This window comes from Pseudophryne corroboree, chromosome 1, assembly GCF_028390025.1.
Source record: "Pseudophryne corroboree isolate aPseCor3 chromosome 1, aPseCor3.hap2, whole genome shotgun sequence".
Taxonomy (NCBI): Eukaryota; Metazoa; Chordata; class Amphibia; order Anura; family Myobatrachidae; genus Pseudophryne; species Pseudophryne corroboree.
Genome location: NC_086444.1, coordinates 21020269 through 21478135, shown reverse-complemented (window position 1 = coordinate 21478135; position 457867 = coordinate 21020269). Strand labels below are relative to the sequence as shown.

At 48.7% G+C, this 457867-nt stretch overlaps 2 protein-coding genes across 17 annotated transcripts in view; both read right to left on the bottom strand.

Moving 5' to 3' along the window:
• Positions 1-41324: 41324 nt before the first annotated feature.
• LOC135054228 (von Willebrand factor A domain-containing protein 5A-like) lies at positions 41325-415296 on the bottom strand. 6 transcript variants are annotated; one of them, XM_063957548.1, is made up of 22 exons: positions 414892-415296; positions 367525-367685; positions 288444-288511; positions 285121-285323; positions 267770-267992; positions 263112-263281; positions 232366-232498; positions 232196-232246; positions 229324-229493; positions 216478-216566; positions 211314-211458; positions 183909-183988; positions 179360-179474; positions 168158-168316; positions 167921-168024; positions 148575-148783; positions 77181-77297; positions 62723-62848; positions 53024-53074; positions 44356-44510; positions 43103-43229; positions 41325-41878 (listed from the first exon to the last, which is right to left on the bottom strand). In XM_063957548.1, exons 3-22 carry the CDS (start codon positions 288496-288498, stop codon positions 41799-41801), a joined length of 2562 nt encoding a protein of 853 aa, XP_063813618.1. In that variant the 5' UTR covers positions 288499-288511; positions 367525-367685; positions 414892-415296; the 3' UTR covers positions 41325-41798. The 6 variants fall into 6 exon arrangements, with proteins under 6 accessions (XP_063813618.1, XP_063813617.1, XP_063813616.1 ...); XM_063957547.1 differs by lacking the exon at positions 367525-367685; XM_063957546.1 differs by lacking the exons at positions 367525-367685; positions 414892-415296 and adding an exon at positions 326680-326882.
• A 26419-nt stretch (positions 415297-441715) lies between these two features.
• LOC135054110 (cell surface glycoprotein 1-like) overlaps positions 441716-457867 on the bottom strand; it is a 46725-nt gene continuing 30573 nt past the window's right edge. For 10 of the 11 annotated variants that reach the window (XM_063957540.1, XM_063957537.1, XM_063957543.1 and 7 more), the window contains 3 exons: positions 457801-457863; positions 453461-453517; positions 441716-442156 (listed from right to left, as the gene is read on the bottom strand). In XM_063957540.1, coding sequence (XP_063813610.1) covers positions 442125-442156; positions 453461-453517; positions 457801-457863 — 152 coding nt within the window. In that variant the 3' untranslated portion in view covers positions 441716-442124. The remainder of the gene's footprint in view (positions 442157-453460; positions 453518-457800; positions 457864-457867) is intronic. The other variant, XM_063957538.1, reaches the window with a different exon arrangement.

Below are 457867 nucleotides of genomic sequence, written 5' to 3'. Positions count from 1 at the left end.
AGCCTGGATGTGCAGTGCTGGGTTGGTGTGGTCGGATTCCCTGACTGAAAATATTGATACCCTAGATAGGGACAGTATATTATTGCCTATAGAACATTTAAAAGATGCATTTCTATATATGCGTGATGCACAGCGGAATATTTGCCGACTGGCATCAAGTCTAAGTGCGTTGTCCATTTCTGCTGTCAAAGTCAGAAAAATATCCCTATACACACTGCCATATTTGCACCTCACACTGGTCCACGCTGCGCATGCGTGCGCTTTCCCGTGATAGCGCATACCCGCTGTTGCGTGCACCCGCTCGCACTCGGTGTGCGTATTTACGGTAAAGAGTATGTAGTCGTAGCGTGCGACTCAATAGTTACATATTTTCACAATTAATGTAGTTTGTAGATCATGGTCCCTTTGATAGATTCTGAAAGTTTGGTTAACATAGAATGTCCCTGAACGGAGGAATCCCTCTTTGTATTGTAGGAAGGGTCTAACAGGAGTCATACAGCAGTGTTTGGTACCCATCGGAAGAGTATTTAAATAGCAATATTCCGGTGTTGGTTTGGAGCGTATTAATCGCTCGTGCGAATAGTTATGGACATAAGAAGTTTATGTCCATTACTATTATTTACTCTTACTCAGGTATGCGGCGGGAAACCCAGTGTCCCACCCACCTGAGCTGTTTGAAATCGTCACAGCCCACCTGTATGAATCAACCTATGACCTTTTGTTATAATGCGAAGCCGAATTCCTGTGTCCAATGGACGATAAGATTGTAGGGACCATTAGATTGCATTGTGTGTGGAGCATAAAAGACGGGCCTGTGGCATCCAGCTTACACTTCTCTTCAAACGGTTCTCATTGCTGATAATCGGGAAGCTGGATGTCCAGAGGCGCTTGCGATCGTTTCCCCTTGTGCGTAAGTTCTCTCCGTAATCATATTGTCTTACTGTGAGCCATCTCTCTCATCTCTCTCTCTCTCTCTCTCTCTCTCCCTTCTCTTTCTCTCGTATTTTCCCTTGATTAGACTTAATTGTATTGTATTGTATTTCCTGTGTAGTTATCTGGTTAGTTGGTTTATGTTATACTGTAGTGTATCATTTGTACTGTGATTCCTTTTTACAAGTATAATAGTCATAATACATATAATAGGTTTCGGACCCTAAGCCCAGGTATCTGTGTATTCTTTATAGCGTTAAGTATTCCCTGAGCGTCGGTGACGCTCAAGCAGCTTTGTAGTTAATCAGGTTACAGAAGGTTGCACTTACATTTTGTCTTTACACTAAGGTATACTGTGTATTTCATTGCTAAAGGTATAGATATAAAGGTTTAACATTGTGAGCGTTTACATCGCTGGTGATCTCCTCGTGGTCCCGAGCGTCGCTACACTATAGCGAATCATTACGCTAGTCAACAGCCAATAGCGTGCTTGCCTGTGATCACTTGGCCGTGAGTGAACGTGACGCCTGAGCGTCTCGATCACAGCTAAGCGATCGATACGCAACTTGCGTACCCTTACGGTACTTCTTACGTAGTTAGCGTAAAGTGTTCTTAGACCTCATAAAGGGTTATAAGTACGATAAATAATTCAGCTTTATCAATTGGCGGCTCGTCCTGTCCTTCACATATCTGCACTAGGTAGATCAGCAGACATTATCCCTCAGCAAAGGGCGGGAGGTTGTCTCGTAGTGCTGACGGGATAAGCGTCTGCTTCGCTTAGATAACGAGTGCTGAAGGAATCCGGGAACCGGAGGTAAGAACAAAACGCTAGTGTCTTTTAAAACTGTTTATTTTTCTTCTGTCTTGCGTATACACGCACGCATACATATATATATCTGCATTTCTTTTTTTCATTTTCGTATATCACTATCCTGTCTGCCAGTTTTATAGTTGATAGAAAAGTGCTAAAAGAGATTTGCTGTTATTTCATAGTTTAAGAATAAAGGTTACATAGTTAAAAGTATAGACAAACACACAGGTTTGCCTGGACGATAAGGCAAGATCAGTGTGGTGTGCGGTAGATGATCAGGGATCATCTACATTGATAAAAGTATAAATTGTGTTACGGTGGATCTTTGCTTTGCGTACACGTGTCCCTAACAAAAGACTTGTGTACGCAATCCAAAGGCAGACGCACGCAGCGTACATTACGCAACGGAGCGTCCGGTTACGCCCACGTAGCTCAAGTCATGATAAGTTGAAGTAACGCAAAGGCGATAAATAACGCAAAGCGGTAGATAACGCAACGCGGTAAATAACGCAAGTCTATTTTTGGAAATCCGAAATTTAAATTAACAGATCCTGCTCCTAATTGGTAACACAGCTGGGCTAAAGAAAAATTTCTGCGCAGAAATAGAAATAGAAACGAAAGTGTACATGTGGTGAGTGAGTGTGTTTTTATCATTACATAAGTTTATATAACTTAGAGGTTGAACCAAAAAGAAATCGGGTACTCGTGAAGGGACATACGTGTAAGTGACGTGCACGGTGGCTAGGGAGGCATCCTTGGTTAAATAATATAGGAGCATTAGAGTATAGCGGACCATAAGGTAACAGACCAGGAGGCCATAAGGTAACAGACCAGGAGGTCATAAGGTAACAGACCAGGAGGTCATAAGGTAACAGACCAGGAGGTCATAAGGAAGTCCGCTATAAAGGTAAGAGGCACAACCCCGGGGGTTGGTGCAGAACCCATATAGGCCGTACAAGCTCTTGCTGAAGGAATTCGCAGCCGAAATTTTCGATTCCATTAGTCTTTCCGTACATAAGTTTAGTTGCTTGTGTGCCGAACGACTGTACCGCACGTAATTGTGTACAGTAGTTAGTAATCTGACCTAATACCATTAGAGTAAAGGGGTCACAAACGCTATTTGTACATTCTGACGTGATTTGTGTAATTTTTTATTTTTACGAAGGGAAGTTCGCTGGTCACTCAGGAACTGTCTAACAACCCCACCTTTACTGGAAAGAGTAAGTGTTCTGCGGATAACCCTCGTATGTTCCAGTAAACAGAAGGTTTATAGGGGCCCTGTGTCGAGTACGCCAGCACCATATCGGTGTGATCAGGTCGTATTGGTCGGCGTGGGCGAGTGAGTGGGGTACTCGGTAAACCGCCACCGTCGGCCTATCGTGAACAATTTGGTTTTTTTGTAAGGGTTCGCTGAAGACCTTGATATAGAGATCAGAGGAGTAGTAAGCAACACCTGCAGAGTTATGGGGGCCAGTTGTTCAGGTAGGGGGCGATCAACCTCGGTTCGGGTTGATTCAGTGAACCGACCAATTGGGTCGGCAAGGTATGTAATGTGTGAGAAATACGGAAGTCACACAGAAAGTTTATGTGATGAATGGGAGAGAATGACGGTACAAGACAGGGAGAAATTCCCAAGAATAGGTAGCTTCAGTCCAGAGGTGTTACAAAATTTAAGGAGGAGGATATGTCTCATAAAATCAACAAAGAGACGAGTTCAACATTATGATTATTTACAGTTGTGGCAACAGGAAGGTGAGATACAGAGAGGTTTGGCTCAGGCGGCAGGATCTGGCTCTAACAGAAAACTGATTGCCACAGCCCCGCCGCCGCCATATATAGCAGGAGAGAAGTTGATTGCGGAGAAAGACGCACTGGGGTGTAAAACACAATCACTTAGTAACTGTGTAAATGTTAATGATAATGTAAACACATTAACCCATGCAAGTATTAACCCGTGCAAGTTGTACCCTGTTTTGAACTTTCCTCAGGAGTGTGATCAAGAGGACGAAGCGGCAACAATTTCAGCGCTCTCTCTAGCAGCCACCATAGCAGAGACCACAGTAGGCACAGCAACACCCACGAGATTAGTGAAGGCCCCTAGCGGAGGGATAGGTGAGGTCGTATCAACTGGTAAGTACGGCACCATGCATTATGCTGAAACAATTTCACCACAAGCTGTAGAATCTACACAGAATGAGGTTGTTAGGATTACACCTGTTAGGGTAATAGCAGTTCCCAATGGGAAAACAGATGTATCAGGAGCCACTCCCATAAGGAACATTGCCATGTACAGCCCATTTACCCGAATGGAATTAAGGACCATAGTGTCCGAATTCCCTGACCCAAGAAAAGATTTAGTTGCCAGTCAAAAATATATCACAGACTTAGGAAACACTTTAGAGCCCAATAATAAAGATTGGCAGATATTGCTAAGAGCTTGTTTACCCTCCAATATCGACTCAGCTCAATTCTTAGCTGATTGTGCACTAGACCAGGATGTACCTCTTACAGATGTGTACAACAAAGATAACGTAAAAAGGATAAACTTACAGTTAAAGGAGTATTTCCCAGCAGTTGTTAAATGGAGCAAAATATTCTCCATTAAACAAAAGGAGTCTGAAACGGCAGCAGAATATTTTCACCGGGCACTATTAGAAATGTCAAAGTACACTGGTATAGAGGACATTAGGACCAACCCAAACCATCAAGAAGTAGCAGTATCTGTACTAATGGATGGTTTGAAAGAAACATTAAAGGCAAGGGTACAGACCACGCAACCATGTTGGCGAGGTCTGTCAGTATCCACATTGAGAGAGGCTGCTATTGATCACGACAGAAACATCACCAGGCACAGAGAATCGCAAAGTGATAAGTTAATGTCAGTAAGTATACAGGCGCTGACCACAAAGCAGCCTGCGTATGTACCATCAAATCCTGTAAGTAAGTCAACTGTGGTAACATGTTATTCTTGTAACAGACAGGGACACTATGCACGAGACTGCATAGTAAGTAAGAAATGTACAGAAATCATACCAACCCCCTAGACAACGACACGACACACGACATTGGGATCAGGGTCCACAGAGGCGGAGTTATGAGCCACATACAGGGGAAACAAAAAGATATCCCCCGAACAGAGACTGGCATGCCTCTGGTAGTTCCCAGCCAACTCCCTCACAAGTAGTTGCTGCCAACAGGATTCAGGGAGGTCAGCATACCCAATAGGGGTGTGGCCATACCTGTAATCTGCAGCCAGTAAAATTGATTGCCAATCTTGGAAGTGAACCTGAGATCGCAATTAATGTAGCTGGTAAAACTTTAAACTTTCTTGTAGACACAGGGGCGGCCAAGTCAGTGATAAATTCGACAGTGGGCATGAGAACCACTGGTAGGACAGTTCCAGCCATGGGAGTAACAGGAGTAGTCCAACACTACCCTGGTAGCAAACCAGCCGAGATTACAATAGGACCTTTGCATACCAAGCATTCCTTTTTGCTGGCTGCATCGGCACCAACCAATCTCCTGGGAAGAGACTTACTGTGTAAAATGGGGTGCGTCATTTATTGTACTTCTGAAGGTGTATTCTTGGACATACCTGAGAATCACGCTCAGGAAGTGCGAGACATGTTAGACTCCCCATCAAAATTAATGTCACATACCATTATGACAAATAGGAATCCATCCCAAGTAGAAGAGATGACATCTCAGATACCAGAGTCACTTTGGACAAAAGACGGACAGGACACTGGATTAATGGCAAACGTAGCTCCAGTAGTTGTACAAGTAAAAGATGGTAGGATAGCTCCAAAAATCCCACAGTATCCTCTGAAACCAGAGGTGGAGTTAGGAGTTTTCCCAGTAATAGAGCGCTTGCTACAACAGGGCATTCTGGTAAGAACGTCCAGCACAGCCAATAGTCCCATCTTCCCTGTTAAAAAGAGTGGGGGGAGGGGTTACAGGCTAGTGCAGGATCTAAGGGGGATTAACAAAATAGTTGAGAGTCAGTTCCCCGTAGTGCCAAATCCAGCTGTCATCCTAATGCAAATTCCTCCCACTGCCAAATTTTTCACTGTTATTGACCTCTGCTCCGCTTTCTTTTCGGTACCTCTGCATCCTGACAGCCAATATTTGTTTGCATTCACATACAGAGGAGTCCAATACACGTGGACTCGACTACCCCAAGGTTTCATAGATAGTCCAAGTATATTTTCTCAGGCTTTGCATGATTGTTTACAGTCTTTCCAACCAGAGAGTGGATCAGTATTGATACAGTATGTGGATGATTTACTGCTGTGTTCAGATTCACTGGAAGCATCCCTGAAGGATACGAAACAGCTCCTGTTTCATCTTTCAGACACAGGACACAAGGTTTCCAAAGACAAGTTACAATTATGCCAAACTAAGGTAAAATATTTGGGGCACTGTCTAACACAAGGACTGAGACACCTGACCGCTGATAGAATCCAAGCAATTAGAGACATGACCCTGCCACAAACCCAGCAACAGATCAGAACGTTTTTAGGAATGTGTGGGTATTGCCGTAATTGGATCCCAGGGTTTTCCATTTTAGCGCTACCTTTGCAGGAAATGGTCTCCTCAAACAAACCTGATCGGATTTCGCATACAGACGAATCCGAAACAGCATTTGAGAGACTCAAACAGTGCCTAACGCAGGCACCAGCACTAGGTATGCCGGACTATGGGAAACCCTTTGAACTATACGGAACAGAAAGTGCTGGTTGCGCAGCAGGTGTACTAACCCAAAAGCACGGTGATGCCAGCAGGCCAGTTGCATACTACAGCGCTCAGCTAGATACGGTAGCGCGATCCCTCCCCACATGCTTGCGAAGCGTTGCTGCAATAGCATTGCTAGTGACAAAAAGCGAAGATGTCGTGCTAGGCCACAACCTCACAATCCATACGCCACATGCAGTATCGGCCTTATTGAATTCTGCCCAAACCAGACACGTCTCATCAGCGAGGTTTACAAGATGGGAATTGGCACTAATGGCCCCAGTAAACATCACCATAAGGAGATGCAGTGCATTAAATCCTGCAACATATCTCCCAGGTGTGCCTGGTCAGGCACAAAGGGTGGAAGGTGAGAGTGATGGGGAAGGAGGATTTAATACAAAGGAAGATACACATGATTGTATGGAATATTTGACCCAAAATTTTACCGCAAGGCCTGACATCAGTGACAACCCACTGGAAGATGCAGAACTCACGTTCTACACGGACGGTAGTTGTCACAGACAGTCAGACTCGGGAGACTTGTGTACTGGATACGCAGTCGTAGATGACCAAGACACCATAGAAGCGGAACCGCTAGGCCCACCTCACTCAGCCCAGGTTGCTGAACTGGTCGCCCTAACCAGAGCATGTGAATTGGCTAAGGGTAAGTCAGCCAATATCTACACTGATTCTAGATACGCATTCGGGGTAGTCCATGATTTCGGAGCCCTATGGCGCCTCAGAAATTTCATGACGGCAGCTGGTACACCGATACCGCATGCAGCTCACATAAAAAGGCTTCTAACAGCGATACAGGAACCCGACAGAGTGGCTGTTATCAAGTGTAAAGCACATACATATAGTCAAGACCCAGTATCACTTGGTAACAGCCGAGCAGACGAAGCTGCTAAGTTAGCAGCTGCTACCCCCATACAGACAGACACCACACGACTGATGGTATTCAATACCATCAACACACAGAAGTTGTGTGAAATGCAGAATTTGTGTTCCACACAGGAAAGAGCGGTCTGGAAGGCAAAGGGATATGGCCAGGAGTCCTCAGGGCTCTGGACGGATGGACATGGTAAACCAGTGGCCCCCAGGGCATATCTTCCATGTCTGGCTGAAGCAGCTCACGGGCTGACTCATCTAGGCAAGGAAGGGATGTGCAAATTGGTAAGAGCATACTGGTGCGCCCCAGGATTCTCCTCTCATGCGAGTAAAAGAGCAATGTCATGCCTTACCTGTCTGAGAAAGAATATTGGAAAGGCAATACCTACAGAACCATCCCATATCCCACCTGCCGGCGGCCCTTTCCAGGTAATACAGATTGACTTCATACAATTACCCCCTTGTCGGAATTTGAAATATGTACTTGTTTGTATAGATGTTTTCTCGAATTGGGTCGAAGCATTTCCGGCGGCTACAAATACCGCTATGTTTACAGCTAAGAAAATTGTGCAGGAATTTGTATGTAGATATGGTATCCCTAGAATAATCGAAAGTGATAGGGGTACCCATTTTACAGGTGATGTCTTTCAAGGAATGTGTAAGTTGATGGGAATTGATAGCAAGCTGCACACTCCGTACCGTCCACAGGCGAGTGCGAAGGTCGAAAGAGTGAACAGCACTATTAAAAATAAACTGAGTAAAGTGATGGCAGAGACAGGATTGACATGGCCAGAAGCTTTACCCATTGTTTTGTATAGCATCAGAACCACTCCCAGGTCCCCTCTTAATCTGTCCCCCTTTGAAATCTTGTTTGGTCGACAACCGCATGTCATGATTAACCCTCAGGATGATTTGAAATGTAACAATGAAGTAACTGTAAAGTACTTGATTAACATGAGTAAACAGTTGAGGAATCAAAATGATAATCTGAAGTTAGTGATTCCTGATCTACCTGATAGTAATTGTCATGACATTGAACCTGGGGATTATGTAATGATACGAAATTTTCTACGCTCAGGTTGCCTTATTGACAGATGGGAAGGACCCTACCAGGTCTTACTGACTAGCACTACAGCATTAAAGGTTGCTGAGAGAGAGACTTGGGTCCATTCATCCCACTGCAAGAAGGTTGCTGATCCAGAGAAGTCCCGTGATAAGGAACAGACGGTAGAGGTTGTATCACTGGAGTGTCTGTTCCAGGAGGACTGAGGCGGCACCTGAGCCTTGAAGACCGAAAGCAGTTGTCAACTCCCCAATCCCTTTTATTGTTTTTCTCCACTTCCCATCCCCTCTCCCTTGAAATTTCTTTTCCCCCTTCTCATTCTTCTCCATTTCCTCCTCAAAGATGGACTTGCCCCAAGAGACTGTGATCCGGATTTTCCTGTTGACTATGATGTTGACCAGAGCAGTCTGTTCCGGCGAGAGTACCATGGAGGTCGAGGGAGGTTCTGGAATGGGTTCCGATTATGATGATGGAGGCGTAGTTTTCCAAGATCAACCTAACCAACAAGCAAAGGCGAGTATCAGAAAACGATCCGATAGCATTGATCATAGAAGAAATTGTGACGGATTGTTAGCTGAAGAAAACTGTATCTGCAGGCTTTGTAACAATGTCATTGAGGATGGGTGCATAAAGAAATGCCAATCCAGTTTTAATATCCATATGGACCGGCATCCATTGAGTGACTATCACTCCTTAGTGGGTAATGTGTTAAACAAAACAGATTGTTGGGTATGCTCTCAAGTACCTCAGGGTCATAGCAAATCAGGGCTAGTACCATTTCCTTTAACGATAGGGGAGGTACTTGAGCTAAATGGTGGGAGACCGGTGGACCGGAGGTTCAATATCTCCAGCCCTCCTAGTTTGAAGCTCCACCAATACCATGTGGATAGGTCCTTATTATGTTTCAACATCTCCAATCCCAGAAGGCCGGGAAATTGGGAAGTGTCATGGAGTAACCACACCATGACCTTTTCACACAGAGCAGATAGAATGCCTACAGATACAGAACTTGTACGCCACATAGCCAGTAGAGGAAAATCTTTCCGGTATAGATATACCTTAGGAAATAGGATTACTAGAGTTGGAGAAGTATCACCAGGATACTGTGCACATATCGTACAGCCTGATACGTGTATTAAGCAGATGGAAGAATTAGGATCAGGAGATTTCACCTGGAAGGTGTGTAATATGGTCATGTCCTTCTCCGTCCCATATGTTCTCCCCGATGATGCATATTTCATATGCGGGAGAAAGGCGTACAAGTGGCTTGCCCCAAACTCTGAAGGATTGTGTTATATTGGAAAAGTATTGCCTGAAGTAATGACTGTAACACATGACAAAATGAAAGACATACACCGTGGTGCCCAAGCTCCTTATACTCACACTCATTACGAGCACCGGGTTAAAAGACAACTGTCAGAAAGGTTAGAGCATCCGGCCTCTGATCTGATCCATGAATCCACCGGGATTCAGGTTCTGGTGGCGTTAGATTTCACTCGCACCGCTCGAGGAGTGATGAATTATAGATACATTTCCGCACTCGCCAATTTGTTAGATAATATCACTGAAATGTATGATGACACGTTTAGATACACTGGAAGAGAACTTCAAGCCTATAAAACAGAACTGGTACAGCATAGAATGGTTCTTAATTACCTCACAGCAGTGACAGGCGGATATTGTGTTACATTGGCAACACAGTACGGCGTGAAGTGTTGCACGTATATCACGAATAGCACCGAGGATCCGGTAGAGGTCATAGACCAAAAGATGGACGATATTCTCCAGTTAAAGTGGGAATTTCGCCGAAAACACAATCTCACTCTCGCTGCTGTAGGTAATGAGCTGACTGGTTGGGTGTCATGGTTGAACCCGCGAAATTGGTTCTCCGGTTTGGGAGACTGGGCTCAAGGAGTCATAATGGATGTTGGGAAGTTTCTACTATGTATCTTGGGTGTCGTTATATCGATTGGGTTGATATTTAGATGCGGGCAGGCTTTAATGAGGTGCAAACAAAGTACAAGAGTGATGAGTTTGAGGAGTGAGGAAACTGTAATTAACCTGGATTTGATTTACGACCCAACGATAGAAACAATGATGTGATGAAAATGCGATTATACGGTCCGTTTCTTTCACCTGTTTTTCTGCTTTTCTCCAAGATAAAAAGACCCCCTTGGACGAGGAAGTTGACGAGACGCTATACAGACAACGGATGGACCAAAGAAGGAGTTTTGACCACTTGAGATATGGACATTTGATGAACTTTGCCATGGATCCCCAGTTTCCCTAGAATTCTTAAACTTACGCTAGCCCAACATTTTTTTGTAAATCTAATGGCATTGACAAAGCTTATTGCTCACGCCTAACGAGCAAAACAGCGCAAAGAAGACGACTTTCAACTGATACCGAACAAAACTTCAACGACAGATGTACATTTACCTGACATAGAATATCATTGCATTTTCCATAAGTGTTCTTTATCTTCATCTCTACAACCCTCAGGTAATGACACACATAGTCGATAGGGAATACAGGCACAGATATCAGCAACCACATACTTCCCCTATTCATGTATCATCAACTAAAATGTGCATCCCCATTTTGTTACAACTGAAAGCCGAAATGAGCTCGGTAGAGTTTGACAGCCCATCCACAGACCCTTGATACGGGATAAGAAGGAATTCAAATGTATACTTCGCAATACCTCGAAGCTTGATTTACAACACGTACGGCACGATGATACATGACCCCCCAAACATGGACTCATACACACATGCTTCTGCTATCTCACTAGGTCATACCCTCTTCACACCTACTCCTCTCTCCTCCCATACCCAACCATGGAAATGAATTAACCCCTGACATATATTTTTCTCCTTTTGAAATGTTTTAGAAGGTGGCAGTTATTATTGACTGCCAAAGGGTGGACTGTCAAAGTCAGAAAAATATCCCTATACACACTGCCATATTTGCACCTCACACTGGTCCACGCTGCGCATGCGTGCGCTTTCCCGTGATAGCGCATACCCGCTGTTGCGTGCACCCGCTCGCACTCGGTGTGCGTATTTACGGTAAAGAGTATGTAGTCGTAGCGTGCGACTCAATAGTTACATATTTTCACAATTAATGTAGTTTGTAGATCATGGTCCCTTTGATAGATTCTGAAAGTTTGGTTAACATAGAATGTCCCTGAACGGAGGAATCCCTCTTTGTATTGTAGGAAGGGTCTAACAGGAGTCATACAGCAGTGTTTGGTACCCATCGGAAGAGTATTTAAATAGCAATATTCCGGTGTTGGTTTGGAGCGTATTAATCGCTCGTGCGAATAGTTATGGACATAAGAAGTTTATGTCCATTACTATTATTTACTCTTACTCAGGTATGCGGCGGGAAACCCAGTGTCCCACCCACCTGAGCTGTTTGAAATCGTCACAGCCCACCTGTATGAATCAACCTATGACCTTTTGTTATAATGCGAAGCCGAATTCCTGTGTCCAATGGACGATAAGATTGTAGGGACCATTAGATTGCATTGTGTGTGGAGCATAAAAGACGGGCCTGTGGCATCCAGCTTACACTTCTCTTCAAACGGTTCTCATTGCTGATAATCGGGAAGCTGGATGTCCAGAGGCGCTTGCGATCGTTTCCCCTTGTGCGTAAGTTCTCTCCGTAATCATATTGTCTTACTGTGAGCCATCTCTCTCATCTCTCTCTCTCTCTCTCTCCCTTCTCTTTCTCTCGTATTTTCCCTTGATTAGACTTAATTGTATTGTATTTCCTGTGTAGTTATCTGGTTAGTTGGTTTATGTTATACTGTAGTGTATCATTTGTACTGTGATTCCTTTTTACAAGTATAATAGTCATAATACATATAATAGGTTTCGGACCCTAAGCCCAGGTATCTGTGTATTCTTTATAGCGTTAAGTATTCCCTGAGCGTCGGTGACGCTCAAGCAGCTTTGTAGTTAATCAGGTTACAGAAGGTTGCACTTACATTTTGTCTTTACACTAAGGTATACTGTGTATTTCATTGCTAAAGGTATAGATATAAAGGTTTAACATTGTGAGCGTTTACATCGCTGGTGATCTCCTCGTGGTCCCGAGCGTCGCTACGCTATAGCGAATCATTACGCTAGTCAACAGCCAATAGCGTGCTTGCCTGTGATCACTTGGCCGTGAGTGAACGTGACGCCTGAGCGTCTCGATCACAGCTAAGCGATCGATACGCAACTTGCGTACCCTTACGGTACTTCTTACGTAGTTAGCGTAAAGTGTTCTTAGACCTCATAAAGGGTTATAAGTACGATAAATAATTCAGCTTTATCACTGCCAATAGAGGGTTATGGACACGACAGTGGTCAGGTGATACGGATTCCAAACGGCATTTGGAAGTATTGCCTTATTACAGGGAGGAGTTATTTGCGGCAACAGCTGGGAAATCCACGTTTGTACCCCAGGTCGCCTCTCAACATAAGAAGACGGCGTATTATCAGGCGCAGTCTTTTCGTGGGCAAGCGGGCAAAAGGTTCCTAATTTCTGCCCCGTGACAGAGGGAGAGGAAAAAGGCTGCAGAAATCAGCCAGTTCCCAGGAACAGAAGCCCTCTCCCGCCTCTGCCAAGCCCTCAGTATGACGCTGGGGCTTTACAAGCAGAATCAGGCACGGTGGGGGCCCGTCTCAATGAATTTCAGCGCGCAGTGGGCTCACTCACAAGTAGACCCCTGGATCCTTCATGGGATATCTCAGGGGTACAAATTGGAATTCGAGACGTCTCCCCCTCGCCGTTTCCTAAAGTCGGCTTTACCGATGTCTCCCTCTGACAGGGAGGCAGTTTTGGAAGCCATTCACAAGCTGTATTCCCTGCAGGTGATAATCAAGGTACCCTTCCTGCAACAGGGAACGGGGTATTATTCCACACTGTTGTGGTACCGAAGCCGGACGGCTCGGTGAGACCGTTTCTAAATCTAAAATCTTGAACACTTACATACGGAGGTTCAAACTCAAGATTGAGTCACTCAGAGCAGTGATTGCGAACCTGGAAGAAGGGGACTACATGATGTCTCGGGACATCAATGATGCTTACCTTCACGTCCCAATTTACCTTTCTCACCAAGGGTACCTCAGGTTTGTGGTACAGAACTGTCACTATCAGTTCAGACGCTGCCGTATGGATGGTCCACGGCACCCCGGGTCTTTACCAAGGTAATGGCCGAAATGATGATACTCCTTTGAAGGAAGGGAATTTTAGTTACCCCTTACTTGGACGATTCCCTGATAAGGGTAAGATCCAGGGAACAGTTGGAGGTCGGTGTAGCACTATCTCAGGTAGTGTTGCGGCAGCACGATTGGATTCTCAATATCCAAAATCGCAGCTGATTCCGACGACTCGTCTTCTGTTCCTAGGGGATGATCCTGGACACAGTCCAGAAAAAGGTGTTTCTCCCGGAGGAGAAAGTCAGGGAGTTATCCGAGCTAAGTCGGGAACCTCCTATAACCGAGCCAAGTCTCAGTACATCAGTGAAAGGGTTCTGGGAAAAATGGTGGCTTCCTACGAAGCAATCCCATTTGGCAGATTCCACGCAAGAACTTTCCAGTGGGACCTGCTGGACAAATGGTCCGGGTCGCATCTTCAGATGCATCAGCGGATAACCCTGTCACCAAGGACAAGGGTGTCTCTCCTGTGGTGGTTGCAGAGTGCTCTTCTTCTAGAGGGCCGCAGATTCGGCATTCAGGACTGGGTCCTGGTGACCAAGGATGCCAGCCTGCGAGGCTGGGGGGCAGTCACACAGGGAAGGAATTTCCAGGGCTTATGGTCAAGCCTGGAAACATCACTTCACATGAATATCCTGAAGCTAAGGGCCATTTACAATGCTCTAAGCTTAGCAAGACCTCTGCTCCAAGGTCAGCCGGGGTTGATCCAGTCGGACAACATCACGGCAGTCACCCACGTAAACAGACAGGGTGGCACAAGAAGCAGGAGGGCAATGGCAGAAGCTGCAAGGATTCTTTGCTGGGCGGAAAATCATGTGATAGCACTGTCAGCAGTATTCATTCCGGGAGTGGACAACTGGGAAGCAGACTTCCTCAGCAGACACGACCTCCACCCGGGAGAGTGGGGACTTCACCCAGAAGTCTTCCACATGATTATAAACCGTTGGGAAAAAACTCGACAGGTATTGCGCCAGGTCAAGGGACCCTCAGGCAATAGCTGTAGACGCTCTGGTAACACCATGGGTGTACCAGTCAGTGTATGTGTTCCCTCCTCTGTCTCTCATACCCAAGGTACTGAGAATTATAAGATGGAGAGGAGTAAGCACTATATTCGTGGCTCCGGATTGGCCAAGAAGGACTTGGTAACCGGAACTTCAAGAGATGATCACGGAGGATCCGTGGCCTCTACCTCTAAGAAGGGACCTGCTCCAGCAAGGACCCTGTCTGTTCCAAGACTTACCGCGGTTGCGTTTGACGGCATGGCGGTTGAACGCCGGATCCTGAAGGAAAAAGGCATTCCGGATGAAGTCATCCCTATCCTGATCAAAGCCAGGAAGGATGTAACCGCAAAACATTATCACCGCATTTGGCGAAAATATGTTGCATGGTGCGAGGCCAGTAAGGCCCGACGGAGGAAATTCAACTGGGTCGATTCCTACATTTCCTGCAAACAGGAGTGTCTATGGGCCTGAAATTGGGGTCCATTAAGGTTCAAATTTCGGCCCTGTCAATTTTCTTCCAAAAAAGAACTAGCTTCAGTCCCTGAAGTTCAGACGTTTGTAAAAGGGGTACTGCATATACAGCCTCCTTTTGTGCCTCCAGGGGCACCTTGGGATCGCAATGTTGTTTTTGGGTTCCAAAAGTCACATTGGTTTGAACCACTTAAATCTGTGGAGTTAAAATATCTCACATGGAAAGTGGTCATGCTGTTGGCCCTGGCCTGGGCCAGGCGCGTGTCAGAATTGGCGGCTTTATCCTGTAAAAGCCCTTATCTGATTTTCCATTCGGACAGAGCGGAATTGAGGACTCGTCCTCAGTTTCTCCCTAGGGTGGTTTCAGCGTTTCACCTGAACCAACCTATGGTGGTGCCTGCGGCTACTAGGGACTTGGAGGACTCCAAGTTGCTAGACGTTGTCAGGGCCCTGAAAATATATGTTTCCAGGACGGCTGGAGTCAGAAAATCTGACTCGCTGTTTATCCTGTATGCACCCAACAAGCTGGGTGCTCCTGCTTCTAAGCAGACTATTGCTCGTTGGATTTGTAGTACAATTCAGCTTGCACATTCTGTGGCAGGCCTGCCACAGCCAAAAATCTGTAAATGCCCACTCCACAAGGAAGGTGGGCTCATCTTGGGCGGCTGCCCGAGGGGTCTCGGCTTTACAACTTTGCCGAGCAGCTACTTGGTCAGGAGCAAATACGTTTGTAAAATTCTACAAATTTGATACCCTGGCTGAGGAGGACCTGGAGTTCTCTCATTTGGTGCTACAGAGTCATCCGCACTCTCCCGCCCGTTTGGGAGCTTTGGTATAATCCCCATGGTCCTTACGGAGTCCCCAGCATCCACTAGGACGTCAGAGAAAATAAGAATTTACTTACCGATAATTCTATTTCTCGCAGTCCGTAGTGGATGCTGGGCGCCCATCCCAAGTGCGGATTGTCTGCAATACTGGTACATAGTTATTGTTACCAAAAAAATCGGGTTATTGCTGTAGTGAGCCATCTTTTCTAGAGGCTCCTCTGTTATCATGCTGTAAACTGGGTTTAGATCACAAGTTATACGGTGTGATTGGTGTGGCTGGTATGAGTCTTACCCGGGATTCAAAATCCTTCCTTATTGTGTACGCTCGTCCGGGCACAGTATCCTAACTGAGGCTTGGAGGAGGGTCTTGGGGGGAGGAGCCAGTGCACACCAGGTAGTTCTAAAGCTTTACTTTTGTGCCCAGTCTCCTGCGGAGTCGCTATACCCCATGGTCCTTACGGAGTCCCCAGCATCCACTACGGACTACGAGAAATAGAATTATCGGTAAGTAAATTCTTATTTTACTCACCGGTAATTCTATTTCTCGTAGTCCGTAGTGGATGCTGGGCGCCCATCCCAGGTGCGGTTTATCTGCAATACTTGTACATAGTTATTGTTAACTAAATCGGGTTATTGTTGAGCCATCTGTTGAGAGGCTCAGTTGTTTCATACTGTTAACTGGGTCTAGTATCACGAGTTGTACGGTGTGATTAGTGTGGCTGGTATGAGTCTTACCCGGGATTCAAAATCCTTCCTTATTGTGTACGCTCGTCCGGGCACAGTATCCTAACTGAGGCTTGGAGGAGGGTCATAGGGGGAGGAGCCAGTGCACACCAGGTAGTCTAAGATCTTTCTAGAGTGCCCAGCCTCCTTCGGAGCCCGCTATTCCCCATGGTCCTTACGGAGTTCCCAGCATCCACTACGGACTACGAGAAATAGAATTACCGGTGAGTAAATTCTTATTTTATGATTGCCATCACCTGTGTTGAACAAGTAATGGCTAAGAAAGGTGTTCCCCATCTATCTAATAGACAGGGAAAAAACACCCAACCGACTTGTCAAACAATTGAATTCCCCCCTAAGGGGGAAGTCCAGGAGCAGAGCATTCTGTGCCTCCTGGAGAGGGTTATGTTGGGAGGTATGTTTTGTACCTCATCTCCATATGTACTATGATTGGGATCCCGGGATTTAGGGCCAAAAATGGCCGGGATTCAATCCCGGGATTGGAAGCTCCAATCCCGGGGATTGATGGATTGGTGTTGAGCGTTCACAGGACGCTCAGACGCTGCCCGGCTTCCTTGTTCCGGCTCCCCAGCGCAGTGAGAGAGGTCACGCAGCGCCGTCAGCCGCTGCTGGGAGCCGCCAGCAGCGATCAGAAGTTGTTCCCCACCTGCCCGCTATATCCCGGGATTGCCCATTTTTCAATCCCAATACCCAGGATTGAAAAAATGGCCCAGGATTGGCTTCCCTAATATGTACTAATTGGATCCCTCCCAGCGCCCATCTGTGACTGCGGTGTCATTGCACATGCGCAGAGGGATTCACGTGACCGAAACACAGAAGTGCCGGAGGCTTTTAATCGTAAGAAATGTCCATTGCATTACTAAAAACTTTTGCGTGCGACCCTGGCAAGGGGGCGTGGTCTAGCTAAAATGGACGTGGCCTCTCAGGAAAGGACTACCTTACACCCCAGTTTTTGACCCTGCACCAACAGATCTCAGCCACCAAAGAAAAAATAAGAATTTACTTACCGATAATTCTATTTCTCGTAGTCCGTAGTGGATGCTGGGAACTCCGTAAGGACCATGGGGAATAGCGGCTCCGCAGGAGACTGGGCACAAAAGTAAAGCTTTAGGACTACCTGGTGTGCACTGGCTCCTCCCCCTATGACCCTCCTCCAAGCCTCAGTTAGGATACTGTGCCCGGACGAGCGTACACAATAAGGAAGGATTTTGAATCCCGGGTAAGACTCATACCAGCCACACCAATCACACCGTACAACCTGTGATCTGAACCTAGTTAACAGCATGATAACAGAGGAGCCTCTGAAAGATGGCTCACAACAACAACCCGATTTTTGTAACAATAACTATGTACAAGTATTGCAGACAATCCGCACTTGGGATGGGCGCCCAGCATCCACTACGGACTACGAGAAATAGAATTATCGGTAAGATAATGTGCAAGCTGAATTGTACTACAAATCCAACGAGCAATAGTCTGCTTAGAAGCAGGAGCACCCAGCTTGTTGGGTGCATACAGGATAAACAGCGAGTCAGATTTTCCGACTCCAGCCGTCCTGGAAACATATATTTTCAGGGCCCTGACTACATCCAGCAACTTGGAGTCCTCCAAGTCCCTAGTAGCCGCAGGCACCACAATAGGCTGGTTCAGGTGAAACGCTGAAACAACCTTAGGGAGAAATTGAGGACGAGTCCTCAATTCTGCCCTGTCCGTATGAAAAATTAGGTAAGGGCTTTTATAGGATAAAGCCGCCAATTCTGACACACGCCTGGCTGAAGCCAGGGCCAACAGCATTACCACTTTCCATGTGAGATATTTTAATTCCACAGTGGTGAGTGGTTCAAACCAATGTGATTTTAGGAACCCCAAAACTACATTGAGATCCCAAGGTGCCACTGGAGGCACAAAAGGAGGCTGTATATGCAGTACCCCCTTGACAAACGTCTGAACTTCAGGAACTGAAGCCAGTTCTTTCTGGAAGAAAATCGACAGGGCCGAAATTTGAACCTTAATGGACCCTAATTTTAGGCCCATAGACAGTCCTGTTTGCAGGAAATGCAGGAAACGACCCAGTTGAAATTCCTCTGTAGGGGCTTTCCTGGCCTCGCACCACGCAACATATTTACGCCAAATACGGTGATAATGCTGTGCGGTTACATCCTTCCTGGCTTTGATCAGGGTAGGGATGACTTCATCCGGAATGCCTTTTTCCTTTAGGATCCGGCGTTCAACCGCCATGCCGTCAAACGCAGCCGCGGTAAGTCTTGGAACAGACAGGGTCCTTGCTGGAGCAGGTCCCTTCTTAGAGGTAGAGGCCACGGGTCCTCTGTGAGCATCTCTTGAAGTTCCGGGTACCAAGTCCTTCTTGGCCAATCCGGAGCCACGAGTATAGTTCTTACTCCTCTCCGTCTTATAATTCTCAGTACCTTGGGTACGAGAGGCAGAGGAGGGAACACATACACTGACTGGTACACCCACAGTGATACCAGAGCGTCCACAGCTATTGCCTGAGGGTCCCTTGACCTGGCGCAATACCTGTCTAGTTTTTTGTTGAGGCGGGACGCCATCATGTCCACCTTTTGGTTTTTCCCAACGGTTCACAATCATGTGGAAGACTTCTGGGTGAAGTCCCCACTCTCCCAGGTGGAGGTCTTGCCTGCTGAGGAAGTCTGCTTCCCAGTTGTCCACTACCGGAATGAACACTGCTGACAGTGCTATCACATGATTTTCCGCCCAGCGAAGAATGCTTGCAGCTTCTGCCATTGCCCTCCTGCTTCTTGTGCCGCACTGTCTGTTTACGTGGGCGACTGCCGTGATGTTGTCTGACAGGATCAGCACCGGCTGACCTTGAAGCAGAGGTCTTGCTAGGTTTAGAGCATTGTAGATGGCCCTTAGCTCCAGGATATTTATGTGAAGTGATGTCTCCAGGCTTGACCACAAGCCCTGGAAATTCCTTCCCTGTGTGACTGCTCCCCAGCCTCTCAGGCTGGCATCCGTGGTCACCAGGACCCAGTCCTGAATGCCGAATCTGCGGCCCTCTAGAAGATGAGCACTCTGCAACCACCACAGGAGAGACACCCTTGTCTTTGGTGACAAGATTATCCGCTGATGCATCTGAAGATGCGACCCGGACCATTTGTCTAGCAGATCCCACTGGAAGGTTCTTGCGTGAAATCTGCCGAATGGGATTGCTTCGTAGGAAGCCACAATTTTTCCCAGGACCCTTGTGCATTGATGCACTGACACGTGGCCTGGTTGTAGGAGGTTTCTGACTATCTCGGATAACTCCCTGGCTTTCTCCTCCGGGAGAAACACCTTTTTCTGGACTGTGTCCAGGAGCATCCCTAGGAATAGAAAACGTGTCGTCGGGATCAGCTGCGATTTTGGAATATTTAGAATCCACCCGTGCTGCCGCAACACTACCTGAGATAGTGCTACCCCGACTTCCAACTGTTCCCTGGATCTTGCCCTTATCAGGAGATAGTCCAAGTAAGGGATAACTAAAACTCCCTTCCTTCGAAGGAGTATCATCATTTCGGCCATTACCTTGGTAAAGACCGGGGGTGCCGTGGACAATCCAAACGGCAGCGTCTGAACTGATAGTGACAATTCTGTACCACAAACCTGAGGTACCCTTGGTGAGAAGGGTAAATTGGGACATGTAGGTAAGCATCCTTGATGTCCAGAGACACCATATAATCCCCTTCTTCCAGGTTTGCAATCACTGCTCTGAGTGACTCCATCTTGAATTTGAACCTCTGTATGGAAGTGTTCAAGGATTTTAGATTTAAAATTGGTCTCACCGAGCCGTCCGGCTTCGGTACCACAAACAGTGTGGAATAATACCCCTTTTCCTGTTGCAGGAGGGGTACCTTGATTATCACCTGCTGGGAATACAGCTTGTGAATGGCTTCCAATACTGCCTCCCTGTCTGAGGGAGACGTCGGTAAAGCAGACTTTAGGAAACGGCGAGGGGGAGACGTCCCTAATTTCCAATTTGTACCCCTGAGATACCACCTGAAGGATCCAGGGGTTCACCTGTGAGTGAGCCCACTGCACGCTGAAATTCTTGAGACGAGCCCCCACCGTGCCTGAGTCCGCTTGTAAAGCCCCAGCGTCATGCTGAGGACTTGGCAGAGGCGGGAGAGGGCTTCTGTTCCTGGGAACTGGCTGTCTGCTGCAGCCTTTTTCCTCTTCCTCTGCCACGGGGGCAGAAATGAGGAGCCTTTTGCCCGCTTGCCCTTATGGGGCCGAAAGGACTGCGCCTGATAATACGGCGTCTTCTTACGTTGAGAGGCTACCTGGGGTAAAAATGTGGATTTTCCAGCAGTTGCCGTGGCTACCAGGTCTGATAGACCTACCCCAAATAACTCCTCCCCCTTATAAGGCAATACTTCCATGTGCCTTTTGGAATCCGCATCACCTGACCACTGCCGCGTCCATAACCCTCTTCTGGCAGAAATGGACAGCGCGCTAACTCTTGATGCCAGTCGGCAAATATCCCTCTGCGCATCACGCATATATAAAAATGCATCTTTTAAATGCTCTATAGTCAGTAATATACTGTCCCTATCTAGGGTATCAATATTTTCAGTCAGGGAATCCGACCACGCCAACCCAGCACTGCACATCCAGGCTGAGGCGATTGCTGGTCGCAGTATAACACCCGTGTGAGAGTATATACATTTTAGGATATTCTCCTGCTTTCTGTCGGCAGGTTCCTTTAGGGCGGCCGTATCAGGAGAGGGTAGTGCCACCTGTTTAGACAAGCGTGTGAGCGCTTTATCCACCCTAGGGGGTGTTTCCCAACGTGCCCTATCCTCTGGCGGGAAAGGGTATGATGCCAATAACCTTTTAGGGATTATCAGTTTTTTATCGGGGGAAACCCACGCCTCATCACACACTTCATTTAATTCCTCGGATACAGGAAAAACTACAGGCAGTTTTTTCTCACCAAACATAATACCCTTTTTAGTGGTACTTGTATTATCAGAAATATGCAAAACATTTTTCATTGCCTCAATCATGTAACGTGTGGCCCTACTGGAAGTCACATTTGTCTCTTCATCGTCGACACTGGAGTCAGTATCCGTGTCTGTGTCTGCCATCTGAGGTAACGGGCGTTTTAGAGCCCCTGATGGCGTTTGAGACCCCTGGACAGGCACAAGCTGAGTAGCCGGCTGTCTCATGTCGTCAACTGTCTTTCGTAAAGAGCTGACACTGTCACGCAATTCCTTCCATAAGCTCATCCACTCAGGTGTCGACTCCCTAGGGGGTGACAACTCTATTATAGGCAATTGCTCCGCCTCCATCTCATTTTCCTCCTCAAACATGTCGACACAATCGTACCGACACACCGCACACACACAGGGAATGCTCTGATAGAGGCAGGACCCCACTAGCCCTTTGGAGAGACAGAGGGAGAGTATGCCAGCACACACCAGAGCGCTATATATAGACAGGAATACCACTATTTCTCTAACGTCCTAAGTGGATGCTGGGGACTCCGTAAGGACCATGGGGAATAGCGGCTCCGCAGGAGACTGGGCACATCTAAAGAAAGCTTTAGGACTATCTGGTGTGCACTGGCTCCTCCCCCTATGACCCTCCTCCAAGCCTCAGTTAGATCTCTGTGCCCGAACGAGAAGGGTGCACACTAGGGGCTCTCATGAGCTTCTTAGTGAAAGTTTTAGTTTAGGTTTTTTATTTTCAGTGAGACCTGCTGGCAACAGGCTCACTGCATCGAGGGACTAAGGGGAGAAGAAGCGAACTCACCTGCGTGCAGAGTGGATTGGGCTTCTTAGGCTACTGGACATTAGCTCCAGAGGGACGATCACAGGCCCAGCCTGGATGGGTCCCAGAGCCGCGCCGCCGGCCCCCTTACAGAGCCAGAAGGCAGAAGAGGTCCGGAAAATCGGCGGCAGAAGACGTCCTGTCTTCAACAAGGTAGCGCACAGCACTGCAGCTGTGCGCCATTGCTCTCAGCACACTTCACACTCCGGTCACTGAGGGTGCAGGGCGCTGGGGGGGGGGGGGCGCCCTGAGACGCAATAAAAAACACCTTGGATGGCAAAAAAAATGCATCACATATAGCTCCTGGGCTATATGGATGCATTTAACCCCTGCCAGAATACATAGAAAAACGGGAGATAAGGCCGCCGATAAGGGGGCGGAGCCTATCTCCTCAGCACACTGGCGCCATTTTCCCTCACAGCTCCGTTGGAGGGAAGCTCCCTGTCTCTCCCCTGCAGTCACTACACTACAGAAAGGGTTAAAAAAGAGAGGGGGGGCACTAATTAAGCGCAGTATTAAAGATACAGCAGCTATAAGGGGAAAAACACTTATATAAGGTTATCCCTGTATATATATAGCGCTCTGGTGTGTGCTGGCAAACTCTCCCTCTGTCTCCCCAAAGGGCTAGTGGGGTCCTGTCCTCTATCAGAGCATTCCCTGTGTGTGTGCTGTATGTCGGTACGTTTGTGTCGACATGTATGAGGAGAAAAATGATGTGGAGACGGAGCAGATTGCCTGTAATAGTGATGTCACCCCCTAGGGGGTCGACACCTGAGTGGATGAACTGTTGGAAGGAATTACGTGACAGTGTCAGCTCTGTATAAAAGACAGTGGTTGACATGAGACAGCCGGCTACTCAGCTTGTGCCTGTCCAGACGTCTCATAGGCCGTCAGGGGCTCTAAAGCGCCCGTTACCTCAGATGGCAGATATAGATGCCGACACGGATACTGACTCCAGAGTCGACGGTGAAGAGACAAATGTGACTTCCAGTAGGGCCACACGTTACATGATTGAGGCAATAAAAAATGTTTTGCACATTTCTGATAATACGAGTACCACCAAAAAGGGGTATTATGTTCGGTGAGGAAAAACTACCTGTAGTTTTCCTGAATCTGAGAAATTAAATGAGGTGTGTGATGATGCGTGGTTTTCCCCCGATAACAACTGATAATTTCTAAAATGTTATTGGCATTATATCCTATCCCGCCAGAGGTTAGGGTGCGTTGGGAAACACCCCCTAGGGGGGATAAAGCGCTCACACGCTTGTAAGGGCTCTACCCTCTCCTGAGATGGCCGCCCTTAAGGATCCTGCTGATAGAAAGCAGGAGGGTATCCTAAAATGTATTTACACACATACTGGTGTTATACTGCGACCAGCAATAGCCTCAGCCTGGATGTGCAGTGCTGGGTTGGCGTGGTCGGATTCCCTGACTGAAAATATTGATACCCTAGATAGGGACAGTATATTTTTGCCTATAGAGCATTTAAAAGATGCATTTCTATATATGCGTGATGCACAGCGGAATATTTGCCGACTGGCATCAAGTCTAAGTGCGTTGTCCATTTCTACCAGTAGAGGGTTATAAACACGTCAGTGGTCAGGTGATGCGTATTCCAAACGGCATTTGGAAGTATTGCCTTATTAAGGGGAGGAGTTATTTGGGGTCGGTCTTTCAGACCTGGTGGCCACGGCAACAGCTGGGAAATCCACGTTTGTACCCCAGGTCGCCTCTCAACATGAGAAGACGCCGTATTATCAGGCGCAGTCTTTTCGTGGACAAGGGGCAAAAGGTTCCTCATTTCTGCCCCGTGACAGAGGGAGAGGAAAAAGGCTGCAGAAATCAGCCAGTTCCCAGGAACAGAAACCCTCTCCCGCCTCTGCCAAGCCCTCAGTATGACGCTGGGGCTTTACAAGCAAAATCAGGCACGGTGGGGGGCCCGTCTCAATGAATTCCAGCGCGCAGTGGGCTCACTCGCAAGTAGACCCCTGGATCCTTCAGGTGATATCTCAGGGGTACAAATTAGAATTTGAGATGTCTCCCCCTCGCCGTTTCCTAAAGTCGGCTTTACCGATGTCTCCTTCTGACACGGAGACAGTTTTGGAAGCCATTCACAAGCTGTATTTCCAGCAGGTGATAATCAAGGTACCCCTCCTGCAACAGGGAACGGGGTATTATTCCACACTGTTGTGGTACCGAAGCCAGACGGCTCGGTGAGACCGATTCTAAATCTAAAATCTTTGAACACTTACATACAGAGGTTCAAATTCAAGATTGAGTCACTCAGAGCAGTGATTGCGAACCTGGAAGAAGGGGACTACATGATGTCTCGGGACATCAAGGATGCTTACCTTCATGTCAAAATTTACCCTTCTCACCAAGGGTACCTCAGGTTTATGGTACAGAACTTTCACTATCAGTTCAGAAACTGCCGTATGGATGGTCCACGGCACCCCGGGTCTTTACCAAGGTAATGGCCGAAATGATGATATTCCTTCAAAGGAAGGGAATTTTAGTTATCCCTTACTTGGACGATTCCCTGATAAGGGTAAGATCCAGGGAACAGTTGGAGGTCGGTGTAGCACTATCTCAGGTAGTGTTGCGGCAGCACGATTGGATTCTCAATATTCCAAAATCGCAGCTGGTTCCGACGACTTGTCTTCTGTTCCTAGGGATGATCCTGGACACAGTCCAGAAAAAGGTGTTTCTCCCGGAGGAGAAAGCCAGGGAGTTATCCGAGCTAGTCAGGAACCTCCTAAAACCGAGCCAAGTCTCAGTGCATCAATGCACAAGGGTTCTGGGTAAAATGGTGGCTTCCTATGAAGCAATCCCATTCGGCAGATTCCACGCAAGAACTTTCCAGTGGGACCTGCTGGACAAATGGTCCGGGTCGCATCTTCAGATGCATCTGCGGATAACCCTGTCACCAAGGACAAGGGTATCCCTCCTGTGGTGGTTGCAGAGTGATCATCTTCTAGAGGGCCGCAGATTCGGCATTCAGGACTGGGTCCTGGTGACCAAGGATGCCAGCCTGCGAGGCTGGGGAGCAGTCACACAGGGAAGGAATATCCAGAGCTTATGGTCAAGCCTGGAGACATCACTTCACATAAATATCCTGAAGCTAAGGGCCATTTACAATGCTCTAAGCTTAGCAAGACCTCTGCTTCAAGGTCAGCCGGTGTTGATCCAGTCGGACAACATCACGGCAGTCACCCACGTAAACAGACAGGGTGGCACAAGAAGCAGGAGGGCAATGGCAGAAGCTGCAAGGATTCTTCGCTGGGCGGAAAATCATGTGATAGCACTGTCAGCAGTATTCATTCCGGGAGTGGACAACTGGGAAGCAGACTTCCTCAGCACGACCTCCACCCGGGAGAGTGGGGACTTCACCCAGAAGTCTTCCACATGATTATAAACCGTTGGGAAAAACTCGACAGGTATTGCGACAGGTCAAGGGACCCTCAGGCAATAGCTGTAGACGCTCTGGTAACACCGTGGGTGTACCAGTCAGTGTATGTGTTCCCTCCTCTGCCTCTCATACCCAAGGTACTGAGATTGATAAGATGGAGAGGAGTAAGCACTATATTCGTGGCTCCGGATTGGCCAAGAAGGACTTGGTAACCGGAACTTCAAGAGATGCTCACGGAGGATCCGTGGCCTCTACCTCTAAGAAGGGACCTGCTCCAGCAAGGACCCTGTCTGTTCCAAGACTTACCGCGGCTGCGTTTGACGGCATGGTGGTTGAACGCCGGATCCTGAAGGAAAAAAGGCATTCCGGATGAAGTCATCCCTATCCTGATAAAAGCCAGGAAGGATGTAACCGCAAAACATTATCACCGCATTTGGCGAAAATATGTTGCGTGGAGCGAGGTCAGTAAGGCCCGACGGAGGAAATTCAACTGGGTCGATTCCTACATTTCCTGCAAACAGGAGTGTCTATGGGCCTGAAATTGGGGTCCATTAAGGTTCAAATTTCGGCTCTGTCAATTTTCTTCCAAAAAGAACTAGCTTCAGTCCCTGAAGTTCAGACGTTTGTAAAAGGGGTACTGCATATACAGCCTCCTTTTTGTGCCTCCAGTGGCATTTTGGGATCTCAATGTAGTTTTTGGGTTCCAAAAGTCACATTGGTTTGAACCACTTAAATCTGTGGAGTTAAAATATCTCACATGGAAAGTGGTCATGCTGTTGGCCCTGGCCTGGGCCAGGCGCGTGTCAGAATTGGCGGCTTTATCCTGTAAAAGCCCTTATCTGATTCTCCATTCGGACAGGGCGGAATTGAGGACTCGTCCTCAGTTTCTCCCTAAGGTGGTTTCAGCGTTCACCTGAACCAACCTATTGTGGTGCCTGCGGCTACTAGGGACTTGGAGGACTCCAAGTTGCTAGACGTTGTCAGGGCCCTGAAAATATATGTTTCCAGGACGGCTGGAGTCAGGAAATCTGACTCGCTGTTTATCCTGTATGCACTCAACAAGCTGGGTGCTCCTGCTTCTAAGCAGACTATTGCTCGTTGGATTTGTAGTACAATTCAGCTTGCACATTCTGTGGCAGGCCTGCCGCAGCCAAAAATCTGTAAATGCCCACTCCACAAGGAAGGTGGGCTCATCTTGGGCGGCTGCCCGAGGGGTCTCGGCTTTACAACTTTGCCGAGCAGCTACTTGGTCAGGAGCAAATACGTTTGTAAAATTCTACAAAATTGATACCCTGGCTGAGGAGGACCTGGAGTTCTCTCATTTGGTGCTGCAGAGTCATCCGCACTCTCCCGCCCGTTTGGGAGCTTTGGTATAATCCCCATGGTCCTTACGGAGTCCCCAGCATCCACTTAGGACGTTAGAGAAAATAAGAATTTACTTACCGATAATTCTATTTCTCATAGTCCGTAGTGGATGCTGGGCGCCCATCCCAAGTGCGGATTGTCTTCAATACTGGTACATAGTTATTGTTACCAAAAAATTTGGGTTATTGCTGTAGTGAGCCATCTTTTCTAGAGGCTCCTCTGTTATCATGCTGTTAACTGGGTTCAGATCACAAGTTGTACAGTGTGATTGGTGTGGCTGGTATGAGTCTTACCCGGGATTCAAAATCCTTCCTTATTGTGTACGCTCGTCTGGGCACAGTATCCTGAGGCTTGGAGGAGGGTCATAGGGGGAGGAGCCAGTGCACACCAGATAGTCCTAAAGCTTTCTTTAGATGTGCCCAGTCTCCTGCGGAGCCGCTATTCCCCATGGTCCTTACGGAGTCCCCAGCATCCACTACGGACTACGAGAAATAGAATTATCGGTAAGTAAATTCTTATTATAATGTGCTTTTCCTTTATAGCTGCTGTTATTATTAAACTGCGCCAAATTAGTGCCCCCTCTCTCTTTTTTACCCTTTTCTGTAGTGCAGGACTGCAGGGGAGAGTCAGGGAGACGTTCTTCCAGCGGAGCTGTGATGGAAAAGGGCGCCCGTGTGCTGAGGAGATAGGCTCCGCCCCCTTCTCGGCTGACTTTTCTCCCGCTTTTTGGTGAATTCTGGCAGGGGTTAAAATACATCCATATAGCCCTGGGGGTTATATGTGGTGTATTTTCGCCAGCCAAGGTGTTTATATTGCTGCTCAGGGCGCCCCCCCCTAGCGCCCTGCACCCTCAGTGACCGGAGTGTGAAGTGTGCCTGAGGAGCAATGGCGCACAGCTGCAGTGCTGTGCGCTACCTTGTTGAAGACTGATGTCTTCTGCCGCCGATTTTTCCGGACCTCTTCTTGCTTCTGGCTCTGCAAGGGGGCCGGCGGCGCAGCTCTGGGACCGGACTCCGAGGCTGGGCCTGTGTTCGGTCCCTCTGGAGCTAATGGTGTCCAGTAGCCTAAGAAGCCCAAGCTGGCTGCAAGCAGGCAGGTTCGCTTCTTCTCCTCTTAGTCCCTCGATGCAGTGAGCCTGTTGCCAGCAGGTCTCACTGAAAATAAAAAACCTAAAACTAAACTTTTTCTAAGAAACTCAGGAGAGCCTCCTAGAATGCACCCTTCTCGGCCGGGCACAAAAATCTAACTGAGGCTTGGAGAAGGGTCATAGGGGGAGGAGCCAGTGCACACCAGGTAGTCCTAAAGCTTTACTTTTGTGCCCAGTCTCCTGCGGAGCCGCTATTCCCCATGGTCCTTACGGAGTTCCCAGCATCCACTAGGACGTCAGAGAAAAATGGCACCATATTTAAGCCCCACACAGTAATGCCCCTTGCACCATATTATGCCACACCGCAATGCCTGTGATATATTATGCCCTACAGTAAGGCTTCTAAATCAGGGCTGGCCAAACCGGTCCTCGAGATCTACCAACAGTACATGTTTTCCAGGCCTCCTGGAGATCTGTAGAATTGTCAGTTAGGAATGAATGCATCACATCTTAATTAGTAATGACTACACCTGTGTACCAGCTAGGTGGTCTGGAAAATGTGAACTGTTGGTAGATCTCGAGGACCGGTTTGGCCAGCCCTGTTCTAAATTATCTGCTCATTGCCAGATGTTTCATGCTCTGGGTTCCATGCTCGTTGCCAGGGGTTTGATGCGCCGGCTGTCATACACATTGTTAGGGGTGGAATGCTCATTGCCAGAGGTTTTCATGCTCTGGGTGTCATGCTCGTTGACAGGGGTGTAATGCTCTGGGTGTCATGCTCATTAGCAAGGGTGTAATGCTCTGGGTGTCATGCTCGTTGCCAGGGGTGTGTAATGCTAGTTGACGCCAGTGGCTCCCTGCTATTACCTGCTCTCCCTCTACTAACCCATAGTACTCTGCTCGCTGGGCGGAGTTTCGTGAAATTATGCGGTTGAGTCGTGACGTCACAACGCAACCGCGTCATTTAGCAAAACTCCGCCCAGCGAGCGGAGTTCTATGGGAGGGAGGGAGGACATGGAGTTGGTAATAGCCCTGTACAATCACATGGCTTGCCTGCCGGTAGAAACAGCTCTGGTCATAGCAAGGAGTGGCAGCTGCAGAGGTGGAGCTGCAGCTCAGTCCAAAATTCAAAAAGGGGAAACCGCAACAACTGCCACGCCAAACGCTGCTGGCCGGGACTCACTGGCACTTGGGGTGGCTCTCCTATTAGAATTTTGGACTGCGCTACACCCTCATCTCTGTTGGTGTTCTTTCTTCTGACAACGGTGTTGTGTACTGTGGCGTCCACATTCATTGTGTATGTGTGTTACATGGTGATATGAAATGCTACACGGTTGAGCGACGCATAGTTATTGTCTAGAAGTACTGGAAAACTAAGCTGATAAAGGCATGCCAAAGACAATTTATTGAGCTATTTGGAGGTCGGAAACCACTGGCAAAATGCACCATTCAGTATCTGGTGAAAAATCTGGAAACCACTGGAACTTATTGGATGTCCATGAAGTAGGGAGTCTGAAAATGCCAGAAGCCATAACACGGAGCACCACGTTCAAGCTTGCCTTGATGCTAATGGCGACCACTTTCAACACTTGCTATGAGGAGGTTGGACTAAGATATGAAAGACAGGCATGGCAGACAGAGGTGGTCGGCCTATGGCGCGGAAGACAGGCATGGCAGACAGAGGTGGTCGGACTATGGCGCGGAAGACAGGCATTTCAGAGAGAGGTGGTTGGCCTATGGCGCAGAAGATAGGCATGGCAGACAGAGGAGTTGGGCCAAAGACATGGAATACAGGCATGGCATACAAGCACATAACAGTTATGCAGAATATGATGAAAGGATGCAGCCTGAGAAAACATACAGAACCAATCAAGAATAAGACATGAGAAAGATGCTGAGGAAGACAGACAGTAGACAGACCAGGGGGTTCACTACGATATGCTGGCGGCCGGGCTCCCGGTGACCAGCATACCGGCGCCGGGAGCCCGACCGCCGGCTTACCGAGAGTGTGGCGAGCGCAAATGAGCCCCTTGTGGGCTCACTGCGCTAGCCACGCTACGGGCACGGACACTATTTTATTCTCCAGGGGGGTCGTGGACCCCCACGAGGGAGAATAAGTGTCGGTATGCCGGCTGTCGGGCTCCCGGCGCCGATATGCTGGTCGCCGGCTTACTGAAGACCACCCAGACCAGGGATGTAAGGCAGAGGTCTGTGAGGGACTACAGTCTGAAGGGGATCGGGATGTGATCACGGCGGACAGGATGCCGGCGCATCCCTATGGTCATGATCCCAACAGGGGGTGATTTAAGTATGCTACCTCTACCCACCTAACCCTCTGTCAAAGTCAGAAAAATATCTCTATGCACACTACCATATTTGCACCTCATACAGGTCCGTGCTGCGCATGCGTGCGCTCTCCCGTACGTGCGCATACCCGCTGTTACGTGCACCCGCAGGTGCACGGCATGCGTATTTACGGTAGAGTTTATGTGTTCGTAGCGTGCGACTCAATCGTTACATATTTTCACTATATAATGTATTTTGTAGATCATGGTCCCTTTGATAGATTCTGAAAGTTTAGTTAATGTAGCATGTTCCTGGACAAAGAGATCCCTCTTTGTTTGATACGAAGGGTCCAACACGGGTCATACAGTGGTGTTTAGTATCCATCGGAAGAGTATTTAATTAGCAATATTCCGGTGTTGGTTTGGAGCGGATTAATCGCTCGTGCGAATAGTTATGGACATAAGAAGTTTATGTCCATTTACTATTATTTGCACTTACTTATCCATGCGGCGGGAAACCTAGTTTCCCACCCACCTGAGCAGTTGGAAGTAGCCACAGCCCACCTGTATGAATCAACCTATGACCTTTTGTTTTAATGCGAAGCCGAATTCCTGTGTCCAATGAACAATGAGATTGTAGGGACCATTGAATTGTATTGTGTGTGGGGCATAAATAGACAAGCCGATGGTATCCAGCTCACTTTCTTCAACGGTTCTCATTGCTGATAATCGGGAGCTGGATATCCAGAGGCGCATGCGATCGTTTCCCCTTGTGCGTAAGTTTTTCTCCGCAATCATACTGTTCTTATTGTTATCGTGAGCCATTTCTCTCTCTCTCTCTTCTCCTCTTCCTCTCCAAATTTCCCTTAAACGTAATTGTATTATATTGTATTTCCTGTGTAGTTATCTGGTTAGTTAGTCTATGTTATATTGTAGTGTGTGACTTGTACTGTATTTATCTTTTTGCAAGTAATAACATTCATATAAGGCGTTAGACCCTAAGCACGGTATCTGTGTATTTCTTATAGTGTTAAGTATTCTCAGAGCGTCGGTGACGCTCGAACAGCTTTTGAGTTAATAAGGTTATACTGTGTTGCATTTACACCCTATCACTACACTAAGGTTTTGCTGCATAATACACTGTCTATGGTTTAGATATAAAGGTTTAACATTGTGAGCGTCTGCGCCGCTGGTGATCTCCTCGTGGTCCCGAGCGTCCGCTCTACGCTATAGCGAATCATTACGTTAGTCGGCAGCCAATAGCGTGCCTGCCTGTGATCCCTTGGCCGTGAGCGAACGTGACGCTTGAGCGTCTCGACTACGGCTAAGCGATTGTTACGCAACGTGCGTACCCTTACGGTACTCCATACGTCAATAGCGTACATTGTTTAGACCTCTTAAAGGGTTTTATGTAAGATAAATATTTAGCTTTATCAATTGGGTACTCGTCCAGTCCTTCACATATCTCTGCTAGGTAATTTCAGCAGACATTATCCATCAGCAAAGGGCGGGAGATCATATTCCTCATAGTGCTGTTTGGATAAGCGTCTGCTTCGCTTAGTAAAGGGTGCTGAGGGAATCCGGAACCGGAGGTAAGAACAAAACACTAGTGTCTTTTAAAACTGTTTATTTCTATCTTGCGTACACACACACGCATATATCTGCATTTCTTCATTCGTGTATTTTCATATATCACTCTCCTGTTGCCATTTTATAATTGATAAACGTGCTAAGAAAGATTTGTCGCTATTTAAATATTTAAAAAGTAAAAGTAATACATTAAGGAGTAAATTGTAAAACACGTGCACAGCTTGGCCTGAGATACAAGGAGAGACCTGTGTGGTGCTTGGTAGATGATTACAGTTAAAAATCATCTACATTGATAAACGTGTTAGTTGTGTTACGGTGGACATTGGCTTTGCGTCCACGTGTCTCTAACAAAGGACTGAGACTCGCGTACGCAAAGGCCGACGCACGCAGCGTAAATTACGCAACGGAGCGTCTGGGTACGCCCACGTAACTCAAATCACACGATAAGTGTTATTTTTAAACAGGCGATAAATAGCGCAACGCGATAAATAGCGCAACGCGATAAATAGCGCAACAGGCGATAAATAGCGCAAATCTATTCTAGTGTCCGAGATTTAGATTAACAGATCCTTCTCCAAATTCACAACACATCTGGTCTAAAGAAAAATTTCTGCATAGAAATAGAAACAAAAGTGTACATGTGGTGAGTGAGTGTGTTATATACAATTTTGAGGTTGAACCACAGGAAGTCGGGTTCCCGCAGGGTACATACGTGTAAGTGACGTACATGGTGGCGAGGGAGGCATCCCTTGTTAAACATAAATCAGAGCATTAGAGTATAGCAGACCAGGAGGTCATACTGTAGCACAGACCAGGAGGTCCAAGTACAGCAGACAAGGAAGTCCGCTATAAATAGAGAAAAGAGCACAACCCCGGGGGTTGGTGCAGAACCCATATAGGCCATAAAGCTCTTACTGAAGGAATTCACAGCCGAAATTTTCGATTCCGTTGGTCGCTCCGTACATAAGATTAGTTGCTTATGTACTGAACGATTGTACCGCACGTAATTGTGTGCATTAGTAAACCTGACCAGTACCATTTGCGTACCATTAAGTGTCATAAACGCTATTTGTACATTCTGACGTGATTTGTGTAATTTTTTATTTTTCTAAAGGGAAGTTCGCTGGTCACTCAGGAATTGTCCAACAACCAATAGTTACTGGAAAGAGTAAGTGTTCTGCGGATAACCCTCGCATGTTCCAGTAAATAGAGGTTCCGGTCAGGGGCCCTGGTTCGAGTACGCCAGCACTAAGGCGGTGGGTAGGTCGTATTGGTCGGCGTGGGCGAGTGAGTGGGGTACTCGGTAAACCGCCACCGTTGGCCTATCGTGAACATTTTGGTTTGTTTGTAAGGGTTCGCTAAGTGCAACGCCTGCATGTTATGGGGGCCAATTGTTCAGGTAGGGGACGATCAACCTCGGTTCGGGTTGATTCAGTGAACCGACCAGTCGGGTCGGCAAGGTATGTGATGTGTGAAAAATACGGTTCACACACAGAAGTTTTATGTGATGAATGGGAGAGAATGACTGTACATGACGGGGAGAAATTCCCAAGAGTAGGCAGCTTCAGCCCAGAAGTGTTGCAAAATTTAAGGAGGAGGATATGTCTCATTAAATCAGCAAAGAGACAAATCAAACATTATGATTATTTGCAGTTGTGGCAACAGGAAGGTGAAATACAGAGAGGATTGGCTCAGGCGGCGGGATCTGGTCCTATCAGGAAACTGATAGCCACGGCCCCACCGCCACCATACATATCAGGAGAGAAATTGGTTGCGGAGAATGACGCACTGGGGTGTAACAAACAAACAAACACTTAGCAACTGTGTAAATGTTAATAAGTTAACCAATGCAAGTATTAACCCGTGCAAGTTGTACCCTGTTTTGAACTTTCACCAGGAGTGTGATCAAGAGGACGAATCGGCAACAATATCAGCGCTCTCTCTAGCAGCCACCATAGCGGAGACAACAGTAGGCACGGCTCCACCCCCGAGATTAGTAACAAAAGCCCCTAGCGGAGGGATAGGTGAGGTCGTATCAACGGGTTGCCTTATTGACAGATGGGAAGGACCATACCAAGTTTTATTGACTAGCACTACAGCATTGAAGGTTGCTGAGAGAGAGACTTGGGTTCATTCGTCCCACTGTAAGAAAGTCACTGATCCAGAGAGGTCCCGTGATAAGGAACAGACGGTAGAAGTTGTATCACTGGAGTGTCTGTTCCAGGAGGACTAAGGCGGCACCTGAGCATTGAAGATCACAAGATCAAAAGCAGTTGTCGACCCCCTGTTCCCTTTCATTGTTTTTCTCCAACTTCCCATCCCATCTCCCTCAATTATTTCTTTCCCCCTTCTCATTCTTCTTCGTTCCCTCCTATAAGATGGACTTGCCCCAAGAGACTGTGATCCGGATTTTCCTGTTGACCATGATGTTGACCAGAGCAGTCTGTTCCGGCGAGAGTACCATGGAGGTCGAGAGAGGTTCTGGAATGGGTTCTGATGATAAAGACGGAGGCGTAGTTTTCCAAGAACAACTTAACCAACAAGTAAAGGCGAGTATCAGAAAACGATCCGATAGCATTGACAATAGAAGGAATTGTGAAGGATTGTTAGCTGAAGAAAACTGTATCTGCAGGCTTTGTGACAATGTAGTTGAGGATGGGTGCATCAAGAAATGCCAATCCAGTTTTAATATCCACATGGACCGGCATCCATTGAGTGACTATCACTCCTTAGTGGGTAGTGTGTTAAATCAAACAGATTGTTGGGTATGCTCTCAAGTACCTCAAGGTCATAGCAAATCAGGGCTAGTACCATTTCCTTTAACGGTAGGGGAGGTACTTGAGCTAAAGGGTGGGAGACCGGTGGACAGGAGGTTTAATATCTCCAGTCCTCCTAGTTTGAAGCTCCACCAATATCATGTGGATAGATCCCTAATATGTTTTAACATTACCAATCCCCGAAAGCCAGGAAATTGGGAAGTGTCATGGAGTAACCAAACCATGACCTTTTCATATAGAGCAGATAGAATGCCGACAGATACAGAACTTATACGCCACATAGCCAGTAGAGAAAAATCTTTCCGATATAGGTATACCCTAGGAAGTAGAATTACGAGAGTTGGAGAGGTATCACCAGGATACTGCGCACATATCGTACAAACTGATACGTGTACTAAACAGATGGGAGCATTAGGGGTAGGAGATTTCACATGGAGGATGTGTAATATGGTTATGTCCTACTCTGTCCCATATGTTCTCCCCGATGATGCATATTTCATATGCGGGAGGAAGGCGTATAAGTGGCTTGCCCCAAACTCTGAAGGATTGTGTTATATTGGAAAAGTACTGCCTGAAGTAATGACTGTATCACATGCCAAAATGAAAGACATACACCGTGGTGCCCAAGCTCCTTATACTCATACCCATTACGAGCACGTAGTTAAAAGGCAACTGACAGAAAGGACAGAGCATTCGGCCTCTGACATGATCCATGAATCCACCGGGATTCAGGTTCTACTTGCGTTAGATTTCACTCGCACTGCTAGAGGAGTGATGAACTATAGATACATCTCTGCGCTTGCAAATTTGTTAGATAATATCACTGAAATGTATGATGACACGTTTAGGTATACTGGAAGAGAACTTCAAGCTTATAAAACAGAACTGGTACAGCATAGAATGGTTCTCAATTACCTCACAGCAGTGATAGGCGGATATTGAGTCACACTGGCAACACAGTACGGCGTGAAATGTTGCACATATATTACAAATAGCACCGAGGATCCGGTCGAGGTCATAGACCAAAAGATGGATGATATTCTCCAATTGAAGTGGGAATTTCGCAGGAGACACAATCTCACTCTTGCTGCTGTAGGTAATGAGCTGACTGGTTGGGTGTCATGGTTGAACCCGCGAAATTGGTTCTCTGGTTTAGGAGAATGGGCTCAAGGAGTCATAATGGATGTTGGGAAGTTTCTCCTATGTATCTTAGGTGTTGTTATATCGATTGGTTTGATATTCAGATGCGGTCAAGCTTTAATGAAGTGCAAACGTAGTACAAGGGTAATGAGTCTAAGGAGTGAGGAAACTGTAATTCCAATGGATTTGATTTATGACCCAATGGTAGAAACAATGATGTGATGAAAATGCGATTATACGGTCCGTTTCTTTCACCTGTTTTTCCGTTTTTCTCCAAGGTAAAGAGACCCACTTGGACGAGGAATTTGATGATCCTGTATATAGACAACTGATGGATTAAAGAAGAAGTTTTGACAACCTTATACACAGATTTTTGATGAACAATGCCATAGACCCCCAGTTTCCCTAGAAATTTAAAAATTACGCTAGCCCAACACTTTTGTAAGCCTATGGACATTGACAAAGCTTTATACTCGCACCTTATGGGCAAAAGCACAAAGAAGACTGCAATCAACAGACACCGAACAAGACCTCAACCAACAAATGTTCATTAACCTGACATAGAATACCACTGCATTTACCATAAGTGTTCTTTATCTTCATTTCTACAACCCTCAGGTAATGACACACATAGTCGATAGGGAATACAGGCACAGATATCAGCAATCACATATCTTCCCCATTCATGTTTCATCGACTAAAATGTGCTTCCCCATTTTGTTACAACCACAGCCAAAAAGAGCTCGGTAGAGTTTGACAGCCCATCCACAGACCCTTAATACGGGATAAGAAAGAATTCAAATGTATACTTCGCAATACCTCGAAGCTTGATGTACAACACGTACGGCACGATGATACATGACCCCCCAAACATGGATTCATACACACATGCTTCTGCTATCTCACTAGGTCATACCCTCTTCACACCTTCTCCTCTCTCCTCCCTTACCCAACCATGGAAATGTATTAACCCCTGACATATATTTTTCTCTTTTTGAAATGTTTTAGAAAGTGGCAGTTATTGTTGACTGCCAAAGGGTGGACTGTCAAAGTCAGAAAAATATCTCTATGCACACTACCATATTTGCACCTCATACAGGTCCGTGCTGCGCATGCGTGCGCTCTCCCGTACGTGCGCATACCCGCTGTTACGTGCACCCGCAGGTGCACGGTATGCGTATTTACGGTAGAGTTTATGTGTTCGTAGCGTGCGACTCAATCGTTACATATTTTCACTATATAATGTATTTTGTAGATCATGGTCCCTTTGATAGATTCTGAAAGTTTAGTTAATGTAGCATGTTCCTGGACAAAGAGATCCCTCTTTGTTTGATACGAAGGGTCCAACATGGGTCATACAGTGGTGTTTAGTATCCATCGGAAGAGTATTTAATTAGCAATATTCCGGTGTTGGTTTGGAGCGGATTAATCGCTCGTGCGAATAGTTATGGACATAAGAAGTTTATGTCCATTTACTATTATTTGCACTTACTTATCCATGCGGCGGGAAACCTAGTTTCCCACCCACCTGAGCAGTTGGAAGTAGCCACAGCCCACCTGTATGAATCAACCTATGACCTTTTGTTATAATGCGAAGCCGAATTCCTGTGTCCAATGAACAATGAGATTGTAGGGACCATTGAATTGTATTGTGTGTGGGGCATAAATAGACAAGCCGATGGTATCCAGCTCACTCTCTTCAACGGTTCTCATTGCTGATAATCGGGAGCTGGATATCCAGAGGCGCATGCGATCGTTTCCCCTTGTGCGTAAGTTTTTCTCCGCAATCATATTGTTCTTATTGTTATCGTGAGCCATTTCTCTCTCTCTTCTCCTCTTCCTCTCCAAATTTCCCTTAAACGTAATTGTATTATATTGTATTTCCTGTGTAGTTATCTGGTTAGTTAGTCTATGTTATATTGTAGTGTGTGACTTGTACTGTATTTATCTTTTTGCAAGTAATAACATTCATATAAGGCGTTAGACCCTAAGCACGGTATCTGTGTATTTCTTATAGTGTTAAGTATTCTCAGAGCGTCGGTGATGCTCGAACAGCTTTTGAGTTAATAAGGTTATACTGTGTTGCATTTACACCCTATCACTACACTAAAGTTTTGCTGCATAATACACTGTCTATGGTTTAGATATAAAGGTTTAACATTGTGAGCGTCTGCGCCGCTGGTGATCTCCTCGTGGTCCCGAGCGTCCGCTACGCTATAGCGAATCATTACGTTAGTCGGCAGCCAATAGCGTGCCTGCCTGTGATCCCTTGGCCGTGAGCGAACGTGACGCTTGAGCGTCTCGACTACGGCTAAGCGATTGTTACGCAACGTGCGTACCCTTACGGTACTCCATACGTCAATAGCGTACATTGTTCTTAGACCTCTTAAAGGGTTTTATGTAAGATAAATATTTAGCTTTATCACCTCCTTTACCGCATCCTAACCCTAACCTCTCCCCTTAGTGCCTAACACCACCACCGCAGCCAAATCTTAATGCTCCCGGCAATACTTACCTTTTGAATCCTAGTTGTCGTTATTTCAAGGTCAGGATGCTTACCTGGTCGGGATTCCGGCATTTGTGTTCTGAAGGGTGTTGGTATTCTGGCATCGGTCTTTCGACTGCCGGGATCCCGACAGCTGAATCTTAAACTTGTACCTTCTGAAGGAGGGGTAGTAAGTTACAATAGGCAAAAAGTACTGGTCTGGATTGTGGCGAGTCCTGGTCAGGAGGCCTATGCAGAGTAAGGGTCAGTGTGGCATAGTGGCCAGGAGTGAGTAATAAGAGACAGGTGAGGCCTGGGACTGTACTGGGCTTGACAGAGATTCTGTTGTAGAGGCCCAGGTGGGAGTAAGAATCCTAGTGCAGAGGCCTAGGCAGAGTCAGATATACTGTATGAGCCTGGGTGTTGCAGAGGCCTGTGTGCGTTTGTGACCTTGCTGGATAGGAAGATGAGGTCAAGTAGGCGGTGCGGCTTGAATGTGACAGGAGTCTAATTATTGTAAAGGTCCAGCTGTGAATAACCTGGGTGGTGGAAGGGCCACATTACAGGCTGATAGCAGGGTGGCGCAGATGGGTCAGGTGTGGTAAAAAAATATCAGAATTCAGAATGTTGACTTTGCCAGAATGTCTGCATAGGGTGTGGCATTAACTACAATAATAACGCTACTATGGACTGTCAACATTATGTCCACATCAGCATAGTGAATGTTGACATTTTCACTGTGGACATTGACACAATGTCGACATTCAGACCAGGCAGGCCACCTTCCAATGGATGCTGTCCTTGGCCAGGGTCAGAGCGATGGCAGAGCAGAGCTGATGACAGGATGTGTCCTTGGCCACGGTCAGAGCCATGGCGGAGTGGGGCTGATGACCGGATGTGTCCTTGGTCAGAGCGATGGTGGAGCAGGGCTGATGACAGTATGTGTCCTTGGCCACGGTCAGAGCCATGGCGGAGCGGGGTTGATGACCGGATGTGTCCTTGGCCATAGTTAGAGCGATGGTAGAGCAGGGCTGATGACAGTATATGTCCTTGGATACGGTCAGAGCCATGGCGAAGCGGGGCTGATGACAAGATGTGTCCTTAGCCACGGTCAGAGCCATGGCAGAGTGGGGCTGATGACAGGATGTGTCCTTGGCCACGTTCAGAGCCATGGCGGAGCAGGGCTGATGATAGGATGTGTCTTTGGCCACAGTCAAAGCCATGGCGTAGCGGGGCTGATGACAGGATGCGTCCTTGGCCACGGTCAGAGCCATTGTGTATCGTGGCCGATGACATGATATGTCCTTGGCCAGGGTCAGAGTGGGGCTAATGACAGTATGTGTCCTTGGCTATAGTCAGATCGATGGCGGAGCGGGGCTGATGACAGGATGTGTTCTTTGCCACGGTCAGGGCCATATGACCAGATGTGTCCTTGGCCACGGTCAGAGCCATGGTGGATCGGGGCTGATGACAGGATGTGTCCTTGGCCACAGTCAGAGCCATGGTGGATCGGGGCTGATGACAAGATGTGTCCTTAGCGACGGTCAGAGCCATGGCAGAGTGGGGCTGATGACAGGATGTGTCCTTGGCCACGTTCAGAGCCATGGCGGAGCAGGGCTGATGATAGGATGTGTCTTTGGCCACAGTCAAAGCCATGGCGTAGCGGGGCTGATGACATGATGTGTCCTTGGCCAGGGTCAGAGACATGGTGGATCGGGGCTGATGACATGATGTGTCCATGGCCAGGGTTAGAGCGGGGCTAATGACAGTATGTGTCCTTGGCTAGAGTCAGATCGGTGGCAGAGCGGGGCTGATGACAGGATGTGTCCTTTGCCACGGTCAGGGCCATATGACCAGATGTGTCCTTGGCCACGGTCAGAGCCATGGTGGAGCGGGGCTGATGACAGGATGTGTCCTTGGCCACAGTCAGAGCCATGGTGGATCGGGGCTGATGACAGGATGTGTCCTTGGCCACAGTCAGAGCGATGGCAGAGCGGGGCACATGACAGGATGTGTCCTTGGCCAGGGTCAGAGCCATGGTGGAGCGGGGCTGATGTGTCCTTGGCCACAGTCAGTGGCATGGTGGTGCTGGGCTGGTGATGAAGACTTGTTGGCACATTTGCAGCCAATGCAGAGATATGTGCACCTCGGGATCAGCATATGATGTTGTCTGTTATCTTATTGTATTACGTACTCTGTAACAGCCGTTTTCATAGTCAGTAATTTACAGCTGAGCTTTTTTTTGTTTATTTATAGAAAGTTTTTATTTATTTTCAGCAACAAAGACCAAACAACAAATAACGCATACGCTTCATACACTCCTGAATGCGGATATAAAAGGCACTGTGAATGATAAATGTGTACAGTTGTATATTCTGTCCGGTCAGACACCAGATATATAACATAAAGCGGGATTTGTGGCATTAGTAGGACGTTGGGGCTAGCAGTGGTAGTATCTCCTTTGAGGGTGTGAGTGGTGACCGCCAATGAGGACTCAGACCAAATGTTCCGAATATGCTGTGACCTTAGCGGCGTATTCTGAACATTAATCTGAGTTATCTGCTTTATACATAGTGCTGATAGAATGATACACTTATATGAAAGCTCTAGTTTATATATTAGATGTTCCTCTGATGGACACAGCACAGTGTCACTGTGACATATGAGGATGAGACGCCACACACCGCACAGAGAGAACCCTTACACAGGGGGACGGTAACTGGAGATTCTTTAATAGTAAAGTATTGCTGGACGCCATGACAGTTGGTTAGATACGTCTTTAGGACTGATAATGAGATAACATTCAGAGACGGTGCAAAATGACCGGATTAACAAGACACTTTCTGATTATATAAGGCACAATAATGAGGGGTGTTTAAAGTATTGTATAGTGTTATAACCTCTAAAGCTCTAGAGCAGGGATAGCCAACGTGGGGCGTGGCAGAGGTTCTAGGCTGCACTAAGCATCATGGGACATTAATGGGTTATACAGTGCACATATATAATAATATCCCTCTTCCCCTCACCAATAACTGAGCACCTGCTGCTTTGGTTTGGGTCACACAGGGGACCGGCGTAACAAGGCACAAAAACATATCGTTCTACAAACTGATTCTAACAAAAGCAACATCCTGATAGGAGGAAAAGCCGTCCGCCATCTTGTTTCCTGCACGGAGCGCCTCCTCTCACAGGCCAAACACTTTGGGGTCCACAGAGGATTTCAGCAACTTATTCCCGGCCTGGAGAAACTTGCTCAGGGAGGAGCCTGTGAGAGGATTACAGAGAGGACCTGTAAGTGACAGCCGGAGGAACATGTGCATGGATAGAACCTGCAAATACCTTACACAAGATCTGCGCTGTTTAGTTCTAGGTAAACTTAAAAAAAATACAGTAAAAAAAACAACATTATAAGGACCCCAGAGAGACCCCAACACAAAAGTTCCACTGGAAATAAAAACCGGATATACTGTATGGATGAGTATTTTCAGAGAATATCTGACATGTTCTATTTCATGCGAGGCGTGGCATTACTTGGTTGGAGCCGCTGATATGACGATGACACTTTTGCTCCATGCACCTCTATAAGATTCTGGATTGCTAAATACAACTAGTCGCAGCACTGCGCGGGAGCTTCCCAATAGAGGAGGATAGGCATGCATGTGGGCACAGACTATAATGTTGCTACCTCCCCCCCTGCCACTACCCCTGTAAATGGCAATACCAGCAGTACATCTGGCCGGAGCACTGGTAACATCAGCAGGATGAATTGATGCAGTGTGTAAGCTGGACTCGTCTGCTATAAGCAATAATAATCCATATCAGCCAGCCGGAATGTCGGTAGAAAGATGACGACTGTCGGCCTGTGTGTGTGTGGTCATCTTTCAATTCAACTGCACTAACAGACTGCAATGGGAGACAACCGATCCATGAGTGTGATTGGCTGTATGTTGTCACATATGGCCACCCAATGGATGCAGCCAAACAGTATGATTATCCAGCAGGTGGGACTGGCCTGAGTGCGGCCGCTGTAGGGCCGCCCTACCCTGAGGAAGCAGCAATTCCTATGGAAACATTAATACTGAAACTAAGGGGATATTACTAACATGTGAGGACAGTCTATCCACCGGGTGAGACACTCTCTTGTACTCAGGGAAAGAGAGAGCTATATTACTGTAGGTACTATATACTGAAACTCCAGACGTGGCACAATTTCCCAGCATTCCTGCCTTTGCCAACTCCCCCAGAAGTCCCCCAATGCCGCGGCTTCCCCTGTACCACGCTGGCCCTGGCTGGCTCCTATCACACAAGCGCTATTTACTATACTACACTCTATACATCTATATTACACATGGTTCCGTTACTGATAATCTCCTGCCATGGGTAATGGAGCCTAAGTCAATCCTCCAAAAGAACGTTTTCCCAAAAAAGATATAACTACATGTAAGCCGGCAAATCACATGGTGACACTGGTGGGTGCGATTACACTTACCTGCCCTGGACTTAATCCAGGAGACGGCCTTCCCCTCCAGTAACTCCCACTCATCCCTTTGCTCCAGACAGGAGGCATGAAGCCAGATCACAGCCAGGATGGTCGCCCAGACTGACGGGTCCACGTTCTGCAGAGCAGGAGAATATGGGGTGTGTTACATATTATCTGGGGGTATTGCGGCATCAGAATCCATATGTCACTCTTATGTCCCAATAGCTCTATATGGTGAGCTATCTTACTATAACAGCTGGTCCCGCAGCCATGAATGATCAAAAGGATCTCTGCCCTGAGGAAGTCTTTAACATAAAACGTGTAGGATGAGTATTAGAAATCACTCTTGGAGATCCTTCTGAACACTGGGGCTTCCATAAATGCCTCACACTAATTAGGGGTGAGGAGAGCATGAGCAGATGGGCTCATCTCCATAGCACCGCACATTTTTTTTTTTTTTTAAATTAATGAATATTTCGGGGGAAATTCAATTACCCGCAATCAATGATTGTTTAGCCAGGGGCTATCCAATGAGCCCCGATAAGCAGGTGCGAGCTGCGGCTTATCTGGGATTTTGTTTCACCTGCCTCTGGCAAGCGAAACAAAATCCCTGAAAATGGCCCCAACAATGGGACTGCTGGCGGCGAAAACACACAGTTTTCACTGAACCTGTGGGTTCTCGTGGGGTTTTTTGGGCGACCAAATTGGATTGCTCAAAAAAAAAATGGCGAAGCATTAGGAAAAAAATCACGATAAACTTCAGTGTTTCGATCCCGATGAATTTTCTAATTGAATTCCCCTCTTACAGTAGGTGTTTGTCCCGACTGGACTGTATCCTGGGGGTTGCTCTAAATCCCACTCATTACATATGACTCTAATAGACGACTGATGAAGATGATCAAACGCACAGTCTCTTTCTGGAACAGTTTATAAACTATAAAACTTTAATTGATTTAATGATTGGGGGAGATTTATCAAAGCTTGGAGAGAGATAAGTGCAGATAGATGAAGTACTAACCAGTCAGTCAGTTTTCAAACAGCCTGTAGTGATAGAAGCTGATCGGTTAGCACTTTCTCTCTCTCCACTTCATCACGCTCCAAGGCTTGATACATTTCCCCCCGAGCAATGTAAAATCAGGAGTTCTGACCTCAGATTTTACCTGTCTAGAAGCTCTGCACAGTATCTGCGTTCGGGACCTTAGAACATAAGTTGGATGTTTTATGTATTACTGTGCCATCGGATGTGATCAGTAACACTATACCTGATCCGGGTTCTTGTCTGTTAGATCTTTTGCCGAAATTCCCAGGATTGTGGATAATTGAGGACTCACGTTCCAGGAGCCGTTAGCGTTCTGCAGGGAAATCAGCTTCACGAGTGGGGGGGTCACCACTGGGACAGGTTTTGAAGCTTCTTCCACTTGTAGGAATTAAAGACAAAAACTATCAATATAAAGTAACACATGCAAAAATAACAAATATCTAATGTTAGGTATTGCAGGGAGCCAGGGCTGTAGTTCGGACCACATGGGCCTGGGAATGGTCAGGGGCCTATTGTGAGAAGTGGAGGAGGTGTGGCCAGTGATGTGTGGGTGTTGCCAGTGCTATATAGGCACGTCTGTCATGTGGGAGTGGCCAGTGCCGTGTGGGTGTGTCTACCCATTACACTATCAGCCCCAATGTCTCACTAAATATTAAAAATTATGAATAATGCATCATTTTGTGAGAAAACTTGAAACACAATTTTAATACTAATGAGTTATGGCTTACCGTGTGGCCAGCTGGTGGCGGATCATCGTCATGCTGTCATGATGATGGGCCTATTTTATGTGGAGGTATGGTGGCCAATCCCGGGATCGGCGGGATCCCGGGATTTAGGGCCAAAAATGTCCGGGATTCAATCCCGGGATTGGAAGCTCCAATCCCGGGGATTGAGGGATCAGCGTTGAGCGTCTACAGGACGCTCAGACGCTGCCCGGCTTCCTTCTTCCGGCTCCCCAGCACAGCGTGAGAGGTCATGCTGCGCCGTCAGTCGCTGCTGGGAGCCGCCAGCAGTGATCAGAAGTTGTTCCGCACCCGCCCGCCCCTGGTATATGGTGAGTTATGCGTGCGGAGCGAGGGGGCGGCCCACATAGCTAACAGCCAATCCGCCATTTTTCAATCCCGATACCCGGGATTGAAAAAAATGGCCCGGGATTGGCTTCCCTATGTGGAGGTCTGGAGCTGTAGCTCCCACTGCCCCAAAGCGATCCGCTTTGTACCCGTGCGTGCGACGCACCTGCGCATTGCGGTGCATATGCATGCGCAGTTTGTGCCTCATCGCCCGCTGTGCGAAAACGCAGCCTAGAGATCAGGACTGAATGAATTACCTACATTGTCCTGTGTAGAGGGCAATAGACTAAGAAAAGCAGATATTTTCTTTTTACGTGTCCTATGATTGGTCTCAGATGGTGGCAGGAGTGGTAAAGCATCTAAAACTAACCTCCCACTACAGGAATGATTCATGTTTCTGCAGCTACCCAGGCCCCCAGATAATTGCTGCAAATGTTCACAGCCTCGCTTCTAATTTCCCACCGGAACCCCTGTTTATGACACTTACATTTAATCTGTTTTTCTCGGAGGACAATATAAGAATTTTAGAAAACAGTTTTTAAGGCTCCGTGTTTTTATTTGCCCTGTGCACCACCAAACCTAGTAAAGCCCCTGACACTAGGATACGCTGAAATCACTGACAGCACAGTGTGTACTGCACGTAGAGCCTCTAAGGGAGATGGCGGGAGCCTCCACTAAGGGAGATGGCGGGAGCCTCCACTAAGGGAGATGGCGGGAGCCTCCACTAAGGGAGATGGCGGGAGCCTCCACTAAGAGAGCAGGCTTCATGGGAAAATGATATAACTGGAAATGTATCAAGCCTTCTTAATGAGTGGACAAGTGAAGATGCCAGTAGCAACCAACCAGAATTTCTGCAGCAGCTTACATTGGTTTCCACAGGGAAAACATCAGGAGTGTAGAGTGGATCTTGATCCAGAGGCACCAACAGGCTGAAGCTTTAGGCTGTCTCAGGATGCATTGGGGCCTCCAGGCACTGAGCGCTCAGTTTAGAGTTGGTGCCTGCAGCAGCAGGTCACTTAACAGGGGGTCTGCACTGGGCAGCCTTGAAAAGCTTTTATGAAAAAAGAAGATTTCTTCAAGGGCTGTCAGCGCTGTATGTGAGGGTGACACTTCAGCGCTGCAGCTCCATCACCTCCCAAGCGGCGTTGCATACTCCCACGGCACAGTGCCCAGGTACTTGCGGTGGAGCCCCACAGAGTCGCAGACTGCTCGCCTGGTTTGCGTGGCTGCTACAGGGAGGAGACAAAAGGGTCCCCCAGGTGGGACCCACCATTAAATCGCGTTCCAAATGTGACGTAGGTAGATGGGTGGCGGTGCTGGCGTGGACACTGTCACCGAGCGGGGACCCCGCTAGACCACCAGGGCGTCAGAGCACAGGTCGGGTGTACTAACACCCCATTTAATAAGGCTCACTAGTACCTGGGGTGGAGGTCCAGCATAGGGGAGCCTGCGCTTGACCTGTAGCCCCTCTCCCAGCCCAGGGCGTCATCTCCCCGCAGATATCCCGCCCTGGAGCTGCCTCATACACTCCCTCACTGAGACACTGGGCGCCATCTTCTAGCATAGCTGCAGCAGCTGGTCTCTGGGATTGCAGGGAAATGTCTCCCACATAAAGCTGTCTGTATACAGAGCTGTGACTTTACATTCACTTGAGTCTTAACACAGACAGCGTTAGCTGAGAAAAAGTGTGCCTTTACATAATATGTTGTACGAGTATTCTGATATATCCTACGGTCACGGACTGCACTATGATATATATCTACTAGTCCAGTGCAGCTTTATTGTGATAATTTCTGATTTGCTTGTGACTGTGTGTGTCTGTATCTGCTGTGTGGTTTCACTCTCAGTGTTTCCCAGATATAACTGTCACTATGGTGGTCATTCCAAGTTGTTCGCTCGGTAAATTTCATCGCATCGCAGCGATTTTCCTCTTAGTGCGCATGCGCAATGTCCGCACTGCGACTGCGCCAAGTAAATTTGCTATGAAGTTAGGTATTTTACTCACGGCTTTTTCTTCGTTCAGGCGATCGTAATGTGATTGACAGGAAGTGGGTGTTACTGGGCGGAAACAGGCAGTTTTATGGGCGTGTGGGAAAAAACGCTACCGTTTCTTTGAAAAACGCGGGAGTGGCTGGAGAAACGGAGGAGTGTCTGGGTGAACGCTGGGTGTGTTTATGACGTCAAACCAGGAACGACAAGCACTGAACTGATCGCACTGGCAGAGTAAGTCTCGAGCTACTCAGAAACTACACAGAGCAGTCTTTTCGCAATATTGCGAATCTTTCGTTCGCAATTTTAAGAAGCTAAGATTCACTCCCAGTAGGCGGCGGCTTAGCATGTGCAATGTTGCTAAAAGCAGCTTGCAAACGAACAACTCGGAATGACCACCTATATTCTGTACCCTACGTGACTAGGTGCGTCTGGGTCTCATAATATAGTGCTACTCAGTATTTATCCAGTACGTATATTATACTGTGTATTCAGTCACATACAGTAATGCCAGATTTATTATCAGGTAGTGTACTTTGGCTTTATCGTACTAAGTCGCTCTGTTGTTGCATTCTCACATAGGCCCTCATTCCGAGTTGATCGCTCGCTAGCTACTTTTAGCAGCCGTGCAAACGCATAGTCGCCGCCCACGGGGGAGTGTATTTTCGTTTTGCAAGAGTGCGAACGCCTGTGCAGCCGAGCGGTTACAAACACATTTTGTGCAGAACAAGACCAGCACTGTAGTTGTTTGCTGCGACGAAGGTCCCGGAATTGACGTCAGATACCCGCCCTGCAAACGCCTGGACACGCCTGCGTTTTTCCAAACACTCCCAGAAAACGGTCAGTTGACACCCATAAACTCCCACTTCCTGTCAATCTCCTTGCGATCGGCTGTGCGAATGGAATCGTCGAAAAAGAACCGGTACAAAACCACAATGCTCTTTGTACCAGTACGCCGCACGTGCGTATTACGGCGCATACGCAGTTTCGCCGTTTTTTTTAAATGATCGCTACGCAGCGAACAACGGCAGCTTGCGATCAACTCGGAATGACCTCCATAATGTCTAACAGAAATGGCAGTAAATCAGTGGAAGCACCTGCATCAAGTAGAGCATGCTACAAGGCTTTACCAGAAGGGGAAGTGTTGTATAACGGTCTGTGCACCATTTGTCATACATCTCCCAGCTAGTCCGCAGCTCCTGCATCTAACACAGGAGCCAACCTGGGCTGCGTTCACCAACCTACTGGCTACTCTGGTGGAACGCCTAGGCACCACCTGTGTAACTACAGTCACAAATTGGTTAATCCACTTTAGGTCGACAGTCATTAGGTCGACAACTATTGGTCGACATGCATAAGGTCAACATGGTCAAAAGGTCGACATGGAAAAAGGTCGGCATGAGTTTTTTTTACTTTTTTGATGTCGTTTTCTTTTCCATGTCGACCTAAGGACCATGTCGACCAATAGTGGTCAACCTAATGACTGTCGACCTAAGTCTTGTCGACCTAATAACCGTATCCCCCTTAGTAGTTGCTCTTAAGCACATCCAACAAATCACTGATGATAACGATTCCATTACTGTGGCAAAGAAAACTGATCAGTTTAAACAGCAGAAGTTGGTTAAAACTGTATTATCCCATTCTGACCAAGGACATCAGGTGGGAACCCTGGTCTTACAAAGAAAGAAATTCCCTCTGCATGAAAGGGCCTTGGCTCGCTATCCTCTCCCTGCAGAGTTATGCAACAAATGGGAGATTCCACCGCCGGTGGATTCTTACGACACCCGCTTAGTGGTGTCGTCGCCACTGTCACCTCTCTGCAGTGTCGGACTGGGGTATAAAGGGCCCACCGGGGGGATGCTTTTTTAGGGGCCCATGTTTAGGGGTGTGGCCAAACTTCAGAGTCTTGGTTAACAATTAAAGAGTGCATGGACTGCTAGTGCATGCATTATTATGTACCAGATTAATACAAAAATGCACTGTAGAGAATATACCATAGTCCTGAGTAATATATGTATAATCTATAATTCAAATGCACAGTCTGGAACCTGATTCCCTAGAGGAGGTGGGGCATCCAGGCAGTGGGGCCCACCGGTGGTTTCCCCTGTTCCCCTGTGGGCCAGTCCAAGCCTGCCTCTCTGAAAGAGCCGACAGATAAGTGTGTGGAGGGATGCCTGAAATATCTATATACTCCTTTACAGGTGGCTAATCATAAGCCCACTATTGCTGCCTCCTGGGCTGCAAAAAGAGGGTTCAGGCACTAGAGGAAGAGCAGCCCGAAGACATATCTGACAAGGCCAGACAATACCTGTCTCACATTACCACCGCCGCCTATTTTAATGGCAGTCAAAGCGTTGTCCATATCTGTCCTGGTTCGCCGTATACTGTGGTTGAGGTCATGGAAAGTGGACCTGGACTCCAAAAAGACCTTGGAGGTACTCCCCTTCACTGGGGACATCTGTTTGGGGTAGACATATATATATAATATAGTGTCTGAATGGCAGCTGCTAAGACTACCTTTCTCCCCACTACTAATCCTTCTGCACAGAAGGCTAAACGTACCACTTTTCATTCTTTTCTGGCTCAAGGGAAAGCAAAAGGTCAGGCTTACCCCAGACAATCTCGTGCTCCCAAAACCACCAAGCCCAAGGCAAAGCAGTCCTGGGCGGCCCATCAGCCTGCTTCCAAACATGATAAGCCTGCCGCATGACGAGGTGTGCCTCCCTCTGGGGTTCCCAGGGTGGGAGGCCAACTTCTACAGTTTACCCAGGTCTGGTTAAAGACCACTTCAGACACTTGGGTACTGGAAGTTTTCTCTCATGGGTACGCAGTCTCCTTCAAGAGACGACTCCCACGCCAGTTCTGCACTACAGCTCTCCTATTGGATCTGTTAACAGTGCAGGCTCCACAAACGGTTGTGAGTTCTCTCCTAAGTATAGGAGTGGTTATGCCGGTACCTCAGTCCCTGAGAGGCAGAGGTTATTACTCGACCATGTTGCTGGTCCCGAAACCCAATGGGTCCTTCCGGCCTATACTAAACCTCAAATCTCTGTTTGTGAGAGTGTCCAGGTTTCATATGGAAATGCTGTGCTCTATTGTACTGGCTATAGAACATGGAGATTATATGATATCCCCGGATATACAGGATGCATACCTGCATATGTCTATGGTCACATCGCATCAGCAGTTTCTGCGGTTTGCTATTGGTGACCTTCACTGTCAATTCCAGGCTCTACCCATTTGGACCGGCTACGGCTCCTCGGTTCTTCACCAAGGTCATGGCCGTGATGATTGCACATCTCCGACGCCAGGGAATCAAAATCCTGCCGTACCTAGACGACCCGCTGATTCGGGCGAATTCCCATTAAGTCCTCCTCAGTTATCTACAACTGACAGTAACCTTCCTGCCAGCCCACTGGTGGCTTATCAAATGCAAGAAGTCCTCGCTGGTCCCAGCACAGAGCATGGTGCACCTGGAGGCACACCTGGACACGTACAGTCAGAGACTGTTTCAGGACAGGATAAGATGCTTCCTTCGTCACCCCTAAGTGTTTATACACTTAGCGATACAAGTACTTGGCCTGATGGTGTCAGATCTCACATGATTTCTTTGACTCCAGAGGGCTGCAGAGGGCAGTGTTTAATACATTATCTCTCGCCCTGCCTCTAGTACAAAACAGGCCTGTTCAAGTACGATCAGACAACGCCACCACGGTGGCATACATCAGCCATCAAGGCGGCACTCAAAGCCGTATGGCAATGATGGAAGTGTCAAAAAATCTTTGTTGGGCGGAACGCCATCTACCAGTTATATCAGCAGTGTTCATTCCGGGTGTCCTGAATTAGGAAGCGGACTTCCTCAGTCGCCGGGACGTGCACGCTGGAGAATTTAGTCTTCATCCAGAAGTCTTTCAACTCCTAGTGGACAGGTGGGGCCTACCGGACGTAGGCCTCATGGCATCTTGACACAATCACAAGGTTCCAGTCTTCGGATCAAGGACCAGGGATCCTCAAGTAGCATTCGTGGACGCACTGGCAGTTCCATGGAACTTTCAGCTGCCCTATGTGTTCTCTCCAGTGTCACTCCTACCCAGGATCCTACGGAAGTCCAAACAAGAAGGAGGAGTGCTACTCCTAGTCGCTCCAATGTGGCCAGAAAGCAATGGTTCTCAGACCTCCTCGTACAGGGCCTTTGTCTCTACACAGACCTGGCCAGAGTGGTTTTGACGGCGTGGTTCTTGAAGCATCACTCCTGAGGGCAAAAGGATTTTCCGAGACGGTTATCCAAACTATGTTGAAGGCCCGCAGACCGGCATCTGCTCGGATTTATTACAGGGTCTGGTATTCTTACTTCACCTGGTGTGCGGATAAGAATTATGATGCATATAGATTCAGAACTTCCAGAATTCTGGCTTTTCTGCAACGAGGCCTGAACTTAGGCCTTCGTCTGGCCTCCCTCAAAGTTTACATATTTGCCATGTCGGTATGGTTTCAGAGAAAAATTGCGTCTAAACCTGACATTCATACATTCACTCAGGGTGTACTGCGGATTCAGCCTCTCTATGTCCCTCCTGTGGCTCCATGGGATCTAGCTGTTATACTAAATGCCCTGCAAGAGTCTCCAAGTGAACCTCTTGAATCGGAGGACCTTAAATGGCTCACGGCCAAGGCCCTGTTCTTGCTGGCTAGGGCTTCTGCAAGATGGGTGTCAGACTTAGGCGCTCTGTCCTGTCGTCCGCCTTTTCTGATATTTCACTGTGCAAGGGCAGGTCTACGAACTCAACCAGGTTATTTACCTAAGGTGGTGTCATCATTTACCTTAACCAAGAGATTGTGGTTCCGGCTTTTATCTCTTCGGACTTGTCTTTGGATGTGGTGAGGGCTCTTCATATGTGGAGAGGACTGACACTATTAGGAGGTCAGATACCCTTTTTGTACCATTTGGTTTCCACAAACGTGTCTGACCTGCGAATAAGCAAACTTTGGCCAGATGGATTAGAATGGTGATTGCACAAGCTTATGCGCAGGCTCGACTCCCAAGCTCCTGCTACTATTAATGCCCATTCTACTCGGTCTGTTGGACCTTCTTGGATGGCCCGAACAATTGTGCAAGGTGGCTACGTGGTCCTCAGTGAACACGTTCATTAGGTTCTGTGCCTCCCAGGATGCTTCCTTTGGACGCCGGATTCTCATATCCGTTAAGGCGCGTCCCCTCCCTTGAGGAACTGCTTTAGGACATCAACCGATGTTTTCTATGTGGAACACAGTGTATCCCGCTGCAGAAAAGGAGATTTATGGTAGACTTACCATGGTTAAATCTCATTCTGTGAGGTACATTGGGTTCCACAGGGCACCCACCCTAATGCACTTAGCTTCTATGGGTTTGTATGGCATTAGTCGCTGGTCCCTTCTCCTGTCGTGAGAATGTGGGTCTATGTGACTAACATCTACCGTCTCTCTTACCTGCTCCTGCATTAGACTGGTTAACGAAACGGAGCTCACAGTGCCTGGAGGCGGGGTTTATAGAGGAGGCCCCAATGCATCCTGGGACAGCCTAAAGCTTCAGCCTGTTGGTGCCTCTGGATCAAGATCCCACTCTACACCCCCAATGTTTTCCCTGTGGAGCCTAATGTACCTCGCAGAAAGAGTGTTAACCATGGTAAGTCTACCATAACACTCCTTTTTTCAAGTACATTCTATAAAATGATAGGAAGATAGGCAATTGGTTGCTATGGGCAACATCTACACTTTTAAGAAGGCGTGATACAGCTCCCCTTATAATGGCAGACATTTTCACTAATGAGGTAGCAAAATATTAAAAGAAACACATACCGTTTATACAGTCCTCATACGCCATAACCGGTGCGCTCTGTACCGCCATTTCTGTAGGATAATAAAAGGGATCCAGGTTAGCAGCCCGTTTCTCTCTATCAGTATTGTATGGGACTGACAGGGGTCACACAGGCTTGAAAGGAAACTAGGAGGCTAAGAACAGACAAAATTACACATTGCCAGTAAGCGGAGTAGTCACTGACTAATCCACACAGGAAAAGTGGATCTCCGAACAATACACAGTTATACGGCAATTTTATCATAGACTTATTTTGCTAAAAAAAACAGAACAATGTATTATAATATTTCTGGAATTGTAATATGTTTTAACCAAATCCGATATACTGTAAATGAAACACAAAGTGGTTAAAGTTGAGGATCAGAAATAAACGTGATAAAATGCATATTGTTACTTGAATCCACTTAACATTTTATCGCTCTCTCTGCAAATTGTGATTCTAAAGCCAACAAAATAAAATGAAGAGTAAATGAATTAGAAATAGAAAGCGAATACATTTACTCTGATCGAGTGTCTTTTACTATATAATATTTTCAGATTCCATTAATCCACATGATTTAATGATACATGTAATACACCAAATCAGTTGTATTTTGTGCCATAGCTAGGGAATACAGATTTACGTTCTGCTGTCCAGTAATCTAGCTCTTACATCCCTGGCATGCTAGCCCAATATACCGTATGTACTGTATGATGCTTTATCCTGCCAGCAATCACAGAGGAGAGAAAGTCATTGTAATGATTCTGTATCTGCGTGGGGTTTGGTAATCACATACAGTACACTAAATCCAAGAGTGTATAAGGATCACTCATATGATAAATAGGATTATAGACGCACTATGGTATACAGGCAGAATCACAAAACTCTGACATCCCAATGAACAGCGTAATATTAGGTCATCAGAACTCTTCTCTGCACTGATTTCCTCCTCCCACAACCAAGACTTTTCCCACATTGCTCCCTTCCTCTGGAACTCACTACCACTGCCTTATAAACTCTCTACCAGCCTGCAGGGCTTCATGTGCCCTAGAAACACACCCGTTCATTACAGCCCCCCAGCCATACCTCATCCCCCCTGTTCACCTCAACATTTTACCCCTACTCCACCTACAATGCAAGCATATATAAAAAATAAATACACACACACACACACACACACACACACACACAGACTCTCTCTTTATCATCTGGCAGTTGCGGCCGTGTTGTACATGGGAGCCATCACTAGGCGATTTGAATGGAATGGTTTCCTATTGGCTTTTCCCCCTACCCATTTACCTGTGAATCACAGCATTTTGCCATGAGGGGCAGGGATTAATAATACAGTGCCCGCTCTCGCCGTCTGTCAGTGGGGGTTTCCGGGTACTCAGAAACTCCCCCCGTGTGCACCACTGGTATTTATGTGTGGCATCATGCTCACAGCTGGATACAGACCAGGGACACAGAAGTTGTGGCGGCTGATGCCACCACCAGAGAGAAGGTGAAGTGATCTGTCATGTGGAAGAATGACCTGCTCCCGAGTGTTCTGGCAGTTTAAGGACGGGTGACGGGTACACACTAGGATGATAGCGGGATTATTAGTCGTATTGGAACGAAAAATAATACGACAAATCGTCTACATAATCTAGTGTGTTGCATGCGATATTTTCCGGTTGGCCGGTCATTATAATGTGTGCCCAGCCTAAGTTTTTTTTTAATTATAATTAAATCTTACAAGATGTTGCAATAAAAATAAGAATTTACTTACCGATAATTCTATTTCTCGTAGTCCGTTGTGGATGCTGGGAACTCCGTAAGGACCATGGGGAATAGCAGCTCCGCAGGAGACTGGGCACAAAAGTAAAGCTTTAGGACTACCTGGTGTGCACTGGCTCCTCCCCCTATGACCCTCCTCCAAGCCTCAGTTAGGATACTGTGCCCGGACGAGCGTACACAATAAGGAAGGATTTTGAATCCCGGGTAAGACTCATACCAGCCACACCAATCACACCGTACAACTTGTGATCTGAACCCAGTTAACAGTATGATAACAGAGGAGCCTCTGGATAGATGGCTCACAACAACAATAACCCGATTTAGGTAACAATAACTATGTACAAGTATTGCAGACAATCCGCACTTGGGATGGGCGCCCAGCATCCACTACGGACTACGAGAAATAGAATTATCGGTAAGTAAATTCTTATTTTCTCTGACGTCCTAGTGGATGCTGGGAACTCCGTAAGGACCATGGGGATTATACCAAAGCTCCCAAACGGGCGGGAGAGTGCGGATGACGCTGCAGCACCGAATGAGAGAACTCCAGGTCCTCCTCAGCCAGGGTATCAAATTTGTAGAATTTTGCAAACGTGTTTGCCCCTGACCAAGTAGCTGCTCGGCAAAGTTGTAAAGCCGAGACCCCTCGGGCCGCCGCCCAAGATGAGCCCACCTTCCTTGTGGAGTGGGCATTTACAGATTTTGGCTGTGGCAGGCCTGCCACAGAAAGTGCAAGCTGAATTGTACTACAAATCCAACGAGCAATAGTCTGCTTAGAAGCAGGAGCACCCAGCTTGTTGGGTGCATACAGGATAAACAGCGAGTCAGATTTTCTGACTCCAGCCGTCCTGGAAACATAAATTTTCAGGGCCCTGACAACGTCCAGCAACTTGGAGTCCTCCAAGTCCCTAGTAGCCGCAGGTACCACAATAGGCTGGTTCAGGTGAAACGCTGAAACCACCTTAGGGAGAAATTGAGGACGAGTCCTCAATTCTGCCCTGTCCGTATGAAAAATCAGGTAAGGGCTTTTATAAGATAAAGCCGCCAATTCTGACACGCGCCTGGCCGAAGCCAGGGCCAACAGCATGACCACTTTCCATGTGAAATATTTCAAATCCACAGATTTAAGCGGTTCAAACCAATGTGATTTTAGGAACCCCAAAACTACATTGAGATCCCAAGATGCCACTGGAGGCACAAAAGGAGGCTGTATATGCAGCACCCCCTTGACAAACGTCTGAACTTCAGGAACTGAAGCCAGTTCTTTCTGGAAGAAAATCGACAGGGCCGAAATCTGAACCTTAATGGATCCTAATTTTAGGCCCATAGACACTCCTGTTTGCAGGAAATGCAGGAATCGACCCAGTTGAAATTCCTCCGTTGGGGCCACCACGCAACATATTTTCGCCAAATGCGGTGATAATGCTTTGCGGTCACATCCTTCCTGGCTTTGATCAGGGTAGGAATGACTTCTTCCGGAATGCCTTTTTCCTTCAGGATCCGGCGTTCAACCGCCATGCCATCAAACGCAGCCGCGGTAAGTCTTGGAACAGACAGGGTCCTTGCTGGAGCAGGTCCCTTCTTAGAGGTAGAGGCCACGGGTCCTCTGTGAGCATCTCTTGAAGTTCCGGGTACCAAGTCCTTCTTGGCCAATCCGGAGCCACGAGTATAGTTCTTACTCCTCTCCGTCTTATAATTCTCAGTACCTTGGGTATGAGAGGCAGAGGAGGGAACACATACACTGACTGGTACACCCATGGTGTTACCAGAGCGTCCACAGCTATTGCCTGAGGGTCCCTTGACCTGGCGCAATACCTGTCCAATTTTTTGTTGAGGCGGGACGCCATCATGTCCACCTTTGTTTTTCTCAACGGTTTACAATCATGTGGAAGACTTCTGGGTGAAGTCCCCACTCTCCCGGGTGGAGGTCGTGCCTGCTGAGGAAGTCTGCTTCCCAGTTGTCCACTCCCGGAATGAACACTGCTGACAGTGCTATCACATGATTTTTCGCCCAGCGAAGAATCCTTGCAGCTTCTGCCATTGCCCTCCTGCTTCTTGTGCCGCCCTGTCTGTTCACGTGGGCGACTGCCGTGATGTTGTCCGACTGGATCAGCACCGGCTGACCTTGAAGCAGAGGTCTTGCTTGGCTTAGGGCATTGTAAATGGCCCTTAGCTCCAGGATATTTATGTGAAGTGATGTCTCCAGGCTTGACCACAAGCCCTGGAAATTTCTTCCCTGTGTGACTGCTCCCCAGCCTCGCAGGCTGGCATCCGTGGTCACCAGGACCCAGTCCTGAATGCCGAATCTGCGGCCCCCTAGAAGATGAGCACTCTGCAACCACCACAAGAGAGACACCCTTGTCTTTGGTGTCGAAGTCAGAAAAATGTCTTAATGCACACTGCCATATTTGCACCGCACACTGGTCCGTGCTGCGCATGCGTACGCTCTCCCGTGGAAGCGCATACCCGCAATAGCGTGCACTCGCACGCGCAGTATGCGCATTTACGGTAGAGTTTATGTGATCGTAGCGTGCGACTCATTCGTTACAAATATTCACAATTAATGTATTTCATAGATCATGTTCCCCTCAATAGTTTCTGTAAGTTTGGTTTAGATAGAATGTCCCTGAGCGGAGGAATCCCTCTTTGTATTGCACGAAGGGTCTAACAGGAGTCATACAGCAGTGTTTGATACCCATCGGAAGAGTATTTAATTAGCAATATTCCGGTGTTGGTTTGGAGCGTATTAATCGCTCGTGCGAATAGTTATGGACATAAGAAGTTTATGTCCATTTCTATGATTTGCACATACTCAGGTATGCGGCGGGAAACCCAGTTCCCCACCCACCTGAGCTGTTGGAAATCAGCACAGCCCACCTGTATGAATCAACCTATGACCTTTGGTTACAGTACAGGGCCGAATTCCTGTGTCCAATAAACTGTAGGATTGTAGGGACTAGGAGATTGCATTGTGTGTGGGGCATAAATAGGCAGACCAACCACATCCAGCTCTCACTCTCTCATCAACGGTTATCTGCTGATAATCGGGAGCTGGATATCGAGGCGCTGGCGATCATACCCTTTGTGCGTAAGTTCTCTCCGTAATCATTGTCTTTCTGTGAGCCAATATCTCTCTTTCTCTCTCTATCTCTCCTCTCCTCTTTTTCTCTTAAATACTTCGTAGTATTATTGTATTGTATTGTGTTAGACCAGGATAGCATTGTAGTTTATCCCTTAGTTAGGTGTTTGGTTAGGAAGTCTTTGTTATATTGTAGTGTATCATTTGTACTGTGTTACTCTTTTACAAGTATACTAGATATAATACAGATTATAGGCTTTGGAACCCTAAACCAGTATCAGTGTATTTACTATAGTGTTAAGGGTTCACTTGAGCGTCGGTGACGCTCAAACAGCTTTGTAGATAGTCAGGTTACACAAGGTTGCATTTACACCCTGTACTCACATTAAGGTATTCTGTGTGTTTCATCGGTATAAGGTTTAACATAAAGGTATAGTGTTGTGAGCGTCTGCATCGCTGGTGACCTCCTCGTGGTCTCTAGCGTACGCTACGTTACAGCGAATCTTTCCCCTAGACATAACCAATAACGTGTCCTGTGATCACTGGGCCGTGAGCGAACGTGACGCTTGAGCGTCTCGCCTACGGCTGAGCGATCGTCACGCAAATAGCGTATCATTACGGTATTTCTTAAATAAACAGCGTACAGTATTCTTAGCTTCATAAGGGTTGTTTACACGACAAGGAATTTAGCATTGTCATTGGTGACAGGGTTATCCGCTGATGCATCTGAAGATGCGATCCGGACCATTTGTCCAGCAGGTCCCACTGGAAAGTTCTTGCGTGGAATCTGCCGAATGGGATTGCTTCGTAGGAAGCCACCATTTTTCCCAGGACCCTTGTGCATTGATGCACTGACACTTGGCCTGGTTTTAGGAGGTTTCTGACTAGTTCGGATAACTCCCTGGCTTTCTCCTCCGGGAGAAACACCTTTTTCTGGACTGTGTCCAGAATCATCCCTAGGAATAGAAGACGTGTCGTCGGGATCAGCTGCGATTTTGGAATATTGAGAATCCAACCGTGCTGCCGCAACACTACTTGGGATAGTGCTACCCCGACTACCAACTGTTCCCTGGATCTTGCCCTTATCAGGAGATCGTACAAGTACGGGATAACTAAAACTCCCTTCCTTCGAAGGAGTATCATCATTTCGGCCATTACCTTGGTAAAGACCCGGGGTGCCGTGAACAAACCAAACGGCAGCGTCTGAAACTGATAGTGACAGTTCTGTACCACAAACCTGAGGTACCCTTGGTGAGAAGGGTAAATTGGGACATGGAGGTAAGCATCCTTGATGTCCAAAGACACCATATAATCCCCTTCTTCCAGGTTCGCAATCACCGCTCTGAGTGACTCCATCTTGAATTTGAACCTTTGTATGTAAGTGTTCAAGGATTTCAGATTTAAAATAGGTCTCACCGAGCCGTCCGGCTTCGGTACCACAAACAGCGTGGAATAATACCCCTTTCCCTGTTGCAGGAGGGGTACCTTGATTATCACCTGCTGGGAATACAGCTTGTGAATGGCTTCCAATACCGCCTCCCTGTCGGAGGGAGACGTCGGTAAAGCAGACTTTAGGAAACGGCGAGGGGGAGACGTCTCGAATTCCAATTTGTACCCCTGAGATACCACCTGAAGGATCCAGGGGTCCACCTGTGAGTGAGCCCACTGCACGCTGAAATTCTTGAGACGGGCCCCCACCGTGCCTGAGTCCGCTTGTAAAGCCCCAGCGTCATGCTGAGGACTTGGCAGAAACGGGAGAGGGCTTCTGTTCCTGGGAACTGGCTGTTTGCTGCAGCCTTTTTCCTCTCCCTCTGCCATGGGGCAGAAATGAGGAGCCTTTTGCCCGCTTGCCCTTATGGGGCCGAAAGGACTGCGCCTGATAATACGGCGTCTTCTTATGTTGAGAGGCTACCTGGGGTAAAAATGTGGATTTCCCAGCAGTTGCCGTCGCCACCAGGTCTGATAGACCTACCCCAAATAACTCCTCCCCTTTATAAGGCAATACTTCCATATGCCTTTTGGAATCAGCATCACCTGACCACTGCCTCGTCCATAACCCTCTTCTGGCAGAAATGGACAGCGCACTTACTCTTGATGCCAGTCTGCAAATATCCCTCTGTGCATCACGCATATATAGAAATGCATCTTTCAAATGCTCTATAGTCAGTAATATACTGTCCCTATCTAGGGTATCAATATTGTCAGTCAGGGAATCCGACCAAGCCACCCCAGCACTGCACATCCAGGCTGAGGCGATTGCTGGTCGCAGTATAACACCCGTGTGAGTGTATATACATTTTAGGATATTCTCCTGCTTTCTGTCAGCAGGTTCCTTAAGGGCGGCCGTATCAGGAGACGGTAGTGCCACCTGTTTAGACAAACGTGTGAGCGCTTTATCCACCCTAGGGGGTGTTTCCCAACGTGCCCTATCCTCTGGCGGGAAGGGGTATGATGCCAATAACCTTTTAGGAATTATCAGTTTTTTATCGGGGGAAACCCACGCTTCATCACACACTTCATTTAATACCTCAGATGTAGGAAAAACTACAGGCAGTTTTTTCTCACCAAACATAATACCCTTTTTAGTGGTACTTGTATTATCAGAAATATGTAAAACACTTTTCATAGCCTCAATCATGTAACGTGTGGCCCTACTGGAAGTCACATTCGTCTCTTCATCGTCGACACTGGAGTCAGTATCCGTGTCGGCGTCTGTATCTGCCATCTGAGGTAACGGGCGTTTTAGAGCCCCTGATGGCTTTTGAGACGCCTGGACAGGCACCAGCTGAGTAGCCGGCTGTCTCATGTCATCAACCGTCTTTTGTAAAGAGCTGACACTGTCACGTAATTCCTTCCATAAGCTCAGCCACTCAGGTGTCGACTCCCTAGGGGGTGACATCTCCATTACAGGCAATTGCTCCGCCTCCACACCATTTTCCTCCTCATACATGTCGACACAATCGTACCGACACACAGCATACACACAGGGAATGCTCTGATAGAGGACAGGACCCCACTAGCCCTTTGGGGAGACAGAGGGAGAGTATGCCAGCACACACCAGAGCGCTATATATATACAGGGATAACCTTATAGAAGTGTTTTTCCCCTTATAGCTGCTGTTTAATTAATACTGCGCCTAATTAGTGCCCCCCTCTCTTGTTTTACCCTTTTCTGTAGTGCAGGACTGCAGGGGAGAGTCAGGGAGACGTCCTTCCAGCGGAGCTGTGAGGGAAAATGGCGCCAGTGTGCTGAGGAGATAGGCTCCGCCCCCTTCTCGGCTGACTTTTCTCCCGCTTTTTGCTGTATTCTGGCAGGGGTTAAAATACATCCATATAGCCCTGGGGGTTATATGTGATGTATTTTCGCCAGCCAAGGTGTTTTTATTGCTGCTCAGGGCGCCCCCCCCCAGCGCCCTGCACCCTCAGTGACCGGAGTGTGAAGTGTGCCTGAGGAGCAATGGCGCACAGCTGCAGTGCTGTGCGCTACCTTGGTGAAGACTGATGTCTTCTGCCGCCGATTTTCCGGACCTCTTCTTGCTTCTGGCTCTGTAAGGGGGCCGGCGGCGCGGCTCTGGGACCGGACTCCGAGGCTGGGCCTGTGTTCGGTCCCTCTGGAGCTAATGGTGTCCAGTAGCCAAGAAGCCCAAGCTGGCTGCAAGCAGGCAGGTTCGCTTCTTCTCCCCTTAGTCCCTCGATGCAGTGAGCCTGTTGCCAGCAGGTCTCACTGAAAATAAAAAACCTAAAACTAAACTTTTACTAAGAAACTCAGGAGAGCCTCCTAGAATGCACCCTTCTCGGCCGGGCACAAAAATCTAACTGAGGCTTGGAGGAGGGTCATAGGGGGAGGAGCCACTGCACACCAGGTAGTCCTAAAGCTTTACTTTTGTGCCCAGTTTCCTGCGGAGCCGCTATTCCCCATGGTCCTTACGGAGTTCCCAGCATCCACTAGGACGTCAGAGAAAGTGTGGAAACCCTTTCACATCAATACAATGTAATGTGGTTGCTAATTCTTTTAAATAAATTAAGAAACGTGATTTTATACATATATATATAAAGACTCCTACCTCTATCATCACTGGTGACACACACAACACGTGCACCCACATATGTTATATACATGTATACACAGAACACGTGCAGCCACATATGTTATATACATGTACATACACAACACGTGCACCCACATATGTTATATACATGTACACACAACACGTGCACCCACATACTGTATATGTACACAGAACACGTTCACCCACATATGTTATATACATGTACACACACAACACGTGCACCCACATATGTTATACACATGTACACACAGAACACGTGCACCCACATACTGTATATGTACACAGAACACGTGCACCCACATATGTGATATACATGTACACACAGAACACGTGCACCCACATATGTTATATACATGTACACAAAGAACACGTGCACCCACATACGTTACATAATGTATATGCAACCACATAGGTTACACACATGTACACACAGAACATGTGCACCCACATACGTTACATGCTGTACTCACAGAATACGTGCACCCACATAAATTACACACAGAACACGTGCAACAACATACGTTACATACTGTACATGTACATACACATGTCACACGTGCACCCACATAGGATACATGCACCAACATACCTTACATACTGTACATGTACCAAGAGAACATGTGCACCCACACACGTTACACACATGTACACATCCTGCTAGTAGGACATTATTAGTCTGCAGACTATACACAGTTATTAGTGTAAATACATGTGTTATATAACCTTATAGCGAGGTTCTGTAGAGGAAGCACATAATGTGCGGGGAAACACTTACTAGAGGCGCCGGCCACTGCACGTTTCTTGGAGCTTGGCGCTGCTGACTTTCTACCACTATAATAATGTTCCATCATTGGCTGACCACTGTCCCTCGTACGCTTGTAACTTAGCTTGTGGATTACCACTACACAGAGAGATCAGTGTCATTACTTGTTATATACTGCAACTTTATACTGAAGTCCTGTAGAGGAACAACATTCACACAATGTACATAATGGGGGCGGACGCACTCACAAGTTCCTCTTCTTATGCTTCATCCTATTGTTAGTGATCAAATGAAATCACCTTTATACGATATTATTTATTGTATATGGATACCTTGTAGAGGAGCATATGGCAGTCACCGAGCGTTTCATGTTCTACGTAATGATGGGTGGTCTTCAGTATGCCGGCTCTTAGGATCCCGGCGCAAAGTATACCGCCGCCAGAAACCCGACAGCCGGCATTCCGACACTTATTCTCCCTCGTGGGGGTCCACAACCCCCCCTAGAGGAAGAATAAAATAGCGTGGCGCGCGTAGCGCGCCCGCAAGGGGCTCATATGCGCTCGCCACACTGTCGGTATGCCGGCGGTCGGGCTCCCGGCACCGGTATGCTGGTTGCAGGGAGCCCGACCGCCGGCATATCATACTACACCCGTAATGATGACACAGATACGCACATGTATGCACAGCGCTGGTATAAGCACACCTGTATTATATGTCGCTATCTCCCGAGCTGCTGCACCTGGCAGGTGCCTGTCCTCACTCTCACACACCCGGAGCACAGCAGGAATTTGGAGATTGGCTGCCGCACTTGAATCTGGGGAGGTGATTACATCCCTAACGAAGGATTACATTTCTTCCACTAATTTCATCCTTGGACTCATTTATATTTCTGCTGCGGGGTACACTGGGCTCCCCAAGGATTAACATCGGGGTGTAGATTAGGATCTTGATCCGAGGCACCAACAGGCTCAAAGCTTTGACTGTTCCCAAGATGCACAGCGCTGCCTCCTCTATAACCCCGCCTCCATGCACAGGAGCTCAGTTTGTAAGTTGGTGCCATGCAGTAAGCAGGCAATCAACAGGGGGGCTGCCTTTGCAGCCCATATTATAGCTTATATTGAAGAAAAGAAAACTTTCAAGACTTCAAGGGCTGCAGCTTTTAATGTCATAAGACATACTCAGCTGCAGCTCCATCACTCCCCCAGCGGCGCTGTATACTCCCGCGCCCTGGTTGCCGGGTTACTACAGTGGAGGCTCCGGTGTCCTTCTTGTTAGTCACACACACCCGCTGCTGCCCTCCAGGATCGCGTGGCTGCAGGTACAAGGGGAGGTAAGGGATATCTTTGGCCGCTGTTAACCGCGATCCGGCGCGGCCGTGGGAGGCGGGCCGCGCGCGCTGGCATGGACACTGTTACTGGGCAGCCGCTCCACTAGCCGCCGAGACACTGGGCACAGGTGGCGGTTTTTCCTCTCATAAAACAATTTCATTGACTGTTACCACCCTGGAGCTGCATATCTCTCCTTCACTTCCTGTCAGCAGCCATCACAACGGAGCTGAGCTGTTCCTGGGATTGCTGGGGCAAATCCTCCTCTGTAAAGCCGCCTGATCGCCAGCGCTGTGCATTGTACAGGACACTTAAGTATTCTACCTGTCACTGGGACAGTGTTAGGTAAGAAAGAGTGCATACATTCAGGGCTGTGTGGTGCAAACACCCTGTGATATACATCCAGAATCTACTGTGCTTTGTTATATCTATTGTTAACATATATAGCTATACTGAGTATTAGTTTGTATTGCTAGTCCAGTGCAGTTTTATGGTGCATAATTTCTGCATGGTACGTTTGTGCTTATATGTGTGTGTGTGTGTGTGTGTGTGTGTGTGTGTGTGTGTGTGTGTGTGTGTGTGTGTGTGTGTGTGTGTGTGTGTGTGTGTGTGTGTGTGTGTGCATGTAGCTGCTGCGTGGCTGCCATATCGGGTATTTCACTCAGCCTGCTACTCCTATATTCCATAACCTGAGGGTGCTAAGTGTATCAGGTTTTCTGTATAATGTAGGTTTTTCACAAGTTATACTTGCTGTGTATTTTTCCTTGTGATTTATAGTCACCATATATCTCTTTGATTCCCGGTTTGTGCTGACAGTCACACTGCACTGGGAGTTCTTGCTAGGTATATCGGTGCTAAGAATTGTACCAGGTTGCCCGATATTGTGCTTCTTATTATGTCAGCTACACGAGGCAATGGAGCTAGGGGTTCTCCCACATTACGTGGTGGTGATGCCACAGACATTTTAAAGGATAATTTGGCAGCAGAGAGTTCAGGGGGTTCCTTACCCCCCCCCAGTGGGTCTCTAGCACCGGGTGCAACAAATGACCCACCTTGGGCTACCTTTTCCACGCTGTTGTAACTAAATTGGCGCCCCCTGTGGGACCACCTGTGCCAATGCAGTTTATGGTCCCTGCTATTAATCCGTCATGGGCAGATCAAATCTCCACTCAGTTACAGCAATTGAACCGGTCACTGACTAAATCCAAGTGTCACTCTCGCCCACCTAAGACGTCTTCTGAACGGACCATTACCTCCTCACAATCCACTGCTATCCCAGACACGTCCTCTGAGGAGGATGGTGCATATACTGATCCCACAGACACTGACTCAGATGCTTCTGATGGGGAAGGGAAGTCAATGGTGGATGTCCCCGATTTGATTGAGGCAATTAGGCTCATTCTTCAAGTTTCTGATGATCCTGAGCCTGTCTCTAAAAAGCGAGACAGGTTTAAACGTAAGAAGGTGGTTAAACAAGTTTTACCTCATTCTCAACACCTGGCTGATATCCGTCAGGAATCCTGGGAAAATCCAGGGACAAAATTCACACCAAATAAGAGGCTGTTGGCTCGCTATCCTCTCTTTGCGGAGCTATGTAAAAATTGGGAAACTCCTCTGCCTGTAGATTCTCATATGTTGCGCATGGTAGTTTCCTCTGCTCTGCCAGTAACTACCGTCACCTCTCTGAAGGAACCGACGGATAGACATGTGGAGGGTTGTTTGAAAGCGATTTACACCTTAACGGGGACTGTGCATAGGCCAACCATTGCAGCAACTTGGGCTGCTGAAGCTGTTGAGGCGTGGGCTCAGGAGCTAGAGGCGGAGCTGCCTTCTAATGCTTCTGAGCATGTTCGACAATGTCTCTCATATATTACCACGGCTTCTCCGATGCTGGGGTGCTGGCGGCCAAGGCTGCTACTACGTCCGTCTTGGCCAGACGTATCCTTTGGTTGAGATCGTGGTCAGTGGATATGGATCCCAAGAAAACCCTGAAGGTGCTTCCTTTCAAGGGAGACATTCTCTTTGGAGAAAACCTCAATAAGATTGTGGCTGATCTGGCTACTGCTAAAACAGCTTGCCTACCTAGTACGGCACCTTCCACGCAGAAGGCTAAAAGTACTTTCATTCGGCCCTTTCGTCCTCCACGTAAAGCAAAAGGTCAGGCGTAACCAAAGCAAGCTCGTGCTTCCAGACCTGCCAAGCCCAGACCGAAACTAACCTGGGCTGTCCGTCAGCCTGCTTCCAAAGCGGACAAGCCTGCCGCATGACAAGGCAGGCCTCCCTCTGGGGGATCCCAGGGTGGGGGGCCGACTTCTAGGTTTTGCCCAGGAATGGTTGAAGACAGCGGAGGCTCCGGTATTCTTCTCGGTTAGTCACACACTCGCCGCTGTCTCCTTGATCACGTGGCCGCGTTCAAAGGGGAGGTAAGGGGTCTCTGTGGCCCACTGTAATCGTGACCCGGCACGGCCGTAGGAGGTGGGCCGCGCGCGCTGGTGTGGACACTGTAAGGGGCAGCTGCTCCACTAGCCTCCGGGACACAGGTGGGGTTTGTGTCTCTGTTAAAACCAGTTTCATTGCAGCCCACAGCGCCCGGTGGGGAAGCCAGCAGGGGGATAAGGCCTGACCTGTAGTCCCTTCCCAAGCCCCAGGGCGCCATTTGGGTAAATGTTCCCGTCCTGGAGCTGCTTTTCTCTCCCTCACTCCCTGTCAGCCGCCATTACACGGAGCTGTGTTGTTCCTGGGACTGCTGGGGCAAATCCTCCTCTGTAGAAACGCCTGATCGCCAGCGCTCTGCATTTTACAGGACACTTAAGTATTCTACCTGTCAGTGGACAGTGTTAGTTAAGAAAGAGTGCATACAGTCAGGGTTGTGTGGTACAAACACCCTGTGATATAAATCCAGTATTTACTGTGTTTTGTTATATCTACTGTTTATATATATATATATATATATATATATAGCTATACTGAGTATTACTTTGTATTGCTAGTCCAGAGTAGTTTTATTGTTTGGTATAACTTCTGCATTGTACATTTGTGACTATATGTGTGTGTGCATGTAGCTGCTGCGTGGCTTCCATCTCGTGTACTTCACTCAGCCTGCTACTCCTGTATTCTGTAACCTGAGGGGGCTAAGTGCATCAGGTTAATTAACTAGTACAGGTGTTTCACAAGATATACTTAAGGGGGTACTCACGGAGCGATCGCTGCTTAAAATCTAAGCAATCTGACTAGATAGGGTGAAGTGAGCGGCCCCCCCGTCTCCCCCCGCACGCTCAGCACAGATCGCGCTGTGCTGAGCGCCGGGAGAGATGTGTGCTGAGCGGTTCGCTCAGCACACATCTCTCTGACATCGGCCAGTGAGTACTGGCCTTTACTGTGTATTTTTCTCTGTGATTTACAGTCACCATATTTCTCTTGGATTCTTGGTTTGTGCTGATACACTACACTGGGAGTTCTTGCTAGATATATTGCTGCTAATATTGTACTAGGTTGCCTGTTATTGAGCTTATCATTATGTCAGCTACACGGGGCAACGGAACTGGAGCTTCTCTCACATTGCGTGGTGGTGATGCTACAGACACTTTTGAGGAAAACACGGCAGCAGAGAGTTCAGCTTCTGGGGGTTCCTTACCTCCCAGTGGGTCTGTAGCACCGGGGGCCAATAATGACCCACCTTGGTCTACCTTCTCCGCTTTATTAAATACGCTGGTAACAAAACTTACGCCCCCTGTGGGACCTCCTATGCCAGTGCAGCAGTTTATGGTCCCTGCAGTCAATCCGCCATGGGCAGATCAAATTTCATCTCAGTTACAGCACTTGAACCGATCGCTGACTAAAAATAAGTTTCACCCTCGCCCACCTAAGACTTCTTCTAAACGGGCCGCTACTTCCTCACAATCCACCGCTTTTCCGGACACATCCTCTGAGGAGGATGGTGCATATACTGATCCCACAGACACTGACACTGATGCTTCGGATGGGGAAGGGAAGTCACTGGGGATGTCCCGGATTTGATTGAGGCTATCAGGCTTATTCTTCAAGTCTCTAATGAACCTGAGCCTGTGGCTGTCTCTACAAATCCGGACAGATTTAAACGTAAGAAGGTGGTTAAACAAGTTTTACCTCATTCTCAACACCTGGCTGACATACGTCAAGAATCCTGGGAAAATCCGGGAACAAAAAATTCACACCGCATAAGAGACTGTTGGCTCGCTATCCTCTCTCTGCGGAGCTATGTAAAAATTGGGAAACTCCTCCGCCTGTAGATTCTCATGTAGCAAGCATGGTAGTTTCCTCAGCTCTGCCAGTGACTACCGTCACCTCTCTGAAAGAACCGATGGATAGATGTGTGGAGGTTTATTTGAAAGCGATTTACACCTTAACGGGGGCTGTGCATAGACCAACCATTGCAGCGACATGGACTGCTGAAGCATGGGCTCAGGAGCTGGAGGCGGAGCTACCTTCCAACGCTTCTGATCATGCCAGACAATGTCTCTCATATATTGCCAAGGCTTCTCTTTACCTTAAGGAGGTGTCATATATCACATTACTCAGCGCAGTCTCCTGGTGCGTCCTAGTCACATTGTGCTCCATATACAGCCTCAGTCACACACAGTATACAGGTATCATATATCACATTACTCAGCGCAGTATCCTTGTGCGTCCTAGTCACATTGTGCTCCGTACACAGCCTCAGTCACACACAGTATACAGGTGTCATATATCACAATACTCAGTGCAGTCTCCTGGTGCGTCCTAGTCACATTGTGCTCCATATACAGCCTCAGTCACACACAGTATACAGGTGTCATATATCACATTACCCAGCACAGTCTCCTGGTGCGTCCTAGTCACATTGTGCTCCGTATACAGCCTCAGTTACACACAGTATACAGGTGTCACATATCACATTACTCAGCGCAGTCTCCTGGTGCGTCCTAGTCACATTGTGCTCCGTATACAGCCTCAGTCACACACAGTATACAGGTGTCATATATCACATTACTCAGCGCAGTCTCCTGGTGCGTCCTAGTCACATTGTGCTCTGTATACAGCCTCAGACACACACAGTATACAGGTGTCATATATCACATTACTCAGCGCAGTCTCCTGGTGCGTCCTAGTTACATTGTGCTCCGTATACAGCCTCAGTCACACACAGTATACAGGTGTCATGTATCACATTACCCAGCGCAGCCTCCTGGTGCGTCCTAGTCACATTGTGCTCTGTATACAGCCTCAGACACACACAGTATACAGGTGTCATATATCACATTACTCAGCGCAGTCTCCTGGTGCGTCCTAGTTACATTGTGCTCCGTATACAGCCTCAGTCACACACAGTATACAGGTGTCATATATCACATTACTCAGCGCAGTCTCCTGGTGCGTCCTAGTCACATTGTGCTCCGTATACAGCCTCAGTCACACACAGTATACAGGTGTCATATATCACATTACTCAGCGCAGTCTCCTGGTGCGTCCTAGTCACATTGTGCTCCGTATACAGCCTCAGTCACACACAGTATACAGGTGTCATATATCACATTACTCATCGCAGTCTCCTGGTGCGTCCTAGTCACATTGTGCTCCGTACACAGCCTCAGTCACACACAGTATACAGGTGTCATATATCACATTACTCAGCGCAGTCTCCTGGTGCGTCCTAGTCACATTGTGCTCCGTATACAGCCTCAGTCACACACAGTATACAGGTGTCATATCACATTACTCATCGCAGTCTCCTGGTGCGTCCTAGTCACATTGTGCTCCGTATACAGCCTCAGTCACACACAGTATACAGGTGTCATATATCACATTACTCATCGCAGTCTCCTGGTGCGTCCTAGTCACATTGTGTTCGTTAACAGCCTCAGTCACACACAGTATACAGGTGTCATATATCACATTACTCAGCGTAGTCTCCTGGTGCGTCCTAGTCACATTGTGCTCTGTATACAGCCTCAGTCACACACACGTGTCATATATCACATTACCCAGCGCAGCCTCCTGGTGCGTCCTAGTCACATTGTGCTCCGTATACTGCCTCAGTCACACACAGTATACAGGTGTCATATATCACATTACTCAGCGCAGTCTCCTGGTGCGTCCTAGTCACATTGTGCTCCGTATACAGCCTCAGTCACACACAGTATACAGATGTCATATATCACATTACTCAGCGCAGTCTCCTGGTGCGTCCTAGTCACATTGTGCTCCGTATACAGCCTCAGTCACACACAGTATACAGGTGTCATATATCACATTACTCATCGCAGTCTCCTGGTGCGTCCTAGTCACATTGTGTTCGTTAACAGCCTCAGTCACACACAGTATACAGGTGTCATATATCACATTACTCAGCGTAGTCTCCTGGTGCGTCCTAGTCACATTGTGCTCTGTATACAGCCTCAGTCACACACACGTGTCATATATCACATTACCCAGCGCAGCCTCCTGGTGCGTCCTAGTCACATTGTGCTCCGTATACTGCCTCAGTCACACACAGTATACAGGTGTCATATATCACATTACTCAGCGCAGTCTCCTGGTGCGTCCTAGTCACATTGTGCTCCGTATACAGCCTCAGTCACACACAGTATACAGATGTCATATATCACATTACTCAGCGCAGTCTCCTGGTGCGTCCTAGTCACATTGTGTTCCGTAAACAGCCTCAGTCACACACAGTATACAGGTGTCATATATCACATTACTCAGCGTAGTCTCCTGGTGCGTCCTAGTCACATTGTGCTCTGTATACAGCCTCAGTCACACACACGTGTCATATATCACATTACTCAGCACAGCCTCCTGGTGCGTCCTAGTCACATTGTGCTCTGTATACAGCCTCAGTCACACACAGTATACAGGTGTCATATCACATTACTCAGCGCAGTCTCCTGGTGCATCCTAGTCACATTGTGCTTTGTATACAGCCTCAGTCACACACAGTATACAGGTGTCAAATATCACATTACTCAGCGCAGTCTCCTGGTGCGTCCTAGTCACATTGTGCTCTGTATACAGCCTCAGTCACATACAGTATACAGGTGTCATAGATTACATTACTCAGCGCAGTCTCCTGGTGCGTCCTAGTCACATTGTGCTCCGTATACAGCCTCAGTCACACACAGTATACAGGTGTCATATATCACATTACTCAGCACAGTCTCCTGGTGCGTCCTAGTCACATTGTGCTCCGTATACAGCCTCAGTCACACACAGTATACAGGTGTCATATATCACATTACTCAGCGCAGTCTCCTGGTGCGTCCTAGTCACATTGTGCTCTGTATACAGCCTCAGTCACACACAGTATACAGGTGTCATATCACATTACTCAGCGCAGTCTCCTGGTGCATCCTAGTCACATTGTGCTTTGTATACAGCCTCAGTCACACACAGTATACAGGTGTCAAATATCACATTACTCAGCGCAGTCTCCTGGTGCGTCCTAGTCACATTGTGCTCTGTATACAGCCTCAGTCACATACAGTATACAGGTGTCATAGATTACATTACTCAGCGCAGTCTCCTGGTGCGTCCTAGTCACATTGTGCTCCGTATACAGCCTCAGTCACACACAGTATACAGGTGTCATATATCACATTACTCAGCACAGTCTCCTGGTGCGTCCTAGTCACATTGTGCTCCGTATACAGCCTCAGTCACACACAGTATACAGGTGTCATATATCACATTACTCAGCGCAGTCTCCTGGTGCGTCCTAGTCACATTGTGCTCTGTATACAGCCTCAGTCACACACAGTATACAGGTGTCATATCACATTACTCAGCGCAGTCTCCTGGGGCATCCTAGTCACATTGTGCTTTGTATACAGCCTCAGTCACACACAGTATACAGGTGTCAAATATCACATTACTCAGCGCAGTCTCCTGGTGCGTCCTAGTCACATTGTGCTCTGTATACAGCCTCAGTCACATACAGTATACAGGTGTCATAGATTACATTACTCAGCGCAGTCTCCTGGTGCGTCCTAGTCACATTGTGCTCCGTATACAGCCTCAGTCACACACAGTATACAGGTGTCATATATCACATTACTCAGCACAGTCTCCTGGTGCGTCCTAGTCACATTGTGCTCCGTATACAGCCTCAGTCACACACAGTATACAGGTGTCATATATCACATTACTCAGCGCAGTCTCCTGGTGCGTCCTAGTCACATTGTGCTCTGTATACAGCCTCAGTCACACACAGTATACAGGTGTCATATCACATTACTCAGCGCAGTATCCTTGTGCGTCCTAGTCACATTGTGCTCCGTACACAGCCTCAGTCACACACAGTATACAGGTGTCATATATCACAATACTCAGTGCAGTCTCCTGGTGCGTCCTAGTCACATTGTGCTCCATATACAGCCTCAGTCACACACAGTATACAGGTGTCATATATCACATTACCCAGCACAGTCTCCTGGTGCGTCCTAGTCACATTGTGCTCCGTATACAGCCTCAGTTACACACAGTATACAGGTGTCACATATCACATTACTCAGCGCAGTCTCCTGGTGCGTCCTAGTCACATTGTGCTCCGTATACAGCCTCAGTCACACACAGTATACAGGTGTCATATATCACATTACTCAGCGCAGTCTCCTGGTGCGTCCTAGTCACATTGTGCTCTGTATACAGCCTCAGACACACACAGTATACAGGTGTCATATATCACATTACTCAGCGCAGTCTCCTGGTGCGTCCTAGTTACATTGTGCTCCGTATACAGCCTCAGTCACACACAGTATACAGGTGTCATGTATCACATTACCCAGCGCAGCCTCCTGGTGCGTCCTAGTCACATTGTGCTCTGTATACAGCCTCAGACACACACAGTATACAGGTGTCATATATCACATTACTCAGCGCAGTCTCCTGGTGCGTCCTAGTTACATTGTGCTCCGTATACAGCCTCAGTCACACACAGTATACAGGTGTCATATATCACATTACTCAGCGCAGTCTCCTGGTGCGTCCTAGTCACATTGTGCTCCGTATACAGCCTCAGTCACACACAGTATACAGGTGTCATATATCACATTACTCAGCGCAGTCTCCTGGTGCGTCCTAGTCACATTGTGCTCCGTATACAGCCTCAGTCACACACAGTATACAGGTGTCATATATCACATTACTCATCGCAGTCTCCTGGTGCGTCCTAGTCACATTGTGCTCCGTACACAGCCTCAGTCACACACAGTATACAGGTGTCATATATCACATTACTCAGCGCAGTCTCCTGGTGCGTCCTAGTCACATTGTGCTCCGTATACAGCCTCAGTCACACACAGTATATAGGTGTCATATATCACATTACTCATCGCAGTCTCCTGGTGCGTCCTAGTCACATTGTGCTCCGTATACAGCCTCAGTCACACACAGTATACAGGTGTCATATATCACATTACTCATCGCAGTCTCCTGGTGCGTCCTAGTCACATTGTGTTCGTTAACAGCCTCAGTCACACACAGTATACAGGTGTCATATATCACATTACTCAGCGTAGTCTCCTGGTGCGTCCTAGTCACATTGTGCTCTGTATACAGCCTCAGTCACACACACGTGTCATATATCACATTACCCAGCGCAGCCTCCTGGTGCGTCCTAGTCACATTGTGCTCCGTATACTGCCTCAGTCACACACAGTATACAGGTGTCATATATCACATTACTCAGCGCAGTCTCCTGGTGCGTCCTAGTCACATTGTGCTCCGTATACAGCCTCAGTCACACACAGTATACAGATGTCATATATCACATTACTCAGCGCAGTCTCCTGGTGCGTCCTAGTCACATTGTGCTCCGTATACAGCCTCAGTCACACACAGTATACAGGTGTCATATATCACATTACTCATCGCAGTCTCCTGGTGCGTCCTAGTCACATTGTGTTCGTTAACAGCCTCAGTCACACACAGTATACAGGTGTCATATATCACATTACTCAGCGTAGTCTCCTGGTGCGTCCTAGTCACATTGTGCTCTGTATACAGCCTCAGTCACACACACGTGTCATATATCACATTACCCAGCGCAGCCTCCTGGTGCGTCCTAGTCACATTGTGCTCCGTATACTGCCTCAGTCACACACAGTATACAGGTGTCATATATCACATTACTCAGCGCAGTCTCCTGGTGCGTCCTAGTCACATTGTGCTCCGTATACAGCCTCAGTCACACACAGTATACAGATGTCATATATCACATTACTCAGCGCAGTCTCCTGGTGCGTCCTAGTCACATTGTGTTCCGTAAACAGCCTCAGTCACACACAGTATACAGGTGTCATATATCACATTACTCAGCGTAGTCTCCTGGTGCGTCCTAGTCACATTGTGCTCTGTATACAGCCTCAGTCACACACACGTGTCATATATCACATTACTCAGCACAGCCTCCTGGTGCGTCCTAGTCACATTGTGCTCCGTATACAGCCTCAGTCACACACAGTATACAGGTGTCATATATCACATTACTCAGCGCAGTCTCCTGGTGCGTCCTAGTCACATTGTGCTCTGTATACAGCCTCAGTCACACACAGTATACAGGTGTCATATCACATTACTCAGCGCAGTCTCCTGGTGCATCCTAGTCACATTGTGCTTTGTATACAGCCTCAGTCACACACAGTATACAGGTGTCAAATATCACATTACTCAGCGCAGTCTCCTGGTGCGTCCTAGTCACATTGTGCTCTGTATACAGCCTCAGTCACATACAGTATACAGGTGTCATAGATTACATTACTCAGCGCAGTCTCCTGGTGCGTCCTAGTCACATTGTGCTCCGTATACAGCCTCAGTCACACACAGTATACAGGTGTCATATATCACATTACTCAGCACAGTCTCCTGGTGCGTCCTAGTCACATTGTGCTCCGTATACAGCCTCAGTCACACACAGTATACAGGTGTCATATATCACATTACTCAGCGCAGTCTCCTGGTGCGTCCTAGTCACATTGTGCTCTGTATACAGCCTCAGTCACACACAGTATACAGGTGTCATATCACATTACTCAGCGCAGTCGCCTGGTGCATCCTAGTCACATTGTGCTTTGTATACAGCCTCAGTCACACACAGTATACAGGTGTCAAATATCACATTACTCAGCGCAGTCTCCTGGTGCGTCCTAGTCACATTGTGCTCTGTATACAGCCTCAGTCACATACAGTATACAGGTGTCATAGATTACATTACTCAGCGCAGTCTCCTGGTGCGTCCTAGTCACATTGTGCTCCGTATACAGCCTCAGTCACACACAGTATACAGGTGTCATATATCACATTACTCAGCACAGTCTCCTGGTGCGTCCTAGTCACATTGTGCTCCGTATACAGCCTCAGTCACACACAGTATACAGGTGTCATATATCACATTACTCAGCGCAGTCTCCTGGTGCGTCCTAGTCACATTGTGCTCTGTATACAGCCTCAGTCACACACAGTATACAGGTGTCATATCACATTACTCAGCGCAGTCTCCTGGGGCATCCTAGTCACATTGTGCTTTGTATACAGCCTCAGTCACACACAGTATACAGGTGTCAAATATCACATTACTCAGCGCAGTCTCCTGGTGCGTCCTAGTCACATTGTGCTCTGTATACAGCCTCAGTCACATACAGTATACAGGTGTCATAGATTACATTACTCAGCGCAGTCTCCTGGTGCGTCCTAGTCACATTGTGCTCCGTATACAGCCTCAGTCACACACAGTATACAGGTGTCATATATCACATTACTCAGCACAGTCTCCTGGTGCGTCCTAGTCACATTGTGCTCCGTATACAGCCTCAGTCACACACAGTATACAGGTGTCATATATCACATTACTCAGCGCAGTCTCCTGGTGCGTCCTAGTCACATTGTGCTCTGTATACAGCCTCAGTCACACACAGTATACAGGTGTCATATCACATTACTCAGCGCAGTCTCCTGGGGCATCCTAGTCACATTGTGCTTTGTATACAGCCTCAGTCACACACAGTATACAGGTGTCAAATATCACATTACTCAGCGCAGTCTCCTGGTGCGTCCTAGTCACATTGTGCTCTGTATACAGCCTCAGTCACATACAGTATACAGGTGTCATATATCACATTACTCAGCGCAGTCTCCTGGTGCGTCCTAGTCACATTGTGCTCCGTATACAGCCTCAGTCACACACAGTATACAGATGTCATATATCACATTACTCAGCGCAGTCTCCTGGTGCGTCCTAGTCACATTGTGCTCTGTATACAGCCTCAGTCACACACAGCATACAGGTGTCATATCACATTACTCAGCGCAGTCTCCTGGTGCGTCCTAGTCACATTGTGCTCCGTATACAGCCTCAGTCACACACAGTATACAGGTGTCATATATCACATTACTCAACGCAGTCTCCTGGTGCGTCCTAGTCACATTGTGCTCCGTATACAGCCTCAGTCACACACAGTATACAGGTGTCATATCGCATTACTCAGCGCAGTCTCCTGGTGCGTCCTAGTCACATTGTGCTCTGTATACAGCCTCAGTCACACACAGTATACAGGTGTCATATATCACATTACTCAGCGCAGTCTCCTGGTGCGTCCTAGTCACATTGTGCTCCGCATACAGCCTCAGCCACATACAGTATACAGGTGTCATATCACATTACTCAGCGCAGTCTCCTGGTGCGTCCTAGTCACACTGTGCTCCGTATACAGCCTCAGTCACACACAGTATACAGGTGTCATATATCACATTACTCAGCGCAGTCTCCTGGTGCGTCCTAGTCACATTGTGCTCCGTATACAGCCTCAGTCACACACAGTATACAGGTGTCATATATCACATTACTCAGCGCAGTCTCCTGGTGCGTCCTAGTCACACTGTGCTCCGTATACAGCCTCAGTCACACACAGTATACAGATGTCATACATAACATTACTCAGCGCAGTCTCCTGGTGCGTCCTAGTCACACTGTGTTGCTACTAAGATGCATTTTTGACAAAAAAGACGCCCGACGTTAGTAGAGTTGCACTGGACCTGGTAAATCCCTCACGCCGCCATCTGTATATAATACATTATATATAAATTCTGTATAGGAACGACGTTCAGATAATCAAGGCAATGAGGGAAACACTTACTAGGGGAGCAGGCCATTCCACGTTTCTTGGAGCGTGGTGCTGCCATAGAACAAGCCATCATTTGGTGACCACCGCCCATCCTATTCATTCTCATTGGCATGGCGTATGGCATCAATCCTGAAAAAAAAAAGCGTACAATAATAAGAGTGTAAAGTTCACACACTGCGTGTCAGAGTTAGAAAGAGGGGGTGTAAGGTGTTATACATACTACAAGTTCCACTAGAAGTGGCGCCTTTCCACAGTCCTTACAGGGAGCATCCCCCCAGCAATTGGTGAGGGAGCCCACTCACAAAGACGCAGTATTAGACATAATACTCACACATGGTGACAGGATATCAGACATTTATGTGGGTGAGAGCGTAAGATCCAGTGACACCCAAGCAGTATGGTGTAGTATGTTGTTGCCCGGCTCATCTTCCTCACCAAACGCACTACGTCCACCTCTCCTCTCTTACTAGACCTTCACTGGCTCCCCTTCACTTTCAGAATCCATTTCAAGCTTCTCACACTCGCTTACAAAGCCCTCACCCACTCCTCTCCCATCTACAGCTCTGATCTTATCTCGCTTTACACTCCAACCCGTCCTCTTCACTCTGCTAATGCACGCCGACTCTCCTGCCTACGGATTACTTCCTCCCACTCCTACCGCCAAGATTTTTCACGTGCTGCACCACTTCTCTGGAATTCCCTACCTATTCCCCTCAGACTCTCCACATCTCTGCAAAACTTCAAACGGGCTCTCAAGACCCACTTCTTCACCAAACCCAGCCAAATCTCATCCTAAACCTCTGTTCCACGCTCTCTATGTACCCCCATCTGCCTCACCCCTGTCTGTCTACCCCTCCCCTTTAGAATGTAAGCTCTCACGAGCAGGGCCCTCTTCCCTCATGTGCTTATCCTTTTCTTACTTTAATAATCTTCAGCTGCACCACATCCAGCAGTCTTCTGCCACCTGATACTTATTCCAGTGTTATCTGCTGATGTAACGATGTTTATTTACCCTGTACTTTTCCTATACTGTCATCAACTGTAAGTTGCTGTTTCCATGCTTGATTATTTGTTCATGTACTCTGTAATTGGGCGCTGCGGAACCCTTGTGGCGGCATATAAATAAAGGATAATAAATAGTATAAAGACAGGGGCCAACTCATGTCACACAAACACAAAGGTGTGTTAGGAAGGCTGACTTTGCAGAGATCGGGAGATGTGTTAGTGGCTCATTGGCAGATTGGATGAACTTGGAAGGAGTGCTGGAGACATGGGAAAACTAAAGTGCAATACTAAAAGCAACAGAACTTTCTATCAAAGGGGTTAGGAAAAAGGAATACATACGATTTACCGGCTGACGGGATGCCGGCTGTCAGTATCCTCACAGCGGTATCCCAGCAGCAAGCGCAGCGATTCCCCAGCTTAGCTCGCCACAGGCTATATTCCCACTCGGATGTTGGCATGGACCCACCACCCGAGTGGGAACACGGGGCGGCGGTCAGGATTCCAACCTGCGGTCGGCATTTAGCCACCTGTCAGAATTCCTGCGTCGGGATGAAAGCAAGAAAAGATGGCCTTTAGGAAATATAAGCAGACAAATTGTAAGAACATTCATAAAAATTAGGTAGATAAGAGTACATTTACAGAGAAGGTCCTAACAGACCTCTGAAAAATGAAAGTGGATAAATCAATGGGGCCAGATGGGAAAGAGCTTACAGGGGTTCTGGTAGCACAATTAACAGAATTATTCAACTAGTCACTAGATACAGGAGTAATTACAAAGGACTGGTAAATAGTGCAGGTAGTACCACTGCACAAAAGTGGAAGCAAGAAAAAGGCAAGCAACTAACGAGCAGTGAGCTTTACATCCAGTGGCGGTTCCTACCCCTGGGCTGCAGCGCCATCCAAAGGCTGCAGGGTGGAGCTGGCCAGGACATATGAACATACATGTAATGTTGTATGTACCATATATCCTGGCTTCCTTCCCTGGGAATCAGCAGCTGCTGCAGCATGCCACACACTGCTCAGCCTGTCAATCATCATATAATAATAAAATAATAGGAGAAAAATATATTCAGCAACTCCTATTAAATGTATCAAAAAAATAATATAAGGACAAAACTTCAAATGGGCTCTGAAGTCCCACTTTCTTCACCAAACCCAGCCTAATCTCATCCTAACCCTCTGTTCCACGCTCTCATTCTACCCCATCCATGTCACCTATGTCTGTGTGCCCCTCCCCTTTAGAATGTAAGCTCTCATGATCAGGGCCCTCTCCCGTCATGTGCTTTTCATTCGCTTACTTAAACAGTCTTCAATGGCACCAAATCCCGTGATTTTCTGCCACCCTGATACTTATGTCAGTGTCATCTGCTGATGTAGCTATGTTTATTTACCCTCTACTTGTCCTATATTGTCTTCACTTTTCCTGTTTTGATTATTTTGTTGATGTACTCTGTAATTGGGCGCTGCGGAACCCTTGTGGCGCTATATAAATAAAGGATAATAATAATAATAAGGAACCATTATACTATAGGGAACCCTCTACTAGAAACAGTAGTCAGCTTCTATACTGCCACCCTTGGCCCAAAGCCGATAATCATCCCCTTTTGCAACTCTGATAAATCGCACCTTTTGCCCATGACGGCAACAAGTGATATGTGTGTAGACGGCCTGTCGCACACATTATGGCCCTCATTCCGAGTTGTTCGCTCGCTAGCTGCTTTTAACAGCATTGCACACGCTAAGCCGCCGCCCTCTGGGAATGTATCTTAGCTTAGCAGAATTGCGAACGAAAGATTAGCAGAATTGCGAATAGAAATTTCTTAGCAGTTTCTGAGTAGCTCCAGTCTTACTCTGCCATTGCGACCAGCTCAGTCCTTTTCGTTCCTGGTTTGACGTCACAAACACACCCAGCGTTTGCCCCCCCCGTTTCTCCAGCCACTCCTGCGTTTTGCAACCCGAACGCCTGCGTTTTTCCGCACACTCCCATAAAACGGCCAGTTTCCGCCCAGAAACACCCACTTCCTGTCAATCACACTACGATCAGCACAGCGATGAAAAAACTTTGTTATGCCGTGAGTAAAATACCTAACGTTTGTGTAAAATAACTAAGCGCATGCGCTCTGCGAACCTTGCGCATGCGCAGTAAGCGACTAATCGCAGTATAGCGAAAATCGGTGACGAGCGAACAACTCGGAATGACCACCTATATACCTACCTAGCAAATGCATGACACGTGACGTACTTCATGAGCTATGCGCTGCCGACGTCAAATGTAGGTGGTCATAATAATGTGACTCAACCGTGTATTTACTATGTGAATGTGTGAGGTATACCACCTCACTATTATCACTATACAGTGTCAGAAAGAGGGATGTGCGAGGTATACCAGCTCACTATTCTCACTACACAGTGTCAGAAAGAGGGATGTGCGAGGTATACCAGCTCACTAATATCACTATACACAGTGTCAGAGAGAGGGAGTTGTGAGGTATACCAGCTCACTATTACCACTATACAGTGTCAGAGAGAGAGGGATTTGTGAGGTATACCAGCTCACTATTATCACTACACAGTGTAGTGTGTAGTGACAGAACTGTGTAGTGACAGAAAGAGGGATGTGCAAGGTATACCAGCTCACTATTATCACTATACAGTATCAGAGAGAGGGGGATGTGTGAGATATACCAGCTCACTAATATCACTATACACCAGGGGTGGCCAACCAATCAGAGGCAAAGAGCCAGAAAAGATCTGTAGTCAAAGGCAAGAGCAACTACCAGAGCCACATCCCATTTTTGTGCGCACACCTTTCGGTATGACGTTTGTAGGAGTAAGACCTTGTGTCATAACCCTATTTGTAGTCATGTTGTTCAGTGCCACATACATATAAAAATGCCAATATATGGGTGCCTCCACACTGCCAGAAACATATATGCCCCCACAGTGCCAGATACACATATGTCCCCACAGTGCCAGATACACATATGTCCCCACAGTGCCAGATACATATATGCCCCCAGTGGCAGATACACATGTACCCACAGTGCCAGATACATATATGCCCCACAGTGCCAAGTACACGTATGCCCCACAGAGCCAAATACATATCTGCCCCACAGTACCAAATACATATCTGCCCCCTAGTGCCAGATATACATGTCCTCCTAGTGCCAGATATACATGTCCCCACAGTGCCAGATATACATGTCCCCACAGTGCCAGATATGCCCACAGCGCCAGATATATATGTCCCCACAATGCCAGCTATGCCCCCAGTGCCAGAAATACATGTGCCCACAGTGCCAGCTATGCCCCCAGTGCCAGGTATACATGTCCCTACAGTAGCAGCTATGCCCCCGGTGCCAGATATGCCCCCAGTGCCAGCTATGTCCCCAGTGCCAGATATACATGTCCCCACAGTGCCAGCTATGCCCCTTAGTGCCAGAAATACGTGTCCCCACAGTGCCAGCTATGCCCCTTAGTGGCAGAAATACGTGTCCCCACAGTGCCAGATATACATGTCCCCACAGTGCCAGCTATGCCCCCAATGCCAGATATACATGTCCCCACAGCGCCAGCTATGCCCCCAGTGCCAGATATACATATCCCCACAGTGCCAGATATACATATCCCCACAGTGCCAGATATACATATCCCCACAGTGCCAGATATACATGTCCTCACAGTGCCAGCTATGCCCCCAGTGCCAGTGTCCCCACAGTGCCAGATATGCCCCCAGTGCCAGATATACATGCCCCCCCAGTGCCAGATATACATGTCCCCACAGTGCCAGCTATGCCCCCAGTGCCAGATATACATGTCCCCCCAGTGCCAGATATACATGTCCCCACAGTGCCAGATATACATGTCCTCACAGTGCCAGCTATGCCCCCAGTGCCAGTGTCCCCACAGTGCTAGATATGCCCCCAGTGCCAAATATGCCCCAATGCCAGAAATACATGTCCCCACAGTGCCAGCTATGCCCCCAGTGCCAGGTATACATGTCCCTACAGTAGCAGCTATGCCCCCGGTGCCAGATATACCCCCAGTGCCAGCTATGTCCCCAGTGCCAGATGTACATGTCCCCACAGTGCCAGCTATGCCCCTTAGTGCCAGAAATACGTGTCCCCACAGTGCCAGCTATGCCCCTTAGTGGCAGAAATACGTGTCCCCACAGTGCCAGATATACATGTCCCCACAGTGCCAGCTATGCCCCCAATGCCAGATATACATGTCCCCACAGTGCCAGCTATGCCCCCAGTGCCAGATATACATATCCCCACAGTGCCAGATATACATATCCCCACAGTGCCAGATATACATATCCCCACAGTGCCAGATATACATGTCCTCACAGTGCCAGCTATGCCCCCAGTGCCAGTGTCCCCACAGTGCCAGATATGCCCCCAGTGCCAGATATACATGCCCCCCCAGTGCCAGATATACATGTCCCCACAGTGCCAGCTATGCCCCCAGTGCCAGATATACATGTCCCCCCAGTGCCAGATATACATGTCCCCACAGTGCCAGATATACATGTCCTCACAGTGCCAGCTATGCCCCCAGTGCCAGTGTCCCCACAGTGCTAGATATGCCCCCAGTGCCAAATATGCCCCAATGCCAGATATACATGTCCCCACAGTGCCAGCTATGCCCCCAGTGCCAGTGTCCCCACAGTGCCAGATATGCTCCCAGTGCCAGATATGCTCCCACAGTGCCAGATATGCCCCCAGTGCCAGTGTCCCCACAGTGCCAAATATGCTCCCACAGTGCCAGATATACATGTCCCCCCAGTGCCAGATATACATGTCCCCACAGTGCCAGATACACGTCCCCACAGTGCCAGCTATGCCCCCAGTGCCAGATATACATGTCCCCACCGTGCCAGATACACGTCCCCACAGTGCCAGCTATGCCCCCAGTGCCAGATATACATGTCCCCACAGTGCCAGCTATGCCCCCAGTGCTAAATATACATGTCCCCATAGTGCCAGATATGTCCCCACAGTGCCAGATATACATGTTCTCTCAGTGCCAGCTATGCCCCCAGTGCCAGTGTTCCCCCAGTGCCAGACATATATGTCCCCACAGTGCCAGCTGTCAAAGTCAGAAAAATATCATGCTACACGTTGCCATATATTCACCTCATGCGCTTGCCCGCTGCACATGCACTTTCTCTGGCGTGCGTGCACATATTCGCACTTGCGTGACGGCGCCTCTACGGGCGTGCGCTCGAGCGCGTGGTATGTGCATTTACGGTAGAGTTCGTGTGCGTCTAGCGGGCGACTCAATCGTTATTAAATAAATCCAAATAGCAGGTTTTATAGATAATGTTCCCCTTAATGATAACTGTAAGTTTGTTTAATGTGACTTGTTCACGGACTTGGGAATCCCTCTTTACGTGGTACAAAGGGTCTGATTAAGGTTGAACAGTGGTGTCTGGTACCTAACCAAAGAGTATTTTAATAGCAATAATCCGGTGTTGGTTAGGTAAAGATTAATCGCTCCTGCGTATAGTTATGGCCATTAGTAGTTTCTGGACATTTCTTATATTTGCAGTTCATTATCCATGCGGCGGGAATCCGGCGATTCCCTCCCACCTGAGCAGTTTGTAATAGCCACAGCCCACCTGTTCAAATCCACCTATGACCTTTTGTTACAGTGCAGAGAGACATTCCTGTGTCCAATGAACAATGAGATTATAGGTCCCTTTGTAGTGTACTGTAGGCAGTGTATATAAGATCAGCCAGCCTGGGCAGCTCTCTCTGAATCTCCACAAACTGTTTTCATCTTGACTAACTTGGAGCTGGTACCAGAAGCTGCGCAGCGATCATCCCCAGTGTGTGTAAGTAATTCTCTGTAATCAACTTGTTCCCTGTTTGTATTGGCCATACTCTCTCTCTCTCCTTTATAGTATAAGATTGTGACTCTAGTGTATATTTCTGTCTAGATATTCTGTTAGAATGATATGTTAGCTTGTAGTGTATGACTTGTAAACTGTTTCCCCTTTTCGATATAACTAAAAGCTTGTTAGTAAAGGTGTTGGAACCCTAGCAAGGTATTGTGTGTTTATTACATTGCAGAGGGTAATAGGAGCGTCTCAATCGCTCAAGCAGCTTTAGCATTAACAAGGTTAAGCAGCGTTACATCGCTACAGTATTTCGGTACAAGGTTTACAGTATAAGAGTATTCTTTCTGTGTTACATTCAAGGTTTACTGAGTGTCATCCCGTGAGCGTCTGCGCCGCTCGTGATCTCCTCGTGGTCTCGAGCGTCCGCTACGCTGGTAGCGTAGCATTACGGAAGTCGGCCGCCTATAGCGTGCTCGACACCACGCATTAAGCTGTGAGCGAGCGTGTCGCATGTGCGTCTCGATCACGGCCGAGCGTATGCTACGCTAAGTGCGTACCCTTACGGTACCCCATACGCCGATTGCGTACTGAGTCTCTTACCTGTATATAGTGAAGGTTATAAAGTAATCAAATCAGCATTATCAATTGGGGGCTCGTCCGTCCTCCACATATCCACACTAACGAAAACAAACGTTATCTGCCAGCAAGGGCGGGAAAGCAGTAGTGCTGGCTAGATAAGCGTCTGTTTCGCTACGTTGTAGGAGTGCTGGTGGAATCCGGAACCGGAGGTAAGAACAATACGCTATGGTCTTTTAAAACTGTTTTATTTCTGTCTTGCGTACGCAATGCACGCATACATCTGCATTTCTTTTCATTTGTGCATTTTCACATCACTCTCCTGGTTGCCATTTCATAATTGATCACGTGCTGAGAAAGATTTGTTGCTATTGGTAGTTAAAGAGTAAAAATAATACATTAAGGGGTAATTTGTAAAACACGCACACAGCTTTGCCTAAAGACATAAGGAAAGACCTGTGTGGTGCTCGGTAGATGATTACAGTTGAAGATCATCTACATTGATATAAACGTGTTAATTGTATTTCTATGGACATATCTGGCTGGCGTACACGTGTCTCTAACAAAAGGGTGAGACTAGCGTACGCGACGCAAGGGCCGACGCACGGAGCGTATATTACGCAATGGAGCGTCTGGGTACGCCCACATAATACAAATCACACGATAGTATTGTTTTAAATAGGCGAAAAGGAGGCAACGCAATAATAGCGCAAGTCAATTTCAGTGTCCAAAATTTTAAGCTAATAGATCCTTCTCTAAGTTGCAACTCCTCTGGACTAGACTGTGTTACTGAATGAAAGGGATTTCTGCGCAGAAACGAAAGTGAAGTGTATATGAGGTGAAAGTGTGTGTATACATATATAAGTATTCTCTCATATTTTTGATTGGAACGTAGAAGTCGAGTTCTCGTGAGGACATTCACGTAAGTGATGGCGTGGTGGCTAGGGAGGCATCCCTTGTTAAACATATACAGGAGCATTAGAGTATAGCGGAGTAAAAGTCTACTGTAGACACAGACCAGGAGGTCACGGACCAGGAGGTCCAGAGAGACAGATCAGGAGGTCTAGGTACAGCAGACTAGGAAGTCCGCTATAGATAAAGAGGCACAACCCAGGGGGTTGGTGCAGTACCCATATAGGCCATTAAGCTCCGGCTGAAGGAATTCGCAGCCACAATTTTCGATTCCACTGGTCGTTCCGCACATAAGATTAGTTGCTTATGTGCAGTACGATTGTACCGCACGTAATTGGGTGCATTAGTTAGTAACTTGACCCAGTACCGTTTGCGTACGCTAGAGGGGTCATAAACGCTATTTGTACATTCTAACATGATTTTTGAAATTTTTTTTATTTTAAGGGAGGTTCGCTGGTCACTCGGGAATTCTCTAACAACCGATACTTGCTGGGGACGGGTAACCTACTCCCACACGCCCCAGAAATAAAGGTTTATAGGGGCCCTAGGTTGGGTACAGCAGCTCTGAGTCAGTGATTGCAGTATTGGTCAACGTGGGCGAGAGTTTGTGAAGGTACTCGGTAAAGTTTCACCGTCGGCCTACTGGACATCTTGGTTTTTGTAAGGGTTCGCTGAAGACCCTGATTTGAAGGTCAGAGGTAGTGAAAGCAACACCTGCAAGGATGGGGGCCAGTTGTTCAGGTAGGGGACGATCAACCATGGTTCCGGTTGATGTAGTAAACCGGCCAACAGGGTCGGCAAGGTCTATAACATGTGATACAGACCAGGAGGTCCGAGATGGATCACACACAGAGGTTTTATTCAATGAATGGGAAAGAATGACTGTGCATGATGGGGAAAAGTTCCCACGGGTGGGCAGTTTTAGCCCAGAGGTGTTACATAATCTAAGGAGAAGGATATGTCTCATTAAATCTGCAAAGAGACGGATCAAATATTATGATTGTTTACAGTTATGGCAACAGGAAGGTGAAATACAAGGAGGATTAGCTTATACAGCTGACTCTCACTTTGGTAAGAAAAATATGGCAGCGGGAGAGAAGGTGGTTACAGAGAATGGCACACTGGTGTATGATAAAAATGCACTTAGCAACTGTATTATAGATGATAAGAGTAATTGTAACAAATGTAACAATGATAAAAGTAAAACTATTAAATGTACAACTGATAACCTGTGCAAGTCGCACCCCATGTTAAACTTCCCTCAGGATTACCAGCAAGAAAGTGAGCTCAGCACGATGTCGGCACCTTTTCCAGCAGCCATCCTACAAGACATCCAGGTGGACGCGACCAAATCGGTAAAGGCAGTAATCAAACCCCCTAACGAATGGTCAGGTGAGGTCGTGTCCACAGGTACGTACGGTGTTATATATCACGCACAAACAAATGTACCTCATATTGTAGAACCAACACAGGATGATGTAATTGAATTTAGTCCTGTCAGGGTGATCACAGTCCCCAATGGGAAGACTGACGCTCAGGGAATCATTCCCGCCAGGGACAGTGCAATGCGCCGTCCCTGGTCCCGGATGGAATTGAGAGCAATTATGTCTGAATTCCCTGATCCTAGGAAAGATCTAGTTGCATGTCAGAGATTTATTAAAGAACTAGGAAACTCCACAGAACCCACCAACAAAGATTGGCGGACAGTGCTGAGGGCATGTTTGCCCTCCAGCGTTGACCCTGCGAAATTTATTGCTGATTGTAAATTAGACACAGAGGTACCTCGTACGGAGGAACACAATCAGGAATGTATTGAGCAGATAAACCGGCAGTTAGGAGTACATTTCCCAGCCATTGTCAAGTGGAACAAAATCCTCTCCATAAGACAAGGAGAAAGGGAAAGTACTTCTGACTACTTCAATCGAGCACTGCAAGTAATGGCTAGAGACACTGGGATCACAGACATCAAAACAAATGCACAGCATAGAGAAGTAGCGGTTAAGGTATTAATGAATGGTTTAAAGGAAGTACTGAAAACAAGGGTACAGACCACCAACCCAAACTGGAGGAATATCTCGGTGACTGCATTAAGAAAGTCCGCTGTTGGGCATGAGCAAAACATCATCAAGCACAGGGAAGCACAGGGAGGTAAGAAGCCCCAAACCTCTGCGAGAAATTCAAATGTGGTAGTCTGTTACAATTGTCATAAAGAGGGACACTTGGCAAGAGATTGTAGATCAAGAAGTATACAAAAGTCATATCAACCCCCTAGACAACGACATGACCATGATATCCAAGAAATCAGGGAAGTACAGGGAAAGCGGTTGATGGCGATGAGCATCCGAGCGTTTGAGGAGGCATCAAATCAACCAAGACCTCAGGTCACTGACACTTGGAGGAAGCCCAGGGTTTGTTATCTTTGTAAAAGAGAAGGGCATTATGCCAGCAACTGTAACAGCCCACATAAAGTCAGACCCCCTAGACAAAGATATCAGCAAAGTTATGACACACCAAATTGTAATCAGGGATCATATAGGAAGGAGTTTGGGCCGCACCTGTAACATGCAGTCCGGAAAGGTGATCATTAGGACTGATAGTAAGCCTGAGGTTACAGTTAATGAAATTGGGAGGTCAGTTTCTTGCAGGCACAGGAACGGCCGGGTAAACGTTGTAATTTATCTGTAAATGTTCTTTTTCCCCATCTCTGACGTTCATCGGCAGGACTCAAACATCACATAGCTAATTGGTCTTTGCAGAAGTCTACCTAACCCCAGCGTGACCTACCGACATCAGTGTGTCCTGGCCAGGCACAAAAAGGGTGGAGTATGGAAATACTGGTGGGAGAGACTGCGCAAAGATACCAATGGATGTGTTGGTGTGACAGCCTGATGGTGAACAGAAGATCTGACAATGTTTTTTTGTTTGTTTAATGTAAAATGTGATGAATTGTTCTCTCTCTCGTTTTTTTTTTTTCTCTCTTCTCTCTCATGTTTTCATGTTTTAAAGATGTTATGTCACACATCAGTTAGACAAATGGTAATGCAAGATTTCTCTATCGTCCTAGTGGATGCTGGGGTTCCTGAAAGGACCATGGGGAATAGCGGCTCCGCAGGAGACAGGGCACAAAAAGTAAAGCTTTAGGATCAGGTGGTGTGCACTGGCTCCTCCCCCTATGACCCTCCTCCAAGCCTCAGTTAGATTTTTGTGCCCGGCCGAGAAGGGTGCAATCTAGGTGGCTCTCCTGAGCTGCTTAGAATAAAAGTTTAGTTAGGTTTTTTTATTTTCAGTGAGTCCTGCTGGCAACAGGCTCACTGCATCGTGGGACTAAGGGGAGAAGAAACGGACTCACCTGAGTGCAGAGTGGATCGGGTTTCTTAGGCTACTGGACACTAGCTCCAGAGGGACGATCACAGGTTCAGCCTGGATGGGTCACCGGAGCCGCGCCGCCGTCCCCCTTACAGAGCCAGAAGAGACGAAGAGGTCCGGTGAAATCGGCGGCAGAAGACATCCTGTCTTCAGACTAAGGTAGCGCACAGCACCGCAGCTGTGCGCCATTGCTCTCAGCACACTTCACACTCCGGTCACTGAGGGTGCAGGGCGCTGGGGGGGGAGCGCCCTGAGACGCAATATAACGGAATACCTTAGGTGGCAAAACAGAATACATCACATATAGCTCCTGGGCTATATGGATGTATTTTAATCCCCTGCCATTTTACACAGAAAAGCGGGAGATAAGGACGTCGTGAAGGGGCGGAGCCTATCTCCTCAGCACACAAGCGCCATTTTCCCTCACAGCTCCGCTGGAAGGACGGCTCCCTGACTCTCCCCTGCAGTCCTGCTTCAGAATCAGGGTAAAAAAGAGAAGGGGGGGCATTTTTGGCAGCAAATAACGATAATAACAGCAGCTATAAGGGAATAACACTTATATAAGGTTATCCCTGTATATATATATATATATATATATAGCGCTGGGTGTGTGCTGGCAGACTCTCCCTCTGTCTCTCCAAAGGGCTAAGTGGGGTCCTGTCCTCTATCAGAGCATTCCCGGTGTGTGTGCTGTGTGTCGGTACGCGTGTGTCGACATGTATGAGGAGGAAAATTATGTGGAGGCGGAGCAGTTGCCTGTGTTGGTGATGTCACCCCCTAGGGAGTCGACACCTGACTGGATGATTGTATTTAAACAATTAAGTGATAATGTCTGCAATTTGCAGAAAACTGTTGACGACATGAGACAGCCGGCAAATCAATTAGTGCCTGTCCAGGCGTCTCAGACACCGTCAGGGGCGCTAAAACGCCCGTTACCTCAGTGGGTCGACACAGACCCTGACACAGATACTGAGTCTAGTGTCGACGGTGACGAGACAAACGTAATGTCCAGTAGGGCCACACGTTACATGATCACGGCAATGAAAGAGGCATTGAACCTTTCTGACACTACAAGTACCACAAAGAAGGGTATTATGTGGGGAGAGAAAAAACTACCAATATTTTTTCCTGAGTCAGAGGAAATAAATGAGGTGTGTGAAAAAGCGTGGGTTTCCCCCGATAAAAAACAGCTAATTTCTAAAAAATTATTAGCATTATATCCTTTCCCGCCAGAGGTTAGGGCGCGTTGGGAAACACCCCCTAGGGTAGATAAGGCGCTCACACGTTTATCAAAACAAGTAGCGTTACCGTCTCCTGATACGGCTACCCTCAAAGAACCAGCTGATAGAAGGCTGGAAAATATCCTAAAAAGTATATACACACATACTGGTGTTATACTGCGACCAGCAATCGCCTCAGCCTGGATGTGCAGTGCTGGAGTCGCATGGTCGGATTCCCTGACCGAGAATATTGATACCCTGGATAGGGACAATATTTTGTTAACTATAGAACATTTAAAGGATGCACTACTATATATGCGTGATGCACAGAGGGATATTTGCACCCTGGCATCAAGAATAAGTGCTATGTCCATCTCTGCCAGAAGAGCGTTATGGACGCGACAGTGGTCAGGGGATGCGGATTCCAAACGGCACATGGAAGTATTGCCGTATAAAGGGGAGGAGTTATTTGGGGCTGGTCTATCGGACCTGGTGGCCACGGCAACGGCTGGAAAATCCACCTTTTTACCCCAGGTCACTCCACATCAGCAGAAAAAGACACCGTCTTTTCAAACTCAGTCCTTTCGTTCCCATAAGTACAAGCGAGCAAAAGGCCACTCTTTTCTGCCCCGGGGCAGAGGAAGAGGAAAAAGACTGCACCATGCAGCCGCTTCACAGGAGCAGAAGCCCTCCCCTGCTTCTGCCAAGTCTTCAGCATGACGCTGGGGCTTTACAAGCAGACTCAGATATGGTGGGGGCCCGTCTCAAGAATTTCAACGCGCAGTGGGCTCACTCGCAAGTGGATCCCTGGATTCTACAGGTAGTATCGCAGGGGTACAAACTGGAATTCGAGGCGTTTCCCCCTCGTCGTTTCCTGAAGTCTGCTTTACCAAAGTCTCCCTCCGACAGGGAGGCAGTTTTGGCAGCCATTCACAAGCTGTATTCCCAGCAGGTGATAATCAAGGTACCCCTCCTGCAACAAGGAAAGGGGTATTATTCCACGCTGTTTGTGGTACCGAAGCCGGACGGCTCGGTGAGACCAATTTTAAATCTGAAATCCTTGAACACTTACATAAAAAGGTTCAAATTCAAGATGGAGTCACTCAGAGCAGTGATAGCAAACCTGGAAGAAGGGGACTATATGGTGTCTCTGGACATCAAGGATGCTTATCTCCACGTCCCGATATACCCTTCTCACCAAGGGTACCTCAGGTTTGTAGTACAAAACTGTCATTATCAGTTTCAGACGCTGCCGTTTGGATTGTCCACGGCACCTCGGGTCTTTACCAAGGTAATGGCCGAAATGATGATTCTTCTAAGAAGAAAAGACATTTTAATTATCCCTTACTTGGACGATCTCCTGATAAGGGCAAGATCCAGGGAACAGTTAGAAGTCGGAGTAGCACTATCTCAGGTAGTGTTACGTCAGCACGGGTGGATTCTAAATATTCCAAAATCGCAGCTGATTCCAACGACACGTCTACTGTTCCTAGGAATGATTCTGGACACAGTCCAGAAGAAGGTGTTTCTCCCGGAGGAGAAGGCCAGGGAGTTATCCGAGCTAGTCAGGAACCTCCTAAAACCAGGACAGGTCTCAGTGCATCAGTGCACGAGGGTCCTGGGGAAAATGGTGGCTTCTTACGAAGCGATTCCATTCGGAAGATTCCATGCAAGAACATTTCAGTGGGATCTACTGGACAAATGGTCCGGATCGCATCTGCAGATGCATCAGCGGATAACCCTGTCGCCAAGGACAAGGGTGTCTCTCCTGTGGTGGCTGCAGAGTGCTCATCTACTAGAGGGCCGCAGATTTGGCATTCAGGATTGGATCCTGGTAACCACGGATGCCAGCCTGAGAGGCTGGGGAGCAGTCACACAGGGAAGGAATTTCCAGGGCCCGTGGTCAAGCCTGGAAACGTCTCTTCATATAAACATTCTGGAACTAAGGGCCATTTACAATGCCCTAAGTCAAGCAAAACCTCTGCTTCAGGGTCAGGCGGTGTTGATCCAATCGGACAACATCACGTCAGTCGCCCACGTAAACAGACAGGGCGGCACGAGAAGCAGGAGGGCAATGGCAGAAGCTGCAAGGATTCTTCGCTGGGCGAAAAATCATGTGATAGCACTGTCAGCAGTATTCATTCCGGGAGTGGACAACTGGGAAGCAGACTTCCTCAGCAGACACGACCTTCACCCGGGAGAGTGGGGACTTCACCCAGAAGTCTTCCACCTGATTGTAAACCGTTGGGAAAAACCAAAAGGTGGACATGATGGCGTCCCGCCTCAACAAAAAACTGGACAGATATTGCGCCAGGTCAAGGGACCCTCAGGCAATAGCAGTGGACGCTCTGGTAACGCCGTGGGTGTACCAGTCAGTGTATGTGTTCCCTCCTCTGCCTCTCATACCAAAAGTACTGAGAATCATAAGAAGGAGAGGAGTAAGAACTATACTCGTGGTTCCGGATTGGCCAAGACGGACTTGGTACCCGGAACTTCAAGAGATGCTCACGGACGAACCGTGGCCTCTACCTCTAAGAAAGGACCTGCTACTGCAGGAGCCTTGTCTGTTCCAAGACTTACCGCGGCTGCGTTTGACGGCATGGCGGTTGAACGCCGGATCCTGAGGGAAAAAGGCATTCCAGAAGAAGTCATCCCTACTCTGGTCAAAGCCAGGAAGGACGTAACCGCAAAACATTATCACCGCATTTGGCGTAAATATGTTGCGTGGTGTGAGGCCAAGAAGGCCCCTACAGAGGAATTTCAACTGGGTCGTTTCCTTCATTTCCTGCAAACAGGACTGTCTATGGGCCTAAAATTAGGGTCCATTAAGGTTCAAATTTCGGCCCTGTCGATTTTCTTCCAGAAAGAACTGGCTTCAGTACCTGAAGTTCAGACATTTGTAAAAGGGGTCCTGCACATACAGCCTCCTTTTGTGCCTCCAGTGGCACCTTGGGATCTCAATGTGGTGTTGAGTTTTCTAAAGTCACATTGGTTTGAACCACTTTCCACTGTGGACTTAAAATATCTCACATGGAAGGTGTCGATGCTGTTAGCCTTGGCTTCAGCCAGGCGTGTGTCAGAATTGGCGGCTTTATCATATAAAAGCCCTTACTTAATTTTTCATTCTGACAGGGCGGAATTGAGGACTCGTCCTCAATTTCTACCTAAGGTGGTTTCTGCATTTCTTTTTTTTTTTTTTAAACACATTTTATTGAGTGGATCATGAAATAGGTACAATGATAACATAACAGAGCACCCGAACATTTTGGGTGCTTAAAATACAAATGTAGGTACAGTAAATTGTTGCTACAACAGCATGGATCCTTTTTTTTTGTTTTTGTGTTTTCCCGTGTTTAGAGATTCAAGTTAGAGCATAAAAAGTGGGAAACTCTCGGCAACGGAGTGGCCTTCCGTCAAGAGAGTCAGCAAAGGAAATGAAAAAAAGAGAGTGCTCGGAGAGCGATCAGAAGGGGACAGAAAAGCATAGGAGGCTGGGCACCTCCGGTTGAAGAAAAGAGGGGGGGGGGAGTAGAGAGAGGGCAAAGAGGTGGAGGGGTAGCCTTCGGGGGCAAGAGGTGGATAGGACCTTGGCATGCCGTGTCAGATTATGAATGGGGAGGAAGCCTGTTGTAGGTTTAGCCATGGGGACCATACTTTATCGAATTGCTTCGCAGTATTGCGAATAACTGCGGTCATGTATTCCATTTTGTGGACATACCATATCCGAGAAATTATCCCCTGTATTGGTGAGGGGGTCGGGCTCTTCCAGTCTGTGGCAATTTGGCATGTCATTGCCGAGACTATATGTCGGAATAGTTTGTTTTGATGTCTGTTGAGGGTAGGAAGAGTCATGGGGAGCAAAAAGTATTGGGGGTCGGAGGGGATGGAGGTGTCGAATAAACGCGAAAGCATGGTGATGAGTTCACCCCATATTGTGTAGATTTTAGGGCAGGCCCACCATATGTGTAAGAATGAACCGATGTCCGTACAGCCCCTCCAGCATCTATCTGGAGTATCGGGGAACATAGTATGTAGACGGGAAGGGACATAGTACCATCGGTAGAGTAATTTATAAATATTTTCTTTAATTCTTACACATATGGAGCTGGAAGCCGCATTGTCCCATATATCTACCCAGTCCTCATTGTCTATAGTGAATCCCAATTCCTTTTCCCATGCCACTTCATGAGGGGCCCGGGATGTTGTGGGGAGGTCGTCCAGGAGGGTGTAGATGTCTGATATGAGGCCTTTAGTGTTGGTGCGTTTCCAGCTAATGTGTTCAAAGGGGGATAAATGTCTGTGGAGAAGGGTGGTGGTGATGGTGGAGTGGAAATGTCTAATTTGTAGATAGCGGAAGAAGTCCGATGAGGGGATTACTGTTCCTTCACGGATATCTGCGAATTGTGGGAACGTAGCTGTGGAGGTGATATCATTAACATAGAAAATACCACTCATGCGCCAAGATGTGTGCGTGGCTCTGCTCATACCTGGTGGGAAGGCTGGGTTGTTAAATAACGGAATTAGCGGGGACGGGTATGGGGCCAAACTGAACCGTCTATTTGTCAGGTCCCATGTTGCCAGGGAGCGACTTACTACAGGGTGCAATAGGGCCGCACGGGGACGCTGGTTCCGGTGAAGCCACAGTAGGGAGGATAGTGTAGCTAGGCCCGTCTCCTCCGCCTCTATCCCCACCCAGACCTTCCGCGTCCCGCCTTCGTTGCACCATTGTGCACATTGAGCGAGTTGCGCGGCATAAAAGTATTTCTTAAAATCCGGGATACCCAGACCGCCGCCTCTGGAGGGGCGTTGAAGCAGTTTAAGTCTGACTCGAGGGCGTTTGTGATTCCAAATAAAGAGGGAAGATTGGCGTTGTAGGGTCTTGAAGACGTAGGTAGGGACGTAGATCGGGAGGGTCTGAAATAAGTACAGGAGTCGGGGGAGCACGCTCATCTTGACAGAGTTAATTCTGCCTATCCATGATATAAAATAACTGGACCAGTCCACCAAGTCCTCCTTAATTGTCTGTAATAAACGGGGATAATTTGCTTGGAAAAGTTGGTGGTGATGGTGGGTCAAGTACACACCAAGGTATTTAATTTTCTTGGTTTGCCAGTTACAGGGGAGAATAGTTTGAAGTTCTTGTTTGAGAGCTGCCGGGATATAAAAGTTAAGGACCTCTGTTTTGCTCACGTTTATTTTATAACCTGAGAGCTGTGAGTATGAGCTAATCTCAGATAAAAGCGCGGGGAGAGATTGGGCTGGGTCAGTGAGGGAGATCAGGACGTCGTCGGCATATAGCGCTATCTTGTGTTCAGATAGGCCTGTGGATATTCCATGGATAGCACTGTTATTACGGATCCTTGCTGCTAGGGGCTCCATGACTAGGGCAAAGATTAAAGGGGAGAGGGGGCATCCCTGCCTGGTACCATTGGTGATCCCGAAACTGGAGGAGGAGACACCGTTAACCATAACCTGGGCCGACGGAGAGTGGTAGAGTGCTTTAATTCCCTCTAGAAAGTTTCCGGAGAATCCCATTTTGTCAAGGACTGCAAAGGCAAAAGACCACGATATGCGGTCGAAGGCCTTCTCCGCGTCAAGAGCCAAAATGAGAGAGGGAGGTTTCCGTTTTTGGATTGAGTATATTAGATCTATTGCCCTTCTAGTGTTGTCGGACGCCTGGCGTCCAGGAATGAAGCCGACCTGATCCGGGTGGACCAGGCCGGGCATCAGGGGACCCAGACGGTTAGCTAGTATTTTCGCGTATATTTTCAAGTCAACATTCAATAATGAGATTGGTCTGTAATTTAAGCAGCTAGTCGGATCTTTGTCAGGCTTTGGTATTACCACTATATCGGCCCGAGTCGTCTCCGGCAGGAAGGAGGCTCCCTCGAGGATACCGTTAAATAGGGAGGCTAGGTGTGGGGCCAGTTCCTTCGCGAAGAGTTTATAATATTGGGCTGTGAAACCGTCCGGACCCGGGGCAGCCGACGAGCGCATCGATCGTATGGCAGCTATTGTCTCCTCCTCCGAGATTCGACTATTTAGGGCTTCCAATTGATTGTCGGATAGGGTTGGGAGGGGGGTATCGGATAAATATGAGCGCACTCCCCCGGATCCGTCAGGAGACAGCAGGGGCGAGTCAGGTAAGTTATAGAGGGAGCTATAAAACAGGCGGAAATCTTCAGCCATCAATTCAGGGTCATATGTATAGGTTCCCCTTTGTGGCGAGTACAGTTTATCTATTGCACCCAACGCTTGCTTACGACGTAGTTTGTTGGCTAGTAGGGTATCTATTTTATCCATTTTGTCGTAAAAGCGTTGTTGCAACTTCCGAAGAATTGTTGCCGCGCGGGTGGATAGGAGAGTGTTGAGTTGTCCTCGGAGGGAGTCTATCTGGGTGAGTAAAGAGGGGTCGGGGGATGCTTTGTGTTTGGGTAGTAAGGTGGCTATTTCTGATTCGAGGGAGGCTATTTCCTGTGCGGCTTTTTTCTTGATTGCCGACGATTTTGCTAATAAGGTACCGCGAATCGTGGCTTTGTGGGCTTCCCAAAGGATATTAAGTGGAATATCGGGAGATATATTTTCAGTGAAGTATTGTGTAATCGCTAGTCTAGTTTCCTCTAGTGCAGAGGGGTGTTGTAGAAGCGAGTCATCAAGACGCCATTTAAATTTCCTATGAGGCGAGCGGTATATATCTATGAGGAGGTAGACCCCAGCGTGGTCCGTCCAAGTCAGTGGTGTAATGCCCGTGTCCGAGATCAGTGGCACTAGGGCAGTGGTGATGTGGATCATGTCAATCCTGGAATAGTGTTGATGTGGAGCTGAGAAGTGCGTAAAATCTTTGGTGTGGGGGTGTTGGGAACGCCAAGTGTCACAGAGACCGTGGAGTTTCATGGTGGCGGTAAGTGTGCGGGAAGCCCGAGGGAGGGTCGTCATGGAAGCATGAGGCGGAGGACCAGATCTATCCAGCAAGGGGTCTATTATGGTATTAAAGTCACCACCCATGATAATGCTTCCCTGTGCTTCTCGTGATAGGCGTTTGGAGAGAGAATCAAAAAACAAAGATTGGTCTTGGTTGGGGGCGTAGACGGAGACCAGGGTGAAAGCCTTAGAGCGGAGGGTACCCATTACCATGAGGAACCGTCCGTCTGGGTCTGTCACCGTCCTGGAGTGAATAAACGGGATATTACGGTGAACTAAGATGGCCACACCCCGTTTTTTGCAGTCTGCTGAGGCAAAGTAGGACTGGGAGAACCATTTGCCCGTAAGCCGAGTGTGGGGACCGGTGAGATGTGTTTCCTGCAGGAATGCTATGTCAACTTTCTCACGTCTGCAAGCACTCAGGAACACGGTACGCTTCCTAGGGGAATTCAGGCCATTTACATTGACCGAGAATATTTTAAGAGACATGATTATTTACGTGGGGGAGTACGGCATATTGCCAGGTATGGTCCAGCGAGGTACAATTTGTGCCAGGCAAAGGCCACCCCTCCAGGCCAAGCAAGAGAAGGAGCAGGAAAGTCAAGCAGAGGCCACAAGAAAAGAGAGAAAAGAAAGAACATAGAAAAGAAGAAGAAGAAGTACCCCAAACGGGGAAACATCCCTGAGGTTGTGGGTCCCATTTAGGGGCCGCTAGGAAAAAGCATCGAGTTAGTAACATTATAAACAACAGTAAGGGATTGTAGGGGGGTAACTGAGCTACCATGTGGGAGGGTGAGCGTCACCCGGGCCATGAAGGCTGGGAATGGCTATGACCTTTTTACATTTATAGCAAACATAATATAATATAGGACATTGAGAACTGTGTCCATACAACAAAAATGCAAGCATGAAAACAAAAAAGAGAGAGAAAAAAATAAAAATTGGGGAGGGAGAAAGAAGGGAAGGGGAGGAGGGGGGTTGGAAGAAAGGGAGGGAGGAGGGGGGGGGGATTCAAACAGTTATAACTTGTTTATAACAGCATTAACCAAGGATAGTTACGATACTGGTAGTTGAACTGAGGTCGAATCTTCCACTGTTCACACTCGTTTCGAGTCGTGGAGAAGTTGCACCGACAGTTCATGCACTATACACATCGGGGGGTTTCCCCAGGTCAGGGAGGGTCCTTGTCCACATTGCGCTGTCGGGTCACCCGTGTCCAGTCGGGAAGAGGGGACTGAGGATGTGGCGGTTGGGATGATGAGGCCGCCATGTCTTCTACTGCTGATGTTGGGAGGAGATCTAGCTTTGCCAGCAGTTCCTGTCCTTGGGGTAAGGTCTTGACCGAGTGAACAGAGTTATTGACCGAAACATGTAAGTGGAAGGGGAATCCCCATCTGTATCTGATCTGGTGTTGTCGTAGGATCCGGGTGACCGGTTGGAGGTCTCGCCGTTTTTGGATGGTGGAGGGTGCAAGATCCTGAAAGATCTGCAGCTGTGTGCCTTTAAACAGGATCTCCGATGTGTCTCGAACGGAGGACATGATTTTCTCCTTCGAACGGAAATAATGGAAACGGACAATAACATCCCTGGGCGGTTGGGCGGGAGATGGTTTTGCCCGGAGTGCTCTATGTGCCCTGTCGCAAAGGCATTCTTCGACTGTGAGGTCTGGTACCAAGTGTATGAAGAATTCTCTCAAGAATGTTGGTAGTGATGGGCCGAGGACCGTTTCTGGAACGCCACGTATGCGCAGATTATTTCTACGCGAGCGATTTTCTTGGTCCTCTTGTCGCTCCTTGAGGGACTCCATTTCCTCGTGCAATCTAGCGAGTTCACTGTCAATGCGGTGTTGGGAGCGGCAGAGATCGTCCGTCTTTGTTTCCAGTGCATCCGTCCGGTTACCGAGATCTGTAAGGTCCGATTTAAATTCGGCTATAGCGTTCGAGAGTTCTTGCTTGAACGCGGACTGCACTCCCTCCAATAGGCTCGACATAACCGCCTGTATCTGGGGATCGATACCCACTTCCGACGAACATGGAGAGGGGGGGGAGCTTGCGGCCATGGTGGGGTTCTGTGAGCCCTTGGACTTTGAGCCAAAGAAGTTAGTCGGAGCTTGCGATGCTTTTTTGTTTTTGGACATAGTGGCTTATATCCATAAGAGGTAGGGTAGGAGTGGGGGTAAAAAAGAAAAAGGAAGGAAAAATTATTGCTGGGGGGACACAGGCCCGAGTCCGTTTAATGAACAGGTAATCCGGTCAGATCCGATCCTCCAACCGCGGAGCTGGGGGGGTAGGGTGCCAGAGTATTATATATGGGGTCTGATCATTTGGCTATGGCACATGTAGTATTTTATTATTTTGCGTTAAATCATCTTGAGAGTCATCTTAAGGATAGGTCTGGGATGTGCGGATCCGAATATCATAACGCTGAGGCCATGACTCTTCCAGGCGCCAACTCCGACGTCGGGGCAGATCGCGGTTCGATCCCCTATTCAGTGGCCCGGGCGCACTTGGGTGGTATTAAAGCACTTCCATAGCCTTCGCCGATACTGGCGGTAGTGTAAATAGAATCTGTACTCCTGCGGGGGTGAGGAGTGTGTGGTATAGTGCGGGTTATCTTTACCCTGGCTGAGTGCCAGAAAGTAAAATGGTGACTCTGGGTTCCTGTCGTGGGCTTCTATGGAGCAGGGGTGCAAATGAGAAATGAGTGCTGTGGCAGCAGCAGGCACTCACAATATTCCAGGATGGTTGGGTGCTAAAGGTAATGCAGCCTTTTTGGATGTGCTGTAGAGATTCCTAGAGCTGCAGGTGTGCTCAGCCTTCTCCAGCTAAATCTCCAGGAATCCAAGATGGCCACCGCAGCACTTATAGGGCTGCTCCTTTCCCCTCTTTTATCCCTTGTGGGGCTGCTTGTGGCACAGAGGCTCTTTGGAGGTGCTTAAGAGTGTCCAGCCTCGCATGTGGGGGTGATCCGGGGTGTCGGGGAGCCCGTCGCGGCCGCGTTCCGATCCCGGAGCTCACGGCCGGGTCTTCCCCGAACTCGAGGTCCCGGCTTCTGGGCGCGTGTTAGGCCGCGGCGGCCGGAGGTAGCAGGGGGGCCGCAGGCCCGCTTCAGCTGCTGCACAGCTCCGCCGGAGGGGTCCGCAGGAGGGATGAGGCCACCACAAGCCGCTGCCAACGGTCCGGAGGGGAGGAGATGAGGGTCCCAAGTCCCGCGAGTAGCTCCGGAGCCCGGCCCCGCGAGGCGGCGAAATCGAGGCCCCGGTTTCACAGGAGGGGGAAGGCCACAATCCGCAAGGGCAGCCAAGGCCGCCCTCCGACTCCGCAGCACGCTTCCCCTGGTCGGGTTGATGTAGGCAGAGGCAGTGGGGTAAGTGCAGGGGGCACCAGGATACTAAATAGAGTTGTTTTTTTTATTTATGTTGGCCAGTTTGCAGGAGCTCCTAGGGAGTGCTTCCTCTCCCATTGCCAGCCAGGCCACGCCCCAGTGCGGGTGATTTTCAATTGGGAGAGTCGTCTTCTCGGGTCTCCTTTAACAGGAGCTCTAGCAGTGGCACAACTTCTCCCTTCTACGTCCAGGCCACGTCCCGGAGCTGGTGATGGTGGTTTCTGCATTTCACATGAACCAACCTATTGTGGTACCTGCGGCTACCAGGGACTTAGAGGACTCTAAGTTGCTTGACGTTGTCAGGGCCTTGAAAATATATGTTTCCAGGACGGCTGGAGTCAGAAAATCTGACTCGCTGTTTATCCTGTATGCACCCAACAAGCTGGGTGCTCCTGCTTCTAAGCAGACGATTGCTCGTTGGATTTGTAGTACAATTCAGCTTGCACATTCTGTGGCAGGATTGCCACAGCCAAAATCAGTAAAAGCCCATTCCACAAGGAAAGTGGGCTCATCTTGGGCGGCTGCCCGAGGGGTCTCGGCTTTACAACTTTGCAGAGCAGCTACTTGGTCAGGGGCAAACACGTTTGCTAAATTCTACAAATTTGATACCCTGGCTGAGGAGGACCTGGAGTTCTCTCATTCGGTGCTGCAGAGTCATCCGCACTCTCCCGCCCGTTTGGGAGCTTTGGTATAATCCCCATGGTCCTTTCAGGAACCCCAGCATCCACTAGGACGATAGAGAAAATAAGAATTTACTTACCGATAATTCTATTTCTCGGAGTCCGTAGTGGATGCTGGGCGCCCATCCCAAGTGCGGATTATCTGCAATACTTGTACATAGTTACAAAAATCGGGTTATTATTGTTGTGAGCCATCTTTTCAGAGGCTCCGCTGTTATCATACTGTTAACTGGGTTCAGATCACAGGTTGTACAGTGTGATTGGTGTGGCTGGTATGAGTCTTACCCGGGATTCAAAATCCTTCCTTATTGTGTACGCTCGTCCGGGCACAGTATCCTAACTGAGGCTTGGAGGAGGGTCATAGGGGGAGGAGCCAGTGCACACCACCTGATCCTAAAGCTTTACTTTTTGTGCCCTGTCTCCTGCGGAGCCGCTATTCCCCATGGTCCTTTCAGGAACCCCAGCATCCACTACGGACTCCGAGAAATAGAATTATCGGTAAGTAAATTCTTATTTTTTGCTCCTTACAGAGAGATCGCTGATTTGGAAGGAATATTGTATCACCGGAGTGTTCGTTTCGAAGACTGAGAGACAGCACCTTTGAGATGACAGCAGAGCAAGAAGAACAAGACTAGAGGACATAAGACATCATAACATTTTTCTTTCCCCTCAAAATATTTTTTTGTACCCCCATTACAAATTTCTCTCTCTCCTCCTGTAAGATGGACTTGCCCCAAGAAACGGTGATACGGATTTTCCTGTTAACCATGATGTTGACCAGAGCAGTCTGTTTCGGTGAGAGTACCAGGGAGGTCGAGAAAGGATCCGGAATGGGTTTCCGATGACAGAGACGGAGGCGTAAATTTCCAATAGAAACACAATCACCGAGCAAAGGCGAGTACCGGAAAACGATCTAGCAGCCATGTTATTTATAGACATTGTGAAGGATTGTTAGCAGAAGAGAACTGCATCTGTAGACACTGTGACAGTATAGTCGAGGATGGGTGCATCAAGAAATGTCAATCCAGTTTTAATATCCATATGGACCAGCATCCATTGAGTGACTATCACTCCTTAGTGGGTAAAGTGTTAAACCAGACAGACTGTTGGGTATGCTCTCAAGTACCTCAAGGCCATAGCAAATCAGAACTAGTACCATTTCCCTTTAACGGTAGGAGAGGTACTTGAGCTAAGTGGTGGGAGGCCGGTGGACAGGAGGTTTAATATCTCTAGTCCTCCTAGTTTGAAGCTCCACCAATATCATGTGGATAGATCCTTAGTGTGCTTTAACATTTCCAATCCCCGAAAGCCGGGAAATTGGGAAGTGTCATGGAGTAATCAAACCATGACATTTTCACACAGAGCCGACAGAATGCCCATAGACACACAACTTATACGCCAGATAGCAGACCATAGGAAATTCTTTCGGTATAGGTACACCTTAGGAAGTAGGATCATGCGAGTTGGAGAAGTATCACCAGGATACTGTGCACAGGTCGTACAAACTGATACGTGTACTAAACAGATGGAAGAATTAGGGTTAGGAGATTTCATATGGAAAATTTGTAATATGGTAATGTCATACTCCGTCCCATATGTTCTCCCCGATGATGCATATTTCATATTCGGGAGGAAGGCGTATAAGTGGCTTGCCCCAAACTCAGAGGGATTGTGTTATATTGGAAAAGTACTGCCTGAAGTAATGATTGTATCCCATAACAAAATGAAAGATATTCATCGTAGTGCCCAAGCTCCTTATACTCACACTCATTACGAACACATCGTTAAACGGCAACTGACAGAAAGAGCAGAGCATCCGGCCTCTGACCTGATCCATGAATCCACCGGGATTCAAGTCCTACTCGCGTTACATGTCACTCGTACCGCCAGAGGAGTGTTAAATTATAGATATATATCTGCGCTTGCAAATTTACTAGACAATATTACCGAAATGTATGACGACACATTCAGGTATACTGGAAGAGAGTTACAAGCCTACAAAACAGAACTGGTTCAGCATAGGATGGTTCTAAATTACCTCACGGCAGTAACAGGCGGGTATTGTGTTACCCTAGCGACCCAGTATGGAATAAAGTGCTGCACGTACATCACAAACAGCACTGAGGACCCGGTCGAGGTCATAGACCAAAAGATGGATGACATTTTGCAATTAAAAATAAGAATTTACTTACCGATAATTCTATTTCTCATAGTCCGTAGTGGATGCTGGGGACTCCGAAAGGACTATGGGGAATAGCGGCTCCGCAGGAGACTGGGCACAAAAGTAAAAAGCTTTAGGACTACCTGGTGTGCACTGGCTCCTCCCCCTATGACCCTCCTCCAAGCCTCAGTTAGGATACTGTGCCCGGACGAGCGTACACAATAAGGAAGGATTTTGAATCCCGGGTAAGACTCTTACCAGCCACACCAATCACACCGTACAACTTGTGATCTGAACCCAGTTAACAGCATGATAACAGAAGGAGCCTCTGAAAAGATGGCTCACAACAACAATAACCCGATTTTTGTAACAATAACTATGTACAAGTAATGCAGACAATCCGCACTTGGGATGGGCGCCCAGCATCCACTACGGACTATGAGAAATAGAATTATCGGTAAGTAAATTCTTATTTTCTCTAACGTCCTAGTGGATGCTGGGGACTCCGAAAGGACCATGGGGATTATACCAAAGCTCCCAAACGGGCGGGAGAGTGCGGATGACTCTGCAGCACCGAATGAGAGAACTCCAGGTCCTCCTCAGCCAGGGTATCAAATTTGTAGAATTTAGCAAACGTGTTTGCCCCTGACCAAGTAGCTGCTCGGCAAAGTTGTAAAGCCGAGACCCCTCGGGCAGCCGCCCAAGATGAGCCCACTTTCCTTGTGGAATGGGCTTTTACAGATTTTGGCTGTGGCAGGCCTGCCACAGAATGTGCAAGCTGAATTGTACTACAAATCCAACGAGCAATAGTCTGCTTAGAAGCAGGAGCACCCAGCTTGTTGGGTGCATACAGGATAAACAGCGAGTCAGATTTTCTGACTCCAGCCGTCCTGGAAACATATATTTTCAGGGCCCTGACTACGTCCAGTAACTTGGAATCCTCCAAGTCCCTAGTAGCCGCAGGCACCACAATAGGCTGGTTTAAGTGAAATGCTGAAACCACCTTAGGGAGAAATTGAGGACGAGTCCTCAATTCTGCCCTGTCCGTATGAAAAATTAGGTAAGGGCTTTTATAGGATAAAGCCGCCAATTCTGAAACACGCCTGGCTGAAGCCAGGGCTAACAGCATTACCACTTTCCATGTGAGATATTTTAAGTCCACAGTGGTGAGTGGTTCAAACCAATGTGATTTTAGGAACCCCAAAACTACATTGAGATCCCAAGGTGCCACTGGAGGCACAAAAGGAGGCTGTATATGCAGTACTCCCTTGACAAACGTCTGAACTTCAGGAACAGAAGCTAGTTCTTTTTGGAAGAATATTGACAGGGCCGAAATTTGAACCTTAATGGACCCTAATTTTAGGCCCATAGACAGTCCTGTTTGCAGGAAATGCAGGAATCGACCCAGTTGAAATTCCTCTGTAGGGGCCTTCCTGGCCTCGCACCACGCAACATATTTTCGCCAAATACGGTGATAATGTTGTACGGTCACATCCTTCCTGGCTTTGATCAGGGTAGGGATGACTTCATCCGGAATGCCTTTTTCCTTCAGGATCCGGCGTTCAACCGCCATGCCGTCAAACACAGCCGCGGTAAGTCTTGGAACAGACATGGTCCCTGCTGGAGCAGGTCCTTTCTTAGAGGTAGAGGCCACGGGTCTTCCGTGAGCATCTCTTGAATTTCCGGGTACCAAGTCCTTCTTGGCCAATCCGGAGCCACGAGTATAGTCTTTACTCCTCTCCTTCTTATGATTCTCAGTACTTTTGGTATGAGAGGAAGAGGAGGGAACACATACACTGACTGGTACACCCACGGTGTTACCAGAGCGTCCACAGCTATTGCCTGAGGGTCCCTTGACCTGGCGCAATATCTGTCCAGTTTTTTGTTGAGGCGGGACGCCATCATGTCCACCTTTGGTTTTTCCCAACGGTTCACAATCATGTGGAAGACTTCTGGGTGAAGTCCCCACTCCCCCGGGTGAAGATCGTGTCTGCTGAGGAAGTCTGCTTCCCAGTTGTCCACTCCCGGAATGAACACTGCTGACAGTGCTATCACATGATTTTCCGCCCAGCGAAGAATCCTTGCCACTTCCGTCATTGCCCTCCTGCTTCTCGTGCCGCTCTGTCTGTTTACGTGGGCGACTGCCGTGATGTTGTCCGACTGGATCAACACCGGCTGACCCTGAAGCAGAGGTCTTGCCTGACTTAGGGCATTGTAAATGGCCCTGAGTTCCAGGATATTTATGTGAAGTGACGTTTCCATGCTTGACCACAAGCCCTGGAAATTTCTTCCCTGTGTGACTGCTCCCCAGCCCCTCAGGCTGGCATCCGTGGTCACCAGGACCCAATCCTGAATGCCGAATCTGCGGCCCTCTAGGAGATGAGCACTCTGTAACCACCACAGGAGAGACACCCTTGTCCTTGGAGACAGGGTTATCCGCTGATGCATTTGAAGATGCGATCCGGACCATTTGTCCAGCAGATCCCACTGAAAAGTTCTTTTGCGTGGAATCTGCCGAATGGAATCGCTTCGTAAGAAGCCACCATCTTTCCCAGGACCCTTGTGCATTGATGTACTGACACTTGGCCTGGTCTTAGGAGGTTCCTGACTAGGTCGGATAACTCCCTGGCTTTCTCTTCCGGGAGAAACACCTTTTTCTGTACTGTGTCCAGAATCATTCCTAGGAACAGCAGACGTGTCGTCGGAATCAGCTGCGATTTTGGAATATTTAGAATCCATCCGTGCTGTCGTAGTACTACTTGAGATAGTGCTACTCCGACCTCTAACTGTTCTCTGGACCTTGCCCTTATCAGGAGATCGTCCAAGTAAGGGATAATTAAGACGCCTTTTCTTCGAAGAAGAATCATCATTTCGGCCATTACCTTGGTAAAGACCCGGGGTGCCGTGGACAATCCAAACGGCAGCGTCTGAAACTGATAGTGACAGTTCTGTACCACAAACCTGAGGTACCCTTGGTGAGAAGGGCAAATTGGGACATGGAGGTAAGCATCCTTGATGTCCAGAGACACCATATAGTCCCCTTCTTCCAGGTTCGCTATCACTGCTCTGAGTGACTCCATCTTGAACTTGAACCTTTTTATGTAAGTGTTCAAGGATTTCAGATTTAAAATGGGTCTCACCGAGCCGTCCGGCTTCGGTACCACAAACAGCGTGGAATAATACCCCTTTCCCTGTTGTAGGAGGGGTACCTTGATTATCACTTGCTGGGAATACAGCTTGTGAATGGCTTCCAATACCGCCTCCCTGTCGGGGGGAGACGTTGGTAAAGCAGACTTCAGGAACCGGCGAGGGGGAGACGTCTCGAATTCCAATTTGTACCCCTGAGATACTACCTGCAGAATCCAGGGGTCCACTTGCGAGTGAGCCCACTGCGCGCTGAAATTCTTGAGACGGGCCCCCACCGTGCCTGAGTCCGCTTGTAAGGCCCCAGCGTCATGCTGAGGACTTGGCAGAAGCAGGGGAGGGCTTCAGTTCGTGGGAAGAGGCTGTCTGCTGCAGTCTTTTTCCCCCTTCCTCTGCCCCGAGGCAGATATGAGTGGCCTTTTGCCCGCTTACCCTTATGGGGACGAAAGGACTGAGCCTGAAAAGACGGTATTCTTTTTCTGCTGTGAGGTGACTTGGGGTAAAAAGGTGGATTTCCCAGCCGTTGCCGTGGCCACCAGGTCCGATAGACCGACCCAAATAACTCCTCCCCTTTATACGGCAATACTTCCATATGCCGTTTGGAATCCGCATCACCTGACCACTGTCGCGTCCATAACCCTCTTCTGGCAGAAATGGACATCGCACTTACTCTTGATGCCAGAGTGCAAATATCCCTCTGTGCATCACGCATATATAGAAATGCATCCTTTAAATGCTCTATAGTCAATAATATATTGTCCCTGTCCAGGGTATCAATATTTTCAGTCAGGGAATCCGACCAAGCCACCCCAGCACTGCACATCCAGGCTGAGGCGATTGCTGGTCGCAGTATAATACCAGTATGTGTGTATATACTTTTTAGGATATTTTCCAGCTTCCTATCAGCTGGTTCCTTGAGGGCGGCCGTATCAGGAGACGGTAACGCCACTTGTTTTGATAAGCGTGTGAGCGCCTTATCCACTCTAGGGGGTGTTTCCCAACGCGCCCTAACCTCTGGCGGGAAAGGGTATAATGCCAATAATTTTTTAGAAATTAGCAGTTTTTTATCGGGGGAAACCCACGCTTCATCACACACCTCATTTAATTCATCTGATTCAGGAAAAACTACGGGTAGTTTTTTCACACCCCACATAATACCCTTTTTTGTGGTACTTGTAGTATCAGAAATGTTCAAAACCTCCTTCATTGCCGTGATCATGTAACGTTTGGCCCTACTGGAAAATACGTTTGTTTCCTCACCATCGACACTGGAGTCAGTGTCCGTGTCAGTGTCTGTATCGACCTGAGGTAACGGGCGTTTTATAGCCCCTGACGGTGTACGCCTGTACAGGTATTAACTGATTTGCCGGCTGTCTCATGTCGTCAACAGTCTTTTGTAAAGTGCCGACACTATCACGTAATTCTTTCCATAAGACCATCCAGTCAGGTGTCGACTCCCTAGGGGGTGACATCACTAACACAGGCAATTGCTCCGCCTCCACACCATTTTCCTCCTCATACATGTCGACACAGCGTACCGACACACAGCACACACACAGGGAATGCTCTGATAGAGGACAGGACCCCACTAGCCCTTTGGGGAGACAGAGGGAGAGTTTGCCAGCACACACCAGAGCACTATATATATACAGGGATAACCTTATATAAGTGTTTTTCCCTAATATAGCTGCTGTATATATTAATATGCCAATTTAGTGCCCCCCCTCTCTTGTTTTACCCTGTTTCTGTAGTGCAGGACTGCAGGGGAGAGTCAGGGAGCCTTCCTCCAACGGAGCTGTGAGGAAAAAATGGCGCCAGTGTGCTGAGAAACTCACATATCTTCGTCCCCTACGGGACTGGTGGGCTCAGTTCCGAGCGGTGGCGGGTCGTGTGTGCCTTTTTTCCTCCGGAGCCGCGATGTTGCTGCAGGCGCCTGCAGTGCTGATCCTCGTGGAGCTTGAGCGGCCGGCGTCTTCCAGGGGGGTCAGGATCTCCGGATCTGAGGCGGGTGTCAAGGGGGCGTGGTACAACGCGTTTCACTCGGCTATGGGTGCCGTGCTTCGTCAGGGACTGTGTCACGGCACCCATAGCCACCGCTCGGAACTGAGCCCACCAGTCCCGTAGGGGACGAAGATATGTGAGTTTCTCTGCATCGGTTAAAAGCCGCTAAACAAACATTAAAAAGGAATCACTCTTTACATGAGACAGGAACGACATTACAGCAATCCTAGGAACGGAAAGACAGCTCTCTCCCCCCCCTTTTTAACGAGACTGTGCATGCACTATAAAGAATTTTAACAGAGAAACATTCCAGCAACAGTATCCACCTGCATTCTATTTTCTCTATCGTCCTAGTGGATGCTGGGGTTCCTGAAAGGACCATGGGGAATAGCGGCTCCGCAGGAGACGGGGCACAAAAAGTAAAGCTTTAGGATCAGGTGGTGTGCACTGGCTCCTCCCCTATGACCCTCCTCCAAGCCTCAGTTAGATTTTTGTGCCCGGCCGAGAAGGGTGCAATCTAGGTGGCTCTCCTAAAGAGCTGCTTAGAAAAGTTTAGCTTAGGTTTTTTATTTTACAGTGAGTCCTGCTGGCAACAGGATCACTGCAACGAGGGACTTAGGGGAGAAGAAGTGAACTCACCTGCGTGCAGGATGGATTGGCTTCTTTGGCTACTGGACATTAGCTCCAGAGGGACGATCACAGGTACAGCCTGGATGGTCACCGGAGCCTCGCCGCCGGCCCCCTTGCAGATGCTGAAAAGAGAAGAAGGTCCAGAATCGGCGGCAGAAGACTCCTCAGTCTTCTTAAGGTAGCGCACAGCACTGCAGCTGTGCGCCATTGCTCTCAGCACACTTCACACGGCAGTCACTGAGGGTGCAGGGCGCTGGGAGGGGGGCGCCCTGGGAGGCAATGTAAACCTATTTTTTGGCAAAAAATACCTCACATATTGCCTCCGGGGGCTATATGGAGATATTTAACCCCTGCCAGAATCCGTTGAAGAGCGGGAGACGAGCCCGCCGAAAAAGGGGCGGGGCCTATCTCCTCAGCACACAGCGCCATTTTCCCTCACAGAAAGGCTGGAGGGAAGGCTCCCCGGCTCTCCCCTGCACTGCACTACAGAAACAGGGTTAAAACAGAGAGGGGGGGCACTAATTTGGCGTTAGAAATATATAAAAAGATGCTATAAGGGAAAACACTTATATAAGGTTGTCCCTATATAATTATAGCGTTTTTTGGTGTGTGCTGGCAAACTCTCCCTCTGTCTCTCCAAAGGGCTAGTGGGTCCTGTCCTCTATCAGAGCATTCCCTGTGTGTGTGCTGTGTGTCGGTACGTGTGTGTCGACATGTATGAGGACGATGTTGGTGAGGAGGCGGAGCAATTGCCTGTAATGGTGATGTCACTCTCTAGGGAGTCGACACCGGAATGGATGGCTTATTTAGGGAATTACGTGATAATGTCAACACGCGCCAAGGTCGGTTGACGACATGAGACGGCCGACAAACAATTAGTACCGGTCCAGACGTCTCAAAAACACCGTCAGGGGTTTTAAAACGCCCGTTTACTTTAGTCGGTCGACACAGACACAGACAGGGACACTGAATCCAGTGTCGACGGTGAATAAACAAACGTATTCCTTATTAGGGCCACACGTTAAGGGCAATGAAGGAGGTGTTACATATTTCTGATACTACAAGTACCACAAAAGAGGGTATTATGTGGGATGTGAAAAAACTACCGTAGTTTTTCCTGAATCAGATAAATTAAATGAAGTGTGTGATGATGCGTGGGTTCCTCCCGATAGAAAATATGGGCGGTATACCCTTTCCCGCCAGAAGTTAGGGCGCGTTGGGAAACACCCCTTAGGGTGGATAAGGCGCTCACACGCTTATCAGAACAAGTGGCGGTACCGTCTATAGATAGGGCCGTCCTCAAGGAGCCAGCTGACAGGAGGCTGGAAAAATATCATAAAAAGTATATACACACATACTGGTGTTATACTGCGACCAGCGATCGCCTCAGCCTGGATGTGCAGAGCTGGGGTGGCTTGGTCGGATTCCCTGACTAAAAATATTGATACCCTTGACAGGGACAGTATTTTATTGACTATAGAGCATTTAAAGGATGCATTTCTATATATGCGAGATGCACAGAGGGATATTTGCACTCTGGCATCAAGAGTAAGTGCGATGTCCATATCTGCCAGAAGATGTTTATGGACACGACAGTGGTCAGGTGATGCAGATTCCAAACGGCACAAAGGTGTATTGCCGTATAAAGGAGGAGTTATTTGGGGTCGGTCCATCGGACCTGGTGGCCACGGCAACTGCTGGAAAATCCACCGTTTTTACCCTAAGTCACATCTCTGCAGAAAAAGACACCGTCTTTTCAGCTTCAGTCCTTTCGTCCCTATAAGAGTCATATCTGCCCAGGGATAGAGGAAAGGGAAGAAGACTGCAGCAGGCAGCCCATTCCCAGGAACAGAAGCGTTCCACCGCTTCTGACAAGCTCTCAGCATGACGCTGAGACCGTACAGGACCCCTGGATCCTACAAGTAGTATCCCAGGGGTACAGATTGGAATGTCGAGACGTTTCCCCTGCGCAGGCTCCTGAAGTCTGCTTTACCAAGGTCTCCCTCCGACAAGGAGGCAGTATGGGAAACAATTCACGAGCTGTATTCCCAGCAGGTGATAATTAAATTACCCCTCCTACAACAAGAAAAGGGGTATTATTCCACACTATATTGTGGTACTGAAGCCAGAAGGCTAGGTGAGACCTATTCTAAATCTAAAAAAAAAAAAAAAAAAATTTGAACACTTACAAAGGTTCAAATCAAGATGGAGTCACTCAGAGCAGTGATAACGAACCGGGAAGAAGGGGACTATCTGGTGTCCCGAGACATCAGGGATGCTTACCTCCATGTCCCAAATTTGCCCTTATCACTAAGGGTACCTCAGGTTCGTGGTACAGAACTGTCACTATCAGTTTCAGACGCTGCCGTTTGGATTGTCCACGGCAACCCGGGTCTTTACCAAGGTAATGGCCGAAATGATGGTTCTTCTTCGAAGAAAAGGCGTCGTAATTATCCCTTACTTGGACGATCTCCTGATAAGGGCAAAGTCCAGGGAACAGTTGGAGGTCGGAGTAGCACTATCTCGGATACTGTTACAACAGCAGGGGTGGATTCTAAATATTCCAAAATCGCAGCTGATCCCGACAACAAGTCTCCTGTGCTTAGGGATGATTCTGGACACAGTCCAGAAAAAGGTGTTTCTCCCGGAAGAGAAAGCCAGGGAGTTATCCGAGCTAGTCAGGAACCTCCTAAAATCAGTGCATCATTGCACAAGGGCCATGGTAAAAAAATGGTGACTTCCTTCGAAGCAATTCCAGTCGGCAGATTTCATGCAAGAACTTTTCAGTGGGATCTGCTGGACAAATGGTCCGGATCGCATCTTCAGATGCATCAGCGGATAACCCTATATCCAAGGACAAGGGTGTCTCTCCTGTGGTGGTTACAGAGTGCTCATCTTCTAGAGGGCCGCAGATTCGGCATTCAGTTTTGGATGTTGGTGACCACGGAGGCCAGCCCGAGAGGCTGGGGAGCAGTCACACAAGGAAAAAATTTCCAGGGAGTGTGATCAAGTCTGGAGACTTTTCTCCACATAAATATAGCTAAGGGTAAATTTATAATGCTCTAAGCTTAGCAAGACCTCTGCTTCAAGGTCAGCCGGTATTGATCCAGTGGGATAAAACATCACGGCAGTCGCCCACGTAAATAGACAGGGCGGCACAAGAAGCAGGAGGGCAGTGGCAAAAACTGCAAGGACTTTTCGCTGGGCGGAAAATCATGTGATAGCACTGTCAGCAGTATTTCATTCCGGGAATGGAAACTGGGAAGCAGACTTCCTCAGTAGGCACGACCTCCACCCGGCAGAGTGGGAACTTCATGGGGAAGTTTTCCACATAATTGTAAACCGTTGGGAATTACCAAAGGTGGACATGATGGCGTCCCGTCTGAACAAAAAACGGGACAGGTATTGCGCCAGGTTAAGAGACCCTCAGGCAATAGCTGTGGACGTTCTGGTAACACCGTGGGTGTACCAGTCGGTGTATGTGTTCCATCCTCTGCTTTTCATACCTAAGGTACTGAGAATTATAAGACGTAGAGGAGTAAGAACTATACTCATGGCTCCGGATTGGCCAAGAAGGACTTGGTACCCGGAACTTCAAGAGATGCTCACAGAGGACTTATGGCCTCTGCCGCTAAGAAGGGACTTGTTTCAGCAAGTACCATGTCTGTTCCAAGACTTACCGCAGCTGCGTTTGACGGCATGGCGGTGGAACGCCGGATCCTAAGGGAAAAGGCATTCAGGAAGAGGTCATTCCTACCCTGGTCAAAGCCAGAAAGGAGGTGACCGCACAACATTATCACCACATGTGGCGAAAATATGTTGCGTGGTGTGAGGCCAGGAAGGCCCCACGAAGAAATTTCAACTCGGTCGATTCCTGCATTTCCTGCAAACAGGAGTGTCTATGGGCCTCAAATTGGGGTCCATTAAGGTCCAAATTTCGGCCCTGTCGATTTTTCTTCCAGAAAGAATTGGCTTCAGTTCCTGAAGTCCAGAAGTTTGTCAAGGGAGTATTGCATATACAACCCCCTTTTGTGCCTCCAGTGGCACTGTGGGATCTCAACGTAGTTCTGGGATTCCTCAAAACACATTGGTTTAAAACCAGTCAAATCTGTGGATTTGAAGCATCTCACATGAAAAGTGAACATGCTCTTGGACCTGGCCTGGACCAGGCGAGTGTCAAATTGGTGGTTTTTTTTTTTTCTCAAAAAAGCCCATATCTGTTTGTCCATTCGGACAGGGCAGAGCTGCGGACTCGTCCCCAGTTCTCTCCCTAAGGTGGTGTCAGTGTTTCACCTGAACCAGCTTATTGTGGTGTCTTGCGCCTACTAGGGACTTGGAGGACTCCAAGTTGCTAGATGTGGTCAGGGCCCTGAAAATATAGGTTCCAGGACGGCTGGAGTCAGGAAAACTGACTTGCTGTTATCCTGTATGCACCCAACAAACTGGGTGCTCTTGCTTTTAAGCAGACTTTTGCTAGTTGGATGTGTAATACAATTCAGCTTGCACATTCTGTGGCAGGCCTGCCACAGCCAAAATATGTAAATGCCCATTCCACAAGGAAGGTGGGCTCATCTTGGGCGGCTGCCCGAGGGGTCTCGGCTTTACAACTTTGCCGAGCGGCTATTTAGTCAGGGGAAAACACGTTTGTAAAATCCTACAAATTTGATACCCTGGCTAAGGAGGACCTGGAGTTCTCTCATTCGGTGCTGCAGAGTCATCCGCACTCTCCCGCCCGTTTGGGAGCTTTGGTATAATCCCCATGGTCCTTTCAGGAACCCCAGCATCCACTAGGACGATAGAGAAAATAAGAATTTACTTACCGATAATTCTATTTCTCGGAGTCCGTAGTGGATGCTGGGCGCCCATCCCAAGTGCGGATTATCTGCATTACTTGTACATAGTTACAAAAATCGGGTTATTATTTGTTGTGAGCCATCTTTTCAGAGGCTCCGCTGTTATCATACTGTTAACTGGGTTCAGATCACAGGTTGTACAGTGTGATTGGTGTGGCTGGTATGAGTCTTACCCGGGATTCATAAATCCTTCCTTATTGTGTACGCTCGTCCGGGCACAGTATCCTAACTGAGGCTTGGAGGAGGGTCATAGGGGGAGGAGCCAGTGCACACCACCTGATCCTAAAGCTTTACTTTTTGTGCCCTGTCTCCTGCGGAGCCGCTATTCCCCATGGTCCTTTCAGGAACCCCAGCATCCACTACGGACTCCGAGAAATAGAATTATCAGTAAGTAAATTCTTATTTTTGAACACTGTGTCAGAAATGTATCAATCTCTATTTGCTGCAAACTTTTGTAAACAATCCCAAAGAAATCGCAGTTGCATGGTGTTCACAGTTTTTAAAGCCGTCTCACATGCAACTGAGATTAATGATACTCTCTATCTATGTATATGTACAATATATGTATATAATTTTAATTCACATTGACAATAAGCAGTTTTAGATAGCATCAGGTTTAAACAACCATTTTCTATATACTGATTATGCTAATGTCTTTTTAATATTGTTTTTCCAATACTGCTGTTTTGCACACTCATTTTTACATATATTTTATATTATATTTTTTCATGAAAATAAAAAACATTTTTCTTTATACATAAAGTTTTTCAATAACTATCTAAAACCTATCCAGTAGCGCCAGAGACTCCCCTCTCCTTTCTTGCTCTCTTTTATACAGACCATCGATGGACTATAACACAGACCCCCAATATCCCTAGTGACTTTAAATTTTTACGATAGCCCAAATATTTTAGAGACTGTAACTTTCTGGACACTGGAAAAGCTTTTGTCGCCATTTATGGCAAAAGCATCGGGAGACTACAGTCAACATGTACATCAAGACAAGACAAGACCTCAATCGGCGAATGCATATTAAGCTCACATAGTTTATGACTGCATTTGTACTAATTACTTTTTATCTTCACCACTACAACCTTCAGGTAATAGCACACATAGTCGATAGGGAATATAGACACAGATATCAGCACTCACATACCCCCCCATTCATGTATCATCAACTAAAATGTGCTCCCCTGTTTTGTTGCAACCAAAAGCCGAAAAGAGCTCGGTAAAGTTTGACAGCCCATCCACAGACCCTTAATACGGGATAAGAAGGAATTCAAATGTATACTTCGCAATACCTCGAAGCTTGATTTAAAACACGTACGGCACGATGATACACGACCCCTCAAACATGGACTCATACACACATGCTTCTACTATCTCACTAGGTCATACCTTTTTCCCACCTTCTCCTCTCCTCCCTTTTCCTCAATCATAAAATGGTACTAACATGATGGTATATATATATATATATATATATATATATATATATATATATATATATATTTTTTTTTTTTTCTTTTTGAATTGTTTTAGGAAGTGGCAGTTATTGATGACTGCCAAAGGGTGGACTGTCAAAGTCAGAAAAATATCATGCTACACGTTGCCATATATTCACCTCATGCGCTTGCCCGCTGCACGTGCACTTTCTCTGGCGTGCGTGCACATATTCGCACTTGCGTGACGGCGCCTCTACGGGCGTGCGCTCGAGCGCGTGGTATGTGCATTTACGGTAGAGTTCGTGTGCGTCTAGCGGGCGACTCAATCGTTATTAAATAAATCCAAATAGCAGGTTTTATAGATAATGTTCCCCTTAATGATAACTGTAAGTCTGTTTAATGTGACTTGTTCACGGACTTGGGAATCCCTCTTTACGTGGTACAAAGGGTCTGATTAAGGTTGAACAGTGGTGTCTGGTACCTAACCGAAGAGTATTTTAATAGCAATAATCCGGTGTTGGTTAGGTAAAGATTAATCGCTCCTGCGTATAGTTATGGCCATTAGTAGTTTCTGGACATTTCTTATATTTGCAGTTCATTATCCATGCGGCGGGAATCCGGCGATTCCCTCCCACCTGAGCAGTTTGTAATAGCCACAGCCCACCTGTTCAAATCCACCTATGACCTTTTGTTACAGTGCAGAGAGACATTCCTGTGTCCAATGAACAATGAGATTATAGGTCCCTTTGTAGTGTACTGTAGGCAGTGTATATAAGATCAGCCAGCCTGGGCAGCTCTCTCTGAATCTCCACAAACGGTTTTCATCTTGACTAACTTGGAGCTGGTACCAGAAGCTGCGCAGTGATCATCCCCAGTGTGTGTAAGTAATTCTCTGTAATCAACTTGTTCCCTGTTTGTATTGGCCATACTCTCTCTCTCTCCGTTATAGTATAAGATTGTGACTCTAGTGTATATTTCTGTCTAGATATTCTGTTAGAATGATATGTTAGCTTGTAGTGCAGAGGCAGAACTCTGGGAGGCAACGGAGTCAGCTGCCGCCGGGCTCCTGCTTTGAAGGGGGGCACCTCTCCTCCTGTTCTGTGTGTTCAGCAACATTAATCAATTAAGTTAATTGACAACAGCCGGTAACTCTACCGTAGCCAACTTCCCTACTAGCCACTACACCTTACAAATCACACCCTCTTTATTATAGATACACTGGAAGCAGACCCCTTACTGATGAAGCTATTTGCTCCTATAAAGGAAGCATGAGAATTCTAACTATATGAAGTTATTTCTCTGACAATTACAAGTAACTTCATATAGTTAGAATTCTCATACTTCCTATGCAACAGCAGATATCTCCATCAGTAAGGTGCATGCTTCCAGTGTAATAGGTTGTGCGTTCTAATCCTGGATATGACACTTGCAAATTAATTGTCAGAGAAATAATCAGCATTGTGAGTGACTGAGCAGATCTATGTAGTGTGTGGATGGACCCCTACATAGATCTACCTAGTTGCAATGGTTTTGTAGTAGCTTCATATAGTTAGAATCTGCAGGCTTACTATGCAGGAGCAAATTTATATACATGTGGGGGGGGGGGGGGGGGCACACACACCAATATTTGTCTTGCCTCCGGACAACTGAGACAAACTTACGCCACTGTTGTAGTGTATGACTTGTAAACTGTTTCCCCTTTTCGATATAACTAAAAGCTTGTTAGTTAAGGTGTTGGAACCTTAGCAAGGTATTGTGTGTTTATTACCAGAAAAAACAACCCTGTCTAAAACAGAGAAATATCATCATTTTTATTATTATAAAATAATTTTTTAGAATGTGCCCCTAATGAGTATGCATACTTAATTTTTTATTATATTGTTGTATGAGATATAACGTTTGTATTAAAATAAAACACCAGAGAAGTGAAAAGCACGTGTTTTTATTCATATACGCACCTGGAGAAATAGCGCAATCAGTCACTTTTCTTTTTTATTGTGTGTTTATTACATTGCAGAGGGTAATAGGAGCGTCTCAATCGCTCAAGCAGCTTCAGCATTAACAAGGTTAAGCAGCGTTACATCGCTACAGTATTTCGGTACAAGGTTTACAGTATAAGAGTATTCTTTCTGTGTGTTACATTCAAGGTTTACTGAGTGTCATCCCGTGAGCGTCTGCGCCGCTCGTGATCTCCTCGTGGTCTCGAGCGTCCGCTACGCTGGTAGCGTAGCATTACGGAAGTCGGCCGCCTATAGCGTGCTCGACACCACGCATTAAGCTGTGAGCGAGCGTGTCGCATGTGCGTCTCGATCACGGCCGAGCGTATGCTACGCTAAGTGCGTACCCTTACGGTACCCCCATACGCCGATTGCGTACTGAGTCTCTTACCTGTATATAGTGAAGGTTATAAGGTAATCAAATCAGCATTATCACAGCTATGCCCCCAGTGCCAGAAATACGTGTCTCCACAGTGCCAGCTATGTCCCCAGTGCAAAATATACATGTCCCCCCAGTGCCAGCTATGCCCCCAGTGCCAGTGTCCCATTAGTGCCAGATATACATGTCCCCCCAGTGCCAGATATATATGTCCCCACAGTGCCAACTATGCCCCCAGTGCCAGATATACATGTCCCCCCAGTGCCAGCTATGCCCCCAGTGCTAGTGTCCCATTAGTGCCAGATATACATGTCCCCCCAGTGCCAGATATATATGTCCCCACAGTGCCAGATATACATGTCCCCCAAGTGCCAGATATATATGCCCCCACAGTGCCAGATATATATGCCCCCACAATGCCAGATATATATGTCCCCACAGTGCCAGATATACATGTCCCCCCAGTGCCAGATATATATGTCCCCCCAGTGCCAGATATACATGTCCCCCAAGTGCCAGATATATATGCCCCCACAGTGCCAGATATATATGTCCCCACAGTGCCAGCTATGACCCCAGTGCCAGTGTCCCCACAGTGCCAGATATGCCCCCAATGCCAGATATACATGTCCCCACAGTGCCAGCTATGCCCCCAATGCCGGATATACATGTCCCCACAGTGCCAGCTATGCCCCCAGTGCCAGCGTCCCCACAGTGCTAGATATGCTCCCAGTGCCAGATATGCTCCCACAGTGCTAGATATACATGCCCCCACAGTGCCAGCTGTAGTCCCCAGTGCCAAATATACATGTCCCTACAGTGCCAGATATGTCCCCACAGTGCCAGATATACATGCTCTCTCAGTGCCAGCTATGCCCCCAGTGCCAGTATCCACACAGTGCCAGCTATGCCTCCCAGTGCCAGATATACATGTCCCCCCAGTGCCAGCTATGCCCCCAGTGCCAGTGTCCCATTAGTGCCAGATATGCCCCCAGTGCCAGATATACATGTCCCCCCAGTGCCAGATATGCCCCCAGTGCCAGATATATATGTCCCCACACTGCCAGATATACATGTCCTCACAGTGCCAGCTATGCCCCCAGTGCCAGTGTCCCCACAGTGCCAGATATGCTCCCAGTGCCAGATATACATGTCCCCAGATCCAACTATGCCCCCAGTGCCTAATATACATGTCCCCCCACTCCCCTTTCCCCCATGCTGCTCACCGCGCTACTGTTGTTTTGTGAGGGGAGGAGCATGCGCCTCTCCTGCCCCTCACTCTCCGGCGGCGGTATCTCTCTTCAATTAGGCGCAGGTCCGTGAGCCAATCAAAGCTCGCGGCCCGGCAGCCAATCAGGAGGCTCAGCTGCCAGTCCGTGAGCTCTGATTGGCTCACGGACCGGCGCTGAATTGAGGAGACACCGGCGCTGAATTGAGGAGACACCGCCGCCGGAGACAAGACAAGTGTGTGTGCCGGGCAGCGGTGGCCTGAAGCCGAGATGCTATACACAGTGTCAGCGAGGGGGATGTGTGAGGTATACCAGCTCACTAATATCACTATACACAGTGTCAGAGAGAGGGATGTGTGAGGTATACCAGATCACTAATATCACTATACACAGTGTCAGAGAGAGGGATGTGTGAGGTATACCAGCTCAGTATTATCACTATACAGTGTCAGAAAGAGGGATGTGCGAGATATACCAGATCACTAATATCACTATACAGTGTCAGAGAGAGGGATGTGTGAGGTATACCAGCTCACTATTATCACTATACAGTGTCAGAGAGAGATGGATGTGTGAGGTATACCAGCTCACTATTAACACTATACAGTGTCAGAGAGGGATGTGCGAGATATACCAGATCACTAATATCACTATACACAGTGTCAGAGAGAGGGATGTGTGAGGAATACTAGCTCAGTATTATCACTATACAGTGTCAGAGAGAGAGGGGATGTGTGAGGTATACCAGCTCACTAATATCACTATAAGCAGTGTCAGAAAGAGTGGAATGTTTGAGGTATAGCAACTCATTATTATCACTATAAGCAGTGTCAGAGAGAGAGAGAGGGATGTGCTAAGTATACCAGCCCACTAATATCACTATATCACTATATACACTGTTATAGAGAGGGATGTGTGAGGTAGACCAGTTCACTATTATCACTATACAGTGTCAGAGAGAGAAGGATGTGTGAGGTATACCAGCTCACTATTATCACTATACAGTGTCAGAGAGAGAAGGATGTGTGAGGTATACCAGCTCACTATTATCACTATACAGTGTCAGAGAAAATAGGATTTTGGTACTTACCAGGTAAATCCTTTTCTTTGAATCCATAGGGGGCACTGGAGTACTCTTGGGATATGGACGGCTTAGCAGGAACAAAGGCACTGAATATTTAAATTTAGAACTCTCCACCCCTCCATATCCCCGAGTACCTCAGTGTACTACCTCAGTGTTTTTTACTGAGCCGAACAGGAACTATAGAGAGGTTGACAATGGAGAATTCTTATAACATAACGGACAACAACAAAGTTGACACATAACGTTACTGCCAACGAAACAGTTGACACCATAACCGATAGAACCTTTTAATTTGAACCAGTCGGTGAAAATGTGTTACCATAAGATCCCCTGAGCTTAATACAACCCAGGTAAAACTGCTCTGGGTGGGCGTCCAGTGCCCCCTATGGATTCAAAGAAAAGGATTTACCTGGTAAGTACCAAAATCCTATTTTCTTTTTCATCCACTAGGGGTCACTGGAGTACTCTTGGGACGTACCAAAGCTTCCACCGTGGGCGGGAGAGCTGTTTGACACCTGTAACACTAGGCGGCCAAAGCTAGATGCTGATGCCGCAAACGTATCAAACTTGTAAAAGCGCACAAACGTGTGCACTGAAGACCATGTAGCCGTACGGTCAAGCTGTGTCGTAGAAGCTCCACGACCAGCTGGCCATGACGTTCCCACAGAACCTGTGGGATGAGCTATTACTGATGTAGGCGACTGTAACTTAGCCTTAAGGTAAGCCTGACGTATAGTCAGTTTTATCCATCTGGATAAGGTCTGCTGAGAAGCTGGCCAGCCCCAGTTGTCAGCATCATAGAGAACAAACAACGTATCCGTATTACGAACTGTAGACGTTTGGGACATATAAACGCGTAATGCGCGTACCACATTCAGAATTCTAGAATGTGCTGTCAACACAGGAACCACTATTGGTTGATTGATGTGAAAAGATGACACTAGCTTTCGTAAGAAATCGGAAATCGTCCGAAGTTCCGCTCTGTCATCAGGAAACACCAAATACGGTGGCTTGCAAGACAAGGCACCCAAATTTGAAAAACGCCTTGCCGAAGCTAAGGCTAGAAGAAAAAACGTTTTCCAAGTCAGAAACTTAATATCTACTTGCTGTAAGGGTTCAAAATATGAAGACTGTAAGAAATCTGAACCCAAATTCAAGTCCCATGGCGCTGTAGGTGGGATAAATAGAGGCTGTACTCTGAGAACACCCTGCAGAAAAGTGTGTACCGACGGCAATAGAGCCAATCGTCTTTGAAAATAAATTGACAACACAGATACCTGCACCTTCAGTGTACATAAACGCAGTCCTCCATCCAACCCCGTCTGTAAAAAAATAAGAATTTACTTACCGATAATTCTATTTCTCGTAGTCCGTAGTGGATGCTGGGAACTCCGTAAGGACCATGGGGAATAGCGGCTCCGCAGGAGACTGGGCACAAAAAGTAAAAGCTTTAGACTAGCTGGTGTGCACTGGCTCCTCCCCCTATGACCCTCCTCCAAGCCTCAGTTAAGATACTGTGCCCGGACGAGCGTACATAATAAGGAAGGATCTTGAATCCCGGGTAAGACTCATACCAGCCACACCAATCACACCGTACAACTCGTGATCTGAACCCAGTTAACAGTATGATAACCGTAGGAGCCTCTGAAAAGATGGCTTCCAACAATAAACAACCCGATTTGTTTGTAACAATAACTATATACAAGTATTGCAGACAATCCGCACTTGGGATGGGCGCCCAGCATCCACTACGGACTACGAGAAATAGAATTATCGGTAAGTAAATTCTTATTTTCTCTGACGTCCTAGTGGATGCTGGGAACTCCGTAAGGACCATGGGGATTATACCAAAGCTCCCAAACGGGCGGGAGAGTGCGGATGACTCTGCAGCACCGAATGAGAGAACTCCAGGTCCTCCTCAGCCAGGGTATCAAATTTGTAGAATTTAGCAAACGTGTTTGCCCCTGACCAAGTAGCTGCTCGGCAAAGTTGTAAAGCCGAGACCCCTCGGGCAGCCGCCCAAGATGAGCCCACCTTCCTTGTGGAATGGGCTTTAACAGATTTTGGCTGTGGCAGGCCTGCCACAGAATGTGCAAGTTGAATTGTACTACAAATCCAACGAGCAATCGTCTGCTTAGAAGCAGGAGCACCCAGCTTGTTGGGTGCATACAGTATAAACAGCGAGTCAGATTTTCTGACTCCAGCCGTCCTGGAAACATATATTTTCAGGGCCCTGACTACGTCCAGCAACTTGGAGTCCTCCAAGTCCCTAGTAGCCACAGGTACCACAATAGGTTGATTCATGTGAAACGCTGAAACCACCTTAGGGAGAAATTGAGGACGAGTCCTCAATTCCGCCCTATCCGAATGAAATATCAGGTAAGGGCTTTTATAGGATAAAGCCGCCAATTCTGATACGCGCCTGGCTGAAGCCAGGGCCAACAGCAGTACCACTTTCCATGTGAGATATTTCAAATCCACTGTGGCAAGTGGTTCAAACCAATGTGATTTTAGGAACCCTAAAACTACATTGAGATCCCAAGGTGCCACTGGAGGCACAAAAGGAGGCTGTATATGCAGTACCCCTTTGACAAACGTCTGAACTTCAGGCACTGAAGCCAGTTCTTTTTGGAAGAAGATCGACAGGGCCGAAATTTGAACCTTAATGGATCCTAATTTTAGGCCCATAGACAATCCTGCTTGCAGGAAATGTAGGAAACGACCCAGTTGAAATTCCTCCGTAGGGGCCTTCTTGGCCTCACACCACGCAACATATTTTCGCCAAATGCGATGATAATGTTTTGCAGTTACATCCTTCCTGGCCTTGATCAGGGTAGGGATGACTTCATCTGGAATGCCTTTTTCCTTCAGGATCCGGCGTTCAACCGCCATGCCGTCAAACGCAGCCGCGGTAAGTCTTGGAACAGACAAGGTCCCTGCTGGAGCAGGTCCTTCCTTAGAGGTAGAGGCCACGGGTCCTCCGTGAGCATCTCTTGCAGCTCCGGGTACCAAGTTCTTCTTGGCCAATCCGGAGCCACGAGTATCGTTCTTACTCCTCTCCTTCTTATGATTCTCAGTACTTTTGGTATGAGAGGAAGAGGAGGGAACACATATACTGACTGGAAAACCCACGGAGTTACCAGAGCGTCCACCGCTATTGCCTGAGGGTCCCTTGACCTGGCGCAATATCTGTCCAGTTTCTTGTTGAGACGGGACGCCATCATGTCCACCTTTGGTTTTTCCCAACGGTTTACAATCACTTGGAAGACTTCTGGATGAAGTCCCCACTCCCCCGGGTGGAGGTCGTGTCTGCTGAGGAAGTCTGCTTCCCAGTTGTCCACTCCCGGAATGAACACTGCTGACAGTGCTATCACATGATTTTCCGCCCAGCGGAGAATCCTTGCAGCTTCTGCCATTGCCCTCATGCTTCTTGTGCCGCCCTGTCTGTTTACGTGGGCGACAGCCGTGATGTTGTCCGACTGGATCAATACCGGTTGACCCTGAAGCAGAGGCCTTGCTTGACTTAGGGCATTGTAAATGGCCCTTAGCTCTAGGATATTTATGTGAAGAGACGTTTCCATGCTTGACCACAAGCCCTGGAAATTTCTTCCCTGTGTGACTGCTCCCCAGCCTCTCAGGCTGGCATCCGTGGTTACCAGCATCCAATCCTGAATGCCGAATCTGCGGCCCTCTAGAAGATGAGCCTTCTGTAACCACCACAGGAGAGATACCCTTGTCCTTGGAGATAGGGTTATCCGCTGATGCATCTGAAGATGCGATCCGGACCATTTGTCCAGCAGATCCCACTGAAAAGTTCTTGCATTGAATCTTCCGAATGGAATCGCTTCGTAAGAAGCCACCATTTTTCCCAGGACTCTCGTGCACTGATGCACTGACACTTGTCCTGGTTTTAGGAGGTTCCTGACTAGCTCGGATAACTCCCTGGCCTTCTCCTCCGGGAGAAACACCTTTTTCTGGACTGTGTCCAGAATCATCCCTAGGAACAGTAGACGTGTTGTTGGAATCAGCTGTGATTTTGGGATATTTAGAATCCACCCGTGCTGACGTAGCACTACCTGAGATAGTGCTACTCCGACCTCTAACTGTTCCCTGGACCTTGCCCTTATCAGGAGATCGTCCAAGTAAGGGATAATTAATACGCCTTTTCTTCGAAGAAGAATCATCTTTTCGGCCATTACCTTGGTAAAGACCCGTGGTGCCGTGGACAATCCAAACGGCAGCGTCTGAAACTGATAATGACAGTTTTGTATCACAAACCTGAGATACCCTTGGTGAGAAGGGTAGATTGGGACATGGAGATAAGCATCCTTGATGTCTAGAGATACCATATAGTCCCCTTCTTCCAGGTTCGCTATCACTGCTCTGAGTGACTCCATCTTGAATTTGAACCTTTTTATGTAAGTGTTCAAAGATTTTAGATTTAAAATTGGTCTCACCGAGCCGTCCGGCTTCGGTACCACAAACAGCGTGGAATAATACCCCTTTCCCTGTTGTAGGAGGGGTACCTTGATTATCACCTGCTGGGAATACAGCTTGTGAATGGCTTCCAATACTGCCTCCCTGTCGGAGGGAGACGTTGGTAGAGCAGACTTCAGGAACCGGCGAGGGGGAGACGTCTCGAATTCCAATTTGTACCCCTGTGATACTACCGGCAGGATCCAGGGGTCCACTTGCGAGTGAGCCCACTGCGCTCTGAAATTCTTGAGACGGCCCCCCACCGTGCCCGAGTCTGCTTGCAGAGCCCCAGCGTCATGCTGAGGACTTGGCAGAAGCGGGGGAGGGCTTCTGCTCCTGGGAAGAGGCTGCATGGTGCAGTCTTTTTCCCCTTCCTCTGCCCCGGGGCAGGAATGAGCGGCCTTTTTCCCTCTTGCCCTTATAGGGACGAAAGGACTGGGTTTGAAAAGACGGTGTCTTTTTCTGCTGAGAGGTGACCTGGGGTAAAAAGGTGGATTTTCCAGCCGTTGCCGTGGCCACCAGGTCCGATAGACCGACCCCAAATAACTCCTCCCCTTTATACGGCAATACTTCCATATGCCGTTTGGAATCCGCATCACCTGACCACTGTCGCGTCCATAACGTTCTTCTGGCAGAAATGGACATCGCACTTACTCTAGATGCCAGGGTGCAAATATCCCTCTGTGCATCTCGCATATATAGTAATGCATCCTTTAAATGCTCTATAGTTAATAATATACTGTCCCTATCCAGGGTATCAATATTTTCAGTCAGGGAATCCGACCAAGCCACTCCAGCGCTGCACATCCAGGCTGAGGCGATCGCTGGTCGCAGTATAACACCGGTATGTGTGTATATACCTTTTAAGATATTTTCCAGCCTTCTATCAGCTGGTTCCTTGAGAGCGGCCGTATCAGGAGACGGTAACGCCACTTGTTTTGATAAGCGTGTGAGCGCCTTATCTACCCTAGGGGGTGTTTCCCAACGTGCCCTAACCTCTGGCGGGAAAGGGTATAGTGCCAATAATTTATTAGAAATCAGCAGTTTTTTATCGGGGGAAACCCACGCTTTATCACACACCTCATTTAATTCATCTGACTCAGGAAAAACTACTGGTAGTTTTTTCACACCCCACATAATACCCTTTTTTGTGGTACTTGTAGTGTCAGAAATGTTCAGTGCCTCCTTCATTGCCGTGATCATGTAACGTGTGGCCCTACTGGACATTACGTTTGTCTCGTCACCGTCGACACTGGATTCAGTATCCGTGTCAGGGTCTGTGTCGACCATCTGAGGTAACGGGCGTTTTAGCGCCCCTGGCGGTGTCTGAGACGCCTGAACAGGCACTAATTGATTTGTCGGCTGTCTCATGTCGTCAACAGTTTTTTGCAAAGTGCTGACATTGTCACGTAATTCTTTAATTACTACCATCCAGTCAGGTGTCGACTCCCTAGGGGGTGACATCACTAACACAGGCAATTGCTCTGCTTCCACATCATTTTCCTCCTCATACATGTCGACACAATCGTACCGACACCCAGCACACACAGAGGGAATGCTCTGATAGAGGACAGGACCCCACTAGCCCTTTGGGGAGACAGAGGGAGAGTTTGCCAGCACACACCAGAGCGCTATATATATATACAGGGATAACCTTATATAAGTGTTACTCCCTTTATAGCTGCTGTATTATATATTAGCTGCCAATAGTGCCCCCCCTCTCTTGTTTTACCCTGTTTCTGTAGTGTAGTCTGCAGGGGAGAGTCAGGGAGCCGTCCTTCCAGCGGAGCTGTGAAAGAAAATGGCGCTTGTGTGCTGAGGAGAAAGGCTCCGCCCCCTTCACGGCGGCCTTTTCTCCCGCTTTTTTCAGGAAACTGGCAGGGGATAAATGCATCCATATAGCCCAGGAGCTATATGTGATGCATTTTTTTTAGCCATATAAGGTTTTTATATCGTTTTTATTGCGTCTCAGGGCGCTCCCCCCCAGCGCCCTGCACCCTCAGTGACCGGAGTGTGAAGTGTGCTGAGAGCAATGGCGCACAGCTGCAGTGCTGTGCGCTACCTTATTTGAAGACAGGAACGTCTTCTGCCGCCGCTTTCTCCGGACCTCTTCGCTCTTCTGGCTCTGTAAGGGGGCCGGCGGCGCGGCTCCGGGACCCATCCAGGCTGAACCTGTGATCGTCCCTCTGGAGCTAATGTCCAGTAGCCAAGAAGCCCAATCCACTCTGCAGTCAGGTGAGTTCGCTTCTTCTCCCCTTAGTCCCACGATGCAGTGAGCCTGTTGCCAGCAGGACTCACTGAAAATAAAAAACCTATTTAAACTTTTACTTCTAAGCAGCTCAGGAGAGCCACCTAGCTTGCACCCTTCTCGTTCGGGCACAAAAATCTAACTGAGGCTTGGAGGAGGGTCATAGGGGGAGGAGCCAGTGCACACCAGCTAGTCTAAAGCTTTTACTTTTTGTGCCCAGTCTCCTGCGGAGCCGCTTATCCCCATGGTCCTTACGGAGTTCCCAGCATCCACTAGGACGTCAGAGAAATAACAGAGGCCCTCATTCCGAGTTGTTCGCTCGGTATTTTTCATCGCATCGCAATGAAAATCCGCTTAGTACGCATGCGCAATGTTCGCACTGCGACTGCGCCAAGTAACTTTACTATGAAGAAAGTATTTTTACTCACGGCTTTTTCTTCGCTCCGGCGAACGTAATGTGATTGACAGGAAATGGGTGTTACTGGGCGGAAACACGGCGTTTCAGGGGCGTGTGGCTGAAAACGCTACCGTTTCCGGGAAAAACGCAGGAGTGGCCGGAGAAACGGTGGGAGTGCCTGGGCGAACGCTGGGTGTGTTTGTGACGTCAACCAGGAACGACAAGCACTGAAATGATCGCACAGGCAGAGTAAGTCTGGAGCTACTCAGAAACTGCTAAGTAGTTAGTAATCGCAATATTGCGAATACATCGGTCGCAATTTTAAGAAGCTAAGATTCACTCCCAGTAGGCGGCGGCTTAGCGTGTGTAACTCTGCTAAATTCGCCTTGCGACCGATCAACTCGGAATGAGGGCCAGAATACGGGTAACTTGAAAAATGATGTCGGAAACTTCCGAGCTTCACACCAACCTATATAGGCACGCCAAATTCTGTAATAATGAGCTGCCGTAACCGGCTTCCTAGCTCGTAACATGGTTGGTATAACCGATACTGTAATGCCCTCTCTCTCTTCTTAAGAGGGCGGTTTCAGCAACCACTCCGTCCACCGCAGCCGCGCTAAATAGGAGTAAAAGAACGGCCCCTGTTATAACGGGTTGGACGTAGTATGCGCGGCCAAGGATCATCTGAGAGTAGTCCTCGGAGATTCGAGAACCAAGCTCTCCGAGACCCATGAGCTATCACTAGTATGACTGTGACGGACTCTCTTATGATCCGTTTTAGCAATGGAGAGAGCAGCGGAAAACGGTGGAAACAAATACACGAGGCTGTACGGCCACGCGATTGTGAGAGCATCCACCGCCACTGCCCATGGGATCTGTCATTCTGGACACATACTGGGCGTTTGTAATTGTGGCGAGATGCCATCATGTCCACCTGAGGGTAACCTTACCTGTGGACCAACATGTGAAACACCTCTGGATTTAATGCCCAGTCTCCTGGATGAAAATCCCGACGGCTGAGATCATCTGTCTAACAGATGTCCACTCCCGGAATGAACCCAGACGCCAATATCACCTTGTGGTATTCTGGGCAATTGAGGATTCGAGCTACTTCCCGCATTGCCATGCGGCTTCTCGTTCCTCCCTTGTATGCGACTGCCGTCGCGTTGTCTGACTGCACTTGGAGAGTCTGAGAGCGAAGCATGTAGTGCATTGTAAATTGCACGGAGTTCCAGGACATTTATAGACAGCAATCTGTCGTGATCCGTTTAGAAACCTTGTCGCTGACCATTTTAAACTACAACTCCCCAACCTCTGAGACTCTCGCCCAGAGTAGAGACACCCTCGCCCCCCTGTGGGAAACGCGAGCCGATAGTGTGCGTGGCTTGAGCACTAATTGTACCAGATGGCGTATAATCTGTACTTTCTGGTGTAGTAGGTAAATCTTTGATTTACCGTACCTGTAATCATACCTAGGAATTGAAGTCGTTGAGACGGAATTAGATGCGATTGTTTTTGAACTTGACACTGCAACCGTGGTGTACGTTAGCAGCGCAAGTAGGAGGAGCATCTGTTGAGACGGAGCTCTTATGAGCAGATCGTCTAAGTATGGAACGATTGTCACTGCCAGGGATCTGAGATGAGCTATCATCACACACATCACTTTGGTGAATACCCGAGGCGCTGACAAGAGGCCAAACGGTAGAACCTGAAACGGTTAATGGTAGTGGCGTATTGCAAAACGCAAGAACCTGTGATGAGGTGACCAAACCGGAATGGGTAAATACGCATCCTGGAGATCAAGCGCAATTATGCAATCTTGTGGCTCCAAATATGCAAATACTAACTGCAGAAAATCCATTTTCAATCTGTAGTAAGTGACTTGCTGATTGAGACTGCGACGGAGCCCTCCGGCTTCGGTACCACAAACAGACGGGAATAATAACCCTGACTTTGTTGGTGTACCAGGCCTGGAAATAAAAACTGCTGAAACCAGCAGAGACTGAATGGCAACCTGCCAAAACGCCTTATTTCGTCCGACAGAGGCAGTCTTGTCTTTTAACCCTAAATAGCGGATACATCCATGAGTGGATGGCTGGAAACCCGGCAAATGTAACGTGTAAAGGCGCGCTTCCACAATCGGAAATTCGAGATGGGCTGAGAGCCCGTCAAGCCACTGGCTTGTTGTGACTTTAGCGCCCTGGCGTTACAAGGTGTGACTGTTTTTGTACCACCGCCTTGAAAATACTGAAGTCTAAAGGCTTTAAACGCCGGACCAGAGTATTTCTGATATCGGAGGAGGCCATTTTGTCCAATTTAGGACCAAACAACTTCTGGCCTTGTCGTGCTGAAACTAGCGACGATGAAAAACGAGAAGCAAGGTAACAGGCGGCAGCAGACGCTGTACCGAGATACTCAGCAGCTTCTCATTAACGATAAGTATAACGTGATCGTCATTGTTTCCATACACAGAGCGCCCTAGTCACCCAAATGTATCTTGGGTCTTTATAAGGTTTGACACAGACGAATTCACCAATGGCGGATTCTCCAATTTAGATGTCACTGTGTGGAAACGGGTAAATAGCCTTAAATCTTAGTAAGATATCCTAAATAAGAAACCTATTGAAGATCTGTCGTTTAGTAAATACGACGGATTAGATGTTAGAGGCTTCTTATTCTCTGTAAATTTCAGAGACTGACTCACTGGTCATTAGCAATGTATGGTTGTCAAAACCCGCACTATCTGACTGCTGGTCTAATGTGCCCTCCTCACTCGTATTTAGCGCTGTGAGGTTTGACATAGAATTGTCAGGTCTGCCACATAGAATAAATGTGTAAATTATAAGATCAGTTAAATTAACACCCTCCGTAAAAGCTGGCGGAGTAACTTTTGAGACTCTGATCTTACTGCTCCTGTCGAGCAGAGTCAATTTGAATTGCCAATGCTAACATAGGATCTGGGAATGAACCGGCTTCCTGAAAACCTACAAAACATAGTGAACATGTGGTAGATTTATGTCCAGACATTGTTTAAAAGCATTTTTAGTCTGTGCTGGAGCCTTACTTCTTATGCAGACAGACAACACAATAGCCAAAGGACAGACACTTGCACGACTCAGTAAAATTATTATCTTAAGGTGTGTAATATATATCTATCTATTTATGGCCGAAATGCAGTTCACATGGGCAGCCTATGTGAAATCTGAACCAAAATTCCCACTAACACCCCTGCGCCTCCGGTGGCGTAGAGATGTAGGGCAGGAATGTTCTGGAATTACAAACTGGAAGAAACAGGAAGCATGGTTAAAATGGCCCCCATGCCATGCTGACACTGATAATCACAGGACAAGTTACAATTGCTTCAGTGTTAATATAGGCTCAATAGTCTATTATACAGTGATAATCACAGGCAGACCACAATACATGCTCTAGTGTTAATATAGGCTCAATAGCCTATTATACAGTGAAAATCACAGGCAGTTTACAATACATGCCTCCAGTGTTAATATAGGCTCAATAGCCTATTATACAGTGATAATCACAGGCAGGCCACCATACATGCTGTAGTATTAATATAGGCTCAATAGTCTATCACCCAGTGAAAATCACAGGCTACAATACATCCAATATTAATATAGGCTCAATAGCCTATCATACATTAACTCTGCCTGCTGTTTATATAGGTATGGCAGCCTTTACATACCCTTGCCGCTGTAATCAACCAGATTACACCCCCCCCCTTCCCCCTGTACTCCCTGTAGCCAGGGCCGTCTTTACGTATGGGCTCAATGGGCTCTTGCCCAAGGGCCCCAGGAGTACAAGGGCCCTAGGCTGATAGCTGAGGGTCCCCTCTTTCCAGGGGTACCAGATTTTTGAAAATCGGCCCTGGGGAACCAGAGATATCTGACTTGAAAGCAGTGGTCCCCAACCAAGCCTGTTAATTGCACTTCCCAGCCTGATATCTTAAGTTTTGTCTGACTTAGAGTATTTGTGAGGGTAGAAGCCAAAAGCTGTGACTCTCCCCTTTTGGTGGACACTGGCAGATTGTCTCTACTATGAACAGAACCAGAGATATCAGCCTTCAAGCAGCTGGTCCCTGCTCCAGCTCCACATGCCTAATATGCAGTTTTAAATTTTCATTGGTGAATTGCTTTGGCTCCTGAACTCTGATCCCCAAGTCCCTAGAACCTTCTGAAAGGTGGGACACTCTAGTTTTTTTATTCCATTCAAAGCTAAGAAATATATTTTCAGCAACTTGAGATATCTGCAGTCAAGCAAGCTGCCCTCCCACCGAAAAATGATAAATATTAAGCCAACTCCACTATTGATAGTGTAGGAGCTTCCGCAGTTTAGTATATATATATATTGATTCACGTTTTTCGCATTTATTAAGATATTTACTGTTAATCACAAAATGAGTTGATATGTCCTTAAGAAAAATGTGCAGAGCTGGTCAGAATGTTGTATTTGCTGAATAATCTTGTTTTAAGGCATGACTTGTACAAGACAAATGCAACATTAAATGTGTTGGAAATGTATCTAGGACGGACAAAGCAACACCAGATATATCCAAGGCTAATTGAGAAGAATAAAGAAAGAAATCTTTTGAGTTTATGTCCGAAAGACTGATAAACGAAACAATAACCATTTTCAAGGCTGTCCTGGTTGCCACTTCTAACATTGTATGACAATCGATGTATTTTCAAGACATACATGGTGTATTCTGATTGGCTAAATATATTGGCAAGCATAAACCCTTTGTGTTCAAGCTATAAATAATAAAGCCATGATGGCCCCCTAACAGATCAACTATGAACTGCTTAGGTTACACAATGATCCTGTGTCACTTATTCATTCACTGATCTCCAACCGGTTGCTAAGGGAAACAGCATTCTGACTGATGACTGAAGAGAGTTCATAATCAGACCTATTGTTAACATACCCTATCATTTTGGGGGCTCGTCCGGGATATTCCAGCATCTCCTCCACTGGCAATAAATCCTCTGATCTTTCAGGAACCGCTGATAACAAACAAAACCGGTAAGTGAGATTTACTGTGTAGATTTCTACCTGCTCACTTGAACTCAGCGCTTCTTGTGTAAATCAAGGGGAAGTCCAGTCGAGAAGGTCAGAGAATATCTTAAAGAGCCCAGCGTCAGTCAGAAGAAATTTTTTTAAGGTACCATACATGTATGTTATATTGTTGAATTATGTTATATTGTTGAATTGTGGGTAAATAATTTCAGATAATTTGTCACAAGTGCACAGGGGTAATTAATCAAGTATGCAGAAAACCTTAAATTGTGCAAATACTGATGTGTGTTTGTTGAGAAAATAGAGCCGTTTTATAAAAGTGGCGCATGGCCAAGATATGTTCTAATGCTGATAACCAGTTTGAATTGATAAATAACCAAAGAGGTGTATGCAAATCTTGTACCTGTGTTGTTGTGTTAAGAAAATATAAAGGGTCTGTAGCACCAAGATTGCTGGCAATTACAGGCACTGAAGTCTCATTTGGTTATGTGGAAAATGATGATGAATTTTATTGTACAAAAGGTTGTCATTTTAAAAAGAGAATTGTTGGAACATTACATTAAGAATGATTGATTTAACATCATAACCTATTGGCCTAGGAACCACATAATTCCAGGTCTAAGACCCATGTGCCGTGCAGTCTCAAACAGCTGCCGTGCACGCAGATAACAGATATAGGATTTACTGTCATCTTTGTTTTTGTATCCTTGCACTGTTATATGTACTCTGTCAATATGCTTTTGAAAAGGTGGGGGGGGGAGTCGGGTTGTCTGCTGAATAATGAAACTAGAGTCTCCTACACGCACTGATAGGTATTTCTAAGCAGTCCCCGGAGTTAGCTGTTACTTTCTGAAGAGAAACAAGCATTAAACTACAACAGGGATACTGATACAAGCAGGGGTCCATATAGGCAGGGGGATAGACCCTTGGAGTAACTTAACAATAATATTAGGGACGCATCTCAGTGATCCAGAAGAAATAATCTATTATGCAGGTCTCACTTGGGGAGCAGTACTAACAAATTCTCCACCAACACAGGGAGGAAGGGGCAACACTACAACCCCAGTCATTTGTCCACAGACGGATTGAAGAAGCTCTTTTAGAGATTCTTTAACAGGAGATTTTAATTCCCTCAAAAGGAGTTATTAAAATACCACATCAGGATGGGTTCAAACCCGTGGATATTGTTGATAACAGGGAGGGTAATGAATCTCTGAAAGGAATTTCAAAAAGAACAGGCTTCCCGTCACTTGACCTAGATAGAGATTCTTTAAAAGGAGATTTTTAAGTCCCTCAAAAGGAGTTATTAAAATACCACATCAGGAGGGGTTCCGCGCACGTTCACCCAGGCATGGGAGCGCGGTCTGAAAAGATGTCAGGGCCCGACAAACCCGTGGATATTGTTAACAGGGAGGGTAATAAATCTCTGAAAGGAATCAAAAGAGCAGAAGGGACACTTGACCTAGAGAAATGGGAAAAATTTGCCTCCTGTAACAAGAGTTGGATAATTCATAATAGTAGAGATCAAGCATCCATCTGGATCACTGAAGCACAAGAAAGAGAAAATGAAACAATAAGAAAAGCCAAAGAAAAGAATGCCATACCGAAGGTAACAGTTCACGTTGTCCAGGAACAAAGCAAGTGGAAAATCAGAAACCCAACGCAAGGGGCCACAGGAAGGAACTCAAAAGAAGGAACCAAGCAAGATGAAAGAAAGTGTTATTTCTGTAAGAAAAAAGGACATTTCAAGAAGAATTGCAGAAAATACAAGAACAGGTGTGAAAACCAGCAAGAAAAACCTAAAGCATAACTGAGACCTAGTCCAGCAACAGCACCTCCACACTATACCCCACCCTTATACCCAGACATGCATGCACACCAAGGTACCCATAGTATGAACAGAATGCAATTACCTACAAGCTCACTAACAGTGAAATTAAAAAGATACGAGCAAGGAAAAGAGTGACGAATAATCAGCCCTATTTTAGAAGGATCTGTGGTTGAAAATCCGAATGATTTACCTGAGCTATGTGTACAGAGTATGCCCCAGTGTCCTGATACTTTATCACAAGAAACCCCAACAAGACCAACCAAAGAAATTGGGCAGCTAAAGTTCCCCTTATGTTTAAACGAGTGATAGACACCTGCAATCAAGTTATGAGTCCAGAAAATAATAGTCCACAATCAGGGACTATAGGCAGCAGGGTGCAATTCAGGCAGAGAGGAGAAACAAGGGATCAAGACACAGCCTCTACAGCTTTTTAATGCCCAGGTGCATAATGTACAGAATAAACTGACATATTTTCCAGAAAGATTGTGTCCGGTATGTCAGTTTTGCGTTCCAGAAGGATATGAACATTGCCCAAATTGTGGAAACTGGATTTCACACCATGAACCACCATGCCAAGATATCTATGCGACTAGAAATACTAAAAGACGGTCATCATTGCCTGTTTCTCTGTATCCAGCACAAGTACAGAAAATACGCAACCCAGATAATGCAGCCAGGACGAACGAACCATACATCGTACAGAGCCAACACCACAAACCATGGTATGGCAATGACCTCGCAAATATAGTTGCAGAGTCCCCAGATCCTAGATAAAACCCAATAGCAGTTTATGCCTATATGGAAAGAATTCAAACCATATGGACACCGGCATGGGTCGACTACCACCAGTTGTGTGAGGCTATACTAGGACCAGCAACTGCCCAAACAGTAAGCACCATGTTAAAAACAGATGCAGTAGATGATTGCCCAGCCATAACGGACGTTCCGACAGAGAAAAATAGAACAACGTTTGAAAGTGGAAAGATGTACATGACAAGACTTAAGAGATGGTGTCATGCACAGACACTCAGGGCACCAGCAGCCCCAGACTTGAAACAGGGAAAGACTGAGTCCATCAGAACTTACTATGATAAAGTCACTATACGACACACAAGATGATAGAATATGAAGGTGTGCAACTCCTGTGTCGACAACAGTGTACTCAGTCACCACTGGCAGTTCGATAAAAGTGACTTTACCCACAGGAGACCCAAGGGTTTCAAGAGCTGTTTTTATGCACAACCAGATTCCTCTACGTTTACTTACAGATCAAGCCATTGCAACGACTGGATTGGGAGATTAAGCCCTACCCTTGCAAGAAAGCAAAGATGTAACCTGAAATACAAGCTGCTATACAAGACCAACTCTCACAGGAAAAGTAAGACAAAGAGGAACAACAACTCCCAGCATAAACATCATTATGTTAAACATCAGCCTGGGTGGACTTGGACTAAGAAAATGACATGTCAGCAGCAGTGAGAAAGAATATGCAAGTTAAGAAGGACAAAGAAAGACATCTGACAAGTGGTCAGTACTACCTGGCAAGATTACAGAGATAATGCCATGATTTAAAGCAACAGAAGCTCCGGGGTTTAAAGCAAATAATAAGGAACAAGACAGAAAAAAAAAAAGTTCCAGAAAACAAATGAATGATGCTTCTTCTGCCAATATGAAGTACAAGCTTCTTCAGGTACTCCCAGTGAACATAATGTCTCCAGAAGAAACAGCAGAAGGTATGATTACAGTCACCTTGCCACTGGAGAAATACGTCTGTGCCTAATGAATACTGGAGCCAGCACAGGCAGAAGACAGTAGAGGGAGATACTACAAGAACTGATGATATCAGAAATTCTTAAAGGGACAGGAGATGAGAGAAATGCAGTCACCAATACCAGCCCAATTCTTGACCTTGAGTACATGTCCAGTGACTTTGCTGAAGCACAATGTACTAAAGCTTATCTAAGGAGAATACAGTACACACCAGCAGAAGTTTAACTTTCCAGCAACTTATCAAAGGAAAGAACAAAAAAGCCATTTAGAAGCAAGTTAAAACAGAAGTTCAGTATTGGCTCATTCCCGCAGTACCAGTTGTAGAAGAAAGGAAGCAATACTACTGGACCAGAATAGCCCTGTGGAGGGGCTATATCACCAAGTGATATATCCACAAAACACACAGCTAAATACAGGATGTGAATGAACTGCTGATTGCCACCACTACTAAAAGAAGCACCAAGAAGGGGCAGTGTCCTTAGTGAAGTTTCTGGAAGAACAAGACTGCAGAGCCTCAGAAGGAGAAATTGCAGCTAGTCAAGCAAGAGTTAATCTTCCTAGGACACTCAAGGTACCAGACATCTAACAAAAGTGAAAAGGCAGAAGTCCTAGAAGAGGACAAGAGCACAGGCATAGTGCTGAATCATGAACTTATCATCCAGGGTCCACATGCAGGTACAGAGAAGCTTCAACAAGCAAGAACCAAACACCTGTCAGTGGCAAGGCTGACCATGTATGAAGTAGCACTGCCAAAATGCGACAAGTAACCATCAGAAGATGTATTACCCTCAACGCAGCAACCCTTTTCCAACATTAATCAATAAAGGTGTTGAATCTCAAGATTCAAAAGGAGGGACAATTACCCCAAGGCAGGAGCCACTAGTCCATCAGATTTCTCAGAGGCAATGGCATTAATTCTGCAGAAATGGAGACCACACTTTACAGACACCCAGTTAGTTGGTTATTGCAGAGAATGGATTCCATCGGCCTCATTACTGATGCAGCCCCTATATGAATTAATAAAAAAAGGAGGCGTCTGCAGAAAACAGGGACACCATTGAAGAAGCAGTAAGACAAACTAAAGCAAACCATAATCACAGCCCCAGCATTGGGATTGCCTGATACAAAAAAGCCTTTTAACCTATTCTGCCATGAAAACAGAGGGCATTCTTTAGGGGTGCTCACCCAGAAATACGGACCAAAACAAAGACCAGTGGCATACTATTCAGCCCAGCTGGATCCGATTATCAGAGGAGCACCATCCTGTGTCCGAGCAGTGGCAGCAGCAGCAATAATGAAGGAAAAGGTGACAGACATCATTGTGTTTGATCATCCACTGTGTATACAAGTACCTCACACTGTAACAGAAATATTAAGTCAAGAAAATAGCAAGCATCTTTCTGCAGCCAGACTTACCAAATATGAAGTGATTGCCTAGCCTTCATGGAATTAGAGACTTTACCTCTTCCTAATGTCCAAGATACACCATTGGACAATCCAGACATGAACCTGTTCGTCGATGGATCAAGATATTATGATAATGGATCCCCAAAGACAGGATATGCAGTAACAACTGAAACTGAAGTCATAGACTCTGGAGCATTGCTACCAAGCATGTCAGCACAAGAAGCAGAACTCATAGCAATGACCAAAGCCTGCATACATGCTGAAAACATGACAGCTAACATCTAGTCCCAAGATTACGCTGTTATATGGAAAAGTAGGGACTTCAAAAGTGCAAATGGAAAATCCATCAAACATGCCAGTTTGATTATGGAACTCTTCAGAGCATTGGAACTACCTAAAAGAATTGGAATAATCAAGGTACAAGCACATACTAAGAGCCAAACCATGGAAGCTAAAGGAAATGCATTTGCAGATGCAGAAGCCAAGAGAATTGCCTTACAATCAAAAGAACTTGAGCAAGTCTTAGTAGCTCAAGACGTGAAGCAAATGCCCAGTGAACAGGAGCTGATCAAATTCAACAACAAGCATCACAAGGAGAAAAGGAGAAATGGAGACGATTGGGGGCAGAAGAAGATGAACATGGACTTTGGAAGTCAAGAGAATTGAAGTACTGTCTACCAGCAGCTCTATTTCCACCTATGTTACAAGTAGCTCATGGACAAGTACACCATTCAAAGGAAGCCATGGTGAATAGAGTACAAGAGCATTGGATAGCTCCAGGCTTCAATAAAGCTGCAACAAACTTTGTAGCAGGATGCTGGATCTGTGGAATCAGCAATCCAGGAAAAAGAACCAAGACACCTCTAGGAACTATACCCAAAGCCTCTTACCCATTTGAAAGACTACCAATTGACTATATACAGTGGCGACGAAGCAGTCCATATGAATAGTACTAGTAGCAACGGACATGTTTAGTCACTGGGCCGAAGCCTGGCCAGTAAGCAAAGCCACAGCAAAAACCACTGCAAAGAAACTGATAGCAGAAGTAGTATGTAGATTTGGGATACCGGAGGTTATAGAATCAGATAGAGGTACACATTTCACAGGAGAAGTCATGCAGCATATAATGAAAGATTTGGGGGTACAGCAGGCCTTCCATGTGCCTTACCAGCCCCAGGCGAGTGGGAGGGGGGACATCTGAACTTTGACCTTAAGCTAAACTACAGAAAATGACAGAAACCAAAGAACTTGTCCAGAATGCCTACCTATAGTCTTGTTTAATATTAGGACCACACCCTGAAACCTAGTAAGCTGACTCCATTAGAGATATTGTTTGGGTCAGCTCTAAGAACAGGTTGTATTATCCACTACAGTTACAACATAATCATGGTGATTTAACAGGTTATGTACAGGAGGTCTGTTAAAACATTGACTAACCTCCATGGCCGAGTGTTTTCTTCCATTCCAGACCCAGAAGGATCAGCTACGCATAAGCTAAATCCAGGAGATTGGGTCTATTTAAAGAGACATGTGAGAAAGACCTTTAAACCAAGATATGATGGTCCATATCAAGTGCTGCTAACCATGTCTACCTTAAATTAAGGTGAAAGGTCGTGATACTTGATTACATGCATCCCACTTGAAGAAGTTGACAGTGACTCTCCAGCCAGATGGAATGAAGTTGCTTATCCTTTGATTGTTGTTAGGGGTAATCCCCAAGGTTTGGACTATAAGTCCAGGGGACTGGTTTACTGAAAGAGAATGTTTCAGGCCTAGATAGTGTAGGTAGAATAGGGAGAAAAAGTGGAATCAAAAAGAGGGGAAATGATAGTGTAGGAGCTTCCGCAGTTTAGTATATATATATATATTGATTCACGTTTTTCGCATTTATTAAGATATTTACTGTTAATCACAAAATGAGTTGATATGTCCTTAAGAAAAATGTGCAGAGCTGGTCAGAATGTTGTATTTGCTGAATAATCTTGTTTTAAGGCATGACTTGTACAAGACAAATGCAACATTAAATGTGTTGGAAATGTATCTAGGACGGACAAAGCAACACCAGATATATCCAAGGCTAATTGAGAAGAATAAAGAAAGAAATCTTTTGAGTTTATGTCCGAAAGACTGATAAACGAAACAATAACCATTTTCAAGGCTGTCCTGGTTGCCACTTCTAACATTGTATGACAATCGATGTATTTTCAAGACATACATGGTGTATTCTGATTGGCTAAATATATTGGCAAGCATAAACCCTTTGTGTTCAAGCTATAAATAATAAAGCCATGATGGCCCCCTAACAGATCAACTATGAACTGCTTAGGTTACACAATGATCCTGTGTCACTTATTCATTCACTGATCTCCAACCGGTTGCTAAGGGAAACAGCATTCTGACTGATGACTGAAGAGAGTTCATAATCAGACCTATTGTTAACATACCCTATCACTATCCACCCCTCCCCTACGTATTAAACACCCCTTAACACTCTGGAAGTCATGTAACAGGGCCCCTTCATTCAGCCCAATGCCCCCTTCTACAGTTTAGCCCCATCTGTGCAGTAAATGAGTAATTAGCAGAAATTACTGTTCCAGGTCCTACATGCTGAGCAGAAGATAGAACACCCCCTACCGCCTGCGGGACATCAAACCTGCCACTGATAGCACCCCCCACCCCTACCGCTGGAGGATGGGTAGGGGGCCCAGTGCATTGCTGTGCCCAGGGGTCTACACCGCTGTTAAGACGGCCCTGCCTGTAGCGCTGTGTCTCAGCGGAGAGCGCCGGGAAGGCTTTGCAGGGAGGCGAGGGACATGCTGAGCAGCGGAGGTCGGCTGCCCGGAGCGGCGCGGTTCTCACCCTCTCAGCGCTGGCACCATACAGCATTGACGGAGCGTCCTGGACGGTGTTGGGCGGCCGGACGGAGCGGCTGGGGCGGCCGGACGGAGCGGCTGGGGCGGCCGGACGGAGCGGCTGTATGAGCGGCGGGAGCGGCGTATTACAACACTGACCCACACAGCGGGGCGGCAGCCTGCGCTGACCGCCCCGTTTCCCCAGCCTACCTTGTTGTAGGGAGGCTGCGACGGCTCTGTAATCTTCCGGTCATGGCTGAGACGGGGCTTCTATTTGTAAGCTCCGTTCAGCTCTCCAGGTCATGGCTGCGACGGGGCTTCTATGTGTAAGCTCCGTCCAGCTGTTGCAGGAGCAGTGGGCTGCCTGTGGCTGTGGGGGTGCTCTTTGTGAGGACCGACACGCCATGCGCTGTCCGTGCAGCGGCACTATCCCGGACCCATGTTTTTCCAGAAACTGGGAAGGGATGTGCTATAGTAAAAAGTAAAAATGAAAAATTAATAAAATCTTCCACAAAGTGTGGGAACTTCCCACAAGCCTAGTTAGTGCTGTGAGCACAGAAAAAACACTGAGGTAGTACACTGAGGTACTCGGGGATATGGAGGGGTGGAGAGTTCTAAATTTAAATATTCAGTGCCTTTGTTCCTGCTAAGCCGTCCATATCCCAAGAGTACTCCAGTGACCCCTAGTGGATGAAAAAGAAAGAGAGAGGGATGTGTGAGGTATACCAGCTCACTATTATCCCTATACAGTGTCAGAGAGAGAAGGATGTGTGATGTATACCAGCTCACTAATATCACTATACACAGTGTCAGAGAGAGAGAGAGAGAGATGTGTGAGGTATACCAGCTCACTATTATCACTATACAGTGTGTGAGAGAGAGAGAGAGGGATGTGTGAGGTATACCAGTTCACTATTATTACTATACAGTGTCAGAGAGAGAGGGGGATATGTGAGGTATACCAGCTCACTATTATTACTATACAGTGTCAGAGAGAGAGAGAGAGATGTGTGAGGTATACCAGCTCACTATTATCACTATACAGTGTCAGAGAGAGAGGGATGTGTGAGGTATACCAGCTCACTATTATTACTATACAGTGTCAGAGAGAGAGGGATGTGTGAGGTATACCAGCTCACTATTATCACTATACACAGTGTCAGAGAGAGAGAGAGAGAGGGATGTGTGAGGTATACCAGTTCACTATTATCACTATACAGTGTCAAAGAGAGAGGGATGTGTGAGGTATACCAGCTCACTAATATCACTATACACAGTGTCAGAGAGAGAGAGAGAGGGATGTGTGAGGTATACCAGTTCACTATTATCACTATACAGTGTCAGAGAGAGAAGGATGTGTGAGGTATACCAGCTCACTATTATCACTATACAGTGTCAGAGAGAGAGAGAGAGAGAGGGATGTGTGAGGTATACCAGCTCACTATTATCCCTATACAGTGAGAGAGAGAGAGAGAGAGAGAGAGAGAGGGGGGGGTATGTGTGATGTATACCAGCTCACTAATATCACTATACACAGTGTCAGAGAGAGAAGGATGTGTGAGGTATACCAGCTCACTATTATCACTATACAGTGTCAGAGAAAGAGAGAGGGATGTGTGAGGTATACCAGCTCACTATTATCACTATACAGTGTCAGAGAGAGAGAGAGAGAGAGAGAGAGAGATGTGTGAGGTATACCAGCTCACTATTATCACTATACAGTGAGAGAGAGAGAGAGAGAGAGAGAGAGAGAGAGAGAGAGAGAGAGAGATGTGTGAGGTATACCAGCAAACTATTATTACTATACAGTGTCAGAGAGAGAGAGAGAGAGAGAGAGGGATGTGAGAGGTATACCAGCTCACTATTATTACTATACAGTGTGAGAGAGAGAGAGAGAGAGGGATGTGTGAGGTATACCAGCTCACTATTATCACTATACAGTGCCAGAGAGAGAGAGGGGGATGTGTGAGGTATACCAGCTCACTATTATCACTCTACAGTGTCAGAGAGAGAGAGATGTGTGAGGTATACCAGCTAACTATTATCACTATACAGTGTCAGAGAGAGGGATGTGAGAGGTATACCAGCTCACTATTATCACTATACAGTGTCAGAGAGAGAGAGAGAGAGAAAGAGAGAGGGATGTGTGAGGTATACCAACTCAATATTATCACTATACAGTGTCAGAGAAAGAGAGAGGGATGTGTGAGGTATACCAGCTCACTATTATCACTATACAGTGTGAGAGAGAGATGTGTGAGGTATACCAGCTCACTATTGTCACTATACAGTGTCAGAGAGAGAGGGATGTGTGAGGTTATACCAGCTCACTATTATCACTATACAGTGTCAGAGAGAGAGAGAGGGATGTGTGAAGTGGACCAGCTCACTATTATCACTATACAGTGTCAGAGAGAGAGAGAGAGAGGGATGTGTGAAGTGGACCAGCTCACTATTATCACTATACAGTGTCAGAGAGAGAGAGAGAGAGGTGGGGATGTGTGAAGTATACCAGCTCACTATTATCACTATACAGTGTCAGAGAGAGAGGGATGTGTGAGGTATACCAGCTCACTATTATTACTATACAGTGTCAGCGAGAGCGAGGGATGTGTGAGGTATACCAGCTCACTATTATCACTATACAGTGTCAGAGAGAGAGAGAGAGAGGGATGTGTGAGGTATACCAGCTCACTATTATTACTATACAGTGTCAGAGAGAGAGAGAGAGAGAGAGAGAGAGAGATGTGTGAGGTATACCAGCTCACTATTATCACTATAGAGTGTGAGAGAGAGAGATGTGTGAGGTATACCAGCTCACTATTATCACTATACAGTGTCAGAGAGAGAGAGATGTGTGAGGTATATCAGCTCACTATTATCACTATACAGTGTCAGAGAGAGAGAGAGAGGGATGTGTGAGGTATACCAGCTCACTTATCACTATACAGTGTCAGAGAGAGAGAGAGAGAGAGAGAGGGATGTGTGAAGTGGACCAGCTCACTATTATCACTATACAGTGTCAGAGAGAGAGAGAGAGAGAGAGAGAGAGAGAGAGAGAGATGTGTGAAGTATACCAGCTCACTATTATCACTAAACAGTGTCAGAGAGAGAAGAGAGAGAGAGAGGGGGGGGGGGAGATTTGAGAAGTATACCAGCTCACTATTATCACTATACAGTGTCAGAGAGAGAGGGATGTGTGAGGTATACCAGCTCACTATTATCACAATACAGTGTCAGCGAGAGAGAGGGATGTGTGAGGTATACCAGCTCACTATAATCACTATAACGTGTCAGAGAGAGCGCGGGATGTGTGAGGTATACCAGCTCACTATTATCACTATACAGTGTCAGAGAGAGAGAGAGAGAGAGAGGGATGTGTGAGGTATACCAGCTCACTATAACGTGTCAGAGAGAGCGAGGGATGTGTGAGGTATACCAGCTCACTATTATCACTATACAGTGTCAGAGAGAGAGAGAGAGAGAGAGAGAGAGAGAGAGGGATGTGTGAGGTATACCAGCTCACTATTATCACTATACAGCAGGCATGTCCAAACTGCGGCCCTCCAGCTGTTGAGAAACTACATATCCCAGCATGCCCTGGCACAGCTTTAGCATTTTCTGACAGCAAAACTCTGTCAGGGCATGCTGGGATATGTAGTTTCACAACAGCTGGAGGGCCGCAGTTTGGACATGCCTGCTATACAGTGTCAGAGAGAGAGAGAGAGAGGGATGTGTGAGGTATACCAGCTCACTATTATTACTATACAGTGTCAGAGAGAGAGAGGGATGTGTGAGGTATACCAGCTCACTATTGTCACTATAGAGTGTCAGAGAGAGAGGGATGTGTGAAGTATACCAGCTCACTATTATCACTATACAGTGTCAGAGAGAGAGAGAGAGAGAGGGATGTGTGAAGTGGACCAGCTCACTATTATCACTATACAGTGTCAGAGAGAAAGAGAAGGATGTGTGAAGTATACCAGCTCACTATTATCACTATACAGTGTGAGAGAGAGAGGGATGTGTGAGTTATACCAGCTCACTATTATCACTATACAGTGTCAGCGAGAGAGAGGGATGTGTGAGGTATACCAGCTCAATATTATCACTATAACGTGGCAGAGAGAGCGAGGGATGTGTGAGGTATACCAGCTCACTATTATCACTATACAGTGTCAGAGAGAGAGAGAGAGAGGGATGTGTGAGGTATACCAGCTCACTATTATCACTATACAGTGTCAGAGAGAGAGAGAGAGGGATGTGTGAGGTATACCAGCTCACTATTATTACTATACAGTGTCAGAGAGAGAGAGGGATGTGTGAGGTATACCAGCTCACTATTATCACTATACAGTGTGAGAGAGAGATGTGTGAGGTACACCAGCTCACTATTGTCACTATAGAGTGTCAGAGAGAGAGGGATGTGTGAGGTATATCAGCTCACTATTATCACTATACAGTGTCAGAGAGAGAGATGTGTGTGAGGTATACCAGCTCACTATTATCACTATACAGTGTCAGAGACACAGAGAGGGATGTGTGAAGTAGACCAGCTCACTATTATCACTATACAGTGTCAGAGAGAGAGAGAGATGTGTGAAGTATACCAGCTCACTATTATCACTATACAGTGTGTGAGAGAGAGAGAGAGAGAGAGAGAGAGAGGGATGTGAGAAGTATACCAGCTCACTATTATCACTATACAGTGTCAGAGAGAGAGGGATGTGTGAGGTATACCAGCTCACTATTATTACTATACAGTGTCAGAGAGAAAGAGAGAGAGAGAGGGATGTGTGAGGTATACCAGCTCACTATTATCACTATACAGTGTCAGAGAGAGAGGGATGTGTGAGGTATACCAGCTCACTATTATCACTATACAGTGTCAGAGAGAGAGAGAGAGATGTGTGAGGTATACCAGCTCACTATTATCACAATACAGTGTCAGCGAGAGAGAGGGATGTGTGAGGTATACCAGCTCACTATAATCACTATAACGTGTCAGAGAGAGCGAGGGATGTGTGAGGTATACCAGCTCACTATTATCACTATACAGTGTCAGAGAGAGAGAGAGGGATGTGTGAGGTATACCAGCTCACTATAATCACTATAACGTGTCAGAGAGAGAGAGAGAGGGATGTGTGAGGTATACCAGCTCACTATTGTCACTATACAGTGTCAGAGAGAGAGAGAGAGAGAGAGAGAGAGAGAGAGAGAGGGATGTGTGAGGTATACCAGCTCACTATTATTACTATACAGTGTCAGAGAGAGAGAGAGGGATGTGTGAGGTATACCAGCTCACTATTAGAACTATACAGTGTGAGAGAGAGATGTGTGAGGTATACCAGCTCACTGTTGTCACTATAGAGTGTCAGAGAGAGAGGGATGTGTGAAGTATACCAGCTCACTATTATCACTATACAGTGTCAGAGAGAGAGAGATGTGTGAGGTATACCAGCTCACTATTATCACTATACAGTGTCAGAGAGAGAGAGGGATGTGTGAAGTATACCAGCTCACTATTATCACTATACAGTGTCAGAGAGAGAGAGAGAGGGATGTGTGAAGTGGACCAGCTCACTATTATCACTATACAGTGTCAGAGAGAAAGAGAGGGATGTGTGAAGTATACCAGCTCACTATTATCACTATACAGTGTCAGAGAGAGAGAGAGAGAGAGGGATGTGTGAGGTATACCAGCTCACTATTATCACTATACAGTGTCAGCGAGAGAGAGGGATGTGTGAGGTATACCAGCTCACTATTATCACTATAACGTGTCAGAGAGAGCGAGGGATGTGTGAGGTATACCAGCTCACTATTATCACTATACAGTGTCAGAGAGAGAGAGAGGGATGTGTGAGGTATACCAGCTCACTATTATCACTATACAGTGTCAGAGAGAGAGAGAGAGAGGGGGGGATGTGTGAGGTATACCAGCTCACTATTATTACTATACAGTGTCAGAGAGAGAGAGGGATGTGTGAGGTATACCAGCTCACTATTATCACTATACAGTGTGAGAGATGTGTGAGGTACACCAGCTCACTATTGTCACTATAGAGTGTCAGAGAGAGAGGGATGTGTGAGGTATATCAGCTCACTATTATCACTATACAGTGTCAGAGAGAGAGAGAGATGTGTGTGAGGTATACCAGCTCACTATTATCACTATACAGTGTCAGAGACACAGAGAGGGATGTGTGAAGTGGACCAGCTCACTATTATCACTATACAGTGTCAGAGAGAGAGAGAGAGAGAGAGATGTGTGAAGTATACCAGCTCACTATTATCACTATACAGTGTGTGAGAGAGAGAGAGAGAGAGAGAGAGAGATGTGAGAAGTATACCAGCTCACTATTATCACTATACAGTGTCAGAGAGAGAGGGATGTGTGAGGTATACCAGCTCACTATTATTACTATACAGTGTCAGAGAGAAAGAGAGAGAGAGAGAGAGGGATGTGTGAGGTATACCAGCTCACTATTATCACTATACAGTGTCAGAGAAAGAGAGAGGGATGTGTGAGGTATACCAGCTCACTATTATCACTATACAGTGTCAGAGAGAGAGAGGGATGTATGAGGTATACCAGCTCACTATTATCACTACACAGTGTCAGAGAGAGAGAGAGAGAGAGAGGGAGGGATGTGTGAGGTATACCAGCTCACTATTATCACTATACAGTGTCAGAGAGAGAGAGAAAGAGAGAGAGAGAGAGGGAGGGATGTGTGAGGTATACCAGCTCACTATTATCACTATACAGTGTCAGAGAGAGAGAGAGAGAGAGAGAGAGAGAGAGGGAGGGATGTGTGAGGTGGACCAGCTCACTATTATCACTATACAGTGTGTGAGAGAGAGAGGGAGGGATGTGTGAGGTATACCAGCTCACTATTATCACTATACAGTGTCAGAGAGAGAGGGATGTGTGAGGTATACCAGCTCACTATTATCACTATACAGTGTCAGAGAGAGAGAGAGAGAGAGAGAGAGAGGGAGGGATGTGTGAGGTGGACCAGCTCACTATTATCACTATACAGTGTGTGAGAGAGAGAGGGAGGGATGTGTGAGGTATACCAGCTCACTATTATCACTATACAGTGTCAGAGAGAGAGGGATGTGTGAGGTATACCAGCTCACTATTATCACTATACAGTGTCAGAGAGAGAGAGAGAGAGAGAGAGAGAGGGATGTGTGAGGTGGACCAGCTCACTATTATCACTATACAGTGTCAGAGAGAGAGGGATGTGTGAAGTATACCAGCTCACTATTATCACTATACAGTGTCAGAGAGAGAGAGAGAGAGAGAGAGAGAGAGAGAGAGAGAGAGAGGGATGTGTGAAGTATACCAGCTCACTATTATCACTATACAGTGTCAGAGAGATAGGGATGTGTGAGGTATACCAGCTCACTATTATCACTATACAGTGTCAGAGAGAGAGAGATAGGGATGTGTGAGGTGGACCAGCTCACTATTATCACTATACAGTGTCAGAGAGAGAGAGAGAGAGAGAGATGTGTGAGGTGGACCAGCTCACTATTATCACTATACAGTGTCAGAGAGAGAGAGATAGGGATGTGTGAAGTATACCAGCTCACTATTATCACTATACAGTGTCAGAGAGAGAGATAGGGATGTGTGAGGTGGACCAGCTCACTATTATCACTATACAGTGTCAGGGAGAGAGATAGGGATGTGTGAGGTGGACCAGCTCACTATTATCACTATACAGTGTCAGAGTGAGAGATAGGGATGTGTGAGGTGGACCAGCTCACTATTATCACTATACAGTGTCAGAGAGAGAGATAGGGATGTGTGAGGTGGACCAGCTCACTATTATCACTATACAGTGTCAGAGAGAGAGATAGGGATGTGTGAGGTGGACCAGCTCACTATTATCACTATACAGTGTCAGAGAGAGAAATAGGGATGTGTGAGGTGGACCAGCTCACTATTATCACTATAGTGTCAGAGAGAGAGATAGGGATGTGTGAGGTGGACCAGCTCACTAATACAACTTGTAGTTTATGCTGATGGACATGTGTCTCCCTTTATTTATTAATGTAATAGTCATTAGTATACGTTGTTATGGGTTGGGTAGGGGAGACTGGCGCTAGGGATCCCGGCGGTCAGCATAGGACCCCGGGAACCCGTCAGCAGAACGCTGTGCTCGCCTTGCAGTGGGCTAGGTGGCTCGCTGCCCTCGCCCCAGGTTCTATTCCCACTCTAAGAGTGTCGTGGGCACCCAAGAGTGGGACTAGTCCCTGTTAGTTGGCATGCTGAGTGTCAGGCTTGTGAATGCTTGGTAACCCGGCATCGACATGGTGACCGCCGTGATCCCAAGCGCCAGTCACATGACCGGATCCCATTGTTATACCCATAACTGATTTTGTAGTAAAATCTGTTTAATATGTTTGTGTACACAGTTGTGTTACAGTGATAGGTGTAGTGGATTCTGGCCGAGAGGAACAACCTGCTGTTGCTGTGCCCTATAGGAATCATAATTGTACCTTCTTATTAACGAGCATTGTGACTAGAAGGGGGCTACGCACCTGGAGCCGGGACGTCCCTGCGCACTGCAGTGCCCTCCACCAGCGTCTTAGAGTCCTTGTTGACAGCTACAAAGGCTGTAAGAGAGGAGATGACTCCGGATTGCAGACTGGTCTCCAAGATTCTCTTCTTTACCTCCTCCGAGTCTGAATCAGTTCCATGCTCCAGCTGAGAGATCACGGCTTTGCCTGCCAGTCTGTGGATGGTGGGTCTGAGGGAACAAGAACAGTTAGTACATGGGGGATCAGAGCTTTGCCTGCCAGTCTGTGGATGGTGGGTCTGAGGGAACAAGACCAGTTAGTACATGGGGGGGATCAGAGCTTTGCCTGCCAGTCTGTGGATGGTGGGTCTGAGGGAACAAGACCAGTTAGTACATGGGGGATCAGAGCTTTGCCTGCCAGTCTGTGGATGGTGGGTCTGAGGGAACAAGACCAGTTAGTACATGGGGGGGATCAGAGCTTTGCCTGCCAGTCTGTGGATGGTGGGTCTGAGGGAACAAGACCAGTTAGTACATGGGGGGATCAGAGCTTTGGCTGCCAGTCTGTGGATGGTGGGTCTGAGGGAACAAGACCAGTTAGGACATGGGGGGATCAGAGCTTTGCCTGCCAGTCTGTGGATGGTGGGTCTGAGGGAACAAGACCAGTTAGTACATGGGGGGGATCAGAGCTTTGCCTGCCAGTCTGTGGATGGTGGGTCTGAGGGAACAAGACCAGTTAGTACATGGGGGGATCAGAGCTTTGGCTGCCAGTCTGTGGATGGTGGGTCTGAGGGAACAAGACCAGTTAGTACATGGGGGGATCAGAGCTTTGGCTGCCAGTCTGTGGCTGGTGGGTCTGAGGGAACAAGACCAGTTAGTACATGGGGGGATCAGAGCTTTGCCTGCCAGTCTGTGGATGGTGGGTCTGAGGGAACAAGACCAGTTAGTACATGGGGGGATCAGAGCTTTGGCTGCCAGTCTGTGGATGGTGGGTCTGAGGGAATAAGACCAGTTAGTACATGGGGGGATCAGAGCTTTAGATGCCAGTCTGTGGATGGTGGGTCTGAGGGAATAAGACCAGTTAGTACATGGGGGGATCAGAGCTTTGGCTGCCAGTCTGTGGATGGTGGGTCTGAGGGAATAAGACCAGTTAGTACATGGAGGGATCAGAGCTTTAGATGCCAGTCTGTGGATGGTGGGTCTGAGGGAATAAGACCAGTTAGTACATGGAGGGATCAGAGCTTTAGATGCCAGTCTGTGGATGGTGGGTCTGAGGGAATAAGACCAGTTAGTACATGGGGGGATCAGAGCTTTGGCTGCCAGTCTGTGGATGGTGGGTCTGAGGGAATAAGACCAGTTAGTACATGGAGGGATCAGAGCTTTGGATGCCAGTCTGTGGATGGTGGGTCTGAGGGAATAAGACCAGTTAGTACATGGAGGGATCAGAGCTTTAGATGCCAGTCTGTGGATGGTGGGTCTGAGGGAATAAGACCAGTTAGTACATGGAGGGATCAGAGCTTTAGATGCCAGTCTGTGGATGGTGGGTCTGAGGGAATAAGACCAATGATCGCAAAAACGCGCTATAGCGCGTATTTTACCCCAAAATGAGCACTGGGGACTCACTTTTTAAGAATGGGAGGGTCCCTGGGGACGTGCTCCGTTGGGATTGATTCTCTGGCGCTTGACTTTCTGCTCTGACGTTATTGGTCAGAGGGCGGGCACGTTAGACACGCGTGTCAGGCGGCTGCTGCTGGGCGGGATGATGGCAGTGCCGGCCAGAGAGAACGCTCTCAAGCTGAGAGGAGTGAGGGAGCCGGCACCACGGGAAGCAACAGCGCGGCGCTCCAGGACCAGGTGCAAGAGCTGCTGAATAAAAACGCCGTCATGCACTAGTCCACGGGTAGGGGAGAAGGGGGGTCCGTGATGCGAGAGCCAGGGTCTGAGCCGGAACCGCTGCTGCCGGGTGACATCACCCGGCAGAGCGATTTAGTTTGCCGGGCCCGCCACCTGAGGGACAGATCCCTGCACAGAGCTGGCGGTGCAAAGGTAATTGAGGATGCAGGGACACTGGGGAAGGAGTGTGAGTGTGCGGTGCTGGAGCCACTGTGCGGGGCCAGGCAGAAACTGAACAGCAGCAGGCCAATGCTCCTTTCACAGTGTTTGCCCCTTCTCCAGCCCAGTGTCCCCTGCCTCAGAGTGTTTCCCCCTTCCCTCCCCAACCAGTCCACTGTGCCATCTCACTGCCCTCCCATCTAAACCCCAATCAGTTCAGACATACTGATCCACCCCCCCAACCCAGTGTCACACCCCTATCTCACTGCCCCCTTCCCACCCTGCTCAGTGCCTCCCCATTCATAGTGTCCCCCACCATCTCATGAACTCCCTCTTCCCTCCCCCCAACCAGCCCTCTGCCCCCATCTCACTGCCCCTCAGCAAGAACCCCCTTCTACTGCCTAGTGATCCCGCATCCCACCACCATCTCTCTGCCCCCTTCCCATCCTGCTCGGTGCCTCCCCATTCATAGTGTCCCCCACTATCTCATGAACTGTGCTCTGCCTGGTGCAAAGTGTATAATGTGCTCTGCCTGGTGCAATGTGTATAATGTGCTGTACCTGGCGCAATGTGTATAACGTGCTCTGCCTGACGCAATGTGTATAACGTGGTCTGCCTGACGCAATGTGTATAACGTGGTCTGCCTGGCGCAATGTGTAGGACGTGCTCTGCCTGGCGCAATGTGTAGGACGTGCTCTACCTGACGCAGTATGTATAACGTGGTCTGCCTGGCGCAATGTGTAGGACGTGCTCTACCTGACGCAATGTGTATAACGTGGTCTGCCTGGCGCAATGTGTAGGACGTGCTCTGCCTGACGCAATGTGTATAACGTGGTCTGCCTGGCGCAATGTGTATAACGTGGTCTGCCTGGCGCAATGTGTATAACGTGGTCTGCCTGGCGCAATGTGTAGGACGTGCTCTACCTGACGCAATGTGTATAACGTGGTCTGCCTGGCGCAATGTGTATAACGTGGTCTGCCTGGCGCAATGTGTAGGACGTGCTCTACCTGACGCAATGTGTATAATGTGGTCTGCCTGGCGCAATGTGTAGGACGTGCTCTGCCTGGCGCAATGTGTAGGACGTGCTCTGCCTGGCGCAATGTGTAGGACCTGGCGCAATGTGTAGGACGTGCTCTGCCTGGCGCAATGTGTAGGACGTGCTCTGCCTGGCGCAATGTGTAGGACGTGCTCTGCCTGGCGCAATGTGTATAACGTGCTCTGCCTGACGCAATGTGTATAACGTGCTCTACCTGACGCAATGTGTATAACGTGGTCTGCCTGGCGCAAACTGCATAACGTGGTCTGCCTGGCGCAAACTGTATTATGTGGTCTGCCTGGCGCAAACTGTATTATGTGGTCTGCCTGGCGCAAACTGTATAATGTGGTCTGCCTGGCGCAAACTGCATAACGTAGTCTGCCTGGCGCAAACTGTATTATGTGGTCTGCCTGGCGCAAACTGTGTAACGTGCTCTGCCTGGCGCAATGTGTATAATGTGCTCAGCCTGGCGCAATGTGTATAATGTGCTCAGCCTGGCGCAATGTGTATAATGTGCTCAGCCTGGCGCAATGTGTATAATGTGCTCAGCCTGGCGCAATGTGTATAATGTGCTCTGCCTGGCGCAATGTGTATAATGTGCTCTGCCTGGCGCAATGTGTATAATGTGCTCTGCCTGGCGCAGTATGTATAATGTGCTCTGCCTGGCGCAGTGTGTATAACATGTTCTGCCTGGCACAATATGTATAACGTGCTCTGCCTGGCACAATATGTATAATGAGCTCTGCCTAGTGCAATCGGTATAATGTGCTCTGCCTGGTGCAATGTGTATAATGTGCTCTACCTGGCGCAGTGTGTATAGGAGGTTCTACCTGGTGCAATGTATATAAGCGGCACTATGGTGTGGTGTAATGTTAATTGGCACTATTATGTGGTCACGCCCCTTCCCCATGAAGCCACGCCCCTAAATTTTTGCGGCGCGCACCACCTGAAGAGTCTGGGGCTCCAATTCACTTTCTGCCAAAGGGCACCACAATGTCTAGTTACACAGCTCTGGTGCAGGGTGTCCTGCATGTTATGCAGCCCAGCAGCACTGTCACTCCATCCCCCCACCTTGCAACACTTTTGTAGTGTACAAATAAGATTAAGATTAATAAAAACCTTCATTCCGATGGGACCCAGAAAAGGACCAGTAGGACCCCAATTTTAAAAAGTGAGGGGTCCCTGGGACACACTTTTTTTTTGGGCGCAGCGCGATCACTGAAGACCAGTTAGTACATGGGGGGATCAGAGCTTTGGCTGCCAGTCTGTGGATGGTGGGTCTGAGGGAATAAGACCAGTTAGTACATAGGGTGATCAGAGCTTTGGCTGCCAGTCTGTGGATGGTGGGTCTGAGGGAATAAGACCAGTTAGTACATAGGGTGATCAGAGCTTTGGCTGCCAGTCTGTGGATGGTGGGTCTGAGGGAATAAGACCAGTTAGTACATGGGGGGGGGGGGGGGGGGGATCAGAGCTTTGGATGCCAGTCTGTGGATGGTGGGTCTGAGGGAATAAGACCAGTTAGTACATGGGGGGGGGGGGTCAGAGCTTTGGCTGCCAGTCTGTGGATGGTGGGTCTGAGGGAATAAGACCAGTTAGTACATGGGGGGATCAGAGCTTTGGCTGCCAGTCTGTGGATGGTGGGTCTGAGGGAATAAGACCAGTTAGTACATGGGGGGATCAGAGCTTTGGCTGCCAGTCTGTGGATGGTGGGTCTGAGAAAATAAGACCAGTTAGTACATGGGGGGATCAGAGCTTTGGCTGCCAGTCTGTGGATGGTGGGTCTGAGGGAATAAGACCAGTTAGTACATGGGGGGATCAGAGCTTTGGCTGCCAGTCTGTGGATGGTGAGTCTGAGGGAATAAGACCAGTTAGTACATGGGGGGATCAGAGCTTTGGCTGCCAGTCTGTGGATGGTAGGTCTGGGGGAATAAGACCAGTTAGTACATGGGGCAGGGGGAGGGGGGAATCAGAGCTTTGGATTGCCAGTCTGTGGATGGTGGGTCTGAGGGAATAAGACCAGTTAGTACATGGGGCAGGGGGGGGGGGGGGGGGGGAATCAGAGCTTTGGCTGCCAGTCTGTGGATGGTGGGTCTGAGGGAATAAGACCAGTTAGTACATGGGGGGATCAGAGCTTTGGCTGCCAGTCTGTGGATGGTGGGTCTGAGGGAATAAGACCAGTTAGTACATGGGGGGGATCAGAGCTTTGGCTGCCAGTCTGTGGATGGTGGGTGTGAGAGAATAAGACCAGGTAGTACATGGGGGATCAGAGCTTTGGATGCCAGTCTGTGGATGGTGGGTCTGAGGGAATAAGACCAGTTAGTACATGGGGGATCAGAGCTTTGGCTGCCAGTCTGTGGATGGTGGGTCTGAGAGAATAAGACCAGTTAGTACATGGGGATCAGAGCTCTGGCTGCCAGTCTGTGGATGGTGAGTCTGAGGGAATAAGACCAGTTAGTACATGGGGGGATCAGAGCTCTGGCTGCCAGTCTGTGGATGGTAGGTCTGAGGGAATAAGACCAGTTAGTACATGGGGGGATCAGAGCTCTGGCTGCCAGTCTGTGGATGGTAGGTCTGAGGGAATAAGACCAGTTAGTACATGGGGGGGATCAGAGCTTTGGCTGCCAGTCTGTGGATGGTGGGTGTGAGAGAATAAGACCAGTTAGTACATGGGGATCAGAGCTCTGGCTGCCAGTTGTCACGATCCTGACTGTAGTTCTCGTATTTGGTGACTTACCCCTGCCATCTGTCCTGGATCCTGTGCCGTTTTTGCTCACTGAGATAAACAGCTTGTCAGCACCATGAGTTTCCTGAGATCTCTGCCTGGAATGTAATAGCTAACGAGCTCCACCTGTGGTGATCTTCTGTGTGAGTCTGAATTCAGCAATCTGAAGTTTAGGCCTAAAAGCCAGCATCCTCTGTTTGCAGAAGTTCAGGCTTCAGTGTTTTCTCGGCCTACTAGGCCTCGCTCCACTTCACAGCCTAGTCTAGAGTACTCACATGACAGTGACTGTTCACCTGACCCAGAGCTGTCCAATCCAGTGCCAGATCTGAATCACCTGACACTGCTCACCAATCACCAAGGACCAGGAAGTATAAGTCTGAAGGCTGGAGTTGGAAACTCTGCCAGTTCCTTGTGTCACACTCACAGCTATGTGTGAGCTTAGAAGCTTAACTCCCTAAGGTAACATTTGTACTTTGGTTCCTGTAAAACTCTGCTCGTTGCTACCCAGTCTGCTGTACAGTTGTGTTATCATTGATATCCAGCCTTGTTTTAAAACCACAGTCGCAGTCTTCTACAGTCTGCTCTTAAAGCCATAGTCACAGTATACTACAGTCTTAAAGGCACAGCTGCAGCATTCTACAGTTTCGTATTACAACCCACAGCCGCAGTCTTCTACAGTCTGGTCTTAAAGCCACAGTCACCGTGCTATTCAGCCTTGTCTTAAAGTCATAGCCACAGTCATCGTTGCACTCACAGTTGGGTTTCCAGTTATATCCAGTACCAGCCCGGATTACAGTTGCATTCCAGTATTCCGGTTTACAGTGCAGTTCCCAGTCTCACCAGTAACCAGACCGGTTCTAAACCTCGTCAGTAATCAGCCCAGTTCTGCGCAACTGCAGGAAACCTATTTCGTAGTAACCTTGAGTACACAAGCACCTACTCCTGTGACATTATATCCAGTACATTCACCACCCTGCTATCAACCTCGAGTCCCTGGTGATCCAGTGGTCAGGATACGGCTCCCTCTGCCGAGGCCCGGTTCGATCCCCGGTCAGGGATTGCTCCTTCTTCTCACTGATTCCTACAGACCTGCCTAATATACACATAGTCCTCCAGTCGCCAGCACAGACTTCACTAACACCGGGTTCACAAAAACCACAGTCATGACACCAGTCTGTGAATGGTCGGTCTGAGGGAATAAGACCAGTTAGTACATGGGGGGGGGATCAGAGCTTTGGCTGCCAGTCTGTGTATGGTGGGTCTGAGGGAAAAAGACCAGTTACTACATGGGGGGGATCAGAGCTTTGGCTGCCAGTCAGTGGATGGTAGGTCTGAGGGAATAAGACCAGTTAGTACATGGGGGAGGTGGGGGGGATCAGAGCTTTGGATGCCAGTCTGTGGATGGTAGGTCTGAGGGAATAAGACCAGTTAGTACATGGGTGGTGGGGGGGGGGGAGGAATCAGAGCTTTGGATGCCAGTCTGTGGATGGTAGGTCTGAGGGAATAAGACCAGTTAGTACATGGGGGAGGGGGGGGGGGGATCAGAGCTTTGGCTGCCAGTCTCTGGATGGTGGGTCTGAGGGAATAAGACCAGTTAGTACATGGGGGGATCAGAGCTTTGGCTGCCAGTCTGTGAATGGTGAGTCTGAGGGAATAAGACCAGTTAGTACATTGGGGGATCAGAGCTTTGGCTGCCAGTCTGTGGATGGTGAGTCTGAGGGAATAAGACCAGTTAGTACATGGGGGGATCAGAGCTTTGGCTGCCAGTCTGTGGATGGTGAGTCTGACGGAATAAGACCAGTTAGTACATGGGGGGATCAGAGCTTTGGCTGCCAGTCTGTGGATGGTGGGTCTGAGGGAATAAGACCAGTTAGTACATGGGGGGGGGGAATCAGAGCTTTGGCTGCCAGTCTGTGGATGGTGGGTCTGAGGGAATAAGACCAGTTAGTACATGGGGGGATCAGAGCTTTGGCTGCCAGTCTGTGGATGGTGGGTCTGAGGGAATAAGACCAGTTAGTACATGGGGGGATCAGAGCTTTGGCTGCCAGTCTGTGGATGGTGGGTCTGAGAAAATAAGACCAGTTAGTACATGGGGGGATCAGAGCTTTGGCTGCCAGTCTGTGGATGGTGGGTCTGAGGGAATAAGACCAGTTAGTACATGGGGGGATCAGAGCTTTGGCTGCCAGTCTGTGGATGGTGAGTCTGAGGGAATAAGACCAGTTAGTACATGGGGGGATCAGAGCTTTGGCTGCCAGTCTGTGGATGGTAGGTCTGGGGGAATAAGACCAGTTAGTACATGGGGCAGGGGGGGGGGGGGGGGGGAATCAGAGCTTTGGATTGCCAGTCTGTGGATGGTGGGTCTGAGGGAATAAGACCAGTTAGTACATGGGGCAGGGGGGGGGGGGGGAAATCAGAGCTTTGGCTGCCAGTCTGTGGATGGTGGGTCTGAGGGAATAAGACCAGTTAGTACATGGGGGGATCAGAGCTTTGGCTGCCAGTCTGTGGATGGTGGGTCTGAGGGAATAAGACCAGTTAGTACATGGGGGGGATCAGAGCTTTGGCTGCCAGTCTGTGGATGGTGGGTGTGAGAGAATAAGACCAGGTAGTACATGGGGGATCAGAGCTTTGGCTGCCAGTCTGTGGATGGTGGGTCTGAGGGAATAAGACCAGTTAGTACATGGGGGATCAGAGCTTTGGCTGCCAGTCTGTGGATGGTGGGTCTGAGAGAATAAGACCAGTTAGTACATGGGGATCAGAGCTCTGGCTGCCAGTCTGTGGATGGTGAGTCTGAGGGAATAAGACCAGTTAGTACATGGGGGGATCAGAGCTCTGGCTGCCAGTCTGTGGATGGTAGGTCTGAGGGAATAAGACCAGTTAGTACATGGGGGGATCAGAGCTCTGGCTGCCAGTCTGTGGATGGTAGGTCTGAGGGAATAAGACCAGTTAGTACATGGGGGGGATCAGAGCTTTGGCTGCCAGTCTGTGGATGGTGGGTGTGAGAGAATAAGACCAGTTAGTACATGGGGATCAGAGCTCTGGCTGCCAGTTGTCACGATCCTGACTGTAGTTCTCGTATTTGGTGACTTACCCCTGCCATCTGTCCTGGATCCTGTGCCGTTTTTGCTCACTGAGATAAACAGCTTGTCAGCACCATGAGTTTCCTGAGATCTCTGCCTGGAATGTAATAGCTAACGAGCTCCACCTGTGGTGATCTTCTGTGTGAGTCTGAATTCAGCAATCTGAAGTTTAGGCCTAAAAGCCAGCATCCTCTGTTTGCAGAAGTTCAGGCTTCAGTGTTTTCTCGGCCTACTAGGCCTCGCTCCACTTCACAGCCTAGTCTAGAGTACTCACATGACAGTGACTGTTCACCTGACCCAGAGCTGTCCAATCCAGTGCCAGATCTGAATCACCTGACACTGCTCACCAATCACCAAGGACCAGGAAGTATAAGTCTGAAGGCTGGAGTTGGAAACTCTGCCAGTTCCTTGTGTCACACTCACAGCTATGTGTGAGCTTAGAAGCTGAACTCCCTAAGGTAACATTTGTACTTTGGTTCCTGTAAAACTCTGCTCTTTGCTACCCAGTCTGCTGTACAGTTGTGTTATCATTGATATCCAGCCTTGTTTTAAAACCACAGTCGCAGTCTTCTACAGTCTGCTCTTAAAGCCATAGTCACAGTATACTACAGTCTTAAAGGCACAGCTGCAGCATTCTACAGTTTCGTATTACAACCCACAGCCGCAGTCTTCTACAGTCTGGTCTTAAAGCCACAGTCACCGTGTTATTCAGCCTTGTCTTAAAGTCATAGCCACAGTCATCGTTGCACTCACAGTTGGGTTTCCAGTTATATCCAGTACCAGCCCGGATTACAGTTGCATTCCAGTATTCCGGTTTACAGTGCAGTTCCCAGTCTCACCAGTAACCAGACCGGTTCTAAACCTCGTCAGTAATCAGCCCAGTTCTGCGCAACTGCAGGAAACCTATTTCGTAGTAACCTTGAGTACACAAGCACCTACTCCTGTGACATTATATCCAGTACATTCACCACCCTGCTATCAACCTCGAGTCCCTGGTGATCCAGTGGTCAGGATACGGCTCCCTCTGCCGAGGCCCGGTTCGATCCCCGGTCAGGGATTGCTCCTTCTTCTCACTGATTCCTACAGACCTGCCTAATATACACATAGTCCTCCAGTCGCCAGCACAGACTTCACTAACACCGGGTTCACAAAAACCACAGTCATGACACCAGTCTGTGAATGGTCGGTCTGAGGGAATAAGACCAGTTAGTACATGGGGGGGATCAGAGCTTTGGCTGCCAGTCTGTGTATGGTGGGTCTGAGGGAAAAAGACCAGTTACTACATGGGGGGGATCAGAGCTTTGGCTGCCAGTCAGTGGATGGTAGGTCTGAGGGAATAAGACCAGTTAGTACATGGGGGATCAGAGCTTTGGCTGCCAGTCAGTGGATGGTAGGTCTGAGGGAATAAGACCAGTTAGTACATGGGGGAGGGGGGGGGGTCAGAGCTTTGGATGCCAGTCTGTGGATGGTAGGTCTGAGGGAATAAGACCAGTTAGTACATGGGGGGGGGAAATCAGAGCTTTGGATGCCAGTCTGTGGATGGTAGGTCTGAGGGAATAAGACCAGTTAGTACATGGGGGAGGGGGGGGGGGGGATCAGAGCTTTGGCTGCCAGTCTCTGGATGGTGGGTCTGAGGGAATAAGACCAGTTAGTACATGGGGGGATCAGAGCTTTGGCTGCCAGTCTGTGGATGGTGAGTCTGAGGGAATAAGACCAGTTAGTACATGGGGGGATCAGAGCTTTGGCTGCCAGTCTGTGGATGGTGAGTCTGAGGGAATAAGACCAGTTAGTACATGGGGGGATCAGAGCTTTGGCTGCCAGTCAGTGGATGGTGGGTCTGAGGGAATAAGACCAGTTAGAACATGGGGGGATCAGAGCTTTGGCTGCCAGTCTGTGGATGGTGGGTCTGAGGGAATAAGACCAGTTAGTACATGGGGGGGATCAGAGCTTTGGCTGCCAGTCTGTGGATGGTGGGTCTGAGGGAATAAGACCAGTTAGTACATGGGGGAGGGGGGGGGGGGGCGGATCAGAGCTTTGGCTGCCAGTCTGTGGATGGTGGGTCTGAGGGAATAACACCAGTTAGTACATGGGGGGATCAGAGCTTTGGATGCCAGTCTGTGGATGGTGAGTCTGAGGGAATAAGACCAGTTAGTACATGGGGGGATCAGAGCTTTGGCTGCCAGTCTGTGGATGGTGGGTCTGAGGGAATAAGACCAGTTAGTACATGGGGGGATCAGAGCTTTGGCTGCCAGTCTGTGGATGGTGGGTCTGAGGGAATAAGACCAGTTAGTACATGGGGGGATCAGAGCTTTGGCTGCCAGTCTGTGGATGGTGGGTCTGAGGGAATAAGACCAGTTAGTACATGGGGGATCAGAGCTTTGGCTGCCAGTCTGTGGATGGTGGGTCTGAGGGAATAAGACCAGTTAGTACATGGGGGGATCAGAGCTTTAGATGCCAGTCTGTGGATGGTGGGTCTGAGGGAATAAGACCAGTTAGTACATGGGGATCAGAGCTTTGGCTGCCAGTCAGTGGATGGTAGGTCTGAGGGAATAAGACCAGTTAGTACATTGGGGGGGATCAGAGCTTTGGATGCCAGTCTGTGGATGGTAGGTCTGAGGGAATAAGACCAGTTAGTACATGGGGGAGGGGGGGGATCAGAGCTTTGGATGCCAGTCTGTGGATGGTAGGTCTGAGGGAATAAGACCAGTTAGTACATGGGGGGGGGGGAATCAGGGCTTTGGCTGCCAGTCTGTGGATGGTAGGTCTGAGGGAATAAGACCAGTTAGTACATGGGGGAGGGGAATCAGAGCTTTGGCTGCCAGTCTGTGGATGGTGAGTCTGAGGGAATAAGACCATTTGGTACATGGGGGGTCAGAGCTTCGGCTGCCAGTCTGTGGATGGTGAGTCTGACGGAATAAGACCAGTTAGTACATGGGGGGATCAGAGCTTTGGCTGCCAGTCTGTGGATGGTGGGTCTGAGGGAATAAGACCAGTTAGTACATGGGGGAGGGGGGAGGGGGGGGGGATCAGAGCTTTGGCTGCCAGTCTGTGGATGGTAGGTATGAGGGAATAAGACCAGTTAGTACATGGGGGGGGGGGGGGGGAATCAGAGCTTTGGCTGCCAGTCTGTGGATGGTGGGTCTGAGGGAATAAGACCAGTTAGTACATGGGGGGATCAGAGCTTTGTCTGCCAGTCTGTGGATGGTGAGTCTGAGGGAATAAGACCAGTTAGTACATGGGGGGGGATCAGAGCTTTGGCTGCCAGTCTGTGGATGGTGGGTCTGAGGGAATAAGACCAGTTAGTACATGGGGGGATCAGAGCTTTGGCTGCCAGTCTGTGGATGGTGGGTCTGAGGGAATAAGACCAGTTAGTACATGGGGGGGGATCAGAGCTTTGGCTGCCAGTCTGTGTATGGTGGGTCTGAGGGAAAAAGACCAGTTACTACATGGGGGGGATCAGAGCTTTGGCTGCCAGTCAGTGGATGGTAGGTCTGAGGGAATAAGACCAGTTAGTACATGGGGGAGGTGGGGGGGATCAGAGCTTTGGATGCCAGTCTGTGGATGGTAGGTCTGAGGGAATAAGACCAGTTAGTACATGGGTGGTGGGGGGGGGAGGAATCAGAGCTTTGGATGCCAGTCTGTGGATGGTAGGTCTGAGGGAATAAGACCAGTTAGTACATGGAGGAGGGGGGGGGGGGGATCAGAGCTTTGGCTGCCAGTCTCTGGATGGTGGGTCTGAGGGAATAAGACCAGTTAGTACATGGGGGGATCAGAGCTTTGGCTGCCAGTCTGTGGATGGTGAGTCTGAGGGAATAAGACCAGTTAGTACATGGGGGGATCAGAGCTTTGGCTGCCAGTCTGTGGATGGTGAGTCTGAGGGAATAAGACCAGTTAGTACATGGGGGGATCAGAGCTTTGGCTGCCAGTCTGTGGATGGTGAGTCTGACGGAATAAGACCAGTTAGTACATGGGGGGATCAGAGCTTTGGCTGCCAGTCTGTGGATGGTGGGTCTGAGGGAATAAGACCAGTTAGTACATGGGGGGGGGATCAGAGCTTTGGCTGCCAGTCTGTGGATGGTGGGTCTGAGGGATTAAGACCAGTTAGTACATGGGGGGATCAGAGCTTTGGCTGCCAGTCTGAGGATGGTGGGTCTGAGGGAATAAGACCAGTTAGTACATGGGGGGATCAGAGCTTTGGCTGCCAGTCTGTGGATGGTGGGTCTGAGAAAATAAGACCAGTTAGTACATGGGGGGATCAGAGCTTTGGCTGCCAGTCTGTGGATGGTGGGTCTGAGGGAATAAGACCAGTTAGTACATGGGGGGATCAGAGCTTTGGCTGCCAGTCTGTGGATGGTGAGTCTGAGGGAATAAGACCAGTTAGTACATGGGGGGATCAGAGCTTTGGCTGCCAGTCTGTGGATGGTAGGTCTGGGGGAATAAGACCAGTTAGTACATGGGGCAGGGGGGGGGGGAATCAGAGCTTTGGATTGCCAGTCTGTGGATGGTGGGTCTGAGGGAATAAGACCAGTTAGTACATGGGGCAGGGGGGGGGGGGGAATCAGAGCTTTGGCTGCCAGTCTGTGGATGGTGGGTCTGAGGGAATAAGACCAGTTAGTACATGGGGGGATCAGAGCTTTGGCTGCCAGTCTGTGGATGGTGGGTCTGAGGGAATAAGACCAGTTAGTACATGGGGGGGATCAGAGCTTTGGCTGCCAGTCTGTGGATGGTGGGTGTGAGAGAATAAGACCAGGTAGTACATGGGGGATCAGAGCTTTGGCTGCCAGTCTGTGGATGGTGGGTCTGAGGGAATAAGACCAGTTAGTACATGGGGGATCAGAGCTTTGGCTGCCAGTCTGTGGATGGTGGGTCTGAGAGAATAAGACCAGTTAGTACATGGGGATCAGAGCTCTGGCTGCCAGTCTGTGGATGGTGAGTCTGAGGGAATAAGACCAGTTAGTACATGGGGGGATCAGAGCTCTGGCTGCCAGTCTGTGGATGGTAGGTCTGAGGGAATAAGACCAGTTAGTACATGGGGGGATCAGAGCTCTGGCTGCCAGTCTGTGGATGGTAGGTCTGAGGGAATAAGACCAGTTAGTACATGGGGGGGATCAGAGCTTTGGCTGCCAGTCTGTGGATGGTGGGTGTGAGAGAATAAGACCAGTTAGTACATGGGGATCAGAGCTCTGGCTGCCAGTTGTCACGATCCTGACTGTAGTTCTCGTATTTGGTGACTTACCCCTGCCATCTGTCCTGGATCCTGTGCCGTTTTTGCTCACTGAGATAAACAGCTTGTCAGCACCATGAGTTTCCTGAGATCTCTGCCTGGAATGTAATAGCTAACGAGCTCCACCTGTGGTGATCTTCTGTGTGAGTCTGAATTCAGCAATCTGAAGTTTAGGCCTAAAAGCCAGCATCCTCTGTTTGCAGAAGTTCAGGCTTCAGTGTTTTCTCGGCCTACTAGGCCTCGCTCCACTTCACAGCCTAGTCTAGAGTACTCACATGACAGTGACTGTTCACCTGACCCAGAGCTGTCCAATCCCGTGCCAGATCTGAATCACCTGACACTGCTCACCAATCACCAAGGACCAGGAAGTATAAGTCTGAAGGCTGGAGTTGGAAACTCTGCCAGTTCCTTGTGTCACACTCACAGCTATGTGTGAGCTTAGAAGCTGAACTCCCTAAGGTAACATTTGTACTTTGGTTCCTGTAAAACTCTGCTCTTTGCTACCCAGTCTGCTGTACAGTTGTGTTATCATTGATATCCAGCCTTGTTTTAAAACCACAGTCGCAGTCTTCTACAGTCTGCTCTTAAAGCCATAGTCACAGTATACTACAGTCTTAAAGGCACAGCTGCAGCATTCTACAGTTTCGTATTACAACCCACAGCCGCAGTCTTCTACAGTCTGGTCTTAAAGCCACAGTCACCGTGTTATTCAGCCTTGTCTTAAAGTCATAGCCACAGTCATCGTTGCACTCACAGTTGGGTTTCCAGTTATATCCAGTACCAGCCCGGATTACAGTTGCATTCCAGTATTCCGGTTTACAGTGCAGTTCCCAGTCTCACCAGTAACCAGACCGGTTCTAAACCTCGTCAGTAATCAGCCCAGTTCTGCGCAACTGCAGGAAACCTATTTCGTAGTAACCTTGAGTACACAAGCACCTACTCCTGTGACATTATATCCAGTACATTCACCACCCTGCTATCAACCTCGAGTCCCTGGTGATCCAGTGGTCAGGATACGGCTCCCTCTGCCGAGGCCCGGTTCGATCCCCGGTCAGGGATTGCTCCTTCTTCTCACTGATTCCTACAGACCTGCCTAATATACACATAGTCCTCCAGTCGCCAGCACAGACTTCACTAACACCGGGTTCACAAAAACCACAGTCATGACACCAGTCTGTGAATGGTCGGTCTGAGGGAATAAGACCAGTTAGTACATGGGGGGGATCAGAGCTTTGGCTGCCAGTCTGTGTATGGTGGGTCTGAGGGAAAAAGACCAGTTACTACATGGGGGGGATCAGAGCTTTGGCTGCCAGTCAGTGGATGGTAGGTCTGAGGGAATAAGACCAGTTAGTACATGGGGGATCAGAGCTTTGGCTGCCAGTCAGTGGATGGTAGGTCTGAGGGAATAAGACCAGTTAGTACATGGGGGAGGGGGGGGGGGGGGTCAGAGCTTTGGATGCCAGTCTGTGGATGGTAGGTCTGAGGGAATAAGACCAGTTAGTACATGGGGGGGGGGAAATCAGAGCTTTGGATGCCAGTCTGTGGATGGTAGGTCTGAGGGAATAAGACCAGTTAGTACATGGGGGAGGGGGGGGGGGGATCAGAGCTTTGGCTGCCAGTCTCTGGATGGTGGGTCTGAGGGAATAAGACCAGTTAGTACATGGGGGGATCAGAGCTTTGGCTGCCAGTCTGTGGATGGTGAGTCTGAGGGAATAAGACCAGTTAGTACATGGGGGGATCAGAGCTTTGGCTGCCAGTCTGTGGATGGTGAGTCTGAGGGAATAAGACCAGTTAGTACATGGGGGGATCAGAGCTTTGGCTGCCAGTCAGTGGATGGTGGGTCTGAGGGAATAAGACCAGTTAGAACATGGGGGGATCAGAGCTTTGGCTGCCAGTCTGTGGATGGTGGGTCTGAGGGAATAAGACCAGTTAGTACATGGGGGGGATCAGAGCTTTGGCTGCCAGTCTGTGGATGGTGGGTCTGAGGGAATAAGACCAGTTAGTACATGGGGGAGGGGGGGGGGGGATCAGAGCTTTGGCTGCCAGTCTGTGGATGGTGGGTCTGAGGGAATAACACCAGTTAGTACATGGGGGGATCAGAGCTTTGGATGCCAGTCTGTGGATGGTGAGTCTGAGGGAATAAGACCAGTTAGTACATGGGGGGATCAGAGCTTTGGCTGCCAGTCTGTGGATGGTGGGTCTGAGGGAATAAGACCAGTTAGTACATGGGGGGATCAGAGCTTTGGCTGCCAGTCTGTGGATGGTGGGTCTGAGGGAATAAGACCAGTTAGTACATGGGGGGATCAGAGCTTTGGCTGCCAGTCTGTGGATGGTGGGTCTGAGGGAATAAGACCAGTTAGTACATGGGGGGATCAGAGCTTTGGCTGCCAGTCTGTGGATGGTGGGTCTGAGGGAATAAGACCAGTTAGTACATGGGGGATCAGAGCTTTGGCTGCCAGTCTGTGGATGGTGGGTCTGAGGGAATAAGACCAGTTAGTACATGGGGGGATCAGAGCTTTAGATGCCAGTCTGTGGATGGTGGGTCTGAGGGAATAAGACCAGTTAGTACATGGGGATCAGAGCTTTGGCTGCCAGTCAGTGGATGGTAGGTCTGAGGGAATAAGACCAGTTAGTACATTGGGGGGGGGGGGGGGGGGGGGATCAGAGCTTTGGATGCCAGTCTGTGGATGGTAGGTCTGAGGGAATAAGACCAGTTAGTACATGGGTGAAGGGGGGGGATCAGAGCTTTGGATGCCAGTCTGTGGATGGTAGGTCTGAGGGAATAAGACCAGTTAGTACATGGGGGGGGGGGGAATCAGGGCTTTGGCTGCCAGTCTGTGGATGGTAGGTCTGAGGGAATAAGACCAGTTAGTACATGGGGGAGGGGAATCAGAGCTTTGGCTGCCAGTCTGTGGATGGTGAGTCTGAGGGAATAAGACCATTTGGTACATGGGGGGTCAGAGCTTCGGCTGCCAGTCTGTGGATGGTGAGTCTGACGGAATAAGACCAGTTAGTACATGGGGGGATCAGAGCTTTGGCTGCCAGTCTGTGGATGGTGGGTCTGAGGGAATAAGACCAGTTAGTACATGGGGGGATCAGAGCTTTGGCTGCCAGTCTGTGGATGGTGGGTCTGAGGGAATAAGACCAGTTAGTACATGGGGGATCAGAGCTTTGGCTGCCAGTCTGTGGATGGTGGGTCTGAGGGAATAAGACCAGTTAGTACATGGGGGGATCAGAGCTTTAGATGCCAGTCTGTGGATGGTGGGTCTGAGGGAATAAGACCAGTTAGTACATGGGGGAGCAGAGCTTTGGCTGCCAGTCAGTGGATGGTAGGTCTGAGGGAATAAGACCAGTTAGTACATTGGGGGGGGCGGGGGGGGATCAGAGCTTTGGTGCCAGTCTGTGGATGGTAGGCCTGAGGGAATAAGACCAGTTAGTACATGGGGGAGGGGGGGGATCAGAGCTTTGGATGCCAGTCTGTGGATGGTAGGTCTGAGGGAATAAGACCAGTTATTTACATGGGGGAGGGGGGGGGGGGGGGTCAGAGCTTTGGCTGCCAGTCTGTGGATGGTGGGTCTGAGGGAATAAGACCAGTTAGTACATGGGGGATCAGAGCTTTGGCTGCCAGTCTGTGGATGGTGGGTCTGAGGGAACAAGACCAGTTAGTACATGGGGGGATCAGAGCTTTGCCTGCCAGTCTGTGGATGGTGGGTCTGAGGGAATAAGACCAGTTAGTACTTGGGGGGATCAGAGCTTTGGCTGCCAGTCTGTGGATGGTGGGTCTGAGGGAATAAGACCAGTTAGTACATGGGGGGATCAGAGCTTTGGCTGCCAGTCTGTGGATGGTGAGTCTGAGGGAACAAGACCAGTTAGTACATGGGGTGGGGGGATCACAACAAAGTGTATGATTAGGTTCATTCTTTTATCAGCAGTGTAGTGTATTTTTGTTAAAAAAGGGATTTCCGCTATCAGATAACATGCATGCAGTGGTCGAAGTGGAAATTTTGAAGTGGGGGTATGGAAAAATTAAGGTTCTCATTAAAGGGGCGTGGTCACTGAAAAGGGGGCATACACATTATGCACCACAATAGTAGTATACCATCTAGTACTGGTGCCCCTTACACATTACGGCATTTGATATACCGGCTGTCGGGATCCTGGTGCTCAGCATACGGACGCTGGAATCCCGACAGCCAGTATACCGACAACTAATCTCCCTATTGGGGTGTCCACAACACCCCTGGAGGGAGACTAAATAGCGTGGCGTGCCACCGTGCCTGAAGGCGCTGTTTTGCGCTCACCCCGCTGCCGTCATTCCGGCGGTCAGGATCCCAAGCGCAGGCGACTCACACCACACCCGACACATGCCGTGTCGCTCACCTGCCATCTTGTGCCCCGGGCCGCTCCGCTGCTACATGGAGTCTGCAGCCTGAGCCGTTTCAGCCTGACGCCCGTATGCGTGCGCTGTGCCGGCGGGGGTGGGTGTCCTGCTGTCCGGCCCTGGCGGCTGCTGCAGTACCAGGTCCCTCACACAGCAGCGCACGCCGCACAGCTCCTCACCCGCGGTGCACACACTGACCAGCGCGCCTTCCCTCCCTGCTGAGAGCACACTCACTAACCAGCTCCCCTACGTCCGGCGGGGACCGGGAGCTACGCTTCTGGCGCTTCAGAAAGACACAGCACAGCGGTCGGGATGAGCATCCCGAGCCGCTGGGTTTCAGAAGGGGAGTGCGCCGGAGCCACGAATGGGGGGCTGTGGCGAGGCAGCAATTTCAGCCCTACTGGGGGCAGCAGCGGGGCAGATAACAGCCCCTGCTACAGGCCCCCCCACCCCCCCACCCCCAATGTGTTTAAATGTAATAATCTATATTGTATGATGAGGCAACTGCAGTGCCTGGGTATGTGGAGCCTGTGCAGTATTTAAATTAGAGATGTGCGGCAGGCACTTTTTTGTGCTTTGGTTTTGGATCTGGATGATTTTTGGGAAAAAACAGAAAACCAGCTAAAATCACAGAATTTGGGGGTAATTTTGCTCCTACAGTATTATTAACGTCAATAACTTTCGTTTCCACTCATTTCCAGTCTATTCTGAACACCTCACAATATTGTTTTTAGGCCTAAAAGTTGCACCGAGGTCGCTGGATGACTAAGCTAAGCGACCCAAGTGGCCGACACAAACACCTGGCCCATCTAGGAGTGGCACTGCAGTGTCAGACAGGATGGCAGATATAAAAAAAAATAATATGAATATCTCGGTACCTTTCAGCTTTCTCAGTTTTAAGTGGGAAATGAAGATTATTCTTTAAAACGTCATCTTTAAACTTGTACTGCAGGCAGACGTCACCCTCCGCTGCATTCTCCACCTATAGAACAGAAGGAGAACACAGGTCACATTCCGATGCTTATACCAGAGGCGTCATAGTACTCACGGTGTGATTCCTCTCCCACTCCTCTGTACAAGGAGCCGCAGGTCATAGGCTCACAGACGTGACGCACCTTTCCCTTCAGCTGGGCGTACACTATAGACCTCTGACCCTGGAAGATGGCGGTGGGGATCAGGGACAGGAGAACGGCTTCCACTCCGGAAGGAAGGGTCCATGTCAGAGAGACGTCCTTCACCGTGGGCTGTAAGGAGCACTTTAGGGCTCGAAGAACCTGATGGGGTTGGGAAAAAAAAGTCAGGAGTAAGATAAGAGATAATTCTGCAAACTACTACATGTCATCCGTCCGTGTCCTGCTACGTGTCACGTGTCAGTGTCCTGCTACATGTCACCTGTCCGTGTACTGCTACATGTCACCTGTCCGTGTACTGCTCCATGTCATCCGTCCGTGTACGACTACTACTACTACATGTCATCCGTCCGTGTACTACTACTACTACTACTACTACATGTCATCCGTCCGTGTACTGCTACTACATGTCATCCGTCCGTGTACTGCTACTAGATGTCATCCGTCCGTGTACTGCTACTACATGTCATCCGTCCGTGTACTGCTACTACATGTCATCCGTCCGTGTCCTGCTACGTGTCACGTGTCAGTGTCCTGCTACATGTCACCTGTCCGTGTACTGCTACATGTCACCTGTCCGTGTACTGCTCCATGTCATCCGTCCGTGTACGACTACTACTACTACTACTACATGTCATCCGTCCGTGTACTACTACTACTACATGTCATCCGTCCGTGTACTGCTACTACATGTCATCCGTCCGTGTACTGCTACTAGATGTCATCCGTCCGTGTACTGCTACTAGATGTCATCCGTCCGTGTACTGCTACTACATGTCATCCGTCCGTGTACTGCTACTACATGTCATCCGTCCGTGTACTGCTACTACTACTACTACATGTCATCCGTCCGTGTACTGCTACTACATGTCATCCGTCCGTGTACTGCTACTAGATGTCATCCGTCCGTGTACTGCTACTACATGTCATCCGTCCGTGTACTGCTACTACATGTCATCCGTCCGTGTACTGCTACTACTACTACTACTACTACTACTACATGTCATCCGTCCGTGTACTGCTACTACATGTCATCCGTCCGTGTACTGCTACTACTACTACTACATGTCATCCGTCCGTGTACTGCTACTACATGTCATCCGTCCGTGTACTGCTACTACGTCATCCGTCCGTGTACTGCTACTACATGTCATCCGTCCGTGTACTGCTACTACATGTCATCCGTCCGTGTACTGCTACTACTACTACTACTACTACTACATGTCATCCGTCCGTGTACTGCTACTACATGTCATCCGTCCGTGTACTGCTACTACATGTCATCCGTCCGTGTACTGCTACTACATGTCATCCGTCCGTGTACTGCTACTACTACTACTACTACATGTCATCCGTCCGTGTACTGCTACTACATGTCATCCGTCCGTGTACTGCTACTACATGTCATCCGTCCGTGTACTGCTACTACTACTACTACATGTCATCCGTCCGTGTACTGCTACTACATGTCATCCGTCCGTGTACTGCTACTACTACTACATGTCATCCGTCCGTGTACTGCTACTACATGTCATCCGTCCGTGTACTGCTACTACTACTACTACTACTACTACATGTCATCCGTCCGTGTACTGCTATTACATGTCATCCGTCCGTGTACTGCTACTACATGTCATCCGTCCGTGTACTGCTACTACATGTCATCCGTCCGTGTACTGCTACTACATGTCATCCGTCCGTGTACTGCTACTACTACTACTACTACTACTACATGTCATCCGTCCGTGTACTGCTACTACATGTCATCCGTCCGTGTACTGCTACTACATGTCATCCGTCCGTGTACTGCTACTACATGTCATCCGTCCGTGTACTGCTACTACTACTACTACTACATGTCATCCGTCCGTGTACTGCTACTACATGTCATCCGTCCGTGTACTGCTACTACATGTCATCCGTCCGTGTACTGCTACTACTACTACTACTACTACTACTACATGTCATCCGTCCGTGTACTGCTACTACATGTCATCCGTCCGTGTACTGCTACTACTACTACTACATGTCATCCGTCCGTGTACTGCTACTACATGTCATCCGTCCGTGTACTGCTACTACTACTACTACTACTACTACATGTCATCCGTCCGTGTACTGCTACTACATGTCATCCGTCAGTGTACTGCTACTACTACTACTACTACTACTACTACTACTACTACATGTCATCCGTCCGTGTACTGCTACTACATGTCATCCGTCCGTGTACTGCTACTACTACATGTCATCCGTCCGTGTACTGCTACTACATGTCATCCGTCCGTGTACTGCTACTACTACTACTACTACATGTCATCCGTCCGTGTACTACTACTACTACTACTACTACTACTACTACATGTCATCCGTTCGTGTACTACTACATGTCATCCGTCCGTGTACTACTACTACTACTACTACTACTACTACATGTCATCCGTCCGTGTACTGCTACTACATGTCATCCGTCCGTGTACTGCTACTACATGTCATCCGTCCGTGTACTGCTACATGGCAGCTGTCAGTGTTTGGATAATGTAGATTAGCTTTAGGTCACAACATGCAGGGAACATGGGGGATCGGGATGCGGTCAATATGCCGCCGGCCGGAATCCCGGCGGTCGAAATACCGACGCCGGAATCCCGACCGCCACAATCCCGACATATTCTCCCTCCGTGGGTGTCCACGACACCCATAGAGGGAGAATATAATAGTGTGCCGAGCGTAGCGAGGCACCGTGCCCGTAGCGTGGCGAGCGAAGCGAGCCCGCAAGGGGCTGCGTTCCGCTCGCCACCCCTGTCGGGATTGTGTGGTCGGGATTCCAGCGTCGGTATTTCGACCGCCGGGATTCCGTCCGGCGGCATTTAGTACTGATCCCGGGGGATCATGCGGAGATGTAGACTGTTTGCAGGGGGTGCTGGTGTATTTGCACTGTGCAATCTTTGTAGCTGAGCGTACGCCTGCTCTGACAATGATTGAGCTATGAAACCCATCTCGTGGAACGTGGTGGAGTGGTCTGTGTACTGGGGGTATATCCACATTTAGTTCTATGCACTCAATGTGAATGCAATAGTGGACGACTTGTGTACAACTCTTAATCAGACCACGGGGACTGTGAATCTTGCTGTGTGTGAGTTTCCGGAACAGGACACGGTGACATGTAAGTGGAAACTATGGGCCTAATTCTGAGTTGATCGCAGCAGCAAATTTGTTAGCAGTTGGGCAAAACCATGTGCACTGCAGGTGGGGCCGATGTAACATGTGCAGAGAGAGTTAGATTTGGGTGGGGTGCATTCAAACTGAAATCTAAATTGCAGTGTAAAAATAAAGCAGCCAGTATTTACCCTGCACAGAAACATAATAACCCACCCAAATCTAACTCTCTCTGCACATGTTATATCTGCCCCACCTGCAGTGCATATGGTTTTGCCCAATTGCTAACAAATTTGCTGCTGCGATTAACTCAGAATTAGTCCCAATGCCACGTAGCATTAGTCTACACATCAGTGCATTTCTGTATTTCTGTAGTCTCTCACAGATGAGCCAAAGGATAATCTCCAAGGAATGTACATGTAATGGAGTAACATTATCTACACCACTCTGGGAATTTCAATTCAATACTTAAAGGTGAGCTCATTACCACAGCCTCCCACCCCGTGACCGAGAGCCCCACCCCGTGACCGAGAGCCCCACCCCGTGACTAATGGGTCTATTTACTAAGCTTTGGATGGAGATAAAGTCGCTGGAGATAAAAATAAGAATTTACTTACCGATAATTCTATTTCTCGGAGTCCGTAGTGGATGCTGGGGTTCCTGAAAGGACCATGGGGAATAGCGGCTCCGCAGGAGACAGGGCACAAAAAAGTAAAGCTTTACTAGGTCAGGTGGTGTGCACTGGCTCCTCCCCCTATGACCCTCCTCCAGACTCCAGTTAGGTACTGTGCCCGGACGAGCATACACAATAAGGGAGGCATTTTGAATCCCGGGTAAGACTCATACCAGCCACACCAATCACACCGTACAACTTGTGATCTAAACCCAGTTAACAGTATGACAACAGAAAGGGCCTCTTAAAGATGGCTCCTTAACAATAACCCGAATTAGTTAACAATAACTATGTACAAGTATTGCAGATAATCCGCACTTGGGATGGGCGCCCAGCATCCACTACGGACTCCGAGAAATAGAATTATCGGTAAGTAAATTCTTATTTTCTCTATCGTCCTAAGTGGATGCTGGGGTTCCTGAAAGGACCATGGGGATTATACCAAAGCTCCCAAACGGGCGGGAGAGTGCGGATGACTCTGCAGCACCGAATGAGAGAACTCCAGGTCCTCCTTTGCCAGGGTATCAAATTTGTAAAATTTTACAAACGTGTTCTCCCCCGACCACGTAGCTGCTCGGCAGAGTTGTAATGCCGAGACCCCTCGGGCAGCCGCCCAAGATGAGCCCACCTTCCTTGTGGAGTGGGCTTTTACAGTTTTAGGCTGTGGCAGGCCTGCCACAGAATGTGCAAGTTGAATTGTGTTACAAATCCAACGAGCAATCGACTGCTTAGAAGCAGGTGCGCCCAACTTGTTGGGTGCATACAATATAAACAGCGAGTCAGATTTTCTGACTCCAGCCGTCCTTGCAATGTATATTTTTAAGGCTCTGACAACGTCCAACAACTTGGAGTCCTCCAAGTCGCTAGTGGCCGCAGGCACCACAATAGGTTGGTTCAGATGAAATGCTGATACCACTTTAGGGAGAAAATGCGGACGAGTCCGCAGTTCTGCCCTATCCGAATGGAAGATTAGATAAGGACTTTTATAAGATAAAGCCGCCAATTCAGATACTCTCCTGGCAGAGGCCAGGGCTAGTAACATAGTCACTTTCAATGTGAGATATTTCAAATCCACCTTTTTCAATGGTTCAAACCAATGGGATTTGAGGAAATCTAAAACTACATTTAGATCCCACGGTGCCACCGGAGGCACCACAGGAGGCTGTATATGCAGTACTCCCTTGACAAAAGTCTGGACCTCAGGGACAGAGGCCAATTCTTTTTGGAAGAATATTGACAGGGCCGAAATTTGAACCTTAATGGATCCCAATTTGAGACCCATAGATAATCCTGATTGCAGGAAATGTAGGAAACGACCCAGTTGGAATTCCTCCGTCGGAACCCTCCGATCCTCGCACCACGCTACATATTTTCGCCAAATGCGGTGATAATGTTTCACGGTGACTTCCTTCCGTGCCTTAATCAAGGTAGGAATGACTTCTTCTGGAATGCCTTTCCCTTTTAGGATCTGGCGTTCAACCGCCATGCCGTCAAACGCAGCCGCGGTAAGTCTTGAAAAAGACAGGGACCCTGCTGTAGCAGGTCCCTTCTCAGAGGTAGAGGCCACGGTTCGTCCGTGAGCATCTCTTGAAGTTCCGGATACCAAGTCCTTCTCGGCCAATCCGGAACCACTAGTATTGTTCTTACTCTTCTTTGCCGTATGATCTTCAATACCTTTGGTATGAGCGGCAGAGGAGGAAACACATACACTGACTGGTACACCCAAGGAGTTACCAGTGCGTCCACAGCTATTGCCTGTGGATCTCTTGACCTGGCGCAATATTTTTCCAGTTTCTTGTTGAGGCGAGACGCCATCATGTCTACAATTGGTCTTTCCCAACGGTCTATTAACATGTTGAAGACTTCTGGATGTAGACCCCACTCTCCCGGATGAAGATCGTGTCTGCTGAGGAAGTCTGCTTCCCAGTTGTCCACGCCCGGGATGAACACTGCTGACAGTGCTATCACGTGATTCTCCGCCCAGCGAAGAATCTTGGCAGCTTCTGCCATTGCACTCCTGCTTCTTGTGCCGCCCTGCCTGTTTACATGGGCGACCGCCGTGATGTTGTCCGACTGAATCAACACCGGCTTTCCTTGCAGGAGAAGTTCCGCCTGGCTTAGAGCATTGTAGATTGCTCTTAGTTCCAGAATGTTTATGTGAAGAGACTTTTCCAGACTCGTCCATACTCCCTGGAAGTTTCTTCCTTGTGTGACTGCTCCCCAGCCTCTCAGGCTGGCGTCCGTGGTCACCAGGATCCAATCCTGAATGCCGAATCTGCGGCCTTCTAATAGGTGAGCCTTCTGCAACCACCACAGAAGTGACACCCTTGTCTTTGGTGACAGGGTTATTCGCAGGTGCATCTGCAGATGCGACCCTGACCATTTGTCCAACAGATCCCTTTGGAATATTCTTGCATGGAATCTGCCGAATGGAATTGCTTCGTAAGAAGCCACCATTTTTCCCAGGACTCTTGTGCATTGATGTACTGACACTTTTCCTGGTTTTAGGAGGTTCCTGACCAGATCGGATAACTCCTTGGCTTTTTCCTCTGGAAGGAAAACCTTTTTCTGAACCGTGTCCAGAATCATTCCTAGGAACAGCAGACGAGTTGTCGGGATTAAATGGGATTTTGGAATATTCAGAATCCACCCGTGTTGTCTTAGCACCTCTTGAGATAGTGCTAAAGCTGTCTCCAGCTGTTCTCTGGACCTTGCCCTTATTAGGAGATCGTCCAAGTATGGGATAACTAATACGCCTTTTCTTCGAAGAAGAATCATCATCTCGGCCATTACCTTGGTAAAGACCCGAGGCGCCGTGGACAATCCGAACGGCAGCGTCTGAAACTGATAGTGACAGTTTTGAACAATGAACCTGAGGTACCCCTGGTGTGCGGGGTAAATCGGAACGTGTAGATACGCATCCTTGATGTCCAAGGATACCATAAAGTCCCCTTCTTCCAGGTTCGCTATCACTGCTCTGAGTGACTCCATCTTGAACTTGAACTTTTTTATGTAGAGGTTCAAGGACTTCAGATTTAGAATAGGCCTTACCGAGCCATCCGGCTTCGGTACCACAAATAGAGTGGAATAATACCCCTTTCCTTGTTGTAATAGGGGTACTTTGACTATCACCTGCTGAGCGTACAGCTTGTGAATGGCTTCCAACACCCTCTCCCTTTCGGAAGAGACGGTTGGTAAGGCAGACTTCAGGAAACGATGAGGAGGATCCGTCTCTAATTCCAACCTGTACCCCTGAGATATTATCTGCAGGATCCAGGGGTCTACCTGCGAGTGAGCCCACTGCGCGCTGTAATTTTTGAGACGGCCCCCCACTGTCCCCGAGTCCGCTTGAGAGGCCCCAGCGTCATGCTGAGGTTTTTGCAGGAGCCGGGGAGGGCTTCTGTTCCTGGGAAGGAGCTGCCTGTTGGTGTCTCTTCCCTCTTCCTCTGCCTCGTGGCAGGTACGACAAGCCCTTTGCTCTCTTATTTTTGTAGGAGCGAAAAGGCTGCGGTTGAAAAGGTCGGTGCCTTTCTCTGTTGGGGAGTGACTTGAGGTAAAAAAGTGGATTTCCCGGCAGTAGCCGTGGCCACCAAGTCTGATAGACCAACTCCAAATAACTCCTCCCCTTTATACGGCAAAACCTCCATGTGACGTTTTGAATCCGCATCGCCTGTCCACTGTCGTGTCCATAAGGCTCTTCTGGCTGAAATGGACATAGCACTCATCCGAGATGCCAGTGTGCAAATATCCCTCTGTGCATCACGCATATAGATAAATGCATCCTTTATTTGTTCTAACGACAGTAAAACATTGTCCCTATCTAGGGTATCAATATTTTCAATCAGGGATTCTGACCAAACTACTCCAGCACTGCACATCCAGGCAGTTGCTATAGCTGGTCGTAGTATAACACCTGCATGTGTGTATATATTCTTTTGAATAACTTCCATCTTTCTATCTGATGGATCCTTAAGTGCGGCCGTCTCAGGAGAGGGTAACGCCACTTGTTTGGATAAGCGTGTGAGCGCCTTGTCCACCTTAGGGGGTGTTTCCCAGCGCGCCCTAACCTCTGGCGGGAAAGGGTATAATGCCAATAACTTTTTTGAAATTATCAACTTTTTATCAGGAGCAACCCACGCTTCATCACACACGTCATTTAATTCTTCTGATTCAGGAAAAACTGTTTGTAGTTTTTTCACACCATACATAATACCCTGTTTTACGGTATCTGTAGTATCAGCTAAATGTAACGTCTCCTTCATTGCCAAAATCATATAACGTGTGGCCCTACTGGAAAATACGTTTGAATTTCTACCGTCGTCACTGGAATCAGTGCCCGTGTCTGGGTCTGTGTCGACCGACTGAGGCAAAGGGCGTTTTACAGCCCCTGACGGTGTTTGAGGCGCCTGGACAGGCATTAATTGATTGTCCGGCCGCCTCATGTCCTCAACTGACTGTTTAAGGGAAGATAAACCATCACGTAATTCCACAAATAAAGGCATCCATTCTGGTGTCGACCCCCTGGGGGGTGACATCTGCATATTTGGCAATTGCTCCGCCTCCACACCAATATCGTCCTCATACATGTCGACACCACGTACCGACACACACCGCAAACTCACAGGGAATGCTCTAATGAAGACAGGACCCACTAGCCCTTTTGGGGAGACAGAGGGAGAGTCTGCCAGCACACACCACAAAGCGCTATATATACAAGGGATATCCTTATATTAAGTGCTCCCTTATAGCTGCTTTAATATAGCCATTAATGTGCCCCCCCTCTCTGTTTTACCCTGTTTCTGTAGTGCAGTGCAGGGGAGAGACCTGGGAGCCGTTCTGACCAGCGGAGCTGTGACAGAAAATGGCGCCGTGTGCTGAGGAGATAGGCCCCGCCCCTTTTTCGGCGGGTTCTTCTCCCGCTATTTTTCCAGTCAGGCAGGGGTTAAATATCTCCATATAGCCCCTATGGGCTATATGTGAGGTATTTTTAGCCTTGTATAAGGTTTATATTTGCCTCTCAGAGCGCCCCCCCCCAGCGCTCTGCACCCTCAGTGACTGCCCAGTGAAGTGTGCTGAGAGGAAAATGGCGCACAGCTGCAGTGCTGTGCGCTACCTTATGAAGACTGAGGAGTCTTCAGCCGCCGGTTTCCGGACCTCTTCACGCTTCAGCATCTGCAAGGGGGTCGGCGGCGCGGCTCCGGGACCGGACTCCACGGCTGGGCCTGTGTTCGATCCCTCTGGAGCTAATGGTGTCCAGTAGCCAAGCAGCAAATCCACTCTGCATGCAGGTGAGTTTACTACTTTCCCCCTAAGTCCCACGTTGCAGTGATCCTGTTGCCAGCAGGACTCACTGTAAAGAAAAAAACCTAAACTAAACTTTCTCTAAGCAGCTCTTTAGGAGAGCCACCTAGATTGCACCCTTCTCGTTCGGGCACAAAATCTAACTGGAGTCTGGAGGAGGGTCATAGGGGGAGGAGCCAGTGCACACCACCTGACCTAGTAAAGCTTTACTTTTTTGTGCCCTGTCTCCTGCGGAGCCGCTATTCCCCATGGTCCTTTCAGGAACCCCAGCATCCACTTAGGACGATAGAGAAATACCAGCCAATCGGCTCCTAACTGCTATGCTACAGGCTGTGTTTGAAAATGACTGGAACCACACCATGACTGATCGCCCCACCCTGTGACTGAGAAATCTACCCCATGACGGAGAACCTCACACCATTACGGAGAGCCCCACCCTGTAACTGAGGGCTCCAGTCTCTGACTGATCGCCCCACCCTGTGACTGAGAAATCTACCCCATGACGGAGAACCTCACACCATTACGGAGAGCCCCACCCTGTAACTGAGGGCTCCAGTCTCTGACTGGTAGCTGTACCCTGCGACTGAGAATCCCACCTTGTAACCAGGAACACCAACCCATCACTGAGATCCCCACTCAGACTGAGAACACCTCTTCATAACTGCTGAGAGCTCCATCCTGTGACTGAGAACTCCTCCCCAACACTGATAGCCCCTCCCCATGACTAAGAGCTCCATCCTTGACTGAGAACCCCAACCCCTGACCCATAACCCCAGCCTGTGACCCAGAACCCTAACCCATGAATGAGAACCCTAGCCTGTGACCCAGAAACCCAGCCCGTGACTGAGATCCCTACACCATGACTGAGAAGCCCAGCCCGTGACTGAGATCCCTACACCATGACTGAGAAGCCCAGCCCGTGACTGAGAACCCTACACCATGACTGAAGCCCAGCCCGTGACTGAGAACCCTGCACCATGACTGAGCAGTTCAGCCCGTGACTGAGAACCCTGCACCATGACTGAGCAGTCCAGCATGTGACTGAGAACCCTGCACCATGACTGAGCAGTCCAGCCCGTGACTGAGAACCCTGCACCATGACTGAGCAGTCCAGCCCGTGACTGAGAACCCTAGCTTGTGACCCAGAAACCCAGCCCGTGACTGAGATCCCTACACCATGACTGAGAAGCCCAGCCCGTGACTGAGAACCCTGCACCATGACTGAGAAGCCCAGCCCGTGACTGAGAACCCTGCACCATGACTGAGCAGTCCAGCCCGTGACTGAGAACCTTGCACCATGACTGAGCAGTCCAGCATGTGACTGAGAACCCTGCACCATGACTGAGCAGTCCAGCCCGTGACTGAGAACCCTGCACCATGACTGAGCAGTCCAGCATGTGACTGAGAACCCTGCACCATGACTGAGCAGTCCAGCCCGTGATTGAGAACCCTGCACCATGACTGAGCAGTCCAGCATGTGACTGAGAACCCTGCACCATGACTGAGCAGTCCAGCCCGTGACTGAGAACCCTGCACCATGACTGAGCAGTCCAGCATGTGACTGAGAACCCTGCAACATGACTGAGCAGTCCAGCATGTGACTGAGAACCCTGCAACATGACTGAGCAGTCCAGCATGTGACTGAGACTGCCTCCCTGCAACGGAGAATCCCAGCCTGTGACCGAGAGCACCACTGAATAGCAGAGAACACCAGTCGGTGACCAAGAAACCCATTTGTGACTGAGAGCACCTCCTCCTGACTAAGAGGAGTCCAATGTAATCAGAGGAGGGACTGTAGCACTTGTGTTCTCTATTATGTAGTTTAAAGACTTTATGGCCACTGGGGGAGTCAATTGGCTTCTGGAAGGTGTGTTCTATGTATAGTGACACTGATTACTAGTCCTGCTATCCTGACCTGTTTTCAACAGCATTTGGTGGTAATGTGTAACAGGGCCACATAGAAATGAATGTGTTATGGGTCACGCAGCAAAAGTTACCATACGCTGCAAATCCATCTAATGCCCCCATAACACTGGTAGAAGGTGGATGTTCCTCACCTTGGGCTGCATTCTGTCCTTGCCAGTGATAAACTCACTCGTTCCACTCCCAGCTCTGGCCATGCCTTTAATGAGGGACGTAGAAGCTCCTTCCCCAATCCCGAATGTGAAACACCTGTAATATCATCATTGACACAAAGACAAGACAAGGAAAGGAAAGGGGGGAATACAGTAAGGAGGAGGCTGAGATGGTCCTGATCATAAGCACACCTGCAGGAGACATACCATGCTAGCACTGCGGGATAATACAGTGAGGCAGAGGGTGAGATGGGCCTGATCACTAGCACACCTGCAGGAGACATACTGTACCACACTAGCACTGCGGGATAACACAGTGAGGCAGGGGGTGAGATGGGCCTGATCACTAGCACACCTGCAGGAGACATACCATGCTAGCACTGCGGGATAATACAGTGAGACAGAGGGAGAGATGGGCCTGATTACTAGCACACCTGCAGGAGACATACCACGCTAGCACTGCGGGATAATACAGTGAGACAGAGGGAGAGATGGGCCTGATTACTAGCACAGCTGCAGGAGACACACCACGCTAGCACTGCGGGATAATACAGAGAGACAGAGGGAGAGATGGGCCTGATCACTAGCACACCTGCAGGAGACATACCACACTAGCACTGCGGGATAATACAGTGAGGCAGGGGGTGAGATGGGCCTGATCACTAGCACACCTGCAGGAGACATACCACACTAGCACTGCGGGATAATACAGTGAGGCAGGGGGTGAGATGGGCCTGATCACTAGCACACCTGCAGGAGACATACTGTACCACACTAGCACTGCGGGATAATACAGTGAGGCAGAGGGTGAGATGGGCCTGATTACTAGCACAGCTGCAGGAGACATACCACGCTAGCACTGTGGTATAATACAGTGAGGCAGAGGGTGATATGGGCCTGATCACTAGCACACCTGCAGGAGACATACCATGCTAGCACTGCGGGATAATACAGTGAGGCAGAGGGAGAGATGGGCCTGATCACTAGCACACCTGCAGGAGACATACCATGCTAGCACTGCGGGATAATACAGTGAGGCAGAGGGAGAGATGGGCCTGATCACTAGCACACCTGCAGGAGACATACCATGCTAGCACTGCGGGATAATACAGTGAGACAGAGGGAGAGATGGGCCTGATCACTAGCACACCTGCAGGAGACATACCATGCTAGCACTGCGGGATAATACAGTGAGACAGAGGGTGAGATGGGCCTGATCACTAGCACACCTGCAGGAGATATACCATGCTAGCACTGCGGGATAATACAGTGATGCAGAGGGAGAGATGGGCCTGATCACTAGCACACCTGCAGGAGACATACCATGCTAGCACTGCGGGATAATACAGTGAGACAGAGGGAGAGATGGGCCTGATTACTAGCACACCTGCAGGAGACATACCACGCTAGCACTGCGGGATAATACAGTGAGACAGAGGGAGAGATGGGCCTGATTACTAGCACAGCTGCAGGAGACACACCACGCTAGCACTGCGGGATAATATAGAGAGGCAGAGGGAGAGATGGGCCTGATCACTAGCACACCTGCAGAAGACATACTACGCTAGCACTGTGGGATAATACAGTGAGACAGAGGGAGAGATGGGCCTGATCACTAGCACACCTGCAGAAGACATACCATGCTAGCACTGTGGGATAATACAGTGAGACAGAGGGTGAGATGGGCCTGATCACTAGCACAGCTGCAGGAGACATACTGTACCACGCTAGCACTGCGGGATAATACAGTGAGGAAGGGGGTGAGATGGGCCTGATCACTAGCACACCTGCAGGAGACATACCACGCTAGCACTGCGGGATAATACAGTGAGACAGAGGGTGAGATGGGCCTGATTACTAGCACAGCTGCAGGAGACATACTGTACCACGCTAGCACTGCGGGATAATATAGTGAAGCAGGGGTTGAGATGGGCCTGATCACTAGCACACCTGCAGGAGACATACCACGCTAGCACTGCGGGATAATACAGTGAGACAGAGGGTGAGATGGGCCTGATTACTAGCACAGCTGCAGGAGACATACTGTACCACGCTAGCACTGCGGGATAATACAGTGAGGCAGGGGGTGAGATGAGCCTGATCACTAGCACACCTGCAGGAGACATACTGTACCACGCTAGCACTGCGGGATAATACAGTGAGGCAGAGGGTGAGATGGGCCTGATCACTAGCACACCTGCAGGAGACATACCACGCTAGCACTGCGGGATAATACAGTGAGGCAGAGGGAGAGATGGGCCTGATTACTAGCACACCTGCAGGAGAAATGCCACGCTAGTACTGCGGGATAATACAGTGAGGCTGGGGGTGAGATGGGCCTGATCACTAGCACACCTGCAGGAGACATACCACGCTAGCACTGCGGGATAATACAGTGAGACAGAGGGAGAGATGGGCCTGATTACTAGCACAGCTGCAGGAGACATACCATGTTAGCACTGCGGGATAATACAGTGAGACAGAGGGAGAGATGGGCCTGATCACTAGCACACCTGCAGGAGACATACCATGCTAGCACTGCGGGATAATACAGTGAGGCAGAGGGTGAGATGAGCCTGATTACTAGCACAGCTGCAGGAGACATACCATGCTAGCACTGCGGGATATAACAGTGAGACAGAGGGAGAGATGGGCCTGATTACTAGCACAGCTGCAGGAGACATACCACGCTAGCACTGCGGGATAATACAGTGAGGCAGAGGGTGAGATGGGCCTGATCACTAGCACACCTGCAGGAGACACACCACGTTAGCACTGCGGGATAATACAGTGAGGCAGAGGGTGAGATAGGCCTGATCACTGCACACCTGCAGGAGACACACCACGCTAGCACTGCGGGATAATACAGTAAGGCAGAGGGTGAGATGAGCCTGATTACTAGCACAGCTGCAGGAGACATACCATGCTAGCACTGCGGGATATAACAGTGAGACAGAGGGAGAGATAGGCCTGATCACTAGCACACCTGCAGGAGACACACCACGCTAGCACTGCAGGATAATACAGTGATGCAGAGGGTGAGATGGGCCTGATCACTAGCACACCTGCAGGAGACACACCACGCTAGCACTGCGGGATAATACAGTGATGCAGAGGGTGAGATGAGCCTGATCACTAGCACACCTGCAGGAGACATACCATGCTAGCACTGCGGGATAATACAGTGAGACAGAGGGAGTGATGGGCCTGATCACTAGCACACCTGCAGGAGACATACCATGGTAGCACTGCGGGATAATACAGTGAGACAGGGGTTGAGATGGGCCTGATCACTAGCACACCTGCAGGAGACATACCACGTTAGCACTGCGGGATAATACAGTGAGGCAGAGGGTGATATGGGCCTGATTACTAGCACACCTGCAGGAGACATACCACGCTAGCACTGCGGGATATAACAGTGAGACAGAGGGAGAGATGGGCCTGATTACTAGCACAGCTGCAGGAGACATACCACGCTAGCACTGCGGGATAATACAGTGAGGCAGAGGGTGAGATGGGCCTGATCACTAGCACACCTGCAGAAGACACCACGCTAGCACTGCGGGATAATACAGTGAGGCAGGGGGTGAGATGGGCCTGATTACTAGCACACCTGCAGGAGACATACCACGCTAGCACTGCGGGATAATACAGTGAGACAGAGGGAGAGATGGGCCTGATTACTAGCACAGCTGCAGGAGACATACCATGTTAGCACTGCGGGATAATACAGTGAGACAGAGGGAGAGATGGGCCTGATCACTAGCACACCTGCAGGAGACATACCATGCTAGCACTGCGGGATAATACAGTGAGGCAGAGGGTGAGATGAGCCTGATTACTAGCACAGCTGCAGGAGACATACCATGCTAGCACTGCGGGATATAACAGTGAGACAGAGGGAGAGATGGGCCTGATTACTAGCACAGCTGCAGGAGACATACCACGCTAGCACTGCGGGATAATACAGTGATGCAGAGGGTGAGATGGGCCTGATCACTAGCACACCTGCAGGAGACACACCACGCTAGCACTGCGGGATAATACAGTGATGCAGAGGGTGAGATGAGCCTGATCACTAGCACACCTGCAGGAGACATACCATGCTAGCACTGCGGGATAATACAGTGAGACAGAGGGAGAGATGGGCCTGATCACTAGCACACCTGCAGGAGACATACCATGCTAGCACTGCGGGATAATACAGTGAGACAGAGGGAGAGATGGGCCTGATTACTAGCACAGCTGCAGGAGACATACCACGCTAGCACTGCGGGATAATACAGTGAGGCAGAGGGTGAGATGGGCCTGATCACTAGCACACCTGCAGGAGACACACCACGTTAGCACTGCGGGATAATACAGTGAGGCAGAGGGTGAGATAGGCCTGATCACTGCACACCTGCAGGAGACATACTGTACCACGCTAGCACTGCGGGATAATACAGTGAGACAGAGGGTGAGATGGGCCTGATCACTAGCACACCTGCACACATACGCAGAGTACATGGAGGATCACTGTAATTACCGGTGGTTATGGGAGTTTTTCTGGACTTCCGCTATCACTTCCTTTGTGTTCCCAACTTCTCCATCCGTGAAGACAAAAAGCTGAGAAGAGAAGAAGAGGTCAGAGGTGAGGAGCACAGATTAATCACACATCAGTACAATGTATCCCAGTCTGTCATTATGTGTATTCCTCATTATACATCTCACAGCAGTGTCCATTACTCACATTACACCGCACAGCAGTGTCCGTTACTCACATTACACAGCACAGTAGTGTCCATTACTCACATTACACTGCACAGTAGTGTCCGTTACTCACATTACACAAACAGTAGTGTCCATTACTCACATTACACAGCACAGTAGTGTCCATTACTCACATTACACAGCACAGTAGCGTCCATTACTCACATTACACAGACAGTAGTGTCCATTACTCACATTTCACAGCAGTGCCCATTACTCACATTACACAGCACAGTAGTGTCCATTACTCACATTACACAGCACAGTAGTGTCCATTACTCACATTACACAGCACAGTAGTGTCCATTACTCACATTACACCGCACAGTAGTGTCCATTATTCACATTACACAGCACAGTAGTGTCCATTACTCACATTACACAGCACAGTAGTGTCCATTACTCACATTACACTGCACAGTAGTGTCCATTACTCACATTACACAGCACAGTAGTGTCCATTACTCACATTACACAGCACAGTAGTGTCCATTACTCACATTACACAGCACAGTAGTGTCCATTACTCACATTACACAGCACAGCAGTGTCCATTACTCACATTACACAGCACAGCAGTGTCCATTACTCACATTACACAGCACAGCAGTGTCCATTACTCACATTACACAGCACAGTAGTGTCCATTACTCACATTACACAGCACAGCAGTGCCCATTACTCACATTACACAGCACAGTAGTGCCCATTACTCACATTACACCGCACAGTAGTGTCCATTATTCACATTACACAGCACAGTAGTGTCTCTTGTTCACATTACACAGCACAGTAGTGTCCATTATTCACATTACACAGCACAGTAGTGTCCATTACTCACATTACACAGCACAGTAGTGTCCATTACTCACATTACACCGCACAGTAGTGTCCATTACTCACATTACACCGCACAGTAGTGTCCATTACTCACATTACACAGCACAGCAGTGTCCATTACTCACATTACACAGCACAGCAGTGTCCATTACTCACATTACACAGCACAGTAGTGTCCATTACTCACATTACACCGCATAGTAGTGTCCATTACTCACATTACACCGCACAGTAGTGTCCATTACTCACATTACACAGCACAGTAGTGTTCTTGTTCACATTACACAGCACAGTAGTGTCCATTACTCACATTACACAGCACAGTAGTGTCCATTACTCACATTACACCGCACAGTAGTGTCCATTACTCACATTACACAGCACTGTAGTGTCCATTACTCACATTACACCGCACAGTAGTGTCCGTTACTCACATTACACAGCATAGTAGTGTCCGATACTCCCATTACACCGCACAGTAGTGTCTCTTATTCACATTACACAGCACGGTAGTGTCCATTATTCACATTACACAGCACAATAGTGTCCATTATTCACATTACACAGCAGAGTAGTGTCCATTATTCACATTACACAGACAGTAGTGTCCATTACTCACATTACACAGCACAGCAGTGTCCAGTACTCACATTACACAGCACAGTAGTGTCCATTACTCACATTACACAGCACAGTAGTGTCTCTTGTTCACATTACACAGCACAGTAGTGTCCATTATTCACATTACACAGCACAGTAGTGTCCATTACTCACATTACACCGCACAGTAGTGTCCGTTACTCACATTACACCGCACAGTAGTGTCCGATACTCACATTACACAGCACAGTAGTGTCCGATACTCCCATTACACCGCACAGTAGTGTCCATTATTCACATTACACAGCACAGTAGTGTCCATTATTCACATTACACAGCACAGTAGTGTCCATTATTCACATTACACAGCACAGTAGTGTCCATTACTCACATTACACAGCACAGTGTCCATTACTCACATTACACTGCACAGTAGTGTCCATTACTCACATTACACAGCACAGTAGTGTCCATTACTCACATTACACAGCACAGCAGTGTCCATTACTCACATTACACAGCACAGTAGTGTCCATTACTCACATTACACAGCACAGCAGTGTCCATTACTCACATTGCACAGCACAGTAGTGTCCATTACTCACATTACACAGCACAGTAGTGTCCATTACTCACATTACACAGCACAGTAGTGTCCATTACTCACATTACACCGCACAGTAGTGTCCATTATTCACATTACACAGCACAGTAGTGTCCATTACTCACATTACACAGCACAGTAGTGTCCATTACTCACATTACACTGCACAGTAGTGTCCATTACTCACATTACACAGCACAGTAGTGTCCATTACTCACATTACACCGCACAGTAGTGTCCATTACTCACATTACACCGCACAGTAGTGTCCATTACTCACATTACACAGCACAGTAGTGTCCATTACTCACATTACACAGCACAGCAGTGTCCATTACTCACATTACACAGCACAGCAGTGTCCATTACTCACATTACACAGCACAGCAGTGTCCATTACTCACATTACACAGCACAGCAGTGTCCATTACTCACATTACACAGCACAGTAGTGTCCATTACTCACATTACACAGCACAGCAGTGCCCATTACTCACATTACACAGCACAGCAGTGCCCATTACTCACATTACACCGCACAGTAGTGTCCATTATTCACATTACACAGCACAGTAGTGTCTCTTGTTCACATTACACAGCACAGTAGTGTCCATTATTCACATTACACAGCACAGTAGTGTCCATTACTCACATTACACAGCACAGCAGTGTCCATTACTCACATTACACCGCACAGTAGTGTCCATTACTCACATTACACCGCACAGTAGTGTCCATTACTCACATTACACAGCACAGTAGTGTCCATTACTCACATTACACAGCACAGCAGTGTCCATTACTCACATTACACAGCACAGCAGTGTCCATTACTCACATTACACAGCACAGTAGTGTCCATTATTCCCATTACACCGCACAGTAGTGTCCATTACTCACATTACACAGCACAGTAGTGTTCTTGTTCACATTACACAGCACAGTAGTGTCCATTACTCACATTACACAGCACAGTAGTGTCCATTACTCACATTACACCGCACAGTAGTGTCCATTACTCACATTACACAGCACTGTAGTGTCCATTACTCACATTACACCGCACAGTAGTGTCCGTTACTCACATTACACAGCACAGTAGTGTCCGATACTCCCATTACACCGCACAGTAGTGTCTCTTATTCACATTACACAGCACGGTAGTGTCCATTATTCACATTACACAGCACAATAGTGTCCATTATTCACATTACACAGCAGAGTAGTGTCCATTATTCACATTACACAGACAGTAGTGTCCATTACTCACATTACACAGCACAGCAGTGTCCAGTACTCACATTACACAGCACAGTAGTGTCCATTACTCACATTACACAGCACAGTAGTGTCTCTTGTTCACATTACACAGCACAGTAGTGTCCATTATTCACATTACACAGCACAGTAGTGTCCATTACTCACATTACACAGCACAGTAGTGTCCATTACTCACATTACACCGCACAGTAGTGTCCGTTACTCACATTACACCGCACAGTAGTGTCCGATACTCACATTACACAGCACAGTAGTGTCCGATACTCCCATTACAACGCACAGTAGTGTCCATTATTCACATTACACAGCACAGTAGTGTCCATTATTCACATTACACAGCACAGTAGTGTCCATTATTCACATTACACAGCACAGTAGTGTCCATTACTCACATTACACAGCACAGTGTCCATTACTCACATTACACTGCACAGTAGTGTCCATTACTCACATTACACAGCACAGTAGTGTCCATTACTCACATTACACAGCACAGCAGTGTCCATTACTCACATTACACAGCACAGTAGTGTCCATTACTCACATTACACAGCATAGCAGTGTCCATTACTCACATTGCACAGCACAGTAGTGTCCATTACTCACATTACACAGCACAGTAGTGTCCATTACTCACATTACACCACACAGTAGTGTCCATTACTCACATTACACAGCACAGTAGTGTTCTTGTTCACATTACACAGCACAGTAGTGTCCATTACTCACATTACACCGCACAGTAGTGTCCATTACTCACATTACACAGCACTGTAGTGTCCATTACTCACATTACACCGCACAGTAGTGTCCGTTACTCACATTACACAGCACAGTAGTGTCCGATACTCCCATTACACCGCACAGTAGTGTCTCTTATTCACATTACACAGCACAGTAGTGTCCATTATTCACATTACACAGCAGAGTAGTGTCCATTATTCACATTACACAGACAGTAGTGTCCATTACTCACATTACACAGCACAGTAGTGTCCATTACTCACATTACACAGCACAGTAGTGTCCATTACTCACATTACACAGCACAGTAGTGTCCATTACTCACATTACACAGCACAGTAGTGTCCATTATTCACATTACACAGCACAGTAGTGCCCATTACTCACATTACACCGCACAGTAGTGTCCATTACTCACATTACACAGCACAGTAGTGTCCATTACTCACATTACACAGCACAGTAGTGTCCATTATTCACATTACACAGCACAGTAGTGTCCATTACTCACATTACACAGCACAGTAGTGTCCATTACTCACATTACACCGCACAGTAGTGTCCGTTACTCACATTACACCGCACAGTAGTGTCCGTTACTCACATTACACAGCACAGTAGTGTCCATTACTCACATTACACCGCACAGTAGTGTCCATTACTCACATTACACAGCACAGTAGTGTCCATTACTCACATTACACCGCACAGTAGTGTCCGTTACTCACATTACACAGCACAGTAGTGTCCGATACTCCCATTACACCGCACAGTAGTGTCTCTTATTCACATTACACAGCACAGTAGTGTCCATTATTCACATTACACAGCACAGTAGTGTCCATTATTCACATTACACAGCACAGTAGTGTCCATTATTCACATTACACAGACAGTAGTGTCCATTACTCACCTTACACAGCACAGCAGTGTCCAGTACTCACATTACACAGCACAGTAGTGTCCATTACTCACATTACACAGCACAGTAGTGTCCATTACTCACATTACACAGCACAGTAGTGTCCATTACTCACATTACACCGCACAGTAGTGTCCATTATTCACATTACACAGCACAGTAGTGTCCATTACTCACATTACACAGCACAGCAGTGTCCATTACTCACATTACACAGCACAGTAGTTTCCATTACTCACATTACACAGCACAGTAGTGTCCATTATTCACATTACACAGCACAGTAGTGTCCATTATTCACATTACACAGCACAGTAGTGTCCATTATTCACATTACACAGCACAGTAGTGTCCATTATTCACATTACACAGCACAGTAGTGTCCATTATTCACATTACACAGCACAGTAGTGTCCATTATTCACATTACACAGCACAGTAGTACCCCTAATAGAGTATCTGGTCTCATTGTACCAGACCTGTATATTCCACCCATAGACTCTTATGTGACCTACACTGGGGAAAGCGAGGGCTGGTAGAAGTTCGTTATATGCTGTAACACACATTATTAGATGTCTCCCTGTATACAGCAGGTGTGACTGCGAGTCACTAATTACTGACGCAGGACAGGCAGATCTAGGACTATAACTCCCAGCCCTTGGTTAAGACTCAGCAGGAAAGTTCTGCAGCTGGTTGCTGTATTTAATGCTGGAATATAGATTATGGGGAATTTCCAGCTTTGTTCTACCGAGTATGTAAGGAAAATAAAAAAGTACCAGTCATTTGGATTGGACATAACGTTCTCACTACAAAAAGAAAGAATTCACCAATAACAGTCTATGAGGTGTCTTTCATATATCCTGTCTAAGGATATAAGGATATGGGTGCCCTCTCCTGGGGTAGATGGGCACCTCCGAACATACAGCAGCCAGGAAACCGCACACCAGCCCAGGGTTTTTATGCAATCTAGCTGTAGCTAGTTTTATAGTGCAGCACACAAACAAAACATACAAATAAATTCTAGCCTGTCTGGGCAGTGACTAAAGATTATAGATTCCATTTCTCAAACTGGTAGGATATAATGCCTTTATCACAAAAACAGGCATATGCACAGTACTTAGAGTCAGTAAATCATAGTGTCTCATAACCAGCCTGCTGCCTGTTTCCCCAGGTAGCGAGCCCTGAGCCAAGCCCTGTTACAGGTGCAGGCCCTAATTAGCCTGCTTCCAGGCTGAAGGCCTAAAACCTGAAATGAACTTCATGGTGGAGCCCTCCTTAATCTCTCACACCTATACCCCCAGAACCCCTTATCTGGCTGTTAGTAAAAGCCCAAACTCTAATCAACTCTGTTTAGCAGAAAGAGACATTTCCTGGGGGTTTAAAATATATGGGCCAGAAACCTGGGGCACACATATCTCCTGTTTATCACTTTACCAATGCTTCTATCACACCTGATCTAAATTGTCAAATCTGGAATTTCCTTGTTGAATAAACAGACCATACTCGCTCCTCTACAAACGCTAAATAGGTTTCAAATAACACATTTTGTTTTAAAGAAACAATGAGGGGTATCCAATTAGCCGCAGCTGATTGGTTCACCTGAGGCTATCTTATTTGCCCAGATATCCGGCGCTTATCCCCCGTTATTGGGGATTGGTTTACACTGCCATGGCCAGGCGAAGCCATATCTCTGATAAGGGACTATTTTGTTCGCGACAAATGCTGCGAAAATAAATAGGTCTGCGGATTTTGGTGGACTCTATGTATTTTTACAAGAAAAACAGGGGGGGGGGGGTTCTCACAAAATCAGTGATAAACTAAAAAAATGTAAACATTTCAAAAAAGCCTTGTGTTTCGTGGCCGCGACATTATCGCGGTTAATTGGATACCACCCATTTTACTTAACTTTGATCACTTCATATTCAAAGTATGGACTATATCATGCTTTAAGTCCAATTGTAGCTACATAGCTGAGTGTTCTGAGGAAGCTGTATAGGAGCTGTGTGATTTGGGCTCTCATATACAGATACGTCCTCTCTTACAGGTTGTCCATACAACATACGACGCCAGACAGCCGGCATGACTGTGAAGCTCCAGAGGAGACCGTACCATATTTTTCTTAATATATTGCTTCTTAGTCTCATCTCAGACACAGCAAAATGCTGCTGACAGTGTACTAGAGACACAGGGGGGTTGTTTTTTTAATGGAAAACGAATTTGTTTTACAACAAAGTCGCAGATGAAATAACGGAGCTCGGAGTGAAGACAAACATCAGCCGCTGCATCGGAGCCAGACACAGATTCAGACTCAGTCGCACACACATGTACAAATGTTGCACATCAGATTCATCAGTGTAATCTAGCAGAGCAGTTTTATTTCTCCCAGTTGATTTTATTTATGCAAATAAGACGCACATCTGTGCAAAATAAAAGTTGCGTGTCGCGGCCAAGTCGTCTAAAACCCGGCGCGCTGAGAGGGGCTGTTTGGCGCTACTGAAGAAACAGTAAGAAAGGACATATTGGTAAGAATAAAAATAATCGCACCTTTCATGAGAGGTAAGTACGTGAAATCCTTCTAGTGAGCGATGATGTAGCACTAATAACAGCAGATTACAGAAGCGGCATTTACTGTATTTGTACTTTCTCTATTTCCTTTTCACTTCAGGTCATAACCCATATTGTTCTGCAATGTATCCGTTTTATTCATGTATCTTGTGCAGAAAATGCCTCAGGTGCTTAGATTTCCTCCCTTGTGCTTTCTTTATACTATTTGTCAGTGCTTACTAATTTTGTCATATTTTGCTTTAATGAATTAAAATAAAACCATAGGATGTTTTTCTTTCACAGTTAACGAACTTAGTAACACACGCCCTAAAGAAGAAGGCTCGTAGATTTCATTCACAACTATTATAATATTCTGTTATCACCCAGATATCTATAACGGATGGCATCAGGATGCCCGAAAATAGCAGGAACAGATTTCGGACTCTCTAAGCCACAGGATACATTGAAGTATCACTTTAAAAAAACATGCTATAGACTTTGTATCCTATATATGTCCTATAAAATACATGATATGCTTCTATAGTTTATTATGGAAGTGGCAGCCTGTAGGGAATATGCAGGATCTGATTTAGCATTCACTGAGAATCATATACATTTTATATGCAAGTTAACTATATTGATATTAAAAACACTAATATTTCTCTTACGTCCTAGAGGATACTGGGGTCCATTTAGTACCATGGGGTATAGACGGGTCAACTAGTAGCCATGGGCACTTTAAGAATTTGATAGTGTGGGCTGGCTCCTCCCTCTATGCACCTCCTACCAGACACAGTTTAGAAAAAGTACCCGGAGGAGCCGGTCACGCTTATGGAAGCTCCTGAAGAGTTTTCTGCATTTATTTTACACTAGGTGCTTCATCGTTCCCTACGGGCGCTCTTCACACCGTCGGAAGGGGCTGCGCCCCCTTAACCCCTGCAGAGGCGCGGGGTGCCAGGCAGGGGACACAGAGAGGCGGGGTGCCAGGGAGAGGACGCAGAGACGCGGGGCTCCAGGGACGGGACGCAGAGACGCGGGGCACTAGGGAGGGTACGCAGAGACGCGGGGCACCAGGGAGGGGAAGCAGAGACGCGGGGCACCAGGGAAAGGGGACGCAGAGATGCGGGGCACCAGGGAAAGGGGACGCAGAGACGCGTGGCGCCAGGGAAAGGGGACACAGAGACGCGTGGCGCCAGGGAAAGGGGACGCGGGGCGCCAGGGAGGGGACGCAGAGGCAGGGCGGCAGGGAGGAGATGCAGAGACGCAGGGAAGGGACACAGAGGCAGGGAGGGGACGCAGAGGCAGGGAGGGGACGCAGAGACGCGGGGTGGCAGGGAGGGAACGCAGAGACGCAGGGAGGGGCCGCAGAGGCAGGTCGGCAGGGAGGGGATGCAGAGACACGGGGCGGCAGGGAGAGGACGCAGAGACGCGGGGCGGCAGGGAGAGGACGCAGAGACGCGGGGCGGTAGGAAGAGGACGCAGAGATTCGGGGCGGCAGGGAGGGGACACAATGGCAGGGAGGGGACGCAGAGATGCAGGGCGGCAGGGAGGAGACGCAGAGACGCGGGGCGGCAGGGAGGGGACGCAGAGATGCGGGGCGGCAGGGAGGGGACAGAGGCAGGTCGGCAGGGAGGGGATGCAGAGATGCGGAACGGCAGGGAGTGGACGCAGAGACGCGGGAGGGGATGCGGGCGGCAGGGAGGGGACACAGACGCGGGGCGGCAGGGAGTGGACGCAGAGACGCGGGGCGGCAGGGAGTGGACGCAGAGGCAGGGAGGGGATGTGGGTCGGCAGGGAGGGGGCGCGGGGCGGTAGGGAGGGAACGCAGAGATGCGGGGCGGCAGGGAGGGGACGCAGAGACGCGGGGCGGCAGGGAGGGGACGCAGAGACACGGGGCGGCAGGGAGGGGACATGGTGGCAGGGAGGGGATGCAGAGATGCGGAGCAGCAGGGAGGGAACGCAGAGACGCGGGGCGGCAGGGAGTGTACGCAGAGACGCGGGGCGGCAGAGAGGGGACGCAGAGATGCGGGCTGCAGGGAGGGGACAGAGGCAGGGAGGGGACACAGTGGCAGGGAGGGGATGCAGAGATGCGGGGCGGCAGGGAGGGGACGCAGAGATGCGGGCTGCAGGGAGGGGACAGAGGCAGGGAGGGGACACAGTGGCAGGGAGGGGATGCAGAGATGCGGGCGGCAGGGAGGGGACGCAGAGACACGGGGCGGCAGGGAGGGGATGCAGAAGCAGGAAGGGGACGCGGGGCGGCAGGGAGGGGACGCAGAGACGCGGGGCGGCAGGGAGGGGACACAGATGTGGGGCGGCAGGGAGGGGACGCAAAGAGGCGGGGAGGGGACGCAGGGCGGCAGGGAGGGGACGCAGAGACGTGGGCGGCAGGGAGGGGATGCAGGGCGGCAGCGAGGGGACGCAGAGACGTGGGCGGCAGGGAGGGGATGCAGGGCGGCAGCGAGGGGACGCAGAGACGCGGGGCGGCAGCGAGGGGATGCAGAGACGCGGGGGCGACAGCGAGGGGACGCAGAGACGCGGGGTGGCAGGGAGGGGACGCAGAGAAGCGGGGCGGCATGGAGGGGACGGAGAGAAGTGGGGCGGCAGGGAGGGGACGCAGAGACGCGGGGCGGCAGGAAGGGGACGCAGAGATGCGGGGCGGCAGGAAGGGGACGCAGAGACGCGGGGCGGCAGGAAGGGGACGCAGAGACGCGGGGCGGCAGGGAGGGGACACAGACGCGGGGCGGCAGGGAGGGAACGCAGAGACGTGGGGCGGCAGGGAGGGGACGCAAAGAGGCGGGGAGGGGACGCAGGGAGGAGACACAGAGACGTGGGCGGCAGGGAGGGGATGCAGGGAGGGGACGCAGAGACGTGGGCGGCAGGGAGGGGACGCAAAGAGGCGGGGAGGGGACGCAGGGCGGCAGGGAGGGGACGCAGAGACGTGGGCGGCAGGAAGGGGATGCAGGGCGGCAGCGAGGGGACGCAGAGACGCGGGGCGGCAGGGAGGGGACGCAGAGAGACAGGGAGGGGACGCAGAGACGCGGGGCGGCAGGGAGGGGACGCAGAGACGCGGGGCGGCAGGGAGGGGACGCAGAGACGCGGGGCGGCAGGGAGGGGACGCAGAGACGCGGGGCTGCCTGTGCACTCTCTTACCTGTGAGGTTGGTGCAGCGCGCTGTACCCCGTCTCTGGCCTGTAGAGCCGGAAGCCCAGTCCGGGTCTCTGGGGATGGTGTCTGTACGCGGCGCAGGGAGGGCTATGAAGCCTTCTCCTGCGCCACCCGTCCCTCCTAATGTGTATGGCGGCGGCAGTCAGGCGCGGGTGATGCTGAGCTGTAACCTCACTGTCTTCGTCCGTTGTGCGTACGGCGTCTAGCGGGATAGTGGGTCCCAGCCGCGGCTGCAATGCGGGAGCTGACGCTGGTGGTGTGTGGAGGGCGGGAGGGGTGGTGCGGGCGGCGGGGCCGCAGATGGCTGTGGGAGATGCTGGGCTTGTGCGGAGGGTGGGATCGTTATGCGTGGGGTGTGGGGGTGTCTGGGCCGTCAGTGGCTGCATGTGGGAGCTGGTGGACGGTGGGTTTGGGGGTGTCTGGTGCGGGTGGCATTGGGGTGTCCATGGTTACCTGGCACTGTGGTGTCCCCTGGCGGCTTGTGTGTGGGGATGGTGGGTGGATTATGTGGCTGCTGCTCCGTTCTGCTAGTGGTGTGCTGGGACAGGGCAGGAGCTGCTAACTCCACCCAGCGTTAGAGGGCCAGGCACAGAGTCACAAGGCAAATATATAGGAGATGTTTGTGATTTTCAGACAGGACTGGATGGCACCAGCCTGCCTGCTTCGTGGGATTTAGGGGGGACGGCCCAACCTCCCAAAGGATTAATGGTCCCGTTACCCGCTGATAGGACACTGAGCTCCTGAGGGAACTATTCGCAAGTCCCACCACAGCGAGCACACAGCCCTGCAGCACGCCGCCACCCCTAACAGAGCCAGAAGAAAGAAGAGTGGCGAATACTAGGCCGGCATGGCTTCTAACCGGGGCGGAATGCGTCTCCAGACACAGTACACAGCTGCGTCTCAGTACACAGTACCCACACTGGCAAAAACAGCATTAAAACGGTTTTCTCTCCATTTTAAGCACGAGATTACCTCAGCAAGTATAAAAAAGCAGGAAGACCACGCGCCATTGAAGGGGCGGGGCTTCACTATGAGAGGATCCAGCAGCTCACCAGCACCATTTTCCCTCGGCAGTGGACACAGACGCTGAATGACCAGGACGCGCAACTCCTCCGGAGTGACTCCAGGTTACCTCAGCGGTACCAGGGGGTCATAGCAGGGGGCGAGCGATTATAAGTGTAGTAAGTCTCCTATCAGGGTACTTAGTCTGCGACCTGGCTAAGCTTGGCATTAGCGATAAGGGAGCAGTGAGGGCTGGCTCCAAACTACTCTGTGTCTCCCTGAAGGGCTCTTTGTGGGTTAATTGTGTTTAACCTTTTCGTGTGTGTGTGTGTGTGTGTGTGTGTGTGTGTGTGTGTGTGTGTGTGTTGTCACATTTACATTATGTCAGGCAAAGAGTGTGTTTCTTGTACAGCAGAGTGTTCCTCTTCACCAGGGGGCTCACTACGGGGTACTCAGGGAGGTGCACCTTCCCAGAATAGCGGGGCTGAACCGGAGTGGGTCAATTCCCTTGAAGGAATTATCTCCAATATTTCTACAAAATTGTCCCGCAATGAGAAAGAGACGCAATACTTAAGACAGACTGTGGATGAGTTTATGAACAGAAACTCAGTCCCCAAACCAGTGTCTCAATCCCCTCCCATCTGTCCGCAAAAACAATCTCTGGCCCATATCCTGCAGTCTGATTCTGACGCTGACGTGTCAGACATGGAGCAGGGTGAGGTGGATTTGGAGGGGGGATGCGGCTCTGTCACAGGAAATAGAGGCTATCAGAGATGTTCTGCATATTTCTGATAAGGTGTCAGAGTGTGAGAATTCCTCAGTCACTTTTCCTGTGTCAAAGGAATTGACTACCCTGTTTGAAGAGCCGTGGGTTAATCCTGATTAGAAATGTCATATCCCTAAAAGGTTGCTCTCATCTATTCCTTCTCCTCTGGAAGGTAGGAAAAAATGGGGAAATCCACCAATAGTGGACGCATCAGTCTCTAGGCTGTCACGAAAAATAAGAATTTACTCACCGGTAATTCTATTTCTCGTAGTCCGTAGTGGATGCTGGGAACTCCGTAAGGACCATGGGGAATAGCGGGCTCCGAAGGAGGCTGGGCACTCTAGAAAGATCTTAGACTACCTGGTGTGCACTGGCTCCTCCCACTATGACCCTCCTCCAAGCCTCAGTTAGGTACTGTGCCCGGACGAGCGTACACAATAAGGAAGGATTTTGAATCCCGGGTAAGACTCATACCAGCCACACCAATCACACCGTACAACTCGTGATATGAAACACAGTTAACAGTATGAAACAATAGAGCCTCTCAACAGATGGCTCAACAATAACCCGATTTAGTTAACAATAACTATGTACAAGTATTGCAGATAAACCGCACTTGGGATGGGCGCCCAGCATCCACTACGGACTACGAGAAATAGAATTACCGGTGAGTAAATTCTTATTTTCTCTAACGTCCTAGTGGATGCTGGGAACTCCGTAAGGACCATGGGGATTATACCAAAGCTCCCAAACGGGCGGGAGAGTGCGGATGACTCTGCAGCACTGAATGAGAGAACTCCAGGTCCTCCTCAGCCAGGGTATCAAATTTGTAGAATTTTGCAAACGTGTTTGCCCCTGACCAAGTAGCTGCTCGGCAAAGTTGTAAAGCCGAGACCTCTCGGGCAGCCGCCCAAGATGAGCCCATCTTCCTTGTGGAATGGGCATCGACAGATTTTGGCTGTGGCAGGCCTGCCACAGTATGTGCAAGCTGAATTGTACTACAAATCCAACGAGCAATAGTCTGCTTAGAAGCAGGAGCACCCAGCTTGTTAGGTGCATATAGGATAAACAGCGAGTCAGATTTTCTGACTCTAGCCGTTCTGGAAACATATATTTTCAGTGCCCTGACAACGTCTAGCAACTTGGAGTCCTCCAAGTCCCTAGTAGCCTAGGCACCACAATAGGCTGGTTCAGGTGAAACGCTGACACCACCTTTGGGAGAAACTGGGGACGAGTCCTCAATTCTGCCCTATCCATATGGAAAATCAAATAAGGGCTTTTACAAGACAAAGCCGCCAACTTTGATACTCGCCTGGCAGAAGCCAAGGCCAATAACATAACCACCTTCCACGTGAGATATTTCAGATCCACGGTTTTTAGTGGTTCAAACCAATGTGATTTTAAGAAACTCAACACCACGTTGAGATCCCAAGGTGCCACAGGAGGCACAAACGGGGGCTGACTCTGCAGCACTCCTTTTATAAATGTCTGAACTTCAGGTACTGAAGCTAGTTCTTTTTGAAAGAAAATCGACAGAGCCGAGATCTGTACCTTAATGGAACCCAATTTAAGGCCCATAGTCACTCCTGCTTGCAGGAAATGCAGAAATCGACCTAGTTGAAATTCCTCTGTTGGGGCCCTTTCGGCCTCACACCATGCAACATATTTTCGCCATATGCGGTGATAATGAGTTGCTATAACCTCTTTCCTGGCTTTAGTAAGCGTAGGAATGACTTCCTCCGGAATGCCCTTTTCCTTCAGGATCCGGCGTTCAACCGCCATGCCGACAAACGCAGCCGCGGTAAGTCTTGGAACAGACAGGGCCCCTGCTGCCGCAGGTCCTGTCTGAGTGGCAGAGGCCATGGGTCCTCTGATATAAATTCTTGAAGTTCTGGGTACCAAGCTCTTCTTGGCCATCCACGAGTATCGTTCTTACTCCTCGCCTTCTTATTATTCTCAGTACCTTTGGTATGAGAGGCAGAGGGGAGAACACATAAACCGACTGGTACACCCACGGTGTTACCAGAGCGTCCATAGCTATCGCCTGAGGGTCCCTTGACCCGGTGCAATATCTTTTATAGCTTTTTGTTGAGGCGGGACGCCATCATGTCCACCTGTGGCCTTTCCCAATGGTGTACAATCCTATTGGAAGACTTCTGGAGGAAGTCCCCATTCTCCCGGGTGGAGGTCGTGTCTGTTGAGAAGATCTGCTTCCCAGTTGTCCACTCCGGGAATGAACACTGCTGACAGTGCTAACACATGATTTTCCGCCTATCGGAGAATCCTTGTGGCTTCTGCCATCGCAATCCTGCTTCTTGTGCCGCCCTGTTGGTTTACATGGGCGACTGCCGTGATGTTGTCTGATTGGATCAGTACCGGCTGGTTTTGAAGCAGAGGCCTTGCCGGCCTCAGGGCATTGTAAATGGCCCTCAGGTCCAGAATATTTATGTGTAGGGAAATAACCTGACTTGACCAAAGTCCCTGGAAATTTCTTCCCTGTGTGACTGCCTCCCAGCCTCAAAGGCTGGAATCCATGGTCCCTAGGACCTAGTCCTGTATGCCGAACCTGCGGCCCTCTTGAAGATGGGCACTCTGCAGCCACCACAGTAGAGATACCCTGGTCCTTGGAGACAGGGTTATCAGCCTATGCATCGGAAGATGCGATCCGGACCACTTGTCCAACAGGTCCCTCTGAAAAGTTCTTGTATGGAACCTGCCTAATGGGATTGCTTCGTAGGAAGCTACCATTTTTCCCAGGACTCGCGTGCAATGATGCACCGCTACCTATTTTGGCTTCAGGAGGTCTCTGACTAGAGATGACAACTCCTTGGCTTTCTCCTCCGGGAGAAACACTATTTCTGGTTTATGTCCAGAACCATCCCCAGGAACAGTAGACGTGTCATAGGAACCAGCTGTGACTTTGGACTGTTTAGAATCCAACCATGCTGTTGTAGCACTTTCCAAAATAGTGCTACCCCGACTACCAACTGCTCCTTGGACCTCGCCCTTATAACGAGATTGTCCAAGTACGGGATAATTACAACTCCCTTTTTTTTGAAGGAGTATCAACATTTCGGCCATTACCTTGATAAAACACCCTCGGTGCCATGTACAGTCCAAATGGCAGTGTCTGGACTTGGTAATGGTAATCCTGTACCACAAATCTGAGGTACTCCTGGCGAGGATGGTAAATGGGGATATGCAGGTAAGCATCCTTGATGTCCCAGGATACCATGTAATCCCCCTCGTCCAGGCTTGGAATAACCGCCCTGAGCGATTCCATCTTGAACTTGAATTTTTGTGTTCAAGGATTTTAAATATAAAATGGGTCACACCGAACCATGCGGTTTCGGTACCCCAACCCGTGTGGAATAGTAACCCCGTCCTTGTTGAAGTAGGGGCACCTTGAGTATTACCTGCTGGGAATACCGCTTATTAATTGCCTCTAGCACAGCCTCCCTGCCTGAGGGAGTTGTCAGCAAGGCATATTTTAGGAAACGGCTGGGGGGAGACATCTCGAATTCCAGCTTGTACCCCTGAAATACTACTTGAAAGAAACAGGGATCCACCTGTGAGCGAGCCCTCTAATTGCTGAAATTTTTGAGATGGCCCCCCACCGTACCTGGCTACACCTGTGGAGCACCCGCGTCATGGTGTGGCCTCACAGGAGGCGGGGGAAGAATCTTGATTCTGGGAACAGGCTGACTGGTGCAGCTTTTTTCCCTCTACCCATGTCTCTGTACAGAAAGGAAGCGCCATTTGACCCGCTTGCTTTTCTGAAGCCGAAAGGACTGTACCTTTGTCTGTGAGGAAACCTGAGGTAAAATTATTTCTTCCCAGCAGTTGCTGTGGATACGAGGTCCCAGAGACCATCCCCAAATAATTCCTCACCCTTATAAGGCTCTCTATGCGCTTTTTAAGTCAGCATCACCTGTCCAGTGACAGGTCTCTAATACCCTCCTGACAGAATGGACATTACATTTATTTTGGATGCCAGCCGGCAAAATATCCCTCTGTGCATCCCCCATATATAAGACGACGTCTTTAATATGTTTTTATGTTTGCCAACTAGTATCCCTGTTTGACAGGGTCACCAACCACGCTGCAGCAGCACTATCTGCAGGTCTCAGTCTAGTACCTGAGTGTGTAAATACAGACTTCAGGATAGCCTCCTGTTTTTTATCAACAGGTACCTATTAAAGTGGCCGTATCCTAAGACGGCAGTGCCACCTTTTTTGACAAACGTGTGAGCGCCTTATCCACCCTAGGGGATATCTCCCAGCGTAACTTATCCTCCTGGCGGGAAAGGGTACGCCATCAGTAACTTTTTATAAATTACCAGTTTCTTAACGGAGGAACCCACGCTTTCACACACTTCATTTATTCATCTGATGGGGGAACAAAACACTGCCTGTTTTTTCTCCCCAAACCTAAAACCCATTTTTAGAGGTGCTTGGGTTAAAGTCAGAAATGTATAACACATTTTTTATTGCCGGGATCACGTCACGGATGTTCCTAGTGGATTGTGTATATGTCTCCACCTTGTCGACACTGGAGTCAGACTCCGTGTCGACATCTGTGTCTGCCATCTGAGAGAGCGGGCGTTTTTGAGCCCCTGATGGCCTTTGAGACGCCTGGGCAGGCGCGGGCTGCGAAGCCGGCTGTCCCACAGCTGTTACGTCATCCACCCTTTTATGTAAGGAGTTGACACTGTCGGTTAATACCTTTCACCTATCCATCCACTCTGGTGTCGGCCCCACAGGGGGCGACATCACATATATCGGCCTCTGTTCTGTCACCATATAAGCCTCCTCATTCAACATGTCGACACAGCCGTACCGACACACCGCAGACACACAGGGAATGCTCTAAACGAGGACAGGACCCACAAAAGCCCTTTGGGGGGACAGAGTAAGAGTATGCCAGCACACACCAGAGCGCTATATATATATATATACAGGGACTAACTGAGTTATGTCCCTAATAGCTTTTATATAATATACTGTATACAGTGCCAATTTTAACGCCCCCCCTCTCTTTTCCCTCTTACTGTACTGTAGAATTGCAGGGAAGAGCCAGGGAGCTTCCTTCCAGCCGAGCTGTGAGGGAAAAATGGCGCCAGTGTGCTGAGGAGATAGGCTCCGCCCCTTTTTCCGCGGCCTATTCTCCCGTTTTTTATGGAATTCTGGCAGGGGTATTTACCTCATATATAGCCCCTGGGGCCATATATTGAGGTATTTTAGCCAGCCAAGGTGTTTTTATTGCTGCCTCAGGGCGCCCCCCCCAGCGCCCTGCACCCTCAGTGACCGGAGTGTGAAGTGTGTGAGAGGAGCAATGGCGCACAGCTGCAGTGCTGTGCGCTACCTTGGTGAAGACAGAGTCTTCATGCCGCCGATTTTCCGGACCATCTTCTTGCTTCTGGCTCTGTAAGGGGGACGGCGGCGCAGCTCCGGGACCGAACATCAAGGCTGGGCCTGCGGTCGATCCCTCTGGAGCTAATGGTGTCCAGTAGCCTAAGAAGCCCAATCCGGCTGCAAGCAGGCGAGTTCGCTTCTTCTCCCCTTAGTCCCTCGCTGCAGTGAGCCTGTTGCCAGCAGGTCTCACTGAAAATAACAAATTCTAAGACTATAACTTTCTAAGAGCTCAGGAGAGCCCCTAGTGTGCATCCAACCTCGGCCGGGCACGAAATCTAACTGTGGCTTGGAGGAGGGTCATAGTGGGAGGAGCCAGTGCACACCAGGTAGTCTAAGATCTTTCTAGAGTGCCCAGCCTCCTTCGGAGCCCGCTATTCCCCATGGTCCTTACGGAGTTCCCAGCATCCACTAGGACGTTAGAGAAAATTGTATTGCCTGTTCCTGGTGTAGCCTCCCTAAAAGACACAGCTGATCGTAAAATTGAGACTACACTCAAATCACTGTACACAGCTGCTGGGGTGGCTCAAAGACCCACTATTGCATGTGTGTGGATCACAAAAGCCATTGGTAAATGGTCAGGTAACCTAATTGAGGGGTTAGATTCCTTGTCTAGGTGGATGTTTTACTCCTGCAACATATACAGGACTCTGCGAACTTTATGGTGGAAGCCATAAAAGAGATAGGCTTGCTTAATGCACGCACCACCGTTATGGCAGTGTCGGCACGCAGAGGCTTGTGGCTACGCCAGTGGACTGCTGATGCGGACGCCAGGAAAGGCGTGGAAGGCCTACCATTCACAGGAGAGGCCTTGTTTGGAGATGAACTAGACAAATGGATCTCCACAGCTACTGCAGGTAAGTCCACATATCTTCCTTTCACAGCCTCCACAGCCAAGAAGGCTTCTTCAGCTTCTAAGTTACAGTCCTTTCAGACGGCCAAGTTTAGGGGCAGATCCAGGGGTGCTTCTATGGCCTCTAGCAGCGCAAGAGGTAAACCACGCAAACCAGCAACTGCAGGTGCTCAGGAACAGAGCTCAGGCTCAGCATCCTCAAAGCCTTCAGTATGACGGTGGACCGCGATGCCTGGAAGGCTGTCAGGTGGGAGCCAGAGTACAATTCTTCAGTCAGATCTGGTCAAGTTCATGCCAGGATCCCTGGGTCATAGATCTTATTTCCCAGGGCTACAGACTGGAGTTCCAAGAGCTCTCACCTCACAGATTCTTCAAATCAGGCTTACCAGTTTCACAAGAGGCAAGTATAACTTTACAGCATGCCATCCAAAAACTGGTACAGACTCAAGTCGATCTGGCTACCTGATCAAGCTTATCTACGGTTTGCACTGCAGGACTGTCACTACCAGTTCCAGGCCCTGCCATTTGGTCTCTCCACGGCACCAAGGGTGTTCACCAAAGTGATGGCAGAGATGATGTTTCTACTCCGCAAACAGGGAATGAACATAATTCCGTACCTGGACGATCTCCTGATAAAAGCACCGTCCAGGAAAAGGTTGCTGGATAGCATTGGTCTCTCAACCAAACTTCTCCAGGATCACAGGTGGATTATGAACCTTCCGAAATCTCACCTAGAGCCAACACGGAGGCTCCCATTCCTGGGAATGATACTGGACATTGAGTAGCAGAAAGTGTTCCTTCCGTTGGAAAAGGCATTGGTAATCCAGTTGATGGTTCGGGATGTCCTGAAGCCAACCCGGGTATCGGTGCATCTTTGCATTCGCCTTCTGGAGAAAATGGTGGCCTCTTACGAGACGCTTCAATACGGAAAGTTTCGCTTAAGACCCTTCCAGCTCAATCTGTTGGACAAATGGTCCAGGTCGCATCTTCACATGCACCAGAGGATCAGTGTGTCGCCAAAAGCCAGGATCTCCCTTCTCTGGTGGCTACAGACTTCTCACCTCGTCAAGGGTCGGAGGTTCGGAATTCAGAACTGGATTCTGTTAACCACAGACACAAGCCTCAGAGGTTGGGGAGCAGTCACCCAGGGGGTGCAGTTTCAAGAAAGATGGTCAAGTTAGGAAGTCATCCTTCCAAACATGGTCAAGTTAGGAAGTCATCCTTCCAAACAACATTCTGGAACTCAGGGCCATATACAACGCCCTTCTGCAGGCCTCATATCTTCTTCAAGATCAGGCCATTCAGGTCCAGTCGGACAATGTGACGGCAGTGACGTACATAAACCGACAGGGCGGAACGAAAAGCAGATACATTCCCATGGTACTAAATGGGCCCCAGTATCCTCTAGGACGTAAGAGAAAATAGGATTTTAATTACCTACCGGTAAATCCTTTTCTCGTAGTCCTCAGAGGATACTGGCGTCCACATTAGTACCATGGGGTATAGACGGGTCCACTAGGAGCCATGGGCACTTTAAGAAATTAACAGTGTGGGCTGGCTCCTCCCTATATGCCCCTCCTACCAGACTCAGTCTAGGAAACTGTGTTCGAGGAGACGGACATACTTTGAGAGAAGGATATAAAATAACAGTGGTGAGATTCGAACCAACACACACACACACACACACACACACACACACACACACACACACACACACACACACACACACAAACAAACAAACAAGAGGAAAGCCATGCTAACCGAACTTGAACAGGAACAGCAACAGCTGAACCAACAACAATACCGAATCAAGTAACAATGCAGGAAAACTCTATGCACTGGGCGGGCACCCAGTATCCTCTGCGGACTAGAAAAGGATTTACCGGTGGGTAATTAAAATCCTATTTTCTCTTATGTCCTAGAGGATACTGGGGTCCACATTAGTACCATGGGGATGTACCAAAGCTCCCAAACCAGGTGCGAGAGTGCTGAGGTTCCTGCAGAACTGATTGACCAAACTAAAGGTCCTCAGAGGCTAAAGTATTAAACTTGTAGAACTTAGCAAACGTGTTCGAACCTGACCACGTAGCTGCTCGGCAGAGCTGTAAAGCCGAGACACCCCGGGCAGCCGCCCAGGAAGAACCCACTGACCTAGTAGAGTGGGCCTGTACAGACTTTGGACACAGCAAACTGCCGTGGAATAAGCATGGTGGATAGTAAGACTGGTCTAAAGTCTGCTTTGAAGCATGACACCCAACTTTATTGGGATCATAGAGAACAAACGGCGAGTCCGATTTCCAGTGATGAGTTGTCAGTTTCACATAGCTCTTCAAAGCCCTCACAACATCCAAGGACTTTGCAGTAGCCGAGGTGTCGGTAAGCACCGAAACCACAATAGGTTGGTTGATATGAAACGCAGACACCACCTTTTGAAGAAAGTGCTGACGAGTTCTGAGTTCAGCCCTATTTTCATGAAAAATCATATACAGGCTTTTGTGAGACAACGCCCCCAGCTCCGACACTCGCCTGGCAGAAGCCAAGGCCAACAGTGTGACGAGATTCCACGAAAGAAACTTGACGTCAACGTCCTGTAAAGGCTCAAACCAATCCGATTGCAGGAACTGAAACGCCACGTTGAGATCCCACCCAAGGTGCCGTAGGAGGCACAAAGGGAGGCTGGATTTAAAGAACCCCCTTCAAAAATGTCTGAACCTCAGGGAGAGAAGCCAATTGTTTCTGGAAGAAAATGGATAAGGCTGCAATGTGGTCCTTTATGGAGCCCAGATGTAGGCCCACATCCACATCTGACTGCAGAAAAACGCCCCAACTTAAATTCCACTGCAAGAATTTTCCTGTTCTCACACCAAGAGACGTATTTTTTCAAATATGGTGGTAATGTTTAGACGTTACCCCCTTTCTGGCTTGGATCAGTGTTGGAATCCCCTATTGGGGATCCCCTTCCGGGCTAGAATTTGACGCTCAAACTCCATGCTGTCAAACGTAGCCATGGTACGTCTTGACAGACGAACGGCCTCTGTCTGAGAAGGTCCTAGCAAAGAGGTAGAGGCCCTCCAGGAGCATCTCCAGTAGATCCGCATGGCCAGTCCGGAGCAATGAGAATTGCTAGAACCTTTTCTCTTTTTATTCTTTTGAGAATTCTTGGGATCAATGGAAGTGGTGGAAACACGTACACCATCTGGTAGACCCATGGAGTCACCAGAGTATCCACCGCCACTGCTTGTGGGTCCCTCGACCTGGAACAATACCGCTTGAGCTTCTTGTTGAGGCGAGAGGCCATCATGTTGATTTGTGGCATTCCCCACCGACATGTCAAGCACCTGAATACCTCTGGGTGAAGGCCCCACTCTCCTGGGTGGAGGTCGTGTCTGCTGAGGAAGTCTGCTTCCCAGTTGTCTACTCCCTGAATGAAGATCGCAGACAATGCCACAGCGTGTCTTTCTGCCCATAGGAGAATCCTTGTTACCTCTGACATTGCTGTTCTGCTCTTCATTCTGCCTTGTCGGTTTATGTATGTTACTGCCGTCACATTGTCCGACTGAACCTGAATGGCCTTATCTTGAAGAAGATGTGATGCCTGTAGAAGGGCGTCGTATATGGCCCTTAGTTCCAGAACGTTGATCGGAAGAATGACTTCCTGACTTGACCATTTTCCTTGTAACGGTTCCCCTTGGGTCACGGCTCCCCAACCTCGGAGGCCTGCGTCTGTGGTTAGCAGAATCCAATTTTGAATCCCGAACCTCCGGCCTTCGGTCAGATGAGAAGTCTGAAGCCACCACAGAAGAGAAATCCTGGCTTTTGGCGACAGACTGATCCTCTGGTGCATGTGAAGATGCGATCTGGACCATCTGTCCAACAGATCCAGCAGGAAAGGGCCTTGCGTGGAACCTTCCGTACTGCAGCGCTTCATAAACGGCCACCATCTTTCCCAGAAGGAAAATGCATAGATGCACCGATATCCTTGTTTTCCCTAGAACATTCCGCACCATTGACTGGATCACCAATGCCTTTTCCAACTAAAGGAATACCTTCTGTGCCTCCGTATCCAGTATCATCCCCAGGAACGGAAGTCTCCGTGTTGGTTCCAGATTTGATTTTGGTAGGTTCAGAATCCACCCGTGATCCTAGAGTAGTCGGGTTAAGAGGGCGATGCTGTCTAACAAACTCTCCCTAGAAGGTGTTTTTATCCACAGGTTGTCCGGGTATGTAATTATGTTCACTCCCTGTTTGCGGAGGAGAAACATTATCTCTGCCATTACCTTGGTAAACACCCTCGGCGCCGTAGAGAGGCCAAATGGTATGGCCTGGAACTGATAGTGACAGTCCTGTAAGGCAAACCTTAGATAAGCCTGATGAGGCGGCCAAATCGGAATGTGATGGTACGCATCCTTGATTTCCAGAGACACCAAGAATTCCTCCTCTTCCAGACCTGAGATCACCGCTCTCAGAGACTCCATTCTGAACTTGAACTCCCATAGGTACGGGTTCAACGACTTGAGATTTAAAATGGGCCTTACCGAACCGTCCGGCTTACGAACCACAAACAGGTTGGAATAATAACCTTGGCTTTGCAGCTGAAGTGGAACTAGAACAATGACCTGAGTCCGTACCAGTTTTTGAATTGCTTCCTGTAAAGTCATACTTGCTTCTTGAGACACTGGTAAGCCTGATTTGAAGAATCTGCGAGGTGGGAGTTCCTGAAACTCCAGTCTGTAGCCCTGGTTTATAAGATTTATGATCCAGGGATCCTGGCAAGACATTGCCCATCTGTGACTGAAGAATCTTAAACGGGCTCCCACCTGCCTGTCTTCCAGGCAGTGCGGTCCACCGTCATGCTGAAGACTTAGAGGAAGCAGGACCGGGGTTCTGTTCCTGTGAAGCTGCAGTTGCTGGTTTTCTGAGTTTATTGCCCTTGAAGCCTGTAGAAGAACCGTTGGTATTGTTCTTAAACTTCGCTGTCCGAAAGGACTGCAGAATTGGAGTAGTGTAGGATTTTCTAGCCAGGGGAGCTACGGAAGGAAGGTATGTAGACTTACCCGCAGTAGCCTTGGCTATCTACGTATCCAGTTCATCTCCAAAAAGGCCTTCCACTGTGAAAGGTAGGCTTTCCACACCTTACCTGTAATCCGCGTCCGCAGTCCACTGGCGTAGCAACAAGCCCCTGCGTGCCGATACTGCCATAGCTGTGGAGCATGCATTGAGTAAACCAATTTCTTTTATGGCCTCCACCATAAAGTTAGCCGAATGCTGAATATGCTGAAGGAGTAAAATTATCTCTCCCCTGGATAAGGAATCTAACCCGTCAATTAGATTACCTGACCATTTTGCAATGAGATCCACACACAAGAGATCCACGCACAAGCTATAGTGGGTCTCTGAGCCACCCCCACAACTGTGTACAGAGATTTGAGAGTAGTCTCAATCTTGCAGTCTGCAGCATCCTTCAAGAAAGCTGCCCCAGGGACAGGTAAAGCTATCTGACGTGACAGCCTAGAAACTGATGCATCAACAATCGGTGGGTTTTCCCATTTCTTTCTGTCATCCTGAGGAAACGGGAAGGATGTGAGTAATCGTTTTGGGACATGAAACTTCTTGTCAGGATTCACCCAAGTTGCTTCAAATAGGGAATTCAATTTGATGCAGGGAAAGTAGCTGAGCATTTCTTTTTTTACATTAAAATAAGGGGGGTCATTCCGAGTTGATCGCTCGCTTGCTGGTTTTGGCAGTCGTGCAAACGCTATGCCGCCGCCCACTGGGGAGTGTATTTTAGCTTAGCAGAAGTGCGAACGCTTGTGCAGCCGAGCTCTGCAAAAACATTTTGTGCAGTTTAAGAGTAGCTCAAAACGTACTCAGCGCTTGTGATCACTTCAGCCTATTCGTGTTCGGATTTGACGTCATACACCCGCCCAGCTACGCCTGCGTTTTCCCTGGCACGCCTGCGTTTTTCCAAACACTCCCTGAAAACGGCCAGTTTACACCCAGAAACTACCACTTCATGTCAATCACTCTGCGGCCGTCAGTGCAACTTAAATCTTCGCTAGAGACTGTGCAAAACCACATCGCTCGTTGTACCCGTACGTCGCGCGTGTGCATTGCGGGGCATACGCATGCGCATAAATGCCCTTTATTGCCCTCATCGCTGCGCTGCGAGTGATCAACTCGGAATGACCCCCAAGATTCCTCCTCGTCCTCTGACACCTTATAGGAATGTGCAGGAAATCTCTAATAGCTTCTATCAGGGCTTGTATCCACTGTGATAAAGCTACATCCACCCATACCGAATCCACCTCACCCTCCTCTGGGTCTGATACATCATCAGTGTCAGCCTGCATGATTCGGGCCAGAGGACGCTTCTGTGGACAAATAGCAGGGACGCCGGAATGACCAACGAATCTCTATTCATCAGGTCATCCACAGATTGCATTAAGTATTGCGTCTCCTTCTCATTTTGGGATAATTTGTTTGAAATATTTGAAATCATCCCTTTTCATGAATCTAACCATACTGGTTCAGATCCTCTAGCCTGAGAATGTGCACTATACTGAGTACATGGCAGTGATCCCCCAGATTGAGAAAAGCATTGAGATGGAAAAATGGCGCTGGTGAGCTGCTGGGTCCACTCATAGTGAAGCCCCGCCCCTGTAATGGCACGCGGTCTTCCCGGAAATTATACTGGTTGAGGTGCAGAATAAAGTGTACAGTGGGTTAAAACCCCTGTAAGGTGTGCCAGTTTGTGGGTAATAGTAGTGGCTCCAGCTGCCCCTCTCACAGCGGTCACACCGTGCATCTGAAGCCTGCCTACCCTTATGCCGCCATTACAGCCGGTGAATCGCTAACCGGGACGCCAGCCACCTACTCACCACTCTTCTGTCTCTGTTAGGGGTGGCGGCGTGCTGCGGGTCTGTACGCTCGCCGTGGTGGGGCTTGCGAATAGGACCCTCAGGAGCTCAGTGTCCTGTCAGCGGGGAATGGGACCATTAACCCTAGGGAGGTTGGGCCGTCCCCCCCCCTAAGTCCCACGAAGCAGGCAGGCTGGTGCCAACCAGACCTACCTGAAAATAACAAACAGAAAATATATGCAGCTCCCCATAGAGTGGGAATAGAACCCGTGGCGACCACACACACCTAGTTAAGGCCCTGGTTATCTCTATACAGTAGTAATGTATACTCAGGGTTAAGTGGCGAGTATAATGCTGGATCAGTGGTATGTATACAGTAATGATGGCAAATCAATGAGATAAATGCTTCATTCCTACTGAAAAGTGATGAAAGTAAAAGCTAGCGTCTCATGTATACCTGCAGGTCGTTGCTATTTCATAGAATAAAGCAAAGAAACTGTGAAAAGAGATACATTATTGTTTATTCTCCAAAGATATTCTACAATGATCTGGACAGATTTGTTGGTTCCACTAGGTAAGATAATAAGTAATTGGATCATAGTGATATTTCAAACTAATTGCTGTCTTGAATTAGTATCACACATCTTCAATCTTCTAACCGGTCATTCAGCCTATTTAAATGGTAAAAAGTAGTCTCTTTGCTGTTTGGTATCATTGTGTGCACCACACTGAACATGGGCCAGACAGCAAATAGGAGAGTTGTCTGAGGAGATCAGTAAGAAAATGATAGAGCAGTACGTTAGAGGTAAAGGCTATAAGACTATGTCCAAGCAGCCTGAGGTCCCTGTGACTACAGCTGCAAATATTATTATTAAGAAGTTTAAAGTCCATGAGTCTGTATCCAACCTCTCTGGACACGTCCACAAGAGGAAAATCAACCATAGATTAAATAGAAGGATAGTGGGAGTGGTAGAAAAAGAGCCAAGGAAAACTTCCAAAGAGATACAAGGTGTGTTAGTGTCTGATCGCACCATCCGACACTTTTAGTCAGCTCCATTGAAGAAGACCCAGGAGGACTTCACTTTTAAAAAAAACCCATCAAAAATCTAAAGAGGAATTTGCTAAAATGCATATTGACAATGATTCTGGGAAAGAGTACTTTGGGCAGATGGATCAAAACCTGAGCTTATGGCACATTACATCAGCTCTATGTTCACAGATGTACAAACTAAGCTGTAAAGTAGAAGACACCATACCTCGTGTGACATATGGAGGGGACTTGGTTATGTTTTGGGGCTGCTTTGCTGGGTTTGGCACAGGGTGCCTGCAATCTGTGCAGCCCACAATGTAATCTCAGGACTAACAAGGCATTCTGGAGCGATATACAGGAGAATTATGTAGCGATATATACCGTCTCAGTCTATAACTGTATATATACACACTGTCTCAGTCACAGGTCATGGGTCCTCCAACAGGATAATGACCCAAACACACAGCTACAAGCAGCCAAGCATGGATCAGAACTGAACATTCGTCTGAAGTGGCCTCGTATGCATATGGCGGGGGTCAAAATACTATCAGGGGTCACTTACCTGTCTGGGGTGCTCTGGTCTCCCGGCTGTTTTGTAGATTTTCTTTAGAGGCTGCAGAATTTCTGTCCCTCCAAAGTTGGCCTCCATCTCATTAACCTTCTTCACAGCCTCCTCCATAGATGTCTGTGTGTACTGAACACTCTCCCTGGGGAATGCCGACAATTAGTAAGGTACTGTATGTACATGTACAGCCACAGTATAAGAGAGGTCCTCACGTGTACAGCCGCAGTACAACAGGGGAATTCCCACGTACAGCCGCAGTACAAAAGGGGCCCTCCCACGTATAGCCGCAGTACAACAGGGGCCCTCCCACGTACAGCCGCAGTACAACAGGGGCCCTCCTACGTACAGCCGCAGTACAACAGGGGCCCTCCCACGTACAGCCGCAGTACAACAGGGGCCCTCCCACGTACAGCCGCAGTACAATAAGTGGCCTCCCAGATACAGCCGCAGTATAACAGGGGCCCTCCCACGTACAGGCGCAGTATAACAGGAGCCCTCCCACGTACAGGTGCAGCATAACAGGAGCCCTCCCACGTACAGGTGCAGCATAACAGGAGCCCTCCCACGTACAGGTGCAGTATAACAGGGGCCCTCCCACGTACAGGCGCAGTATAACAGGAGCCCTCCCACGTACAGCCGCAGTATAACAGGAGCCCTCCCACGTACAGCCGCAGCATAACAGGGGGGCCTCCCACGTACAGCCGCAGTACAACGGGGGGCCTCCCACGTACAGCCGCAGTACAACGGGGGGCCTCCCACGTACAGCCACAGTACAACGGGGGGCCTCCCACATACAGGCGCAGTATAACAGGGGCCCTCCCACGTACAGCCGCAGTATAACAGGTGCCCTCCCACGTACAGCCGCAGTATAACAGGGGGCCTCCCACGTACAGCCGCAGTACAACGGGGGCCCTCCCACGTACAGCCACAGTACAACGGGGGGCCTCCCACGTACAGGCGCAGTATAACAGGGGCCCTCCCACGTACAGCCGCAGTATAACAGGTGCCCTCCCACGTACAGCCGCAGTATAACAGGGGGCCTTCCACGTACAGCCGCAGTACAACATGGGGCCTCCCACGTACAGGCGCAGTATAACAGGAGCCCTCCCACGTACAGCCGCAGTATAACAGGGGCCCTCCCATGTACAGACGCAGTATAACAGGGGGCCTCCCACGTACAGCCGCAGTACAACAGGGGGTCTCCCACGTACAGGCGCAGTATAACAGGAGCCCTCCCACGTACAGCCGTAGTATAACAGGGGCCCTCCCACGTACAGCCACAGTATAACAGGGGGCCTCCCACGTTCAGCCGCAGTACAATAGGGGGCCTCCCACGTACAGGCGCAGTATAACAGGGGGCCTCCCACGTACAGGCGCAGTATAACAGGAGCCCTCCCACGTACAGCCGCAGCTTAACAGGGGCCCTCCCACGTACAGCCGCAGCATAACAGGGGCCCTCCCACGTACAGGCGCAGCATAACAGGGGCCCTCCCACGTACAGGCGCAGCATAACAGGGGCCCTCCCACGTACAGGCGCAGCATAACAGGGGCCCTCCCACGTACAGGCGCAGCATAACAGGGGCCCTCCCACGTACAGCCGCAGCATAACAGGGGCCCTCCCATGTACAGGCGCAGCATAACAGGAGCCCTCCCACATACAGCTGCAGTATAACAAGGGCCCTCCCACATACAGCTGAGGTATAACAGGAGCCCTCCCAGGTACAGGTGCAGTATAACAGGGGCCCTCCAATGTACAGCCGCAGTACAACAGGGACCCTCCCACATACAGCTGCAGTATAATAGGAGCCCTCCCAGGTACAGCCGTAGTACAACAGGGACCCTCCCACGTACAGCCGCAGCATAACAGGGGCTCTCCCACATACAGGTGCAGCATAAAAAGGGCCCTCCCACGTACAGCTGCAGTATAACAGGGGCCCTCCAATGTACAGCTGCAGTATAACAGGGGCCCTCCAATGTACAGCTGCAGTATAACAGGGGCCCTCCAATGTACAGCCGCAGTATAACAGGGGTCCTCCCAAGTATAGCCGCAGTATAACAGGGGTCCTCCCAAGTATAGCCGCAGTACAACAGGGACCCTCCCACATACAGCCGCAGCATAACAGGGGCCCTCCCACGTACAGCTGCAGTATAACAGGGGCTCTCCAATGTACAGCCGCAGTATAACAGGGGCCCTCCAATGTACAGCCGCAGTACAACAGGGACCCTCCCACATACAGCTGCAGTATAATAGGAGCCCTCCCAGGTACAGCCGCAGCATAACAGAGGCCCTCCCACGTACAGGTGCAGCATAAAAAGGGCCCTCCCATGTACAGCTGCAGTATAACAGGGGCCCTCCAATGTACAGCCGCAGTATAACAGGGGCCCTCCAATGTACAGCTGCAGTATAACAGGGGTCCTCCTACGTACAGGTGCAGCATAACAGGGGCCCTCCAATGTACAGCCGCAGTATAACAGGGGCCCTCCCAGGTACAGCCGCAGTATAACAGGGGCCCTCCCACGTACAGCCGCAGCATAACAGGGGCCCTCCCACGTACAGGTGCAGCATAAAAAGGGCCCTCCCACGTACAGGTGCAGTATAACAGGGGCCCTCCAATGTACAGCCGCAGTATAACAGGAGCCCTCCCACGTACAGCTGCAGCATAACAGGGGCCCTCCCACGTACAGGTGCAGTTTAACAGGGGCCCTCCCACATACAGCCGCAGTGTCGGGCTTTTACACACATTTGATCCTATTTAATAACAGTGCTTTGTGTAGGAGTGTTCTATAACCTAGAAACTTTCTTGTACAGTTTAGAAGAATAAAGGCAGCATCTGATTGGCTGCTAGGTTTTATAGCACATCTGTGTATATAGCAGCCAGTGTGTCTTAAAGTGCTAACAAAGAAACATCCTACAAGACAAATGATCTGAGCCTATGGGTAGTGACTGCTGGACCATCTTTCCTCCCTCTCCCAACATCTCCTATATGCATCTGTGTGTTCTCTACAGTGATCATCTATAAACACCTCTCCTGCGTCACATGGGATTAGCCGGAGTCACGACTTCAGTACTGAAACAGTGACTGCTCCCTGCACAGACGCTGGACAGATTCACTAAGAAATTACTGTTCCTGGGAAGGGAGCAGAGGAGACAAGTGGCAGAAAACAGGCTACTTTATATCGAGGCAGTAATGGGACACTAGGGAGCAGTAAGAGGGGACAGTAGGGAGCAGTAAGAGGGGACATTAGGGAGAGGGGACATTAGGGAGCAGTAGGAGGGGACAGTAGGGAGCAGTAAGAGGGGACAGTAGGGAGCAGTAGGAGGGGACAGTAGGGAGCAGTAAGAGGGGACAGTAGGGAGCAGTAAGAGGGGACAGTAGGGAGCAGTAAGAGGGGACAGTAGGGAGCAGTAAGAGGGGACAGTAGGGAGCAGTAGGAGGGGACAGTAGGGAGCAGTAAGAGGGGACAGTAGGGAGCAGTAGGAGGGGACAGTAGGTAGCAGTAAGAGGGGACAGTAGGGAGCAGTAAGAGGGGACAGTAGGGAGCAGTAAGAGGGGACAGTAGGGAGCAGTAAGAGGGGACACTAGGGAGCAGTAAGAGGGGACAGTAGGGAGCAGTAAGAGGGGACAGTAGGTAGCAGTAAGAGGGGACAGTAGGGAGCAGTAAGAGGGGACAGTAGGGAGCAGTAGGAGGGGACAGTAGGGAGCAGTAGGAGGGGACTGTAGGGAGCAGTAGGAGGGGACTGTAGGGAGCAGTAGGAGGGGACTGTAGGGAGCAGTAGGAGGGGACTGTAGGGAGCAGTAAGAGGGGACAGTAGGGAGCAGTAAGAGGGGACAGTAGGGAGCAGTAAGAGGGGACAGTAGGGAGCAGTAAGAGGGGACAGTAGGGAGCAGTAGGAGGGGACAGTAGGGAGCAGTAAGAGGGGACAGTAGGGAGCAGTAAGAGGGGACAGTAGGGAGCAGTAAGAGGGGACAGTAGGGAGCAGTAAGAGGGGACAGTAGGGAGCAGTAAGAGGGGACAGTAGGGAGCAGTAAGAGGGGACAGTAGGTAGCAGTAAGAGGGGACAGTAGGGAGCAGTAGGAGGGGACAGTAGGGAGCAGTAAGGGGGGACAGTAGGGAGCAGTAAGAGGGGACAGTAGGGAGCAGTAAGAGGGGACAGTAGGGAGCAGTAAGGGGGGACAGTAGGGAGCAGTAAGAGGGGACAGTAGGGAGCAGTAAGAGGGGACAGTAGGGAGCAGTAAGAGGGGACAGTAGGGAGCAGTAAGAGGGGACAGTAGGGAGCAGTAAGAGGGGACAGTAGGGAGCAGTAAGAGGGGACAGTAGGGAGCAGTAAGAGGGGACAGTAGGGAGCAGTAAGAGGGGACAGTAGGGAGCAGTAAGGGGGGACAGTAGGGAGCAGTAAGAGGGGACAGTAGGGAGCAGTAAGAGGGGACAGTAGGGAGCAGTAGGAGGGGACAGTAGGGAGCAGTAAGAGGGGACAGTAGGGAGCAGTAAGAGGGGACAGTAGGGACAAGTAGGAGGGGACAATAGGGAGCAGTAAGAGGGGACAGTAGGGAGCAGTAAGAGTGGACAGTAGGGAGCAGTAAGAGGGGACAGTAGGGAGCAGTAAGAGGGGACAGTAGGGAGCAGTAGGAGGGGACAGTAGGGAGCAGCGGAACGGAGCCTCTAGAGGTCCAATGGAAGGGAATGAAGCAGTAAGATGTAAGTTGCTGTATTACATGAACACTGTTCTCTTCCATGTCTGGGGGATTTATTCTGCAAATCACATCTGCAGTCAGGGACAGTAATATTAGACCAGAGGTTCTCAACGCGGTCCTCACGGCACCCCAACGGTCCAGGTTTTAGGCATTTCCCTGCTTGACCACAGATGACTTAATTAGCACCTCAGCCAATTGAATTTAACCATCTGTGCTGAGCCATGGACATACCTAGAACCTGGACCGTTGGGGTGCCTGGAGGGCCGTGTTTGAGAACCTCTGTATTAGGACATTAGCCAGGTGGTTGATAATGGAAGGAAAGTGGGATTCTGCCCATGATCTGTAATGCTGGAGATTCCCGCCCAAGGAATAGATCATTTCCAGCCAGCCAGACAGAGCAGGACCCCTCATCCCGGGAACAGAGTCCCTCAGGCTAGACGGCTCCACCCACAGCTTGTTATACTCACGAAAAGAAGGACTCAAAGTGGGACCCAAATCCAAATATATTAAAGTAACATCCGAGGGGCAAACTCTTCAATAGAAGAACCAGGGTCTCCTGGAAAGAAGATATAAGAAAAGTCATATATAATAATGCATATATAACCTATAATAAGCTCTGACTCCTCCCTCTCTCACCCCCTACAGCCAGTCTCTCTCACACTCCTGCTGCTTACACCTTTGCAATACCTCTAGAATCAGTCCCTTCCTCCCTAATGACGCCTCCAAGCTCTCACCATACACCCGTCGTTTCCCACCTGGACTACTGCAACCTCATCCTATTCGGCCTTCCTCTCCTCACTTCAATCCATCCTTAATACGACCATTAGTCTCATTTACTAATCTTGCTCCTTTGTTGGCCTCACACCTCTGCAAACTACTTTACAGGCTCCCCATCCACCTCCAAGTACAATTCAAGATTTTCACCCTAATATACAAAACCCTCAATTGGAGGCGGTAGCCATGCAAAAGAGTTTACAGGTCGCCGCTTCCCAGGTGAAGAAAATAGGATTATTATTACCTACCGGTAAATCCTTTTCTCGTAGTCCGTAGAGGATACTGAGGTCCACATTAGTACCATGGGATATAGATGGGTCCACTAGGAGCCACTGGCACTTTAAGAAATTAATAGGGACTCAGTCTGGAAACTGTGCCTGAGGAGACAGACATACTTTGAGAGAAGGATAAAAGGACAGTGGTGAGATTCGAACCAGCACACACACACACACACACACACACACACACACACACACACACACACAAACCAGAGGAAAGTCATGCTAACCAAACGTGAAACAGGAACAGCAACAGCTGAACCAACAACAATACTTAACCAAGTAAGAGCGCAGGAAATACGAAGCACTGGGCAGGCGCCCAGTATCCTCTACGGACTACGAGAAAAGGATTTACCGGTAGGTAATTAAGATCCTATTTTCTCTTACATCCTAGAGGATACTGGGGTCCACATTAGTACCATGGGGATGCACCAAAGCTCCCAAACCGGGTGGGAGAGTGCTGAGGTTCCTGCAGAACTGATTGACCAAACTAAAGGTCCTCAGAGGCCAAAGTATCGAACTTGTAGAACTTAGCAAACGTGTTCAAACCTGACCAAGTAGCTGCTCGGCAGAGTTGTAAAGCCGGGACACCCCGGGCAGCCGCCCAGGAAGAACCCACTGACCTAGTAGAGTGGGCCTGTACAGATCTTTGAACCGGCAATCCCGCCGTGGAATAAGCATGCTGGATAGTGAGCCTGATCCAGCGAGCAATTGTCTGCCTTGAAGCAGGACACCCAATTTTATTGGGATCATAGAGAACAAACAGCAAGTCCGATTTTCTGTGACGTGCTGCCTCCTTCACATAAATTTTCAAAGCCCTCACCACATCCAAGGACTTTGAAGTAGTAGAGGTGTCGGTAACCACTGGCAACACAATAGGTTGGTTGATATGAAACGCAGACACCACCTTAGGAAGAAATTGCTGACGAGTCCTGAGTTCAGCTCTATATTCATGAAAAATCAAATAGGGGCTTTTGTGAGATAACGCCCCCAGTTCCGACACCCGCCTGGCTGAAGCCAGGGCCAACAGTGTGACGGTCTTCCACGTAAGAAACTTTACGTCAACCTGTTAGGGTCTCCTGCCCTGTGCTGCCACGTCGTCATGGCAACCGGGAGACAAGTGCTAGCGGAGTAACCTGAGCGCAGCTGATACTCCGGTTCGGGTCTTTTGCTGTGCAGTGGTTACAGGCTCTGTGCACGGCAGGGGATCCGGTGCTGGTTTTTGTGCTCACAGTCTGTGAGGTCTGAGTGGAGCGTGGACAGCACCTGCTTTATAAGGCCTCTTCTCAGGTTAAGCAGATGCTGCTGAATCTTTGTTGGTTAGTCAGTTCCTGAAAGTTAGCCAGTACTGTGTAGCTTTGTATTTGTTGTTGCTTACTGCAAATAGGCCTGGGGATTTGGTACTACACTCTGCCAATCCAGACCTAGCAGTAAGACTGGAGTCAGTCGTTTAACCTGCTGGGGTTCTTTTGCTACTCTGTGAACTTAGCAGGTTTGCGGCTGTATTCTTAGACTGCCTGCCTAAATCCTGTCTCACTGTGCAAGGTGTTCAGGTATTCAGTTTAGTGGCAGTAAGCTGAACCTGTGCACTGCAAGTGAGGATTAGGATTGTGGAGACTCTCCTTGTGTCTATCATTCCATCTCTGACCAAGGAGTTTACTGCCACACCCGTTGGTAACCCTTTAGGGTTTTGCTGTTGCCCTTAGCAACAGCATTTCGGGTTCTCTACGTATTAAAACACAACATCTTGCTTTTTTCATCTGAGCATTCCTAATAATAGGGAGACACCCAGTTTCTTAGCCTCTGGGCTTCTCTGTTCACTTTGTGTTTATTTTGTTACCCTATCACCTTCTGTGTACGTAATGTCATATTCCCCAGTCTGTCTGTGAGTTCATTTGTTTTGCATCCCTATCCGTTCAGACACCAGTACATTCCTGCAGGCACTGGTGTGCATAACAGTTCAGACACCAGTACATTCCTGCAGGCACTGGTGTGCATAACAGTTCAGACACCAGTACATTCCTGCAGGCACTGGTGTGCATAACACAACCTCCTGTAAAGGCTCAAACCATTCTGATTGTAGCAACTGCAACACCACGTTGAGATCCCAAAGGTGCCGTAGGAGGAACAAAGGGAGGTTGGATGTGCAGAACACCCTTCAAGAACATCTGAACCTCAGGGAGAGCAGCCAATTGTTTCTGGAAGAAAATGGATAAGGCCGAAATCTGGACTTTTATGGAGCCCAAGCGTAGGCCCACATCCACACCTAGCTGCAGAAAAACTAGAAAATGTCCTAGTTGAAATTCCACCGCAGGAAATTTCCTGGTCTCACACCAAGAGACATATTTTTTCCAAATACGGTGGTAATGTTTAGACGTTACCCCCTTTCTGGCTTGGATGAAAGTCGGAATAACTCTGTCCAGGATCCCTTCCGGGCTAGAATCTGACGCTCAACCTCCATGCCATTAAACGTAGCCGTGGTAAGTCTTGATAGACGGATGGCCCCTGTTGTAGAAGATCCTCGTGAAGAGGTAGAGGCCACGGATCCTCTAAGAGCAACTCCAGTAGATGCGCGTACCAGGCCCTTCTTGGCCAATCCAGAGCAATGAGTATTGCTTGAATCTTTTCCATTTTTATTCTTTTGAAAATTCTTGGGATCAATGGAAGTGGTGGAAACACATACACCATCTGGTAGACCAATGGACTCACCAGAGCGTCCACCGCCACTATCTGTGGGTCTCTCGACCTGGAACAATACCGCTTAAGCTTCTTGTTGAGACGAGAGGCCATCATGACGATTTGTGGCATTCCCCACCGACGTGTCAAGCACTTGAACACCTCCGGGTAAAGGCCCCACTCTCCTGGGTGGAGGTCGTGTCTGCGGAGGAAGTCTTCTTCCCAGTTGTCTACTCCCGGAATAAAGATTGCTGACAACGCCACAGCGTGTCTTTCTGCCCAGAGGAGAATTCTTGTTACCCGACATTGTTGCTCTGCTCTTCGTTCCACCCTGTCGGTTTATGTACGTTACCGCCGTCACATTGTCCGACTGAACCTGAATGGCTTGATCTTGAAGAAGATGTCATGCCTGTAGAAGGCCATTGTATATGGCCCTTAGTTCCAGAATGTTGATTGGAAGAATGGTTTCCTGACTTGACCATTTTCCTTGAAACTGTTCCCCCTGGGTGATTGCTCCCCAACCTCTGAGGCTTGCATCTGTGGTTAGCAGAATCCAATTTTGAATCCCAAACCTGCGGCCCTCGGTCAGGTGAGAAGTCTGAAGCCATTACAGAAGAGAAATCCTGGCTTTTGTCGACAGACGAATCCTCTGGTGCATGTGAAGATGCGATCCGGACCATTTGTCCAACAGATCCAGCTGGAAAGGCCTTGCGTGAAACCTTCTGTACTGCAGCACCTTGTAAGAATCTTCCCCAGAAGGCGAATGCATAGATGCACCGATATCCGGGTTGGCTTCAGGATATCCCGGACCATCGACTGGATTACCAATGCCTTTTCCAATGGAAGGAATACCTTCTGTGTCTCCGTATCCAGCATCATTACCAGGAACGGAAGTCTCTGTCTTGGTTCCAGGTGAGATTTTGGTAGGTTCAGAATCCACCTGTGATCCTGGAGTAGTCGAGTTGAGAGGGCAATGCTTTCCAACAACCTCTCCCTGGATGATGCCTTTATCAGCAGATCGTCCAGGTACGTAATTATGTTTACTCCGTGTTTGTGGAGGAGAATCATCATCTCTGCCATTGCCTTGGTGAACACCCTCGGTGCCGTGGAGAGGCCAAATGGCAGGGCCTGGAACTGGTAGTGATAGTCCTGTAATGCAAACCTTCGATAAGCCTGATGAGGCGGACAAATTGGAATATGAAGGTACGCATCCATGATATCCAGAGACACCAGGAATTCCCCCTCCTCCAGACCTGAGATTACCGCTCTCATAGACTCCATCTTGAACTTGAACACCCGAAAGTACGGGTTCAGCGACTTGAGATTTAAAATGGGCCTTACCGAACAGTCCGGTTTCGGAACCACAAACAGGTTGGAATAGTAACCCTGGTTTTGTAGCTGAGGTGGAACTGGGACAATGACCTGGGTCTGTACCAGCTTTTGAATTGCTTCCTGTAGAATCATACTTGCTTCTTGGGAAGCTGGTAAGCCTGTAACCCTGGGCGATAAGATCTTTGACCCAGGGATCTAGGCATGATGTCGCCCATATCTGACTAAAATATCTTAAATCGGGCTCCCACCTGCCCATCTTCCAGGCAGTGTGGTCCACCGTGATGCTGAAGGCTTTGAGTAAACAGAACCTGTGGTTTGATCCTGTGAACCTGCAGTTGCTGGTTTTCTGGGTTTACCTCTTGCACCTCTGAAGGCTGTAGAGGAAGCTCTGGTTTTATTCTTAAATTTGGCTGTCCGAAAGGACTGCAAGGTTGGAGCGGAGTAGGACTTCCTAACTGGGGGGGCTGCGGAAGAAAATATGTAGACTTACCCACAGTCGCCTTGGATATCCACATATCCAGTTCATCTCCAAACAAGGCCTCACCTGTGAATGGTAGGCTCTCTACGCCTTTTCTGGAGTCCGCATCCGCAGTCCACTGACGTAGCCATAAGCAGTGGCGTAACTACTGCCCCCGCAGCCCTCGCGGTGGCTTGGGGGCGAGGGGCTGCGGGGGCGCCACTGATTTACAGCAGACTGACATGCGGACGAGCGTCCGCATGTCAGTCTGCGGTCTCCTTCCCTCCACCGCTTGTTGGAGGGACACGGAGGGCACAGCGCGCCTCCCTGTGTCCCTCCTGCATCATCTCCGGCGGCCGCGGGTCTAATAGGGGGAAGTGCCGTCCGTGAGCTCTAATTGGCTCACGTACTGGCACTTCCCCCTATTAGACCCGCGGCCGCCGGAGATGATGCAGCAGGAGGGACACAGGAGAGGCGAGCTGTGCCCTCCGTGTCCCTCCAAAAAGCGGCGGCGGGGGAAGGGGGGGGGGCGGGGGGCTTGGGAAGAAATATCTGGCACTGGGGGGAATATCTGTCACTGGGGGGGGGGGATATCTGGCACTGGGGCATATATGGCACTGGGGGGAATATCTGGCACTGGGGGGGAATATCTGGCACTGGGGTGGAATATCTGGCACTGGGGGGGAATATCTGGCACTGGGGGCATATATGGCACGGGCGGAATATCTGGCACGGGCGGAATATCTGGCACTGGGGGGGCATATTTGGCACTGGGGGGGCATATTTGGCACTGGGGGGGCATATTTGGCACTGGGGGGGAATATATGGCACTGGGGGCATATTTGGCACTGGGGGGGAATATATGGCACTGGGGGCATATCTGGCACTGGGGGCATATGTGGCACTGGGGGCATATGTGGCACTGGGGGGGAATATCTGGCACTGGGGGGGTATATGTGTACCTGGCACATGGGGGGGGGGGCTATATGTGGCACTGGGGCATGTGAGTACCTGGCACCGTGGGGGAATATCTGGCACTGGGGACATATGTGGCACTGGGAGCACAGCCCTAGCAACAAGGACTACCTCCTAGCAACGAGCATGACACCCAGTGCATGAAACACCTGGCAACGAGCATGACACCCAGTGCATGAAACCCCTGGCAACGAGCATGACACCCTGAGCATGAAAACCCCTGGCACCGTGCATGGAACCAAGAGTATGAAACTCCTGGCAACGAGCATGACACCCAGTGCATGAAACCCCTGACAACGAGCAGGTAATTTAAAAGTAATTAGAAGCCTTACTGTAGGACTTAATGTGTAATGGGCATTACAGGTGTGTGGCATAATGTATCACGGACATTGCGGTGTGTGTCATAATGTGTCACAGGCATTACGGTGTATGGTATACTATATCGCGGGCATTGTGATATGTGGTATAATGTCTCAGGGTCATTGCAGTGTGTGGCATAATGTATCACGGACATTGCGGTGTGTGTCATAATGTGTCAGGCATTACGGTGTGTTGTATACTATATTACGGGCATTGTGGTATGTGGTATAATGTCTCAGGGTCATTGCAGTGTGTGTCATACTGTGTCACAGACATTGTATGTGCTATAATGTATCAGGGGCATTGCAGTGTGTAGCATAATGTATAACGGGCATTGAGATTCCTGTCATAATGTGTCACAGGCATTACGGTGTGTGGCATAATGTGTCGGGGGCATTACAGTGTGTGCATATTGTGTCATGTGCATTATTGTGTGTGGAATAATGTCTAAGGGCCATTGCAGTATGTGGAATAATGTATACTGGGCATTACTATAAGGAGGAAAAATGACAAATAATGTAAGGGGCATGAATCAGGATTATTTTTCTTTCCTGTGGTGGCCAACGTCTGGGCGTGCAGGTTGCAAAACTGGGGTATAAGGTAGTCTTTTCCTGCAATGCCACGCCCCTGTATGCGAAACCACGCCCATTCCAACGAAACCACGCCCCTTTTTGCAGCGCACGCATATTTATCCCTTTCTTGCAGTGATGCGTGCCTTGAGCAGGCTTATTTCTTTCATGGCCTCTACCATAAAATTTGCAGAGTCTTGCATATGTTGCAGGAGTAAAACCATCTCCCCCCTATGTAAAGAATCTACATCGTCAATTAGGTTACCTGACCATTTCGCAATGGCCCTAGTGATCCATGCACAAGCTATAGTGGGTCTCTGGGCCACCCCCGCAGCTGTGTACAGGGATTTGCTAGTGGTCTCAATCTTGCGGTCAGCTGTCTCCTTTAAGGAGACTGACCTGGGGATTTGTAATATTATTTTATCTGACAATCTAGATACCGATGCGTCGACAATCGGTGGGTTTTCCCATTTGTTCCCATCATCCTGAGGGAAAGGGAAGGATATGAGTAACCTCATAGGGATCTGAAACTACTTCTCTGGATTTACTCAAGTTTCTTCAAACAGAGAATTTAACTCCTCAGCTAGGAAATGTAGCAGAGGATTTCTTCTTTACATTAAAATAAGATTCCCCATCGTCCACTGTCACTTTATCAGGAAACTGCAGTACATCTCTAATAGCTTCTATCAGAGCTTGCACCCCCTGAGACAGAGATGCATCCCCCCTTCGTCCACCTCACCCTCCTCTGCGTCTGACACATTGTCATCAGTGTCAGCCTGTAGGATCTGGGCCAGTGTACGCTTTTGTGGACAAATGGTAGGGGTCTGAGGCGCTGGTGTGGGAGCTGAATCTCTATTTATCAGGTCATCCACAGACTAAGTATTGCGTCTCTTTCTCATTTTGGGATAATTTATTGGAAATATTCGTGATCATCCCTTTTATGGAATCCAACCATACTGGTTCAGACCCAGTAGCCTGAGAATGTGTACTATCCAGAGTACACTGTAATGATCCCCCTGGTGAAGAGAAACACTCTGCCGTGCAAGAAACACACTCCTTAGACATTGTAATGTGAAAATACACACACACACACACACACACACACACGAGAAAGGTTAAGCACAATTAACCCACACAGAGCCCTTCTAGAGAGACACAGAGCATGAGGAAAAAAGCCACACAGCACCCCTCTTGCTAAAACCGAAGCTTAGCTGGATCGCAGACTACATACCCCTAATAGGGTATTAGTACTCTTATCCTGCTCCCCCCCCCCCCCGACCCCGCTATGACCCCTTGGTACCGCTGAGGTAAGCTGGAGTCGTTGTGGAGGAGCTGCGCTTCTCTGCCAGTCTGTTCAGTGTGAGCTACAGAGGGAAAATGGCGCTGGTGAGCCGCTGGATCCGCTCATAGTGAAGCCCCACCCCCTTGATGGCGCGCGGTCTTCCTGTTTTTATTTTATGCTGGCTGAGGTAATATGGTTTTCCTTAACAGTGGGTTAGAACCCCTGTAAGCTGTAGTGCCAGTGTGGATATTTAGTTGTGGCTTCAGCGCGCCCCTCACTGTGGAAACATACATATACACTGCATGTCTGAAGCCTGGAGCCGCAGCCTACCTGTCAGCGCTGCGCTCCTACCCTTATGCCTCCATTACCGCCGGCGCCCCGCTAACCGGGACCTACTCACCACTCTTCTTACTTCTGGCTCTGTTAGGACTGGCGGCGTGCTGCAGGAATGTACGCTCGCCGTGGTGGGGCTTGCGAATGGTTCCCTGAGGAGCTAGTGTTCTGTCAGCGGGGAACGGGACCATTAACCCTAAAGGAGGTTTGGCCGTTCCCACCCGTAAGTCCCACGAAGCAGGTAAGCTGGTGCCATCCAGTCCTGCCTGAAAATAACAAACAGAACATAAATGCAGAAAACTCTTCAGGAGCTTCCATAAGTGTGACCGGCTCCTCCGGGTACATTTTGTAAACAGAGTCTGGTAGGAGGGGCATAGAGGGAGGAGCCAGCCCACACTATGCATTTCTTAAAGTGCCCATGGCTCCTAGTGTCTATACCCCATGGTACCAATGTGGACCCCAGTATCCTCTAGGACGCAAGAGAAAACAGATAAAGATGCCTGAACCCCTGGGAGAGGCAAAGGCCAAGTAACCCCCCCCCCCCCCCCCCCTCCCAAGTAAAGGTGCTGATCAATAAAATATTTAAGTATTCTGTGATTTGATTTTACTTTATAATTTTCTTTACAGGTGGGCCCTTAATGTCTGGGCATGCTGGCACTTGTGGTTCTCCAAGTGCCGGCACACTGTGATAGGCTGCTGGGACCTGTAGGCCATCTGTAAAGAACAATGTTAGCATACCATGAAGGATGCATCCACTGCCACGTGTAACTTACAAGGGGGGACCCCATTTTATTTTTTTTGTGGTCCCCACTTTGAGGAATTCCAGCCCTGGGCTGACCAGTTTAGGAGCTGATTAATGTAGTGGCAGAGGGACCCCACACCGAGTGTCCTCTTTACTGCGTTACTGTATGGCATTAGCACCCCATGCTGGTTCAGCCTGGAGCCCACACCATCCCCCCCTCCCCCCCTATTTTCCACAAGATCAGGCTCAAAGGTCCAGGCCTGGTTAAGGGGGTGCACCAACTAGTGATGCCATGCTGCCGAATGCCAGCATGTGTGTGCACTTGCCGAGGCCGGCACCCCCGCTGGGTCCATCGCTCCAGATCTCACTGGGTACACTTTATCGTTTAATGTGTACCCAGCCTTAGTCTCCTCCTAGAACTATCCCTGCCAGTGTTCCCTTCCTTCTCCTTCCCCCGTCTCCCAATAACAACCGATTCTGTCTGTACAGGTAGAATGATGAGTGCTGATTTATCACCACACGCTTTTACTAGCCATAGTGACATGCTATACGTAATCAGCAGACTTTAATTACGTATACCGATAAAGTTGTGTTCTACTATGTAACTACACGATCTGAAGACCCCTTTGGTAATGTGGCCAAGTGCCTCCTCTATGTCCATTGGTCCAGTCCTGATTGGCTGGTTCAGTGCATCTACCTCTCTCGGATATATCCACAGCTGTAGTGCCCTTTACACTATGCCCACAGTAGTAGTGCTCCTTACACATTATACCCACAGTTGTAGTGGTCTTACACTAGTAACAGTTATGCCCACAGTAGTAGGACCTCTTACACATTGTGCCCTCTGTAGTGCCCCTTACACTATGCCCACAGTTGTAGTGCCCCTTACACATTATGCCCTCCATAGCGCCCCTTACACTATGCCCACAGCAGTAGTACTCCTTACACATTATGCCCACAGCAGTAGTACTCCTTACACATTATGCCCACAGCAGTAGTACTCCTTACACATTATGCCCACAGTTGTAGTGCCCCTTACACATTATTTATACATACAGGGAATCTCGGTTAATGCATAGTATATATACACATCAGTTATCTCACTGTCCCATATAGCCTTCTTAGGTTATATGATGATTATGCAGCTATACACTTACAGCCACACATTGTTTATCCAAAGTACACAAAACAACTTTTACTGCTCCTTTTCCAGTTTCCAACCCCCTTACAAATGCATGCCCCTGCAATCCACCCAAATCAAACTTCAGTCTTTTATAACGAAGTAATCCTGTATATTCAGCTGACAGCATTATTATAAATATTATCACTATTACTATAGTAGTGATCTTACATTTTGCATCCTTTAGAACAGGGATGGGGAACCTTCGGTCCTCCAGCTGTTGTTGAACTACACATACCAGCATGCCTTGCTACAGTTTTGCTATTTGGCCATGCTAAAACTGTTGCAAGGCATGCTGGGATGTGTAGTTCAACAGCAGCTGGAGGGCCGAAGGTTCCCCATCCCTGCTTTAGAAATATTCTCTCCTGCAGCCACAATTCTCATATATTGTACAAATATTCCCTACAGTCGGTCCCGCCATACCATCAGCATGTCACTGAGAATTTACTTAGTTCTTGGCAAACCTATCGCTGATCATAATAAGTGGATTTGAAGAACATAGTCATCCAGATCTTTACATGCGCACCCCAAAAACTCACTATAGCCAAGTGCTTGACATGCCCAGGCCGTGGAGGCTGGACAGGAGCCGTCTGTATGAGGTTGCCTTAAGAAATGGCACTGGGCAATGTGTACGCCAGCAGCCGATGGTGCACAGTGACATTATAATATGCAACCTGGGAGAGCCCCCGAACCCACCATGGAGGCAACACTTCACCACCTTGCATAGCGTTGGCGTCGGTGTCCGGCACCGCACTTCAGCACAATGAAGAAACAGCAAATAAACTACAGCTCCCAGTAGCCCTGCCCAATAGCAAGGTCTGCTGGGAGCTGTAGTTTATTTGTTGTTTCTTCACACTCACTGTGTGGAAAGAGCTGTGCGGTGCCGGACACTGGCACCAACACTTTCTGCTGTCTGTGTCTCCCTGCAGGCACTACTTAGGGGGGCAGACAGTAGCATGACGCTGGTGTAGCCGAGTATGGGCGCCCTCCTCTATGTGGCGCCCTGCTCAGCTGCGTAACCAGGGTATGCGTAAAACCGACCCTGCCCACTAGGAGTGCTTCAGTGGTTCAAGAGGTCATCTGGATTTATGTCAGGTCTGCAAAAAAGGCTTTTGGCTCTATATAAAGAGGATACGTATACTATATACTGTGCACATACTGTATGTCGTGTGTATGACATCCGTGTGGGTCATCACTACATCTAACGGCTATTAAGGCGCTGCTACTGAACAATACACATTACTGATTCCACTGACCTACAGATGAAATCTAGCCATATGGTTCGGGCAGACTGGTTTCCCCTAATGTGGGCAATCACTCGGGCATGCACCGGGTGCAATTAGGGATTCTACAGGGGTCATTCAGGAATGTGGAAATCCTCACCCCCAATTTATAATACAGAAAGTGACAGAAAAAAACGAAGTATACTGTATATGAATTTAGCTTACGCTGAGAATCCCAGACCAGAGTTTCACAAACTCTGCCATTACAGTCCATGTTTTAAGGATATCCCTGCTTGAGCATAGGTAACTTAATCAGTACCTCAATGAATTTGATTTACCCATCTGGAAACTATGAGCTACATTAGAGGTTATTTACACGCATTGTTCAGGCATCTACCAGTTTATATGCACGTTTCAGCTGTACGTGCATATAAATGTAGCTCATAGTTTTGGAAACTATGAGCTACATTAGAGGTTATTTACACGCGTTGTTTAGGCATCTACTGGTTTATATGCACGTTTCAGCTGTACGGTTTGGCGATAAAAGATATCATGTGTACTAATTATTATTACCATTGTTTATTTATATTGCGCCACAAGGGATCCACTGCGCCTTACAAAGTACATAAACAAATGATCAAAACAAGACAGACTTACAGCAAAAGACAATCAGGGCGGGCACATGGAATATAAACTGCTGCATCACACATTTTTAATATAGTTAAACAGAAGGCAGAGAGCGCTGCAAAATGCAAAACCCAGCAACATCGCATCGCAGACCGCAGCGCAGCGAGGAAACAAAACAGCAAACACCCATGTACCAGCCACAGGGCATTCATACACAAACCGCCCTAATAATTACTGACCCGGGGGTCCCGGCACTGACCTTAGCGCTCTGATAATTACTGATGCGGGGGTCCCGGCACGGACCTCAGCGTCTGATAATTAAGGACCCTGGGGTACCGGCACTGACCATAGCGCTGATAATTACTGAGCTGGAGGTCCCGGCGATAACCTTAGCGCTCTGATAATTACTGGTGCGGGGGTCCCAGCACTAACCTTAGCGCTCTGGTAATTACTGAGGGCCCCGGCACTGTAATAATTCGGGTAATTCGGGGGCCCCGGCACTGACCTTAGCACTCTGAATCCGCTGTGGAGCGTTAGGCTCGGAGTTCATGCCACACTCCATACTCCCAGACCGGTCCACAACAAATATAAACTCTCCGCAGCTGGACTGTTCCTGGGACTCCGGAAAACTCGGGTAGAAATTCAACATCACAACAGAGTCCGCCATAATGGATCCTATAGAATATAGAGGGGAGAGAAGTAGATGTATTATAATAGCGAACAGAAAGGCTTCTATATTTCTCTCTATACATACAGTATATATAAAATAAAGTCCCTGGTTAGCATCTGTCTGGGCTAATCTTGAGAACCACTGGACAGATTTTTACGCGGTTTTCAACATTTTATAGAGCATTTATCGAGGAAGGTTCCGGTGTTTGAAATATTAATGACACTGACAAAAGGGAGTCGAGCAGTGACAATTTTAGTAAGAGTGACAATTTCAGTAAGAGTAGAATGGTAGTGCTCTACACTGCACACAATGGCCAACAGTGGTACTGCAGTAGCTGTGCTCTCACAGGAGGCTTTAGGACAGGGCTGGCCAAACCAGTCCTCGAGATCTACCAACAGTTCACATTTTCCAGACCACCTAGCTGGTGCACAGTTGTAGTCATTACTAATTAAGATGTGCTGCATTCATTCCTAACTGACAATTCTACAGATCTCCAGGAGGCCTGGAAAACATGAACTGTTGGTAGATCTCGAGGACCGGTTTGGCCAGCCCTGCTTTAGGAAATCTTCACAGCTCATCCTTCACATGTCCCCCACCCCCATATCTCCTAAATGCTCCTCCTACACCTGCTTCCATGAGTCATCAGTAATAGAGGCAAGTCTTTCCCATGAGTTCCTTGGCCACCTGCCTCCTCAAATGTGCCTCTGACCCCCCTCCCCACGAGTGCCTCTGACAGGGGCAAACTCAGGATTTACTGGGGGTGGGTCCGTATTGCGCACACATACACATTGCACGTACGTACACATTCACATAGCACACCACATACACACTGCACATACTGTACATACATGGCACACCATACACATAGCACACCACATACACATTGCACACCATACACAGCACACAACATACATATTGCACACACATGCATACATAGCACACGTTCACCATGCACATTGCACACACATATACATACATAGCACACCACACAAACATACACAGATCACACACACACACACATATGTAGCACATCAAACACATTGTATACACACACACACACACACACACACACACACACACACACACACACACACACAGCACACTACACACATACATACATACATACATACATAGCACACTACACCACATACACATTACATACACAGCACACAACATACATACATATTGCACACACACATGCATACATAGCTCACCATGCACATTGCACACACATACATACATAGTATACCACACAGCACACCACATATGCATTGCACACACATACATAGCACATGTTCACCATGCACATTGCACACACATATACATACATACATAGCACACCACACACACATACATAGATCATCACACACACATACGTAGCACATCACACACACACATACATACATACATAGCACACTACACACACAAACATACATACATACATACATAGCACATCACACACAGACACACACACCTCTTTCACTTAAAAAAATAAATACAGCAGGCATACTGGACTAAAGCTCTCCCCCATCGGCACCGCCCCTCACATGCACGCCTGCGGTTCCACAACAGAGCGCCAGGACAGAGCACCTCCGGAACACACCTGGGACAGCGAGTCACCCGGCGGCAGCTCTCACTCAATGCCTAGGAGGGGCTGCGTGCTGCCGCTCCCCCTATAGCCAGCCTCAGTGTGGATAAGAGCGGACAGCTGTACGTTACTGACACCGCTGCCTGCGCTCCACGCTGTCACCTCCCCCCCAAAAAAAGATCTGTCCGCTGCGCCATGGATCGGCAGTGCAGGGGGGGTTTCTAGGCACTCAAAAACCCTCATCTGCAGGCGCATGTGCTCTGACCCCCTCCCCATGAGTTCCTCTGCCTCCATGTACGCCTATCATCTCCCCTCCCCGTATGTACCTCTGACCCTTGCCTCACAAAGCGCGCCTCTGACCATCCTCTCAATGAGTGCCTCTGACACCCTGCCTCCCAAAATGTACCTATCATCTCCCCTTCCCATATGTACCTGTGCCACTTGCCTCACCAAGCATTCCTCTGCCCCCCCACCCATAAGTGCCTCTACTTCCCCATGTGCACCTATCATCTCCCTTCCCCATATGTACCACTGCCTCCTGCCTCACCAAGCATGACTCTGCCCACCCTCCCAATGAGTGCCTCTAGTCACCCTCCTCAAATGCTTCTGCCTCCTACCTCCCAATGTGCACAATTTATCTCCCCTTCCCATATGTACCTCTGCCCCCCGTCCCCATGAATGTCCCTGACCACTGCCTCCCCAGTTGTGCCTCTGACCCCCCTCCCCAACAGTGCCTCCGCCTCCTACCTCCCCATGTGTGTCTATAATCTCCCCTCCCCATACTGTATGTTCCCCTTGCCTCTGACCCCCTTCCCCATTTCCCCTTCCTCCCCATGTGTTCCTCCTCTCCATATGCTCCTCTGACCCCTTTCCCCATGTATTCCTCTGACACCCTCTCCCTATAGCTCTGCCTCAGCCACCATCGCTACTGTGCCTCTGCCCCCTCCCCAAGGCTGGTGGCTGCTGATCAGAAGTAGCATGGAGAAGAATCTATAACAAAGGGAACCGAGCAGTGACAATTTTAGTGAAGCAAGTAAAAGAAAAAATGGCGGTCCGAGCGCGGGGACGATCGGTGGCGCATGCGTGGCCAGCCGGTGTGTGAGTATACACGGGGCTCACCCATCGTAAATGTGTCTGTTGTGGCATCAACACGTCTCTTTTTGAGGAGCTCTTTAATTAAAATGGAAATATTGTATTAATATTATGCCGGGACAGGCAGAGATCAGTGTAAGCAGTAGCAATGCACACGGAGTGGGGTTTAGTCTACATATGGGGTTTGCTTGTGGCACCTGATGAAGCCGGTCCCGGTTCCTGCGTAGACTCAAGTCCCGCCTCCACAACGACACTAGGTTTGTTCACCTCCGTGTAATAAACAAGTAACTCCACGTCTCGCTCAAACTTGTGTCCCTCTGCCAGCGACACCTGTAACCATGAGAAGCGTCACATTATAAAGAACAATGAATCCTCCTTAAATAAGAGGCCAAACGGACACACACTCATCTAGTACAATGCTACAATGTGAGAGACTAGATATATTTTGATAAAATACCGTGCGCCAAAGCTGGCTGCCCTTGAGTTCAAGATGGATGGAAAAGTGTCACCCAACACTTCAAATACCGAGACAGTGAAGAAATACCATTTAGATCCAGGGGCGCTCAGAAAAAACAAATGAAATAAACACTCATAGTGTATTACGTTTGAACATGTGAAAACCAAATACAGTGACAATATTTTGGTGAGTCTTATACCTAAAGTGCTGGTCTACTGTTTTAAAAGTAGACAATCACGCTTTCTGTGGGAGCTGGATTTCTACCAGTGTCAGATCCTGAAACCTTTGGCCCCTCCTCCAGAAACTATAACCAAAAGAGAAAAATATAGCCTCCGATGGTGTAACACTTTTTAATCACTGCACAAAACATATAACAAAAAGCGGGGAATGGATGGTCTCTCACCCTTTGAAGTGGTCTACAGATAGCAGTAGACAAAACAGCAAGTTAAAAGATGATACAATCGGGCGTCCCCAGAACCAGCTGTGCAACTCCACGGGTGATGTCACAACCGACGCGTTTCGACACACACAGTGTCTTCATCAAGGCAGATGCCTTGATGAAGACACCGTGTGTGTCGAAACGCGTCGGCAGGAGGATTCACTTGTTGTGGGGAAGACGTGACATCACCCGTGGAGTTGCACAGCTGGTTCTGGGGACGCCCGATTGCATCATCTTTTAACTTGCTGTTTTGTCTACTGCTATCTGTAGACCACTTCAAAGGGTGAGAGACTATCCATTCCCCGCTTTTTGTTATATGTTTTGTGCAGTGATTAAAAAGTGTTACACCATCGGAGGCTATATTTTTCGCTTTTGGGTATGGTTTCTGGAGGAGGGGCCAAAGGTTTCAGGATCTGACACTGGTAGAAATCCAGCTCCCACAGAAAGCGTGATTGTCTACTTTTAAAACAGTAGACCAGCACTTTAGGTATAAGACTCACCAAAATATTGTCACTGTATTTGGTTTTCACATGTTCAAACGTAATACACTATGAGTGTTAATTTCATTTGTTTTTTTCTGAGCGCCCCTGGATCTAAATGGTATTTCTTCAATGCTACAATGTGGTCCGTGGTGACGACGTTTGAAAACATCTAGTGCCAAACACATTTATGTCACAGAATATCTTAGTGCTGATACAGAAGTGTCCTTATATGGCTAGCGTCAATACCCCCTACTGCGCGAGACACCCGGCGTGTCTGACCTAATCCAGGAGGTCTTTTTCTTCACATTTTGCGTCTTACTCACATGACAGACGCAGCAAAGCACCACTCAGAGTGCACTACAGTCGCCGGGCTATGACCGTAACCGCACAGGAATTAGTGATGAGGCACAATGGAGAAACAGCCGTGCTCACTGCATCGCAGCACTTTGTATGCAGAATCAGACTCGGTCACACGCAGATGTACAACATGGCACATCGCACTGATCAGTGTAGGCTAGCAATGTGGTTTGTATAGCCACAGTGTACATGGACACATCTGTACATCAGTATGGGGTGCGTCTCTTGAGGGTGCTGGGGGGCAGATGTAATAATACATATCTAGTGGATTCTGATCGCCTGATCACGTATTGACCGCTCCAGCTGACGGTACTTCAATTAACGTTGTGGCTATAATAAGAATTTACTTACCGATAATTCTATTTCTCGGAGTCCGTAGTGGATGCTGGGGTTCCTGAAAGGACCAGGGGGATAGCGGCTCCGCAGGAGACAGGGCACAAAAGTAAAGCTTTTACAGGTCAGGTGGTGTGTACTGGCTCCTCCCCCTATGACCCTCCTCCAGACTCCAGTTAGGTACTGTGCCCGGACGAGCGTACACAATAAGGGAGGATTTTGAATCCCGGGTAAGACTCATACCAGCCACACCAATCACACCGTACAACTTGTGATCTAAACCCAGTTAACAGTATGATAACAGAGGAGCCTCTGAAAGATGGCTTCCTAAACAATAACCCGAATTAGTTAACAATAACTATGTACAAGTATTGCAGATAATCCGCACTTGGGATGGGCGCCCAGCATCCACTACGGACTCCGAGAAATAGAATTATCGGTAAGTAAATTCTTATTTTCTCTATCGTCCTAAGTGGATGCTGGGGTTCCTGAAAGGACCATGGGGATTATACCAAAGCTCCCAAACGGGCGGGAGAGTGCGGATGACTCTGCAGCACCGAATGAGAGAACTCCAGGTCCTCCTTTGCCAGGGTATCAAATTTGTAAAAATTTACAAACGTGTTCTCCCCTGACCACGTAGCTGCTCGGCAGAGTTGTAATGCCGAGACCCCTCGGGCAGCCGCCCAAGATGAGCCCACCTTCCTTGCGGAATGGGCCTTAACAGATTTAGGCTGTGGCAGGCCTGCCACAGAATGTACAAGTTGAATTTTGTTACAAATCCAACGAGCAATCGACTGCTTAGAAGCAGGTGCACCCAACTTGTTGGGTGCATACAGTATAAACAGCGAGTCAGATTTTCTGACTCCAGCCGTCCTTTAAATGTATATTTTTAAGGCTCTGACAACGTCCAACAACTTGGAGTCCTTCAAGTCGTCTGTAGCCGCAGGCACTACAATAGGCTGGTTCAGGTGAAACGCTGATACCACCTTAGGGAGAAAATGCGGACGCGTCCGCAGCTCTGCCCTATGTCGAATGGAAAATTAAATAAGGGCTTTTATAAAACAAAGCCGCCAGTTCAGATACTCTCCCGGCCGAAGCCAGGGCCAGTAACATAGTCACTTTCCATGTGAGATATTTCAAATCCACATTCTTTAGTGGTTCAAACCAATTGGATTTGAGGAAATCTAAAACTACATTTAGATCCCACGGTGCCACCTTAGGCACCCCAGGAGGCTGTATATGCAGTACTCCTTTGATAAAAATCTGGACCTCAGGGACTGAGGCCAATTCTTTTTGGAAGAATATTGATAGGGCCGAAATTTGAACCTTAATAGATCCCAATTTGAGACCCATAGACAATCCTGATTGCAGGAAATGTAGGAAAACGACCCAGTTGAAATTCCTCCATCGGAGCACTCCGCTGCTCGCACCACGCAACATATTTTCGCCAAATACGGCGATAATGCTTCGCGGTGACTTCCTTCCTTGCCTTTATCAAGGTAGGAATGACTTCTTCTGGAATGCCTTTTCCTTTTAGGATCTGGCATTCAAACGCCATGCCGTCAAACGCAGCCGCGGTAAGTCTTGAAAAAGACAAGGACCCTGCTGAAGCAGGTCCCTTCTCAGAAGTAGAGGCCACGGATCGTCCGTGACCATCTCTTGAAGTTCCGGGTACCAAGTCCTTCTTGGCCAATCCGGAGCCACTAGTCTTACTCCTCTTTGCCGTATAATCCTCAATACCTTTGGTATGAGAGGCAGAGGAGGAAACACATATACCGACTGGTACACCCAAGGTGTTACCAGCGCGTCCACAGCTATTGCCTGCGGATCTCTTGACCTGGCGCAATACCTGTCCAGTGTTTTGTTGAGGCGAGACGCCATCATGTCCACCATTGGTTTTACCCAACGGTTTAATAGCATGTGGAAAACTTCTGGATGAAGTCCCCACTCTCCCGGGTGAAGGTCGTGTCTGCTGAGGAAGTCTGCTTCCCAGTTGTCCACGCCCGGGATGAATACTGCTGACAGTGCTATCACGTGATTCTCCGCCCAGCGAAGGATCCTGGCAGCTTCTGCCATTGCCCTCCTGCTTCTTGTGCCGCCCTGTCTGTTTACATGGGCGACTGCCGTGATGTTGTCCGACTGGATCAACACCGGTCTTCCTTGAAGCAGAGGTTCCGCCTGGCTTAGAGCATTGTAGATTGCTCTTAGTTCCAGAATGCTTATGTGAAGAGACTTTTTCAGGCTCGACCACACTCCCTGGAAATTTCTTCCCTGTGTGACTGCTCCCCAGCCTCTCAGGCTGGCATCCGTGGTCACCAGGATCCAATCCTGCATGCCGAATCTGCGGCCCTCCAATAGATGAGCCTCCTGCAACCACCACAGAAGGGATACCCTTGTCCTCGGCGACAGGGTTATCCGCAGGTGCATCTGAAGATGCGACCCTGACCATTTGTCCAACAGATCCCTTTGCATGGAATCTGCCGAAAGGGATTGCTTCGTAAGAAGCTACCATTTTTTCCCAGGACTCTTGTGCATTGATGTACAGACACCTTTCCTGGTTTTAGGAGGTTCCTGACCAGGTCAGATAACTCCTTGGCTTTTTCTTCGGGAAGAAAAACCTTTTTCTGAACTGTGTCCAGAATCATCCCCAGGAACAGCAGACGAGTTGTCGGCATTAATTGGGATTTTGGAATATTCAGAATCCATCCGTGCTGCTTTAGCACCTCTTGAGATAGTGCTAAACCCATCTCTAGCTGTTCTCTGGACCTTGCCCTTATTAGGAGATCGTCCAAGTATGGGATAATTAATACGCCTTTTCTTCGAAGAAGAAATATTATCTCGGCCATTACCTTTGTAAAGACCCGAGGTGCCGTGGACAAACCAAACGGCAGCGTCTGAAACTGATAGTGACAGTTTTGTACAACGAACCTGAGGTACCCCTGGTGTGAGGGGTAATTGGAACGTGGAGATACGCATCCTTGATGTCCAAGGATACCATAAAGTCCCCTTCTTCCAGGTTCGCTATCACTGCTCTGAGTGACTCCATCTTGAACTTGAACTTCTTTATGTACAGGTTCAAGGACTTCAGATTTAGAATAGGCCTTACCGAGCCATCCGGCTTCGGTACCACAAAAAGAGTGGAATAATACCCCTTCCCTTGTTGTAGAAGAGGTACCTTGACTATCACCTGCTGAGAATACAGCTTGTGAATGGCTTCCAAAACCGTCTCCCTTTCTGAGGGGGACGTTGGTAAAGCAGACTTCAGGAAACGGCGAGGTGGCTCTGTCTCTAATTTCAACCTGTACCCCTGAGATATTATCTGCAGGATCCAGGGATTTACCTGCGAGTGAGCCCACTGCGCGCTGTAATTCTTGAGACGACCGCCTACCGCCCCCGAGTCCGCTTGCGAAGCCCCAGCGTCATGCTGAGGCTTTTGTAGAAGCCGGGGAGGGCTTCTGTTCCTGGGAAGGAGCTGCCTGTTGCTGTCTCTTCCCTCGTCCTCTGCCTCGTGGCAGATATGAATAGCCCTTTGCTCTCTTATTTTTAAAGGAACGAAAGGGCTGCGGTTGAAAGGTCGGTGCCTTTTTCTGTTTGGGAGTGACTTGAGGTAGAAAAGTGGATTTCCCGGCCGTAGCCGTGGCCACCAAATCCGATAGACCGACCCCAAATAACTCCTCTACGCATCGCCTGTCCACTGTCGTGTCCATAAAGCTCTTCTGGCCGAAATGGACATAGCACTTACCCGTGATGCCAGTGTGCAGATATCTCTCTGTGCATCACGCATATAAAGAAATGCATCCTTTATTTGTTCTAACGACAGTAAAATATTGTCCCTGTCCAGGGTATCAATATTTTCGATCAGGGACTCTGACCAAACTACCCCAGCACTGCACATCCAGGCAGTCGCAATAGCTGGTCGTAGTATAACACCTGCATGTGTGTATATACCTTTTTGGATATTTTCCATCCTCCTATCTGATGGATCTTTAAGTGCGGCCGTCTCAGGAGAGGGTAACGCCACTTGTTTTGATAAGCGTGTTAGCGCTTTGTCCACCCTAGGAGGTGTTTCCCAGCGCTCCCTAACCTCTGGCGGGAAAGGGTATAAAGCCAATAACTTCTTTGAAATTAGCAGTTTTTTATCGGGGCACCCCACGCTTCATCACACACGTCATTTAATTCTTCTGATTCGGTAAAAACTACTGGTAGTTTTTTCACACCCCACATAATACCCTGTTTAGTGGTACCTGTAGTATCAGCTAAATGTAACATCTCCTTTATTGCCAAAATCATATAACGTGTGGCCCTACTGGAAAATACGGTTGATTCGTCACCTTCACCACCGGAATCAGTGCCTGTGTCTGGGTCTGTGTCGACCGACTGAGGCAAGGGGCGTTTTACAGCCCCTGACGGTGTTTGAGGCGCCTGGACAGGCACTAATTGAGTGTCCGGCCGCCTCATGTCGGCAAACGACTGCTTAAGCGAGTTGACGCTATCCCGTAATTCCACAAATAAAGGCATCCATTCTGGTGTCGACCCCCTAGGAGGTGACATCCTCATATTTGGCAATTGCTCCGCCTCCATACCAATAACGTCCTCATACATGTCGACACACACGTACCGACACACAGCAGACACACAGGGAATGCTCTATACGAAGACAGGACCCACTAGCCCTTTGGGGAGACAGAGGGAGAGTCTGCCAGCACACACCAAAAAGCGCTATATATGACAGGGATAGCCTTATGATTAAGTGCTCCCTTATAGCTGCTTTTATATTGATATATTGCCATTTTTTTTGCCCCCCCTCTCTGTTATACCCTGTTTCTGTAGTGCAGTGCAGGGGAGAGACCTGGGAGCCTTCCTGACCAGCGGAGCTGTGACAGAAAATGGCGCCGTGTGCTGAGGAGATAGGCCCCGCCCCTTTTCCGGCGGGCTCGTCTCCCGCTATTTAGTACATTTAGGCAGGGGTAAATATCTCCATATAGCCTCTGGGGCTATATGTGAGGTATTTTTAGCCTTTTTAAAGGTTTTCATTTGCCTCCCAGGGCGCCCCCCTCCCAGCGCCCTGCACCCTCAGTGACTGCCGTGTGAAGTGTGCTGAGAGGAAAATGGCGCACAGCTGCAGTGCTGTGCGCTACCTTAAGAAGACTGCAGGAGTCTTCAGCCGCCGATTCTGGACCTCTTCTTGCTTCAGCATCTGTGAGGGGGCCGGCGGCGTGGCTCCGGTGACCATCCAGGCTGTACCTGTGATCGTCCCTCTGGAGCTTCATGTCCAGTAGCCAAGAAGCCAATCCATCCTGCACGCAGGTGAGTTCACTTCTTCTCCCCTCTGTCCCTCGTTGCAGTGATCCTGTTGCCAGCAGGAATCACTGTAAAATAAAAAACCTAAGCTAAACTCTCTAAGCAGCTCTTTATGAGAGCCACCTAGAATTGCACCCTTCTCGGCCGGGCACAAAAATCTAACTGGAGTCTGGAGGAGGGTCATAGGGGGAGGAGCCAGTACACACCACCTGACCTGTAAAAGCTTTACTTTTGTGCCCTGTCTCCTGCGGAGCCGCTATCCCCCTGGTCCTTTCAGGAACCCCAGCATCCACTTAGGACGATAGAGAAATTATATTAAGCCTCTCCCGTGTACACTTGTATACCTGTGTGCGACTGAGTCTGTATATGAAACACAATGTCACTTGGCGTGGGAGAAAGCTGCAGCTGCTACATTATAGCACTTTGTGTACAGACTCAGAGACTCAGTCGCACACAGATATACACGTGTCCCTAATCAAATTAATCTGCACAGTCTCCTGGTGTGTCCTGGTCGCATCGCGTTGCATCTAAGATGCATTTACAAAAAAAGACGCAAAAGACTCTCACAGGACCTGGGGCACCGAGAGGAGCTGTTCGGCACAACTGCAGCAATGATGTATGCGGGCACACCTGTACATCTTGCACAACTGCTAGTGTTGTACAGCTGGATGCAATTTGAAATGTGTCAGCCTGAACAGACGGAAGAAAATGCGCCGTTTCTTGCATGCATCTTCGACATAACAGACCAAAAAATAAGATTTTAAACCTACCGGTAAATCTTTTTCTCCTAGTCCGTAGAGGATGCTGGGGACTCCGTAAGGACCATGGGGAATAGACGGGCTCCGCAGGAGACATGGGCACTAAAAAAGAACTTTAGTATGGGTGTGCACTGGCTCCTCCCTCTATGCCCCTCCTCCAGACCTCAGTAAGAGAAACTGTGCCCAGAGGAGACGGACAGTACGAGGAAAGGATTTTTGTTGATCTAAGGGCAAGATTCATACCAGCCCACACCATCCACACCGTATAACCTGGAATATACGAACCGGTTAACAGTAGGAAATAACATAGCATCAGTCCGAGACTGACCAAAACTGTAACATAACCCTTATGGAAGCAAAAACTATATACAAGTCTTGCAGATGTAGTCCGCACTGGGACGGGCGCCCAGCATCCTCTACGGCAGGGGTGGGGAACCTTTTTTCTACCGAGGGCCATTTGGATATTTATAAAATCCTTCGGGGGCCATACAAAAATTTTCAACTTAAAAAATTACCCTGCCCCCCAGTAGGTCTGCCCCTTAGAGGCACTGTGTGTGCGCGCCGGAGGAGCGCACGCGCCCAGAAAATGGGTGTGGCCAGTTAAAATGGGACGTGATACACATATGCCCCCAATAGTGCGGTGCCAGATCCACAATTGCCCCCACAGTGCCAGGTATACAAATGCCCCCACAGTGCCAGGTATACAAATGACCCCCACAGTGCCAGGTATACAGATGTCCCCACAGTGCCAGGTATACAGATGCCCCCACAGTGCCAGGTATACAAATGCCCCTCACAGTGCCAGGTATACAAATGCCCCTCACAGTGCCAGGTATACAGATGCCCCTCACAGTGCCATGTATACAGATGCCCCTCACAGTGCCAGGTATACAGATGCCCCTCACAGTGCCAGGTATACAGATGCCCCTCACAGTGCCAGGTATACAGATGCCCCCACAGTGCCAGGTATACAAATGCCCCTCACAGTGCCAGGTATACAAATGCCCCTCACAGTGCCAGGTATACAGATGCCCCCACAGTGCCAGGTATACAGATGCCCCCACAGTGCCAGGTATTCCCAAGCCTTTTCAAATAACTCGTTCAGCTCATGAGAAGGGGGAAAGGTAACCCCAGGTTTCTTTTCCTTATACATGCATACCATCGTGTCAGGGACAGAGGGGTCATCTGTGATATGCAGTACATCCTGTATTGAATACTGTTAGCCAATTTTGGCTGTAACTTTGCATCATTGTAGTCGACACTGGAGTCAGAATCAGTGTCGGTATCAGTGTCTACTATTTGGGATAGTGGGCGCTTTTGAGTTTCAGTGCAGGTCTCCCCTTTGATCTCCTGGCTGCTGCTGTGAATGGACACTTTGGCTTCTGGTCCCTGCGCAGAAACCCCCCATCTGGTAATTTCTTATTACTTCTTGCTGCTGCTGTGGAATGCTCCTGTTGCTGCAGGCAGACCCTTATCTTATCTACACCACCTCTAAGGTACTGTTTTACCCCACTTCTAACCACTCTCCTATTGTGCACCAGTCCTCCTGCACCCTGAAACTGACCCCTGCATCTTGAAACTGCCTTCCCTGCAAATGACACCCCTGCATCTTATATCCCTGTACCCTACATGTACCCACCAACAATATGCACCTTCAACCAGCACCCTACACCTTCCCTCCCTGCACCCTCTAACTGGCCACCTCTGCACCTTACGCCTTCCCTCCCTGCACCCTCTAACTGGCCACCTCTGCACCTTACACCTTCCCTCCCTGCACCCTCTAACTGGCCACCTCTGCACCTTACCCCTTCCATCCCTGCACCCTGTAACTGCCCACCTCTGCACCCTACACCTTCCCTCCCTGCACCCTCTAACTGGCCACCTCTGCACCTTACGCCTTCCCTCCCTGCACCCTCTAACTGGCCACCTCTGCACCTTACGCCTTCCCTCCCTGCACCCTCTAACTGCCCACCTCTGCACCTTACGCCTTCCCTCCCTGCACCCTCTAACTGGCCACCTCTGCACCTTACGCCATCCCTCCCTGCACCCTCTAACTGCCCACCTCTGCACCTTACCCCTTCCCTCCCTGCACCCTCTAACTGGCCACCTCTGCACCTTACGCCTTCCCTCCCTGCACCCTCTAACTGCCCACCTCTGCACCTTACGCCTTCCCTCCCTGCACCCTCTAACTGGCCACCTCTGCACCCTCTAACTGGCCACCTCTGCACCTTACGCATTCCCTCCCTGCACCCTCTAACTGCCCACCTCTGCACTCTACGCCTTCCCTCCCTGCACCCTCTAACTGCCCACCTCTGCACCTTACGCCTTCCCTCCCTGCACCCTCTAACTGGCCACCTCTGCACCCTCTAACTGGCCACCTCTGCACCCTCTAACTGGCCACCTCTGCACCTTACGCCTTCCATCCCTGCACCCTGTAACTGCCCACCTCTGCACCCTACACCTTCCCTCCCTGCACCCTCTAACTGGCCACCTCTGCACCTTACGCCTTCCCTCCCTGTACCCCCTAACTGCCCACCTCTGCACCCTACACCTTCCCTCCCTGCACCTCTAACTGGCCACCTCTGCACCTTACGCCTTCCATCCCTGCACCCTCTAATTGCCCACCTCTGCACCTTACGCCTTCCCTCCCTGCACCCTCTAACTGGCCACCTCTGCACCTTACGCCTTCCCTCCCTGCACCCTCTAACTGCCCACCTCTGCACCCTCTAACTGGCCACCTCTGCACCTTACGCCTTCCCTCCCTGCACCCTCTAACTGCCCACCTCTGCACCCTATGCATTTCCTCCCTGTACCCTCTAACTGGCATCCTCTGCACCCTACGCCTTCCCTCCCTGCACCCTCTAACTGCCCACCTCTGCACCTTACGCGTTCCCTCCCTGCACCCTCTAACTGGCCACCTCTGCACCTTGCGCCTTCCCTCCCTGCACCCTCTAACTGCCTACCTCTGCACCCTACGCATTCCCTCCCTGCACCCTCTAACTGCCCACCTCAGCACCCTACGCATTCCCTCCCTGCACCCTCTAACTGGCCACCTCTGCACCTTACGCCTTCCCTCCCTGCACCCTCTAACTGGCCACCTCTGCACCTTACGCCTTCCCTCCCTGCACCCTCTAACTGCCCACCTCTGCACCTTACGCCTTCCCTCCCTGCACCCTCTAACTGGCCACCTCTGCACCTTACGCCATCCCTCCCTGCACCCTCTAACTGCCCACCTCTGCACCTTACCCCTTCCCTCCCTGCACCCTCTAACTGGCCACCTCTGCACCTTACGCCTTCCCTCCCTGCACCCTCTAACTGCCCACCTCTGCACCTTACGCCTTCCCTCCCTGCACCCTCTAACTGGCCACCTCTGCACCCTCTAACTGGCCACCTCTGCACCTTACGCATTCCCTCCCTGCACCCTCTAACTGCCCACCTCTGCACTCTACGCCTTCCCTCCCTGCACCCTCTAACTGCCCACCTCTGCACCTTACGCCTTCCCTCCCTGCACCCTCTAACTGGCCACCTCTGCACCCTCTAACTGGCCACCTCTGCACCCTCTAACTGGCCACCTCTGCACCTTACGCCTTCCATCCCTGCACCCTGTAACTGCCCACCTCTGCACCCTACACCTTCCCTCCCTGCACCCTCTAACTGGCCACCTCTGCACCTTACGCCTTCCCTCCCTGTACCCCCTAACTGCCCACCTCTGCACCCTACACCTTCCCTCCCTGCACCTCTAACTGGCCACCTCTGCACCTTACGCTTTCCATCCCTGCACCCTCTAATTGCCCACCTCTGCACCTTACGCCTTCCCTCCCTGCACCCTCTAACTGGCCACCTCTGCACCTTACGCCTTCCCTCCCTGCACCCTCTAACTGCCCACCTCTGCACCCTCTAACTGGCCACCTCTGCACCTTACGCCTTCCCTCCCTGCACCCTCTAACTGCCCACCTCTGCACCCTATGCATTTCCTCCCTGTACCCTCTAACTGGCATCCTCTGCACCCTACGCCTTCCCTCCCTGCACCCTCTAACTGCCCACCTCTGCACCTTACGCGTTCCCTCCCTGCACCCTCTAACTGGCCACCTCTGCACCTTGCGCCTTCCCTCCCTGCACCCTCTAACTGCCTACCTCTGCACCCTACGCATTCCCTCCCTGCACCCTCTAACTGCCCACCTCAGCACCCTACGCATTCCCTCCCTGCACCCTCTAACTGGCCACCTCTGCACCCTACGCATTCCCTCCCTGCACCCTCTAACTGCCCACCTCTGCACCCTACGCATTCCCTCCCTGCACCCTGTACCTGCCCACCTCTGCACCTTACGCCTTCCCTCCCTGCACCCTCTAACTGGCCACCTCTGCACCTTACGCCTTCCATCCCTGCACCCTCTAACTGGCCACCTCTGCACCCTACACCTTGCCTCCCTGCACCCTCTAACTGGCCACCTCTGCACCTTACGCCTTCCCTCCCTGCACCCTCTAACTGGCCACCTCTGCACCTTACGCCTTCCCTCCCTGCACCCTCTAACTGGCCACCTCTGGACCTTACGCCTTCCCTCCCTGCACCCTCTAACTGGCCACCTCTGCACCTTACGCCTTCCCTCCCTGCACCCTCTAACTGGCCACCTCTGCACCTTACGCCTTCCCTCCCTGCACCTCTAACTGGCCACCTCTGCACCGCATTCCTTCCCTCCCTGCACCCTGTAACTACCCTCCTCTGCACACTATTCCTTCCCTCCCTGCACCCTGTAACTACCCTCCTCTGCACACTATTCCTTCCCTCCCTGCACCCTGTAACTGCCCACCTCTGCACCCTACACCTTCCCAAATATGTTTTATAACAGTTCATTGTCCATACCTATTGCAAGTGCGGCTAGTAAGAAGGGATTTGGTAAGGGGTAACCTGTATAAGGGATGCTACTCTGCGGTGTAATGTGAACAATGGACACTACTGTGCAGTTTAATGTAAGGGCCACTACTATGTGGTGTTACGTGTGAATTGAAGGGGGATGGTGAGAGATGCAGATGGGAGATGATGGCGTGACTGAGAAACAACGCAGGGATGAGATGATGGTGTGGATAAGAGATGCAGGCAGGAGATGATAGTGTGGCTGAGAAACGATGTAGGGAAGAGATAATGGTGTGTCTGAGAGACGCAGGGAGGAGATGATGGTGTGGCTGATAAACAATGCAGGGAAGATATAATGGTGTGGCTGAGAGACGCATGGAGGAGATGATGGTGTGACTGATAATGCAGGGAAGAGATGATGGTGTGGCTGAGAGACGCAGGGAGGAGATGATGCTGTGGCTGAGAGACTCAGGGAGGGGATGATGGTGTGGCTGAGAGATGCAGGGAGCAGGAGGTGACAAGTCTGCTTGAATCTCTGTTGCATGATGATGACATTGGTTATATTCCTACACAAACAGGCATCTTTCTTACCATGTGATATCCTACAATAGTGAATACCGACTGAAGACACCGTCTGCCCAGGGAGGACATTTCTTCAGAGGTTACCCATTGTGAGAAGCCACCATATAGGTAAGGTGCGTATGGAATGAAAAGGAATGTCAATAGGCGGTGCTAGATACACCCGAAAGGTGGTGCAAGACACGCCCAGTAGGTGGTGCTAGACACGCCCCTCTAACGGTGCACCCCCTAATAAAATGTGCTGCGCACGCCTATGGACGTAGTGGCAGGCAGGGCTCGACTCCCTGTACACTGCCTGGACTCAGCTTTGTCCAATCTTTTGTGCAATAAATTCACATTTGCATTTAAAACATTCCACATATTCAACCAGTCAGGTGTCGGTGTTGCCGACGGAGACAGCACACTCATTTGCTCCACCTCCTCCCTAGGAGAGCCTTCTACCTCAGACATGCCGACACACGCGTACCGACACACCACACATACAGGGGATTCTCTTATCTGAAGACAGTTCCCCCACAAGGCCCTTTGGATAGACAGAGAGAGAGTATGCCAGCACACACCCAGCGCCAATGAACCAGGGAAAAACAATATTTTTACCCAGATAGCGCTATTATTATAACACTGCGCCAAATTATGTGCCCCCCCCCTTCTTTCAAACCCTCTTTCACCGTGTTCAGCAGGGGAGAGTCCGGGGAGCTTCCTCTCAGCGGTGTGCTGTGGAGAAAATGGCGCCGGTGAGTGCTGAGGATCAAGCTCCGCCCCCTCAGCGGCGGGCTTCGGTCCCGCTGAAATCTTTTAAGAAACTGGCGGGGGATCTCCATATACAGTGAAGAGCCTGTATATATGCTTTTTAGCCAGATCGGAGGTTTAAATTGCTGCCCAGGGCGCCCCCCCTGCGCCCTGCACCCTTACAGTGCCTGCCGTGTGTGTGTTGTGTGGGAGCAATGGCGCGCAGCGTTACCGCTGCGTGTTACCTCAGTGAAGATCTGAAGTCTTCTGCCGCCTCTGAAGTCTTCTTTCTTCGCATACTCACCCGGCTTCTATCTTCCGGCTCTGTGAGGAGGACGGCGGCGCGGCTCCGGGACGAACGGTGAGGGTGAGACCTGCATTCCGTTCCCTCTGGAGCTAATGGTGTCCAGTAGCCTAAGAAGCAGAGCCTAGCATTAAAGTAGGTCTGCTTCTCTCCCCTCAGTCCCTCGATGCAGGGAGTCTGTTGCCAGCAGGGCTCCCTGAAAATAAAAAACCTAACAAAATTACTTTCTTTCAGGAAACTCAGGAGAGCTCCCTGTAATGCACCCAGTCTCCTCTGGGCACAGTATCAAACTGAGGTCTGGAGGAGGGGCATAGAGGGAGGAGCCAGTGCACACCCATACCTAAAGTTCTTTTTTAGTGCCCATGTCTCCTGCGGAGCCCGTCTATTCCCCATGGTCCTTACGGAGTCCCCAGCATCCTCTAGGACGTAAGAGAAATAGGATTTAATTACCTACCAGTAAATCCTTTTCTCGTAGTCCATAAGGGATATTGGGGGAAACTAGTACGACGGGGTATAGACGGGGTCCAAAGGAGCCAGTGCACTGTAAATTTCTTCAACTGTGTGTGCTGGCTCCTCCCCTCTATGCCCCCTCCTACATGCAGTTATATGTAAAAACGTGCCCGAAGGAGAAAGGACATATATGAGAGAAGGAACATGATAACAGAAAAGGTGGTGAGATTTACAGACCAGCACACCACTAACATACAACAACCAGCAACGGCTGGTAACAACCACAGCAACAGCTGAACAGGTAACTATAGAGCAAGAACCTGCAGAAAAGTCAACGCACTGCGGCAGGCGCCCAATATCCCTTATGGCCTACAAGAAAAGGATTTACTGGTAGGTAATTAAAATCCTATTTTCTCTAGCATCCATAAGGGATATTGGGGAATCTAGTACGATGGGGACCTCCAGAAGCTTCCAGAATGGGCGGCAAGGTGCGGAGACTGCTGCAGCACCGCCTGCACAAACTAGGTATCTTCTTTGGCCAGGGTATCAAACTTGTAGAACTTAACAAAAGTGTTCTTCCCCGACCAGGTAGCAGCTCGGCATAGTTGCAAGGCCGAGACTCCACAGGCAGCCGCCCAGGAAGAGCCCACTGATCTTGTAGAGTGGACCTTCAGAGACTGTGGAACAGGTAAGGCCGCCGACACATAGGTCTGTTGGATAGTAAGCCGAATACAACGAGCAATGGACTGCTTCGAAGCAGGACAACCCTTCTTCTGCTCATCATGCTGATCCGAGCCGTGCTCTTGACATAGATCTACAAGGCACGCACAGCATCCAATTCCTCCAGAGGAGCAGAAGCGTCAGAACTGGACGGAACCCCAATAGACTGATTCAAGTGAAACGCAGAGACGACCTTCGGCAGGAACTGCTGTCTAGTCCGGAGCTCCGCTCCATCCTCGTAAAAGACCAAGGGGGTCATTCCGACCTGATCGCACGCTAGGTTTTTTTTACTACGGTGCGATCAGGTCAAAACTGCGCATGCGTATGCACCGCAATGCGCATGTGAGTCGTATGGGTACAAAGCGGATTGTTGCTGAGCGATGTATTTAACGAAGAATCCATTCACACAGGCAATCGCTAGGAGATTGACAGGAAGAGGGCGTTTGTTGGTGGCAACTTGACCATTTTCTGGGAGTGTTTGGAAAAATGCAGGCGTGTCCAAGCGTTTGCAGGGAGGGTGTGTGACGTCAATTCCGGGACCGGACAGGCTGAAGTGATCGCAGCGGCTGAGTAAGTTCTGGGCAACTCAGAAACTGCACAAAACTGTTTTGTATCGCTCGACTGCACAAGCGTTCACACACTTTCAAAGCAAAAATACACTCCCCTATAGGCGGCGACTATCTGATCGCCAGTAACATCACCGTTTTCCACGTGAGGTACTTGTCTTCTACCGTCATCAGAGGTTCAAACAAGGAGGACTGCAGAAATTCCAACACTACATTCAAATCCCAGGGTGCCGCAGGCGGCACAATAGGAGGTTGTATGTGGAGTACCCCCTGCAAGAAGATCTGAACTTTTGGCAACACTGCCAATTTCTTCCGGAAGAAAATGTAGAGAGCTGAAATCTGGACCTTAATGGAACCCAGACGTAAGCTCTTATCCACAGGTGTAGTATGTCTGACCAGCGGTCAGGAGACCGCCGGTCAGCATACCGACGCCGGGATCCCGGCTGCATACCGACGCCGGGATCCCGGCGGGGAGGGGCGAGTGCAGCAAGCCCCTTGCGAGCTCGGTGGCGACCTGTGATCGCCACGGGTTCTATTCCCACTATATGGGTGTCGTGGACATCCACGAGTGGAAATAGTCCCTGTTGGTCGGCATGCCGACCATCGGGATAGTGAGGGGACGGGATGTCGGTGGAGGTCACGTGACCGTCGGTCTCCCGACTGCCGTTCACATGAATACCACCCCTTATCCACACCAGCCTGCAGGAAACGTAAGAAACGTCCCAAGTGGAACTCCTGAGGCGGATACGTGTGTTCATCACACCAAGAGACATATCTTCTCCAGATATGATGATAGTGTTTTGACGTCACAGGCTTCATGGCTTGAACCATGGTAGCAATAACCTTTCTGGAAAGGCCCTTGTGAGCTAGGATGTTCCGCTCAACCATCATGCCGTCAAACAAAGTCGCCATAAGTCCGGGTAGACGAATGGTCCTTGTTGAAGAAGATCTCTTCTTAGTGGTAGAGGCCAAGGGTCTTCGACGGACCTGGCCAGAAGATCTGAGTACCAATTAGGATTGCCTGGAATCCCAGATTTCTGATGCGCTTGAGCACCCTGGGGAGTAACTGAATCGGAGGAAACAGGTAGACCAGCCGGTAAGGCCAAGGCAACGTCAGTGCATCCACTGCCCTCGCCTGAGGGTCCCTGGTTCGTGAGCAATACTATGGAAGTTTCTTGTTGAGACGAGAAGCCATCATGTCGATTTGCGGGCTGCCCCACCGGTTGATGACCTGCTGGAACACCTGCTCGTGATCGTGACGACTCAGGAAGTCCGCTTCCCAGTTGTCCACACCCGGAATGAAGATTGCTGACATTGCTCTTGCATTGCCTTCCGCTCAGAGGCGGAACTTCTTTGACACCTCTCGCATGCAGGCTCTGCTTTTCTTCCCTCCTTGTCAATTGATATACACCACTGCTGTGGCGTTGTCCGACTGTACCTGGATCGCGTAATCCTTGAGCAGAGGCGAGGCCTGAAGCAGAGCATTGTAGATCGCACGAAGTTCCAGAATGTTGATCGGAAGGAGGCTATCGTGGGCTGACCACCTGCCCTGGAACTGCGCCCCTTGGGTGACAGCTCCCCATCCTCGTAGATTCGCATCTCTCACGAGGAGGGTCCAATCCCGAATTCCGAAACTCCGGCCCTCCAGTAGATTGGAGGACTGCAGCAACCACAAGAGAGAAAACCTGGCCTGAGCTGACAGCCGTATTATCCGATGCATCTGAAGATGTGATCCGGACCATATACTCAAGAGATCCAAATGAAGTGTCCTGGCATGGAACCTGCCATACTGGATTGCCTCGTATGAGGCTACCATGTTTCCCAACAATCCTATGCAAGGATGGATGGATATTCGAGTAGGCCGGAGAACCATGCGGACCATCTCCTGAAGTGCTCTCACTGTGTCCCCTGGGAGGAACACCTTCCGGGTCACAGTATCCAGCAACAGTCTCAGGAACAGGAGCCGTTGAGTTGGCTCCAGGTGGGGCTTCTGTAACTTGAGGATCCAACCATGGTGTGACAGAAGTTGGATAGTGCAGTCTAAATGGAGCAATACCAGCTCCCAGTCTTCCAGGCCTGCAGGCACTGCTCGCAAGCATTCCACCTGGAACTTGAAAACCTTTTGGCAAGGGTTCAAGGATGTTAGCTCCAAATTGGGCCTTACCGAACTGTCCGGTGTCGGTACCACAAACAGGTTGGAGTTGAAACCCTTTTCCTGTTGTTGCAGTGGCACAGGAACAAAGACTGGAGACTGGACCAATGTTTGGATGGTCTGTTGCCACGTAACACGCGTATCCTTCAAAACTGGTAAGCTTGATTTGAAAAATCGTTGGGGAGGTGCGCCGTCGAACTCCAACTCGTATCCCTGAGAGGTATCCTGGCAGGAGCTCTCCCAGACGCGGCTGAAGTGACGCAGTCAAGATACCCTCGGGGTGGGTGGGCACCGTCATGCTGAGGCCTCAGTGGAAGCAGAACTGGTGCTCTTCTGAGAACCTGCGACAGCTGGGTTTCCTGTCTCCTCTCTGGTCGCAGTGGAGGCACCTCTGGCCTAGAACGAAATCTGTTAGATCGAAAGGATTGAACAGACTGCCCCGGGTAGGAACATCTACCCGGCGGGGCTCCAGAGGGGAGAAACGTGGATTTCCCTGCAGTGACTTTGGAAATCCACATATCCAACTCAACCCCAAAGAGCCATTCCCCGGAAAAGGGGAGGGACTCCACACTGCGCTTGTATTCTGCCCCCGCTATCCACTGACGCAACCACAAGGCCCTGCGCGCCGACACTGCCATGGCAGAGGTCCTAGCATTAATATTGCCTATCTCCTTGAGCGAGTCACACAGGACACGTGCAGTGTCCTGAACGGTCTTCAGGAGAGTCACCGTAGTGACCATAGGCATATCCCCGGAGAGGCCCTACTGAATTTGAGTAGCCCACGTATGAATGGCATGGGTCATCCAGCAACCCGCTATGACCGGCCTCTGCGATATACCTGCTGCCGTGTAGATAGACTTTAGTGAAATCTCTATTTTTTTGTCCCCAGGGTCCTTTATGGTAAAGGAGCCTGGGGCAGGCAGCACCGCCTTTTTTGACAGTCGAGAGACTGATACATCAACCCCCGGGGGTTCTTCCCAGAATTTTCTACCTTCAGGGGCAAATGGGAAAGTGCGCAAAAATCTTTTTGACACTTGGAATTTTTTGTCTGGATTTTTCCAGGCTAACTTAAATAGGTCATCTAACTCTGCAGAATCAGGGAAAGTGACATTAGGCTTGTTCTGTGTAAAGCAGAATGACTGCTGTGACGCAGCATCCTCTAGAGGGAGCTTTAACACGTCCCGTATAGCCAGAATTAGGGGTTCAATACCCGTAGCAGAATCAGGATCCCCACTAGCGGGATCCAAGTCATCCCCATCCTCCTGTATATCCTCATCTGTATCAGAGGCTTCTGTGGACCTGCATGAGAGAGGGGGGCTGTGATGTATCTGCCCTAGCAGCTAAATCTGCAACAGCCTGTTATAGTAGCTGAGTCTTCTGTACATTAGCAGTGAGCTGGGATGACATATCTGACATCATAGTTTTTAGAGACCCTAGCCAGTGGTGCTCTGGACCCTCTCCCCAGCCCCTTCACTGATTTGTGAAGATTGGCTACATTGTTCACATGAAACAGAATCAGTAGATGATGGAGAGAATCTGGTGTGGCATACACTGTACAGTTTGTGTATACCCATGCTTCACAGTAAGCACAATAACATACACATACACACAGACAGTTCTAGTTAATGAGGTTGAAAAGAGGCAAAATGCCCATCGGGTTCAACCTGTAATCTGTCTTAAGCAGAGTTCATTATAATGTCCCAATTGAAATAATGTTTTATGTTTAGTTATCAACTGTAAATCATGTTCATCCCAGTTTGACAATGTCAATATTTTAAATGCTATAACCTTGGATATCTTTTCAGTCAGAAATGTATCCAATCCGTTTTTAAATGCATATATAGAGTCCTCCATTACCACCTTCTCTGGCAGGGAATTCCAGATCCTTATTGCCCTAACAGTGAAGAACCCTTTCATATGTTGCGTATGAAATTGTCTCTCCTCTAGCCTCAGCGAGTGACCTCATGTCTTATACAGAGTTCTTTTAATAAACAATTCCTCTGATAACTCTTTGTAATTTCCCTTTATATATTTGAAGATATTAAGAATGTTTCCTCTTAGACGCCTCTTTTCCAGTGTATACAAATTCAGCCTAGTAAGCCTTTCCTCGTACTCCAGTCCCTCTAGGCCTTTAATCAGTTTAGAAGCACGCCTTTGAAACCTTTCCAGTTCACAGATATCTTTTTTAGAATGTAAAAATAAAAAGACCGCTTGATATGTGTGAATATGTGTATGTGCAAAACCTGTGAAAGAAAAAGATTAATAAAAGTGTTTACAGCCCTTTTTGGACTATTTAAGGATTGGGTTGCAGTTCAGCCAAAAAGATGAGGATATCTATCTAACCCTATCTAAATACTCGTCAGTCCGTTAGTTGTTAGTAAACGAGTAATGGGATTAAATGTTAAGGAGCCCTTACTGTGCACTGAATTTGTGAAATCAGACTGTGACACGGACGGGGAACAAGCGGCCTGCTAGCCGCTAATTACAGCCGCCAGCTGTTAAGCCGCTAATCAGAAGCGGTCAGCCGTCAGCCGTATACATCACAGGAGCAGTGGAGAGTGAGCACCGTGTGCTACGAGTGCCGGAGCCGCTGTTCAAAGCAAGGATTACAGGGGTAAGATACTCCTCAATATACACGTTTACTAACAACTAACGGACTGACGAGTATTTAGATAGGGTTAGATAGATATCCTCATCTTTTTGGCTGAACTGCAACCCAATCCTTAAATAGTCCAAAAAGGGCTGTAAACATTTTTATTAATCTTTTTCTTTCACTGGTTTTGCACATACACATATTCACACATATCAAGCGCTCCTTTTATTTTTACATTTTATGAGAACCTTTAACTGAGCTGCTTATAAATCCCATTTTTAGCGCAATTTAGTACAGGTTGAGTATCCCATATCCAAATATTCCGAAATACGGGCTTTTTTGAGTGAGAGTGAGATAGTGAAATCTTTGTTTTCTGATGGCTCAATGTACACAAACTTTGTTTAATACACAAAGTTATAAAAAATATTGGCTAAAATGACCTTCAGGCTGTGTGTATAAGGTGTATATGTAACATAAATGCATTCTGTGCTTATATTTAGGTCCCATCACCATGATATCTTATTATGGTATGCAATTATTCCAAAAATACGGAAAAATCCGATATCCAAAATACCTCTGGTCCCAAGCATTTTGGATAAGGGATACTCAACCTGTACTTCATTTTAATCTTTTTTATAGTGAGGTGCCCAAAACTGAACCCAATATTCCAGGTGCGGACGTACCAATGATTTGTACGGCGGGATTGTCTCAATTCCCCGTTTTATGTACGCTATCACCTTACTTGTCTTCTTTGCTGCACTTTGACATTGTGGTACATATGGTTATTGAGCCTATTATCAATGAGTATCCCCAAATCTTTTTCCAGTAGTGTTACCCCTAGATTTTCCCCATTTAATATGTAGGATACAAGTTTGTTTTTAGTCCCGAAGTGCATAACTTTAAATTTTTCTATATTGAATCCTATTTTCCATATAGACGCCCAGATTTCAAGTTTAGATAAGTCATTCTGAAGAGACTCCACATCTATTTCCGAATAATTACCCTACACAGTTTATTATCATCTGCAAAGGCCTATTTCCAGGTCATTGATAAATATGTTGAACAGTAGTGGCCCGAGTACGGACCCTTGTGGTATTCTGCTGAGTACTGGTGCCCAGCTGGAGGACATCCCATTGACCACTACGCGCTGTACCCTGTTATCCAGCCAATTACTTATCCATGTACTAATAATTTTCCCCAGGCCAAGCTCCTTTAATTTGATGATCAGTCTCCTGTGAGGCACTGTATCGAAGGCTTTTGCAAAATCTAAGTATACCATATCCACTGCTTTTCCCTGGTCAAGACTTTCGCTCACTTCCTCATAGAAACTAACTAGGTTATGCTATCCATTAAAATTTCCTCCAATAATTTCCTCACTATAGATGTCACACTAACTGGTCTGTAATTACCCGGATGATTTTTAGATCCCTTTTTATATACTGGCACTATCTCAGCTATACGCCAGTCCACTGGTACCATGCCTGATCTAACTGAACTATTGAAAATCAAGTCTTCTAGTTGTGGCCTAAGCTCCATAAGAACCCTCGGGTGAAGTCCATCTGGGCCAGGTGATTTATTAATCTTAATTTTGCTTAGTATCTCCCTATTTCTTCACTTAAACAAGTATCCAGCCACAAATCATCGCTGTCACTATCGTTATGCCCTACTCCCACCGTCAGTTCTTCTCTGGTGAACACAGATTAAAAAAATGTGTTCAGTATTTCCGCTTTTGTTTCGTCATCACTTATCAATACTCCAAATTCCTCTTTTATTGGACCTACGTTCTCCTTTCTTAACCTTTTACTGTTTATGTATTTAAAAAACTTTTAAGGACTGGTTTTGCTCTCTATAGCAATTTGCTTTTCGTTTTCAATTTTAGCTGCTCTTATTGCTTTTTTGCATCTTTTGTTGCATTCCTTGTAGTACTGAAATGACTCCTCCGTTCCATTAGATTTAAATGCTTTGAAAGCACGCCTCTTTTTATCCATTTCTTCCTTGAACTTCTTATTAAGCCACATCTGTTTGAGTTTGGTACTCCTGCGTTTGCTGCCCATTGAAATAAATTTGTGAATATTGCTATCTAGCAACCCTTTTAATGCATCCGACATTTCTGAAGTGTTCTTGCCATGAAACAAATCTTCCCAGTCAATGTCATTTAATGCACTTCTCAGCATACTGAAGTATGCTTTCTAAAGTTATATGTTTTGGTTGATCCCTTTTAGCTATGTTTCTTGAAACCGATTTGGAATGTGATCATATAGTGATCACTGTTCCCCAAAGTCTCCCCAAATTTAGTGTTGGATATAATGTCCACATTATTAGTAATTACTAGATCCAGAGTAGTTTTACCTCTAGTTAGGTCCTCAACTAGTTGAAACATGTAGCGATCCTTTAACGTATTTAAGAACCTGATGCCCCTAGCCTTACCACATGAATCGTTACTCCAGTTTATATCAGGATAATTAAAATACCCAAATCACTAGGATGTCCCTCAATCCTGCAACCTTTTCAATTTGCTGCAAGAGTTGTTCTTCCTCATGTATGCTAATATCCGGATGCTTATAGCACGTGCCTAGGACTAGTTTCTTTTCATCAATACCCCCATTCGAGATTTCTACCCATATTGACTCCACATTATCTCCAATCTCCTCGTAGATAACCTCCTTTAAGTATGGTTTAAGAGACGGCTTAACATAAAGACATACACCTCCTCCTCTTTTGTTAGCACTGTCTCTCCTGAAAAGAGAACACCCCTCCAAGTTTGCCCCCCCCCCAGTCGTGAGAGACGTCCCACCATGTTTCCGTAATACCTATAATATTATGTTATATTGCAAGCCTGCCCTACTGTAAGTGAGAGGAGACACAGAGAGAGAAGGACACCAGCACACCCCTAGCTGCACAGTCCCAGTGAGGCTGTCAGTTCACTATATTACAGTAAACACTAACAATTCCTGTCCTCAAGAGGACGCAGATAGTGTACACTAGCGGCTCTCCCCCTTTGCTACACCCTGTACCAGACATCCAGCGTGGCTGAGGAATCAGGAAACGCTGTGTGTGCCGAGTATAGCTGCAGTAAGCAGTGGAAGGCGCCAAAACACCTCAGTTCCCGCTCTGATATAGCTCCGCCCCCTCCAATGGCGCTGGCGTTACACTGATATATTATACTGGCAAAGGCATTATATAGCTTAAAACACACAAGTGCTAGTCAAAGCGTTTTTGTGCCAGTCTACACGGGGAATCTTAGCGGGGAACCCCCCCTTCCCCCCCGGAGGGTCCCATATGCCGCGCCCGCAGATAGCCGCACTTTGAAACCGGGGGACCCCCTAGCAGGGCCCCCGGTGTGTACTCACCACCTATGTCACCTTCAGGCAGTGTTAGGGGCGTACGGCGTGCTGCGGCTGTGACAGCCAAGGCTCAGAGCCACGCTGAACAAACAACCCCTCAGGACGGTGGTCCTTCCGCGGGGAAGCTGCTCTGCACCTCGTAAGGCCGGTGACCGTCTCCCTTCCCCCGAACTCCCACTGTGCAGCTACACTGTTGCCCAGACAGCATACCGAAAATAATAAAAGTTTTAAAACTTTTGCAGCTCCAGAGAGTTTTCTTCAGAGTGTGCATCCTCTCCTGAGGGAACCTTCCTGTGGGAGGGGCATAGAGGGGAGGAGCCAGCACATCCAGTTAAAGAAATTTAAATTGCAATGGCTCCTTTGGACCCCGTCTATACCCCATCATACTAGATTCCCCAATATCCCTTATGGATGCTAGAGAAAAGTTATCTGTTTCTTTTACACACCATAATTACAGTAGCATTGTTTTAGAAAAAATAAGAATTTACTTACCGATAATTCTATTTCTCGTAGTCCGTAGTGGATGCTGGGGACTCCGTCAGGACCATGGGGTTTAGCGGCTCCGCAGGAGACAGGGCACAAAAGTAAAAGCTTTAGGATCAGGTGGTGTGCACTGGCTCCTCCCCCTATGACCCTCCTCCAAGCCTCAGTTAGGATACTGTGCCCGGACGAGCGTACACAATAAGGAAGGATTTTGAATCCCGGGTAAGACTCATACCAGCCACACCAATCACACTGTACAACCTGTGATCTGAACCCAGTTAACAGCATGATAACAGCGGAGCATCTGAAAAGATGGCTCACAACAATAATAACCCTATTTTTGTAACAATAACTATGTACAAGTATTGCAGACAATCCGCACTTGGGATGGGCGCCCAGCATCCACTACGGACTACGAGAAATAGAATTATCGGTAAGTAAATTCTTATTTTCTCTGACGTCCTAAGTGGATGCTGGGGACTCCGTCAGGACCATGGGGATTATACCAAAGCTCCCAAACGGGCGGGAGAGTGCGGATGACTCTGCAGCACCGAATGAGAGAACTCCAGGTCCTCCTCAGTCAGGGTGTGCCCCTGACCAAGTATCAGCTCGGCAAAGTTGTAAAGCCGAGACCCCTCGGGCAGCCGCCCAAGATGAGCCCACCTTCCTTGTGGAATGGGCATTTACATATTTTGGCTGTGGCAGGCCTGCCACAGAATGTGCAAGCTGAATTGTACTACACATCCAACTAGCAATCGTCTGCTTAGAAGCAAGAGCACCCAGTTTGTTGGGTGCATACAGGATAACAGCAAGTCAGTTTTCCTGACTCCAGCCGTCCTGGAAACTATATTTTCAGGGCCCTGACAACATCTAGCAACTTGGAGTCCTCCAAGTCCCTAGTAGCCGCAGGTACCACAATAAGCTGGTTCGGGTGAAACACTGACACCACCTTAGGGAGAAACTGGGGATGAGTCCGCAGCTCTGCCCTGTCCGAATGGACAATCAGATATGGGCTTTTTTGAGACAAACGCCGCCAATTCTGACACTCGCCTGGCCGAGGCCATGGCCAACAGCATGGTCACTTTCCCTGTGAGATATTTCAAATCCACAGATTTGAGCGGTTTAAACCAATGTGATTTTAGGAATCCCAGAACTACGTTGAGATCCCACAGTGCCACTGGAGGCACAAAAGGGGGTTGTATATGCAGTACTCCCTTGACAAACTTCTGGACTTCAGGAACTGAAGCCAATTCTTTCTGGAAGAAAATCGACAGGGCCGAAATTTGAACCTTAATGGACCCCAATTTGAGGCCCATAGACACTCCTGTTTGCAGGAAATGCAGGAAACGACCGAGTTGAAATTTCTTCATGGGGCCTTCCTGGCCTCACACCACGCAACATATTTTCGCCACATGTGGTGATAATGTTGTGCGGTCACCTCCTTCCTGGCTTTGACCAGGGTAGGAATGACCTCTTCCGGAATGCCTTTTTCCCTTAGGATCCGGCGTTCAACCGCCATGCCGTCAAACGCAGCCGCGGTAAGTCTTGGAACAGACATGGTACTTGCTGAAGCAAGTCCCTTCTTAGCGGCAGAGGCCATGAGTCCTCTGTGAGCATCTCTTGAAGTTCCGGGTACCAAGTCCTTCTTGGCCAATCCGGAGCCACGAGTATAGTTCTTACTCCTCTACGTCTTATAATTCTCAATACCTTGGGTATGAGAAGCAGAGGAGGGAAGACATACACCGACTGGTACACCCACGGTGTTACCAGAACGTCCACAGCTATTGCCTGAGGGTCTTTTGACCTGGCGCAATACTTGTCCAGTTTTTTGCTCAGGCGGGACGCCATCATGTCCACCTTTGGTCTTTTCCAACGGTTCACAATCATGTGGAAGACTTCCCGATGAAGTCCCCACTCTCCCGGGTGGAGGTTGTGCCTGCTGAGGAAGTCTGCTTCCCAGTTGTCCACTCCCGGAATGAACACTGCTGACAGTGCTATCACATGATTTTCCGCCCAGCGAAAAATCCTTGCAGTTTCTGCCATTGCCCTCCTGCTTCTTGTGCCGCCCTGTCTGTTTACGTGGGCGACTGCCGTGATGTTGTCCCACTGGATCAATACCGGCTGACCTTGAAGCAGAGGTCTTGCTAAGCTTAGAGCATTGTAAATTGCCCTTAGCTCCAGTATATTTATGTGGAGAAAAATCTCCAGACTTGATCACACTCCCTGGAAAAAAATTTTTCCCTGTGTGACTGCTCCCCAGCCTCTCAGGCTGGCCTCCGTGGTCACCAGCATCCAATCCTGAATGCCGAATCTGCGGCCCTCTAGAAGATGAGCACTCTGTAACCACCACAGGAGAGACACCCTTGTCCTTGGAGATAGGGTTATCCGCTGATGCATCTGAAAATGCGATCCGGACCATTTGTCCAGCAGATCCCACTGAAAAGTTCTTGCGTGGAATCTGCCGAATGGAATCGCTTCGTAATAAGCCACCATTTTTCCCAGGACTCTTGTGCAATGATGCACTGACACTTTTCCTGGTTTTAGGAGGTTCCTGACTAGCTCGGATAACTCCCTGGCTTTCTCCTCCGGGAGAAACACCTTTTTCTGGACTGTGTCCAGAACCATCCCTAGGAACAGCAGACGTGTCGTCGGAAACGGCTGCGATTTTGGATATTTAGAATCCACCCGTGCTGTCGTAGAACTACTTGAGATAGTGCTACTCCGACTTCCAACTGTTCTCTGGACCTTGCCCTTATCAGGAGATCGTCCCAGTAAGGGATAATTAAGACGCCTTTTCTTTGAAGAAGAATCATCATTTCGGCCATTACTTTGGTAAAGACCCGGGGTGCCGTGGACAATCCAAACGGCAGCGTCTGAAACTGATAGTGACAGTTCCGTACCACGAACCTGAGGTACCCTTGGTGAGAAGGGCAATTTGGGACATGGACGTAAGCATCCTTGATGTCCAGGGACACCATATAGTCCCCTTCTTCCTGGTTCGCTATCACTGCTCTGAGTGACTCCATCTTGATTTGAACCTTTGTATGTAAGTGTTCAAAGATTTCCCATTTAGAATAGGTCTCACCGAGCCGTCTGGCTTCAGTACCACAATATAGTGTGGAATAATACCCCTTTCCTTGTTGTAGGAGGGGTACTTTGATTATCACCTGCTGGGAATACAGCTTGTGAATTGTTTCCAATACTGCCTCCCTGTCGGAGGAAGACGTTGGTAAAGCAGACATCAGGAGCCTGCGAGGGGGAGACGTCTCGAATCTCCAGTCTGTACCCCTGGGATACTACTTGTAGGATCCAGGGGTCCACTTGCGAGTGAGCCCACTACGCGCTGAAACTCTTGAGACGACCCCCCACCGCACTTGAGTCCGCTTGTACGGCCCCAGCGTCATGCTGAGGACTTGGCAGAAGCTGTGGAGGGCTTCTGTTCCTGGGAATGGGCTGCCTGCTGCAGTCTTCTTCCCTTTCCTCTATCCCTGGGCAGATATGACTGGCCTTTTGCCCGCTTGCCCTTATGGGGACGAAAGGACTGAGGCTGAAAAGACGGTGTCTTTTTCTGCTGAGATGTGATTTGGGGTAAAAAAGGTGGATTTTCCAGCTGTTGCCGAGGCCACCAGGTCCGATGGACCGACCCCAAATAACTCCTCCCCTTTATACGGCAATACTTCCATGTGCCGTTTGGAATCTGCAACACCTGACCACTGTCGTGTCCATAAACATCTTCTGGCAGATATGGACATCGCACTTACTCTTGATGCCAGAGTGCAAATATCCCTCTGTGCATCTCGCATATATAGAAATGCATCCTTTAAATGCTCTATAGTCAATAAAATACTGTCCCTGTCAAGGGTATCAATATTTTCAGTCAGGGAATCCGACCAAGCCACCCCAGCGCTGCACATCCAGGCTGAGGCGATCGCTGGTCGCAGTATAACACCAGTATGTGTGTATATACCTTTTTAGGATATTTTCCAGCCTCTCAGCTGGCTCCTTGAGGGCGGCCCTAAATGGGGACGGTACCGCCACTTGTTTTGATAAGCGTGTGAGCACCTTATCCACCCTAAAGGGTGTTTCCCAACGCGCCCTAACTTCTGGCGGGAAAGGGTATACCGCCAATAATTTTCTATCGGGGGAAACCCACGCATCATCACACACTTCATTTAATTTATCTGATTCAGGAAAAACTACAGGTAGTTTTTTCACACCCCACATAATACCCTTCTTGTGGTACTTGTAGTATCAGAAATATGTAACACCTCCTTCATTGCCCTTAACATGTAACGTGTGGCCCTAAAGGAAAATACGTTTGTTTCTTCACCGTCGACACTGGAGTCAGTGTCCGTGTCTGTGTCTGTGTCGACCGACTGAGGTAAATGAGCGTTTTACAGCCCCTGACGGTGTTTGAGACGCCTGGACAGGTACTAATTTGTTTGCCGGCCGTCTCATGTCGTCAACCGACCTTGCAGCGTGTTGACATTATCACGTAATTCCTTAAATAAGCCATCCATTCCGGTGTCGACTCCCTAGAGAGTGACATCACCATTTCAGGCAATTGCTCCGCCTCCTCACCAACATCGTCCTCATACATGTCGACACACACGTACCGACACACAGCACACACACAGGGAATGCTCTGATAGAGGACAGGACCCCACTAGCCCTTTGGGGAGACAGAGGGAGAGTTTGCCAGCACACACCAAAAACGCTATAATTATACAGGGACAACCTTTATATAAGTGTTTTTCCCTTATAGCATTTTAATATATATATACATATCGCCAAATAAGTGCCCCCCCTCTCTGTTTTAACCCTGTTTCTGTAGTGCAGTGCAGGGGAGAGCCTGGGAGCCTTCCCACCAGCATTTCTGTGAGGGAAAATGGCGCTGTGTGCTGAGGAGAATAGGCCCCGCCCCCTTTTCGGCGGGCTTCTTCTCCCGTTTTTCTGAGACCTGGCAGGGGTTAAATACATCCATATAGCCCCCAGGGGCTATATGTGATGTATTTTTAGCCAGAATAAGGTACTATCATTGCTGCCCAGGGCGCCCCCCCCCCAGCGCCCTGCACCCTCAGTGACCGCTGCTATGAAGTGTGCTGACAACAATGGCGCACAGCTGCAGTGCTGTGCGCTACCTTATGAAGACTGAAGAGTCTTCTGCCGCCGTTTCTGGACCTTCACTTTTCGGCATCTGCAAGGGGGGTCGGCGGCGCGGCTCCGGGACGAACCCCAGGGTGAGACCTGTGTTCCGACTCCCTCTGGAGCTAATGGTGTCCAGTAGCCTAAGAAGCCAATCCATCCTGCACGCAGGTGAGTTCACTTCTCTCCCCTAAGTCCCTCGTAGCAGTGAGCCTGTTGCCAGCAGGACTCACTGAAAATAAAAAACCTAACAAACTTTTACTCTAAGCAGCTCTTTAGGAGAGCCACCTAGATTGCACCCTTCTCGGCCGGGCACAAAAATCTAACTGAGGCTTGGAGGAGGGTCATAGGGGGAGGAGCCAGTGCACACCACCTGATCCTAAAGCTTTTACTTTTGTGCCCTGTCTCCTGCGGAGCCGCTAAACCCCATGGTCCTGACGGAGTCCCCAGCATCCACTTAGGACGTCAGAGAAATATATTTAGCACTTAGAGAGATCCCCCTTCTTTAATTTATTACAACAGAGTTTCCATACTCTGCCATTACAGTCCAGGTTTTAAGGATAGCCTCACCGTTACCGTGTAGTCCCCCCCCCCCCCCCCTATTATGTTTGGGAGCAGTTAGAAAAGCAGCAACAGCGCTAAAGCTCAGTAGGGGATGGACCATGAAATCTGCATATCAGGAGGTGTGCCCTGAAAGTATCGCCTGATCGGTCAGTGGCTGCAGTCATCCAATCAGGATTTGCACTTACACCTCCCATCCATATTACTCTAGAACAGATGCATAGTGCAGATCCTGCAGTGTCATACACACACAAATGCGCGGCCGTGAATACACTAATGTTAGTGCGGGTTACACACTCCCGCCCTGGAAAGGTCACATCTATGTGCGGTCTCCTCACCTTGGCTGCAGTCTTGTCGCCATCCGTATACTGCACGGGGGTGATGTCACAGTTAGATTCTATCTTGGCGATGCCGTACGCAGACTGAAAGTGAGCGCTCAGGCTCAGGGTGTACGGGATCTGTCCAATAGGCACCTGCGGGCGTGTGGCGGTCACACTCACATCATGGTCTGTGCGGAGACAAAATGTCAGAGAGAAGAGGAAAGTTACACAGAGGATAACGTAAGGTATGTACGATGCAGCAGTAAGTGTCTGCCACTAATGAGCGGGAGAGGAGAGGAACAGGGCGGCACAGCTCTGGCTGGTTATCTATATATCACACACACAGGATAACGTAAGGTATGTACGATGCAGCAGTAAGTGTCTGCCACTAATGAGCAGGAGAGGAACAGGGTGGCACAGCTCTGGCTGGTTATCTATTTATCACACACACAGGATAACGTAAGGTATGTACGATGCAGCAGTAAGTGTCTGCCACTAATGAGCGGGAGAGGAGAGGAACAGGGCGGCACAGCTCTGGCTGGTTATCTATATATCACACACACAGGATAACGTAAGGTATGTACGATGAGGCAGTAAGTGTCTGCCACTAATGAGCGGGAGAGGAACAGGGCGGCACAGCTCTGGCTGGTTATCTAGATATCACACACACAGGATAACGTAAGGTATGTACGATGCAGCAGTAAGTGTCTGCCACTAATGAGCAGGAGAGGAGAGGAACAGGGCGGTACAGCTCTGGCTGGTTATCTATATATCACACACAGGATAACGTAAGGTATGTACGATGCAGCAGTAAGTGTCTGTCACTAATGAGCGGGAGAGGAGAGGAACAGGGCGGCACAGCTCTGGCTGGTTATCTATATATCAAACACAGAGGATAACGTAAGGTATGTACGATGCAGCAGTAAGTGTCTGTCACTAATGAGCGGGAGAGGAGAGGAACAGGGCGGCACAGCTCTGGCTGGTTATCTATATATCACACACACAGGATAACATAAGGTATGTACGATGCAGCAGTAAGTGTCTGCCACTAATGAGCAGGAGAGGAGAGGAACAGGGCGGCACAGCTCTGGCTGGTTATCTATATATCACACACACAGGATAACATAAGGTATGTACGATGCAGCAGTAAGTGTCTGCCACTAATGAGCAGGAGAGGAGAGGAACAGGGCGGCACAGCTCTGGCTGGTTATCTATATATCACACACACACAGGATAACGTAAGGTATGTACGATGCAGCAGTAAGTGTCTGCCACTAATGAGCGGGAGAGGAACAGGGCGGCACAGCTCTGGCTGGTTATCTATATATCAAACACAGAGGATAACGTAAGGTATGTACGATGCAGCAGTAAGTGTCTGCCACTAATGAGCAGGAGAGGAACAGGGCGGCACAGCTCTGGCTGGTTACCTATATATCACACACAGGATAACGTAAGGTATGTACGATGCAGCAGTAAGTGTCTGCCACTAATGAGCGGGAGAGGAGAGGAACAGGGCGGCACAGCTCTGGCTGGTTATCTATATATCACACACAGAGGATAACGTAAGGTATGTACGATGCAGCAGTAAGTGTCTGCCACTAATGAGCAGGAGAGGAGAGGAACAGGGCGGCACAGCTCTGGCTGGTTATCTATATATCACACACAGGATAACGTAAGGTATGTACGATGCGGCAGTAAGTGTCTGCCACTAATGAGCAGGAGAGGAGAGGAACAGGGCGGCACAGCTCTGGCTGGTTATCTATATATCACACACACAGGATAACATAAGGTATGTACGATGCAGCAGTAAGTGTCTGCCACTAATGAGCAGGAGAGGAGAGGAACAGGGCGGCACAGCTCTGGCTGGTTATCTATATATCACACACACACAGGATAACGTAAGGTATGTACGATGCAGCAGTAAGTGTCTGCCACTAATGAGCGGGAGAGGAACAGGGCGGCACAGCTCTGGCTGGTTATCTATATATCACACACACAGGATAACGTAAGGTATGTACGATGCAGCAGTAAGTGTCTGCCACTAATGAGCAGGAGAGGAGAGGAACAGGGCGGCACAGCTCTGGCTGGTTATCTATATATCACACACAGAGGATAACGTAAGGTATGTACGATGCAGCAGTAAGTGTCTATCACTAATGAGCGGGAGAGGAACAGGGCGGCACAGCTCTGGCTGGTTATCTATATATCACACACAGGATAACGTAAGGTATGTACGATGCAGCAGTAAGTGTCTGCCACTAATGAGCGGGAGAGGAGAGGAACAGGGCGGCACAGCTCTGGCTGGTTATCTATATATCACACACAGGATAACGTAAGGTATGTACGATGTAGCAGTAAGTGTCTGCCACTAATGAGCGGGAGAGGAGAGGAACAGGGCGGCACAGCTCTGGCTGGTTATCTATATATCACACACAGAGGATAACGTAAGGTATGTACGATGCAGCAGTAAGTGTCTGTCACTAATGAGCCGGAGAGGAGAGGAACAGGGCGGCACAGCTCTGGCTGGTTATCTATATATCACACACAGAGGATAACGTAAGGTATGTACGATGCAGCAGTAAGTGTCTGCCACTAATGAGCGGGAGAGGAGAGGAACAGGGCGGCACAGCTCTGGCTGGTTATCTATATATCACACACAGAGGATAACGTAAGGTATGTACGATGCAGCAGTAAGTGTCTGTCACTAATGAGCCGGAGAGGAGAGGAACAGGGCGGCACAGCTCTGGCTGGTTATCTATATATCACACACAGAGGATAACGTAAGGTATGTACGATGCGGCAGTAAGTGTCTGCCACTAATGAGCAGGAGAGGAGAGGAACAGGGCAGCAGAGCTCTGGCTGGTTATCTATATATCACACACAGGATAACGTAAGGTATGTACGATGTGGCAGTAAGTGTCTGCACTAATGAGCCGGAGAGGAGAGGAACAGGGCGGCACAGCTCTGGCTGGTTATCTATATATCAAACACACAGGATAACGTAAGGTATGTACGATGCGGCAGTAAGTGTCTGCCACTAATGAGCGGGAGAGGAGAGGAACAGGGCGGCACAGCTCTGGCTGGTTATCTATATATCACACACAGAGGATAACGTAAGGTATGTACGATGCAGCAGTAAGTGTCTGCCACTAATGAGCGGGAGAGGAGAGGAACAGGGCGGCACAGCTCTGGCTGGTTATCTATATATCACACACAGAGGATAACGTAAGGTATGTACGATGCAGCAGTAAGTGTCTGTCACTAATGAGCCGGAGAGGAGAGGAACAGGGCGGCACAGCTCTGGCTGGTTATCTATATATCACACACAGGATAACGTAAGGTATGTACGATGCGGCAGTAAGTGTCTGCCACTAATGAGCAGGAGAGGAGAGGAACAGGGCGGCACAGCTCTGGCTGGTTATCTATATATCACACACACAGGATAACATAAGGTATGTACGATGCAGCAGTAAGTGTCTGCCACTAATGAGCGGGAGAGGAGAGGAACAGGGCGGCACAGCTCTGGCTGGTTATCTATATATCACACACACAGGATAACGTAAGGTATGTACGATGCAGCAGTAAGTGTCTGCCACTAATGAGCGGGAGAGGAACAGGGCGGCACAGCTCTGGCTGGTTATCTATATATCACACACACAGGATAACATAAGGTATGTACGATGCAGCAGTAAGTGTCTGCCACTAATGAGCGGGAGAGGAGAGGAACAGGGCGGCACAGCTCTGGCTGGTTATCTATATATCACACACACAGGATAACGTAAGGTATGTACGATGCAGCAGTAAGTGTCTGCCACTAATGAGCGGGAGAGGAACAGGGCGGCACAGCTCTGGCTGGTTATCTATATATCACACACACAGGATAACGTAAGGTATGTACGATGCAGCAGTAAGTGTCTGCCACTAATGAGCGGGAGAGGAACAGGGCGGCACAGCTCTGGCTGGTTATCTATATATCACACACACACAGGATAACGTAAGGTATGTACGATGCAGCAGTAAGTGTCTGCCACTAATGAGCGGGAGAGGAACAGGGCGGCACAGCTCTGGCTGGTTATCTATATATCACACACACAGGATAACGTAAGGTATGTACGATGCAGCAGTAAGTGTCTGCCACTAATGAGCCGGAGAGGAGAGGAACAGGGCGGCACAGCTCTGGCTGGTTATCTATATATCACACACACACAGGATAACGTAAGGTATGTACGATGCAGCAGTAAGTGTCTGCCACTAATGAGCAGGAGAGGAGAGGAACAGGGCGGCACAGCTCTGGCTGGTTATCTATATATCACACACAGAGGAAAGCCGCTATAACAATTATTACTAGTATGCCTGAGACACACATAAGGACAGTCTCAGTGCTTTTAGCTTCAGACGTTTCCCTCTTTCCTCATGATGGGACCTTTACTCAGGACAACCCGGACCGGTCGCAGGTAAGTGTGAGAATAAGGTAGAACCTGCGGCCACAGTGTTCCTCAAACACACAATGGGGGGGATTCAATCCATCGCCTTGTGCCAGACAGGGGTGGTGTTACTGTACATGTGTGTAACTGCTGCAATTTGCCTTTATACTGTATATGCAGAGAAGTGTCAGCCGACCTGTGACTACCGACATGTGATATGACTGCTAGGAAACGCTTACTCTCCCGCTGTACCTTTTGGGGTGTATCTGGGGTTGAGGACGGCGGGAAGCACAAAACGCACGGCTCCATCAGCTTCCACAGGCAGCTCCTGCACGTATTTCAGGGTCACCTCCGCCTCCTGCCCGGGGGGTAGATTCCCAACGCTGCAGCTGAATATGTCGGCAGAGCTCGCGTCCTCCTCCAATAGGAACGCCTGCTGACCCTTGCTCATGGCTTCATCGTAGGTTTCCTTCGCCTAAAACATGAAAGGGGTGAGAGGGAGGAGGGGGGTCACTATCAGTAGTCTCATTCACACAGGCCCTGATTCAGAGGAGCAGCAAACACATTGCAGGTGCGATGCCGTACGTAGCGGTTCTGCAGAAATATGCGAATATCGCAGCTGCTGGGATTTGTACAAAGACTCCCGCGTCTCTAAGCCGCCACTTGCATACAAAGACGCACCACCTGGCGCACATCAGACAATAATCTGAGCAGGTTATGGAAGGAAGCCGCCGGAGCCATTGTAACTACATGCACAGGTGCAGTTGCTGGCTCAGTCACGCCCCTGAAATGATCACGGCGCACCTGTAGTTGACGCCCACAAACGCTCACTGACTGTCAAGCACTCTGCATGCCAACCCTCACCGCTGATAATCTAGCATGGCATGTGCGCAGTGCGGCTCTGATGCATGTGCGGTACAGAAACCACCCTCTAATCTGCAAACGTCGGCACTGCGCCCAGCGCTGAATCAGGCTCACTACAGGGAAAATGCTATAGTCCGTCACCGGGTTTGGCCTGTTCAATGATTGCCACTCGCCGGGATCTCGCCGAAGCCTGCAAGCTGCAGCGTATTACATTTACTCCGTGTTGGAAACAGAGGTTGATGCAAATAAGAAGAAGGTTGCAGGTGCACAATTCAAACATTACCAATTTATTAATAATAATCATTGCAATAACATTTTGCATTTTGAGTGAGGTTCTTCGCATAGTTATGGTCATAAATAACGGCTTGCCCACCGCGTCCAGGTGACCTCATTAGTCGGCCAAGTCCCTAACATTTTGGGGGGTACAAATCCTGGGCGTGGGACCCCCCAAAATGAAGCAGCTGAGTCACCCCAGGGCAACACAAAAGTGAAAAATTATATAGTGCAAAAGTGAAGATAGGTTAGTGAGGGAGGCTGCTGAAAAGAGCAGAGGTAAATTAGTGAGAGGTAATGAAGGGAGAGATAAAGTAGTGAGAGGTAAAGTAGTGAGAGGTAATGAAGGAGAGATAAAGTAGTGAGAGGTAAAGTAGTGAGAGGTAATGAAGGGAGAGATAAAGTAGTGAGAGGTAATGAAGGGAGAGATAAAGTAGTGAGAGGTAAAGTAGTGAGAGGTAATGAAGGGAGAGATAAAGTAGTGAGAGGTAAAGTAGTGAGAGGTTATGAAGGGAGAGATAAAGTAGTGAGAGGTAAAGTAGTGAAGTGTGAAGGTAAGAAATGAATTACAGTGAAACAAAACACACGATAGGGATGAAAGTAAATATGAAAATAAGTGTTAATATGTGTTGCTCCTGAGGCAAAACAGCCACACCAGTCCAGGGGGACACACACCCCGGAAATGCTCCCCCATCTGATAATACAATACACATTTGTGCAGGACTCACCTTGCTCTGCATGCAGTCTAAGAAATGTCAGGAACCTAATTAATACTAATATATAGGACAGGTGGGCGTGGGTGCTACCACCAGGCAGAAGGGGTCTCTGGCCTTCTATTGTGTATGTAAATACACAGCATTAGGTATACAGGGGAGGGGTCCTGGGGTGCACACCGGTAACGAGAGGTGCGACCCTGCGGAGACCTGCACCTGCAACCTTGTCTTTGTCTGCCGTTCTACTGAAAGGTCTCCGCAGGGTCGCACCTCTCATTACCGGTGGGCACCACAGGACCCCTCCCCTGTTGATACAACTAAGCCTGATGTATCAGAGGAAGGTGTTAATTACTAACAATAGTAGTTGTTCAGAGTCTTACAGCATTGTGGGGTTTCGCTTTTACTGCGCAATCCACGTCTGACTGCAAACTCGCTGCAACTAGAGGCTGAAATAGGCGTGGGCACACAGGGAGGGGCTCAGTGCGACTGCACTCATCACGGACAATACAGAGGTTGCGCTAATAACCATTTAACAGTTAAACATGATTTATGAAGAATGAGCTAAGAGAACTTGCCATTAGGACATTGGCGTGACGGCTGCTGGAAATGGGATTGTGCAGTAATATGTGAATAATAAATGATAAATCAGACTTCTCATTCAGTCCTAGTTATCTGCAACATTAGTAATATCTGAACTATTATATAAACCAATTTAATTTGTAACGTGATAAAAAAAAAAGTATCAAATCTTTCAAAACCCGAGAAACGTCTTAGAGATCCCAATCTTTGCTCGTTAGTGCATATCTGTGATCTGTAACAGAAGGGGAAGGAACAGACAATAAGTCATACACCACAGACCCTAATCTGCAGGGATCAGTCCAGCAACACTGGTGACACCACACTCGGCAACGGGAGAGCTCAGCTCTGTGGTTAGCGGCTGAGGCAGCGCAGCGCTGGGTATAGGAGCTATTCTCAATATTCTCAGGACTTCTGGCGTGGTCGGTAACGGATACATAGCTGACAGCGCGGCACCTCCATTGCCCCGGCGGATGATGGAAGCTTAGTGCTAAATCATGCAGAAATTAAAATTGTGTGTGTATGTGTATGTATATATATATATATATATATATATATATATATATTTATTTTTTATTTTATTTTTTTATTTTATTTTTTTCCTTTCTGTTTTTCAAACCTCTAAAGAAGAAAAATTACAAATAATTTGCAGGGACGAGAATTAAAAAAATAAACAGTTTTCTCATTGGACGTAACCCACTTGGGTTGAGATGGAAAATCTGGTAGTGGTGATAATGATAATAATACAATAGTGAAAAATATACACTAATAATAATAATAATAATAATAATATGGGGAATAGCGGCTCCGCAGGAGACAGGGCACAAAAGCAAGCTTTTAGGATCACATGGTGTGTACTGGCTCCTCCCCCTATGACCCTCCTCCAAGCCTCAGTTAGGTACTGTGCCCGGACGAGCGTACACAATAAGGAAGGATCTTGAATCCCGGGTAAGACTCATACCAGCCACACCAATCACACCGTACAACTTGTGATCTGAACCCAGTTAACAGTATGATAACAATGAAGTAGCCTCTAAAAAAGATGGCTCACAACAATAATAACCCGATTTTTGTAACAATAACTATGTACAAGTAATGCAGACAATCCGCACTTGGGATGGGCGCCCAGCATCCACTACGGACTACGAGAAATAGATTTATCGGTAAGTAAAATCTTATTTTCTCTAACGTCCTAGTGGATGCTGGGGACTCCGTCAGGACCATGGGGATTATACCAAAGCTCCCAAACGGGCGGGAGAGTGCGGGTGACTCTGCAGCACCGAATGAGAGAACTCCAGGTCCTCCTCAGCCAGGGTATCAAATTTGTAGAATTTTACAAACGTGTTCCCCCCTGACCACGTAGCTGCTCGGCAAAATTTTAAAGCCGAGACCCCCTCGGGCATCCGCCCAAGATGAGCCCACCTTCCTTGTGGAATGGGCATTGACAGATTTTGGCTGTGGCAGGCCTGCCACAGACTGTGCAAGCTGAATTGTACTACAAATCCAACGAGCAATAGTCTGCTTAGAAGCAGGAGCACCCATCTTTTGGGGTGCATACAATATAAACAGCAAGTCAGACTTTCTGACTCCAGCCGTCCTGGAAATATATATATATATATCTATTTTTAGGGCCCCGACAACGTCTAGCAACTTGGAGTCCTCCAAGTCCCTGGTAGCCGCAGGCACCACAATATGTTGTTTCAGGCGAAACGCTGACACCACCTTAGGAAGAAACTGGGGACGAGTCCGCAGTTCTGCCCTGTCCGAATGGAAAAACAAATATGAGCTTTTTTTTTTTTTTTTTTTTAAGACAAAGCCCCCAATTCTGACAATCGCCTGGCCGAGGCCAGGGCCACAACATGGTCCCTTTCCATGTGAGATATTTCAAATCCACAGATTTGATCGGTTCAAACCAATATGATTTGAGGAATCCCAACACTACGTTGAGATCCCACGGTGCCACTGGAGGCACACAAGGGGCTGTATATGCAATACTCCCTTGACAAACGTCTGGACTTCAGGAATTGAAGCCAATTTTTTCTGGAAGAAAATCTACAGGGCCGAAACTTGAACCTTAATGGACCCCAATTTGAGGCTCATAGACACTCCTGTTTTCAGGAAGTGCAGAAATCGACCTAGTTGAAATTTTTTCGTGGGGCCTTCCTGGCCTCACCCACGCAACATATTTTCACCACATGTGGTGATAACGTTGTGCGGTCACCTCCTTCCTGGCTTTGACCAGGGTAGGTATGACCTCTTCCGGAATGCCTTTTCCCTTAGGATCCGGCGTTCAACCGCCATGCCGTCAAACGCAGTCGCGGTAAGTCTTGGAACAGACAAGGTCCCTGCTGGAGCAGGTCCCTTCTTAGAGGCAGATGCCACGGTTCCTCTTGGAATAGACATGGTTCTTGCTGAAAGCAAATCCCATCTTAGCTCCCGAGGCCATTAGTCCTCTGTGAGCATCTCTTGAAGTTCCGGGTACCAAGTCCCTCTTGGCCAATCCGGAGCCACGAGTATAGTTCTTACTCCTCTACGTCTTATAATTCTCAATACCTTGGTTATGAGAAGCAGAAGAGGGAACACATACACCGACTGTTACACCCACGGTGTTACCAGGACGTCCACAGCTATCGCCTGAAGGTCTCGTGACCTGGCGCAATACCTGTCCCGTTTTTTGTTCGGGCGGGACGCCATCATTTCCACCTTTGGTCTTTCCCAACGGTTCACAATCATGCGGAAAACTTCCCGATGAAGTTCCCACTCTCCCGGGTGGAGGTCGTGCCTGCTGAGGAAGTCTGCTTCCCAGTCGTCCACTCCCGGAATGAACACTGCTGACAGTGCTATCACATGATTTTCCGTCTAGCGAAAAATCCTTGCAGTTTTGACCACTGCCCTCCTGCTTCTTGTGCCGCCCTATCTGTTTACGTGGGCGACTGCCGTGATGTTATCCCACTGGATCAATACCGGCTGACCTTGAAGCAGAGGCCTTGCTAAGCTTATAGCATTACAAATTTGCTCTTAGCTCCAGTATATTTATGTGGAGAGAATTCTCCAGACTTGATCACACTCCCTGGAAATTTTTTCCCTGTGTGACTGCTCCCCAGCCTCTCAGGCTGGCCTCCGTGGATACCAGCATCCAATCCTGAATGCCGAATCTGCGGCCCTCTAGAAGATGAGCACTCTGTAATCACCACAGGAGAGACACCCTTGTCCTTGGATATAGGGTTATCCGCTGATGCATCTGAAGATGCGATCCAGACCATTTGTCCAGCAGATCCCACTGAAGAGTTCTTGCGTGAAATCTGCCGAATGGAAGCGCTTCGTAATAAGCCACCATTTTTTACCAGGACTCTTGTGCAATGATGCACTGACACTTTTCCTGGTTTTAGGAGGATCCCGATTAGCTCGGATAACTCCCTGGCTTTCTCCTCTGGGAGAAACACCCTTTTCCTGGACTGTGTCCAGAATCATCCCTAGGACCAGCAGACGTGTCGTCGGAACAACTGCGGTTTTGGAATATTTAGAATCCACCCGTGCTGTCGTAGAACTACTTGAGATAGTGCTACTCCGACCTCAACTGTTCTCTGGACCTTGTTCTTATCAGGAGGTCGTCCATTTTCTTTGAAGACGAATCCTCATTTCGGTCATTACCTTGGTAAAGACCCGGGGTGCCTTGGACACTCCAACGGCATCGTCTGAAACTGATAGTGACAGTTCTGTACCACGAACCTGAGGTACCCTTGGTGAGAAAAGCAAATTTTGGGACATGGAGGTAAGCATCCCTGATGTCCCGGGACACCATATAGTCCCCTTGTTCCCAGTTCGCTATCACTGCTCTGAGTGACTCCATCTGGATTTGAACCCTTGTAAGTGTTCAAATTTTTCAGATTTAGAATCGGTCTCACCTAGCCTTCTGGCTTCAGTACCACCCTATAGTGTGGAACAATACCCCTTTCCTTGTTGTAGGAGGGGTAATTTTATTATCACCTGCTGGGAATACAGCTTGTGAATTGTTTTCAATACTGCCTCCCTGTCGGAGGGGGACATTGGTACAGCAGACTACAGGAACCTGCGAGGGGGGAAACGCCTCGACATTCCAATCTGTGCCCCTTTGATACTACTTGTAGGATCCAGGGGTCCTGTACGGTCCCAGCGTCATGCTGAGAACTTAGTAGAAGCGGTGGAGGGCTTCTGTTACTGGGAATGGGCTGCCTGCTGCAGTCTTCTTCCCTTTCCTCTATCCCTGGGCAGATATCTTATAGGGACGAAAAGACTGAGGCTGAAAAGACGGTGTCTTTTTCTGCAGAGATGTGACTTAGGGTAAAAAACGGTGGATCTTCCAGCAGTTGCCGTGGCCACCAGGTCCCATGGACCGACCCCAAATAACTCCTCCCCTTTTATACGGCAATACATCTTTGTGCCGTTTGGAATCTGCATCCCCTGACCACTGTCGTGTCCATAAACATCTTCTTGCAGATATGGACATCGCATTTACTCTTGATGCCAGAGTGCAAATATCCCTCTGCGCATCTCGTATATATAGAAATGCATCCTTTAAATGCTCTATAGTCAATAAAATACTGTCCCTGTCAAGGGTATCAATATTTTTAGTCAGGGAATCCGACCAAGCCACCTCAGCTCTGCACATCCAGGCTGAGGCGATCGCTGGTCACAGTATAACACCAGCATGTGTGTGTATACTTTTTAGGATATTTTTCTGATAAGCATGTGAGCGCCTTATCCACCCTGAGGGGTGTTTCCCAATGCGCCCTAACTTCTGGCGGGAAAGGGTATACCGCCAATAATTTTCTATCGGGGGAAACCCACGCATCATCACACACTTCATTTCATTTATCTGATTCAGGAAAAACTACAGGTAGTTTTTTCACCTCACACATAATACCCTTCTTTGTGGTACTTGGAGTATCAGAAATATGTAACACCTCCTTCATTGCCCTTAACGTGTGGCCCTAAAGGAAAATACGTTTGTTTCTTCACCGTCGACACTGAAATCAGTGTCCGTGTCTGGGTCTATGTCGACCGACTGAGGTAAATGGGCGTTTTTACAAGCCCCTGACGGTGTCTGAGACGCCTGGACCGGTACTAATTTGTTCGCCGGCCGTCTCATGTCGTCAACCCACTTGCAGCGTGTTGACATTATCACGTAATTCCATAAGTAAGCCATCCATTCCGGTGTCGACTCCCTAGAGAGTGACATCACCATTACAGGCAATTTGCTCCGCCTCCTCACCAACATTTTCCTCATACATGTCGACACACACGTACCGACATACAGCACACACATAGGGAATGCTCTGATAGAGGACAGGACCCACTAGCCCTTTGGGGAGACAGAGGGAGAGTTTGCCAGCACACACCAAAATGCTATAATTATACAGGGACAACCCTTATATAAGTGTTCCTCCCATATAGCATTTAATATATATGTATATCGCCAAATCAGTGCCCCCCCTCTCTGTTTTAACCCTGTTTCTGTAGTGCAGTGCAGGGGAGAGCCTGGGAGCCTTCCCCTCAGCCTTTCTGTGAGGGGAAAATGGCGCTGTGTGCTGAGGAGAATAGGCCCCGCCCCCTTTTCGGCGGGCTTCTTCTCCGGAGATTGTGAAGTCTGGCAGGGGTTAAATACATCCATATAGCCTCAAGGGCTATATGTGATGTATTTTTCGCCATACAGGTATTCTACATTGCTGCCAGGGCGCCCCCCCCCGCGCCCTGCACCCTCCGTGATCGCTGTGGGAAGTGTGCTGACAGACAATGGCGCACAGCTGCAGTGCTGTGCGCTACCTGAGGAAGACTGAAAAGTCTTCTGCCGCCTGGTTCCGGACCTCTTCAATCTTCAGCATCTGCAAGGGGGTCGGCGGCGCGGCTCCGGGACGAACCCCAGGGCGAGACCTGTGTTCCGACTCCCTCTGAAGCTAATGGTGTCCAGTAGCCTAAGAATCCAATCCATCCTGCACGCAGGTGAGTTGAAATTCTCTCCCCTAAGTCCCTCGATGCAGTGAGCCTGTTGCCAGCAGGACTCACTGAAAATAAAGAACCTAAAAACTTTTTCTAAGCAACTCTTTAAGAGAGCCACCTAGATTGCACCCTTCTCGGACGGGCACAAAAACCTAACTGAGGCTTGGAGGAGGGTCATAGGGGGAGGAGCCAGTACACACCATGTGATCCTAAAAGCTTGCTTTTGTGCCCTGTCTCCTGCGGAGCCGCTATTCCCCATGGTCCTGACGGAGTCCCCAGCATCCACTAGGACGTTAGAGAAAATACAATAGTGAAATATATACACTAATAATATCCAGGGTGGGAGAGAAACCTCTGCACCTTTATACAAGGAGCCCGGCCCTTCCTGCAGCCGTTACATCAGGTCACACAGCGTCACCGGAACACCACAAGTGTGAGCACACAGTGACAGAACCGCAGGGAGAACAGCCAGGTTCCCAGGTGATACAGGAGGTCTGTGTCATCCATGAACATGTATAGAGCAATGTTGTCACAGTGAGTTCTCCCAGTGAACAGCAAATACATAGCGCTGATTCAGAGGTGCCCTGAGGTCACCCGCAACCGCACAGGTGTATAAGTGCGTATACTCGCCCGTACGCAGGCCGTATACAGATCCTGGCACTGCCACAGCGGTGGGTTACCAGGGGAAGAGGGGCATGATAAGAAGCATGATGGGTCAGGGATAGTTACACATCCAGCCTGTGCTCAGCAGCCCCATGTGACTACTACCAGCCCCGAAACAAGTGACTTTACCATGAATAAAGTCCCAGCTCAGATCTCCGCTCTGTCCGGCCTAGACCCAGCGGCTGGTACTACATACAATGGCGTCCCCACTGCCAGATCTCCCCTGACATCCATGGCTCCCACACAGGCGCGATACGAAGCCTACACCCAGCGGCTGGTACTACATACAATGGCGCCCCCACTGCCAGATCTCCCCTGACATCCATGGCTCCCACACAGGCGCGATACGGAGTCTCTACACCCAGCAGCTGGTACTACATACAATGGCGCCCCCACGGCCAGATCTCCCCTGACATCCATGGCTCCCACACAGGCGCGATACGGAGTCTACACCCAGCGGCTGGTACTACATACAATGGCGCCCCCACTGCCAGATCTCCCCTGACATCCATGGCTCCCACACAGGCGCGATACGGAGTCTCTACACCCAGCAGCTGGTACTACATACAATGGCGCCCCCACGGCCAGATCTCCCCTGACATCCATGGCTCCCACACAGGCGCGATACGGAGTCTCTACACCCAGCGGCTGGTACTACATACAATGGCGCCCCCACTGCCAGATCTCCCCTGACATCCATGGCTCCCACACAGGCGCGATACGGAGTCTCTACACCCAGCGGCTGGTACTACATACAATGGCGTCCCCACTGCCAGATCTCCTGACATCCATGGCTCCCACACAGGCGCGATACGGAGTCTCTACACCCAGCGGCTGGTACTACATACAATGGCGCCCCCACGGCCAGATCTCCCCTGACATCCATGGCTCCCACACAGGCGCGATACGGAGTCTCTACACCCAGCGGCTGGTACTACATACAATGGCGTCCCCACTGCCAGATCTCCCCTGACATCCATGGCTCCCACACAGGCGCGATACGGAGTCTCTACACCCAGCGGCTGGTACTACATACAATGGCGCCCCCACTGCCAGATCTCCCCTGACATCCATGGCTCCCACACAGGCGCGATACGGAGTCTCTACACCCAGCGGCTGGTACTACATACAATGGCGTCCCCACTGCCAGATCTCCCCTGACATCCATGGCTCCCACACAGGCGCGATACGGAGTCTACACCCAGCGGCTGGTACTACATACAATGGCGCCCCCACTGCCAGATCTCCCCTGACATCCATGGCTCCCACACAGGCGCGATACGGAGTCTCTACACCCAGCGGCTGGTACTACATACAATGGCGTCCCCACTGCCAGATCTCCCCTGACATCCATGGCTCCCACACAGGCGCGATACGGAGTCTACACCCAGCGGCTGGTACTACATACAATGGCGCCCCCACTGCCAGATCTCCCCTGACATCCATGGCTCCCACACAGGCGCGATACGGAGTCTCTACACCCAGCAGCTGGTACTACATACAATGGCGCCCCCACGGCCAGATCTCCCCTGACATCCATGGCTCCCACACAGGCGCGATACAGAGTCTCTACACCCAGCGGCTGGTACTACATACAATGGCGCCCCCACTGCCAGATCTCCCCTGACATCCATGGCTCCCACACAGGCGCGATACGGAGTCTCTACACCCAGCGGCTGGTACTACATACAATGGCGTCCCCACTGCCAGATCTCCTGACATCCATGGCTCCCACACAGGCGCGATACAGAGTCTACACCCAGCGGCTGGTACTACATACAATGGCGCCCCCACTGCCAGATCTCCTGACATCCATGGCTCCCACACAGGCGCGATACGGAGTCTACACCCAGCGGCTGGTACTACATACAATGGCGCACCCACTGCCAGATCTCCCCTGACATCCATGGCTCCCAGACAGGCGCGATACCGAGTCTCTACACCCAGCGGCTGGTACTACATACAATGGCGTCCCCACTGCCAGATCTCCCCTGACATCCATGGCTCCCACACAGGCGCGATACGGAGTCTCTACACCCAGCGGCTGGTACTACATACAATGGCGTCCCCACTGCCAGATCTCCCCTGACATCCATGGCTCCCACACAGGCGCGATACGGAGTCTCTACACCCAGCGGCTGGTACTACATACAATGGCGCCCCCACTGCCAGATCTCCCCTGACATCCATGGCTCCCACACAGGCGCGATACGGAGCCTCTACACCCAGCGGCTGGTACTACATACAATGGCGCCCCCACTGCCAGATCTCCCCCGACATCCATGGCTCCCACACAGGCGCGATACGGAGTCTACACCCAGCGGCTGGTACTACATACAATGGCGCCCCCACTGCCAGATCTCCCCCGACATCCATGGCTCCCACACAGGCGCGATACGGAGTCTACACCCAGCGGCTGGTACTACATACAATGGCGCCCCCACTGCCAGATCTCCCCCGACATCCATGGCTCCCACACAGGCGCGATACGGAGTCTACACCCAGCGGCTGGTACTACATACAATGGCGCCCCCACTGCCAGATCTCCCCCGACATCCATGGCTCCCACACAGGCGCGATACGGAGTCTACACCCAGCGGCTGGTACTACATACAATGGCGCCCCCACTGCCAGATCTCCCCTGACATCCATGGCTCCCAGACAGGCGCGATACGGAGTCTCTACACCCAGCGGCTGGTACTACATACAATGGCGCCCCCACTGCCAGATCTCCCCTGACATCCATGGCTCCCACACAGGCGTGATACGGAGTCTCTACACCCAGCGGCTGGTACTACATACAATGGCGTCCCCACTGCCAGATCTCCCCTGACATCCATGGCTCCCACACAGGCGCGATACGGAGTCTCTACACCCAGCGGCTGGTACTACATACAATGGCGCCCCCACTGCCAGATCTCCCCTGACATCCATGGCTCCCACACAGGCGCGATACGGAGTCTCTACACCCAGTGGCTGGTACTACATACAATGGCGCCCCCACTGCCAGATCTCCCCTGACATCCATGGCTCCCACACAGGCGCGATACGGAGCCTACACCCAGCGGCTGGTACTACATACAATGGCGCCCCCACTGCCAGATCTCCCCTGACATCCATGGCTCCCACACAGGCGCGATACGGAGTCTACACCCAGCGGCTGGTACTACATACAATGGCGCCCCCACTGCCAGATCTCCCCTGACATCCATGGCTCCCACACAGGCGCGATACGGAGCCTACACCCAGCGGCTGGTACTACATACAATGGCGCCCCCACTGCCAGATCTCCCCTGACATCCATGGCTCCCACACAGGCGCGATACGGAGTCTCTACACCCAGCGGCTGGTACTACATACAATGGCGCCCCCACTGCCAGATCTCCCCTGACATCCATGGCTCCCAGACAGGCGCGATACCGAGTCTCTACACCCAGCGGCTGGTACTACATACAATGGCGTCCCCACTGCCAGATCTCCCCTGACATCCATGGCTCCCACACAGGCGCGATACGGAGCCTACACCCAGCGGCTGGTACTACATACAATGGCGCCCCCACTGCCAGATCTCCCCTGACATCCATGGCTCCCACACAGGCGCGATACGGAGTCTCTACACCCAGCGGCTGGTACTACATACAATGGCGTCCCCACTGCCAGATCTCCCCTGACATCCATGGCTCCCACACAGGCGCGATACGGAGTCTCTACACCCAGCGGCTGGTACTACATACAATGGCGCCCCCACTGCCAGATCTCCCCTGACATCCATGGCTCCCACACAGGCGCGATACGGAGTCTCTACACCCAGTGGCTGGTACTACATACAATGGCGCCCCCACTGCCAGATCTCCCCTGACATCCATGGCTCCCACACAGGCGCGATACGGAGCCTACACCCAGCGGCTGGTACTACATACAATGGCGCCCCCACTGCCAGATCTCCCCTGACATCCATGGCTCCCACACAGGCGCGATACGGAGTCTACACCCAGCGGCTGGTACTACATACAATGGCGCCCCCACTGCCAGATCTCCCCTGACATCCATGGCTCCCACACAGGCGCGATACGGAGCCTACACCCAGCGGCTGGTACTACATACAATGGCGCCCCCACTGCCAGATCTCCCCTGACATCCATGGCTCCCACACAGGCGCGATACGGAGTCTCTACACCCAGCGGCTGGTACTACATACAATGGCGCCCCCACTGCCAGATCTCCCCTGACATCCATGGCTCCCACACAGGCGCGATACGGAGTCTCTACACCCAGCGGCTGGTACTACATACAATGGCGCCCCCACTGCCAGATCTCCCCCGACATCCATGGCTCCCACACAGGCGCGATACGGAGTCTACACCCAGCGGCTGGTACTACATACAATGGCGCCCCCACTGCCAGATCTCCCCCGACATCCATGGCTCCCACACAGGCGCGATATGGAGTCTACACCCAGCGGCTGGTACTACATACAATGGTGCCCCCACTGCCAGATCTCCCCTGACATCCATGGCTCCCACACAGGCGCGATACGGAGTCTACACCCAGCGGCTGGTACTACATACAATGGCGCCCCCACTGCCAGATCTCCCCCGACATCCATGGCTCCCACACAGGCGCGATACGGAGTCTACACCCAGCGGCTGGTACTACATACAATGGTGCCCCCACTGCCAGATCTCCCCTGACATCCATGGCTCCCACACAGGCGCGATACGGAGTCTCTACACCCAGCGGCTGGTACTACATACAATGGCGTCCCCACTGCCAGATCTCCTGACATCCATGGCTCCCACACAGGCCCGATACGGAGTCTCTACACCCAGCGGCTGGTACTACATACAATGGCGTCCCCACTGCCAGATCTCCCCTGACATCCATGGCTCCCACACAGGCGTGATACGGAGTCTCTACACCCAGTGGCTGGTACTACATACAATGGCGCCCCCACTGCCAGATCTCCCCTGACATCCATGGCTCCCACACAGGCGTGATACGGAGTCTCTACACCCAGTGGCTGGTACTACATACAATGGCGCCCCCACTGCCAGATCTCCCCTGACATCCATGGCTCCCACACAGGCGTGATACGGAATCTCTACACCCAGTGGCTGGTACTACATACAATGGCGCCCCCACTGCCAGATCTCCCCTGACATCCATGGCTCCCACACAGGCGCGATACGGAGTCTCTACACCCAGCGGCTGGTACTACATACAATGGCGCCCCCACTGCCAGATCTCCTGACATCCATGGCTCCCACACAGGCGCGATACGGAGTCTACACCCAGCGGCTGGTACTACATACAATGGCGCCCCCGCTGCCAGATCTCCCCTGACATCCATGGCTCCCACACAGGCGCGATACGGAGTCTACACCCAGCGGCTGGTACTACATACAATGGCGCCCCCGCTGCCAGATCTCCCCTGACATCCATGGCTCCCACACAGGCGCGATACGGAGTCTACACCCAGCGGCTGGTACTACATACAATGGCGCCCCCAATGCCAGATCTCCTGACATCCATGGCTCCCACACAGGCGCGATACGGAGTCTCTACACCCAGCGGCTGGTACTACATACAATGGTGCCCCCACTGCCAGATCTCCCCTGACACCCATGGCTCCCACACAGGCGCGATACGGAGCCTACACCCAGCGGCTGGTACTACATACAATGGCGCCCCCACTGCCAGATCTCCTGACATCCGTGGCTCCCACACAGGCGCGATACGGAGTCTCTACACCCAGCGGCTGGTACTACATACAATGGCGCCCCCACTGCCAGATCTCCCCTGACATCCATGGCTCCCACACAGGCTCGATACGGAGCCTACACCCAGCGGCTGGTACTACATACAATGGCGTCCCCACTGCCAGATCTCCCCTGACATCTATGGCTCCCACACAGGCGCTATACGGAGTCTACACCCAGCGGCTGGTACTACATACAATGGCGCCCCCACTGCCAGATCTCCCCTGACATCCATGGCTCCCACACAGGCGTGATACGGAGTCTCTACACCCAGCGGCTGGTACTACATACAATGGCGTCCCCACTGCCAGATCTCCCCTGACATCCATGGCTCCCACACAGGCGTGATACGGAGTCTCTACACCCAGCGGCTGGTACTACATACAATGGCGCCCCCACTGCCAGATCTCCCCTGACATCCATGGCTCCCACACAGGCGCGATACGGAGTCTACACCCAGCGGCTGGTACTACATACAATGGCGTCCCCACTGCCAGATCTCCCCTGACATCCATGGCTCCCACACAGGCGCGATACGGAGTCTACACCCAGCGGCTGGTACTACATACAATGGCGCCCCCACTGCCAGATCTCCCAACATCCATGGCTCCCACACAGGCGCGATACGGAGTCTACACCCAGCGGCTGGTACTACATACAATGGCGCCCCCACTGCCAGATCTCCCCTGACATCTATGGCTCCCACACAGGCGTGATACAGAGTCTACACCCAGCGGCTGGTACTACATACAATGGCGCCCCCGCTGCCAGATCTCCCCTGACATCCATGGCTCCCACACAGGCGCGATACGGAGTCTACACCCAGCGGCTGGTACTACATACAATGGCGCCCCCAATGCCAGATCTCCTGACATCCATGGCTCCCACACAGGCGCGATACGGAGTCTCTACACCCAGCGGCTGGTACTACATACAATGGTGCCCCCACTGCCAGATCTCCCCTGACATCCATGGCTCCCACACAGGCGCGATACGGAGCCTACACCCAGCGGCTGGTACTACATACAATGGCGCCCCCACTGCCAGATCTCCTGACATCCATGGCTCCCACACAGGCGCGATACGGAGTCTCTACACCCAGCGGCTGGTACTACATACAATGGCGCCCCCACTGCCAGATCTCCCCTGACATCCATGGCTCCCACACAGGCTCGATACGGAGCCTACACCCAGCGGCTGGTACTACATACAATGGCGTCCCCACTGCCAGATCTCCCCTGACATCTATGGCTCCCACACAGGCGCGATACGGAGTCTACACCCAGCGGCTGGTACTACATACAATGGCGCCCCCACTGCCAGATCTCCCCTGACATCCATGGCTCCCACACAGGCGTGATACGGAGTCTCTACACCCAGCGGCTGGTACTACATACAATGGCGTCCCCACTGCCAGATCTCCCCTGACATCCATGGCTCCCACACAGGCGCGATACGGAGTCTACACCCAGCGGCTGGTACTACATACAATGGCGCCCCCACTGCCAGATCTCCCCTGACATCCATGGCTCCCACACAGGCGCGATACGGAGTCTACACCCAGCGGCTGGTACTACATACAATGGCGTCCCCACTGCCAGATCTCCCCTGACATCCATGGCTCCCACACAGGCGCGATACGGAGTCTACACCCAGCGGCTGGTACTATATACAATGGCGCCCCCACTGCCAGATCTCCCAACATCCATGGCTCCCACACAGGCGCGATACGGAGTCTACACCCAGCGGCTGGTACTACATACAATGGCGCCCCCACTGCCAGATCTCCCCTGACATCTATGGCTCCCACACAGGCGTGATACAGAGTCTACACCCAGCGGCTGGTACTACATACAATGGCGCCCCCACTGCCAGATCTCCCAACATCCATGGCTCCCACACAGGCGCGATACGGAGTCTACACCCAGCGGCTGGTACTACATACAATGGCGCCCCCACTGCCAGATCTCCCCTGACATCCATGGCTCCCACACAGGCGCGATACGGAGTCTACACCCAGCGGCTGGTACTACATACAATGGTGCCCCCACTGCCAGATCTCCCCTGACATCCATGGCTCCCACACAGGCGCGATACGGAGTCTACACCCAGCGGCTGGTACTACATACAATGGCGTCCCCACTGCCAGATCTCCCTTGACATCCATGGCTCCCACACAGGCGTGATACAGAGTCTCTACACCCAGCGGCTGGTACTACATACAATGGCGCCCCCACTGCCAGATCTCCCCTGACATCCATGGCTCCCACACAGGCGCGATACGGAGTCTACACCCAGCGGCTGGTACTACATACAATGGCGTCCCCACTGCCAGATCTCCCCTGACATCCATGGCTCCCACACAGGCGCGATACGGAGTCTCTACACCCAGCGGCTGGTACTACATACAATGGTGCCCCCACTGCCAGATCTCCCCTGACATCCATGGCTCCCACACAGGCGAGATACGGAGTCTACACCCAGTGGCTGGTACTACATACAATGGCGCCCCCACTGCCAGATCCCCCCTGACATCCATGGCTCCCACACAGGCGCGATACAGAGTCTCTACACCCAGCGGCTGGTACTACATACAATGGCGCCCCCACTGCCAGATCTCCTGACATCCATGGCTCCCACACAGGCGCGATACGGAGTCTCTACACCGCAGCCATCAGCCCGAGTAATAAATGTGAATGCGCTCAGACTCCAATAGCTGATCAGTAATTAATAATAAATATCCCCAGTAACGACCTGAATAACACGTCTTCCTCATTACCTGCTTCTTCTCCTGGAGGTCCGCCACGATCTTCTTCCCTTCTATGGTCGCCTCAAAGCTGTAGACAGCAGAGTCTTCATTCATGGGGAACACAAAGACGGCCTCCACCGCCTTCTCCTCCCGGTTCTTATATCTGAGCGTGGCGGAGACATCGGCCACGAAGCCTTTCACCTGGATGTCCACCGAGATCCCCTGTAGAGGAACTGGACACCACAAGGGGAAACAGTTATGTCGTGTTTATTACCACTCTGTAGCGTCCTGTTATGGCGGATAGAAAGCGGATTAGGTTGTACATACGTGTCCTCATACACCTAGTGTCTATACGCCGTACTGCACGAGACGCCCGGCGCCACTGAGACTCTCCAAGGGGAGTAGCGTCTTATTCACACACAGATGTACAAGTGTCGCACACCAGGCTGATCAGTGTAATCCAGCAATGAAGTTTTGTCGCTTCCAGTTGTGTTATTTATGTGAACAAGACGCACATTTTGGGCGCAGCCTAGTCGCCCGGGACCTGACGCGTGGGGAGGAGCTATTTGCAGTGACATGAATGACACAGTATGAGGTCACATCTCTAGGGGCACATTGCGGACATAAAACACTAGTGACAAATGCAAAGATCGTGTGACGGATTCACCGACAAACTTTCAGCAACACAAAAATTCTGTTGAAGTGGTGACATGAATAACCTGGATATAGGTAATATTACTATATATATATATATATATATATATATATATATATATATTACTATATATATTATTATACTATTACTGTCGCTATCAGATAATACTGTATGGGGACTGCGCAGTAATGTGGATTGTTTAGTCTCTCTCGGAGCATTGCATACCAAGTATACAGTACGGTATTAAATAACGCATTATATTTGATGGGAATTATATTTCATTTAGAATCGGGATGCACACAAGCGGACAACCCTCTCATTCACCAGCAATATTACCGCCTGTTACATGGGCCATGGACACGAGCAGTGGTGGCTCCAGAGGTGGCGCTGCATCATAGTCTAAAACACAAATATCGGAGCCACACCTACTGCCAGTGAGTCCCGGCCGGTGGTATTTGGGGTGACAGTTGGTGCGGCTCCCATATTTGAATTTTGGACTGCGCTGCAGCCGCCCCTCTGGAGCCGCCACTGGACAAGAGGACTCTGGGATCGGTTATCTGGGGATGGGCACTAAATAACAGCTCCCACCTTGTCATGGTCCCTGGTCACCACCCTGCTCTTCCTTCCCGCATAACTCAATCTTCCCAGTCATACCAGATAGGCACTGCGGGCACAGAGGGGTTGCTCCTATCATAGTCCTAGGCATTACTGGCCGTTACCAGCTAATCAGCGACGCCAGAGGAACGCACTGGTCAGGGACCCGGCCTCCTCTGCTATCCTCGTGTATATTACCTAAAGGGCCCTACACACTGGACGATATTTAAGAACGATGTGAACAATTTAGTTTAAAAAATGAACGATATATCGTTGATCTAATTCAGTGTGGAGGCACTGACGGCGGACAATGTGCGTCCCCACAATCGTTCATAGCTGGCCTTGCATTGTTTATCATTGTAAGCCAATTTGGACGATATCGTTGTATGTAATGTGCCTTATTGTTCAGTGTAGACGTAATCAATGATGAACGATATTAACGATTTAGTCGATCCGGCACCTCCAAACCACTCCCCGGACACCCGCTTGCCGCCATTTCCAAACTACAGGAGGAGCACAGCACAGGGCTGAGGAGCGTGGCGCAGTACTTAATAGAAAAAAAAGGTAATTAAAGCATTGTTCAAATCGTTCATACAAATCGTTCAGTGAGCACGCTCAAAATTGTTACTAAAAAACTACTTGAAAAATCGTTCATCATTCATATTGTTCATCGCTCAGTGTGTAGGGCCCTTAAGAGGGCGGAGAATGAGCGACAGAGGTGGGTGACTGACAGGGGAGTGCTGTACGGAAGGAGTGAATTACAGGGATGGCCAGTTTCCATGCAGAAGAGCTGGCACTCGTACAGCAAGCGCAGACTGTTTGCAGGCTGTGACACATTACAGACCACCAATCACTAAATGCAGCCTCCGTCTGACGACTTGAGTTGGTGGATGGGCAGTAGCTCACGTGGAAGCTGGAATTTCCCCCAGGCCACTTGCAGAGCTCGGACACTGTCAGAACTGGGGGCTGTATTACAAATCTCCCTATGTGGCTTTCCCCATAAGAAACCATTTGTTGGTTTCTAGGTTCCGTTTACATTAGGACATTGATTCTGCCTCGATGCTACAATCACAACCTACCAAAGAAGAATGGGGATCTCGTCAGGCACTGGATGTGGTGACATTGAGGTTCTGTCAGTAGGAGACAGAAGATCTCCTGGCCCTCTGTGATGCCCACAAAAGAGGTTGGTCTGCACTAAATCAGATGATGGCTAGTTGGACCACCTCTGGCACGTCTACATTGGGAAACCTGTTCCGTTTAGTGTGGGGATCGCCAGATATTTCTGGCCGGTGCAGCATGGAGCTCTGGCTTTGGCAACTGTGTCCAGCAGCCACGCAGTCCTCCAATGCATCCCTTTTTTTGACCCCAAGGAAAATGGTTTTGGTTAGAAGAAGCTGCACACTGAGAATACGCACCCAAAGGAGCAGCATTGGGACAACATCCAAAATGTCCAGCGTTGCATAAATGAGAAATGTAATAAAAGTATGGTAAAACCTCTTCACTGAACCCACTGGGGGAAGGCCGCGTGTGGGGATAGGACTGAGCGCCCTCCCAGATTACACTCTAGCTGTCCCTGCAAAGTTTAACAAAGCAAAAGGTTTTGCATGGGGTGACGGGTGCGGTTTCTTTCTCGTGGGAATACATTTTCAACCGTATGCCGAGGAGTTTGGGTATAAAGATAAGAGGGTTTCCTGCAGAATGGGGCTATACAAAGGAGCTTACACAGTTTGAAGGTATATTTGTTTAAGTGCCAACGTCTTGATGGTCCAGTGTCTGCAAATGAACCCCAGGGAAAAGGATTTAACATAATATACAGTATAAAACTGCAAACATAAAGGAGCGTTCCAGCTGGATAGACTAGGTGCACTTCCACTGTACAGTATGCAGCAAGTTATTCCAAATGCATTTATTTTGACATTACAAACTATAAAATCCAGTTTCCAGTTTCATCACGCTGGCCAATCACTAATAGAAGCCTAAACATGTGACCTCTACCGGCCCTGCTAATCCGGTCATCTGGCAGCTGTAATTACTAGGCGGGGGGCGCCAGCGTCAGTCTGGTGACAGTGGGTGGGAAGGGGGGGGGGGAGGGGGGAGATCGTACCTGGACTCCGGGAGGCCACAATGATGAGACCACAGCATGCATTATAGGGAGACATCGTTACGCTGGTCCTGTGAGGAGATAAAGCACAAGTGTCAGCGCAGTAATATACAGCAGCCATTTGTATGTTCACAATACACTCCCAAACTACTCAATCAATTCTGATGGGGTTTTCACTGAAATGTTTCTTGAGATTCTCCAAATAACAGTGGCTAATAATTGGCTTATTAGAGAACAAAATAACCAACAGAGCGAATCGTCTGTCGTCGTGCCACAGAGCAAGTAATGGGGGGTCAGAGTCATACATGGGTAATGAAAGGGGAGGGGGGGGGGGGGAGTCGGAGGCATACATGGGTAATGAGGGGGGGAGCCAGAGGCATACATGGGTAATGAGGGGGGGGGGGGGGGGAGTCAGAGGCATACATGGGTAATGGGGGGGGGGGGGGGAGTCAGAGGCATACATGGGTAATGGTGGGGAGGGGAGTCAGAGGCATACATGGGTAATGAGGGGGGGGGGGGGGGAGTCAGAGGCATACATGGGTAATGAGGGGGGGGGGGGGGGGGAGTCAGAGGCATACATGGGTAATGAGGGGGGGGGGGGGAGTCAGAGGCATACATGGGTAATGGTGTGGGGGGGGGGGGGAGTCAGACGCATACATGGGAAATGAGGGGGGAGGGGAGTCAGAGGCATACATGGGTAATGAGGGGGGGGAGTCAGAGGCATACCTGGGTAATGGTGGGGGGGGGGGGGGAGAGTCACAGGCATACATGGGTAATGGGGGGGGGGGAGCAGGGGCATACATGGGTAATGGTGGGGAGGGGAGTCAGAGGCATACATGGGTAATGAGGGGGGGGAGTCAGAGGCATACATGGGTAATGGTGGGGGGGGGGGGGGGAGTCACAGGCATACATGGGAAATGAGGGGGGGGGAAGCAGGGGCATACATGGGTAATGGGGGGGAGGGGAGTCAGAGGCATACATGGGTTTGGGGGGGGGGGGGGGGGGGGGAGTCAGAGGCATACATGGGTAATAAGGGGGGGGGGGAGCCAGAGGCATACATGGGTAATGAGGGAGGGAGGTGGAAATCAGAGGTCCATATGGGTAATGGGGTACATTATAATGGGGCACCCCCTGTCAGTTAGGAACATTTTATTTTTCTCAAGTGACGCAACACAGTGTGCAGAGGTGCGCGTCTGTAAGGGGGAGGTGGCGCCAGTCAGTGTTGTAGGGTGCAGTGCGCTGAGGGAGCTAATACAGTTTCCCCGTCGACTGCATGTCCCCGACTGCAGTGCTGCTGACGCAGACGGCCGACCCACCCTCCCCACAGTACCAGTGCGTGTCTTTGCATACTATTGCTGCACTTGAAAAAATAAAAAAAATTCCTAAATGACAGAGGGGGCACGTGCCTTGGTGCCCCCCCTGAATCCGCCTATGTATATATGCAATGTTTCCGCGTCACTACTACCACACACCCAATAAAAACGAAATGTGTGCAAGTAAGACAAAGTAATGTGTATGCACTATGTCGCTGACGATGTGCCCTCCCGCGCGTCATCAGCGACATCCTCCATTGGACCTGTGTGCATGGCCAAGGGACATCATCCCCAGCAAGAGCCCCCACTGCCCCCCCACCATCGCTGTTGGCATCGGCAAGTGTGTATGCACTTGCTGATGCCGGCCCTGCCACCGGTTACCGGCGCTAGCGAGATCGCGCTGGGTACACATCGTTTAATGTGTACCCAGCTTTGGAAGTACCTGGTTCTGTGAATGAGATACTCCCTTGCTGTACCACACCCTGACAGAGAGGTGAGGACAGCACCCAGAACAGACACAAAGCAGTGTGGTATTTATTCTGCAACCAGGATTTCTGCAACACCCCCGCAGCTCAATATATGTCAACACATGTAACTAACCCGTGCAATAATATGCAATACCGCTATTCACAGGACTTTCATTCAGTAGAGACAAACACCTCCAAAAAACAATTAACAGATGCATTGTAAAATATAAAAATAAATTCCATGTCTTTTAATCTCCAATACTTTAATCTCTGACAGGAAAGTCACTAATGTCCATTATACAACAAGAGTACACAGGGACCTTGCAAGGTAATGGGATTATAGCTTGGTTCTCATAAACAAAGGCTGCGGCCGGTCGGTGAGGACTCTGCACATTGGCTAGCACAGAAATACAGAGCTGACACAGGAGTATAACACTTGGTGTGTCATTATCAGACAATGTAATTACCAGCTGCAACGTCCTCACCCTAACGATGACTGACCCCCTGCTTTACTCTCAAAGTGACTTCACTCAGTCCTCATGTCTTTACCTCTAAAGATGGCCGCCGCAGCAGTCCTTCCCCTCGGTTGGTTCTATATCGGAGTGGCTGAAGGGACCTTGTGACGTATCTAGGGGAGGAGCTATGTCACCAGGGGGAGGAGCTACGGGCGAACAGGGTACCCGAAAAGTACCCTCGCGGGCTCGCTTCGCTCGCCACGCTTCGGGCACGGTGGCTCGCTTCGCTCACCACCTAATTACTAAAGGTAATAGTTGGTGGCGTGGATAGTAGAGGAACTATCCCGCTGGCCTAGCTCCTCCCCCTTGCGTCGTAACTCCTCCCCCTTACGGAAAAGGTCCCTTTGCCCACTTGATTCTAGCATCTACCCCTTCCCCCTCACACTTTCCTCAAACCACCTGCCGCTCACCCGCTGTCCCCAGACTTCCAGCTGTCCTATCACAGAGATCCTCTCTGCTTGTGCATGCCCAGAAAAGCACAATGCTGCGCCGCAGCTGTAATACCCTATATCGGGGGTATTTCATATATGTGACCTTAATATACATGTGGTTGGGGACCCACTCCTTGTGGCTAAAATGGCAGCTTGTTGCAGCAGCATTGTGGGAGAATTTCGGCAATAGGCGCCATGTAGATATTAAAAATAAAAACAGCAGACAGGTTTTTAACCTTTTGACACTGAACGATTCACGTGGACTACAATTGGAACGGTAATGCCCGAAGCATGGGGAGCGAAGCGAGCCATGCAAGGGGACGCGGTGCACTAATTGGGGTTCCCGGTCACTGTACGGAGAAAACGACACCAAAAATATATATGAAAAACTCATGTCGACCTTTTGATCTGTCGACCTAGCACATGTCGACCTAGAAACCCTGTCGACCTAGCGACTGTCGACTTATGGTGGTCGACGTAAACACTGTCGACCTATACACTGTCAATCTAATGATCCACACCCGCCTGCTCATACCACAACAAAGTGTACAAAAGTTTATCCGTTCCTGTACCCCTGTAACGCTAGAAATGCAAGGTCCTGACCCGAATCACCAGCACAATGCATTATTAGTGGCATTACCGTATGAAAGTGTAATCACATTGTCAGGTAGGAGATACACTGTACACACTTGTGTCTACACACAACATGTCAGGATTACATAATCCTTTCATCAGCTACATTTCTCAGCAATCAGATCACAGTGACCCCAGATATGAGTCACAGCCGGGAGCAGGGAGGGAGCGGATCAGCTGCTTCTCTTTCCTGAGTAACAGGAGATAATCAGCCAGTGTGAGTGTAACTGCCTGCCGGCACCACTGTATGTATATTGTACTCCTCACGTGGTGTCAAAATCCTCTTTCAGCTGTCTGCGTTGACAGTATATTGATGGGCTTTGATTACAAGCTACTATTTGGTGTTATGTGGGTAAAATATTACAGTAATGACCCTTTCTGGAAATACTACACCATAGGGAGGGGGAGGGAGAGGTGGAGGGAGAGGGAGTGGGAGAGGGAGGAGGGAGAGGGAGGAAGGAGAGAGGGAGAGGGAGGAGGAGAGAGGGAGGAGGAGAGAGGGAGGAGAGAGAGGGAGAGGGAGGAGAGAGAGGAGAGGAGAGGAGAGGAGAGAGAGAGGGAGAGGGAGAGGAAGAGGGAGAGGGAGAGAGAGAGATTGATTCTCCCAAAGCCAAGTCAGGTATTTTGTACCAAAAACTTGAGCTGCAGAGTGTGATCTACAACAGGGGATGGCTTCAACGTGATCCAACAGATCCCAGTATGTGCCAGTAGTGCCAAATACATTTATCCTGCGTTATCCAGAATGTGCACGAACCACACACAATTATTACTACACGCTGCTGCCTGCAGCTCTGCCCACTCCAGTGCCTGACAACTCTGCCCGTCTCTGGGGGCCCCGGCAGCTCTTGGCCACCTCTGGGGCCCCGGCAGCTCTTGCCCACCTCTGGGGACCGGCAGCTCTTGCCCACCTCTGGGGACCGGCAGCTCTTGCCCACCTCTGGGGACCGGCAGCTCTTGGCCACCTCTGGGGCCCCGGCAGCTCTTGGCCACCTCTGGGGCCCCGGCAGCTCTTGGCCACCTCTGGGGCCCCGGCAGCTCTTGGCCACCTCTTATGACCAGCAACTCCTCCCACCTCTTGTGCTGGACCAAACGGAAGCTGCCATCATTTGAGGAAAGGATTTTGATTGGTCCTCTTGCTCAAGCACCAAGAAACTGGAATATGCAAGATGGCTGCCACAGAGCAGAGTTACTTTGTTGAATGTGAATGTAATTCCTTTATTCATGGAGAGAAGGGCACAGAAAGACTCCTGAAATACCACTAACACACACAAACATTGCTATGAGAATGGTACCTCAGACCTGATCAGGAAGGCTGCTCAGAATTAAAGTATTCATATTAACTTGGGACACCAACCTACAATTGCAAAAAAAACGATGAGACATGTAAAGGAGTAGCTGGGATATGTAGTGACTGCTTGTAGCGAAGAGCGACTGGACAGGTGACCACTAAGCTCCACTTCACCAGAAAAACAGAAGTGCAGAAAGAGTGGGCACTGACTGTCCCCTAATAGAATAAGAGAAAATGATGTAATCGTGGTATCAAATTTCTCTCATTCATCCAGTTAGTGGACACTGGAAGATGGTCTAAGCTGCCCCCTGGGAAGGTTCCCCTCACAGATCAGTGGTGTATAACGCTCCTGGCCACAACTGCATCAAAATCATTGAGCCTGTAAATGTTTGTAGCAGCCTGCACTGGGGACCAGGCGGTTGTCTGGCACAGCGGCTTAGCTGACGTTACGTGTTGTGCCACTCACAAGGTAAGTATACTTACCTTTCCCCAATGCCCCCCTAACCCTCCCCCTGCATTCTAACGCTCCCTGGTGGTGCCTAAACATAACCCCCCCTTCCCGCAAGCCTAAACCTAACACCCCTCCGCAGCCTAACCCTCTGCCCGCAGCCTAAACCTAACCCCCCCTCCGCAGCCTAACACTCTCCCCGCAGCCTAAACCTAACCCCCCTCCGCAGCCTAACCCTAATCCTCCCCCTACAGCTCACCTCTCTGGTGGCCCGGCAAACACTCGGTCGAGGTTTCTGTGTCGGGATTGTGATCGTAGTCAGGATGCCGGCGCCGGCATTCCGAGCAGTGTCTGGATTCCAGATATCGGAATTTCGACTGCCAAGATCCCCTCACAGGGGCCTGTTTATTATATGTAGCATGTCCCCTGAAAACACCCATTTTTTTGAGGATACCCCCATATGTATGAGGGAAGGACTGCAGCAGATATCAAACATTTCCCACAGCAGCCACAGCCTTGGTGTCTATGGGGGCTATGAAGCCGTCAGATTTACCAAACTCTGCAATGTGAAGCATTCCAAGGCTTGGGCCCAGGACGCGAACGTCATCTGATGATGGTATTAGCCGCTGTATCCTGTGGGTGCTACACTTTACTGGGAGAGGGTGGCGAGAGAGCCGTGCATACATACTGTATTTGCAAGCTGGCTGACCAGTATAGTAGTGATGTGACCCCTGATGTGATCACTTAACTACTATCCCATGGTAGGGACTGGATCCTCTCAGAGCGCCTCTCCATGAATGTGTTTTGTTTATGATAGAGTTAAAATTCCAAACAATTGCTTTGTTCAAAAATATGCTGACATTTAGAAATGAGAATTTGACCTTCAAGCTATACACCCACATTCTTTAATGCATTCTTAGCTTCAATTCTTATAAGCCTGGCAGGTGCATAAAATACAAATGTCACAATATAGTACTGGAATATGGCTGAATGAATAGCAATAGCTTGTTCCCAGGCTAGAAATGATAATTATTTGCTTATTAATTATTTAGCCAATACTGCCCTCTGCTGTTAATACAAAAATGAGTTTAAAATGTTTATCATGATTGGAAATAATCTGCATATGCCTAGAATATGAGATGACAGTGCCGAAACTAGGTGTGTGCCAGCGGTGCCTGGCACACAGCGCATGTGCACTGAGGGCGCAGGACCGCCGGCAACACCTGCAGGTCCACGCTGCTCAGTGCTTGTCTGCAGAAGCACTGTACCTGCAGTGGCGGATCAAGACGCTGGATGTGATTGCCGTATGTCCGGTCCGTCCTTCGCCTCCTCGTCTCCCAGGCTGCCTATCGGTGCGGAAAGGGGGCGTGGCCACGGGTCCGCTGTTAGGCCACGCCCCCGACTTTGCTGTTTGGTCTCTCTGTATCCGTCTCTCTCTGCTACAGCTCTCCTTGAGGTAAGGCTGGCGGGAGGGGAGGATATGTGTGTGTGTGGTGTGACTGCAGCTGACGTGTGTGTGTGTGTGTGTGTGTGTGTGTGTGTGTGGTGTGACTGGAGGTGACATGCCGTAATGTGTAATATGGGGACGCAGTCTGCCGTAATGTGTAATAAGGGGACGCAGTCTGCCGTAATGTGTAAAAAGGGGTACTGGCTGCCGTAATGTGTAAAAAGGGGGACGCTGTCTGCCGTAATGTGTAAAAAGGGCACGCTGTCTGCCGTAATGTGTAAAAAGGGCACGCTGTCTGCCGTAATGTGTAAAAAGGGCACGCTGTCTACCGTAATGTGTAATAAGGGCACGCTGTCTACCGTAATGTGCAAAACAGGGGACGCTGTCTCCCGTAATGTGTAATAAGGGCTCGCTGTCTGCCGTAATGTGTAAAAACGGGGGCGCTGTCTACCGTAATGTGTAAAACAGGGGACGCTGTCTACCGTAATGTGTAAAACAGGGGACGCTGTCTACCGTAATGTGTAAAACAGGGGACGATGTCTACCGTAATGTGTAAAACAGGGGACGATGTCTACCGTAATGTGTAATAAGGGGACGCTGTCTACCGTAATGTGTAATAAGGGGACGCTGTCTACCGTAATGTGTAATAAGGGGACGCTGTCTACCGTAATGTGTAATTAGGGCACGCTGTCTACCATAATGTGTAAAACAGGGGACGCTGTCTACCGCAATGTGTAATAAGGCCACGCTGTCTGCCGTAATGTGTAAAAAGTGGACGCTGTCTACCGTAATGTGTAAAAAGTGGACGCTGTCTGCCGTAATGTGTAAAAAGTGGACGCTGTCTACCGTAATGTGTAAAAAGTGGACGCTGTCTGCCGTAATGTGTAAAAAGGGGACGCTGTCTGCCATAATGTGTAAAAAGGGGACGCTGTCTGCCGTAATGTGTAAAAAGGGGACGCTGTCTGCCGTAATGTGTAAAAAGGGCACGCTGTCTGCCGTAATGTGTAAAAAGGGCACGCTGTCTGCCGTAATGTGTAAAAAGGGCACGCTGTCTGCCGTAATGTGTAAAAAGGGCACGCTGTCTGCCGTAATGTGTAAAAAGGGCACGCTGTCTGCCGTAATGTGTAAAAAGGGCACGCTGTCTACCGTAATGTGTAAAACAGGGGACGCTGTCTCCCGTAATGTGTAATAAGGGGACGCTGTCTATCGTAATGTGTAATAAGGGGACGCTGTCTACCGTAATGTGTAATTAGGGCACGCCGGCAACACCTGCAGGTCCACGCTGCTCAGTGCTTGTCTGCAGAAGCACTGTACCTGCAGTGGCGGATCAAGACGCTGGATGTGATTGCCGTATGTCCGGTCCGTCCTTCGCCTCCTCGTCAACCAGGCTGCCTATCGGTGCGGAAAGGGGGCGTGGCCACGGGTCCGCGGTTAGGCCACGCCCCCGACTTTGCTGTTTGGTCTCTCTGTATCCGTCTCTCTCTGCTACAGCTCTCCTTGAGGTAAGGCTGGCGGGAGGGGAGGATATGTGTGTGTGTGGTGTGACTGCAGCTGACGTGTGTGTGTGTGTGTGTGTGTGTGTGTGTGTGGTGTGACTGGAGGTGACATGCCGTAATGTGTAATAAGGGGACGCAGTCTGCCGTAATGTGTAAAAAGGGGTACTGGCTGCCGTAATGTGTAAAAAGGGGGACGCTGTCTGCCGTAATGTGTAAAAAGGGCACGCTGTCTGCCGTAATGTGTAAAAAGGGCACGCTGTCTACCGTAATGTGTAATAAGGGCACGCTGTCTACCGTAATGTGTAATAAGGGCACGCTGTCTACCGTAATGTGTAAAACAGGGGACGCTGTCTCCCGTAATGTGTAATAAGGGCTCGCTGTCTGCCGTAATGTGTAAAAACGGGGGCGCTGTCTACCGTAATGTGTAAAACAGGGGACGCTGTCTACCGTAATGTGTAAAACAGGGGACGCTGTCTACCGTAATGTGTAAAACAGGGGACGCTGTCTACCGTAATGTGTAAAACAGGGGACGCTGTCTACCGTAATGTGTAAAACAGGGGACGCTGTCTACCGTAATGTGTAATAAGGGGACGCTGTCTACCGTAATGTGTAATAAGGGGACGCTGTCTACCGTAATGTGTAATAAGGGGACGCTGTCTACCGTAATGTGTAATTAGGGCACGCTGTCTACCATAATGTGTAAAACAGGGGACGCTGTCTACCGCAATGTGTAATAAGGCCACGCTGTCTGCCGTAATGTGTAAAAAGTGGACGCTGTCTACCGTAATGTGTAAAAAGTGGACGCTGTCTGCCGTAATGTGTAAAAAGGGGACGCTGTCTGCCGTAATGTGTAAAAAGGGGACGCTGTCTGCCGTAATGTGTAAAAAGGGGACGCTGTCTGCCGTAATGTGTAAAAAGGGCACGCTGTCTGCCGTAATGTGTAAAAAGGGCACGCTGTCTGCCGTAATGTGTAAAAAGGGCACGCTGTCTGCCGTAATGTGTAAAAAGGGCACGCTGTCTGCCGTAATGTGTAAAAAGGGCACGCTGTCTGCCGTAATGTGTAAAAAGGGCACGCTGTCTACCGTAATGTGTAAAACAGGGGACGCTGTCTCCCGTAATGTGTAATAAGGGCTCGCTGTCTGCCGTAATGTGTAAAAAGGGGAGCGCTGTCTACCGTAATGTGTAAAACAGGGGACGCTGTCTACCGTAATGTGTAATAAGGGGACGCTGTCTATCGTAATGTGTAATAAGGGGACGCTGTCTACCGTAATGTGTAATTAGGGCACGCTGTCTACCGTAATGTGTAATTAGGGCACGCTGTCTACCGTAATGTGTAATTAGGGCACGCTGTCTGCCATAATGTGTAAAACAGGGGACGCTGTCTACCGCAATGTGTAATAAGGCCACGCTGTCTGCCGTAATGTGTAAAAAGTGGACGCTGTCTACCGTAACGTGTAAAAAGTGGACGCTGTCTACCGTAATGTGTAAAAAGTGGACGCTGTCTACCGTAATGTGTAAAAATGGGGACTCTGCCTGTGGTAATGTGTAAAAAGAGGGACTGTCTGCCATAATGTGTAAAAAAAGAGGACTCTGTCTGCCACGCCACTATATATTTGTTGCGCGCCTACGGCGCGCACTTCCCCTGTTTTGCATAGGGGGGGGGGGGGGGGACCGAGCCCGTTTCATGCACACAGCACTAAAATGTCTAGTTACGGCACTGTGAGATGATGCTACTTAGAAAAGCTTTATAATGCCCAGTGGCCATAATAAACTTCAGAGTAACTGACTGATACACAATTGATGTGGGTGTGTCTATGTACTCTCCAGCCATAATTAACTCTGTTTTACAGATAGCCTAGCTGATTGATATCTGCCCTTATCAGACATACTGTACAAGCAAAACTTACATTTCCTATTGCTGTGAAAAGCGACAATAAGAAATTACAATAACAGTCTAAGGCCAGATAATTGATAAATATGCCCCACGGAGAGAAGAAAGCCCACTTCCTCAGTAGGATACAGCAAGTCTGTCCCAGCACCGGAATCACTTTACGCTGATTTAACTGGAACCCAGAAACCACTAAGCTAAGAAAAAGTTTTGTAAGAAGTCCAGGCATAAATTGGTGATTCTGTAGATAGGGGGCTGTAGACATGGCCGAGAGATATACTGTCTACTATGTGAGAAACTTCACATCCACAGATTCAAGTGGTTCAACTTCAAATACAGTAGATGTAATGCCGTCACCACTAATTTCAATTGCCATGGATCTACAGGAGAAATTAATTATGGTAACAAATGCAGTAACACCTTCAAAAAAGCCTTCAGCTCAGGTATGGGTGCCAGCCTCTTCTGGAAGACTGCAGAGACCAGAACCTTTAAGGAACTTCATTTTCATCCACTATCCAACTCAACACTCAAAACCAGGAGCACACTGGTTAATTAGAAAGAGGCGGTAAAAACTAAATAAGACTTCCAGACCCTATGAGAATACCTTGCCAGCACCAGGTTTCTAGCCCCGAGCACAGTTCTGAATGGACAGACTGAACATTTTTTCCTTAAAAATCATAGCTTTAACCACCACACAATTACAGCCAGCTGTGTAGAGTTCTGATGGTAAACCAGTCCCGGAGATACGTACCAGGTCCCATCTTAGAGGAAGAGGTCATGACTGACCATGACTGAGAATGTCAATGACCAGGTTTGTACTAAGATAGCACAAGAACTCTATAATTATATATATATATATATATATATATATATATATATATATATATATATAGCTAAAAAAAAAATAAAGGGAACACTTAAACAACACAATGTAACTCCAAGTCAATCACACTTCTGTGAAATCAAACTGTCCACTTAGGAAGCAACACTGATTGACAATCAATTTCACATGCTGTTGTGCAAATGGAATAGACAACAGGTGGGAATTATAGGCAATTAGCAAGACACCCCCAATAAAGGTGCAGGTGGTGACCACAGACCACTTCTCAGCTCCTATGCTTTCTGGCTGATGTTTTGGTCACTTTTGAAAGCTGGTGGTGTTTTCACTCTAGTGGTAGCATGAGACGGAGTCTACAACCCACACAAGTGGCTCAGGTAGTGCAGCTCATCCAGGATGGCACATCAATGTGAGCTGTGGCAAGAAGGTTTGCTGTGTCTGTCAGCGTAGTGTCCAGAGCATGGAGGCGCTACCAGGAGACAGGCCAGTACATCAGGAGACGTGGAGGAGGCCGTAGGAGGGCAACAACCCAGCAGCAGGACCGCTACCTCCGCCTTTGTGCAAGGAGGAACAGGAGGAGCACTGCCAGAGCCCTGCAAAATGACCTCCGGCAAGCCACAAATGTGCATGTGTCTACTCAAACTAGTGATGTGCACCGGACAATTTTCGGGTTTTGAGTTTTGGTTTTGGATTCGGTTCCGCGGCCGTGTTTTGGATTCGGACGCGTTTTGGCAAAACCTCCCTTAAAAAGTTTTGTCGGATTCGGGTGTGTTTTGGATTCGGGTGTTTTTTTACAAAAAAACCTCAAAAACAGCTTAAATCATAGAATTTGGGGGTCATTTTGATCATATAGTATTATTAACCTCAATAACCATAATTTCCACTCATTTCCAGTCTATTCTGAACACCTCACAATATTATTTTTAGTCCTAAAATTTGCACAGAGGTCGCTGGATGACTAAGCTAAGCGACCCAAGTGGCCGACACAAACACCTGGCCCATCTAGGAGTGGCACTACAGTGTCAGACAGGATGGCAGATTTAAAAAATAGTCCCCAAACAGCACATGATGCAAAGAAAAAAAGAGGCGCAATGAGGTAGCTGTGTGACTAACCTAAGCGACCCAAGTGGCCGACACAAACACCTGGCCCATCTAGGAGTGGCACTGCAGTGTCAGACAGGATGGCAGATTTAAAAAATAGTCCCCAAACAGCACATGATGCAAAGAAAAAAAAAGGAGGTGCACCAAGGTCGCTGGATGGATAAGCTAAGCTACCGAAGTGGCCGGCACAAACACCTGGCCCATCTAGGAGTGGCACTGCAGTGTCAGACAGGATGGCACTTCAAAAAAATAGTCCCCAAACACCACACGATGCAAAGAAAAAAAAGGAGGTGCACCAAGGTCGCTCTGTGACTAAGCTAAGCGACACAAGTGGCCGACACAAACACCTGGCCCATCTAGGAGTGGCAGTGCAGTGTCAGACAAGATGGCACTTCAAAAAAATAGTCCCCTAACAGCACATGATGCAAAGAAAAAAAGAGGTGCAATGAGGTAGCTGTGTGACTAAGCTAAGCGACACAAGTGGCCGACACAAACACCTGGCCCGTCTAGGAGTGGCACTGCAGTTTTCTAGCGAGAGGATGAGTGCTTCCATTCTCATGTGAATCTGAACCACTAGCCATGAACATAGGCCAGGGCCTCAGCCGTTCCTTGTCACATCGTGTCGTAAATGGCATATTGGCAAGTTTACGCTTCTCATCAGACGCTTTTAATTTTGATTTTTGGGTCATTTTTCTGAACTTTTGTTTTTTGGATTTTACATGCTCTCTACTATGACATTGGGCATTGGCCTTGGCAGACGACGTTGATGGCATTTCATCGTCTCGGCCATGACTAGTGGCAGCAGCTTCAGCACGAGGTGGAAGTGGATCTTGATCTTTCCCTATTTTACCCTCCACATTTTTGTTCTCCATTTTTTAATGTGTGGAATTATATGCCAGTAATATATCAATAGCAATGGTCTACTACTATATATACTGCGCAAAACTTAAATACACCACAGGTATGGATGGATAGTATACTTGACGACACAGAGGTAGGTAGAGCAGTGGTCTACTGTACCGTACTGCTATATATTATATACTGGTGGTCAGCAAAATTATGCACTGTCCTACTACTATATATATATACTGCGCACAAAAACTTAAATGCACCACAGGTATGGATGGGATAGTATACTTGACGACACAGAGGTAGGTAGAGCAGTGGACTACTGTACCGTACTGATATAATTCTGGTGGTCACTGGTCAGCAAAATTCTGCACTGTCCTCCTACTATATACAACAATGCAGCACAGATATGGAGCGTTTTCAGGCAGAGAACGTATAATACTGGTGGTCACTGGTCAGCAAAACTCTGCACTGTCCTCCTACTATATAATACTGCTGGTCCCCAGTCCCCACAATAAAGAACACTGAGCACAGATATTTGCAGCACACCGAGCACAGATATGGAGCATTTTTTCAGGCAGAGAACGTAGATATTTGCAGCACACTGAGCACAGATATTTGCAGCACACTGAGCACAGATATTTGCAGCACACTGAGCACAGATATTTGCAGCACACTGAACACAGAAACTGAGAGAACGCCAGCCACGTCCTCTCACTATCATCTCCAATGTACGAGTGAAAAATGGCGGCAACGCGTGGCTCCTTATATATAATACGAATCTCGCGAGAATCCGACAGCGGGATGATGATGTTCGAGCGGGTTTGGGATAACCGAGCAAGTCGGGAGGATCCGAGTCTGCTCGGACCCGTGAAAAAAAGGGTGAAGTTCGGGGGGGGGGGGGGTTCGGATCCCGAGGAACCGAACCCGCTCATCACTAACTCAAACGATCAGAAACAGACTCCATGAGGGTGGTATGAAGGCCCGACGTCCACAGGTGGGGGTTGTGCTTACAGCCAAACACCGTGCAGGACGTTTGGAATTTTCCAGAGAACACCAAGATTGGCAAATTTGCCACTGGTGCCCTGTGCTCTTCACAGGTGAAAGCAGGTTTTCACTGAGCACATGTGACAGACGTGACAGAGTCTGGAGACGCCAAGGAGAACGTTTTGCTGCCTGCAACATCCTCCAGCATGACCGGTTTGGCAGTGGGTCAGTAATGGTGTGGGGTGGCATTTCTTGGGGGGGGGGCGGCACAGCCCTCCATATGCTCGCCAGAGGTAGCCTGACTGCCATTAGGTACCGAGATGAGATCCTGAGACCCCTTGTGAGACCATTTGCTGGTGCGGTTGGCCCTGGGTTCCTCCTAATGCAAGACAATGCTAGACCTCATGTGGCTGGAGTGTGTCAGCTGTTCCTGCAAGACGAAGGCATTGATGCTATAGATGGGCCCGCCCGTTCCCCAGACCTGAATCCAATTGAGCACATCTGGGACATCATGTCTTGTCCATCCACAGACTGTCCAGGAGTTGCTTTAGTACAGGTCTGGGAGGAGATCCCTCAGGAGACCATCCGCCACCTCATCAGGAGCATGCCCAGGCGTTGTAGGGAGGTCATACAGGCACGTGGAGGCCACACACACTACTGAGCCTCATTTTGACTTGTTTTAAGGACATTACATCAAAGTTGGATCAGCCTGTAGTGTGTTTTTCCACTTTAATTGTGAGTGTGACTCCAAATCCAGACCTCCATGGGTTAATAAATTTGATTTCCATTGATCATTTTTGTGTGATTCTGTTGTCAGCACAGTCAACTATGTACAGAACAAAGTATTTAATAAGAATATTTAATTCATTCAGATCTAGGATGTGTTATTTTAGTGTTCCCTTTATTTTTTTGAGCAGTGTATATATAAATATATAAATATATATATATATATATATATATATATATATATATATATATATATATATAATAGCATAGGACGGCGGCACTCTCGGCACGTAAAGATGAAAGGTAGACCCAGCAAGGTGTGATCAACGTTTCAATGTCTATTATAACATTTTGATCCTGATGAAAATGTTATAATAGACATTGAAACGTTGATCACACCTTGCTGGGTCTACCTTTCTTCTTTACGCGCAGAGAGTGCCGCCGTCCTATGCACCTTATCTAAGGAACCGTCTTATCCCGTCTTCCTTGGAGGGCACCAGCCATCCAACTACGTAATTATACAGGACAACGGAGTGCCGTAAACAGCTTTCTATATGTATATATTCGACAGAGCGCCTGTGACTATCGGACTACGAGCAGAGCTCCTTTGCCTTGTGATGTCGACTAGAAGCCTTTATATTTTAATTTCTGCTTGATGCCATCCCTCTACAATCTGGATGTTGGGTTGGAGGCACAGCTCTATGGGGTGCAGAGCATGCCTGCTGAGGTTACCAGCCTCCCAGTTATCCACACTGCTGATATCAACGCACAATCCTGAGGTATGCAATTACTGCAAGAGGGTTCCTTGTACCTCCCTGATGACTGGTGTACGCTACTGCAATGGAATTGCTGTAGTGATCGACTTTCCAAGCAACAGAAGATGTCAGTGAACTGCAGCAAAACCAAGGACCCTCTTTCAGTTACAGAGAGAATAAGACTTCTCCCAATAGAATATGATGACCGCCCCAGCCTAAAACTTAATCTCATCCTTTGTCCAAGCCTCACAAAGTAAATTCTCCAACTGCAGAGTGATTGTATATCCTTGCTCATTGTCTGGCCCAGACGGCTCCTCACACTAGATGACCCACCCCAAGATGTCTACACCCATACACCGGGCGTCTTCAAGGTCCGATACCTTTGCTACAGTCTTTATGCTCTTCTTGGAAGGAACATCCTCCACAGGAGCGGACTGGGATAGAACAATTAAGCCAGGCTTTGTGCCCAAAATTGGCTTGTCTATTGCCTATCGGTGGCAACAAGCACCTGATGACATCTGTGTATTTAGAAGTTTGGGGTTATTCTCTGGCCAATCAGGGAAGGAGGTGGAAGGCAGACTGCTATGCCTACAGTCCTGGTGCATGTAGTACATTTAGTAAGTAATCTTCATCAACTCCGATACAGACTGCACCAATTGTTTGGCCAGATTAGTGGTGAATACTGCTGGCATGTCTCCAGTGCCACCCATCACACATTACTTTGCCTATTTATTTCTCTTCTTCACTGATGCCACCAGTTGTGCTGTAACAGGATGGGCTAATAATGCCACCTGGTCTGTGGCCAACAATTATTTACTGTGGTTCCATTAGTAACCATCTACTGGCGGCACTCCACCACCAGACGCTCACCAGCTGCGAGTGTCACTAGTTGTACATACCTCCCAACTTTTAGGATGCTGATAGCGGGACTCTTGCGCGGCGAAGTCGCGCGCCGCTCTGAAAAGGGGGCATGGCCTCGATCGTGATGGGTGTGGCCACACTCAAGTGGGCGTGGCCTCACCAAATGGTCCGGGTTTTTTTTTTTCATTTTGGGGGCGTGCCCAACGCTCTCCCAGCAGCTGGGCAGCCTCCGCTCCCCTCCTAGCTCTGAATACATGCCGTGCGTGTGCGCACAGCATGTATTCAGTGATCACCGGCTGCTTTGCAGAGCAGAGCAGCGGGTGATCAAAGCCTCCCCTAACTGTCCCCCCACCCGCGGGACACTGCTGCCCGCGGATGTGGGACAGCGGGACAGGGTCCAAATAGCGGGACTGTCCCAGTTGGGAGGTATGGTTGTATGAGAATAGTCGCTGCCAGCACATGCTTCTTCCCTGGCACCTACAATTGTGACCTTCCACACCAAGATATATTATACCCGGTGGCAGGGTGGTGCTCCTGCTTCCTGCTAGAGGAATGGGGGCTCAGTCACCTTCTCCTCCGAACATCAGATCCAGAGGGTGGGAAATCAGGTACCATTGCTGCAGCCTCATGAAGCCCTGAGCTGCCCGCCGCTCCCTCTCCAGGTGTCACTGCTGCTCCAGCACTCCCTGTACCGTGACAGCCGGCGGGGCTACTGTGTGGTGGTGGTGGTGGGCTGCAGCCCCTACTAGCACAATGAGCATGGGGACACTCCTGGCGCCGCAGCGCTCCAGTCACCGCTCATCGGAACTGGAGAACCAGAAGGGCCCAACTACATTGTATTAGATAGATAGATAGATAGATAGATAGATAGATAGATAGATAGATAGATAGATAGATATTAAACTCAACCTCTGGCCAGTTAATCCTTCCTATTAGGTAGCAGCAGATGGCTCAGCTGCCCTGGAGGTATATTTTTTGTTAACCTGCTGCAATAAAGGTCTATGGACAAATAGATTGTAAGCTCTCACGAGCAGGGCCCTCTTCCCTCATGTGCTTATCCTTTCTTACTTTAATAATCTTCAACTGCACCACATCCAGCAGTCTTCTGCCACCTGATACTTATTCCAGTGTCATCTGCTGATGTAGCTATGTATATATACCCTGTACTTGTCCTATATTGTCATCAACTGTAAGTTGCTGTTTTCCTGTTTGAGTATTTGTTTATGTACTCTGTAATTGGGCGCTGCGGAACCCTTGTGGCGCCGTATAAATAAAGGATAATAATAATAATAATAATAATAATAATGATAAATATCCCTGTGTGTGTTTAATGCATCACTGTGACTTTCCTATAATACGGTCCTGGATGTGAGATGTTTCTATCCTGGAGAGTGAAATCTTAAGGCTGCAACGCTAGGCTCCACCTGAGAATTGTAATTGGCCTGTGTCTCACGTTTTCACCGTCTGCCCCCAAGAGCTAGCTCTCACTTAGTAGTAGAACGGGGACTATCCTGCTGCTTACTGTAGATCAGAGGTTCTCAAACTCGGTCCTCGGGGGCCCACACAGTGCATGTTTTGCAGGTCTCCTCACAGAATCACAAGTGAAATAATTAGCTCCACCTGTGGACCTTTAAAAATGTGTCAGTGAGTAATTAGTACACCTGTGCACCTGTTGGGTTACCTACAAAACATGCACTGTGTGGGCCCACGAGGACCAAGTTTGAGAACCTCTGCTGTAGATTATCACTGGACTGGAGCTGTCAGTGGGAACAAGAGGCGGCTGCCCGGAATGCTGTAAAACTTGTACCGTTCATAATTACACTCAGATGTCAGCACTGGCTTCTATTCAGCAATTAAAGAGCAAATAAAAGAAACAAAACAAAGTTATTTCCAGCAGACTGGGAACAGGAAGATGTCCTGAGAATAACATCATCTCCTGCGCTGATCATTGTAATAGCCCCCGTACTGGTATTCCCTATACAAGCTCTCACCACTACAACCCACTGTGAATGCAGCTGCCAGGCTGATCTTCCTCACTAGACTTCATTGTCTGCCGATCAGCTCTGCCAGTGCCTCCATCGGCCATTAACCAACTACCTGACATACATCTCTCTCATGGTGCCTCCCAGCATAACCCTCCACTCTGCACAAAATCTGCTTCTCTCATTCAGACGCTTCACCCGCTTCCAGGACGGTTACAGGATTGCTTTTGGGCTGCACCCACTCTGTGGAATGCCCTCTTCTAGACGTTCCCTGAAAACTCACCTCACCAGTTTATCAAATGTAAGAACCTCTATAAGCTATCCTACCCACTTACATCCCGCTATACAGTCAGCACATAACGTTACATACTGTATATCCTACCCACTTACATCCCCGCTATACAGTCAGCACATAACGTTACATACTGTATATCCTACCCACTTACATCCCGCTATACAGTCAGCACATAACGTTACATACTGTATATCCTACCCACTTACATCCCACTATACAGTCAGCACATAACGTTACATACTGTATATCCTACCCACTTACATCCCGCTATACAGTCAGCACATAACGTTACATACTGTATATCCTACCCACTTACATCCCCGCTATACAGTCAGCACATAACGTTACATACTGTATATCCTACCCACTTACATCCCCGCTATACAGTCAGCACATAACGTTACATACTGTATATCTTACCCACTTACATCCCACTATACAGTCAGCACATAACGTTACATACTGTATATCCTACCCACTTACATCCCGCTATACAGTCAGCACATAACGTTACATACTGTATATCTTACCCACTTACATCCCACTATACAGTCAGCACATAACGTTACATACTGTATATCCTACCAACTTACATCCCGCTATACAGTCAGCACATAACGTTACATACTGTATATCCTACCCACTTACATCCCGCTATACAGTCAGCACATAACGTTACATCCTGTATATCCTACCCACTTACATCCCCGCTATACAGTCAGCACATAACGTTACATACTGTATATCCTACCCACTTACATCCCCGCTATACAGTCAGCACATAACGTTACATACTGTATATCCTACCCACTTACATCCCGCTATACAGTCAGCACATAACGTTACATACTGTATATCCTACCCACTTACATCCCGCTATACAGTCAGCACATAACGTTACATACTATATATCCTACCCACTTACATCCCGCTATACAGTCAGCACATAACGTTACATACTGTATATCCTACCCACTTACATCCCGCTATACAGTCAGCACATAACGTTACATACTGTATATCCTACCCACTTACATCCCGCTATACAGTCAGCACATAACGTTACATACTGTATATCCTACCCACTTACATCCCCGCTATACAGTCAGCACATAACGTTACATACTGTATATCCTACCCACTTACATCCCCGCTATACAGTCAGCACATAACGTTACATACTGTATATCCTACCCACTTACATCCCCGCTATACAGTCAGCACATAACGTTACATACTGTATATCCTACCCACTTACATCCCCGCTATACAGTCAGCACATAACGTTACATACTGTATATCCTACCCACTTACATCCCCGCTATACAGTCAGCACATAACGTTACATACTGTATATCCTACCCACTTACATCCCCGCTATACAGTCAGCACATAACGTTACATATTGTATATCCTACCCACTTACATCCCGCTATACAGTCAGCACATAACGTTACATACTGTATATCCTACCCACTTACATCCCGCTATACAGTCAGCACATAACGTTACATACTGTATATCCTACCCACTTACATCCCCGCTATACAGTCAGCACATAACGTTACATACTGTATATCCTACCCACTTACATCCCCGCTATACAGTCAGCACATAACGTTACATACTGTATATCCTACCCACTTACATCCCGCTATACAGTCAGCACATAACGTTACATACTGTATATCCTACCCACTTACATCCCGCTATACAGTCAGCACATAACGTTACATACTATATATCCTACCCACTTACATCCCGCTATACAGTCAGCACATAACGTTACATACTGTATATCCTACCCACTTACATCCCGCTATACAGTCAGCACATAACGTTACATACTGTATATCCTACCCACTTACATCCCGCTATACAGTCAGCACATAACGTTACATACTGTATATCCTACCCACTTACATCCCCGCTATACAGTCAGCACATAACGTTACATACTGTATATCCTACCCACTTACATCCCCGCTATACAGTCAGCACATAACGTTACATACTGTATATCCTACCCACTTACATCCCCGCTATACAGTCAGCACATAACGTTACATACTGTATATCCTACCCACTTACATCCCCGCTATACAGTCAGCACATAACGTTACATACTGTATATCCTACCCACTTACATCCCCGCTATACAGTCAGCACATAACGTTACATACTGTATATCCTACCCACTTACATCCCCGCTATACAGTCAGCACATAACGTTACATATTGTATATCCTACCCACTTACATCCCGCTATACAGTCAGCACATAACGTTACATACTGTATATCCTACCCACTTACATCCCGCTATACAGTCAGCACATAACGTTACATACTGTATATCCTACCCACTTACATCCCCGCTATACAGTCAGCACATAACGTTACATACTGTATATCCTACCCACTTACATCCCCGCTATACAGTCAGCACATAACGTTACATACTGTATATCCTACCCACTTACATCCCGCTATACAGTCAGCACATAACGTTACATACTGTATATCCTACCCACTTACATCCCGCTATACAGTCAGCACATAACGTTACATACTGTATATCCTACCCACTTACATCCCCGCTATACAGTCAGCACATAACGTTACATACTGTATATCCTACCACTTACATCCCCGCTATACAGTCAGCACATAACGTTACATACTGTATATCCTACCCACTTACATCCCCGCTATACAGTCAGCACATAACGTTACATACTGTATATCCTACCCACTTACATCCCGCTATACAGTCAGCACATAACGTTACATACTGTATATCCTACCCACTTACATCCCGCTATACAGTCAGCACATAACGTTACATACTGTATATCCTACCCACTTACATCCCCGCTATACAGTCAGCACATAACGTTACATACTGTATATCCTACCCACTTACATCCCCGCTATATAGTCAGCACATAACGTTACATACTGTATATCCTACCCACTTACATCCCCGCTATACAGTCAGCGCATAACTTTACATACTGTATATCCTACCCACTTACATCCCGCTATACAGTCAGCACATAACGTTACATACTGTATATCCTACCCACTTACATCCCGCTATACAGTCAGCGCATAACGTTACATACTGTATATCCTACCCACTTACATCCCCGCTATACAGTCAGCGCATAACTTTACATACTGTATATCCTACCCACTTACATCCCCGCTATACAGTCAGCGCATAACTTTACATACTGTATATCCTACCCACTTACATCCCCGCTATACAGTCAGCGCATAACGTTACATACTGTATATCCTACCCACTTACATCCCCGCTATACAGTCAGCACATAACGTTACATACTGTATATCCTACCCACTTATATCTCGCTATACAGTCAGCACATAACGTTACATACTGTATATCCTACCCACTTACATCCCGCTATACAGTCAGCACATAACGTTACATACTGTATATCCTACCCACTTACATCCCGCTATACAGTCAGCACATAACGTTACATACTGTATATCCTAACCACTTACATCCCGCTATACAGTCAGCACATAACGTTACATACTGTATATCCTACCCACTTACATCCCGCTATACAGTCAGCACATAACGTTACATACTGTATATCCTACCCACTTACATCCCGCTATACAGTCAGCACATAACGTTACATAATGTATATCCTACCCACTTACATCCCGCTATACAGTCAGCACATAACGTTACATACTGTATATCCTACCCACTTACATCCCCGCTATACAGTCAGCACATAACGTTACATCCTGTATATCCTACCCACTTACATCCCCGCTATACAGTCAGCACATAACGTTACATACTGTATATCCTACCCACTTATATCCCGCTATACAGTCAGCACATAACGTTACATACTGTATATCCTACCCACTTACATCCCCGCTATACAGTCAGCACATAACGTTACATACTGTATATCCTACCCACTTACATCCCCGCTATACAGTCAGCACATAACGTTACATACTGTATATCCTACCCACTTACATCCCCGCTATACAGTCAGCACATAACGTTACATACTGTATATCCTACCCACTTACATCCCCGCTATACAGTCAGCACATAACGTTACATACTGTATATCCTACCCACTTACATCCCCGCTATACAGTCAGCACATAACGTTACATACTGTATATCCTACCCACTTACATCCCCGCTATACAGTCAGCACATAACGTTACATACTGTATATCCTACCACTTACATCCCCGCTATACAGTCAGCACATAACGTTACATACTGTATATCCTACCCACTTACATCCCGCTATACAGTCAGCACATAACGTTACATACTGTATATCCTACCCACTTACATCCCCGCTATACAGTCAGCGCATAACGTTACTTACTGTATATCCTACCCACTTACATCCCACTATACAGTCAGCGCATAACGTTACATACTGTATATCCTACCCACTTACATCCCGCTATACAGTCAGCACATAACGTTACATACTGTATATCCTACCCACTTACATCCCCGCTATACAGTCAGCACATAACGTTACATACTGTATATCCTACCCACTTACATCCCGCTATACAGTCAGCACATAACGTTACATACTGTATATCCTACCCACTTACATCCCCGCTATACAGTCAGCACATAACTTTACATACTGTATATCCTACCCACTTACATCCCGCTATACAGTCAGCACATAACGTTACATCCTGTATATCCTACCCACTTACATCCCCGCTATACAGTCAGCACATAACGTTACATACTGTATATCCTACCCACTTACATCCCGCTATACAGTCAGCACATAACGTTACATACTGTATATCCTACCCACTTACATCCCCGCTATACAGTCAGCACATAACGTTACATACTGTATATCCTACCCACTTACATCCCCGCTATACAGTCAGCACATAACGTTACATACTGTATATCCTACCCACTTACATCCCGCTATACAGTCAGCACATAACGTTACATACTGTATATCCTACCCACTTACATCCCGCTATACAGTCAGCACATAACTTTACATACTGTATATCCTACCCACTTACATCCCGCTATACAGTCAGCGCATAACGTTACATACTGTATATCCTACCCACTTACATCCCCGCTATACAGTCAGCACATAACGTTACTTACTGTATATCCTACCCACTTACATCCCCGCTATACAGTCAGCACATAACGTTACATACTGTATATCCTACCCACTTACATCCCCGCTATACAGTCAGCGCATAACTTTACATACTGTATATCCTACCCACTTGCATCCCCGCTATACAGTCAGCGCATAACGTTACATATTGTATATCCTACCCACTTACATCCCGCTATACAGTCAGCGCATAACGTTACATATTGTATATCCTACCCACTTACATCCCGCTATACAGTCAGCACATAACGTTACATACTGTATATCCTACCCACTTACATCCCGCTATACAGTCAGCACATAACGTTACATACTGTATATCCTACCCACTTACATCCCCGCTATACAGTCAGCACATAACGTTACATACTGTATATCCTACCCACTTACATCCCCGCTATACAGTCAGCACATAACGTTACATACTGTATATCCTACCCACTTACATCCCCGCTATACAGTCAGCACATAACGTTACATACTGTATATCCTACCCACTTACATCCCCGCTATACAGTCAGCACATAACGTTACATACTGTATATCCTACCCACTTACATCCCCGCTATACAGTCAGCACATAACGTTACATACTGTATATCCTACCCACTTACATCCCCGCTATACAGTCAGCACATAACGTTACATACTGTATATCCTACCCACTTACATCCCCGCTATACAGTCAGCACATAACGTTACATACTGTATATCCTACCCACTTACATCCCGCTATACAGTCAGCACATAACGTTACATACTGTATATCCTACCCACTTACATCCCCGCTATACAGTCAGCACATAACGTTACATACTGTATATCCTACCCACTTACATCCCCGCTATACAGTCAGCACATAACGTTACATACTGTATATCCTACCCACTTACATCCCCGCTATACAGTCAGCACATAACGTTACATACTGTATATCCTACCCACTTACATCCCCGCTATACAGTCAGCACATAACGTTACATACTATATATCCTACCCACTTACATCCCCGCTATACAGTCAGCACATAACGTTACATACTGTATATCCTACCCACTTACATCCCCGCTATACAGTCAGCACATAACGTTACATACTGTATATCCTACCCACTTACATCCCGCTATACAGTCAGCACATAACGTTACATACTGTATATCCTACCCACTTACATCCCGCTATACAGTCAGCACATAACGTTACATACTGTATATCCTACCCACTTACATCCCACTATACAGTCAGCACATAATGTTACATACTGTATATCCTACCCACTTACATCCCCGCTATACAGTCAGCACATAACGTTACATACTGTATATCCTACCCACTTACATCCCCGCTATACAGTCAGCACATAACGTTACATACTGTATATCCTACCCACTTACATCCCCGCTATACAGTCAGCACATAACGTTACATACTGTATATCCTACCCACTTACATCCCCGCTATACAGTCAGCACATAACGTTACATACTGTATATCCTACCCACTTACATCCCCGCTATACAGTCAGCACATAACGTTACTTACTGTATATCCTACCCACTTACATCCCCGCTATACAGTCAGCTGCACCCTCCTGTTATACACCTATAGTATACACGCTGCACCTCTCCTGTTATACACCTATAGTATACACACCGCACCCTCCTGTTATACACCTATAGTATACACACTGCACCCTCCTGTTATACACCTATAGTATGCACGCTGCCCCCCTCTTGTTACACACCTATAGTATACACGCTACACCCCTCCTTTTATATACCTATAGTATACACTACACCCTCCTGTTATACACCTATAGTATACACTGCACCCTCCTGTTATACACCTATAGTATACACTGCACCCTCCTGTTATACACCTATAGTATACACTGCACCCTCCTGTTATACACCTATAGTATACACGCTGCACCCTCCTGTTATACACCTATAGTATACATGCTGCACCCTCCTGTTATACATCTATAGTATACACTGCACCCTCCTGTTATACACCTATAGTATACACGCTGCACCCTCCTGTTATACACCTATAGTATACATGCTGCACCCTCATGTTATACAACTATAGTATACACCTATAGTAAACACGCTGCACCCCTCCTGTTATACACCTATAGTATACGCTGCACCCCTCCTGTTATACACCTATAGTATACACGCTGCACCCCTCCTGTTATACACCTATAGCATACGCGCCGCACCCCTCCTTTTATACACATATAGTATACACGCCGCACCACTCCTGTTATACACCTATAGTATACACTGCGCCCTCCTGTTATACACCTATAGTATACACTGCATCCTCCTGTTATACACCTATAGTATACACCGCACCCTCCTATTACACACCTATAGTATACACGCTGCACCCCTCCTGTTATACACCTATAGTATACACTGCCCACTCCTGTTATACACCTGTAGTATACACACCGCACCCTCCTATTATACACCTATAGTATACACTGCACCCTCCTGTTACACACCTACAGTATACACGCTGCACCCCTCCTGTTATACACCTATAGTGTACACTGCACCCTCCTGTTATACACGCTGCACCCCTCCTGTTATACACCTATAGTATAAACGCTGCACCCCTCCTGTTATACACCTATAGTATACACTGCACCCTCCTGTTATACATCTATAGTATACACTGCACCCTCCTGTTATACACCTATAGTATACACGCTGCCCCCCTCCTGTTATACACCTATAGTATACAAGCTGCACCCCTCCTGTTATACACCTATAGTATACACTGCACCCTCCTGTTATACACCTATAGTATACACTGCACCCCTCCTGTTATACACCTATAGTATACAAGCTGCACCCTCCTGTTATACACCTATAGTATACACGCTGCACCCCCGTTATACACCTATAGTATACACTGCACCCCTCCTGTTATACACCTATAGTATACACGCTGCACCCCTCCTGTTATACACCTATAGTATACACGCTGCACCCCTCCTGTTATACACCTATAGTATACACGCTGCATCCTCCTGTTATACACCTTTAGTATACACTGCACCCTCCTGTTATACACCTATAGTATACACTGCACCCCTCCTGTTATACACCTATAGAATACACTGCACCCCTCCTGTTATACACCTATAGTATACACTGCACCCCTCCTGTTATACACCTATAGTATACACTGCACCCCTCCTGTTATACACCTATAGTATACACTGCACCCCTCCTGTTATACACCTATAGTATACACGCTGCACCCTCCTGTTATACACCTATAGTATACACTGCACCCCTCCTGTTATACACCTATAGTATACACTGCACCCCTCCTGTTATACACCTATAGTATACACGCTGCACCCCTCCTGTTATACACCTATAGTATACACGCTGCGTCCTCCTGTTATACACCTCTAGTATACCCTGCACCCTCCTGTTATACACCTATAGTATACACTGCACCCCTCCTGTTATACACCTATAGTATACACTGCACCCTCCTGTTATACACATAGTATACACTGCACCCCTCCTGTTATACACCTATAGTATACACTGCACCCCTCCTGTTATACACCTATAGTATACACACTGCACCCCTCCTGTTATACACCTATAGTATACACGCTACACCCCTCCTGTTATACACCTATAGTATACACTGCACCCTCCTCTTATGGGTGTGGTATGGAAGGTCGACAGTAAGTAGGTCGACAGGGTGTCTAGGTCGACAGGGTCTTTAGGTCGACAGGGTGTCTATGTCGACAGGTCAAAAGGTCGACATGAGTTTTTTATGTTATTTTGGTGTCGTTTTCTTCGTAGAGTGACCGGGAACCCCAATTAGTGCACCGCTTCGCTCGCCATGCTTCAGGCAAGGTGCCTTCGCTTCGCTCGGAACAGATTTCCATTCCAATCGTAGTCCACGTGGATCGTTAAGTATGAAAAGGTTAAAAAAAAGAAACCATTTGCGAAAAACTCAAGTCGACCTTTTGACCTGTCGACCTAAAGACCCTGTCGACCTAGTTACTGTCGACCAATAGTGGTCGACCTAGACATTGTCCACCTAGTTACTGTCGACTTAGAGACCGGATCCCCCTGTTATACACCTATAGTATACACGCTGCACCCCTCCTGTTATACACCTATAGTTTACACTGCTCCCCTCCTGTTATACACCTATAGTATACACTGCACCCTCCTGTTATACAACTATAGTATACACTGCACCCTCTTGTTATACACCTATAGTATACACTGCACCCTCCTGTTATACACCTATAGTATACACGCTGCTCCCCTCCTGTTATACACCTATAGTATACACTGCACCTTCCTGTTATACACCTATAGTATACACTGCACCCTCTTGTTATACACCTATAGTATACACTGCACCCTCTTGTTATACACCTATAGTATACACGCTGCCCCCTCCTGTTATACACCTATAGTATACAATGCACCCTCTTGTTATACACCTATAGTATACACTGCACCCTCTTGTTATACACCTATAGTATACACTGCACCCTCTTGTTATACACCTATAGTATACACGCTGCACCCCTCCTGTTACACACCTATAGTATACACGCTGCACCCCTCCTGTTATACACCTATAGTATAAATTGCACCCTCCTGTTATACACCTATAGTATACACTGCACCCTCTTGTTATACACCTATAGTATACACTGCACCCTCTTGTTATACACCTATAGTATACACTGCACCCTCTTGTTATACACCTATAGTATACACGCTGCCCCCCTCCTGTTATACACCTGTAGTATACACTGCCCCCTCTTGTTATACACCTATAGTATACACGCTGCACCCCTCTTGTTATACACCTATAGTATACACGCTGCACCCCTCGTTATACACCTATAGTATACATGCTGCACCCTCTTGTTATACACCTATAGTATACACTGCGCCCTCTTATTATACACCTATAGTATACACGCTACCCCCCTCTTGTTATACACCTATAGTATACACGCTGCACCCCTCTTGTTATACACCTATAGTATACACGCTGCACCCCTCCTGTTATACACCTATAGTATACACACTGCACCCTCCTGTTATACACCTTTAGTATACACTGCACCCTCGTTATACACCTATAGTATACACGCTGCACCCTCCTGTTATACACCTATAGTATACACTGCACCCTCCTGTTATACACCTATAGTATACACGGCACCCTCTTGTTATACACCTATAGTATACACTGCACCCTCTTGTTATACACCTATAGTATACACGCTGCCCCCTCCTGTTATACACCTATAGTATACACTGCACCCTCTTGTTATACACCTATAGTATACACTGCACCCTCTTGTTATACACCTATAGTATACACTGCACCCTCTTGTTATACACCTATAGTATACACGCTGCCCCCCTCCTGTTATACACCTGTAGTATACACTGCCCCCTCTTGTTATACACCTATAGTATACACGCTGCACCCCTCTTGTTATACACCTTTAGTATACACTGCACCCTCCTGTTATACACCTATAGTATACACTGCACCCCTCCTGTTATACACCTATAGAATACACTGCACCCCTCCTGTTATACACCTATAGTATACACTGCACCCTCCTGTTATACACCTATAGTATACACTGCACCCTCCTGTTATACACCTATAGTATACACTGCACCCTTCTGTTATACACCTATAGTATACACTGCACCCCTCCTGTTATACACCTACAGTATACACGCTGCACCCCTCCTGTTATACACCTATAGTATACACGCTGCACCCCTCCTGTTATACACCTATAGTATACACGCTGCACCCCTCCTGTTATACACCTATAGTATACACTGCACCCTCCTGTTATACACCTATAGTATACACGCTGCACCCTCCTGTTATACACCTATAGTATACACTGCACCCCTCCTGTTATACACCTATAGTATACACTGCACCCCTCCTGTTATACACCTATAGTATACACGCTACACCCCTCCTGTTATACACCTATAGTATACACGCTGCGTCCTCCTGTTATACACCTATAGTATACCCTGCACCCTCCTGTTATACACCTATAGTATACACTGCACCCTCCTGTTATACACCTATAGTATACATTGCACCCCTCCTGTTATACACCTATAGTATACACGCTGCACCCTCCTGTTATACACCTATAGTATACACGCTGCACCCCTCCTGTTATACACCTATAGTATACACGCTACACCCCTCTTGTTATACACCTATAGTATACACTGCACCCTCCTCTTATGGGTGTGGTATGGAAGGTCGACAGTAAGTAGGTCGACAGGGTGTCTAGGTCGACAGGTCAAAAGGTCGACATGAGTTTTTTATGTTATTTTGGTGTCGTTTTCTTCGTAGAGTGACCGGGAACCCCAATTAGTGCACCGCTTCGCTCGCCATGCTTCAGGCAAGGTGCCTTCGCTTCGCTCAGATTACCGTTCCAATCGTAGTCCACGTGGATCGTTAAGTATGAAAAGGTTAAAAAAAAAGAAAACATTTGTGAAAAACTCAAGTCGACCTTTTGACCTGTCGACCTAGAACATGTCGACCTAAAGACCCTGTCGACCTAGTTACTGTCGACCAATAGTGGTCGACCTAGACATTGTCGACCTAGTTACTGTCGACTTAGAGACCGGATCCCCCTGTTATACACCTATAGTATACACGCTGCACCCCTCCTGTTATACACCTATAGTATACACTACACCCTCCTGTTATACAACTATAGTATACACTGCACCCTCTTGTTATACACCTATAGTATACACGCTGCCCCCCTCCTGTTATACACCTATAGTATACACTGCCCCCTCTTGTTATACACCTATAGTATACACGCTGCACCCCTCTTGTTATACACCTATAGTATACACGCTGCACCCCTCGTTATACACCTATAGTATACACGCTGCACCCCTCGTTATACACCTATAGTATACACTGCACCCTCTTGTTATACACCTATAGTATACACTGTACGCTCTTATTATACACCTATAGTATACACGCTACCCCCCTCCAGTTATACACCTTTAGTATACACTGCACCCTCGTTATACACCTATAGTATACACGCTGCACCCCTCTTGTTATACACCTATAGTATACACGCTGCACCCCTCCTGTTATACACCTATAGTATACACTGCCCCCTCTTGTTATACACCTATAGTATACATGCTGCCCCCCTCTTGTTATACACCTATAGTATACACGCTGCACCCCTCTTGTTATACACCTATAGTATACACGCTGCCCTCTCTTGTTATACACCTATAGTATACACGCTGCACCCTCCAGTTATACACCTATAGTATACACGCTGCACCCTCCTGTTATACACCTATAGTATACACGCTGCACCCTCCTGTTATACACCTATAGTATACACGCTGCACCCTCCTGTTATACACCTATAGTATACACGCTGCACCCCTCTTGTTATACACCTATAGTATACACGCTGCACCCCTCTTGTTATACACCTATAGTATACACGCTGCACCCCTCTTGTTATACACCTATAGTATACGCTGCACCCTCCTGTTATACACCTATAGTATACACGCTGCACCCTCCTTTTATACACCTATAGTATACACTGCACCCTCCTGTTATACAACTATAGTATACACTGCACCCTCCTGTTATACACCTATAGTATACACTGCACCCCTCCTGTTATACACCTATAGAATACACTGCACCCCTCCTGTTATACACCTATAGTATACACTGCACCCTCCTGTTATACACCTATAGTATACACTGCACGCTCCTGTTATACACCTATAGTATACACTGCACCCCTCCTGTTATACACCTATAGTATACACTGCACCCCTCCTGTTATACACCTATAGTATACACGCTACACCCCTCCTGTTATACACCTATAGTATACACGCTGCACCCCTCCTGTTATACACCTATAGTATACACGCTACACCCCTCCTGTTATACACCTATAGTATACACGCTACACCCCTCTTGATATACACCTATAGTATACACTGCACCCTCCTCTTATGGGTGTGGTATGGAAGGTCGACAGTAAGTAGGTCGACAGGGTCTTTAGGTCGACATGTTCTAGGTCGACAGGTCAAAAGGTCGACATGAGTTTTTTATGTTATTTTGGTGTCGTTTTCTTCGTAGAGTGACCGGGAACCCCAATTAGTGCACCGTTTCGCTCGCCATGCTTCAGGCAAGGTGCCTTCGCTTCGCTCAGATTACCGTTCCAATCGTAGTCCACGTGGATCGTTAAGTATGAAAAAGTTCAAAAAAAAGAAAACATTTGTGAAAAACTCAAGTCGACCTTTTGACCTGTCGACCTAAAGACCCTGTCGACCTAGTTACTGTCGACCAATAGTGGTCGACCTAGACATTGTCGACCTAGTTACTGTCGACTTAGAGACCGGATCCCCCTGTTATACACCTATAGTATACACGCTGCACCCCTCCTGTTATACACCTATAGTATACACGCTGCAACCCTCCTGTTATACACTTATAGTTTACACTGCTCCCCTCCTGTTATACACCTATAGTATACACTGCACCCTCCTGTTATACACCTATAGTATACACTGCACCCTCTTGTTATACACCTATAGTATACACTGCACCCTCCTGTTATACACCTATAGTATACACGCTGCTCCCCTCCTGTTATACACCTATAGTATACACTGCATCCTCTTGTTATACACCTATAGTATACACGCTGCACCCCTCCTGTTACACACCTATAGTATACACGCTGCACCCCTCCTGTTATACACCTATAGTATACACTGCACCCTCCTGTTATACACCTATAGTATACACTGCACCCTCCTGTTATACACCTATAGTATACACTGCACCCTCTTGTTATACACCTATAGTATACACTGCACCCTCTTGTTATACACCTATAGTATACACGCTGCCCCCCTCCAGTTATACACCTATAGTATACACTGCACCCTCCTTTTATACACCTATAGTATACACTGCACCCTCCTGTTATACAACTATAGTATACACTGCACCCCTCCTGTTATACACCTATAGTATACACGCTGCACCCCTCCTGTTATACACCTATAGTATACACGCTGCACCCCTCCTGTTATACACCTATAGTATACACACTGCATCCTCCTGTTATACACCTTTAGTATACACTGCACCCTCCTGTTATACACCTATAGTATACACTGCACCCCTCCTGTTATACACCTATAGAATACACTGCACCCCTCCTGTTATACACCTATAGTATACACTGCACCCTCCGGTTATACACCTATAGTATACACTGCACCCTCCTGTTATACACCTATAGTATACACTGCACCCCTCCTATTATACACCTACAGTATACACGCTGCACCCCTCCTGTTATACACCTATAGTATACACGCTGCACCCCTCCTGTTATACACCTATAGTATACACGCTGCACCCCTCCTGTTATACACCTATAGTATACACGCTGCACCCCTCCTGTTATACACCTATAGTATACACTGCACCCTCCCGTTATACACCTATAGTATACACGCTGCACCCTCCTGTTATACACCTATAGTATACACGCTGCACCCTCCTGTTATACACCTATAGTATACACTGCACCCCTCCTGTTATACACCTATAGTATACACTGCACCCCTCCTGTTATACACCTATAGTATACACGCTACACCCCTCCTGTTATACACCTATAGTATACACGCTGCGTCCTCCTGTTATACACCTATAGTATACCCTGCTCCCTCCTGTTATACACCTATAGTATACACTGCACCCCTCCTGTTATACACCTATAGTATACACGCTGCACCCCTCCTGTTATACACCTATAGTATACACGCTGCACCCCTCCTGTTATACACCTATAGTATACACGCTACACCCCTCTTGTTATACACCTATAGTATACACTGCACCCTCCTCTTATGGGTGTGGTATGGAAGGTCGACAGTAAGTAGGTCGACAGGGTGTCTAGGTCGACAGGGTCTTTAGGTCGACATGTTCTGGGTCGACAGGTCAAAAGGTCGACATGAGTTTTTTATGTTATTTTGGTGTCGTTTTCTTCGTAGAGTGACCGGGAACCCCAATTAGTGCACCGCTTCGCTCGCCATGCTTCAGGCAAGGTGCCTTCGCTTCGCTCAGATTACCGTTCCAATCGTAGTCCACGTGGATCGTTAAGTATGAAAAGGTTCAAAAAAATGAAAACATTTGAGAAAAACTCAAGTCGACCTTTTGACCTGTCGACCTAGAACATGTCGACCTAAAGACCCTGTCGACCTAGTTACTGTCGACCAATAGTGGTCGACCTAGACATTGTCGACCTAGTTACTGTCGACTTAGAGACCGGATCCCCCTGTTATACACCTATAGTATACACGCTGCACCCCTCCTGTTATACACTTATAGTTTACACTGCTCCCCTCCTGTTATACACCTATAGTATACACTGCACCCTCCTGTTATACAACTATAGTATACACTGCACCCTCTTGTTATACACCTATAGTATACACTGCACCCTCTTGTTATACACCTATAGTACACACGCTGCCCCCCTCCTGTTATACACCTATAGTATACACTGCCCCCTCTTGTTATACACCTATAGTATACACGCTGCACCCCTCTTGTTATACACCTATAGTATACACGCTGCACCCCTCGTTATACACCTATAGTATACACGCTGCACCCTCCTGTTATACACCTATAGTATACACTGCACCCTCTTGTTATACGCCTATAGTATACACTGCACCCTCTTATTATACACCTATAGTATACACGCTACCCCCCTCTTGTTATACACCCATAGTATACACGCTGCACCCCTCTTGTTATACACCTATAGTATACACGCTGCACCCCTCTTGTTATACACCTATAGTATACACGCTGCACCCCTCTTGTTATACACCTATAGTATACACGCTGCACCCCTCCTGTTATACACCTATAGTATACACACTGCACCCTCCTGTTATACACCTTTAGTATACACGCTACCCCCCTCTTGTTATACACCTATAGTATACACGCTGCACCCCTCTTGTTATACACCTATAGTATACACGCTGCACCCCTCTTGTTATACACCTATAGTATACACGCTGCACCCTCCAGTTATACACCTATAGTATACACGCTGCACCCCTCTTGTTATACACCTATAGTATACGCTGCACCCTCCTGTTATACACCTATAGTATACACGCTGCACCCCTCCTGTTATACACCTATAGTTTACACGCTGCATCCTCCTGTTATACACCTTTAGTATACACTGCACCCTCCTGTTATACACCTATAGTATACACTGCACCCCTCCTGTTATACACCTATAGAATACACTGCACCCCTCCTGTTATACACCTATAGTATACACTGCACCCTCTTGTTATACACCTATAGTATACACTGCACCCTCTTGTTATACACCTATAGTATACACGCTGCCCCCCTCCTGTTATACACCTATAGTATACACTGCACCCTCTTGTTATACACCTATAGTATACACTGCACCCTCTTGTTATACACCTATAGTATACACGCTGCACCCCTCCTGTTACACACCTATAGTATACACGCTGCACCCCTCCTGTTATACACCTATAGTATACACTGCACCCTCTTGTTATACACCTATAGTATACACGCTGCACCCTCCTGTTATACACCTATAGTATACACGCTGCATCCTCCTGTTATACACCTATAGTATACACGCTGCCCCCTCTTGTTATACACCTATAGTATACACTGCACCCTCTTGTTATACACCTATAGTATACACTGCACCCTCTTGTTATACACCTATAGTATACACGCTGCCCCCTCCTGTTATACACCTATAGTATACACTGCACCCTCTTGTTATACACCTATAGTATACACTGCACCCTCTTGTTATACACCTATAGTATACACGCTGCCCCCCTCCTGTTATACACCTATAGTATACACTGCACCCTCTTGTTATACACCTATAGTATACACTGCACCCTCTTGTTATACACCTATAGTATACACGCTGCACCCCTCCTGTTACACACCTATAGTATACACGCTGCACCCCTCCTGTTATACACCTATAGTATACACTGCACCCTCTTGTTATACACCTATAGTATACACGCTGCACCCTCCTGTTATACACCTATAGTATACACGCTGCATCCTCCTGTTATACACCTATAGTATACACGCTGCCCCCTCTTGTTATACACCTATAGTATACACTGCACCCTCTTGTTATACACCTATAGTATACACGCTGCACCCTCCTGTTATACACCTATAGTATACACGCTGAACCCCTCCTGTTATACACCTATAGTATACACACTGCACCATCCTGTTATACACCTATAGTATACACTGCACCCTCCTGTTATACACCTATAGTATACACGCTGCACCCTCCTGTTATACACCTATAGTATACACTGCCCCCTCTTGTTATACACCTATAGTATACACGCTGCACCCCTCTTGTTATACACCTATAGTATACACGCTGCCCCCTCTTGTTATACACCTATAGTATACACGCTGCACCCCTCTTGTTATACACCTATAGTATACACGCTGAACCCCTCCTGTTATACACCTATAGTATACACACTGCACCCTCCTGTTATACACCTTTAGTATACACTGCATCCTCGTTATACACCTATAGTATACACGCTGCACCCCTCTTGTTATACACCTATAGTATACACGCTGCACCCCTCCTGTTATACACCTATAGTATACACTGCACCCTCTTATTATACACCTATAGTATACACGCTACCCCCTCTTGTTATACACCTATAGTATACATGCTGCCCCCTCTTGTTATACACCTATAGTATACACGCTGCACCCCTCTTGTTATACACCTATAGTATACACGCTGCACCCTCCAGTTATACACCTATAGTATACACGCTGCACCCCTCTTGTTATACACCTATAGTATACGCTGCACCCTCCTGTTATACACCTATAGTATACACGCTGCACCCCTCCTGTTATACACCTATAGTTTACACGCTGCATCCTCCTGTTATACACCTTTAGTATACACTGCACCCTCCTGTTATACACCTATAGTATACACTGCACCCCTCCTGTTATACACCTATAGAATACACTGCACCCCTCCTGTTATACACCTATAGTATACACTGCACCCTCTTGTTATACACCTATAGTATACACTGCACCCTCTTGTTATACACCTATAGTATACACGCTGCCCCCCTCCTGTTATACACCTATAGTATACACTGCACCCTCTTGTTATACACCTATAGTATACACTGCACCCTCTTGTTACACACCTATAGTATACACGCTGCACCCCTCCTGTTACACACCTATAGTATACACGCTGCACCCCTCCTGTTATACACCTATAGTATACACTGCACCCTCTTGTTATACACCTATAGTATACACGCTGCACCCTCCTGTTATACACCTATAGTATACACGCTGCATCCTCCTGTTATACACCTATAGTATACACGCTGCCCCCTCTTGTTATACACCTATAGTATACACTGCACCCTCTTGTTATACACCTATAGTATACACGCTGCACCCTCCTGTTATACACCTATAGTATACACGCTGAACCCCTCCTGTTATACACCTATAGTATACACACTGCACCATCCTGTTATACACCTATAGTATACACTGCACCCTCCTGTTATACACCTATAGTATACACGCTGCACCCTCCTGTTATACACCTATAGTATACACTGCCCCCTCTTGTTATACACCTATAGTATACACGCTGCACCCCTCTTGTTATACACCTATAGTATACACGCTGCCCCCTCTTGTTATACACCTATAGTATACACGCTGCACCCCTCTTGTTATACACCTATAGTATACACGCTGAACCCCTCCTGTTATACACCTATAGTATACGCTGCACCCTCCTGTTATACACCTATAGTATACACGCTGAACCCCTCCTGTTATACACCTATAGTATACACACTGCACCCTCTTGTTATACACCTATAGTATACACGCTGCACCCTCCTGTTATACACCTATAGTATACACGCTGCATCCTCCTGTTATACACCTATAGTATATGCTGCACCCTCCTGTTATACACCTATAGTATACACGCTGAACCCCTCCTGTTATACACCTATAGTATACACACTGCACCCTCCTGTTATACACCTATAGTATACACTGCACCCTCCTGTTATACACCTATAGTATACACGCTGCACCCTCCTGTTATACACCTATAGTATACACTGCCCCCTCTTGTTATACACCTATAGTATACACGCTGCCTCCTCTTGTTATACACCTATAGTATACACGCTGCACCCCTCTTGTTATACACCTATAGTATACACGCTGCCCCCTCTTGTTATACACCTATAGTATACACGCTGCACCCCTCTTGTTATACACCTATAGTATACACGCTGCACCCTCCTGTTATACACCTATAGTATACACTGCACCCTCCTGTTATACACCTATAGTATACACTACACCCCTCTTGTTATACACCTATAGTATACACTACACCCCTCTTGTTATACACCTATAGTATACACTGCACCCTCCTGTTATACACCTATAGTATACAGTATAGACAGTACCTGCTGCACTACGTACGCTCTCAGTCTCAGCTACTGGATCCCCGGCTGCTGCTGCTGCTGCTCCCTGTAGTGCTGGGTGGAGGAGGCCGTGTCTGCAGTGTCAGTGCTGGGAGTGTCTTGTGCATCCAGCCTGCAGGCCGGGGAGGGGCTGCTCTGTGCGGGGACTCCTCTGTCAGGGACCAGGCTGCATCCAGCCTACAGGCCGGGGAGGGGCTGCTCTGTGCGGGGGGGAACTCCAGGCTGCAGCCAGACAGGGAGAGGAGACTGTAACACTAATGTATCACTGTACTGTGCTACTACCGCCCTTACTCAGCTGAGTGTGAGTCCTCACTCCTCTCATTGTATCAGTGTCTTCCTGTACAGTCACTATCACTGTACTGTGCTGCTACTATCCTTACTCAGCTGAGTGTGAGTCCTCACTCCTCTCATTGTATCAGTGTCTTCCTCTACAGTCACTATCACTGTACTGTGCTACTACCGCCCTTACTCAGCTGAGTGTGAGTCCTCACTCCTCTCATTGTATCAGTGTCTTCCTGTACAGTCACTATCACTGTACTGTGCTGCTACTATCCTTACTCAGCTGAGTGTGAGTCCTCACTCCTCTCATTGTATCAGTGTCTTCCTCTACAGTCACTATCACTGTACTGTGCTACTACCGCCCTTACTCAGCTGAGTGTGAGTCCTCACTCCTCTCATTGTATCAGTGTCTTCCTGTACAGTCACTATCACTGTACTGTGCTGCTACTATCCTTACTCAGCTGAGTGTGAGTCCTCACTCCTCTCATTGTATCAGTGTCTTCCTCTACAGTCACTATCACTGTACTGTGCTACTACCGCCCTTACTCAGCTGAGTGTGAGTCCTCACTCCTCTCATTGTATCAGTGTCTTCCTGTACAGTCACTATCACTGTACTGTGCTGCTACTATCCTTACTCAGCTGAGTGTGAGTCCTCACTCCTCTCATTGTATCAGTGTCTTCCTCTACAGTCACTATCACTGTACTGTGCTACTACCGCCCTTACTCAGCTGAGTGTGAGTCCTCACTCCTCTCATTGTATCAGTGTCTTCCTGTACAGTCACTATCACTGTACTGTGCTGCTACTATCCTTACTCAGCTGAGTGTGAGTCCTCACTCCTCTCATTGTATCAGTGTCTTCCTCTACAGTCACTATCACTGTACTGTGCTACTACCGCCCTTACTCAGCTGAGTGTGAGTCCTCACTCCTCTCATTGTATCAGTGTCTTCCTCTACAGTCACTATCACTGTACTGTGCTACTACCGCCCTTACTCAGCTGAGTGTGAGTCCTCACTCCTCCCATTGTATCAGTGTCTTCCTGTACAGTCACTATCACTGTACTGTGCTACTACCGCCCTTACTCAGCTGAGTGTGAGTCCTCACTCCTCTCATTGTATCAGTGTCTTCCTGTACAGTCACTATCACTGTACTGTGCTGCTACTATCCTTACTCAGCTGAGTGTGAGTCCTCACTCCTCTCATTGTATCAGTGTCTTCCTCTACAGTCACTATCACTGTACTGTGCTGCTACCGCCCTTACTCAGCTGAGTGTGAGTCCTCACTCCTCCCATTGTATCAGTGTCTTCCTCTACAGTCACTATCACTGTACTGTGCTGCTACCGCCCTTACTCAGCTGAGTGTGAGTCCTCACTCCTCTCATTGTATCAGTGTCTTCCTCTACAGTCACTATCACTGTACTGTGCTACTACCGCCCTTACTCAGCTGAGTGTGAGTCCTCACTCCTCTCATTGTATCAGTGTCTTCCTGTACAGTCACTATCACTGTACTGTGCTGCTACTATCCTTACTCAGCTGAGTGTGAGTCCTCACTCCTCTCATTGTATCAGTGTCTTCCTCTACAGTCACTATCACTGTACTGTGCTACTACCGCCCTTACTCAGCTGAGTGTGAGTCCTCACTCCTCTCATTGTATCAGTGTCTTCCTGTACAGTCACTATCACTGTACTGTGCTGCTACTATCCTTACTCAGCTGAGTGTGAGTCCTCACTCCTCTCATTGTATCAGTGTCTTCCTCTACAGTCACTATCACTGTACTGTGCTACTACCGCCCTTACTCAGCTGAGTGTGAGTCCTCACTCCTCTCATTGTATCAGTGTCTTCCTGTACAGTCACTATCACTGTACTGTGCTGCTACTATCCTTACTCAGCTGAGTGTGAGTCCTCACTCCTCTCATTGTATCAGTGTCTTCCTCTACAGTCACTATCACTGTACTGTGCTACTACCGCCCTTACTCAGCTGAGTGTGAGTCCTCACTCCTCTCATTGTATCAGTGTCTTCCTCTACAGTCACTATCACTGTACTGTGCTACTACCGCCCTTACTCAGCTGAGTGTGAGTCCTCACTCCTCCCATTGTATCAGTGTCTTCCTGTACAGTCACTATCACTGTACTGTGCTACTACCGCCCTTACTCAGCTGAGTGTGAGTCCTCACTCCTCTCATTGTATCAGTGTCTTCCTGTACAGTCACTATCACTGTACTGTGCTGCTACTATCCTTACTCAGCTGAGTGTGAGTCCTCACTCCTCTCATTGTATCAGTGTCTTCCTCTACAGTCACTATCACTGTACTGTGCTGCTACCGCCCTTACTCAGCTGAGTGTGAGTCCTCACTCCTCCCATTGTATCAGTGTCTTCCTGTATAGTAACTATCACTGTACTGTGCTGCTACTGTCCTTACTCAGCTGAGTGTGAGTCCTCCTCACTGTCTTTATGTATGGGCTAAGTGGGCAGTTGACCAGGGGCCCATTGCGGCTGCTAGGAGACTGGTAAGGTTGTGTACCTGTGGACCGTGCGATGGGGTGAGGCAGGTGAGGCAGAGCCTTTCCTGTCATACTAACATATAAGGCAGAGTTTTGACTATATAAGTATATGAAAAGTACTTATATGTCAGAAATATCTTCTTTGTATTATTCTAATGCTTTTTATAGTCAAAACTCTGGAGCAAAAAGTCTACAATAGGTGAGGCAGTGCCCCCCGCCTATCTTATCTGCACATCTCTAATCAAAACTCACCAAATTTGTATATAATGCCCACATATATATATATATATACTGCTGCACCTGTATATAATGCTCACATGTATATACCTCTGCGGGTGTAGTATGGTATGCCGTCAGCCGGGCTCCCGGCGACCAGCATACCAGCGCAAGGAGCCCGACCGTCGGCATACCGACAGCGTGGCGAGCGCAAATGAGCCCCTTGCTGGCTCGCTGCGCTCGCCATGCTGCGGACAAGGTGGCGCTCCCTCCAGGGGGGTCGTGTACCCCCACGAGGGAGAAAAAGTGTTGGTATGCTGGCTGTCGGGATTCCGGCGCCGGTATACTGTGCGCCGGGCCCCGACAGTCGGCATACTGAAGACCACCCACCTCTGCACCTGTGTATAATGCCCACATCTATATACCGCTGCACCTGTGTATAATGCCCACATGTATATACTGCCGCACCTGTGTATAATGCCCACGTGTATATACGGATGCACCTGTGTATAGTGCCCACATCTATATACCGCTACACGTGTATATAATGCCCACATGTACATACCACTGCACCTGTGTATAATGCCCACATGTACATATCTCTGCATCTGTGTATAATGCCCTCATGTATATACCGCTGCACCTCTGCATAATGCCCACATGTATATACCGCTGCACCTGTGTATAATGCCCTCATGTATATACCGCTGCACCTGTGTATAGTGCCCACATGTATATACCGCTGCACCTGTCTATAATGTCCACGTGTATATACCGCTGCACCTGTGTATAATGCACACATGTATTAACCGCTGCACCTGTGTATAATGCCCACATGTATATACCGCTGCACCTGTGTATAATGCACACATGTATATACCGCTGCACCTGTGTATAATGCCCACATGTATATACTGCTGCACCTGTGTATAATGCCCACATGTATATACCGCTGCACTTGTGTATATTGCTCATATGTATATACTGCTGCACCTGTGTATAATGCCCACAAGTATATACCGCTGCACCTGTGTATAATGCCCACATGTATATACCGCTGCACCTGTGTATAATGCCCACATGTATATACCGCTGCACCTGTGTATATTGGTCACATGTATATACTGCTGCACCTGTGTATAATGCCCACATGTATATACCGCTGCACCTGTGTATAATGCCCACATATATATACCGCTGCACCTGTGTATAATGTCCACATATATATACCGCTGCACCTGTGTATAATGCCCACATGAACCCTTCAGGGGGTCATTCCGTACAGATCACATGCTAGGATTTTTCGCTGCGCTGCGATCAGCTCAGAACTGCGCATGCGTTTGCACCGCAATGTGCAGGCGCGTCGTATGGGTACAAAGTGGATCGTTGCGGAGTGATGGATTTTACAAAGAATCCATTTGCACAGCCGATCGCAAGGATATTGACAGGAAGAAGGCGTTTATGGGTGTCAACTGACCATTTTCAGGGAGTGGTTGGAAAAACGCAGGCGTGTCCAGGCGTTTGCAGGGTGGGTGTCTGACGTCAATTCCGGGCCCGGACAGGCTGAAGTGATCGCAGCGGCTGAGTAAGTCCTGGGCAATTCAGAAACTGCGCAAGATCTTTTTGTACAGGGCGGCTGTACATGCGTTCGCACACTTGCACAGCTAAACTACACTCCCCAGTAGGCGGCGACTATCTGATCGCAGCGCTGCAAAAAATAGCTAGCATGCGATCAGGTCTGAATTAGGCCCTATGGGGGTCATTCCGAGTTGATCGCTCGCTAGCTATTTTTTGTACCCGAGCGATGCGCCTGTGTAGCTCTGACCTGATCGCAAACGCTAGTGAGCTATCAGGTCTGAATTACCCCCTGTGTGCGCAGAATAAAAGAGTTTCTGTGGCAGGGCCGCACGTATTTCATCGCTGTCATCATGACCAGTGCGCACTGGCACCAGGTGGTAAAGATCCGTCTGAGAAGAGGCTTATTTACACTTCTGAATATGCTGCACTTCCATTGCCATGCCCGCTGTGATCTTTACCCCCTAGGGAATGTTACTGCCCGGCCCTCCGTCACAGGTGGAGAGTTGCCTGGAATACACACGAGTCTACTCTCAGTGGTGGCTCTGACATGGGGGACACAGGTCTGTGCCAGTGGGGAAGGTGAATGGATGCCGTGCTTATGAGTGCGGCGTCCATTCTTCACGCAGACGGAGGCTGGAGGGGTGTAGTATGGTATACCGGCGGCCGGGCTCCCGGCGACCAGCATACCGGCGCCGAGAGCCCGACCGCCGGCATACGGACAGCGTGGCAAGCGCAACTGAGCCCCTTGCGGGCACGGTAGCGCGCTACACTATTTATTCTCCCTCCAGGGGGGTTGTGGACCTCCACGGGGGAGAAAATCAGTCGGTATGCCGGCTGTCGGGATTCCGGCGCCGGTATACTGCTTGCCCCAGGATCCCGACAGTCGGTAACCTGAAGACCACCCGGCTGGAGTCAGCCCAGCAGTAGCTTCCAGAGTGCTAGGCTTGCCCCCAGCGTGGCGCCCGGGGGTCCCGATATACGGATTTCCCGGCGCTTGGAGACGATGACATCTCCAAGCGCCAGCCTTAAAGACACTGCACCTGTGTGCCGTGTGAACGGTGCCGACTCGGGATATTCCGCTGCTCTGTAAAAGGGTAAATCCCGCCGGAACCCATCCGGATTGGAACCGTGTTCCAAATCCCAGACCAGATCCGGGATTTTGTTGTGAAAGCGGTATAAGTGCTACCATTAAAGTGGAGTCAGTTTAGGTGTTCCAGTGGGTTGGGTATGGGTGACCGCCGGCCACCATACCGACGCTGGGATCCCTGTGTTTAGATTGCCGGCGGGGGGGGGGGGGGGGGGGGTTGAGTGCAATGAAGCCCCTTGCGGGCTCAGTAGCTCACTGCGCTCGCCACAGGTTCTATTCCCACTCTATGAGTGTCGTGGACACCAATAGTCGCTGTCAGTCGGCATGTCGCCGGGCGGGATTCCGGCGTCGGTATAGTTCCCCAGGGTAAGGAGCCCTGTGCGGCTGTGAAGTGCTGCTATCTACAGGACATGCTCCGCTGCCTCACCACCACATGATGTATGTTTCTTGCTTTATATAAAAGAATCTATTCTGTAGCGCCGTCCCTTGTTGTGCACCGCGGATTCCAACTAGACTGTGTATGCTATATAGCAAAGGCAGACAGGTATATTATTACTACAACTGAGTGCCGGCTAGATTCACATTGTATAAAATTATATTTCTCTTACGTCCTAGAGGATGCTGGGGACTCCGTAAGGACCATGGGGTATAGACGGGCTCCGCATGAGACATGGGCACTATAAAGAACTTTTAGTATGGGTGTGCACTGGCTCCTCCCTCTATGCCCCTCCTCCAGACCTCGGTTAGATCCTGTGCCCAGAGGAGACTGGATGCATTACAGGGAGCTCTCCTGAGTTTCTCTGAATAAAGAATTTTGTTAGGTTTTTTATTTTCAGGGAGCACTGCTGGCAACAGGCTCCCTGCATCATGGGACTGAGGAGAGAGAAGCAGAGCTACTTAAATGATAGGCTCTGCTTCTTAGGCTACTGGACACCATTAGCTCCAGAGGGAGTCGGAACACAGGTCTCACCCTGCAGTTCGTCCCGGAGCCGCGCCGCCGTCCTCCTCGCAGAGCCGGAAGATAGAAGCCGGGTGAGTATTAGAAGAAAAGAAGACTTCAAGGCGGCAGAAGACTTCAGATCTTCACTGAGGTAAGCGCGCAGCGTTACCGCTGCGCGCCATTGCTCCCACACAGTACACACACAGAGCAGGCACAGATGGGTGCAGGGCGCAGGGGGGGCGCCCTGGGCAGCAATAAACCTCAAAGCTGACATAAAACAGATTATTAGACTGCGGAGGCAGTAAATAATTTAACCCCCGCCATTTTTTCTAATTCAGAGCGGGACCGAAGCCCGCCGCTGGAGGGGGCGGATCTTGATCCTCAGCACTAACCAGCGCCATTTTCTCCACAAAAGCTGCAGAGACGCTGGCTCCCCGGACTCTCCCCTGCTGAACACACATCAGAGGGCTGAAAAAGAGGAGGGGGGCACAATTATTGGCGCAGTGAGTGGGAAAGTGATTGTTTTATTAAAAAAGGGCTATCTGGGTTTATTCCAGTGTCAGTTTGGCACTGGGTGTGTGCTGGCATACTCTCTCTCTGCCTCTCCAAAGGGCCTGGTTGGGGAATTGTCCCCTTATAGTTATATCCCTGTGTGTGTGGGGTGTCGGCACGTGCGTGTCGGCATGTTTGAAGCGGAAGGCTCGTCCAAGGAGGAGGTGGAGCAAATGAGTGCTGAGTTCCCGTTGGTGGTGCCCAGTGCTTAAAGTGGTCCTAGAGAGGTGGTGGAACTCACCCCCCTCCCCACGGCGCCCATGACAGCAAAAAGGGGGTGTGGCCTCAAAAAGAAAGGGGCGTGGTCACACAATAGTAATAATGCCCACAGTAGTAGTACCCAAGTGGAAATTTTGAAGTGGGGGTATGGAAAAGTGAAGGGTGCAATTATGTGCGCGCCGAAGGCGCGTGCACTCCTGACAAGGGGGCGTGGTCACGCAAAAGGGGGCGTGCCCTTCAGTGTAGTTTACCACACCATATACCCCTTATACACATTATGCACCACAATAGTAGGACCCCTTTCACATTATAGCTCACAGTATGAGCCGAAATTCACATTTATACCACACAGTATGAGCCACATTCATATTACACCACACAGTATGAGCCAAATTCACATTACACCACACAGTATGAGCCAAATTCACATTACACCACACGGTATGAGCCGAAATTCACATTACACCACACAGTATGAGCCGAAATTCACATTATAGCACACGGTATGAGCCGAAATTCACATTATAGCACAGAGAATGAGCCAAAATTCACATTATAGAGTGACAGAGTGACAGGGAGAGTGACAGCAGGGACATGGAAAGTGACAGCAGGGACATGGAGAGTGACAGCAGGGGCATGGAGAGTGACAGCAGGGGCATGGAGAGTGACAGCAGGGGCATGGAGAGTGACAGCAGGGGCATGGAGAGTGACAGCAGGGGCATGGAGAGTGACAGCAGGGACATGGAAAATGACAGCAGGGACATGGAAAATGACAGCAGGGACATGGAAAATGACAGCATGGACATGGAAAATGACAGCAGGGACATGGAAAGTGACAGCAGGGATATGGAAAGTGACAGCAGGGGAATACAGTAGGGACTAGGGAGAGAGAAAGGCAGCAGGTTAGATTACCTGTTTAGCAGCGGCGGTGGTCTGCGGTGCTGTGGATGAGTAGGCTGTGGTAGGCGTGACGTGGAGGCTGTGGGCCTCGGAGATAGTGCGGAGGAGGAGGCTGTGGGTGCGCAGAGGTCCGAGGGCGGGGCGGCAGAAGAGGCTGAGGGCGGCTGCAGTGGATCTGGAACCAGGCTGGCTTTATTATCCCTGCCGCCGCATCGAGCTCCTGTGACCACGGCGCTAATATTTCAAAACTGCTGCGGACCGGCAGCCAATCAGCGACAGATTTTAACTAGTAGCGCCGCGGTCACAGAAGCTCGATGCAGCGGCAGGGATAATAAAGCCGGCCTGGTCCCAGATCCGCTGCAGCTGGGAGTCTGGAACCTGGGCTTCCAGTGCGGCGGCGATGGTAGGGGCGGAGCGACGGAGGGCGGACCGGGAACGCAGCTTCTTTGTCGGCCCATACAGTAATGCCCCCAGCAGTAGCATCCCTTATACAATGCCCACAGTAGTAGTGCCCCTTATGCAATGCCCCCAACAGTAGTGCCCCTTATGAAGTGCCCCCTTTACAATGCCCTCATTAGCTGTGCACCCCATCAGTAATGCCATTAATGGTAATGCCCCTGTGTAGTATTGCCCCTAGTCGTTTAGCCCCTGTAGTTTAGCCCCAGTAGTCATGCCCATACTGGTAATGCCCCTGCAGTTATGACCCCAGCAATTTACTCCCCCCCCCCCTCTAGTTTAGCCTCTGAGTGGTAATGCCCCCAGTAGTTTTGCCCTCATGTAGTTTGCCCCATGTAGTTTAGCCCCAGTGGTAACGCCCCCTGCAGTTGTGCCCCCAGTTGTTTAGCCCCTGTAGTTTAGCCCCCATGTAGTTTGCTAAAGTTAGTAATGTCCCCAGTAGTTTGCCCCCTTGTAGTTATACCCCCAATAGTTTAGCTCCTGTAATTATGCCCCCTTGTAGTTTAGCCCCCAGTAGTAATGCTGCCAGTAGTTTGCCCCTTTGTAGCTTGCCCCCTTGTAGTAATGCCCCCAGTAGTTTGCCCCTTGTAGTTTGCCCCAGCAGTAAAGCCCCCCAGTAGTTTGCCCCCAGTACTAGAGCCCCCCAGTAGTTTGCCCCTCTGTAGTTTGCCCCAGTAGTAAAGGCCCCCAGTAGTTTGCCCCCAGTACTAGAGCCCCCCAGTAGTTTGCCCCTCTGTAGTTTGCCCCAGTAGTTTGCCCCCAGTACTAGAGCCCCCCAGTAGTTTGCCCCTTGTAGTTTGCCCCAGCAGTAAAGCCCCCCAGTAGTTTGCCCCCAGTACTAGAGCCCCCCAGTAGTTTGCCCCTCTGTAGTTTGCCCCAGTAGTAAAGGCCCCCAGTACTAGAGCCCCCCAGTAGTTTGCCCCTCTGTAGTTTGCCCCAGTAGTAAACGCCCCCAGTAGAAACGCCTGTGGTTCACATATAGGAGGGAGGGAGGGAGAGGGAGAGAGGGAGAGAGGGAGGGGGGAAAGAACTATACTTACCTAGCCCCGCTCCCGCCGCAGTCCTCTCTCGCCGCCCGCTCCTCTGCACTATGAGAGAGACGTCATGACGTCTCTCCCATAGCGCGCACTGACAGAGCCGGAAGCCGGAGCTCAGTACTGAGCTCCTGCCTACGGCTGCCGCTGCGGAGAGGGAGACGGGCGCCCGCTGGTAACGCGTTCTCAGCGGGCGCCCGGCATCTCCCTGCAGCGCCGCCCGGGACATCGGGTTAGGTGAGCCGGGGGAGGCGGAACTGCGTTCCGTCTCCTGGTGGAACTGACGGAACGCAGTTCCGGCCCGTTCCGGCTCACTTTAACCCCTGGTGGTGCCGACTCAGGAATGGATGGATATGTGGCATATGTTGAATGCAAGTTTAGCATCCTTACATAAGAGACTGGACAAAGCAGAGTCCAGGGAGACAACAGGGGGTCAATCCACGGATTGGACCGACTCACAGGGCCCTTCGGGGTCTCAGAAGCGTCCCTTGTCGCAAATAGTAGACATGGATACCGACATGGACTCTGACTCCAGTGTCGACTATGATGAAGCGAGATTGCACCCTAGGGTGACAAAAAGTATTCAGTGTATGATTATTGCAATAAAGGATGTTTTGCATATCACTGATGAACCCTCTGTTCCCGACACGAGGGTACACATGTTTAAGGGAAAGAAGCAGGTAGTAACCTTTCCCCCATCTCATGAACTTAACGAGTTATTTGAAAAAGCTTGGGAAACTCCAGATAAGAAACGGCAGATTCCCAAAAGGGTTCTTATGGCGTATCCTTTCCCTACACAGGACAGGGTACGTTGGGAATCCACTCCCAGCGTGGACAAGTCCTTAACACGCCTGTCCAAGAAGGTGGCGCTGCCGTCTCCTGACACGGCGGCCCTCAAGGATCCTGCGGACCGCAGGCAGGAGACTACATTAAAATCTATCTATACAAATACTGGTACCTTGCTCAGACCGGCAATTGCGTCGGCATGGGTATGTAACACAGTGGCAGCTTGGACAGATACCCTGTCAGCTGACCTTGATAGCCTAGATAGGGATACCATTCTGTTAACTTTAGCACATATTAAGGACGCAGTCTTATATATGAGAGACGCTCAAAGAGACATTGGATTGCTGGGTCCAGAGCCAATGCCATGGCTATTTCTGCGAGACGATCCTTATGGACCCGCCAATGGACGGGTGATGCGGACTCAAAAAAGGATATGGAGGTTCTCCCTTACAAGGGGGACGTGTTGTTTGGGGGCGATCTCGCTGACCTGATTTCTACAGCTACAGCGGGTAAATCTAATTTTTTACCTTTTGTTCCCCATCAGCAAAAGAAAACTCCACAGTATCAGATGCAGTCCTTTCGATCGCATAAGTCCAGAAGAGGTCGGGGCTCCTCCTTCCTTGCCAGAGGTAAGGGTAGAGGGAAAAGAACACCGGCTTCGGCTGGTTCCCAGGAGCAGAAGTCCTCCCCGGCTTCTACTAAGTCCACCGCATGATGCTGGGGCTCAAATTCAAGATGGAATCGCTCCGAGCTGTAATATCCAGCCTAGAAGGGGGGGATTTTATGGTGTCACTAGACATAAAGGATGCTTACCTTCATGTCCCCATATATCCCTCTCATCAGGCGTACCTGAGATTCGCTGTACAGGATTGTCATTACCAGTTTCAGACGTTGCCGTTTGGGCTTTCCACGGCCCCGAGAATTTTCACCAAGGCGGAAATTATGGTGATCCTGCGCAAGCAGGGAGTCACAATTATCCCATACTTGGACGATCTCATGATAAAAGCGAGATCAAGAGATCAATTGCGGAAGAATGTGTCGCTCTCCCTCAGAGTGCTCCGACAGCACGGTTGGATTCTCAATCTGCCAAAGTCGCAATTGGTTCCGACAACTCGACTATCGTTCCTAGGCATGATACTGGACACGGAACGAAAGAAGGTTTTTCTCCCGTTAGAAAAAGCCCAGGACCTCCAGAACATGGTCAGAGACCTGCTAAAGCCAAAAAGAGTGTCAGTTCATCAATGCACTTGAGTTCTGGGAAAAATGGTGGCCTCCTACGAGGCCATTCCCTTCAGCAGGTTTCATGCGAGGACGTTTCAGTGGGACCTTCTGGACAAGTGGTCCGGGTCCCATCTACAAATACATCAGAAAATAACACTGTCCCCCAGGGCCAGGGTGTCTCTTTTATGGTGGCTGCAAAGTGCTCACCTCCTAGAGGGTCGCAGGTTCGGCATTCAGGACTGGGTTCTGGTAACCACGGACGCGAGCCTCCGAGGATGGGGAGCAGTCACCCAAGGAAGAAATTTTCAGGGACTATGGTCAAGCCAGGAGTCCTGTCTGCACATCAACGTGCTGGAATTAAGGGCCATATACAACGGCCTTCGACAAGCGGAGAGTCTTCTTTGCAATCTACCGGTTCTGACTCAGTCAGACAATGTCACAGCCGTGGCTCATGTGAACCGCCAAGGCGGGACAAGGAGCAGAGTCGCGATGGCGGAAGCCACCAGGATTCTTCGCTGGGCGGAAAGTCACGTAAGCGCTCTGTCAGCTGTCTTCATTCCGGCACGATCTCAATCCAGGAGAGTGGGGACTTCATCAAGAAGTCTTTGCAGAGATAACGGGTCTCTGGGGAGTTCCTCAAATAGACATGATGGCGTCACGCCCCAACAAGAAACTTCTGAGGTATTGTGCCAGGTCCCGGGACTCTCAGGCAATAGCAGTAGATGCCCTGGTAACACCATGGGTGTTTCAGTCGGTCTATGTGTTTCCTCCTCTTCCTATCATTGCAAAAATTTTGAGGATCATAAGACGAAAAGGAGTACAGACAATTCTCATTGTTCCAGATTGGCCTCGAAGGGCCTGGTACTCAGATCTTCAGGAAATGCTCACAGAAGATCCTTGGCCTCTTCCTCTCAAGGAGGACCTGTTGCAGCAGGGGCCTTGCGTGTTCCAAGACTTACCGCGGTTGCGTTTGACGGCATGGCGGTTGAACGCCGGATCCTAGCTGGGAAAGGTATTCCGGAAGAGGTCATACCTACTCTAATAAAGGCTAGGAAGGAGGTGACGGCGAAACATTATCACCGTATTTGGAGGAAATATGTGTCTTGGTGTGAAACCAAGAATGCTTCTACGGAAGATTTCCATCTGGGCCGTTATCTACACTTCCTGCAGACAGGTGTGGATATGGGCCTGAAGTTAGGCTCCATTAAGGTACAGATTTCGGCCCTATCTATATTCTTTCAGAAGGAATTGACTTCTCTCCCAGAAGCTGCAGATCCAGGCTCCTTTTGTGCCCCCAGTGGCACCATGGGACCTGAACGTGGTGTTACAGTTCCTTAAATCACACTGGTTTGAACCCCTTCAAACGGTTGAGTTGAAATTTCTCACCTGGAAGGTGGTCATGTTGTTGGCCTTGGCTTCGGCAAGGCGGGTGTCTGAATTGGCGGCCTTGTGTCACAAGAGCCCCTACTTGATTTTTCATGTGGATAGAGCAGAATTGAGGACTCGTCCTCAATTTTTACCTAAGGTGGTGTCTTCATTTCATATGAACCAACCTATTGTGGTGTCTGTGGCTATGGGTGACTTGGAGGACTCCAAATCCCTGGATGTAGTCAGGGCCTTGAAAATTTATGTAGCCAGGACGGCTAGGGTTAGGAAAACAGAGGCTCTGTTTGTCCTGTATGCAGCCAACAAGATTGGCGCGCCTGCGTAGAAGCAGACTATTGCTCGCTGGATCTGTAACACGATTCAGCAGGCTTATTTTACGGCTGGATTGCCGTTGCCAAATTCGGTAAAGGCCCATTCCACTAGGAAGGTGGGCTCTTCTTGGGCGGCTGCCCGAAGCGTCTCAGCTTTGCAGTTATGTCGAGCAGCGACTTGGTCGGGTTCAAACACTTTTGCAAAATTCTACAAGTTTGATACCCTGGCTGATGAGGACCTCGCGTTTGCTCAATCGGTGCTACAGAGTCATCCGCACTCTCCCGCCCGGTTTGGAGCTTTGGTATAAACCCCATGGTCCTTATGGAGTCCCCACCCAGCATCCTCTAGGACGTAAGAGAAAATAAGATTTTAAACCTACCGGTAAATCTTTTTCTCCTAGTCCGTAGAGGATGCTGGGCGCCCGTCCCAGTGCGGACTTACTCTGCAAGACTTGTATATAGTTGTTGCTTACATAAGGGTTATGTTACAGTGGGAATCGGTCTTTGACTGATGCTGTTTTTTGTTCATACTGTTAACTGGTTGCATATTTCCAGGTTATATGGTATGCTTGGTGCGGGCTGGTATGAATCTTGCCCTTAGATTAACAAAATCCTTTCCTCGTATTGTCCATCTGGGCACAGTTCTCTAACTGAGGTCTGGAGGAGGGTAATAGAGGGAGGAGCCAGTGCACACCCATACTAAAAGTTCTTTATAGTGTCCATGTCTCCTGCGGAGCCCGTCTATACCCCATGGTCCTTACGGAGTCCCCAGCATCCTCTACGGACTAGGAGAAAATGATTTACCGGTAGGTTTAAAATCTTATTTTCTCTAACGTCCTTGAGGATGCTGGGACTCCGTAAGGACCATGGGGAATAGACGGGCTCCGCAGGAGATAGGGCACTTTAAGAAAGCTTTGGATTCTGGGTGTGCACTGGCTCTTCCCTCTATGACCCTCCTCCAGACCTCAGTTTTACACTGTGCCCAGAGCAAGATGGGTGCACTGCAGAGGGCTCTCCAGAGTTCTCTGCCTGAAAGCATTTTTGTTTGGATTTTTCTTTCTACTTTTTACTACTTTTTCACAGGGAGCACTGCTGGCAACAGGCTCCCTGCATCAAGGGACTGAGGAGAGAGGAGCAGACCTTCTTGTCAAAGATAGGCTCTGCTTCCTCGGCTACTGGACACCATTAGCTCCAGAGGGGGTGAACGCAGGTTCTTACTGGGCGTCCACCCCCGGAGCCGCGCCGCCGTTCTCCTCACAGAGCCAGAAGTACAGAAGTCAGAAGACGTCTCAGGCGGCAGAAGCCTTCAGCTTCACTGAGGTAACGCACAGCACTGCAGCTGTGCGTCATTGCTCCCATACACCTCACACACTCCGGTCACTGTAAGGGTGCAGGGCGCAGGGGGGGGCGCCCTGGGCAGCAATATAAACCTATGCATGGCAAAAAAGACTATATACATGTACAGGTGGACTCTGTACATGTATATAAGAGAGCCAGCGCCATATTTTCCTAAGTTTGAGCGGGACAGAAGCCCGCCGCCGAGGGGGCGGGGCTTCTCCCTCAGCACTCACCAGCGCCATTTTCTCTCCACAGCACTGCTGAGAGGAAGCTTCCCAGACTCTGCCCTGCTTACACACGGTGAAAGGGTGCTTAAAAGAGAGGGGGGGGGCCACATAATTGGCGGTTTACATATTACACAGCGCTGCTGGGGAAAAACATTTTGTGTTGGTCTCCAGGGTTATTGCGCTGGGGTGTGTGCTGGCATACTCTCTCTCTGTCTTTCCAAAGGGCCTTGACAGGGATACTGTCTTCAGAAAAGGGGTTCCCTGTGTGTGTGAAGTGTGTCGGTACGCGTGTGTCGACATGTTTGACGAGGAAGGCTCGCTTACTGTGGAGGGGGAGTGTTTGAATGTCAGGTCGCCGTCGGCAACGCCGACACCGGAATGGGTGGATATGCTGAATGTCTTGAATGCAAATGTCAATCTATTGCATAAAAGATTAGACAAAGCTGAAGCTAGGGATCAGTCAGGTACCCAGTCCATGCCTGTCCCTGTGGCGCCAGGCCCGTCGGGGTCTCAGAAGCGCACCATATCCCAGATCGATGAAACAGTTACCCACACAGATTCTGACTTTAGTGTCGACTATGAAGATGCAAAATTACAGCCGAAGGTGGCAAAAGGTATTCGGTACATGATTATGGCCATTAAAGAGGTTTTGCATATTACTGAGGAACCCCCTGTCCCTGACACGAGGGTACACATGTATAAAGAGAAAAAGCCTTAAGTCACTTTTCCATCATCATTTGAGTTAAGTGAATTGTGCGAAAAGGCTTGGGACTCTCCAGATAAGAGACCACAAGTTCCTAAAAGGATTCTTATGGCGTATCCTTTTCCACAAACTGATAGGATACGCTGGGAATCTTCGCCTAAAGTGGACAAGGCGCTGACACGCTTGTCCAAAAAGGTGGCACTGCCTTCTCAGGATACGGCTTCCCTCAAGGAACTGGCCGATCGCAGGCAGGAAATTACCTTGAAGCACATTTACACTCACTCCGGTACTATTGCTAGACCGGCTATGGCGTCGGCCTGGGTTTGTAGTGCAGTTGTGGCATGGGCAGATTCCTTATCTGCGGAGATTGACACCTTAGATAGGAATGCCAATTTAATGACCATAGAGCATATCAGAGATGCTGCCTTGTATATGAGAGATGCTCAGAGAGACATTTGTTTATTAAGCTCCAGAATAAATGCTATGTCTATTTCTGCTAGGCGGCTCTTGTGGACCCGGCAGTGGACGGGAGATGCCGATTCTAAGCGGCACATGGAGTCCTTGCCGTACAAGGGGGAGGAGTTGTTTGGAGACGGCCTCTCGGACCTTGTCTCTACGGCTACAGCTGGTAAGTCGAATTTCTTACCTTATGTCCCCCCGCAGCATACTAAGAAGGCACCTCATTATCAAATGCAGTCCTTTCGTTCCAATAGAAACAAGAAGTTGCAGGGATCGTCCTTTGTTACCAGAGGAAAAGGCAGGGGAAAGAAGCTGCACACAGCTAGTTCCCAAGAGCAGACGTCCTCCCCTGCGTCTGCAAAGTCCACCGGAAGACGCTGGGGCTTCCCGGGGGAGGCAGATCTGGTGGGGGCTCGTCTTCGGTTTTTCAGCCACATCTGGGTTCAATCGCAGGTGGATCCCTGGGCAGTAGAGATTGTTGCTCAGGGATACAGGCTAGAATTCGAAGACTTGCCTCCTCGCCGGTTTTTCAACTCGGCTCTGACGGCTTCCCCGTCAGAGAGGGAGTCAGTGTTGACAGCAATCCAAAAATTGTATGTTCAACAGGTGATTGTCACAGTTCCTCATCTCCAGCAGGGAGAGGGATATTATTCAATCCTGTCTGTGGTCCCGAAACCGGACGGTTCGGTCAGGCCCATTTTAAACCTGAAATCTCTGAACCTGTACTTGAAAAGGTTCAAGTTCAAAATGGAATCACTCCGGGCGGTCATCGCCAGCCTTGAGGGGGGGGGGGGGGTTGGATGGTGTCCCTGGACATAAAGGATGGATACGTTCATGTTCCGATATTCCCCCCTCATCAGGCATTCCTGAGATTTGCAGTGCAGGACTGTCACTACCAATTTCAGACGTTGCCGTTTGGGCTTTCTACGGCCCCGAGGATTTTCACCAAGGTAATGGCGGAAATGATGGTGCTCCTGCGCAGGCAGGGGGTCACAATTATCCCATACTTGGACGATCTGCTAATAAAGGCGAGATCTCGGGAGAAATTGCTGGACAGCGTGGCTCTGTCCATGAAGACGTTGCAGCTACACGGCTGGATTCTCAATATACCGAAGTCCCAGCTAGTTCCTACAACGCGACTAACCTTTCTGGGCCTGATCCTAGACACAGACCAGAAAAAGGTTTTTCTTCCGATCGAAAAGGTTCAGGAACTCATGACCATGGTCAGGAACCTATTGAAACCAAAGAAGGTTTCAGTGCATCAGTGCACGCGGGTCCTGGGGAAGATGGTGGCTTCATACGAGGCCATCCCTTTCGGCAGATTCCATGCGAGGACTTTTCAATGGGACCTCTTGGACAAGTGGTCCGGGTCCCATTTACAAATGCATAAAAGGATCACCCTGTCTCCCAGGACCAGGGTATCTCTCCTGTGGTGGCTGAACAGTGCTCACCTTCTAGAGGGTCGCAGGTTCGGCATTCAGGACTGGGTCCTGGTAAGCACGGACGCAAGCCTCCGAGGCTGGGGAGCAGTGGCACTGGGAAGAAATTTCCTAGGTCTCTGGTCAAGCCTGGAGACGTGTCTCCACATCAACGTCCTGGAGTTGAGAGCCATATACAACGCCCTGCGTCAAGCGGAGAACTTACTTCGGAGAAGACCGGTTCTGATTCAGTCAGACAATGTCACGGCAGTGGCTCATATAAACCGCCAAGGCGGAACAAGGAGCAGAGTGGCATTGGCAGAAGCGACCAGGATTCTACGCTGGCCGGAAGGCCATGTAAGCGTGCTGTCAGCGGTGTTCATCCCGGGGGTGGACAACTGGGAGGCGGACTTCCTCAGCAGGACCTGCATCCGGGAGAGTGGGGACTTCATCAAGAAGTCTTTGCGCAGATCACGGATCGGTGGGGCCTGCCTCAAATAGACATGAGGGCGTCCCGTCTCAACAAAAAGCTAAAGCGGTATTGCGCCAGGTCAAGGGACCCTCAGGCGGTAGCGGTAGACGCTCTGGTGACACCTTGGGTGTTCAGATCGGTCTATGTGTTTCCTCCTCTTCCTCTCATACCCAAGGTGTTGAGAATTGTAAGAATAAGCAGGGTCAGAACAATCCTCATTGTTCCAGATTGGCCACAGAGGACTTGGTATCCGGAACTGCAAGAGTTGCTCACAGAAGATCCGTGGCCTCTTCCTCTAAGGCAGGACCTGCTGCAGCAGGGGCCCTGTCTGTTCCAAGACTTACCGCGGCTGCGTTTGACGGCATGGCGGTTGAACGCCGGATCCTAGCGGAAAAAGGAATTCTGGAGGAAGTCATTCCTACCCTGATCAAGGCTAGGAAAGATGTGACGTTGAAACATTATCACCGTATATGGCGGAAATATGTTTCTTGGTGTGAGGCCAGAGCTGCTCCTACGGAGGAGTTCCATTTGGGCCGTCTACTTCACTTCCTTCAAACAGGAGTAACCTTGGGCCTAAAATTAGGATCCATAAAGGTCCAGATTTCGGCCTTATCCATTTTCTTTCAAAGAGAATTAGCCTCTCTTCCTGAGGTACAGACTTTTGTGAAGGGGGTGCTGCATATTCATCATCCCTTTGTGCCTCCGGTGGCGCCTTGGGATCTTAACGTGGTGTTACGTTTCCTAAAGTCACCTTGGTTTGAACCACTTAAAACTGTGGAGTTGAAATACCTCACTTGGAAAGTGGTCATGTTGTTGGCGTTAGCTTCGGCGAGACGTGTTTCAGAATTGGCGGCCTTATCGCATAAAAGCCCATACTTGGTTTTTCACGTGGATAGGGCAGAGTTGAGGACTCTTCCTCACTTTCTGCCAAAAGTGGTCTCATCTTTTCATGTGAACCAACCTATTGTCGTGCCTGTGGCTACAAGGGACTTGGAGGATTCTGAGTCCCTGGATGTAGTCAGGGCTTTGAAGATTTATGTGACCAGAACGGCTCGGATCAGGAAGACTGAAGCTTTGTTTGTTCTGTATGCAGCCAACAAGGTTGGCGCCCCTGCTTCAAAGCAGACTATTGCTCGCTGGATCTGTAACACGATTCAGCAGGGGCATTGTACGGCCGGATTGCCGTTGCCGAAATCGGTTAAGGCCCGCTCCACTAGGAAAGTGGGCTCTTCTTGGGCGGCTGCATTACAGTTGTGCCGAGCAGCTACTTGGTCGGGGACAAACACCTTTGCAAAGTTCTATAAGTTTGATACCCTGGCTGAGGAGGACCTCCTGTTTGCTCAATCGGTGCTGCAGAGTCATCCGCACTCTCCCGCCCGTTTGGGAGCTTTGGTATAATCCCCATGGTCCTTACGGAGTCCCAGCATCCTCAAGGACGTTAGAGAAAATAAGATTTTACTTACCGGTAAATCTATTTCTCGTAGTCCGTAGAGGATGCTGGGCGCCCGTCCCAAGTGCGGACTTCTTCTGCATGACTTGTATATAGTTATTGCTTAAATAAGGGTTATGTTATAGTTTTCGGTGATATCGTGGCTATGTTGTTGTTCATACTGTTAACTGGGTAGTTTATCACAAGTTGTACGGTGTGATTGGTGTGGCTGGTATGAATCTCGCCCTTAGATTTACAAAAATCCTTCCTCGTACTGTCCATCTCCTCTGGGCACAGTTTCCCTAACTGAGGTCTGGAGGAGGGGCACACCCAGAATCCAAAGCTTTCTTAAAGTGCCATATCTCCTGCGGACCCCGTCTATTCCCCATGGTCCTTACGGAGTCCCAGCATCCTCTACGGACTAGGAGAAAATGATTTACTGGTAAGTAAAATCTTATTACATACTAGGTGATTCATCGCTCTTCACACCATCGTAAGGGGCTACGCCCCCTTAACCCTTGCACGCCCTTGTGGCGTACAATATTTGTATTTTATGGAGTATTACCTCCAATCATAATTGTGTGAGTGGTTAAATATTGCACGGACAAAGGGCGTGCGATGGTTAAGGGGTCGTAGCCCCTTGCAACGGCGTGAACAGCGCACGCAGGGCCCGATGAATCACCGAGTAGGTGCTGTGGTTGGGGGAGTGGCGGTGTGCAGGGGAGAGGCGGATGAGGGAGGGGGTCTGGGGGTGCCGCAGGTGGGTGAGGGGTGGTTGCGGGGGTGCCGCAGGTGGGAGAGGGGCTGGTGCGGTGGTGCTGCGGGTGGGGGAGGGCAGGTGCGCGGGTGCGGTGGGTGGGGGAGGGGCGGGGGTGCTGTGGGTGGAGGAGGGGATCCAGAGCCACCGCCGGTGGTGGAGGGGGGGGTGCCACGGATGGGGCTCGGAGGTACTGTGAGTGGGGGAGGGGTGGGTAATGCTTCTCCTGCTTCTCCTCCTGGAAGCAGCTAAGCTGCTGTCCTCCCTTTGGCAGTGGCTCTCCCGGAGACTCGCACAGCAGCCAGTCACTATTGTTAGCGCCGGTGTCCCAACGCGCCGCATTACAGGGAAGAAGATGCACTCAATAAACTACAGCAACCCTTAACTCTGTAATGCCTCGGTGCTAAGGGCTGCTGGGAGCTGTAGTTTATTTAATGCGTCTACTTCCCTGTAATGTGGCGCGTTGGGACACCGGTGCTAACAATAGTGACTGGCTGGCAGAACTGACTGACTCGCTGAATCAATGTAAAAGGTGAGAGTGCTGTGCAGTGTCAGTGACACTGCACACCCACTGCACAGCACTGTCACCTTTTACATTGATTCAGCGTCCAGACATTCCCCTCTCCGCGATATCACCCTCTCTATCCGCTACATTAGCCATCTCGGGGCTTCCAGGCCGGCAGCCCAGGTGCTGTGTTGCGGAGTCAGGGCCTCTGGGGATCTGGGCGCGGCTGTGGCTGGGAGGCACTTCTGTGACATCACTCGCAGAGGAGGCTGCGGGGCTCATAGATTATGCAGCGCAGGGAGGGCTATGAAAGCCTTCTGCTGCGCCGCTTTCATACACATCTATGCCGGTGGCCGCAGCAGCTTTTGTTCCACCTGCGCCGCGGCTAGGGAGTGGGGATTGTTGATGGCGGAGGGGGCAGGCGGACTGGCAGCAGGGCATAGGACGCTGGAGTAAAAGTGTTTTGTTTCCCTATCTACAGCTCAGAGACTTGCTGCAGATGCAGTGGCATACCGTCCAGCTGCACCTTTTTGGCGCAGGTACAGTACCGTTTTTTTATGGTCTGTACCGATTTCTGGCTCTCCAAACTCCTATTGAAAGTATAGGAAAAGGGGCGTGGCCACGTCCTTTTGCCAGTGGCCACGCCCCCTTTTCGAATTTGCATCAATGTTTATGTGTAAAGTGTTGGAGGGTATGATGCTGCAGATGCAGTGGGCCTATTTGGGGGTGTGGACCTGGAGCTGCTGCTCCATCAGCCCCATTGTTAATCCTGCTCTGGGAAACACAGCAGCCAAAGGGCAGAGCCTTCCATTGGATGTAACCTGTCTGGGAGGGCGTTTCTCGTCCAATCAGCTGTGGACTGGGTGTGATAGACCTGCCGCTAACCCAATGAGAGCTCCTAGCCACGCCCAGCGTTATACACACAGGCACAGAGTCACAGATCTGGGCTATTATATAGCAGATACCCACGGCCGGACTGCCCATCTGGCACTTCTGGCATAACACAAGTAGCCTCCGCTGGAATTCATAACTGTTACAGCATATATGTCAGCCAATAACATAGCTGGAGCTGCCAGCTGCAGTGCTAATGACTAACCACCATGTAAATCGTCAATGTTGCAACATGGGGCCTAGGGCCTTAATTCAGATCTGATGGCTGCTGTTAGCTACTGGGCAAAACCATGTGCACTGCAGGTGTGGCAGATGTAACATGTGCAGAGAGAGTTACATTTGGGTGGGTTATTTTGTTTCTGTGCAGGGTAAATACTGGCTGCTTTATTTTTACACTGCATTTTAGTTGCCCAAATCTAACTCTCTCTGCACATGTTACATCTGCCCCACCTGCAGTGCACATGGTGGGCGTTTCAGACCTGATCGCTGCTGTGCGTTTTCGTACAGCCTGCGATCAGGTCTGAACTGTGTATGCGTATGCACGGGCCGCAGCGTCGGGCAGTGAAGGGATGGTGGGGAAAAAAGCGATCACACGGGCGATCGCAAGGTGACTGACAGGAAGAGGCTACTTGTGGGTGGCAACTGACCGTTTTAGAGGAGTGTCCGGAAAAACGCAGGAGGGACCAGGCGTTTGGAGGGAGGGTTTCTGACGTCGGCTCCGGCCCCATCATCGCACTGGAAGAGTAAGTCCTGGGCTGCGCAGAGACTGCACAAATAGAAGCTCTCTGCACATGCGACCGCACGCTCTGTCCCTGCATGCGATAATTGATACATCCCTGCGATGTAATCCGTTATCGCAGTGCGAGTTGGGGGGATTTTATCACCTGTCATCTGTGTCATGGATGCGGATGGTGATAAATAGACCCCTTAGTGTATAGTATCAGTCAGGATTCATATTGTTTCTGAGTATATTCTTGGTTGTTAGATTCTGCTATTATGGGATTTGTGTTTATTAAGACCTGAGAGGCGTTTTCCGTATCTGTACCTGAACACTTGTCACTGCAGGCATTTGTGGAGTCGTTACTGTTTATATATGTATAACGATTCCATTATGTAATGTCAGAGCCGCATGCTGCCCTTGTCTGGTAAATAAAATAACTTAGAACCTGAGTGATTAATGTGTCTGGGGTCGGGAACCTTTACCTCTCTGCAGAAAGCACACCTGTTGTGATTCATTTAACCAAACCAAACCGTCATATGCAAAAGGTGGGTGTTACAGAGGGGCTTCAGAAGCCCCCTGTATTACCAACGCTTAGGTACATAAGCGTGCCACCACCAATCACAGTAAGTGTGCAGCCTGTAGCTGCATTCTACACCAGGCGCACTACTACACCCAGCACACCCTGTTTGCACTAGGCTGCCACTGCAGTACCTCGGTATGTGTACTGTACAGTACCACTGTGTTAACCCCTGCATTCCCATGGGGTGGTAGTCATGTGACCGCCGGTCGGCTGACCGGCAGTCACATGACCTCCTCCGTGGGCCCGACGGCTCACTATCCCGATGGTCGGCATGCCGACCAACAGGGACTATTTCCACTCGTGGGTGTCCACGACACCCATAGAGTGGGAATAGAACCCGTGGCGACCGCAGGTCGCCACCGAGCCCGCAGCGTGGCGAGCGCAGCGTGGCGAGCGCAGCGAGCCCGCAAGGGGCTTGCTGCACTCGCCCCTCCCCGCCGGGATCCCGGCATCGGTATGCTGCCGGGATCCCGGCGTCGGTAAGGTGACCGGCGGTCAGGAGACCGCCGGTCACCCGTACTACACCCCCATGGGGTGTCTGCATTAACCCTATACCTGCTGTTTAAATGAATAAATCCAAATTATAAATACGTTTTTTTTTTTTAAATGAGGATAGTGAAAGACACGCCCCATGGGTGGGGTAAGACCCGCCTCCTCTAGCTGATACGCTCCTGGATGGCAAAGACACACCTCCTCTGGTGGTTCAAATTTTGGAGGGTTCAACACCCCCTCCCGCCTGCAGAACATTGCAGCTACCAACGATAGCACCCATACCACCGCCGCTGGAGGATGTGGCCAGGGGCCTACACTGCTGATAAGACGGCCCTGGCAGGGACATCTACCCGGCAGTATCTTCAGATGTGGCGCGCAGAAGCTAGCAAAGACTCTGGTACTGTAATCTCTTCTTTGTATCCTCCATCTTTCTGAATATATTACTGGAAAGATGGGGCGTCCGGGAACAGGTGTGTGGGGGGGGGGGGATGCTGTACACAGACCTCCATAGCTCTTAAGGGCCCCATACAGTAGGACGATAATGCATGATTTCATCCAATTTCGGGCATTCGGCCCGATATATCGGATGAAATCGGGCATTTTGGAGGTGTTTCCGATCCGATGCGCGTTCCTGTGAGCATCGGATCGGATCCTCCAGATTGAATGTGCAGCACATTCAATCAGGTCCGACCTGGGGGCATGGCTGGGATCGCCCAAGATACATTGTATGCAAAAGGACAGCATCCGATGTATCTTGGGTGATTCTGCCCCCCCGGGAGGTTGCCGCGGTGATCGCCTGCGACATGTCAGATGGACATGTCGTGTAACTGTATGGGGCTCTTTAGAGCACCCCTTGCTGTGTTACCTACGTTGTACCAAAGTGTACACAGGACGTGATTCAGAGAACTCCTCACATGCGGGAGGGGGGGGGGGGGGAGCGCCCCTCACCCCCCAGCCCCCCCCTTCCCCACATATAATCGAATTAAGGTTGACCGCAGAACCAGAGCGGCTGCATGTGACAGCATGCAGCAGCACCGTAAATGCTCCTGGCACCCCCCTTCCCCCGTTCGGCTCGTCCACCTGCAAAACGCCGCATTGACACCCCCAAACGCCTTCCAGGATGCGGCGGCCGCAAGGTGTGGGGTCGTGCGCAGACCACCTGAATGCAGCCGATGCGCACAGATGAACGCTGCATTCGGGTCTGAATGTCCTCCACAGTACGATAACACACAGGATACACACACAATTGTGTATCCACATCAGAAGTTATCAGTGACAGTAATTAAACAAAAAACGATCACTCTGATCCCCACAAATGCCGGCCTATTGATAAATTGTACAGCGCTACAACATGTGCTGGCGCTATAGAAATACATTTTCATAATCAGACCTCTTAGGGGGTTGTGTAATAGGATTACGGAAGCAGCATCATTTCAGCAATTTTGCCACTAAATTTAAAGCAGCAATAAATGTGAGTCGGGTTTTGCCTGATTGCCGCTTTAAACTTGGCAGCAAATTTGCCGAAATCTCATGGCACGGTCATCCCGGGGACCTATTACATAACCCCCTCAGTGTATCACATTTCTCTCATGAGTGGAAATCCACACACACCATCTGTGCCAGGGGTCATCTAGCTGTATAATACAATCAGTCACAAATCTTTACATGTAGTTATAATAAAGTAACTTAAGATCTGATAAAACTAAATTAAAAATAGATCTTCGAATCATATCTTAGTGCAGCTGTGTATCAATATCTGCCAGTGTAATTACATGGGATTAGCAGCCGCGCCTGTCCTTGTATTACAGCGCGACTCTCCCTCTGCCATCGCTGACACAGTGAGAGAGGAATACTGGGGCCAATTACAGAGACTACAGGGCAAACTTATATCTTCCAGCTAAAGAGACTCAATAACATAAATCAGATTATCAGTCATTATTCTCACTGCCTCAGCTAAAAGCTGCATTTTATACAGATTGTACTGAGGGACCTTAATACAGACAGTACATAGTTGTAATCAGTGAGTCACATGTGCAGTCCTCACACTGAAGCTATTCTCTCCATTGTTGGTGTGGGCAGCAGTACTGGCAATCAATTCACACACTTCCAGGATATAATGGGTCATTCATGAAGCTGCTGTACACAGCACAAATGCCATTTGTGACAGCTTTTATCTAGTTTTACACTATTTGTAGGGACAGATTATTGTGCAGAGATAGTATAGTTTACGGGTTACAGAGTTATTGCTGATTTCAGGGTCTGGGAACAGGATTGCCCGCGGTATCCGGATGATAGACAGACAGTGTCTAGTAGTTAGACAGTCAATAGATAGACACCATATGTTAGACAGACATTAGGTCGACAGCGTCAAAAGGTCGACGTGAAAATGGTCAACATAAAAAAGATAGACAAATGTTTTTTTTTAAATGTAACATGTTTTTGGACTATTTCATACCTTCTCTATTCATGTCGGCGTGCGACCCCCACGAGGGGATGCCTTTCTACAATTGGTGGTCCCAGGTGACAAAACCATCCACACAAACCACAAAAATGCAAAAAAAGTGGTGTCTACCTTTTTTTATGTCGACCATTTTCGACCTTTTTTCATGTCGACCTTTTGACCCTGTCGACCTAATGTCTGTCTAACATATGGTGTCTATCTATTGACTGTCTAACAAGACACTGGGGTATATTTACTAAGATTTGTAATTGTCGGGATTTGGAGGGAGATTAAACACGAATTACATTGAATGTGTGAATTTGCAACTTTTTTTATTTTTTACGCCTCATTTACTATGCTGTCGTGTTCTGCATTTTCGTTTTTTCCCATGTCGATGTCATTCGTAATTTCGGCCAGTGTTTTACGGGAGTGATTAGTAAAACACTGCCGAACTTAACACAATGAATCCCGGCCGGATCAGTGAGATCCGTGCAGGGCTTCATTGTGTACCCTAAAAATGAGTTTTATGGTAAGAACTTACCTTTGTTAAAACTCTTTCTGCGAGGTACACTGGGCTCCACAAGGAAAGACATGGGGGGGTGTAGAGTAGGATCTTGATCCGAGGCACCAGCAGGCTCAAAAGCTTTGACTGTTCCCAGAATGCACAGCGCCGCCTCCTCTATAACCCCGCCTCCCTGCACAGGAGCTCAGTTTTTAGTTAACCAGCCCAATGCAGTAGCAGGAAAAGAGACGACAACGGTTAGTAGCCACATACACCACACTCTCACGGCAAGAGAAGTGTCAGCGGCTAATGCCATACCAACCCAAAGAAGCCAAGTGCGTCAGGGTGGGTGCCTTGTGGAGCCCAGTGTACCTCGCAGAAAGAGTTTTAACAAAGGTAAGTTCTTACCATAAAACTCGTTTTCTGCTGCGGGGTACACTGGGCTCCACGAGGAAAGACATAGGGGATGTCCTAAAGCAGTTCCTTATGGGAGGGGACGCACTGTAGTGGACACAAGAACCCGGCGTCCAAAGGAAGCATCCTGGGAAGCGGCAGTATCGAAGGTATAGAACCTTATAAACGTGTTCACAGAGGACCACGTAACCGCCTTGCACAATTGTTCAAGGGTCGCACCACGGCGGGCCGCCCAAGAAGGTCCAACAGACCGAGTAGAATGGGCCGTAATGTGAGCAGGAGCCAATAGACCAGCCCTCACATAAGCATGTGCAATCACCATTCTAATCCATCTAGCCAAAGTTTGCTTGTGAGCAGGCCAGCACCGTTTGTGAAATCCAAACACAACAAAGAGAGAATCAGATTTCCTAATAGGAGCAGTTCTCTTCACATAGATACGGAGAGCCCGTACCACATCCAAAGACCGCTCTTTGGGAGACAGATCAGGAGAGACAAGGGCCGAAACCACAATCTCCTGATTAAGGTGGAACGAACAAACCACCTTAGGCAAATATCCGGGACGAGTCCTAAGAACCGCCCGGTCACGGTGAAATATCAGATATGGTGAACTACAAGACAAGGCACCCAAATCCGACACTCTTCTAGCTGAAGCAATAGCAAGCAGAAACACCACCTTAAGGGAAAGCCACTTAAGATCAACTTTGAACCAAGAGGTTCAAACGGAGACTCTTGTAACACCTCCAAAACCACCGACAAGTCCCAAGGAGCCACAGGCGGGACATAGGGAGGTTGGATACGCAACACACCCTGAGTGAAGGTATGCACATCAGGTAAGGTCGCAATCTTTCTCTGAAACCACACCGACAAGGCAGATATTTGAACCTTGAGGGTGGCCAGACGCAGGCCTAAGTCCAGGCCCTGCTGAAGAAAGGCCAACAACTTGGCCATACTAAACTTGGAAGCGTCATAATCGTTAGATGCGCACCAAACAAAGTAAGAATGCCAGACCCTATAGTAAATCCGAGCAGAAGCCGGTTTCTGGGCCCGCAACATAGTTTGAATGACCGCCTCAGAAAACCCTTTAGCCCTCAAGACGGAAGCTTCAAGAGCCACGCCGTCAAAGACAACCGGGCTAGGTCCTGGTAGACACAGGGGCCCTGAACGAGGAGGTCTGGGCGTTGTGGAAGTAGAATTGGACGCTCTGACGATAGGCCCTGCAGGTCTGAGAACCAGTGCCGTCTGGGCCACGCTGGAGCTAAGAGAAGCAGAATTCCTCTTTCTTGCTTGAACTTCCGAATTACCCTGGGCAGGAGTGACACTGGAGGGAACACGTACGGCAGCCGAAACCTCCACGGCACCGCCAGCGCATCCACGAATGCTGCTTGAGGATCCCTTGTCCTTGCTCTGAAGACCGGAACCTTGTGATCGTGTCGAGACGCCATCAGATCTACGTCTGGAAGGCCGCACTTTTCCACTAGGAGTTGAAACACTTCTGGATGGAGGCCCCACTCGCCGGCATGTACGTCCTTGTCACTGGCCTAGACTGAGGATGTTGTGAACTCGGGGATTCTTCCGATGGTCGGGAAGAGGAACCACAACTGAGCTGGAACTGGGGTGGCCTAATATAGGATTTCCTCATACAGGACGCTGACAGTAGGGTTTGATGAAATATCGAAGAACTTTATTGTAGAAAGAGAACAACTTAAAGTCATAAATCATAAAGGAACGTATGAGGGAAAGTCCAGACCCATTGAAGGGTTAGTGAGCTATATTATAAATGCTGGTGACTGTAGGAACTGTGGGTGATGTCTAAAAGTCACTGATACCTTGTAGAACTTGTGAGCGATGGTTAAGACACTGGTAATTTGTAGTACTTAAGTGTGAAGGTTTAGGACGCTGTTAATTCGTAGAACTTGTGAACGGTGACTGAGACGCTGATGATGTGAAGAACTGAAGTGCAGGGGTTTTAGACGCTGTTAATTTGTAGAACTTGTGAACGGTGAATGAGACGCTGATGATGTGAAGAACTGAAGTGCAGGGGTTTAAGACGCTGTTAATTTGTAGAACTTGAGAACGGTGACTGAGACGCTGATGATGTGAAGAACTGAAGTGCAGGGGTTTTAGACGCTGTTAGTTTGTAGAACTTGAGAACGGTGGCTGAGACGCTGATGATGTGAAGAACTGAAGTGCAGGGGTTTTAGACGCTGTTAGTTTGTAGAACTTGAGAACGGTGACTGAGGGCCCGCAGCCCACGCTGATTCCTAGGAGCACCGATGACTGAGTCGCAGAGAGCTACACCGACTGCTGTGTATACTGGAACCGGTGAAGGGAGCTGGCACCTGGAAATGCCGGAGACACTGGAGTACAAGCTTCAGAGATCCTTGCCGGGAACAAGAGCGCTGGCATCTACATCAGGGAAAGACGATACTCAGGCTGCCCGGCATCTGCCTTTGAATCTCCCGCCTCCGCTGGATTGGCGGAACAGTCTGATGACGTCACCTGCTCCCCGCCCACGTGATGCCGGGTGTCATGGCAGCGCCCATGCCCCGGAGAACCGCCAGGAGCCGCGCCAGCCAGATGCCGGAGCCCGTGGCCCACCGAAGGCAGAGGCCGCGACACAGACCAGCAGACACGCAGGGGTAGGCGCGGCGAACGCCGCCTCTGGCGTGTGACAGTACCCCCTCCTCCAGGAGTGGCCCCTGGACACTTTCCAGGTTTCGTTGGATGTCTGGAATGGAAAATCCGCACCAGTCGGGGAGCCGTAACTTCAGTAGCTTTGACCCAGCTCCTTTCCTCTGGGCCAAAACCTTTCCATTCCACCAAATACTGTAGGTTCTTATGAAGATAGCGAGAATCAAGAATGGCTTTGATTTCAAAGTCCGTACCTTCTTCAGCCTCTGCAGAGGTTGGCCTTGGGGTCTTGGAGTGAAACCGGTTCAAAACAAGAGGGCGAAGTAAAGAGACATGGAAGGAATTTGGTATCCGGGGATGGGAAGGCAATCCCAATTTGCAAACAACCGGATTCAGGACTTGTAACACGGGATAAGGACCAATGAACCTTGGGGCGAACTTCATAGTGGGCACCTTCAAACGGAGATTGAGGGTAGAGAGCCATACCCTGTCACCAACCTTGTATTGAGGAGCTGCCCGTCGCTTTCTATCCGCAAAGAACTTGTAGCGGCCAGAAACTCTCTTGAGGTTGGCATGAACTCGACTCCAGATTTGACTGAAGTGCCGGAGAGTAGAGGCTGCAGCAGGAACTTCTTCCGGAGGACAAATGGGTAATTCAGGAACTTGGGGATGAAATCCATAATTAATGAAAAACGGAGACTCACCAGTCGAAGAGTGATATAGATGATTATGGGCGAACTCGGCCCAGGGCAACAACTCCACCCAATTATCTTGCGAGGGAGAGAGATAAACACGAAGAAAAGTCTCTAAATCTTGATTGACGCGTTCAGTTTGCCCATTGGTCTGTGGATGGTAAGAGGATGAAAACTTGAGTTTTATTTGTAGGCCGTACAGAGCGCTCTCCAGAATCTTGCCGTAAATTGTACTCCTCGGTCAGAAACAATTTCCAGAGGTAACCCGTGCAGGCGGAAGTGTTCCCGAATAAATAACAAAGCCAACTTAGAAGCTGATGGTAACCCGGTCAACGGAACAAAATGTGCCATCTTAGAGAATCGGTCGATAATCACCCAGACGGTGTTATGACCCTTAGAGAGGGGCAGTTCAGTAACAAAGTCCATAGAGATATGAGTCCAGGGCCTCTTAGGAATGGACAATGGGTGCAGCAACCCCGCAGGGGGCAGACAAAGAATTTTGTGCTGAGCACATTGAGGACACGAGTTGACATACTCTTGAATGTCCTTCTTCATAGTGTCCCACCAGTAAGATCTTCGAAGAAATTCCCACATCTTTTGTACTCCAGGATGGCCAGAAAACTTGGAAATGTGAGCCCACTGCAACAATCTTGGTCGAAATTTAGCTGACACAGACATTCTCCCAGGAGGAGGACCCAACGCGGTGGGAGTCGCAGAAATTGAAACTGGACTGAGGATCAAAGCCTTTTCAACGGAATTCTCCTCATCCGATGCCATTAAGGAGAGGGATAGGGCATCCGCCTTGGTGTTTAGAGTTCCAGCCCGGTACTTAATGACAAACGAGAATCGGGCAAAGAAGAGCGCCCATCTTGCTTGACGGGGATTCAAGCACTGGGCCGTCTTGAGATACAGCAAATTCTTGTGATCTGTGAAAATCGTAATTAGGTGTTTAGCACCTTCCAAAAGATATCTCCATTCTTCCAAGGCAGATTTTATTGCTAACAGCTCTTTGTCTCCAATGGTATAATTTAGTTCAGCAGGAGAGAACTTGCGAGAATGGAAACCACAAGGATGTAACTTCCCATCTGGAGCATACTGCGAAAGAACGGCACCAATGCCTACCGTAGAAGCATCAACCTCCAGAAAGAATGGTTTTAAAAAGTCTGGTTGCTGAAGAACCGGAGCGGTCACAAAGGCTGCCTTCAACTGAGCGAACGCTGCTACAGCTTCAGAGGACGAATGGCTTGGGTCAGCCCCCTTCTTGATTAGGGCAGTAATAGGCGCCACAATAGTAGAGAAACCCCTTATGAATTTCCGGTAGTAATTTGCGAACCCTAGAAATCGTTGCACTGCTTTCAAGGAAAGAGGCTGAGTCCAGTCCCGAATAGCAGAAAGTTTCTCCGGATCCATACGCAACTCCGTGCCTGAAATAATGTAACCCAGAAATGGAATAGAGGGGACCTCAAAGGTGCACTTGGAAATTTTGCCGTAAAGATGGTTCTCTCGCAACCGAAGAAGTACCTCCTTAACTTGTATTCTGTGCTCAATGAGATTCTTCGAAAATATCAGGATGTCATCCAAATATACCACTACATTTAGGTATAACATGTCCCGAAAGACTTCATTAATGAATCCCTGGAAGACGGCCGGGGCGTTGCTGAGGCCGAACGGCATTACCAGGTACTCATAATGCCCGTCCCTAGTATTGAAGGCCGTCTTCCATTCGTCCCCTTGTCGGATACGTATCAAGTTATAGGCTCCCCTTAAATCGAGCTTAGTGAAGACTCAAGCTCCGCGAACTCTATCAAAAAGCTCTGTGATGAGCGGCAGAGGATACTTATTCTTAATGGTGACTTCATTTAGACCACGATAGTCGATACATGGCCTCAGGCCTCCGTCTTTTTTCTTCACAAAGAGGAAGCCTGCTCCCGCTGGGGAAGTAGAGGGGCGGATGAATCCCTTCTGCAGATTAGACTTGATATATTCTGACATGGCTTGAGTCTCAGGTACTGACAAAGAATAGGTACGACCTCGAGGTGGCATTTTCCCCGGAATGAGCTCAATAGGACAGTCCCAGGGTCTATGCGGTGGTAACTTATCGGCCGCCTGTTCCGAGAACACATCTGTAAACTCCCGATAAGCCTCCGGAATAAGCTCTACGTCGGACTTGGATGATACACGAAGCGGGTAGACAGGAGTAAGACAATTCGAGTGACAGAATGGACTCCAAGAAATTATCTGTGTCGACCTCCAGTCAACGTGAGGGTTGTGAAGCTTGAGCCAAGGAAGACCAAGGACGAGATCGTGAGGCATCTCCTGAATCACAAGGAACTCCAGATGTTCTTGGTGCAAAGCTCCCACTTGCAGCTTGATTGGCATAGTACGACTTGTAATCAGAGCATTAGGAATTTGGATACCATTAATGGCAGTTATCGTAATAGGTCGTTCGACCGACTGTAACTTCAAACCCAGATTCTGGGCGCAGGAAAGGGAAATAAAATTCCCCGCAGCTCCTGAGTCCAACAGTGCCTTAACGGTTTTGACTTCAGACTCAGAAAACAGAGATACAGAGAGTAGACAGTCCACTGCCGGAGAAGATTGAGAAACAACCCCTATCTTGACTTCTCCAGAACAAGCTAGGACTGCCCGTTTCCCGGGCGAGACTTGCAAGACTTGATAAAATGATCCGCGGCTCCACAGTAGAGGCAAAGTCTACCCTCACGACGACGCTGACGCTCTTCCGGGGACAGCCGAGACCGATTAATCTGCATGGGTTCGTCTGGACTTGAATTAACTGTTTGCTTAGAAGGAAGAGATCGGAGTCTCGACCGGTCTGACCGACTACGTTCACCACCTCGTTCCCGCATGCGAAGATCCACCTTTACACAGAGTGAGATCAACTGTTCCAAGGAATCTGGCAGATCTCTAGTAATCAATTCGTCCTTTAAATGATCCGAGAGCCCGTTCCAAAAAGCAGCCCGAAGGGCATCATTATTCCAGCTCAGTTCAGAAGCTATAGTTTGAAAGTGAATTACATACTGTCCCACTGTACGAGAGCCTTGTCGAACTCGGAGCAAGTCAGCTGAGGCAGCAGTCGTCCTGCCGGGCTCATCAAAGATCCTTCGGAATGACGCAATGAAGTTGGTATAACTAGAAACTAACGGATCTGATCGCTCCCACAACGGTGACACCCACTCCAACGCTGAACCCTCAAGTAAAGAGATAATGTATGCCACTTTAGACCGATCAGTAGGGAAGTTATGTGAGAGGAGTTCGAAATGTACCTCACACTGATTGAGGAATCCACGGCAATTTTTCGGATTCCCGTTATAACGAGGAGGAGTGGGAAGCTGAAGGCGTGACCTGGTTCCAGACAAGGAGGGAACATTGCCAGAGACAACCACTGGAGCGTATACTGGAACTGGAGCTCGAACCACTGAAGCCAGCGAAGTATGGATTTGATCCAGCCGGCCAGATAATTCCTGAAGATAATGCATCACCTGATTCTGTGCTGCTTCCTGACTCTGTACTCGGGAAACCAGGTCCTGCATGGTGTTTGCCTCTGGGTTTCGATTCCCCGGGTCCATGTGGCCTGAGTATACTGTCACTGGCCTAGACTGAGGATTTTGTGAACTCGGGGATTCTTCCGATGGTCGGGAAGAGGAACCACAACTGAGCTGGAACTGGGGTGGCTTAATATAGGATTTCCTCATACAGGACGCTGACAGTAGGGTTTGATGAAATATCGAAGAACTTTATTGTAGAAAGAGAACAACTTAAAGTCATAAATCATAAAGGAACGTATGAGGGAAAGTCCAGACCCATTGAAGGGTTAGTGAGCTATATTATAAATGCTGGTGACTGTAGGAACTGTGGGTGATGTCTAAAAGTCACTGATACCTTGTAGAACTTGTGAGCGATGGTTAAGACACTGGTAATTTGTAGTACTTAAGTGTGAAGGTTTAGGACGCTGTTAATTCATAGAACTTGTGAACGGTGACTGAGACACTGATGATGTGAAGAACTGAAGTGCAGGGGTTTTAGACGCTGTTAGTTTGTAGAACTTGAGAACGGTGGCTGAGACGCTGATGATGTGAAGAACTGAAGTGCAGGGGTTTTAGACGCTGTTAGTTTGTAGAACTTGAGAACGGTGGCTGAGACGCTGATGATGTGAAGAACTGAAGTGCAGGGGTTTTAGACGCTGTTAGTTTGTAGAACTTGAGAACGGTGACTGAGGGCCCGCAGCCCACGCTGATTCCTAGGAGCACCGATGACTGAATCGCAGAGAGCTACACCGACTGCTGTGTATACTGGAACCGGTGCAGGGAGCTGGCACCTGGAAATGCCGGAGACACTGGAGTACAAGCTTCAGAGATCCTTGCCGGGAACAAGAGCGCTGGCATCTACGTCAGGGAAAGACGATACTCAGGCGCCGAGGCGCTGCCCGGCGTCTGCCTTTGAATCTCCCGCCTCCGCTGGATTGGCGGAACAGTCTGATGACGTCACCTGCTCCCCGCCCACGTGATGCCGGGTGTCATGGCGGCGCCCATGCCCCGGAGAACCGCCGGGAGCCGCGCCAGCCAGACGCCGGAGCCCGTGGCCCACCGAAGGCAGGGGCCGCGACACAGACCAGCAGACACGCAGGGGTAAGCGCGGCGCGTGACAGTCCTGATGACTGAGAAAGGCCGCTTCCCAATTCAGGACTCCCGGAATGAATATTGCCGATATGGCCGGTAGATGGCGTTCTGCCCAATGTAGAATCCGTGAGACTTCCTTCATTGCCAAACGGCTTTGAGTGCCACCTTGATGATTTATGTAAGCCACTGTGGTGGCGTTGTCCGACTGTACTTGAACAGGACGATTCTGAATTAAATGCTGGGCCAGGTTCAAGGAGTTGAAAACAGCCCGCAATTCCAGAATGTTGATCGGGAGGAGAGACTCCTCCTCTGTCCATCGACCCTGAAGGGAGTGTTGCTCCAACACCGCTCCCCAACCTCTGAGACTGGCATCTGTTGTCAACAGGACCCAGTCGGATATCCAGAAGGGACGGCCCCTGCACAATCGTTGGCCCTGGAGCCACCAGTGCAGCGACAGACGGACCTCCGGAGTCAATGAGATCATGTGAGACCTGATCCGGTGAGGCAGGCCGTCCCACTTGGCCAGAATCAGCCTCTGGAGGGGGCGAGAATGAAATTGAGCATACTCCACCATGTCGAATGCTGATACCATGAGGCCCAGCACCTGCATCGCCGAATGTATCGACACTTGCGGACGAGAAAGGAAGCAATGAATCCTGTCCGGAAGCTTCAGGACTTTCTCCTGAGACAAGAACAACCACTGGTTGTGAGTGTCCAATAGCGCTCCCAGGTGCACCATGCTCTGAGCAGGGATCAGGGAGGATTTCTTCCAGTTGATGAGCCACCCGTGGGCTTGTAGAAACCGGACAGTCATATCCAGATGACGCAGGAGAATTTCTGGGGAATTTGCCAGGATTAGCAAGTCGTCCAGATACGGCAGTATCCTGACCCCTTGACGGCGGAGTACCACCGTCATCACCGCCATGACTTTGGTGAAGACTCGCGGAGCCGTAGTTAAACCAAAAACCCCCGAAACTGGTAATGGAGGTTGCCAATTGCAAACCTCAGGTATTGCTGATGTGACACTGCTATAGGAATATGCAGGTAAGCATCCTGTATGTCCAGGGAGACTATGTAGTCCCCAGGTTCCAAGGCCAGAACTATAGAGCGAAGGGTTTCCATATGAAACTTGGAAACTTTCACAAACCTGTTCAATGCCTTGAGGTTGAGAATGGGCTGGTATGACCCATTCGGTTTCGGGACCAGAAACAGCGGAGTATAGTACCCCCAGCCCCTCTGAGCAAGAGTCACCTGTACTACGACTCCTGTATCCAGGAGGGTCTGTACCACCGAATGTAGAGTGTTTGCCTTTTCCTGGTCCAACGGAACGTCTGTCCGGCAAAATCGATGAGGGGGTCAGTTTTTGAAGGCTATGGCGTAACCACGAGTGACGACTTCCCATACCCAGGCATCTGAAGTGGTCTTCAATCATTCCTGGGTATACCCCAGAAGCCGGCCCCCCACCCTGGGATCCCCCAGGGGGAGGACCGCCCCGTCATGTGGCAGGCTTATCGGTCTTGGAAGCTGGCTGACGGGCAGCCCAGGCTCTTTTGGGCTTTGGCTTACCAGGTTTGGAAGTGCGGGCCTGCTTGTTGTACGCCTGACCTTTTGCTTTACCTGAAGGACGAAAGGGGCGAAAGGAAGTACCTTTAGCCTTCGACAAAGAAGGAGCGGCACTTGGCAGACAGGCAGTTTTGGCAGTAGCCAAGTCAGCCACTATTTTATTTAAGTCCTCCCCAAACAGAATATCTCCCTTGAAAGGGAGTACCTCCAGGGTTTTTCTAGAATCCAGATCCACAGACCAGGATCTCAGCCACAATATCCGGCAAGCCAGGACTGATGTAGTAGAGGCCTTGGCTGCTAGGATACCGGCATCAGAAGCCGCCTCTTTAATATAGTGAGAAGCTGTGACAATATATGACAAGCATTGTCTAGCATGGTCAGAAGAGATTTCAGCTTCTAACTCTAGGGCCCATGCTTCAATAGCCTCTGCAGCCCATGGCGCTGCAATAGTAGGCCTTTGTGCAGCACCCGTGAGGGTGTAAATCGCTTTCAGACAACCCTCCACACGTTTATCCGTAGGCTCCTTCAGAGACGTGACGGTAGTGACAGGTAGAGCTGAGGAAACCACCATCCTAGCCACATGTGAGTCCACTGGAGGAGGAGGCGTTTCCCAATTTTTAGACAGCTATGGCGCGAGGGGATAGCGAGCCAGCATCTTCTTTTGAGGCACAAACTTCTTACTTAGGTTTCCCCAGGGTTCCTGACGTATATCCACTAGGTGGTCAGAGTGAGGTAAAACATGTTTAACCACCTTCTGACACTTGAACCTATCTGGTTTCTTAGGAGGGACGGATGGCTCGGTATCATCCGTAATCTGTAGAATCAACTTTAATAGCCTCCAAAAGATCAGGAACATCCACATGTGAACTACCCTGCCCATCAGCAGTATCTGTGTCAGAATCTGTGGGGTCAGAGTAAGCGCCATCTTCATCAGATGAGGTGTTAGTGACAGCAGTGGATTGTGAGGAGATAAGAGCTCGCTTAGAGGACCCCTTGGTCTTAGGCGAGCGAGAGTCAGACTTTTTATTAGTCAAGGACTGGTTCAACTTCTTCAATTGAGCAGATAAATTATCCGCCCACGGCGGGTTAGCTGCGGGGACCACATACGGTTGCACCGGCAGAGGAGGTCCCATAGGGAGTGTTAGTTTAGTAACTAGCGTATGTAGAAGCGTGGAGAAAGTAGCCCATGGTGGGTCATTATGTACCCCCATTGCCACAGTCCCACTGGGGGGCAAGGAGCCCCCAGAACCAGAGCCCACAGCTGCTGTAGTCTCCTCATAGTGATCTGTGGCGTCAGCAACACTGGCAGTGTGTTCAGCCCCAGAACCATTACCGTCAGAAGCAGACATGATGTAACTTGCAGTATCAGGTAACACAGTACAGTTGGCAGCAGCACAATACCTCTTACCCAAACCCCTGCGCAGTGTAGTCAGCACAAGCAGAGATACAGGAGAGATATGGTGACTAAAATCACCGAGAAAAATACGTATTAGAGTATATCTTGTGAAAATCCTATAAGCGCCTTGAGTCCTGTTGGAGAAAGAGCGCCATATAAATAAAATTATTATTATTATATAATTATAAAACCTGACGCACCAAGCCCCCTCAGGTTATAGAATATAGGGATAGCAAGTTGAGTGAGAGACACGAAATGGAAACCACTCAGCAAGCTAATGCACACACATATAGTCACAGTTAAACAATGCAGAGGTTATTACTAACAATAATACCACACTCGACCAGCTTATATACAGGGCCGGTGCAAGGTTTCAAGACACCCTAGGCAAAGCTATACAATACCGCCGCTGCTTTCCCCAATACCCTCCACCCAGCCACTCACATACATAATTGACTTCTTTAAATATTATATAAATTTTTAGATTTACACTATAAAAAGTAATAACAATAACACTGTCTGCAGGACCACCATGTAATACTAAGAGCATTTTAATGACCGCCAGATAATACGGAGAGCATTTTAATGGCGGGCAGACAATACAGAGAGCATTTTAGTGACCATAAGACAGGGGTGGGGAACCTCCGGCCCGCGGGCCGTATACGTTTGGTCCGGCCCACCAGGTTGTGTCAGTGAGACACGCTGCCACTCAGTCGGGCGGCAGCGTGTCTCAGCTGTCAGAGCAGGGAGACGGAGGAGAGCGCGGCTGTAGAATGGGACCAGCGGCGTGTAGTACTTCAAACCAGCCGCCGGTCCGTGAGCCAATCAGAGCTTGCGGACCGGCAGCCAATCAGGAGCCACGGCTGCCGGTCCGCGAGCTCTGATTGGCTCTCGAACCGGCGGCTGATTTGAAGTACTACACGCCGCCGCTTTCACCCGACAGCCTCGCTCTCCTCCGTCGCGTCCACGGTAAGCAGCACGGAGGGGAGAGAGGAGGGCATTTGTATACCTGGCACTGTGGGGGCTGTATACCTGGCACTGTGGGGGGTATTTGTATACCTGGCACTGTGGGGGCTGTATACCTGGCACTGTGGGGGGTATTTGTATACCTGGCACTGTGGGGGCTGTATACCTGGCACTGTGGGGGGTATTTGTATACCTGGCACTGTGGGGGGTATTTGTATACCTGGCACTGTGGGGGAATCTGTATACCTGGCACTGTGGGGGAATCTGTATACCTGGCACTGTGGGGGGTATTTGTATACCTGGCACTGTGGGGGGCATTTGTATACCTGGCACTGTGGGGGAATCTGTATACCTGGCACTGTGGGGGCTGTATACCTGGCACTGTGAGGGGCATTTGTATACCTGGCACTGTGGGGGGTATTTGTATACCTGGCACTGTGAGGGGCATTTGTATACCTGGCACTGTGGGGGCATCTGTATACCTGGCACTGTGGGGGCATCTGTATACCTGGCACTGTGGGGGCATCTGTATACCTGGCACTGTGGGGGGTATTTGTATACCTGGCACTGTGGGGGGCATTTGTATACCTGGCACTGTGGGGGGCATTTGTATACCTGGCACTGTGAGGGGCATTTGTATACCTGGCACTGTGAGGGGCATTTGTATACCTGGCACTGTGGGGGGTATTTGTATACCTGGCACTGTGAGGGGCATTTGTATACCTGGCACTGTGGGGGCATCTGTATACCTGGCACTGTGGGGGCATCTGTATACCTGGCACTGTGAGGGGCATCTGTATACCTGGCACTGTGAGGGGCATTTGTATACCTGGCACTGTGGGGGCAATTGTGGATCTGGCACCGCACTATTGGGGGCATATGTGTATCACGTCCCATTTTAACTGGCCACACCCATTTTTTGGCGCGTGCGCGCCTCCGGCGCGCACACACAGTAACTCTAAGGGGCAGACCTACTGGGGGGCAGGGTCATTTTTTAAGTTGAAAATTTTTGTATGGCCCCTGAAGGATTTTATAAATATCCAAATGGCCCTCGGTAGAAAAAAGGTTCCCCACCCCTGCCATAAGACAATGCAGAGAGCATTTTAGTGATGGTCATACAATACAGAGAGCATTTTAGTGACCGCCAGACAATACGGAAAGCAGTTAAGTAAACACCAGACAATACAGAGGGCATTACTGTGACTGCTATACAATACTGACAGCATTTTAGTGACTGGCCCACAACACTGAATACAGGAAAATGGACACAATTCTCAGAGTGAGGTGCAATATATAAAACATCCCTGCATTGTGACAGGAGGGGTAATGCCCTATGTGCCATCAGTGATTATAAATATATAACATGGTGATGACATGGATTAGCTGTCCACTGGTTACTACTGCTTGGGCCTCATGAACACTTATCTCTCTTGCAATAATTCATCTGGATAGTGGTGGTCATTCCGAGTTGTTCGCTCGCTAGCTGCTTTTAGCAGCATTGCACACGCTAAGCCTCCGCCCTCTGGGAGTGTATCTTAGCTTAGCAGAAGTGCGAACAAAAGATTAGCAGAATTGCTACTAAATAACTCTTTGCAGTTTCTGAGTAGCTCCAGACCTACTCACAGATTGCGATCAGCTCAGTCCGTTTAGTTCCTGGTTTGACGTCACAAACACGCCCTGCGTTCGGCCAGCCACTCCCCCGTTTCTCCAGCCACTCCCGCATTTTTCCCTGACACCCCTGCGTTTTTTTTTGCAAACGACGGGAAAAAAGCTGAGTTGCCAACCAGAAACGCCCCTTTCCTGTCAATCATTTACCTAACACCAGTGCGACTGAAAAGCTCCGCAGAAGCCACAGCAAAACTGCTAAGTTTTGTGTTAAATAACTAAGCGCATGCGCGCTGCGTACCATGCGCATGCGCAGTTAGCAACAAATCGCAGCATAGCGAAAAACGGCAATGAGCGAACAACTCGGAATGACCCCCAGTGTGCTGGCTCTTAGTGATGTACAGATTTAATGATCTCTCCCACCCTTTAAATATTTCCCCCCTCTCACCCCCACCCTTTATATATTAAATGAAGCTCTCACCCCCACACTATAAAATATATTTAATGATTTTCTCCCCCTCACTGACCTCAGAGCTGGCTTGTGGGTCCCAGCACGGTCAGGCAGATTCAGAAATCAACCCAAGTCTCCTGAGTCCCGCACCTCGTCGCCTTCTTGGGGGATCAGATGTCATGACGTCTCATCCCCCAGTGCCAGTAGCACAACGCCATCTACTAATCACTGGTCCCACTGGAGGAGGGAAAATAAGAATTTACTTACCGATAATTCTATTTCTCGGAGTCCGTAGTGGATGCTGGGGTTCCTGAAAGGACCATGGGGAATAGCGGCTCCGCAGGAGACAGACAGGGCACAAAAAGTAAAGCTTTAGGATCAGGTGGTGTGCACTGGCTCCTCCCCCTATGACCCTCCTCCAAGCCTCAGTTAGGATACTGTGCCCGGACGAGCGTACACAATAAGGAAGGATTTATGAATCCCGGGTAAGACTCATACCAGCCACACCAATCACACTGTACAACCTGTGATCTGAACCCAGTTAACAGTATGATAACAGCGGAGCCTCTGAAAGATGGCTCACAACAATAATAACCCGATTTTTGTAACTATGTACAAGTATTGCAGATAATCCGCACTTGGGATGGGCGCCCAGCATCCACTACGGACTCCGAGAAATAGAATTATCGGTAAGTAAATTCTTATTTTCTCTATCGTCCTAGTGGATGCTGGGGTTCCTGAAAGGACCATGGGGATTATACCAAAGCTCCCAAACGGGCGGGAGAGTGCGGATGACTCTGCAGCACCGAATGAGAGAACTCCAGGTCCTCCTTAGCCAGGTTATCAAATTTGTAGGATTTTACAAACGTGTTTGCCCCTGACTAAATAGCCGCTCGGCAAAGTTGTAAAGCCGAGACCCCTCGGGCAGCCGGCCAAGATGAGCCCACCTTCCTTGTGGAATGGGCATTTACATAATTTGGCTGTGGCAGGCCTGCCACAGAATGTGCAAGCTGAATTGTATTACACATCCAACTAGCAAAAGTCTGCTTAGAAGCAAGAGCACCCAGTTTGTTGGGTGCATACAGGATAACAGCAAGTCAGTTTTCCTGACTCCAGCCGTCCTGGAACCTATATTTTCAGGGCCCTGACCACATCTAGCAACTTGGAGTCCTCCAAGTCCCTAGTAGGCGCAAGACACCACAATAAGCTGGTTCAGGTGAAACACTGACACCACCTTAGGGAGAGAACTGGGGACGAGTCCGCAGCTCTGCCCTGTCCGAATGGACAAACAGATATGGGCTTTTTTGAGAAAAAAAAACACCAATTTGACACTCGCCTGGTCCAGGCCAGGTCCAAGAGCATGTTCACTTTTCATGTGAGATGCTTCAAATCCACAGATTTGACTGGTTTTAAACCAATGTGTTTTGAGGAATCCCAGAACTACGTTGAGATCCCACAGTGCCACTGGAGGCACAAAAAGGGGTTGTATATGCAATACTCCCTTGACAAACTTCTGGACTTCAGGAACTGAAGCCAATTCTTTCTGGAAGAAAAATCGACAGGGCCGAAATTTGAACCTTAATGGACCCCAATTTGAGGCCCATAGACACTCCTGTTTGCAGGAAATGCAGGAATCGACCGAGTTGAAATTTCTTCGTGGGGCCTTCCTGGCCTCACACCACGCAACATATTTTCGCCACATGTGGTGATAATGTTGTGCGGTCACCTCCTTTCTGGCTTTGACCAGGGTAGGAATGACCTCTTCCTGAATGCCTTTTCCCTTAGGATCCGGCGTTCCACCGCCATGCCGTCAAACGCAGCTGCGGTAAGTCTTGGAACAGACATGGTACTTGCTGAAACAAGTCCCTTCTTAGCGGCAGAGGCCATAAGTCCTCTGTGAGCATCTCTTGAAGTTCCGGGTACCAAGTCCTTCTTGGCCAATCCGGAGCCATGAGTATAGTTCTTACTCCTCTACGTCTTATAATTCTCAGTACCTTAGGTATGAAAAGCAGAGGATGGAACACATACACCGACTGGTACACCCACGGTGTTACCAGAACGTCCACAGCTATTGCCTGAGGGTCTCTTGACCTGGCGCAATACCTGTCCCGTTTTTTGTTCAGACGGGACGCCATCATGTCCACCTTTGGTAATTCCCAACGGTTTACAATCATGTGGAAAACTTCCTCATGAAGTTCCCACTCTGCCGGGTGGAGGTCGTGCCTACTGAGGAAGTCTGCTTCCCAGTTTCCATTCCCGGAATGAAACACTGCTGACAGTGCTATCACATGATTTTCCGCCCAGCGAAAAGTCCTTGCAGTTTTTGCCACTGCCCTCCTGCTTCTTGTGCCGCCCTGTCTATTTACGTGGGCGACTGCCGTGATGTTTTATCCCACTGGATCAATACCGGCTGACCTTGAAGCAGAGGTCTTGCTAAGCTTAGAGCATTATAAATTTACCCTTAGCTATATTTATGTGGAGAAAAGTCTCCAGACTTGATCACACTCCCTGGAAATTTTTTCCTTGTGTGACTGCTCCCCAGCCTCTCGGGCTGGCCTCCGTGGTCACCAACATCCAAAACTGAATGCCGAATCTGCGGCCCTCTAGAAGATGAGCACTCTGTAACCACCACAGGAGAGACACCCTTGTCCTTGGATATAGGGTTATCCGCTGATGCATCTGAAGATGCGATCCGGACCATTTGTCCAGCAGATCCCACTGAAAAGTTCTTGCATGAAATCTGCCGACTGGAATTGCTTCGAAGGAAGTCACCATTTTTTTACCATGGCCCTTGTGCAATGATGCACTGATTTTAGGAGGTTCCTGACTAGCTCGGATAACTCCCTGGCTTTCTCTTCCGGGAGAAACACCTTTTTCTGGACTGTGTCCAGAATCATCCCTAAGCACAGGAGACTTGTTGTCGGGATCATGTTACTCCGACCTCCAACTGTTCCCTGGACTTTGCCCTTATCAGGAGATCGTCCAAGTAAGGGATAATTAAGACGCCTTTTCTTCGAAGAAGAACCATCATTTCGGCCATTACCTTGGTAAAGACCCGGGGTGCCGTGGACAATCCAAACGGCAGCGTCTGAAACTGATAGTGACAGTTCTGTACCACGAACCTGAGGTACCCTTAGTGATAAGGGCAAATTTGGGACATGGAGGTAAGCATCCCTGATGTCTCGGGACACCATATAGTCCCCTTCTTCCCGGTTCGTTATCACTGCTCTGAGTGACTCCATCTTGATTTGAACCTTTGTAAGTGTTCAAATTTTTTTAGATTTAGAATAGGTCTCACCTAGCCTTCTGGCTTCAGTACCACAATATAGTGTGGAATAATACCCCTTTTCTTGTTGTAGGAGGGGTAATTTAATTATCACCTGCTGGGAATACAGCTCGTGAATTGTTTCCCATACTGCCTCCTTGTCGGAGGGAGACCTTGGTAAAACAGACTTCAGGAGCCTGCGCAGGGGAAACGTCTCGACATTCCAATCTGTACCCCTGGGATACTACTTGTAGGATCCAGGGGTCCTGTACGGTCTCAGCGTCATGCTGAGAGCTTGTCAGAAGCGGTGGAACGCTTCTGTTCCTGGGAATGGGCTGCCTGCTGCAGTCTTCTTCCCTTTCCTCTATCCCTGGGCAGATATGACTCTTATAGGGACGAAAGGACTGAAGCTGAAAAGACGGTGTCTTTTTCTGCAGAGATGTGACTTAGGGTAAAAAACGGTGGATTTTCCAGCAGTTGCCGTGGCCACCAGGTCCGATGGACCGACCCCAAATAACTCCTCTTCCTTTATACGGCAATACACCTTTGTGCCGTTTGGAATCTGCATCACCTGACCACTGTCGTGTCCATAAACATCTTCTGGCAGATATGGACATCGCACTTACTCTTGATGCCAGAGTGCAAATATCCCTCTGTGCATCTCGCATATATAGAAATGCATCCTTTAAATGCTCTATAGTCAATAAAATACTGTCCCTGTCAAGGGTATCAATATTTTTAGTCAGGGAATCCGACCAAGCCACCCCAGTTCTGCACATCCAGGCTGAGGCGATCGCTGGTCGCAGTATAACACCAGTATGTGTGTATATACTTTGTCAAAGTCAGAAAAATATCTCTTTGCGCACTGCCATATTTGCACCTCGCACTGGTCCGCGCTGCGCATGCGTGCGCTTTCCCGTGATAGCGCATACCCGCTGATGCGTGCACCCGCTCGCATCGGTATGCGTATTTACGGTAAAGAGTATGTAGTCGTAGCGTGCGACCCAATCGTTACATATTTCCACAATTAACGTAGTTTATAGATCATGGTCCTTTTGATAGATTCTGAAAGTTTGGTTAATATAGAATGTCCCTGAACGGAGGGATCCCTCTTTGTATTGTAGGAAGGGTCTAACAGGGGTCATACAGCAGTGTTTGGTACCCATCGGAAGAGTATTTAAATAGCAATATTCCGGTGTTGGTTTGGAGCGTATTAATCGCTCGTGCGAATAGTTATGGACATAAGAAGTTTATGTCCATTACTATTATTTACCCTTACTCAGGTATGCGGCGGGAAACCCAGTTTCCCACCCACCTGAGCTGTTTGAAATCGTCACAGCCCACCTGTATGAATCAACCTATGACCTTTTGTTATGATGCGAAGCCGAATTCCTGTGTCCAATGGACGACAAGATTGTAGGGACCATTAGACTGCATTGTGTGTGGAGCATAAAAGACGGGCCTGTGGCATCCAGCTTTCTCTTCTCATCAAACGGTTCTCATTGCTGATAATCGGGAAGCTGGATGTCCAGAAGCGCTTGCGATCGTTACCCTTGTGCGTAAGTTTTTCTCCGTGATCATATTGTCTTACTGTGAGCCATTTCTCTCATCTCTATCTCTCTCTCTCTCTCTCTCTCTACTCTTTCTCTCGTATTTTCCCTTGATTAGATTGTATTGTATTGTATTTATAGTGTAGTTATTTGGTTAGGAAGTCTCTGTTATATTGTAGTGTATCATTTGTACTGTGATTCCTTTTTACAAGTATATTAGTTATAATACATTTAATAGGCTTTGGACCCTAAACAAGTATCTGTGTATTTTCTCATAGTGTTAAGTGTTCACAGAGCGTCGGTGACGCTCAAGCAGCTTTGTAGTTAATCAGGTTACACCAGGTTGCACTTACACACGGTCTCTACATAAAGGTATACTGTGTATCTCATTGTTAAAGGTATAGATAATCAAGGTATAGCGTTGTGAGCGTCTGCGCCGCTGGTGATCTCCTCGTGGTCTCGAGCGTCCGCTACGCCATAGCGAATCATTACGTTTGTCTGTAGCCAATTGTGTGCCAGTCTGTGATCTCTGGGCCGTGAGCGAACGCGACGCTTGAGCGTCTCGCCTACGGCTGAGCGATCGTTACGCAAGTAGCGTACCCTTACGGTACTTCTTACATAGTCAGCGTACAGTGTTCTTAGACCTCATAAAGGGTTATAAGTACGATAAATAGATTCAGCTTTATCAATTGGCGGCTCGTCCTGTCCTTCACATATCTGCACTAGGTAGATCAGCAGACATTATCCCCCAGCAAAGGGTGGGAGGTTGTCTCGCAGTGCTGACGGGATAAGCGTCTGCTTCGCTTAGATAAAGAGTGCTGAAGGAATCCGGGAACCGGAGGTAAGAACAAAACGCTTGTGTCTTTTAAAACTGTTTATTTGTCTTCTGTCTTGCGTACACACGCACGCATACATATATCTGCATTTCTTTTTCATTTTCGTATATCACTATCCTGTTTGCCAATTTTATAGTTGATAGAAAAGTGCTAAAAGAGACTTGCTGTTATTTTATAATTTAAGAATAGAGGTAATAGTTAAAAGTGTAGAGAAACACACAGGTTTGCCTGGGAGATAAGGCAAAGCCAGTGGGGTATGCGGTAGATGGTCAGGGATCGTCTACATTGATAAAAGTATATTGTGTTACGGTGGATCTTTGCATTGCGTACACGTGTCTCTAACAAAGACTAGCGTACGCAATCCAAAGGCCGACGCACGCAGCGTACATTACGCAACGGAGCGTCCGGTTACGCCCACATAGCTCAAATCACGAAAAGTTGAATTTTAGCGCAAAGCGATAATTAACGCAAAGGCGATAGTTAGCGCTAAGCGGTAAATAGCGCAAAAGGCGATAAATAACGCAAGTCTATTTTTTTGGAAAATCTGAAATTTAGTTTAACAGATCCTGCTCCTAATTGGTAACACAGCTGGGCTAAAGAAAATTTCTGCGCAGAAATAGATATAGAAACGAAAGTGTACATGTGTTGAGTGAGTGTGTTTTTATCACATAAGAGGTTGAACCAAAAAGAAATCGGGTACTCGTAAGGGACATACGTGTAAGTGACATATACGGTGGCTAGGGAGGCATCCTTGGTTAAACATAATATTTGAGCATTAGAGTATAGCGGACCAGTATAGAACAAGACCAGGAGGTCAGACCAGGAGGTCGTACAGACAAGACCAGGAGGTCATAAGGAGTACAAAGAAGTCCGCTATAAAGGTAAGAGGCACAACCCCGGGGGTTGGTGCAGAACCCATATAGGCCATATAAGCTCTGGCTGAAGGAATTCGCAGCCGAAATTTTCGATTCCATCGATCTCTCAGTACATAACAGGTAGTGCTTATGTACTGAACGATTGTACCGCACGTCATTGTGTGCATTAGTAAACCTGACTAGTATCATTTTGCGTACAAAAGTCATAAACGCTAGTTGTACATTTTGACGTGATTTGTGTATTTTTTTATTTTTGAAGGGAAGTTCGCTGGTCACTCAGGAACTATCTAACAGCCCCACCTTTACTGGAAAGAGTAAGTGTCCTGCGGGTAACCCTCACATGTTCCAATAAACAGAAGGTTTTTGGTAGGGCCCTGTATCGAGTACGCCAGCACCATATCGGTGTGATCAGGTCGTATTGGTCGAGGTGGGCGAGTGAGTGGGGTACTCGGTAAACCGCCACCGCCGGCCTATTTTGAATAATTTGGTTTGCTGTAAGGGTTCGCTGAAGACCGTGATATAAAGATCAAAGGAGTAGTAAGCAACACCTGCAGATTATGGGGGCCAGTTGTTCAGGTAGGGGGCGATCAACCTCGGTTCGGGTTGATTCAGAGAACCGACCAGTCGGGTCGGCAAGGTACATCATGTGTGAGAAATATGGAAGTCACACAGAGGTTTTATGTGATGAATGGGAGAGAATGACTGTACGAGACAGGGAGAAATTCCCAAGAATAGGTAGCTTCAGTCCAGAAGTGTTACAAAATTTAAGGAGGAGGATATGTCTCATAAAATCAACAAAGAGACGAATCCAACATCATGATTATTTACAGTTATGGCAACAGGAAGGTGAGATACAGAGAGGTTTGGCTCTGGCGGCGGGATCTGGGGCAGTCAGGAAACTGATAGCCACAGCCCCGCCTCCACCATACATTGCAGGAGAGAAGTTGATTGCGGAAAAAAACGCACTGGGGTGTAAAACACAAACTCTTAGCAACCCTGTAAATGTTAATGATGTTAACCAAGTAACCCATGCAATTATTAACCCGTGCAAGTTGTACCCTGTTCTGAACTTTCCTCAGGAGTGTGATCAAGAAGACGATTCGGCAACAATTTCAGCGCTCTCTCTAGCGGCCACCATATCAGAAACCACAGTAGGAACTGCACCACTCACGAGATTAGTGAAGGCCCCTAGCGGAGGGATAGGTGAGGTCGTGTCAACGGGTAAGTACGGCACCATGCATTATACCGAAACAATTTCACCGCAAGTTGTAGAATCTACACAGAATGAGGTTGTTAGAGTTAACCCTGTTAGAGTAATAGCAGTTCCCAATGGGAAAACAGATGTATCAGGAGCCACTCCCATAAGGAACATTGCCATGTACACACCATTTTCCCGAATGGAATTAAGAACCATAGTGTCCGAATTTCCTGACCCCAGGAAAGACTTAGTTGCTAGCCAAAAATACATCAGGGATCTAGGGAACACTGTAGAGCCCAACAACAAAGATTGGCAGATACTGCTAAGAGCTTGTTTACCTTCAAATGTCGACTCAGTTCAATTTTTGGCTGATTGTGGACTAGATAAAGATGTACCGCTTTCAGATGTGTACAACAAAGATAACGTAAAAAGGATAAATTTACAGCTAAAGGAGTATTTCCCAGCCGTTGTTAAATGGAACAAAATATTCTCCATTAGACAAAAAGAGTCCGAAACGGCAGCAGAATATTTTCACCGGGCACTATTAGAAATGGCAAAATACACTGGTATAGAAGACATTAGGACCAACCCAAACCATCAAGAAGTAGCAGTATCTGTACTGATGGATGGTTTAAAAGAAACATTAAAGGCTAGGGTACAGACCACGCAACCATGTTGGCGAGGTCTGTCAGTGTCCACTTTGAGAGAGGCTGCTATTGATCACGACAGAAACATCACAAGGCACAGAGAATCGCAAAGTGATAAGTTAATGTCAGTAAGTATACAGGCGCTGACCACAAAGCAGCCTGCGTATGTACCATCGAATCCTGTAAGTAAGTCAACTGAAATAACTTGTTATTCCTGTAACAGACAGGGACACTATGCACGAGACTGTAGAATAAAGAGTGTACAAAGATCTTTTCAACCCCCTAGACAACGACACAACACAAGACATTGGGAGCAGGGTCCACAGAGGCGGAGTTTTGAGCCACATACAGGGGAAACAAAAAGATACCCCCCGAACAGAGATTGGCATGCCTCTGGTAGTTCCCAGCTAACTCCCTCACAAGTAGTTGCTGCCAACGGGATTCAGGGAGGTCAGCATACCCAATAGGGGTGTGGCCATACCTGTAATCTGCAGCCAGTTAAATTGATTGCCAGTCTTGGAAGTGAACCAGAGATTGCAATCAATGTAGCTGGTAAAACTTTAAACTTTCTTGTAGACACAGGGGCGGCCAAGTCAGTGATAAATTCGACAGTGGGCATGAGAACCACTGGTAGGACAATTCCAGCCATGGGAGTAACAGGAGTAGTCCAGCACTACCCTGTTAGCAAACCAGCCGAGATTACAATAGGACCTTTGCATACCAAGCATTCCTTTTTGCTGGCTGCATCGGCACCAACCAATCTCCTGGGAAGAGACCTACTATGTAAAATGGGGTGCGTCATTTATTGTACTTCTGAAGGTGTATTCTTGGACATACCTGAGAATCACGCTCAGGAAGTACGAGACATGTTAGATTCCCCATCAAAATTAATGTCACATTCCATTAGGACAAATAGGAATCCATCCCAAGTAGAAGAGATGACTTCCCAGATACCAGAGTCACTCTGGACAAAAGACGGACAGGACACTGGATTAATGGCAAACATAGCTCCAGTAGTTGTACAAGTAAAAGATGGTAGGATAGCTCCAAAAATCCCACAGTATCCTCTGAAGCCAGAGGTGGAGTTAGGAGTTTTCCCAGTAATAGAGCGCTTGCTACAACAGGGCATTCTGGTAAGAACGTCCAACACTGCCAATAGTTCCATCTTCCCTGTTAAAAAGAGTGGGGGGAGGGGTTACAGGCTAGTGCAGGATCTAAGGGGGATTAACAAAATAGTTGAGAGTCAGTTCCCCGTAGTGCCAAATCCAGCTGTCATCCTAATGCAAATTCCTCCCACTGCCAAATTTTTCACTGTTATTGACCTCTGCTCCGCTTTCTTTTCGGTACCTCTGCACCCTGACAGCCAATATTTGTTTGCATTCACATACAGAGGAGTCCAATACACGTGGACTCGATTACCCCAAGGTTTCATAGATAGTCCAAGTATATTTTCTCAGGCTTTGCATGATTGTTTACAGTCTTTCCAACCAGAGAGTGGATCAGTATTGATACAGTATGTGGATGATTTACTACTGTGTTCTGATTCATTGGAAGCATCCCTGAAGGATACGAAACAGCTCCTGTTTCATCTTTCAGACACAGGTCACAAGGTTTCCAAAGACAAGTTACAATTATGCCAAACTAAGGTAAAATATTTGGGACACTGTCTAACACAAGGACTGAGACACCTGACCGCTGATAGAATCCAAGCAATTAGAGACATGACTCTACCACAAACCCAGCAACAGATCAGAACGTTTTTAGGAATGTGTGGGTATTGCCGTAATTGGATCCCAGGGTTTTCCATATTGGCGTTACCTTTGCAGGAAATGGTCTCCTCAAACAAACCTGATAGGATTTCGCATACCGACGAATCCGAAACAGCATTTGAGAGACTCAAACAGTGCCTAACGCAGGCGCCAGCACTAGGTATGCCAGACTATGGGAAACCCTTTGAACTATACGGAACAGAAAGTGCTGGGTGCGCAGCAGGGGTACTAACCCAAAAACACGGTGATGCCAGCAGGCCAGTTGCATACTACAGCGCTCAGCTAGACACGGTAGCGCGATCCCTCCCCACATGCTTGCGAAGCGTTGCTGCAATAGCATTGCTAGTAACAAAAAGCGAAGATGTCGTGCTAGGCCACAACCTCACAATCCATACACCACATGCAGTGTCAGCCTTATTGAATTCTGCCCAAACCAGACACGTCTCATCAGCGAGGTTTACAAGATGGGAATTGGCACTAATGGCCCCAGTAAACATCACTATAAGGAGATGCAGTGCATTAAATCCTGCAACATATCTCCCAGGTGTGTCTGGTCAGGCACAAAGGGTGGAAGGTGAGAGTGCTGGGGAAGGAGGATTTAATACAAAGGAAGATACACATGATTGTATGGAATATTTGACCCAAAATTTTACCGCAAGGCCTGACATCAGTGACAATCCACTGGAAGATGCAGAACTCACGTTCTACACGGACGGTAGTTGTCACAGACAGTCAGACTCGGGAGACTTGTGTACTGGATACGCAGTCGTAGATGACCAAGACACCATAGAAGCGGAACCGCTAGGCCCACCTCACTCAGCCCAGGTTGCTGAACTGGTCGCCCTAACCAGAGCATGTGAATTGGCTAAGGGTAAGTCAGCCAATATCTACACCGATTCTAGATATACGCATTCGGGGTAGTCCATGATTTCGGAGCCCTATGGCGCCTCAGAAATTTCATGACGGCAGCTGGTACACCGATAGCGCATGCAGCTCACATAAAAAGGCTTCTAACAGCGATACAGGAACCCGACAGAGTGGCTGTTATCAAATGTAAAGCACATACATGTAGTCAAGACCCAGTATCACTTGGTAACAGCCGAGCAGACGAAGCTGCTAAGTTAGCAGCTGCTACCCCCATACCGACAGACACCACACAACTGATGGTATTCAATACCATCAACACACAGAAGTTGTGTGAAATGCAGAATTTGTGTTCCGCACAGGAAAGAGCAGTCTGGAAGGCAAAGGGATATGGCCAGGAGTCCTCAGGGCTCTGGACGGATGGACATGGTAAACCAGTGGCCCCCAGGACATATCTTCCATGTCTGGCTGAAGCAGCTCACGGGCTGACTCATCTAGGCAAGGAGGGGATGTGCAAATTGGTAAGAGCATACTGGTGCGCCCCAGGATTCTCCTCTCATGCGAGTAAAAGAGCAATGTCATGCCTTACCTGTCTGAGAAAGAATATTGGAAAGGCAATACCTACAGAACCATCCCATATCCCACCTGCCGGCGGCCCTTTTCAGGTAATACAAATTGACTTCATTCAATTACCCCCATGTCGGAATTTGAAATATGTACTTGTTTGTATAGATGTTTTCTCGAATTGGGTCGAAGCATTTCCAGCGGCTACAAATACCGCTATGTTTACAGCTAAGAAAATTGTGCAGGAATTTGTATGTAGATATGGTATCCCTAGAATAATCGAAAGTGATAGGGGTACCCATTTTACAGGTGATGTCTTTCAAGGAATGTGTAAGTTGATGGGAATTGATAGCAAGCTGCACACTCCGTACCGTCCACAGGCGAGTGCGAAGGTCGAAAGAGTGAACAGCACTATTAAAAATAAATTGAGTAAAGTAATGGCAGAGACAGGATTGACATGGCCAGAAGCTTTACCCATTGTTTTGTATAGCATCAGAACCACTCCCAGGTCCCCTCTTAATCTGTCCCCTTTTGAAATCTTGTTTGGTCGACAACCGCATGTCATGATTAACCCTCAGGATGATTTGAAATGTAACAATGAAGTAACTGTAAAGTACTTAATTAACATGAGTAAACAGTTGAGGAATCAAAATGAAAATCTGAAGTTGGTGATTCCTGATCTACCTGATAGTAATTGTCATGACATTGAACCTGGGGATTATGTAATGATACGAAATTTTCTACGCTCAGGTTGTCTTATTGATAGATGGGAAGGACCATACCAGGTCTTATTGACTAGCACCACAGCATTGAAGGTTGCTGAGAGAGAGACTTGGGTCCATTCATCCCACTGCAAGAAGGTTGCTGATCCAGAGAAGTCCCGTGATAAGGAACAGACGGTAGAGGTTGTATCACTGGAGTGTCTGTTCCAGGAGGACTGAGGCGGCACCTGAGCCTTGAAGACCGAAAGCAGTTGTCGACTCCCCAATCCCTTTTATTGTTTTTCTCCACTTCCCATCCCCTCACCCTTGAAATTTCTTTTTCCCCCTTCTCATACTTCTCCATTTCCTCCTCAAAGATGGACTTGCCCCAAGAGACTGTGATCCGGATTTTCCTGTTAACCATGATGTTGACTAGAGCAGTCTGTTCCGGCGAAAGTACCATGGAGGTCGAGAGAGGTTCTGGAATGGGTTCCGATTATGATGATGGAGGCGTAGTTTTCCAAGATCAACCTAACCAACAAGCAAAGGCGAGTATCAGAAAGCGATCCGATAGCATTGATCATAGAAGAAATTGTGACGGATTGTTAGCTGAAGAAAACTGTATCTGCAGGCTTTGTAACAATGTAATTGAAGATGGGTGCATAAAGAAATGCCAATCCAGTTTTAATATCCATATGGACCGGCATCCATTGAGTGACTATCACTCCTTAGTGGGTAATGTGTTAAACAAAACAGATTGTTGGGTATGCTCTCAAGTACCTCAGGGTCATAGCAAATCAGGGCTAGTACCATTTCCTTTAACGATAGGGGAGGTACTTGAGTTAAATGGTGGGAGACCGGTGGACAGGAGGTTTAATATCTCCAGCCCTCCTAGTTTGAAGCTCCACCAATACCATGTGGATAGGTCCCTCTTATGTTTCAACATCTCCAATCCCCGACAGCCGGGAAATTGGGAAGTGTCATGGAGCAACCTGACCATGACCTTCTCGCATAGAGCAGATAGAATGCCTACAGATACAGAGCTTGTACGCCACATAGCCAGTAGAGGAAAATCTTTCAGGTATAGATATACCTTAGGAAATAGGATAACTAGAGTTGGAGAAGTATCACCAGGATACTGTGCACATATCGTACAACCTGATACGTGCATTAAGCAGATGGAAGAATTAGGGCTAGGAGATTTCACCTGGAAGGTGTGTAATATGGTAATGTCCTACTCCATCCCATATGTTCTCCCCGATGATGCATATTTCATATGCGGGAGAAAGGCGTACAAGTGGCTTGCCCCAAACTCTGAAGGATTGTGTTATATTGGAAGAGTATTGCCTGAAGTAATGACTGTAACTCATGATAAAATGAAAGACATACACCGTGGTGCCCAAACTCCTTATACTCACACTCATTACGAGCACCTCGTTAAAAGACAACTGTCAGAAAGGTTAGAGCATCCGGCCTCTGATCTGATCCATGAATCCACCGGGATTCAGGTTCTGGTGGCGTTAGATTTCACTCGCACCGCTCGAGGAGTGATGAATTATAGATACATTTCCGCACTCGCCAATTTGTTAGATAATATCACTGAAATGTATGATGACACGTTTAGATACACTGGAAGAGAACTCCAAGCTTATAAAACAGAACTGGTACAGCATAGAATGGTTCTTAATTACCTCACAGCAGTGACAGGCGGATATTGTGTTACATTGGCAACACAGTACGGCGTGAAGTGTTGCACGTACATCACGAATAGCACCGAAGATCCGGTAGAGGTCATAGACCAAAAGATGGACGATATTCTCCAATTGAAGTGGGAATTTCGCCGAAAACACAATCTCACTCTTGCTGCTGTAGGTAATGAGCTGACTGGTTGGGTGTCATGGTTGAACCCGCGAAATTGGTTCTCCGGTTTAGGAGACTGGGCTCAAGGAGTCATAATGGATGTTGGAAAGTTTCTCCTATGTATTTTAGGTGTTGTTATATTTATTGGATTGATATTTAGATGCGGGCAGGCTTTAATGAAGTGCAAACAAAGTACAAGAGTGATGAGTTTGAGGAGTGAGGAAACTGTAATTAACCTGGATTTGATTTATGACCCAATGATAGAAACCAGGATGTGATGAAAATGCGATTATACGGTCCGTTTCTTTCACCTGTTTTTCTACTTTTCTCCAAGATAACAAGACCCCCTTGGACGAGGAAGTTGACGAGACGCTATACAGACAACGGATGGACCAAAGAAAGAGTTTTGACCACTTGAGAAATGGACACTTGATGAACTTTGCCATGGATCCCCAGTTTCCCTAGTATTTTTAAACTCACGCTAGCCCAACATTTTTTGTAAATCCGATGGCACTGACAAAGCTTGTTGCTCATGCCTAAGGAGCAAAACAGCGCAAAGAAGACGACTTTCAACTGATACCGAACAAAACTTCGACGACAGATGTACATTTACCTGACATAGAATATCATTGCATTTTCCATAAGTGTTCTTCATCTTCATCTCTACAACCCTCAGGTAATAACACACATAGTATAGGGAATACAGGCACAGATATCAGCAATCACATATTCCCCCATTCATGTATCATCAACTAAAATGTGCTCCCCATTTTGTTCAAAAGCCGAAAAGAGCTCGGTAAAGTTTGACAGCCCATCCACAGACCTGTACCACGGGATAAGAAGGAATTCAAATGTATACTTCGCAATACCTCGAAGCTTGATTTACAACACGTACGGCACGATGATACATGACCCCCCAAACATGGACTCATACACACATGCTTCTGCTATCTCACTAGGTCATACCCTCTTCACACCTACCCCTCTCTCCTCCCCTACCCAACCATGGAAATGAATTAACCCCTGACATATATTTTTCTCCTTTTGAAATGTTTTAGAAGGTGGCAGTTATTGTTGACTGCCAAAGGGTGGACTGTCAAAGTCAGAAAAATATCTCTTTGCGCACTGCCATATTTGCACCTCGCACTGGTCCGCGCTGCGCATGCGTGCGCTTTCCCGTGATAGCGCATACCCGCTGATGCGTGCACCCGCTCGCATCGGTATGCGTATTTACGGTAAAGAGTATGTAGTCGTAGCGTGCGACCCAATCGTTACATATTTCCACAATTAACGTAGTTTATAGATCATGGTCCTTTTGATAGATTCTGAAAGTTTGGTTAATATAGAATGTCCCTGAACGGAGGGATCCCTCTTTGTATTGTAGGAAGGGTCTAACAGGGGTCATACAGCAGTGTTTGGTACCCATCGGAAGAGTATTTAAATAGCAATATTCCGGTGTTGGTTTGGAGCGTATTAATCGCTCGTGCGAATAGTTATGGACATAAGAAGTTTATGTCCATTACTATTATTTACCCTTACTCAGGTATGCGGCGGGAAACCCAGTTTCCCACCCACCTGAGCTGTTTGAAATCGTCACAGCCCACCTGTATGAATCAACCTATGACCTTTTGTTATGATGCGAAGCCGAATTCCTGTGTCCAATGGACGACAAGATTGTAGGGACCATTAGACTGCATTGTGTGTGGAGCATAAAAGACGGGCCTGTGGCATCCAGCTTTCTCTTCTCATCAAACGGTTCTCATTGCTGATAATCGGGAAGCTGGATGTCCAGAAGCGCTTGCGATCGTTACCCTTGTGCGTAAGTTTTTCTCCGTGATCATATTGTCTTACTGTGAGCCATTTCTCTCATCTCTATCTCTCTCTCTCTCTCTCTCGTATTTTCCCTTGATTAGATTGTATTGTATTGTATTTATAGTGTAGTTATTTGGTTAGGAAGTCTCTGTTATATTGTAGTGTATCATTTGTACTGTGATTCCTTTTTACAAGTATATTAGTTATAATACATTTAATAGGCTTTGGACCCTAAACAAGTATCTGTGTATTTTCTCATAGTGTTAAGTGTTCACAGAGCGTCGGTGACGCTCAAGCAGCTTTGTAGTTAATCAGGTTACACCAGGTTGCACTTACACACGGTCTCTACATAAAGGTATACTGTGTATCTCATTGTTAAAGGTATAGATAATCAAGGTATAGCGTTGTGAGCGTCTGCGCCGCTGGTGATCTCCTCGTGGTCTCGAGCGTCCGCTACGCCATAGCGAATCATTACGTTTGTCTGTAGCCAATTGTGTGCCAGTCTGTGATCTCTGGGCCGTGAGCGAACGCGACGCTTGAGCGTCTCGCCTACGGCTGAACGATCGTTACGCAAGTAGCGTACCCTTACGGTACTTCTTACATAGTCAGCGTACAGTGTTCTTAGACCTCATAAAGGGTTATAAGTACGATAAATAGATTCAGCTTTATCAACTTTTTATGATATTTTCCAGCCTCCTGTCAGCTGGCTCCTTGAGGACGGCCCTATCTATAGACGGTACCGCCACTTGTTCTGATAAGCGTGTGAGCGCCTTATCCACCCTAAGGGGTGTTTCCCAACGCGCCCTAACTTCTGGCGGGAAAGGGTATACCGCCCATATTTTCTATCGGGGGGAACCCACGCATCATCACACACTTCATTTAATTTATCTGATTCAGGAAAAACTACGGTAGTTTTTCCACATCCCACATAATACCCTCTTTTGTGGTACTTGTAGTATCAGAAATATGTAACACCTCCTTCATTGCCCTTAACGTGTGGCCCTAATAAGGAATACGTTTGTTTATTCACCGTCGACACTGGATTCAGTGTCCCTGTCTGTGTCTGTGTCGACCGACTAAAGTAAACGGGCGTTTTAAAACCCCTGACGGTGTTTTTGAGACGTCTGGACCGGTACTAATTGTTTGTCGGCCGTCTCATGTCGTCAACCGACCTTGCCGCGTGTTGACATTATCACGTAATTCCCTAAATAAGCCATCCATTCCGGTGTCGACTCCCTAGAGAGTGACATCACCATTACAGGCAATTGCTCCGCCTCCTCACCAACATCGTCCTCATACATGTCGACACACACGTACCGACACACAGCACACACACAGGGAATGCTCTGATAGAGGACAGGACCTACTAGCCCTTTGGAGAGACAGAGGGAGAGTTTGCCAGCACACACCAAAAACGCTATAATTATATAGGGACAACCTTATATAAGTGTTTTCCCTTATAGCATCTTTTTTATATATTTCTAAATGCCAAATTAGTGCCCCCCCTCTCTGTTTTAACCCTGTTTCTGTAGTGCAGTGCAGGGGAGAGCCTGGGAGCCTTCCCTCCAGCCTTTCTGTGAGGGAAAATGGCGCTGTGTGCTGAGGAGATAGGCCCCGCCCCTTTTTCGGCGGCCTCGTCTCCCGCTCTTAACGGATTCTGGCAGGGGTTAAATATCTCCATATAGCCCCCGGAGGCTATATGTGAGGTATTTTTAGCCAAAAATAGGTTTTCATTGCCTCCCAGGGCGCCCCCCTTCCAGCGCCCTGCACCCTCAGTGACTGCCGTGTGAAGTGTGCTGAGAGGAAATGGCGCACAGCTGCAGTGCTGTGCGCTACCTTAAGAAGACTGAGGAGTCTTCATGCCGCCGATTCTGGACCTTCTTCTTGTTTCAGCATCTGCAAGGGGGCCGGCGGCGAGGCTCCGGTGACCATCCAGGCTGTACCTGTGATCGTCCCTCTGGAGCTAATGTCCAGTAGCCAAAGAAGCCAATCCATCCTGCACGCAGGTGAGTTCACTTCTTCTCCCCTAAGTCCCTCGTTGCAGTGATCCTGTTGCCAGCAGGACTCACTGTAAAATAAAAAACCTAAGCTAAACTTTTCTAAGCAGCTCTTTAGGAGAGCCACCTAGATTGCACCCTTCTCGGCCGGGCACAAAAATCTAACTGAGGCTTGGAGGAGGGTCATAGGGGGAGGAGCCAGTGCACACCACCTGATCCTAAAGCTTTACTTTTTGTGCCCTGTCTGTCTCCTGCGGAGCCGCTATTCCCCATGGTCCTTTCAGGAACCCCAGCATCCACTAGGACGATAGAGAAACAAGCAATGCTGTGGGTATATAGACACAGGTGCAGGTGTAGGAGATGATTCCACTCTCTTCCAGGTATATAGGTGTTTGTGTATATATATATATATATATATATATATATATGTATATATATATATATACAAAAACAGAACGTAAAATTGTAAATTAATTGGTAACAGAAAAAAAAATACAGCCTGTTTTACTTTGCGTTGGGTAGAGAATGCCGGTGCTAGGGATGCTGGCGGTCAGAATACCGACCGCGGAATTCCGATGTTAAGAATCCCGACAGGAGAAGGTAAGTATACTTATCTTCCCCTAATCCTCCCTCCCCGCAGCCTAACCCTAACCTCTCCCCCGTGGCGCCTAACCCTAACCCCCCTCCCCACAGCCTAATCTCCACACACCCCTGGACTGTATCTCAACCCTAACCCTCCCCCCACAGCCTAAACCTAACCTCCCTTCTCCCAGCGGCTTACCTCTTCAGTGTCCCGATGCTTCTTCGTTCGGGATCCCAGAGGCCGGGATTCCGTCTCTGGGCTGGTGACCCTGTCGGGATTCCGCAATCGGTATATCGACTGCCGGGATCCCAACTGGATCCCCTCAGTTTTGCTGACAGCAAAGACAGGCTGTGATGACACATGCACAAAACAGGAGAGAAAGCCTGCACTTTCCTCTATGGCTCTCCTCTGAGACACACAAACTAAAGAAGCTGAAAGGGATTCCACCTCCTTCTTCCCTGCAGCCTGCCAGTCATGGATCCACAGGCTGCTTAACTTACTATTGGACAGCTCTGGTTCGTTGCTCAGTAGCCGCAGACCATCACTGCTCCGCGAAGCCGGCAGCATGTCAGTGGGGAGCCGGTAGCACTGATTGTACCGCGGATCGGATCAATAACAGAGAGCAGATCCGATCTGTGGTGGGTGGCTTGCCCACTTACAGATTTTGCGGCGATCATGAAGGATAGTGGGGGGGGGGGGGGGGGGGGGGGAGATGTGGACAGAGGGATGCAATCGCAGAGTGAAGGTTGTAGTCTCGCGCACGCAGGGGGTGTATTGTGCAAAATGCAATCGTGCGAGGTGGGGAGCGGCAGCGGGCGCGGGAGGCTGAATTCATGAGGGTGCGGGTGGAAATATGCCGGTGCTGTCGGGGGCGGCAAGGGGACGATTCAGGGAGGAATGCAGACAGAGCAGTGACAGTGCTGGTGATAGCAAGAGCCAGCTTATCACCAGCACACATGCTGCTTACTTTATGTGCATGGAGCTGGGTTACATGTACGGTGACGCTGTCAGTGCCGGCTGACTGTTGGGTGACCTCGGCATCACTGCTCCTCGTTTCTTAGGGAAGAGGAGGAGCAGTGAGCAGTGCACAGCTAAGGGATTAATAAATTAACCATTCATCTGAAGTGTGCGACCCCGCCCTCCAGTGGCCGGCGCCCATAGGCAGCTGCCTAAAGCTGCCTAATGGTGGCGCCGGCCCTGCTTATATAGCTATGTAGTCAATAGATATAACACTGCACAGTAAGATCTATCTATACCACATCTCTTGGCAAACTAATCAACTCTTTCGGATTTCAGTACCATCTGTATGCGGATGATACTCAAATCTACCTATCCTCCCCTGATTTGTCACCATCTGTATTGGGCCGTGTCACTGGATGCCTTTCTGCCATTTCATCTTGGATGACATCTCGCCACCTCAAACTTAATATTTCCAAAACAGAATTAATTATATTTCCACCGGCCAATAGTAGTTTCCAACCTGATATCTCTATCACTGTTGAGAACTCTGCAATCACCCCTACCCCACAAGCTCGCTGCCTAGGTGTCATTCTTGACTCTGAACTGTCCTTTGTTACCCACATTCAATCTGTCTCAAGATCATGTTACATACATCTAAGAAACATATCCAAAATACGCCCTTATCTTACACAAGACACAGCAAAAACTCTAATCCATGCTCTCATTATCTCCCGCATTGATTATTGTAATAGTCTCCTGACCGGTCTTCCCAAACATAGGCTCTCACCACTACAATCCATTTTGAATGCAGCTGCGAGACTAATCTTCCTTGCCAGACGTTCATCGTCTGCAGATCCGCTCTGTCAGTCCCTCCATTGGTTACCGGTATTCTACCGTATTAAATATAAAATACTTTTACTCACATATAAGGCTATTAACCAAACTGCACCAACATACATCTCTTCACTCATCTCAAAATATCTCCCTACCCGACCTCTCCGCTCTGCACAAGATCTACGTCTCTCATCCACACGCATTACTTGTTCACACTCAAAATTACAGGACTTTATCCGGGCTTCACCCACTCTGTGGAATGCCCTCTCACGCACAGTAAGACTCGCCTCTAGTCTCCAAACCTTTAAATGTTCCCTGAAAACTCACCTCTTCAGACAAGCCTATCAAATTCCAGACCCACCGACATAACCTTCAGTGCTTCCCTATCTAATTACATCCTCTGTAGAATATTCATAACATCACATATCTTGTCTTTCTTTAGTCTCACACCCTCCTGACACTTGGATAACTTTGTGGGGTATCATCATACAACCCATTAAGAACCTAGCAATCTGGTGCACCATTATGCAATAGGTAGCATCTATCCTTGTGTATCTATGCCTATTTCCCTATAGATTGTAAGCTTGCGAGCAGGGCCTTCCTACCTCTGTCTGTCTGTTTTTACCCAGTTTTGTTCTATTACTGTTGTTCTAATTGTAAAGCGCAACGGAATATGCTGCGCTATATAAGAAACTGTTAATAAATAAATAAATAAATAAATAAATAACTGGATGTATATCACAGGGTACTTGTACCAGAGAACCCTGACTAAATGCTCTCTTTCTTAACTAACACTGTCTAATTGACATGTAGAATACTTAAGTGTCATGTAAAGTCACAGCGCTGACAACCAGGCGGCTTTGCACAGGAGGATTTGCCCAAGCAGTCCCAAGAACAGTGTAGCTGAGAGAAATGGCGCCCAAACACTGTCAGGGAGTGAGGAAGAGACAGATATGCAGCTCCAGGGCGGGAACATTTACTGGAAATGGCGCCCTGGGGCTGGGGGAGGGGCTCCAGGTCTAAGCCTTATCCCCCTGCTGGCAAAACCACCGGGTACTGTGGGCTACTAGTAAAACGGTTTTAAGGGAAAACCTGACCTGCACCCATGCCCTGGTGATCTAGTGGGATCGCCTGTACTGCCACAGTGTCCACCGCCTGCGCGCGCGGCCCGCCTCCCACTGACCGCGCCGGATCGCGATAAAGTACGGGTCCCGCGAGCGGGACCCACTCACCACCTCCCGAAGCGCGGCCACGCGATCCCGGAGAGCCCTTGTCGTGTGTTCCTCACTTTAGAAGAAAACCGGAGCCTCCTGCTGTAGTTACCCGGCAACCAGGGCTCGGGAGTGTACAGCGCCGCTGGGGAGAGATGGAGCTGCAGCAGTGAATGTCACTAGTCATGTACACACTGCTACAGCCCTTGAAGTCTTCACTTTTCTTCTCAAAAAGCTCTTCTTAAGGCTGCCCAGAGCAGCCCCTCTGTTATGTGCCTGCTTACTGCAGCACTAACTAAAAAACTGAGCTCCTGTGCAGGGAGGCGGGGTTATAGAGGAGGCGGCGCTGTGCATTCTGGGAACAGTCAAAGCTTTTGAGCCTGTTGGTGCCTCGGTTCAAGATCCTACTCTACACCCCCCCTATGTCTTTCCTTGTGGAGCCCAGTGTATCCCGCAGCAGAAAGAAGTGTTTAAAGTGTTCAAAATTCTGAAAAAAATTGCGTGGGGTCCCCCCTCCTAAGCATAACCAGCTTCGGGCTCTTTGTTGTAAAAATACGGGGGAAAAATTGACAGGGGTTCCCCCATAGTTTAACAACCAGCACCGGGCTCTGCGCCTGGTCCTGGTGCAAAAAATACGGGGGACAAAACGACGTAGGGGTCCCCCGTATTTTTAACACCAGCACCGGGCTCCACTAGTCAGAGAGATAATGCCACAGACGGGGGACACTTTTATATTGGTCCCTGCGGCCCTGGCATTAAATCACCAACTAGTCACCCCTGGCTGGGATACCCTGGAGGAGTGGGGACCCCTTAAATCAAGGGGTTCCCCCCTCCAGCTACCCAAGGGCCAGGGGTGAAGCCCGAGGCTGTCCCCCCCATCCAAGGGCAGCGGATGGGAGGCTGATAGCCTCTTGTGGTTGACCCCACTTAACCTCGCGGTCTACCGCAGTCCGCAAAGTTCCCACCATTGGATACAATGGAGCGCCTATGCGCTACATTGTAACTACAGTGCGCAGCCTGACTGACTGCTCAGGAGCGCACAGCCAATCAGGAGAGTGCCATGACGTGGCGCTCCCTGATTGGCTGAAGGGACCCTCTTTGACAGCAGTCACGGGGGTCCCGCCAGTCCCCTTTCAGTGCGTAGATCCCCTTTCAGTGCGTGGTTCGGGTAATCCGTTTTTTTATTTTGCCAAGTCCCTGGATTACAAACTTAAAGAAGAGGAGCGATCTACACCGGATTTTTTATGAGTATAATTTTTATTTAGAGGTACCCTGGGATTCTACTGGAGAAGAGGACTGACTGCTTCGTGTCAACATAGGTAAGTATGTATGAATGTAAGTGTGCATGTATGTTTAATAAAATGTTACTATCAAGGTGTGTGTGTGTTTTGTTTTTATTTGGGTATTTTTTTTGTAGTAGAACTACAGGTACCAGTTGGCCTGTTTCCCCCCGTATGCTGGGACTTGTGGTTCTCCAAGTACCAGCTTGCGGGGGAGGCTTGCTGGGACTTGTAGTTCTGCTACAAAAAACAATATTCTTTTTTTTTTAAATAAAAGGCTATCAGCCTCCCATCCGCCGCCCTTGGATGGGGGGGGGGGGGGGGGGGGGGGCAGCCACGGGCTTCACCCCTGGCCCTTGGATGGCTGGAGGGGGGGACAAGGTCAAAATCCCGACATGGACAAAATACCGACATTTAAATTACCGACAAGATCAAAATACAGACATGTAAAATGCCGACAGGTCAAAAAAACCAACATGAGTTTTTCATGATTGTTTTAATTGAAACCGACATGTTCATACTTTACCATCCCAGTGGACCTGGAGGGGGAATATAATAGTGTGCCGAGCGCAGCGAGCCATGCGAGTGGACGCGGTACACTTATATGGTGTCCATGTCAACCTATGTCGACATACACACACAAAAAAACAACAAAAAACGCATGTCGGTATTTTGACATGTCAGCATTTTACATGTTGGTATTTTGACATGTCAGCATTTTACATGTCGGTATTTTGACCTTGTCGGGATTTTGACCTTGTCGGATTTTAATTGGAGGTATTTCATACCGATCCTGTACTAAGCAGTGATAAGAGTGGAGAAGTGAGCCAGTAGAGAAGTTGCCCATGGCAACCAATCAGCATTGACATAACATTTATAATTTGCACACCATAAAAGTATACAGAGCAGCTGATTGGTTGCCATAGGCGACTTCTCCACAGGCTCCACTTTTATCGCTGCTTAGTACATCTCCTCTTTATTGTAGATTATCTGATTAATTGACAAAATGAATAATTCTGTAGGCTAAGAAATTCTATCTGTCTTTCAATGAAGCCTGATGGAGAAGGCTAACACTGATAATCCTACAGATTGCCTTAATGTAGAAAAACGAGATTTATGGTAAGAATTTACCTTTGTTAAATCTCTTTCTGCGAGGTACACTGGGCTCCACAAGGATAGACATTGGGGTGTAGAGTAGGATCTTGATCCGAGGCACCAACAGGCTCAAAAGCTTTGACCGTTCCCAAAATGCATAGCGCCGCCTCCTCTATAACCCCGCCTCCCTGCACAGGAGCTCAGTTTTTAGTTAACCAGCCCAATGCAGTAGCAGGAAAAGAGACAACAACAGTTAGTAGCCACATACACCACACTCTCACGACAGGAGAAGTGTCAGCGGCTAATGCCATACCAACCCAAAGAAGCTAAGTGCGTCAGGGTGGGCGCCTTGTGGAGCTCAGTGTACCTCGCAGAAAGAGATTTAACAAAGGTAAGTTCTTACTATAAATCTCGTTTTCTGCTGCAGGGTACACTGGGCTCCACAAGGATAGACATTGGGGATGTCCTAAAGAAGTTCCTTATGGGAGGGGACGCACTGTAGCGGGCACAAGAACCCGGCGTCCAAAGGAAGCATCCTGGGAAGCGGCAATATCGAAGGCATAGAACCTTATAAACGTGTTCACAGAGGACCACGTAGCCGCCTTGCACAATTGTTCAAGGGTCGCACCATGGCGGGCCGCCCAAGAAGGTCCAACAGACCGAGTAGAAAGGGCCGTAATGTGAGCAGGAGCTGACAGACCAGCCTTCACATAAGCATGTGCAATCACCATTCTAATCCATCTGGCCAAAGTCTGCTTGTGAGCAGAAAGTCAGGAGAGACAAGGGCCGGAACCACAATCTCCTGATTAAGGTGGAACGAAGAAACCACCTTAGGTAAATATCCGGGACGAGTCCTAAGAACCGCCCGGTCACGGTGAAATATCAGATATGGGGAACTACAAGACAAGGCACCCAAATCCGACACTCTTCTAGCAGAGGCAATAGCCAGCAGAAACACCACCTTAAGGGAAAGCCACTTAAGATCAGCTGAACCAAGAGGTTTAAACGGAGACTCTTGTAATGCCTCCAAAACCACCGACAAGTCCCAAGGAGCCACATGCGGGACATAGGGAGGTTGGATACGCAACACACCCTGAGTAAAGGTATGAACATCAGGTAAGGTCGCAATTTTTCTCTGAAACTACACCGACAAGGCAGAAATATGAACCTTGAGGGAGGCCAGACGCAGGCCTAAGTCTAGGCCCTGCTGAAGAAAAGCCAAAAGCTTGGCTGTACTAAACTTGGAAGCATCATAATTATTAGATGCGCACCAAACAAAGTAAGAATGCCAGACCCTATGGTAAATCCGAGCAGAAGCCGGTTTCCGGGCCCGCAACATAGTTTGAATGACTGCCTCAGAAAACCCTTTAGCCCTCAAGACGGAAGTTTCAAGAGCCACGCCGTCAAAGACAGCCGGGCCAGGTCCTGGTAGACACAGGGGCCCTGAACGAGGAGGTCTGGGCATTGTGGTAGTAGAATTGGACGCTATGACGAGAGGGCCTGAAGATCTGAGAACCAGTGCCTTCTGGGCCACGCTGGTGCTATGAGAAGCAGTATTCCTCCTTCCTGCTTGAACTTCCGAATTACCCTGGGCAGGAGTGACACCGGAGGGAACACGTTCGGCAGCCGAAACTTCCATGGCACCGCCAGCGCATCTACGAATGCTGCTTGAGGATCCCTTGTCCTTGCTCCGAAGACCGTAACCTTGTGATTGTGTCGAGACGCCATCAGATCCACGTCTGAAAGGCCCCACCTTTCCACTAGGAGTTGAAACACTTCTGGATGGAGGCCCCACTCTCCGGCGTGTACGTCCTGATGACTGAGAAAGTCCGCTTCCCAATTCAGGACTCCCGGAATGAATATTACCGATATGGCCGGTAGATGGCGTTCTGCCCATTGAAGAATCCGTGAGACTTACTTCATTGTCAAGCGGCTTCGAGTGGCGCCTTGATGATTTATGTAAGCCACTGTGGTGGCGTTGTCCGACTGTACTTGAACAAGACGGTTCTGTATTAAATGTTGGGCCAGGTTCAATTAGTTGAAGACCGCCCGCAATTCCAGAATGTTGATCGGGAGGAGAGACTCCTCCTTGGTCCACCGACCCTGAAGGGAGTGTTGCTCCAACACCACGCCCCAACCCCTTAGGCTGGCATCAGTCATCAACAGGACCCAGTCGGGTATCCAGAAGGGATGAACCCTGCACAATCGTTGGTCCTGGAGCCACCAGTGAAGCGACAGACGGACCTCCGGAGTCAATGAGATCATGTGAGACCTGATCCGGTGAGGCAGGCCGTCCCACTTGGCCAGAATCAGCCTCTGGAGAGGGCGAGAATGGAATTGAGCACACTCCACCATGTCGAATGCTGACACCATGAGGCCCAGCACCTGCATCGCCGAATGTATCGTCACTTGCGGACGAGAGAGGAAGCAACGAATCCTGTCCTGAAGCTTCAGGACTTTCTCCTGAGACAAGAACAACCGCTGGTGCTCCCAGGTGCACCATGCTCTGAGCAGGGACCAGGGAGGATTTCTACCAGTTGATGAGCCATCCGTGGGCTTGCAGAAACCGGACAGTCAGATCTAGGTGAAGTAGGAGAATTTCTGGGGAATTTGCCAGGATCAACAAGTCGTCCAGATACGGTAGGATCCTGACCCCTTGACGGCGGAGTACCGCCGTCATCACCGCCATAACTTTGGTGAAGACTCGCGGAGCCGTGGTTAAACCAAAAGGTAACGCCCGAAACTGGTAATGGAGGTTGCCAATTGCAAACCTCAGGTATTGCCGATGCGACACCGCTATAGGAATATGCAGGTAAGCATCCTGTATATCCAGGGAGACCATATAATCCCCAGGTTCCAAGGCCAGAACAATAGAGCGAAGGGTTTCCATACGGAACTTGGAGATTTTCACAAACTTGTTCAATGCCTTGAGGTTGAGAATGGGCCGGGAGGACCCATTCGGTTTCGGGACTAGAAACACCGGAGAATAGTACCTCTGGCCCCTCTGAGCAAGAGCCACCTGTACTACCACTCCTGTGTCCAGGAGGGTCTGTACCACCGAATGAAGAGTCTTTGCCTTTGTCTGGTCCGAAGGGACGTCTGTCAGGGAAAATCGATGAGGGAAATGGTTTTTGAAGGCTACGGCGTAACCTCGAGTGACGACTTCCCGTACCGAGGCATCTGGAGTGGTCTTCAACCATTCCTGGGTATACCCTAGAAGCCGGCTCCACACCCTGGGGTCCCCCAGGGAGAGGCCCGCCCCATCATGCGGCAGGCTTATCGGTCTTGGAAGCTGGCTGACGGGCAGCCCAGGCTCTTTTGGGCTTTGGCTTACCAGGTTTGGAAGTGCGGGCCTGTTTGTGGTACGCCTGACCTTTTGCTTTACCTGAAGGACGAAAGGGGCGAAAGGAAGTGCTTTTAGCCTTCGGCACAGAAGGAGCGGTACTTGGCAGACAGGCAGTTTTGGCAGTAGCCAAATCAGCCACTATCTTATTTAAGTCCTCTCCGAACAGGATATTTCCCTTAAAAGGGAGTACCTCCAGGGTTTTTCTACAATCCAGATCCACAGACCAGGATCTCAGCCACAATATCCGGTGAGCCAGGACTGACGTACTAGAAGCCTTGGCTGCCAGAACACCGGCATCAGAAGCCGCCTCTTTAATATAGTGAGAAGCTGTGACAATATATGACAAGCATTGTCTAGCATGGTCAGAAGAGATTTCAGCTTCCAACTCTTGGGCTCACGCTTCAATAGCTTCTGCAGCCCATGTCGCTGCAATAGTGGGCCTTTGCGCAGAACCCGTGACGGTGTAAATCGCTTTCAGACAACCCTCCACACGTTTATCCATAGGCTCTTTCAGAGACGTGACGGTAATGACAGGAAGAGCTGAGGAAACCACCATCCTTGCCACATGCGAATCCACTGGTGGAGGTGTCTCCCAATTTTTAGACAGCTCTGGCGCGAGGGGATAGCGAGCCAGCAGCTTCTTGTGAGGCACAAACTTCTTACCTGGATTTTCCCAGGATTACTGACGTATATCAACTAGGTGATCAGAAAGAGGTAAAACTTGTTTAACCACCTTCTGACGCTTGAACCTATCTGGTTTCTTAGGAGGAACGGATGGCTCGGGATCATCCGTAATCTGAAGAATCAACTTTATAGATCAGGAACATCCACTTGCGAACTGCTATCCACATCAGTATTATCAGTGTCAGAATCTGTGGGGACAGTGTAAACGCCATCTTCATCAGACGCAGTGTCAGTGACAGAAGTGGATTGTGAGGAAGTAATGGCCCACTTAGAGGACCTCTTGGTCTTAGGCGAGCGAGGGTTAGACTTTTTAGTAGTCAGTGACTGGTTCAATTTCTTTAACTGAGCGGACAAGTTATCTGCCCACGGTGGATTAACCGCGGGGACCATATACGGTTGGACCGGCATAGGAGGTCCCATAGGGGGCGTTAGTTTAGTAACTAGCGTATTCAGTAGTGTGGAGAAGGTAGCCCACGGCGGGTCATTCTGGACCCCCGTTGCTACAGTCCCACTGGGGGGCAAGGAACCCCCAGAACCAGAGCCCTCAGCTGCTATATTTTCCTCAAAAGTACTACAGCTTCAGCACCACTCACATTGTGTTCAGCCCCAGAACCGTTACCCTCATAAGCAGGCATGTTATAACTTGCAGTATAAGGTAACACAGTACAATTTGTCAGGAGCACAATACCTGACCCAAACCCCTGCGCAGTGTAGTCAGCATAAACAGGGATTTGGGAGAGATATGATGACTAAAATCACAAAGAAAAATACAATGAAAGTACTGTATATCTTGTGAATATTCTATATTATATTATAATAAACCTGACGCACCTAGCCCCCACAGGTTATAGAATATAGGGATGGAAGTCGCTCAGCAGGCCAATGCACACACATATAGGCCCTCATTCCGAGTTGTTCGCTCGTTATTTTTCATCGCATTGCAGCGATTTTCCGCAAACTGCGCATGCGCAATGTTCGCACTGCGGCTGCGCCAAGTAAATTTGCTAAGAAGTTTGGTATTTTACCCACGGCATTACAAGGTTTTTTCTTCGTTCTGGTGATCGTAGTGTGATTGACAGGAAGTGGGTGTTTCTGGGCGGAAACTGGCCGTTTTATGGGAGTGTGCGGAAAAACGCTGCCGTTTCTGGGAAAAACGCGGGAGTGGCTGGAGAAACGGGGGAGTGTCTGGGCGAACGCTGGGTGTGTTTGTGATGTCAAACCAGGAACGAAACTGACTGAACTGATCACAGTGGCAGAGTAAGTGTCGAGCTACTCAGAAACTGCTTAGAAATTTCTATTCGCAATTTTGAGAATCTTTCGTTCGCAATTCTGCTAAGCTAAGATTCACTCCCAGTAGGCGGCGGCTTAGCGTGTGCAATGCTGCTAAAAGCAGCTTGCGAGCGAACAACTCGGAATGAGGGCCATAGTCACAGTTTGTACAATGCAGACGTTTTATGACAAGCAATAATACTGCACTGGACTAGTTTATAATAGGATTTTAATACCTACCGGTAAATGCTTTTCTCTTAGCCCGTAGAGGATGCTGGGGTCATATCAAGAACCATGGGGTATAGACGGGATCCACAGCAGACATGGGCACTTTAAGACTTTCAAATGGTGTGACCTGGCTCCTCCCTCTATGCCCCTCCTCCAGACTCCAGTTTAAGGAACTGTGCACAGGGAGACGGACAATTCGAGGAAAGGATTTATTGTTAAACCACGGTGAGCATCTTACCAGCTCACACCTCAAGCATGCCACAGAACGTGGCATTCAACAGAACACAAGCCAACGGCATGAAGAATTTGCAGCAACATGCTGACAAAAATTGTAACACAACCTGTGTGTAACCACAGCCAATAACTGCAGATATAGTACACACTGGGAAGGGCGCCCAGCATCCTCTGCGGACTAAGAGAAAAGGATTTACCGGTAGTTATTAAAATCCTATTTTCTCATACGTCCTAGAGGATGCTGGGGTCGCATCAAGAACCATGGGGTTTATACCAAAGCTCTAGAACGGGCGGGAGAGTGCGGATGACTCTGCAGCACCGATTGACCAAACATGAGGTCCTCATTAGCCAGGGTATCAAACTTGTAGAACTTCGCAAAGGTGTTTGAACCCGACCAAGTAGCTGCTCGGCAAGTTGTAATGTTGAGACCCCCCCCCCCCCCCCGAGCAGCCGCCCAGGACGAGCCCACATTCCTGGTAGAATGGGCCTTCACCGATTTTGGTAACGGCAAACCAGCCGTAGAATGAGCCTGCTGAATCGTATGACAGAACCAGCGCGCAATAGACTGCTTGGAAGCAGGAGCCCCAATTTTATGGTGAGCATACAAGACAAACAGAGCCTCTGTTTTCCTAAACTGAGCGACATAAAACTTCAAAGCTCTTACTACATCGAGAGGCTTCGATTCCAGCAAGGCGTCAGTAGCCACTGGTACCACAATAGTTTGGTTCAAGTGGAACGATGAAACCACTTTCGGCAGAAAACTGTTGACGAGTCCTCAATTCTGCTCTATCTTCAAGGAAGATCAAATAAGGGCTCTTGTGAGACAAGGCCGCCAATTCAGACACCCGCCGTGTAGATGCCAAAGCCAACAGCATGACCACTTTCCAAGTAAGGAATTTCAACTTTACCTCCCGTAAAGGTTCAAACCAATGAGATTGAAGGAACTGCAACACCACGTTAAGATCCCATGGTGCCACAGGGGGCACAAAAGGAGGTTGGATGTGCAATACGCCTTTCACGACGGTCTGAACTTCTGGAAGGGAGGCCAATTGTTTTTGGAAGAAAACTGATAAAGCCGAAATTTGAACTTTTAATTGAGCCCAACTTTAGGCCCGCATCCACACCGGCTTGTAGAAAATGGAGAAACGTCCCAACTGAAATTCTTCCGTAGGAGCATTCTTGGATTTACACCAAGACACATATTTTCTCCAAATACGGTGGTAAAGTTTAGACGTTACTCCTTTTCTGGCCTGAATAAGAGTAGGGATGACTTCCTTGGGAATACCCTTTCGGGCTAGGATCCGGCGTTCAACCTCCAAGCCGTCAAATGAAGTCGCGGTAAGTCTTGAAACACGCACGGCCCCTACTGTAACAGATCCTTCCTCAGAGGAAGAGGCCAGGGATCTCCTATGAGTAATTTCTGAAGATCTGGATACTAAGCCCTCCTTGGCCAATCTGGAACAATGAGGATCGCTTGAACCTTTGTGCTTCTTATGATCTTTATCACTTTTGGAATGAGTGGAAGCGGATGAAACACGTACACCGACCAAAACACCCACGGTGTCACTAGGGCGTCCACTGCTATTGCTTGAGGGTTTCTCGACCTGGAACAATATCTCTGAAGCTTCTTGTTGAGACGAGACGTCATCATGTCTACTTGAGGAATTCCCCAATGTCTTGTCACTTCTGTGAAGACCTCTTGATGGAGGCTCCATTCTCCTGGATGGAGATCGTGTCAGCTGAGGAAGTCTTCTTCCCAGTTGTCCACTCTTGGAATGAATCTCGCTGACAGAGCGCTTGTATGTTTTTTTCCCCCAGCGGAAAATCCTTGTGGCTTCTGCCATTACTGCTCTGTGTTATGTTTGTAGAAAACCGTTGTAAACAGCCCTTAACTCTAGACCGTTTATGTGGTGACAAGTTTCCTAACTTGACCATCTTCCTTGGAAGTTTTTCCCCCTGTGTGACTGCTCCCCAGCCTCGGAGGTATGCATCCGTGGTCACTAGGATCCAGTCCTGGATCCCGAACCTGCGCCCCTCTAGGAGGTGAGAACTGCGCAGCCACCCCAGGAGTGAGATTCTGGTCTTGGAAGACAGGATTATCCTCCGGTGTATGTGTAGGCGGCAACCGGACCACTTGTCCAACAGGTCCCACTAGAACACCGTGGCATGGAACCTGCCAACTGAATGGCCTCGTAGGCCGCAACCATCTTTTCCAGCAACCAAATGTATTGAAGGATCGACACTCTTGCTGGTCTGACCAGACTCTGGATCTTCAGAGCCTTTTCCACTGGAAGAGAAAACTCTCTGTAGTTCTGTATCTAGTATTATTCCCAAAACCGACAACCACGTCGTTGGGACCGACAGTGGTTCTGACAAGTTCATGAGCCAACCATGTTGATGAAGAACTGTCAGGGAGAGTGCAACGTTTTGCACCAACTGATCTCTTGATCTCGTCGTTATCAGGAGACCGTCCCAGTACGGGATAATTGTGACTCCTTACTAGCGAAGGAGAACCATCATTACCGCCATCACCCTGGTGAAATTGGTAATGACAATCCTGAATTGCAAACCTCAGGTAAGGCTAATGCGGAGGAAAAAACGTAATTATACCTCCTATATCCTTTTTCCAGATTGGAGATCACTGCCCTGAGAGATTCCATCTTGGATTTGAATTTCTTTAAGTAGAAATTGAGGGATTTCAGATTTAGGATTGGTTTGACCGATCCTTCTTGTTTCGGGAGCACGAAGAGGCTTGAACAACAGCCTTATCCCTATTGTGACAGGGGAAACTAGGACAATGACCTGATCATGACACAACCCTTGTACTGCGTCGCATACTACCTCCCTATCCGGAGGAGAATCGGTAAGGCCGATTTGAATAATCGGTGAGGAGAAACAAAACTCCAGTATGCACCCTTGGGACACTATTCTTAAAACCCACGGGTCCAAGTCCGTTCCAGGACTGACTGAAGAGTTTTTGACATGTCTCCCGCAAGAGAGTCCCAGCGTCATGCGGTGGATGTGGCAGAAACAGAGGACGATTTCTGCTCCTGTGATCTTGAAGAGGCTGCTGACCTCTTCCCTTTTCTCCTACCTCCACCTGCCAAGAAAAAGGAGAAATCTGTATCTATTGGCCCGAAATGACTGCATCCGACAATGGCCCTCATTCCGAGTTGTTCGCTCGTTCTTTTTCTTCCCATCGGTGCGATAAGTCGCAAACTGCGCATGCGCAATGTTCGCAGTGCGCCTGCGCCAAGTAAATTAGCACAAAAGTTTGGTATTTTACTCACGGCTTAACGAAGATTTTTCATTGATCGGAGTGTGATTGACAGGAAGTGGGTGTTTCTGGGCGGAAACTGACCGTTTTATGGGTGTGTGTGAAAAAACGCTGGCGTTTCTGGGAAAAACGCGGGAGTGGCTGGAGAAACGGGGGAGTGTCTGGGCGAACGCTGGGTGTGTTTGTGACGTCAAACCAGGAACGAAAAGGACTGAACTGATCGCAGTGGCAGAGTAAGTCTCGAGCTACTCGGAAACTGCAAAGAAATTTCTAATCGCTATTCTATTCGCAATTCTGCTAATCTTTTGTTCGCAATTCTGCAAAGCTAAGATTCACTCCCAGTAGGCGGCGGCTTAGCGTGTGCAATGCTGCTAAAAGCAGCTAGCGAGCGAACAACTCGGAATGAGGGCCAATGATGCGTCATCATCCGTTGTGAGGGAACATAGGGCAAGAAGGTAGACTTACCAGCAGCATCTGCCGAGATCGAATTAACTAGGCCATCACCAAACCAGGCTTCACCTTCATAGGGAAGAGACTCCATTTCTTCTCGGAGTCCGCATCAGCATTGCATTGGTGAATCCACAACGCCCTCCTAACCGAGACCGCCATGGAATTGGCCTGAGAACCCAATAGTCTTATATCTCTTGCAGTTGCACGAAAGTATGCTGCAGTATTTGATATGACCCAATGTAAGGAGCATCCCATCGCTCCCCAGGGTATCTATATCGGATGACAAGGCACCCAACCATTTTTAAATACTACTACTCCCCCGTGCGCATGTAATGGCAGGTCTAACTAACGTACATGTGAACACATAGCTAGAAAATAACGTATTTTCCTGCATACGATCCGCTGGATTTGTGACAGGGCCCCTTGCAGGGGGTGACACCCACTTTATTCTGTCCGCGGCGGGAAAAGAATAAACAATCAGAATCCATCTTGTCAGGGCTGACCCAGACTTTCACACACAGAGCTCTCTGCACATGAGAAGGAGGAACGATACCTCAGCTTTCATTATAACTTCATATATATATACACACATACACAACTATATATACATATATATATATATATATATATACATATATACAGTATACATTTCCACACATAGACCCTTCTGTCAGGAACAGCGAGAGTCCTCAGTGACGTCTTTACTGTGCACTACTCATGTACTGAATGCTCTTCTTTTTTTTTTGCGGATCTAATCAGGAAAAATTATGGTCGACATAGGAAACAGTATCCGTGTCGATATCAGGGAGTAGTGACTGGGCAAAAGAACATTTTTGTGACCCCGAAGGGCCTGAGGGAAATATATCTATGAACATGACATCCTCCATAGATATTTCTACGTCTGTGTTCGGGACACAGATTTATGCAACCTTACTATATATATATATATATATATATATACAGCAACTGAAGTCGGCAGCACACGGCAGAATAACCACAAAGAGTCAGGATAACTGCAACGTTTCGATGTGTATTTTACATCGTCATCAGGCAAAGAATACATACAGACACCAAACTCTGCTCACCTTATATCCCCACCATGTGCAGCGGCAACCACGGCGTCCGGAAACGGGAGGCGAGTCGCCAACAAGTGACGTCATCACACCCCGTCCGTAGCCATGGTAACCGTTTATCAACAATATAGTGAATCATAAAAACGGCAGCAGCAGAGGCAGCCGCACCGAACTGAGACAATATAATTAGCAAAAAATGCACATAATACAGACAATGAAAAAACGGCATGTTAAATATAAATATAATGTGATATACAGAATCAAATAATCAAATCACAGATAAAGCTGTACCATAAAAGCACATAGAATCAGTCTGAATACCTTCGGAGGAGTATAATGAATATATTTAAATATAAAATATTAAATAAACGCATGTAAACCCAGATTATCATTAAGGCCACGGGGTGCAAGGGAACCCAATCTAAAAATCCAACCGGATTCACATTTAAGCAATTTTAAAGAGCGATTACCCCCCCGTAATGATGGAGGAATATGATCAATGATCATATATCTAAGATTGGCCATGCTGTGACCCGCCTCCGAAAAGTGGCGCGCCACAGGATGGTCACTTTTTCCAGAATCAATGGCAGCCCGTATGGTAGAACGGTGTCCTGCCATTCGTTCACGCAAGGTCCTGTCGGTTTTACCGACATAAATCAGCCCGCATGGACACTTGATGATATACACAATAAATTTCGTTGTGCATGTCACCTTGTGTCGAATGAAAAACTTCTTTCCACTGTATGGATGACAAAAACTTTCTCCGGCTATCAAATACCGACAGGTAACACAATTAACACATTTGTAACATCCATTACGTCGGCTCAAAAAATGTTGAGAACTGTCGGCATTTGACATATTGGAGATATCCGTTTTAACAACCCAGTCACGAATATTACGTCCCCTGGTGTAGCATGACATCAGTCTACTATCACCAAGGTTAAGATCCTGATCAGTATTTACTATGGGCCAAAGATGTTTAGACACAGATTTAATGGCACCGCTGCACACATTAAAATGATTCACCCATGGTAAACACTTATCGAGGGTCTTCTTCCTCTTTGTGTGCAGTAATTTACTTCTAGCAGTACCCAATGCTTTCTTTTTGGCAATAATCAATTGTGATAAAGAATAACCTCTGGACAAAAATTTATCAATCATATTGTCAATTTGGGTACATGCATCTTTAACATTGCTGCAAATGCGACAAGCTCTAAGGAACTGTGAATAGGGGAGTCCATATTTCAAAGATTTTGGATGAAAACTAGTCGAGTGTAACAAAGTATTTCTATCAGTATTCTTGATGTACAAACTAGTGGAAATATGTTGATTCTCAATTGAAACCATTACATCAAGAAAATTAATGGACTTGTCACTAATATCACAGGAGAATTTAATAGGACAATCAGACCCGTTATGTATCTCAACAAATGATACTAACTGTTCTTTAGTACCAGTCCAAATCAAAAATAAGTCATCTATGTACCGAACGTAAAAAAATATTTTGTCAAAAATATTACTATTACTGAAAAAAATATCCTGCTCTGCTCTAAACATGTAAGAATTAGCGTACGATGGGGCCACATTCGACCCCATCGCACAACCGGACACCTGCAAATAAAAATGGTTATCAAAAATAAAATAATTACATGTCAAAATAATTTCTAGGAGATCACAGATCAGGTCTATGTCAGGTCCAACATATAGAGGATTGTTAGTTAATAAGTGACGCACTGCAGCAATGCCATCAGGATTAGGGATAATAGTGTATAAACTAGATACATCCAAACTACATAGAAGACTGTTATCAGGAATGTTCTCAATCTCTGATAATTTATTCAAGAAACTGGTCGTGTCAAGTAAATATCCTGGGTGTCCCAGAATACAAGGTTGCAATAAACTATCCAAGTACACTGAGCAGTTCTGAAATAATGAGTCCCGGGCAGCTATGATAGGACGTCCCGGAGGGTGGGATGCATCCTTGTGTATCTTAGGCAAAGTATACAACAAAGGTGCAACCGGCCATTTAGGTAACAAAGCATCACATAGTGTCTGAGGGATATGTCCATCACTAACTGCACGGGACAACCTTTTAGATAATTTTAAAGAAAACTCAGAAGTAGGATCATGGTCAAGCAATCTATAAACTGAATTATCCGCTAATTGTCGTATAATCTCTGATTTATAATCAGCTAAATCCTGGATAACGATTGCCCCGCCCTTATCAGCGGGGCGGATGATTATATCGTTATAACTGGCAAGGTTTTTAAGTGCCTGAAATTCAACAGCAGATAGATTGCTAGGACCATGTATACCCTGATAATTACTGTCAACAACTTTATTAACATCATGTGTAAGCATGCGGGAAAAAGTTTTAATCGACACATTATTAGTATAAGGATCAAAAGCAGATTTTTTCTGTAATCTCTGTAACTGGGCCGGGAGAAAATCCCGCTCGCTATTATCTTTGTTACCAACATTGGCCCTAGAGCCATGAAAATGTTCATGCAAACGAAGTTGTCTGTTCAATTTATACTGTTCCACCTCCCATTTGAATTCATCAAAATGTACAGTCGGGACGAATGATAGTCCTAATCCAAGAACCTTTAATTCAGTCCCGGTAAGAACACGAGAAGACAAATTAAATATTACTTTCTCCTTTGAGATGGAGGTCTGCCTGGCCTTCCTCGACCGCGCTTTGCACCCCCCCCGGCGCGTCCGCCGCCGCGGACTTGCATGCGGGTCAGGACGCCTAAAGGGACTGCTGATGAGGTTTTCCTATTAGACACATCATTATAATCAGAATCACTGGTAGTGGGGTTTTCTGGTAAGGAATCAGAGTCTTCTCTAGGCCTATATGGTCGTCTCCTATTTTGATAAGGCCTGTTGTTACGTTCTGATCCAATCCATAAATACACATTATTCTGATCATAATCAGCTGCAACTTTGTTCAATTTATGACGCTTAAACTGAACCAGATCACGTTTATAAACTGCAATTTGTTTATCCAATTTTTCCAACCACTTATTGTCCTTATCAGCTTCCAAGATCCCATTAAATGAGGTTTCAAAACCCTTAATTTTCTCACGTATCACCGTCAGCTCCCTGCTGGCTTCTTCTATAACAAGTAACATAAGATCATAACTACATTTGTTCAAAATAGCAATCCAACGTTTGCAGAACGTAGCATTATATCTGCCAATAGTAGGGCAATTTTTAACCCTGAAACCCCGTGGGATCATCTTCTCTTTATAGTAATTGCTTAATGTCACCCCATGGTAATAAAAGTCCAGCTCACGCTGTTTCAATTTAAGAATGTCACGAAACAAATGTTCCACAGATTTCTCTGTCTCATCCCCAAAGGCATCTTTAAACAGAATCCCATCAGCCTCGGACTCTGAAAAAGTCAAACTGGTGCCTTGTGTAACCTTGGCCATATTAATGGCTTCATATACTGCATCTTCAATATGCTCACCTCCAGTGGGCTGTCCTCCCTCCGCCATAGTAAAAACAACACACACACAGTGTGACGAAGAAATCAGAGTCCCGATGATAAATACAATGATAAAAATACAGGGTGCTATAGCCCAATTAGGAATGCTCCTGCGGCAAACCAAATATACAACACTAAGCAGTGGGGCAGCACACCTTTTTCAACATAACGGTCCCGGTGCCAGCCGTAGATACTCCCCAGCAAGGAGTCCAATAAACAGCAACTGAAGTCGGCAGCACACGGCAGAATAACCACAAAGAGTCAGGATAACTGCAACGTTTCGATGTGTATTTTACATCGTCATCAGGCAAAGAATACATACAGACACCAAACTCTGCTCACCTTATATCCCCACCATGTGCAGCGGCAACCACGGCGTCCGGAAACGGGAGGCGAGTCGCCAACAAGTGACGTCATCACACCCCGTCCGTAGCCATGGTAACCGTTTATCAACAATATAGTGAATCATAAAAACGGCAGCAGCAGAGGCAGCCGCACCGAACTGAGACAATATAATTAGCAAAAAATGCACATAATACAGATAATGAAAAAACGGCATGTTAAATATAAATATAATGTGATATACAGAATCAAATAATCAAATCACAGATAAAGCTGTACCATAAAAGCACATAGAATCAGTCTGAATACCTTCGGAGGAGTATAATGAATATATTGTAGTATATATAGTGGTATATATATATATATATATATATATATATACCCTTTCTGATATGGGAAAAACATTCAGCCACCGACGTGTCGACACACATGTACCAAGTAGCAGCAAGAGCCAGCGATGCCGACAAGGTCACTCCCACAGTCGCTTGTGGGATGAGCACTCAGCCTCAGACATGCTGACACACGTGTACCAAACACCCACAGACACACCGGGCATATAGGGGACAGACCCACAGTAAATTCTGTCAGGAAGACACAGATGGAGTTTGCCAGCTCACAACCCAGCGCTCAATCCCGGTTCTGAAACCCTTATATAATGCCTCAGACCTTATAATTAACTTATATTACATCATATCAACTGTGTCCCCCCTCCTTTTTCACTCTGTTATGTGTACAATAGTGTGAGGAAGGACCAGCGTCTCTACAGCTCTGTGGAGAGAAAATGGTGCTGATGAGAGCTGTGAGGGCTAAGCCACGCCCCCTTAATGGAGCGCTTCTGCCCCGCTATTTTTCATTATATTTATACTGATGGGGGTCAGGATTTAGTGCCCAGGCATTCTTACCACACTTTACCAGTCACATATGAGGATTTATATGCTGCCCAGGGCGCCCCCCCCCCCGATGCCCTGTACCCTACAGTGCCGCTGTGTGTGGGAGCATGGCACGCAGCGCGATCGCTGTGCGGTACCTCAGAAGCCGTCACTGAAGTGTTCTTTTCTTCTTCTACTCACCTGTCTTCTGGCTCTGCAAGGGGGGTGACAGCGGGCTCTGGGAATGAACCCCTAGGCGTACCTAGTGTTCCAAATCCTCAGGAGCTAATGGTGTCCTGTAGCCAAAGAAGCAGAGCCTTTAAACTCGCTAGAAGTAGGTCTGACTTCTCTCCCCTAAGTCCCACGAAGCAGGGAGCCTGTTGCCAGCAGTTCTCCCTGAAAATAAAAAACCTAACATAAAGTCTTTTTCCGAGACAGTAGAGCTCCTCAGTGTGCATCCAGTCTCACTGGGCACAATTCTAAACTGGAGGAGGGGCATAGAGTGAGGAGCCAGGTCACACCATTTGAAGTCTTAAAGTGCCCATGTCTCCTGCGGATCCTGTCTATACATATCACAGGGTACTTGTACCAAATAACCCTGACCAAATGCACTTTCTCATACGTCCTAGAGGATGCTGGGGATGCTTCAAGAACCATGGGATATAGACGGGATCCGCAGGAGACATGGGCACACTATAGGACTTTGAATGGGTGTGAACTGGCTCCTCCCTCTATGCCCCTCCTCCAGACTCCAGTTAGATTCTGTGCCCAGCGAGACTGGATGCACACTGAGGAGCTCTGCTGAGTTTCTCAGAAAAAGACTTTATTTAGGTTTTTTATTATCAGGGAGACCTGCTGGCTACAGGCTCCCTGCAGCGTGGGAGTAAGGGGAGAGAAGCAGACCTACTTCTTTAGAGTTCAAGGGCTCTGCTTCTTAGGCTACTGGACACCATTAGCTCCAGAGGGTTCGATCACTACAGTACGCCGAGCTGCTTGTTCCCGGAGCCGCGCCGTCGCCCCCTCACAAAGCCAGAAGAAAGAAGCCGGGTGAGTATGAGAAGATCAGAAGACTTCAGTGACGGCAGAAGACGGCTTGAGGTACCGCGCAGCGGTCGCGCTGCGCGCCATGCTCCCACACTGATTATGGCACTGCAGGGCGCAGGGGGGGGGGCTCCCTGGGCAGCATGAGGGGCCGCAATTGACACTGGCATACAATAGAACTGGGCACTGGTTTGGGGACCCCCACCAGTATAAAGAAGTTTGAGCGGGACTAAGCGCGCCATGTCGGGGGGCGGGGCTTAGCCACATAGCTCTCACCAGCGCCATTATTTCTCTTCACAGAAGGCTGCAGAGACGCTGGCCCTGATCCTCCACACTGCTGTGCAAGTAACAGGAAGCAAAATGGGGGGGGGGGCACTGAGAATTGGTGAATTATATTACTTGATAAAAGCGCTAGCAGGTCTGGGCAGTATTATTGCTGACTCCAGAACCGGGATAGGCGCTGGGTGTGAGCTGGCTGAACTTTCTCTGTGTCTCTCTAACAGGCTCTGTGGTGGGTCTGTCCCCTATAGCCCAGTGTGTTTGTGGCTGTCGGTACTTGTGTGTGTCGGCATGTCTGAAGCTGAATGCTCTTCCCAGGAGGAGGCTGGCGTGGGGACTGAGAGTTCTGTGAGAGTGACAGTGTCGGCACCGCCGACGGATGATTGGGTCAATATGCTGAGTGTTTTAAATTCAAATGTGACTAAGGCCCTCATTCCGAGTTGTTCGCTCGCTAGCCGCTTTTCGCAGCATTACACACGCTAAGCCGCCGCCCTCTGGGAGTGTATCTTAGCTTAGCAGAATTGCGAACGAAGTATTCGCAATATTGCGAAAAGATTTTTTTGTGCAGTTTCTGAGTAGCTCGAGACTTACTCTTCCAGTGCGATCAGTTCAGTGCTTGTCGTTCCTGGTTTGACGTCACAAACACACCCAGCGTTTGCCCAGACACTCCCCCGTTTCTCCAGCCACTCCCGCGTTTTTCCCAGAAACGGCAGCGTTTTTTCACACACACCCATAAAACGGCCAGTTTCCGCCCAGAAACACCCACTTCCTGTCAATCACACTCCGATCACCAGAACGAAGAAAAAACCTTGTAATGCCGTGAGTAAAATTATTAAATACCAAACTTCTTAGCAAATTTACTTGGCGCAGTCGCAGTGCGAACATTGCGCATGCGCAATTAGCGGAAAATCGCTGCGATGCAAAGAAAATTACCGAGCGAACAACTCGGAATGAGGGCCTAAGTTGGCTAAGAGGTTTGATAAATCTGAGTCTAAGAACCAGTCATGGAGGAAATCCATACAGGAGGCTTTGTCACAGGTCCAGACCCCTTTGGGGTCGCAGAAACGTGCATTTGCCCAAATAGCAGATACGGATACCGACACGGACTCTGATTCCAGTGTCGACTATAGTGATGCCAGATTACATCCAAAACTGGCTAAGAGTATTCAGTACATTATTGTGGCCATAAAAGACGTTTTGCATATCACTGAGGACCCTGCTGTTCCTGATACGAGGGTCTGTATGTTTAAAGGCAAGAAACCTGCGGTAACGTTTCCTCCCTCTCATGAACTGAATGCACTTTTTGAAAAAGCTTGGGAAAATCCCGACAAAAAGGTACATGTTCCCAAAAGAATTCCAATGGCATATCCGTTTCCCTCTGGGGACAGGGATAGCTGGGAGTCAATCCCCATGGTAGACAAAGCTTTGTCGCGTTTATCCAAAAAGGTAGCGCTTCCGTCCCCTGACATGGCAGCCCTGAAGGATCCTGCGGATCGTAAGCAGGAAAATACCCTGAAATCCATTTATGTCACTACAGGGTCGCTACTCAGACCCGCTGTTGCTGCGGCATGGGTGAGTAGCGCTATTGAAAAGTGGGCGGAAAACTTGTCATCTGAGGTACATTCCCTAGACAGGGATTGTGTGCTTTTGACCTTGGGTCATATCAAGGACGCTGCAGCGTATTTAAAAGAAGCGGTAAGGGATATTGGCCTTTTGGGATCAAGGGCCAATGCCATGGCAGTCTCTGCAAGGAGAGCATTGTGGATTCATCAATGGAATGCTGATGCTGATTCTAAGAAGACGATGGAGTCTTTACCGTTTAACGGTAAGGTCTTGTTTGGTGACGGCCTCACTGACCTGGTCTCTATGGCTACCGCGGGTAAGTCATCTTTTTTACCTTATGTTCCTGCACAGCAGAAGAAATCGCCTCACTATCAGATGCAGTCCTTTCGGCCCAACAGATTCAAAAAAGGACGTGGGTCCTCCTTCCTTGCTGCGAGGGGGAGAGGAAGGGGAAAAAGGTCACAGGCTGTGGCAAGTTCCCAGGAGCAGAAGTCCTCTCCGGCTTCTACTAAATCCACCGCATGACGCTGGAGCTCCGTTGCGGGAGTCCGCACCGGTGGGGGCACGTCTCCAACTTTTCAGTCAGGTCTGGGTGCACTCGGACCTGGATCCTTGGATAGTAGATATAGTAACCCAGGGGTACAAGTTAGAGTTTCAAGACGTGCCCCCTCACAGATTTTTCAAATCGGCCTTGTCAGCTTCTCTTCCGGAAAGGAAGATAGTAAGTGCTGCGATACTAAAGTTGTGTCAAAATCAAGTAATTGTCACGGTACCCCCATCTCAACAGGGGGAAGGGTTTTATTCGAGCCTGTTCGTGGTCCCGAAGCCAGATGGCTCAGTCAGACCGATTCTAAACCTAAAATCCCTCAATTGCTTTCTAAAAAAAAATCAGGTTCAAGATGGAATCCCTACTAGCAGTGATCGCCAGTCTGGAGGAGGGGAATTTTACGGTATCGGTCGACATAAAAGATGCCTACTTACATGTCCCCATATATCCTCCACATCAGGCTTACCTGAGATTTGCTGTGCAGGATTGTCATTACCAATTTCAGACGTTGCCGTTTGGTCTGTCCACGGATCCGAGGATTTTCACCAAAGTAATGGCGGAAATTATGGTTCTCCTGTGCAAGCGGGGAATCACAATTATCCCGTACTTGGACGATCTCCTCATAAAGGCGAGGTCCAAGGAGCAATTGTTGAAGAATGTTGCCCTTTCACTGACGATTCTGCAACAACACGGTTGGCTCCTAAATTTGCCAAAATCACAGTTGGATCCAACGACACGGCTGTCGTTCCTGGGTATGATTCTGGATACAGAATTGCAAAGATTTGTTCTTCCAGTGGAAAAAGCTCTGGAAATACAGAACATGGTAAAACAGATTCTGAAACCGGCAAAGGTGTCAGTTCTTCGCTGCACTCGGTTGCTGGGGAAGATGGTGGCGGCCTACAAGGCCATTCTGTATGGCAGGTTCCATGCCAGGGTGTTTCAGTGGAACCTGCTGGACCAGTGGTCCGGGTCTCACCTGGACATGCACCGGAAAATAATTGTATCTCCCAGGACCAGAATTTCCCTTCTGTGGTGGCTGCACAGTTCTCACCTTCTGGAGGGACGCAGGTTCGGGATTCAGGATTGGATCCTGGTGACCACAGATGCAAGCCTCCGAGGCTGGGGAGCAGTCACACAGGGAAGAAACTTTCAGGGAAAGTGGTCAAGCCAGGAAGCTTGTCTAGACATAAACATTCTGGAGTTAAGAGCCATCTACAACGGCATACTGCAAGCAGAACATCTTCGAGGTCGGCCGGTCTTGATTCAGTCAGACAACGTGACAGCAGTGGCGTACATAAACCGCCAGGGCGGAACAAAAAGCAGAGCGGCGATGGCCGAGGCCACAAAGATTCTTCGCTGGGCGGAAAGACATGCCAGCGCTCTGTCAGCGGTCTTCATTCCAGGAGTGGACAACTGGGAAGCAGACTTCCTCAGCAGACACGATCTCCATCCAGGAGAGTGGGGTTTTCATCAAGAGGTCTTTGCAGAAGTGACAAGTCGTTGAGGAATTCCTCAAGTGGACATGATGGCATCCCGCCTCAACAAGAAACTTCAGAGATATTGTTCCAGGTCAAGGGACCCTCAAGCGATAGCGGTGGATGCCCTAGTGACACCGTGGGTGTTTCAGTCGGTCTATGTGTTCCCTCCACTTCCACTCATTCCGAAGGTGATAAAAATTATAAGAAGAACAAGGGTTCAGGCGATCCTCATTGTTCCGGATTGGCCAAAAAGGGCCTGGTATCCGGATCTTCAGGAGTTGCTCATAGAAGATCCCTGGCCTCTTCCTCTTCGGGAGGACCTGTTACAACAGGGGCCGTGCGTATATCAGGACTTACCGCGGCTACGTTTGACGGTGTGGCGGTTGAACGCAAAATCCTAGCCCGAAAGGGTATTCCCAGTGAAGTCATTCCCACACTTCTTCAGGTTAGAAAAGAAGTAACGTCAACGCATTACCACCATATTTGGAGGAAAGATGTGTCTTGGTGTGAATCCAAGATGGCTCCTACGGAAGAATTTCACCTGGGGCGTTTGCTCCATTTCCTACAAGCAGGTGTGGATGCGAGCCTAAAGTTAGGCTGTATTAAAGTACAGATTTCAGCCTTGTCAATCTTTTTTCAAAAAGAATTGGCCTCCCTTCCAGAAGTTCAGACCTTTGTGAAAGGCAGCACGCACCATGGCAGTGGCACCATGGGACCTTAATGTGGTGTTGCATTTCTTGCAATCACATTGGTTTGAACCTTTGCGCAAGGTTGAGTTAAAATTCCTTACTTGGAAAGTGGTCATGTTGTTGGCCTTGGCGTCTGCAAGGCGAGTGTCTGAGTTGGCGGCTTTGTCTCACAAAAGCCCCTATTTGATTTTCCATGCTGATAGAGCAGAGTTGAGAACTTGTCAGCAATTTCTGCAAAAAGTGGTTTCATCATTTCATGTTAACCAGCCAATTGCGGTGCCAGTGGCTACTGACGCCTTGACGGAGTCAAAGTCTCTCGATGTGGTTAGAGCTTTGAAGATCTATGTCGCCAGAACGGCGCAGATTAGGAAAACAGAGGCTCTGTTTGTCGTGTGGGCTCCCAACAAGATTGGGGCTCCTGCTTCTAAGCAGACTATTGCGCGCTGGATTTGTAATACGATTCAGCAAGCTCATTCTACGGCAGGATTGCCGTTACCGAAATCGGTGAAAGCCCATTCTACCAGAAAGGTGGGCTCATCCTGGGCGGCTGCCCGGGGAGTCTCGGCGTTACAACTTTGCCGAGCTGCTTCTTGGTTGGGTTCAAACACCTTTGCAAAGTTTTACAAGATTGATACCCTGGCTGAGGAAGACCACTTGTTTGGTCAATCGGTGCTGCAGAGTCATCCGCACTCTCCTGCCCGTTCTAGAGCTTTGGTATAAACCCCATGGTTCTCGAAGCATCCCCAGCATCCTCTAGGATGTATGAGAAAAAAACGGTAAATCCTTTTCTCTTAATCCGTAGAGGATGCTGGGCGCCCGTCCCAGTGCGGGCTGTACTTGCAGTTTGGTTATAGTTACGCTCAGGTTGCGTTGCGTTCAGTCAATCCATGACTGTTGTTGGTCATGCCGTTGCATGCGTTGTTGTTGTTGAATGCCATGTTGTACGGCATGTTAGTGGTGTAAGCTGGTTTGTATCTCACCTTAGTTTAAAATAATTAAATAAATCCTTTTCCTCGAAATGTCCGTCTCCCTGGGCACAGTTCCTATAACTGGAGTCTGGAGGAGGGGCATAGAGGGAGGAGCCAGTTCACACCCATTCAAAGTCTTATAGTGTGCCCATGTCTCCTGCGGAACCCGTCTATACCCCATGGTTCTTGAAGCATCCCCTGCATCCTCTACGGACTAAGAGAAAAGGATTTACCGGTAGGTATTAAAATCCTATTTTTTCTTAACTATCACTGTCTAAACGACATGTAGAATACTTAAGTGTCTTGTAAAGGCACAGCGCTGACTGTCAGGCGGCTTTACAAAGGAGGATTTGCCCAAGCAGTCCCAGGAACAGTGTAGCTGAGAGAAATGGCGCCCAAACACTGACTGGGAGTGAGGGAGAGAGAGATATGCAGCTCCAGGGCGGGAACATTTACTGTAAATGGAACCCTGGGGCTGGGGCTACAGGTCTAAGCCTTATCCCCCTGCTGGACATAACCACCGGTACTATGGGCTTAATATAAAACGGTTTATGAGAGAAACCGACCTGTGCCCGTGCCCTGGTGGCCTAGTGGGGTCGCCTGTACTGCCACAGTGTCCACGCCAGTGCATGTGGCCCGTCTCCCACCGGCCGCACCGGATCGCGATAAAGAGCGGTCCCGCGAACGGGACCCACTTACCACCTCCCGAAGCGCGGCCACGCGATCCTGGAGAGCCCCAGCCGTGTGTGTCTAACTGGAAGAAAACCGGAGTCTCCTGCTGTAGGTACCCGGCAACCAGGACACGCGAGTGTACAGCGCCGCTGGGGAGTGATGGAGCTGCAGCAGAGGATGTCTCCTGACATCTACACTCTGCTGCTGCCCTTGTAGTCTTCACTTTTTCCACAAAAAATCTCTTCTTAGGGCTGCCAGGGGCAGCTCCTCTGTTACGTGCCTGCTATCTGCAGCTCCAACTACAAAACTGAGCTCCTGTGCAGGGAGGCGGGGTTATAGAGGAGGCGGCGCTGTGCATTCTGGGAACAGTCAAAGCTTTGAGCCTGTTGGTGCCTCGGATCAAGATCCTACTCTACACCCCAATGTCTATCCTTGTGGAGCCCAGTGTACCCCGCAGCAGAAAATACAGTATATACTCTGCCGCTGTGAACTGCTGTATCAAAGGTCTCTGCAAGGGGCTAAGGGACTAAGGGGCTAATTCAGACTGCGATCGCTGCCGCTGCACCCCGGGAGCCCAGTGACATGCTATGAGTATCTCTGGGCTGCGATCACCTCTGCCTGATTGACAGGCAGAGGCGGTTGCGGGGAGGGAGGGGGCGTGCCAGTGGCGTTAGAACGCTGTTGGCAGGGGTGCGATCCGGACAACGGTGGCGTGTCCGGACAGTTGGGTGGGCGGGCTGCAGCCAGTAGCCTCCTGCCAGAGTGCAGGAGCTGTGCTGCCAGGTTTCTACTTACCAGGTACAAAAGCATCGTCGCTGTGAGATGCTTTTGTACCTGTGCGGGGGGGGGCTGACCCTGTGCTGGGCGTCACCCGCATGTCTGAGAAACTGATCGTAGATGTGCTAAATTTAGCACATCTACGATCAACTCTGAATTACCCCCTAAATTTGTCAGTACTGACGTGTCTCTACATTGGACTCCATGCCTTACTTTAACGCTGATGTATACTGAGGTGTGGCGTCAGATGTAACATAAGATACCTGTCCTGACGTTTGGCTGGGATTCACACCGGTCAGCAGCTGCACTGTGCTGTCTCTTTAGATGGGAGGCCCTGGTGTCTCCTGGATAACACTGCCCAACGATGTCACTCACGGCTAGGTCGCTCCTCCAGGGCTGTCCCAGCAATGACGTCTCTCAGCACGTCTGCACCTCCCGGCTCTGACTCCCGGCTGCGTCTCCCGCCACCTGCCACACACCGGAGCTGGGCCGGATCGCTCGCCGTGACAGTGGGTCTCACTTTGAAAGAGACTTATTTATTTAATACTCAGACTACTGCAATACGCTGCGCGATCTCCGCTCCGTGCTCCGCTGTCTCGGGGCTCTTCCAGCAGTCCCTCCGTTACAACATGTCTCCCCAACGGTTACCTCAGGGCTCCACCAACTGCCGCTCACTTCAAACTGTCACTTCCTGTACCACCTGACACCGCTCATGTGACCTGCTCCTGACATCATGAGCAGCTGACAGGGACGCTGGGAATTATCTGCATTATAGATTAAAACAACTTTGGCTGACATTATATTCTCATAGTGACCCACACACATACATATTATTGATCATATAAGCTCCCTTATTAAAACAAGTGCGATACCCATATATCTACACAGAGGGCCATTTGCTGGGGGTATCAATACATAGGAAATCTATGCACACCAGCTGTAGAGGCACACTGCCTTCAGACATACAGTAGGTGACGTTTGAGTTGAGAAACACCTTAATACACAGTTAGCTTCCATGAGAAGCATTAGAACCTGACAGCGTTGGCAGCGATCTACATCCATTTCTGAATCATGTCCTTAGTTTCTTCTCATATAGGAGTCAATGGCACTTTACCCCAGGAGGGACTAAGGCAGTGGTTCCCAAACTGTGTGCCGTGGCACCCTGGGGTGCCGCGGGACACTTGCTGGGGTGCCTCAGGTTGGTGGTCAAGGACCAATTCAAACTATTTATTGTCAATTTAATAGGCAAAACCAGTGCTGATGGCTTCTAGTTATAAAATATGTGGACAAACAGAAGCAAATCTTGTCCCTCACCACATAACTGACCCTAAGGATGACATATAAACATAATTTACTTAATCTAATATTTTTTTCAAAATTTCTCAATAAGAAACTTGTGGCCTAGGGGTGCCGTGAAAAAAAAATCTGACACTCCAGGGTGCCGTGACTCACAAAAGTTTGAGAACCACTGGACTAAGGGTTACAAAAACTAGCCTCAGGTAGTTGACTAGTCCCAGATACGGGGCACAGTCTTACTCCGTCAGTGCTCTTCTCCAGTGAACCCCACAAGAGGATTTGGGTTTCGCTGCACCTGGCGGGCCGGTTGCGGTCCCCTATCTCGGTTACCTGGGCTAGCACTAGGAATGGAATGGAATTGAGAGATCCGGTTGAGGACTGTTGGATAGTGTTGCAGAAAGTAACTTAATGAGCTTGCACTGATGACTGAAGATATCGGACTTGCACCGATGGCTGGAGATATCGGACTTGCACCGATGACTGAAGATATCGGACTTGCACCGATGGCTGCAGATATCGGACTTGCACCGATGGCTGAAGATATCGGGCTTGCACCGATGGCTGAAGATATCGGACTTGCACAGATGGCTGGAGATATCGGACTTGCACAGATGGCTGGAGATATCGGACTTGCACCGATGGCTGAAGATATCGGACTTGCACCGATGGCTGGAGATATCAGACTTGCACCGATGGATAGAGATATCGGACTTGCACCGATGGCTAGAGATATCGGACTTGCACCGATGGCTGGAGATATCGGACTTGCACCGATGGCTGGAGTTATCGGACTTGCACCGATGGCTGGAGATATCGGACTTGCACGGATGGCTGGAGATATCGGACTTACACCGATGGCTGGAGATATCGGACTTGCACCGATGGCAGAAGATATCGGACTTGCACCGATGGCTGGAGATATCGGACTTGCACCGATGGCTGGAGATATCGGACTTGCACTGATGGCTGGAGTTATCGGACTTGCACCGATGGCTGGAGATATCGGACTTGCACGGATGGCTGGAGATATCGGACTTACACCGATGGCTAGAGATATCGGACTTGCACCGATGGCTGGAGATATCGGACTTGCAACGATGGCTGGAGATATCAGACTTGCACCGATGGCTGGAGATATCAGACTTGCACCGATGGCTGGAGATATCAGACTTGCACCGATGGCTGGAGATATCAGACTTCCACTGATGGCTGGAGATGTCAGACTTTCACCGATGGCTGGAGATATCGGACTTGCACCGATGGTCAAGGAGTATCAGACTTGCGCCAATGATGTTACTGAATGGGACTGAAGCGCTGATCGGGCTGGATCCGGAATGATGACACTGGATGATCACTTGGAAATGCAGATGGTATTGCGGGTAGGAAATATAGAAGCTCAGAGAACACAGGTACTGTGCATAACTGAATACAAAGCTCACACACAGAGCTATGGGGTAATTATCCTCCGATACGAGGAGAAGCAGTATCAGCGCATGTTATGTAAGACACTGGGGGAGGGTGCACACTTCCCCTTGTCCAGCAGCGCCCCTGTTCATATGGGCGCTGCTATCTAAAAGATAGAAAGCCGATACGTGCGGGCAATGTATGAACGGTCAGCATCCCTGTTCGGACACCTGCAGCTGTCAATTTCGACAGCTGCAGGTGGCAATGCAAACAGAGATGTCCCTGACTGTTGCGGGTGCTGACACTGGAATGCGCAGGGGATTTCGCATGAGTAGCACTGGAGCCGGCATGGCAGGGAGACAGTGCGTCAACTGTGTGCTCGGGGCGGAGTTAAGCTTCTACAGACAAATGTTTATACATCTTGTGGGTGTCCCTTCCTGCGTGCCGCTATGCGTCTCCGCCCCCTCACCTGCTCAGGTGTCTGTAAGTAGACCCGCAATTAGTTCTTAGGGGTCAGTCCAATTTGGTGCGAGCTCGGTCCTGAGAACAGTTTTTCAAAATAAAACAATCCAAAGGTGTTTAACCTTTTACAGCACACAGTCCACACACACGCACACACACACACACACACACACACACACACACACACACACACACACACACACACACACACACACACACACACACACACTCACACACACACCTTTCATTATATGAATACATGTTCCAGATTGTGCTTCACTTACAGTAACTCTTACATAAGATAACAATACAGTTAAATTGTATTTCATTAGATATTAGCATTTAGCTACATGTGACCAGTGTGTATAGAAACCCTAGGCAATTACAGATGTGTCCTCACACACGTCAAGTCTATACGCCGTACAGCGCGAGACCACCGATGCGACTGAGCAGCTCCAAGAGGTGCCGCATACCGTCTTTCTCTTGTCTTATACGCATACAGACGCAGTGAAGCGGCACTCACAGTGTATTGAGGACGAACAGCACAGGAATTCATTTTAAACATATAACAATGAAGCACAACGGAACGCGGCGTGAGAAAAAGCTTCTGCACCGTAGCCCTTCGTATACAGACTCAGTGTCACACAGACGAATAAATGTCACCTCCAGATGTTTTACTTGTTCAAATAAGCTGCACATTTTGAGTGAAAAAGGCGCTTGGCTCGGCCCTGTCACCCAGTATCTGGCGCGCCGAGAGGGATTATTTGCCGCAGTGTATGAGGACACGTTTCGTACATTTGCCAAGTAAGAAACAACAGTTTCTCAAAACAACTTACATTTATTTGTACAGCAAAAAGAGTGTTGTGGCTCGCAATGCTCCAGCTGAGTATTAAAGTGGTGAAGGCATCACTGATAAGACCAGGGACCGGGGCGTACATTGGGTGACATGTGCCGCTGATCACATAGCGGACTACCACAACATGGCTCCCGTACAAGGGCCCTCATTCAGCATGGATTGAAATTGCAAAACTGCTTGCAATCCATAGCATTGCAAATGCCTTTACGATTGCAGCGAGGCAACCTTGGTGCAACCTGGGATCAAACATCACACCATCGGTGGCGATGTTCGTCGGTGAGAGGAAGCTGAGTTAGCCTCAGCTTCCTCAGGCTTGCCGTCGCAGGGAGGTTTGCAAGGCCAAGGTAGCTGTGTCTCGCAATGCAGTCCTTAGCCTCACCACTCCCGAAAAAACAGGGGCGACGCGTTCCCCTTTCTGGCAATGCCAGTCGCCTCGCCCCTCCCCCCGAATGTCTCTGCCTGTCAGGCAAAGGAGTTCACAATCCTGCAATGTGATGCATGCACAGTTTCACGTTTATCGGGAAACTGCTTAGGATCACATAAGCGTCCCAAGCTGAATTATCCCCACTATCAGTAATGAATATATCACCTGTCTGACACAGCTTATAATAGGTCTTTGGGACATATTTATCTTAGATGTGGATGGAATGTGATAAATTTGCTCCAATCCACACTGCGCTCATTGAATACATTGCAGAGATGTATCAATTATCGCATGCAGAGAAAGAAGGTTGTGAGAATGCTTTCTCCCTGCGAATCCAATTACCGCAAAACTCAGGGTATTGTTCATGAAAAATCTCCCAAGTGCATGTTCCACCGCCAAGCACCACCGCCAAGCACCACCGCGACCCCCCCACTTCCGATTACACTTACCAGAACCCAGGGACTGCTGACCAGTGATCTGTAAAGGCTGCCAGTCAGCGGATCCTGTGCTTCGACTGTGACCCCCGGTGCTGTAAAGTGAGCTGCCGATTTACTACATCACTTTACTGCATCGGGTCACAGCAGGAGCACCGAGTTCCGATGACCGGCAGCCCTCACCGAGCACCGATCAGCGGCCCCTGGGTGTAGGTACGTGTAATATTTTATGTTTCTCTTGCGTCCTAGTGGATACTGGGATTCTGTACTTTAATACCATGGGGTATAGATCGGGTACACTGGAGCCTGGCACTTTAAAACCATTAGTGTGTGTGTACAGTATGTGTGTGCTGGCTCCTCCCCTCTATGCCCCTCCTACCAGACTCAGTTTAGGAAAATGTGCCCAAGGAGCCGGGTGCATTTCTCCGGAGCTCCAGAGAGTTTCCTTTATTTTTATTTTAGTTTATTATTTTCAGATAGTGCTGGTTGTCAGCCAGTCTACCTGCTTCGTGGGACTTAGAGGGGGAACCGAACCAACCTCCTGAGGGTTAATGGTTCGTAATCCCAGCGGACAGGACACTGAGCTCCTGAGGTGCTGATCACACATCGTTAGTATGTATGCCCACGCCAGCAGATAGCCGCCATCCTCTGACACAGTGATTTTCAACCTTTTTTTTACTCGCGGCACACCAAATAATATTTTAAAATTGCCAAGGCACACCATCAGTTCCCCACAGGAAAAAGCAAAACACACATTGGCCCTCACAGTAAAAACAATTCCACACATACATTGGCCTACACAGAAAAAAAAATCCTATTGCTCCACACATAAATTATTCACATTGGTGGTCATTCCGAGTTGTTCATTCTGTATTTTTTTCTCGCAACGGAGCGATAAGTCGCTAATGCGCATGCGCAATGTCCACACTGCGACTGCGCCAAGTAAATTTGCTATGCAGTTAGGTATTTTACTCACGGCATTACAAGGTTTTTTTCTTCGCTCCGGCGATCGTAGTGTGATTGACAGGAAGTGGGTGTTTCTGGGCGGAAACTGGCCGTTTTATGGGTGTGTGCGAAAAAACGCTACCGTTTCTGGGAAAAACGCGGGAGTGGCTGGAGAAACGGGGGAGTGTCTGGACGAACGCTGGGTGTGTTTGTGACGTCAAACCAGGAACGACAAACACTGAACTGATTGCAGATGCCGAGTAAGTCTGGAGCTACTCAGAAACTGCTAAGAAGTGTCTAATCGCATTTTTGAGAATCGTTCGTTCGCAATTTTGATAAGCTAAGATTCACTCCCAGTAGGCGGCGGCTTAGCGTGTGCAATGCTGCTAAAAGCAGCTTGCGAGCGAACAACTCGGAATGAGGGCCATTGTTCCCCCCATAAATCCATCTCCTATATAATAGCCCAGACCTGTGACTTTGTGCTTCATTTGCTAACGCTGGGCGGAGTCAAAACAGTGGGCAGAGTTAGTCAAATGAGTCACAGATCTGGGCAAATCTATAGGAGACTTGGAGCAGGAGCAGATGGTATGGGCATGGCACAGGCAGGGGTGCATACCTCCCAGCTTTCTTCAGGCAGGAGGGACACACGCACAGCAAAAAGGGGGCATGGCTAACGGGAAAGGGGGCGTGGCTTCGCGGGTGGACCCGCAATCGCGAGCCACGCCCCTGTTTTCGTCAGTGTGGAAGCCAGTGGTGCAAGTAGAAAAATGTGGCCAAATGCCACATGGGGCGTGGCCAATGAAAATGGGGGCGTGATACACATATGGGGGAGGGGCAGATACACGTATGACCCCAATAGTGTCAGATACACGTTGCACCACAGTGATAGATATACATTGCCCCACAGTGCCAGATACATATAACCCCACAGTGCCAGATACACATTGCCCCACAGTGCCAGATACACAAATGTCCCCAGAGTGCCAGATACACAAATGTCCCCAGAGTGTCAGATACACATTGCCTCACAGTGCCAGATACACATTGCCCCACAGTGCCAGATGCACATTGCCCCACAGTGCCAGATACACAAATGTCCCCAGAGTGCCAGATACACATTGCCCCACAGTGCCAGATACACATTGCCCCACAGTGCCAGATACACAAATGTCCCCAGAGTGCCAGATACACATTGCCCCACAGTGCCAGATACACATTGCCCCACAGTGCCAGATGCACATTGCCCCACAGTGCCAGATGCACATTGCCCCACAGTGCCAGATACACATTGCCCCACAGTGCCAGATACAGAAATGCCCCCAGAGTGCCATACATTGCCTCACAGTGTCAGATACACATTGCCCCACAGTGCTAGATACACAAATGCCCCCACTGTGTCAGATATACATTGCCCCCCGTGCCAGATACAGAAATGCCCCTACAGTGCCAGATATGCCCCCAGTGCCAGATATCCTCCAGTGCCAGGTATACATGCCCCCCTGTGCCAGATATCCCCCAGTGCCAGGTATATATGCCCCCCTGTGCTAGATATGCCCCCAGTGCCAGATATCCCCCAGTGCCAGGTATACATGCCCCCCCAGTGCCAGATATCCCCCAGTGCCAGGTATACATGCCCCCCCAGTGCCAGATATCCCCCAGTGCCAGGTATACATGCCCCCCCAGTGCCAGATATCCCCCAGTGCCAGGTATAACATGCCCCCCCAGTGCCAGATATCCCCCAGTGCCAGGTATAACATGCCCCCCCAGTGCCAGATATCCCCCAGTGCCAGGTATACATGCCCCCCTGTGCCAGATATCCCCCAGTGCCAGGTATATATGCCTCCCTGTGCCAGATATGCCCCCAGTGCCAGGTATACATGCCCCCCTGTGCCAGATATCCCCCAGTGCCAGGTATATATGCCCCCCTGTGCCAGATATGCCCCCAGTGCCAGGTATATATGCCCCCCTGTGCCAGATATGCCCCCAGTGCCAGGTATACATGCCCCCCTGTGCCAGATATCCCCCAGTGCCAGGTATATATGCCCCCCTGTGCCAGATATGCCCCCAGTGCCAGGTATATATGCCCCCCTGTGCCAGATATGCCCCCAGTGCCAGGTATACATGCCCCCCCAGTGCCAGGTATAACATGCCCCCCTCCCCTACTCACCGCTGCCGTCGCTGTCCTCCTGTCTGTCATGTGAGGGAAGGAGAGTGCAGCCTGCGCCTCTCGTTCCCCTCAGTCTTCGGCGGGTGTCTCAGTTTAATTCAGCGCCGATCCGTGAGCCAATCAGAGCTCGCGGGTGCGAGCTCTGATTGGCTCACGGATCGGCGCTGAAGTAAACTGAAACACCCACCGGAGACTGAGGGGAACGAGAGGCGCAGGCTGCACTCTCCTGCCCTCACATCAGAGGCGTGTGCGGCGGTGCGGCGTGGGGGAGGGAGGGAAGGAAGAGGAGCGGCGGCCCGTCGGTGTGGTTACGGCGTACCCACGGCTAAATTCTTACGGGTACGCCGTACCCACCCGTACCCGCCCACTTGCACCACTGGTGGAAGCATGCCCAGCGCTCTGTGAGCTGCTGGCATGCCCCCAGCGGCGGATTATGAGTCCGGGGGGCCCAGGGCACTTGAGACAGGGGGGCCCTATCTCATTGCTGTGCCTACTGTGAGTTTGGGGGCGTGGTCTAATTGCGCCCTTCGTGGCCACGCCCCTTATGCAAATTCCGGGATTTTTTTTTTTTTTTAATGGGATTTTGCTAGGGATAAATCCAGATGGGATGGTTGCTCCCCCATACACACCCGCACAGGCAGAAGACAGCAGGGAGATAGCTGCCTCCCTGCAACACCACAGACCTGCCAACACGCAGCAGCGTGTGCGGACTGTAGCACAATGTTGCTGGCAGGACGGGGGGGGGGGGGGGGAAGGGAGCTTCTGAGCTGGGACAGAGCTACTCCAGCCGCGGGCCCCCTAAAACTGTGAGGCCCAGGGTACGTACCTCCTGGGCCCACCCTTAATCCGTACCCCCTGATGCCCCCTCTCCCTCTGTCTCCACTAAATAGACGCTGTGTGCATGCTAAGCAGAACAGCGAGTACAGGAGCTTCCCAACTGCCCCCCACCCCCACCCATCACGGGACACGGCGACCCGCGGGTGGGATAGTGGGACAGACCCAAAAAAATGGGACTGTCCCGCTAAAATCGGGACAATTGGGAGGTATGGGGGTGTGTGAGGGGGTATGCCAGACAGACAGACGGGCACCGGCTCACTGTGTACTTGACCCCCCCACATCAGCATACTCAGCAGGGTCTCTCTGGCGCAGAGGAGCGTCACTTTCTGGCACACTCCACGCTTCTTAGCTGCAGTTTTGTGGGGCACCTGCCGCTGTGCAGGTTCCGTACCGCCTCTGTTATCTCCAGCCCCGGCAACCCCACCGCTAGCTGCAGCGCTGCCGCCTGCAGTGAGGTGCGCCCAGCTCCTTCACACACTTTAGTCGGCGGGCAGCGCTGCAGAAGTCCGCGCTGCTTGCAGGATCCGACCCCCTCCAGCTGCAGCATCTCCTGGGGGCTAACCAGTCACTCCCAGTCTCCCCTTACCACAGTGCCCGGCAGCCGCGCGAGGTCCGCGGTGTGTGATTGAGGAGGGGGGGAGGGATGCGGATTTGCAGAGGAAGCAGGACTCCAGCCTGAGAGTGTCAGCCATGCCAAGTCTCCACCAGCAACAGATCCCAACGGTTGAAGTGGAACAGCAGCAGCCAGCAGCATTGACTCCGGTAAGACACATCTGTCTGTCTCCACTGTTCTGTCCCTAATACCAATCTCTCCTGTGCCCTGTGTTCTGTCATGTCCCTGTCACCCCTGGCCCTGCCCTGTCACTCCTGGCCTTGCCCTGTCACCCTTATCCTGGCCCTTTCACCCTTATCCTGGCCATGTCACCCCTATCCTGGCCCTGTCAACCAAATCCTGGTCCTGTCAACCAAATCCTGGTCCTGCCACCCCTACCCTGACCCTGTCACCCCTCTCCTGTCCCTGTCATTTCTGTCCTGGCCCCGTCACCCCCATCCTTGCCCTGTCACCCCTGTCCTAGCCCCGTCATCCCTGTCCTGGCACTGTCACCCCTGTTCTGACCCTGTCACCCCTGTCCTGGCCCTGTTACTGCATACCCTCCAACTACCTCTTTGGCAGGTACAGTACCCGCTGCGCCTCCAGACCCCTCCCCAATGCACCACACCTCCGCACCTTCCCCTCCACCACATGCGACACTGCACCCCTCCCCCACACGCTGTGCCTCCAGACCCCTACACCACCAGCGCCTCCCACTCCCCCACCACCCACAGCACCTCCAGACCCCCTCCACCATCCACCCCCCATATATGTCTCCCCCCACACCTACCCCCCTCCACCCACAGCATCTGCAGACACCCTCCTCCATTCACGGTCCCCCCCTCACCCACCCACTGCACCTCCGCACCTGCCCCTCCACCACCTGCAGCGCCTCCGGACCCCCTTCCCCGTCCTCCGCACCACCCGCACCTGCCTCTCCCCCACCGCGGTGCCTCCGGACCCCCTACCCCACCCACGGCACCCCCGCCCCTTCCCATCCCACAGCACCTCCGGAACTCTTCACCCATCCGCAACATCCCTGCACCTGCCCCTCCCCAGTGGCACCCCTGCCCCTCCCCCACCTGCAGTGCCTCCGGACCCCTCCCCCATCTACAGCCCCCACTCTTCTGTCTCCCCCCGCCCCGCAGCATGTCCCACCCTTCCCCATCCGGCCCCCCCCCCCCCCCGCATCTGCCCCCCCCCTCCACCTGCAGCATCTACAGACACCCTTCCCCATCCGCAATCCCCCCCGCACCCGCTCATTCTGTACATCGTGCCCTGCAGGTGCTGTTCACGCCGTCGCAAGGGGCTGCGCCTCCTTCACCATCACACGCCCTTTCATTGTGCAATATTTAACCACTAACAAAGGAATGCAGGTAATACTCCATATAATACAAATATCGAACCCCATATAGGCATGCAAGGGTTAAAGGGGTGTAGCCCCTTGCGACGGTGTGAAGAGCGCCCGTAGGGCGCGATGAAGCACCTTGTAAATCCTTATTCTCCCCACATAAATCCTATTGTTCCCCACAGGAGAAATAAAAATAGGATTTTAATTACCTGCGGTAAATCCTTTTCTCGTAGTCCATAGAGGATGCTGGGGTCCATTTTAGTACCATGGGGTATAGAAGGTTCCGCAGGAGCCTTCGGCACTTTAAGACTTTTTAACAGTGTGAAATGGCTCCTCCCTCTATGCCCCTCCTCCAGACCTCAGTATAGGAACTGTGCCCGAGGAGACGGACATTTTCGAGAGAGGAATTACTATTAAACTTGTGGCGAGATTCACACCAGCTCACACCATACACAAAAAACATGTCGGCCAACATGGCCTTTAACATAACTCATGCCAACCAGCATGTATAACGCAACAGCAACAGCTGTCAACATCTGAACACATGAAAACTGTGCAAAAGATAAACGTAATCAGCAGGAAAAATGAGCACCGGGCGGGCGCCCAGCATCCTCTACGGACTACGAGAAAAGGATTTACCGGCAGGTAATTAAAATCCTATTTTCTCTTACGTCCTAGAGGATGCTGGGGTCCATTTTAGTACCATGGGGATGTACCAAAGCTCCCAGCACGGGCGGGAAATTGCTAATGTTCCTGCAGAACTGTCTGACCAAACTGAAGGTCGTCAGCAGCCAAGGTGTCAAACTTATAAAACTTAGCAAACGTGTTTGCACCTGACCAAGTAGCAGCTCGGCAGATTTGCAATGCCGAGACACCACGGGCAGCCGCCCAGGACGAACCCACTTTCCTTGTAGAATGGGCCTTTACCGAAGTCGGTAACGGCAATCCTGCTGTGGAATGAGCGTGCTGAATAGTCTGCTTAGAAGCAGGACACCCAATCTTGTTGGGGTCATAAAGGACAAACAAAGATTCTGTTTTCCTTATCCGAGCCGATCTTGCAACATAAGTCCTCAACGCTCTGACGACATCCAAGGACTTTGAAACGGCTGAGGTGTCAGAAGCCACTGGCACCACCACTGGTTGGTTGATATGGAAAGAAGACACAACCTTCGGAAGAAAGTGCTGACATGTTCTCAGTTCAGCCCTATCTTCATGAAATATTAAATAAGGACTCTTGTGTGACAGAGCTCCTAACTCAGACACTCGTCTGCCTGAAGCCAAGGCCAACAGCAGGACCACTTTCCAAGTGAGAAACTCTAACTCCACCTCTTGCAGAAGCTCAAACCAGTCCGATTTAAGGAACTGCAGCACCACGTTAAGATCCCATGGCGCCACAGGAGGCACATAGGGAGGTTAGATGCGCAGAACCCCCTTCACGAACGTCTGGACCTCAGGAAGGGAATCCAACTGTTTCTGAAAGAAAACAGACAAGGTCAAAATTTGGACCTTGATAGACCCTAATCTCAATCCAGCATCCACACCCGCCTGTAGAAATAGGAGAAGTTGTCCTAATTGAAACTCCACCGTCCGAGACTTCTTGGATTCACACCAAGATACATATTTTCTCCAAATACGATGGTAATGTTTGGACGTTACCCTTTCCTGTACAGAATAAGTGTGGAAATGACTTAATTGGGAATACCCTTATGGGCTAGGATCTGGCGCTCAACAGCCATGCCGTCAAACGCAGTTGCGGTAAGTCCTGATAAACTAATGGCCCTTGCTGAAGCAGGTCCTCGCGAAGAGGAAGAAGCAGAGGATCTTCCAGTAATAACTCTTGAAGATCTGGATACCAAGCCCTCCTTGGCCAGTCTGGCACAATGAGGATTGCTCGAACTCTTGTTCTTCTGATGATCTTGAGAACTTTTGGTATTAGTGGAAGTGGAGGGAATAGATACACGGACTGAAACACCCAATGGGTGACCAGTGTATCTACTGCTATTGCTTGTGGGTCTCTCGACCTGGAACAATATTTCTGAAGCTTCTTGTTGAGGCGTGATGCCATCATATCCACTTGAGGAATGCCCCAACGACTTGCTACCTCCGCAAAGACTTCTGGGTGGAGGCCCCATTCCACTGAGTGGAGATTGTGTCTGCTGAGGAAGTCTGCTTCCCAGTTGTCCACTCCCGGAATGAAATTTGCCGACAGAGTTTTTGCATGTCTTTCTGCCCAGAGGAGTATCTTTGTCACCTCTGCCATTGCCGCTCTGCTTTTTGTTCCGCCCTGGCGGTTTATGTAAGCTACTGCCATTACATTGTCCGACTGGATCTGTATGGGACGACCTTGAAGATGGTGTGCCGCTTGATGAAGGCTGTTGTATAAAGCTCTCAACTCCAGAATGTTTATGTGAAGGCGAGTTTCTTGACTTGACCATCTTCCTTGGAAGCTTTCGCCTTGCGTGACTGCTCCCCATACTCGGAGACTTGCATCCGTGGTCACCAGGATCCATGCCTGAATCCTGAACCTGCGTCCCTCCAGGAGTTGAGAAGTTTGCAGCCACCACAGGAGCAAAATTCTGGCTTTCGCTAACAAGATTATCCTTTGATGTGGAGATGCGACCCTGACCACTTGTCCAGTAGGTCCCACTGGAAGATTCTGGCATGGAAGCAGCCATATTGTAGCGCCTCGTAAGCTGCTACCATTTTCCCCAGCAGGCGAATGTACTGATGAATTGATACTGTTCGTGGTCTCAAAAGTTGTTTGACCATGCTCTGGATCTCCTGAGCCTTTTCCACCAGTAGAAATACTCTCTGTATCTCGGTGTCCAGTATCATTCCCATAATCTCATCGTCGGTTCCAACTGATATTTTGGAAAGTAGATGATCCAACCATGCTGTTGAAGCACCGTCAGGGATAATGCTATGTTCTGTAGTAGCTTGTCCCTGGATCTCGCCTTTATGAGGAGATCGTATGGAATTATGTTGACTCCTTGCTTGCGAAGGAGAACGATCATCTCTGCCATCACCTTGGTGAATATTCTCGGAGCCGTGGAGAGCCAGAACGGTAATGTTTGGAATTGATAGTGGCAATCCTGAACCGCAAACCTCAGGTATGCTTGATATGGCGGGTAAATGGGGACATGCTTGATGTCCACTGACACCAGAAATTCCTTTTCTTCCAAGTTGGAAATCACCGCCCTCAAGGATTCCATCTTGAATTTTAACTTTTTCAAATAAAGATTCAGAGATTTTAGGTTTAAAATCGGTCTGACCGAGCCATTCGGCTTCGGCACCACAAACAGGCTTGAAAGATAAGCCTTGGTTCCTTTGTTCGGCAGGAACCAAGGAAATTACTTTGTCTTGACATTATTTGCTTATTGCGTTCAGGACATTTATGCTGTCCTGAGCCGAAACTGGCAAGACTGATTTGAAAAATCGGCATGGGGGAAGGTCTTGAAATTCCAACCTGTAACCTTGGGATACTATCAGTAATATCCAAGGATCCAGGTCTGAGTGAACCCAGACCTGGCTAAAAAACAGTAGACGTGCCCCCACCCAAACGCACTCCCGCAGAGGAGCCCCAGCGTCATGCTGTGGGTTTTGCAGAAGTAGCTGCTGATTTCTGCTCCTGGGAGCCTGAAGGTGTTGTAGGTTTTCTACCTTTTCCTCTCCCTTTCCTTGTGACAAAAGGGGTTCTCTTAGCCTTTTTATACTTGTTGGGCCGAAAGGACTGCATAGTATGAGAATGATATACTTTCTTAGCCGGTACAGCTGCCGACGGCAGAAATGCTGACTTGCCAGATATAGTAGTTTTTATCATGGCATCCAGCTTCTCACCAAAGAGGGCCTGACCATTGTAGGGGAGCGCCTCAATATTTCTTTTGGATTCTGTGTCAGCATTCCATTGGCAGATCCAGAGCGGCCTGCGGGCTGAAATCGCCATAGCAGAGGCCCTTGAGCCCAGTAAGCCAACGTCCTTCATAGCCTCAACCAAGTAACCTGCCGAGTCTTTGATATGACCTAGAATTAGCAGCATATCATCTTTATCAACTGTGTCAATATTAACAATCAAGTTGTCTGCCCACTTTTCCACTGCGTTGCCTGCCCACGCAGAAGCAATTGTGGGCCTGAGTAATGTACCCGTAGCAATATAGATGGACATTAACATCGTCTCTAATTTGCGGTCAGCAGGTTCTTTTAATGAAGCTGACCCTGGGGCAGGTAAAATGATTTTCTTTGACAACCTAGAGACTGAGGTGTCTATCATTGGGGGCGACTCCCACTTACGCCTGTCCTCTTCAGGGAAAGGGTACGCTACCCACAACCTTCTAGGAACAGCAAACTTCTTTTCTGGGTTAGCCCAGGATTCCTCAAAGAATGCATTTAAGTCCTTAGATGGAGGAAAAGTCACCACCTGTTTTTTATTTAATTTAAAATAATCTTTTTTCCTCAGGTGCAGGTGTTGTGTCAGTAAACTCTTACACCTCTTTTATAGCGACTATCATACATTGAATGCTCTTAGCCAGTTTGGGGTCTACCCCCCTCAAATTCCCAGTGTCGACTTCAGTGACGGAATCTGTGTCAGTGTCCCTTTGCATAATTTGGGCCAGAGATCTTTTCTGGGAACAGGAGGGGACCCGAGTGGATGACGTGGAGGAATCAGCAAACAGAGCATCCTCCACAGGCTGTCTCCAATGCTTTGTCTGTTGTTCAGACTCAAAGAATTTCTTTGCTAGCTTAGACATATTACTCTGCAGCTTTCTCACCCACACAGGCTCAGAACACTCTTGTGCCTCCAAAATGGGTTCCTCTGGGGAAGAACTTTCTCTAGACATGTTACACACGTGCACAGTCACACCACTCACACACACAGGGAAGCTATTGGGTACAGATCTACCCTAATGTTGGTCAGAGGGACCCAGAGGGAATTGCCAGTCCACACCACGCGCCCTATATGTAATGCATACAATAAATATACAACTACAGCGCTTTTATCCAATATGAAGTCCGCAGACTTCAATAAACTATGTGCTCCCCTTCTATAACACCCTGGTACTTGTATCAGCGATGTGTGAGGAGAAGCAGCGTTCAGGATCAGCGCTCCGGCATCTCTGTGAGGAAAAAATGGCGCCAAAGTGTTACTAGCAAGTCTGAGGAGAAGCCCCGCCCCCTGTAATGGTGCGGTTCAGCCTCAGTAATACAATTTTTATACTGGCAGGGGTATGTACGCCAGCGGCTCCCTTGTGTGCACTTTAATGCCAGTGAGAGTAAGGATTTTATCATGTCCCCCAGAACGCCCCCCCCTCGCGCGCTCTGTACCCTGTGCTTAGAGACATGTTTTTGCACAGCGTCCCGTGCTGTGCTGGTACCTTAATCATAGTTGCCTACCCTCCCTCATTCTGCAGGAGACTCCCTGAAATAGTAGCAATCTCCCTCACTCCCTGAATAGTCCCTCAATCTCCCTGAAAAAAAGAGAAATCACAGATACATACAATCAAATGGGATCATCAGTGCCATTTCCCTGTATTGGTTATTATAATGCACAATGGCCCTCATTCCGAGTTGTTCGCTCGCAAGCTGCTTTTAGCAGCTTTACACACGCTAAGCCGCCGCCTACTGGGAGTGATTCTTAGCATAGTAAAATTGCGAACGAAAGATTCGCAATATTGCGAAAAGACATCTCTGTGCAGTTTCTGAGTAGCTCGAGACTTACTCTGCCAGTGCGATCAGTTCAGTGCTTGTCGTTCCTGGTTTGACGTCACAAACACACCCAGCGTTGACCCAGACACTCCTCCATTTCTCCAGCCACTCCCGCGTTTTTCCCAGAAACGGTAGCGTTTTTTCCCACACGCCCATAAAACGGCCTGTTTCCGCCCAGAAACACCCACTTCCTGTCAATCACATTACGATCACCAGAACGAAGAAAAAAACGTGAGTAAAATACCTAACTGCATAGCAAATTTACTTGGCGCAGTCACACTGCGGACATTGCGCATGCGCACTAAGCGGAAAATCGCTGCAATGCGAAAAAATTTACAGAGCGAACAACTCGGAATGACCACCATTGATCCCTATGGCTACATGCATTGGAAAGGTTTATCGTGGCCACTTACAGTATATGGAAACTCTTGTAAAACACAATACACAAAAAAATCCTGCAAAATATGTATTTTCTTCAACAAGTAGATCTTACTAACTTTGGGGCTCATTTACATTTGAATGTAAGTTATTTTCATGACCCGCCTCTCAGATGTAACAGTATGCGCCCGCAATGATAGGTGTTACTTTCCCAATCTCCCTGAAATGCTTTTTCAAAAGTAGGTAAGTATGACCTTAATGCCGCCATGATGACCGGAGGGCCCCTCTCTGCAGGTCTCCGGTAAATACTTACCAACCTTCTGACTTCTGGCTCTGTTAGGGGGTGGCGGCAGTGCTGTGGGAGTGAGCAGCAGCCAGGCAAGGGCTGTGTTCAGTACCTTTCAGGAGCTAATGGTGTCCTGTCAGCGGAAGCAGAGCCATTGAACTAATTGAGAAGTTGGTTCCTACTTCCCCCCCGAAGTCCCACGAAGCAGGGAAGCTGTTGCCAGCAGCTTCCCTGTAAAATAAAAAACCTAGCAAAGTCTTTTCCAGCAGAACTCTGTAGAGCTCCACAGGTGTGCATCCAGTCTCCCGGCACATTTTCTAAACTGGGGTCTGGAGGCCGGGCATCGAGGGAGGAGCCAGTTCACACTGTTAAAAAGTCTTAAAGTGCCGAAGGCTCCTGCGGAACCGTCTATACCCCATGGTACTAAAATGGACCCTAGCATTCTCTAGAACGGAAGAGAAATAACAAATATTATCAGCCGTCCTCCTCCCTGTCCCCCAGTGGCGGGGGCTGATCATAGTGGAGTGCTGCAAATACTGAGCAGTGGGCGGCCGGGCAGGTGTGGATGTGGGTGGGCAAGGAAAGCTGTGTGTGCAGGCGGGAACTGGATGATGTGTATGCAGGCGGGTGAGCTGGCTGGGTGGTGAGATGCGGCGGCTGTGACCTATGATATCACATCATTTTCAAGGCATAGATCACGGCCATAGCACGACTGATCCTCTAAGAAGAGCCCGTGCCAACAGTTCACTCTGAAGGTGCAGGAAGCTGCTCTGGCTCCGCGGCACACCTTGCAACTGGTCGCGGCACACTGGTTGAAAAAGCCTGCTCTAACAGATACCGAAGTTTGCAGGTGCGGTGAGTGTTACACCGGGGTCCCGGTTAGCGGGTCTCCAATGCAGTTGAAATGGCGGCAGGTCGCGGGCCACGAGCCGCAGTGCCCGCCGCCGACAGAACTGGGTCTGCTCAGCGATGTTCACTGTCAGATAAGGCTTTGTGTGTACTGTCATGTTTTACATGGTGTAAAAAGAGCCAGTACAAAAAAACTTAGATCACGGGGACCGCGTGCCATTGCAAGGGGCGGGGCTTCCTGGACGGGACCAGAGGCGGGAAGGCGCCATTTCCTGCTGCAATGGATCATGGCTGCATGCACACTGCTCCCCCGGAGACCCATGCGGTTACAGACTCTGGCCCTCATTCCGAGTTGTTCGCTCTGTATTTTTCATCGCATCGCAATGAAAATCCGCTTAGTACGCATGCGCAATGTTCGCACTGCGACTGCGCCAAGTAACTTTGCTATGTAGAAAGTAATTTTACTCACGGCTTTTTCATCGCTCCGGCGATCGTAATGTGATTGACAGGAAATGGGTGTTACTGGGCGGAAACACGGCGTTTCAGGGGCGTGTGGCTGAAAACGCTACCGTTTCCGGAAAAAACGCAGGAGTGGCCGGAGAAACGGTGGGAGTGCCTGGGCGAACGCTGGGTGTGTTTGTGACGTCAAACAGGAACGACAAGCACTGAACTGATCGCACAGGCAGAGTAAGTCTGAAGCTACTCTGAAACTGCTAAGTAGTTAGTAATCGCAATATTGCGAATACATCGGTCGCAATTTTAAGAAGCTAAGATTCACTCCCAGTAGGCGGCGGCTTAGCGTGTGTAACTCTGCTAAATTCGCCTTGCGACCGATCAACTCGGAATGAGGGCCTCTGTACTGATACCAGGGGGTCACAGCAGGGGCGGAGCTCTCCAGCGACAGCGTCGCCGCCCTGATATCAGATTTACACTTACATTGCCACATTAAGCGGCTGTGTTGGCGTGCTGGTCTCCGTTTCCTCAGTGTCATTCCAGTTCTAAGGTCTGTGTGGAGGTGTTTGAAGTGACCTGCGCTGTTTTTTGCAGTGGTGTAAATATGTCTGTGGACATGGTTATGTGTGCTGCTTGTAACTTTACCCCCCTCATCAGCGGGGTCCCTCATGTGTGAACAGTGCTCCTTGTCTCCAGTGGGACACAGTTCACAGGCACCTGACTGGTTAGACAATTTTAAATGCATGATTCAGAATGTCAATTCAGAATTAGCTCTAGCTAAAATGGAGAGACAGGTGTTAAAACAGTCTATTGATTGTATGGCTACAGCAGCAGATACCAGAAAGGCTTCTCAGCCCCCTCCAGTGGTTTCACATAAACGCTCACTGCCACAGGTGCTGCAGTCAGATTCTGATCAGCCTGATGTGGATGATGATAATATGGATGAGGACAGCTCTCTGACCCTGGGGTGGAGGCGCTCATTTATGCTGTAAGAGAGGTTCTTCAAATTCCAGATCAGGAGTCAGAGCCAGATGAGGGGTTGTACTTTAATGTTAGACACTTTTCCTGTGTCTAAAGAGTTAATGTCCGTGGCCAGGGAAGCATGGTTGAACTCTGATAAGAAATAAAAAAATCAGAGGTTTTTAATTACTTTTCCCCTACCCACTGAGGACAGAAAGGTCTGGGAAAACCCCCCGTCGGTCGACACGTCTGTGTCCAGACTGTCTACGAAATTGGTACTGCCGGCAGGGGCGTATCTACCGATTGGCCAGGATGGCACTCGCCAGGGGTGCCAGGCAAGGAGGGGACGCCGTCCGGCAGTGCCATCCATAGCCAGAGGGTAGAACCAAGTGGTACTGTTAGACTTGGTGACTGTCTGTTAGTGCCGGTGCCAGTGTCCGGCAGCAGTGCACCGCACCTCGCTTGTAATCAGACTCAACATAAACTACAGCTCCCAGCAGCCCTTGTTGCCGGCAGCAAGGGCTGCTAGGAGCTGTAATTTACTTGGAGTCTGATTGATCACTAGTGCAGAGCTGTGTGGCAGGACAGACACTGGCACCGGCAGTGACAGACAGTCAGCAGATACAATCAGAGCTGGATTATGGGGGGGGGGGGGGGGGGGTCGAGGCACAGGACTGCACTGCCCTGCATTGGGCTAGGGCTGTGGATGGAGTTGAAGCACAGGGGTGGGGCTACACGGCACTCACTGCCAGGCAGCCCAGCAGCATGGAGAAGAGGGAGAGAGGACAACGAGTAAATTAAGTATATGTAGTCAGCGTACCCTGTCTGTAATGTGGGGCTGTGGGGAATACTATATAGTCTGTCTGTATGTGTGTCTGTGACGGAATTTATGTGTGTGTGACTGTATGAATGTATGTTTGTGTGCATAAGTATCTACTGTATTTACGTGTGTATTAGTGTGACTATGTATGTGAATAAGTGTAACTATGTATTTGTACAAACTGCACGTGTGACTACTGTATATAATATGTATGTGTTTTGTGTATGACTATGTATGTAAGTGTATTGTGTGTGACTATGTATGTAAGTGTGTATGTGTGTGACTGTGTGTGTAAGTGTATATGTGTGACTATGTAAGTGTATATGTGTGTGACTATGTATGTAAGTGTATATGTGTGTGACTATGTAAGTGTATTGTGTGTGACTATGTATGTAAGTGTGTATGTATGTGTGTGACTATGTGTGTAAGTGTATATATGTGTGACTAAGTGTATATGTGTGACTATGTATGTAAGTGTATATATGTGTGACTATGTATGTAAGTGTATATGTGTGTGACTATGTATGCAAGTGTATGTGTGTGTGACTATGTATGTAAGTGTGTATGTGTGTGACTGTGTGTAAGTGTGTATGTAGGTGTATATGTGTGTGACTATGTATGTAAGTGTATATGTGAGTGACTATGTGTGTAAGTGTATATGTGTGTGTGCCTATGGGCAGTATCAGATATACTAATGGCAAATGTGGTTTGAGCGCATTCCCCATATAAAATTAGAAATATAGTTATTAGCACTGGTCCACATTTCCACTTTCTATATTTATTCCCCATATGCCCTGTACAGACTGTTTTCTATAGGGGTACAACTGTGTGGCGTAATGTGAATAAGAGACACTACTGTGCTGTGTAATGTCAGTAATGGACACTACTGTAGGGTGTAATGTGAGTAATGGACACTACTATGCAGTGTAATGTGAGTAATGGACACTACTGAGCTATGTAATGTGAGTAATGGACACTACTGTGTCGTGTAATGTGAGTAATGGACACTACTGTGCTGTGTAATGTGAGTAACAGACACTACTGTGCTGTGTAATGTGAGTAACAGACACTACTGTGCTGTGTAATGTGAGTAACAGACACTACTGTGCTGTGTAATGTGAGTAACAGACACTACTGTGCTGTGTAATGTGAGTAACAGACACTACTGTGCTGTGTAATGTGAGTAACAGACACTACTGTGCTGTGTAATGTGAGTAACAGACACTACTGTGCTGTGTAATGTGAGTAACGGACACTACTGTGCGGTGTAATGCGAGTAATGGACACTACTGTGCTGTGTAATGTGAGTAATGGACACTACTGTGCTGTGTAATGTGAGTAATGGACACTACTGTGTTGTGTAATTTGAGTAATATACACTACTGTGCTGTGTACTGTGAGTAATGAACACTACTGTGCTGTGTAATGTGAGTAATGGACACTACTGTGCTGTGTAATGTGAGTAATGGGCACTACTGTGCTGTGTAATGTGAGTAATGGGCACTACTCTGCTGTGTACTGTGAGTAATGGACACTACTGTGCTGTGTACTGTGAATAAGAGACACTACTGTGCTGTGTACTGTGAGTAATGGACACTACTATGCTGTGTAATGTGAGTAATAGACACTACTGTGCTGTGTAATGTGAGTAATGGACACTACTGTGCTGTGTAATGTGAGTAATGGACACTACTGTGCTGTGTAATGTGAGTAATGGACACTACTGTGCTGTGTAATGTGAGTAATGGACACTACTGTGTTGTGTAATTTGAGTAATATACACTACTGTGCTGTGTACTGTGAGTAATGAACACTACTGTGCTGTGTAATGTGAGTAATGGACACTACTGTGCTGTGTAATGTGAGTAATGGGCACTACTGTGCTGTGTAATGTGAGTAATGGGCACTACTCTGCTGTGTACTGTGAGTAATGGACACTACTGTGCTGTGTACTGTGAGTAATGGACACTACTGTGCTGTGTACTGTGAATAAGAGACACTACTGTGCTGTGTACTGTGAGTAATGGACACTACTATGCTGTGTAATGTGAGTAATAGACACTACTGTGCTGTGTAATGTGAGTAATGGACACTACTGTGCGGTGTAATGTGAGTAATAGACACTACTGTGCGGTGTAATGTGAGTAATAGACACTACTGTGCGGTGTAATGTAGAATAATGGACACTACTGTGCAGTGTAATGTGAGTAATGGACACTACTGTGCAGTGTAATGTGAGTAATGGACACTACTGTGCTGTGTAATGTGAGTAATGGGCACTGCTGTGCGGTGTAATGTGTGTAATGGACACTACTATGCGTTGTAATGTGAGTAATGGACACTACTGTGCGGTGTAATGTGAGTAATGGACACTACTATGCGTTGTAATGTAGAATAATGGACACTACTGTGCAGTGTAATGTGAGTAATGGACACTACTGTGCTGTGTAATGTGAGTAATGGACACTACTGTGCTGTGTAATGTGAGTAATGGACACTACTGTGCTGTGTAATGTGAGTAATGGACACTACTGTGCTGTGTAATGTGAGTAATGGACACTACTGTGCTGTGTAATGTGTGTAATGGACACTACTATGCGTTGTAATGTGAGTAATGGACACTACTGTGCGGTGTAATGTGAGTAATGGACACTACTGTGCTGTGTAATGTGAATAATGGACACTACTGTGCTGTGTAATGTGAGTAATGGACACTACTGTGCTGTGTAATGTGAGTAATGGACACTACTGTGCTGTGTAATGTGTGTAATGGACACTACTATGCGTTGTAATGTGAGTAATGGACACTACTGTGCGGTGTAATGTGAGTAATGGACACTACTGTGCTGTGTAATGTGAGTAATGGACACTACTGTGCTGTGTAATGTGAGTAATGGACACTACTGTGCTGTGTAATGTGAGTAATGGACACTACTGTGCTGTGTAATGTGTGTAATGGACACTACTATGCGTTGTAATGTGAGTAATGGACACTACTGTGCGGTGTAATGTGAGTAATGGACACTACTGTGCTGTGTAATGTGAGTAATGGACACTACTGTGCTGTGTAATGTGAGTAATGGACACTACTGTGCTGTGTACTGTGAGTAATGGACATTACTGTGCTGTGTACTGTGAGTAATGGACACTACTGTGCTGTGTAATGTGAGTAATGGACACTACTGTGCTGTGTAATGTGAGTAATGGTCACTACTGTGTAGTGTAATGTGAGTAATGGACACTAATGTGCTGTGCAATGTGAGTAATGGACACTACTGTGCTGTGTAATGTGAGTAATGGACACTACTGTGCTGTGTAATGTGAGTAATGGACACTACTGTGTCGTGTAATGTGAGTAATGGACACTACTGTGCTGTGTACTGTGAGTAATGAACACTACTGTGCTGTGTAATGTGAGTAATGGACACTACTGTGCGGTGTAATGTGAGTAATAGACACTACTGTGCGGTGTAATGTAGAATAATGGACACTACTGTGCAGTGTAATGTGAGTAATGGACACTACTGTGCAGTGTAATGTGAGTAATGGACACTACTGTGCTGTGTAATGTGAGTATTGGGCACTGCTGTGCGGTGTAATGTGTGTAATGGACACTACTATGCGTTGTAATGTGAGTAATGGACACTACTGTGCGGTGTAATGTGAGTAATGGACACTACTATGCGTTGTAATGTAGAATAATGGACACTACTGTGCAGTGTAATGTGAGTAATGGACACTACTGTGCTGTGTAATGTGAGTAATGGACACTACTGTGCTGTGTAATGTGAGTAATGGACACTACTGAGCTGTGTAATGGACACTACTGTGCTGTGTAATGTGAGTAATGGACACTACTGTGCTGTGTAATGGACACTACTGTGCTGTGTAATGTGAGTAATGGACACTACTGTGCTGTGTAATGTGAGTAATGGACACTACTGTGTGGTGTAATGTGAGTAACGGACACTACTGTGCTGTGTAATGTGAGTAATGGACACTACTGTGCTGTGTAATGTGAGTGATGGACACTACTGTGCTGTGTAATGTGAGTGATGGACACTACTGTGCTGTGTAATGTGAGTGATGGACACTACTGTGCTGTGTAATGTGAGTGATGGACACTACTGTGCTGTGTAATGTGAGTAATGGACACTACTGTGTGGTGTAATGTGAGTAACGGACACTACTGTGCTGTGTAATGTGAGTAATGGACACTACTGTGCTGTGTAATGTGAGTGATGGACACTACTGTGCTGTGTAATGTGAGTAATGGACACTACTGTGTGGTGTAATGTGAGTAACGGACACTACTGTGCTGTGTAATGTGACTAACGGGCACTACTGTGCTGTGTAATGTGAGTAATGGACACTACTGTGTGGTGTAATGTGAGTAACGGACACTACTGTGCTGTGTAATGTGACTAACGGGCACTACTGTGCTGTGTAATGTGAGTAATGGACACTACTGTGCAGTGTAATGTGAGTAATGGACACTACTGTGCTGTGTAATGTGAGTAATGGACACTACTGTGCTGTGTAATGTGAGTAATGGACACTACTGTGCAGTGTAATGTGAGTAATGGACACTACTGTGCAGTGTAATGTGAGTAATGGACACTACTGTGCTGTGTAATGTGATACTTTGTGTCATTTTGATTTGGAAGTACTATTTTGTGGCCATGCCCCTTCCCCACAAGGTCACATACTTTTTTTGACACTCCTTCCTTATTTCAAATATGTGTATGCATGTGTGTAAGGTAGGGGGGGGGGGGGGCACCAGCCCCTAGATACAACCCTGCCGGCACTGCACCTGTGTATAGTGCCCACATATATACAGTATACCGCTGCACCTGTGTATAGTGTCCACATGTATATACCGCTGCACCTGTGTATAGTGCCCACATGTATATACCGCTGCACCTGTGTATAGTGCCCACATGTATATACCGCTGCACCTGTGTATAATGCCCACATGTGTATATACCGCTGCACCTGTGTATAGTGCCCACATGTATATACTGCTGCACCTGTGTATAGTGCCCACATGTATATACCGCTGCACCTGTGTATAATGCCCACATGTGTATATACCGCTGCACCTGTGTATAGTGCCCACATGTATATACCGCTGCACCTGTGTATAGTGCCCACATGTATATACTGCTGCACCTGTGTATAGTGCCCACATGTATATACCGCTGCACCTGTGTATAGTGCCCACATGTATATACCGCTGCACCTGTGTATAGTGCCCACATGTATATACTGCTGCACCTGTGTATAGTGCCCACATGTATATACTGCTGCACATGTGCTTAGTGCTCACATGTATATACCGCTGCATATGTGTATAATTCCCATGTGTATATACCCCTGCACTGGTGTATAATGCCCACGTCAGGGGCTTAGCCAAAACTTTGTGGGTCCCATAGCAACATTTTGAAGGGGCCCCTGTCCCAATGCTTCTAGAGAGACACCTCTGCACAGCAGGTTTTAATTGTATGCCCCATAGTAGTGCCCTAGTTAATATTCTGAACCATAGTACTGCCTTAGTTAATATTATGCCCCATAGTAGTGCACTAGTTTATTTTATGCCCCATAGTAGTGCACTAGTTTATTTTATGCCCCATAGTAGTTCCCTAGTTTATTTTATGCCCCATAGTAGTGCACTAGTTTATTTTATGCCCCATAGTAGTGCCCTAGTTTATTTTATGCCCCATAGTAGTGCCCTAGTTTATTTTATGCTCCATAGTAGTGCCCTAGTTCACATTATGCCTCATAGTAGTGCCCTAATTTACATTATGCCACATCTCTAGTGCTGCCATTACACATCATGCCACACAGTACCCACAAATTCACATCATGACAAAGTGTCCCCAGTTCATATTTTGCTACAATATAGTGCCCTTCAGTTCATTTTAAACCACATTAGAAAGAGAAGGCCCAAGGGCCAAAAGTAGTTATTTGAAGATCCCAAGGCAAACGTTTGTAAGTACCACTATGTACCTCCATTGGTGGAAAATATATAGGTCACATTTAACTTTGACAGTGAAGATGGGCCCCATAGCGGTTGCACTGCCCGCACTTATGGTAGCTACACCCTGTATATAACACATGTAACTGTGACTGGGAAGGTGGCCCCTCTCAGCTCTGGGCCCCATAGCAGCCGCACTCCCTGCACCTATGGTAGCTACACCCTGTATATAACACATGTAACTGTGACAGAGAAGGTGGCCCCTCTCAGCTCTGGGCCCCATAGCAGCTGCACTCCCTGCACCTATGGTAGCTACACCCTGTACATAACACATGTAACTGTGACAGGGAAGGTGGCCTCTCTCAGCTTTGGGTTCCATTAGTAGCTGCACTCCCTGCACCTATGCCCTTGGCCCACGTGTATATACCGCTGCACCTGTGTATAATGCCCATGTGTATATACCGCTGTAGCTGTGTATATTGCTCACGTGTTTATACCGCTGCACCTGTGTATAGTGTCCACGTGTATATACCACTGCACCTGTGTATAATGCCCACATATATACTGCTGCACCTGTGTATAATGCCCATATGTATATCCTACTGCCCATGTGTATAATGTCCACATGTATATACTGCTGCACCTTTGTATAATGCCCACATGTATATACTGCTGCACCTGTGTATAATGCTCACATGTATATACCGCCGCACCTGTGTATAATACCCACATGTATATACTGCTGCACCTGTGTATAATGCCCACAAGTACCATTGAGCTCATATTTTGTGTGTATATCTGACTCTGGTACTAGCCAGTGCCTCTCCAGCCATTTATCTCACTGCATGTCTCTGCCCTGTACTCTGGATAAAATACAATAAATACTTGCAATAAAATTATTTTTTTCTTAAATTCACATTATTAACTTTATTGGACTGGAACAGAACAGAGCACGGTCAGAGATTTGATTAGACCAGAGCTGGCACAGAGGGTGGTGAGGAGAAGACTTTGAGACACAAGCCAATAATGAAGAGCGGTTGTGAGACAGAAAGAGCAGCGTTACTTCCTCCACCCACAGAGAGAGACCGTTTCCCAAGTATTAAGTGTTGCTGAGGCTCATTGCACCGTCCAGGAGGAGACAGGCCGAATGGTGGTCAAGCCGTTAGTCCTCATCCGGCATATCCTGTAACCAGGGACATTTACAATTTGACTGACATGGTACAGAATCGGCCACGGATGCAGCAAGATCCACAGGGAGATGCCAGCATTCGTGGGAAGTCGGTCCGCTCTCACAGACCAAACACATTAGGCACTGGCAGACTCGGCAAGGGAGGCGTCTGCAAAATAAACACCAGATAACACAAATTATCCAATAAGTTGGTTTTACATTTACAAAACAGAAATAAATAGAAACATAAAAACTCAGAGGCCCGATTCAGATGTGGTTGGAGAGGCTACCGCTGCTGCTACATAAACTAATATGGTAATGCAACGGGGGCGTCACACTTACATAGAAACAGCAGCGACAGCAGTAATATGGTAATGCAGCAGAGGGCGTCACACTTACACAGAAGCAGCAGCGACAGCAGTAATATGGTAATGCAGCAGAGGGCGTCATGCCTACACAGAAGCAGCAGTGATAGCAGTTATATGGTAATACAGCAGGGGGCGTCACACTTACATAGAAGCAGCAGCAGCGATAGGAGTAATATGGTAATGCAGCAGGGGGCGTCACACTTACATAGAAGCAGTAGCGACAACAGTAATATGGTAATGCAGCAGAGGGCGTGATGCCTACACAGAAGCAGCAGTGATAGCAGTTATATGGTAATGAGTAGGGGGCTTCACGCTTACATAGAAGCAACAGCGATAGCACTAATATGTTAATGCAGCAGGGTGCGTCATGCTTACACAGAAGCAGTAGCAATAGCACTAAAATGGTAATGCAGCAGGGGGCGTCACACTTACATAGAAGCAGCAGCGACAGCAGTAATATGGTAATGCAGCAGAGGGTGTCATGCCTACACAGAAACAGCAGCGACAGCAGTAATATGGTAATGCAGCAGGGGGCGTCACGCCTACACAGAAGCAGCAGCAATAGCAATAATATGGTAATACAGCAGAGGGCGTCACACCTACACAGAAGCAGCAGCAATCGCAATAATATGGTAATGCAGCAGGGGGCGTCACACTTAGAAGCAGCAGCGATAGCAGTAATATGGTAATGAGTAGGGGGCTTCACGCTTACACAGAAGCAACAGCGATAGCACTAATATGTGAATGCAGCAGGGTGTGTCACGCTTACACAGAAGCAGTAGCGATAGCCCTAATATGGTAATGCAGCAGGAGGCGTCACACTTACATAGAAGCAGTAGCGATATCGCTTATATGGTAATGCAGCAGGGGACGTCATGCTAACATAGAAGCAGCAGAGATAGCACTAATATGGTAATGCAGCAGGGGGCATCACTCTTACATAGAAGCAGCAGTGATAGGACTAATATGATAATGTAGCAGGGGGCGGCACGCTTACATAGAAGCAGCAGTGATAGCACTAATATGGTAATGCAGCAGGGGGCGTCATACTGACATAGAAGCAGCAGCAATAACGCTGATATGGTAATGTTGCAGGGGGTGTCACACTCACATAGAAGCAGCAGTGATATCGCTAATATGGTAATGCAGCAGGGGTCATCACGCTTACATAGATGCAGTAGTGATAGCAGTAATATGGTAATGCAGCAGGAGTCATGCTTACACAGAAGCATCAGCAATAGCACTAATATGGTAATGCAGCAGGGGGCGTCATGCTTACACAGAAGCAGCAGCGATAGCACTTATATGGTAATGCAGCAGGGGGTGTCATGCTTACACAGAAGCAGCAATAGGAATAATATGGTAATGCAGCAGGAGGCATCATGCTTACACAGAAGCAGCAGCGATATCACTTATATGGTAATGCAGCAAGGTGCTTAACGCTTACACAGGACCAAAAGCGATAGCACTAATATGTTAATGCAGCAGGGTGCATCACGCTTACACAGAAGCAGTAGCGATAGCACTAAAATGGTAATGAAGCAGGGAGCGTCACACTTACATAGAAGCAGTAGCGATAGTGCTTATATTGTAATGTACCAGGGGGCGTCACGCTTACACAGAAGCAGCAGCAATAGCGCTAATATGGTAATTCAACAGGGGGCGCCACGCTTTCACAGAAGTAGCAGCAACATTGCTAATATGGTAATGTAGCAGGAGACGTAATGCTTACATACAAGCAGCAGCGTTAGCACTAATATGGTAATGCAGCAGGGGGCATCACTCTTACATAGAAGCAGCAGTGATAGGACTAATATGATAATGTAGCAGGGGGCGGCACGCTTACATAGAAGCAGCAGTGATAGCACTAATATGGTAATGCAGCAGGGGGCGTCATACTGACATAGAAGCAGCAGCAATAGCGCTGATATGGTAATGTTGCAGGGGGTGTCACATTCACATAGAAGCAGCAGTGATATCGCTAATATGGTAATGCAGCAGGGGTCATCACGCTTACATAGATGCAGTAGTGATAGAGTAATATGGTAATGCAGCAGGAGGAGTCATGCTTACACAGAAGCATCAGCAATAGCACAATAGCACTAATATGGTAATGCAGCAGGGGGCGTCACGCTTACACAGAAGCAGCAGCGATAGGAATAATATGGTAATGCAGCAGGAGGCATGCTTACACAGAAGCAGCAGCAATATCACTTATATGGTAATGCAGCAAGGTGCTTAACGCTTACACAGGACCAAAAGCGATAGCACTAATATGTTAATACAGCAGGGTGTATCACGCTTACACAGAAGCAGTAGCGATAGCACTAAAATGGTAATGAAGCAGGGAGCGTCACACTTACAGAGAAGCAGTAGCGATATTGCTTATATTGTAATGTACCAGGGGGCGTCATGCTTACACAGAAGCAGCAGCAATAGCGCTAATATGGTAATTCAACAGGGGGTGCCACGCTTTCACAGAAGTAGCAGCAACATTGCTAATATGGTAATGTAGCAGGAGACGTAATGCTTACATACAAGCAGCAGCGTTAGCACTAATATGGTAATGCAGCAGGGGGCATCACTCTTACATAGAAGCAGCAGCTACAGCACTAATATGGTAATGCAGCAGGAGGTGTCACACTTACATAGAAGCAGTAGCGATAGCAGTAATATAGTAATGCAGCAGGGGGCGTCACACTTACACAGAAGCAGCAGCAATAGCGCCAATATGGTAATTCAGCAGGGGGCGTCACACTTGCATAGAAGCAGCAGCGATAGCAGTAATATGGTAATGCAGCAGAGGGCGTCACGCCTACACAGAAGCAGCAGCGATAGCAATAATATGGTAATGCAGCAGGGGGCGTCACGCTTACACAGAAGCAGCAGCGATAGCAATAATATGGTAATGCAGCAGGGGGCATCACTCTTACATAGAAGCAGCAGCTACAGCACTAATATGGTAATGCAGCAGGAGGTGTCACACTTACATAGAAGCAGTAGCGATAGCAGTAATATAGTAATGCAGCAGGGGGCGTCACACTTACACAGAAGCAGCAGCAATAGCGCCAATATGGTAATTCAGCAGGGGGCGTCACACTTGCATAGAAGCAGCAGCGATAGCAGTAATATGGTAATGCAGCAGAGGGCGTCACGCCTACACAGAAGCAGCAGCGATAGCAATAATATGGTAATGCAGCAGGGGGCGTCACGCTTACACAGAAGCAGCAGCGATAGCAATAATATGGTAATGCAGCAGGGGTCGTCACACTTAGAAGCAGCAGCGATATCAGTAATATGGTAATGAGTAGGGGGCTTCACACTTACACAGAAGCAACAGCGATAGCATTAATATATGAATGCAGCAGGGTGTGTCACGCTTACACAGAAGGAGTAGTGATAGCACTAAAATGGTAATGCAGCAGGAGGCGTCACACTTACATAGAAGCAGCAGCTACAGCACTAATATGGTAATGCAGCAGGAGGCGTCACACTTATATACAAGCAGCAGCGATATCGCTTATATGGTAATGCAGGAGGGGACGTCATGCTAACATAGAAGCAGCAGTGACAGCACTAATATGGTAATGCAGCAGGGGGCGTCACTCTTACATAGAAGCAGCAGTGATAGGACTAAAGTGATAATGCAGCAGGGGGCGGCACGCTTACATGGAAGCAGCAGTGATAGGACTAAAGTGATAGTGCAGCAGGGGGCGGCACGCTTACATAAAAGCAGCAGTGATAGCACTAATATGGTAATGCAGCAGGGGGTGTCATACTGACATAGAAGCAGCAGCAATAGCGCTGATATGGTAATGCAGCAGGGGGCGTCACTCTTACATAGAAGCAGCAGTGATATCACTAATATGGTAATACAGCAGGGGTCATCACGCTTACATAGATGCAGTAGTGATAGCAGTAATATGGTAATGCAGCAGGAGGCATCATGCTTACACAGAAGCATCAGCAATAGCCACTAATATGGTTATGCGGCAGGGGGTGTCACGCTTACACAGAAGCAGCAGCGATAGCACTTATATGGTAATGCAGCAGGGGTGTCGCGCTTACACAGAAGCAGCAGCAATAGCAATGATATGGTAATGCAGCAAGAGGCATCATGCTTACACAGAAGCAGCAGCGATAGCACTAATATGGGAATGCAGCAGGGTGCTTAACGCGCTTACACAGGACCAAAAGCTATAGCAGTAATATGTTAATGCAGCAGGTGCATCATGCTTACACAGCAGTAGTGATAGCACTAAAATGGTAATGAAGCAGGGAGCGTCACACTTACATAGAAGCAGTAGCGATATTGCTTATATTGTAATGTAGCAGGGGGCGTCACACTTACACAGAAGCAGCAGCAATAGCGCTAATATGGTAATTCAACAGGGGGCGTCACTCTTGCATAGAAGTAGCAGTGATAGCAGTAATATGGTAATGCAGCAGGGGGCGTCACACTTACATAGAAGCAGCAGTGATAGCAGTAATATGGTAATGCAGCAGGGGGCGTCACACTGACATAGATGCAGCGGTGATGGGAGTAATATGGTAATACAGCAGGGGGCGTCACACTGACATAGATGCAGCGGTGATAGGAGTAATATGGTAATACAGCAGGGGGCGTCACACTGACATAGATGCAGCGGTGATAGGAGTAATATGGTAATACAGCAGGGGGCGTCACACTGACATAGATGCAGCGGTGATAGCAGTAATATGGTAATGCAGCAGGGGGCGTCACACTTACATAGAAGCAGCAGTGATAGCAGTAATATGGTAATGCAGTAGGGGGTGTTACACTTACATAGAAGCAGCAGCTACAGCACTAATATGGTAATGCAGCAGGGGGCGTCACGCTTACATAGAAGCAGCAGTGATAGCAGTAATATGGTAATGCAGCAGGGGGCGTCACACTGACATAGATGCAGCGGTGATAGGAGTAATATGGTAATACAGCAGGGGGCGTCACACTGACATAGATGCAGCGGTGATAGGAGTAATATGGTAATACAGCAGGGGGCGTCACACTGACATAGAAGCAGCAGTGATAGCAGTAATATGGTAATGCAGCAGGGGGTGTTACACTTACATAGAAGCAGCAGCTACAGCACTAATATGGTAATGCAGCAGGGGGCGTCACGCTTACATAGAAGCAGCAGCGATAGCAGTAATATGGTAATGCAGCAGGGGTCGTCACGCTTACATAGAGGCAGCAGTGATAGCAGTAATATGGTAATGCAGCAGGGGGCGTCACGCTTACATAGAAGCCGCAGTGATAGGAGTAATATGGTAATGCAGCAGGGGGCGTCACACTTACATAGATGCAGCAGTGATAGCAGTAATATGGTAATACAGCAGGGGGCGTCACACTGACATAGATGCAGCGGTGATAGGAGTAATATGGTAGGCAGGCAGCTAGAGATGTGCACTTGAAATTTTTTGTGTTTTGTGTTTTGGTTTTGTGTTCGGTTCCGCGGCCGTGTTTTGGGTTCGACCGCGTTTTGGCAAAACCTCACCGAATTTTTTTTGTCGGATTCGGGTGTGTTTTGGATTCGGGTGTTTTTTTCAAAAAACACTAAAAAACAGCTTAAATCAGAATTTGGGGGTCATTTTGATCCTAAAGTATTAATAACCTCAAAAACCATAATTTCCACTCATTTTCAGTCTATTCTGAATACCTCACACCTCACAATATTATTTTTAGTCCTAAAATTTGCACCGAGGTCGCTGGATGACTAAGCTAAGCGACCCTAGTGGCCGACACAAACACCTGGCCCATCTAGGAGTGGCACTGCAGTGTCACGCAGGATGGCCCTTCCAAAAAACACTCCCCAAACAGCACATGACGCAAAGAAAAAAAAAGAGGCGCAATGAGGTAGCTGTGTGAGTAAGATAAGCGACCCTAGTGGCCGACACAAACACCTGGCCCATCTAGGAGTGGAACTGCAGTGTCACGCAGGATGGCCCTTCCAAAAAACACTCCCCAAACAGCACATGACGCAAATAAAAATGAAAGAAAAAAAGAGGTGCAAGATGGAATTGTCCTTGGGCCCTCCCACCCACCCTTATGTTGTATAAACAGGACATGCACACTTTAACCGACCCATCATTTCAGTGACAGGGTCTGCCACACGACTGTGACTGAAATGACGGGTTGGTTTGGACCCCCACCGAAAAAGAAGCAATTAATCTCTCCTTGCACAAACTGGCTCTACAGAGGCAAGATGTCCACCTCATCATCATCCTCCGATATATCACCGTGTACATCCCGCTCCTCACAGATTATCAATTCGTCCCCACTGGAATCCACCATCTCAGCTCCCTGTGTACTTTGTGGAGGCAATTGCTGCTGGTCAATGTCTCCACGGAGGAATTGATTATAATTCATTTTAATGAACATCATCTTCTCCACATTTTCTGGAAGTAACCTCGTACGCCGATTGCTGACAAGGTGAGCGGCGGCACTAAACACTCTTTCGGAGTACACACTTGTGGGAGGGCAACTTAGGTAGAATAAAGCCAGTTTGTGCAAGGGCCTCCAAATTGCCTCTTTTTCCTGCCAGTATAAGTACGGACTGTCTGACGTGCCTACTTGGATGCGGTCACTCATATAATCCTCCACCATTCTTTCAATGGTGAGAGAATCATATGCAGTGACAGTAGACGACATGTCCGTAATCGTTGACAGGTCCTTCAGTCCGGACCAGATGTCAGCATCAGCAGTCGCTCCAGACTGCCCTGCATCACCGCCAGCGGGTGGGCTCGGAATTCTGAGCCTTTTCCTCGCACCCCCAGTTGCGGGAGAATGTGAAGGAGGAGATGTTGACAGGTCGCGTTCCGCTTGACTTGACAATTTGGTCACCAGCAGGTCTTTGAACCCCAGCAGACTTGTGTGTGCCGGAAAGAGAGATCCAAGGTAGGTTTTAAATCTAGGATCGAGCACGGTGGCCAAAATGTAGTGCTCTGATTTCAACAGATTGACCACCCGTGAATCCTTGTTAAGCGAATTAAGGGCTCCATCCACAAGTCCCACATGCCTAGCGGAATCGCTCCCTTTTAGCTCCTCCTTCAATGCCTCCAGCTTCTTCTGCAAAAGCCTGATGAGGGGAATGACCTGACTCAGGCTGGCAGTGTCTGAACTGACTTCACGTGTGGCAATTTCAAAAGGTTGCAGAACCTTGCACAACGTTGAAATCATTCTCCACTGCGCTTGAGACAGGTACATTGCACCTCCTATATCGTGCTCAATTGTATAGGCTTGAATGGCCTTTTGCTGCTCCTCCAACCTCTGAAGCATATATAGGGTTGAATTCCACCTCGTTACCACTTCTTGCTTCAGATGATGGCAGGGCAGGTTCAGGCGTTTTTGGTGGTGCTCCAGTCTTCTGTACGTGGTGTCTGTACGCCGAAAGTGTCCCGCAATTCTTCTGGCCACGACAGCATCTCTTGCGCGCCCCTCTCGTTTTTAAAATAATTCTGCACCACCAAATTCAAGGTATGTGCAAAAAACATGGGACGTGCTGGAATTTGCCCATATTTAATGCACACACAATATTGCTGGCGTTGTCCGATGCCACAAATCCACAGGAGAGTCCAATTGGGGTAAGCCATTCCGCGATGATCTTCCTCAGTTGCCGTAAGAGGTTTTCAGCTGTGTGCGTATTCTGGAAACCGGTGATACAAAGCGTAGCCTGCCTAGGAAAGAGTTGGCGTTTGCGAGATGCTGCTACTGGGGTCGCCGCTGCTGTTCTTGCGGCGGGAGTCCATACACCTACCCAGTGGGCTGTCACAGTCATATAGTCCTGACCCTGCCCTGCTCCACTTGTCCACATGTCCGTGGTTAAGTGGACATTGGGTACAACTGCATTTTTTAGGACACTGGTGAGTCTTTTTCTGACGTCCGTGTACATTCTCGGTATCGCCTGCCTAGAGAAGTGGAACCTAGATGGTATTTGGTAACAGGGGCACACTACCTCAAGAAATTGTCTAGTTCCCTGTGAACTAACGGCGGATACCGGACGCACGTCTAACATCAACATAGTTGTCAAGGCCTGAGTTATCCGCTTTGCAACAGGATGACTGCTGTGATATTTCATCTTCCTCGCAAAGGACTGTTGGACAGTCAATTGCTTGGTGGAAGTAGTAAAAGTGGGCTTACGACTTCCCCTCTGGGATGACAAATGTTGTCCGCATTTCTGGTGAAATACTTCCACACCGAAGAGCTGATTTTTTTGGTATTTTCACCAGGCATGTCAATGGCCATATTCCTCCCACGGACAACAGGTGTCTCCCCGGGTGCCTGACTTAAACAAACCACCTCACCATCAGAATCCTCCTTGTCAATTTCCTCCCCAGCGCCAGCAACACCCATATCCTCCTCATCCTGGTGTACTTCAACACTGACATCTTCAATCTGACTATCAGGAACTGGACTGCGGGTGCTCCTTCCAGCACTTGCAGGGGGCGTGCAAATGGTGGAAGGCGCATGCTCTTCACGTCCAGTGTTGGGAAGGTCAGGCATCGCAACCGACACAATTGGACTCTCCTTGTGGATTTGGGATTTCGAAGAACGCACAGTTCTTTGCGGTGCTTTTGCCAGCTTGAGTCTTTTCATTTTTCTAGCGAGAGGCTGAGTGCTTCCATCCTCATGTGAAGCTGAACCACTAGCCATGAACATAGGCCAGGGCCTCAGCCGTTCCTTGCCACTCCGTGTGGTAAATGGCATATTGGCAAGTTTACGCTTCTCCTCCGACAATTTTATTTTAGATTTTGGAGTCCTTTTTTTTACTGATATTTGGTGTTTTGGATTTTACATGCTCTGTACTATGACATTGGGCATCGGCCTTGGCAGACGACGTTGCTGGCATTTCATCGTCTCGGCCATGACTAGTGGCAGCAGCTTCAGCACGAGGTGGAAGTGGATCTTGATCTTTCCCTAATTTTGGAACCTCAACATTTTTGTTCTCCATATTTTAATAGGCACAACTAAAAGGCACCTCAAGTAAACAATGGAGATGGATGGATACTAGTATACTTATGGATGGACGAGCGACTGCCGACACAGAGGTAGCTACAGCCGTGGACTACCGTACTGTGTCTGCTGCTAATATAGACTGGATGATAATGAGATGAAATTAATATATATATTATATATATAATATCACTAGTACTGCAGCCGGACAGGTATATATATTTATTATGTAATGACTGATGACGGACCTGCTGGACACTGGCCCTCATTCCGAGTCGTTCGCTCGTTAAATTTCTTCGCATCGCAGCGTTTTTCTGCTTAGTGCGCATGCGCAATGTTCGCACTGCGACTGCGCCAAGTAAATTTGCTATGAAGATAGTATTTTTACTCACGGCTTTTTCTTCGCTCCGGCGATCGTAGTGGGATTGACAGGAAATGGGTGTTACTGGGCGGAAACACGGCGTTTTATGGGCGTGTGGATAAAAACGCTACAGTTTCCGGAAAAAACGCAGGAGTGGCCGGAGAAACGGGGGAGTGTCTGGGCGAACGCTGGGTGTGTTTGTGACGTCAAACCAGGAACGACAAGCACTGAACTGATCGCAGATGCCGAGTAAGTCTGAAGCTACTCTGAAACTGCTAAGTAGTTTGTAATCGCAATATTGCGAATACTTCGTTCGCAATTTTAAGAAGCTAAGATACACTCCCAGTAGGCGGCGGCTTAGCGTGAGCAACTCTGCTAAATTCGCCTTGCGAGCGATCAACTCGGAATGAGGGCCACTGTCAGCTCAGCAGCACCGCAGACTGCTACAGTAAGCTACTATAGTAGTATGTATCAAGAAGAAAGAGAAAAAAAAAAAAAAACACGGGTAGGTGGTATACAATTATGGATGGACCAGCGACTGCCGACACAGAGGTAGCTACAGCCGTGGACTACCGTACTGTGTCTGCTGCTAATATAGACTGGATGATAATGAGATGAAATTAATATATATATTATATATATAATATCACTAGTACTGCAGCCGGACAGGTATATATATTTATTATGTAATGACTGATGACGGACCTGCTGGACACTGTCAGCTCAGCAGCACCGCAGACTGCTACAGTAAGCTACTATAGTAGTATGTATCAAGAAGAAAAAAAAAAAAAAAACACGGGTAGGTGGTATACAATTATATATATATTATATACAATTATATACATATATATATATGTATATACATTATATATATATATATATATATATATATATATATATATATATATATATATATATATATATATATATATTAAACTGGTGGTGATTAATTAAACTGGTGGTCAGGTCACTGGTCACACTATCAGCAACTTGCAAGTAGTACTCCTAAGCAGACAATCACAATATATACTGGTGGTCAGTGTGGTCACAATGGCAGTGTGGCACTCTGGCAGCAAAAGTGTGCACTGTACGTTAAAATATGTACTCCTGCTCTCAGACTAACTGCTCCCCACTGTCTCCCCCACAAGTCAGATATACACAGTCACACTATCACTTCAGCAAGTAACCTAACTAGTACTCCTCCTAATGCTCCCCAAAATTACTAAAATACTGTGTCTCTCTCTACTCTAGTCTCACTCTCTATAAACGGAGAGGACGCCAGCCACGTCCTCTCCCTATCAATCTCAATGCACGTGTGAAAATGGCGGCGACGCGCGGCTCCTTATATAGAATCCGAGCCTCGCGAGAATCCGACAGCGGGATGATGACGTTCGGGCGCGCTCGGGTTAACCGAGCAAGGCGGGAAGATCCGAGTCGCTCGGACCCGTGTAAAAAAAGCTGAAGTTCGGGCGGGTTCGGTTTCCGAGGAACCGAACCCGCTCATCTCTAAGCTAGTATCCAACTGTAACGTAAAACAGCAGCTGTCTAGTGCTGTTCTCCTTCTCTGCGGACGCTGCTCCTTTAGATGTAAATGAGTAGCATGACGTCACTCACTTTAGGAAGTGCAAACTGAGCTGGGACGGACTCCGTGTGCGGAGGATGGAGACATGTTTGAGCATGCGGGGGCCGACTTCCCGCCTGCCACATCTGATGTCTTAGACCCATCATCAGCGGTTCTGACAATACCCTATCAGTCCTCCTAGAAATTACCTGCAAGAGTTAAATCTGGGAGGCCAAGTGCATCAGTGGGGATGAATTGGCTCCAAACTGAAAAAAATTAAATATATTTAAAAAAACTAAAACAAAATAAAACAAAATAAAACCTTGAAACATCACATAAGTGGTTTCCATCAGGAGGCACGTAGGAAATGTGGTGGGGCAGAGGTCCTTTGAATAAGCTGTTAAGCAATAAAACAAAAATAGCTCTGCATAGTTGCAAAAAGAGATATTACACCGTGTGGAATAGATCTGCCAGACTGCTGGCAAGACCTCTAAAGCGCCAAGAGATTTAGGACATATATCCCTGCAATTACAGTCAACAGTGGTAATACTTAGGAACGGCCCAACCATTATGTCAGATACGCAGCCTTATAGAGCGCCACGCTGATGAGGGAGGAGTCACTGCCTTCATCATCCCCGGACTGCTAGTGCTAGCTGACCATAGTGCCGGCCCCTGGAAACCTGCAGCACATGGGGATCACCTTACACCTGTGCGGCTCCCACGATCCTCCTTTCCACTGAGTTCCAGGACGTCCTCGGCCTCAAAGGTCTATGATCACCTGCTGCATCACTTCACTGTTGACCCCCAGGGCCCAATGACCGCCTGGAGATGCCCGTCACCCTCGTTATCACCACCGGGCTACTTGCTCTGCCTGCTGCTGCATCCTCAGATGGGCTCACAGACAGCCTAAAGCATGCACCCCTGCCACTCTGCCTGCAAAGAGAGCACGGATCGCGGGGTAAGGTGAGCCGGGAGTCCGGAGAGAGAAAGCACTGGGACAGGGTAGCATGCTGCAGGCGCCATCTTGCTGCTGGTGAGAGCAGAGCCACCAGTACAGCCTAGTTTGCCACCTACTGCCTGCTTATGCGACTGGTTGCAAGTGTAATAGCGCCAGGCCTGGGAGGAAATTCCCAGGGCCCTATCCCACTGGGACGCCTTCCACTGCCGATTCTGCAGCTGGCTGCCAGCTACATTGCCTCCCCAGTCACCTACTATCTCCCTATCACCCCTGCCTCCGCAGTTACCTACTATCTCCTTGTCACCACTTCCTCCCCAGTCACCCACTTTCTCCCTTTCACCCCTGCTTCCCCTGTCACCTACTAGCTCCCTGTCACCCCTGCCTCCGCAGTAACCCACTTTCTCCCTGTTACCCACTTTATCCTTGTCACTGCTGCCTCCCCAGTCACCCACTATCTCCGTCACCCCTGCCTCGGCAGTCGCCTACTACAGTATCTCCCTGTCACCCCTGGCTCCCCAGTTACCTACTTTCTCCCTGTCACCCACTATCTCCTTGTCACCACTGCCTCCCCAGTCACCTACTATCTCCCTATCACCCCCGCCTCTGCAGTAACCCACTTTCTTCCTGTCAACCACTATCCCCATGTCACCACGGCCTCCACAGTCACCCACTTCTCCCTGTTACCCACTGTCTCCGCAGTAACCCACTATCTCCTTGTCACCACTGCCTCCCCAGTCACACACACTATCTCCCTGTCACCCCTGCCTCCGCAGTAATCCACTATCTCCCTGTCACCCCTGCCTCCCCTACTATCTCCCTGTCACCCCTGCCTCTACAGTCACCCACTTTCTCCCTGTCACCCACTGTCTCCTTGTCACCACTGCCTCCCCAGTCACACGCTATCTCCATCACCTACTATCTCCCTGTCACCCCTGCCTCCCCAATCACCCACTTTCTCCCTGTCACCCCTGCCTCCGCAGTAATCCACTATCTCCCTGAAACCCCTGCCTCCCCTACTATCTCCCTGTCACCCCTGCCTCTACAGTCACCCACTTTCTCCCTGTCACCCACTGTCTCCTTGTCACCACTGCCTCCCCAGTCACACGCTATCTCCATCACCTACTATCTCCCTGTCACCCCTGCCTCCCCAATCACCCACTTTCTCCCTGTCACCCCTGCCTCTGCACTCGCCTACTATCTCTCTGTCAAACCTGTCTACCCAGTTACCTACTTTCTCCCTGTCACCCACTAACTGCCTGTATCCTTAGGGGTACTATTATGTGGCCACGCCCCTTCCTTGTGAGACCACAACTCTTTTGCGGCGCACGCAGAGAGCACGCAACGTCCTTTTTAAAAGTTTATTCTATCAAGGGGCGCCAAAATCTATATTCGCTTACCAAAAAAATTAAGCTTGGGCCAGCACTGGGTGCACTATAAGTACCCCAGTAACTTTCATGTGGTGAACCGTCTTTGTTAGCATGGTTTAATTGCATAAACTGATTTTAAGATGGTGCACCACACGTACTATAGATGCCGAGGCTCAGGATCCTGACACCCACTTGGTAAGTATACTACCCCAAATCCCTAATCCTCTTTTCCAGCTTAACCCCGACCTCCACCCCCCGCCCACCCTGCAGCCTAACCCTAACCTTCCCTAATGGTGCCTAACCCTAACCCTCCCCACAGCCTAAACTTAATCCTCCCTTCCCCGCAGTCTAACCCTTACCCTCCCCGGTGGTGTCTAACCCTCACTCTCCGCAGCCTGAACCTAACCCTCCAGCCACCGCAACCTAGTGCTCCCCAGTGGTCTCTAACCCCCCTCCCCACAGCCTTAACCTAACCCTCCCATCCCCTCCTCCCACAGCCTAAACATAACCTCCCCCTCTCCCCGGTAGCCAGTCTTGAGTCACGGCAGACATTCATTTGGGATTCCTGCATTCGAGAACCCAGCGAAGGCATTTTGCTCCATGTTGGGATCCCGGCGTCTGTATTCCAAGCAGTGTTGGGTTCCGTATAGTCCATTAATCTGACCCACACAATTTTACAATGCTTTTGGTCACCTGTTGTAACCTCATTGATTTGCTAAATAAAATAGTGTTGTTGTATCCTTCTTATGTTGTCAAGTCATTGTGTCTGATGGGAAAAAAAATCACCAAGAGGCCTGCCTCTTTCATCACACCCTGATACTGGTCCTTGTAGTGGTATTACACTAGTCGAATTCACCTAGCTCCGCTTCAGATGGCGTTAGCAGCTGTAGCTATGGGTTACACTCCACGGGAAATACAATGAAAACCCTCCCTGGAAAGGGCATCTACCCGCGTGGTCAGTAGCGACAAAGAGAAATATACAAAAGGTGGAAACAGACACACAGTGGAGAGGTCACGCCCTCATTCAAAGTTGTTCGCTCGCTAGCTGCTTTTAGCAGCCGTGCAAACGCTATGCTGCCACACTCTGGGAGTGTATCTTAGCTTAGTAGAAGTGCGACCGAAAAGGATCGCAGCGCTGCTACAAAAAAAAAAAAAAAAATTGTGCAGTTTCAGAGTAGCTCCAGACCTACTCCTTCCTTGCGATCACTTCAGACTATTTAGTTCCTGTTTTGACGTCACAAACACGCCCTGCGTTCGGCCAGCCACTCCCTTGTTTCCCCAGCCACTCCTGCATTTCTACACACACTCCCCGAAAACGGTCAGTTACCACCCAGAAATACCCACTTCCTGTCAATCACTCAACGATCAGCAGTGCGACTGAAAAGCGTCGCTCGGCCTTGTGTGAAACTACATTGGCTTTTGTGAAAGTATGTTGCGCGTGCGCACTGCACAACCTATGGATGCGCAGAAGTGCCGATTTTTTTGACTGAACGCTGCGCTGCGAACGAAAACAGCTAGCGATCAACTCCGGATGACCCCCATTGTCTTCTGCACAGGCTGCAGGACGCACAGTAACAAGTCCCATCTATTGTAGAGGAAACTGGCGGGCGGGAGACGAAGGGAAGTGAAGGTGGGGTCAGGAACACACAAGTTAGGTAGTTAATGCACACCTGGTCCAGCTGCATCTACGAGACCACACTGAAATAGGCAATTGACCATACCCTTTGGTCGCGCAGAGTAGCCACAGGAGCTGAGATGCTGGCACCATGTTTTCAGTGTACAAGATTGCAGATATTTGCTGAGACACACCCCGAAAGCGGTCACGACACACCTGCTTTTTTGCCACCTCTTCCCGTTACCTCCCCGAACTGGTCCCTGACTGTCAATCAATTTGCGAATAATCCTCACTGCGAGAGATTTCACAAAGGCACATTGGTGCATGCATAGTCGGACGATAATCGCTCAGCTGCATAAATAGCGGCATTAGATACATCTCTACATCAGGCCTATACGACTCTAAATTGCATGTAATTGCCCCAAGTTGCAGCTGCTGACGCCGACGCATGCACAGTTTGTTAGGAATTGCGAGATCTGTGCGTTACTAGAATTGCACACAACACTCAATCAGGCCCTGAGTTTGTTTGATGGAACTGTATGACAAGCTCAAGACAAAGAGATTGCTTAATCCAGTGCCATTATTTCTTATAACAGGCTCAAATCTTACCAGCAGGGGCCTCACTTTCCTTGGGCTGGTCGCTAGGTGACGCTGAGGAGTCAACAACGGGATCTGA

Excerpts from the sequence above, each read along its gene's own strand:
- LOC135054228 (XM_063957548.1), bottom strand. The coding sequence starts at position 288,498 with ATGTCTCCCTATAATGCATGCTGTGGTCTCATCATTGTGGCCTCCCGG. Across the intron at positions 285,324-288,443 it reads TGTGGCCTCCCGGAGTCCAG|TTCCTCTACAGGGGATCTCG; the intron begins GTACGATCTCCC and ends TGTGGTGTCCAG. Across the intron at positions 77,298-148,574 it reads CAGGGACGTCCCGGCTCCAG|GATTGATGCCATACGCCATG; the intron begins GTGCGTAGCCCC and ends TTTTTTTTTCAG.